The sequence below is a fragment of the Nesoenas mayeri genome (assembly GCF_963082525.1).
Source record: "Nesoenas mayeri genome assembly, chromosome: 21".
Classification (NCBI taxonomy): domain Eukaryota; kingdom Metazoa; phylum Chordata; class Aves; order Columbiformes; family Columbidae; genus Nesoenas; species Nesoenas mayeri.
The window spans coordinates 3,676,543-4,205,311 of record NC_137571.1 but is presented as its reverse complement, the minus strand read 5'-3'; the positions used below and the strand labels follow the sequence as shown (position 1 = coordinate 4,205,311).

The 528,769-nt window shown below is 55.6% G+C and overlaps 41 protein-coding genes across 65 annotated transcripts; 19 read left to right on the top strand and 22 right to left on the bottom strand.

The window, feature by feature from the left end:
* Positions 1 to 347: 347 nt before the first annotated feature.
* KPNA6 (karyopherin subunit alpha 6) lies at positions 348 to 14,098 on the bottom strand. 3 transcript variants are annotated; one of them, XM_080357821.1, is made up of 16 exons: positions 13,172 to 13,555; positions 10,345 to 10,370; positions 10,014 to 10,313; positions 9,312 to 9,445; positions 8,445 to 8,540; positions 8,064 to 8,163; positions 7,691 to 7,785; positions 6,485 to 6,616; positions 6,181 to 6,269; positions 5,372 to 5,471; positions 4,271 to 4,434; positions 3,574 to 3,652; positions 3,322 to 3,447; positions 2,619 to 2,746; positions 1,951 to 2,129; positions 348 to 1,021 (listed from the first exon to the last, which is right to left on the bottom strand). In XM_080357821.1, the coding sequence occupies exons 4-16, from the start codon at positions 9,408 to 9,410 to the stop codon at positions 837 to 839; spliced, it is 1,572 nt and encodes a 523-aa protein (XP_080213947.1). In that variant the 5' UTR covers positions 9,411 to 9,445; positions 10,014 to 10,313; positions 10,345 to 10,370; positions 13,172 to 13,555; the 3' UTR covers positions 348 to 836. The 3 variants fall into 3 exon arrangements, with proteins under 3 accessions (XP_080213947.1, XP_080213945.1, XP_080213946.1); XM_080357819.1 differs by lacking the exons at positions 10,014 to 10,313; positions 10,345 to 10,370; positions 13,172 to 13,555 and adding an exon at positions 13,974 to 14,098; XM_080357820.1 differs by lacking the exons at positions 10,014 to 10,313; positions 10,345 to 10,370.
* Positions 14,099 to 14,679: 581 nt separating this feature from the next.
* Positions 14,680 to 15,436, bottom strand: FAM229A (family with sequence similarity 229 member A; the record flags this gene model as incomplete). Its single annotated transcript, XM_080357598.1, has 2 exons — positions 14,680 to 14,874; positions 15,326 to 15,436. 2 exons carry the CDS (start codon positions 15,434 to 15,436, stop codon positions 14,680 to 14,682), a joined length of 306 nt encoding a protein of 101 aa, XP_080213724.1.
* Positions 15,437 to 15,790: 354 nt separating this feature from the next.
* Positions 15,791 to 16,985, top strand: TSSK3 (testis specific serine kinase 3; the record flags this gene model as incomplete). Its single annotated transcript, XM_080357739.1, has 2 exons — positions 15,791 to 15,935; positions 16,324 to 16,985. The coding sequence occupies 2 exons, from the start codon at positions 15,791 to 15,793 to the stop codon at positions 16,983 to 16,985; spliced, it is 807 nt and encodes a 268-aa protein (XP_080213865.1).
* A 310-nt stretch (positions 16,986 to 17,295) lies between these two features.
* On the bottom strand, positions 17,296 to 23,902 carry BSDC1 (BSD domain containing 1). Its single transcript, XM_080357730.1, has 11 exons — positions 23,857 to 23,902; positions 23,561 to 23,621; positions 22,843 to 22,959; positions 22,100 to 22,270; positions 21,944 to 21,998; positions 21,484 to 21,599; positions 21,257 to 21,325; positions 20,980 to 21,061; positions 20,267 to 20,806; positions 19,546 to 19,649; positions 17,296 to 19,067 (listed from the first exon to the last, which is right to left on the bottom strand). The coding sequence occupies exons 1-11, from the start codon at positions 23,865 to 23,867 to the stop codon at positions 19,035 to 19,037; spliced, it is 1,359 nt and encodes a 452-aa protein (XP_080213856.1). The 5' UTR covers positions 23,868 to 23,902; the 3' UTR covers positions 17,296 to 19,034.
* Positions 23,903 to 23,983: 81 nt separating this feature from the next.
* ZBTB8B (zinc finger and BTB domain containing 8B) lies at positions 23,984 to 31,850 on the top strand. The gene is made up of 4 exons (XM_080357689.1): positions 23,984 to 24,005; positions 24,196 to 25,137; positions 27,725 to 27,903; positions 28,193 to 31,850. The coding sequence occupies exons 2-4, from the start codon at positions 24,198 to 24,200 to the stop codon at positions 28,505 to 28,507; spliced, it is 1,434 nt and encodes a 477-aa protein (XP_080213815.1). The 5' UTR covers positions 23,984 to 24,005; positions 24,196 to 24,197; the 3' UTR covers positions 28,508 to 31,850.
* A 2,852-nt stretch (positions 31,851 to 34,702) lies between these two features.
* LOC308048475 (zinc finger and BTB domain-containing protein 8A-like) lies at positions 34,703 to 36,977 on the top strand (the record flags this gene model as incomplete). Its single annotated transcript, XM_080357642.1, has 3 exons — positions 34,703 to 35,540; positions 36,066 to 36,238; positions 36,645 to 36,977. 3 exons carry the CDS (start codon positions 34,703 to 34,705, stop codon positions 36,975 to 36,977), a joined length of 1,344 nt encoding a protein of 447 aa, XP_080213768.1.
* Positions 36,978 to 43,306: 6,329 nt separating this feature from the next.
* On the top strand, positions 43,307 to 45,918 carry LOC308048414 (zinc finger and BTB domain-containing protein 8A-like; the record flags this gene model as incomplete). Its single annotated transcript, XM_080357565.1, has 3 exons — positions 43,307 to 44,279; positions 45,165 to 45,334; positions 45,589 to 45,918. The coding sequence occupies exons 1-3, from the start codon at positions 43,322 to 43,324 to the stop codon at positions 45,916 to 45,918; spliced, it is 1,458 nt and encodes a 485-aa protein (XP_080213691.1). The 5' UTR covers positions 43,307 to 43,321.
* Positions 45,919 to 47,855: 1,937 nt separating this feature from the next.
* On the bottom strand, positions 47,856 to 53,723 carry ZBTB8OS (zinc finger and BTB domain containing 8 opposite strand). Of its 3 annotated transcripts, none has more exons than XM_080357541.1 (8): positions 53,491 to 53,723; positions 52,091 to 52,259; positions 50,717 to 50,741; positions 50,223 to 50,344; positions 49,930 to 50,012; positions 49,658 to 49,710; positions 49,379 to 49,415; positions 47,856 to 48,968 (listed from the first exon to the last, which is right to left on the bottom strand). In XM_080357541.1, exons 2-8 carry the CDS (start codon positions 52,176 to 52,178, stop codon positions 48,882 to 48,884), a joined length of 495 nt encoding a protein of 164 aa, XP_080213667.1. In that variant the 5' UTR covers positions 52,179 to 52,259; positions 53,491 to 53,723; the 3' UTR covers positions 47,856 to 48,881. The 3 variants fall into 3 exon arrangements, with proteins under 3 accessions (XP_080213667.1, XP_080213668.1, XP_080213669.1); XM_080357542.1 differs by lacking the exon at positions 53,491 to 53,723 and adding an exon at positions 53,118 to 53,218; XM_080357543.1 differs by lacking the exons at positions 50,717 to 50,741; positions 52,091 to 52,259; positions 53,491 to 53,723 and adding an exon at positions 50,583 to 50,634.
* A 108-nt stretch (positions 53,724 to 53,831) lies between these two features.
* On the top strand, positions 53,832 to 60,728 carry RBBP4 (RB binding protein 4, chromatin remodeling factor). Its single transcript, XM_080357405.1, has 12 exons — positions 53,832 to 54,036; positions 54,857 to 55,004; positions 55,624 to 55,769; positions 56,426 to 56,599; positions 57,221 to 57,336; positions 57,486 to 57,646; positions 57,771 to 57,897; positions 58,007 to 58,084; positions 58,948 to 59,024; positions 59,148 to 59,205; positions 59,302 to 59,412; positions 59,630 to 60,728. The coding sequence occupies exons 1-12, from the start codon at positions 54,021 to 54,023 to the stop codon at positions 59,693 to 59,695; spliced, it is 1,278 nt and encodes a 425-aa protein (XP_080213531.1). The 5' UTR covers positions 53,832 to 54,020; the 3' UTR covers positions 59,696 to 60,728.
* Positions 60,729 to 62,302: 1,574 nt separating this feature from the next.
* On the bottom strand, positions 62,303 to 67,342 carry SYNC (syncoilin, intermediate filament protein; the record flags this gene model as incomplete). Its single annotated transcript, XM_080357597.1, has 4 exons — positions 62,303 to 62,363; positions 63,395 to 63,519; positions 64,498 to 65,911; positions 67,299 to 67,342. The coding sequence occupies 4 exons, from the start codon at positions 67,340 to 67,342 to the stop codon at positions 62,303 to 62,305; spliced, it is 1,644 nt and encodes a 547-aa protein (XP_080213723.1).
* A 6,156-nt stretch (positions 67,343 to 73,498) lies between these two features.
* On the top strand, positions 73,499 to 96,343 carry NHSL3 (NHS like 3; the record flags this gene model as incomplete). The annotated part of the gene is made up of 7 exons (XM_080357596.1): positions 73,499 to 73,688; positions 90,754 to 90,909; positions 91,122 to 91,177; positions 92,263 to 92,380; positions 92,710 to 92,826; positions 92,938 to 95,805; positions 96,321 to 96,343. The coding sequence occupies 7 exons, from the start codon at positions 73,499 to 73,501 to the stop codon at positions 96,341 to 96,343; spliced, it is 3,528 nt and encodes a 1,175-aa protein (XP_080213722.1).
* Positions 96,344 to 97,191: 848 nt separating this feature from the next.
* On the bottom strand, positions 97,192 to 102,754 carry YARS1 (tyrosyl-tRNA synthetase 1). The gene is made up of 14 exons (XM_080357729.1): positions 102,724 to 102,754; positions 102,563 to 102,627; positions 102,257 to 102,403; positions 101,088 to 101,263; positions 100,769 to 100,898; positions 100,392 to 100,472; positions 99,985 to 100,077; positions 99,682 to 99,817; positions 99,404 to 99,489; positions 99,197 to 99,332; positions 98,611 to 98,705; positions 98,282 to 98,475; positions 98,020 to 98,161; positions 97,192 to 97,816 (listed from the first exon to the last, which is right to left on the bottom strand). The coding sequence occupies exons 1-14, from the start codon at positions 102,737 to 102,739 to the stop codon at positions 97,706 to 97,708; spliced, it is 1,608 nt and encodes a 535-aa protein (XP_080213855.1). The 5' UTR covers positions 102,740 to 102,754; the 3' UTR covers positions 97,192 to 97,705.
* A 2,409-nt stretch (positions 102,755 to 105,163) lies between these two features.
* S100PBP (S100P binding protein) lies at positions 105,164 to 113,766 on the top strand (the record flags this gene model as incomplete). The annotated part of the gene is made up of 4 exons (XM_080357595.1): positions 105,164 to 106,308; positions 106,517 to 106,609; positions 107,110 to 107,214; positions 113,760 to 113,766. 4 exons carry the CDS (start codon positions 105,164 to 105,166, stop codon positions 113,764 to 113,766), a joined length of 1,350 nt encoding a protein of 449 aa, XP_080213721.1.
* A 1,833-nt stretch (positions 113,767 to 115,599) lies between these two features.
* On the bottom strand, positions 115,600 to 127,844 carry FNDC5 (fibronectin type III domain containing 5; the record flags this gene model as incomplete). The annotated part of the gene is made up of 6 exons (XM_080357688.1): positions 115,600 to 115,641; positions 116,381 to 116,514; positions 118,457 to 118,549; positions 119,425 to 119,629; positions 119,934 to 120,049; positions 127,766 to 127,844. 6 exons carry the CDS (start codon positions 127,842 to 127,844, stop codon positions 115,600 to 115,602), a joined length of 669 nt encoding a protein of 222 aa, XP_080213814.1.
* Positions 127,845 to 136,805: 8,961 nt separating this feature from the next.
* On the top strand, positions 136,806 to 138,005 carry HPCA (hippocalcin; the record flags this gene model as incomplete). The annotated part of the gene is made up of 3 exons (XM_080357669.1): positions 136,806 to 137,183; positions 137,566 to 137,671; positions 137,908 to 138,005. 3 exons carry the CDS (start codon positions 136,806 to 136,808, stop codon positions 138,003 to 138,005), a joined length of 582 nt encoding a protein of 193 aa, XP_080213795.1.
* A 794-nt stretch (positions 138,006 to 138,799) lies between these two features.
* On the bottom strand, positions 138,800 to 141,141 carry TMEM54 (transmembrane protein 54; the record flags this gene model as incomplete). The annotated part of the gene is made up of 6 exons (XM_080357594.1): positions 140,853 to 141,141; positions 140,122 to 140,315; positions 139,581 to 139,640; positions 139,229 to 139,417; positions 139,021 to 139,155; positions 138,800 to 138,892 (listed from the first exon to the last, which is right to left on the bottom strand). Exons 1-6 carry the CDS (start codon positions 140,863 to 140,865, stop codon positions 138,800 to 138,802), a joined length of 684 nt encoding a protein of 227 aa, XP_080213720.1. The 5' UTR covers positions 140,866 to 141,141.
* A 790-nt stretch (positions 141,142 to 141,931) lies between these two features.
* On the bottom strand, positions 141,932 to 168,315 carry RNF19B (ring finger protein 19B). 2 transcript variants are annotated; one of them, XM_080357755.1, is made up of 11 exons: positions 167,978 to 168,315; positions 157,769 to 157,905; positions 154,873 to 155,502; positions 148,978 to 149,183; positions 147,225 to 147,369; positions 146,428 to 146,590; positions 145,685 to 145,799; positions 145,421 to 145,561; positions 144,915 to 145,122; positions 143,806 to 143,937; positions 141,932 to 142,709 (listed from the first exon to the last, which is right to left on the bottom strand). In XM_080357755.1, exons 3-11 carry the CDS (start codon positions 155,445 to 155,447, stop codon positions 142,235 to 142,237), a joined length of 2,160 nt encoding a protein of 719 aa, XP_080213881.1. In that variant the 5' UTR covers positions 155,448 to 155,502; positions 157,769 to 157,905; positions 167,978 to 168,315; the 3' UTR covers positions 141,932 to 142,234. The 2 variants fall into 2 exon arrangements, with proteins under 2 accessions (XP_080213881.1, XP_080213880.1); XM_080357754.1 differs by lacking the exon at positions 157,769 to 157,905.
* A 1,945-nt stretch (positions 168,316 to 170,260) lies between these two features.
* On the bottom strand, positions 170,261 to 287,044 carry AK2 (adenylate kinase 2). Of its 3 annotated transcripts, none has more exons than XM_080357764.1 (7): positions 177,071 to 177,239; positions 176,505 to 176,630; positions 174,572 to 174,682; positions 174,407 to 174,501; positions 173,625 to 173,697; positions 172,878 to 173,073; positions 170,261 to 171,066 (listed from the first exon to the last, which is right to left on the bottom strand). In XM_080357764.1, the coding sequence occupies exons 1-7, from the start codon at positions 177,191 to 177,193 to the stop codon at positions 171,059 to 171,061; spliced, it is 732 nt and encodes a 243-aa protein (XP_080213890.1). In that variant the 5' UTR covers positions 177,194 to 177,239; the 3' UTR covers positions 170,261 to 171,058. The 3 variants fall into 3 exon arrangements, with proteins under 3 accessions (XP_080213890.1, XP_080213891.1, XP_080213889.1); XM_080357765.1 differs by lacking the exon at positions 170,261 to 171,066 and adding an exon at positions 287,040 to 287,044 and having other exon boundaries at positions 171,092 to 173,073; positions 177,071 to 177,169; XM_080357763.1 differs by lacking the exon at positions 170,261 to 171,066 and having other exon boundaries at positions 172,460 to 173,073; positions 177,071 to 177,240.
* Positions 175,723 to 183,888, top strand: AZIN2 (antizyme inhibitor 2). 6 transcript variants are annotated; one of them, XM_080357757.1, is made up of 13 exons: positions 175,723 to 175,935; positions 176,163 to 176,302; positions 176,475 to 176,653; positions 178,341 to 178,460; positions 178,964 to 179,544; positions 180,122 to 180,288; positions 180,368 to 180,541; positions 181,285 to 181,457; positions 181,572 to 181,703; positions 182,017 to 182,182; positions 182,269 to 182,610; positions 183,002 to 183,216; positions 183,539 to 183,888. In XM_080357757.1, exons 5-13 carry the CDS (start codon positions 179,538 to 179,540, stop codon positions 183,678 to 183,680), a joined length of 1,518 nt encoding a protein of 505 aa, XP_080213883.1. In that variant the 5' UTR covers positions 175,723 to 175,935; positions 176,163 to 176,302; positions 176,475 to 176,653; positions 178,341 to 178,460; positions 178,964 to 179,537; the 3' UTR covers positions 183,681 to 183,888. The 6 variants fall into 6 exon arrangements, with proteins under 6 accessions (XP_080213883.1, XP_080213885.1, XP_080213882.1 ...); XM_080357759.1 differs by having other exon boundaries at positions 176,098 to 176,302; positions 178,964 to 179,071; XM_080357756.1 differs by having other exon boundaries at positions 176,098 to 176,302.
* NDUFS5 (NADH:ubiquinone oxidoreductase subunit S5) lies at positions 184,634 to 186,145 on the top strand. Its single transcript, XM_080357652.1, has 2 exons — positions 184,634 to 184,937; positions 185,877 to 186,145. Exons 1-2 carry the CDS (start codon positions 184,722 to 184,724, stop codon positions 185,979 to 185,981), a joined length of 321 nt encoding a protein of 106 aa, XP_080213778.1. The 5' UTR covers positions 184,634 to 184,721; the 3' UTR covers positions 185,982 to 186,145.
* On the top strand, positions 196,371 to 327,089 carry MACF1 (microtubule actin crosslinking factor 1). 5 transcript variants are annotated; one of them, XM_080357750.1, is made up of 99 exons: positions 196,371 to 196,543; positions 221,060 to 221,121; positions 222,736 to 222,825; positions 225,762 to 225,839; positions 227,251 to 227,343; positions 233,185 to 233,351; positions 233,701 to 233,813; positions 233,905 to 234,011; positions 234,349 to 234,468; positions 234,556 to 234,651; positions 234,909 to 235,036; positions 235,140 to 235,233; positions 236,004 to 236,158; positions 236,552 to 236,828; positions 237,247 to 237,375; positions 237,624 to 237,701; positions 237,816 to 237,977; positions 238,562 to 238,666; positions 239,194 to 239,289; positions 239,997 to 240,122; positions 242,236 to 242,388; positions 242,810 to 242,964; positions 243,588 to 243,714; positions 244,141 to 244,324; positions 244,840 to 245,009; positions 245,259 to 245,437; positions 245,612 to 245,750; positions 246,204 to 246,397; positions 246,652 to 246,814; positions 247,088 to 247,171; positions 247,280 to 247,387; positions 247,997 to 248,095; positions 248,467 to 248,619; positions 248,711 to 248,799; positions 249,230 to 249,365; positions 252,163 to 257,391; positions 257,876 to 258,025; positions 258,453 to 258,668; positions 258,777 to 258,926; positions 259,821 to 260,048; positions 262,069 to 262,218; positions 262,308 to 262,541; positions 263,000 to 263,227; positions 263,811 to 264,332; positions 264,645 to 264,821; positions 265,440 to 265,563; positions 265,889 to 266,097; positions 266,431 to 266,748; positions 267,453 to 267,619; positions 268,606 to 268,762; positions 269,531 to 269,648; positions 270,983 to 271,042; positions 271,806 to 272,047; positions 272,498 to 272,627; positions 273,362 to 273,561; positions 274,665 to 275,160; positions 275,713 to 277,184; positions 294,440 to 294,601; positions 294,739 to 294,909; positions 296,431 to 296,597; positions 297,367 to 297,526; positions 298,133 to 298,459; positions 299,533 to 299,617; positions 300,471 to 300,712; positions 300,830 to 301,036; positions 301,773 to 301,892; positions 302,873 to 302,980; positions 303,300 to 303,518; positions 304,342 to 304,545; positions 306,412 to 306,643; positions 307,469 to 307,695; positions 308,514 to 308,636; positions 308,730 to 308,831; positions 309,508 to 309,609; positions 309,709 to 309,882; positions 309,989 to 310,144; positions 310,302 to 310,499; positions 311,210 to 311,338; positions 311,664 to 311,837; positions 312,861 to 313,016; positions 313,132 to 313,338; positions 313,472 to 313,591; positions 313,802 to 313,971; positions 314,136 to 314,295; positions 314,730 to 314,924; positions 315,578 to 315,706; positions 315,790 to 315,933; positions 316,308 to 316,496; positions 316,783 to 316,900; positions 317,261 to 317,424; positions 318,376 to 318,538; positions 319,373 to 319,527; positions 319,768 to 319,842; positions 320,514 to 320,531; positions 322,293 to 322,410; positions 322,870 to 323,081; positions 323,603 to 323,713; positions 325,459 to 325,582; positions 326,688 to 327,089. In XM_080357750.1, exons 1-99 carry the CDS (start codon positions 196,450 to 196,452, stop codon positions 326,942 to 326,944), a joined length of 22,254 nt encoding a protein of 7,417 aa, XP_080213876.1. In that variant the 5' UTR covers positions 196,371 to 196,449; the 3' UTR covers positions 326,945 to 327,089. The 5 variants fall into 5 exon arrangements, with proteins under 5 accessions (XP_080213876.1, XP_080213875.1, XP_080213877.1 ...); XM_080357749.1 differs by having other exon boundaries at positions 259,821 to 260,054; XM_080357751.1 differs by lacking the exon at positions 320,514 to 320,531 and having other exon boundaries at positions 259,821 to 260,054.
* Positions 327,090 to 329,332: 2,243 nt separating this feature from the next.
* On the top strand, positions 329,333 to 341,877 carry LOC308048536 (bone morphogenetic protein 8B-like; the record flags this gene model as incomplete). The annotated part of the gene is made up of 7 exons (XM_080357728.1): positions 329,333 to 329,765; positions 336,125 to 336,317; positions 337,245 to 337,393; positions 338,543 to 338,737; positions 339,559 to 339,638; positions 339,998 to 340,108; positions 341,728 to 341,877. 7 exons carry the CDS (start codon positions 329,333 to 329,335, stop codon positions 341,875 to 341,877), a joined length of 1,311 nt encoding a protein of 436 aa, XP_080213854.1.
* A 1,959-nt stretch (positions 341,878 to 343,836) lies between these two features.
* PPIE (peptidylprolyl isomerase E) lies at positions 343,837 to 346,527 on the bottom strand. Its single transcript, XM_080357687.1, has 10 exons — positions 346,471 to 346,527; positions 346,288 to 346,386; positions 346,135 to 346,178; positions 345,826 to 345,852; positions 345,578 to 345,659; positions 345,382 to 345,482; positions 345,141 to 345,264; positions 344,873 to 345,058; positions 344,184 to 344,326; positions 343,837 to 344,098 (listed from the first exon to the last, which is right to left on the bottom strand). The coding sequence occupies exons 1-10, from the start codon at positions 346,499 to 346,501 to the stop codon at positions 344,030 to 344,032; spliced, it is 906 nt and encodes a 301-aa protein (XP_080213813.1). The 5' UTR covers positions 346,502 to 346,527; the 3' UTR covers positions 343,837 to 344,029.
* Positions 346,528 to 348,510: 1,983 nt separating this feature from the next.
* On the bottom strand, positions 348,511 to 361,913 carry PABPC4 (poly(A) binding protein cytoplasmic 4; the record flags this gene model as incomplete). Its single annotated transcript, XM_080357668.1, has 15 exons — positions 361,519 to 361,913; positions 360,812 to 361,034; positions 354,934 to 355,127; positions 354,515 to 354,630; positions 353,898 to 354,037; positions 353,552 to 353,646; positions 352,806 to 352,943; positions 352,115 to 352,210; positions 351,339 to 351,611; positions 350,983 to 351,070; positions 350,695 to 350,814; positions 350,010 to 350,137; positions 349,275 to 349,368; positions 348,687 to 348,817; positions 348,511 to 348,597 (listed from the first exon to the last, which is right to left on the bottom strand). The coding sequence occupies exons 2-15, from the start codon at positions 361,002 to 361,004 to the stop codon at positions 348,511 to 348,513; spliced, it is 1,893 nt and encodes a 630-aa protein (XP_080213794.1). The 5' UTR covers positions 361,005 to 361,034; positions 361,519 to 361,913.
* A 6,128-nt stretch (positions 361,914 to 368,041) lies between these two features.
* HEYL (hes related family bHLH transcription factor with YRPW motif like) lies at positions 368,042 to 374,647 on the bottom strand (the record flags this gene model as incomplete). Its single annotated transcript, XM_080357641.1, has 5 exons — positions 368,042 to 368,709; positions 370,068 to 370,149; positions 370,596 to 370,679; positions 371,077 to 371,143; positions 374,568 to 374,647. 5 exons carry the CDS (start codon positions 374,645 to 374,647, stop codon positions 368,042 to 368,044), a joined length of 981 nt encoding a protein of 326 aa, XP_080213767.1.
* A 14,045-nt stretch (positions 374,648 to 388,692) lies between these two features.
* NT5C1A (5'-nucleotidase, cytosolic IA) lies at positions 388,693 to 398,177 on the bottom strand (the record flags this gene model as incomplete). The annotated part of the gene is made up of 6 exons (XM_080357618.1): positions 397,924 to 398,177; positions 392,180 to 392,347; positions 390,522 to 390,651; positions 389,957 to 390,079; positions 389,336 to 389,520; positions 388,693 to 389,058 (listed from the first exon to the last, which is right to left on the bottom strand). Exons 1-6 carry the CDS (start codon positions 398,026 to 398,028, stop codon positions 388,693 to 388,695), a joined length of 1,077 nt encoding a protein of 358 aa, XP_080213744.1. The 5' UTR covers positions 398,029 to 398,177.
* A 2,630-nt stretch (positions 398,178 to 400,807) lies between these two features.
* HPCAL4 (hippocalcin like 4) lies at positions 400,808 to 401,797 on the bottom strand (the record flags this gene model as incomplete). 2 transcript variants are annotated; one of them, XM_080357563.1, is made up of 3 exons in its annotated part: positions 400,808 to 401,005; positions 401,277 to 401,492; positions 401,636 to 401,797. In XM_080357563.1, the coding sequence occupies 3 exons, from the start codon at positions 401,795 to 401,797 to the stop codon at positions 400,808 to 400,810; spliced, it is 576 nt and encodes a 191-aa protein (XP_080213689.1). The 2 variants fall into 2 exon arrangements, with proteins under 2 accessions (XP_080213689.1, XP_080213690.1); XM_080357564.1 differs by lacking the exon at positions 401,277 to 401,492.
* Positions 401,798 to 408,088: 6,291 nt separating this feature from the next.
* On the top strand, positions 408,089 to 411,864 carry LOC308048394 (CYFIP-related Rac1 interactor A-like; the record flags this gene model as incomplete). Of its 3 annotated transcripts, XM_080357540.1 has the most annotated exons (11): positions 408,089 to 408,195; positions 409,354 to 409,433; positions 409,921 to 410,042; positions 410,120 to 410,225; positions 410,436 to 410,572; positions 410,728 to 410,805; positions 410,888 to 411,004; positions 411,104 to 411,183; positions 411,266 to 411,392; positions 411,607 to 411,677; positions 411,801 to 411,864. In XM_080357540.1, the coding sequence occupies 10 exons, from the start codon at positions 409,361 to 409,363 to the stop codon at positions 411,862 to 411,864; spliced, it is 975 nt and encodes a 324-aa protein (XP_080213666.1). The 3 variants fall into 3 exon arrangements, with proteins under 3 accessions (XP_080213666.1, XP_080213665.1, XP_080213664.1); XM_080357539.1 differs by lacking the exon at positions 409,354 to 409,433 and having other exon boundaries at positions 408,126 to 408,195; XM_080357538.1 differs by lacking the exon at positions 408,089 to 408,195 and having other exon boundaries at positions 409,235 to 409,433.
* Positions 411,865 to 416,482: 4,618 nt separating this feature from the next.
* TRIT1 (tRNA isopentenyltransferase 1) lies at positions 416,483 to 431,943 on the bottom strand. The gene is made up of 11 exons (XM_080357472.1): positions 431,591 to 431,943; positions 426,196 to 426,336; positions 425,653 to 425,751; positions 425,301 to 425,446; positions 424,309 to 424,451; positions 423,979 to 424,090; positions 423,474 to 423,586; positions 422,603 to 422,680; positions 420,242 to 420,351; positions 419,406 to 419,523; positions 416,483 to 417,066 (listed from the first exon to the last, which is right to left on the bottom strand). The coding sequence occupies exons 1-11, from the start codon at positions 431,762 to 431,764 to the stop codon at positions 416,927 to 416,929; spliced, it is 1,374 nt and encodes a 457-aa protein (XP_080213598.1). The 5' UTR covers positions 431,765 to 431,943; the 3' UTR covers positions 416,483 to 416,926.
* A 2,790-nt stretch (positions 431,944 to 434,733) lies between these two features.
* Positions 434,734 to 438,316, bottom strand: MYCL (MYCL proto-oncogene, bHLH transcription factor; the record flags this gene model as incomplete). The annotated part of the gene is made up of 2 exons (XM_080357404.1): positions 434,734 to 435,592; positions 437,812 to 438,316. 2 exons carry the CDS (start codon positions 438,314 to 438,316, stop codon positions 435,033 to 435,035), a joined length of 1,065 nt encoding a protein of 354 aa, XP_080213530.1. The 3' UTR covers positions 434,734 to 435,032.
* A 5,260-nt stretch (positions 438,317 to 443,576) lies between these two features.
* On the top strand, positions 443,577 to 452,214 carry MFSD2A (MFSD2 lysolipid transporter A, lysophospholipid; the record flags this gene model as incomplete). Its single annotated transcript, XM_080357789.1, has 14 exons — positions 443,577 to 443,654; positions 443,737 to 443,859; positions 444,383 to 444,507; positions 447,212 to 447,335; positions 447,462 to 447,540; positions 447,753 to 447,925; positions 448,009 to 448,099; positions 448,979 to 449,100; positions 449,363 to 449,446; positions 450,223 to 450,306; positions 450,546 to 450,658; positions 450,870 to 451,013; positions 451,215 to 451,391; positions 452,157 to 452,214. The coding sequence occupies 14 exons, from the start codon at positions 443,577 to 443,579 to the stop codon at positions 452,212 to 452,214; spliced, it is 1,575 nt and encodes a 524-aa protein (XP_080213915.1).
* Positions 452,215 to 459,270: 7,056 nt separating this feature from the next.
* On the top strand, positions 459,271 to 472,448 carry CAP1 (cyclase associated actin cytoskeleton regulatory protein 1). Of its 2 annotated transcripts, none has more exons than XM_080357465.1 (13): positions 459,271 to 459,328; positions 464,264 to 464,375; positions 464,655 to 464,755; positions 465,199 to 465,276; positions 467,096 to 467,239; positions 467,336 to 467,421; positions 467,936 to 468,041; positions 468,147 to 468,324; positions 469,673 to 469,860; positions 470,050 to 470,173; positions 470,272 to 470,354; positions 470,576 to 470,719; positions 471,078 to 472,448. In XM_080357465.1, exons 2-13 carry the CDS (start codon positions 464,282 to 464,284, stop codon positions 471,159 to 471,161), a joined length of 1,410 nt encoding a protein of 469 aa, XP_080213591.1. In that variant the 5' UTR covers positions 459,271 to 459,328; positions 464,264 to 464,281; the 3' UTR covers positions 471,162 to 472,448. The 2 variants fall into 2 exon arrangements, with proteins under 2 accessions (XP_080213591.1, XP_080213592.1); XM_080357466.1 differs by lacking the exon at positions 459,271 to 459,328 and adding an exon at positions 463,134 to 463,276.
* A 110-nt stretch (positions 472,449 to 472,558) lies between these two features.
* On the bottom strand, positions 472,559 to 476,918 carry PPT1 (palmitoyl-protein thioesterase 1). Its single transcript, XM_080357468.1, has 9 exons — positions 476,804 to 476,918; positions 476,401 to 476,510; positions 475,504 to 475,631; positions 475,136 to 475,206; positions 474,228 to 474,330; positions 474,058 to 474,148; positions 473,725 to 473,823; positions 473,444 to 473,515; positions 472,559 to 473,222 (listed from the first exon to the last, which is right to left on the bottom strand). The coding sequence occupies exons 1-9, from the start codon at positions 476,910 to 476,912 to the stop codon at positions 473,100 to 473,102; spliced, it is 906 nt and encodes a 301-aa protein (XP_080213594.1). The 5' UTR covers positions 476,913 to 476,918; the 3' UTR covers positions 472,559 to 473,099.
* A 356-nt stretch (positions 476,919 to 477,274) lies between these two features.
* Positions 477,275 to 479,654, top strand: RPL11 (ribosomal protein L11). Its single transcript, XM_080357467.1, has 6 exons — positions 477,275 to 477,346; positions 477,707 to 477,857; positions 478,502 to 478,608; positions 478,999 to 479,130; positions 479,332 to 479,442; positions 479,576 to 479,654. The coding sequence occupies exons 1-6, from the start codon at positions 477,341 to 477,343 to the stop codon at positions 479,603 to 479,605; spliced, it is 537 nt and encodes a 178-aa protein (XP_080213593.1). The 5' UTR covers positions 477,275 to 477,340; the 3' UTR covers positions 479,606 to 479,654.
* A 1,342-nt stretch (positions 479,655 to 480,996) lies between these two features.
* On the top strand, positions 480,997 to 493,825 carry ELOA (elongin A). Of its 2 annotated transcripts, none has more exons than XM_080357537.1 (11): positions 480,997 to 481,150; positions 484,791 to 484,847; positions 485,437 to 485,555; positions 486,392 to 487,607; positions 488,307 to 488,421; positions 488,792 to 488,947; positions 489,349 to 489,446; positions 489,705 to 489,885; positions 490,172 to 490,283; positions 490,554 to 490,705; positions 491,182 to 493,825. In XM_080357537.1, the coding sequence occupies exons 1-11, from the start codon at positions 481,079 to 481,081 to the stop codon at positions 491,241 to 491,243; spliced, it is 2,340 nt and encodes a 779-aa protein (XP_080213663.1). In that variant the 5' UTR covers positions 480,997 to 481,078; the 3' UTR covers positions 491,244 to 493,825. The 2 variants fall into 2 exon arrangements, with proteins under 2 accessions (XP_080213663.1, XP_080213662.1); XM_080357536.1 differs by having other exon boundaries at positions 488,777 to 488,947.
* Positions 493,826 to 495,504: 1,679 nt separating this feature from the next.
* PITHD1 (PITH domain containing 1) lies at positions 495,505 to 497,962 on the top strand. Its single transcript, XM_080357497.1, has 6 exons — positions 495,505 to 495,738; positions 495,908 to 495,951; positions 496,081 to 496,158; positions 496,780 to 496,884; positions 497,272 to 497,380; positions 497,570 to 497,962. Exons 1-6 carry the CDS (start codon positions 495,544 to 495,546, stop codon positions 497,669 to 497,671), a joined length of 633 nt encoding a protein of 210 aa, XP_080213623.1. The 5' UTR covers positions 495,505 to 495,543; the 3' UTR covers positions 497,672 to 497,962.
* A 245-nt stretch (positions 497,963 to 498,207) lies between these two features.
* On the top strand, positions 498,208 to 507,491 carry LYPLA2 (lysophospholipase 2). 3 transcript variants are annotated; one of them, XM_080357496.1, is made up of 11 exons: positions 498,208 to 498,267; positions 499,802 to 499,987; positions 500,810 to 500,915; positions 502,033 to 502,064; positions 502,576 to 502,641; positions 503,157 to 503,204; positions 503,364 to 503,434; positions 503,694 to 503,767; positions 503,959 to 504,060; positions 505,070 to 505,246; positions 505,359 to 507,491. In XM_080357496.1, exons 3-11 carry the CDS (start codon positions 500,838 to 500,840, stop codon positions 505,407 to 505,409), a joined length of 699 nt encoding a protein of 232 aa, XP_080213622.1. In that variant the 5' UTR covers positions 498,208 to 498,267; positions 499,802 to 499,987; positions 500,810 to 500,837; the 3' UTR covers positions 505,410 to 507,491. The 3 variants fall into 3 exon arrangements, 2 of the variants coding, with proteins under 2 accessions (XP_080213622.1, XP_080213621.1); XR_013923123.1 differs by lacking the exon at positions 498,208 to 498,267 and having other exon boundaries at positions 499,864 to 499,987; positions 505,359 to 506,672; positions 507,457 to 507,491; XM_080357495.1 differs by lacking the exon at positions 499,802 to 499,987.
* Positions 507,492 to 507,497: 6 nt separating this feature from the next.
* GALE (UDP-galactose-4-epimerase) lies at positions 507,498 to 511,979 on the bottom strand. Of its 2 annotated transcripts, XR_013923122.1 has the most exons (12): positions 511,862 to 511,979; positions 510,302 to 510,428; positions 510,084 to 510,199; positions 509,712 to 509,825; positions 509,168 to 509,344; positions 508,933 to 509,046; positions 508,770 to 508,836; positions 508,580 to 508,665; positions 508,370 to 508,447; positions 508,099 to 508,213; positions 507,687 to 508,010; positions 507,498 to 507,603 (listed from the first exon to the last, which is right to left on the bottom strand). XR_013923122.1 is itself a non-coding variant. In XM_080357494.1 (11 exons), exons 2-11 carry the CDS (start codon positions 510,420 to 510,422, stop codon positions 507,955 to 507,957), a joined length of 1,044 nt encoding a protein of 347 aa, XP_080213620.1. In that variant the 5' UTR covers positions 510,423 to 510,428; positions 511,862 to 511,979; the 3' UTR covers positions 507,624 to 507,954. The 2 variants fall into 2 exon arrangements, 1 of the variants encoding a protein (XP_080213620.1); XM_080357494.1 differs by lacking the exon at positions 507,498 to 507,603 and having other exon boundaries at positions 507,624 to 508,010.
* A 264-nt stretch (positions 511,980 to 512,243) lies between these two features.
* On the bottom strand, positions 512,244 to 517,162 carry HMGCL (3-hydroxy-3-methylglutaryl-CoA lyase). Its single transcript, XM_080357553.1, has 9 exons — positions 517,091 to 517,162; positions 516,931 to 517,017; positions 515,990 to 516,097; positions 515,485 to 515,580; positions 514,886 to 515,034; positions 514,456 to 514,519; positions 513,918 to 514,106; positions 513,659 to 513,784; positions 512,244 to 513,221 (listed from the first exon to the last, which is right to left on the bottom strand). Exons 1-9 carry the CDS (start codon positions 517,139 to 517,141, stop codon positions 513,120 to 513,122), a joined length of 972 nt encoding a protein of 323 aa, XP_080213679.1. The 5' UTR covers positions 517,142 to 517,162; the 3' UTR covers positions 512,244 to 513,119.
* A 1,344-nt stretch (positions 517,163 to 518,506) lies between these two features.
* Positions 518,507 to 523,934, bottom strand: FUCA1 (alpha-L-fucosidase 1; the record flags this gene model as incomplete). Its single annotated transcript, XM_080357593.1, has 8 exons — positions 518,507 to 518,674; positions 519,313 to 519,412; positions 520,211 to 520,401; positions 520,615 to 520,815; positions 521,252 to 521,357; positions 521,921 to 522,058; positions 522,249 to 522,383; positions 523,510 to 523,934. 8 exons carry the CDS (start codon positions 523,932 to 523,934, stop codon positions 518,534 to 518,536), a joined length of 1,437 nt encoding a protein of 478 aa, XP_080213719.1. The 3' UTR covers positions 518,507 to 518,533.
* Positions 523,935 to 525,341: 1,407 nt separating this feature from the next.
* CNR2 (cannabinoid receptor 2) lies at positions 525,342 to 526,379 on the bottom strand (the record flags this gene model as incomplete). Its single annotated transcript, XM_080357772.1, has 1 exon — positions 525,342 to 526,379. The coding sequence occupies one exon, from the start codon at positions 526,377 to 526,379 to the stop codon at positions 525,342 to 525,344; it is 1,038 nt and encodes a 345-aa protein (XP_080213898.1).
* Positions 526,380 to 528,769: the final 2,390 nt, after the last annotated feature.

The window sequence follows — 528,769 nt, the reverse complement described above, 5'->3', positions numbered from 1 at the left end:
GTTTCATAGTTGGTCAGTAGCAATGCGAACAAAGCCTGGGGCAGTTGTGCTTCCTACTTCAAAACCCACCCGAGCATCCCGCCCTCTTCAGCATCACCAGCTTTGAGGGCTTGTTGCCTCGTGTTTTTAACTCTCTCCTTGAAAATATCACTAGCAGTTCTCCAAAAAAAAGAAAACAACCAAAATCAAAAGTTTAGACAAGGGTAAGAAGCCTTCCCTAGAAAAATCTTCCCAGGAACGGGAGAACTTTGCATTTCTCTGTCCATTTACAGTATTTCAGGGGAACTTGGCCCAGGTTCAACAGGACTGTCCACTGCAGGAGGGTCGCAGAAAGGCCAGGGCTAAACTTTGCTCTTGGCAAATTAGAGTCTTTAATAAAGAGTAACATGTGCAAAAAAAAAAACCTTAAATAGATCAACCCAGGTTTGCAGAATTATTGTTGTCAGAATGCTTACTTTCTATGCGCGTTCTTACCCAACCCAACACTGAAATCTCAATTAAGTACCCGAGGTAAGAAGTGACATTTGGGAGAGATCACCACAAAGAAAATAAAACACACACCGAGAGGTGCAATCTGTTACCTCCGTGTCCTTCCTCCACCCAGATGCCTGCTTTAAAGACATGTTTGCAGCAGCAAAAAGAAAAATAAGTGTAAGAACATCCCCTTTCCTTGCGAGGACAAAGCCCTGGTTCTAGTTGTTGGAAGGAAGAATTGTTTCCTAACAGGTGGAGTGAGCGCGTAGCCGTCCGGTTGCAAGGAGAGGATGAGCCTATCAGCTGCTCCCAGCTGCTTTCTGCCAAGTTTGTGGTGTTTCTTTTCCCCCACCTCAGACATATTATAGCTGGAAACCTTCCATGGGGGCTTCGGCTTGCTGGAAGATGAATTGCTGCTGGTTCTCATCTACCTGGGGAGCCAGAGCGGCGTCATCCTCTACGCCAAAGTAGTGCTCGATCAGGTCAAAGGCCTTCTGGTAGATCTCTTGGTTCTCATGGCTCTGTAGGAACTCAATCTTATCCAAACCTGGGAGGAAAAATTAGAGTAGAATGCGATGAAACCAGGAGATCTGATATTTTCACTGTTCTGCACCCATCCTCCGCTCCTGCCCCTATTCACAGACCTTTTTGTGCATGAGATTTGCGCTTTATGAGCAGCACTGACATCTAAAGGTAACCACTCCAGAGCTGCCTGTGTGTTTTATCTGTAGCGGGCAGCATTAACACCTTTTCAACAGCAGGTTTAGCTGACACAGCTCCCAACTCAAGACTAAACCAGGTTTCAGTGACATGAAACCAAGCGGCTGTGGGGAAGGAAGCAGAGCCCGTCCCAGTAGCCTCCAGCAGAAGGGCAGCAGCAGCTTGAGCTGTCCTAATTAAACCTGCTGCTGCACACAAAACATCCGCGCACAATATCCTCTCAAGAATTTCAAGAATTATTCTTACTGGGAGAATCAGGACACACAGTGTAAGAGTCAGTGAGAGGGCAAAGCAGACCATGGGAGTTTGAGACCAAAATAGGAGCTGCTCCTCAAAGCATTGAGAGCAGGGAAAAAAGCCACGTAATTAAGTCACTCCAGGGAAAAGCTCTCTGGATTCCCAGTGTACATCTACAATGTACAACTGGGTACAGTCAGAGCAATCGCAGACCCACAAGTGTGGATTTTTACTTCGCTTATTTCTGATTAACACCCCAACTGGTGCGAGCCACAGTTATCAGTTTGGTCTCCAGGTCTAGGAAGCTTGAATCAGGAGTATGATGGGTTTTATTTCCGAGTATGTCCTATGCCCAATCAGAAGAGGCTAAGAAGTCTTCTGGAACAAATATCACTAGTTTGGAACAGACTAAATCCCTTAACAGCACAAAAAAAAACAATGAACAAAAGCAGGAGATGCTTTTTGATACATCCTGTGGTGCTAAATTCAATCGTGCCAAGGCCACTGGCCACCACCTACCATAGGCCTCCTCGATCAGGCTGCAGTAGGGGTTGATGCCCGTCCCGCTCTGGTTGGCTTCCTGCTCCCCAAGCCTCAGAATGTTCTCCAGCCCGTTCAGCGCCACCTGAACTATCTTGGAGTCCATGACAGTCAGCAGGTCACAGAGAGGTTTGATACAACCCAGGTTGACCAAGTACCTGAAGAGAAAGCATCAACACACACTTGTTCAGGGTCTAGCAAGAATCACCTTTGCTCAGTTCAAAAGAGCAAGAGAGCCAAGTTAAACTAAAATACAAAAAATTACCTTAAAATAGATTTTTACTGTTCTGAAAGGTTAATTTTTTTATCCACTTATTTGCATTTCTACACACACTACTCCTTCAAGAAACCTGTGAACTCTGGACGTTACTCAAATTAACTCCACACCAGAATTTATCTGTCATCAAGTTTGGACATTTAGCTTAATCTAAGCTACCTGAAGGGGGAGGAGGGAAGTGGTTTGGATTTGTTTATCCTCATTCAGAGGGAAGCTACAATTAGCACAGTAACGATCCAGCTATAGCTCTGTATATCTCAGGTACTCTCCAGTTCTCCAAATTACTCCCTGGCAACCCATCCTGCAGTCCCCCTAAAGACAGGGCTACCGCGCGGTCAGAGGTTTCCCCTCGCAGGAGCCACCGGAGCACCTGATCTGCTCGGGAGTTCCGCCTGACGTTGCGTTTGTAATGGCCCACGCTGCCTCTTTCCTCGTGCGGAATTCTGCCTTCTGCAAGATTTCTATCAGCACCGGGAAAATGTTTGCATCGATGACTGCCTGGGGAGAGAGAGGAGTAAGACGCATTGGAATTGGCAACACGGTTTCTAAAAAGCCATTAAGCATGGGAAAGAAACCTCCACCTCCATTTTCAAATGGAAAAAGCCTTTCCAAGCTATAACCCTCCAGCAATCCCTCTATTTTATTCCTTTATTCCACAAGATCCTATTCCCTAACTAGCAAAGTAAACGATCCCTATTATTGCATCAATGCTGTAGTGACGCTTTCATCACTTATCTGCCTCTGTATGTAGGTCATTAAAAGGATAATTAAACTCAACAAGCTCCAGCTTTTCAAAGAGATATCTCTGAGCACAGAGAAATCAGGGCTGTATCTCCTCTAATTCCAATGATCCAACCTGTGGGATTCATTTCAGCCTAATATTGTAGGTATAATTAACAAGTTTTCTAGCTCTTGCTTGGCAGATGGCTGGGAGCCCCAAACTTGCAAATCACTGCAGAGCAAGAGATGTGAACAAAACCAGCACCTACGTGTCCGAGAAGACAAAAGTTGCAAATCCTTAACGCTGAGCTTGGAATCGAGGATCGTTACAGGTGGGCTGGAGAAGACCGTACCTGTATTTGTGCTCTGTTTCCTGCTGTGATGTTTGATATAGTCCAGCAGGCTTCTTTCCTGATTGATTCCTTGGGACTACTTAATAAATGAAGGAGACAAGGCAAGGCTGAACAGTTCAGAATCACCTTTTGAGAGAGAAAACACAAGTGAGATCCCCTGTATCTCATACAGAGCTAAATACTTGCAGTTTTCACACAGTGAACATGCTGTAGGGCACCGAGTTGCCCTGCAAGGCAGGAATTTCCCCTCACCTGGGTCTGGATGTCGTCCCCCGTCACGATGTTGCCAACTGCTCGCAAAGCCGGGGAGGCCACTTTGTAGTCGTTGTGCCTGCAGGATAAATGGTGCAAAGACAAAACCAAATCCATCAGGTCACATACAGAAGATTCTCTCCCCAATATCTGCATTATTTACTTAGAATTCCATCCCCCAACATATAGAAGCACACAGCAAGTTGACCATATTGCTACTGGATAAGCAAAGACTGAAGACAAACTTGGAATACAGTTTTCATCCTTAATGTCCTAATTCTATCATCTTCAGCTTAAGTACAGATCTCACCTTTTCCATCACATTTCTAAACAAAGAAGTTGTTAAACCAATGAGAACACCCAGGATTTTTCTGGATAATTTTGGAAGCAAGCATCTTGCAGTTCTACCAATTCTGAAGGCGTTAAAGAGAAGAGGACCATTCAAATTTGAGAGCACAAGACACTCCGCAGTCCTCTCTTCTTCCGCAGACTAGAGCACAGTCCCAACTCTTCAATAAATTTTTCGTAGCCTAAGTATTAACCAGCATTCCAGCACTAGAAAATACTCTAGTTTTACAATTCTCAACCTGCTTCAGACCCTCCCACAGAACCGCTCTGATGGGTTTTGGTACAAACTCACGCTTAGCCACCTGTTTCCCAGTCTAACCAGGCTGAAGCAGCAAGACAAGGTACTTACATTAACAGCTCCACCAGCCGCCGACACACTCCCGAGTCAATAACTGCTTGAATTTTCTCATTGGGGCCATCTGATAAGTAGGAAAGAGCCCAGCACGCATCTGCTAGCAAGTCGGAGTCACTGTTGAATAATAATCGGGACAAGACTGGCAGGCAGGGAGATACCTGCAACAACAGCCACCACCCTGCGTTAGTCACGTTCTGACAAGGACCATCGTGTTCACACACAAACACCACATGGCTACTCTGACTGGGGAGATAAAGAGTCTTCAATGTCCACAGTTTCCTTCCCCAAAGTCAGCAGCTTCCTTGCTGCTTCACATACCTCATAATCACAGTGTCTGAACCTACCTCAATGGCTTTATTGCTAAATTAAAATTACATCCCTTCCTCCTGGTGCAAGTCTAGACTCCTGAGACAAGCGCTACTCTGCATGCTACTGTTTGGAAACTCCATTTCTTACTCTTAATAACCCAAAACAGCTCAGTATTCAGAGCAGCAACCAATGGTTACACCTCTGAGTACTCCAATCATTTATAAGTGTTTTGATATTTACACTCAAGTCAGATTTCACCCCTCACCACAGGCTTCCCAGCTCTGATACGTGAGCTTTCATCTTTAAAAAGTGAAACACATTGATCTTAAACCATTTTTGTTCTACTGAAGTGAATGAGACAGCTGGAAGGCCAGCAGAACCTTTTTCCTGGTGTGCTACTGGTACTAACAAGAGAAACAGGAAAGCTGCTACAGCTCCCGTGTGGACATAGTCCTGGTTTGTAGCGTTTAGATGTCTCAGAATTAAGGTTTTAGTCACAATTTGAGTGAAGTCTCAAGTCTCAGTGTGTGCTGCCTTGCAGGGAAGCCTGGCCATGCCCCCTTACTTGAGGGGTCCCACTGAGGCGCTGCCAATAAAGCCAGGCAGAAAATTAAACAGGCGCTCAAACATCTGCTGAACAGTAATATCAACCTCAGCAGGAAGAACCTCACCCTGTTCCCTCCTGCAATGACCTATAGAAGGTCCAAGAGCCCAAAATAATTGAGACAAACATCTTGACTGGGTGGCTCCCCATCACCTGTCTGCCAACAGGGCATTTATTCTCACCTTATCAAATTCAGGCGGTGGACTCTTCCCTCTGCATAAGTTTGACAGGGCCCAGACAGCATTTCGTGTCATTGTCAGCCTAGTGGACTTTGTAAGGAGCCTAAAGAGACAGCGACCATGAATTACAATCCTTGATGTGGAAGCCAGCAAGGGAATCAAAAGAAGGAAAACTAGTCTGATTTTAAGGAAGTCAAACCACTATTCCACTTGCTGCAGCTCAAGCCATGCTGCTTGTGACTTGAGCCTCTCAACAAGCAAGAAGAGAAGTGACAGGCAAGTACTTTTTAGGATAAATAGCTATTATTCCTAACAATGTAAAGTGAAATGGGTCAGGAAGGCAAGGGCCAAATTAGAACTGAGAACCATAGAATAGTTTGGGTTGAAGGGACCTCCCAAGCTCAGCCAGTCCCACCCAACCATGAGCAGGGACATCTTCACCAGCTCAGGTTGCCAGAGGAGCCCACTCAGACAAGCCCCCGAATCCACAGCATAAGCACAACAAGCAGACATCTGGAGGGACACGCGAACCAGCAAGCCCTGCGACTTCAGCAAGACAAGCAGGCGGCAACAGCACCCGCTGCAGATTGAGAGCGGCGGAGAGGTTTGTGAGAAGGCATGTTATCTACCAAGTCCCACTCTATTCATCAGATACTTGTCAGAACTGCCAGTTCATCTGGTACCAAGGGTTTGATTCCCAGTGAACATCACCACACATTGCCGGGGAATTTACTCGCCCAGCTCAAAGATGGCTCTGCTGTGGTACCATGGGACTCCAAGAACTGTATTGGCAAGTATTCATGGCTACTCACATTAATAAGGGAGGAAGAATAGCGCAGTTAAGGACATAATCTCTACACACAGAGCTGTCTCCAGCAATGTTCCCCAATGCCCAGACAGCCTGAAAGGAAACAGCAACAGTTTTAGCATTCACGCAGTTTCTGAACAGAGGAAGAAAAGGGTAGTGTGCTAAAGAAGGCGTTTTCCCATCATTCCAGGCAAACGATACTTCAATTTGTCGCCTGACACTGGTCACCCATTTTAAACACTGCATTTTAATCGTGTGCAACTCAGTGTGGTTCTCGCCCTAACCCCGGAGTAAGAAGTGAACCTTACCTGTTCTTGAACATCCTCAAAGTCAGAGTTTAACAGCTCTATAAATATAGGAACTGCCCCAGCCTCAATTACTATTTTTGTTTGTTGGGAAGTTCCTGATGCAATATTCGTCAGTGCCCACGCTGCTTCAAACTGAAACAAGCAAATGAATGACAACAGTATGAATAAAATAATCCTGATTTAGCAAAGTATTTGCCATCACATTTTGCCTATAATTCTTTTAACTTCTACTAAAAGGGTTGTGAGATGAGAAAGTGTATCGCAACAGAACCTTAATACTCAAAGGTTTTGGTTTTCTTGAGCAATAAAAAGCCACATCTGCTAAATACCTTCTCAGAGGCTACAGCTTCTCGAAGGATTAGCAGGTGAATACATCACTGGTCACACCACCTCACATTTACAAGTATTTTCCAGCAATAAAAGTGAAGACACATAATGCATAAACATGTGGAGTAGAAAGTTTTCTGTATTTTGTGCAGACTGGCCAGTTCCAGCCCACCCGCTCCCCCGGCTACCACCACAGTGATGCCTCAAGTTCAGGTGAAGCTGAGCAGCGAGCTCTCTGCTTTTGCCACTCATTCTTTGGTTTAAAACCAGATTTTCATTCAGTTCTTCTTGAAAATAAGTCCCTGTGCTACATGGCCTTGGGCCAGAGGGCAGGAAGAAAATGAAGGCAGTCATCAACTCGGATGCAGTTCCAGGTATGGAAGCACCTTTAACCCCTACAAAGTAACTATAGTTATTACCAAGCTGGAAGGAATCTCAAGAAGCTGCCCAGTCCATCCCTCTGCCCCACGGCAGGATCAGCACTACCTAAGCCACTGTTAACACACTTTTAGCCTGTACTTAAAATGCTCCAATAATGGAGGTTTTTCCTCTCGCAGTTTCTTCCTACATATTTATTACGTGGCTCCACAAACTCCCAGCAGAAGTATCAGACACAGGAAGGGCAAATTCTCTTCTGCTGCAGCTGAACCATGTTATTTCTGCCAGCACTTTTCCAAGAATTATAATTTAGAGCAATTTATAACTTCATTTTTTGCCTAAGCACTACAGGCTAACTCTGTCTTCTCCCGTACATCACATAACCTGCTTCTTTTGAGTTCAAGACATCACTTCTCCCTGATGGCAACTGTCGGTTCACACTGCTACGCTGCGGTTAAACTGCTACATGCCATGAAGAATTCGTAACACAAGCTCCTTTACCTGTAGCGTGCAATTTTCACTTCTTTTCAGGAATTCAACAAATCTGTCCACCACCCCCTGAGTGTTTATCACTTCATCTATTGGAGGATTCGGCTCTGCAACAGCAAGGCAGTGTCAGAACAGTTGACATCTCCAACGCAGGGAATAACAAGCATAAACTATTACTCCATTGAACCATCTCAAGCTGCACAGAACTCGGTGGGACAACCCTCCAGAATCACTTTCTGTACAACCCATACAACTGCAAATCATTAGCAACACGCTACATTGTTAAGCTCAAAGCTGCTAAGCTTCTGTACAGCAACACGCGGGCACAAATGTGTGCAAAGGAAACGCTACATCAGATGCTACGGCAGAGATGAGTTATTTTTACCTTTGGAGAGTAGCTTCCTGAATTTCTGAGTGGTTGCTAGCTGTAGATCAGGGTCATCTGAAAAAAGCATCTCTACCATCTCTCTTGTGATCATTCCCTCCTGCAAAGATGCAAAGGAGACAGAACAATGGCTCCATTTCACACATTTAGGGCACAGTCGTGACAGTCTACAATGACTTTGTGCTTAGCTAGCGATCCAAAGATTCGCAATTCGAGGTTACAGGACACTATTTACTCCCTGGCAGACTTCTCCAGTTCCCTGTAGTAACATTTGCAACACACTCAAAAGTGAGAAAGCAAAAACGTTGAGGTACGGCAGTTCTACGCAGAGCACAGCATGACATCTATCTGAAGGCACAACAGCAACAACAGGCACCTTACCCCACACATCGTGGAACTAACGTAGGAATCCACAAGGAGACTATCAAACATGGAGGCATCTTCATTGATCAGTTCCACGTTTCTTCTTTTAAAGAGCTGGCAGGGAACAAGACACAGGAGTCATTATTAGAAAGCAATGACGAACAGTCTTCATAACTAGATATTCTTGTTCCTCAAACAAGATACCGTCAGCTTGACTAAACGCAACCCGAAGAGAAAAGCAGTCATTAGTAACAGCTCTGTGCTCTGAAGACGAGTTTGGCATACGAACCCCAATAATAAAACGTGCTAAGTCTTGCCCTCAGATATGCAAATACCCAACTCACTGAGACGCTGGTACAGGCAGGTGCAGAATTTGACCTAACAAGTTAGGAAAACTGGGGAGAAAGCAGCTTGTGCATGACACATTAATGGAGAAAACATTTAGTGTGAGCTTACATCACCTGGGAATCACCTCTCACTTTCACAGACCTTCAAGCAAAGAAAACCAAACAAAAACCAACCAGCTCAGAGTTAAAAAATACACACAGCCCATACTTTCACTTGCTCTTCCTGCTTCTTGAGGAAATAATCCCATCCACTAATTAATAAAAAAAAAACCTGAAAAACAAACCACCACCTTAAAAACAAGGATCTGTGAACAAAACCCTCTGGTACCCCAAGGACAAAGTGCTTGGAAAGCTCTTGATGTGAGCTACACTCTGTACTAGGTACAAAGAAAATGAAAAGCAAGATCTCAGAACAGAAAAAAATAAAAAGAGACTGCCAACGAACCTTAATGCACAGATCCTTGAAGATTCCAGTTTGGCAGCAGCACAATCTTGGTTGTGTTATGGCTGTACACAAGCTACTCAAGATGACAGTTACCTGTTGCTCTCGTTTCTGTTTGCGCAGCTGAATTCCTTCCTCTTCTCTTCTCCGCCGCATTTCCTCGGGATTTAGGGCTTTGTTCTTGTAACTCTTCATTCGATAGTTATCCTTCGCAGGACTCGTGTTGGTCTCTGTGAAAGGAAAGCATATCTGCCTCAGATTTCTCGCCACACTCTGCTGCTTTACCTGCATGTCCTTGCTGCCACCAAGGAAAAGTCATATTAAACAGATTTATTTGCAAGAGCTGGTCTCGACAGTAAAGCTCCAAGTGATAATGCGATCCTAACCTTAGCTGATGTGATGCACTGCTATGGCAAGTGTTAGGAAGTTTCTAGGAAGCATAAGAGTAGATTTGCTGTTCCAAAAGGAACCTGGACCAAACTTGACAGTATTGAGCATGTTACCATGGGAAAGGCTTCTACTCAATCATCTTTGGAGCTGCAGAACTAAATTCTACTGTGGTTTTCCAGCAGAAATTATTTCCCTTGTGTCATCATGGCATAAATCACACTTTGGCTTTTTCCCCCCAGATTGGAAGGTTCACCGTGTCCACACAACAAAAATCTAACAGGACCCACAGCAAATCGAGGCTTTAAACAATTAAAAAATCTTGCAAAACTATCCATAACATACAGCCCGTGTTTGTCCCACCAGGCACAAGCACCCGATAACCAACCTACTCATTTTGCTGCTTCCTACCTGACTAACGCAGCCCTTCAAACTCGACTGCTGGTGTATTTCCCCCGGTCAGGGCAGTGACACCGCATGGTTTGGTGCAGCTAAAGGCAACCAGGGCCAAGCAGGGACCCAAGCACAGAAGGATGTCGATCCCACAGCTGCATTCAGCTCAACCCACTGCTTTGACCATGTCGACTGCTGTTTATACATCTTTCCAAGCAGATTATTTGCTTTTCTCAGGACGAGAAGGCAGCAATCATGATACACAACATCAGCGTGCCCATTAACCTTGAGACCAACTTGCTCTTCTCCAGGACTCTGCTGGACACCCGTATCTTTGTTTTCTTCCAACCGCTACAGGTAGATGGAAGAAGCGCCCTGTGAAAGTTCGCGGCGTTATCTCCATACCCCTCCTCTTTCAAGTGTTTAACATTCCTCAGCCATGTTGCCTGCAGAAAATTTCAGCCCAACTTATGAACCACCTCCAGCCCTTCTGGAGCCGTTCCAGGATCAGCTGAAGTTTCAGAGAAAAGCCCCAGAGCCAAGGCAAGAAAAGACATATACAATGTACAAACATCCAACAGGCGAAGACAAAACAGCTGGAAAAACTAACACTTTAGCTTAATTCTGAGGGTTATAGAGTCCCTATCAAAGAGAAATTTGTTACCTTTGGAAAGCTAAGTCTCCAATTAAAAGGCAGTTTTAAAGAAAAAGAGGAGGAAAAGCGATTATGTGACTTCACACTATCTGCAGAATCACCATTCAGTCAGTCACATAAATAGCCAAGTGCCACACAACTGCCTCCGAACTTGCACAACCCGGCTCAGCTGGGCTCAGCCTGGACCCTGCACTGCAACTCCACTTAAACCAGAGTTCTGACCCAGCTTGTACAAAATGCCGCTCTGCTCCGGGAACCCCCTGACCTCAGGTTCCTAAATCAGCGCCTTTTGTAGCAAATAACCTCCCTGAATTAGTGAACTTCACTCACAGCAGCTCCACAGAAAAAACGTCACTGTAATTCCAGGGTCATTACAGCCACGCCAGGATTATAACGGCTTCTTAATGCTGCTGGATCAGAAACCCAGCCTGGCTTCTTTCCGGATGATGCTCTTCCCATTTCTCTGCATTACAAGTAGTATTTGCTTCCAACATTTTTTCAGCTGCTGGTTAAAGCTGAGTCACTGCAGGTCTAAATCAGAATCTGTGCTGCTGAATCAGACCAAAGTGACAGAGCAGAGAAACAGTTACACCGACAGATCCAACAAGGGCTTTTTAAAGCCAGAACACCCTTTCACAAAGGTAAACTTCAGAAGATATCCCTCACCATTCTGTTGCCAGGCATAAGACACACTTAAGGCAATGCCTGGCCAGCCCTGGAATTACCCCAGCTGCTGTTAAACCTGGAAAAGCCACCGGGTTCTGTCCTGTCACTTGTGCAGGTCTGTTTTGCGTGTTTTCTCTGCTCCTTTTATGTTCTCACGCAGATTATTTGACTGTTTACTACAAATAACAGAGGCAGAGAATCCGTTCTCTTTCAGAGCTGCCCTGAACCCCCGGCCGGGCGCTTGGTGGGCAGCACACGCTGTAAAATGCTTCTCCCCGCAGCTATTTGGGCGCCTGGTGCAGCCGCCACCGCTGGCTCGTTCCCTTCTGGTTTAGCTCCCAGGAGCCAGCGACGCGCTATCGCTGCTGGAATGTGCGGCAGCTTCGCTGACGGTGCCGGCTGGGGAGGGGGAAGGGAAAAGCACAGGTTATCTTTGGGGAAAATTAACAGTTCCCCAGAGAGCTTGTCCCTCAACAGGGTCAGGTAAGATCGGGATTTCTTTCAGGCTTTCCATGCCCTGGTGTTAAAAGAGTCCACTTATTCCTCAGGGCAGTTCTCAACACACATTAGTTTCAACTCCGCCTCCTCCTGATATTTGGACCCACAAAGATCTGAGGTTTGGGGGCTTTAAGTCCTCTTCAACCCGATTCACACATCCTGAGACATTCGGCTTTCCGAATGGACCAGTGACCTCCCAAGTCTGTCACCTCAGGTCAGAGAGTCCTTTGTAACGATTCTTATAATAAACTCTTGGACTAAGTCAACTCGAACTCAACACACAGGAGTTATAGGAGGTTAAATACAGCCAGGACTAGTCAGAGACAATGACAGAGGGCTATAAATTCCATCGAGCTCATCCTCCCCAACACATGCTTCACTCCAGAAACAGCACTGTCTGATTTGCTAAGCACGTTTGAGTTGATCCGGCCCTCGCCAGCACAAAGCTGAAAGAATTAGTACTTTCACTATCACGCTATTTTAATGACCAAGCTCCCCTTTACAAAGTTCATGTTTGCTCTCTCAAGCTGAAGCAAACAAAGCAAAATACCCAAATAACTAGTTAAATCCATCAGCCACAAAAGTTTTATTAAGAATTGAGCATTACGTGCTGCTCCGCAGGGTAAACGGCACTATAGAGACATTTAGATGTCATTTGCATAGCAAGCAAAGAACAGACTGACGAGCATTTCTAACAACCCAAGCAAGACCAACATCACAGCTGCTTAGAAACACCATTGCACCCTCAACCTGCACCCTACAAGAATGGTAACAACATTATGCGGCCACCCCTCAGTCCTATTAACCTAAACCAATTTAACACTGGCAGTTTTCAGACATTCAACAAGCCCGAGGACATTTTTCTACTCAAAGTTGCCAGTCGAGGTTTTACATCTCGAGCTATACATTAAGTTTTAAAAGCTGTGGCGGATGGGGAGGTGCTGTGGCCATCGCACATATGGGGACGTGGCCATGGACCCATCCTGGAACATCACGGGAGGGCTGAGGACAGCAGGGAGTTTCTGATGAGGTCAATCTGATCAAGCACCATCCCACCCCAAAGGGCACTTTTAAGTCTGGTTAAAAGATAATATTGCGGGTGAAAACTGATAGGACCCTAATCCTCACTTCCTCTGCTGCAGGCTGGGCTTTCCCATTCACCTCACCCACCCAAACCTTGTCTTACTACCCGAAACCTCAAGAAATAGACATTTTGCTTTCCCAAGTAGGAAGCATCAATCCCAGGCTACATCAAAAGCAACCAAAAAAAAATAAGTCTGCTGTTATTAAAGTAGCTTTTGAAAAGCAATACTCAGTTCTGGTTTATTTGTAGCTAACAGAGAACGCAATTTCCCACCTCTCTGGCCCCTGAAGTGTATTTGGTGCTATTGCTTATTATACAAACTCCTCTCCGCTCCTGCACAGCGTCAGATGTATTTGCTTGTCCCGTCCATGGCGACAGCTGCACAGGGACAGCGTGGGGACTTCACGCTGCCGGAGAACTCTGGTTTGATGGAATCTACAACAACCAAGGCCCCGCTGGGTCATCCGAAGGCTGGACAGTTCAGCAGGATCTCCTTTGAGCTCCACCATAAACTCTTACAAACTTCAGAATTCAAATTAACCACAGATCAGAGATTTGACACTTTAAAGCTTTAACCACAGCAGCTCCCTCCACCACCGGCCTCTCAGGGCTTTTCGCTGTGGCAGAAGCAGCTCCCAATACCACCCAAAGAACAGAATATCACACCATCAAACAACCCCCGCTGCCCGAAGGCCGAGCTGGGCAGCACGGAGCTGCCGCTGACAGACCAACCCCCGGTACCGGTACCGGCCCCGGCCCCGCGGGCTGGCGGCTCAGCTGAGCCCGGCCCGGCCCCTGCCCGCAGAAACCCCCTGAGCGGGGCCGCCCCGAGCCCCAGCGGGCTCCGAGGGCCCTGCCCGGGATGACTCAGCGGCCGGGCCCGCAGCCCCGCTCCCGCCGGCCCGGCCCGGCCCGCCGCGGGGGGAGGCGCCCGGAGCCCCGGTGAGGGGGGCGGGCAGCGCCGGGACGGCCCGGCCCCGCTGTCCGTCCGACCGGCGGAGCGGCTCCTCCCGCCCTCCCCGCGCCCCCCCGGTCCAGCAGCCGAGGATCCTGGCCGGGCCGCTCCCGCCCTCACCCATCGCGGCTCCTCAGGCGGCGGCTCCTCCGGCGGCGGCCACAATATGGCGGGCCCGGGGAGAGGGAGGGCGCGGGGAGCGGACGGCGGCCGGAGCGGGACAAACCTGCTCCGCGCTGCGGGCGCCCCGCCCCTTGAGGAGACAGGGGTGGGGCGGGGCCGCTCTCTCCCGCGACGCTCTCGGGCGCCCCCAGCGGGCGGGGAGGACCCGGCCTGGCCCTCGTGTCCTGTCACTCGTGTCCTGTCACTCGTGTCCTGTCGCTTGTGTCCCATCTCCTCGTGTCCCATCACCCACACCCTGCCCCCTTGTGCCTCATCCCTCATGTCCCATCCCCTCTCACACTGTCCCCTCGTGTCCCATCACTCATGTCTGGTCCCTTGTGCCCAACCCGCTCACACTCCATCACTCATGTCCCATCCTCTCCTGCCCTGTCCCGTCATGTCCCATCACTCACGTCCCATCCCTTGTGTCCTAACCCCTTGTTCCTCAGCCCTCGTGTCCCACCCTCTCCCCACCTTCCTCTTGTGTCCGGTCCCCCTGCGTCCCCTCTTGCCCCACAACCCTCCACAGCCGACACGCCACACGCGAGTTTTGAGCACAGAAACGCTCCAAGACGTCCTTTTATTACAAAGTCCGTCGCCAATCTGCGTCCTTGGCAGCTCCGCGGTGCTGGGCCTGGCTGCGGCCAGCACGGCGCAGGGGCCGTTAAGTGGTGCGGGGCCGGCCAGTCCCTCCCATGGCGATGAACACATCAATGGGGACGTTGGGCAGCGTCAGGCAGTGGCTGCCAGGACATCGCCGCAGCTGCCTGTGGGGACAGAGACGCAGCCTGGTGTTGTCTGATATGGCACGGTGTAGAATCACAGATGGTTTGGGTTGAAGGGACCTTCCAAGCTCCCCCAGTGCCCCCCCTGCCATGACAGGGACATCTTCACCAGCTCAGGTTGCTCAGAGCCCCGTTCAGCCTGGCCTGGGATGTCTCAGGGATGGTTCATCCACCACCTCTCTGGCCAACCTGGGCCAGGCTCTCACCACCCTCAGGGCAACAATTTAATCTTCATGTCCAGCCTGAATCTCCCTCCTTTAGTTTAAAACCATCACCCCTTGTCCTTTCGCAACAGCCCCTGCTAAACAGTCCATCCCCATCTTTCTTCTCAGCCTCTTTCAGTGCAGAAAAGGCACAATGAGGTCTCCCTGGAGCCTCCTCTTCTCCAGGCTGGACACCCCAGCTCAGCCTGTTCCACAGCACAGGGTTCCAGTCTCGGATCGTTTTTGTGCTTTTGGCAGCAGGACAAGCCGTGTTTGCCGGAGCAGGAACCCGGTCCCATCCTGCCCCCCCTTACCTCCCCACAGCCTGCTCGGCGCCCACCGGCTCCTGCGTTTCGGGGGGCACGGCTGAGCTGGGACAATCTCCCGCCTCGATGGGGAACCTCCGAGCCTGCGGCACCCGCTGCGAGCTCATGTCCGGACCCTGGACACGTCTGACCAGAGAGGAGCGGGTGAGTGAACCGGTGACCCCGACGGGCCCCCCGGCAACGACAAAACCACCAAGGGGACATAGGGGACCCCCGCCAGCCCCGTAACACCCGCACTGTGCGCACCCACTCACCAAGAGCGTGTTCCAGCCTGTCGCCCACCTCACTGCGCACCCACCTGACTGACCCACGTCACCCGCATCACAATGGCACCCCGGGTTTTCAAAGGTCTCTCTGTGCGCCCCCCGGGCGCTGCAGATGCCCCTGGGGCGCTGAGATGTGGTTGTGGAGTCGCTGTGGGGTGAACTGAGGGAGCGGAGGGTCCCGGTCCACACGAGGGCATGGAGGGGTTTTTGCTGGCCAACGGCTACGAGCTCGGCAGGACCATCGGCGAGGGGACGTACTCCAAAGTGAAGGAGGCTTTTTCCCAGAAGTACCAGAAGAAAGTGGCGATTAAAATAATCGACAAGAAGGAAGGCCCAGAAGGTAAGAGCTGACCCTGAAAGAGCTCCAGGCTCAGGCACTGTCCCTCCCGGAGGCTTTTAATTCCCAGAAATATCTTGTTTCCCACACTGAGAGTGGATCGGAGCGGGGATGGTGCTGGGGGATCCAGCAGAACAGCCCAGGGACCGTGGCTGGGGGTCAGGACCTGTTTGGGTGTTTGCCCTCCAGCCGCAAGGATGGCAAAGTGCTGGGGGAGCCCAGCATCCCCCCTCGAGGAGCATCCCTGGGAAACAGTGCCCGGCCACGAGGAACCAGGCATCCGGGAGCGATGTTCCCTCCTTGGGCTGCATCCCGCAGGGGTGTCTGGAGCCAGCACCTTGGGGACATCCCCGTCCCCACGCCCCGGGCAAACCGCCTCCTCTCTCGGCAGAATTTATTCACAGGTTCCTGCCCCGGGAGCTCCAGATCATCACACGCTTGGAGCACAGGAACATCATCCATGTGCAGGAGATGCTGGAATCCCCAGAGGGGAAGATGTATCTGGTGATGGAGCTGGCGGAGGACGGGGACATCTTTGACTACGTCCTCCGCCACGGTCCCCTGCCCGAGCCCCGTGCCAGGGAGCTCTTCCAGCAGCTGGTGGAGGCCATCCAGTACTGCCACAGCTGCGGGGTGGCCCACCGCGACCTCAAGTGCGAGAACGCTCTGCTGCAGGGCAGCACCTTGAAGCTGACGGATTTCGGCTTCGCCAAGCTGCTCCGCAGGGATCGCAGGGAGCTGAGCTGGACCTTCTGCGGCAGCACAGCCTACGCGGCACCCGAACTGCTGCAGGGCCTCCCCCACGACAGCCGCAAGGGCGACGTCTGGAGCATGGGCGTCATCCTCTACGTCCTGCTCTGCGCCCGCCTGCCCTTCGACGACACCGACATCCCCAAGATGCTGCACCAGCAGCAGAAAGGTGTCCCCGTCCCCATGCAGCTGGGGATCTCCAAGGAGTGCCAGAACCTCCTGAAAATGCTCTTAGAACCAGACATGAACCTGAGACCCTCCATCGAGGCGGTTGGCCGGCACCCGTGGCTGACGAACCCCTGAGGACTTGCCCTGCTCTCCCCAAACGGGACAGAACGTTTCTAAAATGATGATAAATTTGGAGGTCTGTTTCCCACCTATCCAGCCTCGCAGGGGTTGTGCCAGACAAGGTCTGGTTCATATTTGAGTGCTTTTATCGACTCCCAAAGCCCCCAGTGGTGGGGAACAGGGCACACACGAGCTCCCAGCAGCTGGGGTTCACCCTCCTGAATTAACCTCCCCTGAGGTGCGTGGGAGGGAAGGGAAATTCAGACCCTCTGAGGCAGCCCCGTCCCCATCCCACAGGAATAAGAACCCTCGACACAGGCAGAGACTCTGTAGAATTCCTTTAATCGCTGTTAACTGCAAGTCTGTAAAAGGTTTGGAGAAAGTCATCGTTACAAAACTACCAGCTGTTAGAATTGTATCCTGGTTTTCACTCCAGCTAGAAAAGGCTCAGGGAGACGCAGAATAGTTGAGAACAGATAATATTGCACAGACAACCAAATGGTTAATTTGACTAAAGAAAAAAAAGTGACACAGATGAGAGCACTGCACCCTCAGGGCTCCATCACAGGCCCAGCCACGACTTATTCCATCAAATCCCAATGGAACGCAGCCCCGAGCCCCGACACGGACACCCCATGGGTGTCACTGACCCACAACCTGCTCTGCTGGACCATGCACCAGGTGGGGGGCGAGATGTAGCTCAGTGCACGACCCTCCTGGGTTTTCCAGGACAGATGCACTCTCCTGTAAGTGCCTGAAGTCGTCACCACCACCGCACCCGTGCGAGCAGCTGCAGTGGAGAAATTCCCCAAAGCAGGGGAGGAAAAACAAAAACCCCAAACCCCAACTCTTCCAGAGACAGCAGCGAGGGTTCTGTCCTGTTAGGATAATTGTGTATTAGCAACATCCACTGGGGAACGTCTCGTGCCATTAGAAGGGAATTGTTCCCAAAAGAGGGGAAGGAAGCGTTGCCGGCAATCACAGGGGTTAAGTGGAGGAACCCCAGTGAGCACAGAGAAACTGGTGACACTGGTGGCCATGGGAATCAAGGGGAGTCAGTGGAGAGGACAGACACAGCCCCCAGCCTGTGCCAACAGGCACCACCCCCATTTGGGTGACAGGGAATGGGAAAGGCTGAGGTTAAAGTGGTCAGGGGGCCACACTGGGGTTTTGCAAGGGCTGAACTGGGCACCAGTGCAGAGCGGTTCTGCTCCCAGGGTGACCCAAAGCACTCTCTGCCCAGAAGGGCTCAAGTCAGAGCAAGCCACAAGTACTTTGCTTGGGAAATTCAACTAGAAGTACACAAAACCCAGCAGAGGAAGGCAGTGCAGCTGCGAAGGGGAAAGCAGGTCTCGGGCTCTTCGAGGAGCTGCCGCTCTTGTGCCAGGAAACGGGAGTTTCAATTTAAAATAATCTTCCAGAGAGGAAAAGCCAGGCAGAAGCTCAGGGTTTGGCAGGGAGTTTGGCTCCTTTCGGCACAGCCCAGCGTTGGGGCAAAGCCACAAGCCACGAGTGGCACAGCAGAAGGGGCATCCCCCACCGCATTGTCCACCCCCGGTCACTCCCAGCACGGGGGGTTTTGCAGGGATGAGCTGGCCAGCCGTGCAGAGCGGTGAGCGAGCGGGCACAGCGCGCAGCCACAGCCTTCGAGCTGCTGCACTGCAGATTACACGCGCACACAAGCACAATTGGCCAGCGGGCAGTCGGGTGGCACCGAGGGATCCCACCGGGTGTCTGAGCATCCGGTTCACCCCGGGGACCCCTCACCACGTCACATCTGCCTCCCGCCGATGCTTTCAGGGCAGTCAGTTTTGGCTTGGCCGGTCTCTAGGAGCTACACAGAAGACGGGCTCCCTAGCAGCTAAACGTACGAGTGACCTCCTGCTTCCTCCTCCTCCTCCTCCAGGTCTGAAGGGGTCCCTCGAGTCGCCCACAGGATTGAAACTCCTCCAGCCTGGAAGTGCAATCCTCAGCACAGTTACACACAAAGGAACAGCCAGTCCGTGATTTAATTCACATTCGATGGTGGAAATGAGCCTGTGAGACACACTGGAAGCAGTCGCTTTATTCCCAGTCTTCCCACTCCTCATCTTCCAGCTGCAAACAAGAGTAACAGCCCTCAGCTTGTTTCTGTAACACAACAGCCAGCCCTCAACAGATCCCCCGAGTCAGCGCAAAGCCTGACACATCCTCACCCTCCCATACCCTCCCAACAGGGATTTGTTTGCTCTGTTTCCCGTGGGGAACTCCCACACTCAAACAGCCACTCTCTGCTCCAGCCAACACCCGAGAGTCCCAGGGTGAGATCCCAAGCTAAGCCCCTGTCCCCAAAGACCAAGTCATGCCTTGGAGAAGCCTCTGGCCAGCTGCTCTGTGCCGCCACATCTCAGTGCGACGTGCTGCTCAACCTCGGCTCCAGCACAGGGCTGGCAGCAGAGCCCAAGCTGAGCAATTCAGTCCCTTGCTCTGAGGCGTTGCGGTCTCCCAGACGCAGCCAGTGAGGGCAGAGCTCGGGCAGCATCACCCCAAGGAGCTGCTGAGGGTTTCTGGGAGCAGCCACCTCCCCTTGACTCACCTCCCCAGACACTTCCACCTTCGAGAGCGCCAGCTGCACCTCCTCTTCAGTCATGTCCAGATCAAAGTCCTTTTCCCAGTCCTCACTGATGTCTGTGCTGGAGCCTGGAAGCACAAACGTCACAACAGAGCCATCAGAGCTGCATGTGCTTGCCAGACACACCGGTGAAAGCTGCCCGAGCAACCCACAGAGCCCTGGCATTCCCAAAGGATCTACCCAATGGGGGAAAGCCCCCCCACTCCCCAGAGCAGGCTGTCAGCTCACAAACAGAAACAGTCTTCTCATTTCTTGTCTAGTCTAGTTTCATTCTGCTCACACACCCAGTTCATGATATTGAGTCACCTTGCTGGATCTTGGGTTACTTCCAGTGGCTTTATAATCCTATAACCAACATAATCATTATTTTGGGAGACCTGCAGCAGGTTTTGCTGAAGGCAGGGTCCCCTGCGAGGAAGGGCTCAGCACAGAGCCAGCTGTGGTACCAGTCCAGCACCTGCTGAGAGCAGATTTTTACCATCTGACGTGACCATGCCTAACAGCACAAGGATTTACTTCCACTTTAGTTTCAGCCATTAATTAGACACTCTTTGGATCTAACCTTCTTGGGTAACTTTGGCAAAACCCCTTTTCTCCTCCATCATCACAAAATCAGACCCTTTCTCCAAAAGCTGCCAGCCCCAGCAGGAGGTTTCCAGGCCCTGTGCTGGCTCCACACACGCACCTTTCTTGCCGTTGTTGGAGGGAGTGGATTTCCCACTGTCTGAGTTCAGCTCAAAGACACGTAGATCTGTTGGTCCTTCCTCTTTCAGAGTCTCTGTCCTGCCCTGGGCTTTGCTCTCCACGTCCTTGGGCTCTGTAACAGCCGGTTGCTCTGAGGATGCCACGGACTCCCGGGTGGGTGCAGAAGGATGAGCAGGTTCGGAGGGTTTTGGTGGGGAGCTCTGCTCTTCCGAGGTGGCCTCCAGCAGCTTCTGAGTGAGGTCTCCGGTCCTGGCTGGTTGCGCTCCGGTCTGTAGCTGCGCGGCAGGCACAGAGGCAGGGTTTGCAATCTGAGTCACAAGGGAGACGCTCTCACTGCTCTCCGAGGGACTCCTCTCTGCCGGGGCTGGCTCCGGAGAGAGGACGGCCCAGCTTTTCTCCGAGGGTCCCTTGGGAGCAGTGGGGTGGTTTCCCGCCGGGGCTGTGGGGGCAGATTCTTTCTGTGCTGCTTCTGGAAATTTCACGTTTGCACAAGGCAGGGGTGACATCCCCAAGAACTCCTCTGTAGGAAGGCAGAAGAGAAGCGAGAGATGTTTCAGCAAGCGCAGCAGCAGCTGACGGTGCAGCAGGGCTGGGAGCTGAATTCGTGGCAGCGAGGAGGAGCCATCACCCTTAACCGTGACCTGCCAAGGTCTGCGTGAGCCCCCCCCGCAGGTCCCCAACCATCTGACCCACCTTCATCCTCCTCCCAGCCTGGCTCCTCCTGGTGAATGCTCTGCTCCGCTCGCTGCTTCAGAGCCTCCCTCCGCGCTTCATCCTGCAAGGAATTCAGCGTCAGCTCACGCCCCCAGTCCTTTCCTTCCCAAAGCACTTCGGTGTCAGTGACGAGGCTGCACAAGAGGCAGCCCAGATTGCTGCTTTTCCAGGAAAAGCATTTTCTGCCTCTTTGGTCTGGGTTAGAGCTCCTCGGCTGGAGCACCCACCCACTGGCGAGACACCCACCCTGACCTACCTGCTCCAGGCGATGCACTTTATAGAAATAGCGCTGCCAGAATTCAGAATGGGAAACAGCCACAGGGACCTGGGAGCGACACGGGAAATGTCGTGAGTCACATGAGAGCACAAACACTGCTAAACATCCCTTTCTGACACCAGTTCCAGGTCCCAAGCAGCTCAGGGCTTCACTACATCACAGCCCAAGACAGAATTTGCCTCTGCAGGTGCTAGGCAAGGTCTTACCATCTTGGTGTAGAGAGCCCGGATGGAAGGGCTGGTGGCCAGCAGCTCCGCAATCTCCCCTTTCTTCTCCTCCAGGTTAAACTGAGCCAGCCAGGCCTCCAGGAGCTCGGCAGGGCCTGCACAAGACAAGCACAGAGGGCAGGAACAGTTTTAGGAAGTTTCATTGGAAAAACAATCTGAACCAGACCAGCTAGGGTGAGCAAGGGCAAAGAAGGAAGGAGGTGCGGCTCTCTGAGGCCACCCCACATCACTGCGCCTCTGCCAGAACAAAGGCCACACAGCACCAGTTTAAACTCACATGGTAGAAGCTCAGTCTAAACCAGTTGCCAACGCAGAGAGACCCTACCCACAGCCAAAGCAGCAGGGCCACTGGCCAAAGGCTCTGGGCAATTCAGGGTGGCCCACAGACCCACCACAAGGGCCAGTTCGGTTCGGCAGCACCACCAAGCCCCCCACGTACCGTCGGGTTCATTGCAGTAGGTGGCCGGGTCTGACTGGAGGCTGTAAAGACGAGCCTAGAGGAGAAGGGACACGGGTCAGAGCTGTCAGTGGAGGGGCACCAGCAGCAGAGCCCCGAGAGGACAGAGAACTCGGGACTCCGCATTGGGACACTCACCTTGGCACTGTCGTAGGGCTCTGTGGTACCTGTGGGCGTTGCCATCAGCGTTATCACATCACAGTCGATGGTCTTATCCGGGGAGGGAGCAAACGTGTCTGAGATGACGCCCAGGAAGTCAGAGAGCCCTTTTCTCACCTTTTCAGTCGCACCTGAGGAACCTTCTGTCCTCTTGAAGAGAAAAAGCAGCGCAGCGTAAGTAACAGTGCCTGCAGCAGCCTCAGTCTTTCCTGGACATGTTCCTTTAAGGAAGCAGAGCGTCTCTTCCTTCAAAAAAGTGCTAATGAGGTGATTTCATGGCCAGGGCTGGGCTAGGAGCAGGGTGTGGTGGCAAGCACTAGCCTCAGGTGGTGTGGGAGCAGGCAGGCAGGTTTGTGGGCAACTGAGCCCAAACTTGGCAGGGAAGGACACAATCAGGTTTGGGGGTTGGACCGTCATGCTGTGCAGCGCTGAGGCTGGAAGCTTGTGCAGAGATTCGATGTCACACCACAGGGACACTACCAGTGTCCCACAGGGAAAGTGCAGGCAAGGGAACCTTTCTCCACTCATCTCCAGAGGTTCCTTGTCACTACAGCAAGGAAATCCCACACAGTGCTCAGCACCAAACCCCCACCGGGGAGAAAAATCTGAGACCTGAAGCCCATGGTTGGTTTTTTTTTGAGACGATTGTATCCCTGGACACTATTCACCCCCCGCTTTGCTTTCTGCAACAAGAACCGCAGCTCTCTCGCTGCCAGACTCACCGCCAGCTTGTCCTTGACCACGCTGGCCGTGGCAGCGATAGTGCAGGCTGTGTCATGCTGCACTACTTGGGTGAATTCAGCCAGGTCCCGCTTCATGAATTCCAAAGCTTCTGTGGACTGTAAGAAGGTGCCAGTTTAATGCTTTTGCTCTCCAATAAAACAGTCGGCATATTACAAAGGTTAAAGCACGAGAGCCTTTAACCCAGCTGAGCCCTTAGCCCAACCAGCGCAATGGTACGACTGCAATAACCAGAATAACAATGGGAAATAGCTATGCCCAAAACATGGCACAGTAGGAGGTTTTTTTCAACTATGACAAGAAAAATACAGGTTAGGAAAAGCCTTGTTCTGAGTTTTATATATAATTACCACAGGCAGGAAATTACACATTGGAAAGCAATGCTGCAAGCGCACGCCCTCCCTGCGCAGGTGCTGATTTTCACATCGGCAGAGCCCAGCGCTGCTCCCCTGAGCCATAAGATCCCAGTGCAGCGTCCCCAGCTCCCAGGATTAAAACAAAAACATCTAAACGCCCTCCACATCCACCAGCTGTTCCCTTCCCGGGGTCACAGGCCGAGCTGCAGCCGCACAACCCCCGGGGCTCAGGGCACGCACGGAGGCATCGGAGCCGCTGCCACGCAGCCCCCCGGGACCCGGCACAGCCCCCGGGGAGCCCCGGGGCGGCCCCACAGGCCCGACTCAGCCCAGCAGCTCCTACCTTCTCCTTGACGGCTTGGTAGCTCTGCTGCAGCCAGCTCCGCCACCAGCCCGCGTCCTCCCTGCCGGGGACACGCGTGTCAGGAAAACACCGAACCCAGCCCGGGACCCGGCCCTGAACCTGGCCCTGAACCCAGCCCAGGACCAGGCCCAAGTCCAGAGCCAGAATTAGGTCCACGGCCAGAACCAGGCCCGCGGCCCGCCCCTCCACCGCCCGCACCGCCCCGGGCCCAGCCCGGTCTCCGCCGCTCCCCGGCCCGTCCCGGCCCCGCCGCCCCTCAGCGGCACCCAACTCACCCCTCCGCCATCTTGGCGGCCTGACGTCACCAATATTTACCGACCCCTCACCCCGCAGGCCCCGCCCCCGCGGAGGGGGCGTGTCACTCGGAAACGTCACTTCCTGCTCCGCCTCCCGGGGGGCGGCCGGGCGGGAGCGGCGGCGAACGGTGAGCGGGGCGGCCGGGACCGGGCGGAGCTTTAGCACGGGCGGGCGCCTCTTGGTGGCGGAGCAGGGCTGGGGGGGCGGGCGGGGAGGCGGCTCGGCCGCTCGCAGCCCCGCCGGTGCCCGATGGGGGTGGGCGGCGTGTCCCCGGTGTGTCCCTCCCGCTGACGGTGCGTCCCCGTTTCCCCCGGCAGCGATGGAGATGCAGTCGTACTACACGAAGCTGCTGGGGGAGCTGAACGAGCAGCGCAAACGGGACTTCTTCTGCGACTGCAGCATCATCGTGGAGGGCAGGATCTTCAAAGCCCACAAGAACATCCTGTTCGCCAACAGCGGGTACTTCCGAGCGCTGCTCATCCACTACATCCAGGACAGCGGCCGCCACAGCACCGCCTCGCTGGACATCGTCACCTCCGACGCCTTCTCCGTCATCCTGGATTTCCTTTATTCCGGGAAGCTCGACCTCTGCGGGGAGAACGTGATCGAGGTGATGTCCGCCGCGAGCTACTTGCAGATGACCGACGTGGTGAACTTCTGCAAGACGTACATCAGGTCGTCACTGGATATTTGCAGGAAGATCGAGAGAGAAGCCGCTTTCTACCAAGCGGACAGCGGGAGCGGCGGCTCTGCGAGAGAGGGCCCCTCGTTTGGCTCCAAGAGCCACGGCTCTGCCCCTGGCTCGGCGCTGCAGGACAAGAACAGGGTCCCGGATTGTCCCCGGGACCCCCCCTGCGGCCAGTGCAGCGGCTGCCACCCCCTGGAGCTCGTGGTCGGGGACCCTGAGAGCAGCCGCTCGCCGGAGGACGTGAACTCCTCGCTGCCCAAGGGGGTGGAACCCAAAGTGGAGTTGGACTCGGATGAAGTGGAGGCGGGCGAGCGGCTGCCGCAGTACCCGGCCCCGCTGTCCCTGGAGCAGGTGGAAGAGGGGCTGCACGGCGGGCCGGCCGCAGACCTGCCCTGCAACAACTACCACATGAAACAGTTCCTGGAGGTCCTGCTGCGCAACAGCTCGGCTCAGAGGAAGGACGATGTGGTTCATCACTTTGTCCGGGGATTTGAGGGTAGGCCGGAGGATGCGGGGGTGGCCGTGAGTTCCATGATGGACATTCACAGCGACTGGTATGGTGAGGACGCAGGTGAGAGGACTCCGGGGGGGCGTAGTCTGTATAATCGAGGAGGAAAGCGCTTAGTTGTGCGACTTCTTTTGTTATTCTCGTTCTTGTTGAGGAATATGTTGCTGAATATTATGCCGTAGCAAAATAAACTATTGTTCTGGACTTCAAAAGAAAGCTGTACTCGTTTATTCAGTGCAGCACCGGGAGGTAAGTATTTCTAACAGCTTTTACAGTCTCTTCAGAACAGCCCCTGGAGCTCAGTGTTGGTGACACTGCTTCAATAAATGACCTCATTTGGGACCGTGTTGAATGGCCAGCTAATTTTTAAAAAGAATCTTCCTCTTGTAATGTTAGTGCTATAAGGAGCAATCAGAAAGAGAAGTTGAGCTGCCACAAGAGGGATCTGCTGTAGAACCTGACAGACCAGAAGCAGCTGATTCTGCGGAGCTCCTGCCAGCGCATCGGTCGCTGGCTGTCAGTCTGTTTGCTGGTACTTGCTTTGAACTTCAAAAGGGTAGAAATCAGTTTTATTCAATACTGAAATTCTTTAAGAGCACTCAAAGCTTGAAACTTTGGGGTAGCGCATAAGGATAAGACTAACTTTTACCTCTAGAGGCAGAGTCGCTTTTCAGCTCCTGATCATGGAGGATCCGCTGCTTTCCCAAGCCCAGCGCCTGTTGGGATGTCCCACGCTGGCAGGAACATCTCCCAGCAGCGGTGTCAGGGACCTGAAGAGGGTCACGTCCATCTGCATTTCTCCTGGACAATAAGGATTTGAGCATTTTATCTGTTCAAGGTAACGTTGGCTCACAACTTGCCTTGTCCAAACTGTCTTGGAGGCGGCTCTGACAAACACTGCAAGTGCCACCATTGTTGAGGATGTGACAAACGCAGCAATGCTGTGGGGAGCAGAGCGAAAACCTTTCACTGAGTATTCTGGATAGCAAGCTCATGTTCACGTCATTTCCAGCTCAAGCATGCATGTGCAATCTTAAAGCAAATAAACCAAATAGCATCTCTCTCTGCTTTAAAATAAGGAATCTGATAAAATCACATATCCAGTCTTACAATTAGCAAAAATCTGAAGTTATTGGAGCAGAGCACTCTCACCAGATCATGCCTGTGCTTTTTGATGTGTAGCAAGGCAGGAGCATCTAACACATAAAACTTGCTGGGTTTTTTTTCCTCTTAAAGTCTTCAGACTGTTAATTAAACGTTAAAAGGGAAATGCTTCCAGAGTTTGATAGAGAACATCACGTGTTAGAACAACATATTAGAGCAACCGATGGTTGATGTGCTTTAAATAGGAGTGGGGAAAAAAAAACCCAACCTTGTGTTCAGTTATATTTCTTTGCTAAAACTGAACATCATAAGAGTTCAGTGGAATGGAAGCATCTTTTCTCAGCTTGTAGTTCTCCTGCTGTCTTAGCGTTTTCACAAGACACCAGGAGTGAGCAATACAAGGTCCCAGTAAAAGAATGGTTCTCTCAGGCATTCGGGCTGGCACATGAGATAAACGCCACTTACTCTCAAGTGTCCGCATGGTTCCGGTCGCCTGGTCCCCTTCACAGCTGACAGAGGGTAAACAGGCACCTCTGGAGAGCCTGGAAGCTCTAAGAACTGCGTTTCTATTTTAAACAGAGCTCTAAATGCCCAGCAGGAATTGCTGAGACCTCACTAAGGTCCAATATTGGGTGAGATTAATTTGATTCACATTAATACTAGACATTCCCTTCTTTTTGAGGCAGAGTTGGACAAGCCTCAGTAAAAGGAAAGTTACACCTACTTGGGTGTAACTGTGGAAGAGCTCAAGGCTTGATGTGTAAACGCTTTTCTGGATCAGTACCTGAAACAGGGAAAACTTCACCTTGTAGCAGAACGTCTCAAGCTTTGTGATGGAAAGGAAACTCATAGCTGGGCTGACACTGGAAAACCTGGCAACGCCCACGTTTCTGTCAAATGCGATCTTCAAATGTCATTCTTCTTGCATCTCACTTCATAAATTGCATGTTACTTGTGTGCATACAGTTTGATTTTTAGGGAAAGTAATGTATCAGAGTCCTTCGTCTTGGTATTGCCAATAGAAAGGCTGAAGTGAATGGCAGTAGAAACAAGCATTGATATTTTTAGATGGGCTCCCCACGTCTAAGTTTATGCAGGTTGTAAAAGCATATGGGAAACATTGCACTGCTTCTGCCTGTAATTTGTGTTAAAGGTTTTAGTTTCTAATGCTGCTTAACACTAATGGTATCTTAAAATAAAACACAAAGTAGACTTTCTCTGGCTGAGATAGTGCAGAGACCTGCCACACTAAAAGCAAAATTTTGGCAATTAATTAAATGGCTTCTTAAAATCAAATTACTTGGGTTTTCTCTTATGAGCCAACCCACTTTGAGTATCAGCTATGGGAGTACAGGCAGGCTGATTTTCAGGGGACTTGATCATCAGCAGCTGTATAAATGTCTCCTGAAATTGCACAACTTACAGAAATTCCAGGTAAGCCAAGTAGGGAAAGCGGGGAGAGTCAATTAACTCAGATTTGCAGCGAGGGGGCTGAGCAGCTATCGGTGAACTGCCTGACCTAACACCCTGTGTTTTCCTCCAAAAGGTGACGTGTTAGTGGTGCCGATCAAGCTTCACAAATGTCCGTTCTGTCCCTACACGGCCAAACAGAAAGGGATCCTGAAGCGGCACATTCGCTCTCACACCGGCGAGCGGCCCTACCCCTGCGAGACCTGCGGGAAACGCTTCACTCGGCAGGAGCACCTTCGCAGTCACGCTTTGAGTGTAAGTTTGAGCGACTACCAGGACATTTTTAAAAGGTTTTGCTGCTTCCTGATCATATTTCCCAAAATACTTCGGACAAAATCATTGTGAGAGAAGCTTTTCTAATAGTAAGTTTAAGCCAGTGATGCTTATTTAATTAGAACTTAAGTAGCCTCAAATTTTTGTCAATGGAAATGTGATGAGATCTGCCCTATAGGTCAATGTTTTTCTGCTCTAAGAACAGACCCAGAGCTAAAGCAAGACCATAGGTGACCTTTTTTTCCCCGTAATGCTTTATTTTTAACTTCAGGTGCATCGATCCAACAAGCCGATCATCTGCAAAGGCTGCAGGAGAACGTTCACGAGCAGCCTGTCCCAGGGACTGCGCCGCTTCGGCTTGTGCGACAGCTGCACTTGTGTGACCACGACCCACGAGGACTCGATGCCCATCAACCTCAGCCTGGTGGAACCCTCCTCAGAAGGGCAAGAGAAAGGCGACGCTGATAACGACTGGCCCATATACGTGGAGTCTGGAGAGGAGAACGATCCGGTTGACGATGATGATGATGCTGAGGACAAGCGGGAAATCCACAGGAGCTTATCGGACCGAGAAACACTCATGTAGCAGTGGGAGCATTTACAGAGTCTCCCTGGCAGCGGTTGGTCTGCAACACAAAACTGCGTATTTGCCCAATTAGTGAGACCGTGTTGGTTTTTATTATTCTGGGTTTGTTTTTTTTTAATAGAAGAGTGGGGAGAATTTGAATTTTTAATACTTTAAAGTTTTCAGTGCTGTGCACCAGAAATCTGTGAAGAATCTTCAGTCTGGGGTTCACAGAGGTTGTACTTGAGCAATTTCCAGTGGTGTCTCTGCCTCCTAGTTCTGCCTTTGCAGGTGGAACATCTCTGTGTTGGGTTGATAACAGGTTCCTTCAAATAACTCTTTAATCCCTGATCTGAAAAGGGCACCAACTTCTCTCTGAAGATTACATTTAGAAAAATGTAGTTTTCATCCATTACCTTGGGACTTCTCTAAACCAAGTCGTGATCCTTCTTTATTAGGACAGTATTATCTAAATTGTAGATATTAAGTGTTTGCTTAGACTGGATTTGACTGGAAACCAGGGCAGACAAGCCAGGAGAACAAAATATGCTGCTGCGCAAAGCACAGACAGTAGGAATAAATATACTCCTCGTGTCCTTAATTGCAGGTATTTAGAGAACAAGCTTCTCTTTCTGGATTGTTTTAGTGCATCTTCCTCTCTCAAGAGCTCGGACTACAGATCTTCAGCTGTGTCTTTAATGTCATTTAGACATTACTAGTCTTGGCTTGAGAAATATTAAGCACACCTTATGGTGTCTCATGTCCGGACATCTCAGTTTAGACCACGCAAACTGCCCAATTTTCTTCAGCTTTTTAGAGGAGAAGTTAAATGCTGGGAATTCGGATTCTGGTAGATTAAATGGCCAGATTCACAGCTGATATAGCCAAGGAGCTGTTAAATATCAATAGCTGAGCTATGCACATAAAAGAGCTCTGAATACCCTTTCTGGAGCAAATGGGTAGGACATCTCAGAAATTTTTACTAGCCTCTTTGTATGCAGATCTTCTTTCTCTTTATTTTCTCTCAGTCCTTGGCAATCCTTCTCATGGTTTATGTTGTTGTGCGAATTTATCCAAGTACTGTTTTTAAAAGACCAGCTTCAGTATGGACCTCGTGTTTCTCTGCTGGGCCAGATAAAGGTTGGCTTCAAAGCAGATGATGCTTTTTGTACCTTTCCAGTACCAAGTTGATATAAGCTATCAAAATTCAAGCCGGGAAGCTTAAGAAGAAAATGCAGCAGCAACAGAAAGCCTGTTTGCTTATGAGTAACGTACTGTTTCCTAACGAAACTGAAACATACTGTGAAATAAGACTGTTAATGCTTCTTTACTATGTTGTTCATATGCGCTTCATGAAAAGGTGACTTGGATATGAGTGTTAGATGTGGACAGACATGGCTGACAAGGAATGAGCAGCTGCTCCCGCTGAACGAGACAGTGTTTCTGGAGGTTTTTAGTGTAAAGAAAGACTTTACCTTTGGCAAACATTGGATGGAACCTAAAAAACAAGGAGCCCTCTGATGTAACCAGTTATTTTCTTGTGTACCTTCTGCTTTTATTTTACACACACCATAAGAACAATTCAGCTTCTCTATCTGCTTCATCCTACGGCGACACAGCACTAGGTAAGAATTAGTTGCCAGATCAAGCAGGATGAGGAAAGCAGAAACAAGCTGCTTTTTAAACCAGTCGCTTCAATACCTTCTGCTGTTTTCAGGAATCACTAAAGAGACTTGTTTTTCAATGTCTCTCTGGTCTAAGTTCTTGGTGAGCGCCACCTTCACAAGAAGGTGCTGGCATCACTCACCACATTTATTTTGTGTAACATAAGTTGCATAAGCTTTCAGTGTTGCAGGTCCTCTGTACATTTGAGTTTGTAATAGCTGAACAGCATCGTAATTCCACACAGCATCATGGAAAAACCTCACTGGGACAAGATCTTTCAGAAGTTCAGGGCTCTATTGCTCCTATTTTAGCCGTCTGAATTAAGACCATCACAGAGACAGCTCACGTAGATGTCAGATTTGGAGCTGAGCTCCTTTGGAAATCCTGCTGGGGTTTTAGGTCCTGAGCACTTTTGAAAATCTGAGCAAAACATGGGCTTGTAAATCACATCAGCACATTTGAAAATGCCACCTCCAGCCTACTGGGGCTTGTCCTTTGGACCGCTGCTCTATTTTTGTCGAGTCCATATAACATCAGAGGGTGTTTTTATCTTATCTGATACAGGAAGGACTTATGTGTTTGAGAGCACCTGAAAAAGTCACAAATCCGTGTTTGTTGGGAGACTAACCGGTAATGAAAGTGGGATAAGGATGTAAATAAGGATCCAAGATGAGATGTAGTGACCAGGCATCTCGATCTCTGGTCATTCTAGCATGAAGATGCCACCTCCTTGTAAATATTGTAAGAGGCCACTAGATCCAGGCTGGAAAGTGGTTCTGGCTGGTGAGCCACGATTAACCTGGCCTAAAACTCAGTGTCTCGCACGGCTGAGCCGTCCTGGGGTGGGTCACTCTGAAACCGTGAGGACATTCAGAGGAGGGAAAATCAACCTCTGGCAGATGTGTGTAGCAAGTGCTGCAGAAATGACTGCAGAGGCCTTCAGCGCCTTTACTTTGACCTGTTTTCTTTGGTCTTAGAGATTGTTCTTGTGCGTCTTGTGCGTAGAGATGGAGCCGTTTGTGTAACGCCGGGGGTGCGGGGGGGGTTCGCTGTTCACAGTCCAGACAGGGACTGGGCACCAAAATTGATGTTTCCTGTTGATCTGTCATGTTGTGCTGCTTCGTTTTCAGTGGAGTCCTTCAGCTTTTGTATTATTATAGGAAAGGATGTAGTTTATCCACATTCTTGTGACCGGGTGTTTGTGTGAATCTGTTTGTTGTGCTTTCCCCTTCGTTTTTGGATGTTTTGCCTGAAATCTTCCGTTGTAGATCCAGCTTTGAGAAAACGATGTAGCTGTTTTAAAATATTCCTATGGTGCTTAATGAAGACTCAAAAATCATGTTTTTAGGAGAGTTATTTCTAATAGAATCTCTTTCTCAACATTTTTTAAAGGCCATGCAGACTACATATCTTGAAGTCTTAGCTCTATGTAATTGACTTTGTTTACAAGTATACATTTTAACGTACTTTTGCACATAATTGCACTGTATTTCACCGAAGGAATACATGCTGCACTGGTATTCGTAGCGCGTTTAACCTCTTGGTGCAAGACCTTGTAAATCTTCCAAATGTGCTCATTTAATTTACTGATGTTTTGTAAGGCAGTTTCATAACTGAAGTCCTTTAGTCTAGTTTAAATGACGAATTCTTCTAAACCGAACCTTATTTGTAGAAGTGATTTAACTATATTTGTGGATCTTGGAGCATTCTGGAGCTTTTTGATTGTCTAGAGAATAAAAGCGAGTTTTTCACCTCCAGTGAAACACAGTTTCTTTGGTTTTTATTAAATAGTTACAGGCAGGTGTCCCACCATGGCTGGAAAAGGCTGGTGAGTTGTAGGTACATCAGAGATGTTCTCAGTTGATAATTAACACCATTGCCCAGTGGACTGAAAAGATCCATGTGAAATGCTGTGTAAATTCCAGCGACTTTCATGTTCAAGAATGATTAATTTAAGCTGGTCAGGTACAGAGTGGAGTCTCACACAAGCAGAATGGGTCTCATGAAAGTGTGGCCTGAATTTAGAGAGGGAATCTACAGAATTATGGAGGTTTATTAAAAAGGGGGAATCAAGCTGGTGAAAAATTCTGTTACAATACAAATGCACATAAATCGAATATCAATAAATGTATGTGATATATTGGGAGAATGTTTCTAACTATCAGAGGAAAGCCTCTAGAGGTCTTTCCCATTTTGCTACAGTGGGAAAAGCAACATAAATGGCTTCAAGATGGAATGTCTTCACTTATGGAAAGGAAGGCTAAAAAGGACACGGAGGACATGGCTGAGGCAGAAGGGCTCCCATGGGAAAACAAATATTTACGAGGAATAACTGGGGTGTCAAGAGCACAGAAAAGACCCTGGTGGCAAGAAGAGGAAGGAGAAACATACAGAACCTAAGAAGGTGAAAGGTTCAGGTACTGGGATTTTAGACGTTTATTTCAGAAGATAGGAACGGGCTTAAAAACAAACAAAAAAAAGGAGATGTTACAGGAGGATTTGGGTCATAAAGGCCCCTGCCTTTACATACATAAAGGTGTGAGAAGGAAGCACCTGGGGCATCTCCATCCCCTCCTGGGCAGCTGTGGGTGTGGGGAGTGGAGCGGCCCCGGCTGCAGGGCGCTCAGGCAGCGGCAGCCGCTGGGCTGCGCCTGCAATCGGTGCGTTGCCCCTTTAATTGTGTCCCCAGCCCTCGGGCGTCTGTGTCCAACGCCCACGTCAGCAAATACCTTTTGTTTCTCTCACGTTCGGGCTTCCAGGGCTCGGGGCTGCGGGAGCAGCTCGTCGCCTTGAGCCACCGCGAGCCCCGCCGCGGGGCCGGGGATCCCGCATCCACCGCCCGCTCCCCTCGGCTCAGCCGCAGCCACCCGCAGGACCCAGCCGGTGAGTGGCGGCTCCGCACGGGCAGGGCGTTGGGATTTGGGGCGGAAGCAGCCCCGGAGGAGCCTTGCTGCGAAGGGCAGCGAGGGACGGCCCCGGGCTCCGCAGTCTCCGAAGGCGCCCGGGTCCGTGTGGCCAGCCCGTGAGCAGCTGTCCCCGGAGCCGATCGTTGCTCGGGCTGCAGAGCGCTGGGGACAGAGCCAGGCGGGCGCCATTTGCAGCCCCGGGCGCGGCAACAAAGGGGCTGCGCGGGAGTAGGAGCGGGCGGCGGGTGCGCGGGGAGAGGGGCCGCGCACGGGGGTGGTTGGGGCGCTGCCAGCGCGGGGAGGCTGCGGATGGCGGGGGCGGCTCTGGCCACGCCGGGCGCCCGGCACCGGGCGGCGGCAGCAGCGTGGCGGGAGCTCCCGCGGAGCGGCAGCCGGGGCTCCGCTAAGGCGGGCGGCTCCGGGCTGCACACCCGGCCCGGCCCAGCCTGGCCTGTCCCGACCCGGGGGAGCGGGGCGCGGAGCCGGGCGGAGCGCTGGCGCTGCGGTCCCCGCGGCGGGAGTGGGGGCGGCAGCCCGGGAGGCGCCTCCGCGCTCGGGCGGGCGGGTCCGGCGCCGTCGGGCGTCCCGGGCTCCCCGTGGTCGAGCGACCAATTGGACCGGGCGAGCGAGTGATTGACGGCAGCCTCCGCCAATAGCGGAAGAGTCCGGGCCGGGAGGGCTGCGGCCGCCGGGGTTCTGTTGCCTGGTCCCGGGTTCCGCGGTTCCTTTGGCGGCGGGTGCTCGGGCCCGGCTGGAGCGGTGCGGCGCGGTGGCGGCGGCTCAGGGCACGGCCGCGGTCCTCAAGCACAGCTGCTTGGGAATATCTGAGGGCTGCGCAGCTGCCAGCGGGTTTCACACATCCCGTAAGCACGTTTAACGAAGGAACGTTGTTCTTACAAACTGAGGAGCTGGTCCCTGACCCCAGCTGGGGAAGGACCGAGAGACATCAGACTATGCATCCTCAATGTAAAACAAAGTCTCTCTGAACTACTCCCGGAATGCAAACTGATTACTGTATTTACAAGTTAATCTAGGGGGAAGGGCAGCCAAAGAGCCAGGAACGCATATTTTAAATAGATCGATAAAGGAAGGGGGTTGTTGGGATTAGATGACTGAGACAGGTAAACTGAGGCAGGTCGGGTGGTCTGTAAACCCTGCAGTGCAACCAGTGGGGAACAGGGGAGGGAAATCGCGGCCGGGATTCGGGGGGATATAAGCAGGGGCCTTTTGCCCTGTTCTGCGTGCCTGCCTTTAGGTGCAACACCCGGCCTTGCAAAACCCTTAACAAGCGATGCTTTGCTGAGAGGTCCTGCCTGGGCCTGTCCTATTGGCAAGATGATTGTTTCCTACAGTCCTGTCCTGCATCCTTAGGATGGAGACACTTCTTGCCGTCGCACACACGTCTGTGCCACATAATGTGCAGTGGTTTATCTGGCTTTTTCATTGCTGGTTTCTTCTTCAAAAGAAATAATGCATAGTTATGCATATTATTTATTTAAATATGTATTTAAATTACAAGATTTGTAAAGATATCTGTAAAATTGGGTCTGACATCTTTGGCTGAGTTGCACACCGCCACAGTCAAGAGTCTAACTATTTTCTTTATATTTTTTTTAGAGCAACGTTTCATTTCATCTCTTCTGGAATGGAGATTTCTTCTCATCAGTTTCACCTCTTGGAGCAACTAAATGAGCAGCGCAGGCAGGACTTGTTCTGCGACTGCAATATCCTAGTGGAGGGAAAGGTCTTCAAAGCACATCGCAATGTGCTGTTTGCCAGCAGCGGCTATTTCAAAATGCTCCTTTCGCAGAACTCGAAGGAGACGAGTCAGCCGACGACGGCTTCTTTCCAGGCGTTTTCTCCGGACACGTTTACAGTTATTCTAGATTTTGTGTATTCAGGCAAACTGTCTCTCACTGGTCAGAACGTCATCGAAGTCATGTCAGCTGCCAGCTATCTGCAGATGACCGATGTCATCAGCGTGTGTAAAACGTTCATTAAGTCATCGCTGGACATCAGTGAGAAGGAGAAGGATCGCTACTTCAGCCTGTCGGACAAAGATGTAAATTCCAACGGCGTGGACCGGTCCTGCATGTACAGCGCCAGCTGGAGGGCAGAGAGCAGCCCCCCGCCTTCGCACTTGAGTCCAGATCAAGGGACATGTATGATGGGTGGAAACGCATGGAACAATCTCAGCTACTATCCGCCTTCTCAAAGAACCACCCAGCAGCAGCTGTCCAAACATGAGCAACGGCAGGATTCCGGCAAAAGATCCAGGCACCTGGGATCGCAGCAACCTTCTGACATTCCTCCCTATAAATCAAGCAAGCTGGAGGACAGGGCTGCCGAGCCCGCCGGCCACAGCGCTCAGCCTGAGGAGCAGGGTCAGATCGAACCAGAAGTTGAATCTTCTCGCGTGGGATACCAGTATGGCCAAGGGGCTGACGCGACACCCAGGAACTCAGCCGGGTCGCAGCAGGAGCGTGAATCACCCCATTCTTCTGGTAAAGCCAAGTCTTCGAAAGGAGAGGAGCTATACAGGAGCATGCCCTTCATTCTGGGGGTCATGGGAAGCTGGGCCGAAGGTAAGACTGAGTTTTAATGCTGCAGATGTGAATCATCTGCTGTGCGCATGAGAAAATGTGCTTTACTGAATGAAAGTACAGTTGCCGAATGGGTATCTGTATTGTGCAGAAATGTGAGTTTGAGAAGTGTAATAGCTGGGAATGATTGAAGTACGTGGTTTATTCAAACTAGCCTTTCAAAATACATAATCTTCAGTGTCTCTACAGCTTTATCTTGCAAATAAGTTGTGATGTTTTGGGCTATTTTTAAGCTCATTTTAATACAGCTAATGGTCCACTTCGTTGTATTTCTGTGTAATTAACAGGAAAACAGAAGATCTTTGTGCTTGATAACATTTTTTTAAATGACAGTGAATGCCTTTTCCCAGAGCATTACATGACCAGACAGGTTACAACTTTTGTTTAAATCCCATGATTTCTTAGCAGATGATCTGCCCAGGATGAGGTTCAAGTGCCCGTTCTGCACTCACTTAGTGAAAAGAAAAGCCGACCTCAAGCGTCACCTTCGCTGTCACACAGGAGAGCGCCCTTACCCTTGTGAAGCGTGTGGGAAAAGGTTTAGCAGGCTAGATCACCTGAGCAGCCACTTTCGAACAGTATGTATTGTTAATAACTGCATGATTTGTTTAATGCGTAAATCTGTCTCAGCGTAATTCAACACAGTACAAGTGTCTCTGGTTGATGTATTGACTCCCGTAAAAGAAGAGGTACTAGAAAATTAATCTGGTTTTGTTGAAGTCGATTTGAAGCGTAATTTGTATGAAAGGGGATGAATTTCTTTGTTAATTGATGGCTCGCAAAGGTGCTGCTCTATGCAAGCCCTGAAATAGAGCTTGAGTGGGCAATTACAACGCTGTGATTAGTTCGTTTTTGACGTTTGATGACTGTCTCTCGAAATGAGTTGACACTGCCGTTTGATGCTACTCCAGCCCTACTCTTTGTCATCTTAAAGACCACTTATTTGTGAATATACAATCAAATGTGTCGTTTTGATTTTCCCAGATTCACCAGGCGTGCAAGCCTATCTGCAGAAAGTGTAAGCGCCACGTGACCGAGCTAACGGGACAAGTGGTCCAAGAGGGGACAAGACGCTACAGGCTCTGTAATGAGTGTTTGGCTGAAGCCGGCATAGACAGTGTTCGCGTTGACTTAGTGGCTGAAGCACCCCTGGAATTTCCACCAGACGGAGATAAGGATTCCCAGTGGCACTACGGAGAAGACAACAGATCTGACGTGGAGATCGTGGAGGATGGGTCGGGCGACCTGGTCATTCAGCAAGTCGATGACAGTGAGGATGAAGCGGAAGAAAAGGAAGTCAAACCAAATATTAGGTAGTTGCAAGACAAGAATTAGGAATTCTGTGAAGTGGAAGAATGTACTGTCAGCCACTTTCTCTTCACCAAGTCCAGACTTGCATGTATTTACGGACATGATGAGTCCATTTGGAGTTTTTTGGTTATTAGAATCCTCATACTTTCCTTCATTAGAAATAGTTAGTTCTTCAGTTTCCTTGTTCATAGAATATTTAAATTAAGTACGATGTACATAAGTTTTTATAGTAGACAATAGGTCACTTCTCAAAACCTCTTTCAAGGGAATGAGGTCTAAATACTTAAAAAAAGTCATACAAGCATTGCAAATTGCTCCCTTGTTGAAAATGAAGAGATGTGGGTTTTATAGGTAATATTATCTGGTGATAAAGTATAAATACCCCACACACCAGATGATAAAGAAAACTTCTTTTCAGTATTCAGAAATAATCTATGAAATTTCATGAAGTCTTCATGTTATGATAAGAAAAAAAGGCAGCTAGTTAAGAAAAAGCGTATAAATGTTTTAGCACATTTGCCTGGAAAAGCACTTTCTTGTAAAATGTATTATAATAAGCAGAATCTTTAGCAGATCCTTCAAGACTTATTTCTTTACAAGAAATTAAACACATGAATTCTAGTCCGAGTCAACACATCGGAGATAAAATGATTACAAATCTGGCTCATTAATTGATGCCAGTAGCTGATTTATACATTCTGAAAAGTGAGAACTCAGACTGGGCTGTTGTAATAAGCACTAGGAAAATACTCTCTTTTAAGGAAAAGCCTCTCAAAAGTGGCCTCTCTGTGCCAATGTGAAGGAAACAATCCTTACCAGGTTACTTGGCTGTTGTTTTCTCTCTTTGTTCCTCTTTTTATTTGCCAAAACCAGTGGCATAACAGTTTGTACTGTATATATACTATATAATTAGAAATGGAACTGATGAGATTTTACATCTGAAACTGTTGCCTACTCTTGTATTGACCTGTACACAGTTTAAACTGATGAGTTTTAAGATGGAGTCGCTATCAATTTATACATTCCCAAAGTCATTTGGTCACCACGAGGACATACTTGAACCTTTTTCAGTCTGTACTATACGACAGTGAGGACAAGATGTACTGGAAGTGCTAGACATATTTCACAGAATCAACTGGTCTGGAAAAGACCTCAGAGATCATCGAGTCCAACCCTTGGTCCAGCTCTAGTCTGTTTACTAGATCATGGCACTGAGTGCCATGGCCAAGCTCAGTTTAAAACCCTCCAGGGCCGGTGAGTCCAGCACCTCCCTGGGCAGCCATTCCAATGCCTGACCACTCTCTCTGCACAGAATTGCTTTCTAATCTCCAGCCTCAGTTTCCCCGGGCAGAATTGAAGCCCATGGCCCCTTGTCCTATTGCTGATGCCTGGGAGAAGAGCCCAATCCCCACCTGGCTAGAACTGCCCTTCAGGTAGTTCTAGAGAGTGCTGAGGTCTCCTCTAAGCCTCCTCTTCTCCAGACTAAACAAGCCCAGCTCCCTCAGCCTCTCCCCATAGGGCTTGTGTTCAAGTCCCTTCCCCAGTCTTGTTGTTCTTCTCTGGACCCGCTCCAGCATTTTGTGTCATTTTACCTGCAATTAGACTACAAGATATGACTAATGGTCAAGAAAGTTCACTTCTCTAACAGAATAAGCCACTTTGTTTTGTTACTGAGTGACTTTGTGTTCCCCGGTTGGTCAATGGGAGAGGAGCGGAAGGACGCTCCTGGGGTGTTTGAAGCACGTTTGGCTGAAACCCAGGGTAAATTACAGAACAATCCCATATATATCCTATGTAATCTCTTTCCCAGGGACAGCTAAAAAGTCACTATTTCATTGTTATTTGGGTAAAAGCTGTATAGCCTCATTAGTATCATTACCAGAGCATTTCCACTCTAGGCTGCAGACGGGCAGCCTTGCAGGTCGCTTCAATGCCAGCTTGAGCTCCTCCCAAGCTCACAGTGTCACCATTAATGTCTTTCCCCTCAAATGAGAAGATTCTGCTTGTCTGTTCCCAGCAGTCAAGAAGTGGTATTTTATTGCTGTTGCCTTAGACTTGGGCAGGGGCACAGAATGGTGGAACTTACAAAACTTTCTGATGACCCATATGAAAATAGGACTTATTTTTGCCTCCATTTTATGTTGCACTTTGGTCGGCAGTCCAGAAAATGGACTTGATGTGCAAACAGCTGGTTAATTTCTTGGAGCTTATTACTCCTAAAATGCATATTATTAAATGGCTAAGAAATATTCCTGAGCAACCTTAACGAAATCAAATACAGAACAAAGAAATATATAAAAGGATATGGAATGACTTTGATCAAATTTCAAGAGACAGTGCTTGCTGAAATTAAATTTAATAGGTTTTTCCGTTTCCCTTTACATTAAACAGTATGTGCAATAAATTCGAGGTATCAGTGCCTGCTGTCCCAGAATCCAGAGTGGCCGGGATTAGTCTGTGTGTGTGTTCGGGGGTGGATTTAGGGGACAGGAAAAGAAAATGTCCCTCTGGGCCTGAAATCTGACATGGGGTGAGACTATGAAGTGTTTCTCTATACTGGGGGGCAGTTTTGGATCAATACTCAATCTAATCTGATACCAGAAATCTCAGAATACTGAGGACCAGATGCTTCAGAAAAAGGTGTGAAGGGTCTATAATGGGCAAATGGAACAATCTATCCATATGAAGACAGTTTTTAAGTATAGGCAGGTTAATTGTTAATTCGCCTGGCAAACAAGGAATTCAACTGTTTTTATGCGTAATTGTTATTCTCAGTAGCGTAACTAGATATCTGTAGTAATTTTTGAAGTATCTTGTTAAGTTTGGAGTTTTAGCTCAAGACTCTGATTCCAACGGGTCAGCTATGGTTTCTATGTTAAAAAGGTTACCATTTTTACATTTGTTGCCTTAATTTCAGTTGTTCCATTATTTTTGTATTGAAATACAAGATAAATGTTAAGTGCCTTATATTTTCTACGTCCTTCATTTTACATAGCCAGTCATGTATTTTCCTTGTTTTTCTCTAAATGAAAGTAATCCCATTTGTTTTCTTTCCCTCTCCTTGCATTGCCTCTGATGACTGTCTTCACACTCCTCTTAGGATCACATCCCACTCATTAGCAGAAGTAACATTTTCATTCTTTTCAAGGAGGAAAGTAGAGACCATATCACAGAATTACAGAATCGACTGGGTTGGAAAAGCCCTCAGAGATCATCCAGTCCAACCCTTGGTCCAGCTCCAGTCCGTTTACTAGATCATGGCACTAAGTGCCATGTCCAAGCTCAGTTTAAAACCCTCCAGGGCCGGTGAGTCCAGCACCTCCCTGGGCAGCCATTCCAATGCCTGACCACTCTCTCTGCACAGAATTGCTTTCTAATCTCCAGCTCAACTTCCCTGGGCAGAGTTGAAGCCCGTGCCCCCTTGTCCTATTGCTGATGCCTGGGAGAAGAGCCCAATCCCCACCTGGCTAGAACTGCCCTTCAGGTAGTTCTAGAGAGTGCTGAGCTCACCTCTAAGCCTCCTCTTCTCCAGACTGAACAAGCCCAGCTCCCTCAGCCTCTCCCCATAGGGCTTGTGTTCCAGTCCCTTCCCCAGTCTTGTTGCTCTTCTCCGGACCCTCCAGCACTTCAATCTCTTTCCTGAGCTGAGGGGCCCAGAACTGAACACAACACTCCAGGTGTGGCCTCCCCAATGCAGAGCACAGGGGAAGGATCACTGCCCTTGTCCTGCTGACCACGCTGGTTTGGATACAGGACAGGACACCATTGGCCTTCTTGGCCACCTGGGCACACTGTTGGCTCACGTTGAGCTTCCTGTCAATTAGTACCCCCAGGTCCCTTTCTGCCTGACTTGTTCCCACAGATTTAATTTACCTGACAATAACTGATTTGAATGTGTTGCTTTTAGCAGTTTTCCCAGTCACAAGTAGGACACCTGAGTATACATATATATTTTTTTTCCCCTTGTACTTTCATCATCTTCATGTTGGTTTGAATGCTTTTAAATACACCTTCTTAATGCGTGTTTCGATTATTCAAGTACATCATTCTCTTGACACTTGCTTTTACATTCCCCATCTCATCTGACTAACACTGCAGGGATGTCCACTTCAAGAGATGTTCCTTTTTTATACCTTTACTTTCTGTGCAAGTATAGCGTCTTTGTCCTTTTCTCTCCTTTGTCACCCATAATACAGCAATGCTGTATTGTTGAACATCTACCCAAAACCTTAAGGCAAAGGAAGGCAAAATGTAGGAGAATGAAACAGAAGAAAATGTCTCTAATTTTGGCCAAAAGGCTGAGTTGTGAAGAAAAGGATATTATAATCCCCCAGTCCTTGCCTCCAGACTTTCAGTGTACTTTTCCCGTCAGGTATTAATCTGTACCAACAGTCTGTATGTCTGTTGAGTGATGGGTATAATTTGATAAGCTACTAAGAAAATCTTATAATATTATTTACTTAAGAAATATTTTCTTTATAATTTAATTTTAAAAACCTCCCACACTGGAGGTTATTAAGAATATTTAACTCTTAAAATGCAGAGATGCGTTTATTTGATGCATCAAGAATTTTAAACATAGGAGCAACATAGAACAAAGGTTTCCAACTCTTGGCTTAGCTGTTGTATTAAATTAAAGACTGATGAAGTTCTGTGCCATACCCCAACCTGACACTTTCGACTCTACAAATGGTAACTGTTATTTTACCATGTTCTAACTGAGCCTGCTTTGAGGAGGGGATGGTACCATATGACCTACAGATGTTCCTTCTCCAAATTATTCAATGATCTCAACAAACAAGATCGAAAGTGTCTTGTCTTCTAACGTGCATCCTGATTTGATTTTGTTTTTCCACACAGAAGGGAGTAAAAGGACAGTATATCATATGCAGTACTTGGGTTGAGGATTATCTCCATTGTTAGAAAGCGAAACCTCCCTGTTATAAAAATTCTGATATATTGAGTAATGTAATAGATCCTGTGACACAGAACTACAGATATTTCCCATTCAGGTGGTGCCTTGCTTCCACGTACATAGATATCCGGACTGGCCTTTAACAATAGCAATGCACTGTGTGTGCTATGGTCGTGGGGCCTCCTGGGCAGCTGTGGGTGCGGGGAGCCGAGCGGCCCCGGCTGCAGGGCGCTCAGGCAGCGGCAGCCGCTGGGCTGCGCCTGCAATCGGTGCGTTGCCCCTTTAATTGTGTCCCCAGCCCTCGGGCGTCTGTGTCCAACGCCCACGTCAGCAAATACCTTTTGTTTCTCTCACGTTCGGGCTTCCAGGGCTCGGGGCTGCGGGAGCAGCTCGTCGCCTTGAGCCACCGCGAGCCCCGCCGCGGGGCCGGGGATCCCGCATCCACCGCCCGCTCCCCTCGGCTCAGCCGCAGCCGCCCGCAGGACCCAGCCGGTGAGTGGCGGTTGTGCTGGACACCGATAGGTCGGACCGGGCGTCGGAGCTGAAGGCGGCTGAGAGCGAGCTGCTGCGAGGGACGGCCCCGGGCTCCGCAGTCTCCGAAGGCGCCCGGGTCCGTGTGGCCAGCCCGTGAGCAGCTGTCCCCGGAGCCGATCGTTGCTCGGGCTGCAGAGCGCTGGGGACAGAGCCAGGCGGGCGCCATTTGCAGCCCCGGGCGCGGCAACAAAGGGGCTGCGCGGGAGTAGGAGCGGGCGGCGGGTGCGCGGGGAGAGGGGCCGCGCACGGGGGTGGTTGGGGCGCTGCCAGCGCGGGGAGGCTGCGGATGGCGGGGGCGGGAGCGGCTCTGGCCACGCCGGGCGCCCGGCACCGGGCGGCGGCAGCAGCGTGGCGGGAGCTCCCGCGGAGCGGCAGCCGGGGCTCCGCTAAGGCGGGCGGCTCCGGGCTGCACGCTCGGCCCGTCCCGTCCCGGCCCAGCCCGTCCCGACCCGGGGGAGCGGAGCGCGGAGCCGGGCGGAGCGCTGGCGCTGCGATCTCCGCGGTGGGAGCGGCAGCCCGGGAGGCGCCTCCGCGCTCGGGCGGGCGGGTCCGGCGCCGTTGGGCGTCCCGGGCTCCCCGTGGTCGAGCGACCAATTGGACCGGGCGTGCGGGTGATTGACGGCGGCCTCTGCCAATGGCGGGGGAGCCCGGGCCGGGAGGGCTGCGGCCGTCTGGGCTGTGCCGCCGCCGCCTTGTGCGGTCCCGCTTTTTCTCTCATTTATGATACGGAGTAGAGGCTGCAGGGAGTTTAGAGATACATTTGGAATGTGATAACATGCACGATTTTCATGCTTTTCAAAATAGAGTTCATGTCTATAAAATAGCATTCAGCACGCTGGTTTACACTGTCATGAATATTGTTTTCACTTTCCAGCGAGCCTTCCCGTTACTCCTGACGGGGATGGAGATTTCTTCCCACCAGTTTCACCTCCTCGAGCAGCTGAATGAACAACGGAAACAGGATTTGTTCTGTGACTGCAATATCCTGGTGGAGGGAAAGGTCTTTAAAGCACATCGCAATGTGCTGTTTGCCAGCAGTGGCTATTTCAAAATGCTCCTTTCGCAGAACTCGAAGGAGACGAGTCAGCCAACAACAGCTACTTTCGAGGTTTTCTCTCCAGAGACATTTATGGTTATTCTGGACTTTGTGTATTCAGGCATCTTGTCTTTAACAGGTCAAAATGTGATTGAAGTCATGTCAGCTGCTAGCTATCTGCAGATGACAGATATTCTAAATGTCTGTAAGACGTTTATTAAGTCCTCACTGGATATTAATGAAAAGGAAAAGGATCATTACCTCAGCCTTTCGGCCAAAAGTACAAACAGCGAACCTGCCCATCCATCTCTTTATCGGTCGAGAAGGAAAGCAAAGAGTAACCCCCGGCGTTCCTATTCAATCCCAGATGAAAAGGCTGATCCGGTGAATGAAAAGTCCTGGAATAGTTACAGCAGCTACCTGTCCTCAGAGGTGATGCTGCAGCAGACAGAAACTCAGCTCTCAAAAAGAGGCAGAAAACAGGGCTCGACGCGAAAGCGCCGAAAGCACCTGGGACTGTCACAGACCCACGATTTTGTGGGGTGTAAATCGAACAAAGCCGAGCGGGCCAGCGGAGACAGCAGCTCCCCAGATCCCAGCCACGTGTCTCGCGTCAGAGAGGAGGGTGAATTTGATGCCGAGAATGACGTCGAGCGTGACGATTACGGATATAATCACGAATCAGAAGTGGTACCGAAGAGGTGGTCTGTTGCTCAGCTAGAACAAGAGCTTTCAAGAACTCCTGAGTTCATGGAATTAAAAGCAGAGGAACTGTACACCTCAATGCCCACAATTTTAGGTGTAATGAGCAGTTGGAATGAAGGTAAAAAATACATTTGGTTTTGCAAAGATGATCTTTTGGAGAAAATTTGTATGGCTGCATGAAAATGATCCCTAGAGTAGCAGATTATTTTCTTGACCTCCTCGGTTCTAGTGCCTGACAAAGCGAGACTCTGAAGCCAGAATAGGGCATGTGAATTAGAATCAGAGTGCTTGACTTGGGTATTCTGGAAAGTTCAAACAATATGCGCCAGATTATTTGGACCCACGTGAAGCTTAATGAAGCCTCAAGAGCTGTAATTGATTTGGGGACCTGAAGGAATTGCTCCTGTCACGTCCCCAGTACCTGGCAGTAATTCAACCTAAATCCACCCGCGTCCTTTGCAAGAGAAGGACCTGTCACTGGTCGACACGGCATTTCCTTAAGGCCCAAACCTCCGAGTGTTTGGCCATGCCACAAAAAGCGTCCACGCTCTTGGTGGACTGACAGCACATGCCTGAGATGGTGCAATAAAGCTGACAGCTGTATTCTTATGTGCATTCCTTTGGAAACTAATGTACCTATATTTCATTATAATTGCATAATTTCAAGACATTAGGCATCCTAGTATATTACACAGAGATTATAGATGTCAAAACTATGAACCGTTAGTTGATGGAAGAAGCAGATATGATGACTGCATATTGTAGCCAAGTATTTGCAGTCATCTGTATGTCAGGAGTAAGAAAGAATACACCATCAAATGCCTGTTTAATGCATTCAATAAGTAGTATTGGTTTGGGGGGATTATATTTTGGATTTTTTCCTATTTAGTGACAGACCAGATGAAAAATTAACTGCTGCTTTTTTAAGCTGAAACACAATCAAACTACTGCATAAAGACAACCTACTGATAACTGCCGTTTTCTCTGTATTTCTCTGTAACAGATGACCTACCTCGGATGCGATTCAAATGCCCCTTCTGTACGCACACCGTGAAACGCCGCGCAGACCTGAAGCGCCACCTTCGGTGTCACACGGGGGAGCGGCCGTACCCCTGCGAAGCGTGTGGGAAAAGGTTCACCCGGCTCGAGCATTTGCGTAACCACTTCCAAACGGTACGACGTCTCAGTTGGGAGGTTCAGCCTAGAAAAAAACCCACAACACATCATTGTACAAGCTGTTCAGTCATTTCCAGAACTAATACCAGAAAAGCTGCCTAGCTGCACATCAACTATAATTATTCATTATTTAAATTAGCAATTATATATATTTTTTTTAGGATGATTCAGTTAATTTTCTTTTTCTTAAAAAAAAAAAAAAATCTGCTTTTGGATGAACACTGACATTTCCAAATTTTAAATCTCTTTAGATACATCAAGCTGGCAAACTGATCTGCAGGAAATGCAAGCGCCACGTAACTGACCTAACGGGATGTGTTGTTCAGCAAGGAACAAGACGTTACAGACTGTGCCATAAGTGTCTGGCAGAAGCTAATTTTGACAGCATCCCTGATGATTTAGACACTGAACATTCTCCTGTCTCCTCCACGGGAGACAAACGTTGCAAATGGGCTTTGGAGGAGGAACAGAAATCGGATGAAGAGACGATGGAGGAGGAACCGTATAATTTGGTTGTCCGACACGTTAATGATGATATTCCAGAAGAGGCAGATGAAAAGGTGAAACCAAATCTTAGGTAGATGTACCTGTGTATTTGTTACTGTCGTATTCAAGATTAAATTGCTTGTGTCCTACCAACTAAGGCTGGTTTGTTACTTTCATTAAAATTACATACTGCTAAAATTCTACTATGAGAAGTAAAATATGGACTACAAACAAGTTTTGTACTTACAGACATGCAACAGTGTTAACTACTTCTAAATGTCATCCAGAAAGTACTTGTTATCTGGAAACTACTTGGAAGGACTGGTTTATTTTTTAAAGACATGCTCAGAAATCCATAATGAAAGTGTGAACTATTTTACAGTTCTACAAAGATAATCACAGAATGTCAGTGGTTGGAAGGGACTTGGAAAGCTCATCCAGTGCAATCCCCCCATGGAGCAGGAACACCCAGATGAGGTTACACAGGAAGGTGTCCAGGCGGGTTAAAATGTCTGCAGAGAAGGAGACTCCACAACCCCCTTGGGCAGCCTGGGCCAGGCTCTGCCACCCTCACCAGGAACAAGTTTCTTCTCAAATTTAAATGGAACCTTTTGTGTTCCAGTTTGAACCCATTGCCCCTTGTCCTGTCACTGGTTGTCACCGAGAAGAGCCTGGCTCCATCCTGACACTCCCCCTTTATATATCTGTAAACATGAATGAGTCCCCCCTCAGTGTCCTCTTGTCCAGCTCCAGAGCCCCAGCTCCCTCAGCCTTTCCTCACCTGGGAGATGCTCCACTCTCTCCAGCATCTTGGTGGCTGCGCTGGACTCTCTGCAGCAGTTCCCTGTCCTGCTGGAACTGAGGGGCCACAACTGGACACAAGATTCCAGGTGTGGTCTCCCCAGGGCAGAGCAGAGGGGCAGGAGAACCTCTCTGACCTACTGACCACCCCCTTCTAACCCACCCCAGGTACCATTGGCTTCCTGGCCACAAGGGCCCAGTGCTGGCTCATGGTCACCCTGCTGTCCCCAGGACCCCCAGCTCCCTTTCCCCTACGCTGCTCTCTAATAGGTCATTCCCCAACTTACACTGGAACCTGGGGTTGTTCCTGCCCAGATTCAAGACTCTACACTTGCCCTTGTTCTCTTTCATTCAATTTTTCCCTGCCCAGCTCTCCAGCCTGTCCAGGTCTCTGATGGCAGCACAGCTTCCAGTGTCAGCCACTCCTCCCAGCTTGGTGTCATCAGCAAATTTGCTGATAGTACACTCTATTCCCTTGTCCAAATAATTGATGAATATATTGAATAATATAGGCCCCAGTACTGACCCCTGAGGCACTGCACTGGATACAGGCCTTGACTGGACTCTGCCCCATTGACCACGACTCTCCAGCTTCTTCCCTTCAGCCAGTTCACAGTCCACGTCACTATCCGCTCATCCAGAGCGCACTCCCTCAGTTTAGCTATGAGGATGCTGTGGGAGGCTGTGTCAAATGCCTTACTCAAGTCAAGGTAGAGGAAAGTTTATAGATCATTGACGAGGGGCTGGCTATTTGGGGAGAATATAAGGCTCCTGTCAGAGGGTGTAGGGAACCCTCCTCAGGCTGCATGGAGACTAAAGCCGCCTCAACTCGACGCCTGATTGGCTAATCCCAGCCACCTGACCCAACCAGCCAATGAGGTGTCGAAGCCGCGGCTGGGGGCGGTGCCGCGCGGCCCGCCATGGCGGTCACTTTCGGGGGTTGATCCTGAGGTGGGAGGAAAGCCCGCTGTGTGAGAAGTCGTACTTTTGTACCATCAAATAGGCATATCGCCATTCTTCCTGACAAAAAGAATCTTCTCACCTTAGTGGAGAAAAAAGCCCGAGTGTAATTCATTTCTGTTACAAATCCACTGGCCAAAATTATTCACCCACCCATCCATCAAATCTTTCAGTTCAAATTTTATTTCAGCATTGAAGCTTTCTTAAGAAATAAAAGGGAATTTAACCCTCAAACTTCATGATATGGAAATAAAAACAGATCTTCACAATATAGGAATAAAACCCGATTTATTTAAGATGCCTTTACAACACAATAAAATGAGATAGTCCCTCAGAGGCGAGGCACTTGTAGCATTTATAATAAAAAAGGCCGGTCAGGCCAGCACCGACTGTTCCTTACTCAGAGCACTGGCAGGTAACGCACATTTGCTGTCCTATGATTTAAAACAAACCCCACTTTTGATTGTTTTTTGATTAATTTTGATTCAGTGAAGTCCATTATCCTTTGACATTAAAGTATTCTCTGGCTTGTCCTTTCTAAAGGAAGACAGTGAAGCAGATTCAAATGATCTGCTTTTTAAAATAAGAGAATCACCTTCTGCACGACATAAAATCTGGTACATCCCCTTCTATGGCAGCAAATACTTTTTAGAATGATAACAGAAGCTATTAGGATTCTGTGTACATGATCACATGCTTTAGGATTTCATGTGGAAATTCATTTACAGCAATTCAGCACCACCTGCTGGTATGACTTTTTTTTTTAAGTAATCTAAAGGTGTGTTTGTTTTTTAAATTGGTGTCCTTTGAACAGACAGAATTTTTTCCACATTAAATCCAACCCACTTTGGTCTTTTGGACCTTTTATATAATATGAGAAGGGACGTCAGCCCAGAATTGGAACACTTCAACCTGCAAATGAAATCATGTAGATGAACATTATCTCGTGGCACCTTATAAAACCAGAGTATTTCACCTAACAGCTCCACTAATTTCTGTTTAGTTCATATAGCATCTAACATATGTAGAAGCCTTAAAAGCTGAGTACTAGCAATCCTGAGAGACTTCCAGCCCCTACAACTCTTCTTCTCAACACCCCCCAAAATCCAACCAGCTCTTTTCTTTCCTGGCCTGCAGGTATTTCTGTCTCACCATCCACAGGCTGACAGTCCCCACAATGACTCCCTCCAATTTATGACTCAAATTGGCCAATTCCTTAATAACTTCGGGGATTACACTTTTCAAGGGACTTCTGCCAGCTGATGAGAAGCATCTGCTCGACCACGCTTTTCTTGCTTTAAATATCAATGATGACAAAGACTTCTGGCTTTTCGTCTTCACAGATCTGCATTGCTGAGTACGTTATGGCTTTCACCTCTGTGCCCTAGAAAGAAAAGACACAAAAGCATGGACGCTCTGAATAACATCCCTTCTAGCAGTTCATAACACACAGTATTTATTACCTTCTACAATTTTATCGTTTCATAGTTTTTCCTCCCTAAAAGCTGTAACTATATTTGTTTTGATGAATAAGAAAGTTGGCATACTAGTGAATAAGTAACTCTTCCCTTCTTTTATTGCCTCTATTACAAATTCCTCCTCCTCTTTGCTAGTGCTGAGGAAGCATCAGATGCAGAAACAGGCAGAACATGAGATTTTAAGTCCAGCGCCTGTGATACCATTGAGATGTGTTTATACTTGGATCTCTTGAAAACTTAAAGATCCGATTTAAAAGACACCACCCCTCCCCATCCTACCCCCACAATGTAGAAGTACAGATGAAGCACTGCATACCTGAGGGTGTTTGGGTAAGGAGAACTCTTCTCCCCACCTTTAAAGACAAAAAGAAGAGAGGTGTTTGGAATTTTGGTAATATTTATCAAATAGTTTCACTGATGAGCACAAGACAGTGAGATTTTCCTTTAAATCCTCAAAGGAAGGAAAAAAGAATTCCACAATCCACTTCTTAGAAAGCACCAGAGGATGCCAGCACATCACGGGATTTCAGAGTCGTTACTCTGGAGGCAATAGGTGCATTTTCAGTAAATTACTCAACTGATCATTTAAGCTCACCCAATTGATCTTATTTTGAATTGCATTCGGTCAATGTAAAGCACTTTCACTTCCTGCAGAGAAAGCAAGAGGAGAAATACATCAGTAACATCTTCTATCTTCAGGCAGAAATTCTCAGTAAATCCCATTTACAAGGGTTATATTCCACTGTGATTAAGTGACCTGTTGTGTTCCTTTTTTTTCCCCCCTAAAGTAACATCAAATTCAGTGCTGGTATTATCAGAGAATATCCTCAACTTACAAATGGAAAAAGATCCGAATAGAACACTTACCCTGGGTATGAAGAACTCATTAGCGCTGAATTTATATAGCCACTCATCCAAGAAGTGGAAGAGAAGAGACAACATGTCATGTCCTGCATGGTTGAAGCAGAGAAGATGCTCAGCTGATTTACCTCACCCAAACGTTTTTAAGAGTACATCAGATGTATATCTAATGTACACCTTCTGCACTATTAGAAGATTCAGATTAGTGATGCTTAATTAGATTTTAATTAACTGCAACAACACTATGCGTAAAGATTCAAAATTTTGGTCCCCTTCTATAGAAGGCAGCGCAGCCTTACCTTCTGCCTCTACCTCTACGGTATCCACAGGTTCCACGGTCTCTGTGTCGGTCATGTAGCCAAACATGGCCATGACACACTGCTCAAAGGCTTCTTCCAAAGTGTCCCCCCAGGCATGGAGCCTAAAAAACCATGAGAATATGGAAAAATCAATGGTTTACCAGACAACAAGAAAGTTATTTCCTAAATTAGATGTCTATAAAAGTGAACTACTCAGAAGGAATTTCATTTAAAAGGAAGAGATTAAAAGGAGATTTCAAAAGACATTTCCAAGTAACAAAAGTCTAATCGGCAGCAGCACATTAGAAAAGAAGCCAAATGTGATTTTATGCTGTCCCAAGAGCAGAAGAAATAACTGACCATCAAAAACCACAGTGTGTGACATTTCACAGTTCCACCAGGTGTACATCTGCAACCAGTTCTCAACAGTTACTCCGGACTTAAAGCAGTGACTTAATTTGTCATAGTGAGAAACCCCAGCTGCCCACACTTACTGCACATCTGCGGTGTGATCCAAATCTGCAGGGAACGACAAAGAAAAGGCACAACATCACCAAATATACTTTAAAAGTAAGCACTAAAGAAAAGAAAATCAGATATTGCTGTTACAACAAGAACTTTTTGCATTCATTTTCAGATGTGAAACAGTGATAATCTATTTTGCAATATATAAGAAAACGTTAGCACAGGTGGAATCTTGGATTATTCCTACCAAGCAGAAAAACAGTGTATAATACTGGGTGCAAGGTATGGCTGTTGTAACGCAACGGGTTTCTACAAGTTAACTGCAATAAAGATAAACTTCAACCAGAAGTAAAAAGCTTTTGCTGAAGTCTGCAGGATGGAAAATTATTCATGTAGAGGGTGAGATTTGCAAATATTTCCAGCTCAGTGAACAAATACACCTGTCCACACCCAAAACCATCCATTATACAAAAAGAAGGTTTTTTTTGAAGTATGTAATACAAAATAAAAGGCAATCATCACTAATAACATAGGGCTAACATCCCAAGCATGTATCAAGTTTTATGATATATGAACAATATTTATATTCATTTAGAGGAGTGAGAGAAATGCCAAATTGGCAAAAACAGAGCTAACTTGGGATGTAAAATAAACACCACACCATGGTCACTCTAACTGGCAGATTGTTCTGATGCTGTTTAAATCGTTCACACATTATTAATGGATTCTCAACGACGGTCTCTAAAGCAAACAAATTCCAGCAGATGTAAAAGGAGAATAAAACCTCTTCCAGTTATGGGAACAGCGTGACTATTGCAATACGTCACCATATTTCTTCACTGCTATCAAATAAAGATCTGAACGCATCCCAAAAATATACATTCTAACAGAGGAACAGACACCGTCCCTCCAGACAGATACAGCTCAAACACTGAATGTGTTTGTGAACTCCTGTGAGTGCCCTGGGCTGTCACTTGCCTGATGTGTTCTTAGAAGACATTGCAGGGGTGGGGAGAGGGAGAGATAATTGATCTTTAAGCAGTACATGTAGGAGAAAAAACACCACAGGGAAGACCAACACAGTTTTCCTATATAAGAGGTAGAAAAATGTACCGCCTTGCTAAGAAATAGCCTGAAAGGGGAGTGTTTCCAAAGTGAGACTTAACTAATTGATTTCTATTATGATTTCTTTTGCACCCATAACAACAAAGGCATTTACCGGTGATAAAGAAAAATGTAGATATCTCTATTAATTCAACTGCAGATGCATCCCGCAGTCTAAACACACACAATACCAACACATTAAGAAACTTCACATGCACCTAAAAAGCACATCCAGCTGTTTTCTGTCCCCTCCCTTCCCGTCATGATTGCACTCTCAGGACATTGCTAAAAACGCTCACATTCATATTTCTTATTGAGCGGTGGGTATTTGGCTTTGATGGCCTTCTGCTCCTCTGTCAGGTTGTAGTCCCTCTCGTCGGCTGCCATGGCTGCTGGTTTGGCCAACTCACTCGCTTCCCGGCGGCTGGAAACGTGGGCACCTCAGTGAGAGCTTCAGCACTTGGGATGCTGCGGGAGAAAAGGGAGAATCATCTCTGTGTTCAGTTCTTTCCATTCAACAGCAGTTTGTTAAGTTGTAGACAGGCTCAGATACTCAAGAATCACTAAATGCACCTCATTTGAGTTGTTTGCTCTCCAAACTGTCACTGGGAGACAAGGGAAGTTTCAAATTTAATCCTACACCACTTGCCTCTGAACTGATACAAGTTACACTCAGCCAGTGAAGCCAAAGGACTACAGTGCTTACAGAAAGCGTGAACTTCGGCCTTTTCTGGGAAGAACCATGTTTCTTCTTCCTTGTTTCACACAGCACCAAGTGTTTTATTAATTCTCAAATAATAAAATACCTTAGTAACGAAAAATAATCAGCCCACTGGTACTTTACACAGCAAGCTGGAATTTGCATTGCCTCCAAACCCCAGGAAGGAAGATCTGGAGCCAATCAATTTTTTTCTTAGGACAGGGACTACATTTAAGGCTTCAATCCTAGAAACACATGCATGGCACACAAGCACCAAGTTTTCCTGTTTCTTTTGTTGCACAATGTCTTCAAAAGTTTTTAAAGCAAGAACTGTTATCAAATCCCTATTTAAAAGTCAAATTTTCAGACCTTAGAAGTTGCTCAGTTTCATGCAAGCTTTCATTTGTAAATCTAACAGACACAAATTGGAGAACCTTATTAACTAAGTTTCTTCAGAAACTCCCCGCATCTCCAGATAAAATAACCATTCTAATTTTCCTAATATTTTTGTGAATCAAAATATTTATGCACAGCTGAGCCCAAGAGTTCTGTAAGTAATGTAAATTACAGATTAATGGGTAGCACACAACATCACCAAGGCTACTTTAAATAGGAGTGGATCTTACTGTCAGGCTTAGAAACACAACTACATGGGAGTTCCAGTTTCTGTCTTCAGGTAAGCGCCTAAAAATGTCACAAAGAGCAACGTAGAATTGAGAAGCCAACGGTCCTCTGAGGGAATAAACGCAGATGAAGCCACATTTTGATTTTAAACCTGTTAAGCCTTGACTGTGGATGGTCAGATCCACAACCGATCCTGCCAGGTTACCCACAGCAGGCCGACTGGAACCAGCCGCTACACTGAATTGCGGGGAAAAAGTAAAGAAGTTATTAGTGATGATAGATAATTAATAACCCAAGAGCGAGGTGAGGATACTGCGAAGGTTGCTGGGTGGCTCTGTGAGGAGGGAGGGCCAAGCCCCGGCCCCACACACGCACCAGTCTGGTCCTGTCCCGACACCGTCTGCCCTCAGTTGTGGTGACCGGAGGAAACCGCGGCCACGGGCCTTCCCGCTCCTAAACCGGGGCCTCAACCGGGAGGAAGCCCTCAGTGCTGGGCGCTGCCGCTTTAAGAGCGAAGCGAGGGGCGCGCACCGCCCTCCCCTTCTCTATCCTCCGGAAAATGGCGGCTCCCGGGGGAGCTTCAGCGGCCCCTTCCTCCCCCGCCTTCCTCCCGGCCGCTCTCCCACGTGATCGCCGCGCACGCTCTCCCGCCCCCTGTCCCCGCCCCGCGCCTCGCGCCGATTGGCTGTGACGGCCCGGCGGCGGGCGGCGATTGGCCGGCGTTGGCGCGCGAAGGGGTGCGCGGCGCCGGAGCGGCACGCAGCGGGGGCAGGAAACAATAGAGCCGCGGCCGGAGGGGTCCGAGCAGGGAGCGGAGCAGCCGGCCGCCCGCCTCACCCAGCCCAGCCCGCTCCGCCTCGCCTCGCTCCCCGCAGCCACCCCGCTTCCTCCCCCCCCGCCCCGCCATGGCGGACAAGGAAGGTAGGCCTCGCGGCGTGGCGTGGCGTGGCGCAGGCCCCGCGGCGCGGCCTCCTCTGCTCCGTGAGGCGCGGGGTAACCGGCCTTCCCCCCCCGCCCCGCCTCAGGCACCGGTGTGAGGGGAGCGGGGGCGGGGCCGGTCTCGCCACGCGGCCGCCGCCTCCCCGGGGCCAGCGGGTGGGGGGTTGTGGCCCGGCGGGTCGGGAGGCGACACCGCCCGGGGGATGGGGGGCCCTGCCTGGGTCCCTCCGCCCGGCCCCCCCTTCACCTTCCGATCCGGTTGTATCCGCGGCTGGAGGGAGTTTGTGTTTTCCGGGCCGGTAACCGGGAGTGCCGGAGTGCAGACAAAGGGATGTCACCAGCCCCGCCATCGGGGCTCTGCCTGCCCGTCCTTCCCCAGGGGAGGGCGGGACAGATGGTATAAAACTTTGAGAGAAACCGGGGGAAGACTGGATTTTGGGAGCCGGTAGTTCAAGGCTGCGCCCATAGTGCTCCATTGAACAGCAGTTTAAACATCTTTACACCTCTGGGTTTTGCCTTCACGAGATCCTGGGGCACCAAATTTCACGAGTTTGTTATGCTGCTTCAGTTGAGATGGTGAAAATTCACATGGTTAATACTGATTCTGAGCCATATATCCAGAAACAATGTGCAACAGAGGATGTTTAATCATCCAGCAACTGCTCGAATAGTCCAACAGCAACCCAGGGTGTGATGTACTTGGCTCTTTATTCAGTTGCCCCCTCACAGTGTTTTGCATGTGGTGTAAATATATTCATAAAAGCTAATCATATGCATTTTTTTAAAAAAAAAACCACTTTAGCAGCCTTTGATGATGCAGTGGAAGAACGTGTGATCAATGAAGAGTATAAAATATGGAAAAAGAATACTCCCTTCTTATATGATTTGGTAATGACCCATGCTTTGGAATGGCCCAGCTTGACGGCTCAGTGGCTTCCTGATGTTACAAGGTAAACTGATCCTTTTGCCTTTTTCTTTTCCCTAAAGCAGAGTACATAGTAAATCTAGGATCACTTTTTGTTAAACTAAGACACTATGTGATTCATTTCTATCTTAAATAGTTTTTAGTACCCTTCCCTTGGCAACAGCAAGTTGAGGACTGTGAACACTAGAGAGATAAAATGTCTTCTGTTACTGAGAAGATACTTTCACACATTTCATTTCCATGTTTTTCTCTCCCAGATTCGCCCTCCCTTTTACTAAGCAATACACTACTCAAAAATAGAACTAGATATAATATCTATATAACCACTGGGTTGTTTTCCTAACAATGTTCTGCTTGCTGTGCGTGTTTGTGCCACTCAGAGTTGCACTTGGGAGGAGCTGCAAAGGTCTCTGAAGGGAAGGCACAGGAATTATGGTGTTAAAATGTTGCGCTGGGGAAATTTTAGGTTGAGATCTTGAGTTCTGATAAGTGATTTCCACCTGGGGAAGCGAGTTTGGTGTTGGAGCAGGAGAGCAGCGATAAAAGCGTGTTATCAAAAAGCTGTCATCAAAAAATGTTGTAATCAGCTCAGTATTTGTGTCAACCCCTCCTTTTGTGTCTCATGTAACTCTCTTTCCCTGCAGACCCGAGGGCAAAGATTTCAGTATCCACCGATTAGTGCTCGGCACGCACACTTCAGATGAACAAAACCATCTCGTGATAGCGAGTGTGCAGTTGCCCAACGACGATGCGCAGTTTGATGCCTCACACTATGATAGTGAGAAAGGAGGTAAGAGACCCAAAACATGGACTGCGGGAGTTTTAACCATTTTTGCTTTCCCTTTTCAATAGATTATTTGTCTCTCCTTAAAGTTCAGGCAGCAAAGTTTGGATATTACTTCTAAACTGATCAATTTATTTCTAAGTGGTACCTTTACTTAATAGAGAAATACTATGTAATTTGAATGGACATAATGTCTTAATATAATGATGAAAAAAGAAGGTGGCAGCCTTATTGTAAAACTGTGTGGGGAAGACTCACCCCTCCCTATTTCTCATCAGGAATGAACACTGAATTTCATGGAGTACTGCTTATTGGTATTTTTCTTATCACTTTAGCATTACATAAACTCTTCCAGTGAGAAAGTCACTCATGTAAAATAATATTTTATTTCAGAGGAGCGTAATATTTCAAATGTTCTTTTTTTGTCTGAATTCTGCTGCCTCATAGTTGTGCCAGCCCCTCTTGGATAAAAAGATAATTGTATCTTGTTCAGTATATCAGACTTGAATTTGATGCTTTCTGTAATCTTAGCTGGCTGTCAGCATTGCTACAAGTTAAACACTTCTCATAAGTGCTTGGTAGTACCAGTCGTTGAGTCTGGATCTTCGTGTCGTGATCTGAAGTTGCCTCGTTGTTTACAACTACTGAATTCTTATTTCCAGAGTTTGGAGGCTTTGGGTCAGTTAGTGGGAAAATTGAAATTGAAATCAAGATAAATCACGAGGGGGAAGTGAACAGAGCACGTTACATGCCCCAGAACCCGTGCATCATCGCCACAAAGACTCCATCCAGCGATGTCCTCGTCTTTGATTACACCAAACACCCCTCCAAACCAGGTGCTTCTTTGTTGTATTTGTGCTTCAGAGATCAGCCAGCCCTTCCTTAAAAAGATTGTAGTGAAAAACAGGTTAAAAAGTTTTGTGGATTGCATCTTATGTGTGATTTTAGGGGAAAGTGGGTGTTTAGTGTAGACGGTTGTTTTATTTGAAGCTTAAGCAATGGGTATTCAGTAGCTATCAGTAGAAGGGTACGCTTTTTTCCTTTTGGTGTTTTACTGTGTATTTTGTTACTGCATGTCTTGGTATTTGAGGTGCTGGAAGGTGGCTTTTTGGAAACTTTATGATTTGCTGGGTAGCTGAGCTGTTGTCCTGGAAGGATATGAACAGTCATTTACCAATGAACTCGTCAAGGTAGTTTAGAGTAACTAGTTCTGCCACGTGCGGGTTGGATCAGAAGCGGTGTCCTCAAAGTGCAGTTGGAGATGATGAGACAAGGAAAAATGTCGCACCAGCAGAGCGTTTTTAAGCAGTAACTGAGGTGAGCTGCTGTTGTTCCATCCAGCTGTTGAAAATGTCAGTGCAAAGTTTAGTATAGCACAGTAACACTTAATGGCAGGTATTCTGGGATGTACTGGGAATGATAGTAGGCACTGAAGTTCTTACGCTGCCTCTTTACAGACCCTTCTGGAGAGTGTAACCCTGATCTGCGTCTCCGTGGGCACCAGAAGGAAGGATATGGGTTGTCGTGGAACCCAAACCTCAGTGGGCATTTGCTTAGTGCTTCTGATGATCATGTGAGTACTTTAAATACAGCTGGGGTACAATCTGTGCTCTGTGTCCCTTGGCAAGGGTCCAAAGTGTTATTTTGTTTAGAGAGGGAGGGGAGGTGAAGAGAGTGGTTGTCTAAAGATGCGATGTTTCCAAATGTTTTGCTTTTTTAAAGACCATTTGCTTGTGGGATATCAGTGCTGTTCCAAAAGAAGGCAAAGTGGTGGATGCAAAGACCATCTTCACAGGGCACACAGCAGTAGTGGAAGATGTATCTTGGCACCTGCTCCACGAGTCTCTCTTTGGATCTGTTGCTGATGATCAGAAACTCATGATGTAAGTGGGGTAATGTCTTCAGAAAACAAATGCTTCTGTCCCTCTTGCTTTCCCATCTGCTCCTTAGTCCCTCAGTAAAATGGGGTATAAACTTTTGTTTCCGTTACGTGTTTTCCGCATGCAGTTGGGACACTCGGTCGAACAACACCTCCAAACCCAGTCATTCCGTGGACGCCCACACAGCTGAAGTCAACTGCCTCTCCTTCAATCCCTACAGTGAGTTTATCCTGGCTACGGGATCAGCTGATAAGGTACGTCTGCCTTGAATTTAGAACGCAGCTTTTTAGTTTCTGATGCAGAGGTCTGGTTGTATATATTGGCTACTTCAACAAAAAATTGGTTTGTATTTTTTTTTCCCAGACTGTTGCTCTATGGGACTTGAGGAACCTGAAACTGAAGTTGCACTCTTTTGAATCACATAAAGATGAAATATTTCAGGTATAACAAAATATCTTTTATACACGTAGACAATTCTACTCAGCTCTCTGGAAAAGATGAAAAATATTCTCTTCGACTCTGTTTTTAGGAAATTAAAAGTCAAACATTCTTTCCTCTCTTCCGCTTATAATTTTCTGGCTTCTTGGTGAGCCGTGTAGCGCTCTGTGTGGCTCCAGAACAGATAAGAGTGTCCACAAAGCCAGGGGCAAAATAATGAGGAAATGGTTGAGAGCTTTAGCCACGACACAAGGTGAAACGCTAGCATTGCAGAGGAAATGTCAATTATTCATGGCAGCAGATTGAAGCAGGGAGGCACCATGAGATGAGATGAGATGGCTGCAGCGTTTTCATCTCAACTTGGTCCTGTAGGAAGGTTCACCCAGTGCCCATCACTGTGCATCACCAGAGCATCCTGTGACAATGAACAATCGCTCATTTTGGTGGTGTAAATATAGAATGGTAACATCACTGGTAACATATGCTGAGCAGAAATAGTATTTCCATCTCCAACTCATGCCTTGCTCAAGAGAAAAATATGTTGATTTATTTTTTCTTGTGGAAGGATTACTACTTAAGACTGTAGTTACCTCAAAATAGAATTACACGTGGAATCTTAGTGTCAGCTTAGCGTGCAGAATTATGTGTTCTTTTCCAGTCCTGTGATCCTATTAAGTGGTGTGTTTTGGAGAGATTCATCTCCAGCAGAAGTAGTAAATATGAGCTTTTGGGCAGTTAATTACAGCGATTTCTTTTCATCTGTAAACCGTACCTACCGCTTAAAGAATCTGTAGTTTGTTGGGAACGTCTGTCATGTTACAGCTTCTTCAAACTAACTCCTTGTCAAAATTCATCCTCGTCTGTAGGTTCAGTGGTCTCCCCATAACGAAACTATATTGGCCTCCAGTGGCACTGACCGCAGGCTAAACGTCTGGGACTTGAGGTAAAGCCCAAATTTGCCACCTTGTCCTGACAAAATATTATTGATAAATTACATTACATTTCAGAAACCAACCAAGTAAACCCCAACCTTTTCATTTTTCCTCCTTTTTTGTTATTTTTACAGTAAAATTGGAGAAGAGCAATCCCCTGAAGATGCTGAGGATGGTCCCCCAGAGCTGTTGGTGAGTCTTTGGAATCCCATTGCTCGTTCTCACCTATTATGCATCTCTGCGATGTGCATTTGAAAACATTCCCCTTTTTTCTTTCCCCGATACTAGTTTATTCACGGTGGTCATACTGCAAAGATATCTGATTTCTCCTGGAATCCGAATGAGCCCTGGGTAATTTGTTCTGTATCAGAAGATAATATCATGCAAGTCTGGCAAATGGTGAGTTGTTTGGGAAGATGTTAGGGAGTGTTTTGGAGACACGGCTGTTAAAAAAGGCTCTTTGTGCTCTTTCTTTAATATTAATTGGTCTTGGGGGACCAGGAATGGGTGATACAGATGAAAAACATCCACGACTTTTGGAAGTGTTCTAGCAGGTGGAATCCTGCTCAGTGTGGTGGCAAAATGCTTCTTCAGTTCCTCCCTCTGTGTCTTGCAGGCGGAGAACATTTATAATGATGAAGACCCCGAAGGAAGCGTGGATCCAGAAGGTCAAGGCTCCTAAACAACAACCCTTTCCTGTTTTTAGTCTGTTTCGTTCTCTTCCCTCTCAACCCTGATATTGACTTAACACTGGTTTTGAGACACACGTAGACTTTGTGTTCAGCCATCCTTCTGTAGATCGCATCCACAGGTGGCTTCTTTTCAATCCAGACGGGGAGGACTCCCTAAAAAAGGGCTCAGCCCCACTCCGCTGGTGCTGTGCGTAGCTCCTCGCTCCCATATCCCCCAGCAGCCTCATTGCGCGGGGCTGCCTGTCCCATTTTAGCTGCCTTCATCACACAGAGCAAACTTGGGTTGGATGATTTATTTTCTTCTGTTTTAGCTTGCTACAGCTGTGGGTTTTGCCTAATTTAAACAAAAGTTAAAGCTGCCAGAGCGTGTTTGAGCCAATGGAGATGATTCAAGCGTTAATCCACTGGCAGTTCAGAACTGGAGCGCGGAAGATCTTGTCCTCTTCAGTACAGCTCTGAGGTCTTGGGGTTCCTTTAGTTCATCTGTACCTTGTGGCTTTTTCTGCCTCTGCAGATCCCGACTTCAGCTAAAGTTTAATTTCTATATATTTTTTGTCTCTACTGGCAGTTCTGGGTTTTGCATTCCTTCTTTCCTTCCTTTCCCTTTGCACCCATCCGCTGGTTGACAGCGGTTTGGATCCATTAGCTATTCCCGCAGAGTGTTGTTTGCCTTCCATGTATTTTGCTCTATTGTGTGTTTCTTGAGCTGTGTTTTTCACATATATTTCTTTCCTTTCTGTGAAATGGTTTTTAAAACCTTGGGGCCACCGAGTTGTAAAGGTGTGCGTTCCTACCAGCTGACGTACCATGGACGGCGTGCCCGCTAACCTCAAACAGCATTGGTAGCTGGGATCTGTAAAGCAAATTAAACGTGGATGAACTACTTTTTTTAGGAGTTAGGCCACTAGTTCCTGCGCATCTCCCCCTGGGGTGTCCTGTTCCACCAGCAACCTCTTACTCTCCGTGCTCCTCATGACTAATTGCGTGTAAGTGCTTCAGATGGAATAAATTTTTTCTACGTAAGTTCTGTGTGGAGTTGTGATTTGTGTGATTTTTCTCTTCTGTATTAACTACTTTGAGACTAAAGCGTAACTCGGAGAGCAGGTGCTGCAACAGTTTGTAACGTGTGGACGCTTCTGCCTTCAGTCAGGCAGAAAGGGACCTGGGGGGACTAATGGACAGGAAGCTCAACATGAGCCAACAGTGTGCCCAGGTGGCCAAGAAGGCCAATGGTGTCCTGTCCTGTATCCAAACCAGCGTGGTCAGCAGGACAAGGGCAGTGATCCTTCCCCTGTGCTCTGCATTGGGGAGGCCACTCCTGGAGTGTTGTGTTCAGTTCTGGGCCCCTCAGCTCAGGAAAGAGATTGAAGTGCTGGAGGGTCCAGAGAAGAGCAGCAAGACTGGGGAAGGGACTGGAACACAAGCCCTATGGGGAGAGGCTGAGAGAGCTGGGCTTGTTCAGTCTGGAGAAGAGGAGGCTCAGAGCTGAGCTCAGCACTCTCTAGAACTACCTGAAGGGCAGTTCTAGCCAGGTGGGGATTGGGCTCTTCTCCCAGGCATCAGCAATAGGACAAGGGGCCATGGGCTTCAACTTTGCCCGGGGAAATTGAGGCTGGAGATTAGAAAGCAATTCTGTGCAGAGAGAGTGGTCAGGCATTGGAATGGCTGCCCAGGGAGGTGCTGGACTCACCGGCCCTGGAGGGTTTTAAACTGAGCTTGGACATGGCACTTAGTGCCATGATCTAGTAAACGGACTGGAGTTGGACGAAGGGTTGGACTGGATGATCTCTGAGGGCTTTGCCAACCCAGTCTATTCTGTGTGATTTTGTGTGATTCTCCCCTTCTTTTTTTCTGCTGCTTTCTTTGTGAAACAAGTAAATGAGTAATTAATATCCCCAGTCAGTGAAGAATGCACTTAAGTGTCCCACCTGTCCGGATTTTGGGTCTCCCTTTAGCTTTTGCCACACAACTTTATTGTTTTGTTACCCTGCAGCATGACTAGTTGGATACCTTACAAGTACCTCACCGAGACAGATGAGTTATTTTCTAAGACACAGCTTTGTGAATTAAAAGGCTTCTTAAACTCTGACCTTTATTTTCAGTGTGAGACTTATATGAAGTGGAAACCTCCACAAACATTTCTGTTCTCCACGGTGGAGCATGTCACAATACAGCAGACCCTTGAAATACAAAAGAAAGAATCCTGTTAAAAGGATAAAGCTTCTCTTGCATGTAAACTTTGAAAATCAACCCCCTAACACTGGCTTCCTGCACAATAATTCCTGTGCAATTCACACAATCCACCTATGGAACAAGACAAGATACATTTGTTTTTCCAAGCACAGCAAAACATACATCTGTTATTCTTCATATCTGTCCATTGTTCAGTGCAAGTATTATTTTCTCTGCTCCTCGGTGGAAAAGCAGTTTTATTACACGATCGACAGCAGCGCCTTGAGGAATACGAGTGATTTTTCTGGTATTTCTGACTTGGTACAACTGCTGCACGTTGGGCAGGAGCAGCATCCATGAGCTTATGGACGTTTTCTGGAGACGTCCCAGCGGATACTCTGTCCTATGGAGGAAAACTCCAGCGTTCAACAGTCCTCCGCTTTTTCTTCCGACTTGCAAAGGTGGCCGTAGATTTCTAAGCAGCCCCTGTGTGGGTAGAAAGTAAATTTAGGTTACTGAAGCTTTACATAAAGCGCCTGGCAGGAGAGAACAGAGAAGGGGGACGTGCTATTTCTGCATCTTCTTTTCGCGGTGTGGAAGAAAAGTGATTAGGAAACGCCGAAACTGGCTCGGCGCGTGGTCTTGTGAGCGCAGCCCTTGGCAAACAAACCAGCTATACCAGAAGGGAACGTCATTTTTGGTGTGAGCTCTTAACTCTGAGGTCCCCGGTGCAAACGTGAAACCTGAGGAGCGTCCTGACACCCGAGAAGCCCCGCGGCCGCTTCCAGGGCCGGTGATCCGCAGGTTGCCAGGTGCTAAGAGACTGCGCTGCTGTGCCCAGGCTTAAATATAGGGCTGTGATTTAGGCCTGTGATTTAGAAGCGAGCAGCAAAGACATGAGGTTGTTGGGGTCTGGTTGGAATTGTAAATGTCATAACTCTTAATAAATCCTGGAAGGGCTGATGGCATGATGGGCTGAAACAGAGATCTCTTCCCCTGTGTTTACTGTGCTAAAGTCTTACCTGGATAAGATAAAACTACACCTGTTTGTAACAGGAACACCTTACAGTGTGCTAGGGTGAGGTTTGAGTGGAGAAGGGGGAAAAAGGATCCTAAAGTAACAGGAAAGCTGCAGAAAGTGGTTAAGAGTGTGTACAGCTGAGGCAGGAGTAGCATGTAACAACGCAACATTTGATGAGTAAAATAGTCCATGAGCTTATGGATGTTTTCTGGAGCTTTACAAAGATCTGATTTAGTAAAGAAGACCTGAGCGAAACCAGGAGTTACGCAGAGAAGACAGTTCTCGCTCACTGAAGAGCACCCACAACACCGTTTCCCAAACCGAAACCTCAGCTCTTTTCCATGTATTCCTAAGGAAAGCAGCACTTCAAGTCCCCTTGCTCCCGCATGGGCCGCGTGCCCAGGAGCCGGGAGCAAAAGCCCATGGTGTCCGGTAGCCAGCAGGCTCTCCCCACCATCCTCCTCCTCCCAGCCCTCCCCAGGAGACACCAACGCACTTGTAGATGGAGAGCTCGCGGTGCAGGCTGGTCCTCAGCTCCTCCAGCTCCTGGTTCTTGCGCTGCTGGAGCTGGACCCCGTTCTTCAGCTCCTTCAGCCTGTCCTCCAGCTCCTCCACCTGCTCCTGGGGAGGAAGAACACACAAAGGGGTGAGCTGGGATGGGATCAGATGGGTTCTTAGGCTTTTTGGTTTTGTCCCCTAGACTACTTGGTGTGTGTTTTGAGGAGCTGTCAGTGCTGTATAAACCTGTGAGTCAGGAGAAGATAAGCAAGGAATTCAGGGAAAAGAAAACATGGAGGCACATCAGGGATGTCCCCAAGTCCTGTTCTCCAAGGAGAGCGGACCCCAAAATCGCAGGGGGGCAGCGTCATGGGCACCGGGTCCCCATCTGGGCAGGGAGGAGAAGGGATGGAGGGGGCAGCAGCTTCCAGAAGCTGCTCAGAGCCAAGCTGGGAGGAGGCAGCGATTACGAGCTGAGAACAGGGAGTGTTGAAGCCAGGGAGATTAATTGTGGAGCCTCTTTGCCAAATGTGCTCTTGTAGATATTGCATTGCCTTTTCCCTCAGCACAAGGCGCTGGGGAGGGGGGAAATGCCGAGTGCAGCCAGAAATAACCCTCTCGGGAGGCAGGAGTTGAGACCCTTCCTGGCAGGATCTGCCCCGCCAGGGCTGGGCTTTTAAAGAAAAGCCACCTCCATTTAAACCTGGCTTAACCAGGTGCCACGTGCGGTGCCCGTGCTCAGCAGCATCACTCAGCTCTGCCCGCTCGGGGAAGGAAAACCCTGTCCCCTCCACCTCGCCCCGTTTCCAAGGGGCAGGTCAAACCCAAGTGAGAATATATTCAAGAATAAGCTTTTCCTGGTCCCAGCACTTCCCCACCGCATCCCTGTAACCTCGGGTTTGCCCAGGGGCTGCTGCATCACCTGGGGATGCTTTTGACATCAACCAGCAGGAGATATTCCACCTCATCACCCTCCTCATGCACCCCGCTCCTCCCCTCGGTCCTACAAGCAGACACTTTCAGCATCCACATTTCACCAGCTGCAAAGAATGACTTGTGCCCTCTAAAAATGAGCGCATAAGGGGTGCCCAGGGCGCGTACCCGGTACTGCCCGACCTCTTCGTCCCGCTTCTGCTTGACGAGGACGATCTGCTCCTCCAGGCTGCGGTTCTGCAGCCGCAGGCGGCTGACCTCCCCCTGCAAGGGCCGCAGGGCTTCCTTCATGCCCTGGATCTCCCCCTGCATCTCCTGCAGCGCCCTGGCCCCCGCCTCGCGTCTCTCCAGCAGCCGCAGCAGCTGGGGCTCGTAATGCTCCTCCAAACCCCGCCGGCTCTCTGCCACGAAGCTCTCGAACTCCATGGAGAGCCGGCGGCTCTCCTGCAGGTACAGGTTATCCTGCCGACACGGCGGCGTCTCCAGCCGCTGCCTCAAAACCTCCTTCTCCTTCTCGCAGGTCTCCTTGAGGCGGGACAGCTCGCCGGAGAGCTGCCCAGCCTGGCTCTCCAGCTCGCCCCGGTACGCGGCGTGCTGGGAGAGGTCGTGCCGCCGGCTCTCCAGCTGGTACTGGCAAGCCACGCACTCCTTCGTCACCTTGAACAGCTTCTGCTTGATCTGCCGGATCTCATCCTTCAGGTTGTCCCTCTCCAGCTCCACCTTGGCCAGCAGCCGGCAGGCGGCCTGGATCTCCTCGTGGGCATGGCGGATCTCCTGCAGCGCCGGCTCCCGCAGCTGCGCCAGCTCCGCGATCAGGCTGTCCCGCTCTTTCTCCAGCTGCTCCACGGCTTCGATGCACTCCTGGAAGTATTCCCCCAGCTCTTCCAGGGTCAGGCACTGATGCTCCACGCCATCTGCATCCGGGGGGTTGCCTGCCCCCTCCGCATCCATGGCCAGAGGGATCCCTGCCCCGTCTGTGTCTGTGTTGGTTGGGATCCCTGCCCCGTCTGTGTCCATGTACAGCGGCAATCCTGCTCCACCTACATCCACATCCAGCGGGATCCCTGTCCCACCTACATCCACGTCCAGTGGGATCCCTGCCTCATCCACATCCAGCAGGATCTCTACTCTATCTGCATCCACATCCAGCGCGATCCTTGCTCCCTCTGTATCCACACCCAGTGGGATCCCTGCTCCCTCTGTATCCACGTCCAGCGGGATGTCTACTCCATCTGCATCCACATCCAGCGGGATCTCTGCTCCCTCTGTATCCACATCCAGTGGGATCCCTGCCACATCCACATCCAGCGGGATCCCAACCCCGGCTGCATCCTCATCCAGCTGGGACCCTGGCATGTTGAGCTCCAAGGAAGTGTCCCCGTCGCCTGCCTGCAGCTCCTGGCAGGTGTCTGGGCTGTCCCTGTGCAAGGCCGTCAGCCCCACACCCAAAGCTGGGTCTAATGGGCTGTGCGAAAGGTCCGGGTGTGGAGCAGCACCTGCAGCTGCTCCCTGCGAGGATGAGGATACTCCAGCTTCATCCAGCTGCAGCTCTGAAGGGGGTTCGGGCTCTGCCATCAGGTCCCTGGAAAGGAGAGGACACGTGAACCAGGGCGGTGAGTGTCATAGGTCCCAGACCTCCCTCTTCACCCTGCGAGACGTGGGTGCCCCACAACAGGCTGAGCTGGGGGTGCTCTTGCTGCCGTGACCGTCCCCGTGTCACCCAGGGGCTGTGCAAACCTTGCACACTATGGTGACAACTTCAGCCCAAACTGTCGCTTTGGCACGGGCCAAAACAAGGGAAGAAAACCCTCTAAAAGTGAATGACTGCGATGAAGGAAGAGCAAGGGATGCAAGCCTGGACCTGAAAATGAGAGCTACCCCGGTGCCAACTGGAATGGCCACCACATCGTGGTCAATCCCCTCCAGTGGCACCAGTGTGATGGGTGAGACCAGTGCAGCAGCTGTGCCCGTGCCAAAATCTCACACCCAGGGTGTCACACACACCGCACACCACCGGCACGGGCACTTCCAGTAAAACGTGCCGCGGTTACAGCAATGTGGCATAACCTCACGGCAAGGGAATGTGCTGCTGAAGCGCGGGCGGGCTCCAGGGTGGCTGAGAAGGAGCAAAGCAGCGCACACACAGCGCCCGGGCGAGCGGCGTCTTCTGCAGCAGGAGCCCTGCGAGCTCCGCTTTGCAGAGTCATCCCATCCCATCGTTACCCCCAGCCCCGCTACCTGCAGCTGCCACCACCGAATACTCGTGTGTCACATCCCCCTGGGCGCTATTTGGGGTGGGATGGAGGGAAGAACCCCGTGGCCGAGCCGGGGCCGGTGTGCTGGGCAGGATGCTCTCACCTCCCGGCCACGCCGCTGAGCTCATGTCTAGTCATTCCCCACAGAATGAGCGCAGGCTGGCACTCGCCGCCTCGCAGCAACAGCTTTAAGGAAAGAACTGATTTTCACTGATACTTTCTCTCCTAATAAGGTAGTTTTCGGCAGCGATGACACATCGCAGCCTCGGACCCAACAGCCCCTCGGCTGGAGAAGGGGCAGCGCCTGGAAAGGTGGGGAAAAGGCTCCGCTTTGATTTTCTTTGCCCCGCTCCGGTGCCAACGCTCATTTTTCAAAGTTCTCGGCTGTTTTGCGGGGGGGCGGGCGGGAAGGGAAGCCGTCCCACCTTCTCAGCAGACTGTGGGGGCTCTGTCCCACCCACCGCCCCGTGTCCCAGAGCCCCCCAGGTGGGCAACGCTCCTGGGTACCCCAGAGCGGCCATTCTGTCCCCCCCCAAATTCTGAGAGTCCAGGGATGCTCCGGGGGTGCTGAACCTCAGATCCCCCCACCCCACCTCTGCACCCCAGCGTTTGGCACCCCCCCCACCTGCCCCATGCCCCCCAGGATCCCTCACTCGTAAGACCCCCCCGGCGGACACCCCCGCTTCTCTGCTCCCCCCGCGGGGGTGCTCTTACCTTCCTCCCCTGGAGCCCAGCACCTCCGGCTCTGCGCTGCACATGGGCTTAGCATGGGGCGCGGGGGGGTTATTAATAACCAGGGCTGGAAATCAGACTCCCCGGAGCAGCCGCTCTGCCCGGCCACCGCCTGCAGTGCCAGCTGCGGGAGGCTGCCTTCCTCCGCCCCGGGGAGGAGGAGGAGGAGGAGGAGGAGGAGGAGGAGGAGGAGGAGGAGGGCGGGGAAGGCCCGGCCGCCTGCATCCCTGGCACAGGCAGCCGCAGGGCTTGGCTGCAGCCACCTGCATCCCTGGGGAGCAGCCCCCGCAGCCCCCATCCCGCCCCGGGTTTAAGGTGGAGCTTGGAGTTGTGCAGCCTCAAATTTGCCCCTTCTTGGGAGCTGCGGCGTCCCGTCCTGCCAGGGTGTGATGGGGACAGCAGGGTGCTGGGATGGGGATAGCAGGGTGCTGGGATGGCGATAGCAGGGTGCCAGGATGGGGATAGCAGGGTGCTGGGATGGCGATAGCAGGGTGCCAGGATGGGGACAGCAGGGTGCTGGGATGGGGATAGCAGGGTGCCAGGATAAGGACAGTGGCGTGCTGGGATGGGGACAGTGAGGTACCAGGATGGGGACAGCGGGGTGCTGGGATAGGGACAGTGGGGTGCCAGGATAAAGACAATGGGGTGCGGGGATGGGGACAGCGGGGTGCTGGGATGGGGACTGTGGGGTGCCAAGATGGGGACAGCAGGGTGCCAGAATAAGGACAGTGGGGTGCGGGGATGGGGACAGTGGGATACCAGGATGGGGACAGCAGGATGCCAGGATGGGGACAGCAGGGTGCTGGGATGGGGACAGTGGGGTGCCAGGATGAGGACAGCGGGGTGCTGGGATAGGGACAGTGGGGTGCCAGGATAAAGACAGTGGGGTGCCGGGATGGGGACAGAGGGGTGCCGGGATGGGGACAGTGGGGTGCCGGGATGGGGACAGCGGGGTGCTGCGATGGGGACTGTGGGGTGCCAAGACGGGGACAGCAGGGTGCCAGGATGGGAACAGCAGGGTGCCAGGATGGGGACAGCAGGGTGCTGGGATGGGGACAGCACGGTGCTGGGATGGGGACAGCGGGGTGCCCAGGCAGTGTCCCCAGGATGTCCCACCCTCAATGCAAGCAGCTGGTAGGGGAAATGTTGGAGGATGCGGCACATGGCGGCCAAATGCCGCGGCCTCATCCTGCACACAGAGCGGGTTGCTCGAGGGTGCTACGCCCCCCTCAGTGTTTATTAAAGCAGATTAATGAATGAAATGCCAATAGCTCAGGGGGCTTTAGGTGCTCCAGCTTGGCCCTGTGAACGCCCTGGTGACAGCACAGCGCAGCCTCCGCTTCCCCATCCACCCACAACCCCGTCCCCGCCTCCCCTTCCCCTCTGCTTTGGGGACAGAGATGGTGGCAAAGCGCCATGGCCACACTCTGTGTACCCAGCAGTGACATCGCCCTCGCTGCTGTCCTCACTGCCTGTAGATGTGCTTTTCCAGCACCCACCATCCCCACAGCTTCGCTTTCCCCCAGCACCCATCCAAACCCCACAGCACCCTAAACCCGCCCTTCGGCGCTTCTATTCTTAGTATATACTTATATAAAATGCAAATGTTAGATATATCCCACGTTGGCAGGGGCGCAACGGCCCAGGGTGGTGGCACAACTGTCCCCCATGGTTTTAGAGCTGAGGAGCCTACCTCTGCTGGGCCCGATCCTGCCCGCCGCGGCTGGGGAAGTGGGCACCCCCGGCTCAGGAAGCCACCAACCTACGTGCCCCGAAATCGCCCAGCAACGCGCACCACGGCTTGCGACATCACCCAGTGCCACCCCGTCCCCGCGTCACCACGGCGTCACCGCCACCTTGCCCGCGCCCCGCTCGCCGCCGGGCTGAGAGATCAGGTTTAAAATAACTACGCTCGCCCATCTCCCAGGAGCACAGCTTTAAAAGGAAAAGGGAGATTTAGGTGCTTTTTTCTTTCTTTCTTTTTTTTTAGTACCCTGTTGCTTTTTTCAGCACGACTCACCTTTTTTTTTTCCCTCTCTCTTTTTTTCCATGAAGCGCCTCTATTTGTGCCGAGGCTTTTGACTCAATAGGAGAGGAATGCTGCTAATTCGCACGAGTCGCCTTTATAAATATGTATCTAGAGCTGAAACAAGGGGAGAAACCTGCGGGTCGTGCGGGCCGGGCCCAACGGACCCTTGTAGGGGCTGGAGGGGCTATGGCAGCGGCGCGGGGGGTTTCTCTGATGCGCTGCCAAGGGCAGGGTGGGGATTGAAGAGGCTCAACTGTTCTCTGCTCCGTAAGAGGATCCCCCGGCCCCAGCGCGGGGCTGTTTTGTGGATATAACCAGGCAACGGCCGGCTCGGGTGTCAGCAGCCGGACCCCGGCGCGCTCGGCACAGCCGCGGGCACGCGGTGGGTTTGGCCGGCACGAGGGACGCTGTTATACGCGTGGACTTTGCTCCGGTAAACAGAGCTGGCGCGGAGTTATCGGCGGCGCTGCTGGAGGGGAAAGAAAAAGGCAGGAGAGTATTTGAGAGATGAAATGTTCCGGCTGTTGGAATAAATGGCGCTGGCTCCGGTTGCTGCCCTGCCGCACAGACGCGGTGAGCGGCTAAAGGGACTTGTGGGGAGTAAAGAGCGGCCGTGGGTCGCTGTGCCTCCTCTCTGGTGACCCGGTGCTGCTGTCCCAATCCTGCTGGATTTTTCCCTCTTGTCACACACGGCAGCTTTGCCCCGAGGGCAGGGACAGAGCTGGCACAGTGGCTCTGCCAACCTGGCACCGCCGCAGCAGTGCGGTTCCTCCGTCCCCATGCTGTCCCCACCCAGGTCTTTAGGGACAGGTTAGAGGTGCCAGGGAGGCTTCCCCAACACAGGGTGAGCACTGGGCGCGAGTCCCAGAACCTGGCACCTGGGGGCTCATCGTGCACCCACCGCGGAGATGCTGGACCAGTCCCAAAACTCTGCGTGCAAAGAGGCTCCGAATAGATCCTGCGAGAGGGAGGAGGAAGAAAAGGAGGAGGAGGAAGAGGAGTGCAATGTGGGCATGTACCCAGCTGGGGCAGAGATGAAAGGGGGGGCCTGGAGGCGCTGTCTGCCCCGCAGGGACCTTGGGAGCTGCCCGGGGAGGGGACAGACCGTGTCCCCAGGCCACAGGCGCCGGCAGCTCCTGCTTATCTGGGTGCTGGGTCCCGCTCTGCCCTGTGTCAAGGGGGGACAAGGAAAACCCCATTCATGCCATAGCGGCTCCTGGGAGTGATGCTGGGCATGCTGGAGCACAGTGGGGATGGGTGGGGGGTCTGGCCGCAGGGACCGAGCACCAGAGCCCCTGCCAGTGCACCCACTGCCTCATGGTGCTGCTTCGGCTTTATCTTCGCTCAGCCCAGATACCGGCCTTTAAACACTTGCAGATACCGGGTTTTAAACATTTGCTCAAGGCTGCCTGTCTCGGCAGCTCCCACGCCAGCTCCTGCATGTACCACCCTGTGCCAAGGGCCGGTGAGTGCCCCAAGCAGCGCTCGGCCACGATCCTGCAATGCCCACCTGAGCAAGGAGCCACCCGCATTCGCCCCTTCCATGACATTTACAGCCCAGGCACCCTTGGGTAAACCCCATTTTTAAACCACTGAGCGCAGTGCTCATTTTCAGCACGGCAGCACACGGTCCCGATGTCCCAACGATCGCTAGCAGGGTCACTGGGGAGGACTCGTCGCTGGGTTTTTCCATATCCTGGGGCGAGCGATGGGGATCAGCGGCTCTGGGGAAGCAGCATCCGCGGGGCTCAGCGGGGCTGGGCAGCTGCACAAGGACCTTGTCCTGGCTGCTCAGGAGCACCGGAGGCGTTAATGAGTAATGAGGGAGCAGCCATCCCTCCCGCTGCCCCGGCGAGGGGCAGGAAGGGGGGCCAAGGACCAGCTGAGACACGCCAGTAGCTTCGGTGACTGCTGATGCCACAGACGGTGGGCAGTGTGTTTTGTCACCCTCAGGTGCCACTTGGGATGTCACCTCCCAGGGCACAGGGCTCTAAGGGCACATGACAACCCCCCATCTCTCTGCCTGCCCCCGTGGGCCTCCGCCATGGCTGCTCCCCCCGCGAGGCGCCCGGCATCCTTGTGACCATCTTGGCCGTGCAAGCGGAAAATGAGTTATCCAGCTGGGTACCCTGGCACGCTGCCGGCGCTGGAGCCCTCTGGGGAGGGGGGAAAGCTTGCTGGGGCTCTGCACGAAGGGCTGGGGCTTTAGGGAGCTCCTGGGCTTTCCTCCTTTGCTAGGACTGGGATTGTAACGGATGGAAAACAGAAGACGACCTTCCTCTTCACCTTCCTCCTCTTACCCACCTGATGAGAGCTCTCCCCAGAGGGTAACAGATACTCTCCCTCTTGCTGTGATTATTTGGACAATGCCGTATAACTGTGTGCAAATATATTTTTCAAGCTAGTTTTGCTGCCATCAGAGGAAACGCAAGATGTGAAAAGCAGGGATTTTTTTTGGAGGCTAATGACTCGGGAGTTGGAGACGGCGGCAGAAAGTCAACACAAGCGCCCTAACAGGGGATTAGCTCTTCCCCAGCGCAGGTCACCTCGACATGGGTCAGCAAAGCCTTGGAGAGCAGTGGCGCGCTCAGCCCTTCCCCTGGGATCATGGGGGACCTAGGGGTGCCAGGAAATCACTGCCCGACTGTCTCAGAGCTCATTTAGGTCTCGAGTCCGTATTCGGCAGGGTAAAGAGGGGGAATGAGAGGCAGAGGCACAAAAGCACAGTGAGCCCCAGCCCTTCCGCAGGCATCGCCAGGGTTTGGTGCTGCATCCGCATCCCTGATCCCTGGTACCCGAGCAGGATGCGCAGCCCATGAGACACACAGTGGCCAGCCCCAAATCCCATGGGAGACAGCGATGTGCCGGGAAGCCTGTGGGACAGACAGGCTTCTTGCTTTATAAATTCTTCTAGCAATTTCCAGCGGTTGGCAAATTCCTCCGGGCGCATAGCCAGGGCCTTGCGAGCCTCCGGGAATGATGCGGCTTAAAAGCAACGATGCAGCTTTTCACATCAGGAAACGCATCCGCCCAGGGACCTGAATCCGACCGAGCTGAGAAATGCGGCAGAAACCACCTGTTTTCTTGCCAGGCTCACGGCCTCCGGCTTTGCCGCGTGTGCTGCCACTGACCTGCTCTCCAACGGGATGTGTCACCGCGCTGGGCCAGGCTCTCATGGATCTTACTGTCCCCTTGCAGCCGGATCCGTGTGGTCGTGCTCCCGAGCAAGGCGGGCTTGTAGCAAGCGGTGAAATCTTTGATGAGAGCTGCTGCCTTTCCCGGGCACGCTGTCGGCTGCAGGCAGAGGCTGGTGGAGCCACGTCAAGCGGCTGAGCTCCCCCCTCCGTGTCATTTCATTTTCAGGAGCTGATTTATGATCAGCAACAAGAAGCGGCGTGGCGCAGGGTGTTTCACGGGAGCGTGTCGGTGGCCTCAGGTACGTCCAGGTCGGCCACTGTTCGGGGGCACTGTGTCCCCCTGGGTGCTGCCATTGCTGGTGACATATCAAGTGTCACCCTTGGACCTCTCAGGTGAGGAACCAGTGGTGGCTGTGGGGAGAGGGCAAGGGCAGGACGCAGCTGACAGCCCCAGCTCCTCTCCTGGGGACAGCGACAGCCACCCTGAGGCTCTGCAGGACCCCGCTCTGGGGGTGACGATGCTGTAATTACTTGCTGAGGGTGACAGTGCTGCAATGACTTGCTCCGGTCCGGCACAGACCGTTCTGCTCCAGTTCTGTCCCCAGAACCACAGGGAAGGGAGCAAAGGGAGAGTTCACAGGGGTGGGAGCAGCCCCCGCACTGTCCCCCCGCACACAGAGGGGACAAAGCCGGGACTCACCGAGGAGGGGGACACACCTTGGGGACCCCCGGCAGCCCCGCCCTTGCCCTGCAGACACCCCGGTGGCACCGAGCGGGATGTCCCCGCACCCCCCCCCCCCGCCACCGGGGCCACCTGCGGGCGGGGCGGGGGGGGCGGGGGCCGGTACGGGCGGGGCCTCCCGCAACCCAGCCCCGCCCCGCAGAAACTTTCCGTCGGCGCCGGGCGCTCGGCGGGAGCCCGGAGCTGCAACCGGAGCCGTGTAGCCGGGCGGGCCCCGGCCCTATGGGCAGCGGGCGGCGGCGGAGCGGGGCGGTGCGGGGCGCTGCCCGCGGCCATGTCCGCCCCGGCTGCACCTGCGGCGGGCGGCGAGCGGCAGCCGGAGCGGGACGGCGGGGCCGGTTCGGCGGAGCCCCCCCGGCGGAGGAAGGGCCGGGCGAACTCGCTGCGCCGGGCGTTCAGCTGGTTGCGCGGCCGGAGGAGGCGGCACAAGGGCGGCAGCTCCCCGGCCCCCCCGGAGGGACGAGGTGAGGGGCGAGGGGGTGGCTGAGGAGGGGGGTTAAGGAGGAATTGGAGATGTGGCCAAGGAGGAGTCGCGGTGGTGGCCGTGGTGGTGGCCAGGGAGGGGTTGGGCTGATGACCACAGTGGTGGCCATGGAGGGGTCAGGGTGGTGGTCATGGAGGGGTTGGGGTGGTGACCACGGTGGTGGCCAAGGATGGATTCAGGTGGTGGCCGTGGGGGGCTCGAGGTGGTGGCTGAGAAGGGCTTGTGGCAGTGGCCATGGAGGGGTCAGGGTGGTGGCCATGGAGGGGTCAGGGTGGTGGTCATGGAGGGGTTGGGGTGGTGACCACAGTGGTGGCCAAGGAGGGATTCGGGTGGTGGCCGTGGGGGGCTCGAGGTGGTGGATGAGAAGGGCTCGTGGCAGCGGCCAAGGAGGAGCCACAGTGGTGGCCATGGAGGTGGCCAAGGAGAGCTCAAGGTGGTGGCCAAAGAGGGGTCACAGTGGCGGTTGGAAAGGAGTTGAGGTGTTGGCCATGGAGGTGGCTGACGGGTACAGTGGCGGCTGGATAGGAGTCAGGTTGGTGGCTGTGGAAGTGGCCATGGAGGGGTCACGGTGGTGGCCAAGGAGGGGCAGAGGTGTTGGCTATGGTGGTAGCCAGGTGAGTGGAGGCGCTGGCCATGGTGACAGCAGAAGGGGGTGAAAGAGGTGGTGGCCATGGCGGTGTTGGCCACGGGTGGCTGCTCTGGCCACGGTGGCCACCGCTGCGGTGGCAGCAGCAGGTCAGATCCGGCAGGCCCTGGTGCAATCTCGCCCCTGCCCCGAGGGCTGGTACCGCTTCACTGGGTAGGTTCTCCCTCCGCTGAGTCAGAAGGTCACTGGGGCTGAGAGAAACCTGGAGGGACGCCAGCCGCTGCTGCCTCCTCCTCCTCTTCCTCCTCCTCCTCCTGGGCAGGGTGTTTGTGTGCTCCAGGTGTGGCTCTTCCTGCCCTAGATATGCCCATCGCCCTGGCCCATTTGCGGGATGCTGTCTCTATTGCCCAGCCACGTCCCTGCCACCTCTACCAGGACAATCCCACAGCGGGAAGTGCTGTGGGTGCCTCCTCGCTGCCTCGGGGCCGTGTTATGGGAATCCGTGGGCCAGGACCTTCGGCAGAGTGACGGGTGGTGGCGTGTATGGTCATGTTCATCTCCTCGGCACGGCTGGTTTGCAGCAGTAGGTGTCCCGGTGAGGCAGCAGTCGCTGGAGGCATCACCCTGTGCAGCAGAGAAGTGCTCGACCTCCCCTGTCCCGTGCTATCGGGGACACCGTCTGCGTCACGCCGCTGCCCTTCCTGCTGGGCACCTCTGGCGGGGACGTCACCGCGCTCTTGCCAAGGGAGCGGCCGCTTCTGCGGCATCCAAACGCAGCCGGATGCCGCCGCTTGCGACTTTCTTCCTCGCTTTGCCCCGGGGAGTGAATTTCCAGGCACCCAGGGCTGCACGCAAGCATGTTTACCGCTTGGAGAAGCACACGGAGATCTGCGATAGGAGAGGAGCGGCCATGGAAAGGCCAAATGGCCTTGGGAAGAGGCAGAGCTCTGCTCGGCCGGTCCCTGGGATGCTGCCGCTGCCTCCAGCCCTGCGCGGACGCCACGGCCACGGCCCAGCGCTGAAACCTGAGCAGAAAAGATGAGATGTGCCGGAGCATGTGATGTTCCTCTTTGCAGCGCAGAAACGCCCCCAGCGGCTCTGCCAGCCCTTTTCTATTTTTTTTTTCCTAAAGTTGTCATGTTTTCCAGCTAATCCTCGAAATGCGAAGTCACTGCCCATCAGGGTTGTGGCTCGGGGACCTTGAGCGCGCTTGCCGTGCTGTCCCTTGTAGCACAGCCTGGTGCTTGTGTCAGCGGGGTCGCTGTCACTGCGGTGCCACCGCGCCATTCAGTTAAATATCCCCTTGTCCAGGAGAGCTGCCCTGAGTGCCCACCTGCCCATGGGCCGGCCACGAGCATCCTCAGGATGCTGCCAGCACGTGCCGGGGTTACCAGCATCCCTCCCCACGAGATGGGGCAGTGACACTTCCCTGTGTGACAGGGGGTCAGGACACCCAGAGCAGCAGTTTGGGCTGAGCGGTGGAAATGGACGGAGTGTTGGACCTGACAGTTCCGAGGGCGGCTGCCGAGCTGTGTGCCGGAGCCGATGGCATCGGTGGCCGCGGCTTGAAGCTCTGACCTGCCCGGAGGCCACGTCGGCCTCGCTGCCAGCACCACAAGCCTTCATACGGCAGGAGCCAGCCAGGCTCTGCCCCAGCCTGGGCGTTGTTCCAGCCATCAGCTGGGAGCTGTGGGAGGAGGGAGATTCAGTGAATCCTTGTAGGATCTGGGTGCCCTCGCCGTTCGTCCTGTGTCTGCGCGGTGCTGGGGGTGCTTTGGATCAGACCCATCGCCCCCCTCATTGTCCCACAGGTGGCTTTGGTCACGGAGCAGGGACAGGGCACATCTGACCATCCCTGGTGCCTCCTGGCTGTGGGTCAGGACTCGTTCCTCAGCCTGGGCGTCTGCCCATTCACAGCCTGGAGGTCAGAATTGGTTGGCACTGGGATTGCGGGAGCAGGACGATGAAAGCATTTCCACTTTGGATCAAACCCGTGGGTCCGTCTAATCAGAGATCCCGTCTCTGGCCGCTCAAACAGCCGAGCCGTGTAGAGGAAAGGCGCAGTAATCCTGTCTGTGGGCGAGCTTCTGGCCCCGTTTTATGCCGAGCGAGGGGACGGCTCCACCGCAGCTGGATGCCGAGTCCACTCCCATTTTGCGACTGGGTGCCCCAGTGTATTTGGACAAGCGGGCCCTGCTGGCTGCAGTTATACCGGTACAACTCCTGCTGTGAGCTCTAATGCCCATCCGGGGTGCGCAGGGGCTGCCGGCTTGGGCTGTGTCACCTGAACACAGCACGGCTGCTTTGGGCACCTTGCAGTTCCCAATGTGTTTATTTCCACAATAACTGTTGGAGGCAGAGCAGTGATTAACCCCTGGGATGCAAACCGAGGCCGGGTGAAGGCAGCCTGTTAACCCTCAGCCGCCTGCGAGGGGTTTTAGCCCAGGTTTTGGCTACTGCTTTGTCCAGGTTTCGCAATATTCTTCTTAATTCCCAGATGAAGTAAAGGAATCGATGTTCCAGAAATATTAAATTAGGCTTGGCTTTTTGTTTCCTTTTGATGGCAGCTTAAGTCCGGCAGCAACAGATTTCCTGATGAAGCGGGGGTCACCGTGACGTTGAAAATAAAGCTTTCAATGCACACCGTTGCTTTACAGCATCAAGTGCTCATTGGAAGCCTTGCAGGATGGCTGTGCTGTGTGCGTGGCAGCGGCTGAGCCGCGGTGGCACCGGGCTCGATGCCATGGGGCGCTGGGGATGCACGTGAGTCCTCGTGACAATTTTGAGGTTGGGCTGTCCCTGCGTGATAATAACCGAGATGTGAAATCTCCCCCGGACACTTGATTTCCTCCATCCCCTGCTGCTGCGTGGCACATGGTTTTGGCGTCAACACAGGCTTTGTGGTTTAGTCCTGAGCTTTGTGGTTTAGTCCTGAGCTTCTCGACTCGAAGGAGGGAGGCGTAGGCAGAGCTGCCCCCGCACTTCGCGCTCCCCAGGATTGTTCCCTGTGCGTGCGTGGGAATTAATTTGTTAATCTGCAGAAGGCAAAGAGTGACACTTCAGAAAATGTGAGCAGCAGGAATCCCCCGGCTGGCCCGGACTGGCAAGGGCGAGCGGCTCTGTGAACAAAGAGAGGTGTGTCTGCAACCACAGCTATTCCACCTGGAGACAACTGCAAGAATTACTCTTGCAAATAACGTTCCATAAGATCCGATAAAACTATTTCACCAGGGTCATATTTCTCTTTAGAAGGGAGGTCTAATTTCATAAGACAATATCATCATTGACTTTGACTCCGGCAGCGATGGGAACATAAGCCGCTGGAAGGTGAAGAGCTGGGCAATGATGAAGTGAAAAAGCGTTTCCCTGCCAAGCGGGAGCTGGAGCCCTGGGCTGGTCCCTGTGGTTCTCACCGTGTATAGATAAAATACCTTACCCGGAGCGGGGAGCTGAGCTCCCTCCGCTTCAGCGGGCCGGAGTCGGAGCTGTCATCAGCCAAGCCGGCCCGGGCTCCGGCTTGAGCAGGAAATCATTTGAAACCCTTCTGGTTATGTATTTCTGTTAATGATTGGGGATCTCAAGTGGGGTTTTTGTGTTACCTTTGCCTCGCTGAGCTTTACTTCCCCATGAAGGGAACAAGGGCTGAATTCCTTTCTCATTCAGGCAGCTCCGCTACCGCTCCGTGATTGCTCGGCCATGGGATCGGGTGGATAAAGCACCGGGAGGGGTGGATAAAACACCAAGAGGGGTGGATAAAGCACCAGGAGAGGTGGATAAAGCATCAGGAGAGGTGGATAAAGCACCAGGAGGGATGGATAAAGCACCAAGAGGGATGGATAAAGCACCAGGAGAGGTGGATATAGCACCAAGAGGGATGGATAAAGCATCAGGAGAGGTGGATAAAGCATCAGGAGAGGTGGATAAAGCACCAGGAGGGATGTGCCAGCACAGGGGGGTCCCTGCTGTGGTCACTTGGGCTGGCGGGTCTGATCAAGGCAGCGTGTGACTTTGGGACGATCAGATGTGCTTGAAGCCATCGTGCTGTGATGGCAAGATCTGTATCTCACGAGCAGCTTGCCCCCACCTCCTGGTTCCTTGCTTTTATCAGAGTCCTCTCAATGAATAAAACCAGAGGTTTCTGACCCAGAGAGTACTGGAATCAGCGTTTCTTGCCCCAAGTTCCCCGTTCTCGCTGGCTGCCCCACAGCTGGGGTTTGTAGCGTGTCATCTGTGCTGCAGTGTCACGCTGGGGAAGCTGCAAATGCTGCCCCTTGGCTGCCACGCTTTCTGAGCAGATTCCTGGGTGCAGCTTTGGTGACAGTGGTGGCCGCGTTCACAAGGCAGGTGCTGGCACCGAGGGCGTCTGTTTTGGGAACACAGGGGGAAGTGTCTTGCTCTATCTAGGGCAGTGTTGGAGGCTCCAGCATCTCTTTTTCTCGCAGGGAGAGAAATCAAAGTGCTTCACTGGGAAAACTGGTGTGTGCGGGGCCTCCTGTGTCACTGGGGAGGGGGACTGAGCGTCTTGGGGGGTCTGTGCACCCTGTTTGGAGCTGCTGTGAGGGGATGTACGTCCTTGTCCTGGGCTGGAGATGCCCCTGGACAGCCCACCTCCTGTAGCCCAGGGGAACAATCATCTCCCCGAGTCACTGGGCAGAGACGTCTGTCTCTGTTGCACTTGTGACCGTGACCTTGTTTAATCCCAGCTGTGCCTTGAGCTGGGAGCAGCCGATAATGGGAAACAGGGAATAGTTTCCCACTGGATCTCCTATTCCCTGAGCAGGTCCTGCAGCAGATGGGGCAGCAAACGAGGGGGACAGTGGCGCAGCCACCTCGGTGCTGGGCAGAGTCTGTGGCACAGCTTGGTGTCTGCTGTGCCGAGCGTGCCTCTTGGGCAGCAAACCAAGCCAGTGAGAAACCAAACCGTATTTCCATCACTGAGAAGGAGACTGAAGTCCAAAGGTTAATTTACTGCTGATCACCTTGGGAGATCAGGGCAGAGCTGCTGGTTGGTTTATATATATGTATATATATATATATTTTACCTCACCTCCCCAGTTTTGTGCCTTTCCCACAAAACCCTCCTTCCTATTTATCCCAGCCTTTGATGAATCACCTAAGGAACATAAACACTGCCAGCAGGAATTGCCCACCTCCTGTCCCGCTGACCCCTCCCTGCCCTCGCAGCATTTAATGTTCTCATTAAAAATCCGGATGGAGGGCTGGGTTTGGGGGGGCAGGCTGCTTGCCGGGCTCGCGCGGTTGGGAGCGGGCGGTGCGAGGCTTGGCCGGGCACCTCGGTGCTTGTGAAACCCTGTGGAGCTGGAGCGGGCGCTGGAGCAGAGAGACATGGGGGTGCACCCAGGAAGGGCATGGGAAGGAGGTGCTGGTGTTGCAGGTGTCCGTGTGGCTCAGCCAGCTGGGACTTGCCCCAGTGACAGGAGTGACCGTGGAGGGGGTGGCAGGGGATTAACTTCCACCTACGGGCGTGTGGGTGCTCGCCCTGCGCTTGGTCAACAACGGGACCCAGCCCATGGGTGCTGTGCTCCCGCCTTGGAAGTCCTGGCCTTGGCCATGATGTGTCAGGTTGGCTGGGGTGTCCACATGGGGCTGGGACCCCTGAGACCCAGGAGTGGGGTCATAGCCTTGGTTGTTATAGAATCACAGGATGGTTTGGGTTGAAGGGACCTTCCCAGCTCCCCAATGCCCCCCCTGCCATGACAGGGACATCTTCACCAGCTCAGGGTGCTCAGACCCCGTCCAGCCTGGCCTGGGATGTCTCCAGGGATGGTTCATCCACCACCTCTCTGGCCAACCTGGGCCAGGCTCCCACCACCCTCAGGGCAACAATTTAATCCTCATGTCCAGCCTGAATCTCCCCTATTTAATTTAAAACCATCACCTCTTGTCCTATCACAACAGCCCCTGCTGAAAAGCCTGTCCCCATCTGGGGGGCTGTTTTCAGTACCGAAAGGCAGCAATAAGATCTCCCGGAGGATCTGTGTGCAGGGACAGGCAGAAATGGTGGCAACCGGTGCTCAGCAGAGCGTGGTAAACTCCGGAGGAGGTGGGAGCGGGGCCAGACACGCGTGCTGTCCCCACGTTTGGGGACCAGGGATCTCCCTTTGCCCGCGTGGGCTGGCTGCGGCACCCACGCATCAATGCTGAGGGCCGGTGCTGGGAGGGTGCTGTGGGATCCTGGGCGATGCCGGCAGGCCCCTCCTCTCTGCCTCTACATTGGCTCCGGCACAGCCGCCTGCCAGAGCCGAGCTCCGCCGGAGCGATGGGAGCCGGCGGCTGAGCGCCGTCACCTCCCGCAGCCGCCCGGGCCCCGCCGGAGCCCCCTCGGCTCCGCCATGTAGCGCCCCGGCCTCCTCCACCCGGCCGCGGTGGAGGGCGAGAGCGGCCGCATGGGCAACGCGTATCGCAAGAGGAGCCCGACGGGCGTCAAGGCCGGTTCCTCATGGCCCTTCGGCCGTGCTGGCAAGTCGGGGGCAGGTAGGAGCGATGGGGTTGTCTGGGGAGGGGCTGCGGGGGTCCTGGTTTGGTGGCTTTTGGGAGAAGTTGGCTGGCTCTGCTGTGCCCCCGGCGTGGGGCTGGGCAGGACCTGAGCTGCCGTAGTGGGAGGTTTTGCTCCCCTCTGCCCTCCCTGTGCTGACGGGGGGCAGGATCAGGCCCTCTGACCCCCGCTGCTGTAGCTGGGGAAGAACCTCTGGCTGCAACGGGGGCTGCACCGACACGTCGGGGAGCAGTCTGCGCCGTCGGGACGGGGATCATCCCCTCAGTTACTGATTTGTTTTTCTAAGCAGAATCCCAGTGGTTAGAGCAGGGGGACAGGGCTGCGGTGCTGCCTTCCTCCTTCCTCCGCTCCCATCCCGTGCCTCAGTTTCCCTTGCTGCACCCCGGGGCTCTGGGAGTGTTTGCAGAGAGCAGCAGGCATGTGTCCTGCGCAGCCTGCCTGCCTCGCTCTGTGCCCGTCTGTCTGTCTGTCTGTGCACTGATTTCTCCTCTTCGTTATACTCCGGCTCTGCGGGTGCAACTGAGAAGCCCAGGAGGAGGCAGGGCTCTTTTGGGGGCAAGGGAAGCGGAGGGAAGGGACCCACCCCAGCCTGGACCTGTGTATTGAACTATGAGCTCCGTGGGGTGCCTGATGCTCATGAGCTCCCTCCGCGATTCCTCCGTCAGAGCAGGGTGGTGAGAGCCTCTCTTGTAGTCACGTTGTCCCCAGTTTCCCCATTGATGTCATTGAACCATCCTGGTGTCCCCAGCGCAGCCTGAGTCGGGGAGGGGACATGGCGGGTGCATGGGCAGGGGTCTGGGGTTGGTAGGAATGGGGTTAGCAGGTCCGGGGGGTGGGAACAGGGCAGTTTTCTCCTGCTAGCCCTGCAGGGTCCCTGTCCCCACCGCCCTTGATTGTCCCATTTCCCTTGATCTCCACAGCCAGCAGATGCCCAGGTGTGGTGAGCTGGCTGTCCACAGGGTGAACAGGCTGGGGTCAACCCTGCACAGGCTTGGGAGCGACCATGCCAAGCGAAACTGCCCTGGAGAGGTGGGGGCCGGGGTGGGGACAGGGTGCCGAAATGCCCTGGCCGGCAGCACCCGCTCAGTGTGCAGGGAAACTGAGGCAGGAGCGGTTACAGCAGTCACCCGTGGCCCTGCAGGGATGGCATCTCCTTCGCCACGGGCTCTCTGTTGTCTGCCGCTCCTCCCCAGCTGGCTGTGGTCTCCTCTCCACCAAACTCAGCTCTCTTCATGGTCTCTGTGCAGAAAGGGCTTGGTGCCACCGGCCCGGCTGTGCCGTAGCCACGCTCCTGCCCTTCTCTGGCTCTGCCAGACGCCGTCCCTTTGCCTCTGCCCCAAACCGCAGCAGTGCAGGCGATGGGGTGAGCTGCCTCTCCAGGATTTGGGGGGTCACGTGAGCATCCCTGGCACAGTCCTTGCCCTTTTCTTGTGCTGTTCCCGTTCAGACCTCCATCTCCCTTCCATCCCAGGCCTGGGTGCCCCTTGCTGGTCCCTGAACCAGGACTGTGGGGGGCATGTGTGCGGCTGCTGGTGAAGCCCCGCTCTGTTTCGGATGCCCTGACATGGGTGCGATACGAGACCAAACCGGGGCAGATCCTGCGAGGTGAGGGTGCTGAGGCCGAAGGCCATGGGGTGGAAGGTGCTGAGAAAACATGGGGCGAGTTGTGTTTGTTCTCTGCCGTGGCTCCATGGCAACGTTGCAGCGGCCACAAAGCAAAAGAATTTGCATTGTGTCGCTTCAGCATTTCGGAGGGCGCAGCCGGGATCGCCGGCGGGGGGCAGGGTGCACCGGCACCCGCCAAACGGGCCCCCGGGGTCATTCGCATCTTTCTCTTGCCGCTCACCCAGACCCTGGGGTACCCTGGGTGCTGTTGGATTCTGGGTCGGAGTCTGAGTGTGTATTGGGGGCAACTGGACCAGTATCCCCCAGTTTCCATCTCTCACACACCAGTTTGGCCGGACAGGCATTGGCAGCTGCCTTTGCGCTTCTACCACATGCGGGGTGTTGTGGGCACCCACTGCATTTTCATTCTGAAGGACCACGGTCCCCAGGGACAGGTTTGGCTGGGCAGGAGCCTCGGGAGCAGGGCTGAGGCTGCCGGGGTCGCTCTGCCTGCTGCAGGCAGCTGCCTGCACCCCGCTCCCTGCCTCCTCACTCTGCTTCAGCGGTGCCAAATCCGCGTGTCCCCGTCCCCAAGCCGGAACGAGGTCTGGCTTAGTCTGGGGTGCATCGCCTGCCTCTCCTCCCTGGGCTGGTCTGTGCTGGGAGCTGCTGGGGAAGGTCCTTGAGCACCAGGGAGACCGAAGCCTCTTATCGTCTGGTTATCGGGACAGCCCCGCTGAGTCAGGGTGGAGGAACGTGGCGGCCGGCCAGGCTGCACCCCACGGAGCCGACGGGGATGCAGCTGCAGCCGGTGCGGGGCTCCTGGGGTCCCCTGGCACCCATGTCCCCGTTGGTGGGTGCTGGGGCAGGTGCCTGGGGATGGCAGGTTTGGGTCGAGGGGTGACCCATGGCTGCGAGGCTCCCCGGCAGCAGGTGCCGGTGGCTGCGTTAGCTGGGGGGCTGGTGGTGCAGGCTCTGGGGTGGGCTGAGCAGCCCTGGGCGTCTTTTCCCTTTCACAGCTGCTCTTCGTGCCAGACCCACGCTGGGCCGGCTCCGCAAACAGCCAGGGAAGCAGATAAGGGCAGGGGCCCACCCTGGTGGGGGACGTGCTGAGATTTACACAGGCGCTTTCTCCAGGCACCGGCACACCGGACTCGCCCGCCGGCATCCCAGGGTGATCTGAGCCCTTCCCGGTGCCCCCTCCTGCTGCTGGAGCGGAACGGAGCGGGGCGGAGGTGATCTGCGGGTGTCCTGGGCAGGCAGCTGCCTCCAGCGCTCGGCTCCGACGTGCTGGGCCATGCCCACTTGGCAGGAGCCCCGTCACCGAGAGGCAGGGATGGGACCTGCCGTTCTGCTCATTATATCCCCCCTGAAATTTCAGAGGCAGCCCCAGCTCTGTCTCACAGCTCCTCTCCCATCTCCTCCCCTGATCCCGCATCGCTGTGTCTGTCTCCATCCCTGCGGGAGGATCGGCAGCTCCTCGCTGCCTCCTGCCCGCGCCACTGAGCAAGAGATCCGTAGGCAGGAGCGGGGCTGGGTGCTGCCTGCAAGACGGTGGATCCGTGCACAGAGAAAACCTGCAAGGTCTTGTCCCGAATCCGTCTCCTGGCTTGGCTCCTGCGTGGAGCCGAGGACCTGCTGCGACAGGCACGCCTGCCGTGCACAGAGCACCCTCGGTACCCTGCAAACACGCTGGGCACGATGCCGCGCGCCGTGGGGACGCAACCGGCTCCAGGCACCGCGCAGGCGCCGTGGCGGCCGTGGGGAGGTGGAGGACAGGACACCCTGGGAAGGTGAAGCAGGGCTGTCATAAAGCTGTGGACTTTGGCATCGCTCCGGGGAGGGCGGAGGTGCTGGTGCCTTGTCCCCAGCCGTGTGTGCCACCGGCGTTGCCTCCGCGGCCCCGCGTCGCTCTGAGGTTCTGCCTGCCGCCCTCTCCCGCCCCACGCTCCCCATCTGGGCCGTTCCCGCCCGGATCCGGCTCCTGGCCGGGGAAGGTTGTTATTTACCTTCAAACCTGTTTGGTGGCTTCTCCAGGGAGGGGACGAGCGTGGGGTGGGGATGTGGTGGGACAGGGGCTCACTGGGCTGGAACAGGGGTGGGAGTGGGTGCATTGGGGTGGTCCTGCCTCCCGCCGTGGTGCCGGGACCCGCCGGGGGCTGCTGCCAGACCCCCGCCTGGGGTCCATGGTCACCCAGGGGCTGCTGCAAGACGTGTGGGACAGCAGCCGGGATCAAGGCCAAGGCGGCTGCGGCGCAGCCCCGTTGCACAGGGAGGTGTGTTCCTGCCATCGCAGGCTGCAGGCGGCCAGCCGGGCAATGGCGCTTCTCCAAAGGGGTTTCACCCGTGCTGGCTCCTTTGCCATGGCCTGTTGGCTCACTGGGAGGATGCAGGGCGGTTTTCTGTGCTGTGATTTAGAGGAAGAAAAACGACCCAAGTTTGTTTTCCCACTTGAAATGAATTTTTTTTTTAATGCCTCTGCGTGGGATCGTGTTTGAGAGTGGAGCCAGCAGTGCAGATCGGGCCGTGTTTATTTGCTTTGCGGAGATGTTTTCCTGGCCGAAGCAGCAGCCCCCCGGTGAGGCCAAGGGCTGGTGCCAGGGGGCTGCACGGCCAGAGCCACGGTAAATATTATTGTGCTCTTATCCTGCCTGGAGAGAACATGGTCCTGTGGCGTGTCCCCAGGCACAGGTCCTGTGCAGAGACAACAAGGGCTCGGGGAGCGAGGGTGGTCTGGCTGGTTCCCTCCCTCGCCCGCTGAGGATGGGTGAGCAGAGGCAGGACAAGGTGGCACAGGCGGGTGGCAGATCACACCTGGGGCCAAGGAGCTGCCTGAGCAGAGATGATGGGCCCAGGGGAAAGACATTCAGGCTTGGGCTTGTAGAGAGGAGTCATTGCTCCTGACAGGGAGATGCCGCTGGGGAACCGGCTGGTTGTGCTGCGATGGGAGAGGCCGATTCGGAGGGAGCAGAGGGGCTGGATGCAGGATGAGAACACGGGGGCACTCGCACCCATGCTAGGGTCCATGTCCTGCCTGTTCCTGGTGGCTCTCGGGGCTGGGGTTCCTTGTGCACCCCGTTGGCGTTACCCACACTTACAGCATCCACAGGCAAGTGCCGCTTCGCCCTCTCTCCAGCCTGGGGAGCAGAGTGGTCCCCAAGTCTGGCTGCACATCTGGATGGTGCATCACAGGGTGGGAAGGGACCCCAAAGTGCTGGAGAGCACCCACCCCATGAGGCAGGGGGTGTTCTTGCTGCTCTCTGCATCGCTCTGGCTGCTGGGAGAAGGGAGGCGAGCTCTCCATCCCCGCTAAGACACACGCAGGCAGGTTCTCCTCCCCTTCCTCCCCTGGGGACCTCGCAGCCTCTTCCCTCCCAGCTTCCCCCTCCTCCCCATTTTTCTGGGGTGAGTCAGTGGCGGTGGAAGGGGCGGGCAGGAGCTGCGCTGCCTGTTCCCGGCCTCCCGCCGCAGGACCCGCCGCCGCGCAGCGAGCAGACAAGTCGAGGCAGCGCCGTGCAGGCAGAGATGGATGTTTGCAGCCGAGTCCGGCCAAACCTGCTGCTCGCAGGAGGCGCAGGCCTGGCAGGGGGGACAGGAGCCGGGATCTCCCCCTCTGGTTCTCCCCAGGGTGACCCCAGGCACCAGTACAGGTTGGGGTTGAGCTACTGGAAAGCAGCTCTGCAGAGAAGGGTCTAGGAGTCCTGGGGACAACATGAGCTCGCAACGTGTCTGTGCGGCCAAGAACCAAATGGTACCTGGGGTGTGTGCGGAAGAGTGTGGCCAGCAGGTTGAGGGAGGTTGTTCCTCCCCCTGTGCCCTGGTGAGTTCTGTGCCCAGTTTTAGGCTCCCCAGTTCAAGATGGATAAGGAATTACTGGAGGGTGCCTGGGGGTCCCTGCCCCTTCCCACCACTTTGCCTTGCTGCGGGGATGCTCTGCACCCTCCAAACCATCCCTGGCACCAGTAGTGGCACATCCCAGCTCCGAGACAGCGAGCCCGTCCTTGAGACAGCGCCCGACCCTGGGAATCCTCCGACTCCTTCTCCGGGAAGATCCCGCTGCCACGTGCGGATGGGACACGTGTGTCAGCTCAGCACCGCCGAGCCTGGAGGGGACGGGGCGATCCAGGGCTCGTTGCAAGGAATGCACGAGGGACGGGATGCCAGCTCCCACCGGGCGTGTTGCTGCCGGCACCAGCTGCAGCTGCTGCGGCTTCCTCAGCCCACCGAGATCTGCAGCCTCTGCCGCAGGACCAGACCCCTCTCCCTCATGGATTCATGGATCCCCTCGCTTTTCCTGTCCCTTTTGCAGCAGGTTTCGCCGTGTGTTGATAAAGCCGGGGTGAGGCTGTCGGGGCGAGGAGGACGTGGAGGCGAAGGTCGCAGGGAGAAGAGAAGTGGGAGGAGAAGCGGAGGCGGCTCTTTGCATGCCGCCGCGCTCCCCAGCGTCAGCCCTTGGCACAGGGCTGCTCCGCGTCCCCGCAGAGCTCCTGCTGTGACACCCTGTCCGGGTTGTCCTTTGGGTGACTGCAGCCAGCAGGGCTGAGCTCCTCCTGCCCCGAGCCACAGGTGTCCATCAGCGAGGGACGGTCTCAAGGCCCTTTGGGTCATAGAATCACAGGATCATTTTGGTTGGAAAAGCTCCTCAAGATCATCGAGTCCAACTGCTAACCCAACCTGGGCAATACCCCATGTCCTGAGAACCTCATGTCCGTCTGTCCAGCCCTCCAGGGATGGTGACTCCAGCACTGCCCTGGGCAGCCTGTTCCAATGCCCCACAGCCCTTTGGGGAAGAAATTGTTCCCAAATCCAACCTCAACCTCCCCTGGCGCAACTTGAGGCCGTTTCCTCTGCTCCTGGTGCTTGTTCCTGGGGAGCAGAGCCCGACCCCCCTGGCTCCAAGCTCCTTTCAGGCAGTTCAGAGATCAGAAGGTCTCCCCTCAGCTCCTGTTCTCCAGCTGAACCCCCCAGGTCCCTCAGTCTCCATCACACTTGTGCTCCAGCCCCTCACCAGCTCCATTCCCTTCTCTCAACTCGCTCCAGCACCTCAAAGCCTTTCTTGTTGTCAGAGGCCCAAAACTGACCACAGAATTCGAGGTGCAGCCAGGGGGTCCCAGCGCAGCCCCGTCCCCGTGAGCAGAGCTGATGCACCATCCCGGAGAGCTGGGCTGTGTTGCTCGGGGCTGTGTTTACCCGCCATCGGCCGTTGCCTTTGCTGTGGCTCGTGATGTGCTGCCCGGGGAGGAGAGGGCAGTGGCCAGCACAGCACGTGGCTGCTCGCTTTGTGCATCCTCAGCCCTTTAATTATGTCCCTTTTTTCCACTTTGCGCTGTGCAAAGAGCTGGGGAGCGTCTGCCTGTGGCTGCCGGCACCTTCTGGGTGAGCGCATGGGCAGCGGGGCCGATTCTGCCCATGCTTCAGGCAGGTGCTGGGTGCTGCCTGTATTTGTTGTTACGGGCATGTAGGGGAAGAAATCCTTGCTCAGCCCGGAGCTGCCCGGCTGGGGACACGGAGGTGCCTTTTGCAAGGTCAAACTGTCCCTTGGGCTGTTTGTTTGGTGCCTGGGGGCCGGTGGGACCCTCGCTCGCTGCTTTGGGTGATGCTGCTCCGTCTACAGCCCAACCCCTGTCCTGCTGCAGTAATCCCTGGGCACGGCCCGCAGGGAGCTGGCAGGGCAGGGGAGGGAGATTGGCCATGTCAGCTCCTGCTGACCCAAGGACGGTCCTGCCCGCTGGGTAAATAACGGGAGCTTTTCACTTTTCGAGATGGGAGGGATGGAGCTCCCTGACCGCCTGGCATTTCTACCCCCACCTGCTTGTGCCCCCGTGCCAGCAACTGGAGCTACTGGTTAGACTGGTCTGAGAGCTCAGTCTCCCCCAGTGCTGCCAGCTCTTGTGACCGTGACGTGGCCGTGCTGGACACCGTGTCCCTGAGGACAAACGGCCTTTGCCCCGCAATGGCGCACGTCCCCCCACTGTGGCTGAGCCATGCTGGGAGCAGGGCTGGGGGGCTGCGGTGCGTACTGGGTCCCCAGGGGGACACTGGGGACAGCCGAGGAGGGGAAACGCTGGCACCGTGGGCTGTGCAGTGCCATGTCCCACGGGCTGGTGCTCACCGGAGGAAAAGCCTCCCAGCTCCTCCCAGTTTGCCAAGGAAGCCAGCAACTGGTTTGCACAGGGATGCTGTGCTCAGCGGGGAGCAGGCGAGGAGGGTCCCGGTGGGGTCCCAGGGGTGCGAGAGGTGGGATTGGGGAAATCCCACCCCTGAGCTTGGCAGGACGGATCCCGGCAGCCGTGCTGTGCGTGGGAGGAGACGGGAGGGCCGGGGGCGAGCGGGGAGGCCAGAGGAGGGGCCCCCGCTTTCCTCCTGCCGTCACCGAGCAGCGCGGTGGGCGCAGCTGGGGCTGTCCCCTCCTGCCACCGCGCAGCCCTCCCCGGGGTCAGCCTTGTCTCCGCAGTCAGGCAGCTGCGCCGGAGCCTCTTTGCCCATCCGAGCATCCTCCCGCTGCGCGGATGAGGACAGAGAGGGGGATCTGGGGGCCGCCGGCATCCGTCTTGCCGGCACACGGCTGGGTGAGAGCCGCCGCAGAACAATAGGCAGGACGTCGGTGGGGGACGGTGGATCCCTCGCTCCTGCAGGGACCAGACCCCGGCCACCATGGTGGTCTTCATGGGCAGGAACCTCTCCTCGCTTCTGGCTTTCTTCAAGAAAAAGGGTGAGTGAGATGGAGGGAGGGAGCAGCGCCCTGTCCTTACACAACCCCTGCCCGCCCGGCACCGGGTGCTCGCCCACCCGCAGTGGGCAGGGGGGCTGTCACCCCAGGGGGAGGGAGGGCAGGGGGGCTGTCACCCCAGGGGGAGGGCAGGGAAGGTCACCCAGCCCCATCCCCTGGGAAGTTAATGCGATAAATCACTGAGCTCCTCTCGCCGGAAGGCGGCCCTGAGTGTGCTGGGAGGGAGGGGGGGATGTTGGGTGAGAGGCTGCCAAAATTGTGGGAGAAAAGGGTTTAGGAGAAGGGGACTGTGATGGTGGGGGGGGTGTGGGTGTCTCATGTCCCCTGCAGGGACCCTGTGCCACCACAGGGGTCCCCTATATCACCCCCCACCCTCCTGGCCTGGCTGTGCCCCCAGTGCCAGATGCCAGTGGAGGCTGAAGCCGGTGCGGTGGCACGGTGCGGTGGCACGGTGCGGTGGCACGGTGCGGTGGCACGGTGCGGTGGCATGGCGTGGCAGGGCGGGCCGGCTCCATTGTTCGGGGCCTGCTCCTTTGTGTGGCAGGGCTGGAGCGCAGCTGCCTCTCTGCCTGGCCGGGCTGGCTGGGAGGGGACACGGGGGACAGGGGGTGGGTGTGTGGTGCTGGCGATGCTGAGCAGCGGGTACCTGTGGCCCTGGGGTGCTGCCTGTTTCCTGACTTGCCCTCCTCTTCCTCAGCCTGAAGTTGTTTTTTTGCAGGCAGGAGGAGTTGCAGGCAGGGCTGTGCAGGCAGGGCTGTGCAGGCAGCGATATGCAGGCAGCTATGTGCAGGCAGGGCTGTGCAGGCAGCGATATGCAGGCAGCTATGTGCAGGCAGGGCTGTGCAGGCAGCGATGTGCAGGCAGCGATGTGCAGGCAGCGATGTGCAGGCAGGAGCAGGCAGGGCTGTGCAGCCCCCAGCAAGGGCCCAGAGCTGTTCCTGGCCACCCTGGGGTGCTGGTGGTGGTTTGGCAGGAGGGAGCTGCAAGATGGGGCGCTGAGGACCCGGTGCCGGCTGTGACATAGCATGGGGGCTCTCCAGCACCCAAGGGGGGTGCTGGGAGGGGTGATACGGCTTCTCTGGGGGCTCTGTGCCTCAGTTTCCCTCCTCTGTGCAGTTCCCAGCCTGCCAAGGCACAGTGTGAGTCCCTGCTCTCAGGTGCTTTGTGATGCCTGGGGGTGCTGCAGCTCTCCCAGGGGAGAGTCATTGTCTTTCTGTCCTCGTTTATTCCCCCGCCGACACCCCATCTCCGCTGCGCTGCCCACAGCCCTGCACAACTTGCTGCCTCGTTTGCCCCAACGAAGGCTCTGGGCAGGGAGGCGGTGCTGTGCCCCAGCTCCGTGCCGGATAGGGGGCAGAAAACCCCATGGCTTCGCGATGGAGATAACCAGACTCCGGCACATCGACCGTCTGGGCAGAGCCGCAAGAGACGATGTCTCGTGGGGTGTTTCCAGCACTCAGCTCAGAGATGAGCGGGATAACATCATCCCGGGCTGGCTGCCATCACCCAGCTCTTCCTATGGCTGTGTGGGTGCCACCGCTGTCCCCTGCAGGACAGGGACCTGGCTGTGTGTCCCCCCAGCCAAGCTGACCCCTCTGTCTTTGCAGGCACGGCCAAGGGCGACACCGAGAAGCGGCTGAGCGTGCAGTACACGGCGGGCGAGGAATGTCCCGACAACGTCTTCTTCCCCAGCACACGGCCCCCGCACCTGGAGGAGCTGCACAACCAGGCCCAGGAGGGACTGAAGTCCCTGCAGCACCAGGGTAGGTGTCCCCAGCCGCGGGGTGGCCCGAGGACACAGCGGAGGTGACATCAAGCTGGTCCCGGCTCCTGGCTGGCCGTGCTGCGGGGGTGGCACGATGGGGCTGACCAGAGTCCAGTGCTGGGCTGCGCGGCCGGACTCGGCGGCTGCTCCACTGGCTGGGGGCTCCCCCGGCTCCCCCCAAGGGACTGACCCCCCGTTTTCCCGCTGCAGAGAAGCAGAAGCAAACCAAAAGTGCCTGGGACCACGGGGACAGCAGCAGCCTGCAGGTGAGCGCTGCGCAGGGGCCGGCTCTGCCCCGCCGCGTGTCCTGGGGGTGAGGGGACACGAGGTGGCCTCTCTGTGCCCCTGGTGGGTGTTTGGGGGTGGAAGCAGGTGGGGAAGTGGCCAAGATTCGGGTTGCGGGACTGTGGCGTTTGTAGGGTGGGAAGGGATCGTTTGTCCCTCAGTGTTGTCCCCTTTGTCCCTGTGCTTAGCCTTGGTGTGTCCTGCCTTGTGGGGCTCTGCCCGGGGACCCCACTGTGCCTGTATCTCTCTGTCCCCCCCGCACTGGTGTCCCCTGGCAGCGAGGGGGTGACGGGGTGCGCCATGGGGACATTGGCCATCTCCAGCCCCATGGCCATGCCCCTCCCCGGCTGCTGACGAGGAGAAACTCCCACTCTTGGCCGGGCTGGCATTTGCCGCTTCCCCGGGCTCTGACCTCGCTGCCAGCGCCTCCCCTCCCCTGTTTGCTCCATCCGCTGTCCCCACTGTCCCCAGGCCCCCCGAACCCCCAGCAATGGGGGGTGAGGAGCCCCCAGGGAACAGAGCTGGGTGGAGGGGTTGGGTGGTGGCTCCGCCGATGTGGCTCATCCTGACCTGTGCCAAGAGATGATTCAGAGGGACGGGGGGGCACTGAAAGCTGTCCCATGGTGGGGCCATGCTGGGGGCCGTGCCCAAGGAGACACATATGTGCTGCAGATCACCTGGCGCTGTCCCTGTCCCCAGGTCCCTCTCCTGGCCCTGGGGTGCAACAGGGCTGGGCGCAGCCATGGGATGGTTTTCGGCTTGGCACAGCGGCAAGGCCACCAGTTCCCTCGGGTTCTCCTCTGTGGGGCAGACCCTGTCCCTGCTCCTCTCCAGGGGGCTGCGGGGCCACGCGGGGTCCCTGGGGCTGCTCTCGGCCCTGCTCCTGGTGGGAGGACTCTGGATGCCGGCGTGGCTGACTCAGCCTTTGGCCCTGGGAGAAGCTTTTGTCTCGGCTGCGCTGGGCTGCAGAGGCAGTTTGTGGCGGAGAAGGGGCCTGGCGGGGGCCGGGGCAGCTGCTTTCCCACAGCCCGGGGTCCGCCTGAGCCCCCGCTCTGTGCCCACGCAGTCGTGCGCATCCTCGGAGGATGACAGCGCGTCCATCCGGAGCCGGGCGGCCTCCTGCGCCACGGACAGCACCTCCGAGGACGCCCTCTCCATCCGCTCCGAGATGATCCAGCGGAAAGGTACCCGCTGGGGGGCTGCAGGGCCGGGGGACGCGAGTCGAGGGGCCTGGCAGGAGACCTGGGGGGCTTCTGTGGCCACCAGCCAGTGCGGGGATTTGGGGGCCCGTGGGGAGTAGAGAGTGACTCGGTCTGAGTCAGAGGGTTGGGGCTGGGCGGGGGGAGCAGACGGACAGACAGACACCTCCCTGCTCAGACCGTGCGGCTCTTTGGCAGCTGCTGGTGCCTCTCAGGGCTCTGCTGAGCGCCTGAACCTGGCGTGTCCTGGAGCATTTGGGGGGTGCTGGGGATGATCCCCTTTGCAGCCGCTAGACCCCTCATGCCTTTCGCAGGTTCCACCTTCCGACCGCACGACTCCTTTCCCAAATCCTCGGAGAGAACTGGCAAGAAAAGGAAGGAGAGGAGGACAACGGTGCTGGGCATCCCCCAGCATGTCCAGAAGGAGCTGGGTAAGTGTCATAGGGGGGTTTAGGGTCTGGTCCTGTTCCCTGGGCTCTGTTTGCCCTGGCTCGGTGTATCTCCCTTGGGATCACACCAGGTTTGTCTCTCCCCGCTCCCAGGTCTCAGGAGCAGCCGGGAAGCCAAGGGACACCCCGATGCTGATGGGCGAGGGCTGGTGGGGCGCGGGGGCAGCCAGGCACCCCAGCCCTTGCTGAACGGCGGGCAGGTGTCCGGTGACGCCGTCCGCATCCCCACCATCGACGGGAAGCTGCAGCCGCTGGCTGTCCCCGGGGGCGCCCGCGTCTGCCTGGGAGCCCTGGAGCAGGCAGACGTGGCCCTGCAGAAGCACATCGACCGTGTTTACTACGACGACACGTTGCTGGGGAGGAAGACGGCAGCCAAGCTGTCACCCATGGTGAGGCCGAAGTCACTGGCCGTGCCTGGCATGACCACCAATGCCAGCCCTCCGGAGCTGCTGAGCCCCGTCATGTCCATCTCGCCCCAGGGCACCTACATGTCTAAGATCATCCCCAACGCCATCCTGCCACCCATGGTGGACGTGGTGGCTCTGACGCGGAGCAGCGTGCGGACGCTGAGCCGCTGCAGCTTGGTGTCCTCCAGCCCGGCCTCGGTGCGCTCCCTCGCCCGCTTCTCGGAGCGCAGCACCCGCAGCCGCGAGCCCTCCTCCTCCAGCGACAACTGGAGCCACTCGCAGTCCACCGAGACCATCGTCTCCAACAGCTCCACCATCTCCTCCCAGGGCGGCTCCGACCGCCGGCAGCCCGAGCCGGGGCCGCGCGGCGAGGTGGACGCGGCGACTCGCTCCGACGCCGACCAGGTCAGCGTCTACAGCTCCGCCAGCTTCACCAGCTCCTGCTCCAAGGCCCCCGCTGGCCCCGCAGTCCCCGGGCTCCTGGCTGTGGGGGGCAGCAGCGGCCGGGCGTCCCCCGCATACAGCACGAGCAGCCAGGCGGAGGGCTCGGACACGGGCAGCCTGGCCAGCGAGCGCTCCTCCGCCCGCAGCGTCTCCCTCAGGAAGATGAAGAAGCCCCCGGCCCCACCTCGCAGGACCTACTCGCTGTACCAAAAAGCTGACGGGGAGCCCAAGGTGCTGGGGCTGCCCCCCAAGCCTGACCGGCGGTCGCAGCGGGAGAGCAGCACGCCCTGGTCCCCGCGGCCCCAGCCCCTCAGCCCCGCGGCCGAGGATGAGGTTTTCTCGCCATTGTCGCTGAGCGAGACCAGCAGCCTCCGCTCCGAGAGCCTGGCCGGCGCCAGCTCCCCCGAGCCCCCGCGGGGCAGCCCCGGGGTGACCGTGGTGCTGAGGGAGCCCCAGGCTCAGCCCAAGTGGAGCTGCCCGGATGGGTCTGACCGCACCATGTCCCCCTCCAGCGGCTACTCCAGCCAGAGCGGGACCCCCACGCTGCCCGCCAAGGGGCTGGGACCCCCATCCGTGTCACCAGGCAGGGGGGCTCAGCCCCAGAAGCCGGAGCGGGTCTGCTCCCTGCAGTCACCCGCGCTGTCCGTGTCCTCCTCCCTCACCTCCATCTCCTCCTCGGCCTCAGACGCGGCCCCCCCCGAGACGCTGCCCCGAGACCGCTTCGTCATCCCGCCGCACCCCAAGGTGCCCGCTCCCTTCTCCCCGCCACCCACCAAGCCCCAGCAGCCCGTGGCCCCCACCGGCCCCCTCCTCGCCTCTCCAGACCCGCCACCGCCCAGCGCCGCCGGCCAGGAGCCCCCCGCCAAGCCCAGCAGCAAGTCCCCCCCGCCATCGCCACCGCCTGCCTACCACCCGCCCCCCCCGCCGGCCAAGAAGGCGGAGGGGAGCCCCCAAACCACCAGCGAGGCTCCCACCGATGCTGCCTGGCCCCCGCCTCCCCCACCAGCTCCCGAGGAGCACGACCTGTCCATGGCGGACTTTCCCCCTCCAGATGAAGCCGATTTCTCCAGCCTACCCGATGATGCTGCACCGGCTCCCGCAGCCGGGCAGAAAGTGACACCGAGCCCAGGGGTTGTGTCTTCTTCACTCTCAGCTGCCATCTCCTCATCCAGCCAGCAGCAAGGGCCACCAGCCGGGTCACCACGGCCACCTTCCCCCACCGAGCCTGCTCCAGCGGCCGCCGTACCCCCACCGCCACCGCTCCCCCCGCCCTCAGCTCCAGCTCTGCCGCCCCAAATCAGCCTTAAGAAGGCGGCCAACGGCCCCCGGGCAGACAGCAAGAAGGAGCCAGTGTCGCGGAGCAAGAGCGGCCCGGTGGCCAAGGAGGACGCCAGCCTGCCCATCGTCACGCCGTCACTGCTGCAGATGGTGCGGCTGCGCTCCGTCAACGTGGAGCCGCCCGCCGGGGCCGAGGAGCGGCCGGCGCCCCAAAAACCCGTCCGCCGGTCCCTGTCCACGCGGCAGCCCCCTCCTGCCAAAGACGCGGTGCCTTCGAACCAGCTCCACCACGCCGTGCACCTCAAGGCGGCCGCCTTGTCCTCCGGTGAGGCTGCGGAGAAGCCGGCGGGTGGGAGAGCGGCTCTGCCGGGTCCCGAGGGACCCCCCGGGGACGGCCAGCTGTCCCCCCGGAACAAGTCACCGGCCTCCACCGCCAGCTTCATCTTCGCCAAGAGCTCCAGGAAGGTGGTGATGGAGACAACCTCGTCCCCTGAGGCACAGGCCGACCTGAAGAAGAACTTGGTGGCCGAGCTGAGGAATTTCTCGGGGCAGCGCTCGGCAGCACCCGCTGCTGCCCAGCCGGGCCCTGGCAAGGCACAAACCCACCGAAAACCCGGCAAGATCCCCCCTCCGGTAGCCAAGAAGCCTTCGCTTGGCCCAGGGCCGGCTCCTTCCCCCCTGAGCCCAAAGGCAACGGAGACGCTGGGCTCCCCCGTGCCGGACGGGACGGCCAAGGCGGTGGCGGCAGAGGAGAGCAGGACTAAGAGCGAGCCGGCGGGGACGGCAGCCTCGGGGACCGCGGGGCCAGCGGCTCAGAGCTTCCCCGCACAAGGTACGTGGTGTCGCGGTTCTGGCAATTCCAGATCACGATAGCCGCTTGTCACTCCCACTCTCCATGCCCAGATTGTGGGGAGAATTGAAAAGGAGGGGAGAAATTCGTGGGTTGAGACAAACAGTTTAATAAAGTAACAAAATAATGCTAATATGCTACTGCTCTTACTCATATATATACTTCTAGTATTATATATAAAATGGAAAATAGAATATAAAATAAAAGATGGTGCAATTCTTCATGGACTCCATCTCTGCTGAGCAGCCAGTCCTGGGAAGAGCATCCTGGTCTCAAACAGCCGATCCCGTAGGCAAAAAGGCAGAAAAGCTATAGTGTCTGGAGCTATAGGCTCCTGATCTATAGGCTCCAGAGCTGTAGGGTCCTAGTGCAGCCCATGCTGGGGCTGGAGGGCAGCGGGCTGGCCAGGAGAGCCGAGCCGTGGGGCCGGGTGTGGGCTAGGCTCCAGGACGCTGGGGCTCGAGGTGGCTGACGGTCTCTTCCCTCCCGCCTTGCAGATGGACGGGGAGAGACGGCCTGACGGACGGAGCTGCAGGATGGACGGGTGCCCCCGTGGAATCCAAATCTCTCAGGGACCTGGGCAGGTCAACGGACGAGTGTGGAACTGGCGACTGACTGACGACAGGAAGCAAACAGCCTTAGCCTCCACGGCCTTGATGATATTTATGCAAAAATGGTGTTGGTTTCACTTTCCTAAGTACTACAGCTTTATTTTTGCTCTTTTTTTTTTAAATCTACTGGACCCAGAGCCAGCACCTCCTCCCTGCCTGGCTGCCGCTTGGTTTGTGCGTGTGGAGCGGAGCAGCCATGCGGAGAGGAGGAGCGCGGAGGGACGAAGATGCTGGAGCCAGCCGGGCCCGCGAGGAATCGCAGCACTTTGGACAAGGGACCAGGACGGCTTCGGCCACCACAGCACCCGGGGACGCGGGCAGGAGGGGACAGAGATGCTGGTTGGGGGGGACCAGGGCCTTGGCCCTCGATGGAAAGGAAAAAGGGGGCTTGTGGCCAGCGCTGACCTCTGCCCGCTGGCCCCAGGGTGGAGGGGGAGTCCGGCTGCCCCCAAGCTGGTCTGCAGGGTAGAGCCTCCATCTCTGTGAACTCTGGTCATGTTTTGATTTTGATTGTATAAAAAAAACCCAACCAACCAACCAACCAACCAAACCAAATGCAACCACCCCTCTGCGCCGAGTAGCTGCTCAGAGCTCTGTACCTGGCTGGTAAAAATGATGAGCGAACGTTGCTGCCTCCTGTGCTTCCTGGCTCGTGGCTGTGGCCTTGCCCCGTGCAGCAGCGCTAAAACACGGGCAGGATGAGCTCCCAGACAGACAAACACACCCGAGCGCAGTCAGACTGACATTTTATTTGGGTTTATGACAGACAGATGGTTCCCGAGTCAGTTTTTAAGGCCCACACCCCCCCCCAGCCTCCCCACAGGCTCAGGACGGAGCTGCTGGGCTCCTGGCCAAAGGGCAGCACCAGCCCCGGGGAAGCATGAATAGGGGGTGCCTGGGCAGAGCGGAGAACCCCGGTTGTCCCCAGCTCCGTTAGCAGCAACACCAGTTTGAGCAAGCAGCTTTCCCTTTTTGCCCTCACCACAGCACCCGCCGTCCTGGTCCGGGGCACAACCAGGAGCGCAGCGACGGCCCCAGTGTCCAGCCCGAGGCCACGGGCACAAGTCACACAGGTCCCTTGGGTGCAGTGTCACCGCCAGTCCCCCACGGTTGCCAGCTGAGCCGGCCCAGGGGACAGCGGGGGCAGCTCCCCAGGCTGCAAATTCAGTCCCAGAGCCCCCAGGTCCCTGCGCGGGGCACTGGGGGAGATGGCAGGACTGGGAGCAGAGGTGGTGGAGGGGACCAGGCAGGAGCTGCAGCAGCGGCACTTGTTAGCTGATGCTCCCTCCCTTCAGGCTTTTACAGGAGATGCTCCCCAGCTTGGTCAGGAAGTTTTTCTGCTTCCACTGGGCGACACAATCCTCAGAGACGCGGAAATCGGCCTGGGGAGCAGAGCCGGGGGAGCAGGGTTAGGCCTGGGCTGCCAGCAGGGCTGAGGAGGTTTGACTCCTCCAGAAGCAGCAAACACGGGCACCGAGTGGCAAATCACTTATTTGAGGGCACCCAGAGCTGGGGACAGTGGCATCTGTGTGGCTCTAAGCACTGTCCCACTTGACGCCCAGAGCCCCCCAGCGCAGCCCCTCACCTGCAGCTTCTCAAAGACCTTTTTCTTCGGCTTGAGCTCAGCGTCGGGCTCCCCATTCTCATACCCCTCCACGTAGACACGCTCCCCAGCGCAGCACCCAGCCGGCGGGTCCAGGGGCTCCACCTGCCGCGGCTCCCCCACGCTGCGGGGCGTGTGGGGGACACAGAGTCACACCGAGGTGACAACCACCTCCCCTCAGCACCGCCGGGCTCTGGGGCAGGAGAGGGGGGTCCGAACTGCACCCCCCTGCTGCCCCCCTTACCTGGAGGCACACAGCACCATGCCCTGCGACTCCACACCCCGCATCTTCTGGGGCTTGAGGTTGCAGAGCAGCACCACCAGCCGGTCCTGCAGCTGCTCCCTGGGGACAAACTGCACCAGGCCGCTGACCACCGTGCGGGGCTCCGGCTCGCCCACGTCGATCTTCTCCACGTACAGGCTGTCCGCGTCCGGGTGCTGCCGAGCAGGAGGAGGTGAAGGCGGGGAAGGGGAATGGGGTGGCAGAAAAGGAACAGGACACCCCAACACGGGTTCCAAGGGCCCATGTCACCATGCAGGAAGGTTTGTCCCCTCTTCCCGTTGCGCCCACACCTTTTCCACGCTGATCACTTTGCCAACGCGGATGTCCAGCCGGGATGGATCCACGTTCTCTGGCTCCGAGTTCTTGGTGCCCTTCTCTGCAGGCTCTGCAGGGCAAAGGGAACAGTTGTGTCAGTCTGAAACGGCCTCAAGTTGCCCCAGGGGAGGTTGAGGTTGGATCTGGGGAACCATTTCTTCCCCAAAGGGCTGTGGGGCGTTGGAACAGGCTGCCCAGGGCAGTGCTGGAGTCACCAGCCCTGGAGGGTTGGACAGACGGACATGAGGTTCTCAGGACATGGGGCAGTGCCGGGGTGGGTTATGGTTGGACTTGATGATCTTGAGGGTCTTTACAACCAAAATGATTCTGTGATTCTATTTCATGATTCTATGAATAAAAACAGGCCCTGGGGGGCACAGTGACCCCCAAATGCTGGTGCTGCTGAATTCCCTGCTTGTCTCCACACCACAGAGCACAGCCCCCACTCTGCTTCACTAGCCCCTCAAGCTGAGACTGAAGTTTCAGAACTCTCTAACCTCAGCCCTGGGGGATTCTCTCCCACCCAGTCCTGCATTCCCCGAGCTCCCAGCAGCTCCTTACTGGCTTTGGCCGCGTTGGGATACGCCGCGTTGGTCAGCTTCTTCAGCTCCGGGCTGTTGAATTTCTCTCTGATGGGGTCGAGCAGCTTGTTCAGGGCAACCTCCACCGAGTTCTTCAGGTCTCCAGGATGCACAACCTGTATTGTGACAAACAGATGGGTTCCTGCACAGTCCTTGGGGACAGGGCTCAGTCCCTCCCAGCACTCACCTGGTCAGCAAAGTCTTTCTCCAGGGCCTCATACTCTGTGTAGGTTTTGTTTCCTCCCCATTTTTCTTCTCGCAGAACCACAAACTCTGCGACATACAGATTTTAAAGCTCAGATTAACCCAAGTGGACACTGGCTCCCTGCTCAGCCAGATAAACCACCTGCCCCACCGAGCCCAAGAGCCAAGAGGGACGACAGCAGGGCCTGGGGACACTCAGGGGACACACACTGCCCTCCCCTCCTCTTACCCACAGGACAAACAAGCCCCAGAGCCCCTCACCTGACTTGAGGGGAAAGAGGACATGCTTGATGAAGGAGAGGACGCCGTTGTTCTCCACGTTCCCCGGCTCGCAGAAAGCCTTCTTCAGCTTCTTCTTCACATCCTCCTTGCGGTCCAGAAGATCAATCTTTGAGTCCTGCAGGAAGAGATTTCCGCAGCCCTTTACCCAAATGAGACAACTCACGCTGGAGTTGTTGCAATTTCTTCTTAGACCCCACTGTGAGAGAAGTCGCATCCTCCTGTGGTGCAGTCTCTCCGCTCCAGCCATTAACCCCTGACCGCAGCCACCGCTCAGGGACCAACCTCTTCTGACGAGCTCATTTTGCTGCCTGTCAGACCGGGAACCATTGGATTCATCAAATGGACGCGCTTGGCATAGCCCAGGGAAGGCAGGTACTGGGAAAACACAAAAAGGCAAGTCACGGACAGTCTTTTTCTGCAGATCAGCTTTAATTCCCAACCCGTTTGCTCCTGGCTCCAGATAACTTTGGGACCCAGAAAGGTCTTGTGGGTTCAAACAGCACAGACAGCCACAGCTGGGGATGTATGGCAGCACTATTGTGCCTCAGGGACCACGAGAGCAGCAGCAGGAGCTGCGCAGAGCCCGCTGGTGCCAACCGAAATCCCAGATACGCTTCTCCCAAGGGATCAGCGAGTGCTCGAGCCCTGAGCCAGCGTTGCAGGGGGCTCACCAACCCCCCGCTCCTCACCTTCTCTGCAAAGGTGAAGATCTTCCGCTGATCAACTCCTCCAAACTGCGCGTCCACCTTGAGGTACTCCTCATCCAGCGCCTGCAGAGAGACACGCGCGGCCTTCAGCCTGGCTCCAGAACCTCATGGCCCGGCTGAGCTTGGCTTTTGGGGGTCCTGCCCGTCCCCCAGGACCTGCCCAGCCCCTGCCAGGGCACTCCTGCCACCCTGGGAGCTCTCCTGCAAAAGCAGCTCTATGCTCGGGTTATGCCTCGTGCTGCTGTAATACTGGGGCACGATGACCTCGGCATTCAGCCTCACGCATCCCTGCGGTTCTGGTTTCACCCAGCACCACCTCAGCCAAGCGGCTCTGTCAAACACACCTCGGCACGACGTACCTGCAGGCCTGGGTACAGCAAACCGCTGAGCAAAGGGTGCTCCACCTGCTTCACCACCTCCGCTCCTGCCTTCTTGGCGTCGTGCTGCGTCACCACAGACGAGAGGCGGTACACGTCCAGCGTGTACTCCCTGCGGGAAGGGACAGCGCTGTTAGGAGGGGGGCATTTTTATAGAGCCGCTTCACATAAATGCCGCTTCTGGCCACAACAACAGGCGTTGAGGTGCCTTCACTTTATTCCCTGACTGATGGTGCCTGGGAACGGGCTCAGGAACCGGGCAGGGCAGGAACAGCACAGCCCCAGGTGGTGCAGGACTCACTTGCTGAGCTGGTAGTCGGTGCCCCGGACAAACTTGAGCTTTTCCAGGGGCACCCCAATGCTCTCCAGCATGGCTTTGATCACGTTCTCATAATAGCGGGTGCGCAGCTCCAGCAGCTCCCAGGGAGCCTTCATGTTGTCCAGGTAAGCGTGGAGGTCAGCGAAGAGTATCGTTACCTGGTGGGGATGGGATGAAACAATGAATTAAACTTAACAGCAGAGTCAATTATACTGTTAAGAGGCATTCTTTATTTTTTCAGCACTGGGGAACACCGGGGATCATCCTCCATAAGTGCTACAACGACTGGATGCTCTTGTGTTGCTTATATTCACATAATTATTACATATGCATCACAATTTTTGAAAACTTTGACACACATCTATACTAATAAATAATTTATGATCTTACTTACAATACACCTATTGATTATTAGTTAAATATAAACTAAGCACTCTGCTTCTAAACAATGCATCACTTCATCTTCTGTCTCCCTCTTGTCAGGCAGAAGGATCTAAAACTTGAAAAATATCCCCTCGTTTTGCAGGTGCTCACAGAATCCCAGAATGTCAGGGGTTGAAGGGCCCTGGAAAGCTCATCCAGTGCAGTCCCTCCATGGAGCAGGAACACCCAGATGAGGTTACACAGGAAGGTGTCCAGGTGGGTTGGAATGTCTGCAGAGAAGGAGACTCCACAACCCCCCTGGGCAGCCTGGGCCAGGCTCTGCCACCCTCACCCCCAACAAGTTTCTTCTCATCTTTAAGTGGAACCTCCTGTGTTCCAGTTTGCACCCATTGCCCCTTGTCCTGTCACTGGTTGTCACCAGCAGAGCCTGGCTCCATCCTCCTGACACTGCCCCTTTCCATACTGATCTCCAGGAATGAGTCCCCCCTCAGTGTCCTCTTGTCCAGCTCCAGAGCCCCAGCTCCCTCAGCCTTTCCTCACACGGGAGATGCTCCACTCCCTGCAGCATCTTGGTGGCTGCGCTGGACTCTCTCCAGCAGTTCCCTGTCCTTCTATCCCATGTCAATTGGTTAATGATGGGTACGTCTTTTATAACTTAATCACAGCATACATGAATTTGGCAGCTTCTCTTCAGAGACAGTGTCAGTGTCAGCTGCTCCTGTGAACGGAGGTTCCCACCCACCGGGGAGCCTCAGCCGTGCCCGTACCTCACACCCGGCCTTGAGGAAATCCGCGATCTTGGACATGGGCACGAAATAAGCCACGTGCGGCTTGCCCGTGGTGGCCGTTCCCCAGTAGATCTTCAGCTCCCGCTCCTTCAGGATGCCCATGAGCTTGTCCTCCCCCAGCACCTCCTGCGGAGGGACACGACACACGCTTGGTGTGGCCCAGCCTCCCGCTGCGGGGGACACGGACAGGACAACGTCCCGCTGAACGGCCAAGCCCCGAGGCCACCCCGAGGTGGCTCCGGGCCCCTCCGCTGCACCCAGGGCCGGGCCGGCCCCGCTCCGTACCTGCAGGTTCCGGGTGATGAGGTGATATTTCTCCTGCGGACCAAGCGCGGGCTCCATCGCGGCGGCTGCAGGGAAGGACACAGCGTTACCGGCCCCCCGGGTCTCCCCGGTGCCCGGCCCGGCCTGGCCCGCCCCGCTGCCCCCGGCCCGGCCCCACCGACCTGCTCCCGGTTGCATCAGCCCCGCTCGGCGCTTGGCTGCGGCGCCTGGACGTCACTTCCGCCGCCCGAGCGCCGAGCTGCCGATGGGGGAGTGGGCGGGGCCGGCCGCGCTCCAGCCAATGAGGCGGCGCCTCCCGCGGGAGGGGCGGGGCCGCTCCCGCCGTTAAGGTGGTGGCGGGTGAGCGCGGAGCGGGTTGTTCCGCTGTCAGGCTCGGCCCGGCCGGGTCATTTGTCGTGTTGTAGCTCTTTGTTTATTTATTTCGTCCTTTTTAAAGGGTCGGGAGGACACCCGGCGCCTGGCCGAGGGGAGGAGCCGGAGCCGGAGCCGGGGCCGGGTCGGGCTCCTCCCTCGGTGCGGCCCCGGCCTCGCGTAGCGCCGGGGGAGGGAAGCGGGCGGCCCGGGGCGCGGGCGCTGAGGTTGGGGTGGCCGGTCCCTGGGCCTCGGCAGAGCTGTGTTCCTCAGTAGCTTTGTCTTTCGATCCCGCCATTTATTGTGTTAGAAACCCACATAAAGTGGGGGTAACTTTCTGAAGAGCTGCCCTTGGGAGAACAGCCCATCTGAGGCTCATGAGGGTGGTGAGAGCCTGGCCCAGGTTGGCCAGAGAGGTGGTGGATGAACCATCCCTGGAGACATCCCAGGCCAGGCTGGACGGGCTCTGAGCACCCTGAGCTGGTGAAGATGTCCCTGTCATGGCAGGGGGGCACTGGGGGAGCTGGGAAGGTCCCCTCAATCCAAACCATCCTGTGATCCTGTGGCTGGTGTGTTTGCAGTTGGGGTGAGATGACACCAGCGCTGTGACAAGGGACAGGGTGACAGCAGACAGAGCCTTGTCTTGCATCCATTTAAGAGCCGTTTACGCCATTACTGAGCATTATCCTGGTGTAAATCCTTGAACAGCCCCTGAACTCAACACAGTACCATGGGGAATGGTAGAGGGCTTGGGGCTTGTGCATAATTGGTCCCATAGTTACCCAAGTTCCGCTTCCAGAATGAGTTGATGTGGGGCTGACGCTACAGACCCAGCACAGGCTGCACTTGGGTGAGCTGGGAAGTTCACAGCAATAAAGGAACTGTCTCCTCTGCAAGCTGAGCATGTAAACATCCCCAATGCGCTTTTTGTGAGCCAGTTCCAGCAAAAAGGCTTAAAAGGTTTGGTTCTCTTTCAAGTCCATATTGGTTAAGAGTGAGATTATCAGACTGCTACACTCTGTAGGACTAAATCCACATTTAATTTATTTTTGTTTCTCTTGAAGAAGCACTTGAGCACTTGTAGGAAAATTGCTGAACTCAAGGCAAGTACTATCCAGTGAGCACTGCCCGTGACCCTCTGTGTTCTTGTATAGATTTTGTGTGTATGTAGGCGCTTCCCGAGGTATTTTCTTTCTTCAGTGCGGTTCCAGCATTATTCAGAAAGTGCTGGTTGTTATTATTTGGGCAGAATGACAAGAGGAAGCAGCAGAACTGCATGGGGTTTATTCCTGGAATAGGTAGCCCCCCGCTTTTGAATGCAGTAAGTAGTCAAGCCAACAGGAAGACAAAAGGTATTTCTTTAAATGCGTTGGTCACAGAGGACAGGAAATACCTTTCCTTAGTCCAAATCCTCCTGCCGGGGGAGAGTCAATGCAGGGCTGTCAGGTCAAAAGGTTCAACTTTGTGTGAGTCCTCACCGAGAGGAAAACAGGTTTTGTTTGTGGAGACCTTTAAACTATTGACTTTTACAGGAAGGTTCTTTATCTTCCGATCTTTCATTATAATATGTGTTTTGAGTGGGTATTTTAGTGACTAATATGCTGCTGAATGTCTTGGTAGCTCCCTGGCAGTTATTCTTCCCGTTACTCAGTTTTTCCTAACCTAGAAAAGACTTTTTATTTGTTTAGTATCACCTTTGAAGGACGGACGTGGGGGTTGGGAGAACGGGAGGGTCTGTGAGGTTTTATTTAACACCTAAAACATGCTCTGTACTTCAGGTCATAAAGAATAATTTGTGACTGCTGGTGTTTGGTGGTAGAGTGACTGATTTACAGCAGCTTTGGAGGAGAAGGTACAGGCTGTGCTGATGATTTGGGCTTGTATTAGTTCTGTTTGATAAAACCAACCAACCTTGTGCTGGAGAACACTCACAGATGAAGGAGACTGGTTGTTATTATATGTTGTTAAGACTTAAAATGGTCAGGAGTAGAGATAACAGAGACCAGGGAGTTAAAATTGTGCCTGTCATACCTCAGCTAGTGTTTTTGCCTTCCCTGTTATATTATATTACAGCATCTTTGGAAAAGAGCTGCATTTCTTTTATTTAAGGTGTTGTCTTTTGCCTGCCAGCAGGTTGGAGCCGACTCCTGCTGATTTCTTTTCTGAAAAGGCTGATCCAAGGGGGCACTGGGATCAGATGAACTTCCGAACGGGCTCCTAGAGCTGTGAGCAGAAGGCAGAGGGGTCACCATGGACGACCCTCCAGCCTTTGGGCACTGTCGGTGTCATGAATTTGAACCCGCTACTCACGATCCGGTTCCCAGGCCCAAAAGGCTGTGGGATTCCGCAGAGCAGGCTCAGGTCCTGCAGTCAGCGAAGAAGGTTTGTGTGGGGGGTTGTCACTGCAGCAGTCCAGATCCAGCCTCTCATTTTCTGGACGATACTAGCCATGACGACCTTGTTGCCAGTTCTGTTGCTTCCACATATGATGATGTAGCCATTTCTCTAGATACATCCCCATGTTTTGATGATAGCGAGCCAGACGACTCCTTGTTGGAACTGTCGGATGGTGAAGGAGGGAATTCTCCTTTCAATTACACCGAGGAAGAGATCCAGGAAATCTTGGCAGATGATTGCGTGGAATCTGAGCGGTACATAAGCAGAAAAAGCGCGCTGAGCCAAAATGGAAACGCAGAGAGTGAAGAGGACGAGAGCAGCAACAGCAGCAGCGGGACATTGGTCCTCAGCAACGACACAGATGTGGCCTCGGAGGTCACAGAGACACCGAACGTATCCAGAGAGAGTTCTCCGCTCGATTCTGAATGTTACCCCAGCCTTTTGTACGAAAGTGCGGGTTTGGACGAGAACCAGCTGCAGTCAGCCCGAGTAACTCTCATGTTGTTTGACCTTGACATTCACGAGCTTCTGAGTCTGAGCCCGATTGATGCTGATGATGTAGATGAGCCTCTGGAGGACGGTTCTTTGGAGGAAGCCGAAAGAGAAGCTTCCGAAGCGATCACAAATGATTGCCTGGAGTGTGAGAAAGCTGCTGGTAGCTGTGTTCTGGAAGAATCCACAGACGGGCTGCTGTCTGAGAGCCGGCAAAGCCCGGATTGCCTGGGAGAGACTCCTGTTACAAGCAGAGATATGTCAAACATCTATGGTGACCATGTGGAAAGATCCGTGTCCTCTTCTGGCCCTGCCTGCGACCAGAGCGCAGCTGATGGGAGCTCAACGCCCACATTGCCCACGTGTCCCTCCCCATCTTCTGGGTCCAGAAACCAAGAACTTCCCAAAGCAAAGAGCTGTTTTTCAAGGAAATTAGAGTTTCTAGAGGATGATGAGGGGGAACCTACAGAAGCTGAACAGCCGTCAAACAGCATTAAACACACATCGTAATTCTTGTGAATAAAATGTCTTTAATTCCATTCCTTTTGATTTATACTTGTAGTAATGTCTGTGTGCACACAATCATGGGCTTTTACACACTAAGGGAAGGTTTTTAAAGTGGTGACTTTTTTAATGTTACTGTTTAAGCACGACTTACATGGAGTGATTTTTTTGTCAGTGTTAATCCCATTTTTCCTCACCTTTCTAGTTAAGCGATACAACTGTAGGCCAGATTAGGCAGGAAGAGATGACCAGTGCCAAGAAGCCTGGCAAAGTTATTCCTGTGCTACAGGAGGAGGAAGAAAGGTAATTTCTTAGGACCCTCTAAATGCCTTTGCACTTTGAGCAATGTCCCAACAATTTCCTAAAACAATTTGGTTGTGTGCTGCTGGTTTTATCTTTATATTTTTCTTAAAATGCACTGAAATAGGGGGGAATGTACTTAATATTTTACCTGGTATGATACTGGAAGAGGGGGAAGAATACAGGGCTGGTCCAAATGGGAAGGAGTGTTGCTAAGATAGTCCTGAGCACTGGTGTGCAGGGCAGGAGAGGACATGTCTGTGCTGGTTTGCCTCGGTGGCCGCTCTCCTGGAGTGTTTTCCGGCAGATGGCAGCAGCAGAGCAGCCCTCTCCTGCTTTGCTCTCAATATGTTGTCTGTGCAACTTTATTCAAATAAATACCTTTTGCAATTGTGCTACAAGGAGTTCATCTCTGTACTAGTTCTATAGGACACTTTCTCCCCGTCTTCTGCAGCAAAATTGGACAAAATAAAATTATATTAACACGGTCTTTTATTTTAAAGATTGAATCAACGGATGTGCATTTTGGAAGCAGAGCTTGAGCAAAAGAGACCTTTATATCCAGAGCGTGCCCATCCGTGTGAAGAAAACAGGAGCTTCTATAGCGGGTACCCCAATGGGCTGGGGCCAGGCGGTGCTGGTGGGGAGGACAGACATCCTGCAGGAGCCCTTGTCCTGAACGTGTATTCTTCTATATTTTGGATGTATTTGCTTTTTAGAGGGAAATAGAAAGTGCATGCTACACTTAGTACCACTGCCGTGCCCCAAGTTCCCACACAGCAATCGGTTTTGTCCCAGGACTGGTTGAATTTTGGGAAACTACTGTGGTCTTGCTGTGGTAAATCAGGGATGTCCCCACAACACGTTCCTGTCGCTTGGGAAGAGCAGAGCTGAGCTCCGCCTGGTTGTGTTGGGAGATAACTCGTTCTTGTCAGTCCACACCTATGAACGCGGGCTTGGGGAATATTTAGCTTAGATGCTGAGATTTGCATTTACTGTTAACACCTTTTACACATCGCTCCTCAACGGTGTCGTCCAAGAGCTGCGGAGGTTTAGAGGAAGGTGTCTGAAGAGCAGGTACGGATATCGGCTGAAGAGCAGGATCTGATGGGCAGAACTGGGATATTCTGAAGGGCGAAGAGTGTTCTGGTAGCTTCCAGAGACGGCTTCCCGCTATGGTTATTCGGAGTTGTTCATGAGTGCAATAATTGTCATTTCTGGAGAGTTATAAGAAAGTGACAGTTTTGTGGCTCATTGCACGGCGCCTGCACTTATCTGGGCAGCACGAACAGCTGCGTAGCCACAGGGCTGCTTTCCAGCCTATGAATCCAGCATAAGTAATGCAGAGGGGACTAGGCAAGGAAAGCTAAAATGGCCTGTTTTCTCTTCCTTTCAAATTAAAAATGCAAGACGTATGTTCTGAGTCACAAAAAATCAGGCAGGAGCTCCAAATGAGCAAGGCTGGTGAGTGAAAGAGAGATCTATTTTGCTGGGAGAGAACATTGTCTGCGATGCAAACAGTTTGATTTTCTTATTAGTGCAAACCTCTCTTATTCCAAATAGCTGTGGGCTTGGAATTCAGCCCAACAGGCAGCGTGGGCTTTCACAGTTGTCCCAGAAAAGCCTCCCCAGTGGGTGACTGTGACCCTGGATGGTCCTTCTGTGCACCTGGGTTTGCAGCGGTGTCATTTGCCTAAGAGATGTAGAATTGCACAACGATCCCAAGAAATTCCTACAGGAAAATGAGCAGGTTTCAGAGCCAGCAAGGGAATTCCCTGTGGGAAGCGGGAACTGATATATCGCTGCTGCAAGTCTTTAGTTCTGGTTTGTATTGCACATCTCCTAGCGTTATTTTTATGGTAGGTTTGGACTTTGCTTCATGATCCGTCTGCTCTTCCTTGGGTCCTGTCTCCTTGCTCATGTGTTGTCTGAGTGAGTTACAAGCTGGCTGCAGTACAGGCTTTGTCTTTTCACTTATCTACATGGTATTTTCCACTTGCAGGTTCTCTATAAATACAATTTTCTTATCTGTGTTGTGTGTGTTGCCCAATCTTTGAACACAGACTACTTCAAATAAATCCCTTTGTATTAGAGTAAACTTTTCACATCAAGTGAGTTGGGAGATCACCTGTGCTTCTGGTTGTTCTTCCTCTCATCCTCATTTCTAGAGGATATTAAATCTGAATAGATACACTTATTTGTGGCTTCCCATAGGAATCTAAACGCTGCTGAGGCGGCCTTGCAGCAGATGTAAAAACGAGCTGTGATTTGAACATCTGCTTGGAAATGGGCGGCTGAAACCCATAATTGACCACAGAAGATTTCTGCCAGCTGACCGTTTGTTAGATTCACACCTCATTATGGCCCTTTATCCAACAGTAAATAGAATCATATCTTAATGAGAACCTCCTGGACAGTTCTGATTCAGGATCGGTCTACAGAAGTAACCAGGCTCCTACTTTTATAACTGACTTGGACCTGAGCCTTAGCGTTAAATCTGCTACAGGAATTGGGTTCTCATTGAATCACATTGTTTTAAATTGTAAGAACGAGCTTGTGGCTGCTGCTCCCTCCATTTGGCAAAGGCAAAATTGGGTTAGTTTGCTGTAAACTCAGGAGCAGCCCTTGATTTACCTCCTTTGGATCTGTCTTGTTTTGTTCGGTTGTTCTGGAAGAACCTGTTAGATAGGGTTTTGGTCTCAGTGCTGCCTCCAGGTCACTTGGAGAGTTCGTGAAACAGAGAGGTGGGTTGATCTTCTGCAAAATGCTCTTCCCAGGGGTGCTGCATGGGCCTCACGAACCCCTCAGGCGTTTATAGGTGGATTCTAGAGAGCAAATTGGGTTTATCCATGGAGGAAATTGGGCTATATTTTTATTATAGTAATTTGAATTTTTTGCTGACACTTTTGGCTACTGTCATTTTAAAGAAATAAAAATGTAGGTGCCGTACTAATGTCTTTCACTGCTGTGGTTCATATATTTTATTATTTTGCCCTTCCATAACGCCTTTCAAATCCGGAGCGGGACAGCAAGAAGTGGCTTTAAAAAGCGGGCAAAGTTTATCACTGTCCTAAATGTGCAGCGACTGAGGCACAGAGAATCGAAGTAATTTGTCCAAAGGATAAGCAGTGGAGCTTGGAACAGAGCCTGGTCCTGCCTGACTGCACTAACCCCTTGATAATGCTGCTTCCATTAATGAAATAATCCATATACAACAATTTTGTGGGGCAGGGATGTCTCTCTTTTCTTTTTCTGGTGGGTTGCGCAGTGCAGTGTTTGGGTTTTGTGTCAATAACTGATCTTCTCCAGTTAATCATGTGTTTTTAATGCCAGCGTAGCCTCCCGTGTGCCGTTTACCAGTGTAAATCTTGCCTTGTGTAGAAAGAGGTGACATCCCTTGGTTGAGTAGCGTGGGGGTTATTAGCACATGGTGGCTGTTGTCTTTTAAACTGGCGAATCCCACGTATTAAATTGAAGAGGCTTCTTTGTAAAAGGAATAATTCACTTGTGGTCCTGAGGGCAGTTTCACGTGCTGTCCGGTTGCTCGTTGTATCTGTAAAGTTGTATCCGTAAAGTAATTTTGCTTCAAATCTCCCTGTTCCAGGCATTCTGAGAAGGCAAGAAGGGTAGCAGAGGTCTGACTGCAGAGCCCATTCCCCCCTCTCTTTGCAGGAGGAGACCACCTTGCCTGCTGGAGGGTTTGTCTGCTATTAAACTGCAAACAGAGCGGCTCTCTGAGGGTCCCCAGCGGCCCAGGGCTGGTGGCAGCTGCCGCAGTCACACACCGCGGGGACAGCACAGCTTTGTCTGGGGCCGTGATCGATGGCGGCTGCTCATCAGCGATAGAGCAGAGCGCTGGGAAGACCGCGGGCAATTTGCTCCCTTTGCCGTGCACGCTGAGCTGTTGCCTTTTATCCCTTTGCGTATTCCCATGCTAGCTGTCTTGATTTTGTTATATATCTCTTTATGAGATTATAAAGCGATGCATCGCAGCCAGGGTGTTATTGATATCACCCTTCTCTTAAAGCAGGTGCTCTCTTGCCTGTTCAGCCATGCTGAGAAAATGGAATTATTCTGAACAGGCAGCACCTCACCACAACAGCAAGATGATGGTTTTTGTACGTGTTTTGTGTCCAAGCAGCGGGTGTCTCCTCCCAAACGTGTGTTTTGTGGCCTTTGTGAATGGAAATCTCTCGCGTGAATGAACGCTGCCGTGGAGCAGCTTTGTGAAGGCTTTAGGCTTCCAGGCGGCCTTATTGCTGAAAATGTCATTCTTTGACATTGCGACCGTGATTCATATACGCTGAACGGTAGAGATATTGTGTATGAAGCCTTTGTGGAAGGACGTACCGCGTGTTTGCTGCGAGAGTCTAACCAAGGGTGCGTGTTTATGATTTTTGCTGTAGTAGAATGTGGCTACGTCAGATAAGACTGGAAGAGGCTGTTTCGTGCAAGCCCAGAGTGAGCTCAGTGATGAAATGCCTTACAATGAAACATTGAATAACATTCATCAATGTACCACAGTCCACAGCTAGAAAACAATGAGACTGAAATTAAACTACCGTGTGGTTAGGGTTTGTTTCTGCCAGCCTCTCAAAAGCTAACCAACTATTCCCTGCTTTTGTGTTCTAAGGAAATTCTAAAAGAGAGGAAGAAATTATCTCCTGAGATGTGAAACAGTGGAAGCTGATAATATTCTCCCTTTGGTTAGGATGTCTGGCACTATACTGGTTGTATCCTCCGCAAAACAGATCTGGGTGGTATAAATAGGTTATATTTAGCAGTTGGTGGCACTAAGTGTGGGGGTTTTTGTCAGTTAAAAAGGACAACGATGTGCTGCGAAGTGTCAAATGGCATCGTGGGGCTGTGTCATTATTGCCACTCGGTGACTTCGCATCCACTGTGTTCAGATCGCGAGCAAAAAAGCAGCTTTTCTGCTGCCAACTTCGCTGACTCCATCTGGGATCTAAAATTCAAGCTGTGTCTTTCCTGGCTCTGTCGCTAATAATAAAGATTCTTCATTTGGAACTTAGTTAAACAAAATTGATGCCGAGGCATGAGCTGCAAGAGAATCCAGCTCAGTCTCCTCGAGACGTGTGGGCTAAAGCACTAACAAGTAGGAAGATAATAATTTTAATCTATAAGGTCATCAGAGATTTAATAGACACCAGATTTGTGCAGGAAACAGAAGATATTTTAGCATAACAAGCATGTTGATCATACAGCTTTTGAACAAATGCTAGAAAGCTGGTTGAATTTGGTCAGCTTGGCTTCTGCTTCCAGCCCAGCCGGCGATAGCTCATGGCATGTCATTAGGAAGCTTTTCTGCAAATCTGGCGAAATTACATTTGGTCTAACATATGGTATAATCTTCAACCCTCTCCTTAGGAAGTGGAGTCTAACTACTCACTCAATGAATTGCCATATTTTTATCAGCAAAATGGATGTGCAGCTGTGACACGAGCTTTTGAGTGATGTAACCTTTAATGTCTCCGGCAAATACTGGCATTAGCAGCCTGTTCCTCTCCATTTACATCTCCTCCAGAAAGTCATTACCAGCTGAGATTATACTAACACTTTCTGTCGTGTAGGTGTTTCCTCCTCTGATGCTATTGAACCGTCGGGGAATCAAATGCCTCGTGTTCTCATTTTCCTCTGAGGAGACGGAGAACAGAGCTTGTGCTGCTGCTTGTTGTACGCAGGGAGGTGGTGAGAAGTGGCTGGTGCTGCGTGTTGTGAGTTGGAAGGACGTGCTGCGCGGGATTGTTTGCTCCACACCACCTCCCGCGGCTCCGTTTGACTTCAACTTGTGGGGGAGGAATATATTGCCTAAATTGTACTTGTAGGCATAATATTACAGTGCTCGGAAGGATGAAGGCAAGTGGTGCTTAACTTTAAACATGCGCTGCCTGTGTTGGCAAAGGGTTCTGTTTTCAGCTCCTTGCTCCGTTTTGTGCCCACGGTCTCTGCTCAGTTGATTCATGGAAATCAATGGGATTAGTCCCCAGGGGCTGCGGGGCAGAGGCAGCTGGAGAAGCGTTTGCTGTTGAATTCAGCGGGAATCGGTTCTTGCAGGGCTCCCTGGCGTGCCAGCCCACTCCTACTCACTGCTTCTTAATATTTATTGAAACCTCCCTTTCCCGGCTCTTGCTTCCAACACCCAGTCAAAATCAGCACGCAGGCGAAAGCACGCAGGGAAAAGTGGGGAGCTTTGAGGTTGCATCCTTGTGGCCCTACATGACTTTCCTCAGCACTATCTTGTCTCTTTCTTTCTTGATCTCTTCCCTTTTTGACTATAAACCACCTCAGGGGTATCTCTTGGCAACTCTTGATGAGAATGAGTTGTCTTTTCTAAAGCTGAGCTTAGTCCCGGAGCTTTAGTGGTGCCTGACTCTCCCAGGTTACAGCAGACATTGCTACTGAAAGAGCACTTAAAGCTTTGATGGTTATGACCCTCAGAAAAGCAGGATCTTAAGTAACTTTCTTCTCCTGTAATGGGAAACACCTTTTCCTAAAGTGTGGACTTATTGCATCACTTCAATTCCTCATTGCTGAAAGCATTTCCTTTAAGAGAGTCACTTGAGTTGGATGGCTCTCTCTCACGAGTTGAGTTGCTGCCAGCTCACGTTTTTCTTCTCACTACGAGCATTATTACCTGACTTTTAAAGCCTGCAGTTATGGAGCATAATGATAACCCTTTTACCTTCTGCCACATTACGGTGTGAATACTTAACTCTGCGCCAACACTGACGCTTTACATTTTTATATATTCTTTGCTGCCAAACAAGGAGTGAGCACATATCTGTTAGCAAAGAAATAGTTTAAACCTGTCACTAGAGAACAAGAGTTACTGTAAAGAAAAAAAGGGGGGGAGGGTGCTTGCTTGGCTGTCTGCTCTAGGATTACGAGAGAGCATCTCCCTTCTCGTTTTGCACGTGCGGCTGTACCATCTGTCCTAAATCTCCCTCCCTTTATAGGGGTATGGATTCCAAATGCCGCTTCATTCTTGGGAGATAACAGGCATGTCTGAAGGATCTTGCTAGGTATGGCTGTAGTGCTATTTATGTTGCAAGTTGGTTTGGTTTGTCTTTTCTTTTCCGCCTCGTGCTGCGTCCAGAGTGAACTCTGAACCTTTCTGTTTTTCTGCACTCAGACATTGAGAAAACACTTAATGCTACAGACCCTGAGAAATCCAGTTCCCCTGTTCTGTGTGTGTTCTGCTCAAAACAGGCGAAGATGAGATATTACTAAACTCAGACGTTACAAGGACACAAGATATGCCTTTAATCTTTTATTGTACATTAGAAAATGTTTATTGCTCTGTCTGTATCAGAGATGTTGACCTCTCCCTCTTGGTGATGGAGGAGTATGTTCTGGCAAAGGATCCACCGAAGAGACCTCTGGGGTTGGCCTGCCTTCTGAAACCAGACCAAGGGAGCCCTTGCTTGCCCACCAATACATCTGCAAGCACATTCCTAGCGCCTTTCTCCAGAATCAGTTATTTTGGAAAGGCTGGTGACAGTGGAAGAGGAGAGATGGCTGAACTCTGTTACTATCAGCCTGTTTGTCTGGAGGGACTTTTAAACCAGGCTTATCCGAGCGCAGGTTTGTTGTAACGAGATTCAAACCCTGCTCAGGCCAACCTGTCTTGGTGTTGGATGGAACAAATAGGATCTTGCCTCATCCCCTAGTGCATGTGGAGTGGTCTTGTGGAGTAATTAAATAAATACAGATACCCCATGGCACGCTACAAAGAGTAAATCATTTGCTTTGTGATGGACTCGCATCTACCAGCTTCCAGAGCACCAGCAATCCCAGGGATCCCACCAGCTTACAACATCAAGCACTTAAGAAGAGAGAGGAGGATCCGAGCCCTTTCCCGTTCATCCTCATCCTTTTCACAAGAGCTGCCTCCCGCTCATACCCGGCATCGCAACGTCACAACAATAGCGCGGACAGGACGTGTAAGGAGAACCAGACCTTCGCACAGGAACCCCACTAAAAGAAACAATTTAAGAACTTAAGCCCTCAGAAAAAGGTCCCTTAGGCAAGAGCCTTTTGCAATAAACAGCTGTCGCCGCTGGAGACCTTGCATAGCAACCGGTATCATGAGTGTTTTCTTTTTTTTTGCTGACTGGCTACGTTTTTACAGACCTTTGATCACACTGGTGGTGGACTCAAGGCCCAGGTGAAAATACCATGAAGAAAATGGCTGAATTTCTCCTGGAAGCTAAATAACAGCTTCTGGTGGCCCCTCATGTCGGTCTGTGCCTCGGGGTTTGGTGTGCCCCGATATTTGAGCTGAAGAGCACCAATGCGGGACGGGAGACGCAGCGGCGGAGGAAACGCGCTGCAGCCTCAGCGGGGAGCAACCAGAGCAGTTCTCGCAGTGGGAGTGGAAACCGGGGTACGCTTTTTTGTTTCCTTTTAAAAACCCACCTACCAGACGTGTTACACAAGACACATCAATGGGACAAAGCAAGCCGAGGGCACACAGCAGCCAAAATCTGGTCGCTAGTTGTGTCTGTGATGAGTTTTCCTCCTTTCTTACTCGGAGAGGAGTGACAGTGACTGATGCCTGAGCTCACCTTAATACTGTCAGGGTGTAGTGACAGTGAGACAAAATAAAGATACAACAAAACCTTGTACCTTTCCAAAGATGGGAAAATTGTTCCAGAAGACGGAGTGTGAGGGTGGAGAGGAGTGTGTGAGAAGTTACTCCAGCCCGGGTGATTCACGAGTCCAGTGCAGGATCACCGACAGCAGCCGCCTCGCTGATGCTTTTCCATCTTAATCGTTTGTTTGGGGTTTTTTTTTTTGCAGGATTCTTCTTTCTGGCCAGATGTTTTGCTGAACACAGACAAGGAGGTGTATGCCAGGAAGGGACAATCACTATGTCTCTTTTCAAACACTATTTCACCTCCCTCGTCATCGAGGCTCAGAGGCAGAAAGTGGGAGTGAGGAATGGAGTCCATCGATCAGCTGGCGGGCTGTCACGCTTCGATGATATTCACCGAGGGCTTGTTTTTTGGAAACTAGAAGAGAAGACAAAGGAAGAAAGGATTTATAGGAATCACTGGAGAGGGAAGAAAAACACATCAGAGATCAGTGTAGTGCGCTGCTCACTTTTCTAGTTTGTGAAAGTTCTTGTTCCCATCCTGCCAGGATAATGGGCTGAGTTGAGGTGTTAGGGTTATATGGTTCATCCCTGTCTGCTTCTAAATTAGTGGACTATTTCAAATATTTAATAAGTAAATATGAAGTGGTGATATGCCAGAGTGCAAGTTGTGAATAGAAACACAAGGAAGTTAATGGAATTAAGTTGGTATGAATTATAGGCAGGAGTCTGCTAACATTATGGATATGGATATCTTTAATGTTGTGTTTATTACTGACCACGCTACTGCTCATCAGCTCTTCTGTTAACTGCAGGAGTAATATCTCGTTTATGATGTATAGGGGGAAGGACCCAAGCAGCTCAAGGACTGCAGCATTGCTCTGTGCGTTTTTCTCCCAGACGCGTTCAGATATTTCAGAACTGTGGGTTAAAACCTGTTTTATTGATGGCCGTGCGGGCTAACCCAGAGGTGAGAGAGAAGTGCTGCTGTCCTGCTGCGCCTGGAAGCTCAGACCACTGATGAAGCCGTGGAGTGCGTGGGTGTCAGGGGGTGTTTCCTTTCTGCATCCCGGCTGGCGTGAGGATGCTTAACAGAGGCTGATTTGGGGGTAATTTAGCTGAATCCCAGCTGGACGCTGGTTTGTAGCAGGTCTCACCTTGCTGCGGAGGAGCCCTCCGCTCTGGTGCTCGGGAGTGCTGTTCTCCGAGGCGCTCTTGACTTTCTCCTTGCTGTTATTTGGCTCGTTATCTTTGATGATATCGTACTGTCTGCAAAACAGGGCGATCACCCCTAACGGGAAAAAGCATTAGCGATCACACAAATGAGCTCAGCCCCCGGAGCCTGCAAAGATCAGAGATCCCTTGTTTGCCAGCCAGCTGTGCCAGCTGCTGGAGATCTCAGCAGCGTTCACAATCGCTCCTATGGATCCTTTTCTAACACAGCCTGTTTCCTTTTCAATGCCTAATTCTGTGCTAAACTATTTAGACAGGAGGACAGAAAATTAATGATATTCCAACTTTCCTGTTATTAAATGGGACAAGTGTTTAGCACTGACTGTGCGGTTAAATGGGACCTTTGCTTTGCAAACTCGGGAGCTCCTGGGATTTCTGCTTAGTGAAAATGTGTTCTCTGATCTTTCTCCTCTGGGTGAAGAGCGGGAGCTGAGCTGGTGGAGCGGCCGGTACCGCACCTGCCTGCGTGCGATACGAACCGGGGCCTTCTGAGCAGCAGGACAACATCTGCAAATATGCAACAGTGACGGCAGCAAAAGCGGCCAGTGGAAATTTCCTCCCTCCCACACACGCAGGCACATGAAGAGAAAAGCAGGGGCAGCCATGACACGGGAGGAGACTGCAAATGTGTTTCTCAGAAGCCTTTGTGTGACATTTTGACCAAATCGCTTCTCTGCCTGCAGATTCCAGACGCGGAGGTTAAGCGGACCCAGGCAGATGCTGCTTCTCCCTCACTGAAACATATTCCACCTCTCCTTGTAATAAAACGTAAGCGAATCTTTCACCAGATCATCACAAACTGCTTTATAGAGCAAAGTGTTGTTATGGCGGCTGCCCCCAGGTGTTACTGATAAACACGGTGGACCAAATTCTTTCTCGCATATGCGAACAAATGGCTGATCCCAGGAGAACAGGCTGACATCTGCCACAGTCACACCTTCTGTGATTTCTGATGGTAAAAATGAGGCGCAGAGAAGCAAAGCGCCATCAACAACACCAGAAAGACCGAGAGCATGAGGGCTTGGGGCTCGTCACAGCTCAGAGCCCTTCGAACAGACACGTTCCAGTTCACACTTGCTAAAACATCGTCGTATATTCAGTTTGCGGCCAAGCTAAGGGCTGGAAAGGGGGTTTTGTATATTGAGACTTTGCAAAGAACCTGGTAGATGTACAGAGAATTTCCCCCACCTACTTTCCTTTTTACACATAAGTCATCTGTCTAGAGGGGAAATTGTGGTATTAGCAAATTCTTTGTTCAAACGTTCTGAGTTTTATATTGTACTACAGTGGGAGATGAATCAGTTGTTCAGTCACTTCGTGTGATTATTCATGATCGTTTTTACTTGCAGGGAATTTAAATTTGAATGTGCACAGCTTAAACTTGACGTAAATGCTGGAAAGATCATGGACTAGAGGTTTTGGAAGCCTTTTGGTTGATATGTTTCTGCTCATGTCCCTCTTCTTCGTATTAAATACTATTCTTTGTGTTTTAATGGTGGATGTTGAAAGGATCTGGGTTTATTGGTGTTTTGATGTGTGGGGCCATTCATCCTTTTAATGCATTCATTATTTAATTGATTTTGATGTGGATTTTAGTACATATATAATAATGGGTGTTGAGAGCAAGACTTTTAAATTTCCATTTTGCGTGAAAGTTGGAGTCGTATAATAGCCGGATAATTACAGTGACCTGTATCGTTTGAAGGGCTCAAGTCATCCCGTTGGCTGGCTGAGGGCATTATCATCGGTGCATTCTGGAAAAATCGCCATTACGCAATTAGCCATGGTGAATTAGGCCATTGGCTCATCGAGTCCATTGTGTACTTTGGGTTGGACTGGATCAGACCACAATTCACCTGCTTTTGGCACTTCCCATGTCATGAGGGAGCTAAGGTGGGAGGAAAGGTGTTTTTTCACGTCTGATGTGATTACCCACGCAAACCAAGCCCGCCAGCGAGCCCGGGGGTGTTACACGCTTTCGACAGAGAGATGGAACTGACCTGCCCACATAAACAACACCACAACAATGATGAGAATTTCCCCCGCTCGCAGCTGTTGGTTTTGCTTCGCCATCTCCTTCATCGTCACCTCATCTGCGCAAGGGGAAAGAGAGATCGTGAAACCCAACCGTGTGGCTCGGGCTGTGCCAGACGCTGGGTTAACAGCACCCTCGACTCGAATCGTCAGCGTGTCATGGTCAGAGCTACCAGGAGAGAGTCCTCACCCGTCAGTCGCACGAGTGACGCTTTGAACTCATGGAGCATCAGCTGCTCTGCAGCATCTGCCCCTGGAAACCTGCAGAAGGGGCGAGGGAGCAAGATGGGATCTGAGTGCCTGCAGCAGAGGAGCTGCCACAGGGTAAATCCATGTTATCTGGGCCCGTGGCAGCTCCGTCTGCCCTGTCTCTGCGCTCTGTTAGTGCCTCAAAAAGCCTCATATGCTTCGGCAGTTCCTCTCCCAGCTCGGGATCCTGGAGCCTGGCATCATATTTTGCAGTGGAGCCCTGGGATTTGGAAACGAGTAGAACCTTTTTGCAGGGCGTAATGCACCTCCTCGGCTGCAAAGCACTAAGAGGATTACAGTTCAGGCCTCTGGGGAGGGAAGCAATGCTTCTCTTAGTGCTTTCAGGTGAGCAGCAACTCAGTGTTTACAGACACCAAATCATTTTAGCAGAAGGAGTCAAGAACTTGCAACATCCGAGGAACCATGGCCAAAAACCCTGCAACAGGCTGGGTTCTCGGTAGCCGGGCAGTAACGCTTCATATCCCAGAGCTCCCCAGCCTGTTAATAGCACAGTTCTTGCTGACAGGAAACCATCAACAGTCTGGTTTGGCTTAAGAGAAACAAGTGAAGGAGCTGCCTTCATGTGAGATGGACACTGTGTGCCTTTAACCCCACGATTCTCATTGCACAGCGCCCTGCTTTCCTCTCCTTGGGTGTCCCAGGGGCCACATAGGAACTCACCCACACTTGCCTTTATTTTTAGAGGCTAGTTTCTCAGCTTCCCTGGGGGTCTTGAAGAGGACTGGCTCACTGGCAGGGCTCTGGCCTTGGATGCTGATGGCCTGGACATGCACAATGTACTCAGTGTCCTCCTCTAGGTCCCAGAGGGCACAGGAGCGGGTGGTGGTGTTCACCTCCTGGATGAAGCGCAGCATCCGCACGTCCTTCTTCTGGAAGCCGAGAGAGGAGAGCACAGAGTGGTGGAGAGGCCTCTCGTGTGCGCTGCTGGCATCTAAGACCACCTCTTCCTGCCCTGCCCGCCACGGACGTGAGGACCCTCAAACCCTTTCCCCTCTGCAGCTCCCAAAATGTGAAGAGCTGCTGCAAAGAGGACGGGAAGCCGAGTCCCCTCGCAGGCCATGAGGGACAGGACGAGAAGGAATGGGCTTAAACTGCAGCAAGAGAATTTGGACACTGAAGGGACCTGGGGTGAAGATGGACCTGGTGGTAACTGGGTAACTGTAAGCACCGTACCTGTTGGGAAATGGCAAATCCGATGACAACTTCATCTTCCAGGACATCCCAAGTCACAACGGCCGAGTTGGCTTTCAGGTGTTTGACTGTGACATTGACGGGAGCCGACGGGCTGTCTGCAGGAGGGAGAGCAGAGCCTGTACGGGGGCAGAGTCACAGCAGGAGCCAGAGCAGGGGCGAGGGAGGGACTGGGAAGGACCTCGCTCATGGTCCTTTCTCTATGTTGAACTGGGAACGGGACCTGGAAATCGCATGTACCCCATGTCTCAATTACCGGTGAGGTTCTAAGAGATCTCTGCTGAGAATGAGAGTTGCATGAAATATCTGGCCCTTGGAAAGGCTTTATTTTGGCGACACAGCAGACCCCCAGTAGCTCATTCATCTCAACCCTCCCAGCCACGTACCACATCCTCTCTGTTGTTTCCTATTACAGTTTGACAGCGACAGCTGGGAGGAAATACAAAATCTGCCTTGCGAGTATGAAAACTGAATGCTTTGCTGAGCACTCTGAAGGTTTGAAATTCGGGAGTAGTAAATGGGAGTGTTTCTTTTGCTTTTCCCTTTTAGTCCAACAGCAATGTTTTGATCTGTATTTTGCTGTCTCTCAGATGGTCGCAGGACATGCAGCAACCCTCTGCTCACAGCCAACAGGCAGAACCTGCTGCAGCGGCACCGATGGACCAATGCGATGTGGAAAGCGCAAGCCAGGAAAGCCGTAGTCATATTTTTTACTCTCATCGAAGAATCATACTTGTATTGCTTTGTAACCATTGCACAACGCTGCCCTTCTGGGGCCAAGGTCAGCGGAACAAGAAGGATGCATGTGTGCACGTCTCCAGTAACACTTGTTGGATTTATAGGCAGTCCCAGCCGCCTGAATGTGGCTGAAAATATTCTAGCGGTAGTGTCAGTGTCTCCTGACGACTGACTTCACTCCCGGTGAATGTTCCCCTGGGAACAGAGCAAATAACGGGAGTGCAAAATTCCCCGGCTGAAGGTCAGTGCTGACCTCCCCTCCACAGAACAATGACCTTATTCCTTTCTCTCCTCCCCAGACAACTCCCAGAGTCCAGCTTTCCAAGCTCCCCTTCTTCACAGAGGGGAGACCCCAACCCACCAGTGAGACCCCCGGGAACAGCATCTCCGGACAAGGCGCTGGGACCCGGACTGATTCTGGTGAGTCCTTCAGTGAGCAAAAAGGTGCGTGGCTACATTCACGTGAATTTGGGACTTGGGAGGAGGAGCAGCAGGTGACCGTGGTCTCCAGGATTTCACAAGGGGACGTGTCCCTCCTCTCTGCAGTAGGTGATCAAGTTGGTTTTGACCAAGACCTCCATGACCTCCATGGTCTCCAGCCAGCTCTCAGAGAACAGAAACATGTATCGTCCTCACCCTCTGCTGCAGCAGCAGGGCCAAGGACAAGCTGAGGAGGGGACACAGATCATCCTCCCAAGCCTGGACACTTGGACTCAGCTCCCTGCTGTGACACAAGGAAGGGACGTGGGTCTGCAGCTCCTCATCTCCCCCGTGACTGAACCCATGTGCCAACCAGAGCCAGCTCTAATTTTAGGAAGGGACGGTCAGCAGACGGGAATGCGGACGGGGAAGGTCTGTGAGTCATGTCTGATGAATTTGCTAGAACATACGGAGGACATGATGGAGTCGAGAGATGGGAGACAAAACAGTCTCCAGCTGCAGCCGGGCACTTCGCCCTTCTCAGAGTACAGCTGTACAGTTAAATCCAGGCATCCTTGTCTTTCCTGGATATTTTTAGGAGCTATTTTTTTTAGGAGCTACCACCCAGCTTAGGTTGAGGAGACCTTTGAAAAGAGATGAATTAACCCCCCAGGGACAGAGTATCAGGGAAGAAGTGTTGTGCTGGGCAAAGAGAACGTACAGCACACCCCGTGTCCCCTTTGAATTTGTGACCTTGAGGGAGGCACAAGCACAAGAAGTGTCTTAAGTTTCCTGATGACCTAAAACGTGGGGGAGTTGGACAGACCTGGCAGAGCTGGAGAAGAAGAGCAAACAGCTTCTCTAGGAGTTGGTGAGAGGGGGCGAAGGGCTGCGAAGCAGAAGGGAAGCACTCGGTGAAACTGCACCCCAGGGCTCGGAGCTTGCAAAGCAGAACTGTGAGTGTAGGCAGGGGAGAAATAAGCTGGTGGGGATGGTCCAGAGCGCTCTAGAAAACCCCCACTGTAGTAATATCTGAGAGGGAGACGGGGCGGTTGAATTCAGCAGATAATAGAATGAAATCTAGGACAGCAGATCCGAGCGTGCCTTTCCTTTCACTGCCAAAGATTAGGAGAAGCTACACATAAATCAGTGCTGTCAAACCAGAATAAAAGTGATATGAAAAGAGAGTTAAGCGCAGCCTTCAATGGAAATACAAAGCCAGGAAAATGAGTTTCCTGCTCCCAGAGCTGAATGAATAATTTGGAACCAAAATTTCAATCCGTGAGGATGCTTTTCTCCTCACTCGCGGGAGATGCATGATGAGATCATGACTTTCTAAAAAACTAATCGCTGTTCCAAGATATTCCACGCTGCTTTGGGCTCCCGGGGCCGATTGCGGCTCTTTGTAGCACCAGCCCGGCTGAGGTCGGGTGGAAAAGATGTAATTTCTGTTTTCCAGCTGATTGCAGGGGGTCAGTGTCTCTATCAGGGCCTTGAGGTGCCAAATCCAAGCGTTTGGTTCCTTCTAGAGTCATTTACAACTCTTGGAAACTTTCCTTATGTGCCTGTGGCAGCCAGGGGAGCCGCTGGTGTTTTGGGAGGGGGCACAGAGTATGGGATGGCCACGAATTAGCGGGGAACACACTGTGCATCAAGCCCTCCCCATGTGTGTTTACTGCAGAGACACCAAGCGCAGCGCAGCCCCTGTCTGGTCTATAAGGGCCCATATGGTGCGAGGTTTCTGCTTTGGCAGTTCAGCTGCATCCCAGCGCAGGGGCTGCGATGCCTGCCGGAAAAAGAAGAATATCACACGTTGCAAACTGGCAGAGGATCTGTTTGGGCAAATCTGAGTTGGAGCTGTGCGCTCGGGTGAGAAGATGCTCTCGTTCTCCTGTCAGCAGAAGTTGCAGCCCCCTCTTTAAGGGGAAGCCTGGATTAATTAAGATGAAATCATGGAGATGGCTGCTTCAAAACTGATGGTGCTTAAACTGTGTCTTGTTTCCTTCCCACAGGGACCCTCCAGCAGGTCAATTGTCATCCTGCGTCCCCAGGACTGTGTCCCAGCCCTGCCACGCTCCTGGGCCTTTTGGGAAGAACGGGTCGGAACCGCCTCCGCACAGCAAGACCTGAGCGATGGAGATTACGCTTAATCCCCTCTCAATGGTGAGAACTCCTTCTAGCCTCTCATTAAACACTTTGCTGATTATTAATGGACTTTTATTTGAGAGAGAAAGGAAAAAAAACCCCACACTTTACAGCTCTTGGGCTGATTCCTCCTGTTTTTGTTATTGACACAGCAGCTGCTGGCTTGAGGAAGAGGAAACCACCCGCCTGTCCCTTGTGTTGGCTTCACCATTGGAGAACGGATGGGACAGGGAGGGAAAATGAGAGGGGAGAAGGTTTGTCTCCATCCCACCACTATCACCTATGAAAAAGGGGCTGCTGGTCGGGGGGAGGTGGGGTGAGAAAAGAGGGTGTCTGAGACACCAGGATGTCAGCCAGGGAGGTACCCAGGCCACAGAGACATCACTGGGAGAAGCTCTGAGCTCCTGGCTCCTCTGCCGCAGTCCCTGTCCCTCCTGTTGTGTCTCTCTTTTGAAGCCACTCTCAATTTGCACCTTCTGCCACGAGCTCTCGTGGTTGGGCTTGGGTTAGAGCCGACTCTCTGCCTTTAGCTGCACAACCTACCGGGGAATCGTTGCTTGGAGTAAAAGGTAGAAATTGTGACATATCGCACCCTTGGGCGTCACCTCTGCCAGCCGAGCCCTGTGCTCAGGGCACAGGTTTGGAATTAGGGCCAGTTCCTGGATTTATCTCCCCAACCTCCCCCCAGATCTTCTCCTTCTGAATTCAACTGTCCTGCAAACTCCAGCCACTTGGTGTGAAATGCAGGTTTCTCCTACATGGGCAAAGCTCTGCTGTGGTCACAGCATTTCCCACTTCACTTTGCTCCTCTCCTTTGCTGCTGCGAAGGGCTCAGCTGCTTCAGAGCCCCAGGATGTGGCCCAGTGAGTGCGGCAAAGCGCCCGTGGGGCTCCAAGTTGCATCCTTTTCCTGCGGGAAAGGGCGAATACCAGCCTGAAATCTCAGTGTGCGTTGTTCCTGCACCGCAACCTTCCCTGCGGACGCAGGAGATGGAAGGACCTGACCTGCGAGAGGAAGGAGCAGCCCGTGGGTCCTGTGGGTTGTTCGCTGCTCCAGCGTGGGTACAAAACTCCCTGCTTCCCCTGCCTCGCCGAGCCTTTCTTTGCTCTCCCAGCATGGCTCCTGTCAGTGGATATAATTGCTTCTCACTTTTCTGGGGGACGTAGACGCTGTGTTCAGCTCCCCTGAGGGTTTTAATGAAGGGAACCCGCGGGGGAGTGGGAGGGAGCGGGACCCGCTGCCCCCCTGGCTCCCGCCGCATGGAAACGGGGCCGTGCGCTGAGCTCCGAGGATTTCAAAGAGCTGAAAGACCAACGGGTAGTTCTGCAGTCGGGGAAGGAGGCAATTATTTCCTGCTGACCGCCCACTCTCCTCTACAAATGGGTTATTAATAGGCCGCCCCCTCGTACCCCCCACCCCTATTGCCCAGGCAGCAGGTGCCCAAACATCCCGCTGGAATGGGTGGCGGGGAGGATGGAGCCTTGTCAGGGAGCACGGAGACGCTCGCTGAGTCCAGGAATTCCTCAGCGCCGTAGGAAGGGGGTTTTACTCTGGGGAATGTCCTGTGCTGCCAAACCTCAGGCTCTCTGTGTCCCAAAATCAGGCAGGATTCACTCGGCTCTCAACAACACCAGGACTTGGGCATTAACACCGCCAACCCAGAGCAGAGTCATTGCTGTGGTGTGTTCTACCCAGGACCCAAATGCCCGGGGACGACTGGGTCCTACGGTCTTTTCCAGCTCTTCACAGCCCACGGGTATTTAATATGAGAGAAATAAGAGAGAAATGTGTTGGCAGCAGAGAGGGTGAGCAAGCGCGCGGGTTTCTCAGCCGGCTGCTGAGCGCCGGTACCCAGAGCTCCCATGGGAGTTTGCTGCCTGCTCCCGACTCTGATTTTTACTGCACACATAAAGATTTACATGCTGTAGTGCTCAGTACATCCCTGCTTTTAACTGACTTATCCTTGAGTCAGGCCTTAATTTGGCCTCTGGGTACTATATAAACCAGGAGGGGTTTATTTAGCAAGAAATGCCAGAAGGATGAGGCCGTGTTCAGTACCAGTACGCAGGTACCGCTCTGTGAGGCTGCTTTTGGATCCTGCCATGGTTAACGTGTGCGAACGTGTCCCTATCCGGAAGGGATCTCCGATTTCCACATGTATGTTCCCAGCAGGAGACAGCGTTTGGAAACGGATGGCACAACCTTGGCTGCTTTGCACAGCAACGTCCCTGCTGAGAGGCTGACACCGAGGTTAGAAACCTCCACATTTCAATTAAATCTCTCCTACGCTGGATGCAGGAATCAATAAAATGCTTACGCCACCCGTCAGCTGCCCAGGAATCTCCGTGGGATGGGAAGGGGCCGGAGCGGGTTGGTTTGCTGCCTCCAAATATCTGTCAGACCGATCGCTGCTTTCTTACGCGTGCCGAGCTTCACCCGCACGGCGCTGGTGGGGTGCTGAGGGCTTCAGAGCGTTCATGGGGAGGTTATTCCTCACCTTGTCCTGGTCCTGCATCCCCTCCTTGCTCAGCGTGGCATCAGCTTGCCAAAAACTGGTCCTGACTGGCCAAACCCCCTTTCAAAGCAGGGTCGGTGCTTTGCCGCTCGCACCAGCGGAGGAGTCTGCACCGGGGGCAGCAGCTTTGACCTTTCACAACGGGCGTGATTTTAAACCCACCTGCATGAGCTCTGGGCGCAAAGGGCAGGGATGGCCGAGCCTCCAGCCCTGCCTGACCCTGCTGGGGACAGTTTCATCTCCATGGGCTGTTCCAGTGACTCTTGGCTCACCTGCCGTGGTGGCCTCGTGGCCGCATCGTCGGGTAGGACCGGGGACACAGAGCTGGTGGCGATGCTGCCGCTACCTCTGTGTGACCTTGGGAAGATCACTCCATCCCCTCAGTCCTCTTTTCCCTCTCCGAAAAACAGGAGGCAGCACAAGTTCTCCGCCTCACCGGAGCGCGGGGACAGCACATCACAACCCGTGGGGACAGAGACCACAGAGAGAGGGGACAGTGGGGGAACGTGGCACAGCACCAAGGTCATGCAGCTTCCTCAGAGCCCAGAAACCGAGTCTCCTGCCTCCCCATCACACGCCGTAGCCACGAGCCGGGACAGATATTTGTGTTTCAGAGCTGCCCGGCTCCTGCCGTGGCACCGACACCTTACGGCACAGAAATGCTGCCTGTGAGACAGCAGCAGAGGCGGCTACGGGCAGGGACACAACTCCATGTTTACTCTCAGACACTGGCTGAGGTGATTCAAGGATAAGGAAGAGCAGGGGAAGTGGCCCAGTTTACAGAAAATCGGGAGGGCTGTTACAATCGCAGACACCTGCATTGTTGCCGTGGTGTTTTCCCCATCGCTCTCTCCCTTTGGGAACGTTTCATTAATCTCCCCTGGGTCTGCCAGTCGTGAAACGGCAACTTCAGAGCACCGGTGTCTGGCCAGGGACGCGTGTGGCAGAGCCGAAGGCATTCGGGGGGTTGCAGCAGCCCCGGCGTGGGCAGGACAAGGGCAAATGTAACTCCAGCAACTCCCCGGGCTGGATCCAGTGCAGGAATTTCCACTCCCTGGATCTCTGCATCCCTAATAGTCACCCCCAGCCTCCTGGAATGCAAGATATTCTGGCAATCAGCGTTTTGCAGATCAAAGCAGCTGTTCCACCAACATCTTGCAGCCAGTGAGGGAGACAGCCAGAAAGGGCTTCTGGCTTGGGCTGGGGAGCACCCACCAGCACCTGCCCGGACGTGGCACCCGCCCTCAGCCCGGCTGATGCAGGGGACAAGAATGGGCCTGAGCATGTCCTGCTCACGCCAAAATTAGAACTAGTTCATGGGGACCTTGCTTTCCCGAAAGATCCCCCGCTTCGGAGTACCCACTCAGCTCGAAGGGGCCTGGTCTGATGTGGCGGGGATGCTCTGTGCCCCAGGAGAGGAGGTTCCTCCACGGCACTGATGCTTCCTCGGGAGCTCCCAGGGCAGTGCCTGGCTGGGCCCTGGGAAGCCTGGGGTGAGTGGGATTTGGGGAAGGGGTTGCCAGGGCTGCCGTGCTGTGGTGTTGTCAGAGCTGATCTGTTCCTGCCTCCTCTGCTCTAGCTCAGCTCTGTGACACGACCCAGTGCTGCTGCTCAGGGGTGGCAGAGCCTTTGCCTCCCCGTGCCCAGTGCTGGGTGAGGGTCTCTGTTCACTCTCCCCGAGCCCCTATGTTCACCCCACATTTCTGTGACCCGCTGTCCCCAGAGCCAGCCATGCACACCCACACTGGGGCACCAGTGGGGACCAGAGCTCGGCTTTTCCCGACACCGGTACCCAGGGGCTGTGTGCCCGGAATCCCCCATCTCTCCCAAACCCAATTACCGACAAACTCCCGCCAGTGACCCCACCAAACTCCGGCCCCTCGTTGCAGCTCCCGCGCTGCCCCCGCTGCTCCCACCCGTGCGCACCGGGGGGACTCCCCGCGCCGAACCTCCCCCCGAACCCGGGCAGCCCCTCCCGGGGCCCGGCGGCCCTTACCTGCCTCCACCGGGCGCAGACCGGCGTAGCTGAGGCAGAGCAGGAGCGCGGCGCCGGTGCAGCCCAGGAACGGCTCCATCCCCCGCCGCCGCCGCGCCGCGCCGGGCCGAGCCGCTCCGGGCCGGGCGGTACCGGGCCCCGCCGGCGGCGCGTCCTGCGGGCGCGGCGGCTCCGTTCAGCACCGTGGAGAGCGCCGGGGCCCGGTACCGTCCGGTACCGCCCGGGGCCTCCCGGTGCGGCTGGACTGGGCACGGCTGGGCTGCGCTCAGCACCTCCCGGTAGCCGCCGGCTCGGCTCGGCTCGGCTCGGTTGGGTTCGGTTCGGTTCGGCACGGCTGGGCTCGGCCGGGAGGCGGGGGCGGGCGCGGCCCCGCCGAGCCCCGGCTCCGCCCGCTGCAGCGCCGGGCAGCCCCGCTCCGGTCCCTCCCCCGGCCCCGGGGGCGGCGGGACGGGGACGGATCGGGCCCCCCCTTAGCCCGGCCCCGCTCTCTGCCTCAGTTTCCCCGTCCCGCCCCTCCCGCCCCCGCTGGCCCAATCCTCCCTGGGGCTGCTCCCCACCGAACCCCCGCTCCACCGGGGACGGGAGACAGACCCCCCGTGCACCGCAGCCGTGACATTTCACCGCCGGGGTTTCACGCAGCCCCTGCCGGTCGCCAGGCTCTAAATTCCGTGGTAATGAGGATTAGATGAGCAGCTGGAATTAGCCGTGCCTCCGGGTTAATTAAGCTGGCAGCTCTCTGATTTATGCTAACTGGTTGAAGGGACCAGAAACCATTTCCCCAGCTCAGCAATCAGATGCCAAGCTGCACGTTGCTGGATGGTCTAATGCTGCTCCGGCCACCATGACGTGTCCTGCCCCTGTGAGGGTCCGACTCTGGTGGCCCCACCAGCTGCGGTGGCCACAGGGATGACAGGTCCCAGATGGGTCCATTTGGGAGCACCCTCTGGGCTCTGGGCCGTGTGTCTGGGTGGCATCACTCTCAGCATCTGTCTGTCCTGGGTGTTTATTTGCTGCCACCTACCAGGGAGCAGCACAGTGTGGCCTGTGGGCTCCCAGGAACATCAATGTGGTCCTCAGGCCAAGCCTGGTCCCTGCGGTTTGGTTTATGGACTGGTGGTTTCTCGCCGCTCTGCACCAGCAGCATCAACAGAGCTGTGCTGGATGAAGTGGGGAGTGAACTGGGTGCGAGGGGCTCAGCGCTGGCAGCCTCTGCCGCCTTCCCCTTCCCGTCCTCCCACAGCACTGCTGGGGACCCCCTGGCCATGCACAGACCGCAGTTGTGCTTGTGGATCACAGTGAGAGACACCCCAGCTGAGGGGTCCCCAGAGCTCCCACTGTCTCCCCACAAATGGAAGCCCCTTCTCAGAGGAGCGACGAGCACCCATCACCCAAGAGAGACCCCAAAATCCTGCACCAGAGCCAGGAGACAAATCCGTCCTGCCATATCCCGGCCTTGTGCCACTCCACCACTCTCTTTGCTCAGCCTGAGATGATCGTTCCCAGCACGGTGCCTGTGGCAGTGCCGGGGCTGTGAATGTGCCGTACCCCATCGCGGTGCCGGGACCCTCGGCTGCAGTGGCTCCTTCCCGGGAAGCGCGGGCAGTTCCTCCCTCCTCTCTCCTGCCTGGCAGCAGATTAAAATTTCATCACTTCAGCGGCAGAGAAGGTGCTGGGGAGGAGCAGGAGCCGGAGCAGCCTGCGCTGAGCTCAGTGCCCACTCCAAACCCAGCCTCACGTGGAGGATCTCAAGCGATGGAGCCAGGATTTGGGCACAGCCATGCAGGGGTGGCTGCCGACCAGGCTCCTGCATCCCCCGGGCTTGCCAGAGCACGAGGCTGGGCAGGAGACTCCATCGCATGTGGTGCTGGGCTGTGCACCCAGAGCGGGACCACGAGCCCTCAGCTCTAAAGCAGACGCAGCCGAACCGGCTCCAGCTGCTGCTGAAACGCAAAGCCGAGATCACAGCGGGATGTGCCTCCATGCCACCGGCAGCAGCGTTTCCCTGCGTCGGTACCGAGAGCCCCGAGTCCCCTGGGCAGCCGCGAGATGGAGGGATTGTCACACAAAACCCATCGCTCCCCAGCCAGGCTGCCCGGCCGGCCCCAGGGAGGTGCTGCTGGTGCTGGGCCCTGTCCTGTGCTCCCAGCAAACCCCAGCACACAGGATGTTTTGTCCTGGTTGCTCCTGGCAGATGCAGGAGGACTGTCCCCATCATCCCGCTGCCTCCCAGGCTCCCACAAGAGGGTTTTTGATGTGTTCTGGTATTTTTCCAGAGGCTGAAGACAGTCAACATCATCATTCCTTGTTTTTTTCTTTCGCCCTTTCCAAATAGGAAACATTCACACTTTTCCAGCGGTGTGACATCTGTCGTCCTCTGCGGGTTCCCTGGGGACATCGCCACTGCACTCAGGTCCCCTCCAGTGCCTCAGGTCCCACCTGCCTCTGGGTGCATGGAGTGGCCCTTGCTGTGTTTGTTTCCCTGTCCCCTCTCCTTTCCCACCACCAAGTGGGGCCTTTTGGGGTGTCCTGCCCCCCTGGGCTCCTCTGGGCTCCTCTTGCCTCCCCATGCAGTGTGGAGCCTCCTCCAGCTCCCCAGCCCGTACCGGCACATCACTATTCGAGTCACGCAACTCCCATCGCGCGTCCCCAGTGTGCCAATTAAGTCACAGCTCTAATTACGCACTTAAGGCTCGCCAGTCGCTCCTCTTCCTCCTTGCATCACCAGACAGACACCTGGGAGGCCACCAGCTGTTCCCCTCCCATCTCATCTCCCCTAAACACACCGGAGTGGGCTCTGGCAGGAGCCAAGTGCGAAAACCACATCCCCGTGACACACAAAACTGTCCCTAAATCAGCCCTGTGGGGTAGGACCATTGTGCAGGTCCATTTTTGGCCCAAGCTCCCTCGTGTGCAGCCCGTTAGGAAAATGGATGTGGTGTGTGGAGATGCTCTGGATGTCCCCAAGAGGGACAGTCCCAGCCATGGGGTTGCAGGGGACAATTGTGGGACAGAGGGATGTTGACAGATCCACGGGACTTTGTGCTGCTGCTCCCAAGGAGATTCTGGCCCCCCAGAGCTGCAATTGTGCCCCAGGAGCAGCTCGGTCACCCCAACTATTGCCTGTGCTCCATATCAGACATCACCCAGCAGCGCATCTGTCACCACTCACTGGGAACTGTGGGGTGCCGGGGGTGCTGTCGGGGTGCGGTGGGTGCTGTCGGGGTGCGGTGGGTGCTGTCGTGGTGCCGGGGGTGCTGTCAGGATGGCGGGGGTGCTGTCAGGGTGCGGTGGGTGCTGTCGGGGTGCGGTGGGTGCTGTCGTGGTGCCAGGGGTGCTGTTAGGATGGCGGGGGTGTTGTCAGGGTGCGGTGGGTGCTGTCGGGGTGCGGTAGGTGCTGCCGGGGTGCGGTAGGTGCTGCCGGGGTGCCGGGGGTGCTGTCGGGGTGCGGTGGGTGCTGTCGGGGTGCGGAGGGTGCTGTCGGGGTGCCGGGGGTGCTGTTAGGATGGCGGGGGTGTTGTCAGGGTGCGGTGGGTGCTGTCGGGGTGCGGTAGGTGCTGCCGGGGTGCGGTAGGTGCTGCCGGGGTGCCGGGGGTGCTGTCGGGGTGCGGTGGGTGCCCAGTGCTGCTCGCAGCCCGGTGCTACCGAAAGCCGCTGCCGCCACCTGCTGCCACCCCGCGGCGGGACCGGCCCTGCGCAGCGCCGGAGCGGGGGCGCAGCCGAGACACCCCCCGCCCCCCCAAATCCCTACGGGCCCCTCGGGAGGGGACCCCCACCCCAACCCCAACCCCACGCCAGACGCGTCCCGCAGGGTCCTCCCGCGGGGGTTGGGGTTCGGCCGGGGTGGCTGCGGGAGGAGTGTGATCCCCCGGCTTGGAACCCCTCCAGGTCAGAGCCCCCCGGCTCCAAACCCCTCGCTCAGGACCCCCAAAACCCGCCGCCCTGGTTCCGTTGCCCCCCCGGGCCCCCGCAGTCGAGACGGGATGAAATGCCATTAGAGGGAGCCCGGGACTCGTGCGTGGTGGTGACACTGGTGGCACTGGTGACAGTGGTGATGGTGTTTAACCTCTTTGATCCTTGGGCAGGGCAGGGGGAAAAGGGCCAAGGACCCCCCAGTCCTACCCATTCCTACAGCAACAGGGCCGTGTCCCCCCCGAGATGGCGCTGCCACCTCCACGGCCCTCGAGCCCCATGGTGGGACACAGCGGGGACGAGCTGCAGCCCCCAGCCGGCCCTGGGCACCTGCAGAGCTGAGCCAGTGGCCCCAAACCATAAAACTGGGCACCAAGATGCCCACAGGACACCCCCCTCCCAGCTCTGCTGCAGCTGCCCCCGTGGGCATTGATACAGATGGGGACACGCTTGTGCCCAAACTGCCCCAAAATACATCCCGGATCTGTGTCACAGCACTGCTGAACATACATGTCCAGGTGCCAACACCCGTGTGCCCCACGGGGACTAGGACATGTGTCCCCAGGAGCCCCGACCTTGGCTGCCTGCACAAGGTGAGCTGTACGTGGCAGGGGGGGGTATCACAGAGACGTGGGGACGTGGGACAGAGCCACCCTGTTACGAAACGTCCCTGCACCCCCACAGCGCTAAGTCAAGCAGCTCCTGATCCAGATGAGATCGGGCATCACAAAGGGCTTTGTATTCCAGGAAGCCTATTAGAGATTTAAATTATACAAATGGGCTTTTTTACCAAAGATCCTCATTATCTGGGCATTTGCTTTTAATCCACAGCTATTCCCGCAGCCCCCGCCACAGCTCCGCTTACCTTCCCTGTGTCCTCCGTGGGGCCGTGCATGGCGTGGGGACGGGGCAAGCTCAGTGTGGCCCCGCGGGGAGGGGTCTGCAGGGTATTGGGGAGACCCCAGTTGGGTTTGCTGGTCCAGCCGGGGGCTGAACCCCTCTTGCTTTGCCCTCTCCCCTCCCAGCTCGTCCCAGTGCCCCAGCAGGCTGTGGGGATGGTCCCTGTTTGTCTGCTGGGCACTAATCCTCCCTAGGGCATAGTCCTGCAGCACCCACAGCCACTCTGGCCATGTCTGGGCTCCTGAGCATGCGAAGATGTCCCCATGGGCACATGGGATGGGCCAGGCTGGGACAGACAACCCTGGAGCCCAAATCACCAAAACCCCTGAATATTCTGCCATGATGTGGCAGGCCCTGGGCACTGTCAAGCCCTGACGGCTTGGGGACGGCAGCCGAGACCACACCAAAGCCAACACAGGCTGTCCTGCACGGCACAGCCCTGCAACCGGGCACAGGGACGTGGTGATGTCCCCTTCCCACCCTGCCCTGCTGCAGTGTGGAGCTTTGGGGGCTGCACGGCTGCTATGACAACGCAGGAAATTCCTGCAGGAATCCCCAGGAGGAGGATGAGAAGGAAAAGAAAGGAGGAGGAGGAAGAGGAATCTCCCAGCCAGGGCATCACCAGCACCCCATGTTTCCCCAGTGGGATCCAACCCTGAGCCAGCCCTGCTCCCTGTTTTGGGGCTCTGGCACCCCCAGGGGACAGTCTCACACCCCCTATGACACAGCTGAGCCCCCAAAACAGCCGATGGGAGGATGAGCCCAGCACCGCTGCAATGAACAAGCGGCGATGGAGGGGGCTGTGAGCTGAAAACACACAGGGCTTGGGGTGGAGGGGATGAGGAGCCAAAGGGGATGGGCTGGGGGTCTTTTGTCCCCAACCACAGGGACCCTGTAAGTCACTCAGTGTTTAATGGCACAGCATGGCCCTGCCTGCGCCCCCTGCATCCCGTATTATCCTCTTTCTCGCTCCTGCAATCCCTGCCAGCATGCGGGATTAGGTGGGTTTAGGGCCGGGGGTGAGATGGAAATGGGATGCTTTCAAATCAGCCTGCGTCACTTGTGCCCCCTGTCACTCATGCGGAGGGGGATTAAAATAGATATGAAGATTATCAGAGGGGAAACAGCACCCCCACCTTGGGGGCTTGACTCTTCCCCCCAGCCTCAGCACCGCTGTGGGTGGGGGGATCACCTGGGGGAGCTGCTCAGCTCTGGCCCCCCAGGTCCCTTCGCCAGCCCGGCAGCAGTTTGGGTAAGTGATGCCCATTGGTGTTTCAAAATGTCCCCATGGATTTTGGCCACTTTATCAGGGCTGGTCCCCATGTCCTGCCCCACTTCAGGTTGGTGTTTTAGGTCTGGAGCTGCCATGTCTACCTCGATGGGCATCTGCAGCCCCTCTGTCTCATTGGACTCTGCCCAGCAGATTTTGGGGTGAATTAGCCCCATCCTGGCTGTCTCAGGTGGTTCTCTTCCTTCCAGCTCCCCATTCTGTAGCCATCTCAGCCTCTTCCCTGTTCCCCCCATGCTGGTGACAGGGCTGTGGGTTTAATCACTTTATGCATGTTTATTTGTATAATTTGGAGGAGAGTGCCTCTTCCTCCCATCTGCCCCTGCCATCTGCTCCCCATGGCGTTGCTGAACAATCCCGGGCTCTGCAAATGGATGGAGCTGGTGCAGGAGCACAGGAAAACCTGCTGGTGATGGCACCTTCTTAGAGCCAGCATCTGTCTCCACCGGAGCCTTTTCCCAGTGCTGCTGAAAGCCGCTTTGCTCCAGCCCCTGGAACGAGTGAGGATGCTGGGATGCTACACCACGTTGGCCCCTGGTTGCGTGCTGGGCACATTCAACCCAAAATGTCACCTTCCAGCCCCAAAACACCTGGCTTGGCACCTGCTTGGACAGGAGGAGGGTGATGGCTGAGCCTGTGCCCGGGAGCTGGGGATGCCCAAGACACGCATGGGGGGTCCCTGTCTCTATGGGGAACTCCAGGCCCATGTCCTGGGGCAGCAGCTCTTTCTGAGGGGACAGGATGGGGACAGGCAGGGGTGGCACATGGAAAGAGTATCAATGATCCCAGGGCTTCCAGTGCTCCTGGTACCCCAACACTTCCCAGTCTTCCCAGTGCTCCTGGTGCTCCCAGTACTCCCGATGCCTCAAGACTTCCCAATGACCACAGTGCTCCTGCTGTTCCCAGCGTTCCCGGTGCTCCAGGACCTTCCAGTGCTCCCAGTGCCCCAGGACCTGTCAATGATCCCAGAATTCCCAGTGCCCCAACACTTCCCAGTGATCCCAGTGCTCCCAGTGCCACAGGACTTCCCAATGATCCCAATGCTGCCAGCATTCCCAGCGCTCCAAGTCGTCCTGTACTCCCCAGTGCTTCCACTGCTCCTGGTGCTCCAAGACCACCCAATATTCCCAGTATCCCCAGTGCCCCAAGACTTCCGAGTGTTCCCAGTGCCCCAAGACCTCCCAGTGCTCCCAGAGCCACCCCAGCCTTTACCGATGCAATAGGGGTCCCCCCCTCACCACATCCCGGCTGCGGGGGGACCAGACGCTACACCCCGAGCCCCTGGAGCTGGGGGTGCGGCTGTCCCGGGGGCCCCGGCGTGTGTGTGGGCTCCTGGGGGCGCTGCTGCCGGTGTCCCCCCGGAGCCGGTGCCCCCGGTGCCCCCCCGCGGGCCGGCGTTGCGGCGGCACAAGCGGCACAAGCGGCGGCCGCTCCCGGGCTGCGGTGTCGCACGGCGGCGGCGGCGGCTCGTCCCCGGGCAGGTAGGAGGTGGTGGGGACGGGAGGATCCCTGGGGGGGAACCGGGGGTCGCGGAGGGACGGGGGGACCGGGGCACCGGCACGGACCCAGCCCCCGGGCACGTCCCTTCCCGCCGGCGGCTGCAGAGCTGCCCTCGCCCCGCCGCATCTCGCCGGGGGTGCCCTGTGTCCCCCTCCTGCCCCGTCACAGCTTTCTAGGGGTGTCTGGTAACCCACCCCCCTTGGGGGACCTTTCCTTGGGGGTGTCCCCGGAAAACCCCCTTTCTCTGGGGGTGCCCAGTTTGGGGGGAGTCCCCTGTAGCCCTCCCCGCTCCGGGAGCACCTTCTCACCTTCCCTGGGGGTGCTCAACCACCCTTCTGGAGGTGCCCACTTTGGGGGGGGTCCTTGGAAACACCTCTCGGGATTCTGAGCCCCGCGTGGGTTCCCCTCCCGGCAGCGGGAGCTGCCCCGGGCGGTGGGGAGGGGACACAGCCCCCAGCTGGGGGTCTGGGGGGCATGTTGGCCCTATGGGGGCTTTGGCTGGGACCTTCAGGTGGGGTGGGGAAATGCAGAACCTCCCCCGGCCTGCTGGAGTGGAGATGGAGCTGTGGTGGGGGGTGATGGACAGACACTGGGGGGTCCAGCCCCACTGGGCTGTTCTTCTTGGGGAGTCCTATTTGCCCTGTGATCCCAAAGGATGTGGGGTTTGGGGGTGCTGGGTCGCTTCCCTACAGTGAGTGGTCTGAGCACTGAAACTCCCCATGTGCCCATGAAGCCCCCCAGGGCCAAACTCTCCTCCCCTAGGGGTCACAACACAGCCTGGGGTGGGGACAGTGGGTCAGGGTCCCCTCAGAGCCCCCAGTGTGGGAATCTGGGGCGTGTGTCTTACGCTGGACACCCACCCCGACCTCCTCCCGTCCCTCTGCACTCCTGGGGGGTGACCCCGGCAGGCTGGAGGTGCGCTGGGTTCCCCAGGGGTGTGGGCATCCTGAAGCAGGGTGGGGGTCCCAAGCAGAGACGCGCAGCCCCCGGCACTCCCCGGGGCTCCAGTGCCAGCCAAAGGCATCAAATATTAACAGAGGAGCCAAAAATATCCCTCCTCCAAGGGAGCTGACCCAAATCCAGCCAGCCCCGAAGCTGGGCTGGACCAGGAGCCCCTTCCCCTCCTCCAGCCTGCTCTGCCCTGCTGATACCACCTATATATCGCCTATATATTATGCAAATGAGCTATAACGGCTTATTACGCAAACATGAGGGGGCCGGCGCTGCCCAGCGCTGGGTGGCCCCTGGAGCTGGTCCTGACGGCTCAGAGAGGACTGCGGGGATGGAGGAGACAGCATCGGTGTCCGCGTCCACCCAGGTGTCCGGGGGCTGCCAGGGAGCGCTGCCCCATCCCTCTCTCCCCCTGTAGCGCAGAGGGACCCCCTGAGCCGGGCCAGGCGCCTGTCCCGCTGCAGCGCTCGTCCCCCGGCGTGTCCCAGCAGCATGGGGAAGCAGAACAGCAAACTGCGCCCTGAGATGCTCCAGGACCTGCGGGAAAACACCGAGTTCTCCGAGCTGGAGCTGCAGGGCTGGTACAAGGGCTTCCTGAAGGACTGTCCCTCCGGCATCCTCAACGTGGAGGAGTTCAAGAAGATCTACGCCAACTTCTTCCCCTATGGCGACGCCTCCAAGTTCGCCGAGCATGTCTTCCGCACCTTCGACACCAACGGTGACGGCACCATCGACTTCCGAGAGTTCATCATCGCCCTGAGTGTCACCTCCCGCGGGAAGCTGGAGCAGAAGCTCATGTGGGCCTTCAGCATGTACGACCTGGACGGCAACGGCTACATCAGCCGGGAGGAGATGCTGGAGATCGTGCAGGTACCGGGCTCCCTCGCCGTGTTCTTGTGTGTCACCCTGGCTGTCCCCACCAGGATGTGGATGGGTTGGGGATGTGCACTCTGCGTTACCCGCGGTACAGGGCTTGACAGCGCCCGGGACGGAGCTTGTTGCTGTCTGCAGAGAGCTGCACGCTGAGCTCTGTGGCTGCAGGAATTAGTCTATCCCGGGGCATCCCTGTTGTGGGGACATCCCTTTGTCACTCCCTGGCTCTGCTGGGACCTAACACTGCCCATAGGCTGATCACACGGGGGGTTGTTAAACCCCATCCCCATCACCACAGCAGCAAACCCCAGAGCTCTGTCCCTATCACGGGTGGGCGCTGGCACCTTGCACCCACCCTCATCCCCGCTCCCTCTCCCAGGCCATCTACAAAATGGTCTCCTCCGTGATGAACATGCCCGAAGATGAATCGACTCCGGAGAAAAGGACGGAAAAAATCTTCCGACAGATGGATACTAATAACGACGGTAAATGAGAAGAGCTGGAGGGGATTAAGGGAAAGGTCTCATGGCTAAATCCGGGGGGCTGAGAAGGAGCTGCACGCGTGCTGATTAAATGGCTCATGTTGGCTGGGGGCGCTCAGGGGGCTCCTACAGCCCCAGGGGCTCATCCTGGGGAGTGGATGTTTGGAGTATGTGCTGGTCCCGTGTGTGCAGGCAGGACGGGGTGGTGGGTGCCAGGCTGAGCCGTGTCCCCCCCGCAGGGAAGCTCTCGCTGGAGGAATTCATCAGAGGTGCCAAGAGCGACCCATCCATCGTGCGCCTGCTGCAGTGCGACCCCAGCGGTGCCGCTCAGCTCTGAGCCCCACGGACCCCTGCGGCTCCCCACGGCCCCCCACAGCCCCACGCCATCCCCTGACCCTGCAGATGGCCACTGTCACTGTCACCTGCCCGGCCTCACGGTCCCCACCGCTGTGTCCCCACAGCCCCGCACGGGGAGAGAGCTGGAGCCTGGATGAGGCTGGGATGACGGGGAGCCTGGTCCCCAGCGCCAGGGGCTCCTGCACTGGCTTAACTGGGGAGAGGATGAGGCAGCAGCTGCCCCAGTGAGGACGGTCCCCCCTGCACCAGCGGCTTGGAGCAGGGGGACAACCCAGCCCAGTGGGAAAGGCTGGTGACAAAGCCACAGCTGCATCTCCGGTGGGCATGGGGACATGGCCCAGGGGCCAATGACCCGGTGACTTGGGGGCCCTCCAGCACCCCCACGCATGCACATATGGCCACGGGGCCAGGCCAGCCTCCTCCCCACAGCCCCACGGCCGGCACACGGGTGGGGGGTGCGGGGACGGGATGCGCTTCTGGTCTTTTAATACCTGCAGAATAAAGTTTGTGTCAGTGCAGCTGGCGGTGGGAAAGGGGCCATCGATGTCGAGGGGAAGTTTCTCCCTGCAGTCTGGATCCACCCTGGTTATCCCCATCACTGCAGCCCCCGGTGACGCGAGGCTGTGGGGATGGGCTCATGTGTCTTGGCTGGTGGCATCCAGGGGACAAGTCCGCCTGATAGCCGGGCTGGAGGGCAGCCGGGTCCTGTCACGGGCTGTGTGGGTGCTGGGACAGAGCCAAGGGACATCCGCGGGGTGACTTCAGGGGACCTGCTCAGAGCCAGGCGGTTTCCATGCTGTCCAGCCTCAGCAAGCCCAGGCACTGCCCGCGGTCGGGGATCTGCTCTGGGGCTGCCTGCAAGGAGACCTACAAGCCAGAGACAACACTGAGAGCTTCAGGTCGGCCACTCCTACCCCTGCCCGGAGCCCCCAAGCCCAGACGGGTCCGTCCCAGCCCCGCACGGGTCGGTGCTGAGCCCGGGGACCAGGAGTCACCTTCCTCTGGCGCACCCCACGGCAGCAGCGGCCGAGGCGGAGGAGGTCGAAGGCGAGCAGGAGGCAGCGTATGCCGAAGACGATCTCCATCAAGTCGAGCAGGAGGGAGATGGTCCAAAGGGACAGCGTGGAGCTCTGCAGGGACACAGGGCGTCAGGTGTGTTCCCCCATCTTCAGTGCAGGGATCCACAGCCCACTGCAGACTCACATAGACACGGGTGGGATCGAAGGGGCAATCGTGAGAGATATGGGCGAGGGTGACATCAGCGACGGTGCAGGGGGACAGCAGCGCCCGGCCCTGGCTGCGCAGCGTCAGCCCGATGGACGCGGCCACCCCCAGCAGGCAGGACAGGCAGCCCAGGCTGCTGCCGGCGCTCAGGGCGAAAACCACCCATTTCTGCGGGAGAGAAGAGGCAGCGCGGAGAGCAGGGCTGTGCATGGCCGCCCGCCCAGCCCCCCTCCTGGGGACAGTCCCCGAGTGAGGGGACGCGGTGGCTGTGCAAGTTCCATGGGGTGGTCACAGCCTGCTGGGCGCTGGGTGAGGGGCCGGGGGCGCTTACAAGGGCAGCGGGGCCGAGGTAGCGGGACAGCATAAGGGCAGCTATTCCACAGGAGATGGTCTGCGAGGAAATGCAGAGATGTCAGAGATGCATGGTGCCCACTCTGGGGCCATCAGTCCCCCTTCCCTGCTGACACTGTCCCTGAAAGCTCGTCCCACCAGTTCAGCATTGTGGGGGGCAGCACTTCATCTTCCCCGGCCTCCACTCAGGACCAAGTCCCTGCACATTTAACCCTCCCGGTTTTGTGCTAGAAAGGCTTATTTAGAGCAGGGGAGATGGAGCAGAGTCCATTCTGCATCCCACCCTGCATCCATATCACATCCATCCCACACCCTCTTGCATCCCACCCTGCATCCATATCACGTCCATCCCACACCCTCCTGCATCCCACCCTGTATCCATATCACATCCATCCCACACCCTCCTGCATCCCACCCTGCATCCTCACCGCATCCATCCTGCATCCCACCTCCTGCCCCCCCTCACACACATCCACATCCACCCCGTCCAGCCCCCCGCACCTCCCTGCACCCCGGGGTACCAGCAGCGCGGAGATGACGGAGGCGCCGTTGGTGACGGCGTACTGCAGGGAGGTGGCATCCCGGGGGCTGACCACAAAGCGCAGGACAGTGCCATGGACGAGGGCGCTGGTGATGAAGTTGAGGTGCCCAATGATGAGGAGGATGAGCCCCGTCTTCATGAGGACCCTTTGGTGGCTGCTGGGATCGAGGTGCCCTGAGGCAGAGGGGAGAGGAGGGCTGGGCAAGGAGGCTGCACGGTGTGGGGTGACCAGCACTGAGTCGTCCCTCCCGCCCTTGCACCACAGGCATGGGACATTTGGGGACAGCCCCAGAAGATGTACACCATGCTGGCGGGAGAACAAGGCAGGAGGTGATGTGGTGGCAGCTGCCGGCAGCCCAGGTATGCAAACCACTGCTCCAGCCGGCTCTCCTGGGGCTGGGCTGGTGGCACAGGCATCCCCGGTGGGGACAGGAAGGGCTGGGGCTCCCAGAGCGATGAGGAGGCTCTGGGGGGAGCAGCTGCCCTGAAACGATAGCTCCAGTGCTGGGTTTCAGCACCACCGGGCTCTTCCCCTGCTGGGACGCACCCTGAGGCCGCTGTCCCCACGCACCCATGTCACCGTGTGACCCGGTGCCCAGCCCAGCCCCATCCTCACCCCACCTGCCCTGGCTCAGTTTCCCCTGCGGGAGGGCAGGGCTGGAGTCGCAGGAAGGGCTGGGCCACCATCAACCACACCAGAACCAGACTCACCCACTTGACACATCTTCACCGGGCTGGGATCAGGCCATCAGAGCCCCTCGGTGTCCTCAGGTTGGTGGCTGGGTTCTTCGGGGTCCCCACATGGCTGGGCAGGGCCAGAACAAGGACCAGGACTGGGACCAGGCTGCAGGAGCTGCTCACCAGCTGCACCCCACTGCTGCTCCTGTTCCTGTTGGACCAGCTCCCCAGGATGAACAAGGGGATGACTCCACCTTCCACAGCCCTGTCCCCACCCCTGGGCTCCCCTCGATGCCGAGCGCGGCTGTGCCATGGGACCCTGTGCCACACCGTGCCGATATACCACACCGTGCCGCCTCATCCCCTTCCCCATTATCTCCTTCTCCCCGGCACCCTCAGGTTGGGCCACATCGTCAGGTTCTGGGGATCCACCTGCGGAGAGGGAAAAGCAGAGAGGTCAGAGGGTGCTGACTCCCCAGAAGGTGACTCAGAGGAGCCAGTTTGGTGACAATCGCCCTGATGAGGCTTCCAGGAAAGTCACTGATAGCAAGAGAGCAAAAGCTGGGGACAAGGGCTTGCCGAGGGGTCTGTGGTCCAGCAGCGCAACTCTGCTCACACCAAGGGGGAGACCCTTACTAAGAGATGCTCCCCACAAAGCTCATTTACAGCAGCAACAATTTAATTACAGGGACATCAGTCCAGGCTCCCAGGACTGGGCTTGGTCCAGGTAGAAGCTCAGAGACACGTGTCCCTAATCCCCACCTGAGCCCCAGCCCAGCCCTCAGCCTCCTTGGATCCCACACGCCCAGCAGCGCTGGGACTTGGGCTCAGCACAGCAGTTGTCCCTGTCCTTCCCCTTTCACCCTGCACACAGCCCTGCTGCATGGGGTTGGGGAGAAGAGACCCCCCTGCTACAGCACATCACCATCCCCATTGCCGCCACAGACAGGACCAGGCTGTCACACGGCGCTTTCCAGAGGCAAAAAGAGGAGATAACATCCCATTTTCCCCACGCCTTGGGCTGGGGAAGCATCTGCAAATGCTTGAGCAAAGGGCAAAAGCAGGCAGAGGATTTCGCTGGTGATCTTTGGAAAGGATGAGCTGGATGCGAGTCGAATGACAACCAGAGTCTTTATTCAAATAGTCCCTTAGGATGGTTGCAGACATACAGACACACGTACATATTTACACTCTTACACACCTCACAGAGCTTGAACCAATAAATTAAAACAAAAAGAGGGCGGGGGGGGATTTTTTTTTCCCTTTTCCTTTTTTTTTGTCACGTAAGAAACAGCAGCTCCCCAAGGCAAGGCTGGGGGGGCAGCTGGAGGACGGCGAAACAAGCCAACACGGACACAACCCTGCCCCAAAAAAGATGCGATGACAGCGAGTGTGCTTTGCAGCAGGAGGCCACTTCATACTCGGGCTTCGATGCACTCCAGTTTGACCATTTCGTCCAGCCTGCAGCCCTCAGCTTGGGCACAGTGGCTCAGGTGGGCACTTGGGCTCTCAGCACCTCGAGTTTTGGGGGTCTGTGGGCAGGCGGCCGCAGTCTGAGAGTGGGGGGAGTCGCATTCATCCGAGGTAATGTCGGGCACGTCGTCCGACTGGCTGTCAGAGCTCTCCAGGTCGCTCCGTATGCTCTCAGGCTGGGCCAGGGTGATGTCCCAGGTTTTGCTGGTAACGCAGTCCTTTTGCTCACAGCTTTGGTGTTTGCACATCTGCTCCTGGTCGCCATCCTCTTCCTCTTCCTCCTCCTCTTCCTCTTCCTCATTCTCTGCCATTTGGGTGTGGACATGCAGAGAGTCCTCGGTGCTGCTGCCGCTGGCCAGCTGGTAGTGACTGGGTTTGGCTTCGATGTCCACCTGGATCTCCATGTTATTGCACTCCCTGCAAAAACAAGCACCCTTGTGTTACTGGGTTGGACTGAGTCACCACTGGGCACTGCATCACTGTACTGGGTTGGACTGGGTCACCACTGGGCACTGCATCACTGTACTGGGTTGGACTGGGTCACCATTGGGCACTGCATCACTGTACTGGGTTGGACTGGGTCACCACTGGGCACTGCATCACTGTACTGGGTTGGACTGGGTCACCATTAGGCACTGCATCACTGTACTGGGTTGGACTGGGTCACCATTGGGCACTGCATCACTGTAGTGGGATGGACTGGGTCACCATTAGGCACTGCATCACTGTACTGGGTTGGACTGGGTCACCATTGGGCACTGCATCACTGTACTGGGATGGACTGGGTCACCATTGGGCACTGCATCACTGTACTGGGTTGGACTGGGTCACCACTGGGCACTGCATCACTGTACTGGGATGGACTGGGTCACCATTGGGCACTGCATCACTGTACTGGGTTGGACTGGGTCACCATTGGGCACTGCATCACTGTAGTGGGATGGACTGGGTCACCATTGGGCACTGCATCACTGTACTGGGTTGGACTGGGTCACCATTAGGCACTGCATCACTGTACTGGGATGGACTGGGTCACCACTGGGCACTGCATCACTGTACTGGGTTGGACTGGGTCACCACTGGGCACTGCATCACTGTACTGGGTTGGACTGGGTCACCACTGGGCACTGCATCACTGTACTGGGATGGACTGGGTCACCATTAGGCACTGCATCACTGTACTGGGTTGGACTGGGTCACCACTGGGCACTGCATCACTGTACTGGGACAGTCGCGTTTCCTACATGTGAGCAACCATATGAAAGGAGGTTGGAGCATGGAGGGGGCTGGCGTCTCCTCCCAGGTAGAAGAGAGAGAAGAAGAGGAAATGGCCTCAAGTTGTGCCAGGGGAGGTTTAAGTTGGATATTTGGAACAATTTCTTCCCCAAAGGGCTGTGGGGCATTGGAACAGGCCGTCCAGGGCAGTGCTGGAGTCACCATCCCTGGAGGGGTTGGACAGAGCACAGATTTTTATGCTCCCAACACTCTTCTCACCATCGCATGTCCCTCCTACCTGTCCTGGGGGTTGTAGGAGCTGATGATGGAACCAGCCATGGCTCGAGTGCTGGCGTTGTCGCTGATAGCCCCCAAGCTGACCGAGTCTTTGGGGAAAATCTCCTTCTGGACATCTGCCTGAACTTCCAGCCTGTAGAAAAGAGGATTGACTCCTCAGAAATGCCTTAGATGGTCCCCGAGGGGCATCAACCACTCACTGTTCAAAGCAAGAGACCCTCTGTGCCAGCCCAGCTCGGCACCACAGAGCTTAATCCCAATGGTTTCTCTTCTTTAGTCTCATTTTTGGCTCCTTTTAGGTAAAGCCATTGTGTTTTCCATGACGAAGGTAAAGCTGTGTTTACATCTATGACTCACGCAATTCCTGCGAAGAACCCATTTCCACAGACCCAGCACACAGCGTGATTATATCCCGGCTGCCGTATCGACACGTGGCTCTAATTACCCAGCAAAGTGACTCACAGGCAGGCTGGGAGGAAAACGGCGGTGTAACCTCTTGGAAAGCAGTGATCCTGCTTGGTATGGGCCAGCGGGGAAAAGGAAATCTCAAAACCCATAGGCTGGAATAAGGGGACTGGAAAAATCTCTAAGCAGGCCAGGCAGGCAGGTCTGTGCTATTGCCAATTAACCTGAAGCATCGGCTCCGCACTTTGAAGGAGCTCAGGAGGGACAGAAACTTGCTTATCTTTTGTCCTCCTTACAAGAACCAGCCCAGCACTGACTCCAGCGCAGCCTGCTCTGCTGGGACTGGTTATTCTACAGGGCGTTTCAACAAGATGGACCCAATTTCAAAGCAGTGTATTTCACAGTGGCAACGTGTTACGATCACACAAATATAAATGACTTATCAAGTTTAGTAACCTTTTCATACATGCTCTATGTTCCCTCCACCTGCTGTATGGACAACATCGAGATAATAGTTTCTCAAACTGGCTCCATCTTTTTGCAACACCCTGGACAACGACCCGAGAAGCAGAAACACCAGGATGAGACTCCCAAGTCAAAGCAGCATCACTGACAGTCCTAATTGCTCCCCAAAATAACCCTGCTCAACCCACACAGGCTTTAGGAGCGCCTTCCCCTTTATTTCGTGCCCACCAGCTCAGTTACCTGCTGTACTTGCCCTTGCCCCCCAAGAGGACCCCGCCGCTCAGGGTGCCCCCCGAGAGCGCGGCGAAGCTGGCCGTCTCGCTGTAGTTGCCCTGCATGACGCTGAGCCCGTCGGTGGGGCTGCCGCTGGTGCTCAGCACGCTGGTCAAGCCCTCGATGCTGCTTTCGCCGATGCTGGGGTTCTTCAGGGCTCGCCAGGCGTCGGCCACTGCGGGGAGGAACGGCACAGGGATGGGGATTAGCATGGGAAATGGGGTGGCTGCAATGGAGCTGGTGGGGGGCCGGCTCAGAGTGACAACCCCCCTCATCCAGGGTGAGGAAGAGCTAAGATTTTGCCCACAGCTGATCACCAGCAGCAGACTGAAGCAAATAACTGCTTCTAGGCAAACCCAGGGAGAGAGAGACATTCAGATTTGGGACATTTTAAGACCGCACTACTACTTCATTACAAGAGGCAGTTACAGCACCTTGCTTCACCTCTTGCCCTTTGCCAGTTATCACATTACCCGTGATCGGTCCATCATCTTCATCAAACTCGATTTTCACACCCTTTCCGTTGGCAGTGCTGACCCCGCAGCCACCGCCCCGGCACAGCGAGATGGGCACAACGCCGTAGACGTACGCCAGCATGATGGGGACGCCGATACCTGGAGAGGAGGACGCGCTGAGTTAAGACGAGCTTAAGGCTGAGCTGTGTCGGGCAGATGGAAAGGTCTCTTTGGGGTAAGGACTCTCTGTTGTGGAAGGAAAACAGGGCTGGACCCACTTACCAACACTGACAGCAGCGATGACCGGAGAGGCGATGACCGACAAGGTGACACCACCGGTAATGGCCAAGTTCCTCTTGTGCTTAGAGGTTTTCTTTCCCTCATACCTGCTGTGGATCTGAGGGAGGGAGAAGCACCAGGTGAGAACAGTCTGGCCACGAGCAAACACCGGCAGAAAACATTAGTAAACTTGTGATTTTACAGCCTTGGCAGCTGGATTAGTGTGTGAAGAACCTCATCTTGAGCACAGATCAGGTCTAGCAGGTGGGTCTGTGTTTAAGAAGCAGCTGCAAATACAGTCCCAACATGTCATTTCTTCCCTCTTTATCAGCACAGACACACAACAGCATCACGGGGCAGCAGGTCAGCATCAAAACACGAGCGACTTATGTAAGGCAAAGGGTGATGTTCAGGGTCCAGCCGCTGTCCCACAGAGCCCATTGTTACAGGATGTGTTCAAAAAGGACCATGTTTCTCCTTGGGTGCTGCTGGTTCAAGGCAGCAGCACAAGCACAATGCAAAATGCATTTTTGAGAGAACTTAAGCTTGGAGAGCTATCAGCCACCACCTTCCCTCTCCTCACACAAAGCCCAAAAGATAAGGCAAGCTTTACAAGAAACAACTGAATTTTGGTTCTATGACAAGATCCACCCTTCGTATCAACTCTAAATTTCTGGTGAGATGCCTCGAGTACAGAGAACGCCCCAAGAACCCTGAATCCCTCAGCTTGTGCTCTCCACACTTACCTTCCTCCCGACATAGACTGGGATGCCAATGACCATAGCGGGGATGGCAATGCCAGCAATGAGGGAAATGCCCACAGGAGCGCCGATCAACGTGCCCAGCTGCCAGAGAATCTTCTTTTTACGACTCCATGGCTTTTTGCCCCAGAATGTACAGCCAGAGGGGCTTCATGGAGGGGAAAAAATGACATTAACACCACAGCAATCCCTCAGTGCTCGTGAACCCCAAGTTCAGCCTCTGAATGAACAGAACCCAAAGCTTAGGAAGTAGGAGACAATGCAAAAGAGGTTTCCCCTCTTTTTCCCCCCCATCATTCCAAAAGAATGGCAGAAGATGTGCTGGGGAGGTTCAGGTTGGACATGAGGAAAAGGTTCTTCACCCAGAGGTGCTGGACACTGAACAGGCTCCCCAGGGAGGTGTCACAGCCCCAAGCCTGACAGTGTTCAAGATGCATTTGGACAACACCCTCAACATGGTGTGAATTTTGGGGTTTGGTGCAGGGACAGGAGTTGGATTCAATGATCCATGCGGGTTCCTTCCAAACCAGGCCATTCTACAAGATTAGTTGGCTAATAAGGTGATTAGCACACAACCAGGTGTTTAATATCCAGCATTCCAAGAGCTCTCAAGTCCAATTGTACCAGGAGGAGCTTTGGTGTGGAGGAACATCCTCACACTCTCATGTGGGCAGAAAGTTCAGATCTTTGGGTCAGAAAGACAACAACCAGACTGACTGATTGGAGAAGCAGGAGGACGAAAGGCTGAGACACGACCCCAATCCTCCAAGCAGCCTCCTCACCTGAGGTAATGCAGGTCCGAGATCTCCTTCATGCAGAGCCAGCAGAACTCGCAGCCGCACACCGCGCACGTCATGTGGTTACAGCTCCCGTCGTTCATCTTGATGATGTAGGCGCTGCAGCGCGGGCACGGCTTGATGTCATCGGCTATGGGGACGAAACGGGACTGAGTTGGACCCTCTGCGGTGAGTACGAGGAATCAACGCAGGGGATCTCGTTATGGACTGAAAATCTCATTTCTGTGCGGGCAGAACACCGTTGCTAATCACAGGTAACGCGGAGATGGTTGTGGCTTTAGTTTATCTTCAGAGCAAGGAGATAATATTGATGAGACAGATCTCAAAGGCATGTGCCTGGGCAGCAGGGACTGAGAACAACAGTCCCTTTAAAAAGCTTATTCTGGCCTTGAATGAGATGTGTTCCAGAACGTGCTTAAATGCTGGAAACAAGTCATACCTGCCCTACGCTAACCAAGGCAACAGCGCAAGAATGAACCATTACTAAATTGCTCCACCGAGGTGATTCATGGGCCAAGAATGACAGAACAATCGGGAGAAGGCGGCATCGGGGAAACTGCAAACCTGGCCCTCCAAAGCAGCTAAAAGGGAGCGGGGTCCACAGCCACACACGGCGCCCAGTGCGGGGGCTGCCTGGACCCAGTTTGCTGCTGGCAAAGCGGGACAAGGTTCCTTCATCTCCTTAATTCAAGCACCATCTGATTGCAGTTGTGCAACGGCTGTGTTCGGGGCTTTGCTGGCAGCCTCCGCAGTGCTCAGCAATATGAAATCCAGCTGCTGAGACCAGCTCGCACCTTATTAATCACCGTATTAAATCCAGCAAGAATGGGGTGGGGAAAAACCACCGTTTCGAGAGCCTCCCTCTCCGTGGCTGAGTGCTAAGACCTTCCTGGCAGGGATCTCCTTTAAAAGGATGAAAAAAGCTCAGGAACTATTTTTTCCTTGCTGTTTTGTACCACAGGCTGTGGTAGTATCTGCACTGTCCATTATCAGGACCCTCTAACCGGGGCATGTGGAACCTCGACACACCACTAAGCCACCTCTGAACCACACCAGCTCCATTCTAAATAAGCGTTTTAACATTTGAACTCCTGCCACTGAAGGAAAAGCAGGGTGTTTTGTTTAAGGGTAGGGCAGGACTTCATGAAATGGCCTTACTGTGCGTTTCCAGAGTCAACAGAGTTATTTTTAATGACAACTAACTCGGTAGACACAGCAGCTCCTACCAGTCAGCAAAGGAGTCTGTGGGTTGGCATTTCTTCTGTATTGGACATTACTAAAAGCCGGAGCGAAGCTCCCCGCGCTCAGCTAGCCATGAACGCCACGTTTTACTACCGCAGCTGGCAAACTTGAAGTCACGAGGGTAAAAAGTGCCGGTTCGTTCAGGGTTTAGATCAGCACGAAACGAGAACATCCAAGATCAAAAGAGCCACAAGCCTCGCTGGGGCGGATGGAGGAGCTGCCGTGACGCGAAGGACCCAAAGCGCATCGTCAGCTACTGAATCTGGTTTGCATTCTCAGAGGAGCCCACCGGATTTGTTCTAACGCGCACGAGAAGGGGAAATGACTCTGAATTTCACAGCCGTTCTCCCCCACGGCTGCTGGAGACCTTGGGCTGAGCCAGCCAGCAATTCACTGCTTGGATGGGAAGGGGTTTGTTGTGCACACAGGTGGCTCTTTCTCAGCTTCACAGCCATAACTGCAGCACCGATTAAGCAAAAAGGACGCGAATCCCTACCCGGGCCGGACTCCTGTCCGTAGCTGAGGCCCGACGTGTGCTTGGTCCGCACGCGGAGGGTCTGCGCCCGCTGCTGCCGGGCCATGTCGCAGGTCTGGTTGGGGTGCCATATCTGTTTGCAGTGGTAGCAGAACTCGGTCTGGCAGCCCTCCCGCTCGCAGGTCAGCTTGGGGCAGCTGGCGCAGCCGTAGGCGATAACTGCGTAACTGGGGAAGGAAAAAAACAAGGGGATTAGGAAAAAGACAAAGTTACCGAGAGACAGTCGGGTGATCGTTTTAATTCAGCCTGCCCGGGGCTGGCACAGGAGCTGCTCAAAGCAGCTGGCTGGAGAGTTACCGCGGTGAAATCTCAGACTACACCAAGCAACAAATGTGGTTAAGGAAGATTTTTTTCCCTAACAGGTGCTGTTAAGGAAGTTTTCTATCCTCCAACACCTGTTTTTACCCCTGGAACCTGCAGCAACATTGCATTTCTTTCCATTCCATCCCATTTCTTTCACCTTATTTCTGATGGCTGTCCATGCACAAGAGACAAATTCCTGCCATCCCCAGTCCTGTGGCTTCCACTGCAGGGCCCAAAATTAAGTACTGGTAATTAGGTTATTTGGGGCAGATAACCTTTTCTACACACAGCTCACAGTATTGAATTCTCTCCTCAACAACTGCCAGTGGTTCTCACTGTCAGTTCACACAGACCAGATTTGTCCTCCCCATTATGCCCTGTGAACAGGTCGCTGTTTCTGCCAACCCAGGCTCCTAGGCCAGGCTTAGGCGGCTCTTTCCAGACCCCTGTGGCTAAACACACACCCTTAGGACAGGCACATGGGTGGACAAGGAGTCCAGGAGGAGTCTGAGGTTGTCCTGGGCACTTCTATCAACTGAATGATTCTAAAACAGTGGATCAGAGGTTTCCATGTGCAGACCTTGTTGATCTCCACTGAATTTCCCTTTATAAAGAGCAGTCAAGAACAACGCTCTGCCTCCAGAATAAGCCAAAACTGGAGTAAAACCAACAGAACGTGCGAGAGAGGGAGGCCAGGTTCAGCCAGCTCGCTTTTTCCGATAGTAGCGTGATGCTTCCAGAAGGAAGTGTGTTGTGTACACAAAAATCTAAGCAGCACCACCAATCCTCACTCTAGCAAAGCTGACTTATAGTCGTCTAGGATGAGGTTGTTTTCACTGGCAGGGGCTGAACCGAGCGATTCCAGAAGCGCCTTCCAGTTCCGCGACACCAGCGTGGCAAAGGGTATTTTTGTCGTTCATCCTCAGTATTTTTGTTAGCGGTCAGAGGAGAATAACTCCTATTTGGGGTTTTATATTTAGAGCCCGTGTAGCTCGAGTTGTATCGCCTCTTCTCAGAGGCAGCGGCGTGAGAACCGCTGAATGTGTCATACCACAATGATTCATATCCCGTGGGAGTTTGAGCAACTTCATCCTGCTGGGGTACGGCACAAATCGCCAAAGAAACAACATCTCTGCGCTCTACGATGACGGGGTCTCCGCCTGCATCGACGGCTGCGCACTCCTGCATGTGAAACCAGGACTGGAGGAAAAATGGGATTCAGATGGGCTGGGGGTTGGGAGGGACAAACTTGACCCACGTGGACTGCTACGCATCTTGTCTAGAGAAGATCCCACTGAGCATCCTTACCCTGTTGGGATCATACAGCCAAAGACAGAACCACGGAATCCCAGAATGTCAGGGGTTGGAAGGGCCCTGGAAAGCTCATCCAGTGCAATCCCCCCATGGAGCAGGAACACCCAGATGAGGTTACATAGGAAGGTGTCCAGGCGGGTTGGAATGTCTGCACAGAAGGAGACTCCACAACCCCCTGGGCAGCCTGGGCCAGGCTCTGCCACCCTCACCATGAAGAAGTTCCTTCTCATATTTAAGTGGAACCTCCTGTGTTGCAGTTTGCACCCATGGCCCCTTGTCCTATCACTGGTTGTCACCAGAAGAGCCTGGCTCCATCCTCCTGACACTCCCCCTTTATATATCTGTAAACATGAATGAGTCCCCCCTCAGTGTCCTCTTGTCCAGCTCCAGAGCCCCAGCTCCCTCAGCCTTTCCTCACACGGGAGATGCTCCACTCCCTTCAGCATCTTGGTGGCTGCGCTGGACTCTCTGCAGCAGTTCCCTGTCCTGCTGGAACTGAGGGGCCACAACTGGACACAAGATTCCAGGTGTGGTCTCCCCAGGGCAGAGCAGAGGGGCAGGAGAACCTCTCTGACCTACTGACCACCCCCTTCTAACCCACTCCAGGTCCCATTGGCTCCCTGGCCACAAGGGCCCAGTGCTGGCTCATGGTCACCCTGCTGTCCCCAGGACCCCCAGGTCCTACTCCTGGCAAAGAAAAACCCAAACCAAACCAAACAAACCAAACAACCACCCCCAAAAAACCCCATTTATGTGACCTGCTGTGTTGTGACACGCTGCTATTTCAAACCATAACAGCATTCCAGGAAAGCTCATATATTAAGTAACGCCATGCTCCAGATTAACCCCTCGCTTGAGATTTAGTTCTAAACACTTGAGCAAGTCCTATGAAAAAAATCATCACCCTTAATATTTTATTTCTAGCGCTGAAATGACAAATATAACGGACAAGCCCACAGCTGTAGGGAAACATGATTGTCTAACAGGGGAAAAATAATAGCACATCTCCAAATTCAAGGTCAACTAGAAAGAAGCCATGTGCCAAGGATTAGCCACGGCAGGATCTGGACAGCCAACACGTGCCCCCTCTTCATCCCACCTCGGACATGTCACTGCATGGAACAGCCACTTCCAGGCTCAACCCCAGGAAAGGGAAACTCTGACTTTTGCCCATGTAGCAAGGACAGCGTCTTCCCAAGGCCCAGGAACCGCACAGCATCACTTCCAGCCCACTCCTTGGATGGCCCTGAGCTGCCTCCATCCCTCCCCGGCTCCTCGGTGGGAGGCAGAGCCTCCCCAGTTGCCTCCAGGCTCATTCACCAAGCTCATCCTACACAGCTCCTTTTCTTTACACCTTCCGTCATTCTCCTGAGCTTTTAGGAGAGATGCGGCGTGACAAACGCTAAACAGCGGTGTAGCAGGGAGAAAAACAAACAAAAAAGCAGCTGCAAACATAGAAAACGATTCGTATTGCGACTGATGGCGCACCGATTGACCGGTGTTTCCATGGCAACACGCATCAGTGTTGTGCTGATCCTCCTCCTCCTCCTCCCCGGCAGCGCAGCCGAGGTTTTTCATTTACGAAAGACTGCGGTACGCGGGAAGGGACAGGATGCTGCGTGCCACACACCCGGGGTTTCGGCTGCCAGGGGTGACATCCAGCACCCAGCATTGCCGTATCCCCAGCCCAACTCCCGCTCCGCACGCCGGCGCTACTACGGTGGGAAAGCCCGCTGTAAATAATTCATACCCGACTGACAGAAGCACAGCAGCTCACTGGGAAGAATGAAGATGGTGATTAATTCCTCTCCCCGCCAGAGGGCTGATTCCTACAGCCTTTGTTCCCGGCTATGGACACACCAGCAGCACCGGTCCGGTAAAGCCACCCTGTTTCCACAGCCAGGTCACTCCTTGCTCAGAGGAGGATGCCCGTGCTCACCTTGCAAACAGGCGAACCAGGCAGGAGGCCTTTGCTCGCACAGAACGCTGTGTGTGACATCAGTCTGCCCAAACCCCCCTCAAAGCCACCGTCAGATCAGGCTGGGTTACTGTCAAAGAGACAACACCCTCCGGGCCGTCTCCTTCCAACCAGCCAGCCTGGGTGACCTACGCTGCTTTTACACCTTATCCTGAGCACGGGAAAACATTACAGCAGCCAAAAGGCTGAGATTCGGCGAGCAGGAACCGGATTTTTTCTAGCTGGTTAACAGCAGGGGCATTCCCTCTGGTGTTGCTCTGTGGGCAGCATAACCTGCTCTATCTCTCTGATCTTATTCCCAACACTACTAAAATATCAAGATCTAGCACTCAATTTTGCTTCAGAAAGGAGTAAAGCTGTTGTTCACTATTAACATCGCCCTCTGAAGAAACAAACCCTTTTCCAGCAATGCTCAAAGGCGTGAAATGGGTAACCTGAGCCAGGTTAACGGATTTGCATAGAAAGGCTATTACAGGGCTCTGATTAAGTCTTCACAACCCTCCCACCATGCTTTCCATTCTGACTACGGGGTCAGACTTTCCTTTCATGTTCTCACTACCCAGAATTGCGATCCAAGCCGAGTTCTAGCTACACTTCACAGTACTTCTCTAGGTTTCCCGAATGAAGCCCCTTTTCCAGGCAGCTTTGGCTTAACGCTCAAATAGAAACCAAACAGCGTTCATTTGAAGGAAAAGAGAAGAGAAAATGAAAGCAACACACAGATAACTATAAAGTCATCCAGCTTGGCTGGGCTGACTTCTGGACAGACAGACAGACGTTTCCTTGCTTAGGCAATGGACAGTGAGTCAACATCACTCCTCTGCGGCAGGCATTCACATCCTCCCTGGGAAAAAGTGACCGTTTACGGTTCCTTCTTCCCCACCGTGGAAGCTGCAGGGTGTCCCCATGCGCTGTCCCCAGGGTTCGCAGTGATACGCACGGCCGGGAAACTCCACACTTCCCATTTGTGCAGAAAAAGGTCTTTTTTAAATTAGGGAAACAATGGCTCAGCTAAAACCCCCTTCAAGTCCTGTCACTCATACCCAATTTTTCTGTGTTTCCAGAGTCGCCAGGGTCAAATCCTGGTGCTTTATCAAGGCAGTAGGGACAGATAAAGCGTCATTTTGGTACCCAAGGTGCATTTGGTACCCAAGACAAGCAAGCAAGGAGCACCTGCAGTGAGGGCTCTTCACGGGACACGGTAGGACCAGAAGTGTGTATCAGTAGCAGCACCTCACTGGGGGTGAGCTGCCCCTCCCTGTGCTGCCCTTGGACCCAGGTGGGACAGGCAGCACCCCAGGAGGGCAGCAGGTGAGATGCCATCCCCAGGACCTGCTGGGGACAAGCAGCATCCCATGGAGACAGTTGGTCCAGGACTGTTCCAGCTGGGATGCCACCCCCAGCTGTCCCGGGACATGCTGGGGATGGACAGCACCCTATGGGGACAATTAGTCCCACCTCACCCAGCTGTCCCAGGACCTGCTGGGGATGGGCAGCACCCCACTAGTGTTGGGATCTCCCTTCCCTGAGCCATCCCAGGATGGACAGATGGAGCGGCACCCTACGAAGACAGTGGATCCCTCCATCCCCAGACTGTCTCATGACATATAGGGCAGCACCCTATAGGAACAGCACGTCCCCTTGTCCCCAGATTGTCCTTGTAGATCGGACAGCACCCTATGGGGACAGCAGGTTCCCCCATCCACAGGCTGTCCCAGTAGATTAGGCAGCATGCTATGGGGACAGCGGGTCCCCCCATCCACAGGCTGTTTCAGGACATATAGAGCAGCACCCTATGGGAATAGTAGGTCCCCCTGTCCCCAGACTGTCCCTGTAGATCGGGCAGCACCCTATGGAAACAGCAGGTCCCCCCATCCCCAGACTGCCCCTGTAGATCGGTCAGCACCCTATGGGAACAGCAGGTCCCCCTGTCCCCAGACTGTCCCTGTAGATCGGGCAGCACCCTATGGGAACAGCAGGTCCCCCCATCCCCAGACTGCCCCTGTAGATTGGTCAGCATCCTATGGGGACAGTGGGTCCCAGTCCCTAAACTGTCCCCATAGATCAGGCAGCAACCTATGGGGGTCTCCCAGTCCCCAGACTGTCTCAGCAGATCGAGCAGCATCCTATGGGGAGGGCGGGTCCCCCTGTCCCCAGGTTGTCCCAGTAGACTAGGCAGCACCCTATGGGGACAGTGGGTGCCCCCATCCCCGGGACGCTCAGGGCAGCACCCCCGGGACACCGTGTCCCCCCACACTCACCCGCAGTCGGGGGCCGGGCACCAGCGGCAGTCGGGGTCGGCGGCGAGGCAGCGGCGGAGCATGAACTCCTCGTACTTGGCGACGAGGTGCGGGGAGTCGCGGAGGAGGCGGCGGATGTCGGCGGGGTTGAGGCGCTCGCTGCACTCGGGGCAGCAGATGTTGACCCGGGACTCGGTGATCTCGATGCGCAGGTACTGCCGCAGGCAGGCCCCGCACGACCGGTGCGGGCAGGACAGCAGCCGCGGGGCGTTCTCCGCCGGCTGCCGCACCAGGCACAGCGGACACTCCAGCTCCTCTTCGCCGCCGCCCTCCGGGACCACCGGAGCTTCCTCGGGGGGCGGCGGAGGCGGCGGCAGGGGAGGCGGCGGGGCCGGCGGGGCGGCGGGAGGCGGCGGCGGGGCGGCGGGAGGCGGCTCGGCCTTGGCGCGGCGGCGGCCGCCCGCGGCGGAGGCGGCGGCGGCGGAGAAGACGCTCTGGAAGGAGAGGCGGCGGCGGCGACCGGGCTTCGGGCACTTGGCGGCGGCCGAATGGATGGAGGAGGAGCGCGGCGACTCGGAATCCCGCTCGGAGCCCATGGCGACCGGGGCGAGGCTCGTTCCGGAGGCTCCGGGCACCGCGTCCCACCGTCAGCTGCAACGACAACGGCCCCGCGGCCGAGTGAGTGCGGCACCGCGCCCGCCCCGCCCACTGCGCAGGCGCCACGCCCCGCCACGCCCCGTGCGTCAGTGGGCGCGGCCGCTGGCGTCGCCATTTTGGTTACGGGCAGCGCCAGCTTGGTGGCGGGTGGTTCTGAAGTACCTCAGCGGTGTGGGGGAGCCCGGCTCCCCTCAGTCCCCCGGCCTGCAGCCCCTCCGGGCCTCTGTCTCCCCTCAGTGCCTGGCCCTCGGCACCACCAGGCCCATGAGGCTCACCTGACGCAGCGCTGCCCACCCTGGGTGAGCCATCGCAACCTGACTCAGCCAGAGGCTTCAGCCCATCCCAGGCCTGATGCCAAGGGTGGGTTGTGAAGGGGCCTGGAGCTCTTCTGGGTGCAGGGGGGCTGGGGCAGTTTGGTTTTTAACACTTTTCGTGTTGGAGAGAGGGGTCTATAACTACAGGAATCCCCTCTAAATTCATTCATTCTGCTGGGGCACCTTGTCTGTCACTGCACAGCCCTCCTCTATGGTATTTGTGAAGGGTCATGTGGAGATTCACTCACCCAAGGGCTCTTCCCCAAGCGCAGGGCTTGGCCTCTTTCATACAGAGGCCGTGAAACTACAACCCACATTTTTATTGCAGCCGTGCAGAAATTTAAAAGCCTCCGTTTCCTTGCAGGGTTCCCCGTGCCCACAGGGCTCTGCCAGCCTCGATAAGCCGACGAGAAGGACGCTGCCTCTTATTATGCAGGGGAGGTGAAGCAGAAAGATCTGCTGTGTCTGTGAAGCGCATCTCAAGTCGGCACAGAAGGGGCTGCGTTCCCTGTGGACTGTCAGCTGTGGACAGGCTGTGGTTATTCGTGTGACAAGTGTGGCTTCATCACTGTCTCCCAGCTACCGCCATTCCTGCAAGCATTTCTCTCAGCAAAGCCTTTTTGCATTGTTATTACCAGGCTCCTTCCCGGCTGCCGAGGGCCCCGTTTGGTGCCTCTGGGATGGAGACAGAGGTTTAGTGAACTGAGCCCAGGCTGACAGCTGAAAGCGCCTGGGTTTCGGTGCTCGTGCTGCCTGGCTTGCTGCAGGCAAAGACCCCGTGCCTGTCTGCAGCTGAGATAATGACGCTTCCCCGTTTGATGGATGGGTGAATGAAAGCACAGAGGGAGTAAATCACCTGCAGAAGAGCAGAGAAATGAAGCTTCCTCCTCTCCTAATACCCTTCAGCTTTCCCGTCACCTTCCCTGTGATTTTATTCATTAATTCTGTGCCTGCTGTGCACCCTCTCTCAGTGCTTATCCAAGGTGCCTGCTGCACCCAAGTCCTTCCCTAGAGCTTCTGTTCCCCAGACGTTTCTCAGCTCTCCCCTCACCTCAGCTGCATTCTGACCACAACACAGGTGGCTTTGGCCCAGCTGGAAGTTTTGGACAATGCTTAGAGTATTAAATTCCCACCTGGGATCAAGAACCTTGTTAGCAACGAGCTAATTTAGCAAGGGAGCCAAACAATTCTGCTCCAAGAGAGGCAGGGATGCTATGAGGATGGCTGTGGTGAGTTGCTGAGCTGGTCATGGGCAGGAGTGAAGATGCTCAGCAATTTTCTGATGCAGGGCACACTGGCACATGAAGGGATCCTCTCCCCATTTCACCAGTGGGAAGGCCAGAGAAAGAAAGGAGAGTAAAACAAGATTATATTGAAATTAGCTGTTCCTGTCTGAGATGGGTCAGGTATGAGACATCTTCAAATGGCTGTCGCTACCCATCTGTAGCAGAGACTGTCTTGGTCTGATGATTTCACTAGAAAAATCACACTCCTGACTGAAATAGAGAAACCTGAACAGGACTTGTGTGTGGGACAGAGCTCTGACAGCTCAGCCCTACGTCCTTTGCAGCGCAAGAGCACAGACTGTAACTAATTGTGGGAAGGTTTCGTCTCAAAAAAGCTAATGTGAGACAGGCCTGAATTACCAGTAGTGCAGGCAGAGACAGAGAGCAAAACCATCTGGAGTCCCTGGGAAAGGCATCAGCTCGCGATGTGCTGATGGGGCAGAAATGACTCTTCATTCCCTTATACGAGGAATCGTGATACAAACAGGGGCTGGGGGAGGCCGGGCTAAACCGGGGGGTTCACACTGACTTCAGAGCCGTCTTCCCTGCTCCTGAGCTGCACAGACCTCTTGCCGGCCTTTATATGTTTAAGGCAATTCGGTGCTTTTAGGGAGCTCAGAGATTTCTAACCGTCCTGACCCTGCCGTGGTCCAGACATACCATCAAACCCAAGTTCTCTGTGGCCGAGGTGTTTCTCTGTGGTGAGTTTCCGTAGCCCTTGCCAGGAGCAGAGGCTCCAGCTCAGCGTGTTCTTGACTAGGAAGCAGTTTGAACCCAGTGGTTTGTTTTGATTCAAACTGAAATAAAAACACAACAAAAAGCGCCCAGCCAGGAGCTGGGACAGGGAAGGAGAGGGCACGGAAATGGGCTGCCAGGGAGGGGAGGAAAGAGGCTGGTTGGAAGGTCAATAGATTGGGAGTGACATCAGCTCAGCCCCTCCCTGGGGCTGCAGGGAAACCGTCACCAGTCCGACCGTTTGACTGAGAGATATTTGAAAAGAGAAACAAAAAGCAAACAAACAAAAACTATAGAAGGGGAGGCGTGTGGGGGGGAATTCAAACGCTTCAGTGAACCGCTCCGCAAATCCCAGCTCCACCAGGCAAATTTGCTCTTGCTTACGTTGGCAGAAAGCTGGAAGACTGCTGACTTCTGACCCCGCTGCTTAAATAGGGGCAGGATTTGGCACAGGTGACTTGTAAAGACGCCTGGAAACGCTGTATCTCCCAGCATGGCTTCCAGCAGCAGCGCGGGGCGTCCTTTGTCCTGGCACCGGTTGGAGCAAACCCAAGCTACCCGGTGCCGTTCCCAGCCCGGACAGAGCAGCCAGGGGCTGAATCTGCTTTTGGGAGGCACGGGGCCACTTTCCTGAGAAATACCCCAGCCACCCACACCCCAAAAACCCCCAGGGTGACACCTCTGCCACTGGCCTCAAGGAGGAAGAGCTTTCTGGTGATGCAATGAAAACTCCCCTTGGTAAATCAGAGAGTGAAAGCAGAGGCCGGCTGCTAGGAAGGGATTGTGAAACTCCGCTCTCGGCCTGGGAGGATTTGCACGGAGGGGCTGGGGTGTGCCGTGGCTGGGAATACTGCTGCGGTGGGGCGCGGGCAGGCAGGCGAGCCAGCTTTGCTTTGCAGCCCATAAAATAGAGATTCCAGCTCCTACCGTGTCCCGTTTGCCTGCCCCTCCTTTCCTGGTTGCCCAGGCAGCAGAGTTATGGTAAAAAACTGCCCGTTGCTCTCATCCCTGGCCCACAGGAACAGGGAGATGTCAAAACAGCTATTTTGAGACATGCAAAGTTCGAGCTGCCTGAAACCTCCAGGTGATTCTGGCACCAAGGTGTGAACCCTCCCGGGAACAGACTTGTTTTCTCTAAAATACTTGGGTCTCCTTGGGGTTTCTCCCTCTTTATCCAGGCAGGGATGGGTGGTTATTCCTGGGTCACGTTTAAGAGCAGATGGAGTTTAGAGAATTTCCAGCTCGTGTTGGTGCTTTCTGAAATAGCCACAGACAGGATAAAATGGGAGAAGGAGGGGAAGAGCTTTCTATCAGGAATTCTTCCCTGTTGCAGCACAAGGACACTCTGGAATGACTCAGATCCAGTGTCACTGGGCAGGTTGAGACCTTTGGCCCTGCTGGGTTGGGACAAGCGGGGCTGTGAAAAGGCTCCAGATGCACCGGGGTCCCCCAGCACCAAAACACAGGTGAGAGTTCCAGGGGTCTGTCCCCTGACAATCCACCATGGGGCTCAGCCGGGTCTGTGCTGTGACACCTTGCAGACAAACCTGAGAGGTTGCCATAGACACAGCATCTAGATGAAGGTGAGAGGGACAGATGGACCCAAGGAGCACAAAGATCCTTGTAAACCTCTCAGAGGTGCAGGGGGGTTCTTGTCCCAGCTCCCTGCCCTGAAGAGTTGTGCAAGGAGCATTAATTCCTCCCTGAATTCCTTCTCTGTGCAGAACAGGGAACCAGGCTCGGTCTGTTAGGGGTTCAGTGAAGCTTAACCCCGAGAGCTCTGCGCTGAGGGACATTTGCATTCAGGAGGGAGCAGCTGCATATTCAAGAACCAAAGCTCATTGGGGTCATTTTCTGGCAGGGCCCCGGGGAAACGCTGGTTTGTAATGACAAGCGCTCTGATCGTTTCTCACATGGAGATGTCATTAGTGGCCGTTGTGTCTCTCCAGGGAAGGCACCCGTGGCTGGGGAGGGCTCTCCCCAGTGTGCAATCTGCACACATTGAGCTCGTTAGTTCATGTTCTCTTTGCCTCTCAGTGTCCTGTGAGATGTGTTCAGGGAAGGGAGAGGTGATTCTGCTTGACTCCTTTTTTTCTCTGACGGACTTAACAAGGGCTGACATTGTTTTAAATGAAGAGGAAAAGGCAGGAGATGGGATCTCTGTGATCAGAAATTCAGGGCTCTTCCGAGAGGATTGTTCTGGTTCGCTCTGCGGTTACACCTCCTCTCCTCTCCATCCCACTCTGCTCCCTCCTAACACCCACATGCACAGCACAACAATCTTCCACTCCCTGCTGTGACTTTCTGGGGAAGATGCTGTTGTGTGAAATCCTGGGAGCGAGTTACCACATGGAGCTCTCTGAAAGCATCGCGCCCTTTGCAGAACAGGCCTGCAGACAGAGGAACGTCGCGCTCCTCCTCCCTGAAATCCTGAACGCTCCCAAGGATGGAGGTGGGGGAAGCGGGGAATCATCTTATAAGCTTGGGAGTCGCCTACACACATGGCAAATCTTGTCAGCAGCTGATAAAAGAGGTGGGAGGTGGGGAGAGTTTTGAGGGGGAAGAACTCGGAGGTTTGAGTGCCCACAGAACTCACCATCCTGTCTCCTCCAGGGCTCAGCCAGCCCGGAGGGCCGTGGGATCGGCCCCATCGCTGACACTCGTGCATTGAAAGGAGACCCCAAACAGAGACTCGGAGATAACAGCCATCTGCTTCAGCAGTGACGTAAAGGTAGGGAGTGTTAAGCAATTGCTTATAATAGTAATCTGACATGCTTTTCCCCTCTACAAAAGAAACATTTCCTTTTGTAATAAAAGCACAGGCTGTTCTGATTTCTCTCTACACCTGCTGCCCTGCACGCTGACTGTACAGCTTGGGGGAAAGACGTAACAATGACACCGGCTCTCAATTCACTCTCCCTGGTGACCTGCTATCCTTGATAAAGAGGTTTTATAATGCAGAAGGTTTAGCACAGTGTGGTGCTGCCATCGGGAAAGTGCTGCTCTGACCCCTACGAGGAAGCAGCCGAACTCCCTCCTCACCTGGGCTGTTAAACAGACAATTATGTCTTTGGTGTTGGCATAAACACAGGCAAATTAGGCACCGGAGAAAACCCCAGTGCCTGTGACAGCTGGTTGTGGCTAGAAGAAGGTGGGGGTGACAAACGCTTCTGCCAGCAGCAGGCACACTGTGCTGGGGTGGTGGTGGCCGGGGGTCATTGGGGACAGCCAGGTGCCACCAGCAAGAGGCACAATGGGGCAGGAACCTCACGCTGGCTCTGGAGGCTCCTTTCTGCTCGCTCCCTGATGGCAGCTGTTTTTCAGGGTGCTCAGCATCTCGCAGGATGTGAGTAAACCCGACCACAGCAGAGACAACAAAGATCAAGGTGAAATCTTCAGGAGGAATGTTTGTGAAAGACGGAGGAAGCGTTTGTTTTACCCTCAGAGAGCAGACGCGGAGAAGATAGAGCACTGGCACAGGGCTCGATTTCTGCAAGGAGAACAGAGCGAGGCACTGGCCTGGTTTCCAGGAAAGGAGAACAGTGTGTCACAGCGAAGGCACTGAAAAGACCTGAGGCTTCTGCCTCAGCTTTCTGTTTCACTCTCACAGACATGTGTGTGCTTGGAAGTTCAAAAGGCTAAACTGGAGCTGTCCTGTGGCTGGCGCAGGATGGGAGGCTGTGTGCTTCTCCTGCAGAGCTGTTGCTGGCACACAGACCACAAACGGTGGTCCTGTCTCTGCTGGGGACCCCTGCACGGCTCAGCATGTTCCTCCCTACTGTGCTGACTTTTGCAGCGGGAGTGTGGGAAGCAGAGCTGGCCGGGAGGGCTCGGTACGGGGCATTAACTGCAGTGCCCAGGGCCCTGAAGAGACCCTGACAGCCCTTCAGCAGCATCTCAAAACCTCACAGCATCTCTGATGTCCTTTCCCACTGCTGCATCCTACAAACACAGGTAGGGCTGGGCACCCCACACGTTTCCTCCACCCGACCCACCCATTTCCTATTTTCTGCAGACATGATAACTAGTGAATTAATCCCACAGGCCATAAACTAAGCTGTATTAGCAGACACCATCTGTCCTTTTTCATTTGCTGATGCACGACCTATTTTGCTGTGTAGTGGAGCAGGCGCTGCAGTTTTGGGGCTCGCATGTCGCCAGGGTATAATCCGCTGCTCGCAGCGACCTGCTGATGGGAGAAGGCTCCAGGGAACGGGGCACCAGGGGGACCTGCTGTCACAGGTCCCCAGTCCCTCGCTTGCCAGGAGGTCAATGCCATCGTAGGGAGAGATCTGAACCTCTCAAGTCTCTTCAGGACCATCTGGGAGAACATCAGTCTGGGGCTTAAACCCTGCGCCTGCTCCTGAGGACACAGATGTGGTACTTTTTGCTCCTGAGTAACACACTGTTTTGGAGGCCAAGTTTCCACAACAGCACCTTGGCACCCCTGGAAGTGCTGTAGCACAGAGCTTGTTCTCATCCCAAGGTGGGGTTCATTGGAACAGGCCATGGCGTGTACTCAGCACTCCAGCCGTGCTGCTCTGGCCTGCAGTAATTCCTGAGCTTTATAGAAACTGAGCAATGGTAATCACAACAGGACAGGACAATTCTTTCCTTATCCCTCTAAGGGGATCTGGTCATGTCTTGGAGCACTCTGGTGACCCTTGTCTGGGTACAGAAGTACAGACATTATTAAAGGTCATAAAACCATCAGGATATTTCCAAGCCTGTTATCATCTTTGACTTAACCAACTCTCAAAGCAATTCCAAAGGTTAGCGCCTAAGTCACATTTCTTCCTGAATTTACCAACTTTTAATTTAACTCAGTGCTCATGGCAGAAATTTTCCCCGAACTCTGAGAAAAAGAGCAAGGAAATGTTGCCTGTGTGCCCCCTAAGAATCAGGGAGGGAACCGAGCATGAGGGGTCAGTGCTGACTCATCTGTTACTCAGAACCAGGGAGTCACCTGCTCACCGACCTCTGCCTGGGCTCCCAAAATTATCTGGGGAGTTTTCAGCCTCACCGCACAACAAAAGTGGAAGAGAGAGTGGAAGGAGTTATTCAGACTGACCTTAGCCAGACAACTTCTTTCTGAATTAGCTCAGTTGCAGCATCTGGGCTTTCTGAGGAACTCTCAACCTGCCGAATCCACCCACTTGTGTGTCCTCAGAGTAGCCAGCACTGGCTGCTGCAAGAACGGTGCAAGCGAGCTGGTGTGGAGTCATTTTCCTTTCCTGCTAGTTCTGCTCTTCTCTTTTCAAAACTGGCTTAAGCTCTGAACCCCGGGGTTTCCTACCCTGCTACAGCTGGAATTGGTGGTGACTTCTGCACAGTTTTGCTGCCCACAGAGATGCTTGAGCCCTTTGCAAATCTTGCTAAGCTTTGGATACTCACTAAGCACTAAGCCCTTCTGTCCTATTCCTGTCTCCACCAAGCTTTGCCCAGTGTTCCCTGTGACTAGTGTCAGGAGGTTGGAAGAGAAAGAAACAGCCCATGCAGTCAGCACTGGAAAGGGCAGTTTCTGCCGAGAACTGGCTGGGGAACATTCCCATTTTCATAACCAGCACCAGATGTGAAAAAGGGGAAAGAAAAGTGATTCTGGACCCTGCCAGCAGCACCTCCCGTCTGCAGCCAGGCCCGGGGAGCAGCACGGTGCTCCCAGCACAACCCCCTGGCCCCGCGGCAAGGAAAACGCGTGTCATTTTCCAGAGGGCTGAGCCAGCACTAACCGGGTGGGAAATATGTGTGTGTCTCACTCTGAAAATGAGCTTGCTCAGGGTTCCCTTGTCTCAGATGTGACCTTTCCCCAGCTGGACCCTCGGTTGCCAAATCCCTGCTACCCCAGTGCTCTGTTCTCTCTGCAGCAAAACAAGGTGGGCAGAGAGAGAGAGAAGCTGTAGTTCGGTGTGTCCTTCATTCCTGGGCCAGCATGGAAAGATATATGGGATTTGTTCTAGGGTTTGCCACTGACTTACCCCTTCTTGATGCCAAGACCACAAGCCCATTCTCTCTTAACTTCTTTTCAAGAGGTCCCACCTCTACCACAGCCAGGAAATTCCTCACCCCTCCACCACCATGAGAAACCCTCTTCCCTCTCTGGGGCCGATCTCATCTGTGAGTTGCTTTAGGCAGTGGTTGAGCAAACTACCCCTGCAGTGTCTGAGGAGGCTGGAGTGTGCACAGAAGGAGGTTTCTGGGGCGATCAGTGTTTGCTCAGACCCCAAATACTCCTCTGAAATCAGGCCCTGCTGTCGCTCCATAGCATCCGTCGAAGCAGCTATGCCCTTCTCTCATCGCTCCAGCCCTGGCCTCTCATCCAGGCTGCCATCTCAGTTCTCCCAAGCTCCAGGAAAAGTCCAGTGCCCGCCACTGGAACAGCTGGAGCTGCCAAGTACCTCCCAGCTGTCTGGGAGTGACAGGATCCCTCCCAACCTAAGTCTTGCAGTCTCTCAGGAGGCAACTGTTGGCAATAACAGCCCTATTTAAACAAACCAGAGGCAGCCTGGCTTTACATGGCCTCCTCCTGCCACGAATATTTGTGGAAAAGCCTCTCAAGACAGCGCCGACTCCTGCGCTTCCCACTGTACGTGCAGCTCAGCCACAGCAACGTGCCGGGGTTCACGTAGCTCCAAGTCCTGCTCCAGCTATTCCCACCCACTTTCCGTGGATCTCCTTGCAGGATTCACAGCCCAGCACCCAGGGGTGCTGCCCACCCCCAGGCACGTAGGGATGAGCATGGGATGAGCACCAAGATTGCAGCTGGAGGAGCTGGCAGTGGATGTGGAGCAGAGCCCTGTCCCCGGGCTGAGGACCAAGAACGCCTCTTTCCCATCCAAGCAGCCAAGGCTCCGAGCCTTGCCAAACCTCAGTGTTTGTTCCTGCCTTTGGCATGCAAGACATGGCAACAAAAGCATGTGCGAGGCAGAAAGAGGAGTTCCAGTGAAGGAGGGAAGTGGGTTTCTCTTGGGTCTCTGTGACCTTTTCTGGTTTGGAAATAACAGAGATGTGCAGAGATGCTAAAAATGCACAATGAGGGTGTTTCAGCTGCCCCAGCAGCAGAACAAACCCTGTGGCCTCCTTGAGGCAGAGGAAACTGGAGCCCAGAGCCACAGCCCAGCGTTTGGCTGCTGGGATGGAACCGATGGAAATCCAGCTCCGGGGAGTCGGTGCCTTTGCCTGTTTGAGAGGAAAATTTATTTGCAGCTGTGGAACCTTCCTATGGGCACCGTGTCTTCCAGCCCCGGTTCTCTGGGACACAGGTCCTGCTGTGTGACGGGAACAGCTTTTTCTGCTGCTGGCAATGGCTGAGCCAAGTTCTCCTGTATCCCACGGATTTATCTCAGCAGTGCCCTTGGCCACGAGGATCCCATTGATCCGTCCTTAGAGCAGCAAGCACAGAGAAGGAGCTGTTGGGGCAGAGCCAAGAGAGGGGCTAAGACCAAAGACAGTCAAACAGCTCCAGCAATTTCTCCCTGTGCTTCCAGCTCTTCTTGCTTAACCTCAGAGAGAAAAAGCGACGCTGGCAGGAAGAAAAGGAACAGGGTTCTGCCCAGGAAAGTCAGGAATGCACCTAGATCTCCCCAGAGCTGAGAGTTAAGGCTGGGTTTATAACAAAGATAGAAATGCTGATTTGGCTGAAGGAATAATATTTCTGTTGGGAACCAGAGAGCTATTGATTACTCAAGTAACCTCAGCTATTCAACAAACAGCTACCTCAGCAGAAGGAAATTTCAGCCTGGCTTGAGGGAGAGGACTGAGGGGACTCCAAGGTGGCCCAGGCAGGACTGGGGACACACCAGCGCACTCAGCTACTGCCCTGCCTGCGCTGCCTGCACCCAGGGGTACCAGATAAGGGGTGAAAACAAACACAAGGTAGGCGCCTGTGAGCACCCCTGCCAAGGGAACTGGAAAACATTCACTGCAGTGGAGTCACAGCCAACATTGACTATGGAATAAGAAGGATTGAAATGTCCCACAGGACCTGGCTCAGCTGCCAGGGCCCTCCCTGGACACTGGGACAAGGGCAGCTCCTTCTGCCGCCTCAGGGCTCTGCAGGGGCTCTTTTACCAGGAAAGTGTATTACAGGCTGGGAACCAACACCCAGCAGAGCACAAGGTCCTGTTCAGTGTATTCTGGGCAAAAGAAATGCCACAAAGAGGTCTCGTATAGCTTATGGCAGGGACCAAACACGCAGGTAATTCAGCGTGGCTGTGGAACGGGATCGTGTGAAGGGACTGGGAGCACGTCAGACACTCAGCTGCCTCAGCTGATGTGCAGATTCCAGGCTGTGTAATATTCACATGATCATCCCTTCTGCAGTGTAGGCAAGTACAGGGGGAACGGCGAGGAGAGCTGGCTGGGCAGTGGAGAAGGTCAAGAACTAGGAGGGTTGACGTGGTCTTTTGCCTGTAGGAGGTCCTGGTGCCACTCCCGCCCTGGAATTTTGAATAACCTTGAAAAAAATCACCTTGAAACACGCCTTAGAAGCAGCCCTAGCTGCCCTGTGCAGCATCGAGAGCTGCTTGCAGGTCCTCTCCTCCCCTGCCTGCCCACACCAGAGGCACCAAGCGCAGCTGGTCACACAGGGTGACACCGCCACAGCCTGCTCCTGAAAGCCTTGGAGCTGCTGCTCCCACAGACGTGCCCCCCAGCAGCACAAGCTGGTGCTGTTTGCAGAGTTACCATCAAATAAGCAGCAGTTTGGCCACCCCCAAGTGTTCTCTGTAGACCCAGCAGCTGTGCCTTCATGGGGGGAGGATTGTGCATCTCACAGCAATGGCCTTCCCTAATTAAAGCATATTTATGTTCGTTATTGCAATTCTACTCTCTCATTCACCCAGGCATTCCTGGTTGCATTTCTCCATGGCCCCTCTGCTGCCCCTCAGCCTTTTAAATGACACGTGAAAGTTGTGAAATTATTTCAACAAAACGGTTGTGACAGGAGCATCGGCCTCTCCCTGTTCTCGGATTGCAAACAAGGTTTCTTCAGCCCTGCTGAGTTTCTGCTTTGTGCTTCTTCCATCTCCACCCCACTACTGGTTTCTGACACTCGCACGAGTTACCAGCAATGGGCTGCTGACCCCAGAGCTACTTCCGTCAGACAGATACACAGTGAGAATCCTGACAGCTAAAGGTTAGCGTGGGCTGAACGGGTGCTAATGAACTCACTTTCTAGTTTGCTAATGTACTGCAGGGCCCTGCTGCCCAGCCTGCGTGTAGGTGTAGAGTCCACACACCCCCCTGCTGTGGAGCCGGAGCTGTAAACCCACCAGCTTGTTCAAGCGTTAAAAAGTGAGCCCAGCTTTTGGATTAGGAAGAGAAGAAACTCAGCCCAGGGCCGTGGGCCAGCACAGCGCGTAGGTAGCGCTGGGATGCCGCAGGGCACAGAGGTGACCGTCACCCCTTGTTCTCTCTCCGCTAGCGGATCGGATCCCGTTATGCAACCGTTCCGCTAAAAGGCAATACGACATCCAGAGCGATTTCAAGGACTTTGTTATTTTGCCTTCCAGGTCTGCAGATCCCCAGGACCCACATCCAGAGAGCTCCCGGCTATAAGAGTGCACCTGGCTGCCCTCCCCACAACTATTGCTTCCTGCGCGGGCAGGGTAAGTGTTTGGGCTGCTGGAGATGAGCAGTTTAGGATTCCCACCCCAAATACACTGCTGGGTTCAGTCCCAGTGCACCAGCCCAGCTTACAGCATCCTCTTAGCTCGATGCAGTTCAGGGGGACCAAGTCTGCAAACTTCTGATTCATTTCATCAACGATTTGTACTCTAATCCCAAAAAGGAACTCCGGTTCCCTTCTCCAGAGAGGGACTGGGGCTGCTTCCCAGTCCCTTTAGCCCATCCTGGAATTACAGGGACTCGTGGCTCTTCCCAGCACAGTGTGACACATGCTTGTGTCCTGGCTGGACACATTTGCAGCTCCAGCACCAGCTGCCAGGCTCTGCCCTGCTCTCCCTGTCCAAGAACCAAGCCCAGCTGTGCCAGGCTGTTAAATCATTGTATAATATCGCTGCTACCCGAGCACCAGCCCACAGCAGCACATCAGCCAAACAGATGCTGAGGCAGATTTGGATCCCACGGCCGTTCACAGATCCCACCCTGACCCGCCACCCCCGGAGCATCTCTTACCTCTCCCTGGAGCCCGCTCCCGCTGCAGCGCTCGTCTCTCCGCAGTCTCCCCGCTCTCCTTTCCCACTCCCCTTCCCCCTGCGCCACCTCCCCGGCGTGATGTCAGCGCAGCCCTGCCTCCGCATCACACCCTGCACGCAGATCACACCCCGCCGCTGCTTCCCTCCCGACGGTTGCCACAGCGACAGGAGGGGGAATCCCATCCTCTGGTCCTCCTGGTTTGGTATCACCCACTGCAGCTCTTCCTAGAGCCTGGAGACCAGGGGAAGGACAAGGTGACAACAGGGAACAGTGACAAGCAAAGGCCAGCGATACCAGTACAGCCTTGGGAGAAGTCGTGGCTCAACATACCTGGAAGGGAAGGGAGAGCAGAGGTAGTGGTGGGAAGCAGGCTCACACAAAACAGGCACTCACCTTCTCCGCAGTTGTCACCCATGTCCCCAGCGCTGTCCCCAAGCTCTTCCCACCCCTTCCCTTCATTGCTCTCAGTCAGTTCTTTGTTCCTTAGCCCCACGCGTCCTTTTTGAGGGCTGCGCACACACACTGTGATTGTACAAACTCTACAGACAAGGGGTTCGTGCTCCTTGCCCACAGCACTCTGCAGTCACCTCTCACCCCCAGATCAAGGTCAGAGAGCAGATATCAATCAGAAACTTCAGACCAGCTCCAAGCCAGACCTTCAGGAGTCAGCAGACTCATTATTACTAACCACAAATCCACAGTGAAAGGTTTCTCTGCAATCTCTCTTTCACAGATGGTTTCATCAGGAAGGGAAAAGGGCAGGTACTGTATTTTCAGGACTGCAGCACATTTTTAATGGAAAGAGGTGGCCTAGGGCTTTTCAACCCTCCCCCATCCAAGATGCTGTTTCTTTTCAGCAGAAATATTGCTGCATTAGAGAACAGGTCACTTCCTCTATCAGTGAGAATTCAGTGTCCTATTTGATGCTGGTCCTTGTGCTATAAATAGGAATTTTCCCCTTTTATAGTTGCTGAATAATTGTGTGTATGAAATATGAACACGGTTTTCAAAAGAGTGCCTGATAAGCAGCTTGCTGGAGTGAAATTGAACAGAAGGAATTTACAGCACCTGCAGAGCATCGCATGCTGTGGAAAACATTCAAGGTTGGCGTGATGGAGACAGGTCACAGAACAGATCCAACTACAGAGGACATCAGCTCGAGCCAAACAGGCTCCCCACAGCACCCCAAATCATTTCATGCTTCACACTTAGGGAAGGATCAAAGAGAAAACAGAAGCAGCCCAGCTCGGAGGAGCCAAGACATCTCCAGCCCATGTTCTAGAAAGCCAGGAGGAGCAGGCAGAACAGGTTTTTAAACCAACAGCAGGCACAGTAGCAGACACAATTCTTAACAACGAGGAAGAGCGTAGTTTAACATCGGTCATCAAAAGAATCAAGGGAAGGACACCACAAACACCAGAGGCACAAGCTTGCCTTCAAAAGGCTAATTGGAGGTAGAGAGAGGTAATAATAACACCAGAGCACAGAGACTGAATGGCGGAGGAGCAAGAGAGGCCAATTATGCCAAAGAAACGAGTTGTTTCTGGAGGAAATGGGTGGTTGCAACCTGACCCTTCTTGGTGCTGGTCCACATTGGCCAAAGCGAAGCCCCAAACACACACGGGGCTGCAAGGGGGCACTGAACAACCACCCTCCATCAGCACATCATGAACAGCCGTTCTCTGGGATAGCTCGGAGAGCAGGAGTCGGGGTCCCTGCCAAGGTAGGATAAAGGGAGGCCAAGAAATGCTCTTGTTCCCCACATTAGAGCAGATTTTGCCCTGTGTATTTAGCGAGGCACCGGAGGAGGGGAAGGGAGGGATGCAACGAGGTGTGAAGGGCAGAAAGCAAACGAGCAGGAACAGAACACACAACATGTGGCTTCCAATTACTGCAGGAAGAGAGAAGGAAATAACATCAGTTCCTCCACAAACTCAGGAGGTGAAGGGGAAAGGGCTTAAAAATACCTGAAAGCAGCTCTGAGCAGGCAGGGTCAGGATACACAGGGGCTCAGTGCTTCCAGCATTGCGCACAAAGAAACAGAGAGAAAAAACAGGAAAAGACATGATTGCTATGGTGATATAAAGCATTGGAACACAGCAAAGAGATGAAAGGAACTACAAGCCACATTTTCAACTGCACAGAACATCCTTGAGATAGGATCAGGCCCGAGGATCCACCCAGCTGGATTGTTAGTGGGCTGTGCTGTCATCCACCTCCTCTTCCACGCTGTCCGCAGGCCAAAGAGGACACAGCAACAGATACAAAATGCAAAGGGGTTATTTTATTCTTGATTCAGAGGTTAGACAAGGCACCATTTGATTTAAAAAGAAATGCTGAAAAAGAAACCCAATTAAGTGTTATTTTTGCAGTCAATTAAGTCTCTTTTGCATTGCTCCAGAATTGCATGAATTCCAGCTCGGTCAGGATCACAGAGAAGCCACCGCTTTGCCAAGGCAGGTTTGCACTAGAGCCGCAGCCCCTCTGGTCAGCAGCAGAGAAACCTCAAGCAGTCTCCATGCCGGGGTTTAGGAACACAGCAGAACGAGAGAAACAAAACTTCCAGGAAAAATAAAACCCACAAACCACACCATGGCATCTTTTTTTTTCCATTCCATTCCATAAATGATGAGTCATTTGTTCATTTTGATCCTCGCTGACAGGAAGCGAGTTTAGAAAGTTCCCAGTGGTCTCCAAGTACCAAAATGCCGTGAGATAAACCCTGACGATCCCGGAGCGGCTGGAACAGCGTGTAGCCCAACCCTCCTAACAGGCCGAGGACCCGCAGCTGATCCCTGCCAGAAATGGTTCACTCTGTACAATTGTTTTGCCTCCCCAAACAGCGATTGCTAAGGAGAAAGCCATCTCCTCTTCACAGTGATTCTGCTGAATAAGAGATCCAAACTAAAACCAGCCAAATCAGCCCCCCCAGCCCCTTGTCTACCACCTCCTTATCCCCCTCCCCTCAAGCGTAACCCCCTCCCCAGCTGCCCTCCCTGCACCCGTGGGTGATGGAGCAGAGCGTGCAGCGTTTGGTGGTCTCTCATCTTGTTCACGGGGTCACTCGGCTGCAATAAACGGGAAGAAAAAATAGATTTAGGAAAAAAAAAGCTAAAAATTGTGGTTTATGGCAGAAAAAGGCTGGTGAGCTGGATGCGAAGTGAGCACAGAGGGGAAAAGGAAGGAAGAAGAACACCTTGTTCTTGCTGTGGACTGGCTTGAGATGCCAAGATAAAAACTGGTCCCAATCAGAAGTTCTTTAAAATCACCGAGATATGGGGCAGCTTCAACACACACTTTCCAGTACCCAGAGCCCTTTTGCAGGAAATCAGAGATGACAGATGAGGCACCAGCCATCTGGGCACTCTCAGGAGACCACGGGCTGCTGACGAAACCAGCACCGTTTACTTCAAACCCTCTTTCCCTGCAGTCACGCGCTTGCAAGAGCAACAAGTCAACTGCTTTCAGTTCCTGGCGTTATTTCCAGTTTGCTGGAAGGGAAGAAGTTGTTTCTCTGGAAAGGATGTGCAAGGATAGAGAGCAGTTTTCAGAGAAAGAGGAGTTATCAAGAAAAAGAGTAAGGGATTCCTGAGGATCAGACATCTGCTCTCCCACGGCAGGGAGACAAGCGCTCTCCTCCAAAGAGGAGGGTGTTTGGGAACACTGAATCGGTAAACACACATGGAAGGCCAAAGGACAGAGTTCCATGGGGCCAAACTGCATTTACAGCAGGGTCCTGTAGGAAGGGCTGGAATCCTGCATGGACAAAGGTCACCACAGCCACCTTACAGCAGCGGAACGGCCCCGAGAAGCCGGGACACCAACCACACACCGCACACAGTGTCCTCGAATGGACAGCCTGACGGAGCCATTCGATTTGCTCAAGGAACGAGTACATTTCCATGAGCTCATAGTGAAGGTCATTGGCTCAAGGGCACATGAAGCCGGTGGTTAATTACGCTGTCTCTCAGGCCTTGGAAAAAAAATCATTTGCTTTGCAATAAGGTTTTATTTAGACTTTGGGATCAGGAGAAGCTCGACCCATTTTCATCTCCTTGGCCAAAGCTCAGGCAAGAGTGAAGAGATAAAACCCAAGTCCTTTTCTTGTCCTCAGGAGATCCCAACTTGCCACACACAGTGACTGCCAGGCTCTGAGCAGAGCTCCGTGTTAAAAACAAGCAAAAAGTATCTCACTAATTCTTGCTATATTTGGGCCTCCAAAATGAGGAGAAGCTGAAAACCCCGAGCTCTCACCCACCCTCTTTCTGCCCCACACGCCCCATCACAACGGGAGGAACATAGGGTGTGTGTTTACAGGTAACCTGCCACCCCACAGAGAATCAAACCCACAGAACAAGAAGTTCCCAGCCTGCGCTGAGCAGCAGCCCGCTGTGCTCCCACGCACAGCCCTTCACGTCCTCGCCACGAGCAACCCCACCGTTTCATCTCCCACACCACCCATCCCGCACCCTGCAAAGGTCCTTCCACTGACTCTCCAACCTTCCAGTCCCCTGAGGAGCGACCCAAAGTGCAGCTCCTACCAGCTCTGCAATGAAACAAAAGCCTTTTGACCCAAAGGGGTGCAAACCCCATTTTTGGCAGCTGGTGCTCGGGCTCGCTGCGACCTCTAGAGGCCACATCTCCAGCACCCACAGACTGACACTCACATATAGCGAGATAGAGACCATTAACAGCTTGTTTAATTGAGAATGAGCACAGCCCTGCCTTGGGCTGCATTGTTTTGTCCCCTCCTCTTCTACTCTACTCAGCTCTTCACCCTCCCCAGCCCCAGAAAGACAGAGATGGAGAGACAGAGAGAGAGAAAAGGGAGAACTCCATCCTGGGACGGAGCCCTAAATGAACATAACCAGGTCTTTACATGTCGCTCTCGAGAAGGCTGCCAGGATGCTGGCAAACACCACGTCGGGAGACTGGGAGGCATCCACCGCCGTATGGATCCCTCGCTTGCTGTAGTAGGAGACCAGGGGAGAGGTCTGCGTGTGATAGGCCTTCAGGCGGGTTTTCAAGGCTGTTTCGTTATCGTCCGAACGGCGGATCAAGGGCTCTCCAGTGACCTGGGAGAAGCAAGGGGACAGTCTCCAGCTCTAGCCGCAGCCCGGCACGCTCCCCCCTTCTCTCCACAGCTACGACAACCCCGGCTCCCGAGCCCCAGGTCTGCAGGGCACAGCGGGCAAACCCACGGCAGCCAAAACGAGTCCCAGAAAGTCACTGAAGAGAGAAGGTTTCAGCATCGTGGTCTTTCCCCCACACACCACTCCGCTTGCTAAAAGGAGCCCAAGGATCCTCCAGAGCAGACACCAGCTACAGTTGCTTCCCAGGAGGGAAACTGGCCACAACCCACCGCAACTTCAGCTATGGACAGAGTCCAACAAGTTCTGAGATTAGCAGAGCCTGAGCCAGCTCTGCATAACAGCCGTGCCCTTCGCTCATCCCTCCAGGCCTTGCTCCCCACAGCGCTGTCGGCTCAGGCAGTTCCCCACGCTCCCCAAAAAGCCGGGACAGAAGGTATGAGAGAAGGAGAGAAAGGAGGTTTTTTTCCAGGGATGCTGCAAAGCATCATCTAAACCCAAAGCAGCGCAAGCTGTGGCCTCAGGAGCTCACATACATCGTCCTTCATGTGCTCTTTCGGGGGTCTGAACTCCTCGTGATAAGAGCGGCCACTCGCTGGGTGAATCAGCCTAAGACAGAACGCAAGTGTCAGCAAAGTAGCCCGGTGTCAGGACAAGGTCTCCCGAACCTGCCACCCGTCAGCACAGAAACATCCGCAATAGCAACCCCATTAGCCTTTCTCTATTAACAAAAATAATATAAAATTATCTTCCAGCTATTTCTGTACCAAGAGCCTCTTTAGGCACTTGAAAAAACAGCTGCGCTAGGAGATGGAGAAGGAATTGTTACTTTCTGCTTTACTGGGGAAGGGAACCAGCTCCCGGAGGTGTGAAGGTGACACAGGACAACAGCAAACAACCGGAGACGTGTGTGTGACCGCACGGCCACAACTGACCCTGGGGAGGATGTCCAGCAGTACCCAAACACGTGTGCCACGTCCTGAGGGAGCAGGAGAAGCTCCAGAGAAGCAAGAGCACAAAGACATTGGGCTTAAAGGCTGAGCTGGGGCACTGAGGACAACGATTCATATCAGCAATTTATGTTCAGCCCTATTTACAGGGCAAGGAGGGGGCTCTGTTTGAGGCTGGCCCAGATACAGGAGAGCAGGCAGGGGATCAGGGCAGGAAAGCTCAAACAAAGCAGAAATCTAATATACAACAGCACCACAGTGAGCCCTAAACACTGCCAGAGTGACAACAAGGATCCAAAATTAGGGTGCTGACCCATAAACTAGGAAACCTCACCCCATGCGCCAAGCGTTTGGGAGAGAAGAATTACCGTCCAGTGATCCTGCGGATGAGCAGGGAGTCGGGGATGCTGAACTCGATGACAGAGTCCAGCTTCTCTCTTCTCTTCTCCAGGAGCTCATCCAGCTGCAACAAAAACACCGGCTGAGCGGGACAGAGCCCCAGGAGCCCTGTCCCCGAACAGCAGCTCCCGTACCATCTCAGCCTGCTTCACCGTGCGCGGGAAGCCGTCCAGGAGGAACCCGTTCTTGCAGGGAGGGGAGTCGAGGTTGTTCTCGATCAGCTCCACCACCATCTCATCGCTCACCTGCGGAGAAACGAGTGCACGGTTTTACACCCCCGTTTTACACGCAGCTGCCGGGCTGCACCAGACCTGTTTTGCAGCCGTTCCTGGTCCTGGAGGCAGCAGCCACAGTGCAGGATGCTGCTGTTAACAGGGCAAACGCCGCATGCTCAGACCTGCCCGCATCGGGGAAGCAATCCCTGCCACCAGTGTCACCGCAATCCCTGCCACCAGTGTCACCAGAGACCCATCTGATGAGACATTACACACCAGGGACAGTGCAGCCCGTGCAGGGACTTAGACCAGTGCTGTCACCTCTCTGTTACAAACGTTGCTGTATTTCAAGAGAGATTGTAAACTTGTAGACAAACTCCCTAGGTTATTTTTTTTTTAACTAATTCATGATACAAAATATCAACATAACCTCTATTTCCTGTTACTTTGTACTTTCACCCACACTTTCCCCTCAGAAGGCAAGTCTGGCCAGGAAGGGCAAAGCAGGTGAGTTACTCATTGATTCTTGTAACCCTTGTGTAAAGGTTCGCAAGACGTGTAAGGGTTTGCAAGGTGTGTAAATGCCCAGCAGTTGCTGGCAAACTCAGGCCTCCCTGGATAGTTTTTCCCATATCACGATCCCAGCGTACCGCTGAGATTAGTGCTTTTTCCACGCTGCAGCACGTGGAAAGTGCCAACAGATGCTACAGCCCCAACAATAGCTGTTTATTGGAGAGCAGCTCTCCTCAGCAACGCTGTTTTCTCTGGCACACACAGCTGGGACCCAGCAGGATTGGGGACCGGGGTGTCACAGCACATGTAAACAAGAGCCCTGCAGCGGGGAGCGTAAGGGCGGGAGGCAGTTTGGGTGAAACAAGTCACTTCTGTGCTTTCCCGATTACCAATTTCAAAGGGTCCTGCTTCGTAATCAAGCATAAAACTCATCCCGAACGCTGCTGCGCTCCCAGCTGAGTTATCGCAGAGCTGAGGATGTACCCACCGAGCAGCCCGATGCCACAGCCACGCACACACGTGGCAGATACGACCAGCCTTGCCAGATAACGTCCCTATCTTTCACAACCAGCTGGCATATCGCGGGCTCAGTGTTGCAATGCAGGCTTGGAGTGAAAGCTGGAGATAAGCCACGTTACTTTTCCCTCCCGGGGCTTGCAGATTCTCCGTGGGGTGTTAAGAGCCTGTGACAGCGATGCCCAAATTCTGCCCCGCACCGTTTAGCTTTGGGGCAAGTCACTGCAATTTGCTGTCCTTCACGTTTCCCCAAGGTATCTCGGTCATTCTGGCAAGATAACAAGATCCTCAGAAAATGAATGTCAGAGATCCTAACTCTTGTTCCTTTGGGGATCCAAAGTGTCTTTCTCACACACAGCACCCACCGTAACTACTGCAGCAACACTCCTAAATCTATTTTCACTTTAAACTTACAGACAAACAGCATTTACGCAAGAACTGGGACACAGATGGACCCTCTGAACAGTTTTCCATCTCACAGGGGTCCTGGCATCCCATGAAGAGACACAGAAGCTGCAAAGTGTGGCTGTATCGTCCTACAGCTCAGAGGATAAACCTTCATCCCAGGAACATGAAAATATTGAGGTGGAAAGAACCAACTCAGAGAGACTGAGGCTGCTGGTAAGTAAGGAGCAATTCTGATGAGCAACGATGTTTTTATAGGATGTTTCTCCTGCAGGATAATGAGCAGAAGAACCCCCACCTTCACCCTGCAATCTGCCTTCCTCCACTAGTTGTTTTTTGTCACTGAGGCTCCTAATTAAGAGGTGAGTTTTGATTGCTCTCCCTCCAGGTGCTGCCAGACCAGCTCCCCACTACCCACCAGCTTTCCCGCGTCCATCGTCTCTTTGAGCCGCTTGCCCAGCTCGGACCCCGAGGCCACCATGGCCCGCAGCATGTCCCCGGTTGCCAGGTGGCAGACGCAGTAGGTCTCGGCCAGCTTGGGAGCCTGCGGGAGAGGACAGACGGGAGGTGAGTTCACCAGGAGGGGTCTGGGGACAGAACCCGGGGGGCTGGGGGTGCACACCCGGAGTTTGGTCCCCCCATCCCAGTGCGGCCTTGTCTGCACATCGGGACGGCCTGTGACCGGGCAGCACATGGCAGGGCCCGCACAGCGCCGGGTGCTCCGGGAGCGGGGATCCGGCACCGGAGCCCCGTGGCTCGCCCCAGGGAGGGGGCACAGGACAAAGCGCCCCGGGGCTGCGTGAGCCCCCGGGGGCGGGCAGTCCCGGGGCCCTCCAGAGCGGGACAGACCGCACGCTCCAGCCCCTCGGCGGGAGAAGTGAGGACCGGAAACCCGCGTCCTTCCAGCGGCGAGCAACACCGGGCGGCCTGGTCCGGCCAGCCGCTCCCGCGACCCCCGCACCTCTCACCGCGGTGCCCCCTCACCTGCGTGCCCTTGCCGGCGCCGGGCGGCCCCAGCAGGACAGCGCGGATGCCCTGCCGGAGCCCCGGGCCCGGGGCCTGCCCGCGGCCGCCGCCGCCGCCCCCCGCCTGCGCGCTCGGAGCCATGGCCGCCGCCGACTGCGCGCCCGCCCCGCCCCGCGCCCAATGGCCCGCGCCGCCGGGGCCGCGCGCATCGTGGGCGGGGCCCTACGCAGCATGGGCGGGGCCCTACGCAGCATGGGCGGGGTTTCGCAGCTAGTGGGCGTGGTTTCGCAGCTACTGGGCGGGGTTTCGCAGCTAGTGGGCGTGGTTCCGCAGCTGGGGGCGTGGTTCCGCAGAAAGCGGGCGGGGTTTTGCTGTGAACGGGCGTGGTTTCGCAGGGAGTGGGCGGGGATTCACTGTGAATGGGCGTGGTTTCTCATGGAGTGGGCGGGGTTTTACATTGAACGAGAGCGGTTCGCATGGAGTAGGCGGGGTTATACATGAAGTGGGCGGGGTTACTCCGGTCGTGGGCGGGGTTTGCGGCGCTGCGTGGGCTGCAGCTCCCTGCTCGGTGCTTGTCCTGGCGCTGTCTGAGCCACCGGGCTCTGCGTGGAACGGGTTCACCACGCTGCTGCGTGGGCTGTGAAGCGAGTGAGCACTGCGGTGCTCCGCACCAAGCTGCTGAGAGCCGGTACCTCTCTGTGCTCCTCCCAGTGTGGGGCTGTCTGCGTGGCTCCCCCATCCTGCACAGCACAGAGTGCTGGGAAAACAGGCCAGTATCTTGGAGATGGCAAAGCTTCCTTGGCCCTGGTTGCCAGGAGAGTCCATGGCAAAGTCAAGACAACAGGGTTAAATACAGGAATCCAGGATAAGTCAGTCCCTTTCACCTCCTTTATGGAGGCAGCTACCCCTCCACACACAGCATGTTGTCTCCTCCGAGAGGAGGGAATTGCAAATCAACAAACAGAAGAAAAAATCCCTTGCTCAGCCTGTGGTGTTTGTGAGGTGGAGTAGTGGGGCCATTCCCAATGCACAAATTCAGGCAAAGCACAAATTCAGGCAAAATTGTGGCTGATTGACCAGACGGGGCATCTGCACCTATGGCAGAGCTGGATCCGCTGTCAGGGAACCCACAGAAACTGGCAGCAGCACAACACGGCAGCGTCAGTCCCTGACGTCTTCCTTACTCCTTCCCCAGCCAAACAGGCACTGCATAGCCATTAGTCTGCAGGAAGCCTCGTTTCCCTGGCAGCAGTATTTCAGAGGTATTTTTGGCACTTTTCCCCCCGAGGGTCCCTGCACACACGATGCACGCGCAGCCACAAACGCCCTTGCAGCAGGGCCGGTCTTTGAGATGGCTCACAGCTCCGCACCTAGAGGCTGGGGATGAGCTGCTGGTGATGGGGGCTTGGTGAGAACCTGGGGTGTCTGCTGGGGGTGGCCCCAGCCCGGGAAGGGGGTGAGCGAGGCGGGGAGCATTCCCCGAAAGGGATGAAGGATGCTCAGAGGCAGCTCAGCCAATGGGGTGGCTGGGTTTGGTTGCCATGGCCACAGTTGGGAGGCAGAGCGAGGAGCGGGGTGCACAAGGGATGCAGAGCCCCCCCCACCCTCTGCAGGGGTGGCTGGCCCAGGAGCAGGGACAGACAGGAAATGGGGGCAGGACAAACAGCCGCTGCTGGGGCCAGTTCATTTGCTTGGGACACCCGCGGGCATAAGCTGTTTAAATGATTTTTAAGGTAATGGGATGGGGGGTACGGTGCGGGGCTGCTGGGGAAGCTGGCTTGCATGGCACAGGGAGGAGGGGGCCAGTGAGGGATGCCTGTGAATGCTGCATTTTGGGAATGGTGGGTGGAGGGCACCCTGCTGTCAGTGTCTCCGTCCCTCACTAACTCCTTGCACTGTCTCTCCCCTGAGGCCCCCCAGCGACAGCTACACCTCAGGGTGCTGCAGGAGCTCGGCGTTCCTCGGGGGGCCCCCTGGCAGCACGTCTAGTCACCCCAGGGAGGTCAGCGTTGGGCCGTGGTAAGGAGGGAATGGGTATCCGAGGCTGGGGCATGTTTGCCCAGGGCTGGCAGGAATGACCCACTTAATTGCTCATCTTTCCATACCCAGCCAGGGGGGGCTCGGTACTGGTTAGTGATGTTTTTGTGGAAAGAAGGGTAAGGCTGGTGGTGTTGATCTCTTTTTTTCAGTGTGAAGCTCTAAGAGCTTCAAAACCCAGTTTTTCTCCCCAGTCCCTACCTCTGGAGCTTGCTGGTGGTGCTTGCTCAATGCATTACGACACCGTGCTGCTCCGGGGTCAGCGTGGTCTTTCTCCTAGTGCTCATCTGAAATGTCGTAAGTGCGTCTCTGCAGAGGAGGAGTCGTGTGTGGCGCTGAGAAATGAAACCTCTGTCGCCCGCTTGCTTTAGATCAGAGGGAGCATGTTCCCCTAAGAGCCCGGGAGATAAACCTGGATTATTGGAGTGGAAACGTTTCCTGCAAGCTCATGCTAGGTCTGCAGTTTGCTGGGTTGTGGGATGGGCTGGAACCAGGCAGGGAGATTGTTGAATCTAAGCCTGCGACCTTAAAGCTAAAGCTCCGCTAAGTGTCAGCAAGTGGCCCATGCAGCGCTCTTTAAAGGTACTTTCCTTTTCTTGGGGCTCGTGTGCCTGGGCAGATGTGCCCCTGAAACTTCAACTGTTTTAAAAGCACAAGGGAACTTCACCCCATGCAGTGTCCAGCAGCTCTCGCTACACGCCGGAGCGTGAATGGGCATGTTCTGGCGTATATAGGCCATTGCTTTGCAGGCAAGTTGGCTGTGTTGTTAACCGTGTTGGTGTCTGCGCTGCTGCTGAGGAATACGGGGCTGCTGGGTGCCAGAACACAGCTCTGAGCTGCAGAGAAATGGGTCTCCTCCCCCTGGAGAAGATGCTTTCACCCCCAGTGGGGCTCTCAGCTGGCGCTGGTTTGGAGGAGAGCAGCAGAGAGCTGTGCCCAGGGCTGGGAGCACCTTGGGGAGCAGACTGGGTGCTGTAGGCTGGTGGAGCTTCTGAAGCCTGGCCTCTAATATTGTTTCCTTTCTTTTTCCAGTGTGTTACATATTTAGAAGCTGCACCCTACCAGAGAAGGCTTTCAGCCAGCGTTATCACACCTTGACCATGAATGGGTACTTGAACGAGTCCAACTTCATGATGGTGGAGGAGGGTTTCAGCACTAGAGACCTTCTGGAGAACATCCTGGTGGAGCTGTGCCAGGCGGTGAGGGCTGGTGGCTCCCGGCACCTCGACAGAGGTGGCCATGGGGAGGTGACCACTGCTCACTCCGGCTTTCTCCTAGAGTGACCAGCAAGCCTTCTTCGTGGCAGACCTTGGGGACATCGTGAAGAAACACCTGCGCTTCCTGAAGGCCTTGCCACGGGTCAAGCCCTACTTCCCGGTGAAGTGCAACGGCAGCGAGGGAGTGATTCGGCTGCTGGCGGAGCTGGGGGCAGGATTTGCCTGTACCAACAAGGTAGGGGGACGAGGTGGGACAGCTCGGGATGAGCATCCTCTGGGCATTTGTGGGGCAGTGGCAAAACTCACCCTCCTTTCCTAAATTTCCACTCGCTAGGCAACATTTACAGGGGCCAGAGTCTCCCTCTGCTGTCAAAACCCTCCCAACACAGCCCAGAAATCCCCGTCCTATCTGTCTGGTGACTCAGGCTTATTCCCCCTGACCGACATTCCTGTCTCTGGAGCTGGTGGCACAGCACATGCCTTGGGTGCCGCTGCCAGAACCATCCAGCTTAGTGGCTTTAAGGCTGGGCCTAAAGCTCCCTGCTCTCTCCTGCTTGTCATTCACAATAGCCAGATTTCTAGAGAGGAATCCAAAGTTAAGCTGCCTACTTGGATGTAATTAGCTACGACGTGTTATGAGGAGGAGAAAGTGCAAAGAGTCGTTACAGCTCAGACCAGCACCGCAGCCATCACCCTTACAGGGGACACGTGCACCACTCCTTCTAAACCCACTTGTTTTCTCTCCTCCTGGTCTCAGGCTGCTTTTAAACATCTTGCCGCAAGCTGTTCCACCAGGACAAAGTCCACTGTGATCCCTTTGAGCTCTTGGGGCTTTTCCCTGGAGAAGTCCAGGCTGCGGTGCTGGCGGTTTGCCCTTTGCAGTGCCGCAAGCTGGCCAAAGCCCAGGGCTAACCACGGCCAGGGCTGGGCAGCGCCGGTCCTGGGGCCCTGCCTACATGTGTGCCGTTTTCCTTGCAGGCAGAGATTTCACGGGTTCAAAACATCGGAGTCCCAGCCGACAAGATCTTTTACAGCAGCCCCTGCAAGCAGGTCGCCCACATCAAATACGCGGCCAGCCATGGCGTGCGGCTGATGGCCTTCGACAACGAGGTGGAGCTGAGTAAGGTGGCCAGGAGCCACCCGCACGCCAGGTGGGTGTCTAGCGGCGTCGCTGGAGCGAGAGGCTGCAGGAGGAGCTGGAGAGGTGGCCGTGGGGTGACAGAGGGCCCCAAGACACCTCAACACCGTGTGGAATTGCTCTGCAGGATGCTGTTGGGTATCGCCGCTGATTCCAGCCCTTCTGCCCACCCGAGCATGATGTTTGGGACCACGCTGGAGTCCTGCCGGCACCTGCTGGAGGCAGCGAAGGAGCAGGATGTGGAGGTCGTTGGTGTCAGGTACAGCGTGTGGTCCTTTTCTCCATAGGGGGAAGTGACTGTGGGGACTCTGCCTTTCCAGAGCAACACAGGGGTCCACGGAGCCACTGGAGTGAGGTGGAGGCTGGACCTGGGGACACTGACCCTTGTTGGGATCAATTTGGGGCAGGTTTGTCCCTCAGGGAGGGTTTGGGGGGCTCTGCAGGCTCAGCATGGTGAGTGGGAAGCTCAGAGTTGCCCAGTTTCCCCCAGTAAGTGATAATCCCAGTGCTGTGTCCCCTCGCTGCTCTCTGGGGATGAGTGATCCGTGCTGAAACAGGGATTGTCCCCTCAGCTTTCACCTGGGGAGCAGCGGTCTGGAGCCGCAGGCTTTTGCGCAGTCCCTGGCCGCAGCACAGCTGGCCTTCGAGATGGGCACAGAGCTGGGCTACCAAATGCACCTCCTGGACATCGGAGGGGGGTTCCCCGGCACCGAGGACACCCGAGCCCGGTTTGAAGAGGTATGTGGCTCTCTGGAGGGTCTCCCCTGAGTCTGGCTCCCTGCAGAGGGGCTGAGCTGACAGAAAGGGGACATCTTCCCATCCAGATCGCTGCCGGGATCAACGCTGCCTTGGACTTGTATTTCCCAGATGGCTGCGGGTTGGAGATTGTCGCCAGACCCGGGCGATACTATGTCACCTCCGCCTTCACCTTCGCTGCGAGCGTCACGGCCACGGCGGAGGTTCCCGTGGATCAGCCCAGTCCCGGCAGCGTGTGGGATGGTGGGACGGGCTCGTGTCTGAGCCCCCCTGAGTCGTCTCCCTGCTCCCCCACAGAGGAAGACTCTGGCAGCAAGAAGAACCTCGTGTATCACCTCAGTGATGGCATCTACGGTGCTTTCAGCCGTCTCCTGTTCGACAGCCCCTGCCCCAGGCCGCAGCTGCACAAGGTGAGGGCTGGCCTGGTTTCATAGAATCACAGGATGGTTTTGGGTTGGAGGGACCTTCAAATGTCCCCCAGTGCCCCCCCTGCCATGACAGGGACATCTTCACCAGCTCAGGTTGCTCAGAGCCCCGTCCAGCCTGGCCTGGGATGTCTCCAGGGATGGTTCATCCACCACCTCTCTGGCCAACCTGGGCCAGGCTCCCACCACCCTCAGGCCAACAATTCCTTCCTCATGTCCAGCCTGAATCTCCTTCCTTTAGTTTAAACCATCACCCCTTGTCCTATCACAACAGGCCCTGCTCAAAAGTCTGTCCCCATCTTTCTTATTGGCCTCTTTTAAACACTGAAAAGCCACATTCCTCATCCCCTGCGGTGATTCCGTCTGTCCCCTGCAGAGACCCTCCCCGGGCCACCCCTGGCACAGCAGCAGCCTGCGGGGACCCCCGGGACACGCCGAGGACGGCATCGCCGAGGGCCTGGAGCTGCCTGAGCTGCAGGTCGGGGACTGGCTGATCTTCGAGGACATGGGCGCCTACAGCATTGCCACCTCGTCCCCGCTCGGGGAGCGTCCCCAGCCGCAGATCACCTACGCCATGTCCCGCCTGGCCTGGTAAGGGACGGTCCCATGTGCGCCGGGCGAGGGGATGGGGATCAAACCTTGGGATGATGCTGGCTTGTCCTCCAGCTGGGCTCTTTGCCCAAGTTGGGGGTCAAATCTGAGTCCCAGAACCTGGAGATTCAGGGTAAAAACCTGCCCTCAAAGGCAAAAACTGCCCTCAGAGGCAAAATTCGCCTTTTTTAAAACATTGAGGCAGTTTGTCACAGGGGGTTGTTGCCCTGTGGGGTATGAGAGCCCCTGAGCTCCCCCTTCCCCAGACCCATCCCGCAGCGTTTCACAAGGGGCTGCTCCCCCCGTGTTTCCCCCTTTGCAGGAAAACCATCCAGCTCTTCCAGGGCAAACCCCCGCAGAGCGACGACGACCGCGAGAGCGTCTGCGCGCCGCTGTCCTGCGGCTGGGAGATGGCCGAGTCGCTCTGCGTCACCCCCGTCTTCGCTCCCACCGGCATCATCTGAGCAGCGGCGGCACCGGAGGCAGGTCCCGCGGCATCGCCCCACTCCGCGCTCGGGGCGCCCGTGGGCGCGGGCTTTGAAGTATCACCGTCAATCCGGTTTGTCCAGCTCAGGTGGTGGCGTGTGCCGGTGAAAGGGGTTTGGCGGGTGGCGCCAAGCAGATTTGGGTTGGTTTTTTTTAATTATGGTAATAAACGGTTGTCCAGCGCGGCTCGGGGTGTCGTGTGATGAAGCCGCCGGCTCTTCCTCCCCACCCTGCACTGGCGGCGGTGGAGAATCCGTCTGCAATTAGCAGTTAGCTGCCTAATGAGGCTTTGCTCATTAGGGAAGGTGGGGCTGTTCACCCGAACTGCAGGGACCTCTGGGGTTTTATGGCAGTGTGGAAATGGGGAGGTGGTGACCCAGGACTGGTGGCATCTCCCCAATCCCCAAGCTCTCATTAGTCCTAATGAAGCCCATTACCCCTGGGGTGTGGGCGGTGGTCCCGCACAGGTACAGGGGGGAAATGGGGACCGAGAGGCCCTAAATCCAAAGAAAAGGGACAGTGTGAGACCCTGAAAGCAACAGACTGGGGAAACTGGGGGGCACTGGGAGGGCCTTCAAGCATTGGGGTGCGGTGTGCTGGGCACAATGGGGCACTGGGGAATACTGGGGGACACTGGAGCACTGGGGTGGGGGCACTGGGAGGACACTGGAGCACTAGGATGTGGGCACTGGGAGGACACTGGAGCACTGGCATGGGGGCACTGGAAGGACACTGGAGCACTGGGATGGGGGCACTGGGAGGACACTGGAGCACTGGAGAGCGGCCGGCAGGGGGCGCTGGGGCGCGGCCTCTCCTCCCCCCACCAGGGGGCGCTGCAGGGCCGAGTGCCTCTCGTGCCGCTCGTGCCCCTCGTCTCTCTGGCTCCGTCCGTAAAGCGCGACGCGAGTGTCGCCTCTGCGGTTGCGCTTGACGGCAGCCGGCGTCGCGCAGGGCCTGTGAAGGACGGCGGGGGCCGGTGCGGTCCCGGGGCTGTCGGTGTCGCGACATATCGCGCAGCCATGCCGTTCTGGGACCTGCAGCGCCAGCTGGGCATCGACGTGGACCGCTGGCTGCTGCGGCAGAGCATGCCGCAGCCGTACCGCAAGGCCGCCGCCTGTCACGCCTTCGAGCGGGAGTGGGTGGAGTGCGGGCACGGGCTGGGCCAGACCCGCGCCCGCCGCGAGTGCCAGCCCGAGTACGAGGATTTCATGGAGTGTATGCACCGCACCAAGCTGGTGAGGGGCCGGGGACACGGGGCCGGGTGGGCAGGGGGCTCCGGGGGGGGTTGGAACGGGCTGGGGATGGGGCAGCGCTGCTGGGGGGTCCTGCTCATTGGGGACCCCCAGGCGGGCCCCGTGTCCCTTCCCCGGGGCAGAGGGCCCTGTGCTCACACAGCCCTGCCCTGCGCAGCCCCTTCTGTAGGAAACAATGACCTTGCCAGTATAACAGACCCAGGTAGGACCTCTCAGCATAGTGTATTTTAATAAGGGTTTTGCAAGGCCGGGTGTTGTACCTAAAGGCAGGCACACAGAACAGGGCAAAAGGCCCCTGCTTATATCCCCCCGAATCCCGGCCGCGATTTCCCTCCCCCGTTCCCCACTGGTTGCACTGCAGGGTTTACAGACCACCCCACCTGCCTCAGTTTACCTGTCTCAGTCATCTAATCCCAACAACCCCCTTCCCCTTATCGATCTATTTAAAATATGCGTTCCTGGCTCTTTGGCTGCCCTTCCCCCTAGATTAACTTGTAAATACAGTAATCAGTTTGCATTCCGGGAGTAGTTCAGAGAGACTTTGTTTTACATTGAGGATGCATAGTCTGGTGTCTCTCGGTCCTTCCCCCGGCTGTTGTCAGGGACCAGCTCCTCAGTTTTGTAAGAACAACGTTCCTTCGTTAAATGGTCCTTACACTTCGTCCTGCCTGCCCACCCTCCTCCTCCTCCCCAGCAGCTCCGCTCAGCCCTCAGCTGCAGCGGCCCTGGCAGAAAACACTGCCTGGGCTGCAGACTCTATTATCACTCATTATAAAATGGGTTCTAACAGCCTGAAAGCCCAAAAGTCTTTGACAGGAGACTCAAACCCACGTGAGGAGCAGGGTCAGGGTTCACCGGGTGCCAAGACCTGCACTGGGGTCACCAAAATGTCTCCCTGCCCTGTCATGTGCGCTTTGCCAGGCTGCGCGGCTGAAAACCATCCTGGAGCAGCGGGACAAGATGATCAAGGAGGGGAAGTACACGCCGCCTGAGCACCACCAGGGCAAAGAGGAGCCGCGGCCGTGACCGCGGGGACCGGGACCCTCCGTCACCTGCGACGTGGAGAAATCCGCCACGAAAACCCGCGACACGAGCGGGTTACGCTGTAGCCGTGGGCTGGGGAGAGACGCCGCGTTGGGCATCGCGTGGGTTAGTAAACGTCTCCCTCGGAACAGCGTTTGGCTCTTGGTTTCTCTTTTTTTTCTGAGTAAAGCGTTGTCTGAGGGTTGTTTTTATACTGTATTGTTGTACCACTTTTTGAGAAGTATTAGTAAAGAGTTTGCTCTTTGTATATATATATATATATATGTATATGTATTTGTATATATATATATATGTATATAAACTGCTGCCAGGGAGCTTTTAACACACCCTGAAATGCCTCAGTGGTGCCAGTGACGTATCCTTGAGGTCAAATGCTCCTGGAGCTGGTGCCCGGGTTCTCCCTTTGTGTTTGCAGCCATCCTGCCAGGTGGCATTTGCTGCTGGAAACCAGAGGAATAACCTAAAAGTAAAGAAAAATAAACCTTATCCGAGCTTGTCCTGCAAAACTTCATCCTAATTTGGAGCCAGGACACGGGACTGGTGTGCGCTGGGCTGTTCCCAGTTGCGCTCCAGCTGCACAAGGTGCAGCTGCTGTTCGTTCCTGGGGGGTATTTCCACCCAAATTCAGCACTGTTTGTAGTGGCATTAGAGCAGGTGAGTGCCTGGAAGCAGAGGGGATGGTTCTGTGCTTTAATCCCCGGTTTTAATACCGGTGATTGTGGGTTTAATGCTTAATCTTTGGTGCAGGTGGAGCCTGTGAGATTCCTGATCCTCGCAAATCCCCGCGCTGGGATGACAAACGCCGACCCGAGCGCGGTGTCACCTCTGGTGACTGATGTAATGATGCCGACGCTGGGGGGGGGATTAATTACAGTGTTTTGGCTCTAAAAGCTGGGGAGGGAAACAGCAGAAAGAATCGCAGGATCATTTTGGTTGGAAAAGCCTCTCAAGATCAGAGTCCAACCATTAACCCAGCCCTGTCACTACCCCATGTCCTGAGAACCTCATGTCTGTCTGTCCCCTCCAGGGATGGTGACTCCAGCACTGCCCTGGGCAGCCTGTTCAATGCCCCACAGCCCTTTGGGGAAGAAATTGTTCCTAAATCCAACCTCAACCTCCCCTGGTGCAGCTTGAGGACATTTCCTCTCATCCTGTTGCTGGTTTGCAAAGAAAAAGGCTGTGAATGCAATGGGTGGCTTTTGCTTTTCCAGGGAGAGGAAAAAAGGGCTCAGCAAAAAACCCAGCAAGTAGCTGGTGTCAAGAGTGACTCATCTCATCAGCTGCCAAGATATCGGAGGAAATACGGAAACGTATCTAAACGCTCCCGGCTCCCAAGTGGCTCTTTAGATCCATCCAAAATCTAATTGTTCAGGCGAGAGATGTTCACGCAGCCAAGGGCAAGCGGTGAATCACAGGGTCTGCGTCTATTCCTTGTAATTAAAAGCTCTGTTAGAAGTTTCAGCTGATAAGGAAAATAACCAAAGACCTAATGAAAATGGTCGAATTCATAGATTAAAAAACCCTCTCGCAGCTCTGGCAGGAGGACACGGGCCGAGCAGCAGCGATCGAAAACGGGTCCGATCATCCCGAGTTCCCCCGGGCAAAAGGGATGTGGAGCGTCCTGTGCTGCGGAATGTAGTTCAGCCCTGAACGAGACTCATTCCCAGTGTGTGGTAGATCCACGTTTAAATTTCTCTCTTTGCTTTTTCATCATGTTTTTGTGGCGCGGGGCTGGGCAGGAGGTCCCTGCCGAGATCTCGGGGAACCGCTACTGCGGGTGCAGCTTCATGTCGCTCCCCGGCTGCTTTCCCAACTGCTTCCCCCCCAACTCCCTAATTCCAATTTTCCTACGACCCTCAGTCACCTGGGAGCGGGAATTGGGGTCTGGGGAGCGGGTAACCCCCAGTTCCTGCAGCTCCCGCAGCCCCAGATGTGCCAGGAGCCTCCAGCAGCGTCTCTGTGACTCAGAGACAGGGAATAAACAACACTCGGGAGATGAATAATTTATCAAAAGTCAAGGGAAAAGGCAAATTTCATCTGCGGGTTTGCGTGAAGGATTTAATGAGGGAGAGGGGACAGACCCTGGGGCAGAGCCATGTGCCGGCTGACATGTCCCTGTGGATGCTGAGTGGGACCCTGAGGTCTCAGCACCCTCCTGGTGTCGGTGTCCCTGCTGTGCATTAAGCCATCCCCCCCACCGTCCCCTCTTCCTCCCGAAATAACAGCTCCTCATCCCCACGTCGGCAAAACAGCGCACGATCTTAACCCAGATTCGGAGCACAAATAATCCGGTGCCACCGGGAGGGATTTCTGAAAAGGTGTGAAATCCTCGCGGGCTGGAACGGGCGCCGGCTCCGGCCGCCCTCGCTCCCCTGCGGTTCAACACACTTGAATCCACCGCGTTTGCTCCTCGGAGCTGGTGGCACAAATAGAGGGTGACAAAGGGACACATCATCACCATAAAGCCAGCGCTGCAGCCGGTGGAGCGTGTGTCACACCCTGAGGGCAAATGGGGGGAGCGGGGACAGCCGGGGGTGTCGCGCCCGTCGCCCCGGTGTGCGGCGGGAGCCGGGGGAGCCGTGGCCGGATCACCGCAGCGCGATCACCGTGCCCGGGGTCACGGTGCTGTCAACCGGGGCCTCTGAACGTCGCAAACACGCAGCTGAGCCGCCCAACCCGTCCGGGAGCTTTGGGAACGGCACAAGCTGCGTCTAGCTCTTCGTGCTCGTTCTGCCTCCCCATGCACCCGAGGCCACCGGCTCGGGCGGGATGAGCCCTCCCTGCTCCCGGGCTCTCGTCGATTTTGGGGTGTCTCATGGTGCTGGGACCCCGAGCCGCCACTTGAGCACAATGGCTGCATGGGGGGAGCACAGAGAACGTGCTGCCGGGGTGGCGGGACTGGTGCTGGCCTATGACGACATGATTTTCCGGTGTACACTTTGTTCAACCTGGCCTGGCCACGGTGGGTCCTGGGGAGCTCATGTCCTTGTCACCAGCCGGTGCTCATGTCTGTGAGGCCTTGGCTGCTGCATCTATGGGCTCCATACATCCCACCAGTGCATCCACCCCTCGGGGTTTTGGCCGCGTTCTTCCTCCTGCGCTGCTCTCCCCATCCCTGAATCCGGGCAGGGCTGCGGGGTGACACGTGCCCTTCTACAGCCACATCCCAAGTGTCCGGGAGCCATGTGTCACCACCACACCCCAGCTGCGTCCTCCCCCGTCCCACCCCCTCGCTGCAGGTACTTGGGGAAACAGCCGCAGAGAAGCAGAGGGACCTGTTGGGATGAGATCTGAAAACTTGCTGGGGAGAGATGCCCATGGGGCAACCGGCCGCGCCGAGACCCCCGAGGGACTGGGGCGACAGGCTTGGCCCGACCGTGCGAGACGGCGCCGTGGGAGCAGCCGCGCTGGCCCGGGGCCGTGTCACGGCACCGCTGCTCGCCGGGACCCGCCGTCGGTGCGGGGCGTCTGGATCTGCCGTCAGCCGGAGCGGTTTATCCGGCTTCACTCCTGCGGAGCGGCCGGGATTGTCCTGCAGCTCAGCCACCCCTTGGGGCTGCTGCTGGTGACCCTGCCTGCGCCACAGCTGCTGCTGGGACCAGTTCGGCTGGGGCTGGGATGCTTCGCTGCCCCCCAGGTGAGGCCCTGGACACCCCATGGCTTTTCCAGTGCAGCTCTCTGGCCCTTTCCATGCCTGTTCCCGCTCACATCCCCCTGTGTCCTGTTCGAGTCCTCCCGCTGTACTCCCGCAACATTTGCTGGCCCCGATCGATGGGTGCTCTAATTATCCGGGGCCTGGAGGGACTGGAGGATAGGATGGAGAGGGGTGTTGGGGGGAGGAACGGGGTGCCCGAGGGGGCTGTGTGGGGAGCTGCTGGAAGGTTTGGGGGGACCCTCTGTGCAATGGGGGTGCAGGCCAGGATAGAGGCAGCCGGGGGCGGCAGCAGCCGTTGGGGTGTCCTGGGGAGTGCGGGCAGGTTGAGGGCACAGGGCGGGTCGGGGGGACCCCATGTCGGGGGGGGGATGCCCGGGGTGGCGGGTGCCAGGTTGAGCCGGCTCAGAGGCGGCCGCCAGGGCCGGTTCCCCGGAGCAGCGCGGGGCGGGAGGCGGCCGGGACCCCCCCGCCGCTCCGTGCCGCCCCGGTGGGCAGGGCCGGGCCGGGGGAGGCGCCGCGGCGGCGGGAGCGGCGGGACCGGGAGCGCACGGCGGGGCCGGCAGGCGCGGAACCGGGAGCGCGGGGCCGGGAGCGGCTGCGGGACCGGGAGCGCCGCGTCCTGCCCGCGCGGAGCGGCCGAGAGCGGGAGCGGGGGGTGAGCGGGGCCGGGGCTGCGGGCAGGGGGGGCGCAGCGGGGAAAGGCGGCGGATGGAGCGGGGATGGGCAGGAGCTGAGCGGGGGATGGAGCGGGAGCGGCAGGAGCCGGGGATGCAGCGGGGATGAAGGCGGCGGACGGGAACGCGGATGCACCGGGAGCGGGAGCAGCGGCCGCGGGGCCGGCTTGGGGCTGCGGGCACCGGAGGATGCGGCCCGGGGGGGGCCAGGAACGGGGGGGCCAGACCGGCCCCGTGTGCCCCGCAGAGCCCTGCCCGCCCCATCCCGCACCTGCTGCCTCCCCGTCCGCGCCGCAGCCCCCGGGCACCGAACCCCCCCGGCCCCACACCCCAAAACCGGGGATGAACCCCCGGTGCAGGCGTCGGGGCTGCCGGGGGAGACGCGGGTTTGGGCCGCGGTTCATTATTTTGCAGCTTTTCACTGGGGGGTGAATGACTCATGGAATCCTTTCTCCCTTTCTTGCAATGTTTTTTTGGGTCTCTTTGTTCCTGTTTTGCTGATTAAATGCTGATAATAAGGAAAGGCTCCGCGCAATGGAGGCGGCTCCTCTGCCGCGGCACATCGGTTGTAGGAGTCTCAGTCATTTCATGTGCATTTTCCCTGGTCGAGCTAGAGGACACAATGAGAATGATTTTAAATATGTCTCATGCAAGGTGCTTATTTGCCCAGCGTGTGTACGCGGCACAGCTCACTCCCCGCGTGCTCCAGAAAGCCCTACCATTTTCCCCTGCCATGATTAATAGGATTTTTAAAGCTGTTCCCTTTCTGAGAGGGGAAAAACGCCCCGCAGGTACAAAGGGCAGTGCCGATCTGATGGCTTCTTCTTGTACTGAGCACAAAGAAATCGAACCCAAAAGCTTGGACTTTGCTTTGTGGGAGTGAGATGGTGCCAGCGATGTCAGCGTGGGGTGACTGGTAGAGGGGTGGCCGTGCCACTGTCCCTGTCCCTGGGAGCCCCAGATCAACAAGGGGGAAACTGAGGCAGCATTTGGGAGCTCCAGGAGGGCCGATTCACCCACCCACGAGGGTGCTCGGGCACAGACGTGAGGGCAGGGACATGGTGGTGCGATGGTCCCTTCTCCATCACCCCCAGCACCCCCAGCGGAGAGGGAACCACGGTTGGTGGCCCCAACGTCACACGCTGTTCGTTCCTCCTGCAGGCTGCTGCCCGTGGAGACGTCCTGCCCGCGCTCCTGCCCGCGCCCTGGGCCATGTCGTCCTCCGACGAGGAGACCCTCAGCGAGCGCTCGTGCCGGAGCGAGCGGTCATGCCGGAGCGAGCGCTCCTACCGCAGCGAGCGCTCGGGCAGCCTCTCCCCCTGCCCCCCCGGGGACACCTTGCCCTGGAATTTACCCCTCCACGAGCAGAGGAAGCGGAAGAGCCAGGACTCGGTGCTGGACCCAGCTGAGAGGGCTGTCGTCAGGGTGGCAGGTAAGGCAGTGCCTTGTTGTGCGGTGGGACCCCCCGAGGATGGGGCTGGGGGGCTCCCACTGTGCTGACCAGGGCCATCACAGGGCTGTCGCTGTCCCCTGCAGCTCCCCAGGGAGCTGGGGATGGGTGGGATGGGGAGGGGAAGGATGGATATGGGGTTTGGCTCCGCGATGGCTTTGTCCCATCTGGGCAGGGCTCCCTGCGAGCTGTTTGTTCTCAGCACATTGGGGTTAAGGGATGACTGGGCATCTCCAAGGCTGGGCTTGGGTGACATTAAAATGTCTAATTAAGGACTAGATGGCTCCTTGGTGGAACAATGCGCTTGGCCAGACTCCAGGGAGGAATTTGCCCTGGGAGGTTTGTGATTCCCACCCGTCTGATGGAGCCGGGGCTGCTCCTTCGCTTCGGTGGTGCCCATCGCGTCGTGGAGGGGACACTGCCCCGTGTGTCCCATTGCCTGCACTGCCACCGCCGTGCCCGCTGGCTGCTGTCACGCCCCGGGGGAAGGGATGGGGGCGGGAATGAGAAACAAAGACAGGGATGGAGCCACCGAGGCTGGTGGCTCCTTCTCCAAGCTCTGGTTGATGGGGACTCTGTTCTGGTGACACTGGGGAGGGAGGATGGAGAATGGAGGGTGGAGAATGGAGGGTGGAGGATGGAGGAGCTTCACTCAAGGTGGTGGCCCCAGCAGGAGGGCTGGGATTTGCTTCTTCACCAGGGACAAACAGCCGTCGGGGGCTTTGATCTGTGACTGCCAGGGTCGGGCCTCTTCTCCCTGTGCCCCGGGGGCCTTTGATCTGCTCCTGCCAGAGCAAACAGGGATTTGGGGCTGTGCCGGGGGCCCCACTGAGCCCTGCCCGGGCTGGTCCCGGCTGCTGCCCCAAGGGAACCCTGGGGCCCGGCTTTCATCTCGCTGATGGAGGTGTCTTGGAGGGCAGTGAGCTCCCCAGTGCCCGCTCTGCCCTGCCAGCCCCTGCCAGCCCCTGCCAGCCCCTGCTTGTCCCTTCCAGCCCCTGCCAACCCCTGCCAGCCCCTGCCTGTCCCTGCCTGTCCCTGCCCCTGCCTGCCCCTGCCTGTCCCTGTCCCTGCCAGCCCCTGCCATCCCCTGCCAGCCCCTGCCTGTCCCTGCCAGCCCCTGCCGGCCCCTGCCTGCACCTGCCTTTCCCTGCCATCCCCTGCCTGCTCCTGCCATCTCCTGCCAACCACTGCCTGTCCCTGTCCCTGCCAGCCCCCGCCATCCCCTGCCAGCCCCTGCCTGTCCCTGCCTGTCCCTGCCAGCCCCTGCCAACCCCTGCCTGTCCCTGCCATCTCCTGCCTGCTCCTGCCATCCCCTGCCATCCCCTGTCTGTCCCTGCCTGTCCCCAGTGCTGTGGGGACTCAGACTGGGAACACTGGGGAGCAGGGGGACCCCGCGCGTCTGCACGCGCCAGCGGGACAGGAGGTGCAGCGGGATGCTGGCTGCCCGCGCTCCTGCCCCGTGTGCGTGTCTCTGGCTGTGCTGTGGTGCCGCTCGGGCGGTTTTTGCCATCCCGGCTCCGCTCGCGGGCGATTTGCGGCAGGAAGAACCAGTTGATTCAAATGATGGTTCTGGAAAAGGCGCTGGCGGGGGCTGGGGGCGGGAAATGCTCCGGTTGCGCCTGGATCTGCCCCAAACACCAGCACCACCGAGGTTGGGTGATGGTTGGGGTACCAGAGTCCCCCATACCCATCACCGCTCAAGCCCCATCCTGCTGGGTGCTGAGCACCCTCCTGCGCCTCGGGGCCATCTCCTCCGCTGTGTTTTTCGGGATGTCGAGCGTTTCTTGTCACGCTGGTTGGATCCAGCCCGTGATTAAAGGCAGGGGGATGTCACAAAATCCAGCCTCACACAGCTTCCCCATTAAAAATAACTCGCGAGGTGCAGCTAGACGGTGCTGAGCTGGGGAGAAGAAGAGTTTGGAGACAGTTTTGTGTCACCGGGTTTGAAAATGAGCTGAAATATTGATTTGGATCCTTGCATTATTCAGCGGGACTGTCTGCAGCGCGCTGGCTGCCCCGGTGCCCATCCCCGCCATAGCATTTGGGACCAGGGATGGTGAAATGTCCCATGGCACGGGGGGGCTGGGACATGGCGCTGTGCACTGTCCCTGACCCCTGGTACCTCCGGTGCTGGGCAGGGTCCCCGCAGCCTCTGGAGCTGCTCCCGGCTTTGCTGGCACCTCCCTGGAAGGCGACGACCTGGGGGGGATTGAGTGGGACATGGTGGGGTCAGAGTCTGGCCCTTGGTCCTGTGTCGCTCCGTGTGGTTCCAGCAGCTTGGCGGAGGGTCAGGGTGGTGGCTGGGGGGGCTGCTTTGGGGAGAAAAGGCTCTTTCATCCTGAACCTGTTTGCACTCGGTCCTGCCAGGGGGCACGGGGTGCTGGGGTGATGTTGGGGTGCGAGGGGCCAGCGGGGATGAGGGTGCGAGGGGTGATGGGGGAGACGTCGCGGGGGCTTTCCAAGGCTGTTTGAAAAGGCTCCTGGGAGTCCCTTTGTCACTCGGGAGCCTCAGCAGCGGCGCTGGCAGCGGCTGCGCCTTGGGGGAGCGGAGCCACCGCGGGGACGTGGGAACAAACCTCCTTGCGCTGCCTTGGAGCAGCAAACCCCCCGTTTTCGGGGACAGAGCAGCGTTGACAGTGCCCAGGGAGGAACCAGGAGGTGCCAGCTGGCCGGGGCAGATTTCTTTCCCTGGGAACGCGTTTTTGGGTCAGACGGATGTTGTGAGCGCCGGCAGCTCCGCAGGGCTCTGCACAGCGCGGCTTTGCGGGCAGGGACAGGGGAGCTGCATCCCCTGGGGCTGTGCCCGGTCGATGCTCTGCTCGGCCGATGCTCTGCCACCCAAGGCCACCTGCCCTGCGCTGGCACCGCTGGGGTCAATGGCAGTCCCGCCACGAGGCCACCGCACTCACCCGCATTCAAACCCTCCTCCCCACGGAGGATGCAGCCGGGCACCGGCGCTCGTTGCGATGTTAATTACTTTTCCTAATTAAGGCACTGTGGTGAAGGGGAGATGGCTCTGAAGCTGGGGTGAGGGGGGTGTTTTCTGTCAATCCCCCAAGCCAAGGGCTGCAGGAGGAGGAGGATGAGGATGATGATGGTGGTTGCTGCCCATGGCCCCTACACCATCCCCAGAGGGATTTGGGGTGCAGCCTCCAGAACCCGGGGGTGTCGCTGGAAGGTTTGGGGAGCCCCTGGGTGACGGTGGGGAGACACCTGGTGTCTGGGCTGAGCGGGATGGGGCTTTTCTCGTTGCCATGGTTATCCAGCTGGCGGAGCCTGGTCCTCCAGTTGCCATGGGAACGGCGCAGCCGGGGTGGAAAAGCAACATCTTGCAAAGGCCAAAAAAGGCCGGGATTTGCCCGAGGAGGGGGCTGGGAGCACAGGGCAGCCTGGGGGGGGGCTGGTTCCAGCCTTGGATCGTGGTATGGGGGTGTCCTGTGGGTGTTGGGGGCACTGGGGTGTCCCCTGGCCTGGGGACAGTCACCCTTGTGTCCCTCTAACAGCTGTTTGCCCCCCAATGGCTTGGTAGGAACTCAAAACTCCCCAGGTGATACTAAGGGGCTTCTCGTTCCCCCACAGCCCCCCAAAGCAATGCTGAGGGACTGGGCTCTTGCTACACCATCTCCAACACCCTGGTTCTGTCCCTGCTGTGGGGACAAGAGCCGTGGCACCCGGTGACAGTGGGGACAGACCTCGAGCCACGAGACCCATAGGCAGGAGCCTGAGCTGGGAATACGCACCTGGGGATAAATCCCCCCACAAAACCCAGCCTGGAATAAAGGAGGTTTTGCAGAACCAGAGTAGGGCAGGAGTGGGGCTGGGGGCAGCTGAGATGCTCCCCAGATTGGGGGCACTGGGATGCACTGGGATGCACTGGGATGCACTGGGATGCGGTGCTCTAGGCACAGTGAGATGCAGCGCTTTGGTTGCAGAGAGTGCACTGGGTGCACTGGGAGGTACTGGGATGCACTGGGATGCAATGGGATGCACTGGGATGTGATGGGATGCAGTGCTTTGGTTGTACTGGGAGCAGCAGGAGGCAATGTCCGTGTTGCAGCGGGATGCACTGGGCTGCAGCGCTGAGGTCACTGGTTTGCACTGGGAGGTCATGCCCTTGTTGCACTGGGAGATGCTGGGATGCACTGGGATGCAGTAGGATGCAGCGCTTTGGTTGTACTGGGAGCAGCGGGAGGTGATGTCCTTGTTGCACTGGAATGCACTGGACTGCACCACTCCAGGTGCACTGGGATGCAATGAGGGGCACTGGTTGCCACTGGGGGGCCCTGGGAGGCAGCGCGGTGCTGGGGGGCGGTGATGCTGCTGGGACGGTGTCCCCTCCAGCTGTCCCCTCCCGCTGTCCCCTCTCGGTGCCCCCGCCCCTCCCACCCGGTGCTGCCCTGCGCCGCCGCCAGGGGTCGCAGCGGGGCCGGGGGCGGGTGCGAAGGGGCGTGGTCTATTAAACGGGCGGAGCACCGAGCAATGGGCGGAGCATGTGTAAAGAGGCGTGGCCACATGGGCGTGACCAATGGCGTGGGCGGGCCCGACGAAGTGGGCGTGTCCAGCGGAGTGGGCGGGGCCGGCGGTCGGGCGGCGGCGCGGGCGGAAGCGCAGGGGGCTCAGACCGGCCCTGGCCGCCGCGCCGGCAGCTGCACCGCGGCACAAAGGGCCGCCATGGCCGGGTACGTGCCGGGGCTGCTCCCGGCCGACAGCAACCAGGAGAAGGAGTTCGTCCAGGCCTACGAGGACGTGCTGGAGCGCTACAAAGGTACCGCGACCGGCGGGGCCCGGCGTGGGGCCTGGAGCGCGGCGGGGCCGCCCCGCGGGGGTTGAGACGGCGCCGGCCCAGTGCCCGTGAACGGGGAGATGGGGGCGTCTGCGGGGAGCTCAGCATCCCTGCGTGGGGTGCCCAGGGGAGCTCAGCGTCCCTGCGTGGGGTGCCCGGGGTCCGAGTGTCCCCAGTGTCCCCTGGATGGGTTGCCCGAAGGGACAGTGTCCGGGTTGTCCCCTGGATGTGGTGCCCGGGGTCTCAGCATCCCCGGGTCTCAACTGTGTGAGATGCCCAAGGGATGAGCGGCCCAGCTGTCCCCTGTCTGGGGTCCCTGTGTCCCCTGCGTGGGTTGCCCGGGGACTCAGCATCTCTGCGTGGGTTTCTCAGGGTCCCCAGGTCCCTGTGTCCCCTGCGTGGGCTGCTGGGGGGCTCAGCATCTTTGCATGGGGTTCCAAGGGTCCCTGTGTCCCCCCTTGCGTGGGGTTCCGAGGGTCCCTGTGTCCCCCCTTGCGTGGGGTTCCGAGGGTCCCTGTGTCCCCCCTTGCGTGGGGTTCCCGGCATCCCAGTGTCCCCCCTTGCGTGGGGTTCCAAGGGTCCCTGTGTCTCCCCTTGCGTGGGGTTCCAAGGGTCCCTATGTGCCTTGCATGGTGTTCCCAGTGCTGCATCTTACCCCTCCCAGCACCACGACACCCATCATTCCCGTGCCCTTACATGGTACGTGGGGACCCACTGTCCCCCATCCCTGGTGTCCCTGTAGCCCCTGTGGGGCTGAGCTCCCTGTCCCCAAACCAGGTGAGGACAAGGGGCCAACACATTCCTCAGGCCACCGTGCCAGCAGCTGTGCCGGTGCCGGTACCGGCAGTGAGTGTGCAGTTTTGATGTCAGTGGGAGCTGTGTGCTTTTCCATTCTTCTTATTATTATTTTCTCCCTGCTGCAGAGCTAGACTTGTCCTGGAGCCCAGATTGCAGCCCCACGGGGCTCCTCGCGCTCTGTTTTGTAAGTTTAGCGGCCAAGTCTCTTTAAAACACGGATGGCCCAGGCGAGCGGAGCCAGGCGCTCGCGGCGCCCGTTTCCTTTTCCTTTCTGCCTGTAGAGAGAGGGAAATAATGGATTCCCGGCTCCCCGGTTCACGGGGTGCCACTCAAACCTCCCAGAGGTGGGAGCAACGCGCAGGCAGCGGGGAATAAAACCCTCTCCGGGCGCCTTGGAAAAGCGCTGGGTAACGTGACTCGGGCTCGTCCAAGCACTTGACAAACTTTTATTAATAATAAAAAAAGCCTCTTTGATGTAATTGGGCTCAGTGTGGAGACGCGGAGGAAACGGTGCGGCGGGTGCCAGCGGCTGACGCGGAAAAGGCTGTCGTTTGCATCGGTTTTGCTTTGTTCCAAAAAAGCGAATGAAATTATAGTGCTTGACCATACCGGTCCAGCTGGGGCTGTGGGTGCCTTCGTGGAGCAGCCGGCTTCACCCGGCAAGGAGGAATTCTTTTGGGAATACCTAATTTCTGCAGCAGGTTATGGTAGAAAGCTGGGAGTCCATTGGAAATACCCTGCTGGGTGGTGGTTGATCTTGTTTGTGGTACTTGTTTGGTGTAGGGAAGTGTGTGTTTATACCATATAAAAGCTTTTCTTCAACTTCAACCCCTTCCTGGCTCCTCGCCCCTCCCAGGACATCCCACCCGTGCTGGGGGGGCTGGGTGGGAGCCCCCGGTTTGGGTTTCTGCGCTCCGCACTGGTGGTGTTGTCTCTGCTTTCCCCACCGCAGCTCCTGCGATCGCTTTGGGTTTTCCTGTCCGGAACAAGTTTTCCTTTGCCTCGTCCCCTCCCCCTCTTAATCCTGCCAAAAATGAAGAGTTTTCACCCAAATGTGACTGCTGGGGAGATGCATGGGGTTGGTGGCCACCTCAGACCCGCCGCATCCAGGACCTGCCACTGGCTTGTGGGCGCTCGGTGCTGCCGAACCCACAATTGCAAATGCCTCCCTGCGTTTCTATTAGGCAGCTCTGCTCTGTTTCTAATAGAAAACAACCTAAAAATCCCAATCTGAGCAGCAGGGCCTGCACCATTGAGCAAGACGCAGGTGTGGGGACAGGGACGTTGGTGGCACAAGAAGGAACGCGGCGCAGCGAGTGCCGACCCTGCCGTTCTCCGACGAGCAGGGGTTAACCCACCACCAGATCCCCGTGGTTTCTTTCTTTAGCAAATAACCACCCACCGTAGGCACCGGTAGGTAGGTGTGCCGCATCGCTGCGGTGCCGGGCTTTGATGGGCGCCGTGGGCGCTGCGGGGGCACTGGGTGCTGCACCCCGGTCCTGGGGGTGGTTGAGCAAAGGGATGCGGCTTTGGGGGTGCGGGCAGCACTGCTCAGAGCACGGGTCACGCTTCCCCTGCTCAGAGCGCTGTAAACATTAACTAATCAATGTCAGTGAAATGCTTTCTTCTTGATAATTAACTCTTTTCGCGGTGGGGGTGGAAACCTGGAGCTGTGGTGCCCCACATGCCCTTTCCCGCCCCCCGAGCTGGCTCTGCCTGCGCCGCGGTGCCCGGCACGTGGCCCGGCGTGTTTGAACTGGGACGGAACAGGGTCATTGTCACCTTGTCCTCCTGACCCAAGCCTGGTAGGGAGGGAACAACCTTCCCAGGGGCTGGAGGAGACCTGGGGTGAGCAGGAAAGCTGCGAGACCCTTGTATAAGTGAACCGGAGCACATTGGACCCTCCTCATGGGGCTGGAGCCTTCCTGGCAGTGGGAAGAAACTTCTGTTTTTAAGTTGTTTTCTGCTGTAAGAAAAACAACTAGAGGTGTCTGGACCCAATGCTGGGGTATCAGGGCTTGAAGACTCTTTGCTGCGGGTGCTTCCCTGGAAAGCAGAGAGCGCGGGGGCTCAAGAAGGAGCCTTGGGCCATCCCCAGGAGTGGCCAGACCTGCGTGTCCCAAGTGGAACGGCGGTGGAAGGTGCCGTTTGGCCCGTGTTTGTTTTGGCCAACGGGGAAGTGAAGTTGGTAGTTTTTCAGGTGAGAGGATCCACCTTTCTGCTGCCTCCACGCCGGAGCCACCGTCATCCCGAGCGCTGGGCTGGCCTTGCCGAGCGGCACATGTGTCCCCCGGCGTCCCGCCGGCATCCCCCATCACAAAACCAGTGGGAGCATTTGCGATTGCCGTTGTCCTGGCGCCCCGCTCATGAACCAGGCTGCTGCTTTTTTCATTTGGATGTGGATCCGATGCACCCCGGGGTGCTGGGTGCACGGTGGCTGTGCCGCGGTGCCTCCCCAGTCCAGGTGCTGGTGAGCACCGGGAAGCTTTGATCTGCTCTCCGCGCCCTGCTCGTGCTGTTCTCTTGCTCCTGTTCTCAACGTGCGTTCCTGTCGGAGCCTTTTCCTTCCCGGCTCACGCTGCAGGGCCAGCCCGGCGTCTTTGACCTCCGTCTGCTGGTTTCTGGCCAACCTCCTTTCCAGGCTCATCTCGTTTGTGTCAGCTAAGTTTAGACTGCTCTGGACGCACCGCGGCGGATGCCAGCGGCACGAAACCTCCCAGCGGGAAGTAGAAAAAGAGGTTTTGTTTGAATGTAAAGTGTCTTAACACCGTTGTTTGAATACCAGGGTGGTAAGTCCCTTTTATATGCACCTAAAAGGGACAAATCCAGGCTGTGCAGGCAGCGGGAGGGTTTCAGTTTCCAGTTTCTCCTGTCTCGTGCAGGGAGAAGCTGCACCGGAGCTCCAGGTGGGTGTGAAGAAGCTGCTTTGTGCTGGGATAAAGCCATTTTTCGCTCCATGTCCTGCACAGAGGAGCTGGGAGCTGCGGCCGAGCTGGTTCCTGCACGGGGCAGTGTTTCTCCGCCGGCTGCAGCCCGAGGGCTGAGACAGACGCAGGACAGACAGACGTGGGGCAGCTGGGAGGACGCACCGCGCAGTGCTGGGACGCGCTGTGGCTGTTCTTGGGGCTCTGCTCGGCTGGGGGAGCCCTGGAAGAAGGGTGTGGGGGGCACTTGGATCCCACCCGAGGCTGAGGGCAAGTCAGGGGGTGCTGGGGAGCGGGCCCAGCACCCGGGGTGGGATTTGTGACCGCTCAGCCTTGCGCATCACGGCAGCTCCTGTTTGAAGGCGGTGTCACTTTGAATCCATCGCTTCCCCGGGCAGGAGCACAAATACATTCTCATTAATATTCCCCAGAGATGGTTTCCATGAGCAGCCTCTGGTTGCCTGTGCTGGAGCATGGGCAGGGCTGCCTGCTGCGGGCTCCGCTCCCCGGGGGGCATGGGGACAGCGATGTCCCCTCGGGCCACCCGCATTGACGGGGGACCGCGCTCCCCGAGCTCAGACCCAGCCCTTCCCCGCTCCCCTCTGCGGATCAGGGTGTCCGTGCCTCGGGAAGCTCTGTGCCATGGATGGGTGCTGGCAGCACCGGCTGCGTTTTCCATGGCGGATGAGGCAATCGCTGCCCGCGGGGCGAGGCGGCGCAGCCGTGGGTGCCGCGGCACGTTTGGGATGGGGCCGGCAGCTGGCCCTGAGCCGCGCCACGGTGGGAGCCCTGATTTGTGGGGCTGCTGGTGGCCGTCACCCGCAAGTGTCCCCAGCGTGGTGGTGTAGAGCCAACCCTCACAAATCCATGGGCAGGACCCACAAACCGGCTCCTCTCCGCACCCCAGCTGGTTGCTCACACCTTTCCCGTCCCAGTCCGCGGGTGGGGAGGGAACCGGTGGAGCCACTGATGGGAGAGCAGGGGATGGTGGTGGAGTGCTGAGCTCACCGGCACAGGCAAGAGAGCGGCTTCCTGGTGGCTTTTGTCCCCTGCATCCTGTGTGTGGTCCCCTGTCCTGCATCCCGACGGCCAGGCTTGCAGCATCTCTCCCTTCTCCTTCCAACCCCTCATTCCAGAGTCTTGCTGGAAGCTCCAGATTGAACATCTCGGCTCAGCCTTTGTCTGGGGGGGCTGGGCCCGCTGCTGGGGTTTGGGGGTTCAAACAGGCTCCAGCTTGCAGAGGGAAACCAAGGAGGTCCCGTGCACGGCAACGTTTGCAAAGCATGGTGGATGCCTGTGTCATTAAGCTAGGAAATTTCATTTCCAAGCTCACGTCGTGGGTTTTTGTGCGTCTGGATGGATCCCACCCGGCTTGGGGGCCGGGGAGGGGGATCCTCCACATCGGCTTCCCGAGATGTGCGGTGGGGCTGGGCGGGCGGGTGACCAGATTTGGCGCGTGTCTGGCTGCGGCCGTGGTGAAACGAGTCCTGGGATGTGATCTGAGATGCCGCCGGGTCAGATAAGCCCGGCGATTCCTGGAACGGAGGATGTGGGGAGGGCTGCTGGGCAAGATGGTTTGGGAGATTTTGGGCAAGAAGCAGGATGCTGGTCCCAGCGGGTGGGCAGCACCTGTCAGCCGCTCTGACGGTGCTGGTGGAGCTGGGGCCATCGGTACCAGTGAAACAAGTCGGTCTGTGTCTTGTGCTTGTGCCCGGTCCCTGCAGCACCGGGAGTGTCCCCCGTCACCCCCTGTTTATCAGCGATCTGGATCAGTGGGTTCAGGGTGGCGGGCCGGGCACCGCCAGCGCGCAATCATCCTTTCTGTTGTTTCCCTGTGCGTGACATGCTGCATTTCCATTTTTCATTTCCTGTTAGACTCTGTTTTTCTCCGCTAAGCCCAAGCCGGCCGGCGGGGCCGGCGCTGTGCCCGCGCTGCTCTCCCTGCCCTGAATATGTGTTAGCGATGCAGTGGAGCTTTGCCAGCCTCCCGCCGGTGATGGGTGCTGCGTTATGCACCTCTACAGCACCTGCACGGGTCTGCTCGTCTTGCACCCTCTGCTCTCACCCACCTTGGCTCCTGGCAGCGTTGGGGACCGAGCTGCTCTGCCCTGTCCCGCTCCGCAGCGCTCGCTGCTTCTCTGCTTCATCCCAGTGGGATGTTTGTGCCAACTTCTGGTTGTGTCAAATCTGGGTGTAACTTCTGTCCGGGTCTTTGTTAATCACTATTCAGGTCCATGGTGGCCTTTGAGAAATGCTTTTGCCAGCAGTTTATTTTTCCCTGCAGGAAACTGTATACGAGGGCTCCCGTGGCGGTGAGATTCACCTTGACCTTGGGTGGTTTTGCTACAAGAGCCGTCCTGGTAAAACTATCCAGCAGGAGCGACTCCTTCCCATGCGGAGCGAGGCCCGGCCGTGTCCCCAGCCCAGCTGTGTCCCCAGCCCGGCCATCCCACGCTGCCCATGCTGCCAGCAGCTTCCCCGCCAGCTCGTTAGCACCAATTAGCAGCCCCTGCACCACCTCCCTAATTCGGGCACTGTTTGCTTTATATGAGGATCGCTACAAGTGGTGCTGGGGACAGCTGGTGTGGCCGTGGCCATGGCCGTGTCCCCGCTGGGGTGCTGATGGTGCAGCCGTGCTGGTGGGGCTCTCCTAAAATAAATGTGTCCCGCACCACAGGCTTGGTCCTGCTGTTGCCATGGGTCACACGCCGATGTCCTTGGCATGGTGTGATGGCCTCTGCGCTGGTGACAATGATGGTGGGGAAGGGCAGCGTGGTCCCCCGCTGTCCCCCCACTGGTGTGCGCGTTGAGGAGCGAACCCCCCCGGGTGACAGCCACGGCGCAGGAGGTTTTCTTGCAGGCGGCTCCAGACGCTGCACGTGCAGATATTTCATCCTCGCCGGCTGTTTGGGATGCCTCTCGTTCTTGCCGCGGAGGGCGGTTGCCGGGCTGGGAGATGCCTGGGCCGGGTGCGCGGTGGCTGTGCCGGGATCTAGGGGCTCCCCCCGGCCCCCCAGCCCCGTTGTGCTGATGGAGCCAGCTGGAGCGATCCTCCCTGTGCCGGAATTCCTGCTGTTCCCGGCGGGGAGGGGGAGCCGGGGTGACTGTGGTGGGTGCTGGGGGGGCCAGGGCTTGGCTGGGTTTTGGAGAAGGTGCCTGTTTACTGTGCTGGTGTCTGGTCTCTCTCCCCTTTGCTGGGGATAAATAAAGGGGGGTGTTCCAGCACTGTTAGCTCCCTGTGCTGGGCTCTGCTCCGGCTCCTGGCGCAGGGGATGGAGGAGAAGGGGACAGTGTCCCCCGCGTCCCCTCCGCGGGGCTGTTCCTCGCTTCCTTCTTGCAGCCCCTTTGTCAGCAAGAAGCATGATTTTTTTTGTTTTCTTTTTCTTTAGAGGAAAATTCCATTGTGCTATTTTTAGTGGTGACAACTTGGCTTCCCGCAACAACTCCATTCTGCTCCCGGCTGCGCCGGCGAGCGCGGGGGGGATGTCTGGCGGAGCGGCCTCGCTGTGCTGGGGATGCAGGGATGTCACCGCCACCGCCGACCGGTCCCCCATCCCTGCGCATCGGTCCCCTCCGTCCCTGCGTGTCAGTTCCCTCTGTCCGTGCATGTCGGTCCTCGGCAGAGTCTGGCACAACCGGGCAGTTCCACGTGGCCACTCAGGGTGGCCACATCGGCTCCGTCTTGCCGGGACAAATGGCCACCTGCCTCGGCTGCTGCGGTGCCACAGCCCCCAGGGGCAGCTCCTTCAATGGCAACAGGTCCTCTGGGTGTCACCTCCATCCCCCCAAGCCTCACTGTGGGTGTAATTGGAGCGTGGGGGGCACTTCACCACCTGCCTCGTTTCCCCCTCGCAGCTCCCGGAGCGGTTTTGGCTCCTGGTTCGTGGTCCGGCAGCTGTCGGGGGCACAAGCGGCAACTGGCCGGTGGGATTTGCTCCGCTGGCGAAGGAAAGCGATACCCCTGGTGTGCGTCAGTCCCCCGAGAGGTGTCCGTCTGTCTGCAGAGCTGGGGGCTTTGTGCCTCTCTCCAGAGGATGTGCAAACTGGTTTTATTAATGGGGGGCTTGCTCGGGGAACGGGTGGATTTGCTCCCTCGGCACACAGTGAATTATCTGGGGATTCGTGCGTGGATACAAGGGGAATCTCCTCACCCCACCAAGACCTGGGGAGCTCCTGTCCCTCTTTTCGGGGGGTGATTTGGCTTGTGCAGCACGTCCTCGCTCTGGTTTCTCTCCAACACCATGCGGGTGTGCCGGGAGGTGCCGGCTCCGCCAAAGCCCGAACGGGCAGATCCTGCAGCGTGCGGTGGGTCTTGCTCAATTAGCTGGGATCTTTCTGGAGAGGCAGTGGGTTGATACAGGGAAAACAAGATCCGGCCCCATGACAAGTGTATTTCGACACTCCTGCTGATGATATTATTTATTATCTGATTTGACAGAAGCCCTGGGACGTGCCGGGCGGACGCAGGTCCCGCCGAAGGGCAGCGATGAGCGGGGTGAGCACTCGGATCCCCTCAGATCACGCTGGGCTGGTTCCCACTGCCAAAAATTCCTTTAAAACGAGTAAATCTCCTTTTCAGCTTTATAAGCGCCTCGCTGCCGCCGCGAGGCGAGCGGGGGGCACGGGAGGGAGCTGCTGTCACCTACTGTGTCACCTGGCTCCGTTTTCCACCACATTACAGCAATTTTCTGGTGCCTTCTCCCAAGTGTCAGAGCCACCAGGGTGGCTTTTCCCACGGAGATGGGGACCACAGCTGTATTTTCCACATCTTCTCCTTGCCAGTCTTAAAACCTGTTGTGCATTGTGTCTTCCTCCCAACTCCCTCCTCGCTGGAAATATCCCCGGGACATACAATCCCTGAAAGCCCCAGTGTGGAGGGGGGGTAAGGGATGCCGGTGGTGCGGGGCCACTTGCTGGGAGCGCTGGGCTCATTTGCAAAAAGGGGGGTGGCCTCGGCCATGGGAGGTTTTAATACGCTTCATCAAATAAGGAAACGCGAAGGCCAGGCTCGCCGGTGGTCAAAGGGCGACGGTGGGGAAGCCGGCAGAGCTGCGGCGCTGGTGACGGTGACTGGGGCTCGTGGGTGCCCCGATGCCACCCAGCTGAGGAGCAGGGCTGCAAAATGAACCTGGAGAAGTACAAGAAGTTCCTGGATGGACTCGGCACCCTGAAAGGTATTTCTCACCCTCTGCGGTGCGGATGTGCGGCACGGAGAGGGGCTCCGGCGGAGTCCCACCGATCGATGGGCGATGGAGGCGAATGGGGTCCCCCCGGGATGCCGAGGAGCTGCCGGCTTCCCACGGAGGCAGCGGGAGGGGCGGCGCTTTCCACGGCTCCGCTTCACTTCCCGCTTTTGTCCTTTATTTGGGTTTGGAGCGATGTGTCTGGGCACAAAGGGAGCGCCGGGGCAGCGCTGACCCAGCCCCGGCAGGAAGGCAGGGCCCGCGGCTTCGGGAACAGCTGGAGACAGAATTGAGCTCAAAATCCTGAGAAAAGGAACGAAACCGGCTGGTGTTTCCGCGGGCTGGGGGCTGATCCGGCTCTGAGGGTCTTTTCCCCTGCGTGGGTCCCACCGGCTGTGGGTGTGCGGTGCTACCTGCGCGCAGATTGGTGCTGTTTTCCCCTCCTATTCTTTCCAAAACTCTTTCCCGATGCTCTGCCCTCGCTGTCCCCGGAGAGGACACTCGATCGTGCTGGGCCGGCCCCTGGCAGGTGGCCGGAGGCCGGTGGCCGTTGTCCCCGCCGAGCCGGCAGCGAGCCCGGGCGCCGGCACAGCAGCTCGGTTTACCTGCCGCTGCAGCACGAGATGCTTCCCCCGATATGTCTTTATTCTATATTCCCCTATATTTCTTTATTCCTTTTCCCCTCCCTGCTGTCATAGGAGCATTTTGCTCCAGGATTCCCAGGCAGCCTCATCTTGCTGCAGACAGCTCTCGGGATCTAGACGGAAGGCGCAGAGCAAAGCAGAAGGCACCCGGGATGCCGTTGCCTGTCATCTAATAACCCTCCTATTGACTCGCCCCTTTTTACAGCCAGGCTGAGCTCCACCAGCTGATCCCGCCGTCTAACAAAGGTGAATCAATTCAATGTTTAATTTAGCAGGGAGCCAAGGGAGTTGTCACCCGGGGGCTGGCAGCCTCCCCGCCCTCCCGTGCCTGACGTGAAGGGTTAATCCCGCAGCGCTGGGGCTGACAGCTGCCCTGACTTATTGCGGCCGCGAGTAATATAATTCACTTGCTTATGCTGGCGCGGTGTCCGTCATAAATTTTTCCTGCTCCTCGCTGCAGCTGGCGCTGGGGATCAATGGGAGAGGAGCCCCCCGAGTCACCCCCCCGGTCGCCGTGCGCTGTGCTGGGGTGCTTGTCCCTTGTCTGCAGCCCCTTGGCAGCTGGAGCACAGATGGGTGCCAGTGACCCCCACTCTGCGTTTTGGGGGTGCTCCTAAGGCGCTCGTGCTCACGTAAGGGGATTTTGGGCCCCGTGTCCAGCTGCAGCTTGGCAAATTCCTCTCCTGCCTGCGAGAACGAGGTGCGAGGAGCCGAGGTGACATTATGGATGGTGTTTACAAGGTGACAGGCTGCAGGAGCTGAGCCGGCAGCCGGCCCCTCTCCAGGTGCTGCCCAGAGCCAGCCGGGAGCTCCCCCGATGCTCGCGGCGCTTTCTGCTCTTGTGAGCGTGCAACAGGAACGCGAAATCGCGGGTGGCGAGGCCCCAAGAAGCCAAATCTGCCGTTGTGGCTCTGTTTTGCTGCCTCTAGCCGTAGTGATGCCGACTCCAGCTGTGTTACCGCAGCACTTTGCGGCTTTAATGCAGAAAGCAGCGTGGGCAGGGAGCTGGAGGAAATCGCAGCCGGGGCAGGAGATGCTCGGAGAGGACAAGACGGCTCTTTGAGAGGGCACAACTGACCCTTTAGCACTGCTGGGTGCATCCTGGTGGCGTTTGAGCACAGCATGGGTGCCTGGCTTTGCAGGCAGTCACGATTAGCTCTGCCACGTCGTGGTTTGGCATTTGCGGTGTGCTCCTCAGCGCCAAAAGCAGCCCCATCCCGCCTGCCCTTGAGCTGCGGGGCTGGACAAAGCTGGAGGAAAGGAAGGGTTTATTGCTGGAGAGGTTTATTTTCTCCTTTCTCCCCCCTCGCCTCAATCTTTATTCATCTCCCCAGGGTGATGGAGGCAGCAGCGGATATTGGAGCTGGGCGCATTTCATATGTAAATGCCCCTGTAAGTCCAGGCCCCTGACCCCGGCGCGGTGCCAACATCCATCGCCAAGGCCTTGGAGAGCATCCCGCTGGGATGGGGACCTGCCAGATCCCTGCGGGGGACAAGGGACGCAGCTCGGGGACAGACCCTGCCCCAGGGCTGGGTTGGGGGTGATCCAGCCTTTCCGCACCATCTCCATCTCGAGTTTCCCGGAGCAGCGACTGTCACTGCCAGGGGGTGACAAGAGCCTTGGGCTTGGCTCAGGAAACCCATTTGATTACAAATTTATTGCCGGGTTAATTTTACCGGCAGCACGAGGACGGCTTGTTTCACTTTCTGAGGAGTTTGTTGTTTACTTGGCAGCCGGATAAAATCCAGCATCTTCTCAGCCTTCTCTCGTGCACACCAGATAATCTCCTGGTTTCATCTGACCCTGTTGCTGCCGTGTGTTTTCCCCAGGGAAACCGGGCTCAGATTTTCCCCATGGCCAAGCAGCCGCGAGTGTGTCCGCGCTTGTTCCTATTGCCTCTCCAGCGCTCATGTGCCTGGCTCCGCTGGGTTTCTGCTATTAAAAAAGAGGGATTTTTAGATGTTTTAGGGTGATCGGGGCGGGAGGCAGTGGTGCCGCAGCTTGTCCTTGTGTCCTCCTGTCACCATTTGCTTTCGTCCCGTCACACGGCGACTTCCCCAAGGGGCTGCCCAAGGTGTCCGGGTGCGATAAGAGATCCGGGGCCACCATCTGCCCGGCCACCGCGGGCGGAGGCCCCGGCGGGTTTCGGTTCCTTTGGCGTGCGGCTCTCCCGGCCCCGTCTCCCTGTGTGCGGGGAGGGCGACGCAGCCAGTTCCTCCTGGGGAATGGTGGGTGCTTCTCCTGGGTGCCCTAACCAAGGGTCCCCTGCGATTTACAGCTCTTGTCTTGCTAGAGATGGTTTTTTGCTCCAGAAAGGTCCAACTGAACCCTCCTGAGAGCATCTGGCTGGGCTGGTGGCACCCGGCAGACCCGCTGCTGGCGCTCGAGCGGAGCTGCAGAGCGGTGTTAGCAACTGGATTATTTCACTTGGTTTTTAATGGAGATTAAGTTTCTCGGCAGGAGAGCGAGTCTCTAGGGAACAGAAGTTTCAGGCTCCTGCCTTCCCCTGTTTGGTTTAGGTTTTTTTCCTTCTTCTTTTTAATCCCAAATTCCTCTCTGCTCTGCATGCCAAGGCCAGCCCGGCCGGGAGCCGGCAGCAACTGGGCTGCAGCATCGCGGTGCAGCCGTGAATAAACCCCCGGGTGTGATCCCAGGAGCATTCACACTCTAGGCAAGCCAGGAGGGACCGGGGCCACATCCTGACCCTGGGCAGGGAGCTCTGGGTGCTTTTTGGAGTACCAGAACCCCCAATCTTGGGTGGTGGGGCTGGCTGGTGGACCTGGCTGCCGTCCCTTCACCCGCCTCCTTCGCGGCGTTAATCCGGTTTCACACTGCTTAGTTTGGGACACCTAATGAGATCAGGGCTCAAGGTTGCTCACCCGCCCTCCGCTCGCAGGGGAAAACGAGGGAATCGCCTCCTTCTCTTTGACCTCCATTGCTAAGACGGGGCTTCGCACGTCTGCCGTGCCCAGCGGGCTGGGGGGGCTGTGAATCCCCCAGCTGTCCGCGGGTTTGCGGTGTGGTGAGGTGGCTCAAACCCTGGGCTGATTTTGGGCGCTGGAGGCAGCAAAAATGGGGGCTGTGAGCTCCCCTCTTGCTCTTTTGCATCACCGTTTGCAAGGAGCAGAGCGAGGGGATCCACAGCCAGGTGGTGTCACCGCGGTTGTGACTGAGGACCCCGATCGGGGACAAACCAGCCCTGGCGCCCCCGCGAGCGGCTGCGCGGAGCCTGTGCAAACACAGCGCCCCAGCGCGCCCCGAAACAAAGCGCGGCCAGTTCCCACTAGCCTAACGTTTTCCTATGGCTCCCGCTGCCAAGCGGCCTTTGCTTGGCGCTGGAATAACAAGCCTCTTTGCGGAGACACCAGGCCTTTTGTTAGCCGGGAGAAAAGGGGTTTTGATGCCGGCCGGTCCCTCCGCCCCCCGGCTTTGCTGCTCCCTAAGCTGTGGGAAGCGCAAAGCTTGGCCTAGAGCGGCTGGTGATGATCCCAGTGTTGGGGCTTCAACCCTTCGGGGCTCCGCTGTGCCAGGATCTGGCTCCTTTGGGAAGGGTTGGGCTCTCAGTCTTCATTTGGGGGATTTTGCCAGGATTTGGGGCATTTACTGGTGCTGTGTGGCTGAAGGATGCGGCCAGGGCTCAGGCTGCTCTCAGGCGCAGGGCTCTGCTGCTCGCCTCCAACAAATCTCAGGGTGGGATTTTTTGGGTGTTGCTCGTTTTTGTTGTTGTTTGGGGGTTTGTTGGTTTGTTGTTGCACGATTTTCTCGGTGCCGGCGGGGCGTGCTGGGAATGGTGGACCCAGCCGCGGTGACGGCGGCTCCGTGGAGGTGTGCGGCGTTCTCCCCGTGGCTGCAGGGGCAGGGAGGGACCCAGAGATGGCATCACCTTCCTCCTCCTCCTCCTCCTCCCTCTGCCTGGGAACGGTGCCACCTCGCCGTGTCGGCACAGGCCCCTGGGAAAGCGCGCGGACGTGCGTGTCCTCATGGGCGTGCGAGCAAACCTTCCCCGGCGCCCAGAGCCGCCGCTGCTCCCTCCCGAACACAGGAGTGTTTTCTGCTCTTCCTCTCCCTGCGCGCCGCCATCCTCCTCCTCATCTCCTCCCTCCTACCCAGGTGCATCGTGAGCCGCCCTCGCTGCTTGGCTGTCTGCCTCCCAAAATGCAGTTTTTAGCTGTGGCGTGGTACCCGCTTGCTGCGTGTCTCATCCCCTGTCCCCTCCTGCCCTCCCCTCGCAGGGTGATGCCCCCGAGCTGATGCCAGCTCAGAGGGATTCGGGGCTTTCCCAGAGCCTGGGATACATGGCCACGAGTTCAATGGCATCACTCGATGAGCAAGCGCGGTCCGGCTCCCTGCCAGCGTCCTCGGAGGGGTGACAAACCCGGGGAGGCTTCTGAGAAGCGATGAACTAATGCCCGAGCTGCTGCGTCAGCACAAAGCCCGCGGCCTCGGCAGGCGCCTGGGGAGGCTGCCGGGCACTTCGACGGAGGTTTTAGTGCGGGGAAAGGAGCGGTGAGATCACCCTCAACACCTATTCAGCGTGACGTGCTTGGCTTCCTGCCTAGAGGGAGGGTCCCAGAGCCCGGGCCGTGTTGGGGAGGGTCTGAAGGATGCGTTTAGGATGGCATCATGCACGTGGATTGGCAAAGCCACCGGCTGGGCACAAGGGTCCTGCTGTGGGAGGAGAGGAGTTTGGGGTCACTTTGGGGGACACACGGAGGGGAGTCACCCTGCCTGCCCTGGGAGCAGCTGGGATGGCTGCGGACACCCTGGGGAAGGTGCTGAATCCGGGGCACCAAAAAGCAAACCCCAGCAAGGACAGGAGGCTGGAGCTCCGTGCCGGTGTCCTGGGAAACCAGCCGCTCTTCCCGCTGCGGGCTCGGGGTGAGCCCACCTCCCCGCTGCTGCTGCCGAGGGAAACACGCTCCTTTTGGGTCATTTTGCAGTTTCTTGAGGCTTTGGGTCCTCCCGTTGGCTCTGTCCATCCCCGGTGAGTCGGTCCCCTTGTCCGGGGTGTCACATTCCTGCAGACCCCACAACTGCTGGTGTGCTGGGGGGTTTCCGCTCTCCCTGCCCGGGTGCAGGAGTTAACGCCGCAGTGCTGGGGAATGTTTAAGCCGGGAGCAGGTGGCCGCCCAGCTCTGCTGTTTGCTCTGCAGGATGGAAACAGGCAGCGATGATGTTTGTTTCCAGCCTCCAACCATCTCCGCCTCCATCTCCCGGTAGAGACGTGGCCCTCAGGGACCTGTCCCACGTTCCCACCACCCCAAAGCAGCACCGGCTGCGGGGCAGCAGCTCTGCCCTGAGAAGGGAAGTCTTTTTTTTTCCTTTTTTAAGATATAATTCTTATTTTAGTGCCCAGACGGCTGCTGGAAAGGGGAACATCTTCACTCTTATCCTCAGCACTTCCTTTCCCGGTTCCTCGGAGCTCGGGTTTTACCGCTGGCGGTGCCGGAGGGTCTGAGGCTCCCCCAGTGCAGCCCCCATCCCTCTCTCTTTGTTTTGCGGCGTCCAGCCGACCTTTGGCAGCGTGAGCGGCTCCTCTACCCAGCGATTTGCAGTTAAATATTCACTTGTGCTGCCCTCTCGGTACTCGGGACGGGGGGTGCTGGTGCAGAACAGCCCCCAAGCCCTGTGCTGAATGGGGCTGCTCTGGTTGTTTCAGGTGAAACCTGGCTCGAGTCCCCGTTTTCCATGCAAGAACCTTTGGAACCTTAACCCTTGCACAAACACTTCTCCAGGGCCAAAAGCCCTATATGCACAAAACCCAGCATTTGGGAGGTTTATTTCAGTGTTGCTGCCTGCGAGGTTTTGTAACATTGATTTTTCAGACCGTTTTCAGCCCTGGGGTTCGGCGGCGATGCTGAGGGGGCCGGTATAGAACCCGGCAGGCTCGTCCCCGTCCCTCTTGGCAGCGCCGCGGCCGCTCGGGGATGATGAAAGGCAGAAGGAAATGTTTAACGTGGGGAATGTGCCGGCTTTGCCAGGAGCCGGAGGCACCCGGGCAGGGCCCGGCACCGGGGCCCGCCGGATGGCGAAGGGCTCGGCGGCTCTGCCCGCACACGCACGGGCGGTGATTCATTGGCAAGACGAGAAGGTTTCTGAGCCGAAGCCGAGGAGCTCGTCTCAACGGGGATGCGCTGGGCAGTGCCGGGAGCCGCCACCTGCCGCGTTCCACCTTGTTTTTTAAGAGCCCGGCTCACAAGAAACGTCATCTTTGTTCTCGCTTGGCTTTCCCATGGCTCCGGCGCCGCGGGCAGGGTGGGGTGAGCCCCCGCGCCCCGCCGGGCCCTGCCCGTGCTTGCCGGCAGGAGGGGGTGCGCCGGCACGTGTGGGTGCACCCGGCAGCCAGGGATGCGTCTTGCTGAGCTGTCTGTCTGTCCGTCTGCTGTTTGCGCGAGGGTTTAGCCAAGCTTTGGGTTTTGTAGGGGGAGAGGCTGTGGGTTGGGGGGAAACAACCCCCGGGTGTGGGCTTGTTCCTCGGGCTCAGGGTTGGGGGTGCAGTGGTTTTGCTCGAGCACCGTGTCCCCCATCCAGTCCCTGTGGGTGCCAGAGCCAAGTTGGCTCCTGGTCACACTCCAGAGTGGGACCTGTCCCTGGGGGGTGGCGGGGGATGAGTGTCTGTGATTTACCCCAATCCAAACCCCAGAGTCTCCTTCCCCTCCTGGGCAATTCTCATAAGTGACCGAGATTTGCCCTCCCAGAACGGAGGAAAAACCACCAGAACAAGGAAGCACGGCAGGAAACCCGGCTCCTGTCCCACGGCCGTGAGCTTGTGCGTACTCAGCACCGCTGCCGGACAAGCCCTTTCCCCCACCCTGGGATCGCGTGTCCCTTGCCCATCTCCAGCGCCATCCGGTGACACCGATTTCGGCGTTTCCACAGTGCCACCTGGCTGCCACCACCCGGGCTGGAACATGTGTCCCTGGCTGGAGCCTGTGGGGCCTCCGGGGAGCCCCCAGCACCCAGGGGATGGAGCAGCATCCCGGGATGCAGGAGCATCCTTGGGCCATCACCCACTGCGATGCCCGGGTACTGCGGTGCCCCAGGCGGTGCCGGGGAGGTGCGGACCATGCCGGCTCCGTGTGCCGCTGCCCAGCAGCGTCCCCAGTCATATAAGGAGATGCCGGAGCCGGCAGCCGCGGCGGGGCCGTGTCGGCTGAGCATTACTCACCAGGGAGGCGCATGGCGGGGGGGGGTTGGCCCCACGAAATGCTTGGCCGGAGCCGGGAGTGACTCAGCTCCAGGCGAGAGGCACGGCCGGAGTGATGGAGTGTGGGGGGGAGCCCCATCCCCAAAGCTGTGCCGTGGGGTACCCTAAAACGCAGGCAGGACGTTGTGGCGGGGAGTGGGGGCAGCCATGGTGGTGACACTGTTTTGGGGATGCACAGGGATGGAAAACACTGAGCATGGCACCCCATGAAATGGGGGTGCCTTGCAAAGCGGGGATCCCCGTGTTTAGGGGGAAGATGCCTGATTCCCAAATTCCTGTGCAGGTGGGAGATGCGTGTCCTCTCCCCCCCACCTTTCCAGGCTGCTGAAGAAGCTGCCTTGCAAGGATCTGAAACGAGCTGTTTGTGTTTTGGGTACGTGGGGCGGTTTCCATGGTGGCTGCATCCGGGGCTGGGTGTTTCCCAGAACCCCAACGGGTCACCCCCAAACCGGCTGCAGCCGTTACTGGTTTCCTGCTATGACTGGTTGTGCCGAACATGCGCCAGGGAGGGCAGAAGGGAAGGGGAAAAAGGGGGAGAACGGCGTGAGACTGAGTGGGATGGAATGGGGGACCCCAGTGTCGTGGTGCAGCGGAGGGATGTATTTATATATATATAAAATTACGTTGTTTATATATATAAATATTTCTATGTGATTGTATATATATTTAGACGTCTATTTCAAGAGTTTATTTTGCTGAAGGCGTTGCTCCGTGCATTTTTTTCCCTATGGATCAAGTTTCCAAGGGAAATGGTGGCTGCGCCATCCCTGGATGGGGATCCATCCCAAGGCCGGGTTGGACGGGGCTCTGAGCAGCCCACTCTAGTGCAAAACATCCTTTCCTTTAAGGTCCTTTCCAACCCAAACGCTTTTCTGCTTTCATGATTGTTCTCCATCCCTCTGACTGCCCCGCTCGTGGCCGCACCGCGGGGCCATTTATGGTGGCCACCGATGGTGGCCATTTATGGTGGCCGCGGTGCCGGCTGGCAAGTCGTTCCCCGGCAGCGCTTCCCCTGCCTGTACACAAAGCAGATTGCTTTACGTGAAAACTATGCCGGGATATTTTTCATCCAGGCAGGGCAGAAGCTCTGGAAAATATATCGTAACAGTGCTGAGCCCCGGAGTAAATACCACTGTTTTCTGTCACCCGTCTTATTAGCTCGAGCAGCACTGGGAGGTCGTGAGTGGTGCAGTGTTGGGGTCTGTTGTGTTTTACTTGATACGGATTTCATGGTGGGCCTGGCCAGCTTGCAGGTGTTTGGTTTAGGGAGCTATAATTGATATTATAAAGATAATATAAATCCCTGCTTGTGTATAGGTTAGACCCCAGATTGCGGGTGGGTTCACCGTCCCACGCTGTGGTGCTGGATGGTGGCTGGTGTGACGGTGGCCACATGTGGTCCTGGGCTATTGGCTCAACCCATGAGCAAAGCCTGAGCCAGGCGGAGGTTTTGCAGGTCCAGCCTCACCTTAGTGCCGTTCCCCTTTGCCGCTGAGCGCCAGCAGCAGAACAGCCCCCTCTTGTCTGAGCCTTTCTGCGAAGGTAAAGGCGAAAAATGAGCATTTTGTTCTGTGCAACTTTCTATTGAAGAGCAAATCTCTTCCTCCAGCAGCTGGCGGGGGGGACAAAGCAAACCAGGCTTTGTAAGGACCCTCTCTGCCTGGTTCGCTTGTGGTTACAACGGCAACAGGCCGGGGGTGCAGCGGTTGCGCTGTGCGGGGTTCGCCGCTCTCGTTTCCCGGTGCTGTTTATTTCCACTGCCGGAAAAGGTTCCAAAAAGAAGCAAAACTGCGAAAGTACCGCCTAGCACGGTGCTAAACAGCGTTGGGCTGCAAATGTCACCGTGATGCTGGCGGCACCCGGCTGCAGGAAGGGCTGGGACGTGGAGGAACCTTCTGTGTTAGAGCAGCTTTTGTGGGTATTTGTTTCCCCCCGGGCGCTGGGGGTGTCCTGGCAGTTAATACATTTATTTCTGGGCATCTAGAATAAATGTTCTTGGGGTAGCCAGCTCCCAGAAGCCAAAATTTGGTCACTTTTACCCGTCTTTGCCGTCTTTACCCGCTCCCCCTCCATCCCGGCTGCTCTCACTGTGTGGGCATCACCGGCCAGGGGACGCCGGCTGGGCCGTCACCCGCTGGGGGGACCGGAGCTCGCGCCCCCGCCCAGGGTGTCGCGGTGATGCCGGCGCAGCAGCTGCTCCCGCCGATCCCCCCTCGCCGAGGCCACCGGGGCTGCGAATGGAAATTGAGGAGATGACGTCTGTGCCCCCGACGCGGGGGGGGCCCAAGTTTGGCCGCGTGAATACCGAGGAAAGATGTTTGAGCCGGCCTGACGCTGCCTTCCTCCCTCTACCCGCCCCCCTCTCCGAGCTCCCGAATCTCGCTGGCCCCGTCCCGGCGCCGCTGGCCGTCCCGGAGCCCTGCCAGCCCTGGGGACACCCTGGGGACACCACCAGCTGGAGGCAGAGGCGCGGGCAGGAAGTTTTCGGAAGTTTTGCAGGCGGCAGCTCGGCCCCCGCGCCGTCCCCTCGCCCTCCCAGCGATGCCGGGCTCCGGGAGGAGGAAATTCGGGAGAAGGGGCCGGGAGTAGGGGACGATGCCGCTGTCGCAGAGCTCCTATCTGCCGCCCGCCGCCTTTGTCCTGAGCCACGTCCTGGGCATCGCCGGCGTCCTGTACTGGCGGAGCCGGAGCAGAGGAGGTACGGCAGCCCCCGCGGGGGGGTTAAGATGGCCGGCGTGTTGCCGGCGAGGGTCACGGCTTGTTTTCCCTCCCCGAGCCCGCGGCGCAGGTGGGGACGGACATGGCTGGCGGGGAGGAGGGAGGAGAACGCGGTGCCGGGGACCCGTCCCCACACTGCACGGTGGGCAAAGGTTTCGGTGCCTAAATTTGGTCTCGCCACCCATTCCCAGCGTACGTAGGGGGTGGGACGGGTGGTGTCTTTCTGCTTTTTGTCTTGGCGCAAACCCGCGACACGTGGCTGGTGTTGCGCGTCCTGCCCCGGCGCGGGTGGCGTCCCTCACCGCGACAGCAGCGTCATGTCCCCACCGACACCAGCAGCGCCAAGACGCGGCTCCGCGAGCTCCTCGCGGCGCTGGCACGGCCTCGCCGAGCAGCTGGGGCTGACCCTGCCTCAGTTTCCCAAAATAGGGCTCGCACATGACTGCTGCTCATCGAGGAGGACGAGGATTCGGTGCAGGGTTCTGCGATAGCTCCGGGCCCCCGGCGAGGATTCAGTAGCTCGTTGTCCATCCCGCCTGCTTTCTCCTGGGATTTGTTTGTTTTGATTCCTCTCTCTATTTCCCAGCAGCGCTTGTTCTCACCTGTGCCTCCGCATGGGGCCTCTTCCCATGTCCGTGACCAATTCCCCCTTTTCTTTCACTTTTTCCATGCAAAGCGGTGAGACCGCAGAGCCTGGGCAGCACACACAAATATTGCTTTGGGATACGCTTCTTCCTTCTTCCCCCAAAACTACTGGGAGAGAGATATTGAGGCTGAGTTGCACCAATGTGCAGAAATGCTCCCTGTCACCCACTAAACCCAGCCCTGCTGCAATTCCTCCTGCTGACCCTGTCCACGTCATTAATCTCCCCAAACCGCTGCAGAAATCCATCCCTTTTGGAAAAAATCCTGGTGCGAGTGTTGCAAGCAGCGAATATGTTCAAATAGCTGCTTTCCTTCATCCCTCCTTCCCGGGAGTTGTGACGAGGGTGATTTTACAGCAGGTTTGCTTGCCCTGGGATGCTCGTCCAGCTCTGCCGAGCAGCCGCCCAGGTCTCCTTTGCACCGCGGCATCTCAGGTATCTCCCTCATTAAATATCCGGGTGCTGGATAGTTTTCCACCGCAGGTATCTCTTGTGCATTCTTCCAGGCTGAATCAGGCGCCGTTTCCTCGCCCTGTTTCCAAAGGCTCTGTAAATCCTGCCCGCTTGTCTCTGCTGTCATGATGGATTATGTCAGCCCCTGTGTTGGCAGCCAGCACATTTTAAATACCTCGTGCTCCTGAGCCAGCCAGGATTTTTGCATATCCCCCATCTTAAAAGTACCGCGTTAAAGAAAAAGGTGCATTCCTATTCTTTGCTTGCCTTGAAGGAGTTCAAAGTGAAAGCGATGGGTTTAAACTCTCAAAAAACTCGTTTCTAGGCATTTATACATAACAAACCCTTCTTCATCCCTGTTTAATACACAGAGCTGCTTTCACGCTGAGCTCTTGGAGATGTCTCCAAGATCTCTGTGTGCTTGTCCAGTGCAGGGGCCTGTCTGACATCTCCCGTATTCCTTCAGCTTTAGCAGGAATCAGTGAACAGGAGGAGGGAGTATGGGAGCTGCTTCCAGGCTTTATTCCAGCGGAGAGGCTGAAGGAACCGATGGGGGACACTGAAATCCCAGGGTCCTTCCCAAGGGTGGCAAAGGGTTCCCCAGTCTCACTCCCAGGGTGTCTGTCCAGGCACCTGCATCCCGCAGGGATGCGGACAGGGATGGCACAGGGATGCGGACAGGGATGGGACAGGGATGCGGACAGGGATGCGGACAGGTATGGCACAGGGATGGGGACAGGGATGCAGACAGGGGTGAGGACAGTGACGCAGACAGGGATGGGGACAGAGATGCGGACAGGGATGGGCACAGGGATGGGGACAGTGATGCAGACAGGGATGCGGACAGAGATGGGCACAGGGATGGGCACAGGGATGGGGACAGTGATGCAGACAGGGATGGGGACAGTGATGCAGACAGGGATGGGGGCAGGGATGGCACAGGGATGGGGACAGGGATGGCACAGGGATGTGGACAGGGATGGCACAGCAGCATCTCAGCTGGGCTTACACTGGGTTGTTCCCCGGCTCATCCAGTTTTTCCTCTCAGTGAGTCTCACCCGTCTTGGGAAAGCAGCAGCGTGGAAGCGTTTTGCAGCTCAAAGCATCCGTGTGGCTCCGATAGCATTCGTGGTGCCGGGAACCGTCACGTGTGTGTGTGACACAAATGTGCCCAGTTGAGGAGTCTGGTTTTTGCTGGTGCTGTCTCCGTTTGCCAGTGATGCTCCCTGCATCATTGGCACCAGCCTTTGCACGGGGGGTTTGCAACAAGTCGCTTGTCAGGGTGACTCTGGGAAAGATTAGGGAGAGATAAGCTTGCAATGCCTTAATATCGTTAGTAAGCAGTAACCGGGCATTATTATTAGTGCAGACGGTGGTGCAGGTGCACGGTGGGGACGTGTAATCTGGTTAGAACGCAGGAACCACCCAAAGGTGGTGAGACAGGGCCAAAAACATAGCAAGAAACCCCCCCGTATCCACAGGAGATGGGAAGAGGGAGTGTGCGGAGGAGCCGCTGGCCCACGGGCACCCCTGGGATCCGGCATCGGAGGTGCCTCGCTGCAGATCGTCCGTGTGGGACTCGGTGACGTGACCCCGTCCCCGCATGCTCCCTGTGATGCTCGGGGACGCGCTCCCCGCTCCTCTCCCCCTCCTGGCCGGGGCTCCTGCCAGCAGAAAGGCTTCAGAGGGTTTATATTTAGAAGAAAAGGAAGAGAGGGGGTGATAAGGAGGCCCCCGTTATCTCCCCGCGTGCCGAGCGGGGCCGTGGCGGGTTCCTGGCTCTGGCGCTTCGGACCCGGGAAATGATTTGGGCAGAAGCCGCGGGCAGGCAGGCGGGAGCGGGGAGAACAGCCCAGCATTGTCCCTCCCGTCCCTGGTGCAATTAACTGGAAAACAAGACGAGGCAAAACAAGCCAAGAGCCTGTCGGCGGAGCGGTGTCCAGCTCCACGGGGCGAGCCTGTGTCCACAGCCCCAGTGATCCGCACCGCGATCCGCACCGCGACCCGCACAGCTCCTTGCTGGCTTGCAGGAGGGAGCAGCTCTGCCCTTCTGAGCTTTCTGAGCAGCTTTGATGGCCGTCGGGACCACGGGACCGTGAGGATTTTGCTGGGACAGTGAGGATTTTGCTGGAACGGTGAGGATTTTGCCATCGCGGAGCTGCCGCGCCGGCTGCACCCTCAGCTGGGAGCACCCGGAGGAGCGGGGGAAGCTCCGGCCAAGCCACCCTTGACTTTGTGGCGATGCCCCGGAGGAGGAACGGCTGGTGCCCGCGCCGGGCGCAGCGCGTGTAGGAAGTGGTGAGGTGGGAGGAGCCGCGGCCGAGAAGTCACCAAACTGCTGGGGACCAGGTCGGTTGAGCCACCAGAGGACCCTTCCCCAGGAGGCAGCCGCTGCTGTGCCGGGACCCAGCGCTGCCCGGCGCGCTTTTGGTGATGGAGAGGCGGCATCTTACTGGGGAGCGGCGGCGGCTGAGCGCCTGCCTGGTGTGCCGGATGTGCTGCATTGGTTCGTATCCACCGCCCGCTCTTCCCACCCCCTGGCACCGCAACACGGCTCAGGCTTTATCCACCCCAAATTAGCGCCGGGGTTGGGAAGGGACCCGGCACTGTGGCTGTGGGGGGGTTGGGTGAAGGAAAGGTCCCTAAAACCCCGTGGGGTGACGTGGTTTCCTATGGCAGGCGGCAGCGCTGTGGCTCGGCTGCGTTGTGCCAGGGAGCCGTGCCGAGGCCGGAGCTCGGCGGGGTGGGGGGCGATGGTGGCTGGAGTGTGTGCGATGGCTGGTTTTGGCACCTGGTGACATTCCGTGGCTGGAGGACGGAGCAGGGCAGGGGGAAACACATTTAAGGTGTCACCGGGGATGTGCCACGCGGTGCTTTCGGATGGGGGAAGCCGTGGGGTGGAGGAGGAAGAGGAGGGGTGCTCGATAGCGCTCTCAAATCTGCACGGGTTGCCATGTGGAGACGTTTTCCTGATCCCATGGCTGGTGCAGGGACCCTCCGCCCCAGGAAGGGGGACAAGGGGCCATCAGGGAGCCCAGGCTGATAGATGCTGGGTTTTTTTCTCCTTTTCTTGATTATTTTGGCTTAAAACCAAAGCAAAGGGTGCTTGTGTTGGGTGAAGTGGCATCAAAGGGATGTCTTGGGATAGTGGGTTTTGTCCTGTCCCCTCTGTCCCAGGGATCCCCGGGCTGGATAGGGCAGCACTTGGGAACTCAGTTGTGTCCTGTGGGTCAGTACCAAGACACTCTCTGTCCCATGTTGCTGCTCGGCATCTCCCATCGTGTCACCCCATGGGGCTGGTGGCCACCCCTGGGGACAGGACCCTTTTTGTCACCCTGTCCCGCCGGCGTTCGCCACTGCCGGTGTCTGGCCAGGGCACCCCCAGCTGAGCCCGGGACGGGAATAAACGTTAAATCCCGACAATCCAATGAACCAAAAATACAGCAACAGAATAAGCTGCTAATTGGACAGGCTGGTAGCGCCCGGCGGAAGCCTGTTCCAGGACATCTGTGGGGTTTATTTAAAGCGTTAAACCTCTGGGGAGCAGGGACACCCTCCCAAAGCGGGGGGCTCGGGTAGAGCCACCTCCCTCCCCGCTCTGTGTCCCTGGGGGGACAAGGAGGCACCGGTGTGACACACTTTGGGGGTTCATTTGCCACGTGCAGCAATACCCATCCCAATCATCCACACTGCTTTTATTCGAATAACACTATTCTCCCCCAGAAAATCAATGTATTTTGTTTGAATGGCCCCGTCCTGCGCTAAACCGTGACTAAGCCGCTTCTGTTCCCCTGCGCGGGTGCAGGATCTGTCCCGTGGTCCTGGCAGGGCCGGCGATTCCTCTGGCTCTTCCCCTCATTTCAAAGTCATTTGAGTTTCTGCATGAGAAACACCAACCAAGAGCTGCTTTTGTCTTCTTTTGACAGATGAACGGGACAGAGTCCAGAAGAAAACCTTCACTAAATGGGTCAATAAACACTTGATGAAGGTAAGAGTCACATATTTCATTATAAGGCTGGTTAAATGACCATCTGTCTGTTCTAGCGCAGATAAATAACTGTCCTTATTTTGTGTAGGAATGTTTGCGTTGGATTGGAGTGTTCATACGTGTCTGTACTCAGAGCAGAGATGGTTGCGGTGCATCTGCACTGTGCTGGTGCCTTTGGAGGGCACTGTAACATCACCACAGGCCTTTTCTAATCACATTTGCCTCCTGAGAACCTGGTTCTTGCTTAATATGAGGCTTGTACATCCTCCCACCCAGGTCACAGGCAGCTGGGGTGAAGAAGGGGGTCCCAACATGGGGCTGTTCCCCCCTTGCACCCTCTTTACCAGGGCAAAAGGGCTTTTTTGTCTTTCAAGAGATGCTCCTGCATGGAGAGGAGCCCCAAAGCCTGTGAAGGGAGATGCTTGCAGCTGTAGGTAAATAAACAGGATTAACATCACAGAATGGACTGGGTTGGAAAAGCCCTCAGAGATCATCCAGTCCAACCCTTGGTCCAACTCCAGTCCGTTTACTAGATCATGGCACTAAGTGCCATGTCCAAGCTCAGTTTAAAACCCTCCAGGGCCAGGGAGTCCAGCACCTCCCTGGGCAGCCATTCCAATGCCTGACCACTCTCTCTGCACAGAATTGCTTTCTAATCTCCAGCCTCAGTTTCCCCGGGCAGAGTTGGAGCCCGTGCCCCCTTGTCCTATTGCTGATGCCTGGGAGAAGAGCCCAATCCCCACCTGGCCAGAACTGCCCTTCAGGTAGTTCTAGAGAGTGCTGAGCTCAGCTCTGAGCCTCCTCTTCTCCAGACTGAACAAGCCCAGCTCCCTCAGCCTCTCCCCATAGGGCTTGTGTTCCAGTCCCTTCCCCAGTCTTGTTGCTCTTCTCTGGACCCTCCAGCACTTCAATCTCTTTCCTGAGCTGAGGGGCCCAGAACTGAACACAACACTCCAGGTGTGGCCTCCCCAATGCAGAGCACAGGGGAAGGAAGGATCACTGCCCTTGTCCTGCTGACCACACACCTGTTTTGCTTGGTTAATGCCAGGTGATCTTTAATTAATTCTCCATTTGCCCAAAAATAAGTTGTTTAGGCGTTCCGTGTGAGAGCTGTATTTACCTGCCACCTTCACAAACCTCTGCATTGAGCTTTTGGCTCCTCTGTGAATCTGTGGTGGGTACAAGTTACTCCTGGTTGGACACAAGAGATGAGAACAATCAGCCCTTGGAATCATCTCCCCAGGGAAAGGGTGGATTCCCCAACACTTGTAAGATGCTGCTGGACCAGCTTGGCCAGACTGGGCTTTTGCCAAGAAAGGTGGGACCAGATGATCCTCATGGTCCCACCCAACCTGTTGTTCCACGATTCTATAATTCGATTAAGCCAAGCTGCTCTGTAGCGCTCTGAGCAGGATATTGTGGGATAGCCTGGAGCACGGATGGTTTCACAGATAGTTTTGGGGCACAGAATCAGCAGCAGCTTCTCTCAGGTCGTTTGGGAAACAAGGGGCTGCTTTCCTTAGCAATACTTATTGAATAATAATTCTGGAATAACCATGTGAAATGCACGTGGGGCTGCGGCTCTGACGTTTCTCCCTCCACTTCCCTCCACAGGTGCGCAAGCACATCAACGACCTCTATGAAGATTTGCGAGACGGCCACAACCTCATCTCCCTCCTGGAGGTGCTGTCGGGAGTGAAGCTGGTGAGTCCCTGTGGTTGGCCGGTGACACCACCATCCCCCCAAACCCTCCTTTGTGTCCCCCCCAACCATCACCCATCATTCCTTACGCCGTACTTTTGTTTTCAAATGTCTCTCATTGTTTCTTTTATTATTATTACTATTTTAATATATTTATTATGATTATTATTTTATTTATTGTCGCTCAAACCCGTGTTCCCCAGGCTGGCGTCTCGGATACCACCAAAACCTGTGATTAAAGCCGCTGACTTCTGGTCGAGCTGTCCCTTTGTGAAGGCTCACGCGCCTTCATCTTCTAGATTTGGTTCTGTATTTAAGATAATGGATAATAACGGCTTTGGCCAAAAGTGTTTCTGTGCCAGCGTGCCCAGCAGTTTAGCTCAGATTTGCCCCTCCTGCCCCACGCTCGGCTCCTGCACGAGCTGGATTTGTAGCAGTCGGTGGCATCATCTTGAGCATCGTAGGGTTCCCCTCCTTCCTCCTCCTCCTCCTCCTCAGACTGACACGTTCGCGCAGCTCTGGTAAGATCCCAATCGCTGCAACAGGGTAGCACAGCAGGAATTATTTTAGTTTTCCCTTAAAATAGGATCTGGGCAAAGATCTCCTTCAGTTCCCCTCCCGAGATGCCAAATCGGTTTTTGTGGAGGCTGAAAAATTGGATTGAGCTGTTTGTGATCCAGGCAATTTCCTCCTCGCTGCTCCGGCTTCCAAAGCCAGGGGGAAATTCCCGTGCCGGAGCCCCAGCCGCCTTCATCCCCGCTCATTTTAGTTTTTCCTTTTACCTGGGTGTTGCATTTTGGTTTCCATTCTGTCTCCCTGTTGTGTCCCCCTCCCGTTGCCGCCGTCCCTCCCCTCCTCGTTAGCCAGTAGAGCCGCCAGCTCAGAGGAGCCTTCGCCTGGTGCAAGCGCCGGCCTGGTGCCGTGCAAGCAGCGAAGAGGAGGAAGATGATGATGATGAAGAAGTAGGTTGAGTCTGCCCTGGCCGCAGCATCATCCCGGTGGACACCGGAGTGACACCAGATAGTCCAGTACAGCCCAGCGTCACCGGGGGCTCTGACCTGCCCCTGTTTTAGGTTTTAACCGGGGTTTTTTGGTGGTCACCCCGAGTGACAAGATGCCATGATCCTTGTTACTGGGCTGCATTCTCATTAACTGGATTATCTGCGTGCGTTGCAGTGTCCACCTGCAGCCAGGGCATGCCAGCCACCCAGTGTGACAGCATGTGTCCCCTCCACGGGGTCGGGAGGGGACAGGGATGGGTCCTGCACGCTGTTCCCGGCCGGGTCCCCTCGGGGGGCTGCGGTGCCGGCTGCTCACCTCGCACTGCATGGCACCTTCTCGGGGGGCTTGTGCCACCGTGGGGTCTGGGGTGCCACTGGTCATCACATGCATGTGAGTGGAGGTGGAAGCACAACTGGGGGTTACCCCAAAGGGGCTGGACCCCAAAATCACAGAATCACTGAGTGTCAGGGGTTGAAGGGACCTGGAAAGCTCATCCAGTGCAATCCCCCCATGGAGCAGGAACACCCAGATGAGGTTACACAGGAAGGTGTCCAGGCGGGTTGGAATGTCTGCACAGAAGGAGACTCCACAACCCCCTGGGCAGCCTGGGCCAGGCTCTGCCACCCTCACCCCCAACAAGTTTCTTCTCAAATTTAAATGGAACCTTTTGTGTTCCAGTTTGAACCCATTACCCCTTGTCCTATCACTGGTTGTCACCGAGAAGAGCCTGGCTCCATCCTCCTGACACTCCCCCTTTAGATATCTGTAAACATGAATGAGTCCCCCCTCAGTGTCCTCTTGTCCAGCTCCAGAGCCCCAGCTCCCTCAGCCTTTCCTCACACGGGAGATGCTCCACTCCCTCCAGCATCTTGGTGGCTGCGCTGGACTCTCTGCAGCAGTTCCCTGTCCTGCTGGAACTGAGGGGCCACAGCTGGACACAAGATTCCAGGTGTGGTCTCCCCAGGGCAGAGCAGAGGGGCAGGAGAACCTCTCTTGCTCAGGTGTAAGAGAAAGGTGTATTTTCCATCCCCCTTGCTCCGAGTGACGATTCCCTTGGACATGGTGTCCTCCTGGAGCAGCTGGGTCTGTTGCACCCTCCTGGAAATGTTCCCCTTGGAGGGACGGCTCTTCCCTTTGGGGCTGGGGACAGAAGGTTACTCAGAGGACTTGGGGTGTCGTTGTGGGTCAGAGCATCCTGGTGATGCCTCTTATTGAGGCTGGGATCAGGATTTAAGCATTGATCCTCCTCCTTGCGCTGATTTGGAGCAGACCCACCATCCCTTCCCTGGGCCAGGGCTCAGCTATTGGGTACCTCAGAAAATCCCCCGGCGATGAGCACAGCCCAGGACACCTCATTTCTGCCCTCCCCAAGGGTCCAGAGCTGGTACCCAGAGCATCAGCCGCTGCTGGCGCACAGGAGGAGCTGAGCCCGGTCTGCAGGGGCTGATGCTGAGGTTGGGGTTTCTCTACTGGCAGCGGGGACACACAGACCATCCCTGTGCATGTCCCCGTGTCCTGCTCTGATCTACCCCACAGGTCGCGCTCTGTACCCGCTCGGGTAAATCTCTCATTGCTGAGCCATCTTCCCAGCTTCCCTGGCTGAGCTTGGGCTGGGTGAGATCCTGCCCTGGGATTTTGGAAGCTGAGCCAGTCCTGGGAACGTTCTGTGCCCAGCTCAGAGCCTGGACATGGACCCTCAGGGTGTTGGAGGTGGTTGACATCTCAGCGTCTTCCCACCTCCGTGCCCCACCATGGACTTTTTGCCCTTTTTCAGCAGGACCATGTGTAGCAATGACTTTATTTCCCTCCAGAGCAGGGTGTGTGGGGTGCACGGGGGGTCACAGCAGCGCACTGAGCGTGGGGGGCGGCTGTGCATGTCGGGGGGCTCCTTCCCGGCCCCTCGAGCGTGACCTGAACCCACGTTCTCTCTCTTGCAGCCACGTGAGAAGGGACGGATGCGTTTCCACCGGCTGCAGAACGTGCAGATCGCCCTGGATTTCCTGAAGCAGCGGCAGGTAAGGGCTCGTTTTGGCTCAGCCAGAAGCAGCGCGGCACAAAAACTGGCATCAAAATGGAGGATCAGACTCTCGTTCTGGGAAGGGGTTTGCGAGTGTCACTGATGTCACTTCTGCACCCTGATTTGCACCGGGGGAGGTTGAGGTTGGATTTAAGAACGGTTTCTTCCCCAAAGGGCTGTGGGGCATTGGAACAGGCTGCCCAGGGCAGTGCTGGAGTCACCATCCCTGCAGGGTTGGACAGACGGACATGAGGTTCTCAGGACACGGGGCAGTGCCGGGGGTGGGTTATGGGTGGACTTGATGATCTTGAGGGTCTTTACAACCAAAATGATTCTGTGATTCTATGATTCCTCAGCCTCGTTGGCTGTGCAGGTGGAACCCCCGCAGCCCCAGGTCCGGGTGTCCTGTTCCGCCTGTTGGGTCAGGTCTCTCGATCCTCAGATACGCCGAGATGATGATGAATTGCAGCAGTTCATGCTGAAGCAGAGATTCTTCTCTCTCTGCTGGCCTGAGGGCACTGAATAAATTTAAGCACATACCCCAGTCCAGGGGGGGAGAGCCGCTTCCACCCCCCTCCTCCCCAGCCCCTTGATAGAGACATTTTGCCGGCGGCTCTCGGGAGCTTGTTTCTCTACTTGGATGAAGCAGCTTTTTCCTTTGAAGCCTGATGGCCTGATGACAGTGCCTGTGTTGGGATGTCTTACCCTGGCTGCTCCCGCTAGACATTGTGGGGTCGCCTTGAGTACCGGGGAGCGGGGACACCCCCCTGGAGAGCCCGATGAGGGGAGAAGAACCCGAAATAGGTGGCAGCTCCCAGAAAGGCGGCTGCAAGGAGCGCAGGAGCAGCAGTTGAGCAGCACCGCTGTGCTTTGCATCTGCTGGGAGCACCGAGGCCGGTGCCACCGGCATCTCCGTAGGGTTCAGGGACTGCACATGTGTTTAAATCACCCCCAGAATCTGCTGGGACAGACAGTGGCTTTGGGTGGGTGCCGGACCCTCAGTGTTGGTGTTTCTGCCTTCATTAGGGCTGATTGATTTGTTTTGAGCCCAGGAGGGAGTTAATAAAGCTCGGCCATTCTATTTTAACCATGCTCTGTGGTCTGCAGCTATTAAATTATGCACTAGTGCTCCAGGCTTCGGGGATGAGGCACTTCTGTGTGAGCTGAAATAAAGCCGTTAAGTGCTAGGAAAGCACTTCTAGATGGAGAACGCTGGAGAGGTGAAAAACCCTTCCTGAACCGGGGCTTGGGGAGGCCTTGCTGCCTCTTTTAGAAGCACCAGGATGTTTGAGTGTGTTCCCTGTGGAGTGCTGGGGGTGGCTCTGGGGACAGCCTGGTTGGGGACGTGTCCCCCTCCTCTCTGTGGGTGAGGCTGATGAGGAGATTTGACCTTGTTGCTTCTCTTTCAGGTGAAACTGGTGAACATTCGCAATGATGACATTACAGACGGCAACCCCAAGCTCACCCTGGGGCTCATCTGGACGATCATCCTCCATTTCCAGGTAGGTCAGGAGGGTATTTTGCCAAAGGACGCGGGGCGGATGGTGGGAGCGCGTTGTCACACTGGGGCGCTGGCCTCAAGTTGCACCAGGGGAGGTTGAGGTTGGATTTAAGAACAATTTCTTCCCCAAAGGGCTGTGGGGCATTGGAACAGGCTGCCCAGGGCAGTGCTGGAGTCACCAGCCCTGGAGCGTTGGACAGACGGACATGAGGTCTCAGGACATGGGGCAGGGACAGGGGTGGGGAACGGTTGGACTTGATGAGCTTGAGAGGCTTTTCCAACCCAAATGATTCTCTGGTTGTCCACGTGCTCCGTGGCGATGCTGGCACCGTGGGTCGGTCTCGGGGACCAACACACATTGCAGTGTCGGGGAATAGCAAGGCCCCTTTCTCATCATTTGCCTGATGAAATCGTTAACGATGGGCTGTGTGCGGTGGCCTCCTGGTTGGCACCAGGGTTGTTGGTGGTGGGTGTTTGCTCAGCCGAGTCTCTGGAGGAGAAGAACAAACTTGGAGGGGGCCAAGGGGGACGGGCTGAGCTCACGCTGATGGGGATGTTGTCCTGAGGTGCTCCCGGCCCTTTGGGTGGTCAGAGCAGCCACAGGATCTTTTGTTGAGATGGACAATATCAGCTACGTGACAGCGGTTCAGGTCGGGGATGGGAGAAGCTCTGTGACCCAGCTGGGCTTTGGACCAGCCCACTTTGGACTGTCTCCAGCAATCCTGTGCTATAGATGCTCTTACAAAACAGGGTCTTGGGATCTTTAACAGCCTCAGATCATCTGTTTGCAGCTTTGATGTCCTCAGGGGGACAATGCGTGGCCCCTCATGCCACCAGCGCGTTGGCACGTGGGGCTTGCTCAGCCGTGCTGCTGCCAGCGGCTCGTTAGTGAATGTGCAATTAGCTCTGGGGCCGCCACCACCGCGGGACAGAGCCCATGGGAGCTGCTGCATCCCAAATCCCTCCCGTATACCCGCTGGCATCTTCCAGACAAGACCAGCGCTGACTTTGGGACCTCATAAGGAAGATTTCCATGTGTGTGCCCCGTGCCAGCACAGCCATGCTGTCCCCAAGCGCTGGACAAGCCCCTCCTGACATGTATTTCTTAAGAAGAGGCTTTTTTTGGGGGGGAGCATGAGGATAATTGCGTGTGAGGCTGCTGACGATGCACTCTGCCGGTGTTTTGGCCGCGGGAAGCAGCCGCGATCGAGCAGGAGCTGGATGCTGATGAGTCACTGTCATCGCCGGTGGGGCCCTGGCTGGTGGCATCTTGTCCTCGCGGTGGCCCAGTCCTGGTGCAGAGGACCGGGGAGGGGACATGGGGAGGTCCTGGGTCCCCTGTGTGCCCCGGGGGAGCTGTGCTGGTGCTGAGGCTGCGCGTCCTCCCCCCGTCTGCGCTAACGGGATTTTTTCTGGGGTTGTGGCTCCATTGTGAACCTCTTAATCCATGTCCCGGTGCCTGGGGACAGGCGGCTGGGAGAGCCCTGGGGACAGGCTGGGGGGGCTGGTGGCCCCTGTTTTCTGTCATTTTGTCATGTGTCACCCTGCGCCGGTCCCTCCAAGAGGAGCGGGGACGGGAGCGCTGGTGCTGCCGGAGCCCGTTGGGGACCCCACGGCTGCGGCTCCTGAAGCGATGCTGGGTCCCCAGGGCACCTTGGGGACACCCTCTGCACCCCGAGCTGGGTGAGCCTGGCAGGGGGGTGGGAACATGAACCAGCTTCCCAGGGCTCTCAATATTTATGAATTAAGGAGCAAACCTCCCAAATTGGCGAGAAACACCCCTGTGGGAGCCGGCGCGGCTCCCCATCCCCATCCCCATCCCCATCCATCGCGCGTCTGCCGAGCCGCTCTGACTCCTCCCTGCTTTTTTCCTTTTCCTCCCCATTTCTCTCCCACCCCTTCCTTTATTCTACCTTTACCAACCTTCCCTGGGTTCTGTGTTTTCTATCCCCCCTTCCCCACCCTTTCCCACCCTCCCTCCCCGCAATTCCTGCTCCCGGCTTGTGCTGGCGAGGGCCGTGCTCCAATTACCTCATATTTGGCGAGAAGGACGGCGCAGCCAATCCCCGCTCCCTCTGCTTTTAGGTCAAGTGATTTCTGAACTGCAGTGTAGATGCTTTGAATTTGTCTTCCGAGCAGCTCCCAGGCTGTAAGATGGCTGTCTGGAGCGGCGGCGACGGCGGCAGGGCCGGCGGGAGGGAGCGGCGGCGGGGGACGGTCCCCGGCGCGGTGCGCGGCGTGGCTTTGAGCCCATGAAACCCGGCTCGGGATTTATTCGGCAGCCGGCGATTCGCTTGAAGCACGTTCCTGCCGGCACCGAGGAGGAGATGGGGAATTCTCTGGGCTGCGTTAAAGAGCAGAAGGAAAAAGCCGTGGGAAAAGCCCCACTGTCTCCCAAAAAAAGGGTCCGCTTCAAACGGAGGCGGAGGGGGAAGAGGAGAGCGATGCCGGCGGCTGCGCCGCAGGAGGAGCCGCCGGTGCTGGAGGTCACTGAGGATGAGGAGGCAGCGAAGTGGAAGGTGGCCCCGCAGCAGGAGGGGGAACAGGAGCCCCCCGGGAGCCGGCACGGTGCGGGGGACCCCAAGCCAGCATCCCTGCAGCCTGGGTTCATCGTGCAGGTGAAGGAGCGGTTTCAGGGGGAGGTGCAGAAAGCTCGCCTGGTGCTGGAACCGGCTGCGGCGGGGCCGTCCCGGGAGGAAGGCACCACCGTCATCGCCCGCTTGCTGGAGAACCCGGCCGAGAAGGGCTGCGAGAAGGCGGTGAGCCGGCTGGTCGAGCTGCAGCGGAGCGGCGCTGGTAACCGCCGGGCCGTGCTGCTGCCCCTGCGCGGGGGTGACACCGATGGCCACGCCGGGGGGCTCCTGGCCCCGGTGAGCACCAGGCCTGGCGAGGAGCTGGCGAAGAGCCGGGAGCCCGTGGCCGGCAGCGCCCGGGGTGCCTGGGGAAGAGGAGGCAGCGACAATCCCAGCTCTAGCGCCGTGTGGACCTGCTCATCCTCCGCAGAGCCGGGCACCGTTTCGGAGCTGTCTACACCGTCCCCCATGGTGGATCAGCTGGAAAACCCCAGCATGGGGACATCCTCGGTGTTGCCATCATCTCGGGATGGGCAGGGGCTGCCGGGCTCCCGCAGCCCGTCCTCCTTCAGCGGTGGCGCGGCCCGGAGCTCCTCGGGCTATGGCAGCGACCCGGCACGGCGGTCAGCCAAGGGTGCTGGAGCTGGTGGGACCGTGACGCCTCGCGGTGACAGTGGCCGGAGGCTTGCTGCGGAGGGCCGGGCTCGGAGTGGGAGCTCAGGGACAGCCGGAGGAATGGTCAGTGTCTGCGTGTGCCCTCGCCCCCCTTTTTGGAACGGGTTGGGGGAACTGGTTCAGCAGCCCCCAGGTCCTGGTGGCTCCTGGGGATGGGCATGTTGACGAGGTTCAACCTTGTGCTGAGCACAGGGAGGACTCTGGTGCAGAAAGTTGCCGGGTGCCTTTTCCCCTCCGAGTGTCTCTGCCGGGAAAGTGTCCCCGGGACCGACCTGTCCCGTCCTCTGCTCCTGGCACGGGCGGCCGGAGAGCGGGTCTTGCTGGAGTCAGCGGTCGTGTTTGTTGTCAGTGGTGGCACGTGTGTCCTTGGTGCGATTTTTGGGTGTCCCCTTCCTGCTGCCCACACTTGGCTACCAGGCAGTGTATGAACACAGAGATGCGGGGCTCTCCCTGCCCCGAGGCGGGTCTGGGAGGAAGAGGAGGGGGTGATGCTGGGTTTCAGAGCTTGTTGTTGTGGTTTGGAGGTTGTTCTTTGGGTGGGCTGGAGGTGCCCTGTGTTTTGGCTGAGCCCTGCACACGCCAGGACAAGCGTGTGGTTAGAGGGGCAGGAAAGGGGCTGTGGCCCCCGACACCTTTGCGTTGGGACCGGTGTCACAGCCGCCCTCCGGCCTTCAGCCTCCTGCCACCAGTTGCTTGATGTTGGAAGGGTTTGGAAGGGCTTGGCCCCAGATCCCGTGAGTTTCTACTCTTATCTTCTCGCTGGTGCCTCCCTAAATCTTTGTCCTGTCACGGAGATGTGAAGAAAGGAGGGTGGAGCTGGTGCCGCATCCTGCACCTCCGTAAGCGCATCTCCAGCATGTGCCAGGGTGCACTTGGGGAAAGGCCCAGCGCTCGGAGAACCTCAGTGCTGCGTGAACGATGGAAAATAAAGGATTTGTCTGAGCTGGGAGCTGCACGGAGCTCCCCGATGGGCAGCGGTGCCGGAGAGCCCAGGTGGGGCACTGCCCACCGGTGCGTTTGCAGAAGCTTTTATCCCACTCTTAATGAAGAGCTGCTAGGAAACCACTAAGGGGGAGCTGGGCAGAGGTTTGTGGGTCCGTCTCTCAAAGTGCGGAGGGTCCCATCCTGCTGCTCGCCTGGTCCGTCGCCCCATCCGATGGGCGCTGGGTCCCGGCATCCCTACGGCAACCCGGCCGTGGGGCTGGAGGAGTTAAAGGCAGCGCCGGCGGTGTGGCAGCGCCTGACAAAGAGCAGTTTTGTGTGTGATGAGCGGCTCAGGCTGGGGAAGGGGAGGTGAGCTGCAGAATACCAATGACACCATCGCTGCCGTGCCTCGGCAGCATCCTCCCCGCCGGTCCCTGCCTCCTGCCTGCTGAGGGATCGCTGGCAGCGCCCAACCGGGCGTATTTTGGGGGAGGAATAAAGCAACTGGGTGTTGTCAGGGCCGGGAGGGGCGGCAGGTGGGGCTGGGCGCTGGCACACACGTCCCTGCCGCGCCGGGAGGAGGAATCCGTGAGCAAACAGCCCGCGGTGCCTTCGCACAGGCGCCCCAGAAGATCAGCGAGGCTGACATCCTCCCCTTTGTCTGCCCCTTAATTAAGGGGAGGCCGCTGTACTAATTGGGGAGCCGGGGGAGGAGGCAGCCGTGCCAATCAGGAATACGCTGGCATGCGGGGACACGTGCGTTTTGTCACGTGCGAGTCGGGGATTCGCAGCCGGTGCCGTGTGTCTGTCTGAGGGGTCTGTGCCCATCGGTCTCTCTTGTCGGGGAAGTGGGTCACGGGCACCCCCTGGCACCGGCTCTGCAGGCACGGCGAGGCAGAGGAGGGATGTGGCAGCCTTGTCCCCATCCTTCCCTTTGCTCCCGGGGTGGAGCCAGTGGCTTCGCTGGCTGGAGGTCGGGGAGATCCCTCTGCCTCCCAAACAGCACCTCCAAGTGCTGTTTTCTGCTTCTTAAGTTGGTATTTTTTGTGCCTCCTTCACATGTTGGGATCTGCCGTCTGCCCAAGCCGTGCAATCCAGCTCTGGGGTCCTCAGCATGGGAAAGATACAAACCTGTTGGAGAGGGGCCAGAGGAGGTCACAAAAATGATCTGAGGCTGGAACAGCTCTGCTGTGGGACAGGCTGAGAGAGTTGGGGTGTTCAGCTGGAGAAGAGAAGCTCTGGGGAGATCTTATTGTGCCCTTTCTGTACCTAAAAAGGGCTGATAAGAAAGATGGGGACAGAGTTTTCATTAGGACTTGTTGTGATAGGACAAGGGGTGATGGTTTTAAACTAAAGGAGGAAGATTCAGGCTGGACTTGAGGAAGGAATTGTTGCCTGAGGGTGGTGAGAGCCTGGCCCAGGTTGGCCAGAGAGGTGGTGGATGAACCATCCGTGGAGACATCCCAGGCCAGGCTGGACGGGGCTCTGAGCAACTTGAGCTGGTGAAGATGTCCCTGTCATGGCAGGTGGGCACTGGGGGACATTTGAAGGTTTCCTCCTGTCCTTCCTGGCAGCTGCCGGGTCTTGGGCAAGTTCATGGCCACTGGCTGTGCCTGATGGAGTCTCCTCCTCGTCCCACATCACCCCATGGCTGTGCCGCTTCCTTACAGATCTCCGACATCTACATCAGTGGGGAGTCGGGGGATATGTCGGCCAAGGAGAAGCTGCTTCTGTGGACGCAGAAGGTGACAGCTGGTTACATCGGGGTGAAGTGCACCAACTTCTCATCATGCTGGAGCGACGGGAAGATGTTCAACGCGCTCATCCACAGATACAGGTGGGGAGGAAGCAGCAGCAGAGAGCATCATCTCAGTGGGGAGGAAGGGCTGGGGCTGGTCTCTTCCAACCAAAATGATTCTATATTCTGCCACGGAGGGCTCGTGGTCCCAGCCTGGCACGCTGGGCACAGAGGGCAGGTCCCAGAGGAGCACGGGGGTGTTTTCTTCACAGCCTAAACACCCCCTTCCAAAGGGGACAAGCTGGGGAGCTGCTGCAGCCCAGGTCCCCTTGGAAAGCCACCGGCCTGGGACAGGGACAGAGGCTCGGAGCGCTGCGCACCGGGGCTGCTCTGCAAGGGACACCTTGCACTGTTCGCCACCCTTGTGACTCGGGCATGTGTCTTGCAGGCCAGATCTGGTGGACATGGAGAGGGTGCAGATCCAGAGTAACCGGGAGAACCTGGAGCAAGCCTTCGAGATCGCCGAGCGGCTGGGCGTCACGCGGCTGCTGGATGCCGAAGGTGGGCGGCCGGGGGAGCAGCTGGCGAGGGTGGATATCGACCCCTCCACCCGCTCCTGTTCCTCACTCCCTTCCTGCTTCTCTCTTGCCAGATGTGGATGTCCCGTCCCCAGATGAGAAATCCGTGATCACTTACGTGTCTTCAATCTACGATGCCTTTCCCAAAGTCCCGGAGGGAGGAGAAGGGATCAGCGCTATCGTAAGCATCGCTGCGGGTTGGGACGGCGGTTGGAGGCAGCTGGTTGTTGCGGGAAGGGTTTGGGGGTTCCCTGTTGCTCTAGCAGATGGATGGAAGAGGCTTTGGGGGAGTAAGGAGCTTCCCCATGAGCGTGGCTGCCCTGAGAACTACCAGCGTGCCCATAGGTCCATGGTGTTCTCCAGACTCTGCGGGTTATGCCACATTTTTTGAGCTGTTGGGAAAGCTGAGCTGGCTTCCAGGGAGCAGCTCACAGGGAGGACCTTCCTCCTCCTCCTCCTCCTCCCTCCTGTACCTGGGATGGTGTCCCTGCCACTGCAACGATGCTCTTGCCCCGCAGGAGGTGGATTCGAGGTGGCTGGAGTACCAGAGCCGCGTGGAATCCCTCATCTCCTGGATCAAGCAGCACACGATACTCATGTCAGATAAATCCTTCCCCCAGAACCCTGTAGAGCTAAAGGTAGGTCCTGGACAAGCTCTCTGCACAGTGTCCCTTGTGCTCGGTGGCATCACCACATGGGTTTCTGATGAGCCTTTCTCATCCCAGGCACTTTATAACCAGTACGTACACTTCAAAGAAACTGAAATCCCAGTGAAAGAGCAGGAAAAAGGAAGGATAGAGGAGCTCTACAAACTGTTAGAAGTAAGTATCATCGCAGCTACCCAGCGGCTTGTAGGTGGGAGTGTTGTGCTTTTAGCAAGACTAAAGTGTGCTCAGTTTGGGTTTATTTTGGAATGAGAAGTGGAAATAACCCTGAGGGTAAATGATGTAGCAAGCAGGATGCTGCAGGAGCGGAGGCAGAGCTGGTGCCTTATAGCCCCGCTTTCCTTGCTGTAGTTTCTCTCTACCCAGCTTGAGGAGGAGGTAGAAAATGCCATTCTGCTGATGTTTTCCCACAGGTATGGATTGAATTTGGACGCATCAAGTTGCCCCAGGGCTACCACCCCAACGACGTGGAGGAGGAGTGGGGCAAACTCATCATCGAGATGCTGGAGCGCGAGAAGCTGTTGCGGCCAGCAGTGGAGAGGTGGGGAGCGTGGCCATGGCGGGGTGTCCCCGCGGGGGTGTCCCCTGCTCCCCTGGCTGTGGGGACATCCCAAATCTCATTCTCTTCTCCTCTGTCACCGCAGGCTGGAATTGCTGCTACAAATCGCTAACAAAATCCAGAATGGTGCTCTGAGCTGTGAGGAGAAACTCACTCTCGCAAAGAACACGCTGCAGGCTGTGAGTGGTGTGGGGGGCGGTGATTTTCCCCCTCCTAATTTCTTATGGATTTTTGGTTGTTTGTTTTTCTGCCTCTTCTTTTATGTGCATCTCTTCCCTTCTCTTCTATGGGGTGGTGGGTTCCCTGGACAGATTTCCTTTCTCTTCTGATGTTCAGCCCATCCTGGAGGGGCTATAGAGGTGACAGTGGATGCCTGGGGATCTATGACATGAGGATCTTGGGGACAGGGGACCGTCCTTGTTGTACAGCAGCTGCTTCTGGGCATGCAGCTATTGAGTCTGGACATCTGCAGAGGAGAACTGCAGTTGTGGGAAAGCTGCTTGTATAATGAAGCTTAAAAAGCCCCAAATGTGTTTTATTTGTCTAAAAGAGTGGCAGAAAGGATGCAGTTGCAGACTGCAGCTACCTGGGCAAGGAGAAGATTTCTGAAGAGGGGTGTTTTATTCTGGGAGAAAGAGATGTAAGGGTTGGGAGCTAAAAATGGGTAAACCCAAGCAAGAAATGAGAGATGTGTTTAAATGAGCATCCATGGGACTGACCATGGGACCCCATCCATCACCAGAAGCTCCAGTTCATCTGCAGGAGATTCTAAAGGGGATGTCCTGGGTGTGGTGTGAGTGATGGACTCATGTTCTTCTGTTCAAATCGAGCTTGTGGATGATAAGTTCTGGGTTTTTTTGGTGTTGAAGCTGATGCTGGGCGGCTCTTGTGTTCTCTCTGCCCACGTGCCCGAGGGACCCGTCCCTCAGTGTCCCCTCTCTTGGTGCAGGACGCCGCTCACCTGGAGTCGGGCCAGCCGGTGCAGTACGAATCCGACGTGGTGATGTATCTGCAGGAGTGCGAGGGGCTGATCCGCCAGCTCCAGGTGGACGTGCAGATCCTGCGAGATGAGAATTACTACCAGCTGGAGGAGCTGGTGTTCAGGTGAGAGCAGCCGTGTCCCAGATGGTCTGTGGGTGGAGAAATGGGGTGCACGGGGTTCCTCTGCTCTGTTATGGGGAAGGAGGGAGCATGTGAGCATCTTCTCCCATGTAGCAAGTGATAGGATGAGAGAAAATGGCCTCGGGTTGTGCCAGAGGAGTTTGAGGTTGGATCTGGGGAACAATTTCTTCCCCAAAGGGCTGTGGGGCATTGGAACAGGCTGCCCAGGGCAGTGCTGGAGTCACCATCCCTGGAGGGCTGGACAGACAGACATGAGGTTCTCAGGACATGGGGCAGTGCCAGGGGTGGATTAACAGTTGGATTTGATGATCTTGAGGGTCTCTTCCAACCCAAATGATTCAATGGTTCTTACCCATGCCTTGCTCGCTTCTCCAGGATCATGCGGCTGCAGGACGAGCTGGTGACGCTGCGGCTGGAATGCACCAACCTGTACAGGAAAGGTCACTTCTCCAGCCTGGAGCTGGCACCCACTACCACCCTGAGCACGACACACTTGAAGGGCGAGTCCCTAACCAAAGGGCTTCACACCTCCTCCGCCTCCTGGTTCCGAAAGCCCATGCGCAGGACGGAGCTGGTGGCCATCTCCTCATCCGAAGACGAAGGCAGCCTCCGGTTCGTGTACGAGCTGCTGGCCTGGGTGGAGGAGATGCAGGTGAGTGCTGGGCCAAATCACCTATGGGGAGATAGGAAGCTGGTCTGGGCTTTTTCCTGCCTTTATCTGAATAATCGCTTTGATTGTTCAAAGTTTCTGGAGAGCGCCGACGCTTTTGTCTTGAGTTGGGCTTCTCTCTTGTTATCCTGCTGATCAGTGGGTATCAGAAGGTCCTTTCAAAGCTGGAGGCAAATCTGTACTGATGCAGTCAGTCGTTTCGTCTTACGTGTGTGCAAAGCTTGTGTAGACTGTTCCAGAAATCATTCTGTGCTGGATCACTGGCTTAGGATTCTCCGCAAGGACTGGAGGGTGTTTGTTTCCTCTTGAGTGCCCCAGGAGGCTTCCATGCCCTTGTGTCCTTCTGAGACACGCTCCTGCAGATGAGGAGAGCTGACTTGCACCTCCTGGCCTGTTTCAGATGAGACTGGAGCGGGCAGAGTGGGGGACTGACCTGCCGAGCGTGGAAACCCAGCTGGAGACCCAGCGGCACGTCCACGCCAGCGTGGAGGAGCTGGGCTCCAGCGTGAAGGAGGCCAGGGTGTACGAGGTACGGGGACACGGGCCGGGTGACAGCACGTGGCACAATGTGTACGGGAGGGCGAGGGCATCAGAATCGCCTCTTGTGGGTAAAGTGCCTGGGGCAGAGACATTTTTTAAGCACAGAACTTCTGAATTGATGCTGGAGGCTGCTGCATCCTCTCCACCTCCTCTTGCTCACACAGGGCTGGGGAGAAAGATTTGGAGATGGTGTTTTCGAGTGATTCGGGTGACAAGAGTATGTTTTTCATCCTTCAGGGTAAAATATCTCAGAATTTCCGTGCTAGCTACACAGAGACGCTGGGCAAGCTGGAGACACAGTACTGCAAGCTGATGGTGAGTGGACTTGGAGGGGGTCCATCCCCACATCCCTGTTCCCCGGGTGGGGAGGGGGCCAGACCCCCATTGCCTGCAGGGCAGGGAAGGGCAATGATGCTTCGCTGTGTTCAGGAAACCTCCGGCTTTCGGCTGAGACACCTCCAGAGCTTGCACGGGTTTGTGTCTCGGGCCACGGCTGAGCTGATTTGGCTGAACGAGAAGGAGGAGGAGGAACTGGCCTACGACTGGAGTGACAACAACCCCAACATCGCAGCCAAGAGGAATTACTTCTCGGTGAGCGACCGCGGGGCAGGATGGGTGGCATTGGGTGCTCTCTGGGTGCTGCTGCTGCTTTGGATCCACTCTGGGACCTTCAGCTACCCACAGACCCCAAGTCCCCGGAGGTGTGATGCTCCCTCCCAAATTACTGAACTTGTAGTTCATGAGTGCAGTTGATGAAAGAGCTCTCCCTAGAGCAGAAAGTGCAAATAGTGTTTGTTCAGTTGAGTTTCAATCGCAAAGGCATCAAAAGATGCCTTTTTAGCACTGTTTGGAGCTAAAGGCATCTTTAACAGGGAAAAAAAATCTGAGCTAAAGAGGAACACTGATTCCTCTTAAAAGCAGTAAAAATAAATTGCTGTTTTTCCACAATTGCACTGAATAGGTCCCCGGGCAGGTTTCCAGTGTCTGTGTTAGATCTGCGTTTGGTGCACAGGAGCTGTGCTGATGGGAGCCGGCTGCGCTGCTCCCCGGAGCCGTGCTGGTGTCCCTGAGCACCACGGGTGTTTACTCCCACACCTGTGTTAGCTGGACACATGCCCTGAGTGAGGCTGCTCCACGTAGCCGAGATTTGGACTTTGCTTCGGTCCTTCCCGCAGGAGCTGACGGCGGAGCTGGAGGAGAAGCAGGACATCTTCCGCTCCCTGCAGGACACGGCCGAGCTGCTGGCCCTGGAGAACCACCCGGCCAAACAAACTGTGGAGGTGAGTGGGTGCCAGGATGAGCCCTGAGAATCAGCTGGTGGCAAATCATCTCACCTGGGACTGGGAACCTCTCTGTCCCACCCTTATGGGCAGCCAGAGCTGGTACAGCGTTTTATGGTGGTAGCAGAACGTCAGTGCAGTGTTATATTCTTGGGAGTGCAGTGAGAAGCTCGAGGCCGTTCCTAAATAATCCTCAGCTCACTTTAAAGCTCGGATATGCTTCTACAGAGCATGAGCCTTTTCTAAAGCAACATGATGCAGGGAACAGCCTCAGCTTGCTTGGAGTTATCCAGGCGTGGAGGAAAACCGCGGTGGTGAAGCAAAGGGCTGTGGGGACGTTTCTCCCTGGGGAGAGAACAGACCTGTGTGTGCTGCAGCCCTGTTCCTGTGTTCCTGCTCTCTGTGCCTGTGTCCGAACCCTCCTGGTTGCAGCCAGATCTTGCCCATTCTGTCCATCCCACCGGCTGTAGCCGTGTCCTTCCCGTGACCCTCGTTACTCATTACCGTTTGGTGCGTGTGTTTCTCAGGCGTACAGCGCTGCCGTGCAGACGCAGTGGCAGTGGATCAAGCAGCTCTGCCTGTGCGTGGAACAGCACGTGAAGGAGAACGCTGCCTATTTCCAGGTACCTGGGGAGGGGCAGCCCCGGTTTCCCTGCTCTCCATCCACCGCATCTCGTTGCATGAGCTTCAAACGCTGCTGTTCCCTTTGGGGGAGAGGGAAGGAGGGGTTTGTGGTGCTCATGGGGGCTGGTTTCTCATGACTCGTCTCCTTCTCCTTAGCTGCTCTCTGGGTTGTCTCATTGGGGCAAAAGGCATCAACTTCCACCTAATTCTGGCTATCCATGTGGGATCATAGAATATTGTGGGTTGAAGGGACCTTCAAATGTCCCCCAGTGCCCCCCCTGCCATGACAGGGACATCTTCACCAGCTCAGGTTGCTCAGACCCCGTCCAGCCTGGCCTGGGATGTCTCCAGGGATGGTTCATCCACCACCTCTCTGGCCAACCTGGGCCAGGCTCTCACCACCCTCAGGGCCAACAATTTCCTTATATCCAGCCTGAATCTCCCTTCTTTAGTTTAAAACCATCACCCCTTGTCCTATCGCAACAGGCCCTGCTCAAAAGCCTGTCCCTATCTTTCTGATCGGCCCCTTTTCATTCCAGAAAGGGCACAATAAGGTCTCCTCAAAGTCCTGCTTTCACAGCTCCAAGCCAGAATAACCTTGGGAGCTGCTGGTTGCAATGTGGGGGTGATTGTCCCCTGCCCGCAGTGCTGCTGGCTGCTCGGTGGCCTTTTGTGCAGGTTTCCATGAACCTCTTTGTCTTTGCAGTTCTTCAGCGACGCCCGGGAGTCGGAGACCTACCTGCGCAACCTGCAGGACTCCATCAAAAGGAAGTATTCTTGCGACCACAACACGAGCCTGACGCGGCTGGAGGACCTGCTGCAGGACTCCATGGTGGGTGCTCCGGCATTCCGGCCACCCTGGGCCTTCTTGCTCCGGTCCAGCGGCGTTACTTGGGGCACCTCTTGCTTCCCAGCGACAACTGGGCTCGTTTTATTCCCACAACACTGCGGTTTCATGTAACGTGGTTTTGTTTCCCCATCGAGGTCAATGTTCTGCTTTGCCTTGGAGCTGCCGCATGTGTTTGTAGGTGGCTGTGGGCTGTAGGTCGTGTGTGTGTGACCCAGATCTCAGTTGTTACAGCAGCCAATGGGTCACTTTTATTTAGAGACACCATCCAGCATCTTTCTGTGTCCTCGGGGTGAAGAGCAGGGGGTGCATGCTGTCTGTGCAAACCCATAGTTTGACACGCGAACTGTTTATCCCTGTCAGTGCCCATCGTGCCATCTGCTCTGCATGGAGCTGGTTGTGTTCATCACGCGGAGCCCGCAGGGTGCTCCTGGTTCTGCTTTGGAGCTGGTGCTTGCAAGGGATGCGGAGAAATGCCTGTGCTTTATCCAGACCAAATCCCCTGTTAATCACGCTGTGTCGCGGGGGGGGACCCCGGCTGTGTATGGGGACAGGGACTCGGCAGCGCTGATCTCCAAACACGTGGCATGGCTTAGCTGCGGCATGGCAGAGAGCAGACAAGGGGCGATCGCGCTGTGATCTTCTTGTCCAAATTGGCCTGGAAAAAAGACTAAAATACCGAAAACAGCACAAAAACAAAACCCGGGGAGCAACACGTCAGATGGTGTTTGAAACTATGGTGGGGGGGAGGATTTGGGCTGGGGGTTGACTGCTGAGCCACTGGTGGAGGTGCCAGGAGGTGACACTTGAGTGTGTGGAGGTGAGGGGCTGCTTTGGCTTTGCTCTTAGTGCTCAGTGACATCCACCGTGTCCCCAGTGGAGCTGGGACACCTCACTGGGTGTTGGTGACGGGGGCCTCAGCTGGGTCAGGGCTCACCATCTCCTCTCGGGGCGGCTCCCATCCTCTGTCATTGTCTGAGGGTTGTTCTGGTCTGTCCTCCGGTGTCACCAGGACGCGGAGCGGCCAGCCCGAGTCCCGGGGTCCGTGTTGGCAGCACCAGGGTCCGGCAGGAGCGTCTGGGGTGGGAGAAGCTTGAGAGCAGCCACGATCGCAGCACTGGGCAGCTGCCCTGAGCTCAGCTGTATTACTCTTTCTTACCTAATAAGTTAAAGTTGTATTTCTTCCAATCATGCTCCCTGGGACAGGCACAGGTAGTTTAATCATTTATTCTTTTCTTTTTCTTTTTTTTTACCATTAAATTACCCTCCATCGTTAGCACACTAACCAACCCCAAGAGTACCAAGCATGAGGGAGAACATTTTTCTGGGATCTTTTTTAACCTTTCGCAGCCAGAACGAGCTGAGCTGCCACTAATCACACGAGCGGCCGGTGTTGTGATGTGCACACGTCCCCATCAGTGCCGGAGGCTGTTCCAGGGAAGCTTTGTCACCAGTCCCCTGGGTTGTCCCATCACCAAACCTAGCAGGGACTTTATTATGCTGCATCTTCCTCCAACCGGCACATTTCTCCCCAAACGCAGAGACCTGTGCAATCACTCCACCACAAGCCCCTTCTCCCGAGGTGTTTTATCCGCATAATTCATCGTATTGCCATTCCAGCCGCTGGTTTACACATCTGTCATCCTTTGCTGTAGAAAAGGGAGCATGCTTCTGGGGTCTCTCCTCCAGGCAGCTAAACGTCCCCAGCTTTGGGCCGGAGCTTGTCCTGCTCTTGGCCCCTTACACCTCCTGGGACTTTAATTTTGCTGTATGCTGTGTTCTCTTTGCTTTTTCCTTTTGAAATAAAATACTTTCTTGTCCTAGCAGCACAAGAGCCAGAGGCGTGTGCATGCGGCTTTGCAGGGCAGTGAGAGCGGTAGCGAAGAGGTCCCATCCTGACCCACCGTCCGTTCTCCCTCCCATCCCATCTCCTGCCCCCTCATCCCATCCCGTTAGGGCAGCAGGATCCTCCTGCCGTGTTTGTTCAACCCTTGAGACCCCAGCAGGGCAGCGTTGGGGTGGGGGGTGCCAAGATGCCCGGGAGACGCCTCCTCTCCCCTGGCTCCAGCAACCCGTCCTTCCTCCTCCTCTCTGCCAGGACGAGAAGGAGCAGCTCATCCAGTCCAAGAGCTCCGTCGCCAGCCTGGTGGGACGCTCCAAAACCATCGTGCAGCTCCGGCCCAGGAACCCGGAGCACCTCGTGAAGAGCACGATCCCCATCAAGGCCGTTTGTGACTATCGGCAGATCGAGGTGAGGGCTGGGAGCACTTGGGAGGGGAAGGCAGGGACGAGGTGGAGGAGAAACCCCCGTGGTGGTGTAGGACGAGCTCCGTGGTGTCTGTCGCTGGGAAGCAGAAAGTGGGAAGGCAGGAGGAGGGAAATAGCGCGGCTGGTGTTCCCAGAGCAGATTTCCATGTCTCAGATTTATTCTGCACATGAGCTCAAGTCCTTTTTCCTGAGGATGGGCTTCAGCAGCCTCAAACAGATCAGCACAGTTAACTCCTTGTCCCTTCCTCTCCAGACGTGAGCATGCTGCGCTGCCTGGCGCTGTACCAGGCTTTTGCTTCATTAAAAAATGTCTATATAACGCTATTTGGAGGAGAGCTGGCAGGCAGGGCAGGCGTGGGCAGCCCTGATGCCGGTTTCTGACGGGGCGGGTGGTGTTGGTGCAGATCACCATCTGCAGGAACGACGAGTGCGTGCTGGAGGACAATTCCCAGAGAACCAAGTGGAAGGTGATCAGCCCCACGGGCAACGAGGCCATGGTGCCCTCCGTGTGCTTCCTCATCCCCCCGCCCAACAAGGAGGCCATTGAGATGGCCAACAGGTGACTCGCGGTGGGGGGAGTCCCTGGGGCACAGTGGCCGGGAGGTGGGGAGGGGCTGGTGACACAGGAGGGGACAGATCTGGGGTGGGAAGGGGAGAGAAACTGGGGTGGAGGAACAGGAGTGGGTGGAAAGCCCTTGAGGTGCTGGAGCGAGTGGAGAGGAGGGAACGGAGCTGGTGAGGGGCTGGAGCACAAGTGTGATGGAGACTGAGGGACCTGGGGGGTTCAGCTGGAGAACAGGAGCTGAGGGGAGACCTTCTGATCTCTGAACTGCCTGAAAGGAGCTTGGAGCCAGGGGGGTCGGGCTCTGCTCCCCAGGAACAAGCGCCAGGAGCAGAGGAAACGGCCTCAAGTTGCTCCAGGGGAGGTTGAGGTTGCATTTAGGAACAATTTCTTCCCCAAAGGGCTGTGGGGCATTGGAACAGGCTGCCCAGGGCAGTGCTGGAGTCACCATCCCTGGAGGGTTGGACAGACACGGAGATGAGGTTCTCAGGACATGGGATATTGCCAGGGGTGGGTTAATGGTTGAATTTGATGATCTTGAAGGGCTTTTCCAACACAAATGATTGTATGAGTGTGCTAGGTTGATCCAGGGCTGACAGATCTGCTCCTTTCCCATGCAGGGTGGAGCAATTGTACCAGAAGGTGATGACTCTCTGGCACCAGCTCCACATGAACACCAAGAGCCTCATCTCCTGGAACTACCTGCGGAAGGACATCGCCCTGGTGCAAAGCTTCAGCATGGAAAAGGTACGGTAGGAGTTTCCCTGCCTGGCTCCGGGGCTGCGTTGCTCAACCTCTGAGCTTCTTTGTGCAACTGAGGAAGAAGGGAAGGGTTAAAACAAGAGCAGAGACTGCAAGGTTGGGCAAGCTCAAGGGTCTTTGCACCCTGCACAGCAGGAAGACCTGAGCTGGGGGGTTCTTTTCAAAATGATTGCAGTTTTTCCTAATAAAGCATCATCAGGAGTTTGCTGCTGTTAAGGCATAAGACTGTGGACTTAGCATTTCCTAGGAAGTTAGCAAGGCGTGAGGCTGAGACGGAGGAGTTTGCCGTTGCTCTTCGAACAAGAAAAGACTCACTTGGCTGAGGAAGGCGATGAAGCCGGGCAGGATGGCTCCGGGTGAAGCGTAGGAGGTCGTTCCCGGGGGGTTAACGTGCCGCTTTTCCACTCGCAGCTCAGATCCTTGGCGCAAGGCGAGTGCCAGCAAGCGCTGAAGAGCCTGCAGACGCACTACGAGGACTTCGTGCAGGACAGCCGGGACTCGGAGCTCTTCTCGGTGTCGGACCGGCTGCGGCTGGAGGAGGAAGTGGAGTCGTCCAAGGAACACATCCGGCAGCTGCTGGAGTCCATGGAGAACGGTGAGTTTCAAAGGGCTGATGCGTTCACCAGGAGCTGTGGGGACTCATAAGCACAGGATTTATGGGATGGTTGATGAGCTAGTTGATGGTGTGAGCAGCTGTTCTCCTTATTTCTCCGTCCATTCAAGTGTTTGGTCTTTGTCCAGCCATGTTCCTGGCTTTGCAGCTTCAGCTTATCCGCTGAGTCCTCTTGCCCTAATATTGCTGGAGGATTTGGTCGTTAGGATTCATTCTGAGCAAGGAGTTCTTCCTGCGTTTAATCTTTAAGAAAATAGACGTGGTGGTGACACGTGTGACACAGCAGCTCTGCGAGTCTCACTTCAAGGACTTTGTCATGCGAGGTGCCCTGTGGCTCGGCTCATTCTCAGCTGCGTTTGAACGAGATGATGTGATTAAATTACTTTCCGTCTGAGCGGAGCCCCCGGTGTCTCGGTGTCAGCGCGATGCTGCGCTCAACTCTGGGCTCAGACACCAGCCAGGTTGTTTGAGCTGCTCTTTTGGTTTGTGTCTTGCAGAAGACAAGGACGAGACCGTTGCCAGGACGTATCTCTCCGAGCTGAAGAACATCCGTCTGCGCCTGGAGGAGTGCGAGCAGAGGCTGATGAGCCGGATCCAGAGCCCGAGCAGCACCCGAGCAGATGGTGACACTATCCAGGAAAACACCATCCGCATTGTGGAGCAGGAGGTCAGTCCTGCCGCTGGGACGTGTGGAGGTGGTGGCCATTGGTTTTTAACATGTGCCGAAAATAGCTTTAGCTGCCCTGGGGTGTGATGGGTGCGTGACTGTGGGGTTTGAGGGGACTTGCTGCGCAGAAGGCGGCAGGGACCCTCTCCAGGTAGGCTCCCTGCTTCGTTCCATCCTTTGCCAAGGGCGATCCTGCTTTTTCTCTGCCTGCTTGGGCTCTCCTTTCACGTTCTTCCCTCCGTCCCGTAGCGCATGCAGGAGGATCTGCGGCGGCTGCAGTCGGACCTGCGGTTCATTTCTGAGAGATGCTACAGCTTCCTGGACAAGGCGCCCGCGGGCTCCAGCACGCCCCACTTGCGCTCGGAACTCGACTTGGTGGTGAACAAGATGGACCAGATGTACGGGCTGTCTTCCATCTACCTGGACAAGTGAGTCGAGACATGCCTCTGTTCCCAAATACCTTTCTATATCTGCCTGATTGTGCCCGAGACATTTCATCCGCCCCTCTGCCACACCTTGCGCTGAGCTCCGTCCCTCTCGCCATCGAGGGGATCTCTGTGAAACTCTGGGTGTCATTGTGCTGCCTCTGCTTGACTTGCCAGGTTGAAGACTGTTGATATTATTATCCGTAACACGCAAGGAGCAGAGTCTCTGGTCAAAGGCTACGAGGTGAAGCTGAGCCAAGAGGAGGCCGTCCCCGCCGACCTGCCAGCTATTCAGTCTCACCGAGCAGCGTTACAGGTGGGTGCTGTTCCCTTCCCGAGGCAGTAACCAGCCAGCATTTTGGTGTTTGGCAAGTGTGGTCTTTCCCTTTCTCGACTGAATTTAGACTGTATGGCATATCTTGCCTTGGTATAGTTGCCAGGAGGATTTTGTGCTGCTTATGTGATCCCTTATTGCTTTGTAAAGGTAAAGGAGCTGCTGCGGTTTGTGCTCACTGTTGTAGGGCACATCAGCATCTTGGCAGCTTCATGTCCTGTTGCTGCAGGACAGGAGCTGAACCAATCTGACTTGCTCCAGTCGGTGAACACAGTCCGCTCTGTTTTGCACCTCCCATTGTCAGCAGCTGGAGGAGAGAGGAAAGATAAACCCTTTCTCACGCTTGGCAGCTCTGGGCAGGACAGCATCACTGACTCAATGTGCCTTTTGCTTTCCGGGACGTTGAGCCGGTGCTGTCTCTTGTTGGTTGTGCAGCAATGGCTCGGGGAGGTGAAGGACAAGAGCTCCGTCTTCTCCACGCTGGAGGAGGAGTTGGCCAAGGCGAAGGTGGTGGGCGAGCAGCTGTTCCGGCTGAGGCAGGAGCGCAGCATCGACCTGGAGCGCTACCAGGAGAAGGGCAGCCAGCTGTGGGACCGCTGGCAGCGCGTCTGCGCCCAGATCGAGACCCGGTGAGAAACCTCCTGCCTCCCCTTGCAGCTTTGCTTTTGTGTCTTCCCAATGTACCACAAGAAAGGTTGGACCAGATGATCCTTGTGGTCCCAACCAACCTGTTATTCCATCGTTATGCTTCACCTGAGAGCTTGGATCAGGCTTTTTCGCAGGGATATTCTTCCAGATGGGATTCCCACTGCTGGCTGCGATAATCCCTATTTCCTACAGTGGCGTTTCGCCCTCCTCTTATTCATCTTGGTTCTTCTCACAGCCACGCGGAGCTGGAGAGCATCCAGGAGGTGCTGAGCGATTACCGACAGTGCCACAGCGCCCTGATCCATTGGATCGAGGAGATCACGGTCCAGCAGGAGCTGATGAAGCCTGGGCAGGCGGAGGACAGCCGAGTGCTGTCGGAGCAGCTGAGCCAGCAGACGGTAAATGATGTCTTGGCAGTGCAGATGCTGCTGTGACCCTGTCACTTCTTTGACTAAAATCTTTCCATCTGTGAGCTTGAAAACATGAAACAGAGGGGGAGAGGCTGCAGGCCTGAGCTGGGGGTCTGGGAAGTAAAGAAACTCTTGCTTAGCTTGAGGTAGACAAGTCCTCACATAAAAAATTGAAGAGGATAAAGACTTGGAAGGAGAGGGATGGGGGCTGAAATTCAGCCTGCTGCCTAACAACTATTTTTACTTTGATTTTTGCTGAAGGCTTTGGCTGCAGAAATTGAGAAAAATCAAGCCAAACTGGACCAGTGTCAGAAATTCTCCCAGCAATACTCGGCTGCCGTCAAGGTACAGGTCCCCTCCTGCGCCTGCATCAGGCTGGCTGGGCAGAACCAGCCCCGGCAGAGTGCGCGTCTCACACGCTCCGTGTCTCTCCACCCCTGCTTGCGTTTGCAGGACTACGAGTTGCAGCTCATGACGTACAGGGCGTTCGTGGAGTCGCAGCAGAAGTCTCCCATGAAGCGCCGGCGGATGCTCTCGTCCTCGGATGCCATCACGCAGGAGGTAGGAGCCGCCCGCCCGACCCCGCCAGGGAGAAACTGCACGGGGGGTTCTTCGACACCGAGCAAGCGCTGCAGAACGAGCTCCTTTCTGCTGAACTCGCTTGCGTAAATAAAGCTTCCACCCTCGCTGTTTTTCCCGCTAGCCGGAGAGGATGGCTTTGTGCTCTAAGCACCAGGTATAACATACCCAGCCTCCTGGGAACCCCTGGGCAAATCCAGCGGGGTCGGCTCAGCCCGTCGGCCTTGCGAGGTAAATAACCAGAGCGCCATGTGGCCTCAGTGTCTGTGGATCTTCGGGATGAGACCTTTAGGGACCCGAGGTCCTGTCTGCTCTGTGTGGACATTAAAGATCCTGCCAGCCCTTTTTTGTCAGAGTCGAGCACCCACCCCAGCGTCCCCTTCGCTCCGGTGTTGTGCAGCATGCCGTGCGTGGCCACAACCCTCTCCGTCACACTCACCGTGTTTCATTGATGCCGTACGGGGTCTGCGAGGTGCTGGGGGGCTGCCCAAGCAAGAGATGGTGCATCCGTGTTGTGCACCGTAAAGTACGTCACTGTGGATCCGCTGGTTGTGACTGACGGGCCCCGTTTCTCCCTCTCTCCCTTCGCAGTTCATGGATTTGCGGACGCGCTATACGGCTCTGGTGACGTTAACCACGCAGCACGTGAAGTACATCAGCGATGCTCTCCGGCGGCTGGAGGAGGAGGAGGTAAGGGTGTTGTTCAGAACCAAACTCTGTTCAAAATGTGCTGGCTCATTTCCTAACACCCCAAGGATGCTCCACGTTGAGGTTAAATAGAATCACAGAATAATTTGGGTTGGAGGGACCTTCCCAGCTCCCCCAGTGCCCCCCTGCCATGACAGGGACATCTTCACCAGCTCAGGTTGCTCAGAGCCCGTCCAGCCTGGCCTGGGATGTCTCAGGGATGGTTCATCCACCACCTCTCTGGCCAACCTGGGCCAGGCTCTCACCACCCTCAGGGCAACAATTCCTTCCTCATGTCCAGCCTGAATCTCCCTCTCCGCCTTTGGAAATCTGGGACCCCTTTGACATGGTTAATCTTCCTCTCTCCTCTGCAGAAAGTCGTGGAGGAGGAGAAACAGGAGCATGTGGACAAGATGAAGGAGCTGCTGGGCTGGGCCCTGGGCTTGAAGCAGAGCGTGCAGGGCAGGACGGCAGCTGCTGGGAGCAGAGAGCTGGGTGACATCGAGAAATCCATCTCGGAGCAACAGGTAAACTGGGGGCAGCCATCAGTTTCTTTAACTGCTGTTCTTCTCCCATAGCTGGTTTAAGTTTCTTTCTTTCATTCTTTCTTTTTGACAGACCCTGAATGATGAGCTGGCTGCAAAGAAGGAGCAGGTCTCTGAGGCCATCAAAACTTCACAGATCTTCCTGGCAAAACACAGCCACAAGTGAGTGTGGCCGGACGAGGGGACAGGCAGGGACAGCAGTGGGGAAAACCCCCTTAGAGCTGGGGGTTTGGTGTCCCTGGGATCCAGGGCCCAATTCCTGTTAAAAACAATGATGAGCTGCATGTAATAGTTGTCTTCTTATCTGCAAGGAGAGCTGTGAAATATGCAACCCATTTATGCTGTTGGGACAATATTAATCCCATGTAGGCATGATCCAGCCCTGTATATTTGGGGATTTGATTGTTACAATGCAGGTCAGCCTTTGTTGAGCCCAATACCCTTGTTGGTTTTAGCTGAGCTGGGCAAGGAGTGGGGCAGTGGGAAGAGGGGACTTGTGGTGGATTTGTCCTTTTCCTTCCCTAGAAGAACAAATTAATTCCGCAGAGCTGGGAGCTGCTTTGTGCTGAGAGATCTCCCCTTCCCCTTGCAGGCTTTCCCACCCGGAGAAGGAGCAGATTTCTGCTCAGATCGCTGCGCTCAAGGACACCTACCAGGTGCTGTGCAACGACTCCACGGAGCAGCTCCAGCAGCTCCAGAGCCAACTGGCTCAGGAGACAGAGCACAAGGTACCAGTTCCTGCTCAGTCCCGCGGCTGCGCGGACACAGCGGGTGACAAAGGTTTTGCTGTGTCGCGTGTCTCGTGGCCTCCAGCCACTCCCAGCCCATTGACTTATTTGCACGTGGTTGCCCTCCCTTCTCTTCTGTCCATGCCGAAGCATCCAGGCTGGGGTTGGTCCCACCTTCCAGGGCAGTGAGGGAGTCGTCCTGTGCAAGGGTTTCCATCAGAGTTCTGCTCTGCACAAGGGTCGGCTTGTTCACGCTCAGTGGGCAGGGGTGTAGATGGAGCTCTGGCCTGGGAACGGTCCCCATAGCAAACTCGTGTCCCCTGAGGAGCGTCCTCTCAGTGGTTTAGCCACAGAGGGCTCCATCTCGCAGGCAGGAGACACAAGAAGGTGGTTTCTGCTGAAGGGCGTTTGCCTGGTGGTCTCATATCTCAGGGTCTGGCGAGAGGTTGGTCTCAGCTGTGGCTGAATAAAATTGCTTTTCCCAGTGGAAGGCGACCTGGGAGCCCTTCCCAACCCATAGCTGGACCCTGTTGACATCCACCCGTGCCCCCCACCAGTCCCCATCCTGGTTTTGCTGGGTAGGGAGGGCTGAAAGCGCATCCTTATTGCCTCTGTTACGAGCTGTCTTTGGTCATTCACAGGTGTACGTGTTCTATAAGTGTATATACATGTGTCGATGGATATATCTGTGTGTTTGCTTGCTGGCTCCCTGTACTCTGAAGCAACGGCCCGCTCAGATCTGGCTGCGTGAGGCGGGTTTTGGCTGTCGGGTCCGTGAGTGAAGCCCTGTTCGGGACAATGGTGACAGGGCGGCTTGTTTGACATCTGCCCGTCCAGCTTGCACCTAAACATAGAGCATTCCTCTCCAAATTGGACTCTATAGCGATTTCAGGTGTCTCAATGCAGCAAATGCTTTCTGCCACATGTCCCTTTAGCTCTTGTGCTTGTAGCGAGCAAACAGACTCATTAATTGCCATTAAACCCTCGCAGATTTGCTGCTGCTTCTGCCAGGATTGCAGCGCAGAGCAACCAGCCCCTGGAAAGGCTCCTTCATCCTTTCCCTTTTCCTCCTTCCCGGGCAGGAAAATGACTTTAGAGCAAAAAGCCGGTGGGTTTTGTACATCATGAGGAGCTTTGGGGCTAGAACAGTTTTCACTCACGCTCTCGACGCAGCCCAGGACACAAACCGAGAGGTGGCAGCGGGGTTTTGCTGCAGATCCTGCCTACCAGACGATCCCCGCGGCTCCTGTGCCATGCGGTTGCTTCACTGTAGAGGGAGCATGAGGAACTCTTAACATTTGCTTGCTGGAAACATTCGACTGCCAGAGAGAAGTTACAAAAGATGAAAACGCAAAGCAGAGCGCGCTAAATTGAGCATGATGTGTCCCCTGTACAGTTTGTGTTTCATGTCAACTGTTTTTTAAGATTAACTGACATCCTTGCTTACAAGTTTAACTAACCCTCCGAGATTTACACGCACAAAACACACAAAGGGAAAAAGAGGACGACCTGTGTGTGGGGTTCTTTTTGCAAACAAAACAGTCGCATGCTGGACGCTAACACCAAGCTTTACACTGTGTGTGATACGGCTGAACTGCTCCATAAGGCTCTGTCTTTAACTGCTCAAGGCACACCCTGCGACTCGGTAAGTAAAAGCCTTTTACGCCCCATCTCCTTTTTTATCTTTCTCTTTATCTCCCTCCTTTTCTCTGTCTTTCCATGGCTTGTTCATCTCCGAACCTGCATGCGAGTCTGGTGATGGTGGTGGAGAGCTGAGGTTTTGCCAGCAGGTTCACCGGGGGAATCCGTGACCCGGCACATTGGCGGTTGTGTCCTCAGCCGTGCCGGTGCCATTAGACCAACCAGTTAAAAAACCTGAAGCTCTTGGGGATGCAAAAGGAATTAATTCCACAATCCAAATTCCCTCCTCCCTGTCCCCACAAAGATCTTTTTGTGCTTGGGCCAACCTTACACCCAACCAGTGGGACTGGGAGAAACCCAAACGTCTAAAGAGCTGTTACTGTTCGTCATCTTAATTATTACACTCCCCATGGGGTTACAAGCAAGAAGAGAAAAGCCTCTCCAGAAACACCAAAGGAGATGCTCTGTTTCCATGCTGGGACCTCCAGCTTCTTATATTTCTCCCTGTGAGCTGTCTGAAGAGCAGGTTAATTGGAGATGCTGGTGGTGGTGCTGGGAGAGCCGCCCTGCACGCAGCGCTCCTGCCCTAACGCATGGCCGCTCTTTGCAGCTGGGGAGCTGCTTGGGCTGTTCCTGAGCCATCCTGGCACTTGGGATCTGCTTGGGAAGGGCAGGATTTAAAGCATGGCAGGAGCCAGCATGGAAGCTGCGCTGGGACAGGTTCCTAGATAAGGGTGTAATGTTTTCTCCCCTCTGGGCACACAGCGGTCTTTGTGTTGTCTCTGCTTTTGAAAACTGGAGTTGTTGAAGGGCTTTGGTGTGCTTGGTGGTCTCGTTCCCCCTGTTTCTCCGCGGAGCGTGAGGAGCACGTCTGGGTTTTGCCGCTTGCCGCTTTGCTGCGTTGCTGCTGGATGTCGGAGGCATCTCAGTGCTGCCCCGGGTGATGGAATAGATGAGCATTAAAACTTGCTGGCAAATGCACCCATTTGAGTGCTGTGATGCCTTTGGAGTTGCATTTCAAACACTTTGGGACTCCTTTCTAGCCTGTTGAGGGTTTTTAAACTTTTGGTTTTGGAAACTGAGACCTCCCTGGACCTCATACAACCCGAGTGCTTGCAATTTTGATGTAATGCTTTTCCTTCTCTTTCTGTTCTAGGGCAGTGAAGCAGTGGCAGGAGTGATCGATCTTGGCACGGTAGAAATATTCCCTGTCTTTGGTGCCATGCAGAGAGGTCTTATAGATCAGGACACCGGCCTCGTCCTCTTGGAGGCTCAGGTTATCACGTCTGACTTAGTTGTTCCAGAGACCAACGAGAAACTCTCCTTGGAGAAAGGTCTGGCGAGAAACATCATCGATCTGAGGATGTTCCAGGTGCTGCAGGAGCTGAAGGATGCTCTCCACCGGGTGGAAGAAATCAGCTGGGAAGGGAGGCCGGTCCTACCTGTGGTGGCTGCAATAGAAGAGGGGAAAATCAGCGAGAGCATCGGGTTGAAGATTCTTGAAGCTGAGCTTGTCACCGGCGGCTTTAAAACCCATCAGGGCAGAATCAGCATGGAGACAGCGGTGCGAGAAGGGCTTCTTCCCCCTCAGCTGCATTCCAGGCTTCTGTCTCACCTGGAGAGCGGCAAGGATTTGATTGACCCCAACACCGCTGAGAAAATCAGCCTGTCCGAGCTCCTGGACCGATGCATCGTCCACCAAGAGACGGGGCTGAGGCTGCTGCCGGTCACACAGCTGGCGGGTGGGACGGTGAGCTTGAAATCAGGCAGGAAAGTCAGCATCTTCCGTGCCGTCCAGGAGGGGCTGATAGACAGGCAGGTGACGGTCAGGCTGCTGGAAGCCCACCTCTTCGCTGGTGGCATCGTTGACCCCAGGACAGGGCACAGACTCACTGTGGACGAGGCTGTGAGACATAATTTAATTGACCAGGATTTGGCGTGCACGCTGCTCATCCGGCAGCTTCAGACGGGCGGCATCATCGATACCGTCACGGGAGAGAGACTGACCATCGATGAAGCTGTAAGGAAAGAGTTGGTAGCACCAAGGATTGCGTTGGTGGTCCTGGAATCCCTCTGGTCCTTCATGGGGCTCCTGTGGCCAGAGACAGGGGAGATCGTCACAGTTGCAGATGCTTTGGAGCAAGGAATCCTGTCCACAGAATTGGTTTACAAGATGCTCAGCAAGAGGCAACTCATTAAGGCTGTGTTCATACCAGAGACCACCAAGGTGTTGTCCTGGAAGAGAGCGGTTGAACATGGCATCTTGGAGAGAGATGTGGCGAAGAAGCTGAAGTCAACAGTCATACCTGACGTCATGGCCGGCGTGCAGCTCGCCGGCTCTCCCAGCAGAACCAGGCACGGCCAAAGCTCCGCTGTTGGGAGTCCCACAGGCCACCAAGAGCCAAGTGACCCTTTGCTAAGGAGTGACGACGAAAGGCTGATGTTCCACCTGATGACACACAGCTACATCAACATCCATGATGGCCAAAAGCTGCTCTTAGTGGATGGAGAGTTGAACAGCGTCACTAAAGCCCTACTCCAAACCCAAGAAAATGGAACCCATGCACACATGTTGGAAGAGAGTGAAGGTTTTGAGGAGATAAGGGCAGATGCGGCTCTTGAGAGCGAGCCTTGCAATGGCTTGTCTTCGCAGCAGCTGGGCTTGCAATTTGCTCCTTCCAAAGAACAAAGTGAAAAGGTCCTGCCACCCAGAACTGCTCTGGAGAATGGAGAGGTGGTGATGGGACCTGAAAAGCTTCTGTTGGAGGGCGCAGAAGACAACCTGCTTGTGGAAGAGCAAGAGCAGATCTATGCTGAACAGGTCTTCATCAAGGGTGAAGCTGATGCTGAATTTGGAAGGCAGCAAGTAGCCTCTACAGGCAGGGACAAGCAGCAGGTAAAATTATCCGTGCCAGGACATCCTGGTGACCTTGAAATTAGATTCAGAGAAACAGAGGAAATGGTGACTGAGGCAGAAGAGTCCAAGCCTACTACAGTAGATGGAGTGGGAAGTATGGAAGATCAGCAGAGGGCATCGGAAAGCGTGACAGTTGTTATGAAAAGAGAAATCTGCATATCAGTGGATGTTTCAGAAAGAAGAGATAGGCTGGGAATCATGGCAGAGAGGTCTCAGGGTGTGGAGGAACCTGAACTGGAGGCAGAAGATGTTGCAGAGGTTGATTTGCCAGATGAAGAAACAGTTGAGAACGGCATGCTGGAGGAAGAGGAGGTTCTGCTCCCCAAAACTGCAGAGGCTGAGCGAACAGAGAGGCAAAGTGAACACATCGAAAGTGCATTGGAAGAAGGAGAAGAGGAAGAAGTATTAGATGATGAGAGTGTTCGTGAAACATCCCTGCCAGCCCCTGCAGAGCAGGAACCAGAGGACACTTTGGAGATGCTGTTGACGCAGCTGCAAAGCGGTGGCATAATCCATGAGCAGACAGGCAAGAGTCTTCTTCTGAACGAAGCCGTCGCCTGTGGAGTGGTGTCCAGCCACACCGCCGTGAAGCTAATGGAGAAGATGAAGATGTTCAGCGGCTTCTTTGACTCTCAGACGTGTGAATCATTGACCACCGAGGACGTCATTGAAGAAGGTCTGATGGATGAGAAGCTTCTCCAGAAGGTACTTGAGTCTGACAAAGCAATAAGTGGCGTTCTGGACCCAGGCAATAACTTTGTCTACTCTATCAAGGACGCCGCTGCCGTTGGCCTTCTGGACAAGGAAACGGCGCTGAGGATCTTGGAAGGGCAGGTGGTTACTGGAGGGATCGTGGACTTGAAACGTGGCAAAAAAGTCTCGGTCACTTTGGCTTCAAATCTGGGCCTTATAGAGCCGACGAGTCAGAAAGAGCTGATCCAGCTGGAGAAGGCTTCCAAAGGGAAGGGCACTGATGAGATGACCAGACAGAAGCTCATTCGCTTGCAGGCTGAGACCAGCGGGATTGTGGATCCTAAAACCAAGCAGCCTCTGACTGTTGCACAGTCTGTTGAAAAAGGGCTCCTGGAAAAGGAAGAAGCTTTTCAGCTCTTGGCCAAGCAGGTTGCTGATGGAGGAATCATCCATCACGTGTCTGGAATGAGGCTGTCAGTAAACGAGGCAATGAAACATGGTTTGATAGGTGGAGATTTATGTGACGAACTCAAGAAAGCTGAAAGCGTGTGTCTGCAGGACTACATTCATCCGGTCACGCAGGAGAAACTGCCATTGGCCAAGGTGGTATCGTTAGGGCTCGTTAGTGCAGAATTCCAGAGGAAAGTGCAAGAAATCCAGGCTGGGGGTGGAAGCATTTTAGAACCTGCTTCTGGCCAGAGACTGGCACTCAGTCAAGCGGTCAAGGAGGGCTTACTGCCCAAGCAGGTGGTGGAGAAAGTCCTGGCATCTTCAGAAATGAGAGAAGGGATTGTAGATCCCGAGACCTGCGTGATCGTTCCCTACTCGGAGTTCGTCAAGAGGTGTAAAATCGACGTTGAATCTGGCCAGAGGTATCTGGAGGTCCATCCCTTCCGAGCCATGGAGGATGCGGTGACGGGGAAGAAGCTGACGTGTGCCGAGGCGGTGAGGATGGGGAAGGTGGACCCGCTGCCCACCCTGCGGCTGCTGCAGGCTCAGGCGGACGCCGGGGGCGTCGTGGAGGGGACGGTCACCAAGAGGTTGTCCCTGAGGGCTGCTGTGGAGCGGGGGGTGCTGGACGAGGAGATGGCCCAAGTCATCGCCACCAACCAGATGAGGACGGGGGGAATCGTGGATGCGAGCAGTGGGAAGAGGTTGAGTTTAAAGGAAGCTGTTGAAAAGGAGCTGATTAGTCCCAAATTAGCTACCAGCCTTCAGGAGGTGCAAATGTCCGCAGAGAAATACAGTTCTGAGGTCTGCAAAGTAGACGAACCCCACCTTTTCAAGGAAAAAATGGAAAAGTTGTCTCCACAAGAGGAAGATGTTGTCTCTGCCAGTGGTGCTAAGAAGTCTGAGCACAAAGCTGGACCTGAAGCCGTGAGCTACGACGGGGCTGGAGGTGCAGCCGCTGCCACCGAGAGATCCCCAGTGACACCGAGAAAAGGGAGATCAAAACCTCCAGAAACTTCAGAGAACGGGGTAATGCACCGTCCCCAAGAACAGGCTCCAGAACACCCCTCAGCATCGGGTACAGCGTCTGGGTCTGAAGAGACGGGAATGGGAAGGGCAATGGAAAAACGGATCGTGAAAAGCAGCTTCCAGGTGGGAGCAGCTGGGGAGGAGGAACTGGGAGAAGCAGCAGATCGAGGGTCAGAGAAAGTGGAGGGATTGGGGTTGGAGAAAGAGCGGTTGTTTTTGGACACGGAGGCTCTTCGCAGTGTGGAGGATGATGAGGAGAGGATGAGGAGAAGGTTTGGAAGTGCAGAGGGAATCGTGGCAGGTGGAGAAGGTGCAGAGGTGGATTCTGAGCGAGAGGAGCGAGCGGGCCGGGTGACACCGGCAGCCCCGAGGGAACCTGTGGCTGTGGATCGAGGGAAGGGCGAGATGGGTCCTACAGAGCCTGGAGAACCCCCTGAGATCAGCATCCTGATGGAGCCTGCAGGAGACGAGCTTGCGGGTAAAAGAACTGTCAAGCACATCGAAGGAGAAACCCTGAGAATGGGTGCAGAAGGTCCAGTTGATCAAGAAAAAACAAGTGAAACGGAGCCGAAACCTACCCAAAAACAGAAAAGCAAGAAAAAGAAAGCAAAGCAGGCTAGTGTCCCAGGAGACAGGACTCATCCAGAGAAACCTGTGGAAAAACAACCCCTTCCTTTTCCAATTTCCAAAGAAATTCCAGGGAAGAAGGAGGAGGAGTTCATCTCAAGCACGCCAGAACCAAAACGTGAAACCACCACCAAGATCGCTGCTGGGTTGGCAGGAGAGGCGGCCAAGCGCATGGGGGGCAGCAAGGCTGGCAAAGAGAAGAGAACGGTTTCTGAGAAGGATGAAGGAAACCTCGCTGGGGGTCAGGAGTTCCCTGTGCCCCCAGGACACAGGGAAGATGAAGAGGTGCTGAAAGGTGGGCTCAGAAATGGTCATGATTCCTCGATGGCATTTAGCCTGGAGCAGAGGATGGAGGAGGACACCGAGGTGGATGTGTCCAGTGCGGCCCCTGCAGCCGGTGAACTACCCGAGGAGCTGATTATCAGAGAGGAGCCCAGAGAAGTGCAGGAAACCCCTACAGCCCTTGGGCTTGGAGAAGAGACACAGCGAGAGCAAACGCTGGAGACCAGCCCAGGCCAAGGAGCTGCCCCCGTTCCCCCAAAATCCCCCGGAGAAACCCCCCCGGAGAGGAGCCGGCAGCCGGGTCTTGCTGATCGGGGTTTGCTCTTACCGGTGATCGTGGAAGGGGAGCTGCTGGAAACCTCCCAGGAATCCACCAGGCCAGCCCAGGTAAATTGATGCTTTTTACTATTTTGACTTCTTTTTTGAGCTATTTGTGCCTGTTTGATGTTAAATCCATCCGAGGTCCTGAGCACAAAGGACAGCCAGGACAAGAGGAGGGGGTGTTTGAGCTGGATGTTGCAGTGTCAGCTGCGATGGATCTGGCAGAGGACCCGGTGATGTACAACTTAAAACATGCAAGGCTTAGTCGTAGCTTCTTTGTTGCTAGGGCATTACTTATAAATGACTAATAAATAGGACTCTTTTTTGGCACTTCAACACCAGAGATCTCTTGCCATTTATAAGCTTATGTTGGAAAAAGAGCTGCGTGTTTTATTTTTCCTGTAGTAAATCTTGTAGATAAGACTAGTGAGTGGAAAGTCCCTGAAATGGAGCGTGATTAAGAGATTTCTTCTTTGCAACAAAACAATAGTGTATAATCCTTTGTTTTGTGTCTAAACCTGCGGTTTGGTTTTACTCGTTGATTCTGTAGATCATGTTCACCAAGAAGATGTGTCTGGAGCACGATGAGAAGCTGATATCGTATCGCTCCATGCTCCGGGATATCGAGATGAAAATCAAACGGGTGCAGCCGGCCGAGCAGAATTTGGCAGCGCTGCATGACCTGCTGCGGCAGGCGGAGGTGAGCGGGGCTGGGCCTGGCTTGGCCGGACAGAAGTTAGGCCGGACAGAAGTTAGGCCAGACAGAACTCGTCCCTCCTCTCCCCAGCTTCTTGCATAGCCCTTGCACACCCTCCCTGCTCCTTGGAGCCAGCCGGGGAGTTTAGTCTCAGGTTTAACAGGCATTTATATGCAAACACTGTCGCTCCCCGCTCTGGCTCTGCCTCTGCCTCACCTCCTCCCTGCTTAGACAAGAAGCTAAGCTTGGCTGAAATGAATCTTACAGCCTGGAGAAAGACAGGCGAGAGCTGGGCTGGAGGGTGGTCATGAATCTTCCGAGGAGACAGACACAGTGTTTGGAGCTGTGTCTCCAAAGCCTTTTCCTCGGTTTTGGCAGCGGGAAGATGAAGTCACCGTATCTCAGACATAACGATGTTGTCTTGTCTCAGGCGCTGGGCGCTGAGCTGCGGGAGTTGAGCTTCCCCGTGAATCAGGAGTTGGACGCCGTGAAGCGGATTGTGGCCAACCCCCCTGAAGAAGTCCCTGAGCAATTACTGAAGGCTTTGGAGAAGGATGCCAAGAACCTCCAGAAGTCTCTGAGCTCCGCGAATGATGTCCTGGAATCCCGGCTGCAAAACCTTCATGGGGCTGCAGAAACCGAAAAGGTAGAGCTGGTGACTGTCCCTGCTGCCTGTTCCCCCAGCATCCCGGTGCTCCTTCCCCGGAGAGCTCTGCTGCTTCTTTAAATGATGCATCTTTAATTTTGTTTTAAGGCTAAAATCCTGGCACATCACGAGACCCTCCAGGGCAAACTCCAGGAGTTGCTGAGCTGGGTCTCTGGCACTGCAGAGTCACTGGACGGCAGCGATTACCAGCACACGACCGATGCGAACAGCTTGAGTCGCTGCCTCCAGCGCTACCAGGTAACCATGGCAATGTCCCTAATCCTTCTGCGCGATGAAGTGACTGTCCTCTGCACAGAGAAGCTTTTAATCCCGTTTCCCTCCTGGAGCCGACCGAGGGTTTGCCCTTATCCTTTGTTGCAGGAGGAGCAAAAATGTTGTATTTGCTCCAAAGTCTTTTGTTTCTGCACTAAACAAACCATTGGCTTTGGCTGCTTGGGGAATGTGCTCAAACGCAGGTGTGTGATGGGGATTCTCGTCAGGGTGTTGAGGAGAGAGCTGCTTTGTCCATGGGGGCTCTGAGAGATCCCCCATCACACCCATCCTGGGCTCCATCGGTTGTGGTGGAGTCACCATCCCTGGAGGGTTAACAGATGGAGATGACGTTCTCAGGACATGGGTCAGTGCCAGGGATGGGTTAACAGTTGGACTCGATGACCTTGAGGGGCCTTTCCAACCAAAACGATTCTATTCTATGATGACTGTACCAAAAGCCCAGGTTCCCCTCTACATTTATTCATCTTATAGCGGTAGCTCTCAAGATTGGGTCGGTTCAGCATCTCCGTTTGCTGGTAGGACCTTGGTGTTGAGCTCAGGGGATCGAAGGCTTTGCTGGTGGCACGCGGAGTCACCACGGGCTGGGCTGGGCTGGTGGCAGCTCCGTGTCACCTTCAGGGCTCCGGGAGCCCTACACCCACACTCTGAACCATCTCTCGGTGAGGCACTGGAGGGCAGCACCGAAAAACTACCATGGTGAGGTGCCATCACCTCGATGCCGAGTGCGCTTTTGGGAGCATTTGGGATTTCTGGAATATATTCTGGTGACAAAGCATGTGTACCGCTGCCTCTCCGTGCATCTAAAGCAGTGCAGCACAGAATCACATTGCCTGACAGGTCTTTTTCCTCCCCGTTCAGGAGCTGCAAGAGCCCCTCGCTGACACCAAATCTCAGCTCGACGCCACCGCCTTCGACATCCAGTTCCTTATCTCCGAGCACGCCCAGGATCTGACCCCTCAGCAGAGCCGGCAGCTGCTCAGGCTGCTCAATGAGCTGCAGAGAGCTTTCCGGGACGTGTCGGAGCGGGTGATGGCTCGGGTGGAGGTCCTGCAGGTCTGTCTCCAGCAAGCGGAGCAGCCGGATCAGGTGAAGGTTGGGACACATCTGCTGCCTGGCTGCATTTCGCTCGCTGAAGCGCTTCCCGGCCACAAGAACACGCGCTGAGACACCTCGTATTTGGGATTTCATGTGCATGTCACTCACGGTTTACGACTTCTCATTGCACATCATGAGCTTCCTCTAAAGTCTGTCTCCTTCCTACCACGTAACTCTCAGGCGGAAAATCGCTTCTCTCCCAAAAAATGGAGGTCTGGGCAGTGCCCTGCTAGACATGGAGTTGCTCTGGGCTGGGGGGATAATCCCTGGTCTCTGTAACCCCACAAGAAAAATCCCTGTGCAGAAGAGCCACCAGGGTCACGGTTTTAATGCCTTATTTCCAGTGCCCAAGTCAGGAATTGCTGTCCCAGAGAAAGAGCTGATCACAGAATCGACTGGGTTGGAAAAGACCTCAGAGATCATCCAGTCCAACCCTTGGTCCAACTCCAGTCCGTTTACTAGATCATGGCACTAAGTGCCATGTCCAATCTCAGTTTAAAACCCTCCAGGGCCAGTGAGTCCAGCACCTCCCTGGGCAGCCATTCCAATGCCTGACCACTCTCTCTGTAAAGAATTTATTTCTAATATCCAGCCTAAATTTCCCTGGGCAGAGTTGAAGCCCGTGCCCCCTTGTCCTATTGCTGATGCCTGGGAGAAGAGCCCAATCCCCACCTGGCTAGAACTGCCCTTCAGGTAGTTCTAGAGAGTGCTGAGCTCAGCTCTGAGCCTCCTCTTCTCCAGACTGAACAAGCCCAGCTCCCTCAGCCTCTCCCCGTAGGGCTTGTGTTCCAGTCCCTTCCCCAGTCTTGTTGCTCTTCTCTGGACCCTCCAGCACTTCAATCTCTTTCCTGAGCTGAGGGGCCCAGAACTGAACACAACACTCCAGGTGTGGCCTCCCCAATGCAGAGCACAGGGGAAGGATCACTGCCCTTGTCCTGCTGACCACGCCAGTTTGGATGCAGGACAGGACACCATTGGCCTTCTTGGCCACCTGGGCACACTGATGATGTATCGAGGCAGCGGGCAGCTGCAAAAATAAGTCCTCAGGGCTCTGCTGCACTGCTGCAGCCCCCGTCACTGCATGGATCCTCTGATTCTCGACAGGATTAATGTGGTTTTTTATTAACAATTGCTCTCTGTGACTCTTGCCTGTCCTTTCTGGAGTGTGTGTGTGTGTGTATTAACCAGTTTGCTTTGCTTTTACAGATTGAGTGTGCGCCCATCCTAACCCAGGAAGAACTCGCTTTGCAGCTGGAGAGCTCTTAAGAAGGCTCTTTCAATTTGCTTCTGTTGTTTATCTTGTGACTGGGAGCAACAAGCACAGTGTTTTGCACAAGTTTGGCCGTCACCTTGCTGAAATGCCCAGTGAAAACTCAAAAAAACCTTTTTGTGTCCCCCGTGGAAAGGGGAACGGGGACATTGCAGGGACTCTGAGGTCACATCATGCTCAATTGCTCAAACAGGCGCTTCTGTTTTGTACTCTGGCAGCAAAACGCAGGAGCTGGATCAGCTACAGAAACGCTTTCTCTCTCCTGGGCTCCCTCTCCAACCCCAGGATCAAAAGAATCAGCCTGTTTAGGTTGTTTGGGGCTCCACAGTGGTGCTGCCTGACCTCAGGTCATCGCTGCCTCTCATTAGATGAGTTTCTGCTGCTATTTTGATGTAAGATTGCATGGGAAAAGCACAGAAACTTCTGGCTGGGCTCTCCCAGGAGAGGAGTGTGTGACCTGGAGCGTAGCTCCACGGTGGAGCTCCTCAAAGAGCAAATTGAGAGGAACTCGCTCAAACGGTGGCAAATTCACAGCGAGCAGCTTCTGCTCGGCGGGGACTTGGTGTCTCAGCCCTGCAACTGGAGAGGGAGCACGTGGAGAGCTGCAAAAGCCGTTTTCTGTGCTGCATCCTCACCGTCAGGAGATGCTCCAGCTGTAACCTCTCGCCTTTACCTTTCAGCGTGAGCCGAGGGCGCAGCGGCCGGTTCTAACTGTCCCCTCTCTGTCCCCTGTGCCCGCAGACGCTGCAGGAGCAGCAGGCGGCCCGGGCGCGCAGCCTGGCCGAGCTGAGCCGCTGGCTGGGCCAGGCGGAGGACACGCTGCAGGAGCAGCAGCGCGCAGCCAGCGAGGGAGACCTGTCCGCCCTGCAGCAGAGGCAAAGCGACGTGAAGGTCAGTGCTTTAAAACCCGGGGATGGGAGGGCGGAGAGGGTCCAGGGTGCCGCAGGCGCGCACGGAGCCTCATGGCGTCGTCTGCTTAGGAGCTGCAGAGGAGCATGCACACCCGAGCCGCCTCCTTCGCCAGCGTCCTCAAAAGCACAGAGGAGTTTTTGGAGGAGAACAAGGCGAAGATGGAGCCCGGGGAGCTGGCAGCGCTGCAGGAGAACCTCCAGCGTGCCAAGGAGCAGTATCGCTCCCTGCAGGAGAGGACGGAGGTGGCGCAGAAGGAGCTGGAGAGCGCCGTGACGGCCGCGGTGCAGCAGGAGACGGAAAAGGTGACGTGCAAAGAGCTGGAGCCCCCGGGCTCTGCTTGAGGTAGACAGCGAGGTCCAGTCAGTGCAGAATCATTTGAGGTCCTGGTATTTGTCTGGGTGATGGGGTGTAAAGACATTTACTGTTCCTCTGTCCCCTGGGTGAGGTGGGACAGTGGTGCTGTGTGCCCTCTTGAGATGCCTTGAGAGCTGCGGCCACAGATAGGCTGGTTGGGGGGGAAACGGGGACCCTGGGCTGAGAAATACAACACTGCCGAGAGGCTGAGTTTATTCACAGCTTCTTTGCACGTTTCTCCCTTTTGGAGACCCACAAGGTGTTCTGGAGGTCTCTGAGTGTCTCAGGTGTTTGCTGTGGCTGGAAAACTGTCCAGGGATTTGCCTTTGTTTCTTTTTGTCTCCCCTGTGCAGCCGTTTGCTGAACACGCATCAAATGAGTTCTTATCTGGAGTCTCTGCTTTCAGGTGAAAGCTGCCAAAGAACTGGAGGAGAACAGCAATAAGATCGACTCCCTCTTGAGCTGGGTGGCATCGCTGGAGCAGAAGGGAGAGCTCCTGGAGTACAGACCGCACCCCATCGAGAAAGCGCCGGGGACACGAGCGGGGACGGGTGCTCAGGATGTCCCCGATGGCCACGTAGTGGGAGCAGCCAGCGCTGCCGAGAGCCTGGAGGAGCAGTACGAGAGGCTGAAGGTGAGGACTGACACCTCGTCCCTCTCAAAGCATGCTGCCCCACACACTGAGCCTGCCTCGGGGAGCAGGGTGGGCTGTGAGACGGGTCTGGCCTCCAAAACACCTGTTCAGGGTGATTCTCCAGATGGGAGGCTTGGGATTTCCTGGGAAGTCCCTGCCTGATGAACTGGAGGACACGTGGTTTGTGTGTTGGTGGGTGGGTGCAATCAAGGTGATGAGAGAAGGTGCCCATCATGGTTAGAGAAGGGGTTACTCCTGCTGGTCCCTGCACCTTGGAGTGTTCCCCACCTTGCTGGTGCTGTGGGAAGGGTGTGGAGGCTCCATCACACGTGTGGCCTCACCACATTCACTGTATGCTTGGTCTTCAGGTGTCACAGAATCACAGGAGGGTTTGGGTTGAAGGGACCTTCAAAGGTCACCTTATCCACCCCTGCCATGACAGGGACATCTTCATCAGCTCAGGGTGCTCAGAGCCCCATCCAGCCTGGCCTGGGATGTCTCCAGGGATGGTTCATCCACCACCTCTCTGGCCAACCTGGGCCAGGCTCTCACCTTTGTCCTTTTTGCTCGTTGGCATCTTCAGGCCCAGCACCAGGAGCTGCTGTCCCAGCAGCAGGACGTCATCCTGGCCACGCAGTCTGCGCAGGCGTTCCTGGACAAGCACGGCCCCAGCCTGGCCGGTGAGGAGCGCGAGCGGCTGCGGGGCCGGCTGGCGGAGCTGAAGGAGCAGTACGCCGCGTCCCTGTCGCGGTCCGAGACGCAGCTGAAGCAGGTGCAGGTCCTGCGGGACGAGCTGCAGAAATTCCTGCGGGATCACGGGGAGTTCGAGGCTTGGCTGACGCAAGCGGAGCAGGATCTGGAGGGGATGCACAAGGGGGACAGCGACCCCGCGGCTCTCCGGCAGCTGCTCCTGCGACAGGGGAGCTTCTCGGAGGACGTGATTTCCCACAAAGGCGACCTGCGGTTTGTCACCATGTCGGGACAGAAGGTGCTGGATGCGGAGGGAGCTGCTGGGGACACGGGGTCCCAGGCGCTGGCGTCCGGGAGCGTGGTCAGGAGCAAGCTGGAGGATGCGACACACAGATACACCGCACTGCACTCCAAGGTAGGGGAAGGGCTCTCCAAGGCTGGGAGTTGAACCCTGGCTGCTGTTTTCCCTCCTGTGCATGTCTAACAAGCAGGGATGGCAGAGAAATGTTTCACTTCTGAGTGTCTGGCTGGACTTCTAGTACATATGTAGATTGTAGGACAAGGATTGTCTCCTCCTTGGGCAAGAGTGACACCCTCTGTTGTTTCCTGTAATTCCTTTAACACATATGGCAAGATTGGGTTTGAAATTTTTCCTTTCTGGATGATTTCTGTGCGTGTGTGCATCCTCCCCTTGCTCTTTTATTCACCCTCCTGTTGCCCTTTGCAGTGCACCAAGCTGGGCTCCCACCTGAGCGCCTTGCTGGATCACTACCAGCAGTTCCAGGAGGTGGCAGAGTCTCTCAGGACGTGGCTGCAGGACAGCGAAACCACCATTGGGAAACTGCTCTCAGAGACGGTTTCTTCAGACCCGGCTGTTTTGCAGGAGCAGCTTGCCAGCGCCAAGGTGCGGATGGGCTCAGTGGGGCAGCTCTTGGGGGAGCGGTGGCACCTGGGTGGCAGTTTGGCTGCTGCTCTGAGCAGTCGGTAGCAGGGAAGAAACTTGATCCATTCGCTTTTGTGGCTGGTTGAGCGCAGCTGGACTCCAGGATCCTGAGGGTCTCTTCCAAACAAAACGCTTCTGTGATTCTGTCAATAAGTTCAACCATAACCCACCCCTGGCACTGCCCCATGTCCTGAGAACCTCATGTCCGTCTGTCCAACCCTCCAGGGATGGTGACTCCAGCACTGCCCTGGGCAGCCTGTTCAATGCCCCACAGCCCTTTGGGGAAGAAATTGTTCCTAAATCCAACCTCAACCTCCCCTGGCGCAACTTGAAGCCGTTTCCTCTCATTCCTCCCCATGAGGGTGGCACTGGGACAGCCCAGACCCCCTGAGCCAGCTCTCTGTGCACCATGAGGTTGGACCTTCCAACCTACATTATTAATTTTCTTTAATGATTTTGTGATTTAAGCGAACAGGATCCCTCAGCAGGGTTTAAATGGAGCTCTGAGCTCCCTGCGGGTGCAGGTCTCTCCTGTGTATGATCCACCGTTGATTCGTGCCTTGTCTCGTGTCCAAGCAGCAGCTGCAGGGAGACCTCGCTGAGCATCAGGTGCCGGTGGAGAAGCTCCAGAAAGCGGCTCAGTCCCTGCTGGAGGTGCAAGGGGAGCCGGCTCCGGACCATGGGCACATTCAGGAAACAACAGGTACGGAGCAAAGCTTTAGCAGGGATGGTTGGGGCGAGCCTGAAAACCAGCCAGGGAGGTGGGAAGGAAGAAATCTCTCACTTTTGGGGGAAGATGGGGCAAAGGCACTCAACAGCACGTCTTCAATACGCTTGTGTTTGCCCATGGGGACTGCTGTGATCCAGTTTGGCTGTTTGCCTTGGGTTCCCTGTCTCGCTGCTGAGTTTGGAGATGGAGATTCAGCATCGGAGAGTCCAGCAGGAGCCACGCGTGGTCCTCACTGCTCTCCAAGCACTGGGCGAGAAGCTCTTTGCCGCTGATTCTCCTTTTGCGCTGGGTTCCACAGATGCCATCGTCGGCCGCTTCCAGAGGCTCTCCCAGCAGATGGCCGAGCGCTCCGACCTGCTGCAGAAATCCATCGCCCAGTCCCAGAGCGTCCAGGAGAGCCTGGAGAACCTTCTCCAGGCCGTGGCCGAGGTCGAGAAGAGCCTGGAGGGGGAGCAGCCGGCTGCGCTCTCCTCCACCTCCATCCAGGACTCGCTTGCCACCAGCACGGTAAGGCCGGTCCCTGCGCTCCCTCGCCTCGAACGCGCCTGCGCGGGACCTGAACCGGGCGGGAGTTCAGCTACAGTATTCTGAAAGCACAGAAAAACCTAAAAAAGGGATATGAGCAAAACCTTTACTTAATTTCTTTAAGCCAGGACCTGTTGGAAGTCTTTCTTCTGTGGACAAGCAGGGCTTGGATACCAGGCACCAGGGCTGGGGAGATGACAAAGGAAAACAGGGATAGAAAACGATTCTTGCTCAGCCTCTTCACCTCTTCATGCCCATCTAGTTTTGCTCAAGAGCTTTCCTAAAATGGCATCCCTGTCTGTGTGCCTCCCGCAGAAGCTGAAGCAGGACATCGCCAGGCAGAAGAGCAGCCTGGAAGCCACCCGTGAGATGGTGACGCGGTTCCTGGAGACGGCGGACAGCCCCACGGCCTCGGCCCTGCAGGCCAAGCTGGCCGAGGTGACGGAGCGTTTCGGGAGGCTGTGCCGGCAGCAGCGGGACCGGGAGGACGCGCTCAAGAGTCTCCTCCCGAAGGTCGAGCAGTATGAGCAGCTCTCGGAGAAGCTGCAGCAGTTCACGGAGAGCAGAGCGCGGGTGTTGGCGTCTGGGAATCGGCCGGAGCAGGATATCGCTCACTTCTCCCAGCACATCCAGGTGAGATGCAGGGGGAGAAGGCTCCACCTTGGCCTGGGGTTTCTGGGATGGGGATGTTCTGCAGTGATTTCTTCCTGGACAAATAGGGTTGCTCCTGGGCTGGCAGGACCCGTGCTGGCGCTTTGCCTGGGGAAGGGAGCGCGGCTGGAGCAGCAGAGGCTGTTTCCATCAGTGAGAGAGGGGAATGGCATTTCCCCGGGGCCGGGCTGCTTTTTGGAAGGGATCTCTAGCCAGGCTCTTAGGGGCCTCTCCAAATATAGCCAGGTTTTACAGATTAAAGACTCCACAGGGCTAATACGGCAACACGCCCGAGCGCTGGCAGCGAGCGCAGTGCAGGATGTGACACAGCCCTCGGAGATGCCGTGGGTCCCGGTCACTGCTGCGCCAGGTTTCCCCGCTCTGGTTTCCTACCAGGCGGGAGGTTTGGCCACAACTTTGGCAAAGCTCTAAGCTGGTGTAAAACCGGACACTTGTGCTGTGGGGGGGTTGGGTTGGTTTCGGCTATTGCCCCCACATCCCATTCCCTGCATGCTGAGGAGGGTGGAACTTGCACCTAGAGCTGCTTAAAGTATTTTCTGAGGTGGGAGCAGGTGCTGGTTTGATCTATGGTGCTGCCTGCACAGGGACATGGGGCTGCTTGGTTCGGCCCCCTGCCCCAGTCTGCTGGCGGGGGCATGGTTGGCATCACCCTTTGCTCTTGGCAGGAGCTGAATTCGGAGCTGAGGCAGCACCAGGAGGATCTGACCACCCTGGAGCACCTGGCTGCGGAGCTGAGCTCCTGCGGCTTCGCTCCTGGTGCTTCCCAACAGCAGGAGAAGCTGCAGAGCCTGAAGAAAGACTTTCTGCAGCTGCAGAAGGTGGCGAAAGAGAGGTGAGTCCCAGGGGAGGTGAGTTTGGGGGTCAGAGCAAGACCTTGTAGAGCTCTCCTTTCCATGGTGGGGGGCAAGAGCGAGCTCCTCCTGCCTCCCTCCTCCCACGCCGGAGATGTGAAGCAGCTCGCTCCAGCTGACGCTTTAAAAAAAGCCTTTGGCTGGGGGCGGCGTGAAAAATTCCTGGTGCTGCAGGAGCCGGCGCTGATGCGTTTCCCGGCGTGTGGGCTGCCACAGCTCCCGCCCGGAGCATCGTGGCAGGGGGAGCCTGTCCCGGGGGTGCTCTCCGGGAGGTGACACAGCAGAGCAGCCTGTCCCCAGAGTCCCCTTCAAGGTGGGGATACAGAGGAGCTTTTAGCAGCAGCCTGGGCTTGAATTGGCGAGGGTTGGAGCGATAGCTCACTTGTGTCCCCGAGCGAGTCACACCTCCTGGGCACTATCTCCAAAAACTCCCCGCTGAATACAGAGAATGTGATGAGGAAAAGCAGATGAATCTCATCATAACCCTGGGTCATTCAGCGCTGAGCACAGCGCTGCCTCCGGCCAGCAGCTGCGTGGGGTGAGCGCTGAGCCGGGGGGGCCCGCGGCTCCTGCCCGGGGCTGCCTTGTTCCTCAGGGACGGGCTGAATAGATGAGGCTGCAGCTGGCTGGGCTGAGGCGGCATGAATGAGCCTTGTTTTCCCAAAAGCATCACTCCCCCCTGCACAAAGACCCCAGCGCAGGTCAACCGTGGTGGTCCCGGGGCTGTTGGCCACCGCGGTGATGATGGAGCGTCCCCAAAAGTGCCACCGGCCACGATTTGGGGGGGGCAGGCCGCGGCGTGCACCCCGCTTTTGGCTGGCGCTGCTTGCGCTGTTCCTAAGCAACATCTAATAATAATAATAATAAAAAGAAGGGCTCCTAGAGACACAACTGTGCGACATTCAAGCGGGGGTAATTGCGAGGCAAAGCACGAGCTCTGACTCTCCAAAAACCTTTTCACTCGCAGAGAAAAGGATGCGTCGTCCTGCCAGGAGCAACTGGATGAGTTTCGGAAGCTGGTCGGGGCCGTGAGGAAGTGGCTGAAGGAGAGCGAAGCCAAAATGCCGCCGGCTGAGACCTCTCTGGGCACCCAGGAGCTGCACGAGCGCAGGCAGCAGATCCAGGTGGGCAGCAGGAGCTGGAGCCGAACTGGGCAAGTGGGCAGCTGCTGTGGAAATGTTGGAATATGGAATAAATCCCAGGGAGTGGAGTTCTCGGAGGTTTTCTATGGTCTCAGGAATCCTGGGCTCCCCTGTGCTCGCAGGGCTGCAGCCCCTGGTGTGTGAGCATCCCGTGGTGCCCGGCTTGCAGAGGATGGAGCGTTGCCAAGGTCCTCATGGTCCCTGCCTGGTGTCCCTTCCCTCTCCCGCCTGCTCAGGGGGATATTTAGGGGTGGGAGACCCGAGTACACTCATTATCCCTGAGTGTTTCCCCTTGCTAGACGCAGAAGGCGTCCTCCCGTCATCCAAACCCCCGCTCCTCTCTGGCACAGCGATGCTTTAAATCAGGATGTGCCAAGGGTTTGACTCACAGGCGGCTGCTGAGTCACCCGCAGCCCTCGCACCCGCGGCACGTCGCCGGCTCCGGCGCATCGCCGGGCTGTGCCGAAAGCTGCGGGGACCGGCCTCGCGTCAGGCTGGGTCGTGGTGAGACGAGGAGGGATGTCCCTGAAATGGTGGGAGGGATGAGAAGGTTTCCTGCAGCAGACCCGTGAGTTAGGGAAGAGCTTTTCACTCTTTGATTCCCCCCGACAGAAATAAACATGAAGACACTCACTTTGCCGGTGCAGTCTGCGCCATGTCCCAGTGTCACCGCAGAGGTGACAGATGAGGAAGGAGGGCTGTGGTGGGGCAAACGCAGCCTCTGACCCACAGCAATTGTTTTTTGAGCAGGATCTCCTGGAGGAATGGACGGGGAAAGGGGCCCAGGTGGAGGAGATCAGCCGCAGAGGGACCCTCCTGGAGAACCTGATCATGGAGATCACGGCCCCCGACACCGCGGCCAAGGCAGGTGAGTCGCAGCCCGGCTCTGCTGAGGATGCCTAATTCCTCAGCACACTGTTTGCTCTCACTGCTGTGTCTTTTCTGACCCTGCTTCAAGCAAAAAATGTGGTTATTTCCCCCTTTTAAGAGATTTCAGAGGGCCCGTGGTGGTCCAAGTATCGTGCGGCTCAGCCCAGTGGTCAAGTTGCCGCTACTCATTGAGTTAATAAATCAGCCAAGGGCTGGGAGCCCACCAACGTGGCTGAATTTGCTGTGGCGTAACAAGCACTCAATTACCCGGCCTTTGCCGTGGGGACACGTTATTGCGGAGTGGATGGAGCTTCATGCTGCAGCAGCACCGAGTTCAGGCGCTTGGCCCTGTGGGAGCTCGTGGAGGCGGCTCCATCATCTTGGTGATGAGCTTCAGCCTCCCGAGGGCTGCACATTGGAGTCAAACTCTCGTATTTGTTTCCTATCTGGATGAAATTTAAGACTGCGATATCCAGACGTGATTTACTGGTCTCCTTTTTGGCTTCAAGGCTGTGAAGCTATGAGATTATGTCTGGTTCGTTTGGAAACCAACTACAAGATGTCTTCCAGCTCGTGAGAACGAGTCCCTGGACTCTCATAGTTGATGGGCATTTATGGGAACTCACAGTCTAGATGTATTTGTCAGGGTTAACTTGATGGGAAACCTCCAAGAGGAGTGGGGAGAGGCTTGTTGTGGGTGACCCAAGCTGCAGTCCATTAAAGCTTTAAAATGTGTGGTTAGATAGAGACTTACCCAATAATGTTTCTGGTGAATCCCCCTTTGGTTGTGAGCGTAGCTGTGGTGTCTGGTGTCCAAGGAGGGGACACCGGTGCATCCCGCGTGGAGCCTCTTGGCAAAGAGAGCGTGTCTATGCACCAAAGTGGCATTTAAATAGCTTCAGCCCGTAAGAAAAGGAGAATATGGGGGAGTTAATACCTTCAGGGGAGTTAATCTCTTCAGGGAAGGCATCCAGCACTCTCACTTGATATTATAATTCACAAAGTCATGCTTAGGGTAGCAGCTGGTAGCCCCTGGTATGATGGTCCGGGTAGGTGCCACGTCTACCTTGGGCGATGCTGGGAGAGGTGCCCAGATCCAGGTGGCTTCGGCTCTTCTGCTTCTGGTCCAGCGAGGTCCAGCACCTCTGGGGAAGCGACAGGGGCGGATGTGTTGGGAGGAGGAGCAAGAAATGGGTTCCAAATTGAGTTAAGGCTGATCCAGTGAGTGGGCTCGTGGAGATGCCGTGTCCGTGCTTGGTGGCCGCTGTGCTCCATGTCCTGGAGGATGCTGTCTGCATTCCTAACCCATCTGTCTCCATCCCCTCCGCTCAGGTGCGGCTCTGCCCGCTGCGGGAGGCTCCAGCAGCGTGAACGGATTCCACACGTGCAAAGGTGAGCTGGTTGTCCCCACCGTGCCACCCCATCGCCGCCGTGCCATCGCACGTGTGCCGCGGCCGCCTCGCCGTCTCCCCGTCCCTTTCTGTCTGTGCGTTTTCCGTCCGTGAGCGTGTAAAGCACAATGTGACGCCGGCAGCGTCCCGGCGCGGGGAAATGAGGCTGCAAATAGGCTGGCGAGTTCCCAGCCGCGCCACGGGACGGGCAGGCGGCGATGGAGGGTGGAGGTCAGGCTGAAGGACGGGGAGGGACAGCACCCCGACACCCCATCAGGTGGTGGTAAAAGCTGATGAATGAGAGGTCGTTTTAAGGCCTGCAATTAAATTTATTAGTTCTAAGGGATTATAACCCAGCCAACCCTTCAGTTTGAAGAGCGATTTTAATTATTGCCCGTTATCTGCTGTTAGTTCGCTGGTTCAACGAGATAATAGGTGCATAAAAACGGCGTTTATGTTTTGGTGTCGAATTCTTTAGCGCTGTATTAGCAGTGACATTGGGAACGGGGGGCTCAGCTCGCATCAGTCTCACAAACACGGCGACGTTTGCTTTGTTTGCAAACTGTCAACATCCATACGTGATGCAGCTGGAAAGGCCCCTCTGGCATGAGAGGTGAGGACAGTCTGACATTGCTGTGCAGACAGACAGACAGCAGCATGGCCTCTTGCTCCTCCCGCCTAGGGCTAGACTAGAACCTGATAGTCCAGCTTAAGATGGGCCAGGCGGGCACCGGTACTAATCTCGGGCTGCTTTTTGGCACCAGATCTGACCGAGATCCAGTGCGATGTGTCGGACGTGACCCAGCAGCACCAGGCGCTCGGCGCGGCGCTGCGGGAGCGCCAGCAGCAGCTCGCGGCCATGCTGGAGAAGATGCAGGAGGTGCAGGAGGAGGCCAGCTCCATGCTCAAGTGGCTGGAGTCCAAGGAGCGGACGCTGTCGGAGCTGGACGCCTCCTCCTCACCCACCAAGACGGAGACGATGAGAGCCCAGGCTGAGCACAACAAGGTAACATCTCTTCCCGAGGAAATCGGGGAGCTGAGCATCTCCCAGAGGATCTCGGAGATGTGCTTGATTGCTGCTCATCCATCCAGCCCCACCGCAAAGATCTGCCCTGGGGCCAGGAAGGGTTGTGCTGAGGAGGGATCACAGGCAGGCGCTGTGCTCAGCCTCCTTTTGCTTTGAGACCTCTTGCTTTCAGGCTTTTGGCTCCAGGAAAAGGAGCTTTTATCTACAGCCCTTGTTGCTGGGTTACTCCAGCTTCTCCTGGAAAGCAATTCCCAGCCTTTCGCTGCTCTCGGAGCCAAGTTAGCTCACAATATTGCTAATAAAATGATTTCATTAAAGAGCAAAGAACAGAAATTGCCCAACTCTGACTTGTGGCTGCCGCTTCATTCCTGCTTGGTGATTTCATTCTATTGCCCTGTGTCTGAAGAAGGTCCAATAATTATTTTCCAGGCATTTCTGGCTGAATTGGAACAAAATTCAGGGAAGATCCAGAAGGTAAAGGAAGAACTTTCTGGCTTGCTGGAGAAATACCCAGATTCTCCGGAAGCAGCAAACTGGAAGAAGATGCAGGAAGACCTGAGTAAGTGCCTGAAGCACCATCACATTAGAAGCGGTTCAGGATTGCAGGGCCATTCCAAAGTCACAGCAGAGCAGAGTCGCTTCTAATTAAGATTCAGTAAATAGCGAACTTATCTCCCAGCTGTCTGGTGTACAAGGTGTTCCTGAGACGAGCACTGTCGTGTTCAATGAAACCTCTGTGATGGATGTATATGGTAGAGACTTGCCTCCTTAAATTAATTCTTTAAAAGAAAAAGCTTTAGCACATGAATTGATTATTTTGATTAAAAGCTTCGCTGCTTGATATAAAATTCTAGTTATTAGTAGGGCTACCCTAGGTAATTAAATGTTGACTAAACAAGAGTGTGTATTTAAAAAGAAGCCCAGAGATTCTCTTCTTTGAAACAGCAGGGATGCACTTCTGGAATTCTCCATCCAGGAGGTGTGAGTGTGCTTTGTGAGGACCGGTATACTAAGAGTATCCTCATTTTTCGAGCCAGGGATGTGATGTGGCTCGGCCAAGGTCAGCCCAGCTCATGGCAGTAGTGACTAGAGCGCAGCAATCCTTGCGAGGATTTAATTCCTAGGAGCTTCGAGACCACGTAGCCATTAGAAATGGGTAACAAGCTTATTAGATGGAGAGTGACTAGAGCCACGCTAGTTCGATTGAAAAGCTGAGCAGGTTTCCCATGGGGAAGGTGAAAAAGCTTCTCGCTGGAGGGGTTGGCCGGCCGTGAACACAAGCTGGTGCTTCAGATTGCAGGTGGGAACGAGCCAGCCGGGCGACGGCGGCGCGGCAGCAGAAGCTGGAGGAGTCGGTGACACAGCTGGCCACCTTCCAGGCGGCCGAGGCCCAGCTGCGCCCCTGGCTGCTGGAGAAGGAGCTGATGATGAGCGTGTTGGGACCCCTCTCCATCGACCCGAACATGCTGAACGCACAGAAACAGCAGGTCCAGGTGAGCCGGGAGCTGTGTCCGCATCCCCACGTCGAGGGGTGAGGATATGGGTGAAGTCACTTGGTTTGTTCAGCCTGGAGAAGAGGAGGTTGAGGGGAAACTTCATCATGGTCTTCAGCTTCCTCGCAAGGGGAAATCTCTTTGTCTGGCAATCAATGATAGAACTCAAGGGAATCACAGGATAATTTGGGTTGGAGGGACCTTCCCAGCTCCCCCAGTGCCCCCCCTGCCATGAGCAGGGACATCTTCACCAGCTCAGGTTGCTCAGACCCCATCCAGCCTGGCCTGGGATGTCTCCAGGGATGGTTCATCCACCACCTCTCTGGCCAACCTGGGCCAGGCTCTCACCACCTTCAAGGACAGGAAAATGTGCCAGGGGAAGGTCAGGTTGGACGTGAGGAAAAGGTTCCTCACCCAGAGGGTGCTGGACACTGGAACAGGCTCCCCAGGGAGGTGTCACGGCCCCAAGCCTGACAGCATTCAGGAAGCGATTGGCCAATGCTTTCAGACACAGGGTGTGAGTTTGGGGGTTACACATCTTGCAAGTGCTCCCCCAGCGCTGGGAGACCCCACAGCTCCTCTCCCGGGTCCTCCAAACCCCACTGGGCACAATCCACTGTGAGTAACTTAAAACGGGTGCAGTGTTTGAGCTCCCTTCCCTGCATTGGATTGACTCATCACTGAATCACTTGGCCCCTCTCAGAGTGAAATTGCTTTAAACGAGACTTGTGCTGATGCTCTGCAGGACTGGCCGATGCAGCTTTCCTGCCTCCCACTTCCAAACCCCAACATGTCCCTGACTGGCCACGTCATAGAAGAAAATGCCCCAGTTAACATGATTATTTTGCCTTCTTGTCCAACTGGTTTCTGTTATGTTACACAGCAACGCAACAAATAAGAGAGAAAGTCCTAGAGTCTCAGACCCCTCCAAGCTTTCTAAGTTTCACGGTCGCAGTAAATCCCCCAACTGTCGTCCCACCCCAGGGCTGGTCCCTCCTGATTCCATGGGCTGGATGAAGCCCCTGAAGGTCTGGTTTGTTTTGACTGTGTGTACTCGGAGCTGTCAGTTTTATGCAAACATTTTTATGTTATTTCTGTTGCAGTTTATGCTGAAGGAATTTGAAGCTCGCAGACAACAGCACGAGCAGCTCAACCAGGCAGCTCAGGGCATCTTGACCGGCCCTGGAGATGTTTCTCCATCCACCAACCAGGTGCGGGAAGAGCTCCAAGGGGTTAACCAGAAATGGTCCGAGCTAACGGAACGCCTCAACTCCCGCTCCAGCCAGATCGACCAAGCCATAGTAAAGAGCACCCAGTACCAGGAGCTCCTCCAAGGCCTCTCCGAGAAGGTGAAGGCGGTCGGACAGCGCCTGAGCAGCCAGTCGGCCGTCAGCACGCAGCCCGACGCCGTCAAACAGCAGCTGGAGGAGACCAGCGAGATCCGCTCGGACCTGGAGCAGCTGGAGGAGGAGATCGCGGAGGCTCAGACCCTCTGCGATGACCTCTCGGTCCTGATCGGGGAGCAGTATCTCAAAGATGAGTTACGGAAACGTCTGGAGACGGTGGCTCTTCCTCTCAAAGGGCTGGAAGACCTGGCGGGTGAGACAGCTTGGAGATGTTGGGACGTCCAATTCCACCCCTGCTTTCTGCCAAAGGGCTCTCCCATCAATGGGTTATTAGGAATGATAGGAAAAGCACCATTTATCATTTTTTTGGGGTTCTTTATGGGTGTTTTATGTGGGACTAAAGACAGGAGGGTTCACACTCTGGACATACCTGAGCCTGGGGAGTGAGCAGAGATGTTTAGTCTCATTGATGTGCCTGGCTTAGGGGAAAAAAACCTGGTTCCTAACTTGAGAATGGGGCATGGAGAAGACCCAGTGGCCACCCTTTAATCTTGGGCGGCCTCTCCTGGTTTCTGAGAGGCTGCATTTAGAGACTAGACAGGAGAACCGAGACCTCTGCGTTACCATTGCCTGTTACTGCTTAAGAAATTCATGAATCAGGGAGCAAAAAGGCCGGTGATGCAACAGAAGGCTCCTTCCTGTTAATCAAAACACAGTTGGTGCATCTGAGATGATTTTAAATAATTGCACTTTGCTTATTTGATTTCAGCTTAATTGTCGCATTCTAATCTTGTTTCCGTTTCAGCCGATCGGATGAACCGGCTGCAGACTGCGCTCGCGAGTTCCCAGCAGTTCCAGCACATGTTCGATGAACTCAGGACCTGGCTGGATGACAAGCTGTGCCAGCAAGCTCAGAGCCAACCGATCTCTGCTAAACTGGAGAGGCTACAGAGCCAAATTCAAGAGCAAGAAGAGTTCCAGAAGAGCCTCAACCAACACAGCGGCTCCTACGAGATGATTGTAGCCGAGGGAGAATCTTTGCTGCTTTCTGTCCAGCCTGGAGAGGAGAAGACCACTCTGCAAAACCAGTTGGTCAACCTCAAAACCCACTGGGAAGAGCTCAGCAAACAGGCTGCCGATAGACACTCGAAGCTCAAGGTCTGTTTGCAGAAGGCTCAGAAGTACCAACGGCACATGGAGGACCTCCTCCCGTGGGTGGAGGACTGCAAGGCAAAGATGTCTGAGCTGGAAGTGACTTTGGATCCGGTGCAGCTGGAGGCAACTCTTCTGAGATCAAAGGCTTTGCTGAGCGACGTGGAGAAGCGTCGCTCCTTGCTGGAGATGCTGAACAGCGCCGCCGACATCCTGATCGACGCTTCTCAAACCGACGAGGATGACATTCGGGATGAGAAGGCCAGGATCAATCAGAAGATGGATGCCGTCACCGAAGAGCTGCAAGCCAAGACGGGCTCTATTGAAGAAATGTCACAGAGGCTGAAGGAGTTTCAAGAGAGCTTCAAGAACATCGAGAAGAAGCTGGAAGGGGCGAAGCACCAGCTGGAGATCTATGATGCCCTGGGGCCACAGGCTTGCAGCAATAAGAATTTGGAGAAGCTCCGGGCGCAGCAGGAGGTCCTGCAGGCCCTGGAGCCACAGGTGGATTATCTGAAAAACTTCACTCAAGGTCTGGTAGAAGATGCTCCAGATGGGTCTGATTGTTCCCAGCTCTTAAGCCAAGCTGAGGTGGCTCAGCAGGACTTCACAGCTGTGAAGCAAAAGGTGAATGACTGCTGTACGCTCATGGAGAACAAGCTTGAAGGCATCGGCCAGTTCAACAATCGGGTGAGGGAGATGTTCTCTCAACTGGCGGATCTGGACGATGAGCTGGACAGCATGGGCCCCATCGGGAGGGACTCGGACAGCCTGCAGTCCCAAGCCGAGGACATTCGCACCTTCCTGGGCAAGCTCCACAGCCTGAAGTTTGACATTGAAGCTTCCGAAGGTGAATGTAAGAAGATGCTGGAGGACGAAGGGAGCCCCGATTTATTAGGACTGAAACGTGAGCTGGAGACGCTGAATAAACAGTGCGGCAAACTGACCGAGAGAGGCAAGAACCGTCAGGAGCAGGTGGAGACGACGCTGGCTCGTGTCGAGGACTTCTACAGCAGGCTGAAGGAGCTGACCCACATGACGAGCGCAGCGGAGGAGAGCGAGGCCTTGCAGTGGGTGGTGGGCACCGAGGTGGAAACCATCAGCCAACAGCTAGCAGACTTCAAGGTAAGGCCTCATGCCATCAAATGATGTTTGGTGTTTGAAGGTCTGTCTGGTGTTGGGGGGTTTTGGGTAGGATCTCTGGTCTTCAAGCTATGGCGGCATCATTTGTTGCTATAACGTCAGCATTTTTGGCGTGTGAAATACCCTTAATGTGCAGTGAAAAGGTGCAGAAAGGTTTTTGTGATGTGTCATGTTGACGTGCCAGAGCCTCGTGGGCTTGTAGTTGGCATTTAGGTTTTGGGGAGGTAGGGAGGGAGGGATGTTTTTGAGTCCATCTGAACTGTAAGTTGGCTTCATCTGAGTGTCTGGTCCAGATCAGGTCATCCCGCAGGTTTTTCTACCTGCTCTACTGTTCCTGCTTGTTGTTCCCTTCACGTGGGACACTTATAAGTCTATTTTTGAGGTCCTTGGGTACAGGTGACACACACAGGGAATAAAACCAAGGCGAAGTTTTGCTGGGGGCTGTTCATGTTTCCAGCAAAGAGCTGCTAGAGACCATCAAGACTTGCACAAAATGCTGAGAGAGGGAAGAATTGGTGTTTGATATGTTTTTTATACAGTATGGTGGTGCTGGGTCATGCTGTTACACTACATTAATTATTTTAATACTGCTTAGAAATTTTCTTGCTGTGAAACTTCTATTACTGGTGTGCTCGGTAGCTGATGATTGGGCTGATTTACATCTGGCTGCTCGTTTCCTGGTGTTAATGGGGGCTGGAAGGAGGAGGAGGAGGCATTTTTACAGCCATTTACTTTTCATCTCATGGCTAATTGATCCCGTTCCACCACTTAATAGCTCTGCGAAACCTTCACCGGGGCAAGGTATTTCTGGTTTGGGGATTGCTTCTCCAAAAGAAAAGAGTTTGGAGGTGTTACAGGACAAACTCAAACTCATGTTGCTGTTCGCTCTTGTGTCGGGCAGTGATTTGCGTTGAGCTTATATCGATGGGAAGGATTTAACTTCCTCATTAAACACCACACAGCCACTTGGAACAAATATAGCCAAAAAGGAGTTCCTAGGCTTTAAAACCTGGGGAACTTTCCTGCAGAGTGAGGGATTATTGCCGGCCGAGCAGCTCTCATTAGCAGCGATGATGGAACGCAGGTCGGTGCAGATTGCTCGGTTTTCCGGGCTGGTAGGCGCAGCTTAACCCGACGGAGCATTTGCAAATGGTCTGTGTGACAGTGACCTTGAGGGTGACCCTTTAAGACAGTGGTGGCCTGGGCTGCAGGAGCCAAAGGTGCTTTGGAAGGTGACGTGTCCTCACCAGGAGTCATTCGTTGGCCATTGAGGCCACGCGGTGCGGCTGGGGTCTTCGTTCCCGGCAAGTTTAGTGGGGAAGAATGCAAGTTGCAGGAGGGTAGGGATCTGCTGTGTGATCAGCGAGAACAAAACGGGGGAGAAGCGAGGGGGATGGAGCCATCGTGGTGGTGCAGCGGCATTCCCCCCGCGCACGGTTCACCCAGGGAATCGTTCAGCATTGCGAAGCAGATCATTGCGAAGCATCAGCTTACGGTTCTCTCTAAGGGGAAACGCGATCCCAGATACGGATCTACACGTGGAAAGGGCGACGGACAAGTCTGGCGTGTGCTCTGGGGTGAGCCGGTAGCACAGGGTTGGTGGGGGGTGTTTTGTTGCATCAGGCTTTTATTTCTCAACGCTTCCTATCACAACTGCCTCCCGTCTCGGATTGCGGACACGACGCGTGTCCGTGGGGACACGGGGCGGCTCCTCGGCCGGGCGATGCGGGGAGGGGATGGGGTGGCCAGGGCTCTCCAGGAGCACTCGTGGTCCGTCTGACCAGAAGGCTCCAAGGCGGGCAGATATATTATGTCTTCAAGGCATTAATTTTAATGAACATCTGTGTAAATGAGATGCAAATTAGGCATGGCCCCAGGGCTCTGGGCAAGTTGCCAGTGCAGCCCTGACAAAGGTGGGCACTTCTGGGCTCATTGTGTCCAGATTTTAATAAAGAAGATATATTGAAGGCTCCGACAGAGCCCGTGAGCAGATGACTTTTGAAGCAGATAATACTTGAAACTTCCCATCTATTTCTCTTTTCCTGCCTTCAAACACACCTTAAACTTGCCCCAAAAGGCCACAAACTCTTAATTTTTGGAGTGTGTTTCCTCTGTCCCCTTTCCCGGGTCATGGAGGGACGAATCCCGACTACAGGAGGGATGAGCATCTCCTGCTGGATGTGCTGAGCATGGCTGGGTTCTTTGGGGCCGGGAGGCTGGGAAGCAGCTGTGGGATCTTGCTTGGGGGCAACCTTTGGTTGTGGGAGGTGTTTTGGGTCACCAAGGCGGGGACATGGCTACACCGAGGGGCTCCAATGGCTCCCATGGCCATCAGAAGCCAGGATGGGTCCATAGGGTGGTCCAGGCCTTTTGGGGTGAGGGAGAACCATGTAGGGACTGGTTTGGAGCGCCACATTTTCGAGGGTTGTAAGAAACCCATCTGGAAGGACTTGAAGGGGTCGCCCAGTTTCGCCCCTAGTTTTATGGTGAGATCAAGTGCAGCTGAAAGGCAGTTCTGTGCTAATATGGACATCCTGATGGATGGCTGCAGATCCGCCGTGCTACAGAAATCGCACGGGGTTTGCTTATGTGAAGCTGTCGGAGCCAAGGGACCTCATCCTTAACTCCTGCTCTTCAGCCCAAGCTTAACCCAAGTGACTCTTTCCATTTCTGCCTCTACGAAAAGCCCCTTTTTTGTATGAAAAGGCACTAAAAGTCAGAAGGCTCTTTCAGCGCCGTGTCTCCATGAGCTCTTCGTGCTCTTCGGCGCGGGGACAAGCGGCGTCTCCTCCTCGGAGCTTTCTGGCCGGGGTGTTTCTTCCCCCGCCGCTCTCTGCTTTCAGCTCAGGTTTCTCCAAGCTTACGCTAATATTAAATTTTAATGACTGGAATCAAATGAGCAACAGTTGAAATGTTACTAAACATAACAGCTATGTTGATTCAGTTTAGCAAACCACACAATTCCCCCGGGATGCGATTCCCCGGTTATGATGAGAGGCGAAGGGTCACACAAAGGGGTTTTCTGCATCCCATATTCTCCAGCATCAGCAACCCCTGAGCTTTTATAAAGTGGGTTTTGCACTTGGGTTTCAATGCTGGTACTTAGCGTTTGCAATTCTGAGCTGGGATCCTCTTTGATTCACCGTGTTGGTTTTGGACCAACTGATTTTGCCACATTTTGCCTACAAAGCAGAATGTGACACTCAGCCCTGGGTCAAAGGTGCCGACAGAGGGTTTTTAGGCTTGGTGTGGTACAAAGTGGTGCTCAGCAGCAGAAAGATGCTGCTGCCTCCCCAGCTGGGTCAGGCCAGGGTGGTTTTTGGTTTGCTGGGGACACTTTCCTCCCCGTGACGAGGATGAGAACAGGAACAGGGCAGCCTGTTTCCCTTCTGAGTTATGCTCAACAACCAGAGACTTGACCCAAAACGCAACGCAAGAAAAAGCATCCAACCTGGCGTAACCAAACGCTCGCCGTCGCGTTCAAATAGACGCAGTTGGCTGGAGGGCAGGACGCGCGGTGCCACCTCCGCGTGCGGCTGGAGCTGCATTGAGTCATTGTCCCCGCGGCCCCGCGGGCGCTGGGCACGGCGCAGGAATGCCGGCGAGCCGGGACCTGCCGCAGCTGGCACACGCCGCGCCGCTTATCCACAACCTCGCCTCCCAGTGTTAATTAAACCCCACCCTTACCCAGCCGGAGAGAACGGGGGAGAGGAGGGAACAGGGGACCTGCCACATCCCACCCTCACAGGCTTTGCTGGGGCGGGTCGCGGAGGGAGGAGATGGGATTTGGGGCGTTTTTGGGGAGGTGGTTTGAAACCAGAGTTTGTGAATGCAGGCACGGCTCCTTCACGCCGATAAAGGGTTTATGCCGGAGGATGGAGAGGGGGAGGGAGGATCCCTAGACAGCAATAACTGAAGCCGCACTCCTATTTTATTTTAGAGCAGGTCAGACCGTCCGGGTTCCCCTCGTGCCACCAACACCCTCTTTGTCTACTTAAATAAAATAAAAATCAGGAAAGCAATCCCAGGAGGGGTGATGCAGTGAATGAGTAAAGCCCTAAACAGCATTAGTCATCTCGCCATTCAGACGCTGCTCTGTCTAATCCTGCTCCAGGTCCTCCCGCTTCACCCCAAGCAAAAGCAGCAATTAGCCGGCGCTCGTCGCGCGCTCCCGCCGCTGCCTCCTTTGCCGCGGCTTGCTTGGTGCTCTCTTTATGACTCTTTTAATTCCCCCAGCCTTTCAGATGGGAGCTGACTCAATGGCCACTGTTGCTAATAAGTGTTCACCTCGTGTCTGGTGTCCCTGCGTTGCTCCCAGGTGCTTTTTGGGAGAGGGACCCATGGCCTTGGGGGTACAAGGGAGCTCGTGGGCATCGCTGTTGTCATCGCGTGGGGCATCGGTGGCAGGGAGGGACATGGAGTGGGGACTTGGTGTTTCGCAGAGGACTGAAATTGGGTGGTTTCTTCCCAGAAGTTTATCCTGTTTGCGTAACGAGCTCCTCGGTGGGCTGGGGACGAGCGCGGTCCCCGATTGCGCGGGTGGCGTTTTGTGACCGTCCTTTGCAAGACACGCGTGTGATGATCTTAAGGGTGGGTGGGAGAGGGGAGGTGGGTGTCTGGGACAGGACGGGACGGGGAAGGGGACACTTTGCCACTTGCTGTGCCCCAGCCTGGCTGAGGGTATTTTTAACCCTTCCGTGCCCCCGAAGGAATGCGTGCGGCTCCCGACAGTCCGGTTGGGAGCAGCTGGGTGGGACTGGGAGCGGGGACAGGCTGCACCACGGTGTCTTCTCGTTGAACGCTTTCCAAACCTACTTAAAGTATCTCTGGCTCGTATTTTCAGCATCGGCAACACACGCAAAAATGCCTCCTCTCTGACAGCTGTTAAGCTGCCTTAAAGGCACCATCTCCCCTCGTTGGAGAAGAGGATGATAAATGGGGGGTGATAAGTGCGGGCTGCGCCGGGTGACAGGGCTGTCACCAAACCTGGCTGGGATGGGTGGCCCGAGCAGAGCTGCAAAGGCGTTTGGTTCTAACCTGGTCATCGGGGGGTGTTGTGTTATAATAAATAAAGGTGTTTGCACTGATGGTGATTCTGTGAAGAGGCAGTTGAGCGTGAGCAGCACATGCAGCCTCGTTGTTCCTTGGAAATAAATGAAGGGAAGAGCAAACCTGCCCCCGGAGCTCGTGCCGACCCCAGGGAGCATCGCGGCTGTGCTTGTTTATCAATGAGAGCCACGGGTGGGTTTAACCTTGACTTGTCAGTGGGTGGGCACAGAGGGACGGGCACCGTCCACGTCCTGAGTGCACCGAGAACAAGAGCAAATGAATCTAAGAGCTGCTGAGACCGACCACATCATAGCCAGGGTTCTTTATTTTAAATTTTGACCGTGAAGCAATTAAGCTGTGATCAAACGGTCCCTTTCAGGAGCTGGCGTGGGTCGCTGCTCCAAAGCCACCCTCTAGCCGATGCTGCGGTGGCCCTGCCAGGGGGATGATGGCTGCAGGAATGTCCCCTTGTTGGCTGGTGGTGCTGACACTTCGCAGTGCTTCCAGGAGATACTAAAAATACCGGCTTTGCACAAGAGCTGAGGATCCGAGGGAGGAGGTGGGAAGCTTTTTGTCTGCAAGGGCCAAGCAGAGCAGGGGGAGAAACCGGCTCCTGGATTGGGGATCCATGGGAAGAACGTGGTGGAGCCAACCCTGGGCTGTCTTATCGCCCCAACCCTGGGCTGTCCCATGGCCCCAACCTTGGACTATCTTATCGCCCCAACCCTGGGCTGTCTTATCGCCCCAACCCTGGGCTGTCCCATGGCCCGTGGTACCTGAGCAAGTCCCCGTTCCCCTGTGGGGAATTGGGGGACAGTGGCCGCTGGGTTTGGGGCAGACGGGAGCGTCTCCGGGGAAGGGCTCGGGCTGGGATTAGTCACCGCAGCCTTTCGAGAACAATTGCCAATTCTTCTGCTGAAGGAGCGGTTTAAAATGTCTCCCATGCAGAGGATTCTCTGGATGATAACACACTTACCTCACTTCCTCATGAGCCTCCAGAGCAGTGTATTAATCGCCCCATCCCTCAGCTCTCCCCGGTTACTGTGACACCAGGTGAGGAGCAGCTTCACCATTGTCCCTTTCCCCAGGTGGCAGCTCCCTGCCCGTGGCTGCCGGGTCACTGCTGCTTCACCCCCCTCCTTCAGCACCGCAGCAAAGCCATGGAGTGGGATTTGCCCAAAAACTGGGCATCTGAGGACAAAAATGGGCATTTCAGCGGGTTACTGCCATGGGGATGCTGGCACATGGCTCTACCCTTCGCTCGCAGGTTGTTGCTGGGCTGTTGGGGGTGATCTGTGCACATAAATGGGGTTCTGGGGGAGCCCCAGGCTGCGCAGCCGTCGAGCAGCGAGTGCCGGGGTGTGGGGCTGTGCCCGAGCGCTGCTGGAACACGTGGCTTCAGTCGGGAGAATTATTTATACCAACGTCTATATTAGCTGCCTTGCAGGGAAATTGCTCTAGTGCAGCTCCTGCACCCTCGGAAAAAGAGAATAAGTGAAACAAATGCAGCGCTCACTGCGTCTGCACATCCAAACTGCAGAACGTTCCTCCGGGAGGTCAGTTTTTAACCCCTTTCTAAGGCTTTTCCAATGGAGGTGCAGACCCCCGTGGAGCCAACTGAGGTTTCCTCCTGCAGCCCCATGGGGGAAAGTCCCCAAATTAAGGGGTTACAGGTTGTTTGGGGGGGTGGGCTGGCTCCCTGCGTCACCCACAGCCACATTTGAAGGGAGGGATTGCGTGATGGCAGAGGGGGCCGTGCAATGGGTTTGGAGTCAGCTGGAAGCCAAAGGTGGTGGGATGGGATTAGCGCGGCGCTGTCGCCCGGCGCAGGCTGGGAGCTCGGCGCTTGCCCACGCGGTGCCCAAATGGCAATCGCGAAGATTTGGCAAAAGGAGCGAGTTGAGGAGAAAAGCAACAGCGCTGCAAGGGAGATAAAGAAATCCCTCAGACTTTCCGACAAATGCAGCAAAGGCTTTAAAGGACGTGAATCCTGCGGTAAAAATCCCAGCAAAACCTAAAAAGTGGTTTCTAAGGCAGATTTGGAGCGTGCGTGATTTGGCTTTGCGCTTTTGTTGCGGTGTGTGAGGGAGGCTGGGTCCCTCCCCGAGTCCCTTTGTGGCACTCGGGGCTCATCCCCTCGGCCTTGCTTGGATGTGGCACCGTGTCCCAACCCCGTGGTCCCTCCTGCCACCTCTGTGACCTTCACGGAGTCAGACGTGGGGCCATGGTCAGCCAGACCCATAGGGACAAAGCTCACGGTGCAAAGCCAGGAGGTTTCCTGCATCCAGCCCTTCACCATGGGTGAGGCTGGGCAAGGGCTGGGGGGCACCAAGGTGAAGATTAAAGGAGCTTTGAGGATGGAGAAACCCCCTTAGTTTTACCCCGGGCTCATTACCGACCTGTCCGTCAAAGATCTCAAGCTGTCTCTGGGCTCTTTTGCTCATCACATAACACAGGTCCCTCATTTCCAGCTACTGAGACGCATTAAAAGAAAGCTAAAAATATATGGGTTTCCAAATACTGCTTTCCCATGTAAACAGCGGCGTCGGTGGCAGGCGGGATGTAACGCAGTCGTAAACAGGGTGACATCAGCCCGTGACGGGAAAGGCGCGTGTCCCCGAAGCTGGTGGCCATATGAGGAAAGCCTGAAACCTGCAGGTCTGGGAGATAAATGAGGATGCTCCTACTTGGAGCAGGTCTGGGAAAAGCTCCAGGCAGGTTTTAGCTGAAGGTCTTTGTCTAAAGGACATGGCTTGTTGGGTGGACCTTCTCATCCTGCCCCGTCTTTCCATCACGCCAATGCAAAGCTCAAGCAAAGCCCCAAACTTGCCATTCCCAGCACCCTTGGGCTTCTGTCCCCATGGCAGGGGGTGGTTTGGTGGCTTAAAGCCAAGTGGCTTGGGGAACCTGTGAGAGCTCCAGCTCTTCAGGCCAGGTTTTTAGTTGGCTTTAGTACCTGCCGAATCTTTCCCTAATGGTTTTGGGGATGGGGGGGATGTGTTGGAGGAAGACTTGGCTTGCTTCTGGCACGTGACTCGGTGAGGAAATGGGAAAAGAATTTCTGGCTGTGAAACAGCAGCTCCACGTCGAGATTCGTTCCTTCTTCGCAGTGGAACAAAAAGCCTCCGCGCCCCAGCCCGGATGCCTGGGATTCCTCGCGGAGGGGCCCCGGAGCGGTAACGGTTCTGCTGCTCCTGCTCCACCAGCTCCCGGCCAAGGTGGGAACCGGGGGCGGCTTTGCCGGATCACCGGAACGGCACGGCCGACCTGCTCTTGTTGTTTCAGCTGCGCCGGATTAATAACTCGGACCAAGAGCTGGTGTGTGTCCCGCCAAGCATCAAAATCTGGGCTTGGGGACACTCTTGCGGTGTTGGCGGCGTGGGATGGAGGAGACTCTAGGGCCAGTCCTGACTGTCCGTCTGTCCATCCAGGAGGGTTCCCGGGGCTGCTCCTGTTCTTTTCCTTGGTCATATATAATGATGGAAATAAGAAAAGGGATTCGCAAAGATTTCCAGCATGTAGCCAGCCCCACCAAGCGCTTTGGGCCATTTCTCCTCTATAGCTCTCCACCCTCCCCTTCCATAAAATATCCATTCCCGGCTCTCCAAAAGGAAAATGTCCTTCGGGGAATGCGGTGCTGGAGCCATTGGGGACGAAGGGTCCAAGGGGATGGGGATCCAGGCTTCCACCATAGCTGTGCCATGACCTTGGCCAAGCCACCATGTTTGCAGATACAGCAGACACCTGCTGCCATCTGAAATATCAGGCTTTTCACCTTTCCCTTGGCTTCATGGCAGAGCAGGAAGGCTTTTGGTGAAGCTGTGGCACAGCAAAGTGCAGACCGGTGGTCACCATCTCCCAGTGTTGGCACTATTGGGGTGCACAGCATGTGCTTTTGTGTATTATCCACCCTCCCAGCCTCTTGTATTTTTATCCCAGTGTTCGAATTCATCCCCGAAGTAGCAGGCAGGGTGGCTGGTGGGGCGGGTTGTTGCCTGGAGATGCGTGGAGGCTGTTTCAAGCCCTCTCCTGTTTTCTTTTCCCAAGTCTGTGACTTCCCTCAGCATCACTTCGCAGCAGTGATTCACACGCTGGGCTGCCTCCCTCTCCCAGCCCCACGGCAGCCGCTTTAAATGTTCCCCATCCCTTAAACCAAAGCATCGGGGGGGGAAAAAGAGGGTGTTGGGGTAGGGGGAGCATGATGCTGACCCAGAGATGGCGATGTACAATTTAGTTCTTTGGAAAGGGAGCCGGCGAGCCATGCGGTGGCAAGTCGCGGGTGGGTTTTTGGCAGAGCGATGCGGCTTCGGGAAGGCAAAAATGGTACTTCGAGTGGGGGGGGGTTGGTGATTTAATAACTCGGTTCTTTGTGCAGGGGTGGCTGTGAGAGGAAAGGGGACCCGGCACGGGGGGGCAGAACCCCTCCCTCGGTTGGGAAGCGCCTGAAACCGCCGTGCTGGGGGAAGAGCCGGGGCCGGGCGCGGACAAAGGGCCGGGGGAGCGCGGCTCGGCGGGGCCGGGGCGCGGGGGGAGCCGGAGCTGAGCCGAGCCAGGGCGTTGCTGCTCTTTGTCGGGGGTTGCCGCCTCCCCCCGGAGGAGGGGCCACCCCGGCGGGGCGGGGAAGGGGCAGCCCCGGGGCTGCTACCGGCCGCGGAGACCCCCCCCTTATCCCCACCATCGCGCTCCGGTCCTCCCGTCCCGGTGAGGCGGCGGTTGGGGGGGGGGGGTGGAAGCGGCCGCGGTGCCCGGGGAGGGGGCGGCCCCGTCGCTCCCGCTCCGCCCCGCGGTGCCGCCCCCCGGCCGCCCCCGCCTCCCCCCGCCCTCCGCCGGGGCTGGCAGCTCCGCGGGAGCCCGGTGCTGGCGGCGAGCGGCGGGGCCGGGGCGTGCGGCGGCCTGCGCGGCTCGGCCTTTTGTTCCGCCGGCGGGAAGGAGAGCGGAGGAGGAGGAGGCGAAGAGGAGGAGGAGGAAGGCAGCAGCTCGGGCTCGCCATGCATCCCGCCGCGCCGGCCGGGGGCTGCCCGCGGGGGCGACGCGGAGCCCCCCCCCGCCCCCGGCCCGGCCGCTGAGCCGCGCACAAAAAGGGGCGAGAGCGGAGGGGAAGGGAACGGGAGAGCGGTCCCGGGGTGTGTGTGTGTGCGTGCATCTGTCTGTCTGTCTGTCTGTCTGTCTGTCCGTCTGTGTGTCTGACCTCCCCCCCGCTCCACCGGGACCGGCCCCCGCGCCCTCCCCACCATGGCCGGGCAGCCCGGGGCCGCGGAGCCGCCGCCGCCCGACACCGGCCGGGAAAGTTAGTGCGGGAGGAGGAGGAGGAGGAAGAACCAGCACCTCCGGCCGCGGCTGTTCCCCGGCTCCCCCCGCCAGCTCCGGGCAACTTGCGGGATTTCGTGCCGCTCCGTCCCCTTGCCATTTTTGGATGCGTTTTATAGCCTCTTTTTTCTCCTGGGGAGAAAGAGAAAGAAAAGAAGAAAAGCAAAGACTCTGCAGCCTTCTTCCACCACCCCAGGACTCGGTGGCGTCCCCCGAGCACCGGGCTGGATTTTGGGGTTTCGGTGGCTCTCGGTGGCTCCGGGCATCACGACCGGGTGGCGGGAACAACAATGCCATCATGTTTTTGAGACAGGAAACCTCCGAGTTTGCCCTGAATGAAGAACTTCCTGTGTTTAAACTTGCACGAATATCCGCTGACAAGCTCAGTTCAAATGAAAACACGAGAGTCGGGGGGAGAGGCTAATTCAGACCAGCTGGACTTCCACGGGACTTAAAGCTGGGCAGCAAAAAAATGCGAGGAGCCGCTCGCCGCTCGGGCTGCGAAACGTGAGCGGCCGGGACAAGCAGTGCCTTTGTTATTAAAGAAGGACGGACGGGAGAAATTAAGAGCTTCAAACTCTTTCCGTGGATTTGCTGTCGCTAACGGCGATTGGGAGTATTTTATCGGAGCGGTCGGATTTGGGTGGTTTTTGCTGATGGATGGGATTGTTTTAAGGGGGCTGGGGGGTGAGATGGGTTGTTTCGCCGCTCGGGACACCCGGTCGGGCTGTTGAGCCGGCGCGGTGCTGCCGGTGCTCCCTCCCGTCCCCGTAGCGTCGCTGCTTTGGGATTCGAGTCTTTCGCGGTGGGTTTGGGACCTGCTGGCCGTGTGATGCTGCCCGCGGTGGCGGGCGAAAGGTTGCCGGGGCGGTTTTGTCACCCGTAAGGACGAGAGCATGGGCAAACCACTGAGCCGGCCAGACTGTTTACGGCAGAACCGCACTTGCCTGGGGAAGGGCGAGGATGAGGATGGTTATATAGAGGATTGCTACGTGCCCCAGAGGTCAATATACGACACGATGAGAATTAACGAGCAAATCGATCAGGGATCGAAGCTCAACCAGCTTTCCAAGAGCACCCTCAGCAAGGGGGATGGCAGCACCATATCCAGCAACGGGACGCTGGGAGCTGGCAACGTCTTCGAGTCCAGGGCGCCAGAAACAAAAAAGTTGGATGAGCGAGTCATTTTTGACGCGCTGAAGCTCAGCAGCGATGTCTCCAAGCCCGCTCCAGCTCCACCGAGGAGGCGACCGAACCCTGAGAGGAAGGAGAACGTCAACCGGCGGTCGTGGAAGTCCTTCATGCCGCCCAACTTCACCGAATTTGCAGAAAGGATGGGAGCTTCGCTGAGCGAGGTGTCGGAAGCGGGTGCCTCCAACCCTTCCCTGCGGGATAAGCGGGAGTCGAGCGCCATGCTTGCCGAGCACGCCGGCCAGCCCGACCACAGCGAACCCATGTCCGAGTCCCTCACCTTGGAACATGTCTCCAAGTCATCTGGCACGACGGAGGTTCTGACGGCCAAGCAGTTCAGCATGGATGGCTACGGCGGTCCCCGGGATGAGCACCAGCCCCTGCTGAACACCGGCGATGGTCGTGGTCGTGCTGGGGACCTGGCCAGGGCTCGCCAGGTCCCCAGTGCCACCTGGCCGCGCGCCAGGAAGAACTTCATCAAGGGAAACCTCAACGACGGGCGCCAGGAGACCCTGGAGGCCTCTGAGTCGGACTGTACGGTGGAGAACGTCAACCTCTCTCCGTGCCTTAGCGAAGAGCTACTGGATGCGGGACTGGATATTCTCATCACCTCCAATCTCAGGGAGAAGACGGAGTCGGAGCTGAGATTTGAGGAGGACGAGCGCTGGGTGATGATGGAGGAGTGGGAGGAGGCGACGCTGTCAGAGAGAGGAAAGGCTGTTCTGGTGGCAGAGGAGAAGAAGAGCTGTTGCTTGGCAGATATTTCTGAAGAAAGGGAACATTTTGCTGCTCCAGGGGATGGCTCTGCCCCCTGCCCAGGGACCTCCCAGTCCTGCGCGTCCCCAGGGGGTGCCGGCAGCCCCCTCCCCGGCAGCACGGGCTGCACCGGGGATGCAGCGGTGCCATGCGAGGCCGAGGACTTTGCTCCGGGTTTGGAGCGCTCTGCCAGCCCCGCCATCCCCGAGCTGTCCGACACGGACTCGGTGCAGATGTTCCTGGAGCTGGAGGAGCAGTGCCTGAACGAGGACGATGGGGCCGTCCCTGCCTGCCAGGAGGTTCAGGTCTCCCCGATGGACTCGGCGGGGCTGGACACAGATTCGACCAAACAGTCTGGGATGGCGGTCGAAGCGTGTCAGCGTACCGCCCCTTTGGACATCAGCGCTTCAGACTCTGCCGTCGTGTCGGATCTGGAAGACTTTGATGTCACCTGCAGCTCGCAGGTGCTGAGCGCGCTGGAGCCAGCGACGGAGCCCTTCTCGGAAAGGGACATGTCGGCTGTCACCCCGACGGACTCGGATGGAGGGATGTCCCCCAGCCCCATGGCCGCAGTGGGGCCGGGCTCCCTCCAGCCCTGCTCTCCGGCACCGGAGGATGAATCTGACCCGCTGGTGGACCTGGAGCTGGTGGATGGTTGCATGGTGGCTGTGCTGGTGGCTGGTGGGATGTCATCTCCTGAGCTGGGTGTACATCCAGCCTCTGGCTTGGAGGGAGCTGGTTACCCCAGTGCCCCAGTGGGGTGGGGTGAAGATAACCAAGACTTGCTGGACCATGACGGTGAAGCATCCCAGCTCCCTGAGGAGACCTGTCCTGGCCAAGTGTCCCCGTGCCACCCCTCGGCTCCTGACACGATAGCAGAGGAGCCACAGTCCCCTCCACAGCACCACGAGGATGATGTTGAGGGAACGGATCCATCAGGCACCTGTCACCTTCTGCCTGGAAGGACAGAGCTCCCCAGCTGGGATGTCCCAGAGCTGGTTTCTGAGGAAGAAGCCACAGATTTGGGATCAGAGACTGATGGAGCTGGGGGCCAGACTCATCTGACAGAAAGCGGGGATGCTCACCAGGCTTCTCTGCCGCCCTTCCACACCGGCTCTGCATCAGAGCCGGGCTCCGAAGCTCCGACCACATCCCTGGCGCTTCCTGAGGACCTTCTGTGGGATGTGGATCCCCCGGGCCAGGACCTGGCTCTGGAAGGGGCTGCCCACGCCGAGGGGACCCCTGTGGATGTGTCCCCTGTGGAGGTGACTGTCACACACGGGGAGGCGCCGGCAGCTGTCCTGCAGCCGGGAGACCTGGACTCGCTGTTTGCCTGCAGCTGGGGGGACCAGCCGCTGACACAGTGCCGGACCATGGTGCTGGACCCCCCAGAAGAACTTCCCACCATGTTGTCTGTTGCAGAGCAGCTTGTCCCCGATGCCACCCCATGGGATGTTGAGGGGCTTCATCCCCCAGCCGACCCATCAGCCCTGGGGGATGTGGCTGTCCCAGAGCCCCTGGGGACACCACCAGCCACCGAGGATCCTACCGCAGACGCTGAGGAACTATGCGTTGAGCACCCACCTCCAGATGCCACCACCGTCCCCGTGCCCTTAGCGGTGGCAGAGCTGCTGGCTGCGCCGCCGCCGTTTGCTGATGTGCCTGTTGCCACCGTACCACTCGAAGCGGCCGACCTGCTGGTCTCCGGTGTTGGGGACCTTGGTGTTCCCGCACCGCTGGCAGTAGGAGGGACAGCGGTGGCCTTGGGAGATACAGACGACTTTGCCAACGTGGTTGTGCCGCCCCTGGGGGAGCCTGATTCCACCAAAGCGCTGGCTTTGGAGGGTGACCCCATTGCGACAGCGCCTGCAGTGTCAGTGGCAGCTTGGGACAGTCCCCCCTTTGCCTTCCCACCCCCCCCAGAGGGACCCCCCACCCCTGAGCTGCTTGTGCTGCCGGGTGCACAAACCCCCCGTCCCCCCAGCCCCGGGGAGGTGCCCACGGGCACGGAGGGACCCTCGGCCGCCGCTGCCATCGCAGAGGGGCCTCCTGCTCTGCCAGATGGATTCGTTCCGGATAACGAGGTATTTGTTGCTCCGGCGCTCGCAGACGGGGGTTCCAGGTGCAGAAATGGCTCTATTTTGCGCTGGGGGTGGGCGGGAGGTGGGACTGTGCTCGGTAACTCACGTCCACGATCCGCGGGGTTCAGGTTTTGAAATGCTCCCCCTCCCGAAGCCGGCTTGAATTTGGCAGGCAAAGAGCTGGCTGTGGGAATTGTGTGTTTTTCTAAGCAGAGGAGGCAAAAGGCTATCGGCGGTTATCTAAACTATTGTCTTCAACTTTTTTGGCTTATTAAGTCACTCAGATGTAAATCACAGACTTCAGAAAAACCTTCTTGCCGCATCCTGGCAAAGCGCTTCCCGCCTTTGAGGCAGAAAATATATTGGGAGAATCCTGCAAAAGACATTAAGTGCGGATAATTCCTGTCCTGTGCAGTCACCGCTTTCTGTAGCTTGTTAAGTGAGCAATAAGGTGCTGAGGCTCCGAACGTGCACAGGAAGGGGCTGAAATTCTCTGTGGCGTTTGGGGATTTGCTTTCCCGTGCTGTGCTGATGCTTTTTGCCTGGAGAGCCCTCGGCGCTGGAGGTTCCCACAGCCGAGCGCTGATTTACTGCCATCTGGATCGGGAGAAAACTCACTAAGGAGACATCAGAAGTCAGTCAGCGCCGAAAATCCCCATTCGGTAGCAATTACTCATCCTTTGGGCTGTGTCACTCTTTTAAGAAACGCGTGTGGAGGGGCTTGGGGAGATGCTTTCACATGGGGGGGTCCATGTGAGCACGGGCTGGGGCACCCGGTGTGAACCATAGCGATGAGAAAAAGAGCTTTTGGGTTCTTGCCGTTGTACGTCTCTTGTCCAAAATTTGGTGTTGGCCTCGCTGGTGGGGTATTTTCCATGTGGTTGTTAACCCTGTAGATCTTCCCCCTTGTTCAGATGTTGTAGGAGCCGTTGGTGGCCCCGGGTGTGCGCCGGGCCCTGCGTTCGGCAGCGCTGGGGTTAATCACCACGGCCGATGGGGGAAGCAGAAAGCCAGGGGATGCTTTAGGAAGCTTTTCTGGGAGCGAGGAGGAGGAGGAGGAGGAGGAGGAGGAGGAGGAGTGGTGGAGCAGATGTCCCTCTGCTCACTGAGCCGCCTGTCCCAAGCAGGACACCTCGCTCTGTGCTCCCCCTTGCAAAAGCTGTTCATTAAATATCTGTTTCAAAGCTGAGTCACAACAAGGTTAATGAACTCAATCGCTGGAATCGCTCACAAGGAGAGGAAAAACAAGTGCATTCACCACACTGGCTCCTCAGGCTGTTTGTGTGATGACCTTTGTGGCTCTCAGGCTGTACGGAGTCGTGTTTTGGGTGATTCCCGTGTTGCAGGTACCCGTGGTTGGGTGGCCGGGCTCTCAGTCCTCCCTTCCCTGCTGCTTCAAATCCCTGCAGTTTGTTTTGCAGCGTGCACAGGGCTCAGCCCCAGCCCCACATGCCAGACTTATCAGCCTCCTCCTTTTGTGGCTTTGGCAGCTCTTAACAGCCAACTCCATATATAAACAGTAAGGGGAGAAGCGGCCGGGGAATCGATGATTTCATGTCACCATTTACTTTTTTATAACCGTGGCATAATTCTCCCTGAGCAAACAGTTCTGGACAGTGTCTGCCAGCACCCCCTTCGCTTCGTGTCCCGCGGTGATGCCTCCCTGCCCTTAAAGAACTGAACTCTGGTTGGAAAATATCACTTTTTATTGAAGAACAGGGAAAAAAAAGTCAAGGAGGCCTCTCTTGCTCAGGCAGGGAACTTTTTGTGTGTGTATTTGGGGTTTCTTGGTGTGTTTGGGGGTTTTTACCTGCCTTGTGTTCCTTCAGAAGCAAAGCATTGCTGTGTCCGGAGAGCCTTGGCGTCCCCGAGCCGCCGCTGGGCGAGTAGAGGTCTTGCATCCAAATGGGAATCGGTGGGAATGTCTCAATGTGTTCTCGGGCACGTGGGGAGGAGGACGCTTGAGAAAGCAGCATCTGGCTGCGATCCCACCGCTTGCCAAAGAGAAAATGATGCAACAGGGCCGAGCGCTGCCCCGGTGACCTGTGCTCTGGATGGGCGCGTGGGCCAGGGGACCGGAGTAAGTGATGAAGGACTCCGGTCACTTTTCCAGGGGCTTGTGCTGTTCGCTCTGGTTTGTCCCTCGGTGCCGGAGAGAGACGGTGCGCGGGTGGTTACGGCAGATCCACAGCTCTGATAACACTGATCTCCCCCGCAGAAACACGATTTCCCTGCTGCCTCTCTTTACAATGAGGAGCTTCATTCACTCTCCTCCCCTTTCCCTATCAAATATTGATTTTTTTGGTTTTGAAAAGCTTTCCCCCACAGGATTCCCAGGCAGGATCATGCCAAATATGTGGTGCGCTAAACGCCTGGCGCATTAATTGCCTATTGCCTTTGTCTTTCGAAACACAGCGAGCTTCTCGGTGTCTGTAATTTCGTGGTGAACAAAACTCGGGTGATGTCAGGTCTCCGTTCTCAATGGCTTCACTGTGAGAATCGCTTCGGGTTTTTCCCCAGGAGCATTATTTCCCGATCGGGTGGCTGACCAGAGCCAACACTCTCATTTTTTCCCCCATTTGCTGTCTCCGCCTTGCTTCAGTCCTTGGATAAAGGGGATTTACCCGTTTAAAAGCAAAGGTGGATCGTTATTAATCACGAGCTGTGCTTCAGACTAGCAAAAACCTGCAACATCTGTGTTACTGGGTCAAGGGGAGGGTATTTAGAAAACTTGCACAACTAATAAAACCAGTGCAAGTAGCATATTCACTGCATTCAGTGAAGGATGAAGGGACCAAAAGAGCACCAGGCGGGTTATAAATACCTTTTCTGTCCCACCCTTCCCATCCCCAGCTGTTCCAGAAGGAACAAGTGGATCCTCTCCAGCTCAAGCTACAACAAGTCAATGGGGTTGGTCAAGGACTCATCCAAAGCGCCGGCAAAAACTGTGATGTGCAAGGGCTGGAGCACGACATGGAAGAAATCAACACCCGCTGGAACACCCTCAACAAGAAGGTCAGAGGGGCTGTAACTGGGTTTTCTCGGCCCTGTTGGGATCTGGGAGATTAAAGGGGTCATGGACAGGGAGCTGAGGCTTCGATGTGGATGCATCGCTGCCCTGACGGTGCAATGGCGTTGTTTTTGGGGTGCAGGTGGCCCAAAGAGTCGCCCAGCTGCAGGAGGCCCTGTTGCACTGCGGGAAGTTCCAGGACGCGCTGGAGCCGCTGCTGAGCTGGCTGGCGGACACCGAGGAGCTCATCTCCAACCAGAAACCGCCCTCGGCCGAGTACAAGGTGGTGAAAGCCCAGATCCAGGAGCAGAAGGTGAGTGAGCGAGCGGTTGGCTCCATGGCAGCCAGGTAATACTTTGGGGGTCCATCTCTAAAGATAAAGCATAGCTGGGATGCTCACAAACATGCTTCTTCCATGGTGGCTCATCTACCAGCTCCCTACATCTTAATGCCATAAAAACACAGCTTGTTGGCCCTCACGTCGCCTAAATCACCAGCGTCAATTTGTTATCCTGAACTTTCCTGCTGGTTTTGCTGGTTGACCGTGTTTTTCCAGCCCTGTTTGGGGTTTTTTTGTGCTGGCAATTCTGCTGCGTCAGGAACAAGCTGGTGTTGTAGGTACCGGTTTGGGTGTTTGGACAAAACCAATGTACAAACGGCAAGAACAAACGCGAGGCGTGCCGGTGTTTGCAGAGATAACAGCCGGGCCCGGCGCCTGCCCGCGGATGAAAGTTCAAGTGTGGTTGTGGTCAAACGCTTTAGGAACGAATTCTTAGCAAGGCTTGGTCCGATATATTGAGGCTTTGAAGAGGAAATTTATTTAAAGTGTGACTTAAGAACTTGATAAGTTTGGGGGGGTGATAGGGAAGTCTCTCTGGTGCGGAAGCGCTTTGAATCTCTTTTAGAAGAGGGTATTTCAGTTGGAATGGACCTGCAATGATCATCTAGGCCAACTGCCTGGCTACTTCACTGGCCAAAAGTTAAAGCATCACAGAATCCCAGAATGTCAGGGATTGAAGGGCCCTGGAAAGCTCATCCAGTGCAATCCCCCCATGGAGCAGGAACACCCAGATGAGGTTACACAGGAAGGTGTCCAGGCGGGTTGGAATGTCTGCACAGAAGGAGACTCCACAACCCCCCTGGGCAGCCTGGGCCAGGCTCTGACACCCTCAACAGGAACAAGTTTCTGCTCATCTTTAAGTGGAACCTCCTGTGTTCCAGTTTGCACCCATTGCCCCTTGTCCTGTCCCTGGTTGTCACCAGCAGAGCCTGGCTCCATCCTCCTGACACTGCCCCTTTCCATCTTGATCCCCAGCAATGAGTCTCCCCTCAGTGTCCTCTTGTCCAGCTCCAGAGCCCCAGCTCCCTCAGCCTTTCCTCACACGGGAGATGCTCCACTCCCTTCAGCATCTTGGTGGCTGCGCTGGACTCTCTGCAGCAGTTCCCTGTCCTGCTGGAACTGAGGGGCCACAACTGGACACAAGATTCCAGGTGTGGTCTCCCCAGGGCAGAGCAGAGGGGCAGGAGAACCTCTCTGACCTACTGACCACCCCCTTCTAACCCAGCCCAGGTCCCATTGGCTTCCTGGCCACAAGGGCCCAGTGCTGGCTCACGCTCATCCTGCTGTCCACCAGGACATATTGTTATTATTTGCTTTTGAACTGGTTTTGATGGCAGAGGCCATCCCGCTGGGCTGGCTTTGGTCTCAGCCCCGCGCTTAGGGCGGTTTTCAGCCACAATTAGAGCGTGGATCTCTCTGAGGGCTACAAGAGGTTCTGCCTGATCCAATCTGGTAACTTTTATCTCCTCCCACGTTCCATTTCCAACACTAAAGCTGCTCCAGCGACTCCTGGACGATCGCAAAGCCACCGTGGAGATGATCCAAGCGGAGGGCGGCCGGATCGCGCAGTCGGCCGAGCCCACGGACCGGGACAAGATCGTGGGTCAGCTGGAGATGCTGGAGCGTCGCTGGGCCAGGTTGCTGGGCCGAGCGGCCGCAAGGTGAGGGGAAAACTGTCCCACCGGCCAAAAACACCGGCGACAAGCTTGTCCGGCAATTCACGGTGCCCCTGGAGCCTGGGGTTACAACACGTGGGGAGCTGGCGGGGATTCCTGTGCAGATACATCCTGGAAACGTGGAAACAGCTGGAAAACATGAGAAATCAAAGCGTGTTTGGGGAGCTGAAGTTGATAGCACTGGTTTACAATGGCAGGGAAGAGCTCGGATTAAATAAATTCCCTGCAGGGGATGGGATGTTATTTTTATTCCTTTAAGCCCTAATGTTTAACTTTAGCAGCAACATCCTGTTGACACCTTTCTGCTGCCTGAATCTCATTTGTGGGTTGCTGGTTGCTACATAAGTTAATATTTGAGGTTATAAAGTGACTTTTGAGGACCAGATTTGACCTTCCAGTGTTTAAATCACTGCCAACTAGATGGATTGTCCATCTAGGACTTGTACCTGTGCCGGGCTGTTGTTGAACAGAAGCTCTGAAACACCAAGAGCCCGGCCACAAGGACAAGGGGTGATGGTTTTAAACTAAAGGAGGGAGATTCAGGCTGGATATAAGGAAATTGTTGGCCCTGAGGGTGGTGAGAGCCTGGCCCAGGTTGGCCAGAGAGGTGGTGGATGAACCATCCCTGGAGACATCCCAGGCCAGGCTGGACGGGCTCTGAGCAACCTGAGCTGGTGAAGATGTCCCTGTCATGGCAGGGGGGGCACTGGGGGACATTTGAAGGTCCCTTCAACCCAAGCTGTTCTTCCCACAGGCAGAAGCAGCTCGAGGACATCCTGGTCCTGGCAAAACAGTTTCATGAAACCACAGAACCCGTGTCGGACTGGCTGTCGGTGACTGAGAAGAAACTGGCCAACTCGGAGCCCATCGGTACCCAAACGGCCAAAATCCAGCAGCAGATCAGCCGGCACAAGGTGGGACCTGCGTGTGAGCAGGAGCTGCTGGGGGCTGTCACTGGGTCCCACCGGAGCGGGTGGTTCTGCCTTTGGTTTGGAGTCTCAAAAGCTAATTCCTATATTAAGAAAATACCCTGTAAACAGTATATCTCTTGTAAACAACATCTTGAGCCAGGCAGTTCAGGCACGCATCAAGCCAAATACAAATGTTCTTGTTTTATTTATTATTATTTCTTTAGTATATTTACTGTTATTTATTTATTATTGGGGGGGTGGTACAAACAGGTGTTCAGGACTTATCCAGGCTTTATGTATAGAGAAGGCTGCGAACCCTAAACCACCAGCGTGGGTCAATATTAAACCGGTGTCTTTACACCTTAATCACAGAATGTGATTCACCTTGCAGCAAACATATCTTACTCTACATACAAAACCCATTCCCATTCTCCTGTTTCTTTTAAACCCTTTTTATTTGCTGCAGTCCGCCCGTTCGCGGGCGGCTTTTGTGTCTCCATCCCTCCAGTTGCGTCCGTTACTTTTTATGTTTGTTTCTTTTATTTAATCCATTTGTTTCGCTCATTTGTTTTTCCTTTCTGTTGTCCGTTTTATCCTCCCGCCATTCAGGCTCTAGCGGACGAGATAGAAAGCCACGCGGCCGACGTGTCTCGGGCGCTCGGTGTCGGGCAGTCCCTCTCCTCCCTGAGCTGCGCCGCTGAGCGCAGGCTGCTGGCAGAGAAGCTCGAGTCTCTGCAGAGCCGCTACGGCGAGGTCCAGGACCGGTGCTGCCGAAAGGCCGCGCTGCTGGACCAAGCTCTATCTAACGCCAGGCTCTTTGGGGAGGAGGAGGTGGAGGTGCTCAACTGGCTGGCTGAGGTGGAGGACAAGCTCAGCTTGGTATCCGTAAAGGATTACAAACGGGACGTCCTGCAGAAGCAGCATGCCGACCAGCTGGTATTTTCTGTTTTTCTTCCATCGTTTTATGTTGTTTATTTTGTCGCATTCGTCTGGTTTTATTTTAGTTCCCCGCCTGGCTTTAATTCCGCAAAGCTCGTTCGGCCCCTGGTTCTCTTCTTGGCTTGGAGGAGTGTAAAGAGATTTCATGTGTTTCAAAGAAATAATAATCGTGGCCCTAAAAAATGGATTTCCCGGGGGGAAACTTCAAATGATTCATTTGCTTTGTGAACAATGTCTGAGCAAGCTTGGCCACCCCGTGCCTTTAGAAAGCTGGATGCTGCTTCCAAGAACAAGAGCTTCAAACACCCGGTGGGTTTTCCGAGCCAGGCTGGCCACCGAGGAAGCCGGCTGCTTCCGTGCCCGGGGCCGTGCGCGCTCTTGAAAACAGGGAGGTGATGTCCAATGCAAGGGCAGGTTGTATCCAACACATATCCAACGGGTTTGCTCTAAGATTTGGGTCTTTGTGTCCCACAAGTCCCAATAATTCCCATGTCAGGTTGACTAGGCAGGTTTGCTCTAAGATTTAAGTCTTCAGGTCCCACAAGTCCTAATAATTCCCATGTCAGGATGAATGGACAAGTTTGCTCTAAGATTCAGGTCTTTGGGTCCCATGAGTCCCAGTAATTCCCATGTCAGGATGACTAGACAGGTTTGCTCTAAGATTTGGGTCTTCGGGTCCCACAGGTCCCAATAATTCCCATAGCAGAAGGATGACTGGACAGGTTTGCTCTAAGATTCAGATCTTTGGGTCCCTCAAGTCCCAATAATTCCCATAGCAGGGTGAACTGGACAGATTTGCTTTAAGATATAAGTCTTTGGGTCCCACAAGTCCCAATAATTCCCATACCAGCGTGACTGGACAGGTTTGCTCTCAGATTTGGGTCTTTCAGTCCCACAAGTCCCAATAATTCCCGTAGCTGGAGAAGGTTGGCTAGATAAGCATCGGATCTGTTGTCCACCCTCTCGTGCCCAGCAGGAGCAGCTCATGCTCTCCGTAGCATCTCTGGCCGGTGGGACATGTGGACCTGCCCGCAGAAGGATAATTAACCCAAATTTACCTTTCTCTCCAGGCTTTGAATGAGGAAATTGTGAACAGGAAGAAGAACGTGGACCAAGCCATTAGAAACGGGCAAGCTCTTCTGAAGCAAACCACAGGTAACACGAATTGCTGGGCACCCCCTGACCCATCCAAGGGGTCTGGGAAGCCCCCTGTCCTCTGCAGCGATACGTTGTTCGGCGAAGGCTGTTCTCCTTGACATCTAATTTCCCTTTGGATGCTCTGAGAGTAGCTGATTTGCACCCAGAGCCACAAACACTCCAGCTTAGTAAATCCCGAGTCCCAGCCTTAGCGAGCGGGTGATTCCCACCGCCGGTGTGATGATGCTCAGCGCTGAGTGGCCCCGCAACGCAAGGGAGGGTTTTCTCATTGCATCCAGCTGCTCAATCACGTGGAAAGAGGTTAAAAATACACCCAGCCCTTTCCTAATCTCGCTTTCCCATGCTGAGCAGTTGCTGCTGTTGCCACGTGGGTGTGAGTTTATGTTTATGAGTGGGAAGAAAGGTCGGGGCGATGCGTTTCCTTCAGATGTGGTCTGCACGAAGCAGATGCACGGACCTCTGTCCTTGTGGGAGTCGCGTAGCAGGAAGAGCGATCACAAAGAATTTGGCTTGCAGTTTCGTGTCCTCTCGGAAACAGCAGTAAAGAGCGACTTGGACCTTTTCTTTGGGAGCTGTGACACGGTAGTTGAGAGCTGTGGTGGTTTTGAGGCTTGTGGCAAAGCCAGGTTTCACGGCCCACTTCCATCCTTTGCCAGGGAGGAGCGGACGTTACGCTGGTAGAAAATATCAGCTCTAAGAGTAGCTTCCTGGCTGTAAAAATAGGCTGAGAAATTGCACTGATATAAAGCAAAGCGAGACTGAAAATAGCTATTTAAAATGCGGGGGAATGGGGCAGGTGGCTGCTTAAACCTTCCTGCAGCCCCCAGCCCAGCGTCGTTTGCCCCTGCAGGGGAGGAGGTGTTGCTGATCCAGGAGAAGCTGGATGGGATCAAGACCCGCTATTCGGACATCACGGCCGCCAGCTCCAAGGCCCTGCGCACGCTGGAGCAGGCTCGCCAGCTGGCCACCAAGTTCCAGTCCACGCACGAGGAACTCACCGGCTGGATGAGCAAAGTGGAGGACGAGTTGGCTTCTAGCGGGGGACAGTCCCCTGCCGGCGAGCAGATCCCTCAGTTCCAGCAGAGGCAAAAGGTGGGAGCTGGTGGGGACATGAGGGTGGGAGCTGGTGGGGGTTTGCTCACTGTTTTGGAGAGCTGGAGAGGGGTGACACGTGCAGAACACTGAGACAGACACATCTCCCTTCCACAGGAGCTGAAGAAGGAGGTGATGGAGCACCGGCTCGTCCTGGACACGGTGAACGAGGTGAGCCGAGCTCTGCTGGAGCTGGTGCCCTGGCGAGCGCGCGAGGGGCTGGATAAACTCGTGTCGGACACCAACGAGCGCTACAAGCTGGTCAGCGACACCATCAAGCAGAGGGTGGAAGAAATCGATGCTGCTATTCAGAGATCTCAACAGGTAATTGAATAACCTGGCCAGAGGCTGATGGGGTTTCTCAGCAGAGTGGGAGCAGGCAAATCGGAACTGCTCCAGCCCAACGCAAGGGCTGGATGCCATCAGCAACACCACCGTATTAACTGGTCCCACCAACAGCTTGTGTCAGAGGGGCTGGTTTCTGACCCATCCCATTGCATGTGGTTTGGAGGGGACAACTCCAGGGCAACACCACGTTATCCTGCCTACAGACTTTTGCTCATGTGGGTGATGTAGATGGTATAAAACTCATCACAGGTGACATTCAGGCCTGGAAGAACATCACCCTCTGTTGTGATAGCACGGGGGTTTGTTCCAGGTGAATGGTCATCTCAAAAAAGTCTTGTTCTGCGCAGACTGAAGGCTGTGGAGTGTGGTGATTAACTGCCCTCGCTGGCTTTGAGCGTGGACTCCACAATGCTGAATGTGCGAGCAAAAGCAGCGTGTAAAATAGAGTCGTCCCTTTCCCCATGGGCAGGGGAGGGTGTAGAGAAGGGTGGTGGCTCCCCCTATGCTGCAGTGATGCTCCGTGCCCCCAAACTAACTCCAGGAGCTGTGTCAGAGCAAAGTGTTGAGTCGCAAACCTGTGTCCACCCCAAAGTCCCCACCAGCGCATGTCCGCATGAGGGATTTGTCCCCTGCATCCCGCTGGGTACCCCCACATCTCCTGCCATCCCCAGCTTGCTGTGTGCTCTAACCTGCGCTGTGTGTCCTCTCCCAGTACGAGCAGGCGGCCGACGCGGAGCTGGCCTGGGTGGCCGAGACCACGCGGAAGCTGATGGCTCTGGGTCCCATCCGCCTGGAGCAGGACCAGACGACGGCCCAGCTGCAGGTGCAGAAGGTCCGTGCGCACTCAGGGATGAGGAGGGATGGATGCGGGTTGGGTTTGGAAGGGGTTGGCTTTACCCTGGAGAAGCTTCTGGGGTTTGTGGCACTGGGGGAGATGCAACACTTGTCCTTGGTGAGTAAAAGGGAAAAAAAAAACGAGGGAGAAAAAGGATTTAGAGAAAGGAAGTGTTGGGTTTCTAAATGAAAAAGCCTCTTGTGTGTTTGCAGGAGCCAAAACCTTTGCACAGTGGGTTAGAGCAGATGGATGCTTGAGAGAGAGCTGCTCCTTCCCAAGGCTTTTCCCGCAGCCGCTGGAACGGGCTCTGCCTGGGAAGGGTTTAGGGAAATGTATATATTGATTAATGAGTGTGCTTTTACATTTGCTTTTTGCTCATTGTTCCTTGCAGTGGGGGACTCCTCGTTTCCCCCCGGCAGCCAGACGTGGAACAAAGAGACGCTGGGGTGGTTTTTGTTTCTATCTTTGAGATGAGCTCATGCCTGAAAGAACGTGCACTTTAAATAAACGGCCCTTTTCTTCCCTTCTCAGCCTCGGCAATCAGAGCAGTGAACAGGCTTATTGGATTTAAAAAAAAGACATTATTATGAGGGAGGGGGACTGAAACGTTGAGCATTAAGTTAAATTGAGCTCAGCTTGGCTTCCCGCGTGGACCTTGGGAATGGCAGACTTATTGGTAGATGCAATTCTGGAGAGCATCGCTTGGGTGGGTTAACGTGGTCGCTAACGAATGGGTGGCGGAGCTTTTGAGGACCCTGGCTGTGGAAGTTGCCTGACATACCTCATTCCAAGAGCTGTTTCCAGGCTTTGCAAAAGAGCGAGGTTGATGTAGATGAGTCATGAGCAAAGCACGCAGCAATCTGCATTTTCGGCCAGGTTTTCAGTGCGCGGCAGGACGCCTGTGCTGAGTTTTGCGCGGTCTCTGCTGGCGCGGGGTCCCACTCTGATCTCTCCCCTTCCTTTGCCCATTTCTGCAGGCTTTTTCCATCGACATTATCCGGCACAAAGACTCCATGGATGAACTGTTCAGCCAGCGCAATGAGATCTTCGGGACGTGCGGGGAGGAGCAAAAAGCCGTTCTCCAGGTGAGCTCCCTCTGCTATTTACCGCGCTGGGAAAACGAACGCTCGGCTCTTCCACAGCCTTAACTAGTTTAAAATGACTCCATCCTCAGTAATCCCCACTAGCGCTAGAAATCTCTTTGCATTTATTACTTTCCTTTATTGCATATTTTTATTGTAGCATTTGAGGATGGGGTGGGGGGATAGCAGGGGTTTCTGAGGCTGCTTTAATTGGAATTACAGCGTGTGCGCATGGAAAGCCACCAAAGGCTGCTCCTCCAGCTGGCGCTTTTCCTGGGCCCTTTCACCTCCCTTTTGAACCTTTTCTGGTTGTGTTTTGCAGGAGAAGACCGAGGCGCTGGTGCGGCAGTACGAAGCCGTGAGCCAGCTCAACTCGGAGCGGTACGCGCGCCTGGAGCGCGCCCAGGTCCTGGTCAACCAGTTCTGGGAGACCTACGAGGAGCTGAACCCCTGGATCGAGGAGACGCAAACGCTGCTGTCGCAGCTGCCGCCCCCGGCCATCGACCACGAGCAGCTCAAGCAGCAGCAGGAGGACATGAGGGTAAGAGGATGCGGCGGTTGCATCTCCTGTGCCATCAGTCCTTCTGTCTTAAATGAAGGGGTAGTGCTTGCAGGGCTGAGAGCACCGCTTTCCTATTTTTTCCCCCATAATTTTTTCCCCCATAATTTTTTCCCCCATAATTTTTTCCCCCATAATTTTTTCCCCCATAATTTTTTTTCCCCATTTTTTTTTTCCCCATTTTTTTTTCCCCATTTTTTTTTCCCCATTTTTTTTTCCCCATTTTTTTTCCCCATTTTTTTTTCCCCATTTTTTTTTCCCCATTTTTTTTTCCCCCATTTTTTTTTCCCCCATTTTTTTTTCCCCCATTTTTTTTTTTTCCCCATTATTTTTTTTCCCCATTATTTTTCCCCTATTTTTTATTCCCTATTGTTTTCTTTTCCTATTTTTCCCCCCATTCTGTTGTTGGGGACGCTGCCCATGTCCCCCAGGCGCACCATGAGCGCGCCATGTGGCAATCACTAGTTCCATTAGAGCTCCAGATTGCGCCCAAGGGAGCCCGGCAGCCTTTGCATCCCCCGCCTGCCCGTGCTGGGGCAGAACCGCTTTCTGCTTTTAAGGTAGCGAGCTGCAAAGGGCATTTTCTGAGCTGTTTCCCATGGGGCTGTGGGGGGCTCAGGACCGTGCCGGGTGCTGAACCATGCACGCGTATGGAAAATCCAAATGCCATGTGCTTGGCAGGCGCCGGGACAAGAAATCAGCGGTGAGGCTTCACTACCAGATACGATCGCTGCTCCTGGAGTGTTGAAACAGACAGTGGCTTTCAATAGCTTCCTAACTAAACATCCCCCATCCTATTCCCTAGCAACTGCGAGAGTCCATTGCTGAACACAAGCCGCACATTGACAAGCTGCTGAAAATCGGGCCGCAGCTCAAGGACCTCAACCCCGAGGAAGGGGAGATGGTGCAGAACAAATACTCAACGGCCGAGGCCATGTACGCCAAAATCAAGGAGGAGGTGTGCCAGCGCGCGCTGGCGCTCGACGAGGCCGTCTCGCAGTCCACCCAGGTACGCCGGGGTGCAAAGGAGCCACGTCTTGTCATCACGGTCCCCTGGGGGAGCCACATGCTTTGAAACGTGGTTTTATTCTGCGTGTTAGGGGGTGTAAAACCCTTTACAAGGCGTAGTGTGGTCAGATGCCTCCGGGGGATTTTCCTGCTGGGAAAGGAGGGGTGAAGGCATTTGAATCTTGCCGTGGTAAAGAGGGTAATAAATTTTTACAGCCTCGATAATGATGCTCCTTCAAAACGGGGCTGTTTTGGCATCCACCCAAGGTTAGAAGGGCCCGGAGAGGCTCTTTAAAGAGCTTGGAGAGCTAAGTTTCATTTCTGATAAGCTGTGTGTGCAGCGAACAGCCACGGGATCCTTTGTATGGGAGAGTGAAGGGTCTTCTCCAGGGTCTGAGCATCTCCAGGGCACATCGGTGGCTGGAGGAGCGGAGATGTGAAGCAAAAGGCAGACACCATAGGTGCTAAAGCCCAGAAAAGCGGTGAAGAGAAGCCGCCGAGGGTTTACGACCCCTAATTCTGTTCCATTCCGCCCTATGTTACCGTAGAACAGTTGGTTTTGTTGCGTCTGGGTGTTTATTTTGTTTATTCCTGTATTGTGTAGTCACTTCTCTTGGTTTGCACTTGTATTAACTCCGAGTTTTTCCCCCCCCACACCCCCTTCCCGTCTCATCTCTCACCCCCATTGTGGAATGTGTTGTCTTTGTGTGTTGCCGCCTGTCCTCCCCACGTGGTCCCATTTCATTCTTGTGTTGACCGCGTCCCACCATTGCAGATTACGGAGGTAAGCCCCACCACCCCCCATCTTCATTTACGCTCTTCCTTTGGCTTAATTCGATTGTACACCCAGACTTTGACTTCTGGTCCGCGCACAGCAGAGAACGCGCTTACAAATTCACTTGGCGGACCTGAAAAACCCCTTTTCTGAGATGGCTTTTGTCGCGTTGCCGCCTGGTCGGGGCCGTGGGAAATGCTGCTGGGAAATGCCTCCTGCAAAGCGGAGGTTTTGCTTTCGGAGCGGTTCTGGAGCCCCCTGCTCTGGCTGGACTTGCCCGTTTGCTCCTGCTTGTTGCCCCCGGATCAACTTTGCACCGAGAACCTGTCTCCGTCTCTGCTGGTAGAGCCTGGGGTTTGGTGAACACCAGCAGGGCTGTGTTCACCAGCAGAGATGGTTTGGGGTCTTTAAGGCCAAAGTTGACTTTTCTTTAAAACAAAATATTAAATAATAGTAATAAATCCTGCTAGATCCCCTTCCTGTCCCACTCCTGGCTTTCTGGTTGTGCTTTGGGTGACATCGCGGCTCTGCGGCAGCTCGCTGCTCCCCGCACCTGCAGCCTCCCCGCAGCTCCCGCTGCCCTGCTGGGTGTAATTCCTGCTGCTGTTGCACCAAATGGAGCTGATTTCCCTCCGCACCAAACACGGGCGCTTTTCCAGCACCATCTTTGCACACATGCTGAGGTTGGACATGGCACTTAGTGCCATGATCTAGTAAACGGACTGGAGTTGGACCAAGGGTTGGACTCTTGGTCTTTTCCAACCCAGTCCATTCTGTGATTCTGTGATTGGGTTCTTTTACCACGCTGCTCGCAAAAAGCGAGGGCAAAATGTGCATTTTATCGGGTTGAACCCGGTGATAAGTCGCTGCCGTGTTTGTTCCCCATTACCTGTGCCAGCTCTGTGGGTCCATACAGCTCGAGCTGGTGCAGCGAAGGGAAGCGGAGGCAGGAGAACAGGAGGCTGCAGGTTTATTTGCTGTTGCAGACCATGTTTGTCCTCTCCGAGAGGCCGCGAAGGGCTGTTGCACACTCAGGGAGCGACACAGCATTGCTCGGTCATATCTTACCCTAATGGACTTGTTCTCCTCCAGTTCCACGACAAGATCGAGCCCATGCTGGAGACGCTGGAGAGCCTCTCGTCCCGCCTGCGGATGCCGCCGCTCATCCCCGCCGAGGTCGATAAGATCCGGGAGTGCATCAGCGAGAACAAAAACGCCACGGTGGAGCTGGAGAAGCTGCAGCCGTCCTTCGAGGCCCTGAAACGCCGCGGGGAAGAGCTGATCGGCCGATCGCAGGGAGCGGACAAGGACCTGGCAGCCAAAGGTACCTGCGGGTGGATTGAACAGGAGGTGCCGGTGGCAGCGTCTACCCCAGCACCCACAGCACCCATCTCCCATCATGTTGGGTGCTGGTGAGGCCAGACCTTGAATCCTGGGGTCAGTTTTGGGCCTATGGTTTAATGGCAGTGTTGGGTTGGACTCGATCTTGAGGGTCTCTTCCAACCCAGATGCTTCTGTTGGGGAAGGCTTTGGTGTCCATGGGGTGTATTTCAGAGGGTCTCCCAGCCTTAGGAGGAAGGATGAATCCTCTGTATGGAAACTGGTGTCTGCTTCCATGTGGAGCAGACAGGGTGGCATCAGCCAGAGGAAAATGAACCATTTGTGGCTTCTCAGGCGGAGATTTCAGCTCAGATGAGCCCTCACCAGAGCTGCTCTCTTGTGGCAGCCGTTGGTGGCCCCTGTGAAATGATTTGTTGGTGTCAATTCAGCATCTAATGGAAGGCAGGAACATCCCCAGCACAAAAAGACCTGTCAGCGCGATTGGCACTAATTGGCACCTTTGTTGGCAGCTCAACAGCGGCTCATGGACCGAGCGTAGACTTCACGCTAGAGGTGACCAGAACAGAGGGTCATTGGATGGAGGGTGTGTGGGCAAATTTGCCCCTAGCTCGCCTGCACATAAATAAAGGCTTTATTTCTGCAAGCTGCAGTTTCTCATGTCCCAAGTGAATGCTCCGATAGTCCTGGTTGTCTTTAATTCCCATTTGAATATTCTCTTGGCTGTTTCTAAATGGGAAGTGTTTGCAAAACGCTTTTGAGTTGTAAAAGGGTTTCCTTCTTCACGGAATGCTTTCCTTCCCTTCCTCAGTCATCCAGGATAAGTTGGATCAGATGGTCTTCTTCTGGGAGGACATCAAAGCTCGGGCAGAGGAGCGTGAAATGAAGTTCCTCGATGTCCTGGAGCTCGCGGAGAAGTTCTGGTACGACATGGCAGCCCTGCTGACAACCATCAAAGACACGCAGGACATCGTTCATGACCTTGAGAGCCCAGGCATTGACCCCTCCATCATCAAGCAGCAGGTGGAGGCAGCCGAGGTGAGAACTGTGGGGCTGGAGCTTGTCTGCACCAGCCTGTGAGCTCAACTGGGACAGATCTTAGATACCAACGTGGCCAGAAGTGGCTGCAAAACACTCTTGTAGGCAGCTGGGTTACGAAATGTTATTTCCATCGCAATTTGGAGCAACCTCCTGTTTCAGACAAGGAAAAGATGCTTAAATCCCTTCATCTGTGGCTGTTTTGGGAAGCTTATCACGCGTCTGGTCAGAGTTGGCTGCCCACGTGTTTCAATGCAGGAGTTTGTGTGGCGCTGCTCCCAGTCTCACTCGAAGGCACCCAAGTGCTGTCTAGCGTGGGAAGTGTATATTTAGATTTTGGTTAGACCGGAGATAAGTGTAAAGCTGGATGGGTTTGGATTTGTGTGGTGTTGGTTGTTTCGAATAAGTGGTGAAATCCACTTCAGGTGGATTTGACTTGACTCAGACACTGGGGAGTGAGTTTGTTTGTGCTTTGCTAAGTTTGTCCTTGCTATTTCCCTTCCATAAACACTTTGCTTTGCAACTTCAGAGTCTCAAAAGCTATATTGACAAAATACCCTGGTAAACAGTACATCTCTTGTAAACAACATCTTCAGCCAGGGAGTTCAGGCACATGTCGAGCCAAATACAGATGTTCTTACTTTATTTTATTCCCCAACCCCTACACACAGCGCTGGTTCCACTGTGGCCAGAGCTGGGAGCAAACTAGTTTGATGCTGGTGATGCTGGTGAGCAGGAAGGACCCTCCTGTTCACGAGGCAATTTTGGAAGAGCATTTAATAATAACCACTTTTCTTTTGTCTCTGTGTTCCATGCAGACTATTAAAGAGGAGACAGACGGCTTGCACGAGGAGCTGGAGTTCATCCGACTCCTTGGAACTGATTTAATTTTTGCCTGTGGCGAAACTGAGAAACCAGAAGTGAAAAAGAGCATTGATGAGGTAGGAAAAGCAGCAGATAAAATCACGTAGGAGCAAGTGGGAGCTCTGGTCAAAGAGCCTGGCGAATTTTGTGGGCAATCTTGTGTTCCGCAGATGAACAACGCGTGGGAGAATCTAAACAAGATGTGGAAGGAGAGGCTGGAGAAGCTGGAAGAAGCCATGCAGTCGGCTGTGCAATACCAAGATACGCTGCAAGTAAGAGGCAGGGCTGTTGGTGTGGGGTGGGTAGAGCTTGGGAACACCCCTGCGAATCCTCGCCCTGGTATGTGCTGAGATTTGCACAAATGCAAAGCAGAAAATGTCTCCTGTGCGAGGGTTTGCAGCCTCTGATAGAGCCTGAGCTCAACAACCAGCTCCAAGGAACAGCACATCATAGAATCACAGAATGGTTTGAGTCAAAGGGACCTTCAAATGTCCCCCAGTCCCCCCCCTGCCATGACAGGGACATCTTCACCAGCTCAGGGTGCTCAGACCCCGTCCAGCCTGGCCTGGGATGTCTCCAGGGATGGTTCATCCACCACCTCTCTGGCCAACCTGGGCCAGGCTCTCACCACCCTCAGGGACAACAATTCCTCCTCATGTCCAGCCTGAATCTCCCTCCTTTAGTTTAAACCATCACTCCTTGTCCTGTCACAACAGGCCCTGCTCAAAAGTCTGTCCCCATTGTTCTTATCAGCCCCTTTTAAGTACAGAGAGGTGCAGTAAGGTCTCCCCGGAGCTTCTCTTCTCCAGGCTGAACACCCCAACTCTCTCAGCCTGACCCATAGCAGGGAGGGATCCATCCCACCATCCAGATATTTGATGGGATTTGTCTTCAGGGGGGAGGACGCTTCACCATTCTCGTTGCTAACGGTGTCCTCACCCCATCCAGGCCATGTTTGACTGGCTGGATAACGCCGTGATCAAGCTCTGCAACATGTCTGCTGTCGGCACGGACCTCAACACGGTGAAGGAGCAGATGAACGAGATGAAGGTACCAGTGGGACCAGTTCTCCAGCACTTGCTTCACATCATAGGGCTCACATTTCAGTGATTCATTTTGTTCTGGTTTTTGTCCGGCTTGTTTTGGCAGGAGTTTAAAATGGAGGTTTACCAGCAGCAGATTGAGATGGAAAAGCTTAATCACCAAGGTGAACTGATGCTAAAAAAAGCTACAGATGAGACAGACAGAGACATCATAAAGGAACCACTGACAGAGCTGAAACATCTCTGGGAGAATCTGGGCGAGAAAATTGCTCACAGACAGGTAGGGAGAAGCCCTGGGCTCTCAAAAGCGCAAGGTTGAAGTTTGCTGGGATGCTTTCCATCCTTCCCAACCTCAACTTGCCTTTTCCATCCCTGTCCTTGCCCAGCACAAGTTGGAAGCCGCTCTCCTGGCACTGGGCCAGTTCCAGCACGCGTTGGCAGAGCTGATGGCCTGGCTGACCCACACTGAAGAGCTGCTTGATGCTCAAAAACCCATCAATGGGGACCCAAAAGTCATCGAGGTTGAACTTGCCAAGCACCATGTGAGTACTCCCGCTCCAGGCCCATTTTTAATCCATCCCCTTTGCAGGATTTTATTTCTTATGAAGGGTTTGGGTTGGTTCGAGTCCATGAGAACGCGCAGGAATTAAGAGGGTGTCTGAAAGATACATCCAACGTTTGCTACCGTGTCCCGTGTAGGTGCTGAAGAACGATGTCCTGGCCCACCAAGCGACCGTGGAGACGGTGAACAAAGCGGGCAACGAGCTGCTGGAGTCGAGCGCCGGGGATGACGCCAGCAGCCTGCGGAACCGCCTGGAGACGCTCAACTCGTGCTGGGAGTCAGTGCTGCAGAAGACGGAGGAGAGGGAGCAGCAGCTGCAGTCCACGCTCCAGCAGGTCAGGGAGATGCGTTGGGGTGGTGCTTTGCTGTGGAGGGTCCGCTTCCCCTTTGCTTTGGGGAGAAATGAAGTGGGGAAGAAGTTAGAGACACACTGGGATTATTTTTAGGCAGGTTTTTCACTTAACTTTTAGTCCTGGAGTGGTTTGGAGCCTGCCCGGAATCATAGAATTGTTTTGGTTGGAAGAGATGCTCAAGATGATTGAGTCCAACCATAACCCAACCCCAGCGCTATCCCATGTCCTGAGAACCTCATATCCATCTGTCCAGCCCTCCAGGGATGGTGACTCCACCCTGGGCAGCCTGTTCCAATGCCCCACAGCCCTTTGGGGAAGAAATTGTTCCGAAATCCAACCTCAACCTCCTCTAAACCCCAGATCTGCTCCCATCACACTTGTGCTCCAGCCCCTTCCCCAGCTCCATTCTCTTCTCTCAACTCCAGCACCTCAAGGGCTTTCTTGGTGTGAGGGGCCCAAAACTGACCCCAGGATTTGAGGTTTGGCTTCCCCAGTGCCCAGCGCAGGGGGAAAAGCACCACAGGACCCCAGCACAGACATGGCTAAGGATATATCGTGTATAACCAAAGTGCTGCTGCATCCAGCTCTGCCGCTTTATCTGGTTTTTGGAGCGAACACAGTGTTAATCCTGGCGCATGATCAATGGCAGCTGATATCATCTGATCTGTGGACGATTATATGTTCCCGAACAGGCCCAGGGTTTCCATGGTGAGATTGAAGACTTCCTCCTGTGGCTAACGAGGATGGAGAGCCAATTGTCAGCATCGAAACCCACAGGAGGTCTGCCAGAAACTGCCCGGGAACAACTCAATGCCCACATGGTAATTTCTTAGGAGAGATTTTCTTTTTAGTGCTTTTAATTCAGCAGGCTCCTGTCTGTCAAGTATCACCATCAAAACTTCTGGCTTCTTTATCTGATGGGAAGAAGAGTGCTTCTCTGCTCTCTTCTTACCGATAATTTTCCACTTGATGCCTGGGACAAGCATCATGATGGTTTAAGCACCTGTCTCTGCTCGCAGTGACACGCGGCTGTCACTTTGCTGCCTGCCCTGAACCTTATTTTCTTGTCACCCTGAGTCTCAGTGAGTCATGGCCCCTCTTTGGGCTCTTTCTTTATCCAACCCTTGGGTGGTGTCCCCCTCTCAGGAGCTGTACGGGCAGCTGAAAGCCAAGGAGGACGTGTACAGTCAGCTGCTGGCCAAGGGGCGCCTGATGCTGCTGAACCGTGATGACTCGGGCTCCGGCTCCAAGACGGAGCAAAGCGTCGCGTTACTGGAGCAGAAATGGTGTCTGGTCAGCACCAAGATGGAGGAGAGAAAGGTAATTTGGTGGGGTCATGAAATCACAGCATCATTTTGGTTGTAAAGCCCCTCAAGATCATCGAGTCCAACCGTTCCCCACCCCTGTCCCTGCCCCATGTCCTGAGAACCTCATCTCCATGTCCAACCCTCCAGGGATGGTGACTCCAGCACTGCCCTGGGCAGCCTGTTCCAATGCCCCACAGCCCTTTGGGGAAGAAATTGTTCCTAAATCCAACCTCAACCTCCCCTGGTGCAACTTGAGGCCATTTCCTCTCATCCTGCCCTTGTCCCATGAGCTGGTCGCTCCCAGCGTTGCTGCTCAGCTTTCCCGTGGGGGATGGAGCCCATCGGGGCTGGGGAGGAGGCTAGGGTGGGGATTTTTGGACAACCCTTTGGTTGCACAGCTTGAGTTTGTCTTTCAGGTGGTGCTGTCTGAGCATAAAGCTGCTTTTTCTTTTTTTTTTATAAATAGTTGTCGGAATTGGTTAAATCACAGAGAAAAATGAGAGTAAAATAGCGTTTTGGGTTAATTTAGAGGAGCGGTGGGAAGAAGCGTCCCGCGGCTCTGAAAGGCAGCCTTTGTTGGTCCCCTCCAAGCCAGCGGGCCAAATCCTCCTCCGAGCTGACTCCTTCCGAGGCTTTTGGCCGGTGATGAGATAAAACAAGGGACGCGGTGGCCTCGGCCCAGAATAAATTTGCTGCAGCGCAGCTGTTACCATCAAAATATCCCCCACCTTGTTCACCGAGCCGCTCTCCCATGGCGATCCCGTGCTGGGGGTGACACGGCAGCTGCTGCATTCCTATGGAGTTCCCCCCTTCCAGGGGCGATTCTTGTTTGGAAAGCAAGCCATGGCTTTCACCAGAACCCCCTCCCCTTGGGAAACAAGCGGCGTTGCGGGGCTGATGAGGTTCCTGTTCGAGGGAGGTTTCGGCGGTGACACAAAGGCCGCCTCTGTCTGCGGAACCGTGGATGCTGAGCCCTCACCCTCCGTCTTGTGGCTTTGTTTTCTCTCCTTCCTTTTCTCCCTCCTCGCTGCGACAGGCGAAGCTGGAGGAGGCTCTAGCGCTGGCCACGGATTTCCAGAACTCCCTCCAGGATTTCATCAACTGGCTGACGCTGGCCGAGCAAAGCCTGAACATCGCGCCCCCAGCCAGCCTCATCCTCGCTGCCGTGCTGGCCCAGATCGACGAGCACAAGGTACTGGCCCCGTGAGCACCCAGCGGCTCCGCGGGGTGGAGGGGATGAGGGTGGCACCCTTGGGTGCTCGCGGGTACGTCCCCTTGCGGACAGGAGAACGTCTTGGCATCCGCAGGTGTTTGCCAACGAGGTGAACGCTCACCGGGATCGCATCATCGAGCTGGACCAAACCGGGAACCAGCTCAAGTTTCTCAGTCAGAAGCAGGACGTGGTGTTGATCAAGAACCTGCTGGTGAGCGTCCAGTCGCGCTGGGAGAAGGTCGTGCAGCGCTCGGTGGAGCGGGGACGGGCTCTCGATGATGCCAGGAAGCGAGCCAAGCAGGTGAGAAACGTGGGAAGGGTGCGACAGAGCCCAAGGTGTTGTCAGCCTTGGAGAGCAGGAGATCCCAAGACCAGAAAGGGACTGGGGACACCACCAGTGTTACCATTCAGACTTTGCTGCTGTTTCTTTGCAGTTCCACGAAGCTTGGAAGAAACTGGTTGATTGGCTGGAGGATGCAGAGAATCACCTGGACTCTGAGCTGGAGATTTCAAATGATCCTGACAAAATCAAGCTCCAGCTCTCCAAACACAAGGTGGAGCTTTGCGCAAGCCACATGGGTGCTGGACGCTGGGTGGAAGGGGGGAGCAGGGTGACATTTCTGTTGTCAGGACAGGGGAAAGTCTCATCCATACCTGCACTACCATGGAAAACATTCAGCTGGAGACCTTCATGAGCGCTGTGTGTCTTCAGAGAGGCAAGGCCAGGCTTTCTGAAGCAGTTTTGTTTTCTCTCCGCTTCCCAGGAGTTCCAGAAGACGCTGGGGGGGAAGCAGCCCGTCTATGACACTACCATCAGGACGGGCAGAGCCCTCAAGGAGAAAGCCTTGCTTGCGGATGACACTCAAAAGCTGGACAATTTACTGGGAGAAGTCCGGGATAAGTGGGACACGGTGTGCGGCAAATCTGTGGAAAGGTGAGTCCAGCCCAACGTTGCACCAACAGCGCTTGTTTGCCAAGACTCTTATCAAAGGGGAGAGCAGGGGTGGGGAGGTGATTTCATGGGGCAGTTGGGTCACTGGGATATGACAAACGGAGGTGAATTGTTGATGGAAGCTCACAGGGATGCTTGTTTTCCAGGCAGCACAAGCTGGAAGAAGCCCTCTTGTTCTCTGGGCAGTTCATGGATGCGCTGCAGGCCTTGGTGGATTGGCTCTACAAGGTGGAGCCCCAGTTAGCTGAAGACCAGCCGGTCCATGGTGATCTGGATCTGGTCATGAACCTGATGGACGCTCACAAGGTGAGAGCGCCTTTCCCATCTCTTCTCTGGGATGTGAGCAGGGCTTGTTGTCTCCAAAAGCCAAAGTTGGTGCCTCGCTGCGGAGCTGCGTCTCGCTGCTCTGCATTGCTGCGGTGGACAAGGAGGACAAAAATAGGGCAAAACAATGAGAAGAAACATTTACATTGCTGGGAAGGTTAGAGGAGATGGAGCTCTGCTCCTCTGAGATGCCATCAGTCAGATATGCTGAGGGTTTTGTTTTTAAAAGTTAGCTGAATTATAGTGTCTATAAACTATGGATATGGACATTAATCCATGGTGTGATGGATCCCTGATGCGGGTACAGAACCCCAATTCCAGACTATTTCAGATGTGCCCCCTGTTTTTCCTTCCCCACATGGATCGACCTGCTGGGACTGACTCACCCGCTCGGCTTCTGCCCTCTGTCCTTCCAGGTTTTCCAGAAGGAGCTGGGGAAGCGCACGGGGACGGTCCAGGTGCTCAAACGTTCCGGCAGGGAGCTCATTGAGAATAGCCGGGACGACACGACCTGGGTGAAGGTGCAGCTGCAGGAGCTGAGCAACCGCTGGGACACGGTGTGCAAGCTGTCCGTGTCCAAGCAGACCCGCCTGGAGCAGGCTTTGAAACAGGTGAGCACAAAGCTGCGGGTGGAAATGGTCTCGGAAAGCTTTGCTGGGCTCCAAGAGGTCAATACCAACCTCAGACAAAGATGGTTTTGCCCAGGGACTGATCTCCTGGCTGAGCAGGTCACCCCAACCCTGCAGCAGTAACCAGTGAGAACTGCAAAGCAGTGGGTTGGTGTCAGTTATTTCCTTATTCTTTTCCCCAAAGAAGAGCTGATAAAAGCTAGTGTGAAAAGGGAGGACAAGAAGATCTCGCTGGCGTGCACAGTGGGAACAGAGCGGCGATCAGAGACCGCTGTTTGCTGATGTCAAGTGCAAAAGAGAGATGCAGATTGAAGCTGAAAAAAAAATAAGTCAGAGAGTTTTGAGTAGTTTTAATATCAAGTAGGCAATTTACAGAACAAACTACCAAGGTGCCAAGTCGATCAGAATACAGGTAGTTGTGCTGGTTTTAAAAGCATTTAGTTCTGCGGTGCAGCTGAAGAGGAGGAAGGTGCTGGCTGCTATTGGACCCGTCTGTGGGTGCCGTAGGGCTTGTTTTCCACTTTTTAAATGAGTTTTTCAAGTCCCTTTCAGCCCTTTGTCTCTGCAGCTCCCAGCAGTGAGTGCAGCGTCCTGTTTTGGGGAAGGAGGGCTAACGTGGTGCTCTTGTTCCGCAGGCGGAGGAGTTCCGCACGGCCGTGCACGGGCTGCTGGAGTGGCTGTCGGAGGCCGAGCAGTCCCTGCGCTTTCGGGGAGCGCTTCCCGACGACGCTGAGGCCTTGCAGTCCCTCATCGACACGCACAAGGTAGCGGGGAAGCTCTGAAACGCGACCCAAGCAAAAATGAACAGTGGGGAATATCAGCGAATGATTCATTTGGGCTTTTCCAGGAGTTCATGAAGAAAGTGGAGGAGAAGAGAGTGGATGTGAACGCAGCGGTGGGCATGGGGGAGGTGATCCTGGCCGCTTGCCATCCCGACTGCATCACCACCATCAAGCACTGGATCACCATCATCCGGGCCAGGTTTGAGGAGGTGAGTCCTCCAGGCTGGTGGTCCCAGCAGGGATTGGAGAATCATAGAACCATAGGATAGTTTGGGGTGAAGGGCCCTTCCCAGCTCCCCCAGTGACCCCCCTGCCATGACAGGGACATCTTCACCAGCTCAGGGTGCTCAGACCCCGTCCAGCCTGGCCTGGGATGTCTCTAGAGATGGTTCATCCACCACCTCTCTGGCCAACCTGGGCCAGGCTCTCACCACCCTCAGGGCAACAATTTCTTCATGTCCAGCCTGAATCTCCCCTCTTTAGTTTAAACCATCACCCCTTGTCCCATCACCACTGCTCAAAGGTCTGTCCGTGTGGTGGTGGGTCCTGCCCAGGCTCACGGTCACCTCTGCGTCCCCACCAGGTTCTGACGTGGGCGAAGCAGCACCAGCAGCGACTGGAGTCGGCGCTTTCCGAGCTGGTGGCGAACGCGGAGCTTCTGGAAGAGCTCCTGGCTTGGATCCAGTGGGCTGAGACAACCCTGATCCAGCGGGACCAGGACTCAATGCCACAAAATATCGATCAGGTCAAAGCTCTCATCTCCGAACACCAGGTGAGCACTCAGGGGCTGGGAGGCGTTTTTTCCTGCCCCCCATGCAGGAGGCATTAACTTCTCTGGGAAGTCGCTATGAAAACAGCCTGTGACCCAACCAGAGCTGTCACCTGGCAGCAAAGCCACCTCAGGGGACAAACTGCAGCATTGGCAGATCCAAACCGACCCCATAATGCCCCCATCTTGTTTGCAGGCTTCACAGGGCCCAAGGAGGGTCTGGAGCAGCAAGAGACTCAAAACATCTTAAAACTGCCAACGTTTTCTTGTCCCTTCCATATTTTGACAGTCCTTCATGGAGGAGATGACACGGAAACAGCCAGACGTGGACCGGGTCACCAAGACATACAAGAGGAAAGCGACCGAGCCCCCCCACGGGCCTTTCATCGACAAGTCCCGCAGCAACAGTACGTCTGTGCTCTATATGCAGCTCATGGAGGAAATGAAACGCATAGGAAGCTCGTTAACTGTGATTATCAATTAACGAGGCATCCTGCATTGTCAGCCACCAGGAAGGCGGTTGGGACTTGTTGGGAGGGGACAATCCAGGTGGCATTTGCCAAAACACCCCGTCGCTGCTCTTCGCTTTCTCTCTGCAGCCGCTTTGCGATGAGGTTTTGGGTTATTTAAAGTCCTTTCTCTAAGTCAGCGCCCAACAGGAATCCCCAATAATAAAATATATCCCATCGCTGCTCTTTCCTGACCCACTCAGACTCAACGAACCCACCACCGCCACCTCAAACAATTCCTTTTCCCTCGTTTTCCAGGGAAATCCCTGAGCCAGGCTGCACCGCCCAGCATGCCCATCATCTCCCAGTCGGAAACCAAGAACCCGCGGATCAACCAGCTCTCGGCGCGCTGGCAGCAGGTCTGGCTGCTGGCGCTGGAGCGGCAGCGCAAGCTCAACGATGCCCTGGACAGACTGGAGGAGGTACCGGCCGCATTCCCTACATCTCTGCTGCCTCTTCAATTGCCCGGCTCAATATTCATTCTGAAAACTACCTCCTGTAATTAACGTTAATGAACCGCTTTGCACCCCTGCAGTCGGTATCTGTAGTGGTAGTGGCAGCCAGGCCTGCTTTGCTCCTAGTAATTAGTCTAACAATTACTGTCTCTTATCTTTTCCCAAACATCTAATGGAACTTTTGTTTTCATTTATGCTTAACAAAGCAGCTATGCCCAGAAGTGAGTGGTTATTTTTGGTTTTTTCATCTTTTGTTGCTTTTGCTGTAGGTCAGTTCAGTTTCTACGTATTAATGTTCTTTTCTTTGTTGCTTTGAACTCCCGAGAATGTTTAGAGAAAACAACCTAAAAAGAGTTATACAAATTGTCGTGTCACCTCGCTGTGAGCTGCTGGGGTTGTGGGAGTCATTTTGGGGGGGTGTTAATTTAAATTGGAGGGCGAGAGGCTCGTCAGAGGCTGCTGGGCCAGTGTTTGCAGAGCTGAGATTGTGCCCCAGCCGCTCTCTTACCTGGAAGATGAGCAAAAAATCCCTTCTTGGCCGCTTAGAGGGAAAGGGAGAGGGAAGGTTTGTCCCCAGAATGGTGCCAGCGATGGGGATTCCTCCCGGGCAGACCCTGGCGAGTCGTTAGGTGAAATCCCGGCCGAGGAAGCGTCCCCAAAAGCCCGAGCAGGGACAGTGGGGGGTGTGTGTGTGTCCATGTGCGAGTAGCTGATATCTCTGCGTGTTTGTCCCACCCTGGGGGATGCTGCATCCCGTGTCGATGGCTGTCGGCTGCGCTATGTGTCCTTCTGTTCCTCCAAGTCCCCTCGTTAACGAGGGTCGTCTGAATTAACCCAGATAAACCTTCCCGGGCGGGTGGGTTTGGGTGCTGCTCCTGCGGGGGTTTCTCCTGCTGACTCTCGCGGGTTCCCTTCCAGTTGAAGGAGTTTGCAAACTTTGACTTCGACGTCTGGCGGAAGAAATACATGCGCTGGATGAACCACAAGAAATCCCGCGTCATGGATTTCTTCCGGCGCATCGACAAAGACCAAGACGGGAAGATCACCCGGCAGGAGTTTATCGACGGCATCCTGGCCTCTAGTAAGTCCCTGCCTGGACGGAGCTTGGAAAATAGAATCACAGGATAATTTTAGTTGGAAAAGACCCGCAGGATCATGGAGTCCACCCATAACCCACCCCCGGCACTGCCCTATGTCCTGAGAACCTCATCTCTGTCTGTCCAGCCCTCCAGGGATGGTGACTCCAGCACTGCCCTGGGCAGCCTGTTCCAATGCCCCACAGCCCTTTGGGGAAGAAATTAGCCCAAATTTCCAGTCTCCATTTGTGATGCTGAGGGTGGTGAGACCCTGGCCCAGGTTGCCCAGAGAGGTTGTGGGTGCCTCATCCATGAAAACACCCAACATCACGTTGGACGGGGCTCTGAGCAACCTGAGCTGGGTGAAGATGTCATGTCCCTGCTCATTGGGGTTGGACTGGATGAGCTTGGAAGGCCCCTTCAACCCAAACTGTTCCATGATAATGGAATTATAGAATCATTTTGGTTGGAAAAGCCCCTCAAGCTCATTGAGTCGAACTGCTCCCCCACCCCTGTCCCTGCCCCATGTCCTGAGAACCTCATCTCCATCTGTCCAACCCTCCAGGGATGGTGACTCCAGCACTGCCCTGGGCAGCCTGTTCCAATGCCCCACAGCCCTTTGGGGAAGAAATTGTTCCTAAATGCAACCTCAACCTCCCCTGGTGCAACTTGAGGCCATTTCCTCTGCTCCTGTCCCTTGTTCCTGGGGAGCAGAGTCCAACACCCTCCCTGGCCACCCTGGTGTGACAAGGTTGTCCCTGCTCAAGGACTGAGATGCAGATGACACTCTGACTCTGATCAGGTCCCACCGTCAGCCCCTCATTTCTCTCTCCTTCCAGAGTTCCCCACCACCAAGCTGGAGATGACGGCGGTTGCCGACATCTTTGACCGTGACGGCGACGGCTACATCGATTACTACGAGTTTGTGGCCGCTCTCCATCCCAACAAGGATGCCTACCGCCCCACCACCGACGCCGACAAGATCGAGGACGAGGTGAAGCACCCAAAGAGACGGGCGCTGGGCGTGCGGGTGGCTCAGGCTGCGGGTTGGCAGCGGGGAACACAAAAAGGAGGGGAAAAAATAGGATTGTGGTGGTGCTGAGCTAAAATAATTGACTGGTGCCACCAGTACCTAGTGTGATTTTGAAGGGCTGTGTAGGGCTGTGTGTTATCCAAGCTTTTTGGGGGGAAACGTGCAAAATCCTGGTCCCTTACCTGTCTTTGCTGCTGGCAGGTCACCCGGCAAGTGGCCCAGTGCAAGTGTGCCAAGAGGTTCCAAGTGGAGCAGATCGGCGAGAACAAATACCGGGTAAGGCAGAGGGGGCCAAATCCTGCCCCGGCGGCACAAACCCTGTTCCCCCTCCCCACCCGGGGAGGGGTCCCCGTTTGGGGGTGCCCAGCGTGGTGTGGGGGACGGAGCGGCTGAGCTGTGTTTGCCCAGGGTGTTCCCCGCATCGGGAGAACATAAAAGTGTCCCTGTTCTGGGGCACCCGCCGCCCCGTGAAACGCCGCATTCACCGCGCCCGCCCTTGAACTTCTGCTGGCGGACGAGTGTACCTTACGCTGGTGTTTTTCTTAGCGGCCTCCCGAAGAAGGGAGAATAATTTCCTTAAAGAATCTCTTTGTAACATGGCTTGTTTATGTTTCGAATGGTTCCCCGAGGTCGAACCGGCGCAAGGAGCTGGCGGCGCTGCCCACGTTCCCGCCCGCGGGTTTTTGGGGGTGATGCTCCAACCGGGAGGAGCCAAACCACAGGGCTCACCCCCCCCCCCAAATCTGCACCGGCCTCGAGCTTCTCCCTTCCACCCAAATACCATAAACCCCCCAGATTTCTAACTCCCCGCAGTTAACAGTTTTCGTGATTATTGCACTGTTAATCCCATAAATGTTTTTCTTGTTTTTTCTTTCCCCTCCTCTTCCTCTGCACTTTCCTTCCCCCTCCCCATCCCCTCTCCCCCCACAACTCTTCCCCCTCCGTAGTTCTTCCTCGGCAATCAGGTACAGTTTGCCTTGCGATGCTGTCTCTCAACTCTTTCTCTATGTTTTTGTTAACAAATGTAGCTTTGTGTGTCCATTCGCTCTGGTTTTGGTGCTGCGGGAGGATGAGCTGTGAGCGCTGCTCAGCAGAGCCTGGTCCAGACGAACACTTAAGCTGGGGCAGGGGGGCACCCCAAAATAAAGGGAAAAATTCAATGGAAAAAAGCAGAATTTGACAAAATTTAAGAGATTTTTCGCTCCATGGCTCCCTTCTTAGATACATTAGGGATGTTGATGGTAAGCAGTGGCAAACCACAGCGTCCTGCGGTGGGGAGCACTGGGATACTGGTGGGGAGCACTGGGATGCTGGTGAGCTTGTGTTCGGGGTGCCCTTTGGGCAACCTGGATTAAATCACAGGGGTGCAAGTACGGCTGTACCAGGCTCTGGGTGGGTTTGGGTCGCAATCACCGTGGAATGAGAATGCCGAGTGTCCACCCCTTTAATCCCATAGGTAACGATAATTAAACCCTCATCCCCACCATACCCACTGAGTAACTCCTAATGGGAGCAGAGCTCCCACAACCCGCATGTGTCCCCGTTCCCATCATGAGATGAACGGTGCAGCTTCTTTTTAGCATGTGGAACGGTGATGCCCCACCAAAAACATGCCCAATAAAAGAAAGAATCTTGGATGTCAGAAGCGGACGGATCCAAAAGAGCTCTGGCTTTCATTTAGACAGTGATGATAGGAGAATTTTCAACAGCGACTGAAAAAGAACATGAAAGTGGCAGTGGGGATGAGAACTGACCCGTCCCTGGTGCGCCCTGGTGCAGAAGCAGCAATCCAGGGTCCCACGTCCCCGCGGGAAGGAGGGTCAGAGATGCCGTCACCTCCTGCCATGACCCATCTGTGTGGCTTTGCACTCTCTGTTGTCACTTAATCTCTTGTTTTTTACATTCTTACCCACCCAGCAAAGAAGTTGCTGCTCTTTTAAACACGTTTTTAACCATTCTGAAGATGGTTTTGCCTTCCAAGGCCATTTCCCTTATCTTCTCATCGCAGCAGGTGCTCTGTAGACCTGCTGCATCCACACCAGGTCCTGCCCAGGTCCCAATTCCTGGGCTTGGCCGTCCAGGAGCTTTAGAGACCTTTGACCAACACACAAATGCTTCCGATTCATGGTGCGCTCCTTGGAAATCGCAGGTGTTTCAAATCACTAATGAACATTGCAATCACTAATCAACATTGCTGCGGGATTCCTGCCTGGATTCCCATCACTCTGCACTCACCGGAACATCCTCACGGGGCGATCTCTTGTGGCGGGGGCTTGTTTTTTGGCTGGTGGGGTCAAGTCTGAGGCTTGGTGGAATCCCTGGGCCTCACACTTGATGACGGGAGGTTTCTGGCTCGGTGGTGATAAATCAGATGGCTCTTTTCCACATGGGCTGCACCAGGGGGGTGGTTGCGTTGCCAGCCTCTATTTCCTTCACGGTAAAAGGAAAAACTACAATTTTGGCTGAGGAAACCCATCCAAAGACCAAATTCCAAATTCTCCTTTGCTGCTCTAAAAAATTCCAGCGTTAAAACTGAAGGATTTGAGTGGTTTCGTCACCTTAAAACCACGCAGCGGAAAAACTCCTTGTAAATTGGAACTAGCCTGTATTCAGCAGATCAAATAGACGTTTGCAGTGGCTTTGCCCTGGTGCAGCCTGCTGCGGGAAGGAGCCCAGTGTCCCCGGTTGTGTCCACCTGTCTCTGAACTGTCCCCTTGGCTCCACAGTTCGGCGATTCCCAGCAGCTGCGCCTGGTCCGGATCCTGCGCAGCACCGTCATGGTTCGCGTCGGCGGAGGGTGGATGGCCCTGGATGAGTTTTTGGTGAAGAACGATCCTTGCAGAGGTAAGAGGGCTCCTTGGTTTTATACAACGGAGGTGTTTGGAGTTTGAGAACTGGTCTGTGAATGAGCAATGGGACCTGACTGGGAGACACCACCAGCAGGGACCATAGAATCACAGGATGGTTTGGGGTGAAGGGACCTTCCCAGCTCCCCAGTGCCCCCCCTGCCATGACAGGGACATCTTCACCAGCTCAGGTTGCTCAGAGCCCCGTCCAGCCTGGCCTGGGATGTCTCAGGGATGGTTCATCCACCACCTCTCTGGCCAACCTGGGCCAGGCTCCCACCACCCTCAGGACAACAATTTAATCCTCATGTCCAGCCTGAATCTCCCTCCTTTAGTTTAAAACCATCACCCCTTGTCCTGTCGCAACAGACCCTACGTAAGCTCTGACCTCCTGAGCCCCGGTATTGGCATCAAGCCCACACAAACCTCAGCTCTCCTCTCCTTTGTCCCCTTCCAGCACGAGGACGGACCAACCTCGAACTCCGGGAGAAGTTCATCCTGCCGGAGGGAGCCTCCCAGGGGATGACCCCCTTCCGATCGCGAGGCCGAAGATCCAAACCCTCCTCTAGAGCAGCCTCCCCGACGCGATCCAGTTCCAGTGCCAGCCAGAGCAACCACAGCTGTGCCTCCATGCCGTCCTCCCCCGCCACGCCGGCCAGCGGAGCCAAGGTGGGGTTTGCACGTGAAGCCCCTGTCTTTCTTCTCCTTTAGATCCTGGTGGCCTCCAGACCCCATCCTGGTGGCCTCCGAACCCCATCCTGGTGGCCTCCAAACCCCATCCTGGTGGTCTCCAGACCTGGGGAGCTGGAGGAGGAAGGTTGGGGATGAGGAGCTGGATGGTTCCTGCGCTCTCTGGTTGTCCATGTGGTGGGATGGGATGGGGCAGGATGGGTTTTCAGCCCCAGCTCGTGGTTGTGTGACAGGTGGCGGCTCATGGTCCCCCAGGCAGGGCCATGGTGCAGGGAGAAACCATCACCCATCGTCTCTCCTTCCCCACCACATGCATGTTTTATTTCATCATATTTGTTTTTTTTTTCCCATTTATTTTAATTTATATATTTCCCGTTTGCTTCTCGTTTCATTTTAGTGCCGTTTTCCCCCCTCATTCCAGATACTTTTCCATTTCTTTTGGTTTTATTTCACTCACTTCCATCTCCCCCCCTCCCCTCCTTGGATTTTCCATTTCGCAGACTCCACATCACTTCTCCCGATGTTATGACAAACCCTGGTTGATAAACAGTAAAGCGGGCACCCCCCTGAGGGGATTCGATTATTCCGACTTCCAGCTCCCAAGCGCCGAGGTAGAGTATGAGCCGGCAGCCCCAGGACCTGCCCGCGGCCGCAGCGCCGCTCTCACCGACAAATCCTCCTTTTTGCCTGGTTTTAACGCTTTTCTTGTGATAGAGCAGCGCTTGGTAGCACCGCTAACGCTCGGACTGTTAGCGTTTTTCATGGGTTTCAAACTCGGATTAAAACACCAAAAAATATATGTATATATAGAGCACAGTGGTTTGCAATTCACGTGCGATTCACTCGCAAACCGAAAGAGCGATGTTTATCCTCTTGTGCTTTCAACTTGAGCAGCTTTTAAGCATTGAAAAGCAGCCACGTTTGGCCTTTTAGAATTGAAATCCAGCAGCCGAGTTGAGACTTGAAAACCAGCTACAGCGCATGCACAGTAACCACGTCGCCTTCATTTCGATGAAGCACTTGTGTTCATCACCGTGTCGAAGCACGTCTGCTGTGTCCAGCGCTGCCACCGGCTTGATGCTCCCAGGAGGGTGAATTTGGGCTGAGATTTTGATTCCCTTGAAGTTTCAGCCTCCTCGCGGACTTTTCTGACCTTGCGGATCGGTGATGAGAAGCTCCTGGGGGATGTCGGTGGTTGGCGGTGCTGGCGGGACAACCGCGTCTCGCTCGGCGGTGCTCACGCAGAAAAGAGAATGATTTTTAATCATGAGAAGGCCAGGAGCACCTCCCCAACTGCCCTAAATTGCCTGCTTGCTGCTGTTAACATGTTTATGAAATAGGATCGAGGATGAGAATCGAAATCTCTGATGATGCAAATGGTACCTTCGCAATCACGTGTTAATGGATCTTAATTCCCCCGGAGCCGAGCCCGCCGCTCGGCTGCCCCATTGCAGCTCCAGTTTCATGACGTTTCTAAGGTTCCCAAAAATCACAGGGGATAGAGGGAAACCTCTCCAGCTCTTGCTTTAAAGCTCATTGGGTAGTGATCTGCTGTTAATGTACATTTATCCAGGGGTGCAGCTGGGATGGAGCCGTCCCTGCAGCAATGCCGGGACAGGGGACCCAATGGGCAGTCGCTTTTCTGCCCCAAACCCAGAGCTTTCTGGGGTTATAGAAACTGGAGCTGCCCTTCCCAGCTGCTCCGGGTGCCCTCACCCTGCCCAGCACCTTCCCCTTCGCTTTATTCCGCAGCGGCGGGACCCAAACTGCCCCTCGAGCTGCTTTTCCATCTGCCTTTGCGCCATCTTAAAGGTCGGGGAAAGCACCGTTTCAGGATGCGACCCAAGCAGACTTGCTGTGTTTTGCATCCTGCTGATGCTCAAATTTGGCGGTGGGTGCATGGACCTGCCCGCTGACGTCCCTCTGACTCGGCCAAGCCGGTGTCTCCGGACAACGGGACACGCTTCTCAAGCCGCTGCGTTGTATTTGCCCTCCCAAAGTGGTCCTGAGCTGCTCAGGTGCTAAAATACCTATTTTTGCAAGATACCACTCTCTCTTTGGAGAGCTTTTGAGCCCAGACGATGCTGTCATCTCCAAATGGATAGCAGCTTTGCTTTTATTCCTTTTTCCAGCAAATAGCTGCGCATCAGCTTGCAGCGCACAAGCTGCCACTGCCTTCCAAATTTTGGGGGCTTTTTTTCCTTTTTATTTTATTAACCGCTGCTGAAACAGCAGCTCGTGTTCTCCTTGACCGTTAAGATGAGCGTTTCTTCAATGTCAAAGTCTTTCTGCTGAGGTTGCTGATGTCGGACGTGCTCTCGGCCCCTGAACGATGCTCTGTGTGCTTCCTCCCAAGGTGACCCCCTCGGCGGGCAGCAAGCTGAAGCGACCCACCTTCCACTCCAGCCGGACCTCCCTGGCTGGGGACACCAGTAACAGCTCCTCACCGGTCTCTACAGGTGCCAAATCCGGTCGGGCAGGTGAGTTAGGCACAAAGAAAACTCCTGCTGCTGCTCTTCCTACTTGGTTGCTCAAATCGGAGGAGAACATATCAAATATTTAGGGAGCCCGCAGCGAGCTGGGGAGTTGGTGCCCCACTCGTGTCCTGGTTTCACAGTGTGAGGGCTTATGGGTTCTTCCAGCTCAAGGTGTTCTGTGCAGGGGCTGGAGCACAATGTGATGGAGCGACTGAGGGACCTAGGGGGTTCAGCTGGAGAACAGGAGCTGAGGGGAGACCTTCTGATCTCTGAACTGCCTGAAAGGAGCTTGGAGCCAGGGGGGTCGGGCTCTGCTCCCCAGGAACAAGCGCCAGGAGCAGAGGAAACGGCCTCAAGTTGCACCAGGGGAGGTTGAGGTTGGATTTAGGAACAATCTCTTCCCCAAAGGGCTGTGGGGTGTTGGAACAGGCTGCCCAGGGCAGTGCTGGAGTCACCATCGCTGGAGGGTTGGACAGAGATGAGGTTCTCAGGACATGGGGCAGTGCCGGGGTTGGTTTAATGGTTGGACTCGATCTTGAGGGGCTTTTCCAACCAAAATGATTCTATAATTCTATGATTATGGAACAGTTTGGGTTGAATGGACCTTCCAAGCTCATCCAGTCCAACCCCAATGAGCAGGGACACGACATCTTCACCCAGCTCAGGTTGCTCAGAGCCCCGTCCAACATGACGTTGGATGTTTTCACGAATAGGGCATCCACAGCCTCCCTGGGCAACCTGGGCCAGGGTCTCACCACCCTCAGCATCACAAATGGAGACTGGAAATTGGAAATTTGGCCTGATTTATTCCCCAAAAGGGCTGTGGGGTGTTGGAACAGGCTGCCCAGGGCAGTGCTGGAGTCACCAGCCCTGGAGGGTTGGACAGATGGAGATGAGGTTCTCAGGACATGGGGCAGTGCTGGGGTTGGTTTAATGGTTGGACTTGATGTTCTCAGGGATGTCCGGTAGTGCTGGGGTGGGTTATGGTTTGACTTAATGATCTTGAGGGTCTCCTCTAACTGAATGACTTACCGGGGTGCTGGTGGGTTTGGTGCTCGGAAAGAAACCTCCATCCTCCTCCATCCACTCACCTGGGCTCTTCTCGCAGACCCCAAGAAAACCGCCAGTCGTCCCACCAGCCGCGCCGGGAGCCGCACGGGCAGCCGCGCCAGCAGCCGCCGGGGCAGCGACGCCTCCGACTTCGACCTCCTGGAGACGCAGTCGGCATGTTCCGACACCTCGGAGAGCAGCGCGGCCGGCGGGCAGGGCGGCTCGCGCCGGGGCATGGCCAAGCCCTCCAAAATCCCAACCATGTCCAAGAAAACCACCACTGCCACCCCAAAAACGCCAGGCCCCAAGAGATAATACTGTACCCACCACCCTCCCCAAAGCGAGAAAACCCCCCAACCTGTGTCCAGTTTTTAAACCCTGCTACATACATTGGATGTATATTTATTCTAACTGGGAGAAACTATATTGTTAAAAGTGTAAAAGAAAGTTGTGTTATGAAGCTGCCTTATTTGGGTTTCTTTTTGTTGGTTCTTTTTTATTTGTAAGTTACTATTTTCATGTGAATATTTATGTAGATAAAAATTGCCTCTCGGTGCCCCCTGTTGAGAGAGGGGCCTGGAAAACTGAAATGGGGGAGAAAAGTAATAAAATATATTAAAAAAAAAAGTTGAAAAAAAGGAAAAAGAAAAAAAAAAAAGGAAGCAAAAAAGGTCAAGATGTGAAAGTGTAAAGAAAAACTACAATATAAATAGGATTTCTGCGCGGTGCAGGGTGCGAACCTGCTTTATCTTTTAGGATTGTTTCCTAAATGCATCTTTATAAACTGAACTTGCTGTCTCAGCAAGGTAAATTATATTTAAAAAGCAAGACCTGAATCCTGCAGTGTTCAAGGAACTCTCTTTTTGTACATCACAGATACCTCAACCAGAGGGACGTGAGGTGAGGGGACTTGGGGCTCGATGTTTCCATTTTTATAAAGCGATGTGGTTTTACCTGAAGAAAGCGGAGTTTGACTGAATAAAAGATTTGCACACACTACAGCAAAGCTCATGACAATTGCTGTCTCAAAAATACTGTCCCGAGCACTTAGTTTTTAACGAACAAAGAGCCGGTGCTGGGTTTGGGGAGGGGGTTCACGCTGGTGAGATGGGATCACTTGGATACATCCTTAGCGGTGTCGGGTCCTACAGATCAAAGGATTCTCCTGCATCCATGGCCTAAGAGACCGACCCAAGGTGTTCCTTACAAAATTTGCTATTTATCTGCGTATTTCTTTTTCCTATTTATTATTTAACTGGTCATTCCACTTCCAACCAGGCTGAGATTGATGTGACCTCTGCTCCGAGGAGAAATCTGGACTTACACGCACAGTCGCTTGTCCTTGAAATGAGTCTCACCAGCACACTTGCTACGAGTCCTGTCTCGCTTTTGTACGCTACTTTTTCTTTGTAATAAAACCCAACTGACCAAGTGACCAGGAGACGGGCTGGGGGATCGAGCTCTCCAGAGCTCCTCTATTTATTAAACATTGTTCCTCTCCGGCTCTGACCGTGTTGCTGTGTGATTCTCTCAATTGGTTTAAATTGAGGCAAAACTGAAGCTCTACCAATGAATTGTTTAAAAACCAGACACATTTTTGTATTAAAATTGCTTGCGGTAATAAACAATCTTGCCTCCTACTTTATTCTACAGTCTTAGCTTTTTAAGTACGAGAGATGGAGCCGTTTATCCCGTGCGGGGAGGTGATGGATGTGCCGACCATGAAGTGTGTGCACCCAGGTTTCCCTGCAGAATGGAGCAGGGGACCACCAGCACCAAAATGAAAAGGCTCAGATGGGTGCACAGGTGCTGGTGAGGGTGCTTGGTGGTGCGGGTGCCCACAGGTGAGGACATTGGTTGGTGAGGGTGCGTGTTGCAGTGGGTGTTTCTCAGTGAGGTGCGTGGTGGAGTTGGGTGTTGGTGAGGTCAGTGTTTGTGGTCATGGGTGCTGCCGAAGTGGGTGCCTGTGAGGCTGGATGCACACATTGGGTGCCCATGGGTTTGGGTGTCAGTGAGGGGGTGGATGCACTTGGTTTTGAGTGCCCACAGGGGTGATGGGTGCCTGTGGGTTTGGGTGTTCACGGCTTTGGGTGCTCCTGAGAACCTGTGTGCATGAGCACGAGCACCTGTGGGTTTGGGCGTCAACAAGAGTGAGTGCCCATGGGTTTGGGTGTCAATGAGGATGGGTACCCATGGGTGAGTGTCAATGGGAGTGAGTGCCCATGGGTTTGGGTGTCAATGGGGGTGAGCGCCCATGGGTTTGGGTGTCAATGAGGATGGGTACCCATGGGTGAGTGTCAATGGGAGTGGGTGTCCATGAGTTTGATTGCCCACAAGGGTGAGCATCTGCAGAGGTGGGTGCCCATGAGAGCGAGCATCCTAGGGATGGGTGCCCAGGGGATTGGGAGTTCATGGGTTTGGGTTTTTGCGTGTTTGGGTGTTGGTGGGTTTGTGTGTTCGTAAGTTCGGGTGCCCACGAGGGTGAGCATCCCCAGGGTGGCTGCCCGTGGGTTCACATGCCCAACGATGCTCCCCGCGCCCCGGGGGCCGCAGGACGGGGAGGGCCGGGGCGTCCCGGAGCCGTGGCCGGGGCGGTGCCGCCGGAGGGACCGTCCCTTTCCCTCGCCCCGCCGGGGCGGGCCGGGGCCGTGCCGGTGCCCGGGGCCGTTCCGCACCGCACCGTGCGGGGGGGGCGGCGGTGCCATGGGGCCGGGGCGCGGGGGGGCGGCGGGCCGGGGTCCGCTAGGGGCCCTGGCGCTGCTCTGGGCCGTGGCCGTGCTGTGCCAGCTGGGCAGCGGCAGCGTCCTCCGCCGCCGGCTCCACACCGCCGGGTTCCTGCAGCGGCGGCTGAGCGGCGGGGAGCGGCGGGACGTGCAGCGGGAGATCCTGGCGGTGCTGGGGCTGCCTGGGCGGCCCCGGCCGCGGAACCCCCCCGCCGCCCGCGCCCCCGCCGCCGCCGCCCCGCTCTTCATGCTGGATCTGTACCACGCCGTGGCCGGGGAGGAGGAGGCGGAGGAGGAGGAGGAGGATGAAGCGGCGGTATCGCGACCGGTGCTCACCGGGCTCAGCACCCAGAGCCCCCCGCCCGGCAGCGTCGTCAGCCGCGCCGACACCGTCGTCAGCCTCGTCAACATGGGTGAGAGCAGCGGCGGGGACGGCGGGGTCACCGGGAGGACGTCGGGGGCACCGGGAGAACCGGGGCGCACCGGGAGGACCGGAGGCTGCGCGGGCACGGGGCAGACTGAGGAGCGCGGGAGGGATATAGGCGGCTTTGGCAGGACCGGGGGAACCGGAGGGACCGGAGCCGGGGTGAGGGGGAACCGGGATGAACGGGCAGGACCCACATGGCTTGGGCAGAACCAGCGGGACCGGATCGCATGGCCGGACCGGGGACACCGCAGCAAACCGGGGCAGGACCGGGCGGTCTCGGGAGCACCGGGCGCGGTGGTTGAGCCCCGCACAGGGCAGCGCAGCGGCCCGGGGCACTCGGTGCCCTCGCCCGCAGCGCCAGGGAGGCACCGGGAGGCACCGGGGAGCAGCGCACAGTGGGACCGGGGCGCTCGGGGCTGCGGCGGCCGCACTGCCGGGCTGGGCACAGCACGGAGCCCCGCTGCCAACCCAGCCCGGGCTGCCGAACCCCCCCAGACCCAAACCCCGCAGAGCAAACCCCGTCCCTGGCTGCGGGCAGGGTCTGTAGCTGTTTTACCGCCGGCCCCGAGCATCCCTCACTCCTGGGGCGCTTTCTCGGTGCGTCCCTGCTCAGCAAAGTCTCTTTTGCACAGAGCTGAGCTTAATAGCAACAGGAGAGTGGCTGTGAGGGACGTGGTGGCCATGGGCCTGTACCCTGGGTGCTGGGAGAGAGATGCTGTTGTCGGTCCTGGCCCAGCCAGCACAAAACCCAGCTCTGCTTAGGGAAGCGGAGATGGAGAGAGGGAAAGTCATGCAGCGAGGGTGGGCTGGGACCACGGTGGGACAGCTTGGTCAGCACGTCCCCAAGTTCCAATGAACGGGGCTGCTTCCCCCAAACGCTGTCTCCATCATAAGGCAGCGGAGGGAGGCTGGAAGCCACAGGGGGACGAGTCAGGCTCGTCCTGCTCCAGAGACACGCGTCACCCACCCCGCACTCCCCATTTCGGTGGGCAGATGTGAACTGGTGCAGAGTGAGCGGGGAGCGCAGGCGGGACAGCAGCTCTCTCGTGCCAGCAGCAGGGTGGACCAAATTACCTGCGGTGGGACACTGAATCACGGTTCAAAATAAAATCCTCAAGGTTGCTAATTATTGCTGGAATCCCGTCCAGCTGGTTACTGAGCAATGCCCGGCTCCAGCCACCGTCCTGTTTCCAGGCAGTTGTGTGAGTGGCAGTGAAAGCAGAGCTGTTTCCAGCCAGCATCAGTAAGAATGCGGGGTGCAAGGAGTCCCCCCATGAGGGCAGGCACTGCAGTGACCTGAACTCAGCAGGTTAAGCAGACTAGGCGTTCGGATACAGATGTTTTTCCTGCTTCTGCTCGGTGCTTTAAGTGATGTTCAGGTGTCCATGTCAAGCCCAAGGATTTTGGGGGAGCATTGGTGCAATGGCTGGGAACGAGGTGCAGAGGAGGCGGGTGTTAATAAGCGCAGAGCAGCATCCTGGGCCATGAGCCGCAGATGTGGCCGGTGCCCTGGGTTCAGTGATGCTGATGGGAGCAAGGACCCAGCACCCAGCTCCCATCTAGAGCCCTTGGGGCTGTGGCTGCTCAGCATCCCAGGGGAACCAAGGCCAAAGGAGGTGATGCTAGGACACCCAGTCACAGTTCAAAACCACACAAGCACGAAAAAGTGCTTAAAACAGCCGGGTTTGATTACAGCCAGGGTGGGATGCTTGGGGGTGCTGGTGCCGCTCCCCTTCATGGAGCAGCCAGGAGAGTTGGAGAACACAGTTCCAGCCTTCAATTTGAATGGCTTTGATTTCTGTGGCTTCGTCAGCCCCTTCATGTTAATTAAATGAAGTTTTGTGGGAGAAGGCTGGCTTTCATTTGCATGTGTAATTTGCTGCGCAATTACCCTGATGGGACATGCAAATGGGGTAAGTCGGTGCTCCATTGGGCACTTGGACCTCCTTGCTCGCGGCTACCCGGCGTAGCCCTGTGTGAGCCGGCCAGGAGCGCGGCTCCCAACAACACTCCTCTACTGGGAAGGGGAAGGACAAACCTCCCCGGCACACAAACACAAGCCGGGTTGGGCGGGCACAGCACCCTGCCTGGCCCCGAGCCCCCCCGGGTGATGGGTGGCCACTGGGCACATCGGTTGAGTTTGGTGATGCTGGATCCGCCCGGCCCATCCTGTTTGCACGAAGAGAAACCTCTTCCCATAAGCCTGCCCTGTTCTATTTCTGTGCGCTAACTGAAGGAGTCAGGTGGGTTGTATTTTTAAGCCTGGGGTAAGGCTGGGCTTTGAGATTTCGTCTTGGCCGGGGCTGAGTCACAGTGATGCTCAGGGTGTAATCACGGAGCAGAGAGGTTTGTAACGGGAGGCGAGGAGGAGCCCGGGGATGCTGCAGGGTCCCCGAGCCCCCCGCGATCACCCCTCGCACCACAACACACACGTCCTCCCATCAGGCTGGACATGAAGGAGAAATTGTCACCCCTGAGGGTGACAGGTACCCAGAGAGGTGGTGGATGAACCATCCCTGGAGACATCCCAGGCCAGGCTGGACGGGGCTCTGAGCAACCTGAGCTGGTGAAGATGTCCCTGCTCATGGCACGGGTGGCACTGGGGGACATTTGAAGGTCCCTTCAACCCAAACCATCCTGTGATTCTATGATTCCCTCTGTGGCATCCGCCGCTGCCCGGGAAGCACCGGACTCTGCTGTGTCTGTTGCGGGTGGATCAGTGCGGCGACTCTGCCCATGTCTGGGCACCTTGCTGGCAAATCCTGGTTTTACCGGGTGTGCGTCCCGGGGAGCACCGAGCGGGACAGAGCAGGACACCTCTGCACTTGTGGACAAAGCAGAGCCTCAGCTGCATTTCTCAACATTCAGGATGAATGTTAAATCTCTCCCCACCTCAGAAAACCTCCAGAGCTTATTTTTTCCTTCTAGCAATGAAGGACAGCATCTTCCTTGTACCTCCTTTAAACCTATTTTAGGATGCAGAGCACTTGATGTGGTTGAATATCCTGGCATTTCCTTTTAATTTAGTGTCTGAAATGATCATGGGGACCATCGGGAGCAGCCAGGACCGGTAATTACGACTGATGTGCAGTTTATAGAAACAGAGAAAGTTAAAAATGAAAAAGTGGAGCTAAAAAGAACCTGTGGAGCGGGATGAAGGGCCAGCAGCCCCGTCCCCCATCTCTGGGAAGGGAGCAGGACCACGCAGCAATGGGGAGACAGCAGGGCCAGGGCTTGCATGGTCCCACAGCCATTTATGTACCTATATAATACATTTTGAATTATTTGGGGGGAGCATAATGGGAGCACAGGGCACAGCCATAGCATTTGGCTTTGGGGAAAGATGCAGCAGCTTCTGGGGGCAAGACGGTAAATGCCAAATGAGGGGGGCGAAGGGAGCAAAGAGCTTGGCTTGGGGTTTTTTTAGTGCGTCTCATTGCAATCCGGACAATCCGCCTACAGATAATTGAGGGTTGGTGGCGCGGCTGAGTCAACCCGCTCGAATTGATTGCGGGTTCCCGGGTGTGACGGGGAGGGCCCAGCACCCCCCAGCACCCACTTTTCTGCCTGCAAAAAGCAGTGCTGGGGGTTTTGGGGTGTGATACCCACTGCAGGGTTTGTAATTTTGTGGCCCTTTATAATCTTTGCCGGAAAACGCGGTGATATTAAACCCTCCCCATCACCCTCCTCTGCTGCACCGACCCCGTGTCAGCGCAGAAGATGCTTTAACCTTGGTTCTGCTCCACGAAATGGGGGGAGAAAGTGGGGATTTCTCCTCGTGCCTCAGCCCAAATACTCGGCAGGTTGCTATTAAGTCCAGCTCATTTTGTTCGTCAAGGCACATGGCTAATTGCCATCACCATGAGCATTTCTCATCTCCAGGCTTCACCCCAGCCCCGTCTCCTCCATCATCTCCGCAGCTGATGGATGTGACGATTCCGTAACAAAACGCACCTTTAGCAAAGGTTTTCACCCTTTTCCAGGGGCTGAAAATCACCCCAGGGGCTCTTTATTGGTGTGGCTGGGTCCCTGTGACCCCCTTGGCTGTGTCACAACGCCCCTGCCCGTCCCTGGAGCCACCCGGGTGGTACCGCCGCATCACTCGGTCCGTGATGATCGATGTGGTTTCTGACCTGATATTTAATTTGGTTGGGTCTTGGCTGGTGCCAGGGAGCAAAGGGGTGACCTGTGAAATATCCAGGTGACCCAAAATACCTGAGGGGACAGCAGTCCGTATATGGGTGTCCCCTGGACCAACCACAGGACGTCCCGGTGGGGACAGCAGTCTGTATATGGGTGTCCCCTGGACCGACCACCGGACACCCTGGTGGGGACAGCAGTCTGTATATGGGTGTCCCCTGGACCGACCACCAGACACCCTGGTGGGGACAGCAGTCTGTATATGGGTGTCCCCTGGACCGACCACAGGACGTCCCGGTGGGGACAGCAGTCTGTATATGGGTGTCCCCTGGACCGACCACCAGACACCCCGGTGGGGACAGCAGTCTGTATATGGGTGTCCCCTGGACCGACCACCGGACACCCTGGTGGGGACAGCAGTCTGTATATGGGTGTCCCCTGGACCGACCACCGGACACCCTGGTGGGGACAGCAGTCTGTATATGGGTATCCCTTGGACCAACCACAGGACACCCCGATGGGGACAGCAGTCTGTATATGGGTGTCCCCTGGACCGACCACCGGACACCCTGGTGGGGACAGCAGTCTGTATATGGGTGTCCCCTGGACCGACCACCGGACATCCCAGTGGGGACAGCAGTCTGTATATGGGTATCCCTTGGACCAACCACAGGACACCCCGATGGGGACAGCAGTCTGTATATGGGTGTCCCCTGGACCGACCACTGGACATCCTGGTGGGGTTTGTCAGTGAAAACATAAAATAATATAAAATAAAATAAAATAAAATAAAATAAAATAAAATAAAATTTAAAAAAAGATAAAAAATGAAAGAGAAAAGGGGAAATAAAGAAAAAGGGAAAAGGAAATAAGATATAAAAGGGGGTTTCCTTCTGCTGTATTTTCGGGGGATCTGAAGATTTTGCCTGAGACATCGATGGTCTCAGCAGCATCTTCAGTGGCCCAGGAACATTAAACCACCCGCAATGGGTCAGTGGATGAGATGAAATTGCAGCCAAGGGCTGGGGAGCCCCCAGGAGGGGTCGGGGGCTGGTTTGTGTGTCCCCCCCAGCGCCGTGTGGCCGGATCCAGCTCCCTCAGCATCCTCCCCCTGCAGCTGCCGCTCTCCGCATCCGCCCGGCCACGGGCTTTTTTGGGCACATCCCTTGTGGTGAGCGGTGGCTGCAGGGAATGTGGGTTTTAAAAAGAAATAAGGAAGAGAAAAGAAAAACCAAAGAAAATAAAACAATCGGTGTACGCATCATTAAAATCTCAGCGTTTGACTCAGAGCGACACTCCTCCCCTATAAACAGGGGCATCAGCTTTATAGTGTATTAAACTCACACTGGTTCCCCCCTGCCCGCTGGAATCAGCTAAAAATGGCTTTTAAAACGTGTGTTCTTATGTATTGAATTATTTGGTTGGTTTTATTTGTTCGGGTTATTTTTAAAAGCACCAGGGTCGGATTTGTTACGTGGCTTTTGTGCCTGAAGCGGGACGAGTTTTAATCGCTTTAATTATATTCAGGCATGGCAGCCTGGGATATTTTTAAGGAACGATTTGAAGAAAATAATTATATATCAGAGAAACCGTGTGGGGCTGCGTTACTGTAAAGACTGTTTTTTCCTTCGTGGACTTAATTAAAAAAAATGAAGGTTTATTTTCGCAGAGCCGGGACCTGACATTTCCCCACAGTCTTGTTGAGGTCGCAAAGCTTCACATAGGGGTCCCGTGACACCCAAAAATGGCCCTGGGGTGTCCAGACTTTGTCCCCGGGGCACCTGCTTGCAAAAAAACCCCGATTTCTTCTCCAGATGGTTCTGCTGGCCCCCAAACTTGTGGGATTTTGGGTGGGTTTTTCACCCTTTGGAGAAACGCAAAGGGGTTCAGCCCCTGAATCGCTGCACAAGCGGTGGCTTCTTTGCACTCATGCCATAGCCAAGCCTTGATGCTTTTTATTTGATTGTTTTAATTTAAATTAATAAAAAGGAAAGAGGTTTGGGAGGTCGGTGGGTTTACAGCAAGATAAAGTCAGGGAGGGTGTGCAAAATTAGGGAGGATTTGCACACGCGCATTCAAACTCTCAGGAGAGGAGAGGTGGGAATTTGCAGCAGCAGCCAAGAGCTCAGCAGGGTTTGTCCCCAAATGGGGGCAAATTGGGGTGTCTGCAGCCCAGCACAGCCCCCTGAGCCCTTTTTTCCGCAGTCGAGCAGGACCGGGACATCTTCTCCCCAAAGCCGTACTGGAAGGAGTTCAGATTCGACCTGACCCAGGTGCCCATGGGCGAGTCGGTGACGGCCGCCGAGTTTCGCATCTACAAGGCACGGGGCGTCACCCGCCACGCCAACAACACCCTCCACGTCAGCATCTACGAGATCGCGGCCGAGCACGCCAACAGGTGACGGGAATGAGGGTGGAGACAGGGATGGGGATGAGGATGGTGAGGATGGAGGTGGCGGGGCTGGAGATTAAGGTGGTGGGGATGGGGATGGAGATGGTGAGGATGAGGATGGAAATGAAGATGGTGGGGATGGGAATGAAGATGGTGAGGATGGAGATAGTGGGGATGGAAATTACTATGGCGAAGATGGAGATGAGGATGAACATGATGTTGGGGATGAAGATGATGATGTTGGGGATGAAGATGATGATGTTGGGGATGAAGATGATGATGTTGGGGATGGGGATGGAAACGAAGATGGTGAGGATGGGGATGAAGATGAAGATGGTGGAGATGGGGATGAAGATGGTGGAGATGGGGATGAAGATGGTGGAGATGAGATGGGGATGAAGATGGTGGAGATGGTGGGAATGGGAATGGAGATGGTGAGGATGGAGATGGTAGGGATGGAAATTAAGATGGCGAGGATGGGGAAGGAGATGAGGATGGAGATGATGAAGATGAGGGTGGGGATGGAAATAAAGATGGTGGGAATGGGGATGAAGATGGTGAGGATGGGAATGGTGAGGAGGATGGAGATGGTGAGGATGGGAATGGTGAGGAGGATGGAGATGGTGAGAATGGGAATGGTGAGGATGGGAATGAAGATGAGGATGGGAATGAGGCCCCCACAAGCCCCAGCCCTTTCCCTTCCCATCACCACCCAAACACCGCAGGCAGCAGCTGCTCCCACGCTTTCCCATCGGGCAGTGCCAGGGCTGGGCCGATGCTTTTCCCGGTGCCACCACCACATGCTGCACAGCCAGAGGCACCGGGAGCCACCATCGACCCAGGACCTGCACGGACACAGGCACTGAGGAGTCATTTCCATGAGCTGGTGCCCTTCAGGTGCTGTTACCTGCTCTTTTTTCCCCGTCTCCACAGGGAATCCGACCTGCTCCTGCTGGACGTCCAGGACCTGCGTGCCGGGACCGAGGGCTGGCTGGTGTTCGACGTCACGGCCGCCAGTAACCACTGGTTAGTGGATCGGAAATACAACCTGGGGCTGCGGCTCTACGTGGAGACAGATGACGGTGAGCCCGCTTAACCCCCTGCAGCGTTTGGGGCCAAATCCCCGGGAATCGGAGCCCTCTTGTTCCCTGTTGGTGCCACAATGGGAGGTGAGGAGGGTTCATCTTGCTGCAGTTTTAAATATCCAGCTGCAATGGGGAACCACAGAGCTCTGGGTTTGTACACAAGCCCTGATGGTGCAGCCTCCCAAAGGCATTAATGCTAACGAGGTTCCTGGTGTGGGATGTAATAACCTCATTAGCACTTAATGAACTCCTTACCTGGAGGGATCCTTGTGTGTGTGTATGTGTGTGTTCCAGAGGATTAACCCTCTTCTCACCGCGGGATCAAATCTGCTCCAAAGGTGCCTTTTGCAGGTACAAAGACACGATGCTGAGGGGCACGAGGAGCATCTTCAACCCATGGGGGGGAATTAGCAGCTGTTTGTGCCCCATCCACCCCGCTCCCAGCACCTTGAGCTTTGCACCCAAGGGGAAAATCAGTTGCTTGGGGTCACTTGGTTTTTCCCCAAGTTGCTCTGCATGACCACGAGGGTCCAGCCACTCGGGACGCCCAAACTCCAGCTCTCCACTGCAAATTCAGCTCTGGGCCCCTCAGCTCAGGAAAGAGATTGAAGTGCTGGAGGGTCCAGAGAAGAGCAACAAGACTGAGGAAGGGACTGGAATACAAGCCCTATGGGGAGAGGCTGAGGGAGCTGGGCTTGTTCAGTCTGGAGAAGAGGAGGCTCAGAGCTGAGCTCAGCACTCTCTAGAACTACCTGAAGGGCAGTTCTGGCCAGGTGGGGATTGGGCTCTTCTCCCAGGCATCAGCAATAGGACAAGGGGGCACGGGCTTCAACTCTGCCCGGGGAAATTGAGGCTGGAGATTAGAAAGCAATTCTGTGCAGAGAGAGTGGTCAGGCATTGGAATGGCTGCCCAGGGAGGTGCTGGACTCACCGGCCCTGGAGGGTTTTAAACTGAGCTTGGACATGGCACTTAGTGCCATGATCTAGTAAACGGACTGGAGTTGGACCAAGGGTTGGACTGGATGATCTCGGACCATCCCAGTTGATTCTGTGATTCTGTGTATGATTTCCTGCGTTGTTTTCTCCTTGCTTTAACCAAATGCATTCATTCTAAGAGCAGCTCCATGCGTGGTCTCATCCTTGCAGGGCACAGCGTGGACCCGGGTTCTGCGGGGTTGCTGGGGCGCCGGGGTCCCCGCTCCAAACAGCCCTTCATGGTGACATTTTTCCGGGCCAGTCCCGGCCCCGCGCGTGTCACCCGGGCGGCCAAACCCCCCAGGAGGCGGCAGCCCAAGAAGACGAACAACCTCCCGCATCCAAACAAGCTGCCAGGAATTTTTGGTGAGATCAAGGACAATTTGTTCGTAGCTTGTCTTGCAAGGAATCCCAATTTTGGCCCAGAAATGGGGAGCAAAGAGCTCTGGGATTTTAGGATGGGGTTGTTTGTGGTGCAGGGAGCCCAGGGTGGGTACCCTCGGGGGGACAGTGGGGTTTTGGATATACCTGAATATTTGGACTTTTCACATTGTTGCTCTGGAATTGGGAAGAGGGCAATAAATTTCTGTCTGGTTGGAAGCTGCTTTTCCCTTTGTACAAGTACAGAGGATGGAGATGGTGAGGATGGGGACAGGAATGAAGATGAGGATGAGGATGGAGGTGGAGATGAGGATGGAGATGCAGACGGACATGAGCATGGAGATGAGGATGGAGATGGAAATGCGGATGGAGATGAGGATGGAGATGGAGATGCAGATGGACATGAGCATGGAGATGAGGATGGAGATGGAGATGCGGATGGACATGGGGATGGAGATGAGGATGGAGATGGAGATGCAGATGGACATGAGCATGGAGATGAGGATGGAGATGGAGATGCGGATGGACATGGGGATGGAGATGAGGATGGAGATGCGGATGGACACAAGGATGGAGATGGAGATGAGGATGGAGATAGGCTCCTCTACTTTAATTTTTCTGGACTAACCCCGATGACATGGGCTGTTCCGTCCCACCCTGAGCGGGGACGATGCTGCACAGGGGGTGGGACGTGGGATGTTGGAGGTGGGACGTGGGGCAGTGGGATGGGGGGACTGTGGGATGCTGGGGTTGGGATGCGAGATGTGGCACCGCGGGGTGATGCCGCCTGTCCCCTTGTCCCACAGACGACGTCCACGCCGCGGACGGGCGGCAAGTTTGCCGGCGCCACGAGCTCTACGTCAGCTTCCAGGACCTCGGCTGGCTGGTACTTGTCTGCAGGGAGAAGTAAATGCAAAAAAAAACCCCAAAACCCCCCAAAATCATCCCTCCCCATCCCAGCCCATGTTCTGCCAATGCAACGAGCTGCAGCAGCGTGAGCAGCAGGGAAGGCACATATGAACCGCCACAACCCCAAACCTACCGGTGACCCTGAAAAACTCACAGCTCGGGCTAAAAACAAAGTCAAAATAAACCTTTGCTGCTGGCGCAGCTGCCCCGGGAGGAGCCGCTTGGGTTGTTTTTGCAGGTGGGGATGGATGAGGTGGCACAGAAAGGGCAAAACCCACAGTGTAACCAGTGTAAATCCTTGTATTTTTTTAATGTTGCTTTTTTTTTTCTCTGCAGGATTGGGTGATCGCCCCACAGGGCTATTCCGCCTATTATTGTGAGGGGGAGTGCGCCTTTCCATTGGACTCCTGCATGAACGCCACCAACCACGCCATCCTGCAGTCCCTGGTCGGTGCCACCCACGGTGACAGTTTGGAGGGACAGTGGGGGGTGCCGGGGGAGCCGTTGGGTCCCCGTGGAAATCGAGATTTGGAGCTGGATTGAGAGCAATTAGGTCGGAGGGTGCAGTTTAGTTCCAGCTCTCAATAGAGCGTTGGTGGATGTGTGTGCACATCTGGATGGGTGTGTTCACAACTGGACGTGAGCATGCACATCTGGTGGGTGCTTGAGCATCTGGGTGGGTGTGTGCACATCTGGGTGGTTGCATGCACATCTGTGTGGGTGCTCACACATCCAGGTGGGTGCTCACACATCCGGGTGGGTGCTCACGCATATGGGTGAGTATGTGCACATCTGGGTGGGCATGTGCACATCTGGTGTGTGCTCATGCATCTAGGTGGGTGCTCACACAGCTGAGTGGGTGCTCGCACATCTGGGTGGGTGCATGCGCACCTGGGGGGGGGGGTGTGCATGCACATCTGGATGTGTGCTCGCACATCTGTTGGGGAAGGGCCCCATGTCTCCCGTGCATCCTCCTCGCACGAGCGTTTCACCAGAGGCCCCACGATGCGGCTTCAGAGCCCAAATGTTCAGCTCAGCATATTCCAAGCAGGAAAAGCTTTAATGCCCCGTTGTTGGGTTTTTTTTCCCAAACCCACCCCTCCATCCCGGCCAACGCTTTAATTTCTGGAATTTCCTGCCCTGTGAGTGTCTGATTTCCCAATGGCACCGTCACACCGGCTCCGGTGTTCACTCTTAATTACAGGGAGCGCCGAGTCCTTGGCCGAGCCTTTGAAGGTGTCTCCTGGCGGGGTTTAGTTTTTGCATTAACAAAGCTGCCAGTGGCCCCATCCGGGCTTGGGCACGATCCTGGGAGGGGTCCCCATATCCCCTACACCCACCCATCACCCCAAACCCCAAATTCCTCCCCAAACGGAGCCCTTTGGGCAGGATGTGAATCACCTGGCGCCCAGATCCGGCCCTTCTGGGAAGCGCCGGGGCCAGCGCGGCCGAGGATTCGTGCCAGCGCCGCGCTGTGCTGCAAATAGCAGGGTTTGCGAGCACAAACACCCGACTTCCGAACTGGGAGAGCTGGGCTGCCCCGTAATAAATGAATCGCATATGTCGCTAAAGCCAGCGAGGGCTGCGTGTGTCCGGCAGCCTCCCAGTTCAGGCGAATTACTGGGCTAACGGGTGTCCTGAGTGGGGGATGAATGAGCCAAAGCAGATCCAGGTTCAGAGAGGTGTTGTGTGCTGAAGGCTTTAGTGCAATATGTTACATTTGCAGCGGTGCTGAGCACTGAAGGAGAATCTATTGCAACAGCACCCAGCACCTCATGCTGGGGTGAGCCCCACAATGCCCTGGTTTGGTTTGTTTTAATTATTTTCTTAGCCATTTGCCTATTTATAGTGAGCAAATGGCCCCGAGATCCTGAATTAACGAAGGGGCTGCCTGGCCCAATCCAACATAAACTGCAGCCGGGACTGCCCGGAGCTCTGAATAAATATTTTTGCAAAAAGCTGGAAATAATCTCCCCATTCACTCGGGGTGTTTTTTGCAGTTAGAAGCTATTTTAATGCTTTTTATTCTGCTTGGAGTGGTGCTGACGGGCTCCGTCCTCCCCCAGGTCCACCTGATGAAGCCCGAGGCCGTGCCCAAGGCGTGCTGTGCCCCCACCAAGCTCAGCGCCACCTCCGTCCTCTACTACGACAGCAACAACAACGTCATCCTCAAGAAACACCGCAACATGGTGGTGAAGTCGTGTGGTTGTCACTGACAGCTGGGTCCCATCCCCGGTCATCCCATCCCCATCCCATCCACCTCCATCCCATCCACCTCCATCCCATCCACCTCCATCCCATCCACCTCCATCCCATCCACCTCCATCCCATCCCATCTCCATCCCATCCCATCTCCATCCCATCCCATCTCCATCCCAGCCCATCTCATTCCCATCCCATCTCATCCCCATCTCCATCCCATCCCATCTCCATCCCATCCCATCTCATTCCTATCCCATCTCTATCCCATCCCATCCATCCCCTTCCCATTCATCTCCAGCCCACCTCATCCTCTTCCATTGCATCCCATCCCATCTTTTCCCCCATCCCATCCATCTCCATCCCATTCCATCCTCTTCCATCTCTATCTCCATCCCATCCCATCTTATCCTCATCCCATCCCATTCATCTTCATCCCATCCATCTCCATCCTGTCTCATCCCCATCCCATCCCATTCATCTCCACCCCGTCCTCTTCCATCCCATCCCATCCATCCCCATCCCATCCATCCCCATCTCATTCATCTCCATCTCATCCTCTTCCATCCAATTCCATTCATCTCCACCCCATCCATCCCCATCCCATCCCATTCATCTCCACCCCATTCATCTCCACCCCATCCATCTCCACCCCATCCATCTCCACCCCATCCATCTCCATCCCATCCTATCTTATCCCCATCCCATCTTATCCCCACCCCATCATCTTATCCCCATCCCATCTCCACCAGAGCACCACAACATTGTTTTTCAGCTGCGTGTGCAAAGAGGCATTTCATGGGCTACACCATGCCTAAAATCCCCTTAATTATAATAAAGAATAATTAAAGAACAAACAAACAAAAAAAAAAAATCCTCCCAACCCTTCCTAGAAGAGAAGCAGATGTAAATAATATAAAAGTTTTATTCTCTTACCCCACTTAATGAGACATAAACATATATACAAATATATATATATATTTAGGAAAGAGATTTGTGGCTGGTTCCCTGTGTATATTTTCATGGCTGGTGTTTTCCCATCTCCGGCCGAGGCCGTTTGGGCTGGAGGGTAATTAGGACAACGAGGCGGCGTCCGAGTTGCTCTGGGGTTGAGCTGTTTCTGGCCATGAACATTGAACTAACCCACCCCTACCCAGCACTTTTAATTCCCTTAATGAAAACACCACCAACCAATTAATTAGCTGGCTGACTAACCCGCTCCTGTTTGCTCAAAGCTCACAAAATACAGCGGGTTGGAAAAAAGAAGAAAATATCCATATTGAGCTATGACACCATTATAAAATAAACACCTGGTTTGGAAAGTAAACACAGGGTTTCTCCTGCTCTTTGGTCTTTACTAAATGCCACGGCACAGCAGCGCTCTGTTCCGCGGACGGGGTGTCGCAAGGAGATCTCGGGGATTGGCTCAAACTGTAGGTGTTGGGTTGAAAAGGAGCCCGGCCGATTGTTGTGATGGGAGGTTTGGGTCGGGCTGTGTCTGCATGACCAGTAGATGCTTCCCCTGGGCTCACAACGGGGTTATTTGCACAATTAAATGACTGATTTGCTCTGGAAATTAAACCCTTTCCTAGAGCCTCAGCGCCCCAAAGGGTTTATTCATCTCCTGTGCTTCTCGGCCAGACCTTGTTCTCCCACTCACACATCCCAGGAAATTCTCCCCTTCCCAAGCAAAGCGGCTCCCAGGCAGGGACCGGCCTCCCTCTGCTGATGGGAAAGGACATTACAGAGCAGGGGAATACAAAACCACCTCCACAAAACCCTGCTGCGGAAAAAGCGGGAGATTCCGCTTTGCTCTTCTCTCCCCAGCACGTGCAGCGTCCCGTTGAACCAAGATTGAGGCACCAGATTTGAGGAGATGAGTGCAAATGCAAAACAGAAAAGAAATAAAGCCTATTTTCTCAAAAGCAAAGACCATCCCCACACAGTGAGAGTTCAACATGCCATCCGTATTTTTCTACAAACTATATTTTATTTTGAACCAAATATAAAGCCTTTCCCAAACCAGCACGGGACGGCGCAGCCTGAGAAGCGATTTATCCTTGGGTGGGTCAGACCTCACAAGGGTGTTCACACCAAACTTCACGGGGGTATTTCCGCAGGAGCCGGGGGGTGTGGGGCTGTCCCATCACAGCCCCTCCAAAGCCGGGCTCACGAGCACTCCCCGCAGTCTGAGATAATGACCTTCTGCTTCGTTTTCCCATCTTTGGTGCCCTGAGCCTTTGGGGAAAAGAGCAGCGGGAATGGAAAAGCACACGACGTTGCGGTGGGAAGGAGACGGGGGCTCTGCTGTGAGCGGACCTACCTCAATCTGCCGCACCACGTCCATGCCCTCCGTCACCTCGCCGAACACCACGTGCTTCCCGTCCAGCCAGTCTGTTTTATCGCAGGTGATGAAGAACTGGGAGCCGTTGGTGTTGGGGCCAGAGTTTGCCATTGATAACAGCCCTGCGACCAAAAAGAGGGACGTGTTATGGGCTGGGGAGGGAGCGATGAGATCCAGCGTGTGAGCTGCTGCTTCGGCCAGAACCCATTTGCAGGCTCTGCAAAATGCTGCTGGTTTTAGGAGAGCCTCTAATATTAAACTTCTAGAAACCGGTGGAAATAAATCACCCTGGGAAACACACAGAGTCCAGATTGCTCATCTATTGCTAAAACTGCAGTAACAGAGAAGCTGTTTGTGCAGCTTCCTTTTTGCTGCTTTTCGTAGTCACGCTACAACTTTCCTCCTTTAAAATCAACCAAGAAAGCAGCTTTTAAATGCTTTCTCCATTATGCAACACTGGAAATGATCAGCATATGAACAGAGAGAGAAAGATGCGTTTCTGGTTGCTGAATGCAAGTGATACGTGATGGTCGGACCATGGGAGATTCCACCAGGCACAGGCAACACGGAACAACATCCAGGGCTGCTACGACCAACACGATCCAAGTCAAAACAGACCAAGCGTGGGCCCTGGATGACATTGAGCTGTTTTGGGGAGGTGGCTCTACCTGGCCCTGTGTGTTTGAGAATGAAGTTCTCATCATCAAACTTCTTCCCGTAGATGGATTTGCCGCCGGTGCCGTTGTGGTTGGTGAAGTCGCCGCCCTGACACATGAACTGGGGGATGATGCGGTGGAAGCTGCTCCCTTTGAAGCCAAAACCTTTCTCGTGGGTGCAGAGGCAGCGGAAATTCTCTGTTTAGGGGAGAAGAGGAGCGGTGGGAGCCGTGCTGGGAGCGGAACCGGCAGAGCGGGGAGGCTGAGCCTCCGCACTCACCTGCGGTCATGGGCACCACGTCCGAGCGCAGCAGGATCTGCAGCCGCCCCGCAGGTTTGTTGCCGATCTTGATGTCCATGTAAACCTGAGGGTTAGCCCGGGATTTCTTAGCGGGAGGTTCACCCTGGGTGGGAAAAGATAATAAAGCAAGTTGAGGTGACACCGCTCTGCTCCGCCGCCAGAGATGTGGCCTCAAGCGCTCAGCCTTAAGGATACAGATGGATGCGGTTGTATTTTGTACCTCCTGCGCCTCCGCTTTGGGGGCCTTTTCTCCCGTCTCCTCCGTGTTCTCCTCCAGAGTCTTCCCCGAAAACTTCTTCAGCCATTCGTCATCCGACCAGACTGCGATGGCAAAGGGAAGGGTCAGGGCAGAGCAAACAGGGGCTGCCCACGAGCACCGAGCTCTGATGGCTCCTCCTTTCCAGGCACCACCTCACCGGGTCTGGATGATCCTTCTTTAATTCGCATGGGTTTGGCCAAGTTCACGCGGATCGTCCTGCCGAAGAGCTCGGATTCGTTCTACAGAGGAGACGAAAAGCACGACAAAGCCCACCAAAAGGTAGAAAAAATCACTCTGCCCCCCAAATCCCTGTAGAGGTTGAAGGAAAACATGTGGGTTTTATATACAGCCACACGTGGCCTCGCTCTGAGCTACCGGGGTGATGAGTGGGAACGGGGTCCGTACCATGTTGTCAATAGCTGCCGCAGCATCCTGCCAAAAAAGGCGAAATGAAATGATTACTGATGTTTCTCGTCTCTCCCTTTAAAAGCAAAGCTCAGGATACGCGCCCCGCAGCGTTTCCTTGCAAAGAAGATTGCCAAAGGGCTCTTTTCCTAACGCTCAGGGCTATAAAAACTGATGGATGTTGGGAAAAGGGGAAAAGAGAAGGGGAAAGCAGAACGGCGGCTGCTGCTGGGGGGTGTCCGTTGAGATCCAGCCCAAAACCCCCAGGGGGGACGAGCCCAGCAGCTCAAGTATTTGCCGCTTCCTCACCTCGGCCAGCTCGAACTCAACGAAGGCGAATCCCCGGTGCTTTTCTGGAGAGAGAGGAACCGGCGGTCACGGGCAGCGCGGACACCCGGTCCCGCTGTGTCCCGCGTCCCCTACAAAGTCACCCGGGACATCCCGGACCCCCCGGTCACGCACCCGTCTCGTAGTCCAGCGGGATCTGGATGTCGGTGATGTCGCCGAAGGGGATGAAAGCGGCGTGAAGCACCTTCTCGTCCACCTCCTCCGCCAGCCCGCCTGCGGGGCGGACACCGGGCACCGGTCACCGGGCGCCGCCGGAGAGCCCCGACCCGTCGGGGCGCCCCCGGCCCCGCCACTCACCCACGTACAAGACGCGCTTGGTCGCCGCCATCTTTCCCGCGGCCCCGCCCACCCCGGAACGGCGCGGCGGAGGCTCCACCCACCTGGGCCCGCCCTCCCGCTGGGCCCCGCCCATCTCAGAACTCCGCCCACGCAGCAGAGACCACGCCCATAGCAGAACCCCGCCCATACGCCCGCGGCCCTGCCCACCTTAAAACTCCGCCCACATTCTTGCGGCTCCGCCCACATTCTTGCGGCTCCGCCCACATCCTTGCGGCTCCGCCCACCCCGCCGTTCCGCGGGCTGCGAGCGGCTTCCGCAAGGCGTTTTCAAAGGGGATTTTGGGTTATTTTACTAGAAAAACGGGACAGACCCGGGCCAGGAACCCCCCGAACCATTCCTGCTGCCCCAGGACCGGCCATCCCCGGCTTCCAGAGCAAGGGTCCACCCCAAGGTAGACAGGGTCCCTCTTTCCACAGGAGCATCTCAAAGACAACTCAAAAGATAACTCAGAATAGCTGAAATAGTACAAAGAACAGCAAAGCATCTCCCCTGCTGAGGGCAAAACCCCTTTTTCTGCTTTACTTGAAAGAAAAAAATACCCTCCCAAACCCTTTAATTAAAGCACCACTTAGTTACATTCATCCCTCATTCAGACACTAACCAAACCCAACATAATGGGCCTGGGGCATAATTTTAACAAAGCTGCTTCAAAATCGTGATTGGCCAAAATTAACAAGCAGAATACCTCAATTAAAATCATAATTTAAATGTATCAAATATATGACAACCTGTCAGTTTAATTTTACTAAGCCGTAACACAAAATCTAGAGAAATGATGACAAATGCAGTGAAAGTTTTTATTCCTTTATTGTTAAACACTTTCCAGACTTTCCAAACAGGATTTTTCAAGTTAAAACCAAAACCACAAAATACTTTTCAACCCAAAAATCCTCAGTGTCCTCCTCAGAAGACGCCAAGGGCAGCTCTGTCCGGACCGCGAGGGAAAAGCTTGCACGCCCAACTCTGCCTTTGGAAATCTAGAGCTTCAGAGTTGGCTTTTTAAATAAGATCTGAAAGATTAGTTTACAAAATGCAATATAACTATGTGATATGATGAGAGCTGCAGGACAGCGAAGAATCTTCAAACGTCTCGAGCTGATGTCTATGAAGGGGCTATTTGGCTTCTTTGCATCCTAGAAGAGACAAAGATGAGTTACTGACCCAGCTGGGGACCTTCCCCACGTTACAAACCACACGGACTCCACTAGAATTAACAAGTTACAGAGGAGCTGTTGGGGAAAATATCAATTTCTGATCATCTGACAAGAAAACTCAGCTTTTAGCAGAGTCGACTGAGAAATACAAGGATGAAAATATAAAGAACCTTCATCATTCTTCACCATTCGGAGTTGACATCTGACCACAACAGCTCCACAAGAAGAGCTGAAAACTTCGATTACAAACAACCCACAGAAAAACGGATCATCAAAAGCAAGAAGAACCATTTGAAGAATCAAAACCTTATTTGGAAGTTTAACAAAAGGCAGCTCCAAACACCAGGACAGCATCTACTTGGACAGATCTGTGCAATGAAGTGACACTCCCGAACCAGCACTTCAATACCCGCTGCAGGGAGATGATGGGCAGGATGAGGAACGAGCATTAACAGCCCATTTAGCCTCAAAGTCACGACAACATCTTGTGTGTCTCATTTTCTTTCGCACATTAGCAGTTTCACACGACTCATTTCAATATATTATCCTTCCCTGACATGCCAACCACCAGGAACACTTCAGGGGCTTACGCAACGTCTTTCTGACGCATAATTCAAATAGGATTTCTGAAGAACATTTCTAAAGTTTCTGCAATAAGGACTCTGAGAAACTGCATTAGGGGTTTGGTTTGTTTTTTAAAGTGTGAACTAAGAATCAGACAAGTGCTGCACCAAGACCTACAGGGACCTCCAGCCATTCACTAACAACCATGCAAAGAAAATTGATTGATTCTGGAAGCTTTTAAGTGAAGCTGATGACCAAGACACTCACCAGTTTTCCTGGTTTAAGAGGTAGCAGCAACCACGCCCACCTTCTGGGCAGCTTCTTTCTTGGCTTGGTGAGCCTGCAACACCGCCACGGCCTCCTCCACCTTCGGGAGACACAGCACCCGCTGAGATGCAGTTTCCCCGACCAACATCTCCCAAAATCCAGCCTGTCTCAAGGACCGGGGCAGGTTACCTTGGACCGGAGGGACTCGGGGGACTCTAGCATGTGCAGCAGCTCTGAGTTGTCAATCTCCAGCAGCATTCCCGTGATCTTCCCCGCAAGGCTGGGGTGCATAGCCTGGATCAGGGGGAACAAACGCTCTCCTGGGGAACAAAGAGTTCATAGAGTTGTAAAATGTTACGGATTGGAAGGGCCCTGGAAAGCTCATCCAGTGCAATCCCCCCATGGAGCAGGAACACCCAGATGAGGTTACACAGGAAGGTGTCCAGGCGGGTTGGAATGTCTGCACAGAAGGAGACTCCACAACCCCCCTGGGCAGCCTGGGCCAGGCTCTGCCACCCTCACTCCCAACAAGTTTCTTCTCAAATTTAAGTGGAACCTCCTGTGTTCCAGTTTGCACCCATTGCCCCTTGTCCTGTCACTGGTTGTCACCAGAAGAGCCTGGCTCCATCCTCCTGACACTCCCCCTTTCCATATTGATCCCCATGAATGAGGTCAAATGAGGTTCAGACAGCAGAGTTTCAGTTGCAAAGTCATCTTTGAAATCCGAGGGGATTTCCAAAGCAAAATGCAAACGGTAAGAAGTGGAGTTTCACTCACCCAGCATCTGTTTCTGCTCCTGGGGGGGTGCAGCCGCCAGCATGGAGGCTGTAAGTGGCTCCTGCCCCTGCACGTGGACCGCGGGCTGAGGCGCCTAGAGAAGGGCAGACATGAGCCTTCTGAAACACGTACTAAGCCAATTGCTTCATATTTAGAGACAATAAGAAGACATTATCTCCTAAAACACAATATTTGACAAGCTTGCAGCAGACAAGTTTCAGAAGAGGACAGATAAGGTGCCAATGGTTCATAAACAGGCTCCCTCCAAGTCATGAACTCAAAACCACAATGTCACACATGGGCACTGGAAATATCTTACAAAACCCATTAGTCTCTTACAGAAACTGGATGTGAGACAAACAGCACAACTGAGAAAGAGCAACACCCCTGCCTGCTTCTTGTACAATGCAGAAGTTTGAGAGAAGCAAATTGTGACTTCAGTGAGGATTTGACAAAGAGGGGGAGAATTAATAGTTGCAAAATGGGAAAGCAAAGAACTGAGAAAAATATTCTTAAAGCAAATGTGGGTAAAAAAGGGCTTGCAAGTACAAGACAGAGAAACCAATGAAGTTGCCCTGGCAAAGGTACAACAGCCAGGTTTTTAAGTCTGAAATCATGATGTCTGTCTGGGTTCTAAGAATAGCTTGAAATTTCGGTAAAAGCTCTTCAATTGCACAGAAAACCTGCCGGACTGAAGCGACCGCAGGGCCCTCCCGGCCCAGCCCCTGGAGTTACCTGCAAAGGCTGCACGGCGGGGTGAGGGCTGCGCACGCTGGAGGCGTATTTGTAAGGAGGAACCGCGCGGGGAGCAGGGGCAGCGACGGGCGGGCGAGGACCTAAATTCTGCGCTGCGGTGCCAACGCCTGCAAAAGAAAAGGAGAACAGAACTGCACACACCTGCAGCAACACGCAAGTTGGGATGTCTGACATTAACTGCTGAATTTGGACTACAGCCTGCACAGTCTAATAATTCTTTAGAAACTGGCGTCTCGAAAATGCAACTGACTGCTTTAGGAAGGAGCCGTTCTCCCTAAACTATACCATGCATTCCACATCCTGCGTTTAAGATATTTTCTAGTTATTCACTGGAATAAAATGTATTTGGATGGCCTACTCTGAAAACAATATCCATAGCCTACAGTCTGTTTTGGTTTTGGTGTGGTCAATGTTGCAGAGGTGTAGAGATGAGCTCCGAACCAGCGGAAAACAACCCATCTGGATTTGTGCTGTCGCACCAACTGTCCCCAGACCTGCACTGCACAGGAAGGAAAGATTCAGGCGCTGTCTCTGCCCCTTGCTCCAGGTGGCCTTTGGTTAGCCAGAGCTGACAACCATCTTTGGAAGTCAAAAGTAGTCAAATCTCAAGAGCATCCTCCTCCCTCCCAGCCAAGAGGAAGGGCCTGGGAGGCGCACAGCTTACCAACTCGCTGGGCAGCGGCAGGGAGGCCACGAGAGGCCGGAGCATTGCCAGCTGGGGCCAGATGGCGCAGTGCTGGCCGTGGTCCAGACTGGCGCATGGCATTTGGCATTCCCTGGAAGCCTAATGGGAGAAATGAGGGGAAATCCTCAAAACAGAACTGACCGGCAAGTCAGGACACAGCTACAGGAAGCAGTTGGGTTGTGCGTGGAAAGGAAAGCATGCATCGCTCTGGTGGAAAGTACAGCCGAGAGGGTCACACAACCAAAATGTTGTCGCTAGCGTGCTCACCTTGAGGTCTCCCTCCTTGCTGCCAGCGTGGGTTGGGTCTCATCTGCGTCATTTGGTTGGGTGCATAGTAAGTGGGTCTGCTCTGAGCCTGAAGAAAAACCAGACAAGCTCAGGGGCGACATCTAAGTGAGGAACAAACCTTGTTTACAACATGTTTTGGCAGTTGGTGCCAGGACTTAACACTCAATTCGCATTAAGAAAACGGGCAGCTGGGAAGTCATAGAATTAACTCCACTGACTGCAGCCCTCAGCAGGAGTTATTTGCTTATGGGCATAAGAAAGGCTCAACAAGGTTACTGCAGCTGAACCATCAAAGCTCCAAGACAGGTTAAAAAACCCACACTAGCTCAGCTCACCTGGGGCACAGCAGGCATGAAATACCCCCCAGCAGCAGGCTGGAACTGATTAATGATTGTGTTGGCAGGCAGGGCTCTCATCCCAGCGATGCGCTGCATGTACTGATTAGTTAGATGGGCCTTTCGCTCTTCTTTCCTTTGTGCGAGTGCAACATACAACGGCTTTGAGCCCACAATCCGCCCGTTCATCTCTGTCACAGCTTTCGTAGCTTCCTCTGGAGAGGAAAAGCAGACAAAGCCAAACCCTTTGCTCCGTCCGTCTTCCAGCATCACCTGCAGTAAAGATCAATTGCTAGTGGAGCACCATGACAATAACTTAGCCTAAAAATCCACATTGTATTTAAGTGTCAGATTTCAGACAGGTAGGACCTAACTGTTGCAGAGATGTAGAGACAGGTACTCACTGAATCAAGTCACCTGCCTGGATTTACTCTGCTCTTCTGTGAGCACCATGTATCCCCAAGGCCCACACCGCACAGTTAGGAATGGGAAAGATTTGGTGCTGCCTCTAAACACAGGCAGGGAAATGTCACATCATGTTCATTGGGAGTCATCTCAAACAAGCATGTTTGCCACCTCCTGACTCCTCTTTACATGAGGGAATGAAGCAAGTTCTCAGTAAAACTCCACTGAGGCCCAAAGAAATCTGTGTATATACTAGCCCAGATGTTCTCAGGGCAATGACCAGGAGACATAGGAACTGCCCTTCAATCCCATGTCGATCACAGCTCCTTCTTCAGGCTTTAAAATCCAAATCCCCCAAAATCCCACAATACCTTGGCACTTGTTATTGCCCCAAAAGGTGAGAACTCCTTCCTCAGTTTTTCATCATCTATAGTGTCATCTAGGTTTTTAATGTATAGGTTAACACCCTAGAAGGGAAAGAACAATAAGACAATAATAACATTAAAGAAAATCTTGAGCACATTGACATCCATCTGCCAGAGCAGCAACTTGTCTGAAAACTCTTAATTTAGCATCATGTTCCCTTTGTACCACTCAAAGCTGAAGGCGATAAATGTTGCAGAGGTGTAGAGACAAGTCCCACTGTGGTGAAAGGGAGCTCGTCTGGATTTCCTCTGCTGTCCTGTTGCATCCCGTATCCCCAGCCCAGCACGGTATCGCAAGGAATGGGAAAGATTCAGATGCATCTCTGACATGACCCCGTTTTGCCATAAATTAGAGAGACAACAGCACAGGGTTACGCTGTTTCCGTCCATCCTTTTAGGTATTCCCGTTTGAAAATAAAGGAGACTGCAGGGCTCTTTTCTCATGTCCTCCTAAATATTTTACTGCAAGACTATGCCCTGATGCTCCCTTTGCCACCAAATACCACAGAGTCACCTTTACATTTTAACTCCCAGGATCTCCCATAGGACATCGATCAAGTACTTCATCAATTCCTTTCAAGTCTCCCAACAGACTGAAAAATGGTGTTTTAATTCAGAAAAGGAACAGACTATTCACCTGGTACCGGCTGAGTCTTTCTTGTTTTAGCTGTTCGAACTTCCGTTTCAGCTCCGCCTGGCGCTCGACCTTCTTCTGTGCTCGCCCCACAAATACCATTTTCCCGTTGATGTCCTTTCCATTCATTTCTTCCACTGCCTGGACAGAGGGTTCAAGAGGAAACTGTCAACTGCTGAAACAAGACAGCACCTGATCCTGTTCAGAACAGGACTGTCCAAAGTTCACATTGTATCCCTGCCTGTCAGCCAATAATCAAAAGCTGGCGCATTACCTTTGCACCGCTTCTTCCGTGTAACCATGGGCTAATTAACGACACGGAGTTATCAGGAGACCACGCTGACACCACCACTGTAAACGCTGGGTTAACCGCAACTGGTGAATTTATCCCCACCCCTTCTTGTAACTAAGGTCAAATTTTAGCAAGCATTCTGCTTAGAGAACACGATTTCTAAGCAACGTTCTCACTCTTCTTCCTTCTTCCTCCTGAAGCCCTGCATTATACTTCTACCACAATTAACCTTCTTGATTATACCACGACATTTGGTGCAGATCTAATAATCTGGAGAAACGCCAAGTTAACCCTGAGTGTCAAGCTAGTAAGGTGCAAAAGTTTTCCAAGTCCCCACATCTAGAAGAGGTTATGCCTGAGGCAGCATCTTCTCTCATTTTACTAACAGGCTACTGTGAAAAACCAAGTAACTTTTTCTTCTCTGAGGATACCCAAGCAGCGTGAAAACCGGTCATACCTTGTTAGCATCTTCATGCTTTTCAAAGCTTACGAAGCCAAAGCCTTTGGATTTTCCAGTGGGGTCTGTCATCACTTTAACACTCAGAGTTTTACCTGTTACCAAGGGACAGGGTTAGTAAAACATCACAAAACTATTTTAAGACTTTTCAACTTCACATAATAGCCCCAGCCTTCTCTCTCTCATCTGCTGGGCAGCATCTGCCTCCTGTCCAACATTTGGCACAACTGCTACCCACACCTCAACTCAAAGTGACTCACGTAGAGGCAATACAGATGGTAACAGCACTGTTAGAGAACCACAGGTGGTGAATTTGCAGCCTCATTAGAAGTGTTTCTGTATTTACCATATTTGCTGAAGAGCTCTTTTAGTCTTTCATCATCCATGTCATCCCCAAAGTTTTTAATATAAACATTGGTGAATTCCTTCGCCTTGGCTCCCAACTCAGCCTCCCGCTCTTTACGAGACTTGAATCTCCCAACAAATCTGTAAGAAAGAATGAAAATCTCAATAAGCAGCTTGTTTTTGAGAGCGGAAAAATAACGTGTGATTCGCAGTAAGCCCAAAAAAAAATATGAGTGTGTAGTAGGAGCTGGGAATGGGGACAAGAAAGGGTGACAGGGGAAGGACAAACAAGTCACAGACCAACCACAAAAATCACCTGTGCTATGGTTGGCTGAGGATGCCCACCCAGCTCTGCAGTGGAGAGAGTACTGGCCACAGAAAACCCCCCCAGCCCACCAGCAGAGAGGTGGCAAATCAAGGCTTGGTTAGGGACCCCCACCAGCCCTGGAATGGAGGGGGAACAGGCCATGGCGTGGGCAGGGTCACTCACCAGCCCTGGAGTGGAGAGGTAGCAGCCCAAGGCTCGGGCCAGGAGAACCAGTGCCTTGTGTGTCCCTGTTAATACCCAGACGCATCATGGTTCATGCGATCGTTGCTGCTTCTGGCTGTGACACTCACACTTTGCGGTCGTTGAGCAGCATGCCGTTCATCTTCTCGATGGCTCTATCTGCAGCGTCCTGGGTCTCAAAGTGCACAAATGCGTAGCCCTTAGAGCCATTCTCATCACACACCACCTGGACATGGGGAAGGAAAAGAAAACATCAGCTCTCTGAACACATTTTCTCCTCCGCCACGAGGCCAGCCCACAAAAATAGCTTACTGCCAAGGGTCAACATTAGGAAGATGTTATTGTGTTTCATATTTGCACGCTTCATAACCAAATCTGACATAATTTCATTAATCCCTGACCTTCTGGTCAACTCTGCCTTTTAAAGACCCCACTCCTCATCTGGTGAAACGAGTCTCTTCCACTTCCTACGTGGGACATATCTGATGTCACCACTAAAACAGAATTCAACAAAGTAACCACATCTCACCTTGCAGGACAAAATATTCCCAAACGCTGAGAATGTGTCATAAAGTGCCTTGTTATCAATGGATTTGTCCAGGTTCTTAATGAAGACATTCCCAACCCCTGACTTCCTCAAGGAGGGATCCCTCTGAGACCACATGATGCGAATGGGTTTTCCTTTGATCACATCAAAATTCATGGTATCTAGAGCACGCTCAGCTGCAAGAGAAGTCAAGAACACATTTCTGTGGGTTGTTAAAAAATAGAGGTTTCCATCATGTGGGCGATCATTTTCCCTAAATTTTACTCAGATATTTGGGGCAATATTGTGGGCGACTGATTTCAATGACTTTTTAACTCCATGTTTCAAAGGAGGTCCTTGCAGCACAGTCACGTTTAAGTATATAATAGGTTTAATAGACTATTTGAAGCTTACATGATGGTAATGTTTGAACAACCACAGCAAAACGCATGTCGAAACACCTGGGGTTTATTATAGTCTTAGTTATTATGGAGGTAAATTATTATAAAGGTAAACTGCTGCACCCAAAGAAGGAAAGGAAACTGAGGAAACCCTGGTGGGGGGTGGGGGAAGGAAGCAAAAAAAGTGACTGTTTGGCTTGTTTGCTTTACATGAAGCTCATATCTACCCATACTCATTTCTATTGAGTGAAAAGGATTATCTCCCTGTCAGGTCAGGGAAAACATGCATGAGCATGTGGCTGGGAAGAAGACACAAGTCACCCTCTGCAACTCATAGGGCCAAAAAGCAATGCCCAAGCTGCTCAGTCTAAGGATGACAGCAAGAGTGGACAAAATTCTGGGAAAAAAAGTCCATATACCCGATCTGATGAACAGAGAAGTGTTTATCTAAGCTCTACAACCTCAACACTGTCATTCTAAGCTACACTGAAACCACCCTCCAGGATTCTATTTCTGCTACCTACTGATATATTAAAAGGATCATTACGTACACACATTAGGATCTTGTTCATAAAATTGAGATGCTTGGGACTCTTGTGTGCCAGAAAACACTCCCAGCATGGAGCTCCCAGAGAAAAAGCAAGTCTGTTAATTCCCAGCATGAAGCAGGGAAAGAGAGGGACAGACACGCATTAAAATCAAGGAATATTAACAGGGCAGAACCCAAGTTTTCCAAATTTGTTTGTCTCAATTCTTCCCTTGCTGATTAAATTTCAGAAGCAGCAAATTCAAGGAAAATGCCAATTCCAGAGTAACTACTCAGAGTTTCACAGAACCACCTCTACAAACATCTCCTGCACTCCCTACCTGCAAAGCCGCTCTGAACTACTGCATGGGAAGTGCCTCAGAACTGTTCATGCACTTTGAAAATGTTTTGTTGTTGTTGCTTTTTAAACTGAAGCGGTGCCATTACAATTCTCCTATTTTCCCCACTCCTGCACACATACACCCAGCTGGGAAACAAGCTCTGCTGGATTTCATTCCTGAAGTAGTCAGACTTGCAGTAAAAAATCAAATAAAAAGGAGGGAAGTTATACTTGCTAAGACTCTACTAGCTCTGTTTAGTCAAAAGGTGCTAAATTCAATTAACAGCCACGCTAAAATGATTCCTCAGCTGCTACCGGCAACCAGTGCAACTGAGGTTCTCCCTGGAGTCCATTCCTACTAGGCACTTCAGCAGGCGACTTGGTCCAGCTTCTCAAATTTGGCAGTGTTTATTTATAGCAGGGAGAGGTCCTCCTGAAGCATGCGTTGGCAAGGACACAGACCAGTTGTATATACCATTTGCAGCAGAACCAGGGCTCCCGCTGAAAGCTGACAAGCAGATGGAGCAGTGGCACGCAGGCAGCGGGGACTGTGAAACACCGCAGCGCTACCGAGATAGAGATTAGTTGTGAACTTGCTCCCAGTTCTTTCAAGCTTCCCAAGCGTATACTTCAGTAGATACCATTGCACTGCTCTTTCAACAGCTTGCTGGTATTCCACTCTATTATTACACTCTGTTTGAAATCCACCCTGACACCTCTTGTGAGCAGCAGCTCTCGATGGATCCCCTGATTTGAGGAAGATCTGCCATACTCACAGGTGGAAATGCAACCACGCTCCACCAGGACCTAAAAGAGCCTGGAAAGGATTGGCACGAGTTATGTGAATGATTCAGACTACGCACATCTGATTCATTTCCTTAATCTGAGCAAACACCTTCTCATTTTTCTTCTATTTAAATCACAAAGCTTCAGCCATTTCAGTTCCTGTAGCTGCTTCTCTCCCACTGGTTCCTGTCACCCCCCCAGCAGACTCAACTGCAACTCATATATAACATTAAACACACTCTTAACCCCTTTCACGCTTCCTTTTCATTCCTCTTCCATAGCCTGCTGGATGCCTTAGGCCTCAAAGTAACTCATCTCCCTTCCAGGCTCCGTGATTCAGAGCTCACACAACGCCGGAATTAGTGGCTGCACTAAGCAGAAAAGACCCAACAAAAGCACACAGCATTAATTTAACCACTTATTTTTAAAAGGAGAGGTTGCATACAAAAACCTAAATGATTTGACCACTGACTTGGGAGAAAATACTGTTGGCAATGTATGTAAGCAACCACTCTTCCCTCCTAACAACACAGCTGCATTTATGTTACACAGGTCTTCTCCTACATTTGCTTCTCTTCTTTGAGGAAGAAAAGAAACTGAAAGTTTATATGTGGTCTTCTACACCTTTCTTCAGTCACTTATCTTAACCTGAGCTCTGGGCTCCCTCTCGGCTTGGGAAATGTTCTGTTTTCTCTGTACTTCCAGAACAGCTTATCTCCACAGCCAGATTACAGTTTCTCTGCTTCATTATCTGAGTTGTCATGTCAGAACTGTTGTTAAAGTTATGAAACCCTGGAATGCAATTACATTGCATGAGGAACACATGAAAAATGAAATTCAGCTCTTCTTTCAAATGAAATATTTATCTTCCTTTCCTTCTTCACAGTCAAGAAACAAATATTAAGGCCCAGAGCTGAGCCTGAACTAGGCAGAACTTTGAAGCGTTTCCTTCATCTATCAGAGCAGGATGGATTCAGCATTCAGTGGTTACTACGCCAAAGAACTGCAATCAAAACCAGCAGAGCTTGTTTTCACTAAAAATAACTTCTCTGCAGCAGACTACCAGTTAGACAATGCACGGCCAGACGGTAACCCCTTCCAGGGTCAAGCATCACTCCATCAGCTAACTAAAATATACAGGAAAACGTAGGCTTGGAATCAGAGAAACAGCAGAACTCCAGAAGTGTAGAGCATGTTCAGGATGTGACAATGGGATCTCCTGGTGGCCCCACATCATGGGGAAGAGTTCTGGTTATTTGACTATTTCCAGTGTCCTTCTCTAGTCATATGGACTGAGTCCTATTTCCCACCCCCCAAAAAACGTATTTGGCTTTCTTCAGATTTACAAAGCACTCATCCTTCTACAAAGCTGCCAAGGAAATGCAAACTATCATGTATCGGCTTCTTTAACACCTACGACCCTTCAATCATACTTACAATGTGTCCACATGAACTTCCCTAAAAGTTCTCAGAGCACAAAGCTTCTTGATTATTTTAAGTGGTATTTTGTAGCATCTATTGTCACCTATAAATCAAAACAGGCCCCTACAATGCTAGAGAACAGTCCCATCTTTAGTAAAATAAAGTCCACACACATTTCTGATTATAAATTCCTGGAAGAAAATACATATCCATCCACCTCTCAGAAAGCCCTCGTGCAGGCAGTACCAAGTACTGCCACTTGGAAAACTAAAGCCAAATTCCTGCCTTTGACAATAAGAATTCTATTCTTCGTATTCAGGATTTGCTTCTGAGATCGCAACACACCACCAACAGGCTCAACTTTCCAAAATCAGCTGTATATGTTCTGCTGCATTACCCTGCGTACAGCAGCTGTTTTCTACTTATGCAAAGTTTGCCAGACAGAAGAAATTCTGGGCTTTTCAGAGGAGACTTCTTCCTGAGGGCAGGGTAGCTGGAATATTTCTCCTTCCCAATAGTAACTCAATGATTAGGTTGAAATCACTTGACCTTCTACGATCTACCAGTAATAAGACACCACTTGCTTTGTCAAAGTATCACTTGAAGTACCGGGACTTCCTAAAATGTCCACTGCCTCACCAACAGCCCAGAATGATGCAACCTCCCTCGAAATTCTTGCCTATTTATTACCACAAAAGATTACCTTGAAATACATTTGAAGGCCACCTGTCTTTGTATGAGAAGCAGAACTGCTTTCTGCTAAAGCAAGCAGGTGTGACTAGTCCCTCTTTTAACATCATAACTACACTTATTTTACGGATTTTCTCTACCTCCCTGACGTTTATCTGAGGTTTGCATTCCTTCTTGGCTTTATTTCTGCTGCTTGTTTTTAATTATCTTGCAAAATGAGGTCATAACCTGGACAAAGGTGGGTGAGCCCAGGTAATGTGCCCTTCCTTGTACAGCACATGGGCATACCAAGGTGGTTTTTGTAAGAGGCAGGCAGAGCAGACAGGTGCATCAGAGCACGAGAGGAGCACAGATACAGGCTCTCAGCTTCTCCCCTCCTCGCTGAGAAGTTTTAAAACACAAATACATTGCTTAGCCTGCCTAAGATGCACTTCAGATAGATTCATGAAGGAGAAATGATGCACTGGGGTGCGATCCACCTTTTTATCAGCCTGGCAAGAGGAAGGCTCAGCAGCGCTGCATCAGATCAGCCAGCATCCCAAGGAAAGGACACACAGAAGGTACTTTGAGAATGGAAGCTAGGATGGCATGGAATCAAAACAGAGTATGGAAAATCCAAACGTTCCAGCCAAGAGCTCAATCCCAGGCTCCACTAGCTTGCAGGAATACAATTCTGTAATAACATTTATGTTTTCTACACAACAAACGCCTTGATCCAAAGTTAATGTATTACCTCATGCAAACAGACCACTCTCTGCTGCCTGTAATAATGTAAAGTGGGATAACCTACTACAGGCTAAAGGAAATTTTACTTGCTGCTGAAATCTGTGCTGTTGTGAATTGATTCTGAATTCAAGGAGAAAGTTCGCTCTCATCTATCCTTCGGATGTCTCTGTCACACCTAGATACTGCTACATCACAGCAGAGAGCAATAAACTTGCACCAGCCAACAGGCAAAGGCTCTGAAAACTAGGGCAGAAAACGCTGACCCATTTTTCTTCCAGAAAAGACATGTTCCAAAACGACCTCTTCTGTCCCATCTTTCACATGCTACTGCTACTTCAGCTCTGGAATGAGCAGGAGCCAAGTTAAAGCATGAAAAAAAGAGTCTGACAACAGCAAACCAACCTGGCTTCTGCATGTGAGATAACCTGGTTTCCCGTGCACTGAATACGCATCTTCTTTCCCGTTAAAACAAGAAAATCACCTCCCAAACTGAGAGATCCATTGGGCTGTTTGCAGAAACGCAGCTGCCTGCAGCCCACCAGATCTCCCAGATATTAAATCATACTGGGTGGGCAGCCAGAGGCTGAACCACCCAAACCAAACATTCAACCTGCACTGACTACTCTGAGCTTTTTTCTGATGACCGCACAGCCTCACACAAATAGCCCAAACCTACCCGAGAACGAAGGGGAACACAGCGGAGGCTGTTTTCTTAGGTGAGGAACAAACCCAAGCCTCCAAAGTTTAATATCAGTGAGCAAAATAGGTCAGTCAATCAGAGATGTCACCAAGATGTGCATTCGCAGAGTATTTCGGAGACACCAAGCAGCATTCCAGCTTCATTCACTAGTGATTACTTACCCTGTAACTGTAACATTTTAGTAGGCAGCTACATGGCAATACACATGAACAGGAGTGTAAATTAGCGGGGAAAAAAAGTGAATAAAAGCGAAGGAAAAAGCCCTAAATGTGGCTGCACACATCACTTACCATCCGCTGGCTGCTGGAAGTTGACGTAGGCATAGCCGAGGGACCGGCGGGTGATCATGTCCCTGCAGACGCGGATGGAGAGGACGGGCCCGGCGGGGCTGAACTTCTCGTAGAGCATGGCCTCGGTGACATCAGGGTGCAGGTCACCCACGTACAGCGACGCCATCGGGTAGCTGCTGGCGGTCGTGTTCATCTTCCACCCAGCACGCGCTCCCACCGCGAACTAAGAGGGTTTGATTCTTGAAGTTTCTTTAAGTCAAGCTTTTAGTTAAGTATTTAAACCAGGGGGGAAGGCAAAATCTTATTTAAAAGCCTCACTAAGCAGGGGGTGAGGTTGGGAGAGGGGGAATGGCAGTTTGGTGACCAGAAGGGGGGATTATGGGGGGACAGGGGGATCAGCTGCTCCCCCGCGCCACAGAGCGGCCTGAAACACCTGCAATAAACAAAGTTAAACCTCCAGGAGAGATGGGTTCAGAAACCAAGCTAAAAATTCATAAACCGGCTGCTAAGCGCTTCTCCTGTCAGCTCTGGGGCAAAACCCTCCTCGATCTCCCTAAACCCACAGCCCTTATTTTGCGTTAAGAGCCTAATTTACCCGCAGCTCCTCAGAGCGGAGGCCGCTGGGTTTCCTGAGGTTAAAAAATAAATAATAAATAAATAATTAGGAAAAATAAACTTCTCTGTAACATATAAATATTAATACAAACCTTTCTTTTAAAATTAAAACTCCTCCGCCAAGTTTATATATATATATATATATAGATAGATCTATCAAACTGTCCTGCCCTAACGGAGCCACCGACACCACGCGGCGGCGGTTGAGCGCGGGCCGGGCTGACAGGAGCGGCCGGATCGGGCCCCGCGGCCGGATCGGGCCCCGCGCTCGCCCGGCGCCCCCGCGCCCCCCTCGCGCCCTCCCCGCCCCCCGGCCCGGCCCGGGGCGGCGCTGGGCCCGGACACCGACTCACGCGCTGCGGCCCGGCGAGCGGAAAGGCGGCGGCGGGCGGCGAGCGCCCCTTTATAGCCGCCGCGGCGGCGTGAGGAGAGGCCGCCGGGAGGAGGCGGTGGCGCCCGGCGAGGAGCGACCCCCCGCCCGCCCGACGCGGCGCCGCCGCCCGCTGCAGCGACCCCAGCGGGGGGAGGACCGCGGTGCCGCCCGGGCTGAGGGCACGCGCGGGCCCGCCCGCCATTTTGGGGGCGTCAGGGGACGACCCTCGGCGGGGAGATGGCGGCGGGGGCTGTCAGCATTGCCGTGTTGTAGCCGCCTCTGGTGTCCCAGGACAAACTGGGCCTCGATGTCTTCCCAGCACGAGGAATCCCAAATCCCCTGGGCGGTTCTGACCCCTCATGGTGGGTGTGCACCAGGGCACCTGTAGAGTCTTGAATGTGGGCAGGAACAGCCCCAGGTTCCAGTCTAAGTTGGAGAAGGACCTGTTAGAGAGCAGCGTAGGGGAAAGGGACCTGGGGGTCCTGGGGACAGCAGGGTGACCATGAGCCAGCACTGGGCCCTTGTGGCCAGGAAGCCAATGGTACCTGGGGTGGGTTAGAAGGGGGTGGTCAGTAGGTCAGAGAGGTTCTCCTGCCCCTCTGCTCTGCCCTGGGGAGACCACACCTGGAATCTTGTGTCCAGCTGTGGCCCCTCAGTTCCAGCAGGACAGGGAACTGCTGCAGAGAGTCCAGCGCAGCCACCAAGATGCTGCAGGGAGTGGAGCATCTCCCGTGTGAGGAAAGGCTGAGGGAGCTGGGGCTCTGGAGCTGGACAAGAGGACACTGAGGGGGGACTCATTCCTGGGGATCAATATGGAAAGGGGCAGTGTCAGGAGGATGGAGCCAGGCTCTGCTGGTGACAACCAGTGACAGGACAAGGGGCAATGGGTGCAAACTGGAACACAAAAGGTTCCGCTTAAAGCTGAGAAGAAACTTGTTGGGATGAGGGTGGCAGAGCCTGGCCCAGGCTGCCCAGGGGGGTTGTGGAGTCTCCTTCTGTGCAGACATTCCAACCCGCCTGGACACCTTCCTGTGTAACCTCATCTGGGTGTTCCTGCTCCATGGGGGGATTGCACTGGATGAGCTTTCCAGGGCCCTTCAACCCCTCACATTCTGGGATTCTGTGATGTTCCCCTTCACACCCAAGCCGCTTGTCAGTGACACCTGTTTTTCCTCAGGCTGATCAACAACATCCCCCTCTCAGCAATGTCCACCTCTCCCAACTCAGCAAAACACCCCATAAATAAGCACAACTTCCTAACAGTCCACATGGTCACAGGCAAAAAGGCGCCTGGGCAGCGTTTTGGGGACAGCCATGCAGCTTCACGGCTCACTGCACATACCGATCCCAAGGTGGATGGAGCAACAGCAAAGTCTTGTCCCTGCACAAACACAGCGGGCCAGATATAAAGCAAAACGACTCCCTCAAAGGGTGTTTTTGGGGTTGTTTCCTAACCCCTCTCATCTCCACCCTCCACAAGCGCGTGTCTCGTGGGGCAGCTCAGTCCCAACACAAAACACGAGGGGCTCAGGGAAGTGTCTTGGACAGAGCAGGTCCGGAGAAAGGAGCAGGACGTGCACAGGAATGCACCACGAGAGCAAAAACTTCCCCTGGGGTAATTTTTGTCTGCTCCAAGCTGGTCGCTGGTGGTGAGACAAGGAGCGGCCGTAGCTGGAGCTGCTCCCACAGCCTCCTCCTTTTCAGAACATACTTTTTCCTCGAAAAAGCGCAAGTTCCCGCGGCAGCCCCGGCGCTGCGCCAGCTCACATCATGGGCTGCCCTGGAGCCGGACCAAGGGACCTCCACATGTCCCCATGGATGCGAAATGTCAGTCCCTCTTCCCAGAGCGAGCGCTGAACAACTCTGAATGTAAAAGAAAGCCGCTGGGACAAGAGAAGGATTCACCCCCCTCTGCTGTCTCACGAGATTCAGCTCCGGGGAGACCCATAATTATTTATTTCCAGCATCTTCAGCAGAGCGTGAGGACGCGGCAGCGCGGGATGCAGTGATTCATCGGTGACCTTCAGGCCCCATGGATGTCGTGTTAAGGGCGTCTGAGATAGTCTATGGGGGGTGGTGGCTGGTCTGCTCTGACTTTTTGATGTTACCTTTAATATGCTTTAAAAGTGGGATAATTTTATTATAAAAATGGGATCTGATACCCATCTCATTATTACAGTGGAATAATCGAGAGTTGCAGAATAAAAGGTTAACAACAGCAAAGTAAATGTTAATATTTTGCAATATTTTCAGTCCGGGTTATTTTCTAAAGACACAAATCATCCTCCTCCTGAGCTCATCATCTTCCTCCCAATGGCTGGTGGCGCTGGGGGGTGGCACTGGTGTGTACTGGGGAGACTGCACCTGGTGCCTGCTGCTGTTTGGTGGCTCCATCCTCTGCATCCCGACATCTCAGCTGGGAACCCATGACCTGAGACAAGCATCCTGCTGTGGAAGGAGGTCGGAGTGGCTGCCGCCCTGACAGCTGAATTCAAAACACAGCAGAGCTCGAAAAATATGATTTCCATATAAAGCCCCTTTGGCTGCAAGCAGTGCTGTGGCTACACTGAGAATGGCTTTTATTTGAAACATGTTTATTGACATTTGTGTCCCCTCCCGGGGGACACTGTGCAGACAGCTACAGTCCTCTGTCCTCCTCGGTGCTTTTCACTCCTGACGTGAACTGATGAGCTGGGGGAACCCAAACCTGCCCCAGGGACCTCACTGCTGTCACTGCCCCCGGTGACCAGCAATGCCCCAGACCCTCCCAGTTCACCCTCCCAAGACCTTCAGCAGCGCCTGGAGCAAAGGTTACATCTCTTAATGTCTTCATCTCACCGATCTGTTCCCAATCAATGCTGTTGATGTGAGACCCATCACCCAGAGGCCTCCCAAGCCGCTCTGCTGTCATGTGTCTGAGTGTCACCCTGATCACTGATGGTCCTCGTGAAAGAGCAGCTATTTTTCAGCACAGATGGCAAGTTTTCAAGCAAATGCTGGCTCTGCTTTAGGATTTCTCCTCCTTAACTTTGCGATTTTACCAGTAGAGGGCAAGCCGGGATTGCACTGCGAGCAGAAAACCACAGAAGCGAGAGCGTTTCATCCAGTGGCTGGACTGAGATAAGCAACATCTTTCATGCAGAGGTATTTGGGAGAGCAGGACTTGCTGCCTTGCAAATCTCCCGCAGCCTGGAAACAACCTTGTCCCCTCCAAGCAGTAGATGAAGGCTCGTTCTTCAGGACCCTGTTTTGTTCCAGCCTCACCCGTGTTGGAGCGGGACAGGGTGTTTAACACGCAGCCCACACATTCCCAAAGGCCTCTTCATTATGATTATTTTTTTTTTACTTAAAGAACGAGGATGAACAAGAACGCGTGGAGAATTCGGGGATTTCCCCTACAGGGTAGATCAAAAGTTGCCAGGATGTGTTAGAGGAGACGCTTAGGCTAAGGAAAACCCTGGGAAAAAGAAGAAAAATGAAACTCCAGTCCTGGGTTACTGCTCTAATCACCACGTTGCTGTGGGGAGAAAACCCCACGGGCTTGAACCAATGCCCTCCCACCCGCTCCGGCTCCCGTTTGATCCGCAGGGATCAGGAAGTGTTTTGTTGGGGTTCTTTTTGTTTTCCACGGTCTGTGTTTTGTTTTAGCGCTGTAGCCCGCAGGGCTGGTTTGTCTGCCTGCCTCCCACGGGGGGTAAGTTGGTTTTTCTCGCTGGCCAAGGCCACATCAGAGCACTGGGCTCCCACCACCGTCTCCAGCACAGGCACCGGCGGGATGACCCCTCATCAATAGCCCTATTATTGCTCCTGAAGTTTCCTCTTCGCTTCCAGACGATGCTGCGTTCCTCCATCACAGCTGCAGTCGCTCCCTTCCAGCAATTCCCACCACAGCACTTAAGGCAGGGATTTACGAGCGGTTTCGAAAGGCGTTTTGGAGCGAGAAGGAGTTGTGGGAAAGGAAGTTGAATTCCCACCATTCCTCGGAAAATTCTCCCAGCATCTTTCACGAGCAGGATCATTTATTGGTCCTTTCCTCAGAGCAGAGCCAAGCTCTCAGCTGTGGCTCTGTGTTTAGTCCAAAGCGTTTCCCAACAGCAAGAAGCAGCAGGGATTATTCTGGTCCTGCTTGCAAAAGGTCAGGAGCCCGAGGCGAGTCTCGGAGTCTGGCTGCGAGGTTCTGCTGGGTCCGATTTGCTCCCTGACATTTTTGGGATGCTGATAGCTAAATGAAGTGATTTGTTCTCAAGCCACGGCTGATTGCCAACATCAGGACAAGCGTCACAAAATAAAAAGTCATGGGACCAGAGTTATACCAAGAGCGGCCACTATAAACCACCAGCAGGGATGTTACTTTACAAGCTACGTCTTACCTGGTTTGAAGCTTTTGAGGAATAAAAAGCTCACCTGCCACAAAATTATCAGTCATCCACACAGGCTGGATTAGCGGCACAGATTCACATCGACACTACATTTCACAAGCAGGACAGGGGGTTGAAAGACTTTTATTTGACACCTTTGCTGGATGTCACAGCTTGTGAATCTAACAGCTCTGCGCAGTGTGGAGCAAGGCCGGGCTAGCTGCTGTGAGCTCGAGCGTGCCAACCGGCCGCAGGGACAACCGGGGTCTGCAGGGACCTCCTCTGCCTTCACTAAAAGGGAATACGTTGTTCCTGGGTGATTCTGGCACTTCAGGACAAGGGCGACGAGAAGTAGCAGAGGCATTTCTGTGCGTTAAGTGCGACGATGTTCACCAAAACAACCGGGAGGGACTCACTTTTAAAACAAGAGCAGATAGATACACACAGCAACATGCACGTGGCAGATACAACCCGTAGGAACGCAACCACCAGCTCATCCACAGTCTCACTGGCTGCGCATTTGACCTGAGGCGTGGGGAGAGATCTTCTCCCTCTCTTTCATGTTTCTTTGCACTGACCTTCCCACGCTTTTCTCTCTTTTCGCGTCACAGCGCTGCAGAGGTGGGTGAGACTCCTCGGCGTGGGCATTTCTGCACGCGTATCCCAGCTCATCAAGGCACAGATCCAGGGAGCGGGGGCTGTTCAGACACATTGGGGCACTGGGACATCCTGCTCCGGCCACCACGCGAGCTGGGGACATCACACAGGAGCTCAAGAGCTTCGGGTTTCTGTTCCTTTCTGCCCCAAGGAGGGGCGGACAGCCAGGGGAGCAGAGGCGTATCTGCTGTGTCGGTTATTTAGGGGCACATGGGCCAAGGCAGAAAAAGCTGTTGTGAAGCAGGACAAGTGCAGAGCCAGAGCTTGCCGAGGTCTGCAGTGAAACCTCAGCGGGTTTTGGTGCTGGCCCGGGGAGAGGGATGAGCAGCGTGAGACCAAAACGTGGTGCTGAAGAAAGAAAACAAGAGACTTTGTGGGAGGAGAGGGTGAGGGATGCAGGGCTGGGACAGAGCGAGGGAGGCACTTCAAATGCAGCCTGGCCGACCCATTTGCAGTCAGCAGGGGATGGAGGAGAGACGGCTCCAGCGGGGAGACTGGCAGAGGGGAAGGTTTTTCTTCTCATTTTGGCCGTCACAGCCTTCCCCTGGGTTACAGACATCCCTTTGAAATCCTCTGTCTCGCCTCTTCACACCCTGGTGAGGAGCAGGGGCTGCAGAACCTCCCCCCGTGGACACAGCGGCATTTCGGCCAGGCTGTGGGAACCAGCCCTGCTCAGCTCTTGCCTCACTCCACCTCAAGAGCACATCGGTGGGAAAAGCCGGTTACGCAGTGAGGAAAGCACAGGGATCAGCAGGAGTTTGTGGAGGGAGCTGGGGGGGCCCTAACCTGCCTCTAGGGTGCTGGGGAGGGGGACTGAGCTGCGTCCGTCCCAACAGAATCTGCGTGAGCAAGTGTCTGGCAGCTCTGAGTCCCCAGGGAAATCAGATGATATTTCGAGGCTGGCTGTTTGCCCAAGGGGAGCGATGCTGGGGTTTGCTGGAGGAGGGACAGGGTTGGGGTCCGCGGGTGCCCCCTCCCTTGCAGCTCTGGATTCAGATAAGTGCATCGAATTGGGCGTGATTTGCGTTTGCAGGCATCACAAGGGAGAGGACACGTGATGGCGAGGCAAGGAGGGCGGCGTGAGGAGGGCGGGAAGAGTAAAGACAATTTTCTTTACGGATCCTTGGCTTCTGCAAAGCAGGAAAGATGCCTGTTCAGTTGGGTTCGTTCTTAGGCCTGTGGGCAGTGAGTGCTGAAGAATTCCCGTCTCCAAAGGGGAGGGGTGGGTCAGAAAGCCCCGATTTCAGTCGCCCAGGAGCGGCAGATCCTGGATGTCCCAACCTTGATCCCGGGTCCCTGTGCGGCAGCACCCAAGGCGGGAGGCGCCGTGTAAGCCGGTGGCACGGGGACGCTGGCGGAGGCCGGCGAGAAGAGGAACGTTGTGATCTGGCCGCTCTTGGACGCGCCCTCTCTCAACACGCCCGCTGGCGACGGCATCCTGGGCACGGCTGCTCCGGCCACGGCCGAGCCCGCGCCCCGGGCTCTGCGGCTGGAAGAAGCCATCCTGCCGGCCAGGAAGCTTCGGCGGGACGGCAGCATGTCGCCGGGGACGCGGCGCAGGGGAGCCGGCCTCACGGCGGGGCTCGGGTAAGCCAGGGAAGATGCAGTCAACACGAGGGGAGCGGGAGCAGCCTCTCTCCTGGGGATCTGCACGGGGCCGGCGGCGCTGTGGAGGAAGGACCACGGCCACGTCTGGATGGGCACGAGGGACGAGGCCACGGGCGAAGGCTCCATTTCGGCCACGTAGTTATTCAGGTGGGAGAGGAGTCGCAGCCGGATGGGGTCAGCGGCGTTTTGGCCCTCGAGGACGCCCAGGTACCTGACAACTTCAGTGAGACACTCGCGGAAGCCGATGCTCCTGTAATCCACGGCCAGAGCGCGAGCGTCCAAGAAACCTACAGGGAGAGGACAGGGGTGACACTAAGTCCGTGCAGGGCTCAGGAATGCGCTTTGATTTCACTACCCTCTCTAACACGCTGTGTATTTCACTTGAGGCACTTTGCTGCCGTGAGACGTTCCTGAAGCAGATAGCCAAGTGGGTGTCCCAAAGCGCTGGACGTTTGCGCTCATGAGAAAAGCAACTGCGGTTATCTCATCGGGAGAAAACTGCCTGGGTCATGAAGCCTCTTACTCCAGCATGCGAGATGAATAAGAGGTTTCATTAGCTGTGCTCAGGAAGAATCAGTTATCACTGTTGGAGACATGACTCCGGGCTAGATGGGCACTATTTTCCTCTGCCTGCATCTCAATCTTTACCTTTCATTTAAAGACAGGTCTGGCTGAAGGACATGGGACAGCAGCAAAACCAAGAGCGCCGCGCTGAGAAAGCTCAAAGCCGCAAAAATCAACAAGACAAAACGCAACCGACAGCTGATTTTTAGGCTTCTGCTCCCTACTCGCAGCTTTGTGAGAGGATAAGTAATAAAGCAGAGAATGTGACAGCAGAGCAAAGCACTGGACCACTTTGCTTGACGGGGTCTCTCGTGACAATACAGCCCTTTGTTGCAGTGCAGTCAAACTGAATATCTAAACAAATGTTCCAGCCCGAGTTACAGCTCCGAAGCAAAGCCTGGATGCCAGCAATGTCCCCAGCAAGCCAAAAATGGGTGGTGAGCAAGCCAGAGGCTTCTTTACTGGAGCTGTGATCTCCATCCTGTCAACTGGAACAGGACAGAGGGTCTGTACTGAGGTCTCAGTACAAATAAGACCTTTGTTGGATTTCGCACAGGGCTCCCTCTCTCTTCTTATAACAACCAAGTGACACACACACACAAAGAAAAGAACAGAAAGGGGAAAAAAGCCTTGTTTATTTGCAGAGTCCCCATGCAGAATTCAGCCTCTGCAGGAAACGTATCCCAGGGAGGAGGTGAAGAGTTTAATATCGTTTTTCTGGAAGCCAGTTCCATTTCTGGGCAGGACTAAGCGCGTCTGGCTGGGCAGCTTTTATCGGGCTGTGTGACAACAGCGGCGCTGCCGGCCCTGGAGCACACACCCCGGTCTTCCAAATGTATGCACGGGATGCTGACCCATATGTTAGACATAAGAAAAACCACAGGGCAGGAAACGTCCATCTGTTCTCCCTCAAAAATAACATTTCCCTTGGGAAAGCAGGCCGGGCAAGTGGGTTTTGGTGCTGGCTGGTGTCAGCAAGCACAGCAGCACCGTGGTACCGCTCGCTGTGAAGCTGATGGGGAATTTTCCTTCCAGGTTTCCACCTTCACCTCACCCATACATTTATAAGAGCAGTTCTTACCTGCTCCTCCGGTGGCGTGAAGCATTTTTAAGTGATCTACTGTCATTTGTAGAATTTCCGCCTTCTCCAGCTTGGACGAGCCCTGTGTGTTGGAAGCAAGAAAAAAAGAGCAATCCGTCATTTTACGGGGTTTATGCCTCTCAAGAGCTGCATTTCCTGCTGATCTCCTCCCCAAACTTCCCTGAAGCTCAGATTGGAGTGGGGCATCCATCCAGGGCATTGACTCTGGTTTTTACATCAAGTGAGTAGAAAATGCAGCTCCTTCCCACGATCCCCTGACGCAAATTGAAAACTCCCCGTTTCTGTACATCTTCATATCCGCGAAATGCTTTCTGGATTGAATTTACCCTCCCTGGGGCTCCTGAATATTTGGTAACATTATTTTCCCACCCAGTTTCACCACCTACTTACTCCCTGAAGTGATGATGATAAGAAAGACATAGAAACGCTCCAGCCTTTCTCATTCTGGGGGCTCTACCCTTGCGTTGCAGAAGCGGGAGGACGGTTGGAAATGGGACACACACGCACCTGCTTCTCGAAGGCCGTGGGCACCAGGCGCCGCAGCTCCGAGAGGCTGCTGTTGATACGGTCGCGGCGTCGCTTCTCGATGATCTGCAGGCGATTTCCAAGAGGGGAGAAGAAAACACAGTCATTTACGGCCACGGCTCGCGGGTTTAAAGCCGTAAACAGCAGGTTGAGAGAGGCGCTTTGAACAGGGCCACGTAAATAAGTGTTTTGGGTGCAAAGGCTGAGCAAAAATACTATGGATAACGCAGGTGAAATTGCTCTTCTCCACCCCATCCCCACCCCTTTCTGACAGATTTAAGGCCGAACCTCTGCAAAAAAAATCTCCCGATTGGTTGTGGGGAGGAGACAGAGCAGGGAATGGTGTAAAGTCAATTTTGCGCTGTGTCCCCGCACATGGGGGATGTCCCGGGGAGCTCTGTCACACAACTGGGACCAGCCCGACCTCCCAGTACCCGCCATGGTCACCGCAGATGGGACTCACTCCTCGCCGCTTCTTCCTGGCTTGGATCTGAGATGTCGTAGTGGGAGACACGGACCTGGAAACATGGCTGGGAAGGAAGAAGAGGCAATCAATTTCTTGCATTAGCTGGAGAGAAACCTCTGGTGCACATCTGCTTTACACACTTTTGCCATCTGCAGTTTCCCTCCCTGAATAATGTCTTCTGTGGTTCCCATCTCGTTTTTAGCCACAACACAGAGCTCAGGAATTGGAGCCAAGGAGAGACTCAAATCCCACTCGCTCCCCTCCCACCAGCCTGCGACAGATTTCAACACCAAACTGCCCATCACCTCCCATCTCATCTGAAAGAGCAGCAATACGAGCTCTGGAGTTGCGGACACTTTGCCCTCCACATGCAAACCTCTCATGTCTGAGCCTGCCCTGTCTGCGGAGCTTTGCATCTCAGAACCGCGACAGCAAAGTTCGACCCATAGGTCCCCGTGGAGGTGACGTCTCCATAAGGATGGATAACCAGGCATGGGAAACCCCCTGCTCGGGGTTTTTCCACCTCCCCTGAGCAGGTTTCTCCCTCTGGAAAGCGGGATGGGCTTGGGGCCATTTCTGTGCCTTATGAAATTGGCCATTAACAGGCAGGCAGGCAGCAATTGCAACCCCAGCCAGCACCGCGCTCCACAGGGACTCAGCGACCGCCTTGAACACTTACAAATCTGGGAAGGGGCATTGGATTCACCCCATCAAATCAAATAATTTTGCAGTTTGACGAAGCATTTTAATAGCAGCCTGTTAAAGATGTTTCTGCAGGGGCAGAGCGAGCCAAAAACTAGACCCAACTCAGCCCATTAAAAATGCATGTTGTTGGGCTCAAGCGAGGCGCTTTCAGAAGTGGTTTTGCACCATCTAATGAAATAACACGTTTTTCTACTGCCTGCTCCGCTCATCTCCATACAGGTACCCGATTTGAATGTCTGCTGGGTGGGCTCTCTCTGGGCAGAGGTGCTGGCTTCGCAAGTACAAACACGCGTTGCCCGTGTATAGAAACACACATGCAATGGGCACGTATGATGTGAAAACGGGCTCTGCGCAGACACCGGGGTGTTACCCATGTGAGGGGTAGGTGTTGATTCTCCCGGCAGCGCAGGAATTTGGAGTACGCGCTCGAGGAGCCTCTGACAGCGGATTTTGAAACTCTCTTTGCAGAACTGTCCGAACACATCGCTCTTTGTGAGCTCCAGATGTGGGTAGAAAGAGCGAGCCCGCTGCAAACTATCTTTAAAAAATATGTTTGACAGATCTGAACCACATAAAAGGTACTGTAACTATATTCTCTCTGATGATTAACGTTTCTGCATTGCTCTTTGCTCAATTTTGTAATCTACAGCATAACTTTAGCTGCTTATCCAAAACAAAAAGGAAAATAAATAGCCCAAAACCAAGCAGTATTCTGCTCTTCTGCAGTGACCTGGAGCCCAAACGCGCTGCACGCACCAAGCGCCGGCTCACAGCGCCGTGACTCAGCCCCGCTCCGCAGGGGAACTGGTTCATCCAAACCACGCGACCGCTGGGCGATGGGCTGGGAGCCCCGGCCAGCCCGGCTGCCTCCTCCACCCAGCGATCCCCTCGCTCCCCGCTGGACGTGTCTCATTTCTCCCGATCCATCAGCATCCCGTGCTACTCGGGCTCTAAACTCCGCGGGGCAGGAGCAGCTCTTTGCGCCATGTGTTTGCGTGACACGAGCAGCAACACAAATACCACCACATTCTACCGCTGGCTTGAGAAGACAAACGTATTCACAGCAGCAAAGAGAGATCGAAAATTCATCGTCGCTGTTGACTGACATAAACTATTATGAGAATTCCTCTGTTTCATCCATCAGGGTACTACAGACTACTGCGCTGATGGAAAGAGGTGGAATATATTTCATGTGCAGCAGGAAAGTAGGTTAAATATTGATGCACTTGGAAACTGCATAAGGGGTCGGTGAATTTGTGCAGGACTTTACGTGTCGGACATGCCCAACTCTGCCTGTGACCGTATCAGTGAGAACCAGACACGTGAATTAGTCCCATGAGAACCCGAGCTTGGCACTGGGCAGGGCAACTTCTCCGCTCACAATATTGAGCAGCAAAAGGGAATTAATTCATCTGGGGCCTTGCTGGACACAGAAGGAGGGAGGGGGACACTTGGCTACTGAAACAATAGTTCAAAAGCAGCTGATTTTTGCATGAGAACAAATAACAGAGCCATTCGTTCATCCCTGGTGCTGTCTGCACGCCCAGAGCCCGGGCATGCCCGCGAACGGCTGACGCAGCACGGGAACCCGGGGCTGGGGATGCCCTTTGCCAGCTGAGCTGCCGCCCGGGGAAACGCGGTACGAAGATCGAGGATGTTGCTGGGGGGAGCCAGGTGGAGGTCCTGTCCTCACAGGTTCACCGAGCAGCAAAGCCCCAAAGCCGATGGGATGGAGCCTGCGAACCGCGACACTGGAAGTTCACACTTAAAGCGGAGCACCCTTCTCTGGCCAGGGCGCACCGGCTCCTCGTTAACAGATCAAAGCCCCAGCTGGTGCATTACGAATGCATCAGCAGAGCAGAAGTGTTTCTCATGCAAAACCTCCTCATTTCTTCCATGTTTCCTGGGAGCACTGGGGCTGCAGCGGCGCCCAGGCAGACAACGGTGCCTTTTCGGGGGGACGGGCACTGCCCCATCGCGGGGTGCACAGACCTGCGAGCAACCGCGCTCCCACTAACAAAGCTCAGAGCTGCCCTTCTCCCCAGTAGGCAGGTTAAAGCAATAACGGGACATTTTTTGTGAGCGCAATCTGCTCGTAACACGGCTTTAATCCCTGTAATATGACTTGGGTTTCCTTGCCGGGTCACTCTTAACACCAGCACCACTGGAGTAATCCCCCCCAGCTCATCCTTGCCCAGGGCAGGACCAGCCCAGCCTGGGGGATTCAGCGAGGTGACAGGTGACCCCCTGTGCCCACTGCTGCGTCCCCATCGAACCCTGAGGTGCTCGCAGGGACCTGCTGCCAGCACCGTGCCCCGTAGGATCACAGAATCCCAGAATGTCAGGGGTTGAAGGGCCCTGGAAAGCTCACCCAGTGCAATCCCCCCATGGAGCAGGAACACCCAGATGAGGTTACACAGGAAGGTGTCCAGGCGGGTTGGAATGTCTGCACAGAAGGAGACTCCACAACCCCCCTGGGCAGCCTGGGCCAGGCTCTGCCACCCTCACCGGGAACAAGTTTCTTCTCATCTTTAAGTGGAACCTCCTGTGTTCCAGTTTGCACCCATTGCCCCTTGTCCTGTCACTGGTTGTCACCGGGAAGAGCCTGGCTCCATCCTCCTGACACTCACCCTTTACATATTTATAACCATGAATGAGGTCGCCCCTCAGTCTCTTCTTCCCCAAGCTCAAGAGCCCCAGCTCCTCTCCTGCCGAGAGCCGCCCGGCAGCGTGGACCCCAAACCCCCGAGCGTGTCCCATCCCCAGCCACCGCGTCCCCTCACCTGTACTCCTCCTCCCGACCCACATCGATGGTGCCGTCAGACTCCGTGTCGGACGAGCTCTCCTCGCACAACCGCTTCATCCTGGGGCAGAGAGGCCGGCGGGCTCGGCGAGCTGCTCCCACGCGTGTCCCCGGAGGCCGCGGCCGCCGTCGCTCCCCACGCTGCTCGGGGAAGTGCGGCCCCTGCCCGGGCTGCGCGGCGGAGCTGCCGCTGCCCCGCCCGGCTCCTCCCCTGCCCGCACTGAACCTCACACCCCCGGCTGCTCCCTCCTCCCCGGTTAATGGGTTAATGAGACATCTCCCGGGAGTGACGGATTACGCGGCCGCGCCGCCGCTCCCAGGTTCCCAGGCCCCCCCCCCAATCCCCATCCCGCCCCTCCATCCCTCCCCCCCTCCGCCTCCTCCCGCTCGCTGTTCGAAATCCCAAGTCTTCCTGTAAAAGGAACAGTCTGTGTGAACCATCTCATGTCCCCCCCTCCCCGCTCCTTCTGCCCACAGCCCCCCCCCTTTCTCCCCACCGCCCCCCCTTCCACCCGCTGCACATTGGCCTCAGCCCCAGTTTAAAGGGACCAGTGACCTCACTGGCAACAGAAAACCGTGGGAAAGAGATGGGACTGATAAAGCCTTGTGTTGTTTCAGGGAGAAAAAAAATCAACATCCAGCCCCACACACGCACACACATGTCTGCCCGGCCCCGCGCCGCGCAGCCACTTTTTGGAGACTTTATGATTCAGATGGAAACCAGCTTATTTCGAAGCGCGGTGCTGGGATTAATTAGCGGCCACGTCCGATGGTCAGAAGGGCAGCCGGAGGCATCGGGACACATTCGGCACCCCAGCGCTGTCACTGTGGTCCCACCGGGAGCTCAGCCCCCTGCCACGCTCCCACAGCCCCGGAGCATCTTCCAGCGCTCACGCTGCTGCCGGGGCGTTTGAGACCTACCCTGTAAAACAAACACTGACCAAAGCCCAACTTTGGGGTTTATGACACTTGAATTGCTGTTTTCTTGTCTCGTTCCATAATACTGGAAACTTTGACCCCCGGCCGAGCATCTAGAGAGCATCTCGCTCTCCCCAGGCTTGCGGGAGGGAGGTAGGAGCGTGTTTTTCAGAGCCTTGCGCTGCTAAAATCCCCCAAGGCAGCAAAAACGTGTGCATGTGGGAGAGAGAGACACAGAGGAGGAGGGAGAGAGCTCAAGCGGAGGTTCGCAGTACAAAAATCATGCCTTTTCTTTTGAAAAAATTAATCGGCGCTGAGATCTGGCAACACGTGGGTTTCCCAAAGCCTTTATTTTCCTTCGCAAAGACCGTGGCGGCAATAACAACCCCGTCGGTCGCTGCTCGGGCCAGCCAAGCCACCCCAGCACCCACGTCCCGTGCGGTCGGGTGCTCCCGATCTGCCGCAGCCATCTCTGCCAGCTCAGCCGTGCTGCACCCGCCAACCCCGGCGCTCTGCGATCCCCAGCGCCTCGCAAGCAGCTCCCACGAAAGCCAAATACCAGCACACGGGGCAGGGCAAGGCACGGCCCCCGTGGCTTCTTTTTGGGACTGAACCACATCATCCTCCCTCCACAGCTAAAACAACCGAGACCTGAACCAACCGCCTGCCTTGGAGTGGAAAGCTGACATCTCAGAAGTGTTTGAAACGCCCCCAAAATGAGAATAAAATGTTTGCTTTAGGTTATAGCGCTTTGTTTCTATAATTTTGATGTTTTGTTTTCATTTCCACTATAAAAACTGATCAAGAAATGGAGCTGTTGTTAGCTTGCATTTCAAAATGAAAAGGTACTTCGAACCAGAAGAATTAGAAATGTGTTATTTTCGTAATTTCGAGACTCACTCCTCCTCCCTTTCCTAAGTGATTTCACTTGAAAATACGCACATCTCCAAACTAAACTTCCCATAAACATGTGTTTTTGAGAGATTAATACTCTTTCCACTGATAAAACCATTTAAATGGGATCCAGAGATTGGTTATTTCAGGCTCTTACTCATATCACAATGAGCCTGAACCAAGCGGAGCCCAGACCTGCCACGGAGGAACACTTTTCTTCTCCATTAGAAAGGAATTCACTGCCCAGATTCCGTCTTTTCTGGGCCTTGTCTAAGCACCATTATCTGGGTTCAATTGAAGTGTAATTGGCAACATGTTTTTCTAGGATTACACTTCATTATGAACAGAGCGGGGCCCCGAAACCCCCTTCTCCTGTAATCAGATCCGTTTTCCAGCCTGTGCTCGTTCAGCAAGCCCGGGGGGATGGCGAGGGGATGCGGAGCCCCCCGGGATGAGCTGCGCTCAGGAGCAGCCGAAGATGCTGCTGAGACCCCTCGCAGATCAGTTCAGTGGAGATGACAGGGAAGGATTAAGCGGGTTTAACTGCTGGGTTTTGATAAGCATTGCCCACGTTTGGTGGGAGAGAGCGGGCAGAGCCGCCCCGCTGCGGACAAGAAGTGATGCTGGGAAAGGGGAGATGGGGTCCAAGTGCAGAAATGGGGTTTCTGCCACCCGCTCGCATCCCACCAAGCGCCCATGCAAGCTGTTCCCACGGTGGCAAAGCCTGGCTCCAGGCTCAGAGCCACAAACGGTGGGGGACCAACCTCTGCCCAGAGCCCGTCTGCCTGTCCCCAGGGAGCTACAGGCTTCGCCACAGCCAAACCAGGGAGTTATTAGAGGAAATCTCTCCCCAAGCCCTGAATTATCACCTCTGGCCCAATGTTCGGGACTGTTTCCCTGCCTGCACGGTCTCTAGGAACTCAGTGAGCATTGGGCAGTGCCTGTCCCTGTCCCCAGGACGCCCGGGAGACCCTCGGGGGCTCCGGAGGCTGCCGAGAGCCGCCCCCTGCTCTGGCTGGCTGTGTCTCTGCACGGTGGGAACCGTTTCCCTAGGATGGGTGTCACGAGGACCGGGCTAAGCCATCCATCATACCCAGCGCTAATTAGCTACCCTGCTTCGGAGGCCAAGGAATAAGTGAGCTGCAAAGATTGATGTCCCGTCTCTGCAGCGGGAAAACCTCCCTGGGCCAGGGCTGAGGGTGGATCCTTGCCAGGGAGCTGGGGTTGCCCAGGTTTGGCTGTGCCAGCCCGTTCGTGGGGGCGAAGGACTCCAACCCAAGGTTCCCTGGCTGGGGGGTGACAGCTCGGCTACCAAATCCCCTCCCATGCTGGGACCAGGGGCTGATCCCTCCCCTCCCTCCTGCTCAGCTCTGGGAAATGTCCCCGGAGAGCGGCCAGCTGTGAAAAGCTGCAGCAGCTGGAATGTGGGAGGGAGGGCAAACGCTTCTAGAAAGCCAGAGGCAGTGAAGAGCAGGAGGTATCTGTTACCTCCCCGTGAACTGACACCTTGGATTTAACCCCGTGCATGCCTGGAATGCCCTGTCCGCACGTCTTCAGTCAATGTCACCTCCTAACCTCAGGTCCCACCACTGGCTGCCAGATCCACAGCTGTAATTTCAAAAGCAGAGGCCTCGCAGGGATGCTGGACGGGATTCCTGGCTGCAGCGCTGCGGACGGGCTGGCTTGTTCTGTGGCTGAGCAGAGGGATTCATCACAGACAGGAGAATCACGCAGGGCTTTCGGGAGGTGATTTGGGATGAAAGTGTATAGGTACGAATACGATAGCACCTCTGTGTTTTGTCAGATCTGGAGCGCGGCCAGCAGAGGATTGTTTGCCGTGGCTCTGCTCCAAGCCAGAGGCACTACAATTGTTAACTCCCCCCCACTTCCCCGGCCCACGCAATTCAGAGCCAGCCCAGGCGCTGCCAGGGGCAGTCCAGGGGAGGGAAAAATCCCAACATTTTCCCACAAACCCGCAGACTCACCCTTCCCCAGGCAGGGACAGGGCAGATCCTGCATCTGCTTGGGGGCCCGGTTGAAACTTGGCTCTGTGTCCTCACGTCTATTGCCCCACGGCGGCCGGCAATGCCGCTCGGTTTGGGCAGCCCTGCAAACCACCACGAGCTGGGACACCATGGAGATGCTGCTCTCCCCGCTCTCTCTTCTGCCCCGTGAGACGGCGCTTGTCCCCCGGGAACGCCGAGGGTGAGGCGGTTCTGTCACCGCGTCCCCAGGTCAGCCAGGGACAGGGTTGCCTTCCAGCTCCCGAATCAGCAGCGCATCCCGACAGTTAGCGCCAGACGACGCCAGCATTTCAGTCCTGACTGCCCTTGATATGCCTCAGTGTCCCCACCCATCGTGCTGCTAATGCACCGGGCACTCATTTGCAGAGAAGCATAATTAATATTGCGCCAGCCCTGCTGACAGCCGGGGTTACTGGCTCCTCCGGGAGCCCAAACCGAGGTCAGAAACTCACTGTGGGTGGGCACAGCTCTGTTCCTCTCTTATGTTTGGGACCTGGAGAGGGTGACGGGGACTAGGTGACCCGCTGTGGTCCGTGGCCTTACGGCTGCTCTTGTGCTAAGGCAATGAGAGCGGCTGGGATGGGAAAACCCATAGCTGGTGAAGGGAGGCGCTGGCCTTGCCCCGGGGCCAGTCCCCAGGGCTGCGGGGAACACAAAGCCTTTGTTTGCCACTTGGCCTGCACCAGGAGCTCAGCCCCAAAACCCCAACCCTTCAAAAGGCCCGTTCTCCCCTCCCCTTCCCCCAGCGATGCTAATGTGCCAGGCCTCTTCTCATGAACCCTGGGAGACATGGGGCTGGGAGACAGTTTCACTACTTGTTAAACGTGTGTTTAGCGATCTTGTGAGTAGACAAGAACAAATACAAACAAGCCGGGCTGGAGAGCCCCTGCCCCTCCGCCCTGCCTGGAACGCACCAGCCCCAAAGCCTTTCTTCTCTAACCACTTCAAACTTTCATTTCTTCTGAAGCCACAACAAGGCACACTTTGTAAAGCAAATGAGTAAACAGCAACTTTCAGCTTAAAAGGAAAACAAGGGGGAGGGCCTGTTTTTAATTACTGGATTTTAAAAAGGGCTTTATTCGTTTAATTGCTTTCTGTTGTAAAATGTTCTTCTGCGCACAGCCCTGGTTCTAGCTGCGTCGCTGCTGGCCAGATGGCATTGCAGAGGTAATGACAGCAGTTGCGTTCACTGCTTGGGCACACAAGTGCCTTTGACGCTCACAGACATCCCCCCCGAGCCCTCCCAGCCTCATGGAAATGACACGAGGCACCATGTTCTGCTCAGACATGACCGGTGGTTTGGCACGTCCAACTCACGTCACTTCCAAAGGGCCGGAGGAAGAGCAATCGGCACGCACGGAAGAGCCTCTGCAGCATTTCAAGTCGAGTTCCCAAAAGGGCTAATTGCTGTTGATTGTCTTGGCTGCGGCGTGTTACCTTCTTAATCTGGGGTAATAACCCATGTTCGTGCGAGGTGCTGAGCTCAGCTCGGCCCTACCCGGCGGGGTGTCCGTCTTCTCCAATGGGGGAGAGTGACAGCAAAGTCTGGCACGGCAGCCGGCGTGCGTGTCGGCATGTGAACGTACGCGCCTGCATGCGGCTCGGTGCAGCGATGCGAAACGCATTCCAACTGTACCCCTGATGATCACAACCAGCTTGGAAGATACCCTGAGCCCCTGCGGAGACAGAGGGATTAAAAATAGAGAGCCAGCTAAGAGGTGCACAAAGGGACCTTTACGCAAAACGCCACCAGCGCCGAGCTGTGAATTTGTCGCTGTGCTGGGGACAGATGGCACGGGGAAGGGACGAGGAGAGGAGGCAGCAGGAGACTTTTTTCCAATTGGATCGGCCTCAGGAGGGGATGAGTGAGGAAAGAAATTGGAGCAGGAATGGCCTTGGGTTCCCGGGGAGCTGCCATGGAGCCCCCAAAAGCCCGGGGCCTCTCACCGCAGGGGTTTCCACGAGGCCCCGGTGAGCGGGTGGCTCCGAGTCAGTGCAGGGGAAGATGGAAGCAGCCCCGTCACCAGACACAGAGCTCGCAGGAGCGCACACTCTCCCCCATCGCCAGCCTACAAAACACCACGAGGGAGTGCGCATGTGTGTGGGAAATAGGGACAAGGAGGCTCCCGAGCCTTGTTCCGTAGGGTTGGGATCATCCCCTGCCCCTCCACACACCACTGGCATCTGCTGGCTCGGTCAAGATGAGCTTTGGGCACAGAGGAGGTGACGTGCACATCCAAAGGGCTCCCAAAGCCACTAACCCTCAGCCAGGGTGAAGCCGCTGTGCTGCCGTTCCCTCCAGCACCACAACCTCGCGGCTTTCCCTCCTTACCTGGCTGCTCCCCATGAGAGTCCCCCCGAACCACACGACCACTTTAAACAGCCAACCCCTTTCCCAAAAAATGAACCCAAGAGGGAACACGGACAGGAGGGGAAGCATCCAGCCTTACCGAGGGGCTCTGGGAGCGGCGCTGTGAGCCGTGCCGGAGCCCGCGGTGCCGCGGCAGCAGGCCCTTTCCTGCCGAAAAGAGCTTTTCCTGCGCCCGCCGCGGCGGGTGGGACCGTTGCTGCCAGCAGCCAGCAGCTGGTGATGAATGCTCACTTTCTCTAATTGAATAGCAGGAAGTTAAATCTTGTTTCTTTGCCTTTCGGGCTGTCAGCTGGAACAATCGCCCACCTGTGGCACCACCCCGGGGGATATAAATAAGGAACAAAACACAGTGCTGCGGGTGGAATGGACTGTGTTCCCAGCAGATCTCCTCGATGCTGGATGCCATGTTGTGTGAGAGGTGCCTGTGCTGCAGGTGACGGGAGCGATGGCACAGGGGGCACGCGTGGCCATGGACGTGCGTACTCGAGCAAACGGGCGCTCCAAGGAGCGGCGAGCACATGTGCAGCTGTGCAAACACTCTGGGGTGACACATACTGCCGTGGGATTGAGTGCCAGGCGCTTTGCGGCAGCTGGGGTGCCCGGTGCTCCCGTCCCACGAGCCGGGTTTGTGCTGCGGCTGCATCTCCAGCACAGGCAGGGACGGAGGGAAGCGTATACTGGTGGTCACCCCGCATGCTCGCTCTCCTGTTCCACCAAGCCAGACAGGCTGCAAAGCCCAGAGCTGCTTCCCGGAGCCGTGCCGTCCCTCCCCGCCACCCAACGTGCTTCCCCGCCACCCCTGCCGCCCGCACCGGCAGCTCGCAGCCGGCCCGGCGCTCCCACCGGGATGCTCCCACGGTGGCAGCCGTCACAGCTGGGCTGGATGTGATGGTTACGCACAGCTGGAAGGAGCCCGGGACAAGGAACCTGCGGCGAGCGGCACGGACCCTCCGTGCACAGCAGGGACGGGGGGAAGCGCGGCTGGGAGGTGGTGGGAGACACCGACGCACACAGGCCAGCATTGTTGCTGCGAGAGGAAATTATTAATTTGCTGGGAATAAAGTCGGCAGCGAGTCAAAAAACCATCCTCCCGAAGCGCCGGAGAAAAACATCCCGCCCTCCCCCTCACGCCCTCCCTGCGAGCGGCCCTGTCGCCTTTGTGCGGGGAGACGGGCCCGACACAAGGGCGTCTGTCTGGGCACCACGTCCCCACGCCGGGATGAAACGCAGCCCGGGCTTCACCCAGACGCCAACAGCCCTCGCTCCCCCCGTGGGACTCGGGGCGCCCTGACCCGGCGCGGGGGGGCGGCGGCCGTGGCCCCCTCCAGACGGCCCTTTGTCAGTCTCTGTGGTAACAGCCGCGGCGCAAATGCCGCTTCCCTGTTTGTTTTCCCCTCGCCTCCATGGCGGGGGCGGCCGCGGCCTCCCTCCCCGAGCGGGAGCCGGGGTATTCAGGGCTCAGCAGCCTGAATGAAGCCAGATCCCTGGACACATTCCTGTGGCTTGCTTTTTTTTCTTTCCTTCCCTTTTTCTCTTTATTCCCCCCGCCTTCCCTTCTCCCTCGCTTGGCACAAGCTGAAGGATTCAAAAGGAAGCCAGGCTTGGCAGACACGGGGGGAGGAGGGAGTGGGGAGATGAAAGACGGCCTCTCTCCAGCTTTCTCTTCCAGTTCCCACACTCAGCCCGGCGTGAAAACCTCCTAATGATTCCCAGGCGCACCTGGAGGAGGCCGCCCGGCCACCGAGGAAGCGGGGGCTTGTTTATACAGCCCGCGGAAAGTCCCCCAGCGCCCCGGCCATGGCGTGCGGGGTGGCCCCACAGCCCCAGCCTGGTCACCCTGGGTGACAAGGTGCCCGAGATGGCCACCCTGTATTAGCGCCTCAGATGGCTGACGTGACACGGTGGCCAAGATGGTCACCCTGCTGTGACACCTGAGATGGCAGCCCTGCCTTGGCACCCAAGATGGCGGCCCCACCTCAGCGCCATGTTGCCCATGATGGCGGCTTCATCTCAGTGCCACGTTGCTCACAGTGGTAGCCCTATCTCAGCGCCACATTGCCCATGATGGTGGCCCCATCTCGGCACCACGTTGCCCAAGATGCCAGCCCCACCTCACCGTCACGTTGCCCAGGATGGTGGCCCCATCTCAGTGTCACGTTGCCCAAGATGGCGGCCCCACCTCAGCGCCACATTGCCCATGATGGCGGCCCCATCTCAGCGCCACATTGCCCACAATGGTGGCTTCATCTCAGTGCCACGTTGCTCACAGTGGTGGCCCTATCTCAGCGCCACGTTGCCCATGATGGTGGCTCCATCTCAGCACCACATTGCCCAAGATGCCAGCACCACCTCAGCATCGTGTTGCCCAGGATGGTGGCCCCATCTCAGTGTCGTGTTGCCCACAATGGCGGCCCCATCTTAGTGCCACGTTGCCCAAGATGGCAGCCCCACCTCAGCGCCACGTTGCCCATGATGGTGGCCCCATCTCAGCACCACACTGGCACCCGTGGCCATGGTGTCCCATGCTGGAGCTGGCGCTAAGGAAAACCTCTCTGTTCCCAGCTTGGCAGGCTTCAAGCCTGAAGGAGCAAGGGGTGGCACCGCAGAAGGTGGCAATGCCACTTGGAGCACGTTGGCTCATGAAGGATGCCTGTGAGGGGGACAACTGCCACCGTGGCACCTCCCATGGCACAGCCCTTCACTCCCTCTCGTGGCACCTGCTCAGCAACACAACAGTCCCCGTCCTTGTCCCCACAGCCGTGGTGGTGACAAGGACGCAGCCACAACACCAGTGTGGGCTGGTTCCAGCTGCGGGGCTGCTTGCGGGTACCACTAAGTAAAACTCGAAAATCCAGAGCTGATCCCGGGCTCTGCGTCCCCTTTTTGCCTCAGAGATGAGGGATAATCACACAGTTTGCCCTGAGAGAAGACAAGCGAAAGTCCCATGCCATGCACAGGACTGCTGGATGCTATATACCCCGTGGCTTTTATTTGTATATTCTTTTTATACACTAATGCCTATCTCCCTTCAAGTCATTCAATCAGAAAATCTGGCAGCAGTTGTGCCAAGCTCTGAGCAGCGTGGGGCTGGCGATCCCCCCCTGACGGGCACAGCTGGATTTGCGTGGCACCTGCAGCCATCCTCACCATCCTCACCATCCTCGCCATCCTCCTCTCCCTCCTCCCCGGTGGGATTTCATGCACAGTCCCATCCAGCACAGCACTGCCAGCAAAGCTTTGAAGTGCAGCCCTGGAAATGAAGCGTTTGCTGCAGAAATGGAAAAACACCAGGACGGAGAGATCTTCACCTCCATCACTCACCGGTCTGGGCAGAACTCAGAAAATGAAGCCGTTTTTAAAAGCCAGATCTCCAGGTGGGAAATGGAGCATACTTGCTCCACAATTACAAGATTTTTTTTGCCCTCTTACGTTTTCCTCCAGCCCAGTAACCAAAGGGTTATTTCCACCAGCGTGGCCAATGCACAGAGCTATTCCCACGGCTGCCTCAAGGACCAACATCAAGCTGTGGAAACCACTGATTCCCAGACAGAGCCGGACAAGCCCCGGTTCTGGGGAGGGGGAGAAGGAAGGAGATTGGAAGGTGGATCTACCCCACCGACTCTCCCTGGAGAGCGGCCAGGCCTCAAACAGAAACCGTCTGGTGCATCTTCCAAGGAGCTGGCCCAGGCGTGGGGTTGACTCTTGGCAGAGGGAGACAGCGGCTTCCTCCGTCAGCGGGGCCATGAGCAGCTCCACACACGCTCGTTGAGTCACCGCGTCGTTGGTGGCCTCCCCGGCGCGGGACGGCTCAGCACAGCCACCCCGGGTGCACACAGAGGAGCCATTTTAGGCTCCGGTGACAGAGGCATCAGCGAACACTGCTATAAATAGCGGTGTCGAAGGAACGAGATGGTTGGGCTGTCCAAATCCTGGCACGGCCCCGCTAGCACTGATAGCAAGTGCCCTTTGCTTGTTCTTTTGCCGCCAGGTCCTCTTATCTATTCTTTCAACTTGGGGTGTTTCTGTCACCCTGTCACCAGGTCCCCTGCTCTGACATTTTAGCCTCCTGGGATGGCTGCAGGTCTCTGCTCACTTTTGTTTGCCCTGTATTTCTGCACTCTCGAAAGAACAAAAAGCGAAATGCGCAGCAGGGACGTGGTGGAGTCCCCATCAGCACATCCTGGGTCCCGCCATGGCCAACACCATGGGGTTGTCAGGACAGCCCTGTGTTCGCATGGCCCTGATGCGCTGGGCATGCAGGAATCACCGCAGCAATACGGCGCTTCACTGTGCTTAAGAGCAGTCCTGGATTTCTGCTTGTCTTCCCCAAGGAGCTGGAGTCACCCACTGGACCTGCTGCTACCTCTGAATCGCTCTGATCTCTGTTATAGTGATGGGGAAACTGAGGCAGGGAGGTGTCATGACTTACCCTATGTATATGAGGACCAGGAGAGCAGAGTCCACACCCTGCATGACCTCCCTGCCATGCAGCTGGTCATCAAGGGCATCACATCCTCGCCAAGAGGCCCCACAACCCTTGGGGTTAAATCCTGGGTTAGTCGTGAGAAGCTGTTCTCACTGTTCAAAGGCCATGATTACCTTGTGAACATCTGCGCTGACAACAGCTGAGCGGCAGCAGAATTCTCCATCAGCTCTGCCTCCTCTTTCTCCTCCTCCGTGTCCTTTATTTTAAAGCACACCCATTGCAAAGCCCTTCAATGCCTGGTGAAGGAAAAAGCTCAGAAAACAGGCAACAGAAACAAAAATTCAAGCTTGCAGCAAACCAGCGACATGACAGATCCAACCGCATGAACCTCCCCTCCCTGCATGGCCTTTGCCCATGGCTCTCCATGACCCGTTGGCTCCTTGGCCCCTCTGCTAACACTGGTCCCCAAAAGTGAGTCAAGGAGCTCAGGACAGTCTTTGCAGGAACATCAGAGCCAGCTTGTGACTTTGGCACAGACATCCTGACCTCTCAGTCCCACCTGGACTTTCACTGGTGCAATACAGGCCTTATCAGTGCTGGAGTTTGATTTGCCCCCCAAGAACACACAGGATTGGGGATGGGAGTAGGGAAGGCATCCCCAGCACACAAGGCTGCATGAGAACACTCTCCACCAAGGACCATCCACCCCTTAAACAAACACCCACAGCAGAGATGCTGCCCCGGGGCCTATGGACATTCCTTGGCTATATTTGGTGACGGATGGAGAATTTATTGCTTCCCCTTAACCCATCTGTTCTCCTTATTGGCAGGGAGGAGCTCGCACCAGAACCGCAGTGTCACTATTCGGATAAACCCGGTACTTCAGCAGCAATAAATCTCCTCTACAAAGCTTTTGCTGCCTCCCACCTGTTGGCTGGGAGAAGATCAAGTTGACAAAAGCCTTGTGCCAGATTGTATTTTTATCCAGGACTTCATCACGAGCCCAGGTTACAATAAGAGCCTGTTCACGAAGCAGAGGGCGGCAGCTGTATCACAGCACATCTCTCAGCTCAAGAATCCCACCTCTCCCAGAAGTCTCCAGTTCCCAGGTAGTCGCTTTTATTACATCTTCTGAATTCCCTTAAATCCCAAAAGGCGCTTTTTCTTCTCATCACCCCACCCCTTCACCACAAAGGTCCCAAGCTCAGACCCCAAACCCTATTGCCAGCTGCACCGGGGAGGCAAAATAACCATTGTGAGAACAGCCAAGCTGCGACCAACACCATTTATTACAGAAAAACACCCAGAGGGGTTTCATTAATGTGACAGTCCATTCACAAGAAAAAAAACACTGGAGGACAATGAAGTGAAACCCACAGCAACAACACACAGCGGGAAAGTCCAGTTGTCGGCCAACACGGCGCAAGAGGCACAACCGCACCGGCCCACGGGGAGCGGAGCCGTGCCCAGCCTGTCCTGGGGACCACATCGCTCCCCCGGCCCCAGAGCACGGCACGGGTGGGCACACGAGGAGAACACACAAGCAGCAAATCCACGTCTGCCAGTCGCAGCAATGGAAGAAAAGATCAAATAAATAGGAAGCCACGTGGATAAGAGCAAACAGGGCAAAAGGGAAAATCCCCTCCGCGGGAGGGACGTCCCCAGCGTCACCTCCCGGGCTGGCCCTGCTGCAGCCCATCTGTGAGCCCAGCTTGGCTGGGCTTCCACGACGTGATCTTCAGGAAACACCTTGGAGATGTTTGCTGGGAGGCCAGGCTCTTATCCCCCTTCCAGCTGCCGAAAAGGTCTCCGAGATACAGTTCACATCCCAATATCTGGGGTTCACATTAAAAAGACGAGACCTTTTTATAAACCTGTATATTAATAGATGCGTTGCTGAGATATTCATTTATTTCAAGACTTTTTTCTTCTAATTTTAGACCTTCCTCTGTGGTGTTTGTCACCCAGATGTGACAAATAACAGTCTGTCCAAGTGAAATCGTTCGGTGGGAAAAAATGTGCAATTTGCTTTGAGCGGGATTTAGTGCAATAAGAAAACCACCTCCCAAGCCACCAAAGGCATCACTACCTTGCTTATATATTCACCAAAAGTGCGCTAACCCCTCGCTGTCAGAAAGGACTGAGCTGTTTTAGCTGAAACCCCCCTGCAAAGTCAAGCCAGAAGCAGACACAGACCTGGGGAAACTTCAGCCCATGGAGCTGGGGTTTGCAGAAAACTATCCGATAACATTGGGCGACCCTTGTGCCCAACCATGGGGTGTACAGCCCCCACCCTTTAAAAAAGAATAAAGGAAATAACCCATAAGAACTAAGTAATCTTTAAGTGTTTACCCAGAGCGCGCCCTTTGGGACGGGGCTTGTGCGGTAATGTCAGTGTGATTGTCACACCGATTTTGGAGCTCTCCAATTGATTTGTCTTCCCTGCTTTTCAATCCTCTCTCGCAGCATCACTAGCAGAGGCGTCTATTTTAGGAAACACCAGAGGTTTTAAGAAGATGAGGAGAAAAATATTATCTCATATTGGCTCAGTCTAAAAAGGGGGAAAAAGAATCCTTTAATTAAAACCTCCAGGCTGAAATTCTCTGCAGATTTACCTAAATGGACTTCAAATGATGTCCCTAATATATTAGGGCCTGCTTTTAACTTCATTCAAGCCCCAGGCATGTGTCTGCAGACCCTGGATGGCTCACACAAGAGCTGGGGTTTGGATGCCTCACCGAGATCATTATTTTAAGTGCTAATTCATGCAGCTGTGAAGCCCAAATTTAAAAACCTGAGCCAACAACACGCTGGCCCAACGCTCCAAGCAGGAAACGTGATTTTTTTTAATATATAAATATATATACATGTGTTTGTTTCTATTTTTCTAAATTTTAGTACATGAAAGGAAAGCATTTCAGGTGACAAAGTGTTGGTGAAAGGACAAAGACGTGAAAGGTTTTCTGGTTTGGGGAGCAGGGGCTGGGGCTGTGAATGAACGATCTTATGGCTTGACTTTAGTTGAAAGGGAGAACATTTTGTTTAAAAGCTGCAAGAAGGGGTTTTGTGCGCTCCCAACTTTCCAGTTCAGTCCAGCCTGAACATTTGCTTTGTAAATCAAAGGCTTTGGGAATTACCTGGGGTTTTAAAGAAACTCCAATAGGTTAAACCTGCCTGGCACAAACAGTCCACGAGGGTTTTGCCTGAAGCAAGCGCAGAAGAATGGGGACAACACCTCGTGGGGCTGTCCCTACGACGGCAACACCACAACATCACAACGAGTATAGGGGCAAAAGGAAGTGTTTCATCAGCGCCCCTCTCCATCCATGCCCCCCAACAAGGCTCCCGATGGGGAACAACCTCGCGCTTTCCAGGACAAACACTCTCAGCCTTGCAGGTCACAGCCCAGGTCCGAGCGCGGCGCACGGGGTGAAGCCCATGCCACACGTCGGGGACGTGGGACCGGCTCTCACTACTTGCTGTTCGGGGTTTGCTTCTCCTGCGCTGGCTTCTTGTGCTTCTGGGCGATGCCGTAGGGGACGTGGGCAGCGACGGTGCCCAGCTCCTTGGCTCCCTCCACGTGGAACATCTGGTCATCGAAGAAGATGTGGGGACGGATCTTCTTCAGCAGCGGCCCCTTGGGAGCCCCGGCCAGGAACAAAGCTTCATCCGTCTCCAAGCCCCAGCTGCGCAGAGTCTTTAGGGCCCGGGCTCCCGAGCTGGCCGCACTCCTGGCCGTCACCAGGTAGGTGCGAATGGGACACTCCATCCTCAGCCCCTTGGAGTAGAACTTCTTCTGCAGCTTCCCCAGGGCCTCCAGGAAGCCCTTCAGGGGTCCCTGCCAAAGCAAGAAGAAACCGTCACTCCTGAGAGCTCCATGCTAACCCTTCCTCCAGTCTAGCGGAGCCAGACATGCTGGTTAACACCTTCCCCTCCAAAAATGACAGCAAGGGGCCAACCGCAGCCACCCCGTGGGCCAAAACCAGCAGCACCAGGCTGCCGATCGCCACGTTTCACACTCCACGTGCCGATCCCCGGCTTGTTCCCAGCGGCAAGAGCGCCCCTGGGTACTGTCTCTCTCCCAGAGGCTTTTTCTGGCTGCACCCCAGCACTACCTGTGCCAGAGGCTTGTTCTCGTGAGCCTTTTCATGCTCGAAGAACATGTCCAAGCCATGAGCTTTCACGATCTGCTCCGACTCATCCGAGAAGAGCACGGCATCGCCATCAAATGCCACCCGCAGCTGGTTCTCCGACACCTCCAGGTCTTTACTGGGGCTGAAGATGGTGGCTGCAGCGATCCCTGGAGAGGTTAAAGGACAAGGCAAGAGGTGACAGGTACCCAAGGACCCAGCCTCGTGGCTCGTCCTTTGAGGAGCACAGCAAAACACAAGGGGCTGGAAGCAAACACCGCAAGGACACACATGCACCCAATAGTGCCTGCAGCTTGGCCCCGAAACCTTTCACAGCAAAATCAAGTCCCCACGTGACAAACCTCCCTTTGCATACAAGAAATAAGATGGAAAACCAGTGCCTTTGCCTTGGAAGGGCCAGGAAAGCCTTATTACCATGGAAACTAGAGGCTCTTTGGAGTGTCAAGGATGGGATGTGGGACAAGGCAGGTCCCAGTGGCACGTTGATGTAGGGACATGGACACTGGAGCTATTGCTCCTGGCACTGACTCCCTGAGGGCTCCAGGCTCCCCCCACTGTCCCCCACAAGCTGGACCCCAGACTCACCCTCTTCAATGGCCCCACTCACTTTCTCGGCGTCGGAGGAGAGGTAGAGGTTGGTGTGATAGGCCTTGAGATAACAGATGGGGCTGTTCCCTCCCGTCATGCAGAACCTCTCGATGAACAGATCTGAGGGCAGACAGACACCAAGGTGAGCCTGATCACCCCCAAACCTTCACACTGCTCCCCCATGGCCTCTCAGGAGCTGGCAGGAGGGGGGCTAAATTCTGGCACTGCTATTCAGCAGCGTGGCCAGAGCATCCTCACCACCAGCCAACCTCCACCCAAAGCCCAGGAAAATCACAGAATCACAGAATAGTGTGAGTTGAAGGGACCTTCAAATGTCCCCCAGTGCCCCCCCTGCCATGACAGGGACATCTTCACCAGCTCAGGGTGCTCAGACCCCGTCCAGCCTGGCCTGGGATGTCTCCAGGGATGGTTCATCCACCACCTCTCTGGCCAACCTGGGCCAGGCTCTCACCACCCTCAGGGCAACAATTTCTTCTTCATGTCCGGCCTGAATCTGCCCAAAATTCAGCAGCACCCACGCGAAGGGTCACTTTGAGCTCACCGTAGTGGTTGATGCTGTTGATCAGGCGAACCCCAACCTGGGCATGGTTGTTGGTCATGAGGACGATGTCAAAGAGCTCCTCGCTGTCGGGGTAGAGCTCACGCAGCTGCGTGTTCACGGCTTCCAGCGCCTGCAGCACCCATGGGTGCGGGGGTGTGGGTGTCAGTGGCCTTCACACCCTCCTCACCCAGCAAAACCCAACCATGCACCAAAACTAGGGATCTGCCCCCACCCCAGCTCCACAGACACAGAATGTCAGGGGTTGAAGGGCCCTGGAAAGCTCATCCAGTGCAATCCCCCCATGGAGCAGGAACACCCAGATGAGGTTACACAGGAAGGTGTCCAGGCGGGTTGGAATGTCTGCACAGAAGGAGACTCCACAACCCCCCTGGGCAGCCTGGGCCAGGCTCTGCCACCCTCACTCCAAACAAGTTTCTTCTCATATTTAAGTGGAACCTCCTGTGTTCCAGTTTGCACCCATTGCCCCTTGTCCTGTCACTGGTTGTCACCAGCAGAGCCTGGCTCCATCCTCCTGACACTCCCCCTTTCCATATTGATCCCCATGAATGAGTCCCCCCTCAGTGTCCTCTTGTCCAGCTCCAGAGCCCCAGCTCCCTCAGCCTTTCCTCACACGGGAGATGCTCCACTCCCTGCAGCATCTTGGTGGCTGCGCTGGACTCTCTCCAGCAGTCCCCTGTCCTGCTGGAACTGAGGGGCCACAACTGGACACAAGATTCCAGGTGTGGTCTCCCCAGGGCAGAGCAGAGGGGCAGGAGAACCTCTCTGACCTACTGACCACCCCCTTCTAACCCACCCCAGGTACCATTGGCTTCCTGGCCACAAGGGCCCAGTGCTGCCTCATGGTCACCCTGCTGTCCCCAGCACCCCCAGGTCCCTTTCCCCTACGCTGCTCTCTAATAGGTCATTCCCCAACTTATACTGGAACCTGGGGTTGTTCCTGCCCAGATTCAAGACTCTACACTCTACACAATACTCTGCACTTTACACACTCGGAGCCAAGCTGACATCAGCAAGCTGCTTTAACTGGGTTAAAAAAAAGACTGATTTGGGGAAAATCACATAGCCACTCATGTATTTTCAAACACAGAAGGTTTCGATTTTTCATTATGAGAATAAATGAGCTCAAAGTCACAGATAAGTGCTTTTCAAGCAATCAGGAATGGAACGAGTCCCTCCCCACTGGGAACGGGCAAGAGATCACTTCAGTGAGGGCCAGCACACCAAACTGGAAAATAGTTTCGAGGTTTGAAATGCCTCATTTCAACACGTCAAAATTAGAAATTGGCTGGCTCTGTAGCACGGATAAATCCAGCCAATTTAAAATAATAAAAGAAATTGGAATTAAATAAAAAAAAAAAAAAGATAATTCCTTAAAGGGAAACTTTAAATATGATCCAAAGGGATTATTTCTTCAAATCTTGCTCTCTGTTGCCAATTTGGAAAATGCAGCGTTTCCTCAGTCCTGGAAGAAGCGCATCACTTGCCAGGAGCTTTATTTGACCTCTGTTTGCTCTGTGGCTCCATCCCTTCCACCGCGCTGCTCACTCCCCATGCAAGCACCCCACAGCACCCCCTTCTCTCCGCATCCTTTGGCTCAGGACCACAGCCAAGATGCAGCTCGGGCGGGTGATGCTCACCTTGACAAAGGGGAAGGCAGCCCCGGGCAGGAAGGGCTCGTTTTCGTGGTCCAGCTGGTATTTCACGTAGGCCTCCACCCCTTGCTCGTTGTAAATCTTCTGCTCCTCCTCCATGCGGAAAAGCGCCCGCGACGACACCGCGATGGTGATGGCGTTTTCGGGCTTCGGCTGTATGGGAAAGCAGAAAATGGGGATGCAGCCCCTGCTTCCTGAGGGGGCATCTGTGACCCATCAACAGCAAAAGCCATGGGGTGCATGACACCTCCATAACGATTTGGAGGATAACTGGGCAGCTGCAACCTTGGTTTTCCAACGCTCCAACATGTGAAGCCCTGATGCACCATCCACACACATCCAGGATGCCTAAAGGCTTATTTTTGCTGTTCACACCATGCCCAAGCCCTCCCACTGCAATCGGGCTCCCAGGACCCATCCAGACCCAACGTGCTACCCCAGGAGAACCACTGGACCCCACAAAGAAGGAATTTCTGTGGCTTTTCCAGCCCCCAGCCAGGAAAAACCACACGCAGCAGCTCGGCCAGATCCACACTCCCACGATGCCGTCCAGATGTGACAAACAACCCGTGCCAGCTCAGCTTATAAAAACACTTGATATAGTTATTGTGGGCGGAAACATGACAAACAGGTGGTGCAAGCGATGATTTATGAGTCATTATTATTAATGTTCAAGGGCTTGATCCAAACCGCACTGAAGTCAACAAGGGGCCTCTCGTGGGACTTGGCAGCCAGAGAGGGGACAGCAGGAAAGTCAATCTCGTCTTGACCCCCACCCGTCCTCCCTCTCCCCTTGGAGGGCAGGAGGGTGTTAATCCCCGCCACTCACTTGCAAGCATGCAAACAAATTAATTACTGACGGCCAACAAGGAATCCTTGCTCCCAGAACAGCAAATCCTGAGAGGGATGGTGGCACTGGCAGCCCTGTCCCCAGCACACTCTGCCTGTCCCAGCAGCAGGACAGGGCTTGGGGGTCACACAGGGGATGCTCCCCAAGGGCCGTCCCAGCCCACGTGCTCTCCAGCTGCGTTTGGAGATGTATTTCTGCAGGGAGCCTGTGAAATCCAGGCGGTGAGCACTTCAGGACCAGCTCGCCCTCAGCTCCGCTGTGATTTCCAGCATCGCGCTGCCCTGTGAGTAATCCCCCGGCAATGCCATTTGCCCCGCACACCCAGTGGCTCCAAAGTCTCAGCTCCCACCCTGCCCAGGGCTGAGCTTCGCAGAAACAGCGAGGACAAGGCTCCCCACCCGCACTGCGCATATTCACTCCCCACTCACTCCGCCCCATCCCAGCCCCACTGATCCTGCCCAACATGGAGACGCACCCAGGAATGAGTCAATGGCAGCCCCTGTGCCATTCCCAGCACCTCACCGCCCCATAAGCAAAGCCCAGGGACAGCCCTGCAGCGCTATCGGTCCCAGACACCTCTCCAAATCCACAGCAGTACCCAAAATCCCCAGCAAGTGGGGCAATTAGGGCTGGACACAGCTTAGCTCAGGCTTAGAACATCACTGTGGCCAGAGGGACCCCGTTCCCACAGTGTCTGTAGAGAAATAAGGTCACGTTCAGAAGGAGCTCCTTTAATTAAGCAGATAACCCCCAGGACATGCAGGACCACCCATGTCCACGCAGAAGCTGAACAGTGACACCAGCATCACTCCCACGAGTGAACCGCAGCCCGCTCCCCATCTCACATTCAGCTACCTGGTGGGTGTTAGCTATTAACTTGCCACAGGCTACGTTTTGGCACTTCAGCTCATTAATTAATAACTCTGGTGTCATGGGCCATTTATTAGCTGAAAATATTAATAACTATTAAAGGTCTTGGGACATCCGGCAATTAGCCTTCAGCAAGGAGTCCTGCTGCTCTGGGCTGCTCCCAAGACCCTGGTTATTTATCTGGGTACATGGGTGCTGCTGGGTGTTTGCTCCTCACCCCTGGTCCCCAATGGAGCATCCTCCACAGCCTCCAGGATCCCCAGCAGAAAAAGCAAGCCAGCAGCACACACAGAAGCATGTTCAAGGCGGTGAGATGCATGTGAGGGGCCATAAGCCAAGCCTAACCAGGTCCCCAACCTGAATTTGCATCTCTATCTCCCCACAGCACACACCTTGCACCCAGCGGGTGCCCGGAGCACAGGCACCTTGCGCAACGGCAACAGGCTGCTCAAGGTCCCTTCCTTTGCCATTTAAAGGCACCAGCCTCCAGGAGGTTAATTTAAGAGGTAATAAACACAGCAATAAAAATAACCTTAAGCTTGAGGCTCTAACTCTGCCCCAGCGTGGGCTGCTGGAGCGGCCTCTGGGAACGGGACCTGCCGGATCCTGTTCGCTCCTGCCAAGGGAGATTTGCACCTTTGGAGCATTTTCTGCAGCGAAGTCTCAGCCGGGCGCTAACGCGGCTCCCAGCTCCGGCTGGGCTGGAACAGCCCTGCTGTTCTCTGGGAAACGCTGACATTTTCAAATGAAGGCAATTCTGCTCTGCAAGGAGGGAGCTGCGTTTTGACATCTCTTTGAAGTGGAGGTTTCATTTGGAAGCGTTCCCTCCTCAAGGTTGTTTGGATGCTTCTGCATCCCCACTGGTGCTGCAGATGATCATTACTACATGCAAAAACGGGCTTTTAAAAAGTCACGGCGCTACAGGAACCGCAGCACCTCAAGTCCTCCATCAGAGAGCTGTGAACAACCCAACAAACCCCACTTTGCTCTGAGACATCACCATTTGGGGGGAAAAACACCCTTCGTTTTTAATAGGAAGCATGTGCATGGGAGGGGTCCCACTCACAATGCACTGAGTCTCATGATTAAAGCTCATCATCCAAAACAAGCCCAAGACGCAGCTGCATGGTGAGCTGCTCTCCCTTCCCACGGGTGGGTCAGATCCAGCCCCATCCTGAGCATCAAGCAAGAGGTTCATGATGTGTTTAACAGAAATGTGAGCAGGGCAGCGCAGGGGAAGGTCCCATCCCAGCCCTGGGTCCATCATCAGGCTCAGGCGCACAGGAGGGACAAGCAGGGACACACCGTGACAGCCCAGCCCTCTGCAGAGGAACATCAGCCCTTGGCACAGCTCCAGGATGTCCACGAGGTCCAGACCCCCCCCTAGAAGCACAAGTGATCTTTCCATCAAGCACAAAAACAATCCCAGACCCCAAACACCCCAGTTTTGGGGTAAAAAGCAGATTCCAGTAGTGACTGGAAATGGCACCTTTTCCTCTGCAGAACCAACAGCTGTCAGGCCTTTAAATCACCCTTCTAATCGCACATAAATCCTCAGCAGCCCCCCGAGGATTAGAGGCAGACATCTGGAAATCCCACACGCTCGCGGGATACCCAGGGGGCCGTGTCCTCCCACCCACAGGTGCCCACAGTGACACCCACCACCAGTGGCTTCCCTGCTGCCCTGGCTGGCTCTGAGACAAGGGCCACAGTGGGGACCCCATTCTGCACCCCCTGATACAGCAGATCCTTTGGCATCACCTGCTGGACACACCTTGATCCTTAAAAACCTGGAGAAACTCTGGCAGCGCCAGAGACTTCCCTGGATGCTGTAAATCAAATCCTTGGGGCTGTATTCCAAATCTGGAGGTGAATTTTGGTGTGAGATTTGGACACAGAAAGGGGAAAGCAAGGACTTGCTCCATGGTCAAGCATAGTTCCCACCCCAGCTAAAGCATCCCAAAAATGAGGTCCCCATGGGTGCAGGGGACAAGTGTCCCCAGAGGAGGGGAGCCAGCAGAGGACCAGCTCCCACCGACCCGGCCGCTCCTCCCTGTGTGGTGTCACTGGAGAGGCAGGGGGACATTTTCCGCATTGCTGAAGAGTGACAAGTCTCATCGCTGACCTCCCCAGCTGGCAGGAGCGAGGACAGAGCAGATGTGGGAGCCGGGGCATGGGAAGAACGGAGACCCCTGCAAAGCAGAGAGCCCTGCGGGCTGGAGGGACATCGTGTGAACCCACTGCACAGCCAGCAATGGGCTCCCCAAAAATGGTGCCCAAAATCACCCTGGGTCCTGCCATCTCACAGTCCAGAGCAGTCCCCACAGCTCACCCCGGCTCCCACACCAGTACCTGCTCCCACACCAGTACCTGCTCCCACACCAGTACCTGCTCCCACACCAGTACCTGCTCCGGCTGGCAAAGACATTCAGCTGAGAGGATGGACAGACCCATAAGGGCACAGACAAACGATAACAAACTCAATTTCCCGCATGCATGAGGGAGCTCTGTGCGGCTCGGGATCAGATTAAAGTTCAGGGTAATGGCCGAGATGTTTTTGAGTTTTCCAAAGGCATTATTTATAATGCAGAAAAGCACCCTGCAGCCATCCATCACGGGGCACGACAGCTGCCTGGCGGGGCTGCCGAGCTGCCCGGCTGCAGGCACAGGGCGCCCAGCCTGTCCCAGCAGAGGGGTCGGGGCTGGGCAGGCACCGCGGGCATCAGCCCCAGCCCCAGCCCCACACAGCAGAACGGCACAGCCTGACTTACAATCTGAGTGCCTGACCTCAGCTCTGCCGCTGGTTTGCTGCGCGAGCAAATCATACTACTGCCCTGTGCCTCAGTTTCCCCAGTAGAGATGGGCACACTGGTCACTGCAAGGAGAGGAAGAGGAGGAGCTTGGGTTGACATCCGCAGGAGGCTCAAAACATGGCGTGAAAGACAACCAGCCGCATCTCGCCACCGAGCCGGGCTGTCCCTCTCCTGCGGGAAGGACGAAGGCAGCGGCGGTGCCAGCTGGCAGCGGGTACGGGAGCGGGGAAAGCACGGGGGCTGCTCCAAATCGGGGTCCGCAGAGCAGGACTTGGCTGGCTGCCCTCGCTGGAGAGGTCACACATCAGAGCTTCGCCGCAAAAGGTGCCGGCTGCCATCCCACCCTCACCGTGGGCAGCGTCTCTGCCAGAGCCCCACATTTTGGGGGGACCCAGAGACCCACAGCTACATCTGGGTGGGCTTGCAGGCTGGGGGGGCCAGGGCCAGCTTGTCCTGGGGTGCATCCCCCAGCCCTCCGCAGCTGTTCCAAGATACGGCAGCTCCTGCGTCTAAAGCCGGCAGGCTCAGCCCTGGTTAGATAACACAGGCTTTCCCTCTAATCTCCCGGAGCTGGCGAGCCTGGCTGGGGGGGTACACCCTTGCGACACCCCAGTGCCCCAGGCACGGATTCGGTCCCTGGGCTGTCCCCCTGCTCCGCCACTGCCACCCCACCTGCCCCTGGCAGGGCCTCCGGGTCTTGGCACAGGGGACCGGTGGCTCACGGGGCACAGAGCCGCTCCACAAGGACATGTCAGTGCAGAAGGGACCCCGGAGCACGCCGGGGGGCTGCAGGAACCCAGAGACACCCGGAGAGGCTGGGGGCGGTTCTGGAGAGGACCCAGGCAAGCAAGGGATGCCATGGAGGAGTGGGGGCACCTGGAGCGACCCAGCACTTCCCAAAGGACCTGGATGGAGATGGGGGTCAGAAAAAACAGACACCCAGGGGGACCCCGGAGCAGCTGGGGGAGATGGGGCACCCAGAGGGTTCCACAGGAGAACCCAGAGAAGATGAGGCACCCAGGAAAACCCCAAAGAACCTGCAGGACATGGGGCACCCAGAGACCCCCAGGGGGACCCGGAGGAGATGAGACATGCAGCGGGAGGCACCCGGTGAGGATGGGGCACCCGGGGAGGGGGCGCTGCTTCCCGTCCAGGGTGGGCAGCTCTACCCGCTTCGGCACTTCGGGGGCTCTCACCGATTTGGGCTTCTTCTTGGGGGCGAGGTTGTCGTAGAAAGCCTTGGCCTCCTCCCAGGGCCGCCCCGCCGCGCCGGGCGCCCCGGCCGTGCCCGGCGGCTCCATAGCGCGGCGGCTCCGGGGCACCGGCGGCTCCGCACGTTACCGGGAGCCCCCGGAACGCGAGTACAGGCCGGCGGAACGCGCTTTATAAGGCATCCCATGAAGCTCCGGGGTTTCAGCCCACCGGGACTCGGCTTAACCTCTTCGGGACCGAGTCCGTCCCGCCGCAGCTCTCCCGACATCCCCGTAAATCCCGGGTGCGGGGGATGGAGGCGGGAGCGCTCCGGGGCAGAGCCAGCAAAGAGAAGGGGCTTTTTGGGAAAGATGGCACCAGCGGAGAGCAGGAGGTGGCAGGGCACCCTTGGTGGACACCAGCTCACGAACATCGAGAGTCACCGGGGTTCTTGCAAAGGACAGGGTGGCACCCGTGGCAAGGGACAGGCCGGTCACCATGGGGAAGGAGCAGCTGTAGCAGCAGCTGTGTAGCAGGTTACTGGCGTGCTCAGGCTCTGCTCTGTGCCGGGGGAACCTGTGCTGTGTGCTAGTTAATGCAGTGATCATGAATATTAATTATGGCTCTTCACGAGATGTTCTCCCAGGGGGCTGGTGGGATGGAGTCCAGCCAGAGCTGTGTGCAGAGCCCAGCTTTCAGCTCAGGCTGCAAACTGCACCATGACCAGCCGACCCCCCAGCCCAGAGGTCCTTGGGGAGGAGCAAATATGCCCCAGAGACCACAACTCAGCAGCCAGGAAGGACCAAGAGATGGAGGATCCCCCTTGTCTCACCTGGCACAGCACAGTGCCCAGGAAGAGGTTTCAGACCCTCAGCACCAAGACCAGCAGAAAGGTTTTGCATAAAGCTCTGTGCCAGCAGCTAAACACCAACCATCCCTGCAGAACACAGCGTTGGGGACCCCCATGTCCCTCCCCATGGGATTGATCAAACACAGCCTCACTTGCTCTGAGGTTCAGCAGGAGAGCAGAGCCAGGAAGGCAGGTGTTGGTGAACAGGGCTCACCCAGCTGCCTGCATCCCAAACCCTTTGGGATGCCCTTCTGGGAGTTCACCATCATCTCAGCCTCACCAAAACCTCCCTTTCCCCAGGGCCTTTGCAGCCCTCCAAGAAATACCCGAGCTTCCTCTGGGGTGGCCCCAAGGGAAGCAGGAGCTTTGAGGGCCCTGGGGTCACTAAGGGTATTGTCAGAGTCCTCTGCCTTTTCATACAGCAGCCCTGGCATGTCCCTGGGCTCCCACACCATGGGGACAACCTGCCCCATATGTCCCTCCTTCCCCAGGCACAGCTGAGCTGCAAACACACATTCCCAGGCAGCCAAACCGGAGGTGCACAGAGCTCTCCCTTTGCAGCACCCCTAAAAATACACACACTGCCACGGCTCTGGCATTGTCTCATCTGTGCTCAGGTGCTGGCTGCTGCAGGACAGACGAGATGCTGGTGATTTGCAGGGTGGAAGCTGAACCACGCACCTCCCCACACACAGAGAAGTGTTTAAAAATCAGTGAGAGCTCCTTAGCAACAGGCGCTGTCTGCACCCGCTGCTGAGGGAGAAGAAAGACCAGAGTAAAACACATGCTGGGAAGAAGAGGGTGGAGAAGAGGAGGCTGGGAAGAAGGACAAAGGTACAGTGACAGCAGGTCCCAGTTGCTGTCAGTGCTGGGAATGGGCCCAGGGCAAAACCACCAGCTTCTCCCCTAAAATACATGCTCAGGAGTGCAGCGCTGTCACCTCACCTTCCCCACAACTGCAGCAGCCTGCTGCCCCCTCCCCAATAAGCCATTCAGGGGAAACACCACACATGGGGAACAGTTTATTTTTCCATTAAAAAAATAGATAACAACTTCACTATCTCCTAACAGGCATTACAGTCATCAACACCACAACGTGCAGGCTAAATACTGATCTGTGACAATATTCCTGTCCTGGAGCAGGAAGGATGGAGACAGCAGGCTGGGATGGTGGGGGAGTAAGGAGACAGACATGTTTCTTGTGGCCTCAGAGCCTTGTCAGGAGGCTCAGCAAGTACAGGACCCATCTGCACCTCTCCACAGCCCCAACCCAGGACCCATCGGTAGCACCCACGACACTCCCAACCTCACCCCAGGGAGGAGTCGAGCAGCCCCTGCCCTCAATTTGGGACCCCAGGCATCACCTCAATATCCAGGAAGACCAGAAACTCCGCAAAGCATCCAAGATGCTGCCAGGGCTGTTGTGGAGGTCGCCAGCTTGTGGACATCACTTGCCTGTGGAGGTCACCCACTCGTGGACGTCACTCGCTTGCTCTGCCAGCTCACATGGGTCATGGGGTAGAAGTTGGCTTCTGGGTCAGACCCTGGCCACACATCCAGGTGGCCTTGAACACTTCTGCTGTCCCCTATAGTCCCCTGAGCAACTCTGGCCATTCTCCAGTGAAGGAGAGACCAGGGCCAGGACCTGGGAGTTCTCAGCCTCCCTGGAGGCATCACAAGCAATTATGGGGGATCAGGAAATGGGCTGGATGGAGCAGTGGGGGAAAGCAGCAGGGATGTGGGGACAGTTGGCCCTGGGGAAGCAGGACACTCACCATCGGCTGCAGGGAGTCCAGCTCCAGGATGGGAGAGGGTTGATTTGGGGGTGACCTCAAGCCGGCAATATCCAGAACAGGCTCTACCCATCAAGGGAGAGCTACAGCCCAGGACACAGCCAGGAGCGGAGGCGGATAGGCAGCAGGAGGGACGAAATGTGGCTCACACCAAGTGGGAACAGGGAGACTGAGCAGCAAATGGGGATGAAACCATCATGGGGGGCAGAGGCTGGTGCAGCCAGTCCAGCGATGAGCCCCAGGGCTTTATTTCTGCATGTCGCACTGCAGGAGGAGGACGATGGAGGGGTCACTCTTTGCTGCCTCTTTGAACTCCTCCAGGGTGATCTGGTCATCCTTGTCCTTGTCCATCTTTGCGAAGATCTTGTCAACACGCTCCTGAGGTGTCAGCCCGTCTTGGTTCATTCTCATCATTATCACAGTTCCCACCATCTTGTAAATGGCCTGGAGCAAGAAGAGGAGCAAAGTACCAGAGTGGGAATGCTGGATGGGAAGAAGGTCCCAGTACAAGGCAGGGACAGGATTGCTGCTCTGCTGGGACCCAGTTAGCTGCTGGTACAAGCTGTGCTGCTTCACAACTACAACCAGGTACATACAGGGTACCTTTTGGACAAGGCTCTGGGCAGGAAAACATTATTTTGTGCCAAAAGGGACCCAATAGTTGTGAAAAGTCTGGAAAAAGCAAGCTATCCATGCTGATTTTAAGCACCGATACCTCAATGATCTCCAGCATCTCTAAGCGTGTGATCTTGCCATCCCCATCCAGGTCGTACATCTCAAAGGCCCAGTTGAGTTTCTGCTCGAAGGTGCCCCTGGAGGTGACAGACAGGGCACAGATGAACTCCCTGAAGTCGATGGTCCCATCACCGTTCTTGTCAAAGGTGCGGAAAGCGTGCTGAGCAAACTTGGAGGCATCTCCATAAGGGAAAAACTGCAGGGTGGATAGAAGACAGAGATAAAAACAGGGAGGAGGAGAACAGCGCAGAGGCTGCACCCAAAGCAGCAGCCTTGCCCTGGCAGGAGCAGGGTGCTCCAGCCCCGTAGGCATCACTCAGCAACCCGTCCAGAGCCCACCTTGATGTAGAGCTGCTGGAACTCCTCCAGGTTGAGGATACCGGATGGACAGTCCTTGAGGAAGCCCTTGTACCACTGCTTCAGCTCCTGCTCGCTGAACTCCGTGTTCCTCATCAAATCCTCCAGCATCTCCGGGGCCAGCTTGCTGTTCTGCTTGCCCATGGCTGCCCCTGGGAGGGAAAACACCACATGGCTCCTTCACATCGGGCACAGCGAGGGCTGGTGCTCCCAGGCCCTGCTCCATCATCAGTCATGAAGTCCAACCATTAACCCACCCCTGGCACTGCCCCATGTCCTGAGAACCTCATGTCCGTCTGTCCAACCCTCCAGGGATGGTGACTCCAGCACTGCCCTGGGCAGCCTGTTCCAATGCCCCACAGCCCTTTGGGGAAGAAATTGTTCCTAAATCCAACCTCAGACTCCCCTGGGGCAACTTGAGGCCCCCATTTCCTAGGCTGGTTCCCTTTGGGCTACAAAAAACCACTCAAAAAACAGCTAAAGACCCAGAACTCCTCCTCACATGGCCTTTACCAGACCACGATGTCCAGCTGCCCTCTGTAAGGATGGGACAAAGAAGAGGTTACCGAGTCTCCCATTAAAGCAGTGAAAACCCCCCTGGCACCACCCGACTTGCCGCATCCAGCCGGTGGCGGCGATGCCCCGGTCAGCCCCGGTGAGGACGGCTCTGCTGCCTGCGGAGCGGCGTGCTGGAGCTCTGGCAAGCCTGCAACTGTGTGGGCAGGACGCGGAGCTGCTCGGATACACGCCGTGCCCGCTCCCACGCAGCCTTGGCTGCCGGCGCCACTCAGCCCGAGCAGCAGATGGTTTGCCCAGAGTTCCTGGAGCTTCTCTCTCCCATAGAGAAAGTTGAGTAGAAGTTCACCTGGAGCCCGACCAAGTGCTATCTCTCTTCCAAGCATCTGATTTCCTGGCCATGTGGGCTCAGGGGACATGGGGGTACCCTGGGGTGGGCACAAGCTTCCTCCAGCTTGTGGGGCTCCTCATGCTCTCAGCCATCCTCGTTCCCAGCTAATCCCGCAGGCAGAGGCTGCTTCCTGCCCCATCATCCCACCAGCATCTGTCACCGTCTGCCGCGGCAGCGCTTAACCCACCACCCCTCGGCAGCCAGAGCCGAGGAAGCGTCCGGACGCCCACGGAGCACAACGCTCCTCCAGCGATGCCCAGCTTGGCTGCAGAGCCACGTGAGCCCTCCCAGCTCCACAGCCCGGCTCTAACCTGCAGCGACCGATCAGTCCCCACCATGTCCCGTGCTCGTGTCCTCCCGTATCTCCCACCACCGCACTGGCAGGTGGATGGAGCCTCTCACCTGCACGAGGGTCAGCTCTGGAGGAAACAGCAACAACGACCTTTGCTATAAACAGCACACATTGTCCTGCAAGTGAAGCCCTCAAAGAGGCCAGGACTCAGGAAGAGCATCCTTTGGTCCACAGAGCTCGACTCCCTTTTCCAAGCACGACCTGGCAAAGGCCACACCAGGGCAGGGACAGCAGGGACAGCTGCTGGAGCCACCACACGCTTGACACAAACTGCTCGTCTCAAAGCACAAATATCATTATCAATCACTGGCTGTTGGTCCCAAAACAGGACAGAGTGGGGTCTGCACCCTGGGCAGCACAGGGCACCCATCCTCCAGCACCCGGGGAGGGAGAAGGGAAAGGGCACAGGACCCAGCCCGGGGGATGGATGGGGCGGCCGGGCTGGGAGCAGCAGCATCCGCGGGTGCAGGGGCTGCTCTGCCCACCCGCGGGGCAGCTCCGCGACACCAGCCCCCACAACCGACTCCGAGCACCTGCCCCAACGGCAGCTCCGCACCGGGAACCGGCTCCCAGCCGCGGGGGGGAGTGGCTCCGGCGGTCCTTACCTGTCGCACGGCGCGGGCAGGCGGCGGTTCTGCGGGGCCGCTACCGGAGGGGCCGCGGTTCGACCGGCCGGCTCTGCCCGCGCCGCTCCCGCCGCTCTTGTAACCGAGGGCCGCCCGGCCCCCCCCGCGGCAACGCCCGCCTGTTGGCTGGGAGAGCTGTCAATCAGCAGGGTGGGGCCACGGCGTGGGGAGAGGTGGGATACTGGGAGGGTACTGGGATGCTGCGAGGGAAACGGGGACTGGGATACTGAGGGATGCTGGAGGGAAATATAGAGGGGATGCGGGGGGGCGGCGGGGACCGGGACGCAGGAAAGATGCCGGGACAGGGATGCAGGGTGGGATGCTGGGACCGGGATGCGGGGCAGGATGCTGGGTTCAGCACCAGGGATGCTGCCAGCTCTGCCTGCCCAGAGGTGACTGCCTGATCCCCAACCTTGAGCAGAGCCCCCCTGCACTCTCTGCCCATTCTGCCACTCTCTGTTGCTGCTTTCGGTGCTTCCTCCTCCTCCCCCTGTCCCAATCACCCACCTCTGGCTGCTCTTCCTGTTGGTGGCTGATCCCAAAGCATCCCCTTGGTGCATTTGAGGGCTGGCAGACACCAGGAGGGCTCATACTGCGTGCATGGAGGGGACACTCGGACACACCTTGGTCCTCCTGGCTGGGCAGAGCCGTGGCTGAAGCGCAGAGAAAGGGCTGAGAAAACCTCTCCAATCTCCAGAACTCTGATCTCCAGAACCAAACATGAAGCGTTTCCATGGTGATCACTGGCAGCTCTTCCCAGTGACCTTGGCCATCCTGCTGTGATCCTGGTGCCACCTGGGCCTGTCCACAGCACCCTTTGCAGCTGGTGGCCACTGAGCCCAGCGTGATGTCTCCATCCAGCCACGGTTGGTGCCCATTCAGTCTGTGGGGTGCCATGGGGTACTCTGCCCTTCCCCACGGCTCAGCATCCCCCGGACCAGCCCTGCTCTGGGTGCACCCACCCTCGCTGCGGAGGTGGCTGGAAACTGCCCCAACCGGAGGTGAGAGAGGGCTGGTTTACATAAAGACACAAATATTTACAGCTGTGTTATACACAGCAGGGCTGCAGGGATCCAGCACCCGCCCACCCCAGGGGCAGGACGGCTGGGACCCCTCCCTGGGTAGACACGGCATCCCTGCGCCGTGCCTCTGTCCAGGGCCAGATCCCCACCCATGCTGGGCTCATTCAGCCCCATGGTTTCCAGGTCACTCCAGCAGCCTCCACCGGGCACGTGGCTCCGTCTGGCCCCAAAGCCTCTCCATGAGCCTCCCCAAGAGCAGGGGAGGATGAGCCCCCCCTGCACCGGCTGGGCAACCCACTGCTGCTTCTTACTTAAGTAGAGAAGACATCAATTAGCGCCGCTGCAAACCGCCTGCGCTCAGGGTGCTCAGGGGGACTGAAAAATTAATGAGGGCTTAACTGAAGTAGCATGGCTGCCAGGGCTGAGACCGGCACAGCTCAGCTCATGGAACGGGGTGTGCTGAAGGGGCAAGGGGTGGCTGGAAGAGATGCGGAAGCGCCAGGCAGGGGGTGCGACAGGGACCCTCCAGGGATGGGGACAAGGGCAGCTGTGGGGTACGGGGGTGTCCAGCTCCTTGGGGCTGCAACACCCCGAGTCCCCATGCTGGGGAAATGCCCAGGGTCATGCGTGGCTGGTGGCACTGGTGGCACTGGTGGCCCTGAGTACCTGGGCTGGAGCACCCGGCAGAGCCCAGCACCCAGATCGGGGCACCCCAAACCCTGACGTGAGCCCAGGCTCAAACCGGACATTGGGGTTGCGGAGGGGGCACCGGGGGGGACCGGCTCTGCAGACAGCGCTGGCTCTGTGACAGCCCGTTGGTCCCCACCCCTGCACAGTGTCACCCCAGCCCCCTGCCCTGGGGTGCTGAGCTGCGGGGCCTCGCAGCTTCCGAAAAAATCTCATTATCCAGCCACGCTGCTGAATGCAAAGGACTGCAGCTTCCCCCAGCGGCTACGGGCTGCACTGGCACAGCCTGGGGGGCTGTGCCCAATGGGGGGGACCTTGGGGACAGTGCAACCCCTCCAAATCCCCCATTTCCCGGTGATACGCTGGGCAGAAGTGCCATCCATGAGCTGGGACAGGGGGGAAGAAAAATGTGGGGCTTCCTTCTCCCTGCTGAGGGCGGGCTGCCAGGCTGAGCCAGACTGGCTCTGCCGGGGGGGGTCAGGCACCCAGGCGGTGTCACCGTGTCCCCCAGCACCCAAGAGCAGCACCCCGGTGGGATGCAGAGCCTTGATCCCGGCAGGCTGCAGAGGTTTGCAGCTCGGCACACAGGGGGTTAAGCGTCCCCGTCTCCCTCACACTTGAGACGTCACCGTCACCAGTGGCGTGGGGCGGGGGGGCCATGGTGGTCTTTGTGGTGCATTCGGCAGCTGGCGCAGGGCGGCTCACGCACGCGGCGGGGGCTCGTCCTCGGCACCCCGCGTTCCGGCAGCATCCGCAGACGCTCGGCCGCCGCCACCGCCTGCCCACGCCTCGAGCTCCCCACGGCCACGGTGAGCACTGGGGGACAGGGACAGGGATGTCACCAGGCCTGAGAGCGGAGGGGGGGCTGTGGGAGCCGTTGGCTGCCTCCCTTGGGGACCCAAACTGGTAGCAGACCCTCGCGGGAGCCCCTCTCCCTTTGCACCCCCAGCCTCGTGCCCCCAGGACTGGGAGTGATGGGGTGTGTGCAGAGTGTGTCCCCCCGGGATGCTGCAGCCCCGCAGTGTCCCCGGGTGGGTGCGGGTGCATGGCTGGGTGCTCCCGGTGCCGCCGGGGTGCTGCGGCTCTGCTCCCCGGCAGCCCTGCGGTAAATCCTGCCGCTCGCCCGCAGCCGTACCCAGGCCCCCAGCACCCCCGCTTGGGGGGGCTCAGCCTCTTGCCTCCCTCCAGCCAGGGATGTCCCCACAGTGTGGGGGGTGACAACCCTGGGAAGCATCAATCCCACATTGGGCAGGGCTGGGGGTGCCCTGGCTGATCCTGGGGCAGCATCTGGATAATGTGCCCCCCCAAAAAAATCCTCCAGGCACCGCGCGTCCAACCCTGCAGCGGCTGCGGCGATGCCAGCGCGGCCAGGGCTGGGGACAGTGGCAGGGGAGGCTTGGTGGTGACAGGGGGCACCAGCTCGGCAGTCGGTGGGCACCCAGTGGGCAGGGGGGCTGTGGGGTGCAGAACCAAGCCAAGGAGAAGGACAACCAGCCTCTGGCCGCGGGTGCGGTGCTGCACCAGGCTGCGGTGCCCATGGCGATGCAAAGGGACACAGCCGCAAAACAGCCCCGGGTGACACGGGGACAGACAGATCCAGGGGCTTTGCTGCCCCTGGGGGGGAGCGATGCTCCTGGGTGCAGGATTCAGCCCTGCCTGGAGCATGGGGGGTGGTTCTCCCTGTCAGCTGGGATGTCCCCATGGAGGTGACACCCACCGTGGGGTCCCCATGTAGCAGGATGCTCATGGGGAGCAGAGAGAGGAGCGGGTGCTGAGCAGGGCTGGGGTGCTCGGAGGCCACTGCAGGGAAGGACAAAACCCAGGGCCACCTCGGGTGTGGCTGGGGGGGGTCACCCAACCCCCAAACCACAGCTCAGGCCCACTGCTGGGGTGTCCCCATGCTGGGGACCACAGGGACCCATCCGTGCCCCTCCCTGGGCACAGACAGAGTTCAGCGGTGACAAATCCCAGCCCCGAGTCGCCCATCAAGGACAACCGCAGCACGGGCGCGAGGACACCGGTCACGGCGCTTCTGCAAATGCCTGAGCAGAGCGGGTGTGAATCTCCCACCCCTGGGGCTGCCCCGGGCACCCCAGAGTCCCCCCAGCACCCAGCGTTGTCCCCAGGCCGGCAGGTTTCCCTGAGGGGTGCAGTGCCTGCTGACATGCACTGCAGCCCGGGGAAGCTCCAAGTGTCTTCTGGCAATAATAAAATGATTGAAGCAGACCAGGTGAAGCCTGGTGGGGATGTGCAGGGCTGCGAGCCAGCGTGAGGGGACCCAGTGTCCCACTGTCACCCCTGGGGTGAGCTCAGAGATCATCCTCCCGCCTGCAGGTCCCTGCTGGCCCATGAAGTGACCCAGGGGGGTGGCACAGCCCCTGATCCCGCCGTAGCCACCGCACCAGGCACTGAGGTAAGGACCCGTGGCTGTGGGGTGGGTGGGATGCTCTGGCGTGGGTACCAGACCCCTAAATGGGGTCAGTGGGGCAGAAATCCCACTTGGGCTCTTCCCCTCTCCATGGGGATGCCCAGCGCTGTCACCCAGGGGAAGCGGCGCGGCCTCACAGGGGTCACCTGGGGCAGCCCCCCGACTTTGCATTGCGGCTGGGCTGGGGGGACCGGGGCGTTTTGGGGGGCGGCGCAGCCAGGGCACCCACAGGAAGCACCAACACTCACAACCCCCACCCCGCTTCCCTCCCCAACGCGTTTCAGCAGAGCTCACACCCCGAGTCCCAGCCAGGGGGTGTGGGCTGGGGCCGTGGGGTGCGGAGCCCAGTGGGACGGGTGCAGGTAGGTGCTCAGGTGTGCTGGAGCATCGGGCCGGTGGCACCGGTGCTGTTCCACTCTGTTCTGTTTCTCTCGCTCAGGTCTGCTGGCCATGGGCAACCTGATAAAGGTATTGGGCAAAGATTTAGAAAACTGTCCTCACTTTTTCCTGGATTTTGAAAGTAAGTCCCATGAGCAGGGTGGGCATGGGGAGGGGCCCGGGACTGCCACCGGGGCTGCTCTATTGGGACAGGCACAGTGTCCCCAAGCAGCCCCGGTATCCCCAGGTGGCTGGGGCAGCCCTGGCTGTGCCCCACAAGGGGCTGAGTGGAGCAGGGGAGTGGGACACGAAGAGACACCCCACCTGAAAGCACAGCGAGATGTCCTTGGCCGAGTGGGATGCAGGATATGTGGAAGCCCATGGGGACTTCAGGAACAGTCGATGGCACTAGGGGGCCGTGTGGCTTGTCCCCCGCCACGGCAGGGACAGCCTGGATGCCGGGGGAGGAGGAGGGAAGGATCTGTGCTGCCTGAGGTGCTGGGAGGGGTGACGCAGGGGTCACATCCTGCACCCGTGGGACAGGGACCCAGGTTTCCCACCCCAGCTTCTCACTGGCCTGGGCCAACTCGGACAGGAGAGCGTGACTGGGGACCTCCCAGGCTGGACATGGGGGCGTACAGGAGGTGACAGCCACCAAGGCGGGGTGCCAGACCCAGCGTGGCTCTGTGCCCCCCGCTTTCTCCCTCTGCCCCATCCTCCTCCTGGGGCAGAGCTCAGAGCAAGGCGGGTAGAAATAGAGCAGCAGCAACCGCTCGCCCCGGCGGGGACAGACACATTGTCCCCAGCACCGGCATAGCCGAAACAGCCAGGGCTGGGCTGTGGGGCTGGGTTGGGGGGCTGGAGTCACACAGCCACCCCGTTCCCACAGTGAGGGACCTTCTGGGCTCCTCACGCATCCTTCGGGACAGCAACAACCTCCACCCCTCCACAGCCCCCACATGGGGACAGGGCTATGGGGCTCCCTAGGACCCCCCAGCTAGAGGGGGGACACCCGTAGCCGAGACTCTGGGGACTCACTCAGCACCTCGCCCTCCTCGCCGGAGCCCGGCGGCTCTCTCCTCCCTTCGCTCCTTCCTCTCCATCACCCCATCCGCCAGCGCTCATCGCCATCGAGGGGGGAAGAGGCTGCAGCCGGGGCCGGGAGCGCCCCGAGACCCCGGGAGCAGCGGGGGGAGGACACGGGGGCTCCGGCCGCCGCCGGCTCCTGCGCCCCCAGCACCTCTTCCCCACGCACCACCTCCCCATCACGCTGCTTTTCCTCTTGTTTCTTCTCTTGCAGGTTTCACATGGGGAACCTTCTTAAAGTGTTGACTTATAACGAACTTGACCAAGGCCCTAATTTTTTCCTTGACTTTGAAAGTGAGATGGGATTTTTATTTTCCTTTTTATTTTAGTTAAATTCCATTTCGTACTTAATTCTGAGCTCCACATCCACGCCATTTTTGAGTTCTCGTACCCCGTCACCCATCCCATCGCAGCCATCCCCGATGTCCTTCCCCCACCGCACCTTCTCCACCCGGGGGTCTCCCCGGGGAGGGGGGGCCCACGGCCGGTGGGACAGGAGCTATCGCTCCGCATCTCTTCCCTGGGGCTATTTGCAGCCTGTTGGGGCTGCAGGACAACGGTCGCAGGGCAGCCAGGACACCCCCTACCTGACCCCCCCCTCCACGGCTTGGCTCAAATTTGGGCAAGGAGACCCACCCGGGGGGACAAAACCCAGCAGGAAGGGCTGCGGGCTGGCGGGAGAGCCGGGGGTCGGGGTGCTGACACCCCACCCAGGCTCTCGCCACCCCGGGGTCCCGCTCAGAGCCCTCCGGGTTTCTCTCCCCGGGGCGCTGCCCTGCAGATGCGCAGCCGACGGAGGCCGAGACGGCGGTGTGGAACCAGGTGAACGCCGTGCTGGAGGAGGCGCAGGCCGTGCTGGCCGAGCTGCAGTCCTACACGGGCGCCGGGCAGGAGATCCGAGAGGTGGGTGCAGCCCCTGGCGCCCGCTGCCCCCCAACCCGCCGTGGCTCAGGACGACGCCGCTGCTCTCGTCCCCACAGGCCATCCAAAACCCCGGGGACCTGCGGCTGCAGGAGCGGGCTTGGAGCGCCGTCTGCCCGCTTGTCGCCAAGCTGAAGCGCTTCTACGAGTTCTCCCTGCGGCTGGGTGAGCGCCCCGAGCCCACATCCACCTTCCCTGCATCCCCATGTTGCGCCGCATCTCCCCATTGCCCCGCATCCCTCCTCGGATGCAGGAGCAGGGCAGGGTTTGGGGAGCACTGGCTGTGCTCAGGTGCTGCCCCGTGCCTCAGTTTCCCCAGGTGGGGTTGGGGAGGTGCAGGGGAGCAGGGGGGGACCAGCGGTGCTTTGTCCGCAGAGAACGCCCTGCGGAGCCTGCTGGAGGCCCTCACCAGCCCCCCGTACGCCCCGACCCAGCACCTCGAGCGGGAACAAGCCTTAGCCAAGCAGTTTGCAGAGATCCTGCACTTCACTCTCAGCTTTGACGAGCTCAAGGTACCTCCCCATGGCCCCCCTGGGTGGGACAGGGGCTGTGGGGACCCGCGGCATTCCTAAACTGGGACTATGCAAAAGCCATGAGCACATACGGGACGCCCAAGGCTCCCCCATGGCCTCGCTACCCCAACCCTAATGCCAGACCCCCCTGCCAGATGACCAACCCCGCCATCCAGAACGACTTCAGCTACTACAGAAGGACCATCAGCCGAAATCGCATCAACAACCTGCAGGTGAGACAATGGTGCTGGCCCCACAATCCAGGGATGGCCTGGGGGGGTCAGTCACCCCAACAGTCCCCATTGTCCCCCACAGCTGGATGCGGAGAGCGAGGTGAACAATGAGATGGCCAACAGGATGTCTCTCTTCTACGCCGAAGCCACCCCCATGCTCAAAACGCTCAGCAATGCCACCACCAAGTTTGTTTCAGAGGTGAGCGAGGCCAGGGGGACCCTTAGGGTGTGGGGGAACCCCCCCGGGCATCATGTGGGGTCAGGGAGGACGTGGCAGCCGGGACCTGTTGGGTTTCAGAACAAGACGCTCCCGATCGAGGACACGACCGACTGCCTGAGCACCATGGCCTGTGTCTGCAGGGTGATGCTGGAGACCCCGTGAGTACCCCCCACACAGGGGGACATCTCGGTGGCCCCTGTGCCACCCCCCAGGGCTCAGCCAGCCCCTCTCCCGGCACAGGGAGTACCGGAGCCGCTTCACCAACACCGAGACCCTCCTCTTCTGCATGCGGGTGATGGTCGGCGTCATCATCCTCTACGACCACGTCCACCCCGTGGGGGCCTTCGCCAAGACCTCTAAGATTGATGTGAGTGGCCATGGCGGGGGAGAACACCCATCCCACCCATCCCACCCATCCCAGCACAGCGGTGATGCCTGGAATGTCCCCTATGGGGACATCTCTGAGCTGGTCCAGAGGGGAATTCATCCCCTACCAAGCAGCGAGGAGGAGGATGGGGAGGAAGGGGATCGACCCCTGTGGTAGGTCTGGGTGCTCACTGCCTCTCTCACTCCCCCTCCAGATGAAAGGCTGCATCAAAGTCTTGAAAGACCAACCTTCGACCAGCACCGAGGGGCTCCTGAACGCTCTGAGGTGAGCCAGGGTTTGGGGGACACGGCGGGGGCCGTGGCGTCCTTGATGGTGCTGTGGGGTGATGGTGACAGAGCGGGTCAGGGTGCTGCAGGGTGACAATGTGACAGTCCCCTCTCCGCCCAGGTACACCACTCGGCACCTCAACGACGACACCACGTCCAAACAGATCCGGGCCCTGCTGCAGTGAGCGCGGAGGGGGCACCGGAGCCGGCCCGACCCCGCGCACCGTCACCGCGTCACCTACACCCATGACCATTCCGCTCATTTGTACAGAGGGAAAAGGGACAATGAGGAATACATAGAAACACAACGACAACAGAAGATCAAAATGGCCCAAGGGCGCCCCTCAACGTGCTCCTGCCCGCCCCTTCCCACCCCAAATCAGCGCCTAATTATTGGACACAAGGTGCTAGTGGTACCATGGGGACACCGCTGGGGGTGCTGGGGCCGGGCAGGATGGAGACAGGTAGGGATGTGCTGATGGGGCCAGTTACAGCACTGGGGGCACCTTGGGGAGGGGGAAAGGTGTGGGTGTCACCCTTGTCACCCTTGTCCCCTCCTCCTCCCCCGGAGGAGGAACAAACATCCCTGTGGATCCGCATGGAGTGGTGGAAACGGCTCAGTCACACCTGGGAGATTTTTAATACGAGCAGCAAAATCTCCACTCACCTCTTCTTTTCTACATTTTTTTTGGGGGGGTGTGAAATAAAATGACATTTAATCTGTTCGTGGCTGGAGCGGGGTCATCTCTGCCGTGTCCCAACCTGCACCGCAGCGGCTGGTGGCACCTGGGGCTGTGACACCCCAGGGACTGAACCCCCCAAAGACCCCATCTGTGACACCCCAGGGACTGAACCCCCCAGGGACCCCATCTGTGACACCTCAGGGACTGAACCCCCCCCAAAGACCTCATCTGTGACACCCCAGGGACTGAACCCCCAGGGACCCGATCTGTGACACCCCAGGGACTGAACCCCCCAGGGACCCCATCTGTGACACCCCAGGGACTGAACCCCCCCCAAAGACCCCATCTGTGACACCCCAGGGACTGAACCCCCCCCAAAGACCCCATCTGTGACACCCCAGGGACTGAACCCCCCAAAGACCCCATCTGTGACACCCCAGGGACTGAACCCCCAAAGACCTCATCTGTGACACCGCAGGGACTGAACCCCCCAAAGACCCCATCTGTGACACCCCAGGGACTGAACCCCCCCCAAAGACCCCATCTGTGACACCCCAGGGACTGAACCCCCAGGGACCCCATCTGTGACACCGCAGGGACTGAACCCCCCAAAGACCCCATCTGTGACACCCCAGGGACTGAACCCCCCAGGGACCACGTCCCCCGCTGTGACACCCTGGGGACCCATCTCCCAGCCACTGTGACACTGCTGCTGACCAGGAGCCTTCAGGGGCACTACAGCCAAGGGCTGGTCCCCAGGATGGCCCCCCAAGGTGGGGTGGCCCCCCAGCTGCTCCCCATCCAGCCCATCCAGGGCGCCTCCTGCCCCAGCAGCTGCAGACTGGGAGCACTGGGAGCTGCTGGAGGCCATGGCGGCTGCCACGGGGCCGTCCCTTTGCCGGCAGATGGCCCTGTGACACCGTGACAAAGCCGCCCTAGTGGCCCCCCCGCTCCTGCCAGCCCCACCACAGGGGACCCCCTGCCCTCAGCCCCCACCCGCAACCCCCCGAGCGTGGGGACCCCCCGCCGTGCACCCCGCAGCGCAGGGCGCTGTGCCAGCGCGCGGCCGGGGCTGTGTCACCCCCCCCGGGACACCCTAGCGCTTCCCCCGCCTGGCCGGGCTCTCGGGGCACAGCGCCAAGTCCCCGCCCGGGTTTGTTGTCCCGGCGCTTTCCCTCCCGCCACCTTTCCCGCCATGGGCAGCTGCTGCACTGCCGGCCCCCCAGCTGCCCCACACGGCCCCCCCGCGCTGCCGATGGGCACCCCGAGTGACACCAGCACCCCAGCGCCCTCCCGCGGGCTCTGGCAGGGTCCCCGTGCCTCAGTTTCCCCTCCTGTGCAGTGGGTAATGACCATTGCCCCTGGGGCGTGCTGGAGGGTCCCACAGCCCCTGAGCTCCCGACCCCCTCACTGGTTCGTCCCCAGTGTGGGGACACCCATCTGCCCAGCACAGCCCCACATGGCCCCGCACCCCCCAGCACCTCCCGGCCACGAGCAGCACAAGAAGGGGACAAAGAGAGGGGAGACCCGGCATCGCCCCACCTTTTGGATCCCAGCATTTCCCAGGCCCGGTGCCAGGATTTGGCCGCGCACGCCCGGGCTTTGCCGCCAAAGCCACCGAACTCCCGCGGGACGCGCACGGTGTTGCACAACCCAGCCAACAGCTCCTTTCATTTTCAGGCTCTTGCAACACAGCTTCTCCGCAGCCCCTTTGAACCATGGCTGGGGCACCAGCGGGGAATCCGTCACCTCCCTGGGCAGGGACCTTCAAATGTCCCCCAGTGCCCCCCTGCCATGAGCAGGGACATCTTCACCAGCTCAGGGTGCTCAGAGCCCGTCCAGCCTGGCCTGGGATGTCTCAGGGATGGTTCATCCACCACCTCTCTGGCCAACCTGGGCCAGGCTCTCACCACCCTCAGGGCAACAATTTAATCTTCATGTCCAGCCTGAATCTCCCTCCTTTAGTTTAAAACCATCACCCCTTGTCCTATCGCAACAGGCTCTGCTCAAAAGTCTGTCCCCATCTTTCTTATGGGCCCCTTTTAAGTACAGAAAGGTGTGATAAGGTCTCCCCAGACCTTCTCTCCTCCACCTGAACACCCCCAAATGCTCAGCCGGGCCAGGGCACCGAGGACTTTAACTGATGGCGAGCCAAGCCACGCCAGGCCTGGACTGTTTTCTAATCCCAGTGTAATTAATGACCTTATCTTTGGCCAAAGCCATTTAGATTAAGTGGCTGGTGTGATGGGCTCGCTGGCTGCGGCTGCACAGATGGAAGAGCTGCGTTTGTCTGGGGATTAGCGGAGGGCAGATGGAGCCAAGTGTCGCTCCCCATCCCCAAACCTCTCGGCACTGACAGCAGCCTGAAACCTGAGGCCACAACAACTTTCTCAGTGAGTCCTGGCCGGGAATTTCGCATTGTTTGTCCCTCCTGCAGGAGGCCAGAGCTGGAGGAACAGGAGCTGAACATGTGCCAGCGCCAGGGCTGGTGTGACCCTCACCAGGAGGGTCCCTGACGTGAGTCCTTCGAACAGAAACACAACACAAACCAGAGTCTTCCTCGCAAAGCAAATCACGGCAGTGATGCTGGTCCTGGCGCTGCATAAATACAAAGCTGTGTCCTCATCGACAGCCACGACCTCTCCAAGAAAGAAAACTCACCTGCTTGGTGCTGCTGGGAGGACCGGGATGCGCTTCCACCGTCCTTTACTGGGCTGGCAACAGCATGGACAAGCAAGTGTGCCAGACCCCTGTTCTCATGGGACACACAGGAGCTGCTGCCCCCAAAATAAGGGGGAAAGCCTGGGAGCCCCTTCCCGACAGCAGCTGCAGCACAGCCTGATCGTGAGCAAAACAGACCAGCAGCTATTGTGGGAGAGGAACAACATTTATCTGTGGGGATAACAAAGTTCATATTAAACCGATTAAGGCTATCAAATCCATTTCGAAGGGTCTGGTCATCTGACTGCACGCAGGAGACAGAGCAGATAATCCCAGCCCTCATTCACAGAGCTGCCTCCATGAGCCCAGCCTGGCCTGGGGAGATGACTCGACACGTCCACGCTATCAAAACACCACACTCAGCACATCGGTGTTGAATGGGGCTTTTTACACTCAGCCTCACCTGCGTTTTGTCCATCCAGGCCAGGAGAATGCGGTTCCTCGCCATGACCCCTTGGCCACGCGCTCCAGCGCTGGGCTGAGCCCAGATCCACGTAGGCTTGAGTCAGCGTGGATGGCAAACAAGTCCGGGCTGGAGGAGAAGGTTGAGCTGGCGCTGCAGACAGACCCAGCAACGCCAACGCGGTGCCCAGCGTTTCAAAGCTGATGCCCAGAGAAAAGCCAATGCAAATTCCCAGCTCTTCCCTGCATGTTCCGCTCATTCTGAGCTCCCGAGCCGCCCCAAACCCCAATCAAACGGCCCAAGGCAGCCGCCCCACGGGGCACTGCAGAAATAATTCAATGCTGAGGAACACAAACGGGAGGTTTAAGCTAATCCCCACCAGAGCAGGCATCCCCAGAGCATCCACCCACGCAGCCCTTCCCCTCGCAGGCTGCGCTCTCGCCACATGGTGCATCGCGAGCAGTCGAAGGAAAACACTGTGCTCTACCAACCCCAAACCCACCCAGGAAGAACCATCCTGATGGCGTTTGCCAGGAGAATCCCAAATGCCCTGGGCAAGGCCCTCCTAGTTCCACCAGAGTGGGAAGCGCGGTGGCACAGCCGGTGCTTGTGTCCCCCAGGAGCAAGACCATAGAGACCAACTGCCTGGCGGACGCGGCACGAGGAATTTGCTGCTCAGCAACTTCGATTCAAATGCGGGGACGGCTCCTGCTGCCAAACCACAGTGTAAACCCCCGGGAATTCAGCTTTAAGTAGGACAAGGCTCATCTGTTGCAAACTTGATGAGATCATTTCCAAGTTCCTGTTTAACAGGTGCCAGCTCCTTCTGCACCTGCTATATGCGCAGGGACAAGGCCGCCTGCACCGAGCTGAGAACATCTGCTCAGAGATGGCAAAAAAGGTGGCTGGAAAAGAGAACCAGGTCTGGATGTTCCGCCCCTGCGCCCAGGTGGAAACAGAGAGCAAGAAAACAGCGCTTCTTAATAGTGAGGAGAACCCACAATAATCTTGAAACTTTATTTCCATATAAAAGAAAATCCTCCCCACAATAAAGGCAGGAAGAGCTCGCTCAGCTCCAGAGCTGCACTCCTGGCCAAGCTGGAGGAGCGTGGGGTGTTTGCGTCTCTGAGAACGACACGTTCGCGCACCAGCAGGATGGGCTCAGCCACTGCATGGGTAACGCTGCGTTTCTGGCAGGAATGAACGCTCGGCATGGGAGGACGCTCCCCGCAGCCTTGCCCCGCGCCCTTCCATGGGAACACGGCACCGTGGGGCCACGCGAAGAGGATCTGACGCAGCCGATGGCTTTGGCCGCCGCTTACACACCTGCTTCATCCCCAAAAAAATGACTCAGCTCGTTCAAGGGCACCCAGGACTAAATCGCTTCCTCGCCGTCCAGGTGGAAGCGCGGCTGCTGCCTTCACCAGGTGGTTTGCAGGTTTATGGCAAAGGCAGGACGCTGTCCTCGCCCGAAATCGCGGTGCCCACACTGTCCCCCTCGGTCTCTGCAGCGCGGCTGGCGGCCTCCAGCTTCCTTCTCTTCTTCAGGTGGTGCAGGTGGGATTTGGATCGTGTGTGAGCTGCAGGAAGAGGCAAACAGAGCATTTAACTCGGGAACTCGACCGTCCCTTCCCATCCTCCCGTACAACTCATTCCCCCTGAAAAGTGAACCCCCAAGCCCTGCCCTGGGTTTTCGGGACACTTCCAGGCCAAACTACCGCGGCTCAGAGGGGGACAGAATCACACAATGTCAAGGACTGGAAGGGACCTCAAAGCTCATCCAGTGCAATCCCCCCATGGAGCAGGAACACCCAGATGAGGTTACACGGGAAGGCATCAACCCTTCCAGGAAGGATTGGGAGAGGGAAAAATCCTGGTTCTGCATATGCAGAGGACTCCGGATCGTCAGGACACAACTCTCCCAGCAACTCCGCTCCCAAGCGAGACACGACGCCGGGAGGAGAAAGGGAAGCGTTACCAAAGAGGCGGCGCATCGCGGGATGCGGGTGAGGTTGTGCAACTCCCGGCAGCCCGTGGAGCGCGGCCAGGATCATGTGTAACCCCAGACACCTGCACCGCAGCGCCGGGATATCCTGAGCAGCTACAGAGCGGTGGGGACGGAGTGCAGAGCAGAATTGTGCTTATGCATAACTCCCGGGCAAGGCCTCCAGCTCCTTCAGCAGGAGTCGGATGGGAACAGAGGCGCAGTCCCAGGGATGCACGTTGCACTGACACTGCGGGGCAGCAGGAGCTGCGTTTCCGCTTGAAATCACATAGTGAAGGACAGCAAAACCTCCGCTATTGGTGCTGTTATCTAAGGAGAAGGCGCTTTGTCTAACCAGCCCAATGCACCACCTTAGCAGGGCAGTTTTGCTGTTTCCAAGAGAGCGGAGCAGCAATTAAGGCAGCAAACTTTTCAAGCAGGGCCTTAATTAAATGAGGGTATGTGTTCACTGAATCAAGGCTGTCGGGTATTTTCCAGTCATCCTTTTCTGCCAAAGGATGAAATTACCTGCAAACCTGCTGCTGCAATGCTGGAGGGTCACCCGCAGCTTGAACTAAAGTCTTACCTCTTAGAATTTGTCACAAGCAACACCAAAAAAAGCTTAGAAAAGCTTTTTGGTGGCTGGAAGAAGCACAGATTCGTGCGGCTGTCTGGGGAGGTTTGCTCTTTGAAGTCCATACAAATTGTAAAATAGATACAATTTAAAACCCTTCCAGAGCCAGAGGGTACCGGGAAGCAGTTCCCAGAACTATCTGTAAGACCAGATTGCAAATCAACTCAGCTCCCACAACCGTTTTCACTTCCCTTTGAGCTTTTACACTTTGCAGTTACAAGTAACACCCAGGTTTTGGACCATTTTTTCTCCCAGCCGCTGGGGATTGGAGCCAAATTCAGCTGGATGCAGAGAACAACAGCTGGTGTGGGATGAGAAGGGTCTTGTCACCATCGATCAGATTTTGGGGTGATATCCCCAGAGGACACGTAGCTGCAGGGGTTTTGGGGACCTTGAGGAGTTCCTGCTCGGTCATAAAACCTGCTGGATGTGGGAGGATGACATGGACCCTGGGAGCTTCAGAGTCCTCTAGTTCTGGAGCAGGTAAAGCTGATTCAACACTGAGACTGCCTAAAATCTCCCTACAACAAGCTTCCTATTCTGAGCCAACTTCCATCTTTGCTTTCCGCAGTTCCCTGGATCAATAGGAATAAGCGACTCATTCAAATCCGATGACCAAGGAGCTGGGAAATGCATCTTTGCATTGTGTCTGCATCAGCTGCATTTGGGCAACACGTGAAGATTTACCAGTTGCGTTTCTGCAGCCAGTTTCTCCACTACTTTTTGTTCCTGGTTCTCAGCATGAGCCTCACAGCACAGATAAACTCACTGAGTTAAACTGACTCCAACTGAGCTCTTTTAAAGCCTATTGAAAATAGAAAAGCCCTTTCTATTACCATTACAGCTAGGAATAATTTGCAAATAGACAAATAGAAGTTGGAGCAAAACTGAGCTATTAAGAACATTACGAACTTTCCTTTTACACAACAGAATTTTGTTCTGTGCTTTTTGACAAAGTACCTGAAGTGCTGAAAAGGACCAGCAGCCCTGACTAAACGCTACGTACGGATCGGCGGGTCTGGCGTGACGGCAGCGAGCGGCAGCGCTTCCCGGTGCGGGGAAGGGGGAGCTGACAGATGGCTGCTGTGGCACAGCTCCCGCGCCCCCTCCGGGCTCGCAAATGGCTGCTCGCACACCCGGGCTGTAAACAATCCTTGAAAGCCCAGGACCAGGTGCTGAGGGTCATCCAGCCAAGCAGAGACAGCCCAGGAAGCCGCTCTGCTCTGCTCCAGAGAACGGCCTCGCTCCGTCCCTGGCTGTGTCCCCTCCCTGTCCCCTCCTCGTCCCCCACCAGGTCCTACCTGCCCACTCCCTGTCGCCGATGATGACTCTGTCACAGAGCTCACACACGCGATGACTCCGTTTGTTCTCGTTCACATCGTACTCCATCTTCACAGGCTCTACCGGGGGTTCACGTCCCTGTAGATTAAATATTCAGAGAACCCCAGAATGTCAGGGGTTGAAGGGCCCTGGAAAGCTCATCCAGTGCAATCCCCCCATGGAGCAGGAACACCCAGATGAGGTTACACAGGAAGGTGTCCAGGCGGGTTGGAATGTCTGCACAGAAGGAGACTCCACAACCCCCCTGGGCAGCCTGGGCCAGGCTCTGCCACCCTCATTGGGAACAGGTTTCTTCTCATTTTTAAGTGGAACCTTCTGTGTTCCAGTTTGCACCCATTGCCCCTTGTCCTGTCACTGGTTGTCACCCAGAAGAGCCTGGCTCCATCCTCCTGACACTCCCCCTTTCCATATTGCTCCCCATGAATGATTCCCCCCTCAGTCTCCTCTTCTCCAGCTCCAGAGCCCCAGCTCCCTCAGCCTCTATATTGGCTCAAAGTGGTTTCTACTATGAAGATTTGCTTGGCTGTGTTCACTTTGATTGAGTTTGGGCTGTGAACCTGCCACACCCAGACACTGGCGTTAGCAGGACAGACACTGCAGTTCTACCATGCAAGACAAGTGGAGTACTGGGCATTAGGAGGAATTTTCAGCTTAGACAACAAACGAGAAAAGCCCAAGGCTGGACACGTACACATACAGCCCTGCTCATGGGAGACACTAAGTGCCAAGTTATGGGGCTTGGAGACTACTGAGCAGTTGGGCTCCCCGTCATGGCTCATGTGGTCATTCCGGTTACCTGAATGAAGCTCTCCACAATCTCCAGAGCAGGTTTCAGCACATCCTCCTCCCACCGCAAGAGATCGGACACCTCCAAGCCATACACCGGGGGCACATTGGGCCCGGGACCTACAGAGACACAGAAAGGCTGGTCACCACCAGAACCCCCCAGCATTGTGTCCCAGCACCCACGAGGTGACCCTGTCACCATGGGGGGATCTGCTCTTTCTTATCCAGCTGTCCTTTAGCATTCTGAAACAAACAGCACCAGCCTTTCCAGAGCCAAATTACCAAAGACCTCAGCCTGTGGGGACAGCACTCTCACAAAGAGCACGAACAGCCAAGAGCTCAAGCATCTTCCTGGTTGTCTGAGCATCAGGAAATCTGAGCGTGCCAACAGCCCATCACAGCAGCAAACACTTCATCACGACTGTGGTCCACGGGAGGGCACAGAAGATCAAAAAACCAGATCCAAGCACAAAGCCATCACACCGAGCTGACAGGGAGAGGCAGACACATAGTCTGGACCAGGAATCTGCAGGTGCAGGCTCCAAATCAGAGCTGAAATGGCTCGTGCGGCTGCAGGGGCCAACGCTCCCGGCTCCCAGCAGCAGGGCATGGCAGGAGATGCTTTATTCATGTCTCGATGTGACAAGACGCAGTGACAAAGCCACCCCTTTGGCCTCACCCGGCCTGGTGTGAGGACACGGGGCTCCCACTGCAGTCCAGCCGGGGCTGGATCAGAGATCAGCCTCACCTGCCGCAGGCGCCGGGCGCATCGCTCGGACAAAGCCACCAAAGGCCACTGCGTGCCAGGCGCCAGCAGGTGCTGCTTTTTATTGCCGTAACCACAAACAAGCTGATCTGAAGCACACCTGCCACCAGAAAGGTGAGCCACAGCCACCGAGCACACGGCTCCAGGTCGGCTCTTGCGCCCCGTTCAAAGCCTGTCTTTTGACTCCAGTTTCTCCCTGCCTATTTATTTTTTTTACATTTTTATTGTTGTTTTGCCCCTACCAAGCACCTTTCAACAAGTGCCCGGCTCCCAGCTGCTGCTGCTGGCCCCGCTCCAAGGTTGGGGCTGGGACGGGGAAGTCCTGCTGGCTCTGGGCCACCGTGGTGAGCGCGGCACAGGCCAAGAGCAGCCAACGGCCTCCTGCTCCTCGTCTGGAGGGCAGCTGGGAGCCGGGCTGCTTGCCCTCCGCAGGGACCGTGTGTGGGTGTGTGGGGAGAGGGACCCTGCTGGGCACCCCCTCGCTGAGCCCCCCAGGAGCCATCAGCAGGACAGGCTGCAGGGATGTGGGAACAAGTGCCAGGATGAGAGGAAACAGCCTCAAGTTGGGAGACCTTCTGATCTCTGAACTGCCTGAAAGGAGCTTGGAGCCAGGGGGGTCGGGCTCTGCTCCCCAGGAACAAGCGCCAGGAGCAGAGGAAACGGCCTCAAGTTGCGCCAGGGGAGGTTGAGGTTGGATTTTGGAACAATTTCTTCCCCAAAGGGCTGTGGGGTGTTGGAACAGGCTGCCCAGGGCAGTGCTGGAGTCACCATCCCTGGAGGGTTGGACAGACGGACATGAGGTTCTCAGGACATGGGGCAGTGCCGTGGTTGGTTTAATGGTTGGACTCGATGATCTTGAGGGGCTTTTCCAACCAAAACAATTCTATCATTCTATGATTATGGAACGGTTTGGGTTGAATGGACCTTCCAAGCTCATCCAGTCCAACCCCAATGAGCAAGGACATGACATCTTCACCCCGCTCAGGTTGCTCAGAGCCTCGTCCAATGTGATGTTGCATGTTTTCATGGATGAGGCATCCACAACCTCCCTGGGCAACCTGGGCCAGGTTCTCACCACCCTCAGCATCACAAATGGAGATTGGAAATTTGGGCTAATTTCTTCCCCAAAGGGCTGTGGGGCATTGGAACAGGCTGCCCAGGGCAGTGCTGGAGTCACCATCCCTGGAGCATTGGACAGATGCAGAGATGTGGTTCTTAGGGATATGGGGTAGTGCCAGGGGTGGGGGAACGGTTGGACTTGATGGTCTTAAAGGTCTTTTCCAACCAAAACAATTCTGTGATTCTGTGATCTACTGCTGCCTGCCACACGGCTGAGCCTTTGCTCACTTTGTTCTGTCGGGGTATTAACCACCCTGATGGCACTTTTGCTGGGAGAGGAAAACCTTCCCTTGGCAGCAGCCAAGGGTACAGAAGAAGCTGTGAGAAGGAACTCTGGCTTCCTGAGCATTTGGGCAGAGAGGCTGCAGCAAGACAAACAGGGACAGTGCCGGGGGGGCTGTCACAGGAAGGCTGAGGGGCTGCTCTGCAACCCAAACAGGTGGGAAGGAATCGAGGCAGAGCCTGGTGGGTGGATGTGACACTTACGTCTCAAAAAGCGGTTTCGGACCCATTTGTTCTGCCTCCGGGCATATTTCTTGGTCACCTGTTTCAAGGCCTGGATCCCTTTGAAATTAAAGGGAAAAAACAAAGGTCAGTGCAACGCTGCAATCTGGGCTGGAGCAGAGCGAGAAGAGGGTGACGGCTCCTTGTCCTACCCGCAGTGGGCCCAGCGGACAGTTTACCACTGTAAAACCTTTCAATATTTAGCACCAGACTTATCGTATCCCTCTGTAATCATCTCCTGAGCAGACACAACAAGTCCCTTCTGCACCAGACTTGTTTTCAAGCCTTTTATCATTTCTGCAGTTTTCTCAGCCTCCATCTCCACCTCACACCGAACCCTCCTCGACACAGATCAATTCCCCCTGGGGCCTCCGCTGAGAAGCGGAGCAGCTCTCTCCTCTAACAGCGCATTGGTCCAGACACTCCAGAACGGCACGTGACAGGTTTAGATTGGATATTAGGGGAAATTTCTTCATGGAAAAGGTTGTCGGGCACTGGAACAGGCTGCCCAGGGCAGTGGTGGAGTCACCACCCCTGGAGGGGTTTAAAAGATGTATAGATGAGATTCTCAGGGATATGTGTTAGTGCCTGAGTGAGGTTAATGGTTGGACTTGATGATATTGAGGGTATTTTCCAATCAAAGTGTTTCTGTGATTCTATTCTATTATTCCAAGCACTGAAAAAGGAGTCCCTGCCCCTCTGGGCTGGCAGAAGTGGAAAATGCACAGAGAAAGGTGCAGCTCGGTTCCATCAAGACCGGCCCTGGGTGTGAGCTTGATTCAGACCATCAAGAAGCATCACCTGGAGCTGCGTGGGGCTGAGGGACGTAGGGCACGCAGGGTGTTCCTCCCACCTTTTTGCAGCAGCAGGGCACTGGTCTCAGGTGAGCAATTCCCCTCACTGACGAGGTACTCGTGGAATTCCTTGAAGCCGATGGACTGGAAGATGCCGTGCTGGTAATCCTGCCTGGAGAACGGGACAAGAGGCAGAGGTCAAGGCCACCTCCTTCGGAACAGTGGGGGACCCCAACCCTCCCCAAAAGAGCTGAGCTCTCTGCGCCTCACCCTGCAGAGACCTCCCCAGGTGACACAAGCCCGTGGCTCAGGGGACAAGCCATGCGAGGCACGCACAGAAACACAGATCGGTGCCTGCAGTGCCAGCCCATGTCAGCTTCAGAATCATGGAATCGTGGAAAAATGGAACCCATCCCGTCTGCTGGCTCTGCCAAAGGAGCAGGTGCTGCCAGGAGAGAGCGGGGAGCAGCGACATATCGGAGCTACCGCAAGGAGTTGTGTTGGGCTCTGCATGGGTCTGGCAGGTGGGACTGGGAGCAGAGAGGGAGCTGGCTTGTCACCCACCGATTCTCGGCCACCTTCTCTTGGTTGTAGCGTCGGTGAAAGTCCCGCAGCTCCTCCAGCAACCCCGCAGCCAGCATGTCATCCACCCGCTTCTCCAGCCGCTGGTCCAGAGCTGGGAGGAGGAAAGCAAGACACACTCAGCTGCTCGGAGCCGTGCCCTGGACAACATGCTGGGACGCGGTTCGGCACCGCCAGCTTCCCAATCCACTCGGGACCGAGTCCCGCGTCACAGCAACTGATGCCAAAGGAATTGGTGCCTTGTTCAGGGAGGAGGCTGGGGCAGGAGCAGCGTGCTCAGCCGGCCAGGAGCCGCGCAAGGCCTGCTCTCACCTGCCTGGTCTGCGTGGAGCCACAAGATGCAGGAATGTGGGTACTTCAGGGGGCCCCCTAAGGGTCCCCCCCCTTCCTCCTCCTGCTGCTGGTGCAAGATTTCACTGTGGGGGATCCCCGTCTCTTCAAACACTTGGAGGCTCCTGTGAGCAGAGACAGACAGAGCTCAGAGGCTGGGCGAGGAAGAGCTTTTCCATTTCCCAAGCAGCCCCGGGGGCTCCAGCCAAGGGAACCGCAGACACTTGCTGCGATCCAACCCTCTCATGTGGGGGGTTTCTACCCCGTCCCGTGCCCAGCATCCCAAGCACACCCAGGTCCTGAGGGTGCAGCGCAGAGCACAGCGATGGCACCCGAGGAGCCCAGAGCACAGCCACCCACTCCTGCCTGGCACGGGGACAAGCCCCGCAGGGGACATGGTTCTGGCTCCAGCCCTGCCCTTTCCAGCCGGGCAGGGCTGCAGGGAAGGGGCCAATGCTGCCAATTCTGGAAGCGTTACTGTGCTGTACTCAGTCCTGCACAGCCAGGGAGGTGGAGGAAACCACGCAGGGCGCCCAGCCCTCTGTCCTCCTGCACCGTGCGAATGGGGTGGGCGGCGTTCTGCACCCCCTAGGCCAGGGCTCGGCTGGGATGGGCCCGTTGAAGCAGCAAGCCTGGTCTTGCCGCCGTGCTGTTCCCACAGAGCTCAGGTATGTTACTCAGCCAGCACGGCAGCTTGCTCTTTAAATAGCTCCAGATAAACCCTGCTGCTGGGGCACCGCAGCGGGAGCAGCCCTGGTTCACCAACTGTCCCAGACCCCAAAGGCAGTTCAAGCTGGGGGCTGCACGGCCAAAGCTCTTGCATGCCAGAGAGCTCCCCAAAACCTTCAAGGTCCCCAAGAACCTTGCTAAGGGGTTGGGGGCAGCCACCTGGGACAGGAGAGCCCATCCTGCTGTGTTCCCAGGTAGGTGATTCCCTCAGGAAGGGGTGCTGGGCCCTGGCACCCCAAGCTCACCTGGCCACTTTGCGCTTGTCGTGGGGGTGCAGCTTGGCCGCCATCTCCGGGTCCACCTGGCTCAGGCGACGATGGAGCTCGACACCGTCCAGCTGCTCCAGCTCCACTTTCCTGTCGGTGACGGGCCTGGGGGACATGCTGGACTTCTGCAGGGCACAAGGCAGCCCTGAGTCAAGCTACCCATCCCTGTGCAAGGCCAAGACACACAAAATGATCCCCCAGACCCACGGGATGAGTGAGGGGCTTTTGGGTCTCACTCTAGCACGAGAAGCACCATGTCCGGTCACAAGGAGCCTGCCCTGAAAGTGGGGCTCACCCTTTTCTAGAGGGATGCGCAGCTTTCCAGCAGTACCTTGGTGTCGATAAGGACCTTCCAGAGCAGGGACTCAATGTAGTAGTTGGTTCCTCCCACAACAATTGGGATCTTGTCTCGGGCAAAGATATCTTCAATGTGCCAGAGTCAAGGAGCAGAAGCAAAGATGCACAGCAGGGAGGAGGGGCTGTGAGGAGAGGCAGCCTGGAGCCCAGACCCCGCTGTCCCAGCCCCATGGAGGCTGCAGGACAGGCTCAGGGGTGTCCCTTGTCTCTCACTGTCCTCTCTCAGCTGCCACCAAAACTTGGGGACACCCAAGGATGGCTGGGGAGGGCAACACGTGGCTCAGCACAGCTGCTGTGCAGCAGGGATCGTCCCCAGCCCTGAGGACGGGCTGCCCTGAGCATTAGCTGCTCAAAGAAGCTCCAAGCCCCTTTTTCAGCAGCATCCTCTGAAAAACAGAGGCAGCTGTGATGTGGAGAGCCCAAGGCTGGCCAAATACTGATTTCTCTTGCAGGCTTGGCTGTGGAAGGGGAAAGTCAGTATCTGCTCGGCCAGGCAGAGTGCAGCGTGAAAGGATATCAGCGCCACAGCTTTGTCTCTGAAATCCACCACCGTGTAGTTGGAGACAAGGGGATCCACAAAGCTGATCATGTGGTGTCTGCACAGACGCTGCTCCTGGGGAGAAACCTTGTTGGTGATGATGTCCAAGCCCTTGTACACCTGGGGAAGAGAAGAGCCCATCATTCACCTCTGCGTCCCATGAAACCCCCACCAACCACCGCTCCTTGCCCCAGGCAGAGCTGCTGCCTGGCCCTGTCACCCCCCAAGCCCTCACTGGAGCAGCAGGCAGCGCAGGCAGCGCAGGCAGCGCAGGCAGCGCAGGCAGCGGCACGTGCCCTGTTCAGGCGAGGCAGCAGGAACCTCGCCAACACCTGCTCCTGCCCAAACTGCCTCTCTCTGGTGTTTGTCCCTGCCCACAGGAGATGAACCGTGAGCCCAACCGCTCGCAACTGCTCCCCTGCTCTGATATAACCCCGCGGGCGAGACGCAAAGGCTGCTTGAGCGATCGGAACGCGGTGTCACAGCCCGGTCAGCGTCACCAGCCGAGCCCGGCTCCAAAACACAGAGCTCCCGGCTCCTCATCTGCTGCCTCTGAAAGCTCAGATGTTCCTCTCCCCAGCACAGCATTGAGTCTCATTTGGGGACAAGGATCGCTGCTTCTCACAATGCTTCTCTGGATGCAACGTGTAACTCCACAGAGCCTCCTAAATGCACACAAACACTCTCAGCCCTTGCACACCACAAAATCTTGGCATAGCACCTGCTTCCTGCTCTCACTGAGCCCGTCAGGGCTAGAGAGGAGCAAAACACATCAGTGCCGGGGACAAGAGGCACTGGAAACAGCTGTACACATTTCCTCCCCCTTCACTCAGAAATCACCCCAGCCAGAGGCTCCAGAAACAATTTTTCCCCTAAAACCCTCCGAGAAGCTGCCAAGACTCCAGCTGCAGCACGACCTCCGCTCGCTGCCTCCCCTGGTCCCAGACAGAAGGACAAGGTGACACAGAGGTGACCCACGGGCAGAAGGCAAGAAGGACAAGCCAAGGTTAGCGGAGCGGGGAAGCCGGATCCTGCCCGGAGCTGCTGAACCGGCTGCAGCCCGGCAGACACTCCCCGTCTTGCTCAACTCTTGCACTTGGTTTTGGAGGACGAGCACCAGCCCCGGTTATGGTTCCTCTCGTAGAAAGTCTGGCCCGGGGGCAGGAAGCGAAGGGGGAGCGGGAGGGCAAGCAAATGCTTTTCTTTTCTGCCCTGCAGCTGCCCCAGGGCCCGGAGCAGCAGGAGAGGCCCAGGAGCTCTGTGCCAACGTGCCCTGTGGCTGGTTGCAGCCTATTGATCCCCTTCCATCACCCAGGCTGCTCAACACAGGTCTCCAGTGGCACCGAAAACCTTTGAATTCAGCCAATTTTGGCTCAGTGCCTTCTCTCCCCCCGGCACAGACCAGTCCAGCCCCTCCGGCTCCTCCAGCTCCCACTCGTCTGCCTGGAATCCCAGTCGATACAGAGCCTCGGAGGCAGCTCCCAGTGCCCTGTGCCGGCAGAGCCGGGATTTACAGTTCAGGCTCCAATCCCCCAAGGTTCTGCTGGAGATTAAAACACCGAGAGCCTCCCTGAATATCTGGCAACAAGAGGAGGAGGAATGCGGTGTCAGTGTGTGGGCTGGAAGGAAACAAAGGCGGCCTTTTACACGCACCCGGCAAAGCCCAGAGAAGGTTTCCACCAGCTGGCTGCCGGCAGGGCCGCGCACCGAGACGTCCTCCCGACACTCATTTCTATTTTCAGCCCATGGCTCAGATAAGCCTTTGTTGCTTTCTAAGGCCCCAAAACAGATTAGTGGCAGCCTGGAGCAGCAGGACTCCGAGACACCGAATACAAGCCAGGGACTAAAGGGGCTTAGCCTTGACGGTGTCCTCCCACCTCTGCCGCTGGAACTGCGGGCACGTCAGCCCCACAGCTCCCAGCACCCTCTCCCCTGTTAAAGGGTGGGGAAACTGAGGCAGGAGACGCAAAAAAAAAGCGAACTCCATGAAATGGTGTCCATGAGGATCCTTGTTCTGTGGCCTGGGAAAAGCGGGCTCTCCCAAACCCTCACTCTGCAACCAGTTTCATGCGCAATCCCAAATTCTGTCCCTTTGTCCCGATCTGCACTAGAGGGGGAAAGGCACTGTCCTCACCCTGAGTGCAGGTAGCGCAGCATTATAGAATCATAGAATCATTTTGGTTGTAAAGACCCTCAAGGTCATGAAGTCCAACCATAATCCACCCCCGGCACTGCCCCGTGTCCTGAGAACCTCATGTCCGTCTGTCCAACCCTCCAGGGATGGTGACTCCAGCACTGCCCTGGGCAGCCTGTTCCAATGCCCCACAGCCCTTTGGGGAAGAAATTGTTCCGAAATCCAACCTCAGCCTCCCCTGGCGCAACTTGAGGCCGTTTCCTCTGCTCCTGGCGCTTGTTCCTGGGGAGCAGAGCCCGACCCCCCTGGCTCCAAGCTCCTTTCAGGCAGTTCAGAGATCAGGTCTCCCCTCAGCTCCTGTTCTCCAGGCTAAAAAGGTGAAAAGACGGCTGTGCAGTACAGTGACACGAGCCACCTATGGCCAGGAAGAGCATGAAGATTTCACAAGGGCCAAGGGATCTCCCAGCTGGAGACGAGCATGGAAGACCCAAACCAGGCCAAGGTGCAAGGAGATCACACTAACTGGTAAATGTATGTGTGCCACAACAGCCTCTGGAGAAAGACAGCATGGCCACTTCAATCCGTGAAATCCAGAAGGGACAGTGGGATTGGGAGTGGAGGGGCTGCTCCAGCAAACCAGCACCAGGATGGCTGCGCACTCACTGCTCCATCAGGAATGAGGACACGGGACCTGCTTCACCCCACCTGGCTTCCCTGGGAATGATTGACTCCTAAAGGAAACTCACTGGGACAACTAACAGCAACAGAAAGGACAAAAAGAAAGATTAAAACGCCACCAGATTAAGCAGAGCTCCTGAGCTGCATGCAGGCAGCAGCTAAATCTGTAATTCGACCGCAGCGACTCAGGGCCGTGACGAAAACGCCCTGGAGATAGAGGGGTGTCTGTGCAGGGAACAGGTGGGCTCGGGGCTCCCCAGCCCCTTCCCCAGCCTGGCTCCAGCCCCAGCAGCTGCCCAAAACGCTGCCAGCGCTTGTCAGAGCTCCGCAGAGCCCGCGCGGGGCCCAGCGATGAATGGACAGAGGGGACCACGGGTGACACGCTCGCTGGCAGCTGTCAGTCGAGAACGAGCAACGGGAGTTTTAAAACCCGGCGACGTTTCCGCGAGGACACCCGGAGCCAGCTCTGCGTGGCAGCGGGGAGACAATATTCCACGGGAACAAAGCCAGCGAGAAAGCAGCCCCAGTTGGCCGCCTAAGCGGGGCACGGGGGTTACTGGAGCGTGGTGGGGGAGGCGCCGACGCGAGCTGCTCCAGGCTGTGCCTTGAGAGACAGGGCTCCCCCGCCCCGCTGCCCCGAAAACACGCTGCCTTACGGGATAAAAGTAATGGAGCTGCTCGGCTCTCGCTCCACAGTCACGCTAGAATGAGATTAAAAGGAAAGGAGGACAAGAGGCACTCGAGCCCGGATGCCATTGGGCGCCTGCAGCCAGAGTCCTCCCAGCACCTACGTTCCCATAGTGTGACTGAAACAACCAGAGCACAAAATACACGCTCCAAAACACCCACCAGCACGAAATGAGAATCCGCAGCACAGCAATCAGCTCCAGCCACGCCTGCAGAGCTCGGGATGCAGCAGGAGCCTCGTGGTCAGAGCATCGCTCAAGTCAACAGCGCTTGCCCTGGTATTAAAGCCCGTCATACGCTGGGCTGGGAGTCACCACAAGGTCCAAGAACCTCAGCGTTCACAGTGCACAAACAGGCACAAAGAGATGAAAATAAGCTCAGGGGCTTGTTTGGTCAGGAAGGTCGGTATTAGTTGAGCTCTGCTCAGAGACATTTCCGACGCGGGCACTAGAGCAGAGTAACTCACCTCGGAAACTTAACAGCAGCCAACTAAAAGCTGCCCCAGCACAGACGGGGTCTGTGGAGAAAACCAGCCCACAGTCAGTTCCACTTCAGGGTCCAGGAGCTTCATTAGCACGCCCTTCGTTAGGAGTTATGGGCTCACAACACCGGCAATGCCCGGTGGTTCACGAGGGCTGGGCCAGGCAGCACTGGCCAAAGCTTCTGCATCTCGCGTGAACATTCTGCCCTCCAAGGTTTTGTCAATTCAGCTCAGACCTCAAACACTCTCTCCCCAAGAACTAAAGGAAAACATCCCATAAAATAAATTAAAGCTTTCCAAACGCCTGGTTTAAATTCAGGAGAGACAGCCTTTAAATCTAACTCTCCGGGATACAAATAGTGACCAGTACCAGCAGCCGCAGTGCAGGAAACCGGGTGGTGGCCACAGGACAGTGACAGTTGAGCACTGAGCAGCACGAACGGCAAAGAAAAACACCTATTGGCAGAAAACACCTTTTTAAAAGCATAATTAATATGTTAAACTTGATGGAAAGTTCACGCATTACATAAAAAGCAAAGTGAAAGTGTTGATTTGGAAGGAAAACATTCTGCTAAACAACAACAAAATCCCCACGGTGGCTGAAATCTTCATTCAAGACAAAGATCTTGTAGCTGAATGGAATCAGGACTAAAAATATGAGGCTCAGCTCCTTGCTGTTTACTGACCCAGACTATAATATATATATAGAGAGAGATATATTCCGCACTGCCACTTGCAATAAGAGATAGAACCACCGAGACTGTCACTGGCAAGTAGCAAGTATCATTTGTAATGATACTTGGTCCTTACACCTTCACGTAGCTTTTTGTGGGTTAAAATAATAACACCTTTGCGTTGGTTTCCTTCTAAAAGGTGAATGTATTGTCAAGGGAGGGGGACTGAGCAAACCCAGCTCCGCAGTTCTGGTTGTGCCGCCTTGCCCAGAGCCAATAAGCCAACACGGCTTCCCCCGACCCCCAGAGCCGGGGGGAGACTGTGACACCGCTCATGGACAATAAACCGGGACAGGGACAGTGGGAGCACCCCGCGGGCAGGACCCGCGCTCCGGGCTGTCCCCAGCACGCACCGGGCCACGGTCGCGGGGTCCCCGGGGGAGCACAGCCCCGCGGGGCTGGGCCTCTGCGGGCCCCGACCAGGCCCCGCTGCTCGCCCGCGACCAGGGAGGCCGCGTCCCAACACCCCCGGCCAGGCTCAGGGCCCCGCCGGGGATCCCGGGCCCGGTTCCCCCCTTCCCCGGTCCCCAGGCCCGGCCGCAGCCTCCTTCAGGCCCAGCTCCGGCCCTCCCCGTTCCCCAGGCCCCGCCGCGGCGTCTGCCGGCGCCCGGGCCTCCCCGCGGCCTCCCCGGCTCCCCCGCAGGCCGGGCCCGGCCGTACCTGCATGGAGTCGGCGCTCACGATCTCCCCGCCGAGCCGCAGCCCGAGCTGCAGCGCCAGCGCCGATTTCCCGGTGCCGGTGGCGCCGAGGATCACAACGAGCGGCCGCGGCGGCGGCGCCCGGCCCAGGCACAGCGCGGCCGCCATGGCCCGGCCTGGCCCGGCGGCTGCCATGGGGACGGGCGGGCGGGACGGGGGCGGGCCGGGGCCACCGCGGGAGGACGGGCCGGGGCCCTGGGTCTGTGCCCCGTGTCCCTCTGCCAGACGGGGCTCCCGTCCCCAGGCGGGTCCCTCCCGCTGCCCCCGGCCGCAGCCCGGGCCCCCAGCCCTGTCCCCTGCCCGTCCCCGGCCCCTCTTCGTGTCCCCCGGGCCGTGTCCACGAGTGCGGTCCTGCCCCATGGTACGTTTTCTTTAGGGGGTGGGATGGGGTGGGAAGGATGCTGTTGCCATAGCAACAGGGCAGGAGGATGAGGCGCGGGGCTGTTGCCATAGCAACGAGGAGAGGCGCGTTGCCGTGGCAACCTCAGCTCCCAGGGAGGCTCGTCCTCCCCATCGCCCCGGCAACACGGGGGTGATGGGGAGCGGGGCCGCTGTCTCCGTGGCAACAGAGGGGAAGGGAAGGCATGGAGACGGTTGCCATGGCGACGGCGGGAGGAGGGTATCTCCGCGGTGCTGCTCTCCCTGGCAACACACATCCTGCGCCATAGCAACAGGGAGCGGGAGCCTGCGGGCCGGGGGGGGCTCGGGCAGGGAAGGGATTATCGCCGCCTCGGGGAAACTGTCCTAAAAATTTGCCAACCCAGGCGTGAAGGCGGCAGCGTGAAGGCGGCAGCATGGCCGTGGCACCCACGGGTGGGCAGTAAATCTGCGATGGGGAAGCAGAGGTGGTTTGGGGGGCTATGGAGCAGAGGCGGGGGGGTGAGTTGCGAGAAGCGGGGTCTGTGATACTATGATGTGTATTAAAAAACCTACTCTGTCGGGCTGGGAAATGTGGAGTTGTGATGGGTACCGCTGGCACAATGAACAAGCAAGGGGGAAAAGCCGCGCGTGTTTATTTTGTTCACTTAACAGTCTGCTTTCCTGGTCCTTAATGTGGCAATATAGAATCACAGAATCACTTTGGTTGGAAAAGACCCTCAAGTTCAGCCGTTAACCCACCCCGGCACTAACTCACGTCCCTGAGAACCTCATGAGAGGAAACATCTGCTTTAGTAACCAGGGAAGTTTCAGGTAGGTATCTATTTATGTGTGCAGGTTTTAGCAGAACTCAAAGGTGTGTGCAAAACTGCAACCGTTCCTCAGTTCGGTTTGAGACCAACTACATTTTCCACCGGTGATGGTCTCAGCTCAGGCCACATGATCTACACATCATTTCCAAGAAATAACGTTTTGAACATCCTGTGTGCCTTCAACACGAAAAGAAAGAGCACACCTTAATAAAAACTTTATCAGGAGGGTCACTTTGAGCTGCAAAAAGACCCTTTTCTGCAAGTATCAGCATACACACGACAAAAATAAAGGTTTGAGGCACTAGTACATCTGTGCTTTATTTTCCGTGCATGGACAAAGTGTCAGATTTAGGTCACCCTGCTCCACGTTTAAGCTGTGGTTCCTGTGAACACCTTTCAATACAGCTCTAAAACGCTTTGACACGGCGTGATGCAACATGCAGAAAGTGTGAAATGTTGCCGGAACAAAAGGTATTTAAGAGCAGAACCATTGCTTTTTAGGGCTGGCTCCCCCCAGGTGAGTCTCCTGCAGCAGCCACAGCTCTTCTGACTCCTCAGCAGTAACAGGATCCCGCGTCCCTCCTGCATTTACAGTAAGACTTTCACTGCCAGTATGAAGGAAACCCAAAAGCATCAGGTTCAGGGGCAGTGGGGAGTGTTCACATATATATAATTTCATCCACTGGGCAGATCTCGGTATATGAAGTTCTCCGATGCCCCTTGAAGCAAGTGGATTGCATTCCCCCCTCCCTATAGGGTTACTGCCAACCGTGGCCCCATCCCCTGACCCATGGGGCAGCAATCACCCCACACTGACTGCCCCAAGCCCCATTAGTGGGGTTTACAGTTACACCAAAGCCTTCTCAGAGCCCAGCGTGGGCTCTTTGCCCCTCCTTGCCAATAAAGCCACTTAAAAGGAGGAAAAATAATCCAGGTGATTCATTTCCCTGGCCCCACCACCGTCACCACTTCTGTTTCGATCGCTGGGAGAAAGCCAGGACAAAGAGCTCGATCTTACTGAGCAGCCAAGCCCTGGTGCAAAACACATTGATTTCTATTCGTGTTTGCCAGTGGACAGGACACCCCAAAACATGGGGGGGCCATGCCAGCCCCCACCCGGGAGCGTTGTGGTGTGATGTGTGGAAACCCAGAGCCGCCTGCATGGAAAAAGCCAACCCAGGCTATTGCAAACTTATTTATTTATGAAGTGTGAGGTAATGAAGAAAGTGCTAAATCCGACCACAGTGTTAACTCTAACGGTTCTCAGCAGGTCAGTGGGGACCCAAGGGTGCTGTCCCATGGGGTCACCCCTGCCAGCACCCCCGGGAGGGGACAGGGGACTCTGTCACCCCTGTACCCCAGCACGGCTTGGCCAGCAGGACAGCACAGGCAGGGAGAAGCCTCGAATGCAGCACAGCCCCCCCTGCACCCAACCTGCCCCTTCCAGTCCAGCTTCCTGCAAAGGCCAAAGCTTTGCTGGGGATTTCGTGTGGCTGCTGGTGAGGGGGTGCTCACAGAGGCAAGAAAGGGGGTCACAGGGATGGGAAAGGGGAAAAACAACATCCCCTGTTATTGCAAATGGGTGGTTTGGAGAGCTGCAAGGGGGGAACCGGCCTCGGTGAGGACTCAGCTCAAGGGTCCAGCAGGAACCAGCCCCTTCCTGATCTCCCTAAAGTGCAGCAGGACTGAGTCCACCCCCGCAGCAACCCCCCTCCAAAACAAAAGTTTATATATATATATATATATATATAAAAAGCAAACTCTTTACCAATACTTCTCCAAAAGTGGTACAAAAATACAGTATAAAAACACAGCCTCCAGTATAAGACTCGTAGTTACAGCAGCAGTTTCTAGAACAGAAAAATCCAAGACAAGCTACTGTGTGAAGTGGTAAGAAAGTAAGGTACGGTCCAGCCGAGCAGGGGATGGCTGTTAGCCCACAAATCAAAGCAGTCACTTGAGAAAGCTGGGCAGGGCAGATCTTGCAGCAGCCAGTGCCAAGACACCGGCCCCAGGCAGGTGATGCCACGGTGAGGGGGTCCCACAGCCAGGAGCGGCACCACAACCACCCCACATGCAGCGACCACCATGTACTCCAGCCCCCCGGGGCCAACAGTTCAATAACCAACCAAACCCAACAAAAATTAAAATGTGCAAATTGAGAGGGACACGGCAGGGGGGTGTGGGGACCAGGGTTGGGGGGACATTGGGTGCTAGTGCCCCTTGAGGTGAGCAATCCGTTTGAGCAGCTGAGTCTGCTGCAGCCGCAGCTGCCGCTTCTCGGCCGCCATCCTCCTCTCGGCACTGATGAGGGACTGCAGGTACTCGGAGGATTTGCTCAGAATCACCACCTTGGGTGTCTTGGGGCAGCTGGCGAGCCCGGGCACCTGGTCCCGCAGGGCCAGGAAGCGCGAACGCAGATCGTTGCGCCGCTTGCGCTCCAGGAAATTGTGGTTTTTCCTCTTGGCCACGTCCTCGCTGTCAGAGCCGGGGCTGCTGCCGGCTTTGGGTAAGCCGGGCTCAGGCAGCGTGATGGCAGGGGCCAGCTCTGCAGCGCTCGGTGGCTTGTCCTCGTCCTGCTGGGGCGGCTCTGGCGGGGGACAGGCGTCCGGCGGCGAGCGGGCGGCGTAGTTGTGCTGCTGCTGGTGGACCGAGATGTGGAAGCGCTTCATGCAGGGGTCCAAAGGGTCGGCGCGCAGTGTGATGGTGACCGGCTTCCTCAGGCTGAGCGATTGTCGCTTCTCCACGGTCACAACGTCGATCTCTTCACCTTCTGCTCAAAATGGACGTGGCAAAACAAAGAAAAATCCACCATCAGTTGGAAGCACCTGGTGACCCCTCATCACCCCACCGGGGCTCCCTGTGCGATCCCCCCACTGCCACCCCACAGAAGTTCGCTCGTGCACTGCAAAGCCACCCTGCGACCTCCAGAAGGGATTCTGTGATGTAAAAACTCCTCCAATATCATCACACAGGAAGAATCTTCTCTCCACATTCATATGCTAGGTCCCCTGGAATTGGGATAGGGCTTTACTTCTGCCTCACTTCTGCACAAGGAGCAACATGTGTCCAGGATGAAGAATCATCCAGGAAGAAACACCAGAGCCCATCTGGAGGGACAGGAGGATGCGGGGGACCTGGCACAGCCTGACTGCAAAGTTCATCCTGGTCGGGTGCTTTCATGGCCCATTGGAATTGTAAATGAGGGACACGGGGGCAGAGCTGCTCTTTGTTCCCCTTGGCTGCAGCTTCCCACTTGGGTGACTTGTTACTTTTCACAAGTGATAAACCCCATTCAGCCCAGGCTTCCTGGGGACAATCCCCGCGGTGCAGGGGGGCAGGGAGAGGTGAAGGGGTCCCTCCCACAGACTTGTTGAACCGCAAAGGCATCTCAAGCCCAGGAGTCAGCAGGGGGAGGTTATCAGAGCTCAGAACAGCAAGACCCAAATAAAGCATAACCTGTCTGTTGTCACTGCAGCTTGTCCCACCCCAGCGAAGCCCAGTGGCATGAAGCCGGCCCCTGGGGACAGTGGGATGACTTGGCTCCAGGCACACATCACACTCTCACTTTAGGAACACAATTTCAACTTTCTTTCCCAGACTTTCGGGGAAAATACAGCTGGTCACTAAAGGTCTTTAAACGATGGTGCTCAAACCTCCACCAGCACCTCGGGCAGAGGCCTGGCCACTCTTGGATCTGCTGGAGGGGGGACACTCGCTGTCCCCACACACTCATCAGTGTCACAACCCGACCGGTCTCAGCCACGTGTGTACACACAGACCCCCCCGCCGCCCATTAATAACAGTCGGGACGCACGGCTCCGCCCCCCGGAGCCGCCAATTGGCTGCCTAGCGGGGGCGGCCGGCTGTCCTGCCACCCCATTGGCCCCCGCCGCTGTCCATCAGCGCGGCCCCCTCTCATTGTTTGCAATCTGTTGCTTTTTGTTCGGCGCCCACGTGGCGCGACCGGATCGGGATCGAGATTGATCCCGGGACCGGGATCCCCACGCCATTCCCCTCTCGCCCCCCAGCCGGCCCCCGCAATTTGGGTTAAGCCTCTTAGCGTCCGCGACCCGCTTTACCGTCCCCGGGCTCCTAATGGCATTAAGTCCCCGTCCCGCGCCGTGACTCACCGGCGCAGGTCGTTGCCACCGGCAGATTTATTAACGGGGTCACGGCACCGGCAGGGCCGCGTCAGCGCTTCCACGGCAGCCGAGTCAGCCCGGCTTCCGTGGGGGCGAGAGAAACGGCGTACGACCCCCGGGGCGGGGGGGTAGGGAGAATGTTTGTAAATAGGGACTGAAAATAAGTGGTTGTAACGCAAGATGTCTTGGTGGGTTTCAGAGGCATCTGCTTCCCAGCGCGACCCCCCGTGTAAACACTTCGCCCCCCCGCCCCACGCGTGACACGCAGATGTGCCCTGGGGGTGACCCGGGACGCGCTACAGCTGATGCGGGATGTTCCTGTCCATCCCACGGAGCCACCGCCTCGGGGGACGCGGCCGCTGCTCCACCACCTGCCAGCCCCAGGGGATATTTTGCTTTTCGTCCCGAGAAAAAGCCCGTCTCGGGTGGGCCCCGTGAGCGTGGGGGACAGGGGAAACAGCCGAGCCTACGAGCACACTGCAATACTCGAGAAAAATATCAAACTTTCCACGGTGAGCTGCAAACTTGCCCCTCACCGACCAGCCCACGAGGATCCCGTGGGGCCCGGCCGGGCGAGAGGGGCCACCAGAGACCCACGCAGCAGCCGGGGGGAGCCCCATGTTCCCTCCTGCGTGGGGCAGGGGGTTTCCGAACAGGAGCCCCGCGGGAAGGGGCGCAGCCGAGCCCGCTTTGTTCGTGGGACCGGGACTCGCTTGGAACCGCAACAAAGGCGCTGCCTGGGAGGCTCCCTGCACACACATGTGTGGACACGCGTGTCCTCCACGCCGGGCTCCCCGCGGGTTGCAGCAAGGCTGGGCCGGGGCCAGCCCGCACCTCCATCCCTTACCAGAATCGCTTTGGCCCTCGGATCCCGAGGATGCGGGGATCTTGCTCTCGGCCAGCGGGCAAAGGAAGACGGCAGCGGGATCCACGCACTCGCTCACCGAGCTGCTGAACCCAAAATCCTGGCCGAAAGAGGGTTTGTGGGGGGTGGCCCTCTGCGTGCCCGTGGAAAGTTTCTCTGTCATCGCCTTCTCCAGTCTCTCCCGGGCCGAGAACCCGCTCCACATGCAATCCTTAAGGATGAAAGCGCTCAGGTTCCCGAAGATCTCTCCCGTCCCTATGAGATACTCCGGCTCTTCCCCGGCCAGGCAGTAGCGGGAGAAGCAGCCGGAGCGCTCGTCCGCCCCCGAGCAGCAGCCTTTCTCCCCGGGGGCACCCAGGGGGGAGAGCGGGGGCGTGGGGACCAGCTCGAACTTCTTCCAGATGTCCTCGCTAGGTGCCGTGGAGCGGTGGAAATCCTCCTGGGCGTCGTGGTCGTAGAAGTAGTGTTGGTACGAGTCAAACTCCATCTCTGCATGGAGGGGAGGGAGGTGACAAAAGGTAGAAAAGAAAAGCGGGCACCACTCCTTCCGATCTGTTCCGATCTGCCGCCCTGCTCAGGAAAGGGGTTCCCTCAGCCCCATAGATGAAGGTGGGGAGCCCCCATCCCCGGTGCACACACCTCGCCCGGTGCTGCGGGTCCCAGCCGCACCAGGCACCCAACCGGGACGGCGGGTGCATTGTTTCCCCCCCGCTCTTATAGCCTCTCTGCAGCGTCTGGCCCCGCCCTCCGGCCAATCGCCGCGCTGTGATTTGCATAGAGGGCGGGGTCATGCATATTCCCCGCCCCCCCGGAGGGCACGGTTTGAGGAATGCCGCAGCCCCCCAGCCCCGGGTTTCCCGGTCCTGCTAACGGGGATGCTAACGGGTTTGCTAACGGCGCTATTAACCAGCGGCCACCCCGTGCGCTGGGCTGGGGGACCCCCGCTGCCCCCACAGTGTTCACCGGCTCCCGATGCCGTCCCCAGCCCAGGGAAAGGTCGGGGTTTGGGGGACCCCCCTCTGCAGGAGCTAAGGAGGGATTTCTGCAAGAAAGATTTTGGCTGAGGCCACCCAGGGCAAGTGCAGCGGTGCCACCAGCCCGGGGACATTCAGCTGAGCACAATGGCAAAGCAAACTGCAGAATCAGGGACATGTCACAGTGAGACAAGGACCCCCTTGGTGTGTCTCCTCTGCCAAGGTCCTTCTAGGAAGGGCAATGTATGTTGTGAAAACATAATGAGGCTTTCACCTCACACACGGACGACCATGTCATCGTTACACGCGCAGGTGCTGTTACAAAGTTCACCTGGGATAAGCAGATTCCCCCCAGCGATGTGCCCAAACTCACTTTAGCCCCAGCACCTCCTCCTTTTGCCATCCAGCACAGCTGGGGCCACAGGACCTGCCCCGGCCAGTGGCACTGGGAGCCGGGGGTTTGGGTCCTTGGGAGGTCTCTGCAGGGAGCAATCAGCCGACCAGCATAGCCCAGTACAGCCCAGTGCAGCTCAGCCCAGCAGAGCCCTGCACGGCCCTGTATCATTCTTCATGGACCAGCACAGCCCAGTGAAGCCCAGCACAGTCCGGCTCTTTCCAGCACAGTCCAGCATGATCCTCCATGGATCAGCACAGCCCAGTACAGCCCAGTGTAGCCCAGCATTGCCCAGCCCAGCCCCGCATCAACCAGCACATCCCCGCGCTGCCCAGCGCGGTCCAGCACAGCCCGCTCCGTTTGCCCGGAGCTCCCCCGGTTCCCCGGGCTCCGGCCGCCACCGGCGGGCGCCGGGCGCCACCTGCCGGGACTCGGGCAGGGCCGGGGACCTGCGAGAGAACCGCCGTCCGTGGGACAGTGGGGACGGGGCGGGGACAACCCACCGGGCACCCCGGCCCCGCTCAGCAGAGGCCCGGAGGGGAGCGCTGCCCGCTGCGCACAGCTCCGTGCCTCAGTTTCCCCATCGCTGAGCCGGCAGAGGGCACGAGGGAGGCAGAGGAGCAGGACCGGGAGCAGACACTGGGCTGGCAGCTGTTCCCAGGGTCCCCAAGCTTGTGGGGTGACCCAGGGTTGCTCTGGCCCTTTCCTGACTGGCACGGGGTGCAGCTGAGCTTGCAAAGCTTTGCCAGCTTCGTGCCTTTGGGTCAGCACAGCAGGAGGGTGCTGGGCCCAGCGCTGTAGTTTCCCGGCCTTGAGTGTACCATGGGGTCCCCATGATGGCCACAGCACCCTACATGTCCTCCTGGCCCATCCAGAGCATCCCAATCCCACCTGCATGCCCGTGGGGCTGGGACAGGAGCTCTGGGACCCACACAGCCCTGGGGGGCCCAGGCTGATGTCCCCTTTGTGTCTGGTCTCAGCGTTGGCCCTGGTCCCTAGTCATTATAGGAGCCCTGGGCTTGTCCACAGGGTGTCCCCAAACAGAGTCCTCCCACCCCAGGGCTGCTCCCAGCTCTTCACCCTCCCCATCAAGTGTGGGTGAAGATTTCTCTCTTTAGGAAACAAGTCACCACATCAACATTAAGGGCAGGGACTGAGCTGCTGCAAGGGCTGTGGAGGCTCATCCTGTGCCAGCACCTGCAGGGACAAGTGATCATAGTTGGGGACGAAGCTGGCACTGCCCCAGACTGCCTGATCCAACACCAACACATCCCCAGGAACAAGAGCAAAGGCTCCTACAGCCCGTAGCTCTAGGCCACGTCTCCTTCCCCCTCCCTGCTGGCCTCGGGGACCTCTCAGTTTTTTCCCAGGGTGAGGCAGGAGCTCCTCCCGGCTTCAAGGGGCTCCGGATGCTTTGAAGGTTTGAAAGCACCTCTGGAGAAGGCTGGAGGGGCCGCACAGCCCTTTCATTCCAACCTCTCCAGGCGCTCGGCAAACAGGACGCAAGAGCCTCTCGCTGCCAGCACCTGCACCGGCTGCGCAAACAGGGGTGGGTGGTGAGTGCCCTGGGGGCTGTGGCACCGTGGGTGACAGGGCTGGGGCCACCCACGGGCCAAGGTGCCACCTCACCATGCCACCCGGTCACAGGGTGCTGGCACAGCTCCACAGCCAGCACCGAGCACATGTCCCCAGCGTCTGCACAGCTCCACAGGAGCTGCCGTGGCCCGGCCAGTGGCTGGTGTTGCTCTGGCCCATGTCATAAGGCATTTCCCAGGGACTCTGTGCCCTTTGGATCCCCACTGACAGCAGGGCTGAACTTTGAAGCTCCAGCCCCACGGTGCTTCCCCCTGGGGACAGACAGCCTGTGCCTGACAGGTGTTCTGGGGACATCCTGAGCTGGCCTTTGCCTCCAGCTGTCCCCATCCCACCGCAGCAGCAGCCTTTAAGCCATCCTGCTGTCCCCATGGGGGTCCCATGTCCCTGGGGACAGCAGAGGCTGTGAGACCCCACACCAACACATCCCAGCCCTGTCTTGTCCCTCTCAGCCTTGTGACATGCTCCCCAGGGTCCCATGCGGCGGCGATGTGGGCAGAGCCGAGCAGCTGCTACGTGCTGCCATGCAATGTGTCCCCTTTGTCCCCATGAAGCTGTTGGGCAGTGGCCATGGGGGCTGGCTGGGTCTTTGCAAAATGTCTCCTGAGTCCCTGCGGGGTCGGGGAGCACCATGAAATACTGCCTGGCCGTACGGAGTGGGGGACGGTGCTCACAGCCCTGGAGTCACGCCAGCCCTGGATCCCTCGGGCTGCAGCCACTCACTCTCAATTTAGCAGGCAGTGAAGAGCAGAGAATGGGGAGGAAATTGCACCATCAGCTCCAGCCCTGCTGCCTCTTCAGCCCCCCTGGACCCATTTTGCCCCTGGCACACCCTGCCTGATGCCTGGAGGTGCCCTGAGCCCCGGAGAAGCTCTGTGGTGTGCAGGCAGGGCTGGCCCCAAAACAGGGTGACGCAGCGAGGCTGACCCACAGCCCCCAAGAGCTCTGGGGCTGTCTTGCCGCTGTTTGTCCGCAGGCTCCCCGTCCTGGCTGGCCCAGCCTGGCAGGGCTGGCTGGTTTCGGGTGCACTCACGCTTGCTCAGTTCCTGCTCCGGGCTGAGCTGGTTCTGTGACAGCAGGAAGGTGTGGGTGGCAGGTGGGATGGCAGAGCCATCATCCTGCCATTATCACTGTCCACAGGGTTGAACCATGTCCCCAGGGCCAGCATTTGGGTCCCAACCCCTGAAGAGTCACCTCCAGACCCCGATGGTGTCCCCAGCTCAGGGATTTGAGGCCGAGTTGGTGTAGCAGAGCAGTATTTGAGCTCTGGTTTTGCCTGCAACATCATCACACTGGGCTGGTCCTGGTGCGATGGGGGACCCTACAAGTGGCCCAGACCCAACCACCTGTGGGTCCCTGGCGACCTCAAGCCCGGCAGGAGCTGCTGCACCAACATCCCACGAGAATCAGTCCTTGGCAGCTCATTTAGTGCTGTGAGGGTCCCCCAGAGTGTCTGCTTGGGAGGAACGTCTAAAACCTTCACCAGAAATTGTGCAATACCAGACTTGGGGGAGAAAATCCTCCTAATCCAGGGAAATCCTGGGCTTTCTACTTCTCCTAATTCACATGTAAGGCAGTGCTGCACCTATCTGCGGGCTTTCTGCACAATCTCCAGCACAAAGAGCAGCTCATTGTTCCCCTAAAGCCGCGTTTGCCCAGGAGGCAGTTTCTCCGTGCTTTGCTCAAGGACAGGAATGCCAAAAGCATCAGGAGCTGAGGAGCCCCTGGGACAAAAGGAGCAATAATGCTGGGGCCAGACACAACGGGGAGCTGAGGGGACAATATCACCCTGTCCCCAGGGAGCTCTATCCCTCCGGGGCAGGCACATGCCACCATGGGAATCCCCTTCGCTCCTGTGGGGTGTGACAGCATAGGGGGAACCCACTGCACACACTGTACGGGGCGGGGAGGGGGGGGAGGGGGAGGGATGGAAATTGTGAGTCAATGGTGACACCAGCACAGTGCTCCCAAAAACGGGGAGTGTCTGGAGCCACTGTGACATGGCTCCATGCCAAGGACTTCCAGCCCCACTCGTCCTCAACATCTGCTTGGGCTCTGCTGCATCCCAGGTCCCTGCTTGATGCCAGCTGCTTGTCGTCCCTGCCTGTCCCCATCCTCATGGAACGGCAGCTCCAAGTGGCAATCAGGCTATGGCACTGGGTGCCACACTAGCCCTGCTGTGCAGCCCTATCTCGCAGCACATCTCAGGATGATCTTTGAACTTCGGTGGCCTGAGCCGAGTGGAGTTGGTGGCTGTGGTAACATGGCACCGGCACTACCGAACCTAGGGGAATGCGGGAATGGAGGGATGAGGGAGTGAGGCATAGGGAAATGGAAGGATTAGAGATGAGGGGATAAGGGATAGGGGAATGGAGAGATGAAAGAATGAGGTATGGGGGAACGAGATGATGATAGAACAGGGGGATGAAGGGTGGGGGATGAAGGGTGGGGAATGGACGAATGGGAATGGAGGGGTGAGGGATAGGGGAATAGAGGGTTGAGAGATGAGGGGTTAAACGATGGGGGGATAATGGGATAAGGGACAGGGGGATAAGGGATGTGGGATCAGAGGGATGGGAACAGACGAGACTTGGAGGAAGGATGGGGCCCGAGGGCTGGGAGAACAGAGGGAAGGGGCTGGGGGCTGGAGGAAGGGCCGGGACAGGAGGAGGAGGAGGAGGAGGAGGAAGAAGAAGCCTCCCGGGAGGCGGGGGCGGGGAGCGGGGCGGGGCGGCCGGTACAAGGCGGGCGCGGCCGGCAGCTTGGGCTCATTCATCGCACACGGCATGGCCGGGGGCGGCGGCTCGGAGCGGGCCCGGCCCGGGGGGCTCCTGCCGCCCGTTTGCCGCCAGCCCCGCCGCAGGGTGAGCGCCGGGGGAGCCGGGAGGGGGGCGGGATGGGTCGGGGGGCGCTTCCCAGCCGCGCTAACGCCGAGCCCGATTGCAGGAGAGCCGGGAGCGGCTGTCGGTGTGCAGCAAGCTGTGCTACGCCGTCGGGGGGGCCCCTTACCAGATCACGGGCTGCGCCATCGGCTTCTTCCTCCAGATCTACCTCCTGGACGTGGCGCAGGTACGGCCGGGACCGGGGCGGGGTGGGGGGACGGAGCTCCCGGGGCGGCTTTGCCCGGTAAACGGGCGCTCCCGGGGCGGCCCGCCGGGGGGTGTGTGGTTGTGGTCCTGCGTGGGTGTCGGTCCGAAGGCTGCGGGTTCCCACCAGGACCCGTGTGGCCGCTCCGATGCCCCGGGCCACGAAGCGGGCTCATGATGTCCGTGGGTCGGGACGCGGGGTCTGTGTTCTACGAACACGTTCCGGGTGGATGTGAAATGGGGAAGAAGAAGCGCCCGTGGGGCACCTCGTGTTGGCAGTGGGGTGGGGTTTGGGGAGGTCTGCTCTGAGTTTGGTGTGGAAAGAGCGTGGCGGGGGAGACTGGGTGACTGTGCCACAAATCGCAGTGAAAAAGGGGGAGAGACTGAGGGGTCTGTCCCCTATAGCGGGGCTGCAATGTGGTTGGGAAGGTTGTGAGGAGCTCCCGAAAGGCAGGCAGGGGCAAGGGGGGGCTTTGCATGTCTTGACGCAACATCTTCTCCTGCAGCTGGACCCTTTCTATGCCTCCATCATCTTGTTTGTGGGGCGAGCCTGGGATGCCGTCACAGACCCCATGGTGGGCTTCTTCATCAGCAAAACACCCTGGACTCGCTTGGGCCGCCTGATGCCATGGTAAGAGCCGCCTGTAGCACTCTGCATCCCTACCCGATGTGTCACAGCGCCCACAGACAGCTTTGAGTGTCCTTTGGCATGAGGTTCGCAGGGCAGGATCTGCTGACACCTTGTCTCGCCCAGGTGAGGTGCCAAGCACCCCAAGCACCTGTGATGCTGCCAACAGCTGAGGCTTCACGTCTGTGCTTGTTATTCTACCTGGTCCCAAGGTGTCCCCGTACGAGCTGAGCTCAGCTGTCCTCTGTGGCACTGCAGCAGCTCCAGCCTCTATGATAGCTGCCAGATGCCGGACTTCGGTCGTGCCGTGGCTGCTGAGCCCTGGTTGGTGGCAGGGCCACGTTGCCAGCAGAGCAGGTGGCATCACAGCCACAGGGAGGAGGGACAGGGGTGTGTGCGGTCGATGCGCAGTGGTGGTGCCAGCTGATGGTCATGAGGATGTTCCTCTGTCAGGAAAATAGTTATTATGGATCTGGCTGTCTGCACGTGGGTGCTCCCGCCACCCTTGGAAGCAGGGTGCTGAGCAAAGGGAGCTGGAGCAGTTGGGACGGGGTTTGCAAAGCCCCAAAGGGCTCGTGGCTGCACCCAGGGCAGACTTAGGATGTCCATAAACACCCATCACTGCGTGGGACAAGGAGCAGGTTGCTAATGCCAAAGTGTGGACATAGTGGCACATCCTACGCCAAAATAACCCACGTCCTGGGCATCTGTGGGATTGCTGAAATACAATGCAGCAAATGAGGTGGGCACGGGGAGAGTGGAATTAAAGGGACACAGTCGTTTCCCTGCAGATTATACCCTCTGCTTTTGGGTTTTCCTGGAATAGCTCTGGGCAGTGGCAGTCGGCTGTTGTTAAAGGCGAGCTCAACACATGGCCTGAAATAGCTTCTCTGCAGCCGCACGTGTGGCAGGGTCTGGGGTTCGGCGATTAGAGGAAGGCCGGAGCTGCCTCGGGCTGCGCGGGAGCCGCACGCTCGGCTGGCGGTCACCGCTCTGTTCGCTCTCATCTCGCGAGTCGGGGGGTGGGGATGGAGCGGCTGCATTGCTCCAAAGGGCTCCTGCTTTGTTAAAATTAGCCAGGGCTTTTGACTCGCGCTGGGCCCCTCAGCAGCACCGGGGCAGCCGCTGCGAGGAGCTTGATGCTATTGTGCATGGCTTGAGCGCGACCGGCTGAGTCTGATTTGGACGGAGTTGAGCTGAGTTTAAATCTTCCGAGCTCAGGGTTTGCTGGCTGTGGCTGGGGAGCTGCTCTCTGCCTCAGTTTCCCTGTGTGCAGAGCCAGGAGCTGCGGGGTGGCCTTGGAGGCTGCTGCCTGCCCCCCTCCCTCAGACCCTGTGTCACCCACCCTGTGTGCAAGGGTTTGTTGTGCAAAGTTGCTGCTGGGCTTGCCGGGTCTGGGACCCAGGGACCCAGGGCTTGCCGGGTCTGCTCTGTGGGGCTGAGCCCCAGCTGGCTCTGGCAGCTCTGTTTCAAAGCTTGGGGTTGCTCTGGCCCCCCCAAAGGGAGAGGAGACCTTCCCCAAGAGCCATCACCTCTCTCCCTTCCAGTTTTTTCATTTCGAAACACTTTTTGGTGTGTTTTGTCCCAGCAGCTCATTCGCTGGCTGCTTCCTCTCCCCTGGCTTTGGGGACTTTGCTGTGTCCCCAGCAGCTCCATTTCCTCAACCATCCTGGACTTTTTGGTGATCAAATTTTTCCTCGGTGGTGGTCGAAGAGTTTTGACCTTCGCTTTCCAGAGCAGCAACCGTTTGCAAACCAAATGGTTAACCGCCGGGCTGGGCAGGGGTGTGCGAGCCGGAACACCCCATGAGCAGGAACACACCATCGCGCCGGGCCAATGAGCGGGCGAGTGCGTCACCAGCCTCCTCCAAGCTTCTTAATCACCTCGGTCGGGGTAACTCAAAGTCGCTTGTCCACTGCTGCCAGGAGCTGCTGGTCAGCCCCGGGCAGGGCTCAGCACCCCCGTCCCAGCTCTGGGATGGGATCACGGGGACTTGACACATCTGACCCGCACGCGCTGGCGCCCGCGGCCAGTGTGACGTGGTTCCCGCCGCGCGGCGGCCGTGACTCATTCAAAATTTTCCCCTGGCTCCACGTATGCGTGAGGCGATAAGGGAGGGAGGAGCAGCTGGGGCTGGCTCGGCCCTTTCCTCCCCCCGCGGGGGTGACGTCTGCGCGGAAAAATGTGCATGTGTTGGGTCCTGTGCAATGCCTCTGCCGCCTTGCCATCCATGGAGATTCGGTTTCTTGCTCTCCCCCTCAGGCTCCAACTTTAAATTTAAACTCTGCATCCTGTGCATCAGCCTGGATGGAAAGATCTCACTGTACCCTGGCAGCGGCGTGGCCGAGGGCCAGCGCTGAGCGTGCCGGGCTCTGTCCCCTGTCCTGGTCTGCTGGCTTCGTTCCAGGACACAGCCTCTGACCAGTAGTTTGTGGACCGCAGGGTGCTTGCAAATCCCCAAGCAAAATCAGTCTCCTAAAGAGATGTGGGTGTAACCTCAACACCTGGCTCACATCCCTCCAGGAGGAGGAATTCCTCCCAGGTGATGGGGGGACCTGGCTGCTCGCGGTGTCCTCGGGCTGCTGGTGCAGGGTAGAGCTGTTCTCTGGCTGGGTGGGAGCAGGACAACAGTTGTGAGATGTGCTGGATGATGGGAGAAGATGCTCTGGGTGGCTTCCTGCTGGGCTAACGCTGTGTTCTCCCAAAGGATCATCTTCTCCACCCCCTTTGCTGTTATCTCCTACTTTCTCATCTGGTTTGTGCCACGCATCTCCAGCGGCCAAGTGATGTGGTACCTCATCTTCTACTGCATTTTCCAGACCCTTGTGACGGTGAGTTGGGCTCTGCACACACCAGGATGTGAGGGGTGGAGAGGATGACCCCCCTGCTTCACCTCATTGAGCTTTGCAGAGGGGCAGGTTCCCAACCCCGAGCTAATTCTCCTCGTGCCATTGCAGTGCTTCCACGTGCCCTACTCAGCGCTGACCATGTTCATCAGCAGGGAGCAGAGCGAGCGAGACTCGGCCACCGCTTACCGTAAGTCCCTTCCCTTCCCTTCCCTTCCCTTCCCTTCCCTTCCCTTCCCTTCCCTTCCCTTCCCTTCCCTTCCCTTCCCTTCCCTTCCCTTCCCTTCCCTTCCCTTCCCTTCCCTTCCCTTCCCTTCCCCAGCTGGGATGGGGATGAAGAGTTTTGCCCCCACGCCCTGGGTGCCCAAGGGCTGTGCTCAGTCCCGCTGGCTTCTCCCCCAGGAATGACGGTGGAAGTGCTGGGCACCGTGCTGGGCACCGCCATCCAGGGCCAGATCGTGGGCAAGGTGGACACTCCCTGCATTGAGAGCCCCCTCTTCATCGGCAAGACCAACTCCTCGGTGGCCATGGAGGAGCTGAACATGACCCACGACACTGGGTCGCTCACGGACACGGTGAGCTGGGGGAATGCTCTCCTGGACTTTTGAGCAGGCTGGGATGAGCACCTTCCCTCACCATTCACACCTCTGTCACACAGAGAAACGCCTACATGATCGCTGCGGGGGTCATCGGGGGACTCTACGTCCTCTGTGCCGTCATCCTGTCAGTGGGCGTGCGGGAGAAGAGAGGTGAGGCTTCACACGTGATGGGGTACTATGGAGTCATGGAAATCCTCTGGATCCTCCAAGGGGCTCCTAAGGAGCCCAGCTGGGCTCTTGGTCACTCATTTGTTGTATTTGTTGTAAGGAGGTTGTAGCATGGAGGGTGTTGGTCTCTTGTCCCGAGGAAAAAGTGCCAGGATGAGAGGGAACAGCCTCAATTTGTGCCAGAGGAGGTTGAGGTTGGATCTGGGGAACAATTTCTTCCCCAAAGGGCTGTGGGGCATTGGAACAGGCTGCCCAGGGCAGTGCTGGAGTCACCATCCCTGGAGGGCTGGACAGACGGACATGAGGTTCTCAGGACATGGGGTATTGCCCAGGTTGGGTTAGCAGTTGGAGTCGATGATCTTGAGGGGCTTTGCCAACCAAAAAGATCCTGTGATTCAATGATATGTGGGTCGGGGCTGGCAGAGCTGAGGGCTGGATGTGGGGTCTGGGGCAGGTGCTGCAGAAGGGCTGTGCTGTGGGCCAGAGCATCTCCAGGGCACAGCCTGGAGGACTTAGCTCTCTGTTCTGCGCTCTCAGAGATAAACCTTATCTTGCAGTTTTGTCTGGCCAAGGTTGCAAGTGCCAATTAGGGCATCCCAGAGTGAGGTGATATCCAAAGTCCAGTAGCTTCTGTCCTTCCCTTCTGCTTTGTGACCGGCTCTGCTCATCCTGGGTGAATCAGCCAGGCCATCCTGTCCCCAACATGGGGCTGAGGGACCCCTGGGTGAGGGCAGGGAGTTCCCTGGGCTGGGATGCTGTAGGGGGGCAGGAGCTTGGGCAAGGACAAGACACTGCACCCCTTGCACCCAAGGGTGCTGTTTCAGTGGGCCTAATGATGGGCTGATTTGCTCTGCTCCCCAGAGTCCTCTGAGCTCCAGTCGGACGAGCCCGTCTCCTTCTTCCGGGGGCTGAAGCTGGTGATGAACCATGGTGCCTACATCAAGCTCATCATCGGCTTCCTCTTCACCTCGCTGGCCTTCATGGTAAGCACGGCCGGGCTCGGAGGAGGGACCGGCAGCAGCACAGCTTGGGGATGAGCTGTGTAGGGCTCAGACAGGATCCTGGTGGGCTGGGAGCACATGAGATGGCAGCTCAACGAGCCGCAGCTGCCCCAGGCAGAGAGGAAGGATGTGGCCTCGTGCTCTCAGAGGGGTGGGTGAATTGGCCGCTTTCTTCCCCTGATTGTGAAGAGGATCTCGAGCCTCCAGGCTGTCTGTCCCCCCCTAACCGCTGTCTCCTCCGCAGCTGCTGGAGGGCAACTTTGCCCTTTTCTGCACCTACACCCTGGGGTTCCGCAACGAGTTCCAGAACATCCTCCTGGCCATCATGGTGCGTACAGCCCCGTACTGGAGCCCCGAGGGGCTGGGAGTCTGATGGGACACGCACTATGGGACCCCCTGGGTCCTCCTCAGGAGCTGGCGTGGGGTGGGGGCTCCATGGGCTGAGGGGAGGACAGTGTCCCCACCGTGGGGACAGTGACCGAAGGTCCCCGGGAGGAGCTGCCAAACGTCCTGCAAAGGCTGGACGAGTTGGCAGAACAGCAAAGCTTTTGTTCCCGTGTGAAGGCGGCCAGAGATGGGGAAAAACCAGGAGCCGTGGGGGCCTTTTGTCCAAATCCTGCCATTTATCTCCCTTCCCCCCCACCTCGAGAAAAGGATCTCAGTGTTTACTGCCAGCAAGATGGAGCAAAACAGCTCCTGGAGAGCCCTTTCCAGCATTCCTCATCCCTGGGAGCCCTCCCCGCCCCCTCTGCTCCGTGGTGGGGAGAGGTCCAAGGTGCCAATGTCCCCAGGTCCCCAGAGAGCCTGGCTCTTGGCCACGCTGTGCACAGGCAGCGGTGACAAGATCAGGTCCCTTCCCAGCACCGAGTATCGATCCCGGTCCTCCCTCGGTTTGGGCAGGTGTGTGCGGGATGGGGTGAGGGCAGGAGCAGGCAGTGTGGCTGCGTGCCAGCCCGGGGTGTGTGGAAATCAGACATGCTGGGGAAAGCTGGAAAGGGGTTGGGGAGGTTGTGCCCAGGGGCTGCTCCTTGCTGGGAAGAGCTTGTTTTTTCCCCGAAGAGCCTGGCCAGCAAGTGACACCGTGACCCCCTTCTCTTCCTATAGCTCTCGGCCACCTTGACCATTCCGCTCTGGCAGTGGTTCCTCACCCGCTTTGGGAAGAAGACGGCTGTCTACGTGGGCATCTCGGTGAGTGGGTCCCCTCGAGGTGCACGTGAGGGTGGTGTTTCCATGGGGTGAGCGGAGCTTTGTCCCTCAGAGAGCCCAGAGCTGGGCAGGGATTCATGCTGACGATGATTAGGTGCCTGCCCCTCATCCTGAGCTTTGTGCTGTCATGGATGTGGCCAAGGCCAGAGGAAGGCAGGGAAGGGGAAAGGCTTTGGGTCTGGGTCAGGCACTGCTGACGCCAGCCTGGTTTGTGTCCCCAGTCTGCCATCCCTTTCCTCATCATGGTGGCTGTGCTGGACAGCAACCTCATCGTCACCTACATCGTGGCCGTTGCAGCCGGGATCAGCGTCGCAGCCGCCTTCCTCCTGCCCTGGTGAGTGCGAGGTCCTGGTGCTCTTGCTCCTGCATCCCCCACAGCTGGGCAAGGTGCTGCCAGGGCCTGCCGAGGTGGTTAGGAACCTTGGGAGGCTTTTTTGCAATGTTTTCAGCCCAAGATGGGGCTCTTGGAGGGCAATCCTCTCAGCAAGGAGAGGAGATGCTGTGTTGGCTCAATCTCAGTGTTCACCACCCCGCTCTTTGCCCAGGTCCATGCTCCCAGATGTTGTAGACGACTTCAAGCTGCAGCACCCCAACTCCCATGGCCATGAAGCCATCTTCTTCTCCTTCTACGTCTTCTTCACCAAGTTCACCTCTGGGGTCTCCCTGGGCATCTCCACCCTCAGCTTGGAGTGAGTTCTGGTGTGGGAGCCGAGGGGCAGGGAGGGAGGGAGGCAAGTCTTGCACTCTGCATCCAGGTATCTCTGCTTCCCAAGGGGAGGAGGGAGCTGGGGGGGTCTAAATCCAGTTGTGGCTCCAAACCTCTCCCCGTAGGGGCAGGTTCACCTCCTACAAAATATTTCCTTTGCTTGAAGGTACCTTTCTATCTGCAGCTTTGCAGGGTACCAGACCCGGGGCTGCTCCCAGCCCAAGGAGGTGAACTTCACCCTGAAGATGCTGGTGTCGGCCGTGCCTGTGGTGCTGATCCTGCTGGGCCTGCTTCTCTTCAAGCTGTACCCCATCGACGAGGAGAAGCGGAGGAAAAACAAGAAAGCCCTGCAGGACTTGAGGTGAGCGTCAGCTTGTGATATGGCAGTAGGAATTGCAGCGTGCCAGCGGGATGTGTGCAGGCAGGATCAGGCCCGGACGGGTTGGAACACACTGTGACTTGTCCAGGAATCCTCCGGGACCCGTGGGTGGTGGGGTGAGGGAAGGGCTGGCTTGTTTTCCCAATCCCGACTTCCAAAGAGGTGGCGTGAGGTGTTGGAGATCAACAGGGACCTGCCCCAGTTGCTAAAGAAAACTGGTTTGGGGACTGTGCGAGGCAACACAGTCCCCGGGGAGCCCTTTGAAGGCTCCTCTGCTCGGAGGCAGGGATTGCTCCATGGCTCACCCCGGGCGTCCTCCACAGCCATTCAGTTGGAGCTGTGTAAGGTGCTGGAGCACAAGTGTGATGGAGCGGCTGAGGGACCTGGGGACTTCAGCTGGAGAACAGGAGCTGAGGGGAGACCTGATCTCTGAACTGCCCAAAAGGAGCTTGGAGCCAGGGGGGTCAGGCTCTGCTCCCCAGGAACAAGCGCCAGGAGCAGAGGAAACGGCCTCAAGTTGCGCCAGGGGAGGTTGAGGTTGGATTTGGGAACAATTTCTTCCCCAAAGGGCTGTGGGGCATTGGAACAGGCTGCCCAGGGCAGTGCTGGAGTCACCAGCCCTGGAGGGTTGGACAGATGGACATGAGGTTCTCAGGACATGGGGCAGTGCTGGGGTGGGGGAACGGTTGGACTTGATGATCTTGAGGGGCTTTTCCAACTCGAATGATTCTGACTCTTTGCCCCCAGGGAGGAGAGCAACAGCAGCTCGGAGTCGGACAACACAGAACTGGCCAGCATCGTGTGAGCCGGGCTGGGTCCCTCCGCTCACACCGGGGCTCTCCAAGGACTCATCGCCCTGGGGCTGGACCAGCCGCTGTCGGTGTGCGCCCTCGAGGAGCCGTGCGGAGCACCCACCGACTCCAACACGGGATCTGTGCCGGTCTTGTGCCTTCCACGGGATCCACAGAGCGCTGGTAGTGTACATTACACGGATTGACCCTGTGGTACCCATGTGCCTCACGAGGAGCAAGCACTGTTATTCCCTGACGGGTTCTGGAGAGCAGAAAGACTGGAGCTGGGATCCTTTTGCTCGTAACACTCGTGCCCGCTGCCCACGTGGGGCCAACGGCCGTGGGGCCGGGGTGATGGTTGGTGTACATTACACTGTCGAAGTGCCCGCGCCAAGGACGTGAGCTCACCTCTGCTGTCTGTACATACGACACTAATTTGGAAAGCTGTTCATTTTCTTTTTTTTTGAGAGAGAGAGAGCGAGCGCCTAATTAACTTAATGATGTAAATATGAAACTATTTCCTATTTGTATATATCTGTTCAGAAACTGAACTCGAGGACTTATTAATATTAAATTTACATAAAAATGGGGAAAGTCAGCTGTGTGGGTGCGGAGGACTTTTTGGTTGGCTGGTTGCTTTTTTTTGTGCATGTCAGCAAGCCCAGGGTCCCTTTACATGCCCCAGGGTGCAGGATTGACTTCCCCGGAGCTGAAAGCTCAGGAATGCCATAATCCAGGCAGGCAGCTGTGCCCGTACCCCCGTGCGGCTCCTTGCTCGGTGCCTTTGCCGCAGCAACCCAACAAAGGCTCTATTATTTTCTCTCTTTCAAGAGAGAGAGGACGGGGGTGGAGGGAGGAATGAAATCAAAGTGCTGGCTGTGGAGATGGTGAACCCAGGGGCTGGAAACGGGAGAGGCAGCTGGGGAGCGGAGAGAAAGGGAATGCGGGCTGTGGGTGACACTCAACACTGTCTCCCAGGGCAGAGCGCTGTGCAAGCACTAATCTTTGCGGATATTTATACCTTGCTCTCGCATTCCCCTCTCTGCAGTGGAACTGGGGAGAGCTCCGCTCCTGCGGCATCAAGTGTAATGCAAAGGGAGGGGGGGGAGAACAGGCTGGAGGATGCATTGGGGATGAAGCAGCCACCCGTGCAGCTGGGACTGTGCTAGTTCTGCTGCTCTGTCCCCATGGCCACTGTGCTTTTGTTAAGCGCATTTGTCACGCTGAGCAATTTGTGGGGTCAGTGCCTGAGTCAAGAGCGGCCCCGCTGTGCGGGGTGGGGGCTCGGGGGCAGGACGGCTCGGCCTTTGTTCCGTGTTTGGGTACAAAGGACTGCAGTGAGGATGAGGGGTTTAAAAATAGCCATAGGGATTAGACCTTAGCTGGGAATGCTGAACTGGGCCCCACTCTGCCACCATGGCGGGGTCATGGAGGGAAGCAAAGGGGATGATGCAAGGAGGCTGGGAGCCGGCTGTGTGCGGAGCAGAGGGCAAGAGGCAGTGAGAGCCAGGGGAGGCTTAGATTGGAAACTGGGGAACAATTTCTCCCTGGAAAGGGCTGTCGGGCATTAGAACAGGCTGCCCAGGGCAGTGGTGGAGTCACCATCCCTGGAGGGTTGGACAGACACAGAGATGAGGTTCTCAGGACATGCGGTAGTGCCAGACATGGGGTAATGCTTGGATTCGATGGGCTTTACAACCAAAATGACTCTACACTAGCCATGGCCTGGGTGTCCCCTGCTCCACCAGGGACAGAGTTTGCAGGGAAGGAGCAACGGCAGGACAAAGCCAGCGCTCTCCAAAGCCTCTGTGACACTGCAGGTGGGTGCCATGGGCACCTTCTGCAAGAAGAGGAGGAGGAAGAGGAGGGCAGCCAAGCACAGAGCTTGAGATTGTTGCAAATGTACTGACCCCGTCCTGCTCCTGGCCGGGTTTGCGAGCGGTCGTCCTGCCCGCTGCTGTGACCTGGCTGCCTCCAACAGGTGTGGGCTCCAAGGGTTTGAAAAATTGCTGCCAGCTTTTCTTTTTCAAAGGGTTTCAACAGAAAGCGGGGACATTTTATTCTTTGCCTGCTCTTTTTTGGCTCCGCGGGGTTCACGAGGAGTCTCTGTTCGGGTTTTTTGCAGCCAGCTCAAGAGACTAAAAGGAATAACTGAGCTTGAACCGGGGCCCAGACATTCCTCGCTGAGCACACCTCTTCTATTTGGGGCTTTTAAGAAAATAGATGGGGGAGGAAAAAATGACCATGGGAGCTGATAGCACTGAACTGTGGGCAAAACTCCTGTCTGGAGGCAGAGACCGTGTCTTGCTTTGGTTGTGATTACAGAGGGTTTTCAGTCCAAGCATGAAGAAAGCCTCTCTGGCATGGGAAGTCTGCGTGGGGAGATGCTGCTGCACCTACAGCTGCCTCCAGCAGCAGCTGCGACATGGCTTAATCCACATGAACTTCAGGGATGAGGAAAATGCAGCCGGGTGGCGGGGAGGCTGGAGTTCCATGGGTGTCGTGTCCTCCGTGCCAGCTGGGTGAGCCACGTGTCGGGGCTGATGTACAGGGAAGTGAAATCAAAGCCACAACATGGAAAAATCAAGGGGTGAGCTGAGCGCTCAGCAGGAGCCACTGGAAGGACGGTCCCCAAGGTGAGAGTGGCCACGCTGTGTCTGTTTACCCTATGGCGGATAAGTGGAAGTGTAAAAATTCGCTGCTTGCAGAGGGCGAGGAATAACCCTGATCCTTATCCCAGGGAAAGGGCAAAGGGCTGCAGGTTTATCTTGCAGGAAAAAGAGATTTATGAAGCTCTCACGCAGCTGCTGCTGGGGATGGTTTTCCCCTGGGCTGGAAGGACCCGCGTGCCCTGCAGCAGAAATCACCCAGGGCTGGATTTGTGGATGCTTAAAGCTGAACCAAGCATAAGATCCCACAGGAAGGGGGGTCTGACAGGGCAGCCCCTGCATGGTGCTTGTCCCATCCCTGAATTGGCAGATCCAGATGGAAATCAGCCCAAAAAGTTGTGGGGAGAAGCAGGATGGGTGAAACAGGAGTGTGCTCGGGACAGAGGTCATCGCAAGCAGGTCCCCTTCTGGGCACACTGGGTTCTGTCACCACTGGGGAAGGCGGAGTTAACCCAGGGTGCAGGATGGGGCATTCCTGGGTACAGACTGTCCCCAGGGGTCACCTCGTCTGTGCCACCTGGCTGAGGTCATTCATGTTATCTGTAAATAGCGACAGAAGTCTACCAGCCTGTTTGGGTGGGCTTTAGTTAATATTTTGCAAAAACACTGTTTCCAAGGGTATAAGTAGCCAAGGCGCTGCACTACGTGGCCAGAAACTGGTGAGGCAACAAGATTTAAATTGCATTGCTGAGGAATGAAATCTTGTGTACAGGCCGGCACTCAGGCTTAGCCTTAACCAGCAATGGCTCAGGGAGCTCTGAGAGCTCAGGAGAGCCGGAGCCCGGCCAGGGCTGTGTTTGCTCCCCAAGAGGAGTCGGAGGCTGCTGAGCACAAGTCTGGAGCTGAGACAAGATCTGTCCTTTGGCTGTGACAGGCAAAGCTGTCTGGAGGACACAACGGCATTTCATGGTCATTTCATTTTAGCCCTTTCACAGGGCCTGGAGAACAGGAGCTGAGGGGAGACCTTCTGATCTCTGAACTGCCTGAAAGGAGCTTGGAGCCAGGGGGGTCGGGCTCTGCTCCCCAGGAACAAGCGCCAGGAGCAGAGGAAACGGCCTCAAGTTGTGCCAGAGGAGGTTGAGGTTGGATTTAGGAACAATTTCTTCCCCAAAGGGCTGTGGGGCATTGGAACAGGCTGCCCAGGGCAGTGCTGGAGTCACCATCCCTGGAGGGCTGGACAGACGGACATGAGGTTCTCAGGACATGGGGTATTGCCCAGGTTGGGTTAGCAGTTGGAGTCGATGATCTTGAGGGGCTTTGCCAACCAAAAAGATCCTGTGATTCAATGATATGTGGGTCGGGGCTGGCAGAGCTGAGGGCTGGGTGTGAGGTCTGGGGCAGGTGCTGCAGAAGGGCTGTGCTGTGGGCCAGAGCATCTCCAGGGCACAGCCTGGAGGACTTAGCTCTCTGTTCTGCGCTCTCAGAGATAAACCTTATCTTGCAGTTTTGTCTGGCCAAGGTTGCAAGTGCCAATTAGGGCATCTCAGAGTGAGGTGATATCCAAAGTCCAGTCCAGGGGAGGTTGAGGTTGGATCTGGGGAACAATTTCTTCCCCAAAGGGCTGTGGGGCATTGGAACAGGCTGCCCAGGGCAGTGCTGGAGTCACCAGCCCTGGAGGGTTGGACAGACGGACATGAGGTTCTCAGAACATGGGGCAGTGCCGGGGTGCGAACAGTCAGACTCAGTGATCTCGAGGGTCTCTTCCAACCCAAATTATTCTGTGATTTTATAGCTAAAAAGAAGGAGCAAATATTCCTGTGGTGCTCGGAGGAAAATGGGATGAGGCATCAACCACCTGGGGAAGCTGTACGCTTTTCCCCAGAGGCAGGACAGTGACAGCCACAGCCTGGCACGGTTTATGGGCACCGGGAACCCCACAGAGCACTGACCTGGTTCACAGTCCTCCTGCAAACAGGCGACTCTCTTGTGACTCAGCCTTATACCAGGAACTTGAGCTTTGTTCCTTCAGGAACCTCATTCAGCTGAACGGACCCACCCCAGAAGCAAACACAGCGGTGAGCAGCACCTTCCTCTCCCTGTGCTCTGGTTATTTCTTGTTCCGTTCCCCACTCTCGCTTCCTCTTCGCGGTTGCAGCACTGGGGTGGCAGCTCCTGCGTATGCTGCACCCCCAATTACTGATGCCCCCGCCCCAGTGAGGCTGGTGCATCCACTACAGGATGCTACAAAATAGAAATAAACAGCCTCAAGGAAAAGAGGTGGTTGTATTATTATCATATTTTCTATTTTGCATCCCAACAGTTGATCCTAAGGTGTCTGATCCTGATGGACTGTCACGGTTGAGACGGACAAACGACATGGACCAAATTCTTTCAAGATGAAAGTAATAGGTGCCATTTATTGCTACAAGTGCATTTTTATACAATTCTACCAGTTCATGTGTCTATTGGTTACAAGTTACAGCACTAACATCTCATTGGTTAATTTTGCTATCATCCACGTTATTCTTCTAGCCCCTTCTCTCTCACGGGTCCATTTCTATACCTCCGGATACTCCTTTACTCCCATTCTTCTCAAGGGTAAATCTCAATATCTCAAGGCTGATCTCCACTCTCACATTCCCTGTCAAGGACTCCACAGACCTGCTGCAGTTTCTCACAATGGACACAACTGCAAGAGGCAGGTTGGGTGTTGGCAGGGCGGAAAATGAGGCAAGAAAACCAGAAAACCACCAGGCCAGTGGCACTGGTGATTGCAGGGAGCCGGTTGTTCCCTCTCTAGGAGGAAAGACAATGTGATGGCACTGGTGCGGGTCCCGCTTGGCTCCAGGACAGTGGCTGAGGCCGGGGGGCTGCACGGAGGGGAGGGGAACAGGGGAGAGCTCCATCTTCCACAACTACCCACTGGCTGCTCGGAAACACCGAACCCTCCACGGGTTTTTAACGTGCCCCCAGCTCACCGGGAGCGCGAAGCCGCAGATCAACCTCACTAGGGGTCAGCAGAGCCACGTTCGCGGCGATCCCGCTCCCGGTGAGCCCGGTCCCAGGTTTGGTCCCGTTTCCCCCCCCGCCCCGGTGACCGCGATCCCGCAGCCGGGGTCGGGATCTGGTGTCGGGACCCGGCGGTGGCCGGTCCCGCTTCCGGCCCCCGCCGCGGCAGTTGTGACCATCTATGGTAGCGGAGCCGCGGGCAGGAAGCCGCGCTAGAGTCAGCCGGGTTTTCTCCTCCTTCCCATCCTGTCAACGTGTCCCAGCCGCGCTGTCCGTCTGTCTGCACAGCCTCCCGGCTCCAACAGCGGCTGTTGGGACCCAGAAACGCAGGGCAAAGCTCCAAGTCCCCCGCAGCAGGCAGGGAGGACCGCTGCCCTGTCTCTAACCGTGCCAGCAAACACCTTTTTACACCGAGTCCTGCACAAATTTTAAAAGCAGACAGTAAAATGTAAAATGCAAAAATGGCAAAAGCCACTGTGGGAACAGTCTCTTGTTGTCTCCAGGGTCCTCTTCCTGACTCCGAGTTATTTTTCCCTCCACCACCCTGTTCTCGGTCTCTCCAGCAACAAAACCAGGACAACAATACTTATTTATTTAATTTTGAGACCACACCTGGAATATTGTGTCCAGTTGTGGCCCCTCAGCTCCAGCAGGACAGGGAACTGCTGGAGAGAGTCCAGCGCAGCCACCAAGATGCTGGAGGGAGTGGAGCATCTCCCGTGTGAGGAAAGGCTGAGGGAGCTGGGGCTCTGGAGCTGGACAAGAGGACACTGAGGGGGGACTCATTCCTGGGGATCAATATGGAAAGGGGCAGTGTCAGGAGGATGGAGCCAGGCTCTGCTGGTGACAACCAGGGACAGGACAAGGGGCAATGGGTGCAAACTGGAACACAGGAGGTTCCACTTAAAGATGAGAAGAAACTTCTTCATGGTGAGGGTGGCAGAGCCTGGCCCAGGCTGCCCAGGGGGGTTGTGGAGTCTCCTTCTGTGCAGACATTCCAACCCGCCTGGACACCTTCCTGTGTAACCTCATCTGGGTGTTCCTGCTCCATGGGGGGATTGCACTGGATGAGCTTTCCAGGTCCCTCCAACCCCTGACACTCTGTGTGATTCTATCCGCCCTCTGCCAAGCGCTCTGAGCCCCTCGGATCAAAGAGGGTCTGTAAGCACAAGGCTCCGAAGCGCTTCGTGTCCCGGGAGAGGTTTGATGTTTGGGATGAGCCCCCCAGCCCCGCTCGGGGGTCCCCAAGTCCCCCCACCCCTCACTTCCCACCGGCGCCCCCCTGGCCCCGCCCCAAGCGAGACCCCGCCCCTAACTCCACCCCTCGCCTTCTTCGACCACGCCCCCAACCGCACCCGCCAATCGCAGGGAGGGCGATTGCCCGAAGCTCCTCCCCGCCGGCGCCGCGCCGCGCTGTGCGCACTTCCGGCGCGCGGGGCGGGGGACCGGAAGCGGCGGGCGCGGGGGAGCTGGGCGGTGCCGGGCGGCGACGGAGCGGGAGCGGCGAGAGGTGAGAGAGAAAGAGAGAGAGAGAGCGGGGCGGGGGGTCCTGCCGGGGCTGCACCGACCCCGCATCGGCGGGAGGAGACTCCCGAGGAGCGGCCGCGACGGGCGCCGGGGCTGGGCGGGGGCGCCGGTGAGGGGTCGGGCCCGGCCGGGCTGAGGGGGCTCCTCCGCCTCAGCGGGGAGGGAGGGGCTCCGGGCCGAACGCGGGGGTGAATCCGTTAAACGCGGTTGTTTTGGGGTTCATTTAGTCACGGAACGGTGAAAACTCCCCGACGCGGTTGTTACCGGGACCCGTCACCGGGCGCGGTGGCTTCGGGGCTCGCCGGCGCTTCCGGAGAGGAGCGGAAGCGCTTCCGGCCCGGGCTGGGGGACACACACGAATTACCGGCGGGATCCGCCGGTTCCCGCCCCCGCAACCCCGGCGGGAGGCGTTTGGTGCTCGGTCCGGCCCCTGGCGGGGGGCCGGGGTCTGCCGGGACCTGGGGCAGGAGCCGCCGGTTCCGGGTGTGCTCCCGGGCCAGCATGTCCCGGGTGACTCAGTGCGGTGCGGGGTGTGCCCAGCTGAGATCACACACCCACCTTCCCGTGACGGGAGCGATTTCTCGCAGCCTTAAGCGCTGATATTTCGGTGTTTCCCAGTACCGGTCCTGTCGGGCTGTCCTCAGCCCGCTGCTGCCTTCCCTTCTGCCTTTGGTGGGATAAACGTGTCAGTGATCGCTTTAGATTTTGTGATGGTTAAATGCAAAAAGCGATACAGGCATTTCACGCGTCAGGTGACGGGATTTTGCGCCTCGAGTCCTGGGATTCCCCCAAACCATGGCTGAAAAAGCAGGAACGAGTGACCTCGAGAAACTGCTGTTATTCCCTTTCTCCTCCCGAGGTGATCCTAGTGTTCTCAGAATGTTGCTGAGCTTTCCAAAAGCCAAAAATACTCCCTGTTCTTCGTGTAACAAAGTTGAGCCGAGCAGCTTGGGCAGGCGCAGATCAGGAGGGATGCTGAGCAGGGTCTGTGCTCTGAATTCCTGGTACAGGGCTTGGTGCTGCATCCAGTTTATCTTAAATCTGAGCTCCCGAGTTCCTTCCCTGGTGGATCCATCGCCCCGACAGGGACTGGAAAGGAGAGGAGTGTGACAACAGTCTGGCAAGCGCAGATCTCCTATTTCATGTAATTGTGATGAAAAAGGAGTCCTTGCGCTTGCTCTGGTGAGAAGCGATACTTTAACCATCTCTTAATGTTTCAGTAAAAACGCCAAATAACATTTGTAATTATTTCAGTAGGATTTGTTATTTGAGAGAGCTTAAATAGGGTCCAGATGGATTTTTATTTTTCTTTTTTCAAAGCGCTTTTGGTTTTCTAAATAAAGTGGATGTGAACTAGCAGAAGCAGGAACCCTGGGTTCTGGAGCGATGTCAACAAGTTTTATTGCATATAAACAGCAGAGATCTCTGTCTTGGCAGCTGCTGGGACTCACAATAGCTGCCTGGTGTTCGTGGCTGGTCCTGACAACTGACTAAAGTCAGGCGTTTGAATCCTGTCTTGCTTCAAATAGTTCCTTACTTGATGAGCTGAACTGTTTAAACCAAAAAATATCTTTGGGCTTTTGGAAGATATAAATGTCGGAAATCATCTGGTAGCTGATCCCTTGAGATATTCCAGTGTCAGCTCAGAAATAAACTGTGGTATGTTCTTAATTTAGTTGTCCCATCTTTATTCCTTTTGCCTATTGAAACAGGAAGTAGCTGATGCAAATTGGGCGCTGCTGACAGCGCTTTGTCGGGCTTCAGAAAAGCTGAAGCTGAGCAGGGGCGTAGGTTTGACTTGCTTTGGCTGTAAAACCAACATTTGTGTCTTGCAGAATGTCTGAACCAGGACTCAGCGTTGCTGTCTCAGGCAACCGGGAGAGTTTCATTTATGTCGTTTCTATAATTCACTCCCCGGCCTTTGGCTGGGATGCGTCGTCTCCTTGATATTCTCCAAACAGGAAACTCCTCGTGCCGTGGGGTTGGATGGGATTGGCTTTGGATAACGTGTGTTTTTACAAATAACATCCCTTCCCTTGATTGCTCTGCTCAGTGTATCGAACCAGTTCAGCTGTAGATGAAAGGCTGTTTGCTGTACAGTGTGTCCAAACCGTGTTCCTAAGCGTTGATGGAAATAAAAGCCGGTTAATAAATTAACCAAATGCGCGATGAAAATGAAAGGACTTTCTGGCTCAGCGTGAAGTTATGTGTTTGCTGCGAGTCCATCGCTTCCGCTCCATTGGTAATCAAAGTTCAATTGAATTTAAACAAGACCTAGATTTAAATCCTGCACTATAGTCCCAAAAGGGAGAGCTCCACCTCACCTCCACCCCGGCTCACGCGGCGCTCGGGAGCCTTTCTCGCCCCTCCTGAGCACGGGACGATGCGCTGAGCAAAAATGACTCTTCGATGATCTGTACGTCTCAAGTTCCTCTTTAAAGGAGGCAGTTGAGATCCCATTATATTCCTGACATCTGTGGAGTCACTTTGTCACTTATTATTCTGCATTCAGTGATCGATAGTCAAAACACTGTTTAGATGTTGCCCAAACATGTCTACTTTGTGCCCTTTTTTTTTTCTTCTTCCTGATTAACGCGAATCTCTCTGGATTGCAGACTGTTGATATTAGTTGGGCTCTCATCTGTACAACTAAATATCTTTATTTCATTCCGATTTGGTATGTAGATATCAGAAGGAGCTGCATCCACAGGGCAAAGAGCAGAGTGAGGGGGTTGAGACGGTTTCAGCGAGGAGCGACTGAGATACAGCCGCCTGCGCGGGGACTTTGCTACCTGCGCTCAGGTCCCGTTTTGCTGCCAATTTACCAAGTGACTGATCTTGCAAGTTGTCCTAATGCTGCCCATTAAACAGAAATTAAAATGAGTTCACCATCTGCCAGAGAGCTCGAGGTTTACAGAGCTGGTTCTGTCAGGGAAACCACAGAGGCTGAGCAAGGACGTGTCAAACTGCAGGGGGACGAGAGGAATCTGAATTTCAAGGAACAGTTTCTTGTTAAAGGACGCGAATCCCGACAGCAGATCTAGAACCGATGCGATACGCTCCTCGCAACAGCCTGTTTCAGTGCTGGGGGTAGGAAGCAGCTTTCCATCTGGACTTTCTGGTTTGTAATCCCGATTTGAAATGCGGTTTGTGACTCTGTAATGGGGCTGATCAGATTAGAGCCTCGTGTGGAATGTGGTGGGGATCAGAACAGCAGCTTTGTCTGCCCAGCGCTCTGTAAACCCGGTGTCCTTCCTGAAACGCTTGCGCTACACCTTATCTTGCTGCGCTCTCGAAGCACAGGAGAATTTCTTTAACAGGTGGCTCTTTTAGGGAAAAAACCACCCTTTTTAGTGTGCTGAGCGCGGGGGAGGCAGAGCCCCGCTCTTGGCTGCGCTCCCGCTTGGAGACGTGAGCCCCATTCTGGATGCGGCGCCCTCGGCTGCAGCAAAGCGCTGACAATCCTGTGGTCAGGATTTCTACATTGCACAGGATAAAAAAAAGGAGGTATTCATTTCTGTTGATTATACGGGTGACCGCCCACGAGCTGCAGCCTCTCTGAACTTTTTTTGTCTATCTGGAAGCCGTCCAGTTACCGCTGTCCGTTTTTTTGCACAGTATCTGCTCCGGCTCAGTGTTACACAGAGGAAACCGCGCTCTTCCTCTCGGGAGGGGGTGACCTGGCCCCCCTGCTTGCCCCCACGTCAGTGCTGCTTCTCCTGATGCAAACAGGCGAAAGAAGGGTGGAAAACAGCCTTGTTTGTCTGGTGACATCAATCCCGCTGGTGACTAACGCTGGATCTGCCCCACATCCTCTGGAAATCGGGTGAAAACAGGCGCTTTGGAGCGGGGCTGAGAAGGCAAAACTCGAGTTAGAACTTCAGGTTTCAGTTCTGAGAGAGATCTGCTATCGGTTCATTGACGCAGTTGGGTAAACCCCGTCTTCCTTTTCAACGTTCTCCTCCAGGCAGGGTTTGAGCTCTCGCAGCCATTGCAGTGAGCAGGAAGCCGCGTCCAGGCCACAGTCGTGATTTGCATTGTAAAATCCTTCGATAAGTGGTGATAAGATAAAAATGCAAACGGTGACTTGCTGCTCCCTCTCCGCATTCCCCGTGCATTAGTGTGCTGGGAGCGTGACTTGTGCTCCTTGGTGCAGAGTCTCCGCAAAGCGGTAATTAATGGAAAGTTTATATGACACTTAAGACTTTTCCAGATGAGATGCTTCAAATGATTTATGTGCCTAAATCACCGTGCGGTGCTTGCAGGGTAGATTCTGCAGTTCACACCCCGAAGGCTGCAGAGGGAGAGGTGAACAGGGGCGCATTGTTGCAGAAGCAGCTCTGCTGTCTCAGCTCGTGCAGCTGCTCGTCTTGGCGGGTGCCAGGGTGGCTCGTTCTGCAGGCTGATGCTCTGTGCTGCAGCGATGCTGGAGTTATAGATGTTCCTTGGGGGAATTCAAGACTCCAGGAGGTCCCTGTGGATGCGTTTGCAGAATCAAAACTACTGGTTCTAACCTGAAGTGCATGAACTCCCAGCAAAGCCGTCGTACTTGGCTTTGGGACTTTGGCCAAGAACTGACTGCAGTGAGATTCTGTGCAGACCTTAGTTTTATCGAGAGGTGTCAATACAAGGTTAGAAGATGTAAGTTTTAGTGTTATTATATTGTGTAAGAAGTCCTTACGATGGAATAAGACTGTGTGGTCATTAAGGAGCAGCTGTGGCAATAGAAAGTGGCTGTTTTGTGATCCCGATGTCCCTGCTATTGTGAGGTACCCTCCTGCCCATCATCAGGGTGCAGAGCCAGGTGGAAATTATTCTCATGGAGCTTGTACCAGACAGGTGATGAACCCTCTCCAGTGTCTGCTGTACAAGTTTCATACTGTCAGTTGATAGGAATAACTGTGTTCTGCCTGCGCAGGTTGTGACAACGGTAGAGATGGAAAGACTGGTTGGACGGTTGGAGAAGGCTGTGGAGCGCCTGGAGATGATGTGCCAAGGACCAGGCATGTGCGGAAATGACTCTTCCAAAGGTAAGACCCAAAGCACCCCCGGCAGCATCGCCCTGCATCGATGTGGCGGTTTCAGACATCAGCAGCTGCTGCAGGGCGGGCGATGCTCGTGAGCTGCTTGTGCACAGAGGGGAAGCGACTTTTGCAGGCACTGCGCAAACGCCGACAGCCCTGCAGTTACCGTCCTGCTGAGAAAAGGGCTTCCTGTGGCTGCAACACTTCCCTCCTCTGTGTTCCGCTGCAGGCTGAGCCCCCCCAGTACCTCTCGCTGATCCCCATGCTCTGGTTCCCTCTCTGCAGGAGTGGCTCAGTATGTGCAGGCTTTTGACGCCCTTCTGGCCGGCCCGGTAGCTGAATATATGAAGATCAGCAAAGAAGTTGGCGGGGATGTGCAGAAGCATGTAAGGACTCACGTTCTCCCTTCGCTTTAAGCAGATGCTGCTTGTTCTTCGGAGCAGTTAAGGGCCAAGTTTGCTGTCAATGTTTGCATTCCTGTAGAGCGGTATTCGAGGATGTTTGTAATCCTTGAGGATTCAAAGCAGATGCAGATGCCTGGATAACTCCAGCAGATTGCCACCTACACACATTATGAATCAAACCTCCTTCTTGAAGTCTTTGTTAATTAGGTGCATAGCTCACTTTGGCACATGCCTTTAGGAGCCCTGTGAGCTACCAGCCCAAGAGCTGTTACACCTTGTGCTTTTTCTCTGAGGATGAGATCACTTTGGGATCAGTGTAGCTGCTTCTTACAGACCTGGAGCTGGTGGCAGCAGGGGCTGGAATGACTGTGAGCGTTACACTGGGTACAAGGGAAGCTCGCTCTTATTTTTCTCTCTGTTTTTAGGCTGAGATGGTTCATGGGGGCTTGATGAGCGAGAGGGCTCTTCTGGTGATGGCATCGCAACATCAGCAGCCGGCAGAGGTGAGTCTGGGGAATCACCCGTTAGAACTTGTGTGTCCTGACCTCAGAGCAGGGGATGGCGGCAAGCGCAGCGCAATCTGGGCTGTCACAGTTGCTCCAGACGAGGAACCAGAGAGGACTGGGGACACTCCTATCTGTGAGGTGACACTTGCTGAGGGCGCAAACTGTTCCGGGTGCTCACCCAGTACTGGGCACAATTCTGGATGGTGATACTTAGAGCTGCAGAACTGGTGTTTTCCAGTTATTAGAGCAACAGGTTTTCTGTAGCTGTCGGAGCAGCTTTGAGTGTCATCTCACGGCACCCGTCTCAAGTTCCGCCTGGCACCGGCCCCACGCAATCACTGTTCTCTGAGATGCAGCCTGCAGACAGCAGCTTGTCTGAGACAGGAGCCGCCCTGGGATTTGCTTTTCATTATGTGATGCTTATAGACTTTCAGGCATTAAACTCCTTCTGAAGTATAACAGGCGCTTGTCTCTATTGAATGGCCTCTGAATAGTAGCGAGGCTTTTAGGATTGATTTGTCCTTAGTGAGTAATTTAACACTTTACCCGAGGCTGCTGCTTCTCAGCAGGATGTGTGACTGCGAATCTGATCCTGAATGCGTTGGCTTTTCCCTGCTGAGAACTGTTTTTCCTGAGCAACAGGATCCCACCTTGCTTTTCTTTGCAGTTATGATCTGGCTTAGTCACGGCTTCTACTGTTACACTGTGGTAGCTGCATTTCTGTGCTACTTTCCTATTCACTGCAGAGTGTATCTGCATCTTTTTTTGCCCAAACTCAGCACTGGAGGGTTGTTTGTCTTTCCCCAGGCTTGCTGGGACTGCTCTGCATAGCCTCTAGTCTGAGAATCTGCTCACAAATTATTTAAGTAAAGGATTATGAGCAAACAACAACCTTAATCTAGTGTAGGTCTTTGTGCAGGTTGTCTTGCGAGAGTCAGTTCTGGAGCAGCAAGTTTAAAAATGTAAAATGTATGAACACTCATCACTTGTGGCAAAGAATTTCCCCATCCTGTGACTTGTTGTTAGGCTGGAGCTGCTGAAAGCTCAGCCTGGCTGCTGCAGCTCAGAATCTCTGTGTTCATCCCAACAGCAAATGGAAAAGCAGAGGCTTTGAAAAGCAAGTTTTGCCCAAATTTGTCCCTCACTGCTGCCATCAGCAGGAGACTTTGTGATCTTAGGGGGAGGAAAAGTTGCCCAAGAGGCATCTGTGGAACTGCTGAACTGGCTGCTCTGACCTCAGAAGACTTCGAAGCGCTTTGGTCAGCGTGCCAGGTGAACACCACACAGAAACAATTCTTATTACCCAAACACTTGAGAAGCAACTTGAACACAAGTCCAGCTTGATAAGGGTGAGTTGGGAACTTGCTCCAACTCCAACTGTAATTCAGGCTCTGGATCCCAAACTTTCCAAACCTGCGCAGCACTCCCTTTTATCTGAGGGTTCATAAAGGAGAGGAAAAATCTGACAAACTGCCTTGGAACAAAAGAACCTAGGAAAGGCAAATGCTATTTCTGTCCTCGTTGCTAACAAGCCTTGTCAGTGTGTCTTGGAGGGAACATGAGTCACGGTTCTTGGCGTACTCCCATCGTACCGATCCAGTTGGGAGCGATGACTTCAGCCCCGGAGGAGTGGGGCTGTGGGACCGAGCGGGGCTGGCGGGGAGGGCCGGGCCGCGCAGGAGCTGCAGCAGAACCTGTGCCAGTTGGAACCTTCCTCCGAGTGACCTTCATCTCTGCAGAGCTGCCCGTGAAGACGTGCGGCCATTCCAGAGCGATACTAATGTCATTAACTGTTCCCATCTCTCTTGTCCTGCAGAATGCGTTGTCATCCCTTCTGAAACCCATTTCTGAGCAAATCCAGATGGTGCAGGATTTCAGGGAGAAGAACCGCGGTAGCAAAATGTTCAATCACTTATCGGCAGTCAGCGAGAGCATCCCAGCGCTGGGCTGGGTGGCCATGGTAAGAACTCCAGTGGGACGCGGTTTCCTTGGGGTAGTGGGACGGGTCTGTTTCCCTGGTCAGCAGCTCCACACCCATGCGTTTGTTCTTCTTTAGGCTCCAAAGCCTCGTCCTTATGTGAAGGAAATGACCGATGCTGCCATGTTTTACACCAACCGGATCCTCAAGGAGTACAAGGATGTGTAAGTTCCTCTTGTTTCTTTGTCATTGAACATGGCTAACTGGCTGTGTAAGCTCTCCTTCAGTAGCTAACCATGGCTGCCTTGGTCTTTAATTACATTCTTTTGAAAGGCAGGGTGTATTTATAAAGCCTCATTTAGCTGTTCTTCCCTGATCCTTAGGGATGAGTCTTTGCATTCACATTGTAGCTGAGATCTCAGGTGGGAAGTGTATTGCTGCTGTTGTCCCAGCAGCACCTGAAGTGTTTCCCAGGGCTGCACGTTGTGTCTCAGGAGTGGGTCCTGTTGGAAATACCAGACTCCTCAATGAAAATGGGTTACAGAGCAGGGCTCTGGCCTCCTCCCTGCAGGTGCAGGATTAATGCTGAAGGCAGAACGCGGTGCTGGAGGTGCGAGGCTGCTGTGCTGGCCCAGCCGCGTCTTGCCAGCAGGCTGAGAGGCATAAAGAAGTTTGTGGTCCTCGAGTTCTAATGGCAAATGAACCTACTCACGCCTCACAATCTCCTTGTGTCCTCAGAGATAAAAAGCAAGTGGACTGGGTGAAAGCTTTTCTGAGCATCTGGACAGAGCTGCAGGCTTATATCAAAGAATATCACACCACGGGGCTGACCTGGAGCAAAACAGTAAGTGCTGCCTGCATCTGCAGGAGCTTTAGACGAGTGTTGCGTGACTATTGCAGCAGATGCGGAGCTTGTGCAATGGCCTTTCCTCTCGCTGGCCTCTTGCAGGGTCCTGTAGCAACAGAAGGGGCTAAATCACCGTCCGCTCCCCAAGCCGGGGCTGCGCCCCCCCCGCCGGGCCCTCCTCCCCCACCAGCTCCTGTCCCCAGCAGCTGCAGCACAGACGACTCTGCCTCCCGCTCCGCGCTCTTCGCCCAGATCAACCGGGGAGAAGGGATCACTTCGGGTAGGTGGGAGTATCACAGTGTCACAGTATGTTTGGGATTGGAAGTGACCTCAAAAGATCATCCAGTGCAATCCCCCTGCTGGAGCAGGAACGCCCAGGTGAAGTTACACAGGAAGGTGTCCAGGTGGGTTGGAATGTCTCCAGAGAAGGAGACTCCACAACCCCCCCGGGCCGCCTGGGCCAGGCTCTGACACCCTTACTGAGAAGAAGTTTTTTCTCAATTTTAAGTGGAACCTCTTGTGTTCCAGCTTGATCCCATTATCCCTTGTCCTATCATTGTTTGCCACCGAGAAGAGCCTGGCTCCATCCTCATGGCACTCACCCTTTATATATTTATAAACATTAATAAGGTCCCCCCTTAGTCTCCTCTTCTCCAAACTAAAGAGCCCCAGCTCCCTCAGCCTTTCTTCATAAGGGAGATGCTCCACTCCCTTAATCATCTTGGTGGCTGCGCTGGACTCTCTCCAGCAGTTCCCTGTCCTGCTGGAACTGAGGGGCCACAACTGGACACAAGATTCCAGGTGTGGTCTCCCCAGGGCAGAGCAGAGGGGCAGGAGAACCTCTCTGACCTACTGACCACCCCCTTCTAACCCACCCCAGGTACCATTGGCTTCCTGGCCACAAGGGCCCAGTGCTGGCTCATGGTCACCCTGCTGTCCCCAGCACCCCCAGGTCCCTTTCCCCTACGCTGCTCTCTAATATGTAATTTCCCAGCCTATACTGGAACCTGGGGTTGTTCCTGCCCAGATGCAGGACTCTGCACTTTCCCTGTTGTGCTGCGAGTCCTTGTTCTGCTGCTGTTCTCAATACACCCGCTTGGAACCTTCGCTTGGAGGCACAAAACACCGTCTGGGCTGAGGATGAGGGTGCGAGGCAGAAGCAGCCTCAAGGTGGTTCCTGGGGACAAAGAGAGCACATCTGAGATAGAATTCTCAGCCTCATCTCTCAGGTTTTACAAGAGGTAGAGCTTTTGGGCTACCTGCATGTCTCAAGTACGAAAGATGCAATTTTGCAGCTGTTTGTGTTTGCACAAACCGCGTCCCTTTGGTGTGTCACCCGTCACATCGGGGCAGACATGAAACAAAGGTGAGGTGCTCAGCTTGGGGCTTTTTCCAGCTGCAGAGTGGAAGAGCTGGTGCCTTCTGGTTCTATACCTTGTGTTCTCTCTGTCAGGTGTTTCTTGCTCCCTCTCACTTGCTGTCACTCGTACGTGGGCTCAATTTAGGCAGTAATTTATTTGTATTTTGAAAAATGTTATCACGCTGGTTGTTGCAATCACTGGCGTCTGGTGTTTGTGAAACCGTGTTCTTGGAGCAGAGCCGGAGCTCAGGCTTGACCTTTCTTGCAGGCTTAAGACATGTTTCCGATGACATGAAGACCCACAAGAATCCAGCGCTGAAGAACCAAGGGGGTCCTGTGAGAAGCGGGCCCAAACCTTTCACTGCTCCCAAACCAGCCTGTAATGCTAATCCCTCCCAAAAAACCTCTCCCAAGGCACCTGCCTTGCTAGAATTAGAGGGCAAAAAGTGGAGAGTGGTGAGTTCCTGGTGTCAGCGAGAGGGTTGGAGGGGTGGGAGCTTTGCAGTCCCCTGAAGACCTTTCTTGTAAGAGGCACCACCTGAAGGCACAGGCCATTTGCTTTTAACAAGCTGTGCTATCCCGCTCTTCACATGGATTAATTGGTCTGCGTTCAGCAAATAAAGCGCGTTTTCCCTGCCTTTTCAGGAAAACCAGGAGAACGCCACTAACCTGGTCATCAGCGACACAGAGCTGAAGCACGTAGCGTACGTTTTCAAGTGCACAAATAGCACGCTCCAAATCAAGGGCAAGATCAACTCCATCACCCTCGGTAAGTGGAGAAACCCTTGAAAAGCGCTTCTGCGTGCTGGTGTGTTCGCAGAAGGCTGAGTCTCCAGAACCTTGCTGTGATCTGTTGTGTTTTCGCAGATAACTGTAAGAAGCTTGGGCTGGTGTTTGATGACGTGGTGGGCATCGTAGAGATCATCAACAGCAGGGACGTTAAAGTTCAGGTGAGTGTCTGCGACATGTTCGCTGATTCGGGATGGTCCATCTGCCCAGCGTTCTCTGTAGTTTTATTCTAAATAGATCAAAACAAGAAATAACTTGGGATTTTTGCCAAAGGTGGGAGCGCTTAAATCCAGCGTGTCTGCAGCTCAAAGGGAAGCTCAAAACCAAAACGTTGCGGTTGCCCGGTTCAAGCTAACACTCCTCTAACCGCTGCTTTCACCAGGTCATGGGGAAAGTGCCAACGATTTCCATCAACAAGACAGACGGTTGCCACGTGTACCTGAGCAAGGACTCCCTAGACTGCGAAATCGTCAGTGCCAAGTCGTCAGAGATGAACGTCCTCATTCCCGCGGAGGGTGGTGACTTTGTGAGTGCGAAGTTTGGAAGTCAGTGCGGTCTGGTTGGGGTAACGCAGGGCAGGGTTTGCACTTCGAACCCCGACAGAGAACGTCACAGTTACCGTGAGGTCTGGAGGGACAGTTCTAGACTTAGAGGCTGTGAATGACGAGCAGATGTTAAAACCAGCAAATAATCTGTCTTTAGGGTGAGATGTTTGTTGTTTTGTGAGAGCTGCTGCTTCCTCGGAGTCTCTGGGAGGCAGAACAGGCAGCGTTTGTGGTGCAGGGGGGACAAAGCCTCTATCTTGGAAAAGAAGCGCCTGAAGCAGCAACTGTTCTCTGTCATGAACTGATTTTTGACGCTAGATTTCTATTTTTACCTTCCAGACTGAATTCCCCGTTCCAGAACAGTTCAAGACAGTGTGGAACGGTCAGAAGTTGGTCACCACCGTGACGGAAATTGCCGGCTAAGCAGAGAAGCTCCAAGGCTCATGCCCTCCCCTGGCCCTGCTGTGGGACAAATCTGCTTCCAGATGATTCTCTTAGATTTCTTGTACCTTTCTGCTCTCAAACTGCTTCTCTTCTACCCGAGAGACACGGCCGCCTGCCGTCACCGAGATCCCTCTGGCTGGGCTTTGGTGGAGGTGGCGGGTCAGTTATCATCCACATCTCTTAGCAGGAAGGTGTATTTCTGTTGGTTTTTCTCCCCTTGGCTGATCTAACTGCACCAATCGATCAAGTCAGATTTTCGGTGACATCCCAGTACAGGCAGTTGGCTTTGAGAGTGTTGTTCGGGGTTTTTTTTTGTATTGCCTTTGAGTAAACTGTTCATGTGAGAGAGGAATGTTGTCCCTTTTTAACAAATAACGGTGTCTGTGAGGGTCCAGAGCACCCGATGGCTACGGCAGGTGTCTCAAGAAGGCCCCGGAAGCCGCTCATTCCAGCTCTGTGTATTATTTGGTGGCATTACAGGACACGGGAATGGTTTTGTCGGACCAAAGGCCGTAGCGTTCCACCCTGATTTCTCTTCCATCATTCCTATTAGCTCAGTGTATTTCTGATTGTGCCATGTCAGGAGGTTTTACATCACCCGGTGCCACAGGAACGGCTGCAGCGGCAGAGCCGGCGCTGGCAGCTCGGAGCTGAGCACCTCGGGTCCATCACCCCCCACCCTCGCAGGGGAATCTTTGCCCCTGGGTCTTTTTGGTTGTTCTCCAGGTTCAGTCTTCCAGGACGGTTCTACTGAACCTGTTCCCCTCCCGCAGAGGACGGGTCTCCCGCATTCCGGTTTTGTAAATACCCGAGTTGGATCAAGTCGGTTCACCACTCTCTCCCTCATCTGCAACCCCCAAAACGTGAGTCCTCTCACCCTCCCCTTTGCCCCCTCGCTTGGCTCTTTACTTTGGTGGAAGTTCGTAGCCTCTGTGCCAGGGCGCTGGAGCAGAGGGACGGATTCAAGACACACACACACGTACTGTACCAACCCACAAAGGGAGCTGCACGTGCTTTGACCTTCATTTCTCCAACGCCTCGGGTGGCATAAGCATATCTTAAAAGCATTTCCTCTGTAAAGTGTCAATGTTCTTTTATCTCTAGGACAAAACTTACAAAAAGAAAAAAATATGCAATTTTTTAATTTTGAGACTGTCCTGTGACTTGTACTCGTCTTCTCCTGAGGCTTGTGGAAAAAAACCAACCTTTCTTATGTACTTAAGATTATACAGAAGATAGAATAAAGTTAATGCCAACTTGCTCACTACAGCGGCTCATGTTTGTTTTTTGGGGGGTTGCTGCCGAATTGCAAACACAGAATTTCCACAATTGGCAGGAGTTGTCAAATCTCACCCCTTTTATTTATTTCTAGTTGATTAGGTGTGAAGTTCTTTATTGATTTCAGTTGCTGTACAAAAGTGCATAAAACAAGCCATTAGTTGAAAACTGTTCAAGCTGCTAATACCCACTTAATTTAAAACCCTCCTTATTCCCCCAGAAACCCTTAAATGTGGCTTTTTTCCCCCCATCCTGAAGGACAGGCTGGCCCCTCTTTCCCCTGTATCCAGGTGGGCAAGTCTACCTGCTGATCCCGCAAGAGACGCGGCATTCTCGCACTAGTGATTCGGTTAATACTGCTATTGTGTCCCGCAGGGAGCAGGCGACGGGGACAACAAACCTCCTGCACAATTTGCCGTCACCGAGCGGCACAGCCTGAGCTCTGCGATCTGAAGTTGAGTTACCAGAACCTTCAGAGTCAGCACGAGGCTCTGCCGCCCGTACCGGAGTGTAATCAAACCGCACACCCTGGAACTGCTGAATTAACCCCTTCCCCGTTTCCCTGCAGGCTCGTATGCAAAAAGTGCCGTTGCACAGCAGCGGCTGCGTTAACTGCAGCGCCAGAGCCTCCCGTTGGGCTCACTGGAGGAAGGGGAGGATGGTGCTGTCAAACCACTCTTCGGTGACGTGCAGGTGGTCCCCGGCCACCCCCAGGAACACCAGTTTTCCTGCTTTGTCCATCTCCTGCAGCCCCAGGCGATCCTGCAGACACAGAAGCGCAACTGTAGATTCCGGGGGCTCTGCCGCGGGTGGGGAACCCAGCGCAGAGAGAAGCGTTGGTGGGCAGAGGCCGTTTTTGTGACACAAGTGGCTGTCACGCTACAGTGCGCGCCACCTCTGCTCTTCAAAGCTTCTCAGAGAGGGGAAAAAAGGCATTTTGGACAAATCTTAAGAGACAGTAAAGTAGAAACAGCAGAACGTACCTCCTTGTACAGCGAGGTCTCCTGCAGCGGGATGGTCTCCTTGGCTTGGCCGCTTTTGTAAAACCCAAACCACTGTCAGAATAAAACAAAAGAAATAGTTGCTGAAGGGAGATAAAGAGGTTTTCACCAGTTTCGGCCGGGGCCAGCGCAGCGTCAGACTTGTGTTGGTGCTCAGGCTGCTCCTCGGCAGCCCCAAGTTCTGCCGCCAAAGGACAAACTGAAACGAGCAAACCAGAAGCGAAGCGGCGCCCAAAAGCAGCGCCCGCTCCCGGCCGCCTCACCTCGGAGATCGGAGGGTCGACCATGGTGTCATTGAGAAACTTCACCATCACAAACTTCTTCAGAGCCATCAGGTTTTTCTTGTACGTCTCATTGACGCCCTGGATGAAAGTGAACAGAGAACAGATCAGAATCACCGGAAAATTCCCCGAGATGGGTCAGGGAAACCGCCTGCTCCAGCAAAGGAAACCTGGACTGCACCGGCCTGAGAGGCAGAACATGCAGAACATTCCCCTTAAAACTCCAGCAAAACCATTGCCACGGAGAACTAATGGGCAGGAACGCGCTGCTGAGTCTTCTCTCCTGCTAGTGCTTAATCATCAGCCAGGACTTACCCTCTCCTGGTTTATGTCAGCCAAAAAGACGCTGTTCTTCCTGTACTCCTCCTCCTTCAGTGGGTCGTGCCAATACTCAGCTTGTACCAAGCTGGAGAAGAGAGAAACCGAAAGGTCAGAGCGGAAAGCCGGAGGTTTTGGCGCGGTGCTGCAGCACCGAGGATACTCACTGCTCTTGGACAGCTTGCGTGTAGGCGCCCAGATCCAGCATCTTCCGGATCCAGTCGCAGACGTGGGAGCTCTCGCCAGGACAGCGTGGAAATCCGTACACGCCTGGGGCAGGGGGACGTGTGAGAGCTCCGTGAGCCAAACCCAAATCCCTTCATCCCTCCGGCTGGTGAAGAACCACCCTCGTACAGAGCAGCGGCAAGAATTACCCGGGGAATCAGACGGTGTTTAATCCCGCAATCCCATTAGACAGCCCTGCTGGCCCTGGGGGCTGTTACACACCAAGATAATGGGCGATGTTCTCGAGCTGAGGGAATTGCTCTGGAGAACAGAGGCGGACAAGCCGGACGCCGTCCAGCTCGCCCCGTGTGCTCCCATGAGGTTCCCTACAAGTCTTCTCGCTACATTACAAAGAAATACTCAACCCATGGGACATCTCGGGGGGAGTATTTGAAATTCATCACCAGCCACTCTTACCACCTCCTAAAATCTTTTCTCTGTTGCCTCTTTAATCTACCACAAAAAGCACCTCCCTTTCCTCAGGGCTTTAGCCTTCCCGCTGACGACTGGAAAATATCAGTCTCGCTCAGGTTTATTTTCACCAAGGCTTTAAATTTCTTCTGCTGAAACAACTAATCTCAAGTGCTTCCAAAATAGTTCAACCCACGCAATACGTTGCCTACTCGCAAAAGTCCCTCTGGTTGCCAGTTAAGCAAGACTAAGACAGATGGTAATGTAGTGGGCTAAGAGCTGGGCTTAAGCAAGTCAGCAGGTTCAGACAGGAACAAAGGCAGTTTAACTGACAAGAAAACAGTCAGTTTTTAGGAAGGGGTTAAAAGAAATGATTCCTGCTGCCAACAGGAGCCCCCACCCCTCGGAGCGGGTAGGAGGTGGCTCATGGGGACGCTACCTTGGTGCTGCCCTCCGATGGAGATCAAACTGAGCATGGGAGGAGATGGACACCTCTGGGCCACCGCTCGCCTGTGGGACAGACAGAGCTGAGCTCAGCCTAGTGCAGGAGGAGCTGAGCTCAGCCCAATGCACTCGCCTGCGGGAGAGACGAGGAGCTGAGCTCAGCCCAGCGCGCTGGGTGAGGTTTGCAAAGAGAATTAACCCTTCCTGGTAGAGCCGGGCTACAGGCAAACACACCCTGGTCTTTAGAGCCATTCACAGAGGACTCTGCCAGTTTACATCTGCTTAGTGCTTCAAAAGAGTTTTAAATCGGAAGGTAAAAACCCAAGGAAAACCCATGGAAATGGGCCAGGAGTGTGAACTCACAGGAACTGGCCTCCCTGGGAGAAGCCCATGGCGTTGTACCCCCCCTGCAGGCGGGGGTCCGCGGCGAGCTGGCCGCACACGTCGCTCACTTGGTCGTTCACGTTCATGAAGAAGCTGTTCTGCATGTCCTGAGGGATTAGCCGGATTAGAAAGTACAACTCGTACCTTCAAAGTGTCTTACACTAGTTTAATCTCTACAAATAGCCGACTGACAGTTCTGCTTTTGGAAGAGGACCCGAAACTTTCACAACGTGACAGAAGCGAAATTCAGGTTTGGAGACTTCCCATCACCATGTCTTTGTTACTGCTCTGCATGGCAAAACTGGCCTATGTGGAACAGCGACGCTTCCCAAAACGCCTCAACGATCTGAGCTCCTTCAGATTTTATATATATATAAAATAAAAACATCAAACTTCACTCGTCTTCTCTAGATCCCAGAAAATTAATATACATTGCACATTATCCTCAGAGACTATTTAAAGAAATTCCGTAGGGTTACACGCAACTATCCAAAAGCACAAAGGTGCAGAAGGAGCCTATATTTACATTATACTGAAGACGTGTAGCGAATGAACATTTGTAAATCAAAAAGGACAGGAAGGGGTGAAGCTCTGCGTCTTATCACACGCCTTCATGTTACCTGGTGTGGTAATCATTACAGTGCTAATCAGCGGATTTGCATATTAATCCAATTTAGACTAGGGATTTGGTTTTCCCCGGGTATTATCCAGACTTTATTGGTTTCTACCCGTCAAAGCTGTTTACTTCACAAGGAAGAAAAGAAACAGTGGGGAGAGCACAACAGGAAACCTGTGGGCTGACACAAACACCAGACTGCCCTGCCGCACTCACCACCACCCTGCTGGGCAGGAAGGCGACCGACAGCAGATAATTACCTGTATCATGTTGTTTCCAATCTTGAGAGACAGAACGTAAATCCCAGGTATTTTGTCCTCCACCATTTTTTTGATGTAGCCCATGCTCATTGGGTTGCAGCAACTATCTCCTGCAAAAGGGAACAGCGATAAACGCCATCAAACCACCGCCCAGGCCCTCAGGTCGCCCCCACAAGCAGGATCGGGAGCTTCCAACGCACGCACAGGCCGGGGGATGACGGTCGGCACCTCCCGGCCTCCGCAGGAACCCCCGGCACGGAGCACGGAGAGGCCGGAGCGGGGCCGGGGGCGGCCTGCGAGCTCCCCTGGGCCTGCCCGGCTCCCCGCGCGGCCCCGTCCGCTAAGCCCCGCCCACAGAGCCGTTACCGGAGGATGATCCCCCCCACTGCGGGTCCCGGCTCACCCATCCCGTGCCAGATGACGAGGGGAACGGCGGCGGCCGCGCCGTGCAGACACAGCCCCAGCAGCAGCGCCACCGCCGCCCTGAGCGCCGCCATCTTGACTGAGCACATGACCGGCCCGAGGCGCCGGTCAGGCGGCGGGGGCGTGTCCTGGGCCGTGAGGGGCGGGGTGGGCGGGGCTAGCGGCGGCGGGGCGTGGCCGCGGGGAGCGGTTCTCACCCTAGACCCAGGTTCGAGACCCGGCGCCGCTCCATCGCACCCGGGCTCCTGAAATCCCAAATCCGCATGCCAGGCCCTGCTCTCAGCCTGGCTCGGTGACACGGCGTGAGGGCGGGCCGGACCGCTGTCCCCACCGACCTGTGGGACAAAATGGCCGCGTCGGCCTCCCGGGCCCGCGGTTGCCGCGGCAACCGGCCGCGACGCAGAGCCCCCCCCCACCCTCCGGCCGCCAGGGGGCGCTGCTGCCCGCGCCGCGCCCTCCCGCTCCGTCCCATAAGACCCCGCGGCGGCGCCTGACTGGTCTTTTCCCCGCCCCCATCATGGCGGTGAGTGTCGCTGCTCAGGGCCGCGGCCGGGCTGTCCCGTTTCTATCCGCCGCCATCCGCCTTCCGTGGGGTTCGGCCGGGCCGCGGCCCGTGCGGGCGGGAGCGGGGAAGGCCGGGAGGGAGAGCTGCGGGGCCGGTATGGGCAGGGAGGAGCCGATGAGCCGCCCTGGGGACGCGGCTGCCATGACAGGCCTGCTGCTTAAGAGGCGGCCGCGGCGCTGGCGTTCGGCCCCGGGGTGGAGCGGGGCTCGGTGTCAGCCTGCGGTGCTGGCCTGGCGGGGCCTTCTCCGGCCGCCGGGGTGACCGCTGGGCTGTCGCCCGGGCTCCCGCCATCACCCCACCCGTGTCGTTTCTCCGCAGCAAGACCCCGTTGAGAAGGAGAACCCGATGCGGGAGCTGCGCATCCGCAAGCTCTGCCTCAACATCTGCGTGGGGGAGAGCGGGGACAGGCTCACCCGCGCGGCCAAGGTGCTGGAGCAGCTGACGGGCCAGACCCCCGTCTTCTCCAAAGGTGAGGAGCGGTTGTTCGTGTTTCTGAGTCACAGTGTCACAGTGTCACAGTATATTTGGGATTGGAAGGGACCTCAAAAGATCATCCAGTGCAATCCCCCCATGGAGCAGGAACACCCAGATGAGGTTACACAGGAAGGTGTCCAGGCGGGTTGGAATGTCTGCACAGAAGGAGACTCCACAACCTCCCTGGGCAGCCTGTTCCAGTGTCTGTCACCCTTACTGAGAAGAAGTTTTTTCTCAAATTTAAGTGGAACCTCTTGTGTTCCAGCTTGATCCCATTACCCCTTGTCCTATCATTGTTTGCCACCGAGAAGAGCCTGGCTCCATCCTCATGGCACTCACCCTTTATATATTTATAAACATTAATAAGGTCCCCCCTCAGTCTCTTCTCCAAACTAAAGAGACCCAGCTCCCTCAGCCTTTCCTCATAAGGGAGGTGCTCCACTCCCTTAATCATCTTTGTTGCCCTAAAGTCATTTTTCCTCTGCCTCCACTGCTCTGCTCTCATCGTCCAACAAGAAACATTTATTTGCCTTGGTTTTCTTTCTTTCCTTTAAAGCCGTTTCTCTGCTCTTCTTAAGCCCTGAATCCCTGGGTGGGAATTATTTAAATAGTCTCAAGTGTAATTGTTGCTGCCCACAGCGCGATACACGGTGAGATCCTTTGGAATCAGGAGAAATGAGAAGATCGCTGTTCATTGCACGGTTCGCGGGGCTAAAGCAGAGGAGATTCTGGAGAAGGGGTTGAAGGTGAGAATTTGGCTGGTCTGGTTGTTTGATTTCGTGAAAGAACAAATTTAATCCATACCAGCTGAAAAGGTGCATGATTTGAAATGTTGTCTGTGATCTAGTTGTGGACATTAAGGGTTGGGGGTGCAGGTTTGACTGACACACAGGCTGCTGCGTTTGCGCTGCTTCTCTGTCTGGTTGCTGCTTTATCCTTATTTAAGAGCTGCTGGGTACAATTGCTGCTTTCTCTTGAGGTTCTGTCTTTGCTGCTGTGGTTTATGAGCAAAATCTTGGGCTAAAGATTTAGTAGCTTATAAGTGAGTTGTGGGTCTGGTAGCAGTTGGAACACACAGGATTTCTTATTCTGTTTGTAGCCAGTAAGGAAATAGTGACCGACAACAATTGTTTCAGGTGCGAGAATATGAATTGAGAAAAAACAACTTCTCAGACACCGGGAACTTTGGCTTTGGAATCCAGGAGCACATCGATCTGGGGATTAAATACGATCCCAGTATTGGTATCTACGGCTTGGACTTCTACGTGGTGCGTATTCCCTGCTCCTCGCAGCTACTGGCCTTGTGGGAAAGCTCTAGAAGGAACCTAGAACAGTAACCAGCTGCACAGGGCTGGGAGATGGAAAAATGGCAACGAAATCCAAGTCTAAATGGATTCCTAGAAAAATGTTAAGTATGAGAAAAGTCAATATCAGAATGAAATAGCGCTGTGGGTCTCCTCTCCCGGCAGGTGCTGGGCAGGCCTGGCTTCAGCATCGCTGACAAGAAACGCAGGACCGGCAACATCGGAGCCAAGCACAGAATTGGAAAAGAAGAAGCCATGCGCTGGTTTCAGCAAAAGGTAAAGTCCCTCTTGATTTTTGTGTCCCCAGAGCGTTTCAGTAACACTTCATGGCTCAGTTCTCACCGCAGTGGTTCTGCACCTGTACCTGACAGCGCTTTCTCACTTGGTTCTTTCTCTTTTTTCTTCACAGTATGATGGCATCATCCTTCCTGGTAAATGAGCAGTTCCTGTTACCAAAAAAAAGCGAATAAAATTTTCTAACTTCTCAATTCTGCTGTGAATTTTATGGGGGCTCCTCCTGGCCTGGGAAGCTGTTGGGAGCAGAGGTCACTCACGCTGAAAGGGCAGCAGAAATGGACGGATGCGCTGCAGAACAGGACGTGTCTTCTGGAGGAGCAGGCGTTGGATTTATGTGGGTTTTGGTACTGTCCAAGTAAAGCCAAAGGTGAGGAGACCCTGGGTTCAAGCAGGGTCTGAGTCACAGCAAGCAGCCTGGAAAAGTACTTTGGAGGAGACTGAGGGGCGACTCATTCATGGGGATCAATACGGAAAGGGGGAGTGTCAGGAGGATGGAGCCAGGCTCTGCTGGTGACAACCGAGACAGGACAAGGGGCAGTGGGTGCAAACTGGAACACAGGAGGTTCCACTTAAAGATGAGAAGCAACTTGTTGGGGGTGAGGGTGGCAGAGCCTGGCCCAGGCTGCCCAGGGGGGTTGTAGAGTCTCCTTCTGTGCAGACATTCCAACCCGCCTGGACACCTTCCTGTGTAACCTCATCTGGGTGTTCCTGCTCCATGGGGGGATTGCACTGGATGAGCTTTCCAGGGCGCTTCCAATCCCTGATGTTATCTGATCCTACACTGCAGCTCTGGGTGCTATTTTGCTGCCTCTAATGCCTTCAGTCCTGTTGTAGAGAACAAGGTCCTTCCCTGTGCCATTATTTCTATTCAGCAGTTCCATACCCCAGGCCAGGTCTGCAAATCCTGCTGGGTGGGCTCTGGTTCCCTGTGACTTATCCACAGCTGGGTCTGCCCCAGCCTTGCTGTTACGCCTGGTTAGTCTGAGCCTAGTGGCTGCTCCTACCACCTCTACATTGACAGCGGGGTTTTCTGCAAGTCCTGACAGATGCCGGGGCACCGGAGGACAGCGAAGCGGAGGCTGCTGTGATTAGCAGGCTGCTGCCGAGGCCGAGGTGATGAGGGGGCAGCTGCAGGCCTGGCTCCCCTCCAGAGGGGCTCCTGGGGCATTTGGGATGAATTGTGGGGACATTCCCCCGCTGATACTTTCCCTGTGCTCCTGAGGGAGCAGAGGGTCCGGCAGCCATGACCCCCCACCCTGGGCAGCTGTGGCCCTGCTCCTTTTGCCTTGGGCTGCAAATTAATTTAGCAAAACCACTTTATGCTCGCTGCCAATGCGCCCTGGTCGTTGGGAAGCACAGGAATAGGCATGAAGCTGCCCTCAGCAGTGGTCTGCCAGCACTCAAGATGGCGCTGTCCACCACTTCTGCCAGGCCCCAAGATGGCGCCTACCGAACTCTGCCCGTACCCGCCATGGCCGCCACCGGTCGGCGCAACGGCTGCGCCGCTTCCGTTTCCTGCCCGTAGCCAAGATGGCGGCGGCGGTGTTCGGGAATCGCCGTGTGGCCAGCGGGCGGTGAAGCCGTTTCCGCCGCCGCGGCCTCTCCAGCAGTAAAAATGGCGGAGTCGGTGCTGGAAGTTGTGGGCAAGCTGCAGTCGCGGCTGGCGGGCAGCGCGGAGCCCAAGAAGGTGACGGGGGCGGCGGCGCGACCAGGGCTCCCCCTCCCCGCGGGGGCGGCGCGGCGGGTCGGGGGTCGGGAGGGCCCGAGACACCCCATGCGGGACAAGGGGAGCGGGGCTGGGCCCGCCCTGCCCTCCGCCGGCTCCCGTCGCGAAGTTTCCTGCCCGGCCGGGGCCGCGGTCCGTGGGGCGGGGCGGGCCCGCTGCCACCGGGCAGGCCCGGGGGGTGTCCCCGGTAGGAGCCCCCGGCGCTGGGCTGGGCTCGCAGGCCCGTCTGCCCCGCGGACCCCCGGGGCGTTGCATGGGGTCCCCCCGGTGCTGTGCGTGGGGTCCCCCCGGGTGGGTGTGTGGGGTCCCCCCGTGGCCCGTCGCGGGGTGCGGGGGGCGAGCGGGCAACGGGAGAACTTGCCGGAAGAGTCTTGCCCTGGTGACGTGTTGGTGGTGGAAGAGCCGCGGTCCCCGGTGTGCGCCTGGGCGGGAGGTGACCGGTCGTGTGGCACCGGAGGGCCATGGCGAGGCCACCGCCGTCACCGGGGAGGTGGGTCAGGGCGAGAAATTGCCAAGTTTTAACTCTACCAGGCGTGCGTTCCCTCTTTGGCCGTCGGGGTGACATTTCCAGTCTTCTTTATTCTTCTCACCCGTGTCCGTGTCCAAAACACGCTGCCCACGCAGCTGTCACAGTGACACGTCCCGTCCCGATCCGGCTTGTGCTGGGATCTGTTTGGTGACGCTGGGCTGTGTGTTGCCGACCCCAACTCTCCTGCTGGGAACGAGGGTTCTGAGCCCTTTTTTTCCAGCTGAAATGTGGAATGAGGGTTTTGCTCAGGCGTGGGCCCAGCGCGTGCTGTTGTCCCGTTCATATTTTGATGTCATATTTTAAAGGGGAGCATCTATTTACAGGTGTTTGCTTCATGTTTCACTTAATTCAGCTGAGGGCCGTGCAGCCGCTCTGTGCTCATCTAACTTTGTTTAACTGAGGCAAACACCTGAAAACGGCTCGTTCTCCAAGATCTCCCACCACCCGTAAAGATGGACAGATGCGGACACCGAAGGGCTCAAGTGCTGACGCTGCTGCCCGGGTACCCAGCTCCAGCCAAGCTGGGGGCAAAGCGACAGGGGTTCTTGTTCCTTTTCTCACCCTCTCAGCCTAAACCAGAGCAGGGTTTAACCGGTGGGACCCCAAAACGGAGCCGAGGAGTCATTTCCATGGGGTCTTGGGCTCCGTGGTGCTGAGAGCACACGCAAGAACTCAGCTATTTGCCCAGCGTGCCGTGCACAGAGAACGAGCGCTCCTGCTTCCCGACCCGTGTGTCAGCTCGGGGCAGGAACGGCTTGTCTGTGCTGCTGGGGCATTGTGAGGCTTCGGGCGCTGTTTGCACAGGGTGGCTCATTCTCCACTAACCTTGTGCTGTTAAGTCGTGTCTTTCTCTGTTGATTCTACAGTTTTGCCAGGGCACGGAGAGGCAGTAAGCGCTGGTGAGCTGTTACTAGCCAGGATAGTGACTCTAAACCTTTCCTCCTCTCCAGCAGAAAGGTCCTGTGTGACCTGTGCTCTTATTTCTGATACCTTTACAGCTGTATCTTGGGAAGTGTTAGTGTTTCTAGGCTTGAATGTAGTTGCCGTTGCATTGTCTTGATAGATTTTGTATCTTCTGAGCATCTTCCCATGTCAGAAAATGGCTTTGGGTTCTTCAGCTACAACTGTTTCCACTACATCTGGACAAATCCAGGGCACTCCTGGGCGATACACACACCTTACACCGTTTCCAGTCTTCTTTATTCTTACCTTGTCCATTTGACACCTTTTATCAGTAATGTGAAAGAATAATTTTTGCCTGGTATCATGTACAACTCTATATTGCCTTGCTAAAAGGTGTTAAGTATTAATATTGCCTTGGGGTGAAAATGTGGCTGCTGGCACAGAACGGTATGAGTGAAACTTTGGATGCTGCTGTAATTATTTGGAAATGGTCTTTTTTTCCAGCAGAGAAGATACAAACTCTGCAGGACTGAAGGAAGAAAGAGGGTGAGGAAAACATGACCAAGGAGCATCTTCACTAGGGGGATGGGGCCAGGCTGTAGCCATTTGATAATGAACGTGTGTCGTTAGCATTAGAACGGCCTGGCTGACTTTTAGAGAAAGAAAACAATCTACTCCTATTAAATAAAACTAAGTTGGAGCTGGAACTAAGTGAAGTTTTTAGGGTTTGTGGCTGATTGACTGAAACTCTACCCCGCGCTGGGCTGGTTTAGCTTTTCCGTATCTATTTCATCTGGTGTCTGGCAAGACACGAGCCCTGTGTTTTCTGTCTCCTGCCCGGCCGCCTGTTTCTCGTAGGACTTGTAGGATCTGGGTTATTTCTGGGCTGAGCTGCCAGATCTGAGTCAGCGTGGCTGATTGGAGCCGAAGGCAGCGTCGTTTCTGTAGGAAACACAGATCAGTGCGAGTTCTTTAGCCTCACTGTGTCGGACTTGTCTTGTTTTGTCCATCTCATGTGCATGGACGTGGGGTCTGCAGAGGTTTTCCTGTGCTGTACAGACACGGCTCCCAAATATATCCCTGCTCGTGTATTGGACAGCAGCAACAAGCAGAGGTTTTGATCTCTTAGGCCGCCAGATAAGTGCGTTACTGATGACACAGGTAACGAAAATGCCTTGTTTCCCGAAAGAATTCTGCTCAGCTCAAGCTGTGTTAATGCTTCTATTAACCGTGCAAGTGTAAAAGCTCGGTAAAGCGACACTCAGGCAAAGGGGTGTCTGTGGTGGCCTCTTGGAAAGCCGGCTCTTGCTTTTTTTTGGTAAGATGTGGAGTTTTCCCACCATTGACCGCAGTGGGCGTGGAATAAATGAAATGAACTTATTTCCTTCAAAATGAAGGAAACCACTAAACCTCTCCGATCCCTGCATGGTGGAAGTGGGGCGATTGAATAGCTTAGACCCTCAGTGCTAATTTGAGCATGAGCACAGTGCTTTAAAGACAAGATGTTCAGGATCAAGGTCGGCGCTTTGTGGCGTATGGCACAGCAGCGCTGAACAAAGCCGGGGCTGTAGAGGGGCTGGAATAACGGGAATGCTGACGGGGCTGCTCGGTGGCTATAGCTGAGCCGAGGGAAATCGTGTGAGGGGCAGCGGTGCTGTCAGACCTGTGCTGGAACTGAAAACTCAGTGGAGCGACGTCCCGAAGCACCCGGGTGGCAGGTTCCCTATAGATCTTTAAGAGCATCTTCCTCCCCTCACTGCCTGGGTTGCAAAACTTCAGAAAGGACTCTTTATTCCCCACCCCGCTCTCAACAAGGGATGCGATTCTCAGCGCTACCTCCTGAGAGTCACAAGCTCCGGAGTCCTTTCTCCCCCTTGCTGTGCCACCAAGTAGCGTGCGTGTTCCTGGTGCTTTAAGCCAGAACGAAGCTGCCATCCTCTCTGAAGAATGCATTCATATTTGAGTGGTTTAACATTTTCAGATGGGACCTCATTTGCAAAGAGGCCACAATTTCTATAGAGCTGGCCCTCGCGTTTGGCGTCTCGGGAGCTGGATTTGGAGCAGCACAGCAGCTGGCTGCCACTTGGCTCTAACAAGCTCTCTTCCTTTTTAATCACGGCACGCGGTTCCGTATGACAAGTCTGAACACTTTCCTTCTTGTCTCTGCAGCTGCTGAAAAGTCTGAAGAGGCTGTCGGAGTTGCCCATCACAGTTGACATTCTAGTGGTAAGAGCTGTGAAATCTCTCGCGCTTCTCATCGCGTCTGTCGAGTCCCGGGGTAACTGTTTGTCACCGAAAAGCTGCTTTCCCTGGAACGGCGTGTGTTGCGTCAGCCACCTGCGCCAGCCCCGTGTCACGGGCACAGTTGTGTCACAGGCACGATTGTGTCAAGGTTCTGAGATTCCGGTAACCGGGAGGAGTGTGTCAGAGCAAGTGTGAAGCCGTGGAGGACAGTTCATCATCCTCGGCTCCTCCAAAAGCTTAACACTCGTTTGAGATATGAGAGCCAGAGCAGTTCCTAACGACAACTGAATCAGAATGAGATTAGGAAGTGCTAATCCTTACAATTATTAGAGACTTCTGTCTTCAAGCTTACCAACAGTCATGGTAAATACTAACTTGGTTTATCAATACTAATAATTAATGTTTGACTAAGGCAGAATTAAGTCATCTTTGATTTACAGAACTGTTAGACCAAGGATGTTTTACTTCTAGGTAGCGGGTTAACTTTATTCCCTTTGTAGGAAGTTGAGTAGAGGTGAGAATTTTGACTCGTTTTGCTGAGATTAATTAACGTCTTGTCTCTCCCCTGAAGGAGACGGGTGTTGGGAAGACTGTGAACAGTTTACGGAAACACGAGCTCGTAGGAGACTTTGCGAAGAACCTCGTAGCGCGGTGGAAGAAGCTGGTGCCGGTGTCCCAAGAGACAGACCGGTGAGTTCAGTTATCTTCAATGCATAAGCTTTGTTATATTTTTGCAGTGATGATAAACTTTGACCAAGGAAACAAAGCAAAGGCTCTGGAAAAACTTGTAACACGAGCGTGCAACTGTGCACGGGGATTTTTGGCGTGTTTTGGCATAAACTCGCTGCCTCTGCGAGCCGCAGAGCGTCGGGTTGCTGACGGCTGCAGTTTTGCCTGAAAGTAGGGGCCAATTTTCAAGAATTTGCAGTTTGATGAAGAGATTAACAGTAGATGCCAGAAAAGCGCCTTTAATAAAGCAAGAGATGCAATCTGCTGGCTTCCCGTTTTATGATGCTAAAGACAGGAAATTCTAGGCGCGAGCAGAGGAAGTGGCTTGCTTTGAAAGGAGGCTTTCATGTGCAAAAATCCGATGGAAACTGAAAATTGACGCTAGCGAGCATCTTGTGGTAAGAGCTGTGTTGAACCCAGCAATGAGATCGTTTAGGTGCGGGTGCTAAAAACCCAGTTATTGATGATAATTTGGCTGTGGGATCCCTGCGTGTTTACCTGGCAAAGAGGGGGACGCATTTCCCACAGACACCACTGAGGAGTCTCTGTGCGCATCTTTCTCTGCTTCCCAGTGAACTGTCAAGTCTCTAGTCCTAATAAAAATCAATTCACGCAGTTTCTAAATCCCTGAACGTTGCTGCGCCTGAGAGAATTAGTGTTATTCTTGCCACAAAACTACCAAATACAACCTTAGTCTTCTGTAAGGGAGGTTCCCATCTATACAGTCCGTGCGGAGTGGCTCTTCTCATTCATACTGGAAGCTTTAATCTCGCTGTTTTGTTTTCTTACCCCTTCAGAAATAACATGGATTCTGAAGACCGTGACTACGAGAGGAGCAGCTCAAGCAAAAGGCATCAAGAATCCTCCCTCAGAGAGGATGAGGAGCCCGACCAGGACTATTCAGAAACCTTCCAGCCGTCCTGCAGCCAGTCCTACAGCCCAGAGCAGCGGGAAAAGAAGTCCAAAAAGTATCCCAGGCCTGAGAGAGCCCAGGAGACTTATGGCTACAGCAGCCATGAGGGGAAGGGTTGGGGTAGATCTTCCCCAGCACTCTCTTCAGATGAGGAATACTCGGACTATGGACAAGCTGTGTCACCTGAGCCAAGCGAGAGCCCTCAGGATTTGTACACAGACCCTTACGCTTCTGAGGAGCAGGAAGAAGCGATGGTATTTAATCAGAAAGCCGGCAAAGGCTCCAGCTTTCAGGAGAAGCTGGGGGGAGGCCGGGACAGGAACTCTGGTGAGTTCTGCAGCAAAGGGAACGCGAGTCAAAGCAAAGAGCACAAGTCTTCTCACAAGAAGCGGCGACTCGATGGCAGAGGGGAGGACAGGAGCGCTGCCTGCAGCCCCGAAAAATTGCACAAGGGCTCTTTCAAAGAGCAGCTCCGAGAAGCCCCCGTGGCAGGGGGCAGCAAGGAGAAGCAGAGGATGCCGGATGGTGCCAAGAAGGAGAAGAATCGAGAAAGCGGCACCTCCAGAAAGGAGAAGTTGCACGTGTCGCTGCACTCGGAAGAGAATTTGGACAACCACGTTAAGAAGCAAAAACACCGGGACTCTGAAAAAAGCAAATTGGAGAAGCCCAAGCCGAGCCCAGAGACATCTAACACAGAGTGGGAGAAAAGGAAAGCTGAGAGCGACTTGTCGAATCGAATTAAAGAAAAGGGGCTTTCTGGGAGCTTAAAATCTTCGGAGGGGAAGCGCAAAGTCTCTGATGGGGACAAAAAATCGATGGGTTTCTCCTCAAATTCTGGAGAGGGGGAAGCGGAGGATGAATTTGAACAACCTACGATGTCCTTTGAGTCGTACCTCAGCTACGACCAGCCTCAGAAAAAGAAGAAGAAAGTGGTGAAACCCGCTGTGCCAGCTGGGGAGAAAGACCAGGGGCACAGCAAACAGAACGGATCCAAAGCCAGCACCAACAGCTCCAGCTCAAGTCGGAAAAGCCCAAGCCACAAGAGAACAAGTGAGAAAAAGGCAGAGAAAAAGGTCCCGGAGCCTCCTAAACCAAACAGGGTAAGATTTTGAAGGGTTTTTGCAGGGAGAACTGGGGTTACAGTGCAGCTGATTCTAGAAGACAAAAGCACGAAAAATGAGCAATATTTCTGTACATATTTGTTGCCACATGGGTGCCAGAGCTGTGTATATAAATAGGGACTAATGTGTAAAGCTTAATCTTTTCACTCAACTTTGAAGCACTTTGCTCTTCAAGAAGTGCTTTTATAATCTTAGCAGCCTTTTAAAACGCTGCTTTGCACCTTGCCATTCTTTCTAATAGGTGCCTCATGTCCAGGTTTTAGGTTTGCCTCAGTTCCTGAGGTTCATCTCTCCTCCACCACTGCAGCGTTTGGTGCAGGAGGAGAAGAGGCAGAACAGGTACATGAGTGTTTGAGGTCAAGGAGATATTTCTGCCAGCTTTCTCTTCTGGTTTTTCTCCAGTTCTTTGCATTGTTAATCTGACCTGGGTTCTTGCCAGAGGCATTTAGCACTGAACCCGGTAGGTTAAAGGTGTGGGTGGCTCTTGCTGGAGGTGATTCAGATCCCAAATTTTGGCTTCTTTGCATCAACAGCTTAGGCACAGTCACAGAGGCTGTTTCCTGGTGCAAGCTGATCAGCATTAGACGTCTAATTCAAAATATCACACCTAATGTGATGTATGGGATGTAACATACTGTATTCTCAGCTCACTTGCATGTCCATCCTCTCTCCTTCCAGATACTTTTAGATGTGGTACCAACATTACCAGACATCCCACTGCCGCCGATCCAGGCCAACTACCGCCCTCTTCCTTCCATCGACTCCATTATGTGCTCCCAGACCAAACGGAAAGGTGCGTTGGGCAGGAAAATAGGTCTGAGATGGGCACCGGCCACTGTTGGTGGGAGGGAGTGGGTGCTGGCTGGGTTCAGGTCTTGCTGTTGGGATCTGGTGTCCTGCCTCGCCTGCCCAGAGCCCCAGTGTAAAAAATAAGTGGCTTCTTGCCCACATGCTCCAGCAGAAATAAGGAAAATCCTTTGCTGACCCTTCTTGGGGCTTGACCTTTGGATTTGCCCTTCATGAGTGAGGTTGCAGGTCTCTGAGCGAAGACCTGACCCTTGAGGTTGCTTCTGGGTGACTCTGGTTTGTGTCTCCTGCACTATTCATCAAGGTGGGCTCTTTTTTCTCTGTTCTCTTCTTACTCCAAGCCTTTCACTTCACAGCCGTGTCCTCGCCGGTTGAAGAGAGCGAAGCGGGTTTTACAGGCCGCCGCTTGAATTCAAAGATGCAAGTGTATTCAGGCTCGAAAACCGCCTACCTCCCAAAGATGATGTCTCTGTATCAGCAATGCATCCGAGTCCTCAGCAACAACATCGACTGTAAGGACCTTTCCTCATCTCTCTTAAAATCACGTTGCGGGGATACCGCAGTCTCGGTAACTTGTCTGTATATGTCCCTGCAGCGTGTGAACAGTTTCCCTGTGTCTCAGGGCAAGCTGACTAATATGGGATAGATCCCGCTGAAAGCTCGGGTGCTGCGGGAATCCGCACCCAGCGTGCTTTCAGGGAGTGAAAATAGTGGTAAAAACAGAAAGCACTTCTTAACTTGGAGTTACTGGTGGCTTGCTGGAGCTATTGTACCTCTGGCTCCTGTCCTCGTCCCCTCACATTGCGTAGTCTCGTGCAGCACTGCGTTATTTTCCACTGCGTTTCAAGATGTCAAGCCCTTTCCTTGGTGAGGAAGGAGGAGGATAAACACTCTTCATCTTGCTTCTTTCTAGCAATCTACGAAGTGGGTGGTGTCCCTTTCGCAGTGCTGGAGCCGGTACTGGAGAGATGCACCCCCGAGCAGCTGTATCGCATCGAGGAGTGTAACCATGTGAGTGCCTTGGGCTTGGGAAGGGCTGGTGACATGCGGGAGTGACGTTGAGTCCTCAGCTGCAATAGCAGAATAGGAAAGAATAACAAGAGGTGGCTTTTGCCAGTCCTGAGTTCCTGAATTTGCCATCTGCCCATGTCCTGCTGCGCGTTGGCCCCAAAGTGTCTTGTCCTGTGGTATCCCAGTGTCACTGGTGCTGGGGGAGAGGGGAGTGAAGGTGTTGGGAGGGATCCCAGCTCACGTGTGGGTTTGCTTTAGGTCCTCATTGAGGATACGGATCAGCTGTGGCACAATCACTGTCTCCGAGACTTCAAGAACGAGAAGCCAGAAGAGTTTGAGTCCTGGCGGGAGATGTACCTTCGACTCCACGACGCGCGAGAGCAGCGGCTGCTGATGTTGGCGCGGAACATTGGCTCAGCTCACGCCAACAAACCCAAAGGTAAAGTAGGGCTGAATGATCAGAGAGGGGTCTGGGGGGTATCTTTGGTGGGGAAGGTCTTTTGGAATGACTGGTGTAAATCCAGTCCAGTTTAGGAGCTGCTTAGCTCTCTGTTCCGTGTTGTGACTGCAAGAGGTTCAGGCCTTAGGGAGGAGGCTCTCACCAGAGCTTTGGGGTGGATGGACTGGGGAGAGCTGGTTGAATCTTGCTGACATAAAACAAGCACTAAGGAGCCTCCTTTGCAGTAAGTTGGATCTCAGCAATGTTTTCCTCTGACCTCCTACAGGTAGAGTGGCCAAAATGGCATTTGTGAACTCTGCAGTGAAGCCCCCTCGGGATGTACGAAGGAGACAAGAGAAGTTTGGAACTGGAGGACCTCTTCTGCCAGGAAAGACCAAGTGAGTGGTTCTCTTTAGGGCCTCTTTTCCTGGGGACTCCTGCCAGCTTATCTGAGGCTCAGCATCCTGGCAGGAGAGGATCCTGCGTGTCTGGGAGGTTCTTTTGCAGTGAAACTTGTGACTAGAACAGCTTCTTTCTTGCTGGGAAGCGTGGAGATCCTGGTCGCTGCTGGTTCCACGCTGGTGTTAACACGTGTGGCTTGTGTCTGAAGAATTGCACCAAACCATGGTGACTCCTATACTGAAATGTCAATCCCACCTCTGTTTCAGAATAAAACCAGTCCTGTACACGTCTAGCAAAAGCCACACTCGTGTGAGCGAGGAGCAGTCCTATGACGGGCCCAGCACCAGCAGCGCCCATTCTGCCCCATCTTCAGGTAGCACCTTCTCCTCCTACGACCCCAGGAAACCACCAGTGAAGAGTAAGTACAAACCGCAGCGCATCCATGTGGTCTCCTTTACAAATACACAAATCTGCTGCTTCTGCTGTAAAAAATCCAGACTGTGCAGGAGGGTTGGTGTGGGTGGCCTCTCCACTCTCCCTAAGGATTGGGTAAAGGCTGTTAAACTCCTTGTGCAAGAACAAGTGCAGGGAAACATCTGATTCACCGTGCTGACTGTATCAGCCTGGCCTAACAGCGAGGCAGCAGCTCTGCCTTTCCCTTCCTGTATCTGTCCAGCTGAAATGGAATTGTAGTGCAGTTCTCTTGAGAACGACACAGGGAGAGATTCAGAGATCATGTCCTGGCAGCGCAGAGAGCAGAGTGAGCTCTGCTCAATGCGTGACCTGGACATCGATGATCCCACCTGCCTCGCGTCTGCGTTGTGACTGCTGCTTTCATTTTTTTTTAATATCTATATATTTGTGTGTTTTGTTTTGTTTTGTTTTTCTCCGCAGAAATCGCGCCCATGATGGCAAAGACTATCAAAGCTTTCAAAAACAGGTTCTCTCGGAGATAAGCTTGCAGTGCAGATCTGGGACTTTCCCCCTCGCTGGGGAGTGGCACTGAAGGGGGACACGGTACCAAACAGCCCTTTGCTTTGAACTCTTTGGAGACCGCAGCTGCTGGGAGAAGCTTCGATCTGCACAAGACGACAGCACAGTATTTTAATCTTTTATTCTGGTTCCTCTCTCAGTGTCAAGCCCCCCCCCTATTTTTTCCCCCCTGCCCTTAACATCCTGTTTTTAGCTTTGTCATCCATCAAAAGAAGGGTGTACAGAATCTCCTGACATGAGAAAATGTGAAGTCTTGGCACTTGCTGAGAGTGGAAGATCCAGAGACTATTTACTATTTAACCTCTTAATAAATTATAAAATGGTTTTAATTAATATTTTGCCCTTCTATCCTGCTGGTATTATTTATGTCACTCCCAGTAGTCTCTGTCCCCCTAGTCCAGTGCACAGGGCAGCCCCTTGGTGACTGGAATCCATCTGAGTGGACACTGGGTGTCACGGGTGTCTTTCCCCCTCATCTGGTACCTGCTGGGCCCAACGTCCCACCTGGACTGTCTGGGACAGGTGGCACCGGTGGCCCGTCTGCTCATCGGTCCTTTGGCAAGCACATCGAGTCCCGAGGCTTTGCGCTCTAATGATGTATGTTAATAAAATCGTAGCTCTCAACCTTCTCTCTGCTGTTACTGTAGATCTCGTCCAGACGCTTACGTTGTCGTGCAGGGACGCCAAGAGCCATTGGGGACTTTTGATCTGCTGCTGTTGTCTTCTGGCTACTGGGAATAAAACTATGAGGGGTTCGGGGAGAAATTTTACCATGCATTAAGTCAGATTTTAACTTCTTTTTTCGAGAGGGGGACTTTGCCTCTGAAATTAAAACCAGTTTTTAAATATCAATGAAGGTGTCGGTTTGCCTCTTTTAGTGGAAAGAAGGAATACTTTTATCTTGCTTTCTGTGTGGAATTGGGAAGGATTTATTTCCACTTTGGAAGCTGGTGTTTAAATCCTGTCTTTTCCCTGTATGTTTTCCTCTTTGGAAAATGCAAGGATTTTAGTCTCTGAACCTGAAACCACTTGACTGGGGTTGGAGAGGAGGGAATAACAGAATGTGGTTTGGTTTTTATGTGTGTCCTGCATAGCAGGAGTTCCCTAAGTGGCTGTACTTGGTGTCTGAGGAACCAGAGCTCTGGAGGGAAAAAGGGTGTGAGATGTGACCTGGTGGAGCGCGAGTGTGATTTCAGGGGGACCCGCAGCAGCGATTGAGCAGCCGGACGCAACCGGGCACTCGCTGTTCAACGTGAAGCCTTATCGTGGTGAATGTTTGTGGGTTATTGGCCTCAAAAATAAACTTAACGCGAGGTGGTGCAAGCAGAGGATGGAGCTGGTTAGACCCAGGTTGTGTGGCGATGGACGTGGCCGCTCTGGTGGCGCTCAGGGGTCTGACTGGATCAAAAGGGGAGATTCTCCCGTTCCAAGCCATATTTGCTGCCCTAGGACTTTGCTGCGCGGGTGGAAAAGGTGCCAGTAGGGGATGCTGGTTTTGGTGGCAGCTTTTGGGAGGTTCTGCTGGGTTTCTGTGGCTGCCAAATCCCGAAGCGGTGAAGCCGTCTGTGTGCACTGACTGGGGGAAACGTTGCTGTGAAGAAAGAGCTCTAGAAAAATCCCTGTATGCCTCTGGTTTCTGTTGGTTTCTTTCTTCCTTTTTCTTTTTTCTTCTTAATTTTAAACCGTTCTGAACACCCATCTCGTGTTTATTTGGTCTGTTCTTCTCTTATTTTGAAGGTCTTGGAAAAATGTTCTCAGACTCTCACGTGCTGTAAGTTCGTTACAGTCCCAGATGCTTTAATGTTACCGTGCAGCATTTCAGTGTGTGTTGTGCTGTAAAATAATGGCTCCTTACTCTTGCGTTGTTGCTGTATTTAATTTTGCTGTACTTTTAATTAGATAACAATATATTATCTTGTGCTGACTGTTGTGCTACCATTTATTTCTCCCCTGCACTGGGGATAGGGGCAGAGGGCAGAGAAACGGAGTCTGGCATTGTCTTCAGGCGCCAATGGATCTGGGTGAGGCCCGAGAACAATCTCGGGCACCGCTAAACTGCCACTTAATTAATGCCACAGCTATGTAATTAGATGTGGGTATTTCCCGAAGCGTTGCTGTTATGGGGTGATGCATCTTCCTTCTCGGAGCAGCCTGTTTGTGCTGAGCGGGTCCCACTGCCCTTCCCTTTGCTCAGGCACCGAAACCGCACAGACAGAAGCGGCACCAACAGAGTTACATCCGTGAGACGCAAACTAAGCCAAATCTGGGGTAAAAGTGCTCGTTCTGTTCCCAGTCTCAGTGCCTGGGGTGTTAAGTTGTGCAATTTTTCTGTGCTGCACAAAGGAACGGAGCGGAGCTGCCTCTTTCCCCTTTGCTGTCCTGCTGGTGTTGGGATGAGGAACACGGGCAGGAGGGCGAGTGACTTTGACTTGCATTTGTATTTTGGTCCCAGCTCTGTACATACAATTTTCTATGTCCGCCCCCCCCCCCTTTTTTTTTTGTGGTAACTAAGATGAATATTTTAATTAGATAAGTTATATGAAAAGAGAACAATCATGTCTCAATAAAAGCCAAACACTGGACCGTGTCTGCTCGTTCTTTTCTGTCTCTGAGCAATGAACGTTGAACACACCAGATCCCGGCTCCCGTCCCCCCTCCTGGCTGGAACCAGCCCCAAGTTTAAACCCCAGGAGCTCTCCCTGGCGCTGCTGAGAAGCCGCTTTGCTCTCTTCCCGCAGTGCTTGATGCCGCCAGCGTAGCCCGGTCTTCCCCGGGGTCCGTCCGGGGCCAGGCTGGGGCCGAGCCGCCTCCCCGGGGCGAACCGGGGGTGTCTCGGTTGACCGGGAGCCATGCTGGACCCGACATGTGCGGCGGCGGTGGGCGTGGCGAGAGTGCGGTGGGCGTGGCGTCAGGATCGCTATGGGCGGGCCGTCGGGAGTCGGTGGGCGGGGCTGACGCGATGGGCGTGGCGTCAGCAGCTGTGGGCGGGGCGACAGTGCAGTGGGCGGGGCGGAGCGCGATGGGCAGGGCGTTAGGACGCGGTGGGCGGGGCGAGAGTGCGGTGGGCGGGGCAGCGGTAGCTCGTAGGCATAATGGGCGGGGTCTCAGGGCTTTTGGGGCGGGACCCAAGTGCGGTGGGCGGGGCCACAGTGTAGTGGGCGGGGTATGTTCATGCTGTCGATAATGTTGATCCACCTATATTAACTTGTGCCCTTTCAGAGTAAACTCAGAGTGCTCACAGAACCCCAGAATGTCAGGGGTTGAAGGGCCCTGGAAAGCTCATCCAGTGCAATCCCCCCATGGAGCAGGAACACCCAGATGAGGTTACACAGGAAGGTGTCCAGGTGGGTTGGAATGTCTGCACAGAAGGAGACTCCACAACCCCCCTGGGCAGCCTGGGCCAGGCTCTGCCACCCTTACTGGGAAGAAGTTTCTTCTCAAATTTCGGTGCTCAAAGACTTGCTTTTGAATAGAATATGCTTAAACTGACTATCTCAAAAAGACTGGCTGGGAAGACTTACAGCAGCTAAATGGCAGGATGTAATTTCAATGAATGGAGACAGAGAGAGGATCAGCATAAAACCAGCAATGACAGACCAGAGACACTCACCTAAAGCCTACGGAGACCCAAAAAAAGAAGTCATGTGGGCTTAGCAAGTGGACAACCAGACCAAACAGCCTGGATATTCTCCAACAGGAGGGTCTTTATCTGGCCATAATCATGTAATCAATGAAGAAACTCGTGTAATCAATGAAGATACTTTCCATAATCAGAAAGAGTGCAGGCATGGGCAAACAAGAGCAGCAAACGTGCTCACAGTACAGGCAACGTACAGGCAACAAACATGCTCACAGATCTCGCTCAGTAGTTTACACACCATTCCGAAAGGAGACGCTGATTTAGTTGCACAGTACAGACCGTCACTTCACACAACTCGGATAAACCAAGCAAGCTAATAATGTTCACACTCCATACAGGTGGGGCGGGGCGACAGTGCGGTGGGCGGGGTTTCCCGGCGTGGTGGGCGGGGCGGCAGCAGTGCGCAGGCGCGGCGGGCGGGGGTGTCATGGTTTGGTGGGCGGGGGTAACAGCGTGGTGGGCGGGGTTTCCATGAGCGGTGGGCGGGGTTTCCCCGGGCGGTGGGCGGGGCGGCAGCAGTGCGCAGGCGCGCCGGGCGGGGTGTCATGGCTTGGTGGGCGGGGTTTCCCTGGGCGGTGGGCGGGGCGGCGGCAGCGCGCAGGCGCGGTGGGCGCGGCGCGGCCATGGCGCACGGGCACGGGCATTGCTGCTGCTGCGGGGAGACGGCGGCGGCGATCGGCGGGGACCCGGAGCGGGGCGCGGCCTGGGGGCTCTACCTGCGCATCGACCGGCAGCGCCTGCAGTGCCTCAACGAGCGCCGCGAGGGCAGCGGCGCGCTCGTCTTCCGCGCTTGGGAGGAGCGCGGTGACCGCGCACAGGTGGGGCCGGGCCGGGGCCTGCGGCGGAGAACCGGGCGGCGCGGGGCGGGAGACAGCGGGGTGTTGTGGGTCTCTCCGAGGTCACCCACCGCGTTCTCCCAGCCCCCGGTGTGACCCCCGTGTACCTGCACAGCCGAGTCCGTCCTGACCGGCTCTTCTTTTCCCGCAGTTTGTAGAAAGTGACGATGACGAGGAGCTTCTGTTTAACATCCCGTAAGTCCCTTCCCCGAGCTCCTCCGGCATCGCTCGGGCTGCTGGCAGGGCTGCTTCCTCGCCTTTACGCGCCCGGGAATGATGTGGGGAGAACCAAGGTGAAAACGCCACTCCTGCATCTCTCGAAAGGTTTACGGGAAACGTCAAATTAAAAGGAGTGATTGTGATGGGAGAAGACGACGATACGCACCCAGCGGAGATGAGGCTGTGAGTAAAACGAGCATTACCTTTGCTGGAGCCTAAACAGAACTAATTAACTCGTAGCTAATGAGAGCGGTGATTCCAGTGCCTAAGGTGCGTGGGGTGGGGGGAGCAGCGTTTCCCTGTGTCACCTCCGTCCTTCCAGGGGCCCAGGAGGCAAAAATAAGCTCTAACTTGTATGGGGATGAGCAAGGCTGCTTGCTGCCTTCTTCTCTAGAGAAACGTGGTGCTGATTTTAATTAGAACGTTTGGGTGAGATGCTGTGCTGGGAAGATTTATTTTTTTATCCAAAATGAAAGAGTATTGAGTACTCTGCGATTTTTGCTTGTGGGGGAAGAAATGCACCTTGATGGAGGCCTCATTGTCCTTGGTCTGCAGTGTCCTGGGCTCTGATCTGTATCTCCCAAGCTTTGTTTCTTGCTTTTCCTTGTTGTTTTTTCAGGGTTTTGGATATTCTGGAATGTGCTGATACTTTGTAGTGACGTTGGTATTTTCTCCCTCAGAAAACAAAGCAAACGTAGTTTCTTACTGTTGAGAAGAAGCCAGGCAGTGCTAATGGATGGCGAGGAAACCAATTAGCTGAGCTGTGTGTTAATAACTCCCTGGGTTTCCTCTGTCTCTTCCCAGGTTCAAGAACATTCCTCACATGTCCTTCGATGACGCAGGCAGGGAACCCGACCAGACGTTCAGCCTGAACCGGGACCCGCGGGGCGAGCTGGAATACCCCACCAAGTACGGCGTGGGGCTGCGGGCGCTGCTCCTCCCGAGTGCAGGCGCTGAGCTCCGTCAGCCTGCACACGTGCTGCTGCATTTTAGGAAGGGGTTAGCGGGGGGCACGTCCTTCCCTTGTCATCTCAGAGCTGCCCACAGTAGCATTTGCCTCCGCGGCTCCATCCTGCCCTTGGGGGTGTGAGCTCTGGTCTGAAAACATCCTTCTCAGCGCCAGGGGGGTGGCTGTGCCTGCAACTCAGGAATTTTGGGGTGCAGAATCATCCCAGTGTTGCGTCCCCTGCCCCTCCTGCCCCCCCCAGTCCTTTGCTCCCAAGTCTGTCTCGAATTCGGGTAGGAGCAACATGTGGTGCAGCAGCCTGGCTCCACTTTCAGCGCGTTTTCTTTCAGAATTGCCCGTTTCTCCAACGTTTACCACCTCTCCATCCACTTCCCGAAGAACTTTGGTGCAGAGACAACGAAGATATTTTATATAGGCCTGAAAGGAGAGTGGACGGAGGTGGGTGAGAGCAGAGATGAGCGAGTCTGTGCAAACAGTGTGAAAAGGGCTTGAAGTCATAGTTTAAGTTGAGCTCTAGGGGTGAGGCTTCTGTGGATGGAAAAAATCCCTAAGCTGGGAACCCGCTCAGTTGTTTTAGGAGGGACTTGAGTTCTGTTCTCTGGACTAACATGTTTAATCTTAATTCAGGCTCATCGCCACGAGGTCACCATCTGCAATTACGAAGCATCGGCAAACCCGGCCGATCACAAGCTGGAACAAATCACCCCCCAGACTCACTTCATCTCCTAAGGGTGCGCGGTTGGAACCTCCCCGGGGCGCTGGCACCAGCGCGCAGACGTGAGGGGCTGACTCGGACAGAACCGCCTTCTGAAGCGCTGGAGAGGGTCGGATCCGCTTTACGTTTTGGTCTTCGCCTCGGAAAGCGGGTGCGCGGTGCCGGTGCAGAGGCGGCCGCTGAGGGCAGCGGGTGGCGGGTCCCGCCGGCGGCAGCGGAGCTGCTCTAAAACGGGACGCTCGGTCTTTAGGCAGCGCCGGGACCGTTTATCTCTCCGCCTGACAATAAAACACGCGTGAGGTGCAGAGCTGTGGCCTGTTCCCGTTAACGGGGGGCGGCCCCGCGGGGAGTGTGAGGAGGGGAGGGGTGCGGGAGCGCTGTGGTAACGGTGGGGGAGCGGGGCCGCCCGTGGCCTCTCCCCGTTAACCTCCCGTTAAACTCCTGTTGACCTCCCGCCGTTCCCGCCGCGATCGCCTCAGCCCCGCTCGCAACGGCCGCCCCGCGCGTCACTTCCGCCGCGCTGCCCCAGCCGCGACCCGGTGGGCGGAAGTTCCGGTGGGAGCGCGTCGGGGGAGCCGGGAGGAGAGCGCGCGCCGGGCCCGCGGGAGAGGTGCGGGGAGCGGGGGGAAAGGGGGGAACGGGACGTACCACCGCGGCACGGCGGGGGGGGGAGCGCCGAGGTGAACCGGGGCGGGGGAGGCTCCCGGTGCCGCGGGGAGGGGGGGAGCGGCGGGAGAACGGGGAGGGCTGAGAGGCCCGTTCGCCGCGGCGCTTAACGGCGGCGGGGGGGGGCGGTAGATCCGGCTGGTGCAGCTGCGTGCCGGCCTCGGGGGGCTCCGGGCTCCCCCCGCCCCGCTCCGCCGCGGTTGTGGCACCGAGGGCGGGTCCCGGCGCTGCGCGGCCTCGTGCTCGGGGCGGCGGGAGCGCGCGCAGCGGGAACCGGGGCCGCACGGGCCCCCCCCAGCCCCGGAAAAGCCCCAAAAAAGCCGCATTCCCACCGAAAACGGCGGTTCCGGGAGTCCGTCCGCTTCCCGCGGGGGGTCCGCCCGCCTCCTGCTGCCGCTCCCCGCCCCCGCGCCCGCTCGGGCCTACGGGCGGGGCCGGAACACGGTCATTAACACCGATTAGCCACGCGCTCCCGCCCTCACGAAGGCGGCGGCCCCGGGGCGGCTGTGGGGTGCGCCAGCTCCAAACAGCTCCGGTTGGACCCAAATACGTTTATTTCGTTATTGTTTCTTTTACTTTTTTTTTACAAATGAGGCTTTTGTGCAAACACAGACCCCCGGGGGTCCCGTCCGTCCATCCCTCCCCGGGGGTCCCGTCCGTCCATCCCTCCCCGGGGGTCCCATCCGTCCATCCTTCCCGGGGGTCCCGTCCGTCCATCCCTCCCCGGGGGTCCTATCCGTCCCTCCCCTGGGGTCCCATCCATTCATCCATCCCTCCCTGGGGGTTCCGTCCCTCCCAGGGGGTCCTGTCCTTCCCTCCCCGGGGGTCCCATCCATCCATCCCTCCCTGGGGGTCCCGTCCGTCCATCCCTCCCAGGGGGTCCCATCCATCCCTCCCTCCCCTGGGGTCCCATCCATCCATCCCTCCCCAGGGGTCCCGTCCGTCCATCCCTCCCCGGGGGTCCCGTCCGTCCATTGCTCCCCGGGGGTCCTGTCCGTCCATCCCTCCCTGGGGGTCCCGTCCGTCCATCCCTCCCCGGGGGTCCCATCCGTCCATCGCTCCCTGGGGGTTCCGTCCCTCCCTGGGGGTCCCATCCATCCCTCCCTCCCCTGGGGTCCCATCCATCCATCCCTCCCTGGGGGTTCCGTCCCTCCCCGGGGGTCCCGTCCATCCCTCCCCGGGGGTCCCATCCTTCCCTCCCCGGGGGTTCCGTCCATCACTCCCTGGTGCATTCAGCCTCTCAGGTGCCTCTTCTTGTCCCCGTGGATCCTTGCGACGCCCCAAGAACAGGGCAGAAACACCCCCGAGAAATCCGGGGTGTCCTGTGCAGTGACCCCCGGGTGCTCCGCGCAGCCCTGGCCCCCAACCCTATAATTTCCCTGAAGTTCCTGTGAACCAAGCGGAGCCGCCAGCACATCTCAGCCTCTTCCATCTGGCAGCCGCTGTTATTTACGGCTCCTCCCGCCGGCGTTTGGCAGGTGCCGCGTTTCCTGGCCGCCTGTTTTGACCCCGAGTGCTCAGCGGCACGTGGGCTGTGCGGCTCGGCCAGACCCGAGGAGCTTGTTGTTCCCGGTGTTTGTATTTGCGAGTCGGGAAGCGGCTGACGAGCGGCTGGGGAAACGAGTCGGGCAGGTCTCAGTAGAGGAGGCGGCTGTTTGTGCCAGGTGAGGCTGTTTGCTGGGGTACCGGGAGCTTTTTGGGGGTTTAGGTGCTGCAAACCGCGCTGGGGATGGTGCTCGTAGAATCATTTTGGTTGGAAAAGACCCTCAGGATAATCAAGTCCAGCCATAACCCAACCCTGGTGCTAACCCGCGTCCCTAAGCTCGCTGTGAGATGCGAAGGTTCGAGCGGACGGTGGGGGCTGATCTTGCTCCTGGCGGCAGGTGGGATATGATGGCAACATGCTCTGGTCTCGTTAGACCCGGCTGGTTAAGCAGGGCTTAAGGCCTCCGCATGAGGAGCAGGGGTTTTAGCGATTTGTGCCGGACTGGGAACAAACGCCATCGACTGTCACATCGGAAGGTGCTGCCATGACCGGGAGGTGACAATCTTCATGACAGCGGTGGGGACAGCGATGGCCTCGCTGGGGGACACAGCTCCGGGCGGCTCCGGTTTATCCCCACGCAGCCCCATAAAAGCGGGCTGGCCCGTTTATTAGCGCCATAAAGCCGGCGCTGGTTCCGCGTCCCCGCGGAGCCGGGGCTGAAGGGCTGCACGTCGGTACCGGCACAGAAATAACTCGGGCGCCGAGGTGGGACAGAAACAGCTAATTTTAACACTCGGAACACCCCACACGTGCCTCCCCGCGCTGGTGCTGCGGCATGGGGAGCGTTTTCAGCTTCCCAGCTGTCCCAAGGGCTTCGACATCAAAGACTTCACCTGCTCTTTAATTTTCCCCCAAACAGCCGGTCCCTCTGGAGCAAATAGTTGCCGGGGTGGCAGACGGGAGTATTTTCCTGCCTTACCTTTGTCCGTCTGTCCTGCAGGTGCCAGTGTCTGAGTCCCTCTCGGTGTATGTGTGGTAACAACATGTCTGTCCCCCTCCTCGCTGACGCAGTGACGGTCTCAGGGGCAGAGCGGGAGACCGCGGCGGTAAGAACCGGACCCCCCTGCTTCTCCCCTTGCTGCAGATCGGGGCTTGGGGTGGCCATGAGCTGATCCCGGAGCCCCTCGTGTGCCTTGGGGCATCAACGGGGACACAGGACCAGCGGGTTCTTGTCTTGCGGGGGGACAGGAGCTGTCCTTTGGGCTGGGGTTGCTCGTGGTGCGTGGCACAGCCTCACGGCTGGGCTTGACCTGCTGGGAGGTTGTTGGGAGATGGATCTGATTTGCCTATTTAAGGTTTTAAAAGCAAAACGTTCAAAGAAAACGCTCTGCCCCTCGCTGGGGCCCCACAGGCTGCGTTTGGGGGCTGCTCGGGGCTGAGATGCAAAGCCTGTAGTGGAGGGTTTGTGAGTCCTTGGGTTAGGATTGTGAGTCCTCCGGGTGCATTTGTGAGTCCTCGGGGTGGGTTTGTGAGTCCTCGGGTGCGTTTGTGAGTCCTCCAGGTGCGTTTGTGAGTCCTCCAGGTGCGTTTGTGAGTCCTTGGAGTGGGTTTGTGGGTCCTTGGGGTGTGTTTGCGGGTCCTCGAGGTGGGTTTGTGAGTCCATAGGATGGATTTGTGAGTCCTTGGGATGGGTTTGGGAGTCCTTAGGATGGGTTTGTGAGTCCTTAGGATGGATTTGTGGGTCCTTGGGATGGGTCTGGGAGTCCTCAGGTTGAGTTTGTGAGTCCTTAGGATGGGTTTGTGGGCCCTTGGGATGGGTTTGTGAGTTCTCGGGTTGTGTTTGTGTGTTCTCAGAATGTGGTTTTGGAGTCCTCGGGTTGGTTTTTTGAGTCCTGGGCGCGTTTGGCCCGGCGCGGTGCGGTGCAGCCCGGCAGGGACGCTCCATCGCCCCCGGTCTCTGCTCCCCCGGGCAGCCACGGGGCCGGTGACACCCCAAAGTGGCGGTGACAGCAGGCTCTGTGTCACAGTGACGAGCCCATTCCACCTATCCCTCACGCTCCGAGCTGCAGAGACGCATCATTAGCACCGGCTCATTCCCCCCTGTTAGCGTCTCTCGTTAGTGACTAATTGGCCTGACTTCCCTGCGCGCCCAGCCCTGCCGCCCTCCCCGGACAGCAGCTGGCGCACCAGCTAATTCTTTTGTTTTTCTGCTTAATTTAACAGGTCATTTTTTTACATGGCCTTGGAGACACGGGGTGAGTATTCCTGGCGCTGGCCGTGCCGCCTGGTTTGCTGCTCTCCCGGGGCTTGTCGGGGGCTTTGAGCTCGGTCTGAGAGCCGTTCCTCGCCGGGAACCGCCAGCCAGCGGCTGCCTGCGCTTCAGCTTGAATATTTATGATCCCGGCAGCCCCCACCTCCTGTGGGTTTGATTTGCTGCTTCCTTCAAGGCAGGCAGATAAGCACTGCGGTGTTTCCAGGCCTTGGGAGGGCTGCGAAGTTGGGTTGTTACGTGAGAGCATCTCTAAGCTGCCGTAGATCATTGTCCGTCCTCCCTCGCTGGCCGCAGCTCCTCTGCGTCCAGCTGCTGCGGATCTGCGCCGGGGATTCCTGTTGGGATTCAGAATGGGCAGGACCTGGGAAAATAATATCAGAACACGGGATGGCAGCCTTGGAGAAAAGCTTTTCCTTGGGGGAAATGGCCTCGTCTTTGTGAGCGTCCTCCAAAATGCTACAGCAGCCCTTGAGCTCCCTCTTCTCTCTCCCCAGGCACAGCTGGGCTGACGCTCTCTCCTCCATCCGCCTCCCTTATGTGAAATACATCTGTCCTCACGCGTAAGTCCTCACCGTCCTGGCTTCGGGAAGGGTCTGGGTGGGCTGGGGCGCTGCTGCCCAGGCTGCAGCGACAGCCGAAAGCCCTGGAGCTCCTTCCCCGTCCCCTGGTCGGGCAGGAGGGGGCTCAGCAGCACGGGAAGGAATCACTCCCCGGTGTCCATAGCAGCCCGGGCAGGGCGGCACTCACCGGGCTGGGGTTGCTCTGCCACCGCGGTGTCCCCGGCTGGTCCCGCTGTCCCCTCTCCGCTGCTCCGACAGCATCTCCCGGCTCAGCAGCAGCAGGAGAGGGTCACAGGTGCTCTGCTCCCCAGACGAGCTGCTTGGCAACACCCAGGAGCCACTGGGATCCACTCGGGGCTCCTGGGTGATCGCTGGGTCACCGTGCAGCCCCCAGGCTGGGGCTGGTGGCACCGACGCACTGCTGTCCCGTGGGAGTGATGGTCATCTTGCTCCCCTTGGCTCGGATTTTCCACTTGTGCGCTTGAATTAAAATACCCAAACTGTTTTCTCTGCAGGCCCCGAATCCCAGTGACGCTCAACATGAAGATGGTTATGCCCTCCTGGTCAGTGCTTTGGGTGGCAGGGCTGGGGGGGACCCTCTGAGGGTGTATTTTGGGGAGTGGGAGGGATGGGGGGCGCTGAAAAGCCAAAATACGCTGCTCCCGCCTCCCATGGCCAGGGCGCTGGGGGAGTGTTGGGACTCAACCCGCATCTTCTCCCAGGTTTGATCTGATGGGGTTGACTCCGGACGCACCTGAGGATGAAGCTGGGATCAAGAAAGCTGCAGAAAACAGTAAGAAGCTTTGGGGAGGGGGAAGTGCTGAGCCCCTGGGTGCCTCTCCCTCGCTGGGACGGGGGCAGATGTTCCACCTCTCCCTCCTTTCCGCTCCCCTGTGATCCCACCCACCTTCTCCTGGGCTGAATCCAAGTACGTTCAGTCCCTAGGACCTCTCCCTGACCAGCCGAGCATCCCGTGCGCCCCCAGCCCTCACGTGCTGCTCTTCAGCCCCCCCAGTCTTTCACTGACCCGTTTTTCTGTCTTCTCCTTCCAGTTAAAGCGATTATCGAGCATGAGATGAAGAACGGGATCCCACCCAACCGCATCATCCTGGGGGGCTTCTCACAGGTGAGCTGAACCCCGGGAGCTGAGTGTTGGGTTCCCATTTTCCCCTCCAAAAACACCCCTCAAAGGGAGCGTCCATGGCCGGGACACGGGTGGGTGCTGGGTGTCCCAGGTCACTGCTGGGTGTCCTGGGTGGGTGCCCCGGTGTTGCAGATTCCCCCGCAGTACTAACGAACTTTTCTAATGTGCCGCAGGGCGGTGCCTTGTCGCTGTACACGGCTCTCACGTGCCAGCACCAGCTGGCCGGCATCGTGGCGCTCAGCTGCTGGCTCCCGCTGCACAAAGCTTTCCCGCAGGTACCTGCGCTGCTGCCACCGCGTGTGTCCCCGGGGAGGGTCGTGGGGGGGATTTTTCCATCTGGAGTCGCTGCGGTGTGAACCTGGGGCTGCTGCATGAGGTGTCTGTGATGTGGGCTTCATCCTGTGGTCCTGAGGCAGGGGAGGGCACAGAGATATTGGGGCTCTGTCTGGTGTGGGCATCCGTGAGCTGATCAGCTCCACAAGCACCTGGTGGCAGCTGGGGCCTGGTGAGAGGAGGCGTTTGGTGGCCGGGCAGCAGATGTGGTGTCAGTGAGCCAGCACTGGGCCCTTGTGGCCAGGAAGCCAATGGGACCTGGGATGGGTTAGAAGGGGGTGGTCAGTAGGTCAGAGAGGTTCTCCTGCCCCTCTGCTCTGCCCTGGGGAGACCACACCTGGAATCTTGTGTCCAGCTGTGGCCCCTCAGTTCCAGCAGGACAGGGAACTGCTGGAGAGAGTCCAGCGCAGCCACCAAGATGCTGCAGGGAGTGGAGCATCTCCCGTATGAGGAAAGGCTGAGGGAGCTGGGGCTCTGGAGCTGGACAAGAGGACACTGAGGGGGGACTCATTAATGTTTACAGATATATAAAGGGGGAGTGTCAGGAGGATGGAGCCAGGCTCTGCTGGTGACAACCAGGGACAGGACAAGGGGCAATGGGTGCAAACTGGAACACAGAAGGTTCCACTTAAACACGAGAAGAAACTTGTTGGGGTGAGGGTGGCAGAGCCTGGCCCAGGCTGCCCAGGGGGTTGTGGAGTCTCCTTCTGTGCAGACATTCCAACTCGCCTGGACACCTTCCTGTGTAACCTCATCTGGGTGTTCCTGCTCCATGGGGGGATTGCACTGGATGAGCTTTCCAGGTCCCTTCCCACCCCTGACATTTTGGGATTCAGTAGCTCTGCCATGTCCCTCTCAAGGTGGGGACCTGCCCAGTGATGTGTGTGGGGACGCAGGTAAAGCACTTGCCCATCTCCTGGGCACCCCTGAGCGTTTCCTTCCTTGCTGCAGGCGGCGAATAACGGCGTGAACAAGGACATCGCCATCCTGCAGTGCCACGGGGAGATGGATCCCATGATCCCCGTCCGCTTCGGGGCCCTCACTGCAGAGAAGCTGAAATCTGTCGTCACCCCCACCAAGGTCCAGTTCAAAACCTACCCTGGCGTGATGCACAGTTCCTGCCCTCAGGTCAGTGGGTTTGTTCCCCAATTCGCTCTGGGGAGGCTGTGTGTCCCCACGCCTGGGACAAGGGACAGCCCTTGAGGAGCCCCCGGGGTGACGGGCTCTGTCCTCTCGGCAGGAGATGATGGCGGTGAAGGAATTCATTGAGAAGCTGCTGCCCCGGATCTAAGCGGAGCCCAATCGAGACTGTCACAGGGACGGACACCGAGGTCGCAGGTGCCGACCTGTCCCCTGTGACCCGTCCGCTGCAAACGGAAGCCATGGCCACCCCACCGCACCTCCCACCGCTCCCCGTCTCCTCACGCCGTGTCCTCCCCGGCCGGGGGTGCCCTGTGTGCCCCCACTGCTCCCGGAGCTGGGATCGGAGCTAAGGCGAGTCTTGGCGTGGCCTTTTCTCTCCTCCTCTTGCTCCGAGTGGTTTCTGTGGGTGTCACCAACCCCTCGGCTCCCTGGTCGGGCACGGGTGAGGCTTTTTGTTGGGTTTGGGTTTCTTTTTGTAACAGTATTAGTGGTGGGAGGTTCCCCGTGCGCGGGGCGGGCGCAGGGCTGTGGCACCCCCTGCTCCTCAGCCCCTTCTCCCCGCGGCTTCTCTCGGCCTCTGCTCAGGCGACTCTCGGGTTTTCCATCGGAGCTCAGGAACCCGGGACTCTCCTGCGGACGCCCCCAGGCCCAGCCCAAGGCCGCCCCATCGCCGGGGGTGGCAGAACCGCGTCCGCGCAGCCTCTGCACCCCCTGCCCTGTCACACACGCACACTCCCCGGCGGGCTCAGCCCTCCTCGCGATAATCGCCTCCTTCCTCATCCTCCTCTTGTTGCTTTTACAATCTCCCCCTCAGCCCGGCGGGGGTCCCCAAGGTTCTCCTTGCACCCTGAGCCCCAAAGCGCTGCTGTTTACAGCCACTGTCCGAACGGTTTGGCCACGGAGCCCACGCGGCGCTGGCCCGGTCCTTAACGTCTCTCTGGCTGCTACTTCTCCTTCCCTTGGCGCGGGGAGGGAGAGGAGAGGCGAGGAGAGCCCCTCGTGGCCCAGGGACGGCTCCGGTGCAGCTGGAGGAAGCAGCTTTGCTCCCAGCCATCATCTCACCAGCACCGAACGCCCAGGTGCCACCGTGCCCCATCTTGGGGGAGGGTCTCCATGCCCCCCAGGGCGAGGGCTGCGGGCTCTTGGCATTTCCACAAACAATCACAGGTTTCCCCGGCAGCTTCTCCCTGGCTGGAGGCTGTGCCTGAGGTTTGTCCTCTCCCATTCCCGCCAGCAGAGCAGCTCCCCGGGCGCAGGGCCCCGAATGTCCCCTCCGCAGGTGGGCTCCTGGCCGTCCCCGTCCCCTCCTGCAGGGCCGAGGGCACTTGCTGTTGAGCAGCGTTGCCCGGCTCCTCGCCTCTCGGCCACGGGCTGAGCCCGCCGCACCGCTGGGCCCCTCGGGGCTGGAGCTGTAAGTGTCTTTTAAAAAAGAAAACACCACAAAACCCTCTTGGTCCACCGGCTGTCGCTCCCTCCTGCGTGCTCCGGCTCTGGGTCCATGCCTGGCCGGCCCTCGCCCCATGGAGCCTCAGCTCGGTGGCCCATGGGACTGGGGCTGGCACCACCCTGGGGTGTTTTTTGGGCTGTTTTGCGGGACTCGGCACAGGCAGCTCTGCTCCAGCCCTGCCCTGGGATGCGCAAAGCAATAACCCGCTCACTGGAGAGTCGGATCTGTCAGACCCATCCTTCGGTTGGTTTGGGTTGGTTGGGGTGTTTAGTTTATTTCTCTCCCCTTAGGAAGTCTTAAACCAGCGGAGCTGCCGCTGGTGGCGGGGGGAGCGCGTCTCTTCCCCTTGCTTGGGCTTCAGTCCTGCTGTTTCTTCTCCTTTCTCTGTTTTAAAGCTGCTGTGTCCTCCCCTCCGGCGGGCGGGAGGCGCGGGGGGCTGGCTGGGACGGGGACGCAGCTCCTGGCCGGTTACCTGAGGGCTGGTGGACGGACAGACCGACCTATTTGACTGTGAACTGGAACTGGGGGCCGGTGGGGGCCCAGGACTCGTGGCCATCCTCGGGCACCGGCCCCTTGGCAGAGCATTCCTGAGCAGGGGCCATGCCGAGGACCCAGGAGGGCGAACGGCTTCTCTCCATTCCTCAATACACCTTTCTTTTTTTTCTTCCTTTCTTTTTCTTCTCTTTCTTTCTCTCTCTTTTGTCTTCCTTGTAAATGTTTGGGGTTTTTTTGTGTGTGTGTTCCACAGAGTCAGAAACAAGGTTAAATAAATGATAAACCTCTCCCAGAGCTGAGCTGGCATCGTTTGCGGCCGGGCAGGATGAGGGGCGGAGGGAGCGGGCGAGCATGAGGCCCCCGGGTGCTGTTTCCAAGAGGATGCAGAACAGACCTGCCGCTTAGAAAATAAGAAAGTTTATTTAAAAAGAAAACAACAGCTCAATTCATAATTTAGTAGCATAAGTCATTAATCCAACTGACTGCGTCATCGCTGCCTCCCGAAGGCGTTAGAGCTGCTGGTAATAAATAGGAGCAGTGTGTGACAGGGGAGACGGCGCCTGAGCAGCCTTTGGCAACGTGGCCACGGAAGCAGCTGCCACAAGCAACGTGGAAGCAAAACCAGGTGCCGGCCACATCTATGGGCAGCAGGGGCTGCTGGAGCCAGGCAGGGGCTCCTCTGACGTGGGAGATAGAACTTGGCCCCTAAAACCACACTGGTCGTCAAAGGCAAAGGTGTGGGGCAGCCAGCTCAGTTCTTGCTGAAGCCCGTGGGATTCTGCAGCTGCCACCGCCACAGATCCTCACCTGCAAGAGGGAGAGAGCAGGAGTGAGGGGCGGGACAGGAGGGAGACAGCGGGTGGCACATGGTGTGCCGGGGAGGGGGAACACTCACACATCTTGTCCAGGCCGAAGGCAGCTTTCCAGCCCAGCTCGCGCTGGGCCAGCGCTGGGTCGGCGTAGCAGGACACCACGTCCCCCTCCCGCCGGCCCGTGATCTTGTACTTGATCTGCAGGGAACGCACAATGTGGGGGCTGGGGGTCGGCAGAGGGGACTCGGCCGAGGCCGCAGCCGTGGGCACAAGGGCTGCTGTGACAGTGACAGCTCGGGGTGGCCGGTGGGAGCAGCTGGCTCTATGCCTGCGGTGCTGTGAGTCACACCTTACCTCCCTCCCCGAGGCTTTCTCCATGGCCTGGACCATCTGCAGGACAGAGTAGCCGCTGCCTGTGCCCAGATTGTAGATCTGGGAGGAGGAGAAGGGATGTGGGTTGGCAGCTCTTGCGAGGGAGAAGGGCCAGACCCCCCTTTAGCTCCCTGGGGGCTGGGAGAGCCTGGCCCAGACCCAGCTGCACCCAGACAACAGCACTCTCAGTACCTTGCAGCCGCAGTTCTCCTTGAGCTTCTTCAAAGCAGCAATATGGCCCTTGGCCAGATCCACGACGTGGATGTAATCCCTGACGCCTGCGGGGACAGAGGGTGAGCACAAATCCCTCCCGCAGGGCTGGGGGCTGCAATGGCTGCCCCTGGTGAGGGGGTGTCCCTGCTCCCCCCACTCCGTGACACACCCGTTCCATCATCCGTCTTGTAGTCGTTCCCGAAAACGCTCAGGAATTCCCGGCGTCCCACGGCCACCTGTACATAGGGACCAGCAGTGAGAACCCCCTCAGCATGTGCCCCCCACAGACACTGCGAGCCCGGGGGTCCCTGAAGGCCGCAGCGGGGCCGTACCTGTGCCACGTAGGGCATGAGGTTGTTTGGGATCCCCTGAGGATCTTCTCCGATCATGCCTGACTCGTGGGCACCGATCGGGTTGAAATAGCGCAGGAGGACGGCGTTCCAGTCCTGGGGAGACACAAAAATGCGGCTGTATGGGGAGGATGCAGCGCTGCAAGTTCACCCCAACATGCTCCAGTGTGTATAGACTTCAGTTCCCAGCTCTGCGCGCCTTCGAGCAGCTCCTCACCTTCTCTGCTCTGCAGAGATCTCGAATCATTTCCTCGATGAAGTACTTGGATTTGCCGTAGGGGTTGGTGCAGCCTCCGACCGGGTGGTTCTCGTCCAGGGGCAGGTACTTGGGGTCTCCGTAGACGGTGGCAGAGCTGCTGAACACGATGTTCCTCACGCCGTGGGCTTTCATGGTCTGGGGAGAAGGGACCAGCTGCCGCTGAGCCAGCGAGCTCCGCACCATCCAGCGCAGCCCCCCAGAGCAGGATCACACCCAGAGCTGTCCCCCAGCAGCACACAGAAGCCCAGAATGTCAGGGGTTGAAGGGCCCTGGAAAGCTCATCCAGTGCAATCCCCCCATGGAGCAGGAACACCCAGATGAGGTTACACAGGAAGGTGTCCAGGCGGGTTGGAATGTCTGCACAGAAGGAGACTCCACAACCCCCCTGGGCAGCCTGGGCCAGGCTCTGCCACCCTCACCCCAACAAGTTTCTTCTCAAATTTAAAGGAAACCTCCTGTGTTCCAGTTTATAGCCCACACGCTGTGTCCCGGCTCCACTCACCTCCAGCAGCCGGATGGTCCCGGTGAGGTTCACCCTGTAGTACTCCAGTGGCTTCTGCACAGACTCCCCCACGGCCTTCAGCCCTGCCAGGTGTATCACGGCTGAGAAACGGTGCTGCAGAGGGTGACAGAGCTTGATGTCAGTGCCACAGCAACCGAAGATAGAATTTCCAGGCAAGAAACCAGCCAGAAATCTCCCCAGGAGTTTCATTCAGCCAGACCACACTGTCTCCATGGTTCAGAGGAACGTTTGCTGGTCACAGAATTTCCTCAGCACTGTCCTCCCCAGGGCAGATCTCCCAACTCCCATCCCCAGTATAAAGCCCTCGGAGCCCCTGAGTGCTCCCCGGGGCACTGCAGCTCCTGCTCTCACCTTACTGAAGAGCTCCTGCAGCGCTGCCCCGTCGGTGATATCCAGCTCCTGGAAGAGGATGGGCTGGCACACGATCTGCTGCACACGCCGGAGGCTCTCGGGGAGCGCGTCTGCCCCTGGGGACAGGGAAGGGATGAGGCGCTGGGATAGCTGGAGGTCCCAGCACAGGCTGAGAGGGGCCAAGCCCCTTGTGTGGGAAAGGATGAAGGCTCTTGTACCTCGGATGGCATTGTGGAAGTTGTCTATGACCACAGGGACGTAGCCAGCCTGCACCAGCTCCAGCACGCAGTGACTGCCGATGTAGCCGGCGCCGCCGGTCACCAGGATCTTCTCAGCCATGGTTCCCTGTGGGAGGAAAGGCCCTTGAGCGCTGGATCAGGGGAGGAAGGGGCTGGGCAGGCTGTGGCACACCCTGTGACATGGGTCACACCTCCGGGACAGGGAGGGTTTATCTGACACTTGTCACACACCAGGAAAAAACCCTTCTGCCCTTCCTGCTAAATCCAGTCGAGATCCTGGTGTCACTCGTATCCTGCAGCACAAACCCCTCAGGCTGATTCACCCCTAAGCACAAGGGCAGGGATTCATCAAACAGTATAAATTTGTGCGGTCTCCTCAAGGGCATCCGCTTTAACGTTTTCCCCCATTCCCCGTTTTCCCTCCTGCTCTGAAATCCCCTCTCCACATCAGTCCCAGCGCTCCCTCCAGCCCCAGCCCTGGCCCTGTTCCTCCTCAGCTTCCCACAAAGGTGGCACCAGGTCACTGCAGCCTACAGGGACATTGCTGACACACACAAAGTGGAAACCTGGAAAATAACCTGCAAGAAAGCGCCTGTCTCTGGGAAACAAACAGCAGCTCCTGTCCCGTGGAAAGGAGGAAGAATCCACTTTATTATCAAGGCATGTGCAGGCAGCACGGGGGAATCTTCCTCCCTGGGTGACTTCAGTCACTCCCAGAGCTGCATCTCAGGTTGAAAACCCAACTAAAACCCCTAAACTGCTCTGTGTCTGCTGTGGCAGCCAGAGGAGGCACCTCCGGCAGAGGCCAGAGCAGGTGAGGGCTGGAAAGGCAAAATAACAACGCTTTTAGCCAGGCAGGTGAGCAGAACAGGGGCCTGTGGGCCAGGTGTGTGTGGGGCAGGGTGCGGACCTGGGACAAGGTGTGGACGTGGCACAGCAGCACCTGTCAGCGCGGGGCCGCGGCTCCCGCAGGGCTGGGGGGTCTCCTGAGGGGCTGCAAGCTGCCCGGGGCTGGGGTTGGGTCCAGGGTGAACCTGAGGGGCTGGAACCGGGTCCCTGTGGGTATGGGGGAGCTACAAGGGGCTCGATTTACCTCAGAGTCTAGAGATATCTCAGGGTCTGGATGCACCTCAGGGTCTGGATGTACCTTGGGGTTTGAATTTACCTCAGGGGTCTGGATTTACCTCAGAGGGTTGGATTTACCTCAGGGTCTGGATGTACCTCAGAGGTCTGGATGTACCTTGGGGTTTGAATTTACCTCAGGGGTCTGATTTACCTCAGGGTCTGGATGTACCTTGGGGTTTGAATTTACCTCAGGGGTCTGAATTTACCTCAGGGTCTGGATGTACCTTGGCGTTTGAATTTACCTCAGGGGTCTGATTTACCGCAAAGGGTTGGATTTACCTCAGGGTCTGGATGTACCCCAGGGGCCCCGCCAGGCCATGGGAGCTCCCCACTAAGGGCGAGCACGGCAGCGCGTCCCCCGTCTCGCAACCCACCCTCGACCCCCGCTCCCCCCGCCCCTCCCCGGCCGCTCACCCGCCGCTCCGCTCTGCTCGCGCCGCCGCGCCCGCTCTGCTCCCGCGCCGGGTGCGGCCCCTTTAAGGCCCGGCCGCGCTCCCCGCCCCCGCCGGTGCCACGCGCCCCGCTCTCCCATGGAAACGTGTCACGGCCGCTCCCTACGGCGCGGCAGCGGGGACAAAAAGCCGCAGAGCGCGCATGTGCGGCGTGAGTGACCACGCCCCCTGGGCGGGGTGCAGCGTGGAAGGGCAGCTGCCATTGGCGGGCAGTGAAGGGGCGTGGCCACACATCAGCGCCCACCGGGCGGGGCTTGCGCCACCAGTTCCGCAGCGCCCCCTGGCGGCGGGAGGAGCTTAAACCCACCGATAGAGTCACCGATCCCAGCTCTTTCAGTGTTACCGTTTATTTAATTGTTACAGCGTATTTAAGTGATGCGGAGACACCCGGTCCACTGAGAGAGGTGCAGCACACGGCTCCGCTCACCTCAGGGAAGGACGGGGTCTTTGCACTTGTCTCCAGTCTCACAAATAAACTTATAAAATAAATTATTTTAAATAGAAGAACAGGGGGAGATTCCCCTGGGACCTGCGTGAGGAGCACGTGTGCATACAGAATAAGCGTGTTTCACACCGTCCGCTCTCAGGGGATGGGCCACAGCCCACGATGGCGCAGCGGTTCCATGTTGAGGCACTTGGAAGGAAACCAGCAGCAAAAGCTCTTTTACTGGCTTAGTTAACCCAAACTTCTAATAGTTTGGAGTATTAATAATGTGCTTATTACTCCTAGTAGTTAGAAGTATCTTACAACAGATACAGTCTTTATTACAACCCCTAAACGCTAAGACAGAAGGTCCAAGGCTGCCCCTTGACGCTTTAATCACCAAGGGGAACATTTTGCTTTCAGTCTTAACATCTAGAGTGAGGAGAGAGAGGGAAGACGGGTCAGTCCTGACCTGGAGAAGTGCTCTAACTGGAAAAGCTGTGGTTTATCACAGCAAGATCCTAAGGGAGAACTTGCGGGACGTGGTTCTGAGCTGGTGCTGAACAGCGAGCGGGGCGGCTGTCCCTTCTCAGCACGTCGTGTCCTCCCCTCTCCAAGGCAAATGGCAACGTCCTCAAGGTTGAACACAATATTCTCATTTTTTCCATTTCTTCATAGATTCTAGTGGATTACGCATTTCCCCTCAAGCACTGGAAGGAGCGCTGAGGGTCCGAACGGAACGGCCAACACCGAATCCGGCCTTTCTTCTTGGTCCAAGGAGAAATTAGGTTCAGTATCACAGTCTGCACGCCGCCTGCGACACTTTGGAATTGGTGCGTCTGTTGAGAGCGTTGCAAATGAACGTGCCCGTGTCCATCAGCTTCTGCAGGTCCACACCCTTCATGGGACAAAAGATCGGACATGCCTTGGTACCGGTTCTACCGCTTAAAGCTGCCCAGTAACAACTGGTGTCACTGGGAGAGACTAGGAGGGGCGGAGGGAGCCTGAAGGGTTGAATTATAGAATTATTTTGGTTGGAAGAGACCTGGAGGTCATGGAGTCCAACCGGTACTTTAATGTGGTGCTGAGCAGCCACTGCTCACTAACGCGGCTCTGAGAGCAAGGGTCAAATCACAGGAGAGGACGAAACGCTCCTAGTGTTGTGGTGAGACCAGACCTTCGGCTACAGCCTGCCTGAGCCACACGGCAGCGCCACAGTGACCCTGCAGCTGCAGTCGCCACATTTGCGCTCCTTGGGATGAGTTTTGAACCCCCTCTGAAGCCCAAACAGCGCGAGAGGCTCGGCGGCTGCAGGCGAGAGCTGCTCGCACTCACCGTGTGGATGCCCAGGCCGTTCAGCATGTACACCAAGTCCTCCGTAGCGACGTTTCCAGAAGCTCCTTGGGCGTAGGGGCAGCCCCCAAGGCCAGCGACGGACGCGTCCACCACGCTCACACCCATCTGCAAACAAAACCACCCTCAGTAAATTCCCCTTAAAGCACAAACCGTGGTCCTGCTCCTCAAATCTACGGTTCACAAGCAAAGACGGAAGAAACTTGAGGAAGGGTGAGACACCGCAAAGCGAGAACCTCACCTGAAGCGCTACCAAGATGTTGGCAAGAGCCTGTCCGTAGGTATCGTGGCAGTGAACAGCAAGAGCTCCAACCGGCACCTCTTTCATCACCGCTGTCAGCATCTCCCTCATGCTTCCCGGGGTCCCAATGCCGATGGTGTCCCCGAGGGAAATCTCGTAGCAGCCCATCGAGTACATCTTCTTCGAGACCTGTCCAAAAGCCGAGACGCTTTTAGTGGAAAGGCGGCTTTGCTATTCCCTTCCCCAGAGATGGAGACAGAAGAATCAGAGCTTGCTTCCCTGCAGCACAACAGCAGCAGGAAAAACTGCCCAGAGGCTCTTCTCCGGGATCAAACATCTCCAGGTCCCCACACCTCCCTGAATTCCCCCACCCATTTTGGCTACATCCAGCCTTCCCTTCCTGTGGAGGCAACTGTGACCTTCCCCAGCGCTCAGTTAAATGGTTGACACATCCTCCAGCGCCTGCTGCACAACTCACACCCACAACAGGCAGCCAAAAACCTCCCCAAGATTATGGTTGTATTTACAATGAACTCACCTCTGCAACTTTAGCTGCAGAAATCTTCCCCTCATAGGGACATCCAAGGACACAGGAAACGTATCTATGGTTAAAAAAAATACACACTTTTAGCTAGAGAACATGACGTTTTACTGGCCAGATTAGTCAGGACTTGTGCAGTATCTTTCTTGGAAGAATTAATTTCATATTCTAAAAATCAGCCCAGTAGAGAAAGTTTACACAATTAACCATGCAACAACTACTTCTTCCACTTCCATGGACGTGAAAAATCAGTGCGGTGGTGTTTCCAAATGAATGGTTCCCAATGCACCGAGCTCACGTCTGCTCACAGCAGAGAGACACCCCCACGAAAGGGGTCAAGTTTAAAAGAAATCCCACTCCCCAGAGCTGCACGAGGTGGAATCCAAAGGGATTAATCAATGCTCCGCTCGCAGCAGGAGCTCCTCACCCCCGCACAGGAATGCTGGCGGCTCTCGCTGCCGTCATCACTTCACCGAACCGCTCCAGACTCTCCTCTATGGAGCAGTTGATGTTCTTCTTGGTGAAGAGCTCAGACGCTGCTCCAAAGATCGACACTTCTTTGGCCCCCGCTGCCACCTGCCAAGAGGAAGCCCAAATTAAAGCGACCCGATTTCTCTTGCAAGGGAAATGACAAGAACAACCACAACTACAGTCCTCTCATTCTATAAAAAACGGCTTTTCCTCAGTTCTTTCCTGAATAGCCCAATTCTTTCCTCAGTTCGTTCTACAGCAAAAACACGATGACACATCCAAGTTTGTCATCAAAGGAAGCGTAAAGTTGCAGACGCAGCAGTAAAGCCACATCCGCTGGATGCAGTTGCGAGAGCCGCAGAAAATGCGGATAAGACTGAAAGAATCACCATCAATTAAAACGCATTACTTTTCTTTCTATTTCTATAAACAACAGGTTTCTATCCCTTGTAAAGGAACGACAAGCTGAGCCTGCTGCCTGCCAGAATGAAAGATGCATTTCCCACCCTTAACCACAGTTGAAACGTTCATAAAGCACCAAGGACACTCTCTTACCGCCGCCTGAAATCCTTTCAGATTGGGGGTCAGCACAGGATAACTGACACCAGGTAATTTATTAATCCCTTGCATGACTTCGGTGTGGTCAGCCATCTGCAAAGCAAACAAGGAGAGGTTTCTCAGGGTGACGACGTCCGCTTCTGTAAACTGTAAAATCATTTTTGAGATTTGTTTTTATGAACTGGGAAGGCAGAATTTAGCAATAAGAGAAATGGGCCTCTGGAGGGCAAAGGGCGACATGTCCTGTGAAGAATCAGGGTTCAGTCACCCAACCGAGCCGGCGCCAGCGCCTGCACAACCGGCTGTTTGTTTGCCTTCCAGCTGCGTGTTTGCTCCGTCCCAGGGTGCAAAGGGAAGCTCTGCGATATTCCAAGCTCCCGTTTGACTTCGCTGCTTCTTGCCCAGTTACAAGCCACCGTAACAAGATTTTTAGAGCAGAGAGATTCTTTTCATTGCATTACTATTTTTGACATACAATTGTAAATCCCACTTGAATACCGACCTGAGGAACCCACTTAGGGGAAACAAAGCTGGTGGCCTCTATAACCTGAAGCCCCGTCTCCGACAGCATATTGATTAAACTGATTTTCACCGGTGTTGGTACAACATTCTAGGAAGAAGAAAAATAAGAGCATTATTTCCACAATAAACTCTTCCCCCATTGCCAAAACCCCTCATGTTTCAGCATCAAATCACAGTGTTTTCTTAAAAACGGCCCTGCCGCTGGAGCACAACAGCACATTATGGGTATTTGGTCAGAGTCCTCTGCCAGGAGGAGCCCAGAATCACACAATGTCAGCGGCTGAAAGCGCCCTGGAAAGCTCATCCAGTGCAATCCCCCCATGGAGCAGGAACACCCAGATGAGGTTACACAGGAAGGTGTCCAGGCGGGTTGGAATGTCTGCACAGAAGGAGACTCCACAACCCCCCTGGGCAGCCTGGGCCAGGCTCTGACACCCTCACCCCCAACAAGTTTCTGCTCATCTTTAAGTGGAACCTCCTGTGTTCCAGTTTGCACCCATTGCCCCTTGTCCTGTCCCTGGTTGTCACCAGCAGAGCCTGGCTCCATCCTCCTGACACTGCCCCTTTCCATATTGATCCCCAGCAATGAGTCCCCCCTCAGTGTCCTCTTGTCCAGCTCCAGAGCCCCAGCTCCCTCAGCCTTTCCTCATACGGGAGATGCTCCACTCCCTGCAGCATCTTGGTGGCTGCGCTGGACTCTCTGCAGCAGTTCCCTGTCCTGCTGGAACTGAGGGGCCACAACTGGACACAATATTCCAGGCGTGGTCTCCCCAGGGCAGAGCAGAGGGGCAGGAGAACCTCTCTGACCTACTGACCACCCCCTTCTAACCCACCCCAGGTCCCATTGGCTTCCTGGCCACAAGGGCCCAGTGCTGGCTCATGGTCACCCTGCTGTCCCCAGGACCCCCAGGCCGATCGTACCTTCTCGTTCTGGAGCCCGTCCCGCGGCCCCACCTCCACCACCTTCACCCGCTTCGGGAGCGCTCCGGCCGCCGCCGCGCCGCTCACCTGGGGGCAGAGGGACACAGGACAGCGTCAGCGCGGCCCCGGCGCTTCGCGTCTCCCCCCCGGCCCCGCTCACCGGCCGCAGCGACACCGCCCAGCGCGGGAGCAGCCGCCGCGCCGCCGCCATCGCTGCTCACGTGACCGCGCCCACCGCCACACGTGACCAAAGCTGGGGCGTGGTTTCGCGGTCACATGACCGCCGCGCTGCTGGGATCGCGGTTCGAAACCGCGGAGCTGCCGCTGCCCCCTCGGTCCCTTCGGTCCCCCCCGTCATTTCAGTCCCCTCGGGGGGACGAGAGACCCCCAGCCCATACCTGTCCCCGCGGGCCGTCCCGTGGCAGCGCTGCTGTGGCACACTGTGGCATCTTTCCCTCCCAGACCAGCGACTGTGCGGCCCCTCAGTACCTGCTCACTTATAGGATGGGCTTTTCAGCTGGTTGGTGCCGCTAAACAAACACAGCGTGTTTGTTTTGGATGGGCCTCCTCCCCGCGCCAGAGGTTACCGGCGTGATGGGGTTGGCAGGTAAAGAGGCCATTGCTCTGTTACCCCTTTTTTTTGCCCTTCTGCATTCACAACAGCGTCATCGCCGGAGCCGGGGTGATGCCGGGGTGATGCTCCTAAGGCACTCGGTGCCAGTTCTCTGAAGTCCACACAGGTTCATCAGTACAGATTGTTATTTGTGAATTGGGTAATGGCTTCTGTAACACTCAGCACATGCACCGGCACCAGGAATTCATTTGCACTAAACTCTCAAGTGTTCTGGCTATTTTTGCTTGCACCGCATTGTAGAGAGACAAAATCAAGCCTGCGTGCAACATCGTGGGGCCCTCATAACAACTGCACTGCAGAAATACACCGTTACAAGGAGTTTTGTCGTTTAAGTACCGCAAAGGACATTCCCAACCTCCCACTGCTGAGCGGAGAAGTCGGTCCTCTCCTGCCATACCAGTTGCCCTCATCACAGAATCACAGAATCGACTGGGTTGGAAAAGCCCTCAGAGATCATCGAGTCCGTCCCTTGGTCCAACTCCAGTCCGTTTACTAGATCATGGCACTAAGTGCCATGTCCAACCTCATTTTGAAAACCTCCAGGGCCGGTGAGTCCAGCACCTCCCTGGGCAGCCATTCCAATGCCTGACCACTCTCTCTGTAAAGAATTTCTTCCTAATATCCAGCCTCAATTTCCCCGGGCAGAGTTGAAGCCCCCTTGTCCTATTGCTGATGCCTGGGAGAAGAGACCAATCCCCACCTGGCTAGAACTGCCCTTCAGGTAGTTCTAGAGAGTGCTGAGCTCAGCTCTGAGCCTCCTCTTCTCCAGACTAAACAACCCCAGCTCCCTCAGCCTCTCCCCATAGGGCTTGTGCTCAAGTCCCTTCACCAAAATCATACCAAAATCACAAACGGCATTAGGAGAAATTCTCTTAAGAGAAAATCAATTTATTCAATGATAAATGAAAAATCCTCTCAGACTTGATTAAAAGAAAGGCCGGGGAGATTCGTGCTTCCATCCTGCAGCCGTCACTTCACCCCCTCAAGCCTGACAGCCCAGCCAGACTGAGGGGGCAGAGGGGATGGGAGCAGGTGGGGCAGCGTGATGAGCAGCCCTGTACCTGGGGCCTTCTGCCACGTCAGAGTCCCCGCAAACCCCAACATCGTCACCTGCAGAGGGGAACAGCTGAAACGCTCAGTCCCAGCTCACACAGGTTCCTCCCACTTGAAACAAACATCCCTCCAGCCCCTGCACAGCATCTCCCAAAGCAGTCCTGCACATTTGCACCATCAGTCACGGTGCACAAAGGTAACGCCAAAAGGGTATTTTTTGGTTTGTGTGCATTTTTGTTTGTGTGGATCTTTTTCCCTTTTCACGGAGAAGGCTTTACCTCTGTTTGTTCAGAGCAAAGGGCACTTCAGCATGTGCGTCACTTACAATTGCACCGGCAATTTGAATTTGAGGCGCAATACCAGCGCGCCCTTCTACGTGTGAGGTTCGTTATTTACTTCACCTCCCTGTGCCAACAGGATCAAAAGGCTCTGGGGTGAAGTGTCTCTGCCTGTTCTACCACAGACTATGAGCCTGGGCTGGCAACGTCATGTGTTAACAGTGAGCAAAAGCCTGGAGAATGACCTGGGATGCTGCAGGGATGTGGGGAAAGGCCAAAGCATCCAGAACAAGAAGTACGGGATGATGACTTCCCCACTCTCCACAGTTTCCAAACCACATCAGGTTGTCCCGTCCCAGCCCACACGTGCCCAAGGTGGGCGCTTGGAGCGCGTTATCTATTCTTCAAGTCCCTTACTTGTGTGGCTGGGGATGGAGTGGGTGAGGACAGCTGCAAAACATTGTCCCGAGGCCAGACCAGGAAGATGGCGTAGACAACCGGTCCCTTCGCCGTGTACCTACGAGGTCAAGTAAGAGTTTGGCGAGGTGAAGAGCCCCGTCAGAGAGAGAGAACCAGATGAGCTTCACCTTTCCAGACAGCACGAGAACACCAGCTTGCCCACTCTCACCGCACAGGGGTCACCTGCTTCCCCCTCCTTCCAAAACCTGTCACTTTGGACCCACCATTGAGCCAGCTGTCACTGGCTGATGAAACCCAAACAAAGTCCGTGATCGCTTCCTAAAAGCAAATGTCATTTGTGTCAGACTGTGGTCAACGGAGCGGATACGCCACCTTATCCCGATCGTTGCTCTGCATTTCTAGACTGAAGACGCTTGAGGAAAAGAAATAGCTGTTTTGTAGCAAGTTCTGGCTCTTGACACATTATGCCTGTCTCAGTATAAATCTAACAGTTGGGTAATAGTGATTAGTATTAGTACATAACAGCTTAAAACCAAACATTGCTTCATTTCCAAACTGCACGTGTTTAGATGAACTACATTTGTGCAACTCACACTACCCAGGATTGTGACTTACAGACTCTTGGCAGCGGCAGCATGGAAACTTTTTTAAAAGAAGAGCTGGTTTTGTCCAAATCAGGCCAGATGGCTGAAGTGCTGATTTTTATGCTCTTCTTTCCATCAAGCTGTTCCTCAGACAACCCCCCGGGGCAGTAACTGAGCACTCCAGTTGTAGGATATTACCTAAACACCATCTGCACCTGATGACAACACTTAATGTACCCGATTTAAGAATACCTAAGAAAGAAATGTCAGCTCCAGCAGCGCCAGATGGTTCCGAGGAACCGAGTCCTTACCAGACCGTGACTGTGCTGTTCTCCGTCTGTACTCTCCAGGGCTTCGATTCATAAATCGCTTCCCCGTTCGTGTCCAGCCACCTCCCAAGGGCCAGAAGTCTCTCTTGGAAGATGGGAACGATCACCCCTTCTTTTGTAGGTCCCACATTCAGAAGGTAGTTGCCTCCAAAACTCACAGTCTGCACCAGCTCCTGCCATAGACAAACCACGGTAACAAATCACATTATCTTCTCTTCTGACAACAAAGAAACCTGAGGAGGGTTTTGTCATCAGCAACTGCTCCTTGATCTCCAGCCTGATCGTACAAAACACCCGACAACTCTTTCCGCAAGCAGGAGGATGATGGAAACCTCTAATTCCCAGCAGCTCCCCCATAGCTGTTATTTTGATTTCACATTTCTTACCTCAATGATACTCGTCTCATCCATTAACTCCGCAACGTTCATGTTGCTCCGATAGCCCCAGGAAAGCTTGTCAATGGAGGAGCACATCTCCCACTTGTGAGCAAGCAGTGTCCCCGGCTGGTATTTGTCTGCACAATTGTAGAAGCCTCCATGATGGCAAGAGCAGTTATTACACCAACGATCATTGACAACCACAGTGTCCTCAAAGAAGAAACAAAGCTCAGTGAAAATAATGTTTTGCCTTGGACTTTTTAGCTTGTGTTCATCCCTCCTAAGATCACAAAGGTATCTAAGTTAGGAGGTAAGGACCTAAAACCCCTTGTGTAATGAACAGAAAGAGAGAGGATCCTCCAGAGAAGGCTGAATCCCTGTCTGGAGAGCTTCTCTCTGTTCACTCAGGGAGAAATCAATGCAATAAGGTTCCTGTCCCTGAGCCTCCCACCTGTGTGCTGTGGAGGACACCAGAGTCTTCTCACAGGAGCACAGTGTGAGCTTCTTATTATTTTGGGAAAGAAGAGAAGCACATTTGGCATCTGTCAAGCATGTTTCTGATTTGGTCACATTCACCTCTCACTGCTGCTGGACCTTCCGCACCCGTGAAACGCCAGCGGCCGCAAGGGACAGCTGAAAGCGATACCTTGACGGGACTATCGTTATAAAGCCAGGCAAGGAAAGAGGTAGAATTCCAGTACGACTCCGGAGCTTCCCAGTCTCCATCCGACCAAATCAAATCTGGTTTATATCTAATAGAGAGATGAATGTTATTTCAAAATGGCTTATTTTCTCCTACCAAAAAGGCAGCGCTGTTTCTTGCGTCTGGAGTCTAGCTTCACTTCCTATTGCCTGACATTACCTATCACTTTCTGCTTCAGACAAAGCTTTGAGGTTCTTGCAGCAGCAAACGAGGCGTTGATCATGGCTCAAAAGAGCCATTCTCCCAGAAATCCGAGCCTTGTATTTTTCTCAACAAGGGGAAGCAAGGCAAGGATGGAAATTCAGTCAAATTGCTCTCCTACACACTAAGCAGCTCGTTCTGCTTTCACAGCCACCCTGCACAAAGGCACTAGTAAAGGGAATTGCTTTTACATGAAAAAATCATCTCTATTTTATTCTATGAGTTAGGCTGTCCACAGGGCAAATGTGAACCCCTTTTCTAATTACTGCAGAACATTACTGACAAGTAAACAGATTCGCCTTTGCAAAAATTAACATTTGGCACCTCTCTTCCCTGCAGCCACTTTGCATCTTTCTCTACAGTATTGAAATCAGGAAATGCTTTTGATTCCTAACTGGTTGCAGCTCTTACTTTAAGACCAGATCATAAAGTTCTGGCATTGTCTTCTTTACAACGAAGTCCTGGGTCTTGAAGCCACTTGCCTTGTCAGCTAGATAGAGTGGATTAAACCACTCTAACAGAGAGTGATACAGTCCGTAGCGTATGTTGCTGAGGGACAGAAAACACAAGAAAGAGTTAGGATGGCTGTAGGGATTAAGATCTAGTGGCAGATTAGATCGTTTCACAGAAGATTTCATGACTTTGCAAGCACTACTTTTTTTTTTCATATTAAACTCATGTTTTTCCTCTGTTTGTCAAGAACTGAGCGGAAAGGAACAGCACGGTTTGACAGCCATACCTCTCCCTGAGGGCTTGTCCCAGCTCCCCTACAAGATCTCGGTGGGGTCCCGTATCTATAGAATTCCAGTTCCAGGACACGGGTGACCCCCAGTTGGTGAAGCCTTCGTGATGCTTTGTGGTCAGCACCACGTATCTGAGGGGAAAACACGTACTTGATCAGGATGGCAAAGGAACTACCTAAGACATTCCCTGGCCTCGATGGCAAGGGACTGAAAAACCATGTTCTGAGGAGGCCTCTTTTCATCACCCTTGAAATTTAGAAGCAACTACAAGAGTAATAAAGGTTTTTAATGGATTTTAATGCTGGAAAAGAATGAACCATCGAGACACGTCATCTCCTCAGCACCCTGGGCATGACCCCTCAGGGATCTCCAGCACCACCCAAAAACCCCCAGTCCCTCGGGGATCCCCAGACCCACAGAACCCCAGAATGTCAGGGGTTGGAAGGGCCCTGGGAAGCTCATCCAGTGCAATCCCCCCATGGAGCAGGAACACCCAGATGAGGTTACACAGGAAGGTGTCCAGGCGGGTTGGAATGTCTGCACAGAAGGAGACTCCACAACCCCCCTGGGCAGCCTGGGCCAGGCTCTGCCACCCTCACCCCAACAAGTTTCTCCTCATATTCAAATGGAACCTCCTGTGTTCCAGTTTGCACCCATTGCCCCTTGTCCTGTCCCTGGCTGTCACCAGCAGAGCCTGGCTCCATCCTCCTGACACTGCCCCTTTCCATCTTGATCCCCAGGAATGAGTCCCCCCTCAGTCTACTTGACTCGGCCTTTCCATCCCCTCGGGGACCCCAGGAACAGCTCCCCCAATCCTCTTTGGGACTTTCCATCCCCTCAGAGACCCCCAGATATGGCTCCCCCATCCGCACAGTGACCATCCCCTCACAGATCCCCAGAAATGGCTCCACCATCTCCTCAGGGACCTCTGGGCATGGCAGTCATCCCCTCAGGGACCCATATCCTTCTGGGGGCCACCAGACCCACCCTCCATCCCCTCAGGGATCCACCATCCCCTCAGGGACGCCCAGACCCACCCTCCATCCCCTCAGGGATCCACCGTCCCCTCAGGGATCCACCATCCCCTCAGAGACCCCTAGACCCACTCTCCATCCCCTCAGGGATCCACCATCCCCTCAGGGACCCCCAGACCCACTCTCCATCCCCTCAGGGATCCACTGTCCCCTCAGGGACCCCCAGACCCCGCCTCCATCCCCTCAGGGACCCCAACCACGGCGGCCAGCGCCCGGCGCTGACCTGGCACCAGCCCGCTGGAAGAGCTGGGCCCACTGGCGGGGCTGGAAATCGTGGGCGGTGAAGCGGGGCGCAAAGTCCGCGTAGGTGGTGCCGGGCGGGTACCGGCGCTGCACGAACCGCTCGTAGTCGGCGCGGTGCTGGCCCTGCCAGTGCCACCAGAACCACTCGGAGCCCCAGGCCGGGACGGAGAACACCCCCCAGTGCACGAACACCCCCACCTTGGCCTGGTCGAACCAGGCGGGCAGCGGCCTCGCGTCCAGGCTGGCCCAGTCCGGGCTGTAGCGCAGCGCGGCCACCGCGGGCCCCAGCACGGCCACCAGCCACACCGGCCACATCTGCCACGCCAGCCCGCCCGCCGCCATCTTGCCGCGTGACGTCACGCGGCCGCCGCCATGGCTACCGAGGCACCAGCGAGGCGCCGCCATGCCTACCGAGGAGTCCGCGGTTCGAGGCCGCGCTGCGCCACTTTCCTCCCTCCTTCCTTTCTTCCCTCCCAGCCCCGCTGTAGCCGCCTGTCTATCTTCCTGCGGTTTGAGCCTCTGCATCCATCCCCCGAGGAGCCATGAAAGAGCCCGAGGGGCTGGCACCATAGCAGCTCTGGCCCCAGGAGACCCCTCACCCCTGGCCCTCCTGTGCCCTGGGGCTGCGCTCCAAAACCCGCCCGGGAGAGCTGGGTGCACCCTCTGGGGAAACAGGACAGAGTCCAAGGGCCTTGTGCTGCGTCCCGGGCCCAGCTCATCCCTGTCAGAGGCGTTTCGGGGCTGGCAGGAGCCCTGGTGCTCACCCTGCAGGTTTTGCAACTAAAGGCAATCTGTGTAATTTGCAGAAAAGTCTATTGAGCTCATCATGCTCAGAGTATCTGCCCCAGCTTAAACTCATCACCCGGAGGAGTTCGTGCCCAAGAGGTTGCTGGAAGAAAAGGCTGAGAAATGGCTTTAATGTTTAATGACATAACATCCAGTGAATGCCCGCGTGGCGCAGGTTAGCGTTCCTTAAATCTGCCGAAAGAAACGTGTTGCCTGCAGGGTCCTGTCTGCCTCCAAATCCTCAACTATGGCAGAATTCATATGCTGCAGTGACAGCATTTCAGTTTTCCTTAAAGAATTAGATGCTAAAATCAACACAAGCCTCAGTGCTGCGAGATACAAGTAGCCAGGAGCATCTGCAAAAGTCCACCTGCCCCCTTCCCAGCCATGGCTGAGGCACCTCCTGCGCCTGTCCTGCTCCCCTGGGATGCAGCGAGGGATTCAGCATCATTGGGATCTCGTCAGGACTTGGTGGTGCTCTCTGTCAGGAGCTAAAGAGCTTTTTGTCACTGTACTGCTAATACAAAACACCCCGGGGCAGCATTCGAGTCTGGTATCAATAGACGTGCCTCTGCCAGATAGTGATGTGCTGTTAGTTCTCGTACAGCGCTGCCCAATGAGCGGTTTAGAGAGAGTTATGAGACACTTGGGGGTTTCTAGAGAACGTGAAGGTCTGCGGAGTGTTTGAGGTTAGCCGTAGTTTATGGAGTGTAAGGAAGACACCACTGAATGTAAGAAAAACAGGTTAGGAGGTTACTGTGGACAGGCAGGAGGAGCTGCTATAGAATATTGGGGTCTGCTGTTCTGGGATGTGACATTATCCACCGGTGTCTACAGCTTGGGGACCAGCCTCCTGTGTTTGTGCACTTTACATCCCAGAGTCTAACAATAACGTCAGTGGGAGCCAGCTCCATGAGAGGCATCTGATCTCACATCTCCTGGGACCTCCAGAAGAAGAGAAAAGAAGAAGAAGAGTGACCCAGGCTATTTTGGCCAGCCTGAGCGCAGATTCCCACGGCTGCCTGCCTATGTGACACATGCGTCCTCGCAGACGGTCTCTATCACAGAGGACTTGTGGGCGCTGTCTCCTTCTGGACTTCCCTCAGAGGCTTTCAGCTGCCTCCTGAAGCGAGCAAAGAGCATCCTCAGGGAGGAATACAGCTCCTTGCTCCGCAGGGCATAAATAATGGGGTTCACCATGGAATTGAGCAGGCAGAGGGTGCTGCAGAAAGCAAACACCTTGCGCAGGTGGTTGCTCAGCCTGCCGAAGATGCTGTAGATCATGAGAACGAGGACCGGAGACCAGCACAGCACGAGGACAGCGAGCACCATGACGAGGGTCTTGGCCAGCATGACGTCCATCCTCATCCTGGCGTTTTGCTTTTGGTGCTTCTCCATGTAGGCCGCGTGCTGGTGAGCCTTCCACAGCACGTGCGTGTAGGCGTAGACGATGCAGCCCAGCAGGACCATGACGAAGCAGATCCAGCTCGACAGATAATTGTCATCCACGAAGGGGAACAGCTCGGAGCAGGTGGAATTGAGGGTGCAGCAGTTCCAGCCCAGGAGGGGCAGGGAGGCGACGGTGGCGCAGGTCACCCACAGCACCCCGAGGGCGACCCACGCTCTCTTCCACGTCATCAGGACCTTGTACTCGGACGGGCGGCTGATGGAGACGTAACGGTCCAGGGCTGTCAGCAGCAAGCTGCTCAGGGAGGCAGAGAAGGACGTGTTCACCCCTCCCAGCTGCAGCAGGTAGATTTCCTTAGAGAAATTGGTTTCCTTAAAGACGTGGAAGTTCACAAAGCTGCAGACGAAGATGATGCTGGCAAGAATGTCAGCCAGGGCCAGGCTGCTGATAAAGAGGTAGGAAGGCTTCCTCCTGGTCCCGGGGGAGGAGAAGATCAAGTACAGCACCAAAGAGTTCTCAAAAACACACAGTGTCCCGAAGAGGCAGCACAGGGTGGCGATACTTATCTTCTGCGCCTGTGTGCTGAGGACCATGAAGCATTCCATGGTGCTCGTGCTGCATTTGGAGGCGTTTTCATGTATCTTGCAAACATCCATTGTAATTAACTGGAGGCAGGAGCTTGCAGAAAGTGTTTTTCTTCCTTCTGCGCTTCTCCAGGTGCTCTGAAAAAGACCAAGGGGAAATGGACTCACAGGAGCAATAAATTCAACCCACTTGGACATATCCTTCCCTCTAAAGGGAGGCGTGTGAAAGGAGAAGAGCCTAGGGAGACCTGCGCTCAGTTCCACCATTTCCCAGCAGAGATCCAGGCTTCACCCCACCCATGATTTGGCCGAGACGCATCTATCGCAGCCCATGGGCACCACGTCCAAACCCCATTCGTACTCTGTCCGTACATCCATCTCTCGGGCTGTTTCCTCACCACAAGAGGGAAGCAGCAACGCTGAGATTTGTGCAAATCCTGGGCCAGCTCTTACCAATCCTCAGGAATCGCTGCTCAGGGCTGGTGGCGGTGGAAGGGGATGCTGGTGGTGACTCTGTGCTGTGACCCTGGGGAGCAGCTCGTCCGGGTGACGCTGCCCCTGGACGTGGCTGGAATGGAGAAGGATGATGGATATTGCGCTACCAGGGACTCACTGTGGCTCATCTGCAAACACAAATGCATTTTGAAGCATTTCTTCTTCACCAAAGCTATCTGAACACATAAAAAGTCTTGTTTTATATCTAAGCCTGCCCATTGCGGTTTTATACAGCTCAGCCTCGTTAAAGTTGCGTTTCTCCCCCCGTTAATCCCTGTGTCATGAGTCAGTCTGTCCCATGGTTGGAGCAATTAAAAGTGACTTTTTAACATCAATATTAGGGCGCAGGTTGGACATAAAAATGGGGACATGCAGCAGTTAGACAGCTGAACCAAAGAACCACACTCACGATTGGGTTGATTTTATCAATATTCTCAGCTCCAGCAGAGACACGGTGGTGGGAAATGCCTTATTTTCCCTGGGCAGATGCTGAGCTGCTCGGTGCGCCCTGTGCCAGCACAGTCGTGTTTCTCTCCACACTTCTGCTGCAAAATGCACTTAAATCCCTCCATCTTCATTACACTGATGAGCTACTGAAGGGGAGCCCGGAGCTGCCAGCGCTCCCTCTCCCCCAAACAAACGACTCCCCGTATCTCCCTGCCCTCCACTCTCTTTCAAAAGAGGAAACACCTAAAACACACGAGCTGCAGCAGACGGGATGTTTTCTGGTTTCTCTGGGTGTTTTATTACATTCAGCAAAGGCAACAGCTGAAGGCGACAACAGCCAGCAGTGACCAATACGCTGGGAAACTCTGTCCGCAGCATCTTAGCAGCGACGTGTATTTCCTACCTGTCTTCATTACTTCCTTTCCCACCAATTCCCCCATCCTCTGGCACCCGTCGCTGCTTCTGTGCTTTGTAGTCATTGCAAATACCCCAGAGCACTTGAGATGCAGCTCAGGACACCCAGCCCCACACTTTGGTCCTGCCGCTCGGGGCTGAAACATTGGTAGTTGAGGGGTGTTTGGTGCACGTTTCAGCAGTTCAACCCCGATTTGCACTTTTTTTGGCGTATTTTTTGGCATATCTTTTGGTGTATCAAACTGACGAGTGCTGGACTTTGGGCATTGCAGCAAACTCCTATCCTCTTACATCAGGCTCCGGCGTGGGGCAATGATGCAGGACCGGAGATGTTGCACCCTCATCTCAGCGCTCGTTTCCTGCAGCTCTTCACAGAAACATGACGAGTGCAGCAGGAATTACTACCTGCTGTAATTAAACCTGACAACATATCCCTCTCCAGAGAGAGATGGATTTAGCAGACAGATGGATTTTGACATATCTCAGGGCTCTCCAGGGGCCAGCAGAGCAGCAGCTGCCTCCTTGAGGATCCAAAACTCCCCGGCCAAAACTCTGGCATCCAAACCCAGACATCTCTTAATTAAGCAAACCCCAGCATCACTTTGACATCTATTAATTGCAGCCAGCGTTCCCAGGACCATCTTACACTCTCAGTATCTGCAGTTGTGCAACGTCCAACAAATGTGCTTCGGAGCTTAGAAACGACTGAACACTGAGCAAGAGATTGAAGGCAAAATGCCATCTCTTGTATTATGCTGCTTGGGGAGAGAATTTGGGTATAACAGCAAAATAACTCCTGCACTGACTGTTCTGGTACAGCTCTCTTGGTGGAGCTGAAGTAATTCAGATAAGCCCTTAGGTTCAGAACACTGTGCTGGGCTCAGCCCAGACCTTCTCTTCCCACGCCTGTTGTGTCTCAGGACAAATGACAAGGACAAATCTCTTTGCAGTTTTGACCAAGCTCCCCTATAGTCCTATTTGCAGCTCCTATGTTGCTGGGGGAACACGTGGGACTTTGCTCCAGCACAAGGTCTCTTCTGCAGAGGTCCAGAATGTGAAATCACAGGCAGTGCCCAGAGCCCCCTCCTTGAACTGCATGTCTTATT

Bases quoted from the DNA above. Each gene is read 5' to 3' on its own strand.
- KPNA6 (XM_080357819.1), bottom strand. The intron at 8,164-8,444 runs GTAAGGTGCCTG...GCATCTTTGCAG, and splicing joins TTAGTTCCACGATGTGTGGG to GAGGGAATGATCACAAGAGA. The intron at 2,130-2,618 runs GTGCTCCGGTGG...CTTTCTCTTCAG, and splicing joins GGAACTCCCGAGCAGATCAG to GTACTTGGTCAACCTGGGTT.
- YARS1 (XM_080357729.1), bottom strand. The intron at 100,473-100,768 runs GTACGTCGTGCC...GTCTCTCTGCAG, and splicing joins TGCTGTACCCAGGCCTGCAG to GCGCTGGATGAGGAGTACCT. The intron at 99,490-99,681 runs GTGAGGGGCTCT...TGTATGTCGCAG, and splicing joins CCTCTTTCCCCTCAAGTCAG to AGTTTGTGGTTCTGCGAGAA.
- CAP1 (XM_080357465.1), top strand. From the start codon at position 464,282: ATGGAAAGACTGGTTGGACGGTTGGAGAAGGCTGTGGAGCGCCTGGAG. The intron at 464,376-464,654 runs GTAAGACCCAAA...CCCTCTCTGCAG, and splicing joins CGGAAATGACTCTTCCAAAG to GAGTGGCTCAGTATGTGCAG. The intron at 469,861-470,049 runs GTGAGTTCCTGG...CTGCCTTTTCAG, and splicing joins AGGGCAAAAAGTGGAGAGTG to GAAAACCAGGAGAACGCCAC.
- AZIN2 (XM_080357757.1), top strand. The intron at 180,542-181,284 runs GTAGGGGGACGA...TTTTCCTTGCAG, and splicing joins GATTTGCCTGTACCAACAAG to GCAGAGATTTCACGGGTTCA. The intron at 183,217-183,538 runs GTAAGGGACGGT...CCCCCTTTGCAG, and splicing joins GCCATGTCCCGCCTGGCCTG to GAAAACCATCCAGCTCTTCC.
- LYPLA2 (XM_080357495.1), top strand. From the start codon at position 500,838: ATGTGTGGTAACAACATGTCTGTCCCCCTCCTCGCTGACGCAGTGACG. The intron at 502,642-503,156 runs GTAAGTCCTCAC...TTTTCTCTGCAG, and splicing joins AAATACATCTGTCCTCACGC to GCCCCGAATCCCAGTGACGC. The intron at 503,768-503,958 runs GTGAGCTGAACC...AATGTGCCGCAG, and splicing joins TCCTGGGGGGCTTCTCACAG to GGCGGTGCCTTGTCGCTGTA.
- PPT1 (XM_080357468.1), bottom strand. From the start codon at position 476,912: ATGTGCTCAGTCAAGATGGCGGCGCTCAGGGCGGCGGTGGCGCTGCTG. The intron at 474,149-474,227 runs GTGAGTATCCTC...TCTCTTCTCCAG, and splicing joins ACGCAAGCTGTCCAAGAGCA to CTTGGTACAAGCTGAGTATT. The intron at 473,824-474,057 runs GTAAGTCCTGGC...ACTTTCATCCAG, and splicing joins CTGACATAAACCAGGAGAGG to GGCGTCAATGAGACGTACAA.
- NDUFS5 (XM_080357652.1), top strand. From the start codon at position 184,722: ATGCCGTTCTGGGACCTGCAGCGCCAGCTGGGCATCGACGTGGACCGC. The intron at 184,938-185,876 runs GTGAGGGGCCGG...GCGCTTTGCCAG, and splicing joins GTATGCACCGCACCAAGCTG to GCTGCGCGGCTGAAAACCAT.
- PITHD1 (XM_080357497.1), top strand. From the start codon at position 495,544: ATGGCGCACGGGCACGGGCATTGCTGCTGCTGCGGGGAGACGGCGGCG. The intron at 495,739-495,907 runs GTGGGGCCGGGC...CTTTTCCCGCAG, and splicing joins AGCGCGGTGACCGCGCACAG to TTTGTAGAAAGTGACGATGA. The intron at 495,952-496,080 runs GTAAGTCCCTTC...ATCTCTCGAAAG, and splicing joins GAGCTTCTGTTTAACATCCC to GTTTACGGGAAACGTCAAAT.
- BSDC1 (XM_080357730.1), bottom strand. The intron at 22,960-23,560 runs GTAGGAGCTGCT...ACCTTCTTACAG, and splicing joins ACCAAGCCGTCAAGGAGAAG to TCCACAGAAGCTTTGGAATT. The intron at 22,271-22,842 runs GTGAGTCTGGCA...TTTCTCTTCAAG, and splicing joins TGGTCAAGGACAAGCTGGCG to AGGACAGAAGGTTCCTCAGG.
- ZBTB8B (XM_080357689.1), top strand. From the start codon at position 24,198: ATGGAGATGCAGTCGTACTACACGAAGCTGCTGGGGGAGCTGAACGAG. The intron at 25,138-27,724 runs GTGAGAGGACTC...TTCCTCCAAAAG, and splicing joins CTGGTATGGTGAGGACGCAG to GTGACGTGTTAGTGGTGCCG. The intron at 27,904-28,192 runs GTAAGTTTGAGC...TTTTAACTTCAG, and splicing joins TTCGCAGTCACGCTTTGAGT to GTGCATCGATCCAACAAGCC.
- RBBP4 (XM_080357405.1), top strand. The intron at 56,600-57,220 runs GTGCTTCTTTGT...GCCTCTTTACAG, and splicing joins CAAACACCCCTCCAAACCAG to ACCCTTCTGGAGAGTGTAAC. The intron at 59,206-59,301 runs GTGAGTCTTTGG...CCCCGATACTAG, and splicing joins ATGGTCCCCCAGAGCTGTTG to TTTATTCACGGTGGTCATAC.
- TRIT1 (XM_080357472.1), bottom strand. From the start codon at position 431,764: ATGGCAGCCGCCGGGCCAGGCCGGGCCATGGCGGCCGCGCTGTGCCTG. The intron at 424,091-424,308 runs GTGAGAGCAGGC...TCCTCCTCCCAG, and splicing joins GCTCCACGCAGACCAGGCAG to CTCTGGACCAGCGGCTGGAG. The intron at 422,681-423,473 runs GTGGGAGGAACA...TTAATTTCAAAG, and splicing joins TGCCCTGCTGCTGCAAAAAG to GGATCCAGGCCTTGAAACAG.
- MACF1 (XM_080357749.1), top strand. From the start codon at position 196,450: ATGGCCGGGTACGTGCCGGGGCTGCTCCCGGCCGACAGCAACCAGGAG. The intron at 245,438-245,611 runs GTGAGTCGAGAC...TTGACTTGCCAG, and splicing joins TCTTCCATCTACCTGGACAA to GTTGAAGACTGTTGATATTA. The intron at 272,628-273,361 runs GTAAGTGCCTGA...CTGGTGCTTCAG, and splicing joins GAAGATGCAGGAAGACCTGA to ATTGCAGGTGGGAACGAGCC.
- RNF19B (XM_080357755.1), bottom strand. From the start codon at position 155,447: ATGGGCTCCGAGCGGGATTCCGAGTCGCCGCGCTCCTCCTCCATCCAT. The intron at 147,370-148,977 runs GTAGGGATTCGC...TCGTCCCCATAG, and splicing joins CGGACAGGAGTCCGGCCCGG to CCGATGACATCAAGCCGTGC. The intron at 145,562-145,684 runs GTAAGTGGGTCC...CCTCCTCTCCAG, and splicing joins CATCGCTGCTGTCAGTGTTG to GTATCGGCGTCCCCATCATG.
- ELOA (XM_080357536.1), top strand. From the start codon at position 481,079: ATGGCGGAGTCGGTGCTGGAAGTTGTGGGCAAGCTGCAGTCGCGGCTG. The intron at 485,556-486,391 runs GTGAGTTCAGTT...TTACCCCTTCAG, and splicing joins GTGTCCCAAGAGACAGACCG to AAATAACATGGATTCTGAAG. The intron at 488,948-489,348 runs GTAAGGACCTTT...GCTTCTTTCTAG, and splicing joins CCTCAGCAACAACATCGACT to CAATCTACGAAGTGGGTGGT.
- GALE (XM_080357494.1), bottom strand. From the start codon at position 510,422: ATGGCTGAGAAGATCCTGGTGACCGGCGGCGCCGGCTACATCGGCAGT. The intron at 509,826-510,083 runs GTGAGAGCAGGA...CACCCTCTGCAG, and splicing joins TGCAGGAGCTCTTCAGTAAG to CACCGTTTCTCAGCCGTGAT. The intron at 508,011-508,098 runs GTGAGTGTTCCC...TCCCTCTTGCAG, and splicing joins CTTCGGCCTGGACAAGATGT to GTGAGGATCTGTGGCGGTGG.
- AK2 (XM_080357763.1), bottom strand. From the start codon at position 177,193: ATGGCTCCGAGCGCGCAGGCGGGGGGCGGCGGCGGCGGCCGCGGGCAG. The intron at 174,502-174,571 runs GTACGGGAGCTG...TTTTTGTTGCAG, and splicing joins CGGTGAAGCAGGCTGAGATG to CTGGATGAGCTCCTGGAGAA. The intron at 173,698-174,406 runs GTAATTCTTCTC...GTTCTGTCTTAG, and splicing joins ATCCGCAGGATCACTGGACG to GCTGATTCACCCAGCGAGTG.
- RPL11 (XM_080357467.1), top strand. The intron at 477,858-478,501 runs GTGAGGAGCGGT...TGCTGCCCACAG, and splicing joins GACCCCCGTCTTCTCCAAAG to CGCGATACACGGTGAGATCC. The intron at 479,131-479,331 runs GTGCGTATTCCC...CTCTCCCGGCAG, and splicing joins ACGGCTTGGACTTCTACGTG to GTGCTGGGCAGGCCTGGCTT.
- HMGCL (XM_080357553.1), bottom strand. From the start codon at position 517,141: ATGGCGGCGGCGCGGCGGCTGCTCCCGCGCTGGGCGGTGTCGCTGCGG. The intron at 515,035-515,484 runs GTAAGAGAGTGT...TCCTCTTGGCAG, and splicing joins TGAAAGGATTTCAGGCGGCG to GTGGCAGCGGGGGCCAAAGA. The intron at 514,520-514,885 runs GTGAGGAGCTCC...TTTTAACCATAG, and splicing joins GCCAGCATTCCTGTGCGGGG to ATACGTTTCCTGTGTCCTTG.
- PPIE (XM_080357687.1), bottom strand. From the start codon at position 346,501: ATGGCGGCGACCAAGCGCGTCTTGTACGTGG. The intron at 346,179-346,287 runs GTGCGTGACCGG...CTCTCTCTCCAG, and splicing joins CCCGCTGGACTACGAGACGG to AAAAGCACCGGGGATTCGCC. The intron at 344,099-344,183 runs GTAGGTCCGCTC...TTTTCCCCAAAG, and splicing joins ACGTGGTGCGGCAGATTGAG to GCTCAGGGCACCAAAGATGG.
- ZBTB8OS (XM_080357541.1), bottom strand. From the start codon at position 52,178: ATGGCAGCCGACGAGAGGGACTACAACCTGACAGAGGAGCAGAAGGCC. The intron at 50,345-50,716 runs GTAAGTGTGGGC...ATGGTTTTTTAG, and splicing joins GATCACACCGCAGATGTGCA to GCTCCATGCCTGGGGGGACA. The intron at 49,711-49,929 runs GTAAGTGTTCTA...CTTTCTCTGCAG, and splicing joins ATGAGTTCTTCATACCCAGG to GAAGTGAAAGTGCTTTACAT.